Genomic DNA, 576,716 nt, shown 5'->3' on the forward strand with positions numbered 1-576,716 from the left:
AATTTTTTTGAAACCAACATTCTACAGAGAAATTCCAAGGGAGGACAACTTGTCACCATCTTCTATCTTCACAGACAACAGGTAACTTTTAAATGTATACATTCTTTACCAAAGTTGTTCTGTTATGTCAGAACTATAGACAGCTCTACAGTTTCTCTGCAGCATCATAAATACGAACAGCTCCTAGTTCGGTGATATTTGAGAGCAACGAAAGTCGTCAGTAATATTCTCTGTAGACATTTGTAACTCGTCCTGAAGAGTTTGTATAAACCTCGAATACGAGATTTTCATTCATTTCCAGAACTCAACACAGTCTAAAACTGTTGGTTCTTCAGAACATTTGTGTTTGTCTTCAGACACAGGTGATTCATCAAAGAATCTATTGTGTTTATTTTGATGTATCCTTTTTTTATTGTCAGCAGCTGAAGGAGGTGGAAGTGGTAGCAATTCTTAATCTCCTTTTATTTTTTTTCAGTCGAATCCTTTTGAACTGAAAAAAAAGTCTAAAACTTTGCAAGGGAGTCATACATTTTAACAGAATTAGAAATGTCTACACCCCCAGCTTGCAGGTTTTTCATTGCTATTGCAGAATACTACCCCACACTGATATTATGAGAGCTGCCACAATGATGTACCACTTTACTTTCTAAACAGAACTTAAGCTTCACATCTAACTCTACGACTTTCATTTTCTGAAATTGTTCTTAATTCAGAAAACACAGCATTCCACCTTACATTCAAACTATTACAAGCATTCTCACATGCACACTGTCGTTTTGTAGGCAGTTACTTGAGCTTCTCTTTTTGCAGAATCAAAAAATGTTTCCAAGATGTTCCAACTGCCTGTAGAATCTGCAAAGAAGTTGTATAAACCTTGAATTAACTCAAAAAACTGTATTGCAGCTCACAAGCCAACTAGAATCAGTGAGTGAGCTGTAAATGGACTGAAGAAAATTCTTCAGTCCTTGAGTCCTGCTTGCAAGCACCAGATGTGTTGGCTACTTTATCATATGACTGACCTCTACAGTTGTCAAATTTCAGTCCATGTAGTTCTAAAGAATTCAAAAGTGCTTCAAAGATCTTCTCTCCAGTGTGACCTGCACTTTTTTTTTTTAATAAAACACAGAAATCTTTCAACTGAGAGGCCATCTTCATTTACATATCTAATTATTGTACTTAACTGGTCATTGTGGGATATGTCTAGCGTCAAACCTACTATGACTGAAAAATATTTATAAGAATTAACTTCATTACTGTACCGTACATATTTTTTGGGTCACTGATCAGCCCATAAGACATAAAATCTTCGTAATTTGCTGGTGACAAGTATGAAGTAAATCCAAGGGTAAGAAACATTGCTATATAGTCAGTCAAGAAAGAATCACACATTTCTCACAGAGCCAAACAACTCCTAGTCTCCAGGATACGCTAGACCCCTAGAAGTTAGCTTCTTAACTACAGAAACAACCTTTTTAGTACATTTCTCCAGTTGTAACTTCATGTTGCTGCTTGATGTGCAACTGACTGACAATTCTGTTCATCTCGTTTCCTTTGTTTTTCAATTTTAACAAGCAGTCTCTGTGAGAGGTAGAATTTTCACGTCCAGCTGCTCGTATTCCAGCATGGCTCCAATCACTGATACCAGATGTCGCAAACTGAGATGCATCACCGAATAATTTACGACATGAACCACATCAGTGATTCTTGGCCATCAGAATATGCAAGTTATTCACGGTTGATAACTTACCCATTCCCCAAAACCCACTGAAACAATTTTTTGGTGCAAGATCACTGAGATCTGTCAGCGTATCAGAAAAAAATCAACCTTTTTGTTCTCATTAATACTATTTTCAGCTAAATAACCCAGTGTCTGGTCGTTGTTTACCAATAAAATGAGTCATTACTGGGAACAAGGAAATCCTCTACTTTAGAGCGTGCAGATTTCTGGCATCCTTCTGGAACTCCGAAAGTTAGAACTTTTGCATTCTGTTACAGTTTACAACTCTAAATTCATCTGCACTTACAGAGATACTCAATTATTACTGTCCTCCCCCGGTAGCTGGATGGTCAGCGCGACAGAATGTCAATCCTAAGGGCCCGGGTTCGATTCCCGGCTGGATCGGAGATTTACTCTGCTCAGCGATTGGGCGTTGTGTTGTCCTAATCATCATCATAATTTCATCCCCATTGACACGCAAGTCGCCGAGGTGGCATCAAATCGAAAGACTTGCACCCAGCGAATAGTCTACCCGACGGGAGGCCCTAGTCACATGACGACAACAACCATTATTACTATTTTGGACCGCGCTTCACTTAAATGTTCAGAACTACACGGTTAACTTTTACTAAAATATGAATCCACCTTTTTCGTTCAGCTTTCTTTCGATATGCAGCACAACTTAACCTAGATCTTCTATCCATCTCGCTACCGTGATGTGAGGGGAAAAAAATTCAGTAATGTACAGTGTAGAAAACTGAACATACAATAGACGACTATCTGACCTAATATGGTGGTGGGTACAGGTGGGGGAGGGGGGGGGGGGAGAAATAGGCTGGGTTTTTATAAATTCTCTCTTCCAACACCAGCAGTACCATTAAAAACACACTCTTTCATAACAAAACCCAATTTTATTAACATTTTCTTATTCCATAATCACTACAGGTGTTTTTTGTTTATGATCCACTTCACACACTTTTTTTTTAAATATAAATGCAAAATACTGCACAAAATTACAATTTAATAATGCACACCCTTTGTTCGTCTGATATGCAACTGAAGAAACAAAGAGTGCTTCTAAGTATCCCTTTTTGAAGAATGGTTCTCGTAATTTACTCAGTATTATAATTGTGACTCCAGATGTTTTAGAAGCACAAAAGATGGGTGTAACATTTTGAGTGGCCATACAGCATTCTAGCTAGTGTCTGCTTGCTAAGGTTTTGGAAAAGTTTAGTACATACAATAAATTAATCCTCATTTTATCTCAGAGAAATATTAGAATGATATTAATTAACTAGGTTTCATAGTCTGGAGGCTGTGTAGTCACGAGCTGGATAGTCGAGAATTCACTGTACTTTGATTATATCAAATACAACAGAACCAACTTCACTATGAGCAGTGAGTACCCGAATTACAAACCTTAATTTTAAGTGGCTAACAACATGAAATGTGTTTTGTATGACGGCAACGTAACCGTGACTAGATGAACAACATGCCACACACAAGATCTCATAGGCTATGTGATTACATGGGAAGCTGTGTCAAATAGAGAACAGCTCATTTAACCAAAACCTCAAAAATTGAAACTTTGGTATCAATAGCAATGCATAGTTTCAAAGGTTGGCACTACCATGAGACACAGACGACAGCGCCCTCTAGCTGGTGCTGGCGAGTTCTACAAGCTCCGCGACTGCTTCGCCCTTTTCATCAGGTGCAGCCAGCAAGGAAACTTCGCTTCAGGATATGACGGGTCAAAGACTTCGCATCTGTACAAAGTTATTTATTCTTTTTTGCACCAGTAAATCATTTTTACTCACTGCAGTACCGACGTATTTTTCCTGCTGGTCCTCCTATCCACGCGCCGCCTTCCAGGCGGGATACAAAAGAAACTAACCAGATAAAAGCCATGGTTTCAAAGGAAAGATCGTCAGTTTGTTTGAGACAAGTACATTATTTATCATGTTAATGAGTCTTCTGTCGCTGCTTGGTAGAGCATTAATTATGACAGAACATTATTTACGGTAGAAACCTCTTACTTTCTTTTATTATTTACTGGAACTATACACTGAAGCGACAAAGCAACTGGTATAGGCATGCGTATTCAAATACAGAAATATGTAAACAGGCAGAATACGGCACGGCAGCTGGCAACGCTTAAATACAAGTCTCTGGCGCAGTTGTTAGATCGGTTACTCTTGCTACAATGGCAGGTTATCACGATTTAAGTGAGTTTGAACGTAGTGTTATAGTCGGCGCATGAGCAATGTGACAGAGCATCTCCGCAGTAGCGATGAAGTGGGGATTTTCCCGTACGACCATTTCACGAGTGTACCATGAACATCAGGAATCCGGTAAAACATCAAATCTCTGACATTGCCCAGGAGATCCTGCAACAACGAGACCAACAACGACTGAAGAGAACTGTTCAACATGACAGAAGTGCAACCCTAGCTTTATGTCTCGCCTGGGCCCATCAACACCGACATTGGACTGTTGATAACTGGAAATGTGTTGCCTGGTCAGATGAGTCTCGCTTCAAATTGTATTGTGTGGATGGATGTGTATGGGTATGGAGACAACCTCATGAATGCATGGATCCTGCATGTCAGTAGGGACTGTTCAAGCTGGTGGAGGCAATGTAATGGTGTGGGGCGTGTGCAATTGGAGTGATATGAGACCCCTGATATGTCTAGATACGACTCTGATAAGTGAGATGTACATAAGCATCCTGTCTGACCACCTGCATCCATTCATGTCCATTGTGCATTCTGATGGATTTGGGCAATTCCAGCAGGAAAATGCAACACCCACACGTCCAGAATTGCTACAGAGTGGCTCCAGGAACACACTTCTGAGTTTAAACACTAATGCTGGCCACCAAACTCCCCAGACATGAACATTATTGAGCATATCTGGGATGCCTTGCAACGTGCCTGTTCAGAAGAGACCTCCATCCCCTCGTACTCTTACAGATTTATGGACAGCCCTGCAGAATTCATGGTGTCAGTTCCCCTCCAGCACTACTTTAGACTTTAGTCGAGTCCATACCACGTCCTGTTGCGGCACTCCTGTGTACTTGCTGGGGCTCGAGACAATATTAAGCACTAATAACGTGTGTCACTTTGGATCTGAGGAAATTCTCTCTGGATTCCAGCGGCATCGTTGACAGAACCGACTGCGGACCTTTGGTGCAGAGCTGGGTGGAGGGTCTGAGTCAGAGGCTCAGACGGTTTTGCGACCATGTTGGCTGCAGATTCCTTGACTTACGCCATAGGATGGTGGGGTTTTGGGTTCCGCTGAATAGGTCAGGAGTTCACTACACTCAGCTGGCGGCTACACGGGTAGCAGAGGCTGTGTGGCATGGACTGGGCAGTTTTTTAGGTTAGAAGGCCTTGAGAAAGTACGGGGTGGGCTGCAATCTCAAAGGGTGCATGGCAAATACAGGACGTGCTTGGATCAAGGAACAGTCGGAATTGTAGTTGTAAATTGTTGTAGTTGTGCTGGGAAAGTCCCTGAGCTTCAAGCGCTAATAGAAAGCACAGAAGCTGAAATCGTTATAGGTACAGAAAGCTGGCTAAAGGCTGAAATAAGTTCTGCAGAAATTTTTACGAAATCTCAGACGGTGTTCAGAAAAAGATAGATTAAGCAGAATTGGTGGTGGAGTGTTTGTGTCTGTCAGTAGTGGTTTATTTTGTAGTGAAGTCAAAGTAGATACTCCGTGCGAATTGGTATGGGTGGAGGTTATACGAGGGCTATCCACAAAGTACATTATGTTTTGGAATTAAAAATAAATAAAGTATTGGAAATTTTTTTTATTATATACAGATGAAAGCCACACTTAAATACTACTTTTCTACATAGTTGCCGTTTAAATTAAGGCACTTATCGTAGCGATGGACGAGCTTGGAAATTCCTTCGTCGTAAAATTCGGCCGCCTGCGCCTTCAACCACGTGGCAACTGTCTTTTGAGACAGAAAAGGTGTGATTTTTGTGGATTTCCTGGAAAGAGGCACTACAATAAACTCTCAAAGGTATTGCCAAACTCTGCACAACCTCAGAAGAGCAATACAAAACAAGCGCAGGGGGAAGTTGGGCTCAAAGATCTTGCTGATTCACGACAACGCTCGGGCCCACACGGCAAATGCCACTCGTGAAGTTCTCGAATCTTTTAAGTGGTAGTTGTTTCCTCATCCGCCGTACAGTCCCAACCTGGCACCGAGCGACTTCCACTTATTTCCAGCAATGAAGAAGTGGTTGGCTATGCAGCGTTTTGATGACGATGCACAGCTTCAAGAAGAGGTAACCACGTGGTTGAAGGCGCAGGCGGCCGAATTTTACGACGAAGGAATTTCCAAGCTCGTCCATCGCTACAATAAGTGCCTTAATTTAAATGGCAACTATGTATAAAAGCAGTATTTAAGTGTGGCTTTCATCTGTATATAATAAAAAAATTTTCCAATACTTTATTTATTTTTAATTCCAAAACGTAATGTAATTTGTGGATAGCCCTCGTACTTAACAGCCGAACTAAGTTAATAATTGGCTCCTTCTACCGACCCCCAGACTCCGATGATATAGTTGCTGAACAGTTCAGAGAAAATTTGAGTCTCGCAACAAATAAATACCCCACTCATACGGTTATAGTTGGTGGGGACATCAACCTTCCCTCGATATGTTGGCAAAAATACTTGTTCCAAACCAGTGGTAGGCACAAAACATCTTCCGAGATTGTCTCAAATGCTTTCTCCGAAAATTATTTCGAGCAGTTAGTCCACGAACCCACGTGAATTGTAAATGGTTGTGAAAACACACTTGACCTCTTAGCCACAAACAATCCAGAGCTAATAGAGAGCATCATGACTGATGCAGGGATTAGTGATCACAGGGTCGTTGTAGCTAGGCTCAATACCGTTTCTTCCAAATCCACCAGAAACAAACGCAAAATAATTTTATTTAAAAAAGCGGATGAAGTGTCACTAGAAGCCTTCCTAAGAGACAATCTCCATTCCTTCCGAACTGACTATGCAAATGTAGACGAGATGTGGCTCAAATTCAAAGATATAATAGCAACAGCAATTGAGAGATTCATACCTCACAAATTGGTAAGAGATGGCACTGATCCCCCATAGTACACAAAACAGTTCCGAACGCTGTTGCAGAGGCAACGGAAAAAGCATGCAAAGTTCAGAAGAATGCGAAATCCCGAAGATTGGCTAAAATTTACAGACGTGCAAAATTTGGCACGGACTTCAATGCGAGATGCCTTTAATAGGTTCCACAACGAAACATTGTCTCGAAATTTGGTAGAAAATCCGAAGAAATTTTGGTCGTATCTAAGGTACACAGGCGGCAAGACGCAGTCAATACCTTCGCTGTGCAGTGACAATGGTACTGTTACTGACGAATGTGCCGCTAAAGCGAAGTTATTGAACGCAGTTTTCCAAAATTCCTTTACCAGGGAAGACGAATGGAATATTCCAGAATTTGAAGCACAAACAGCTACTAGCATGAGTTTCTTAGAAGTAGATACCTTAGGGGTTACGAAGCAACTCATATCGCTTGATACGGGCAAGTCTTCAGGTCCAGATTGTATACCAATTAGGTTCCTTTCAGATTACGCTGATACAATAGCTCCCTACTTAGCAATCATATACAACCGCTCGCTCACCGATAGATCAGTACCTGCAGATTGGAAAATTGCGCAGGTCGCACCAGTGTTTAAGAAGGGTAGTAGGAGTAATCCATTGAACTACAGACCTATATCATTGACGTTGGTTTGCTGTAGGGTTTTCAAACATTATGAATCACCTCGAAGGGAACGATCTATTGATACGTAATCAGCATGGTTTCAGAAAACATCGTTCTTGTGCAACGCAGCTAGCTCTTGATTCGCACGAAGTAATGGCCGCTACCGACAGGGGATCTCAAGTTGATTCCGTATTTCCGGAAAGCTTTTGACACCATTCCTCACAAGCGACTTCTAATCAAGCTGCGGACCTATAGGGTATCGTCTCAGTTGTGCGACTGGATTCGTGATTTCCTGTCAGGAAGGTCACAGTTTGTAGTAATAGACGGCAAATCATCGAGTAAAACTGAAGTGATATCAGGTGTTCCCCAGGGAAGCGTCCTGGGACCTCTGCTGTTCCTGATCTATATAAATGACCTGGATGACAATCTGAGCAGTTCTCTTAGGTTGTTCGCAGATGATGCTGTGATTTACCGCCTAGTAAGGTCATCCGAAGATCAGTATCAGTTTGCAAAGCGATTTAGAAAAGAATGCTGTATGGTGTGGCAGGTGGCAATTAACGCTAAATAACGAAAAGTATGTGGTGATCCACATGAGTTCCAAAAGAAATCCGTTGGAATTCGATTACTCGATAAATAGTACAATTCTCAAGGCTGTCAATTCAACTAAGTACCTGGGTGTAAAAATTACGAACAACTTCAGTTGTAAAGACCACATAGATAATATTGTGGGGAAGGCGAGCCGAAGGTTGCATTTCATTGGCAGGACACTTAGAAGATGCAACAAGTCCACTAAAGAGACAGCTTACACTACACTCGTTCGTCCACTGTTAGAATATTGCTGCGCAGTGTGGGATCCTTACCAGGTGGGATTGACGGAGGACATCGAAAGGGTGCAAAAAAGGGCAGCTCGTTTTGTATAATCACTTAATAGGGGAGAGAGTGTGGCAGATATGATACACGAGTTGGGATGGAAGTCATTAACGCAAAGAGACGTTTTTCGTCGCGGCGAGATCTATTTACAAAATTTGAGTCACCAACTTTCTCTTCCGAATGCGAAAATATTTTGTTGAGCCCAACCTACATAGGTAGGAATGATCATCAAAATAAAACAAGAGAAATCGGGGCTCGAACAGAAAGGTTTAGGTGTTCGTTTTTCCTGCGTGCTGTTCAGGAGTGGAATGGTGATTGTGGTTCAATGAATCCTCTGCCAAGCACTTAAATGTGAATTGCAGAGTAATCATGTAGATGTAGATGTACCAGTTTCTTTGGCTCTTCCGTGTATATTTTTAAAAATAGTAATAATCGTAAAACATAGTACACTACAGGATGATTTTTCCCACCGTGTAAATACTCTAGGGATTGATCAATGAGAGGGTATGGAACAAAAGAGGTCTAATGGGCTTATGTCCGGAAATGCATGGTTTCCATGCAAGAAACCATTTATTCAGTCATACATTGTTACAGAGACTGCAGTCTAATACACATTGTACCATGCAACCACAGTTACAATATGTGTCGGAAATGGTTTCCCCAATGCATGCGTGACGCACCATAGCATGTTGTGTTTCACAATATAAATGGACAAAAGAATTCAATAGTAATGAATGGGAAAGAATATGAAAGAGTGAAAACATTTAAATATTTAGGTTCTGTAATAATGGAGGACAGTAAAGTACGGTAGCAGTAGAAATTCAAGAATGGATAGCGAGTGGAAATTGTTGCTATTTTGCTTTGCAGAATGTACTTAACTACAGGAATGTTAGTGGGAATACAAAAATCAAAATACAGGGTGTTACAAAAAGGTACGGCCAAACGTTCAGGACACATTCCTCAGACACAAATAAAGAAAAGATGTTATGTGGACGTGTCCGGAAACGCTTAATTTCCATGTTAGAGCTCATTTTAGTTTCATCATTCCAACTGATCAAATTGTAAATTTTCACAATCAACATGTGTGGGCTGACGAGAATCCGCACGCAATTGTGCAATCACGTCATCAACACAGATTTTCTGTGAACATTTGGGCAGGCATTGTTGGTGATGTCTTGATTGGGCCCCATGTTCTTCCACCTACACTCAATGGAGCACGTTATCATGATTTCATATGGGATACTCTACCTGTGCTGCTAGAACATGTGCCTTTACAAGTACGACACAACATGTGGTTTATGCATGATGGAGCTCCTGCACATTTCAGTCGAAGTGTTCGTACGCTTCTCAACAACAGATTCGGTGACCAATGGATTGGTAGAGGCAGACCAATTCCATGGCCTCCACGCTCTCCTGACCTCAACCCTCTTGACTTTCATTTATGGGGGCATTTGAAAGCTCTTGTCTACGCAACCCCGGTGCCAAATGTAGGCACTCTTCGTGCTCGTATTGTGGACGGCTGTGATACAATACGCCATTCTCCAGGGCTGCATCAGCGCATCAGAGATTCTATGTGACAGGGTGGATGCATGTATCCTCGCTAACGGAGGACATTTTGAACATTTCCTGTAACAAAGTGTTTGAAGTCACACTGGTATGTTCTGTTTCTATGTGTTTCCATTCCATGATTAATGTGATTGAAGAGAAGTAATAAAATGAGCTCTAACATGGAAAGTAAGCGTTTCCAGACACATGTCCACATAACATATTTTCTTTATTTGTGTGTGAGGAATGTTTCCTGAATGTTTGGCCGTACCTTTTTGTAACACCCTGTATACATGACTATATTAAGACCTATAGTAATATATGGATCAGAAGGCTGGGTATTGATATTAAAGTAGGAGAACTGGTTATTGAGATGGGAAAGAAAGATACTGAGAAGGATTTTTGGAGCAGTGAGAGAGGAAGATGGCTGCAGAGTAAGAACAAATGTAGACCTACAAACACTTTTTGGATATATGGATATTGTAGCTAAAATTAAGCAGGGAAGAATAAGCTGGGCAGGACATGTACAGAGAATGCCAGAAACTCGGAGTGTCAAGAAAGTTTTTATGGGGGACGGAGAAGAGGTAGATCCAGGAAAAGGTGGCTGGACAATATGGAAGAAGATCTAAATGCGATGGGAATAAGAAATTGGAGAAGGAAGGTGATGGACAGAGAAGAATGGAGACAGGTGATGCAGGGGGCCAAGGTTCTTCAAGGACTGTAGAGCCAACCAAGAAGAAGAAGAACTGACATTACAGATTAAATAGTGCTTCTTCCTCTTGATCCCCATCTCAGCAAATTGTTCCTCTGACTCTTCAGCATTTGATAATGTGTGATGTGGTGACAGTGTGCCAGGAAAAAACTCCAAATGACCTGCCAATGGCCAGTTCTGATACTTCTTGGCTGAATATATGCCTCCATTTATGTATTTGCTGTAGGAGTCTTATATATTTTTCCATTCTGCTTCAACAGCCATACCTGTGAGTCAAGCCGTATGCAAATTATTTTGTTTCATATTATGCATTTATTACTAATAAATTCTGCATTTTTTCCAGGTATTCGGCCACTGGTAATTCACAACACGCCATTGCTTTTTAATTCCTCATGGGAAGGACAACTGTCCAACTTAGTTAAATACATATGTCAATAATTGTGCAAAGTTTTACAGCCACTGTATTTACCTCAACTACAGAGGAAATCTGGAGGAAAACTAAGATAGTACTGACGGAACAGTGGCAGTTTCCTAACTGCACTGGCAGCATAGATGGCAAGCATGTTAGAAAGAAATGTTTTAAAAACAGTTGCTCAATTTTTTTTGTTACAAAAACATGTCTTCAATTGTCCTGGTTGTAGTTATTGATCATGATTACAGCTCCATGGTTATCGACATGGGCAGCTATGGCAGGCAGCTTTGAAAACACTGCATTTTCCCATAATTTATGAGAGGAAAAGGCACAAACATGGCTGTCCTTCATGTGCTGACAGGTGATGAAGGGTTTAAATTAAAAAGCTATCTGATGACCCCTTTCCTCAAATCAGCAGCTGGAAGATCCTTCAAATGAAATTTCCAATAAACAAATATGGGTGGCTGTTGTGTGATGGAAAACACCTCCAGTATACTAGCTCAAGAGTGATGAGTCTTTTTACGGTCTATAGACTTTAAATTGATAATGTGGAAGCTGTTGTCAGAGTGGTATATTTGTAGCTTAAATTGTACTTCAGTGGTACCACCAGTTTGTGCAAGCACATTATTATTTCAACTGGACCATATTGTACACTACAATATTCATCTGGTACTATAGCATGCAAATGTGCATCTATGTATAAACAAAGAAAATACCTGTCTGACATATACATGCATCAATTTCCTTCCTTGTTGCCACGTTTTTCATCACATTTTTGTAATTACAGTGTCATATATTGTACAAAAATACATTTACATGCACCAAATCAATCGGTATTTCTCTTTCTGCCACCATCTTACAGGTATGTACCTACAACCTAGCATCTGCACCACAGGCAAAGACGGTCTAGTGCAGGTGCCCGAAATCTGTTTGGCAGGTGCCTACAACCTGTTCGCCCGAGATGTTGCCATAGCATAGTGTGCAAAACAGAGACAGTGGTGGTTGCCCACCCAAGTTGCACGCTCCCTCTTTGACAGAGCCCTAATGCTGTCCTACATGGAAGACCTTATACAGGTGGACTAGTAGTAAAATACGAGTTTAATGACAGGAACAAATATTTCTCAACACTTTGTCAATAAATTATCAAATGCCTCAATGGCAATACAATGAACCCTATCATTATACCTAAAAAACAATTTCAATGACAACATTTTGCCACCTTCAAAATTTCCCTCAATGGCAATTTGGCGTATATCCCTCAGAGTGGTTGGTGGGTCACATTGTCCATAAACAGCCCTTTTCAATGTATGACAGCATGTTTGATAGGGTTCATGTCTGGAGAACATGCTGGCCACTCTACTTGAGTGATGTCGTTATCCTGAAGGAAGTCATTCACAAGATGTGCGTGATGGGGGCGTGAATTGTCGTCCATGAAGACGAATGCCTTTCCAATATGCTGCCGATACAGTTGCACTATTGGTCAGAGGATGGCATTCACGTATTGTACAGCCGTTATAGTGCCTTCCATGACCATCAGTGGCATACGTCGACACAACATAATGCAACCCCAAATAGCAGGGAACCTCCACCTTGCTGCACTTGTTGTACAGTGTGTCTAACGCTTTCACCCTGACTGGGTTGCCTCCAAACAGGTCTCCAATGATTGTCTAGTTGAAGGCACATGAGACACTCATTGGTGAAGAGAACGTGATGCCAATCCCAAGCGTTCCATTCGGCATGTTGTGGGGCCCATCTGTACCGCACTGCATGGTGTCGTGGTTGCAATGATGGACCTCGCCATGGATGTTGAGAGTGAAGTTGCACATCATGCAGCCTATTGTGCACAGTTTCAGTCATAACACAACGTCCTGTGGCTGTATGAAAAGCATTATCAACATGGTGGCATTGCTGTCAGTCAGGGTACCTCCGAGCCATAATCCCTAGGTAGCGGTCATCCACTGCAGTAGTAGCTCTTGGGTGGCCTGAGCCCAGCATGTCATCAACAGTTCATGTCTCTCTGTATCTCCTCCATGTCCGAACAACATCGCTTTGCTTCACTCTGAGACGCCTGGACACTTCCCTTGTTGAGAGCTGTTCCTGGCACACAGTAACAATGCAGACGTGACTGAACTGCAGTATTGACTGCCTTGGCATGGTTGAACTACAGACAACATGAGCCTTGTACCTCCTTTCTGGTGGAATGACTGAAACTGATTGTTTTTTGGACTCCCTCCATCTGATAGGCACTGCTCATGCATGGTTGTTTACATATTTGGGCTGGTTTAGTGACATCTCTGAACAGTCAAAGGGACTGTGTCTGTGATACAATATCAACAGTCAACGTCTATCTTCAAGAGTTCTGGTAACCAGGGTGATGCAAAACTTTTTTTGATGTGTGCATTTGACATTATTTACTGAACTAAACAGAAATCCACATTCACTCTCTACCATGAATTGGAAAAGACAGACAGTACAAGATCAATTAAACATCTGATAAGAGTTTTTACAAAACATTATGAAATTATTGTTCTTAATTTTTTCACACTATCTCCACAGGTTTCATTACTGTTGACATACAACATTTTAATCTTTTCTTTAAACTACTTAGACAAATTAATGGATAAAAATAAACAGGGAGAAATAAAACGTATATGCTTAGAGATAAACCAGCATAAGCCCCAATACACGTTATAGATTCCCCTCAGTGGAAATGACAGTAGTTAGTGACTTCAGAACAAATGTTTTTGAGCATAGTTTACCAAAAAAAAATTTAAAAAAATGTCCTTTGGCACCACAGGCTGGTGCAAGTCTTTCAATTGGATGCCATTTAAGTGTCTTGCATGGCCTTAAAACCAACAACACTCAGTTTTCCTCAGACGGTCACCCATCCAAGTACTAGCCACGTCCAATGGAAACCAGCACTAACGACATGGCAAGGCTGCTGGCTACTTTGCAAGAGATGATCGGGGACGAAATTTATATTGAACCAAACGCTGCTAGAAAATTTAATCTATTCCATGATAAATTCATATCATTATATGAAAGTAGATTTCCTCATAAATTAATCAGAAAGGACATTACACAGCCACTAAATAACTGAACCACAAGGGGTACTAAATTATCTTGTTAAAAAAGAGATATATATTTTTTGGTAAGAACAAATAAAGGTCCTGCAATAGTTGTATTCTACAAAAACTTTTCGAAATTACTGAGAAAAGTTACTAAAAAATTGAAGAACATGCACATTATGTCAGAAATAAATAAGTCCAACAACAGACTTAAGTCTATATGGAATTTAGTGAAATGAGAGACAGAACAACAGGCCACAGCACAAGATACACTATGTGATAAAAAGTATCCAGACAACCCAAAAAAAAACATACTTTTTCATATTAGGTGCATTGTGCTGCCACCTACTGCCAGGTACTCCTTATCAGCGACCTCAGTAGTCATTAGACATTGTGAGAGAGCAGAATGGGACGCTCCGCGGAACACAGACTTCGAACATGGTCAGGTAATAGGGTGTCACTTGTGTCATACGTCTGTACACGAGATTTCTACACTCCTAAGCATCCCTAGGTCCACTGTTTCTGATGTGATTGTGAAGTGGAAATGTGAAGGGGCACATACAGCACAAAAGCGTACAGGCCGACTTCATCTGTTGACTGACAGAGACCACTGACAGTTGAAGAGGGTCATAATGTGTAATAGGCAGACATCTATCTAGACCATCATGCAGGAATGCCAAACTGCAGCAGGATCTGCTGCAACTTCTGTGACAGTTAGGGAGGAGGTGAAAAAACTTGGATTTCATGGTCGAGCGGCTGCTCATAAGCCACACATCACACTGGTAAATACCAAACAACACATCACTTGGTGTAAGTAGTGTAAACATTGGATGATTGAACAGTGGAAAAACGTTGTGTGGAGTGATGAATTACGTTACACAATGTGGTGATCCAGTGGCAGGGTGTGGGTATGGCAAATGCACAGTGAACGTCATCTGCCTGCGTGTTTAGTGCCAACAGTTAAATTCGGAGGCGGTGGTGTTATGGTGTGCTCATGTTTTCCATGGAGGGGGCTTGCACTCCTTGTTGTTTTGCATGGTACTATCACAGCACAGGCCTACAATGATGTTGTAAACACCTTCTTGCTTCCCACTGTTGAAGAACAATTCAGGGATGGCGATTGCATCTTTCAACATGATGAAGCACCTGTTCATAATGCATGGCCTTCGGTGTAGTGGTTACATGACAAACTGTAATGGACCGGCCTGCACAGAGTCCTGCCCTGAATCCTATAGAACATGTCTGGGGTGCTTTGGAACACCGACTTCATGCCAGGCCTCACTGACTGACATTGATACCTCTCCTCAGTGCAGTACTCCACGAAGAATGGGCAACTATTCTCCAAGAAACTTTCCAGCACCTGATTGAATGTATGCCTGTGAGAGTGGAAGCTGTTATCAAGGCTAAAGGTAGGCCAACACCATACTGAATTCCAGCATTACCGATGGAGCGCATCACGAACTTGTAAGTCATTTTCAGCCAGGTGTCCAGATACTTTTGATCACATAGGGTAGCATCACTATTGATTGTAAAGGAAGTATTACAAATGAATGGGTGCAGGGAGCAGGTATATGTGCATACAGTTTACAAAATGTCACAAATACAGTAAGTAGTAAAGAAGCAATAAATGAAAATGTCATGCTTCATGTGGCAGTTTTACTTCATGAAGATCACAAATGTAGTAAATAATAAAATGTTTTCCTTTCATGATTTTTTGATGGTTATCAGTATGGGTATTTGCATGTCATGGGCTACACTGCTTATTCAACACCTCCTGCCCCACCCCCCCCCCCCTCCCCTCCCCTCCCCTCCCGCCTGCCCCACCCTCATGCACCTTCAATAGATAGGTGGTTCTCGCACTCACAGTGATGATTTACAGACAGTAAGTGATATGTGTACCAAGTTTGGTTGAAATCTGTCCATTGATTTAGGAGATGTGGAACATACATTCATATATATAAATCATCCATTTTTATAATATATATGGAGTAGATCTTCCAGCTTTCCAATTTTGATAATGTAAGCGAATGCTTCTGATGATGCATGACCAGTAAAAGGGGAGCTTGTATTATAAATATGCCATGCAGAAAGTGAGGCTTCACTTATGGATACTGCCCCTGCAATGTGGCAACATCATACTAGCACGGCAGCTGCTGAAGCACAGAATTGGTAGCAAGGTCACCTGAATTTGAGTACTACCCTAACTGAGGGTGGAAAGTTCCAGAAATTAGGAAAAACAGTAAGGAAAAGTAGAAACTAAATGACAAGACATCCTGCGAACATGGATCAGTAGCCAATGGCGGGCTGTAAATAAGGGCTCGTAAAGAATGAGTGGCAACAGTTGGCACTGTGTAGCCATCACAGTAGCAGTTCCTCCTTCTCTTTTGTGAATAATTAAATGTTATTTGTTTTACATGATTAGTAGGAAGAGAAGGTGAAATTACCTTAATGAGGGAGAGGCTTAAAAAATCAGCACAATGAGTGATTGTTAGTCAGCTACTGATAGAATGGTTAATGATCATGGAAAGAAGTATGAGTATTTCTGTGCTAGTGTTTATGTTGCATAGTAGTGTTTCTTTTCATAGACTGAACTTTGCAAAACCAATTTTGGATAAACATAAGTTCTTTTATTCATCATGTAATGTTCATTCATGGCTGCAGCAATGGCTGCCAATCAATAATATCACAACATTAGTAATACCAACATTGTTTTTTGGTCACTGATTAGACTCCTGAAAAACACATTTAAGAACAAGTTTAGAACAGGAAACATTGGTAATAGAAACCAATACTGTCAGAATTTGTGGGACAGTCTGCTTGAACACTAATTACGTCAATGCACCATAGGAGAAAAGCCAGTGTAGACACCTATCTCAGCAGAACATATACCTAGGAAATAAACTGTTGAATCATTCAAACAATACCTTTTTACATACTTAGTTTAAGAATAACTTTCTCTGTTCTCCTTTCCTTTCCTAAGCTACTGAGGAAGGCTTTTACTTCCTCTCACTTCACACAATGTTACACAGGAGCTAGCTCACAAGTATTTGTCACTCAAGACCTGTCAGCAGCCAACAGTTATGTGGCAATTTCTTAAATGCAGTAGAAAATATAGGGACAAGTAATTCCAGAGAAAAATCAAAATAGTGCATTGAAAAAGCAACTCACATAAATTCAGTCATATAGATGTTTTACCATTTTCTCCTTCTCTAATTAAGAAAATTATATATTCTCTCAAAAATAAAAGCTCATTTGGATTTGATGGTGTTTCCAACAGAGTACTAAATCTTATTCCCATATAGTAAGTCCTGTCTTTTCTGAAATTTGTAATGCATCGCTAACTACAGGTATTTTTCCAGAGAGACTGAAGTATGCCATTGTGTTAAACTCATCTATAAGAAAGGTGATCAGAGAGAAGTCAGTAACTATTGCCCTGTTTCACTAGTAACATCATTTTCCAAAATGTTTGTGAATGTTATGTATTCTAGAATTGCATCCCACCCGAGCAACAATAATATCCTCAAAATCACAGTTTGGCTTTCAAAAGAGTTGCTCAACTGAGAATCTAATTTATACATTCACTCACAAAAAAACTGCACCAGTTGGTATTTTCTGTGACCTACCTAAGGCATTTGACTGCTTGAATCAAAATATGCTAGATAAACTAAGGTTTTATGGAATTGATGGTTTAGCCAACCAATGGATAATGTCATCTTAATAATTCAGCCAATGCTGCTTATCTAAAATATGGTAAGGAGGAGAGACGGCTGGCAGAAGTAAAACTGTAAGAGTGGGCCATGAGTTGGGCCTGGATGACTCAGTCTTTCACAGCATTGGCTGTGAAGTGCAAGTCTCCAGTTTAGAATCACAATCTGACACACAGTTTTCATCTGCCAGAAAGTTTCAGCTAATCAATAACTGATTGTTGTACTGTGTGACAGAGTGGCATTGTCATGATGAAGAGTGATATGACTTTTTCAGATTTTTTTCCTGAGATTAAGGGTATGTCATATTATATACATATAAATGATTTGTGGTAAACATATTATTGTATACCATCCAGTATGAACTGTTCTCAGATGCTTTAAAGCAATGATTATGATATATCTAGTGAAACAAAAGAAATGACTGATAATTTTTGTGGGAGAGCTTCGTGAAAGAATCATTTGTCACACTGGCTTTTGTCAAAGTATATGGAGTCCACCAGGTGGGCAGATCTTTCCCACACCTAAATGTTCATGCAATATCAAATGTACTGCAGTCATTGATATGCCTGCTACCTCTCTCAAGTTGCAGACAGTGTTGATGTCTTGTAGTAAGACAACAAATTTTGGGAAGCACTAACAAAATTAATTGCTGATGAAAGCATGATGACCATGAAAATCTGGAAACCAATTGAACAGTGTTTTCTGAAGTTGGTTGAATACCAAAACCCAAACAAAGTGATTTGAGGCATTACTATAGAGTTAGACCTTTACAAAAATGATAAATAATCATCAAACAAAAACCTCCAAGTGAAATTTCCATTTTTGCAACACTTTTTCTTCAAACAGTTACTTTAAACACACTAATCACCCATTTTCTAAGCAGTTATTTTTAGCAGTAACATATGACAAATTTTAAATCAATAGTAATCTCACATTTGAATAGCACCATCTGATGGTCATTTGTAAAAATTTAAAAGATGATCCTTTCAACTTATACAAATTTTAATGTCTATATCATATGTGGTCTTGGCCACAGTGGTCTATTGGATGGAGCACTGGACTCTGGCCCTGAAGGTCCCAGGTTCAATCCTCTTTCCAGTCCCCCCACAGGGCAGCCCCAAGTCCACTTGGCCTGCTATCTCATGAGTACTGGGAATCTGTCTAGCAGGTAAAAGGCAGCTGGCATCAAGAGCCCGCCAGCTTCACCCTCCTAATATTGCAGTGAAGAAGGACTGCACTCTACTTGCAGCCCAGCCAATAGCCAGGTCACAGGCTTCTGCAACAGATTTGGCCTTTACTTATTCTCATATACAGTGCTCAGAATGGTGATGGTGTGAGATGGGGCTTGGCAAGGACATGATCTTCACATATACATTTGATTAACTGGTGGGCATTTCACTGTACCAATTATAGTGTGACCTGCTGGAGCTAGAAGCTGCAGTTGAATAGTAGTTTGGTAGCCACAACCTCGCACACGTTATGATGTGACTCCAGAAAACGGTTGTGACCACATATACACATTTTCATTACATGCTCTAAAAGATTTTGAAAGATAATCCAGACATCTTTATCCTGTGCATAGATGAGTAATATCCATCACTGAAAACAATGTAGACTGCACATGCACTTTATAACATGCAGGTGAAAATTGGGATGTCCTCTTGTACATCTGGAGCTGCTGCTCACATCTCCACATTAGAACTAATGTCAATTTTTCTTACACAGCTACAATCCACTTATAAATAATAATGGTAGACTACAGATAGTTAAAATTATGGAGCTAGTGAACTTTTGTTGTCTTTTGAGTGTGCCTGTGTGTGAGGCAGCTGGGTGGTCAGGGTAAGGAGGAGGTTGGGGTGACGTGGGGGAAGGATATTAGGGTAGGAGTGGGGGATGCTAAAGTGCTGCTTGTGGGAGTGTACAGTGACAAGGTGGAGAGAGGGTAGGGAAGCAAGTGCAGTTAAAATATTACACAGAGGGTGGGGGGGGGGGGGGAGTGGGAAAGTACAGAAGTAAAAAGAATGTGGGTGTGGAATAGATAGCTGTGTAGTGCTGGAATGGGAACAGGGAAGGAGCTGGATGGGTAAGGACAATGACTAACGAAGGTTGAGGCCCAGAGGCTTACAGGGACATAGAATATACTGCAGGGAGAGTTCCCACCTGTGCAATTCAGAAATGCTGGTGTTGGTGGGAAGGATTCAGATGGTACAGGCTGTGAATAAATGAAGAAAATTGTGTGTGAATTAAGTCATTGAATTGAACGTCATAATATTGTTACATTCCATTTTGGATTTTCCACTGTTTGAAAAGGATAGATTGCTACTCCCCGTAAAGATGACACATTGAGGTGCAGACAGGCACAATGAAACGGGTGCTGCACACTGAGCTTCTGGCTAATGCCTTATTCAGAAAGCTCATCTCACACATACATGACCTCTATCTCTGAACACTCTGGCCAGAATCTGAGTGACGTTTATATATGACAAAATAAAATAACGAATGTGAATTTCATTTATCACAGTCTAGCACTTTATTTAAATGTTACCAAACATGGAACCACACGTGTTCACAACAGCCCCAGAGCGACCAAAGATAGAGGTCAGATGTGTATGAGATGTGCTTGCTTGTCTGTTTTTCTTTTCCTTTCTGAAGATGCTTTTGGCTGAAAGCTTAATGTATAACAGTATTTTTGTTGTACCTTGCACTTAAATTTTTGTGTGAGCCCTGATTTCTCTTATTTTATCATGATGATCATTTCTCCCTATGTAGGTGGGTGCCAACAGAATGTTTTCACAATCGGAGGAGAAAACTGGTGATTGAAATTTCATGAGAAGATCCCTTTGCAACAAAAAACGCCTTTGTTTTAATGATTGCCACTCCAATTCACGTATAATGTCTGTGACACTATCTCCCCTATTTCGTGATAATACAAAACAAGCTGCCCTTCTTTATACTTTTTCGATGTCATCCATCAGTCCCACCTGTTGCGGATCCCACACCGCACAGCAGTACTCCAGAATAGGGCGGACAAGCATAGTGTAAACAGTCTCTTTGGTAGACCTGTTGCATCTTCTAAGTGTTCTGCCAATGAATCACAGTCTTTGGTTTGCTCTACCCACAATATTATCTACGTGATCATTCCAGTTTAGGTTATTTGCAATTGTAATCCCTAAGTATTTAGTTGAATTTACAGCCCTCAGATTTGTGTGACTTATCGCGTAATCGAAATTTAGCTGATTTCTTTTAGTACTCATGTGAATAACTTTGCACTTTTCTTTATTCAGGGTTAATTGCAACTTTTCACACCATACAGATATCTAAATCATTTTGCAAGTCGTTTTGATCATCTGATGACTTTACAAGACGGTAAATGACAGCATCATCTGCAAACAATCTAATACGGCTACTCAGATTGTCTCCTATGTCGTTAATATAGGTCAGGAACAATAGAGGGCCTATAACACTTCCTTGGGCAACGCCGGATCTTATTTCTGTTTTACTCGATGACCTTCCATTTATTACTATGAACTGTGACCTTTCTGACAGGAAATCACGAATCCAGTCGCACAACTGAGGTGATACTCCATAGGCATGCAGTTTGATTAGAAGACGCTTGTGAGGAACAGTGTCGAAAGCCTTCTGGAAATCTAAAAACATGGAAACAATTTGACATCCCCCGTCGATAGCACTTATTACTTCATGAGTATAAAGAGCTAGTTGTGTCTCACAAGAACGATATTTTCTTAATCCGTGCTGACTATACGTCAATAAATCGTTTTCTTTGAGGTACTTCATAATGTTCGAATACAGTATATATTCTAAAACCCTACTGCAAATCGTCGTTAGTGATATAGGCCTGTAATTCAGCATATTACTCCTACTTCCCTTTTTGGGTATTGGTGTGACTTGAGCAATTTTCCGGTCTTTAGGTACGTGTCTTTCTGTGAGCAAGTGGTTGTATATAACTGCTAAATATGGAGCTATTTTATCAGCATACTCTGAGAGGAACCTGACTGGTATACAATCTGGAGCGGAGGCCTTGCCTTTATTAAGTTATTTAAGCTGCTTTATTACATTGAGGATATATACTTCTATGTTTCTCATCTTGGCAGTTGTTCTTACATGGAATTCAAGAATATTTACTTCACTTCTTTGGTGAAGGAGTTTTGGAAAACCTTTTTTAACAACTCTGCTTTAGTGGCACTGTCATCAGTGACTTCACCGTTACTATCGCGCAGTGAGGGTATTGATTGTGTCTTGCCACTGGTGTGCTTTATGTATGACCAGAATCTCTTTGGGTTTTCTGCCAGATTTCGAGACAGAATTTCTTTGTGGAAATTATTAAAAGCATGTCACATTGAAGTATGCGCCATATTTCGAACTTCTGTAAAACTTTGTCAATCTTGGGGATTTTGTGTTCTTTTAAATTTGGCATGCTTTTTTCGTTGCTTTTGCAACAACGATCTGACCTGTTTTGTGTACCATGGGGTATCAGTACCATAACTTATTAATTTATGTGGTATATATCTCTCAATTGCTGTTGATATCATCTCTTTGAAAACATTCCACAACTTTTCTACACTTACATGATCAGATTGGAAGGAGTGAAGACTGTGTCTTAAAAAGGCGTTAAGAGCATTTTTATCAGCTTTTTTAAATAGATATACTTTACGTTTCTTTTTGATGGTTGTAGGTGTCGCGGTATTCAGCCTAGCAGTAACTGCCTTGTGGTCGCTAATCCCTGTATTCGTCACAACACTCACTATTTTTCCAGGATTATTTGTTGCTAAAAGGTCAAGTATGCTTTCGCAACCATTTACGCTTCGAGTGGGCTCATGAACTAATTGTTCAAAATAATTTTCTGAGAAAGCATTCAGTACAATTTCGAATGATGTTTTATGCCTGCCGCTGGCTTTAAATGTATAATTTTTCCAGCATATCGAGGGTAGATTGAAGTCACCACCGACTATAGTTGTGTGAGCAGGGTACTTATTTGAAATGAGACTCAAGTTTTCTTTGAACTGTTCAACAACTATGTCTTCTGAGTTGGGGGTCGGTAAACCGATCCAATTAATAGTTTAGTCCGATTCTCTAGCAATACTATTTCACATGAACCATCTACTTCAATTTCGCTACAAGGCAAACTACCTCTGACAGCAATAAATACTCCACCACCAACTGTATTTAATCTATCCTTTCTGAACACTGTTAGATCATTTGAAAAAACTTCAGCTGAACTTATTTCTGGCTTTAGCCAGCTCTCTGTACCTACAACTATTTGAGCTTCAGTGCTTTCTATTAGGGCTTGGAGCTCTGTTTCTTTCCCAACACAGCTACGACAATTTACAACTACAATACCAATCATTTCTACAACAACCTTACTGTGTTTTACCTGCGCACTTTCTGACGGATGCCCCTTCTGTGGTTCCCTGAGGCCCTTTAACCTAAAAAACCACCCAGTCCCTTCCACACAGCCCCCGCTACCCGTGTAGCTGCCTCCTGTGTGTAGTGGACTCCTGACCTATTAAGCGGAACCCAGAAATCCACCACCCAAGAACTGCCTGAGCCTCTGATTCAGACCCTCCACTCGGCTCTGCACTGAAGGACCACAGTCGGATCTATTGACGATGCCGCAGATGGCGAGCTCTGCCTTAATGTCAGAAGCAAGACTGGCAGTCTTTACCATTTCCGCTAGCCGCCCGAAACCAGACAGAATCTGCTCCGATCCAAAGTGACACACGTCATTGGTACCGACATGAGCCACCACATGCAGTTGGCTGCACCCTGTACTCTTCATGGCATCCGGTAGCACCCTTTCCACATCCAGAATGACTCCCCCTGCGGAATGCACACACAGGCTTCCTTCCCCTCCCTGGCAGCCATGTTCCTAAGGGGCCCCATTACGCACCTAACGTTGGAGCTCCCAACTACCAGCAAACCCACCCTCTGTGAATGCCCAGACATGGCGGGCCGAGAAGCTTCCTCTGGAATGGGGTGGACGACTGCATCCAGCTCAGAGACATCGTCAGCCACAGATAACGCCCGAAACCTGTTCGTCAAACAAACCGGGGAGGTCCTACGATCAGCCCCACGGAAAGTTTTTTGCTGCCTGCCAGACTTTGGAATGATCCCCCACTTGACCACGGGTGAGGGGACAACCTCAGTGCAGGCAGTACCCGGGGAGGTCACAGGAGTGGACCGATTGGAGGACACGTGGGACATGCTCAATGTCCCTTGCATCCCCGCGTCCAATCCCCCACAGTGACGCCCCTTGGCAGCAGCCTCAAGCTGTGTGATGGAAGCCAATGCAGCCTGAAGCTGTGAGCAAAGGGTTGCCAGCCCAGCTCGCATATGTACACAACAATCACAGTTCCTATCCATTATTGCACTCCTCCTGTTTGAAGTTCGTAAAAATATGTAACAGGCGAACGGTGTACTTGCCTTAGTAGTAGCAGGAACCAGCAATGCACTCTCACTGACAGTCTAACTGACACTGAGCTGTTCTAAACAAACAAAGAAAAGCCTGGACAATACGGGAGTCGATACAATGGTCGGTAGCAACGGCGGTACTGTACACTACACTGTTATTGAAATAAAAGGCTGTGCCTAGTAAGCACTCGAACACGCAAGAAATTACAAAAATAAACTAGTAACTACACAGATAACTGAAAATAAGTTGCTCCTGTTTGAAGCTCATAAAAATACGTAACAAGCGAACGCTGTACTCGCCTTACTAGTAGCAGGAACTAGCGATGCGCTCTCGCTGACGGTCTAACTGACACACATACATTGGAGATATAATATAATTGGATAGATAAAAAATCTACTCAGGAAGTGGTGATAGAGAAAGAATGTATATAAGTTAAGGAAATGAGCAATCTTTTGGAACCGGTGCCTCTTCTTCTGGCAGAAGGGCTCAAAGGGAAGGAAGAGTGTTGTATAAAACGACTGGTGAGGTTTAGGAAATAGAGAGAGTTATGAATAAGTCCTCCAGAACCCCGGGTCAGGGGAGATTTCTCATCCCATCAGATAAATCTCCCCTGACCTTAGGTCCTGGGAAACTTTTCCACAACTGTTCCCAGTAATTTTTTCTTCCTTTTGCGCATGCACGATTAAAGAATGCATGAAGTGATACTGCCCATCAAGCAGTGTTGGGTGATGTATGTTGTCTGGAAGTTCAACAGTATGGAGACATCATCCACCTCTGATAAGGTCATCCTGAAGAAAGAGACTGAAATATATGATTTTTGAACTAGTAGCTCTTTTTTTTCCTTCCTTGGGTGATATACATTCTGATAAAAACGCTTCCTGTTGAATCTGATGTATAGAGTCCCACTCCCCCATAGCCTTTCTACATGAAAGAGGATGAAGGGCACTAGACACATTCCTGTGGGACTTGCCTGCTAAAGTTTCTCATAAGATTCAAGCAGAGTTTTTGAAATCATTGAATAAAGCCGCAGCAACTTTAACAGCTCTGGCAGAAATAGAGACAATAACCAGATCAAATGAAGGATGGAGTTCAAAACTAAAGTAACATATAATCAGTGTGATTGGCCTGCTCACTTTGGCACAATTACAAAGAACTCCAGAGTACTAATTGTAGACAAGCGGTCCATTCAAAATGTGTATATCAATCATCAGAGGTTTACATGTGGGGAAGGCCAGGGTACTCAAGATGGATTTCACACTCTGTCATTAAACGAAAACAGGACATTGCTACCAGTGTGTGGAATTTGCCTAAAAATCTAAGTACAGGAGACTCATATATGACAGATTATTGTGTGGTCTCATCTCTGTTAAGAGGAAGAATATGCAAGTTCCTATGGTTACGTGGTCAAGGGTATCCACAGAAAGTGAAGATCTACTAAGAGTAAGAAATCTGAATCCACGTTGCTGTAGACTAAGTGGAGTAAGTGGGAGTAATTTACACTCACTCAATTCAGCATTAGTGAACTTCCAAGTGGGAGGGAAATACTTCAGGGCTCGCACGGAAGTGCTTCCTCGAGTTAGCAGCAGCTGTGATGTCTTACGTAGATGGGATATTCTGAGTAAATATCATGTGGAAATCGATCTAGAACAATGCATAATAGGTCTAGTGGTACATTGTTCTGTTTTAGTACTACTGCCAAAAATAGCAGACTGCTATAAGACACGCTCTAAAGCCGACCTGTTCTGACATATGATTAAAATATTGTTGAATAACTGCTGTAATCAAAGATGCTGTAATAAAAGAACAATCACAATTCTGTCTGTGGACACAAGATGCAGAATTTATTTAATGAAATTGCACGTCACATGTGCTAGATCTATGTATAATGTGTACACTATACAATATGAAAGTCAATAATTGAAAATAATACTCATCTTAAGTCTATTGCTGTAGTAGTAGTAGTAGTAGTAGTAGTAGTTGTTGTTGTTGTCATTGTCCTGAAATGAAATGGGGTACGATTTCACTGAGGTGTGCCTGGATCTTGAAAATGTTTTTGGAACAGTATATTAATCTTCTTCTTGGTCACAGTATTTGGTTGTGCCATCCAGATTCAAATTTTTATTGAGAAATATGACATTATTTTGAAAACTCAATTTGGCTTCCAAAGTGGAAAAGCACTACAGATGTAATAAACAAGTTTGTTGATAAGAATAGCACATCATCAGACAATAAGAATAAAGTCGCAGAGATCTTATGTGATGTCACAAAGGCTTTTGACTCAGTAAATCATGCACTTCTTATCCACAAACTTGACAAGTATGGAATAAGGGGTAGTGTTTTACAGTGGCTTTCTTCATACCGGTGCAATAGGAAACAAAGAGTGGTTGTCTCTACAAATGCAGCAAATTACTTTTCCAAATGAAAGACAGTGAAAGACAGTAACACAAGGTGGGTGCCCTCAACGTTCTATACTAGGACCTGTGTTGTTTCTATTCTACATTAATGACCTATCAATCAATATAAATGCCCCATTGGTCTTATTTGCAGATGACACAATTGTATTAATCAAAGAACAGGAGCCAGGAACTATTTCTGCCAGCATCATTGATCATTTAGAAGCTTGGTTTCATCTCAATGAATTAACCCTAAACATCCCAAAAACCCATGTCATCCAGTTCAGAACAAAACAGTGAACATCCCAGGAAATTAAAATACATCACAAAAATCAAAATCTAGAAGAAGTGGATTCTGTGAAATTCTTAGGATTAATTAAACCTAGACAAGAATTTAAAATGGAATAAACATGTCGAATATCTATTAAAGAAACTGTGTTGTTTTGAATTTGCAATACAAATATTAGGTAATGCCACTGACATGGGCACCACAAGGAAAATTGCATACCATAGCTACTTTCAGTCAGTTATAAGGTATGGTATTGTCTTTTTGGGGAAATTTGAGCAACTTACAGCACATACTGAAACTACAGAAAAGAATTGTTAGTAACGTGTGCTGTATATCCAGGAAAATCATGCCCCCCATTGTTTAAAAACCTGAAATTATTAACAATGCCTTCCCTATATATCTATGATGTTATGATATTTTTTACATAACAATTTAGAATTATGCCAGGTGAACTGCTTTGATCACACTTACAATACGAGAAAGAAAGAAAATTTTATGCCGCCTGCTCATTGTTTAAAATTATATGCTCAAACTCCCCAGTATATGGGAATCAAAATTTACAACAAACTGAAAAGAAAGCTGTGCATGATACTCTACTTCAGCATTACTACTTCCCAGCTGAAGAATTCATGAACGATGAACTGAATTTTTGAGCAGGATGTGGTTTATCAGTTATCTTATTATGTACACATGTGAATGTATCTTTTCACAAAAATGTTCCATTAATGTTTAAATCATTTTTATTAACCAAGTTTTATACCAGTGAAATTGTATAAATCATATTTTGACATGTCTCTTGTACTCTAATCAAATGATTAGCTTATGTTTGTTATGAGACAAATAAATTACAATTCCTTCATGCAGTTGAACGATTTATTGAGCACTGGTCTTGTCCTTGCTTTTCCACAATGTCGGAGGCAGTTTATATTGTCAAATAATGCTGTGAATCATGCCGTTGGGTGCATATTAAGTCAAGTAGTAGGTGGAACAGACCACTCAATAGGCTATCCTATTAGGTTCTTAAACAAGGCTGAGAGAAATTACCACACTGCAGAAAAAGAGATACTCAGTGTTCTTTATGTTATCATACATTTCTGTTGCTACTTGTATGGCAGATACTCAAAAGTAGTAACTAATCATGCAGTATGATAATGGCTGTAGTCTTGCAGATCAAACTAGGCACCTGACCTGAAGGGCATTTCATATTTGCGAATTTGACTTTTAAGTTTTATATTGGCCCAGGGAAAACTGAAGGTAATGTCAGTGGTCTCAGGCAGAAAGTGCATGCAACAGATCTTAGTGGCATTTCTATAGATGAATGATGGAAAGTGCAGGGTCCTCATCCAGACTGTACAAACACAGTTTTGTGCTGATGACAAGATAGTGTATACGTAGATCCAGCACGGTGACATATAGTTGTATCAGCGAGTTTACACAATGTAGGGTTAATGCAGACCCATGATTCTATCCTGCAGGATATGGAGGACAGCAGACTTTGGTATGACAGGTCACAAAAAACTATTCTTGGAGGACCCACAAGTGAGTTGTAGAGCAGGACATTGCAATGTTACCACTCATTAGCTTACTAAAAACTATTATTATAAATTAGAAACTGCAAATAAATCGACTGAAACATATTGCCAATGTACATCATCAAGAGGCAAAAACATTGAATGGTAACACACAACAAAATCAATTTTAAGACAATATTTATCCCCAGGAAGTGTACAACTCAAATTTTGTGTGGGTTTTTATTTGTAATGTAACACAATAATCAGACAAATATTTCTATTTGATGTTCTGTTTATTTTTCTAATTGCACCATATTATGGCTGGGCCCGTCACCCCCTCACTGTCACCACTGGGTACTTCCACCTTTGGCCGGTGGGTTGCCGTACTCCAGGTGTTGTCCATTGAAGCCATCCACACAATGGTGAACACACTACATGCTTACTAACATTGGACGAGAACAGCAAGCCGCTGATCTGTGTACATGCCAGACAGCAACATGCTGCTCTGTGTATACACCAGACTCCAGAAAGCTGCCCCAGAGGCATCAACATCACTTTCCAGCAGCACACACATTCAACCAGGGTACTGTGGGCACAGCTAGACTATTTAAGACGCTGTGCAACCACTACCTGACACTTTGGGCTCAATGTTTGTTGCATACAGCAGCCCATCTATTGGTAGCATTTATCAGGAACAGTTGTAGCATGGCCCAGCATTCTAACTGGACATCAAGCTAGTGCAGCCTAGGACTCCACCTTGGACTCCAATATAGACACTGGCCACGCACCACGTACAACGTCACTGTCCATCCAAGCTCGTCAGCTGGCACATGTGGTGACACAGGCACCACGGTCACGAATGTCATGTTGTAGGGAATGCTCTGCAACAGGATATTGTTTACTGAGAGTATACATGCTTTGCCTATGTGTATTCATCCAAACTGTAAAAGGCCGAACAGTGCTTACACAACAACTGGCATATAATGTGTGTCATTTCACAGGTGGCTCTCCCTTTGATAGTATATGTTTTGCCAGGTACAGGACTGGTATAGGCAGTGGAGGAGGGTGCATAGGACAAGTCTTATAGCAGGGACAGTCACAGGGGTAGGAGCAGGAGGGCAAGGAGATGGGTGCAGAAGGAGCATAGGATCTGACAAGTATATTGCAGAGACTGGGAGGGCAAGTAAAAGCTAGTCTAGGTGGGCAAAATCTCTGACAGAGTGGATCTCATTTCAGGGCATGATTTTAGGAAGTCAGAGCCTAGTCAAAGTAGAGATGTAATGCTGTGAAGAGTCTGCATCTGAACAAATAAGTTTACCTTGGATGCCAAGGCTGTATGTAATGGAATTTTCGACATGGGAAGAATGGAAACTGTCAAAATGAAAGTACTGTTGTTTGTTAGTAGTTATAATGTGAACAGAAATGTGTAGCTAAGCCTAGGTGAGGATAAGGCCAACATCAAGAAAAGAAGGCATGGAATTCAGAATAGGACAATGTGAAATTCAATTGGGGGAACATATTTAGAGATTTCAAGAATTCTGACGGATCACCCTGAGCATGTGTCCATACTGCAAAGACATCATCAGTGTATCTAAAAAAAACAGAGGCTAAAGGTTTATGGATCCCAGGAAAGTCCCCTGTGAGCAACGTGAAAAGGTTGGCATAGTAAGGAGCCATCCCACGGCCGTACCCGTGAGCTCTTTACATGTCTGCACCTCAAAGGGAAAGTAGTTGTTGGTAAATATGAAGTTGATTAAGGTGAGCAGGAAGGATATGATACGTTTGGAATCAGATGGGCACTGATTGAGGAAATGTTTGGCAGCAGACAGACGATGTACATGAGGGACATTGTCGATATTGGTATAGAGGGAAATAGCATCGGTGGTGACAAACAAGGTGTGTGGTGGGAGTGGGATGGGCAGATCTAGGAAATGACTGGTGTCTTTAAAATAGGATGGAAGTCTTCATATTATCAGGGTGCATACGCGGACAAGGAAAAAAAATTCCCGGATTTCCCGGTTAAAAATACACTTTCTCCAGGGTAGAAACATAGTTTTCCCCTGTTAATTGACAGTATATTTTCTCTCAGAACTGTATCACTTATCAATCCTTTGAATGGTTATGGTTTTATACATGGGCATAGAATTTCCCGGCACTTTAGAAAACAAAACACCTTTTGGAAAGATGTTTGATGTGCAGTAACATGTACGCTGCATATTTTTGTATTACAAAAGTATAAATTCGAATTCCACCCAAATATCGCACGTTACTTTCCGAAGCATTGAAATCGAGGTTGCGATGTGTATTTGTGAGCTAGTCATAGCTCATGTCACGTGATCTCACCAGCCGATGACAGCGGATATTCTGAGCTCCGGACACGTGGTGCAGTCAGTCAATAGCAACATCACTGTTAAGTAGTGCGAACACACGAACAGGAAAAGTTAAAGGTTTACATTAATATATATAATGTTGCTACAAGAAAAACAAAGCTTTCACATATAAAATTGGTCTCTAAGGCCAATACGCTGCAAGAGAACCTAAGCTTTCACATATAATGTTGGTCTTTTATGCACGTATTACATTTTAAGATATATCACACAAATGTGCCAGTAAATTTTTTAATAACGACATAAAAGTGTGATCTTCTGGGCTATAAATTCTTCTAAGTGGCTCGTCATCAAAGAGCTGATTTTTAAATGAGTCCCAAATTCCCAGTGAAGCAGGCATCGACCTGATATTAAGCTTTTCAGTGTGGTTTCGGGATGTAAATTTCCTTGGGTACCAGTAGTTTGTTATCTCATGTCTGGTTCTTTGTTATGCCATAATGCCATACACAGCGTGCTTTCCTTTCTGCGAAAGGATCTGTTACCTCCTCAAAGTTCATCAAACATTTTGCTACATGAAAATCGAAATGCCGTGGTCTAATACTGAGAAAGCTGTAATTACAAATAGGCCCAAGACTGGTTTGGTTTCTCGACCTGATTCAGGGCTGCTGCGCAATCTGGCAGCTTGGGCGCACCAGTAAAATTTTTCCCGGTAGGACCTAGCTGCCTCTTTTTTTTTTTCCCCTGCTGCGACTGCTTACACAGCCAACAGCCACGTTTCTGTAGCCAGAAGCGGAAGAAGATACTACTCAACTGCGCACACGCATGATCCCACTCGTAACTGCTAAAACAAATCTAATGTTAACAGTTGTGACATGCTCATCGGAGCCAATTTGTTGTTACGAAGCATTGCATAGTCTTCCTGAAGCCTTTGACACGTTTTGCTGTTGGCAGACGCTTGTATGAGCACTGTGTTTTGTTGCTGCATATAGCGCATTTCCTTTGCAATTTAAGTTTTATTTTAGTTTTTTCTCTCGTTCATGTTTTATGGCTGCAGTATTATTCTGCAATAGCAGGATACAGTAATATCCTTTGTTAGAGTATTCGTTCTTACCAGTCAAAATTACAAAAATTTAACTGAGAGCAAAAATAATGAAAAATTCCCAGAATTCAAAAAAATTCCTGGGTTTTTCCCGGTTGTCCCAGGTCGTAGACACCCTGTACTATAGATTGCAGGTGTGATCAACTTACTTGGGATAGTTCATGTCTATCTCCAAGAGTCTGCCAGTTCAAATCTTCCAACACCTCAGTGACACACACACACAGCTCAAATAAACCAGTAACCATTTGAGCTGCCCTTCTCTGTATATGTTCAATATCCCCTTGAGCCGTGGCTGGCTCATGTCACGCCTTGTTTTTTTTTTTATCATTGGTTGCAGTCCAGTGGTGTGTCATTTCTTCTTCGGTTACGGCCATAATGTTGCTGTCTTCTCCGTGAGTGGCAGCAGCAGTGTGTATCAATACTAGTACTGCTGTACTATCTTTGGTGTGGCGGATATATTATCTGGGTGTGCTGTGTGTGGCAGGCAGTCGGTTGGGGCAGAGCAGCAAGGAAGTGTCCGTGGCGAGTAGTCAGACCGGAGCCGCTGGCGGCGTGGACGTGCGGTAGGAGTTGTGAGGCGCTTCTTGCAAGGGTTACAAAGTTTGTCGCCCACCAATCTTGGACACTAAAGTTGAGTGCTCACTTAACCTACTATCAAGCCTCAACTGCTATCACATTCTTCGTTTGATTCTGGGTGTCACTTTCTGGGAGATTCCCATGAGCAACATTGCTGCTAGAATTGCAGCCGTCATCCTGTGTGGTGTTTAACTTAATTTAATTCATTCCTTCATTTTATGAAGTGTACGAGCAGTATCTTCTGCCTTGTGGCCATTGACATTCCGGTGACCTGCCCTGGTCGTTGATGTATTTTTTGACAGTGTATTTTCCTCATCGTGTTGATGCTGTCCAGCACGGCGTGCAGTTCGACAGCTGCGGTGTTTTGGTAGTTTTGGGCGTTTATTCTGACTTGGCTGGATTGGGCACCAGTATCCAGAACGTTGTGGTATTGACATCTTGTTGTCATTTTGCTGGTCAGGTGGAGCAGAACTGATCTTGTTGGTTGGTTCATCGGCTGGCCTTTGGTTCGGTTGCCTTCCGAATAAGTTTGTCGGTCTGCCTGCCTGTCTCACCTGAACGTGCATTAGTGTTACCTTCCCAGGCCAATCCTTGGACCCTTCTGAGCACAACTCCTTGTGTTTTACTTAGTGATTACCTTTTAGTCTTAAGTATTCTGTGTGGCCTTCAGCCGAGTTTTAGCTTATTAAAATTGCAAGGTTTTTCTTCTTAGGGCTTAAGCTGTAAAAAAAAAAAAAAAGTTTTTTGTTTGGTATGTGGCCTTCAGCCGAGTTTCAGCCTTTCAAAATTAAAATTGAAAATTCCTTGTGCCTAGGCCTTAAGCTGCAAATTGGTTTTAAGTTGGTATGTGACCTTCAGCCGAGTTTTCAGCCTTTTCAAATCAAAAGTTGAAAAATTTTGTCTAGGCCTTAAGCCATAAGAAATATTTTCTAGTTTTTATGTGGCCATCAGCAAGTTTTCCAGCTAAAATTAAAAATTGGAAATTTCTTTGTTTAAGCTTTAAGCCATAAGATTGTTTGGGTTTCGTATGTGGCCTTCAGCCGGGAGTTATGAGAAGCATTTCAGGATAAAACCTTTAGCCTATTTTAGTTGAAATTTAGAAACTCTTCCCCTTAGGCCTTAAGCTATAAAATTGTTTTCTGCATGGTATATGGCCTTCAGCCCAGTTTTAATCTCTCTTGAATTAAAAATTCAAAATCCTTGTCTTGCCCTTAAGTCATAAGACTCTTATTCTTTAGTATGAGGCCTTCAGCCGAGTTTTACACGAAATATTTTAAGATAAGGCCTTCAGCCTTTTCAGATTGAAAACTCATTTTCCTAGGCCTTAAGCCGTTAAATTGTTTTGTTGATATGTGGCCTTCAGCCAAGTTTTCAGCCTATTTAGATTAAACTTTGAAAATCTTCGTCTTGGCCTTAAACCGTAACATTGTTCTTGATTAATGTGAGGCCTTCAGCCAAGTTCTATGGGAAAAATTTGAGCTAAGGCTTTTCAGCCTATTTATATTGAGGATAAATTTTTTTTTCTAAAGAAGTGAAACTTCCAGAAGAACTCCTGTACCTCAGTTCCTTGCTTAGGCCTTGTGTCTTGGATTTTCGATGTGTCCTTCAGCTGATCTAAATTAAATCAAAGGAGGTCTATGGTTGAAACCTTTAGAGTTTTGATTCTCGCTTGTGTGTTTTACGAAATAAAGTTTATATGTTGAGTGCAACTGACAGTAACTTAGTTTGGCCCCTTTCCACAAATATAACTGCAACCGCTCTGTCCTGCTAGCCCAGGGATGCTCATAGGATACTTTTTTTCATTTTGTGTAGAGCACAATTCTACACTTTTGAACCTTTAAAGCAAGTTGCCAATCTTTGCACCATTTTGAAATCCTATCAAGATCTGGCTGAATATTTAAGCAGCTTCTTCCAGACAGTACTTCATTACAGATAAAGGCATCACATGCAAAAAGTCTGATGTTACTATAAATACTGTCTGCAACGTAATTAATACACAACATAAAGAGCACCCCACATTATCGTACTTTTGACAATAAGTGTAGGTGTGGTACTGAGTCAAATGCTTTTTCAGAAATGAGGAAACACTGCATCTTCGTGGCTGCCTTGGTCCAAAGCTTTCAGTAAGTCACGTGAGAAAAATGTGAGTTGGACTTTCCATGAGCAATGTTTTCAGAACCATGCAAGTTGGCATGGAAGAGGTCATTCTGTTCGAGATATCTCATTATGTTTGAAATCAGAATATGTTCTAAGATTCTACAACAAATCGGTGTCCAGGATATTTGCAGGAGTTTTGTGGATCACTTCTACTATCCTTCTTGTAGATAGGTGTGACCCGTACTCCTTTCCAAGAAATGGGCACTTCTTTGTTTGTTTGAGGGAAAATGGTTCAAATGGCTCTGAGCACTATGGGACTCAACTTCTGAGGTCATTAGTCCCCTTGAACTTAGAACTAGTTAAACCTAACCAACCTAAGGACATCACATACATCCATGCCCGAGGCAGGATTCGAACCTGCGACCATAGCAGTCGCGCGGTTCCGGACTGAGCGCCTAGAACCGCTAGACCACCGCGGCCGGCTGTTTGAGGGATATACAATAGATTATAGTTAGAAGAGGGGCAAACTCAGGCACAAATTCAGTGTAGAATATGATTGGGATTCCATTGGGTCCTAGAGCTTTGTTCAATTTTAATGACTTCACCTGTTTCTCAACACCAATGACACTAATACTTATCTTTTATGGGGTATGATGATTAAATTGAGGCAATTCTCCTCGGTCTTCCTTTGTAAAGTAACATTTGTAAACAGAGTTAAGCATTTTAGCTTTTGCTTTGCTATCCTCAATTTCAGTTCCTTTCTCACTCACAAATGACTGGACACTTAACTTTAGTGCCACTAGCAGTCTTTACAGATGACCAGAATTTCTTTGGGTTTTGTGAAATATCATTCGACAATATTCTGCTATGGCAGTCACTGAAAGTTTCATTCATTGCTCTCTTGACAGCCAAATGTGTTTCATTCAGTATCTCTCTATCTATAACCCTGTGCTTCATTTCACAACTATTATGCAGTAATCTCCATCTTTTTAGAAGTTTCTTTACAGCGACTGTATATCATGGAGGGTCGCTCCCATTATAAACTGTTCTCCAGAGTACATATCTATCCAGTGCATGGTCAATTATTCTTTTAAACTTGAGCCATAGTTCCTCAACATGCTCCTGTCCTGTGCTGAAAGTTTCAAGTTCCTCACTGAGATACGACACTACTGATTTTTTATCAAACATGTATATATTTTGGCTTGATTGATAGCAGTTTTGATGACATCCTCTATTTGCCATTCGATCCAATATATTTCCAATGTGAGTGGGGTTCAGGAATAATTGTTCAGATAACTGACCAAGCAAACTATACAGTTCAAAGCAAAACAGTTGCACACGGATAACACCAAAACCAATGTAGACTGCACTAACACAATGATCCTGCTGTACAGTTTCATTTTTCAGAGCTGCTATCAGAAAATCTGACTGCCACCTGTAAGCAGCTGTTGCTGATGCCAGAGGTCCAGTCACCTGGATCAACTGAAGATATAGTGTCTATGGAAGTCAGCCCCTGCCACCTACACAGCAGCTGTCTCAGCCACCATCACAGCATCTGTCTCTGCTAAGTGGCATTCTTCATGGACATCATCTTCAATACAAATGCTGCAGTCTCCTGTGACTGTGTGGATATGCATCCTATTGCTAGTTGTTTGGTCAATGTTTCTGGAAATTCACAATATAAATGTTGGGCTGGGAGATACAATGTGCCACCTGTCATAGTCCTCCCGCCAACTCGATCAGTTCCATCACTGCATAGGTCTTTCCCACTTTGTCACCCACAGCAACACTATACGATGATGATGCAAATGTTTGGAGAGGAGGAATGCAGGGTTGCCAGTGTTTCCACCATTCTCCAGTGTCAGCTGAGTAAACTCACTCAAGCTGTCCACCGGTGGGTGCTGTGGTTGCTCCGAAATCTGTCGCTCACCGCAAGACCAACTGGGTTGCACTACATAAGCAAACAGAGGTCGCCTCTACTGGCCACATCCTCAATGTCGCTAATGGTATTCATCTTTGCCTCTTTATTAAGTTGGTGCATGCAGGGAACAAGGGGAGAAGAAACGATGAGCATTGGAAGACTGCTATTGAAGCGTCATCAAGATAATGAGTCCACAGCTGCATCACTACCCTCAGTGCACATGAAGTTATGAATTAGTGAACCAAGGATATTATTCAGTTAGATGAACAATTGTAATTTCAAGAGAAAAATGTAAGAACTTTCTGTTATTTCTTTTACCAATGTCAATAAACATGTGTAATTTTATCCATGCAACAGTATATCTTTGTGCTTGTAGCATAGAAAGTCTACCTCATATCCACCTCCTACAACTGCAGACACAACACTTTAGCAGGATAAAGTTTTATCAGGTTCAGAAAGTCAATTATTATCCGCAATTTAGTTATATTTTTGTTTATTTTGGTAGTACTGTCGTTTTATGTTGATGATGCATGCTTTGTTTATTTGTTGTTATTTCTTTGCAATTTTCAAGCTGCTAGGTTAGTTTCGTTATTGCTGCCATGCTATTAATCATGGCTGCTCCGCTGTCTATTTGCAACAAAGAATAGCAACATTCAGTGATCCGTTTTTTGTGGTCAGAAGGCGTATCAGGGGGCAAAATTCATCGAAGACTTTCGGTACAGTACGGGAACAGTGTTTGGCCACAACAGAGTGTCAACAAATGGATTGAAAAATTTTGAAATGGTCGCACAAATGTTACGCACGATGAAGGAGCCGGACGACCGTTTATGGCCACAAATGAAGAAAATATTGAGCGTTCACATGAAATGATTCTCTTAGACAGGCGATTAACTATTGACAAAATGGTACATCGTCTGCAAATTAGTCACAGCTCCGTCTAAGAAATTATCCACAACAGACTTCGGTTTCATAAAGTTTGTGCAAGATAGGTCCCAAAGTAACTCACACAGTTGCATAAACACTCTTGGACATCTGCAAAAAACATTTGGATCGCTATAGTAATTAAGGGGACAACTTCTTAGACAGGATCATTACTGGTGGCAAAACATGGATCCATCATTACGAGCTGGAGAGTAAACGGCACAGTATGGAATGGAGACATCCAAATTCAACGTGCAAGAAAAAGTTCAAGACCCGACCACCTGCAGGAAAACTGATGCTTACTGTTTTTTGGGACGCACAAGGTCCAGTACTGGAACATTATGGGGAAAGGGGCACAACAATAAACAATGTACGTCACAGTGAGGTGCTTACTGCCAGGCTAAAGCTTGCAATTCTAAGCAAACGCCAAGGATTGCTGTCAAAATGCGTTATGTTGTCGCATGACAATGCCCATCCACTTACTGCTGCCCACACTGCTGAAATGCTCCCAAAACTCAAATTTGAAGTACTGGATCATCCTCCATATAGTCCTGATCTTGCCCCTTATGACTGTCACTTGTTTGGTCCACTCAAACAGACATTAAGGGGGCGTTGATTTGCCTTGGACGAAGTAGTGAAAGAAGCGGTGCATTCCTGGCTCGCATCTCAACCAAGAACCTGCTTTTATGAGTACATCAGGAAGCTGTACGTCACAGTGAGGTGCTTACTGCCAGGCTAAAGCCTGCAATTCTAAGCAAACGTCGAGGATTGCTGTCAAAAGGTGTTGTGTTGTCGCAAGTAAGTGGATAGACAAAGTGCATTGAAACACAAGGAGACTATGTCGAAAAATGATGTTCTTGTAAGTTTCCTATTTGATTACAATAAAATTTTATAACTACTTTGCGGATAATAATTGACTTACCCTCGTAATTCTACATCTAAGAACGAAAGCTGACTTCCTCTCTCTTTTTTTCATTATGTACTTTATATTAGAATTAATACTAACCAAACAATTTTGAAAGTCTGACTGTTTGTTTTCTCCATAGAACCAAACAAGTAAAATGTTATCAACATGCCACAATCGATAAATGTGTCTCTTCTTGGAATTGTGAAGGGCTGTTTCTTCAATCTTTTTCACATAAAAATTCACTACAGTTACACTGAGTTGGTCATTCATAGCCACCACTTCACTTTGGTCATAGAATTTGTTATGTCACCATAAGTTGATGGGAGACAAGAGGTCAGCCGTATCCTAACTGTGCAAGCACCTCTTTATGAGGAATCATAACAAACAGTAGTACATCAAAACTGGCCATAATAACTTTTTGGGCTCACCCTTCACATTCCAGTTTTTTGATAAAGTGATGAGATTCTTTAATACACACGTCTTTTTTCCCTAAAAACAGCTGCAAGAAAGGGCAAGTGTTTAGCAGTCCCATAACAGGTTGAAAAGCAAGTGTCAATGGAATGCCACATTTGTGAATATTCAGTAAACCGAATAGTGTTTGTGGCAGCACATCTGATTTGATAAGACATTTCTTGGAAATGAGGGAAATCGAAAAGGCTTTTATTAGCTTGGTCATTATTCTAAGCACAAAGGTTGCGGGTCTCCCTGAAGGTCTCTCCATCTTCCTTGTTCTAATATATCGCAGATTTTACTGCAGTAATCTTCTTTCCTCAATACCGCAGTAGTCTTGCCCCTATCTGCTGAAAGAATAATAATGTCTATATCACAATTTAAAATATGTTTCAGTTGGCAGGTACCGAGTTAAAGTGAGTTCAACATTTTCAAATTATCACAATAAACAAATTCTGAATATATTAACACTCTTTCTCTAAAAGCAGTATTGTTATGAGTAAATTGACTCAGCAGGTTTGCTATATTCCAACCTATAATGTAACTACAGCTGAAGAAGAGGCAATATGCAGACTGATATGCTGGGATACATATTTTTACACTTTTTGAAAGAACCTAGGACATTTGGTCAAAAGCAAGCCTGTGAGGGATCCTGTTAAATCGCAACACCACTGCTTGAATAAAATACTCTGGTATTCAAGCAAAACACAAATGCTTCTGGCTAATTTCAGATCTGGAGATTTCCCATATACTTTATAGTACTGACATCATGTCCTGCGACTTCTCCTTCTTCACAACAGCATTAGAAACCATCTATGCGTATCATTCTGAGTAATTAAATGTGATTGTGCCAGGCTGCAAAATACTTCTGAAAAACCTCCACACAGAGGTACAGTGTAGACTTTTTTGGGATAGTTTACGTCTGTTTTCAAGAGTCTGCCACTTAAGTTTCTTCAGTACTTCTGTGACACTTTACCACAGATTAAACCTGTGACCGTTTGTGCTGCCCTTCTCTGTATCATTCAATATCATCTGGTAGTCCTATTGATAAAGGTCCCATACACTTGAGAATTATTCTAGAACCGGTCGCACATTTCCTTTACCCATGACTGAGCCTATGTGATCACTCCATTTTATATCCCTATGAAGTGTTACACCCATGTATGAGTTGGCTGTTTCCAGTTGTGAACCATTGATATTATAGTCATTGGACACTGCATTTTTTCATTTTGTGAAGAGCACAATTTTACATTTCTGAGCGTTTAAAGCAAGTTACCAATCTTTGCACCAGTTTGAAATCTTATCAAGACCTGACTGAGTGTTTACGCAGCTTCTTTCAGATAGTCCTTCATTACAGATAACTGCATCATCTGCAAAAATCCTGAAGTTACTATTCCTGGGGCACACCTTAAGTTACTTCTATATGTGACGGTGACTCTCCATACAAGATCACAAGCTGTGTCCTTCCTACAAAAATGTCCTCAATCCACTCACAAATTTCACTTGATACCCCATATTATTGTACTTTTGACAATAAGCATACGGTTGGTACAGAGTCAAATGCTTTTCTGAAATGACGAAATACTGCATCTATCTGGCTGCCTTGATCAAAAGCTTTCAGTATGTTACATGAGAAAAATGTGAGTAGGACTTCCCACGACTGATATTTTTAGAATCCATGCAAGTTGGCCTGGAGTAGGTCATTCTGTTCGAGATATCTCATTATGTTTGAACTCAGAATATGTTCTAGGATTCTACAACAAGTTGACATCAAGGACATTTGACAGCAGTTTTGTGGATCACTTCTACTACTCTTCTTGTAGACAGGTGTGACCTGTGCTCTTTTCCTAGAACTGAGTATTGTCCTTCATTTGAGGGATCTATGACAGATTATAGTTGGAAGAGGGGCAAATTCAAGCGCAAATTCAGTACAGAATCTGATACGGATTCGATTGAGCCCTACAGCTTTGTTCAATTTTAATGATTTCAGCTGTTTCTCAACACCACTGACACTAATACTTATCGTTTCACTGGTATGACGCTTAAATTGAGGCAATTCTCCCGTGTAGCACTCACTGCCAAATGTAGATGTCAGCGTGCGGGGAAGGAATGTTGGACGTGGATGGAAACTGTCAGAATGTGCCGTATTAAAACTCGGCCGTGATCTTCAAGTATTTTATCATTCCCAGCTACAGTGCCTCGTTCCTCTCTGTCTGCATCACAGGGTCCCACGATGCCAAGGACGTCACTTCGCTGTCTGCAAAACAGCTTGGAGCAGAAGGGCTACCTCAGCAACCCATGCAATGTACTGTGGCATGCCAGCTGTGTACAGCCGCGCACCAGCAGACGACCCAGCGGCCTTCGTCCCCGTTGCCTCAGTGCTGCTCGCTGGGAGCCGCACGGCGGCCCGCTGCGTGCTTCTTTGCCGTCGTGGTTAATATCACCGGCGGCACAAGAGCCTGCGATACGACAGCCAAATATGCGGCCCTCGCCTCGGGATGCCTCCAGCATGTGTTGGGAGCAAACAAGACTGCCCGCAGTAGTGAGCCATCGAGTGGCCTGCCACTGGCTGGCTCTGGACCCCATGTTGGCCTCAGAGGGTCGAACTAGTGACCCGCTGTGGACTGGAACGCTGGCGCCCCAGCTGCTGCTGCTGCTGCTGCATGTAGCCGGTGGTGTGACGTGCCCCACCATCCAGGAGAGCTGCCGCACTTGAATGCCCCTTGTTAGAAAACCTGCACCTATTTATATGTGGCTGTGTGCCTCTGTTTTGATAACGTGCCGCTCCGAGTCATGTACTCATAACGCCTAGGTTGCACCAATGGGCTCATTCTGCCTGTAACTTGCGCCATGCACACTGCTGCGTTTACTCTTTTCAGCAGTTCGACGGCCCTGTGGCCTCCATTCTACTTCGCAACTGCTGGTCAGTGTAACTTACTGTCAACAGGGCCATGCCCCGCTGTAACTTGTGCGCTCACAAATCTAACTTTCCTATCTTAAATGTTGGTGCCACTACATTATTTCCCCCTTCGGAAAGACCTGGTCCCCAGGTCAACCTCTAACTACTCTTAAAGTTGTTTGGGTCGGCACGTACTTATGACATATTGACTACTACTATTAGAAAACTTAGATGTGGTCTAGTCCTCTTAAAACACATAACAAGAGATAACATGTAAAAATTCCTTAATAGATGACCACTCCACTTAATGCTCAATCGACCCCTTACCTACCCATCATACGCCCTTGGTATCCAATCCACTGGGATTTGGATTACCGTCGGTTCCCTCTTGGAATTGGCTCTCCGCCTGATGAGAATGAAAACAACACACAACAAAGTTAAGGCTGCGATGAAACTTGGCACAGAGGTGCTCAAAACAATTGTTACTTGTCGTTGTCTTTCCCTATATTGAGCGACATGCTGCACAAAGTGTTCGGCTGATATGCGCCGCTCTTGCTCTGAAATGAACTGGTTTATGGATCTCAACAGACCTGATTCCAGTTTGATTTAACAAGGTAAGATTCTGCCTTGGCAAAACTCTAAAGCTACTTCTGGCCAGTACAGCTGTGGCTGTGTTAACATTCAATTGCGTGACTCCTGAAATTGACGCTGGAAGATGGAAGATTGGTCCTATTATGTTACACGCAGTTACATTGATTAAAATTCCGCTTCCCTCAAGCTCTATACATTTCGCTTCTGCAAATACTCCCTGCTCAAAACAACTTGCTACTACTATGAAATTTTCATAGGTGGAGAAGATCCAGTACATCCCGATCCATTGCAAGCTCAATTTTGGCTCCACGATGTCCCTTGGACAGTCTACTTCTTTTCTCCTTTCTAAAAATAACTGCACCGTGCACATGCCCGCATTGGTGCTTATCACCCTGGCTGGACATACCGCTGCCTTCCCTCTATGGCAGCTGCGTAATTCCTCCCTTGTAATCTCCGTGTACTGGCTGTTGACTGCTGAGATCAGCAATACCTCCTCAGTTTTTACTTATACGAACTTGCTCAACGCTCCCCTTTTCAGTGACCTGAGGACAGGGATCACCTTCACCCTTCCTCCTTTTTCAAAAAAGACTGCTGTCCCCAGTAGGCTCACAATACTCGAAAACACATACAACATATGAAAATACAATGCCTAATTAATGTACGCGAACCCAATGATACATAACAAGAAAACTTTCTGGATCACAAAGCATATAGTACATCATGCTGTACTCTACCTTCCTGGTTTTCCCTGCGCTTAACACCTCTCTCCGCTATGTCTTTCTTCCTCTTCCCTTCCTGTGACATGCCTGGAATCACACCTGTGTCTGGAATCCCAACCAGACAACCCTTAAATGGCCGCAACCACCCTATGTGTACCATCATTGTTCTAGTTGGCAGCTGAAGCTTAACATTAACAGGGGATGTGGTTTCAACTACTTGATATGGCCCTTGATACCTCATGACGAACTTCTTCGTTTTCCCTTTTGGTGCGTAAGGGCTGGACAGTATTACCCATTGCCCTACTCTATACTGCGGTTAACTTCCCTTCCGCTTCAATGCGTCTTCCTGCCTTTCCAAAGCCTTCGTATTTGTCTTTTGTACCCATTTCCAAACATCGCGAATTGACATATAGATTTATCAGTCCTTCCTTTCTGTAGCTTCACTAAATCAAACGGTGATGGCATTTTCCGCCTATACACTGCCTCATATGGAGACAAACCGGTCTTTGTATGGACTTTTGCATTGTACGTGCATACGATGTGTTTCAAATACTCGTCCCACTGACGGTGATGAGAATCCACATAAAAACTCAACATCTTCCCGATTGTTCTGTTTACCCGTTCTGTCCTTCCGTTCGCCTGTGGATGCAACGCGCTCATTCTCAACTTCTTTACTTTCAACAATTTACACAGTTCCTTCATTAAATCCGACATGAAGTTGGTCCTTTGGTCAGTAATTATTGTCTCCGGTACACCAAACTTCAAAATCCAGTGGTTTATTAACACTTGCGCGACCATTGCTGCCTGTTGATTTGGCATTGCCACCATCTCCACATACCTCGAAAAATGGTCTAGTGTTGTCAGAATGAATCTGTTCCCCAATAGTGTTCGACTGAAAGATGCTAAGACATCAATTCCCAACATAGAAAATGGACATGTCGCTTCGGACAATTGTTGTAGCTGTATCCGTTCCCGACTCAAATCCGCTCTCTGTGCACACGGTATACAATTCTTGACATACTGATCCACATCTACTTTCTTACCCCTCCACAAATACCTCTCTGCCACTCTACTATTCGTCACTCTACTCCCACCGTGACCAGGTAACACATGATCATGTGCTTCTTTTAAAACCTCATCTCTCAGCTTCGCTGGTACTACTACCCTTGGCCCTAACTTCGCTTCCCTGCACAGACGACTGTCGTACATATTAAATTGTGGCTGTGTCTGATACAATTTACAATCATTGTCAGCGTCCTGTAATTCTTTCCATACTGCTAGGTCATAACCAACGACTTCTACTTTTGCCACCTTTCTACTCAGTGCATCCGCATTACCGTGCTTCTTCCCAGATTTGTGCACCACCTCATAGTCTAATTCACTTAGCCTCACAGCCCACCTATCAAGTCTAGAGGATGGATCCTTCAACCCCAACAACCACTTCAACACAGCATGATCTGTCACAACCCAAAATCTTCTCCCATATAAATAACATTTAAAATATGTGATTTCATAGATTACGCTAAGCATCTACCTCTCTGTTGTTGAGTAATTCCTCTCTGCTGCATTCAACTGCCTACACGCATGGGCTACAGGATATTCTTTCCCATCAATTTCCTGACTAAGAACACACCCCAATGCTTGATTTGATACATCGCATGCTAGAATAAATTCCTTTACAAAATCTAGAAACACAAGAACCAGACTTGTTAACACTTCTTTTCAGTTTGTCAAATGCTTTCTGACACTCTTCTGTCCACTCAAATTTCACCCCCTTCCATGACAACTGCGTCAATGGCTGTGCTAAATCTGCAAAACTCTTCAAGAACTTTCGATAGAAATTGCAAATTCCGATGAATGATTGCACTTTCTTAACTGTTTTCAGCTCCCGAAAATCCCTTACAGCCTGTACCAACCTCGGATCTGTTTGCACTCCGTCCTTACTGATGATATGACCTAAATATTTCACTTCTTCCAATGAAAAAATGACACTTATCCAGGTTCAACGTCAAACGAGCTGCTCTTAACCTCATAAAGATGTCCCTTAACTGCTGTCTATGCTGCTCCATACTACTTGAAAACACTATAATGTCGTCCAAACTGCCGTAGTTTCAAACCCCTTAACAGACTGTCTAGCAACCTCTGAAACATTGCCGGAGCGTTTTTCACACCAAATGGCATTCTGATGTATTGGTAATGGCCTTCAGGAGTAGAGAAAGCAGTTTTTGGACAATCCTCTGGAGCCACCTCTAACAGATAACAACCACTTGTCAAATCCCTAGTAGAAAAGTACTGGCACTGACCTAAGTGATCCAAAGTCTTCGATATGTTTGGAATGGGGTATGCGTCTGTTACTGTCTTATTATTGAGGTATCGGTAGTCACAACAGAACCTGAATTTCTTAGTTCCATCCATAGATTTTTTTGGCACAACGATTATGCCCGCTCCCCAGCAACTATTACTATGCTCTATAATACTGTCCACAAGCTGCTGATCAATGAAATCCTCCACAATGGGCTGCAAATACCTCAGTATTCTGCATGGTTTATGGTAAACAGGTGCTTCGTTACCTGTTAGTATCCTATGTTGAACTAATGGAGTTGCTGGTAACGGCCCTCGTGGAAAAAACAAATTCTTAAATTCCCACAACAATTCTTCCATATGCTCTTTTTCTCCTCCTTTCAAATGCTTAACTTTGTTATGCAATGGAGTTCTATCAGCAGTTAGCGGTTGACCGCTACGCCTACCTCTCGAACACCAGTCTTCGTCATCTGGTACATCCAAATTTGCTACTAAAACTCCTTTTCCCAAATTCGCATCTACAGCGCTAAAATTATCCTTGTTCAAGGGGACTACTCGCCCGTCGTTTCCCTCTTATATGTGTACAATACTACATTTCACAAAACAATATAATGGATCCAAAACTTCATTATCCTCCAATGGTTCAATAACACATACCATACCCAATTTAGACTTGACTCTACACTTACCCAAAGCAACTTCCCGGTGCCAGTAGACACACACTAATGTGAATTAAGCCGTAATGCTAATGTATGTGGCTCAACTGGTTTGTTCATTATGTTGAACACCCCCTGCGACAGCTCTGCATTGAAAACAGTTTCCCCTAGCTGCAATAACATTCCACCAAGTTCCACAGTTCATTGTCCAATGTCAATTTTGGCATGATGTTGATGCAAGAAATCTACTTCCAGGATTATGTCGTAGCCCTCGCTTATCCAGGGTACTATGTCCATGCACGCATCAAATCAGACTTTCCCTATGCGAAAGTCAACTGTCACTGACCCCAAAGATGTGACCTCCTTATCACCTAATCCACGCAACCTACAACGTGGTGGGTCTAACTTCCTTCGTCCCATTAAACTCTTAGTAGCCACTAATACTTGTGCCCCTGTGTCCAACAAAATCTTAAACTTTTTAGTGCCTATGGATACTACCACTGAACATTCCACCTCTGCTTATGTATTTGTAGCATTGAAATTAAACAGGACCTCCCTTAGGTGGGTCTTAGGCCCCCTGTGCCATTTAACAATTGTCTACCTCTACTAACTCCACTTCTCCATCCTGCTGATTTCCACCCCTTCCTCTATTCCTCGGTTACTGGGTACATTGCCTCTGCACATGTCCGGTATGACCATACTTAAAACATTTTATACCCGCTTAAACATTGTTTCTCTATCACATACCCCTGTTGCCACGTGTTTCCTCACACTGGATTGCCAGCCGAATGGATGAATACAAATCTTCCGGAGTCCCTTCAAGCACTTTCCACGTCATATGCGCCGGTAACCTCATCAAAAATACATCAAGTGCCCTTTGCTCAGCCTCCTGCAACAGAACACCATTCGCTTCATCGCTCTGACCCAACTCGTAAGTATACTCATTAATTTCACTTATTCTGTCTGCAAATTTCTCTACCGTCTCCTCCTGTCTCTTCATCATTGTACTCAACCTCTCCCTAAAGTGCCGAGTGCTATTCTGTTTTTGTACCTCTGTGAAAGGTTGGTTGGTTGGTTTGTGGGTGTAAGGGACCAGACAGCAACGGTCATCGGTCCCTTGTTCCAAAACGTAAAAACACCAACACAGAGTAAAAAAAAAAAGGATAATGGAGACAACAGACGACACAGGACAAGAAAAACTCAGACACAGAACAGACAAAACAAATTAAAACCACACAGTGTGTGACGGTGGTTGGCCGACCATAGAGATAAAAAAGGAAAAGCCAACCACCGAGAACACATTAAAAACTCAGTTTAAAACCGTAGGCCAAAGGCCAGAATCAACACAAAACAATAAAATAAAATAGAAACACTCAGATTAAATGATAAAAACCCCCTGCCTGAATAAAACGTAAAACTAAGTCAGCCATAGCAGGGTCATCAGTTAAAAGGGCAGGGAGCGTATCAGGCAGTGCAAAGGTCTGCCTGAGCACAGCTAAAAGCAGACAAGACAATAAAATGTGCACCACTGTCAAAACCGCCCCGCAGCGACGGGTCCTCACGACGCAATAAATAACCGTGCATCACCCGGGTGTGGCCAATACAGAGCCGACAAAGGACAACGGAGTCGCTGCGGCTGGCTCGCATGGAGGAACGCCACACAGTCGTCGTGTCCTTTATAGCACGGAGTTTATTGGGCGTGGTTAGATCGCACCATTCAGCGTCCCAGAGCGCAAAAACTTTTCGGCGGAGGACTGCTCGCAAATCAGACTCCAGGAGGCCAACGTCCAGAGATGGTTTACTGGTGGCCTCTTTCGCCAGGCGGTCAACATTCTCATTGTCGGGTATCCCAACATGGCCTGGGGTCCACACAAAGACCACAGAGCGGCCGCAACAAGCAAGAGTATGCAGGGACTCCTGGATAGCTATCACCAGACGAGAACGAGGGAAACACTGGTCGAGAGCTCATAAACCGCTCAGGGAATCGCTACAGATCACGAAGGACTCACCTGGGCAGGAGCGGATATACTCTAGGGTACGAAAGATGGCGACCAGCTCAGCAGTGTAAACGCTGCAGCCAGCCAGCAATGAACGTTGTTCGGAATGGTCCCCTAGATTAAGCGCATAACCGACACGACCAGCAACCATCGAGCCGTCAGTGTACACAATGCCAGAGCCCTGATACCCTGCAAGAAGGGAAAGAAAGCGGCAGCAGAAGGCCTCCGGAGGGACTGAGTCCTTCGGGCCCTGTGCCAATTCCAGCTGAAGGCGAGGGCGAGGCACACACCATGGGGGTGTACGCAGAGGTGCCCTGAAAGGAGGCGGAAGAGGTAAAGCCCCAAGCCCGGAGAGAAGCTCTCGGATGCAGAGTGCGATCGTACTTCCAGCCCTGGGTCGACGTTCTGGAAGATGGACGTGCGACTCTGGGAATAGCAGACGATAGTTAGGATGCCCGGGCAAGCTTAAAACATGGGCAGCAAAAGCGGCCAGTAAATTTTGGCGCCTTAATCGCAATGGAGGGACACCTGCCTCCGCAAGTATGCTGTCCACTGGGCTGGTCCGGAAAGCACCAGTGGCAAGGTGTATTCCGCTGTGTAGGATTGGGTCCAGTACCCGCAGCGCAGATGGGGATGCTGAGCCATAAGCCAGGCTCCCATAATCCAGACGAGACTGGATTAACTCCTGGTAGAGCCGTAGGAGAGTAGATCGGTTGGCACCCCACCTGGTGTGGCTCAGGCATCACAGAGCATTTAGATGCCGCCGACACATCTGTTTAAGCTGCTGAATATGAGGCAGTCAAGTCAACCGGGCATCAAAATCTACACCCAAAAACCTGTGTGTCTCAACCACAGCAAGAAGTTCACCATCCAGATAAAGCTGTGGCTCCGGGTGAACAGTGCGTCGCCGGCAGAAATGCATAACGCAGGTCTTGGCAGCCGAAAACTGAAAGCCATGTGCTACAGCCCAAGACTGCGCCTTACGGATAGCACCCTGTAGCTGACGTTCAGCAGCTGCAATGCCAATAGAGCTGTAGTAAAGGCAGAAGTCGTTAGCATACAGGGCCACTGAGACAGACGTCCCCACTGCCGCAGCAAGCCCGTTAATGGCTATTAAAAAACAGGCAGACACTTAAAACAGATCCCTGTGGCACACCGTTCTCCTGGACTCGGGAGGAACTATGGGAGGCAGCGACTTGCACGCAGAAGGTACGATATGACAGAAAATTTCTGATGAAGATCGGCAGAGGGCCCTGAAGACCCCATCCATGAAGTGTAGAAAGGATGTGATGACGCCATGTCGTATCGTACGCCTTCCGCATGTCGAAAAAGACAGCAACCAGGTGCTGACGGCGGGCAAAGGCAGTACGGATGGCTGACTCCAGGCTCACCAGATTGTTGGCGGCGGAGCGGTCTTTACAGAACCCACCCTGAGATGGAGCTAGAAGGCCCCAAGACTCCAGCATCCAATTCAAGCGCCGGTTCACCATACGTTCAAGCAACTTGCAAAGAACGTTGGCGAGGCTACTGGGATGGTAGCTGTCCACCTCCAAAGGGTTCTTGCCTGGTTTCAGAATGGGAATAACAATACTTTCTCGCCATTGCGACGGAAACTCACCCTCGACCCAAATACAGTTGTAAAGGTCGAGGAGCCGTCGCTGGCAGTCCAATGAAAGGCATTTCAGCATCTGACAGTGGATGCCATCTGGCCCAGGAGCGGTATCAGGGCAAGCGGCTAGGGCACTGCGAAATTCCCACTCACTGAATGGAACATTGTACGATTCTGGATGGTGGGTGCGAAACGAAAGGCTCCGACGTTCCATCCGCTCTTTAATGGAGCGGAAGGCCAGGGGGTAATTTGCAGAAGCGGAACACAGAGCAAAATGCTCTGCCAAGCGGTTTGCAATGACATCAGAGTCAGTACAAACTGCTCCATTCAGTGAGAGTGCAGGGACGCTGACAGGGGTCCGATAGCCGTAGATGCGTCGAATCTTGGCCCAGACCTGTGATAGAGTGACATGGAGGCCAATGGTTGACACATACCGCTCCCAGCACTCCTGCTTGCGTTGGCAGATACGGCGGTGGGCTCGCGCACGCAGCTGTTTGAAGGCGATAAGGTGTTTGATGGAGGGATGTCGCTTGTGATGCTGGAGCGCCCGCCGGCGATCTTTAATCGTTTCAGAGATCTCAGGCGACCACCAAGGCACAGTCCGCCGCCGAGGGGACCCAGAAGAACGGGGAATGGCAGATTTGGTGGCAGTAATGATGCCGGTGGTGACCGATTGAACCACCGCATCAATGTCATCACTAGAGAGGGGGTCAATAGTGGCAGTGGAGGAAAACAAGTCCCAATCAGCCTTATTCATGGCCCACCTGCAAGGCCGCCCAGAAGACTGATGCTGTGGCAGTGACAAAAAGATCTGAAAGTGGTCACTACCACACAGGTCGTCATGCACACTCCAGTCCTAGGGCTGCAGATCGAAAGGTCGATGGCGGAGCATATGCCATGCGCCACGCTGAAGTGTATGAAGGAACCATCATTTAAAAGCGAAAGATCGAGCTGTGCCAATAAATGCTCAATGGTGGCGCCTCGGCTTGTCGCCACTGACCCACCCCACAGAGGGTTATGGGCGTTGAAGTCGCCCAGTAACAGGAAAGGGGGCGGTAATTGGGCTATCAGTGCAGCCAGGACATGCTGCGCAACATCATCCGGTGGAAGGTAAAGACTGCAGACGGTAACAGCCTGTGGCATCCACACCCGAACAGCGACAGCCTCTAAAGCTGTTTGTAGAAAGACAGACTCGCTGTGAAGAGAGTTAAGGACATAGATGCAGACGCCACCAGACACGCTTACATAAGCTGCCCTGTTCTTATAATAACCCCAATAGCCACGGAGGGCGGGGGTTCGCATTGCTGGGAACCAAGTTTCCTGAAGTGCAATGCAGAAGAAAGGGTGAAGGCTGATAAGTTGTCGGAGCTCAGCTAGATGGTGGAAGAAACCGCTGCAGTTCCACTGGAAGACGATATTGTCCATGGATGGGAAAGGCGTGAAGGGACTGGGGAGGCAGATTACGCCTCCTGGGCCCCTGCTGCTACTGAGTCACTACCTGTGCAACACCTACCCATTGCATCCGAGGGACTGGCGAGATCCAGGTCCTCAGCGGACTCCAGAATCTCGACCTCATCTTCAGACGCAGAGTTGGAAGGTTGCAGTGGGACAGGTGCCATCGTAATGTCAGGATGCTTGGGAGCCTTTTTCTTGGACTGCTTTGCACGCTGTGCCTTCGGTGGTTCTGGCCGGAAGGGCCTCACTGGGTCAGTCTCAGGGACTGAAGACGACCGTGACGCCCTATGACCAGTGGCTGTTTGAGATACTTGCGGGTGTCCGCTTTGGCACTGGGCAAAGCCTGGGATGGGAGGGCCCCAAGGGACCCCTTCCGGGCCAGAGGAGCCGAAGAAGGCTCACACTTCTCTGGCTGGGAAGGGGGAACTGATGTCCTCATGGTTGGGGTGGTGTTGCTCCTGAGGTCGATGGAGCAGGAGCAACAGGGAGTGAAGTGCCCCCCACAACCAAGGGGGCCGGTGAATTCTGACAGAGCTGAGATCGAACTGTAGGTGACGACACAGTAGAGGTTCGAACCGGTGTTGCAGCAGCGGCATAGGTGGATGACATTGACACAGGATGCAGCCGCTCATATTTCTGCCTTGCCTCGGTGTAGGTCAGGTGGTCCAGGGTCTTATATTCCATTATCTTCCTTTCTTTCTGGAAGATCCTACAGTCTGGTGAGGAGGAGGAATGGTGTTCTCCGCATTTAACACAGATAGGAGGCGGGGCACATGGAGTATTGGGATGGGAAGGACGTCCACAATCTCGACACGTGATGCCGGAAGTACAGCGGGATGACATGTGCCCGAACTTCCAGCATTTAAAACACTGCATCGGAGGAGGGATATATGGCTTCACATCACAACAGTAAACCATCACCTTAACCTTTTCGGGTAAGACATCACCTTCGAAGGCCAAGATGAAGGCACCGGTGGCTACCTGATTATTCCTCGAACCCCGATAGACGCGCTGGAAAAGTGAACACCTCGTCGTTCGAGGTTGGCGCGTAATTCATCGTCGGACTGCAGAAGAAGATCCCTGTGGAATATAATACCCTGGACCATGTTGAGACTCTTATGCGGCGTGATGCTAACGGAAACATCCCCCAACTTGTCACAATTGAGCAACCTCCGTGACTGGGCAGAGGATGCTGTTTTGATGAGTACTGAACCAGACCGCATTTTGGACAAGCCCTCCACCTCCTCAAACTTGTCCTCTAAATGCTCCACAAAAAACTGGGGTTTGGTCGACATAAACGATTCCCCATCAACTCGCGTACACACGAGGTACTGGGGTGAATATTCTCCACTGCCGTCTTTAGCCATTACGTTCCTTCCATGGAGTGGCCAGGGAGGGAAACGATCTTGGTTCGTATTTCTTGCCATTGAGGTTAGACCTCGATCGCTTAGAGACTGCTGGTGGAGGCCCACCAGCGAGAGATGATGTACCACGCTTCATTGCGGGTCATCCGCCCTGTTGCCACCCACTCTGACCAGGGGCTCTCCCCAGCCACAGTATGGCCTTTGCCGGGAGTCCCAATGCCCCAGAGGGATAGGCATCTACTCCTTGGCATACATGGGGAGGTAGCAGCTCAGGCATCAGCAGTGCGATCCCTGTGTAGTCAGGGGGCTACCACCAAGAGGGTACATGATGACCCCACCACAACAGACTGGCTACCGTGCTGGATGTCGGGTGTCGAATATCCATATGTGTCAGGAAGGCAAAGATGGAAGTTCATAATGGAGGGCATATATGCTGCCCGGAACACACAGCAGCTGATGTGGCCGGAAGCTCGGTGTAAGGCCAACTCCATGACAATATCGGTTGTGCCAGATCTTAGGGCAAGATGGATATAGAATGCACCACGTAAGGCGTCCTTCCCCAAATGGTACGCACTAACAGAAAATTTTGAAATGTAGTTGTAGTGGTCAAACCCCTTAGGGGACCATCACAGTAAAGGCCAAAACAGTTGAGACTCCTTTTAGTCGCCTCTTACGAAAGGCAGGAATACCGCGGGCCTATTCTTACCCCCGAACCCGCAGGGGGGACCTCTGTGAAAGCTCCTCCATCAACTGCTTAAACTGTTCTGCCTTCCTTATGGCCTGAGAACACCTTACATACCTGTTAATTTAGTCTTGGCTACATGTAACAACTGTTCATCATACCAACTATTCATCACAGCTGTAGTTTCCAAGTTCTCCACAAACGAACGCACATCCTCAGATCCTTGCCAGAAAACAGAATAATCAAACTCGCGGCAGTCATATCAATCTCCTGCACCCTAGGCAACAACGACTGATCAGATGTGGTTACCCGCTCACTCCTAGATGTTAATTCACTTCTCAACTGCATATTCTCCGTTGCATAATTGTGCTACCTTTTCCAACAAAATCCGTACCGCTTCTGGTTCAGACACACCTTGCATCCTTGACTCTGCCATTGTGTTGCTTTCGTTCCCAGTTAGTCCCATTTCAACCTATAAAATCCCACAGAAATAAAACATTTAACTACAAAGATAAACTGACTTCCTACAGCTCAGTATCACATCTTACGTTTTATGCTGAGATATAATAGGAGGAGATAAATAAACATCACACTCAACCCAATACAAAAGTAATTAATTGCCACGAAAGGAGAAAAAAGAAAAAACTTACTGCCCCAAATACACTAACACTTACTCTGACAACACAAATAAAGAAAACGTCAAACACTCAAGAAGAAAAATTGGTCAACACTCACCACATTTTGTAACTGTAATGTAGGCAGTGGGCTCGAACATTGTACTGTAATGGCGACGCCTGCTATTCTGACACCAAATGTAGATGTTGGTGTGGGGTGGAGCAATGCTGGACCTGGATGGAAACTGTCAGAATGCGCCATATTAAAACTCGGGCATGATCTTCAAGTATTTTATTATTCCCAGATACAGTGCTGCGTTCCTCTCTGCGTCACAGGGTCCCGTGATTCTGAGGACGCCAATCCATTGTCTACAAAACAGCTTGGCACGGAAGGGCTACCTCAGCAACCCATGCAATGTACTGCGGCGTGCCAGCTGTCAGGATGCGCCGGCAGCTGACTCAGCAGCCTTCGTCCCCGTTGCCTTAGCGGCGCTCGCTGGGAGCCACAGAGCTGCCTGCTTCTTCGCCGTCGTGGTTAAGATCGCGGGCGACACAAGTGCCTGCGATCCGACAGCCAAATCTGCGGTACTTGCCTCGGGATGCCTTCGGCGTGTGTTGGGAGCCAACAAGACTGCCCGTGGTAGTGGTCCGCTGCTGGCTGGCTACGGACCCCGCGTTGGCCTCAGAGGGTCAAACCAGCAACATGCCGTGGACTGGAACGCTGGCGCCCCAGCTACTGCTGCATGTAGCTGGGGTGTGTGACATCCCACCGTCCCGGAGAGTTGCCACACATGAATGTCCCTTGTTAGAAAACTGGCACCTATTTATGCGCGGCTGTGCGCCTCTGTTGTGCGCTGCTCTGAGTCATGTATTCATAACACCTAGGTTGCGCCAGTGAGCCCCTTCTGCCTGTATTCTTTTCAGTGGTTCGATGGCCCTTTGACTTCCATTCTACTTCGCAACTACTGGTCAGCATAACTTACTGTCAACAGGCCCGCACCTGGCTGTAACTTGTGTGCTCAGAAATATTGCACCGAATCTAACTTTCCTATCTTAAACGGTGGTGCAGCTACACCTGGGACTTCCTCTGTAAAGTAATCTTTGCAAACAGAGTTAAGCATTTCAGCTTTTTGTTTGCTACCCTCAATTTCACTTCCTTTCTCATTCGCTAGGGACTGGACACTTAACTTTGGTGTCACTAACAGTCCTTACAGATGACCAGAATTTCTTCGCATTTTGTGAAAGATCATTCGACAGTGTTCTGCTATGGTAGTCACTGAAAGCTTCATGCATTGTGCTCTTGATAGCTAAATGCATTTCACTCAGCATCCTCTATCTATAGCCCTGTGCTTTATTTCACACCTATTATGCAGTAATCTCCCATTTCTTTAGAGGTTTCTTTACAGTGACTGTATACTACGGAGGGTACCTTTCATTATGAAGTGTTCTACTGGGTACATATTTATCCAGTGCATGGTCAATTATCCTTTTAAACTTGAGCCATAATTCTTGTATGTGCTCATGCCATGTGCTGAATGTTTCAAGTTCTTCATTGACATATGACACTACTGATGTTTTATCTGATTTACTGAATATATATATATATCATTCTGCTTGTTTTAGTCGCCCTTTGTACTTTGGTAATCATTGCAGCCACAACCGCATCATGGTCACTGATACCATTTTTGATGAAGACATCCTCAAAGGGGTCAGATCTATTTGTTGTCATTTGATCCCATATATTTCCCTCCTTAATGGGGTTCTAAACTAACTGCTCCGGGTAATTTTCAAAAAAGCATTTAGTAATGTTTCTCAGGATGTCATGCCTACCCCTAACAAAACTGTAATTTTCCCAATTGACAGCTGGCTGATCAAAGTCTCCAATGATGATTACAGTATCACACCACCTCCATTTCCTATGTGCCTACCCATTTGATATAGGCTACACTTAAATTTTCCTCAAGAAATTCACTGCTATTAATTTCAGATTTCAATCAGCTACTAAATAACTAAACAGGAAAGAATGACTGTAATTATGGACGATTGTTATCACTGAAAAAAATCTGTTTTCAGTTATACTGCTTTTTTATCTCCAATTTAGCTTCACTGTTACAACCACTCAAATTAAGCAGTTTCTGAAATAATCAATTTTTTGTTTTTTCTTGCTATTATTGCCAGCAAATAAATGTAAACTCTGAGCAATGCTTGATAAATTCTAATGAATGTGGAGTGGGAAATCTCGTTCAATACTGAGTTGAGGCTGTGGCAGAAATCAGATCTTCACCAGAAAGCGAAAGGTCACAACTTGGTTACTTTCTTGCAGCATCATTTTTGGATAGGTTCAATTTTTCACCCTGAAGCAACCACAAAATTAAGAATAGCTATTATCCCTAGTTTATAGCACATCAATAAAATTATACGTTTATCTACAAATTTTGCTTCTTGTCCAAGGAACATTGTAGATGTTTTCACTTTATATGATGTCGCAAGTTTTTGTGGCTCCTCTCGTTTTCAATCTTTTACAGCAGATGAAGCACGGTACTTAATTGCTACAGCACTTTATAAAATATTTCCATTTTAAGGACAGCGCTATTCTACATTACAACAGTGTCCAAGGATGATAGCGAAAAATTATTATATTGGTTAGATAGGGGCAAGTCTTGCACATTGCATATCATGCATACCACTTCATAGGCTATACCACACAAAAAGAGGCACAGTATTGTCTCAGCAATGCTGTACTGATCCTTATGTCAAGCTTTGTTAGTAGTTACCAACTGCCAGCATTATTAAATTGGCAATGATCTCTCTTCCCACTTTTTATAACAACCCAATATTTCAAAGTAATGGAAATTTTGTGAATAGACATTAATTTACTTCACTTTATTTAAAATCCCAAAGTTTTAGCACTGCTGCTGTGATAAATTGATAAGCTGTTTTTTTTACCCAGTTATTAGAAAAATATGGATCAAATGAATACTGCAAAACACTAGTTATTCAGAACTAAAATATCAGTATTGATTTTAACTGGTTGGTTTTTCCTATCCCTAATTCTAATAATTCATCAAAATCAGAAACAGAAAGTAGCAAACTCTATTTTATCTGGTCAATAGTTTCATCTTGTGTGTTCTACGTATAAAATACTCTGGCTATTTAAGTTGAAACGTTTAACCAACGCAAACCTCTCAGCCGTAACACTCAATGTGAACCATGGTATTTAGTTCTCTACAGATGTAGAACGAAATTCATAGAGATAATAAACCCAGATATGAGCACTAAGGTTGCACTGCAGTTCCTTCTGTTAATAAGATATACCTGGCAGCTCAGTCTTCAGCCAAGGGTTCTAAAAGTATGACATGTGTATTCATCATTTGATGAGAAATTCTGTGCAGAAGTATTCTTCTGATGTTTTAAAGAGGAAAAAACAGGCATCAAAATAATATGAAAGGAAAAACAAGAATAATACTTTAAAAATAAAATTTAATATAATTTAAAGGAAAGTCAAGTAACAGTCTCGTGAAGGACAGTTCTATTAAAAACGAAGGTGGGAATGTATGCCAGCTAATTTTTATTACATGAGAACCAGGATTCCAGTTTCAAAGTTGCTACTGAAATAAGCATTTCCTGGAAGATATAAAACAACACATCTCTCATGGCAAATAAATAAAATATGTCTACATATGACATATTGTGTAAAAAATATAAAATATCTAATACGATATTCTTTTATAATGAGTCTTTGATCTCGCTGGCATCAGCACCTTTCTAGACAGAACACACAACACTAATCTCAAATATATACATTTATATACATCAATATATATATATATTGTACATATAATTTTCATATAAAAAACTTCATTAAATGACCACACTTGCACACAGCAGTGATAGACTACGGGCAAACAGCCCCCAATCCCCTCCCCTGAGAGAAGTGTTCATCAAATACAATAACAATCTCCAACAACTGACGGAAGCACTCTTGTAAACAGCAACGAACAGCACTGGTTTCTGACTAATTGTTCTCCAATAAGCACACCAAATTTTTCTACACAAGAATTGCTCCTAGGGGAAGGCACCTATTGAGAAAGATCTCTTGCTTCTATCTGGCTTCTCCCCTCATACGATCACTGAGGTAGTGAGCAGAAATTTCATAAGTGTCACTATTTATTAGGATCAGCAGCATTTGATTTTCTCCTGTGTCGGCCTGCCAAGGCAGCGGGCTTCTGCTGAGCTTGTCCCAGGAGCTGTATGTGCTGCTTCTGCAGCGCGTACTGCAACTGTGAACAATCAGACAAAATCTTTATTTTTACAACAGGAAGAATCAAGTTTCTTGGCTTACTTCTTGCTCTCATTACATTAGAAACCATTAGAAATTGTATAGTCAGGTATAGGCTACTTTCCTATCAACATTATAAACTAACATATGCCTGGTTCAATAAGAGATGCACTGTCCTGTGAAGGACGCTTTGAACACTGTTCTAACGAACGGATAAACTCATGTGTCTCACAGAATTTGGAAAATATACGCAATTGTGAAAACAAGTGACCAAAAAGGGCAGTTCAGTAAACACCCTTTTATGAAAACTAATGTCACTGATGAGACAGTTTGATATTACCATAGTGTGTCAACAATTAGACAACACTACAAGTAGAAAAAAATAAAAATTAAAAAAAAAAATATTACACAGATTCACAGGTAATTTGAGTCTGGTAATCATTTCAGTAATTTGTACTATGTTCTTTTTAGTTGGAAAAGTGTAGTATCTTTCAGTGAATTGCTTTTGGATGGGAAACTGCACAATGAGAATAAAAGCGAAATTGGGTGCATCAATGACAACAGTTTCAACATTGCTTCAACAAATTTAAACATGGCATCCATTTTCGATTATGATCATGCTAGACACTCAACAGATGTGACACTTGAAGAGACATTGAAAATTCAATGACAAGGTTCTCACTAACAACCAAATGGCAGTGTGAGACATAACAGAAGCCATATTTTACTTAATAAGTAAGCTAAGAAAAAAATTGTTAAGATGAGGGTCCTGTGGTTGCTGATGGTGGACAACTAGCTAAGGATTTCAACTTTAAATCTATGTTTAGAGCAATTAAGACTAGATCTGATGGAATTACTGCATCAAGTTGTCACTTTCAATGAGATCTGTAGTCATCATTACACCTCACAAATCAAGCAACAATCAGAACAATGGGCCACTTCTGGTGAATCTGCTCCCAAAAAGGCAAAGAAGGTCCCATCAGCTGGAAAAGTTACGGCAACAATTTTCTGGGATGGGAAGGGAGGCCTTCTAAGAAATCAGTACATAGAGTGCACTACATAAAGCATCAGGGAAAGGAAATGGGCAGTGTGCTATGACTCCTCAATTGTATAAATACAATTTATCCCTGATCACATGACACACAATGACTTTGTAAAATTTTATTTTTATTAATGCCACAGTAAGCACAATACCAAATTACCTGCTACAATAATTTTATGCTGTCTCATGATGTTGTTATGAATGAAATTTGTGTATAATATAAATTTGTTTCATCAGCAGCTCCTAGTGGTACATACATATGATTCCTTTGTAAAATAATTTCATAAGGCTGATTTAAAACAAAATATGAATTATGTTAGCATGAAATATTATACCATGGGCTGTACACTGAATTTATTCACTCACTGATCGTGTTCTGTAGACCCAATCAAGAAAGACCACCTTCAGGGATGCGGGAGGAGTCAAGGTATACAACAACAAAAGACAAGCAACTCACAGAAAATTAATCTGTATACAATACTAATAATAAACTATCGTTGTACTGATCAGAGCTATTCAAGTTCGCTAAATTAGCACAAAAGCCGACAAAATAGTTCATGTTCACCAGAGAAACCATTTTGTCATGAATTACACTGGAAGAAGAATCATCTGACAATAGCTGCTACTTTGAAAAGCTGCTGCTTTCTCAGGTGCATTAAACGAAACAGAACTCTTGTAGTTTGTCACCCAATATTAGCACAAAATTGATTTTTCACAAAAACCAGTTGCCTACATCTATAAATACAGTGCTCTGTTTATAAAAATTTCCTACGTGTCAGAAACACTGCTACTCGCCAGTAGCGCTCAGAGCTTTTCTATCCTTGAATCTAGATATTCAGCTAATTTATAGAAAGATTGACTAATAGATATGTTTAAAGTTTTTTTCTGAATTTTTTTTAATTGATTGGGATCTCCCATGGGCTCTTTCCACCTACAGTGAGACTGGCCATCGAGCAGCGCTCCAATCACCAGCAGCGCACTCCCTGGCAGGGTGGGGTGGGACCGCTTTTGTGTGTGGTGTTGGGGGAGGTCTCAGCTAAGCAACACACTGGGTGAGAGTCACATCTGAGCTTTGACACAGTAAGGAACACGCATGGCACAAAGGCTATATTTGAGTTTTTGTCGCAGCAGAAAACGTGAAAAGTGGAGCGTTCAATAGAGCAGCATTATACAATTAATTTTTCTCTTTCAGTGGGATAAAACGACTTTTGAGACCTTGCCTTGGTTAAGGAGGCTTATAAAGACAACAGCCTCTCAAGGGCCCTGCTTTTTCAGTGGTTCAAGAATGGGTAGGTGACCGTTAAGAACGACCTGGAGCTATCTGCATGCCATTCAATGAGCGACCCCCCCCCCAAAAAAAAAAAAAAAAACACCCACACTGCCTTTGTCGCAATTGCCTACCTGGTCATAGGGGTTGCAACGTTGTCACAGCCACTGTACAGCCCTGATATGAGCCCACCAGACTTTTTTCTGTTCCAAAAGCTCAAAAGAGGCCTGAAACATCACTGTTTCAATGATGTTCCCACCATCTCTGTCACAGAGTCTCTGAAAGATGTTAGGCAGAGTGGAAATCCTGTTGCTATCACTGTGTTGACACCCAAGAGAATATTTTATAGAATTGTAACATTATGTACTGATCGGATCAATAAACTCTTTATACCAAACTCTGTCTCATTACTTTATGGACAAACCTTGTTTATTCCTGAGGCTTATGTCTTTCATCTTACTGCCAACATATTAATTATATTGATGTCATCACGTTTATGTGTAAGACATTTTTTTCATATGTCATATCTTACACAAAAAGGAGAGATTACTCTATTTGATTTGAAGCAAACATTAATCTTTATAAATGGAATATAATGTATTTTTACAATGATATTTTGTAAAATATAAGATATGTGCTTGTATGATATGAAAGATATTGCAGTTTCTGTTACACTAATTGCCAATAAGAGATACATTCTGATGTTGAAACTGAAGGAAGACTAGAATCAACTGTCTGCAGGTGAATTAAGTATCAAATTAATGGAGACATTCAGCTGTCTGAAAACATGAATAAGCACATTTGATGAATTATGGCAAGGATTCGTTTCCAACGTTGAGAAAATCTGCTACAGAGTGAAATATTCATTCCACAAACGACTAGGAGTACAAGTCCAGCAATGTATGAAAATGATCTTTTTCGATATTTGGAAAGTAGGTGACAAATTCTCACACAATGGAAGCCTTCAACAGCAGATCATGAGTTTTGCTTGGATGGCTCAAACAGCAAGATAATTTTTGTGAAAGGCAAGATTCCAGGTTTGAGACTCAGTGCTGCACAAAATGCTGGTGACATGCCAATGGTTGTAATTTTTCATCACTATCTTGTAGTTAGTTAGTTAGTTGGTTGCGTGTTCCATTTTTCAATCGCATGGTACGGTAGCTGTTATGATGTGGAATGTGTCAAGTGCACAAGAAATGCACATATGAAACAAAAATGCATATACTATATTTATAGATTTATTTATTCCTATTCAAGAAGGAGTTGTAAAGGAGATATGATTTCAATTTATTGTTGAAGCTATTACTACTGCCTGTCAGACATTTTATTTCATCTGGTAATTTGTCGAAAACTCTTATAGCAGCATATTTTGCCCCTTTCTGTGCCACACATAGGTTGAGTAAAGGATAGTGTAAGTCTTTCTTTTTTCTGGTATTATAATCATGAATGTCACTGTTGTTTTTAAATGGCCCATGTTGTTGAGAACAAATTCCATTAGTGGGTAAATGTACTGTGAGGCTATTGTAAGAATTCCCAATCTTCTAAAAAGATGCCTACAAGATGTGCAACTATGAACCCCACACATTATTCTAACCACTTTCTTTTGAGTAGTGAATACTTTTTGTCTAAATGTTGAGTTACCCCAAAATATTATTCCGTATCACACCGGAGAGTGAGATATGCAAAGTATGTTAGCTTACTAATTTCTGTATTCTCAAAATTGGCATTTATTCTGATTGCAAAAGTTGCTGAACGTAGTCACTTTAGAAGATCCAAAATATGAATTTTCCAATTAAGATTCTCATCTATATGTACTTTTTGCAGCAAAAAATTGGATGTATTGTGTTTTTTCAAAGTTTAGAGCAAGCCCATTTGCAGAAAACCAATTAATGACTTTTCCATAGACCTTATTTGTATCATTCTCAATTGGAGTTTCTGTTACTGGATTAATAATGATGCTTGTATCATCAGCATACAGTGTCAGTTCAGCTTCCTGTTTCAGATAGGAAGGGAAGTTGTTCACATATATCAAGAACAGAAGGGGACTCATGATTGAACCCTGTGGAACACCTAATGTAATTTCACTCCAGTTAGATGAAGTGGCAAACTTATTTAAATCACTTGACCCATATAAGGAAACTTTTTGCTTCCTGTTCTGTAGGTATGACTTAAATCACTCATATGCTATTCCATTTATACCATAGAATTGTAGTTTCTGTATCATAATGTCATGGTTCACACAATCAAATGTTTTGGACAAGTCACAGAAAATTCCCATTGGTGACATTTTACTATTTAAAGACCGTATCCATTACTGTTGAGATGGCTAACCACTTGAGTACATTTCTTTCTCGAAGACTATTGAAAATGCTGTAAGCAAGGATACTGGCCGATAATTATTGACATCTGTGGTGTCCCCCTTTTTGTAGAGAGGCCTGAAAATGGCATATTTTAACCTGTCTGGGAAAATACCTTGAGTTAGTGATGCTTTACATATGTGACTCAGAAAATCAGCTTAATTGTTCCACATTGTTTTAATATCTTATTAGAGACGTCATCTACTCCAACAGAACATTTATTTTTCTAAGATTTAATAATTTTACTTATTTCACGAGAGGTTGTTAGGTGAAACTTAATTTGACTAATTTTTTTTCAAAACAGACTCTTCCATGTACTGGCTGGCTTTTTCTTTTGAACTGTTCTCACCAATTTTTTCTCCTACACTTAAGAAATGGTTGTTAAATACATTAGCTACTTCTGTACTGTTGGTTAGGATGGTCTCGTTCTCTTTAACAGTAATACTACCTACCCCAGTGGTTACTTTTCCTGTCTCCCTTCTAAAAATGTTCCATATTAACTTTATTTTATTGCCGGAGTTGTTAATTTCTTCTCTAACATACATATTTCTTGATTTCCTTACAAATTTTCTCAGTATGTTACAATAATTTTTATATTATAAAACTACTTCTGGATCTTTACTAGTTCTTGCTCCCTCATACAGTTTTCTTTTTCTTTCCGAAGACATGTTAATACCTGTAGTAATCCAAAGTTTCTTTGAAATGTGTGTGGTGTTACATTTAGTAATTTTCTTTGGGGAACAATGTTCAAAAAGGAATATAAATTTATCAAGAAATATTTTGCATTTATCATTAGCATTTGGCTCATTATATACACCTCCCCAATTAACATATCTTAAGCTTTCTCTGAAGTGCTCTATACATACCAGGTTGAGCAACCTCACACTTTTACTTAATGGTTTCCGAACTGTACACCCTGTTAGGTTTTGTAAGTTAATCAGTTGTGCATCACGGTCTGACAATCCATTTACCACAGGGAAAGCATGTGTTTGTTTTATATCCTCTTTCTGTACAAATACATTATCTATTAGCGTCCTACTGTCTTGAGATATACGTGTAGGGAAATTGATCACTGTTTCTAAGTTATATTTGTTGTCAATAACACTTCTAGTTCAATTTTCCTTTCAGAATTACTTAGAAAGTTTACATTGAAATCGCCACAGATTTGTCTGACAGACAACATAATAGGGAGACAAACTTTTTTATTAACAGCTCCCAGCCTCCTAATGGGGACCTATACACTGTTGCTAATATCAATACATACATTATTTAGCTGAAGTTCGTATGCACAAACCTCAAAGTGCTAATCAATACAAAATTTGCTTACTTCTACAGTTTTGTTTTATGAAAATGGCAACTCCTCCTTTATACATACTAGATCTACAAGTGTAAGACGCTAAATTATACTCACTTATACTGACACTATCCATACCCACAGTTGCATGGTGTTCAGACAGAAAGAGTATATCGATTTCATTCTTATTTATGAGATCATCTAAACACACTAATAGCTCATCTACTTTATTTTTTATTCGCCTGATATTTTGATGAAGTAAGTTGATACTGCCCTTAGCTTTACCCATATTTACTATACATGACGTTTCTTCTATTCTATTTATCTTGATTGTCATCTGTCTGGACTTTGGCTTTAACCCAAAAAACCTGTCTGCCTGGACCCATTAACCACAGGGATCACCCCTTGTGTGACTGTGGACCCCATTACAGTTTCTGCTAATAGAGAAGCTAACTTATTTTTCCTCATCCTATTCAGGTGCAGACCATGTGTAATGTGTCCCCACCTACCAATAGCATTTACTGGAACAACACTTATGTGAGATTTTGCCGGTGTCTGGAGCATCCCGTTCAGCTCAGTGTTAACATGCCTTACAGCAGTGTTTACCCAGGGATGATCATTGCACTGAAAGACCTCCACAAACCCCACAAATGTGTGCTCAGTTTCTGCTCCTATTTTATCCACGTCATTCCTAATACTGTATCTTGGATTCATAGCCAGTCTGTTTCCTACTGCCCCCACTGTAATTACCTGATCTTCCTTCTCAAAGTCCCTCCACAGCTGCCCTAAGTTTTCCGTCACCTGGCTAAGGCTAGCACTTGGTTTCACAAAACTTATGACCTGGTACCCTGCACCTAATTTCTCCTGATGCTGCTGGCCCACACCCCTCCCATGGCTGTTGCCTATAAGCAGAATTCTTCTTTTCCTATTCTGGTTTGATCCTGACCTGTCTTTTTTTCTTTACACTAACAGTCTGCTTCACCCTACTTTCAACTACATCTGGATGAGGTCCTTCCTACACTTCAGATGGCAAGCCAAACTGGTTTACTAATTGAATTTCTGGAGTTTTTTCAAGTGTTTCCCTTTTTCGCCCATTGCTTGCTGCCTTTTCCAATTCCCAGTCTCTTTTTCCTCCCCTGACCTACATAATTCCAAGTACGCATTTTCTAATTAAGCCTTAAGAGCACAAGTTTTTGCCTCCTGTTCAGTGATTTTTTTGCCCTTTCTACATAGCCTACACTGTCATGGAAGAGTCTCATTTTCTACCCACATTTCCTCGCCGCTACATTCGCCCCAATGAAACCATAACTTGCAGTCTACAAAGAACACCCCGTCTTTCAAATTTCTACGGCAACCACCACATTTGTCACACATGGTTCGATAGATAAACTTAACACAAAAACAGAGAATAAGTTGGCACAAGACCACAGCAGTTTCGTAACCTGTAGCCTATTAATCCTTAAATATACACTAATGTAAACAAACTTATAAACTTACTTCCGAAAGTTGTTCATTGAAAAACGAATACACAGATTTGCCAGAGGGCAAGAAACTCCCATCGTCAAAATGGAAATAGAGTAAGTGTGCCTAAAGAGAAGGCTGCCTAATATGACATGACACTTGTCTGGCTATGGACAAAGATATAATAAGTGTCACTAATCTTTAAAACCCAACTTGATACTTCACCGTAATCACACAGGTGCTACCTCTTGTCTGGCTCACTCTTCTTGTTATTTACTCCCTTTAACTGTGTTTTCTATTTCTTATTTATCAATTCATCCTGTGCCAAGTTTCTTTATTTCAAATTCAGGTTTCAGTTACTTACAGCACATAGGGAGCTCAAAATATTGTGTGTACCTGAGTGGTATATAATTTCTTGATGCCTATTCTCTGCATTTTAAAAGAAAATGTTCTTGTGTCACAGTAAATCAAACATCTTACAGGTCCCACATCCTGGCTGAAACTACAGGAGACAGGCAAAGCAGTATATAACTTGGCAAGAAAAGGAATGCAAGACCTGGAGCACATCCACTCCTAGGAACCATCTTGGTATCAACCAAAATGTAACACAGAAGGCTTCAGCCATCAGGAAAATTTTGAACACCAATTAACTGAGAGAGAACAACAAAGCACTAATATTTTGTAACAATACGGGTCATGGCCTTCACTTACATATAGTAAGTAGCTATGTATGTGGTCAGAGATATATTTTACATTGCATTCACATACCTGTAGCTAGCAGATGTGGCATGAGGCAAGGGATATGAGAAGGGATCTGAGAGCAAGAAGGAGGCACTGTGTTATTGGTGGACACACTGTTGTTGGTGGTCATCACAGCAACCTTTCTGTATAGTGTGAGACTAGCCAATGTGTGTAGTTTTCTGTACAACACAACCTTTTATTCAACATATCATAACAAATGTTCACAATATTTAACAGTTATTATTTTAAAAACTGCACCAGAGCTTCATAATATGAAGCTGCTCATAGACTGAAGCATACAAGTTTATGTGACTATGGAGAGGTGCACAAATCATGCGAGAGACATTAGAGTGCAATATACAGGGTGACCAGTAATAAAACATAAAAACTGCAGGGACAGATTCTTGACTGGAAATGGAGAAAAAAGGTCTAGCGAAAATGTGTTTAGAATTGCAGCTTTGCCACAGTACATGGCACTGATGAATGAAAGTTCCTGACCATATACCATGTGTTCCTTGCGCACTGCAAACTGTGTAATTGGCACAGTGTACTGTAAGCAGTAGTATGGTCCGGTTTTCACACCGGGAACAAGCCGAGATGGTGTTTGTGTATGGCCAAGTAGATGGAAACGGTCGAGAGGCAGCATGGTTATACCAAAACAAGTACCCTCACAGACACCAACCACATCATATAACATTTGAAGCCCTTTTTGGGTGTTTGTGTGATCATGAGTCCTTTTAGAGAGATGAACATGCAAGGGGGCAGCAGATAGTGCATACACATACACCAGATTTTGAGGACCGGGTTTTACAGGATATTGTGAGAAACCCAGTAGAAGCTCTGGGCAAGTGGTCCACAAACATGGTGTAAGCCAAAGTTCGATTATGTAACAACCGCTACTGTCCGTATAACCTGCAGTAAATGCAAGGATTATTGGCAGAGGATTTCTCTCTCTGTGCTATGTTCTGGGACTATTTGTTGTCACATGCACACCATCCGTTCCTGGACACACGTTCACAGGACCTTTTTTCCCCCAATTCCAGTCAGGAACCCATCCCTGCAGTTTGTCAGTTTTATTAACCCAGATAACCCTGACATCCTTCTGGAAGGACGACGTAACTCACTGATGAAATTATTTATTTTTGCGAATAACGCATTGTTGCAACGGACTGTGACGCATTGTTATATGAAGTAGGCATAGTCAGTTGCGCACTGCGACAGTCAGTTTGACACTGTCGTTCATAGTGAGTGAGAAACTGTGTCTTGAAAATAGGGCCGATTTTACCATGGATGAACTGACTGACCTTGTCATCGATGGGTATGAATATTTTCTTTCATATTGCATCAATAATTCTGAAACTTGTCATATAATATCTTAAAGAATTAACCTATATTATTTATGGGCTCATATTACGATTGAAAGTTTTCGTCAGTTGTAATTTAATAATGTTTTCAACCATCCTTTTGTCATTTTCTATTCACAGAAAACGATGTACACTTATGGAACTTTTGGACATGTTAGAATCAAAAGATGAGGAAATACCTAATACTGGTGTGAATGTAACATTACACCCTCTTCTAAATTCAACTGATGACATAACAGATGAAGATTCGGGTGCTGAAGAAAATCCAAGTGTAGATAAATTACCAGCAAGTCAGCTCAATGTACCTGCGCTACATGACCTAAAAAAGAGGGGCGTGGAAGCAACAGGAACAATAAGAGGAAACAGCGTTAAGAATTATACTCTATCATTTGTAGATAAAATGATAAAAGAAAATAGAGGATCATATGAAATTTGTTCTGACTCAGCATCCGGGATTTCCACTGTACGTTGGAATGACAACAATGTTGTTACTGTACTTTGACAGAGTGCAACCACTACGCTCTGTAGCAAGATTTTCCAGGGAACAAAAGAAAAGAATTAGCGTGCTTCAACCTAACTTATTACACTCCTACAATACTCATATGGGAGGCATAGATCGAACTGACCAAAATGAATCCCTATATAGATGCTCTATAAGAGGGAAAAATGGTATTTCCCAATCATTGCACATTTTGTAGACATTGCAGAGCAAAATGCCTGGGGTCTTTACAAGCACAACGAATAACCCATAGATCATCTGACATTTCGTGGTCGAAATGTCGCTGCAATTCTTGAAAGTAACAAAAGAGTCACTACCAGCAGAGGATGTCCTAGTAAGAGAGCAAAACTAGATTCTAGATTTGATGGAAGAGAACATTATGTTGCTGAATTACCAACGGACGAGATAACAAAAAAGAAGAAGCAGCTGAAATGTCGAAGTTGCCACAAAATACTACTACTATGTGCGTAAAAGGTGACGAACCACTTCATGTTTGTTGCTTTTTGTCTTATCATACTAGTGCATAAAATATGTGTATAGGTTATTTTCTTTGTTTTTTGAATTTATTAGTTGTTTTAGCCCATAATTCAAAAAACTACTACTATGGGCGTAAAAGGTGACGAACCACTTCATCTTTGTTGCTTTTTGTCTTATCATACTAGTGCATAAAATATGTGTATAGGTTATTTTCTTTGTTTTTTGAATTTATTAGTTGTTTTAGCCCATAATTCAAATTTATTTATGTTTATTTGAAAGTATAAAAACAAAAACAAGTTAATTGTGCAATGTCATATACTTTAAAAACATGTTCCCTTATTGTCCTGACGTCCTTCTGGAAGGATGCCCATTTTTGGAAATACTAAATAAAAATAAATACTCTAAATTGTTTTTACTTTCTTCCTTATAAACTTGTGAATGAATGTAGATAAGATATAAATCAATTTTGAAAAACAAATAATTCAGGACTATCTGGGTTAATGTTCATCCTTTATATGGAATGAACAGGCACCTGACTTACACTGTTTATAAAATGTAGCTTTGGGATGACTGAAAAAATCAGTGTAATTGTGCAAAAATGAAGAATTGTCATTCTCATTCCTCTTAATGGCCTATTTTGTGCTTTGTGAGATATTCATGTGATTTTCTTTAGCTTCACAAAACAAGGAAGGGGGATTTTTTCTGCTGTCAGCATTCAGTTATGTTCCTAAACTTCATGCCTTTTTTGTTAGGAATTCTGAGAGATCTTGCATTTTCAACTGCACCTTAACCTTAGAATATAATGTTCACTGTATCAGCACCCTTCTCTCCGCAGTAGTGAGATTATATGTTTTAAGTGTTTTGCTGTTGGCATAACCACTCAAAGTTCTTTATCACTGTCACAAAAACATTAAAGAGTATCTCCTTGTCATTACATTATCTAGCATCATAACCAAGCTTCATAATGCTACAAAAGATGATCACATTCCATCTTGAGGAATGCATATAAGAAGCAGACACTCTGGTACAACTATTCTGTTAAAGTGATAAAGGAAAACGATCATATCAAAAACAAAGAGAAGATGGGATTAATTGAGTTAGCAACTAAATCAAGGCCACTATTATATCTCTTAAATTTAAGATCAAAGCCTTCAAATCATCTCATAATGGAATTGCATTACCTGTGCTTCGATACCAGAGTTGTTCTGCACAACAGTTTCACTTGTTTTATGTATTAAAGGTAAGCTAAATACTATTAGCTGTGTTGTAACATACTGCCTGATTAGTGTAAGTAATGGGTGTTTTATCCACTGAGCTAAAGTCCTCTGGTAACTGAGCTGTGACAGTGGAAACTTCTGTGTTTGGTACAGGAATGTAATGATGGAATCTGTCTCGAAGTCTAGTTTCAGTTTGGTTTGTGAAAAGTTTTGTTTGTACAATGGACTTAATAAAATACTGTGTGCCACAAAGTTATTTATTTTAAATGCTTTACGATCAAAAGAAATTCATCCAAAGTTGATGGAGGATTATGAGAAGAGGGGGCCTCCACTATTTTTGACAGCTAACCAATGGTGACTGAGTGCTTATGTTGCCAAATATTTCTTGGAGAAGATCAATGTGAAGGATGCCTGAAAAATGTAGCAACAAATGAAAACATTGTGAAGTACAATTTGCTATTTGGTGTTACAGGAGTATGACATACCCTGAAGGAGTATGAACGGTACATTTTAAATCATGAATTAACTGTGGGAAAGCTATATACCAGATTGATGTAATCGTCATTTATTGTAGCCAATAAGCACATGTCAAAATGAATTTTTCAACAATGATTGGACTACTAAAAAAATACATTTCATTTGTATTCCAATTTCCGATGAATGATATTTGGGTTTACTATTTCACACCAGAAATTAAACAGTAATGTACAGCAAAAATGACAGTCAACATCATCTGCTGGGAAGGTTCGAGGTAGAGGCTTTAATTATATCACGCAAAAGGGGATTTTCTGGTTGATTACCAAGCAGTAACTGGTCCATATTATGTAATTCTGCTGGATCAACTGCATGAAAAAATTAGTAAGAAGTGAACTAGATCTAAAAATCATGTTTCTGCATGACAATGCACTTGCCCATATACAGTATGTTTCACAATTCATATTACACAATTCTGGAGGTCGTAAAAGGGGTTTAGTAGATCAAGTCAGGAAACAGTTCATTTCCACGTGACGAGGAGAACAACATACACAGATTTCACTCCTTTTTACTGTGATATTACACCAGCTGTTTGATATGACAGCCACCAAGTTCGGTGCACACAGTGTACCTGCACAGTAAGTTAACATACACTCTCTCCTACATGCATGTTGTATGGCTAATCAATTCTGCCACAACCTAGATCTGTGCAACTACACGTTCCTCCGACGGGACAGGGGTCTCGTAAACAAAACTCTTCATGTGACCTCACAAGAAAAAATTCAAGAGGGTAAAATCTGAGGATCTTGTTGGTCAAGCATGTGGTCTGCCTTGACCAATCCACCTGCCCCTGTAGGCTATGTTCAAATGCTTTCAGACACGAACTGCAAGATTACTGCTGTGCCATCACAGTGGAACCACAATTTGTGCCAAATGTCCAATGGCACATCTTCCAAAACCACCGTCAGCACTTGTAGCAGGAATGTCAACTATCTGGCACCTGTTAGGTGGGGAGGAAGGATGTACAGCCCAATCCCATGACCATCGCAGACACGGATCCGAAGATGTGCTGAAATCTTCATGTAATGTGGCTTTGGGATTTTCTTGATGTGGGGCTATTTTGTGCAGTCAAAACACCTTCCTGTTGAAACACACTTCGTAGGTGAACAAAATTCACCTTGGGAACTGAGGAAAATCCACATAACGGTGCAAAAATGAAGTACGGGAATTGACATGTGGCACAAAATCTGCTAGGAGCATGGTGTGTACCTTCTGAGGGTGATATAGGTGGAGTTGCTGTTCATGCAGAACACGCCAAACAGATGAGTGAGACACATGCAAGTCACATGTAATGGCTCGAGTACTCTTCAATGGGTTCTCTTCAACCTGATGCAGTACTTCCTCTTCCCATATGACAGTGTGCTGCCTTTCTGGAGCACCACGGTTTGTTCTATCACTTGTGAATTTCCCACTTTTCCTGCAGCTGTTGTTTTATACTGGCAAACACGGGATGAGATGGAGTCACACAATTTGGAAAATAATCATGGTACAGACATTGAGCTTCTCTTCCGTTACAGTGAGCTTCACTGTAAAATAACAACATATTAGTGCACTCTGCATATGTGTACTCAGGCATCCTGTTGCAGCAGTATCAGTCACCACAATGTCAAATGATGCATCACCAGGATGCATGAAAAGAAGCAAATGGAAACAGAAGACATCACGTGACACTGTGTCATCGTACCATTGATGAACGTGGGTAGTCAACCATAACAGGCGAACTACATTAAGGGGGGTAGGGCATCAAACGGGCTGACTTGGAGCAGGAGATGCACCACAAGACATTTTAATTTCCACTGTCTATACTTTTACAAGTAAATTCATAAAACTTTGTCAGCATGACCAGGAAGGATTCAGGATTCACTCTTGTAGCAGTGGATGCTCAAAAACATAACAAAATAATTTTTTTTACTTGTGAAATTTCATCATTTTTTCACTTACTATTGGCTGCATTTGTTGCTATAGGTACACTTTTCTTCATAAGTAACAGAGACTGTTCGATGAATTTTGCACAGCATACAAACCATACATACAGGTATCTGAAACTCTAGAATCTATTTAATTTATGAAAAATGAATGAGCTGGTACATTTTAAACTTTATGTTTAGAAAAAACATCAAATTTTGTAGTTAATTATCTCAATTTTTACCACAGTTTTAATAGATTTGGAAAATTCTAGAGTTTCATACACCTGTAAGTATGGTTTGTATGCTGTCCAAAATTCATCAAAGAATCTCTCTTACTTGTGAAGAAAAATGTACCTATAGCAACAAATGCAGCCAACAGTAAGTGAAAAAATGATGAAATTTCATATCTAAAAAAAATTTATTTTGTTATGTTTTTGAACTTCCAATGCTATGAGTGTGAATCCAGAATCCTTCCTGGTCATGCTGACAGTTTTATGAATTTATTTGTAAAAGTACAGACAGTAGAAAATAAAATGTCCTGTGGTGCCTCTCCTGCTCCAAGTCGGCCCGTTTGACGTCAACCCCAATTAAGAAACATCTAACACATGATTGAGTAGCCCTGGTTTTCCTTGCAACATGGAAATGAACTGTTTCCGAACATGAGTTCCTATTTAAAACTTGATCTACTAAGTGCCCTCTACAACCTTTAGAAGTGCGTAACATGAACTGCAAAGCATCTTGTATAATAACAATAATGAAGGATCTGAACTACAAATTGTTGGAATATACATACAATTTACCATATTTTACACCCTCTGACTTCCACTTACTAACACACTAAAGAACATTTTGAGACCGCAAAATGTTTGGAGCCCAATTAATAGGCAAACGATAGTCTTGGCTGAATGGTCTACAAACTTTCCTGAATCACAATCACACCTCCGTTAAGGGAATATACTTACAATGATGGAGAAAGTGTGATGATCTAAAAACTGATACGCTGAAAAATAAGCGCACTTTCGCCCTAACAAATACAGTCTTTCACCTTACCCCATGTTTCAGAAAGATTAAAGTCATATCCTTGCCATATGATCTGTCCAACAGGTCTTCTGCACACAACTGTCTCCTAGGTTTGCACTGAACTTGTACAGAATTCTTCTATCCACAAAATGCTCCACCAGATGCCACTGACAGTCTGCATCAACAGACTATATTATATGGTCAGAATTCACTGGACATCACCACTAAATGCATACAGCATGATATGTATCTGAGAGTACATTATAACAGGCACGAGGCATCAATATTATAGCCTTTTTCCTGTCAGATGGCAACAACCAAGGGCCTTGGGGTCACACAGGACACGATTACAGCAGTTAACAAGTTCAGTTATTCCATTGCATTTTTCACACAAGCTTCATCAGCCTAGGTCCATTGATAGTGAGATGCCTGTAAAGTGGGTATTTCAGGAAATAACTAAATTCAATAATCACTGTGGTAGTTACTATTGTGAAATTACCTCATAGGGACTAATGAGAGTTAAAGCATACTGTACAAACTGATCACCAGACATCCTTAACAATTACTAAACAAACCTTCTCCTGCAGCTGAGGTACAAGGATTAGTGACAAAACTATCCATCTAGAGGTGATACTTCAGTCGCTTTTTTAGGATTGTTGTTCATCACAAGAGCAGATGGGTAACGATGTAGCTGAAGGCAACATCACTAAATTTATTCAAACATTTTAGACAATAACCCTCTCCGCACACAGAAACAATTGCACATTTTCCTTATCAATATTATAAGGTCTCTATCGACAAAGCAAGGATTAGTGCAATACAGGTCAAACAAAAACCAAGCAAATCAGCTGGACAGTTCTGCTCAAAGACTTGACCTGTATCTTAGTCAAAGAACTTTGGTTTCAACTGGTGCATTGGTTGCACTACACATCAAGTGATCCCAGAGCACAACAGTCTCTACTCACTGTGTACTAGAAAGGATGTAAGCAAATTCTGTCTTCAGTGTACGAGAATTAAGACAAAAGCTAAAGCTGTATTAGTAGCAAAAGAAGGTTTCAAGTGTTGTTATTTTTTAATAAGTCAGCTGCCACCTTTGAAATGTAACAGCACTGGGAATCTGGAGACTTTTAACCACATTAGGTAATTCTGGTTGTTGATGAGGGGGCTTCACACAGTGGCAAAACCACCACATGCAAAATACTCACATAAGTTTCAAAATATGATAAATTACATTTTGTTATAAGTGATATCCCCCCCCCCCCCCGATGAACCATGGACCTTGCTGTTGGTGGGGAGGCTTGCGTGCCTCAGCGATACAGATGGCCGTACCGTAGGTGCAACCACAACAGAGGGGTATCTGTTGAGAGGCCAGACAAACATGTGGTTCCTGAAGAGGGGCAGCAGGCTTTTCAGTAGTTGCAGGGGCAACAGTCTGGATGATTGACTGATCTGGCCTTGTAACATTAACCAAAACGGCCTTGCTGTGCTGGTACTGCGAACGGCTGAAAGCAAGGGGAAACTACAGCCGTAATTTTTCCCGAGAACATGCAGCTTTACTGAATGATTAAATGATGATGGCGTCCTCTTGGGTAAAATATTCCGGAGGTAAAATAGTCCCCCATTCGGATCTCCGGGTGGGGACTACTCAAGAAGACGTCGTTATCAGGAGAAAGAAAACTGGCATTCTACGGATCGGAGCGTAGAATGTCAGATCCCTTAATCGGGCAGGTAGGTTAGAAAATTTAAAAAGGGAAATGGATAGGTTAAAGTTAGATATAGTGGGAATTAGTGAAGTTCGGTGGCAGGAGGAACAAGACTTTTGGTCAGGTGAATACAGGGTTATAAATACAAAATCAAATAGGGGTAATGCAGGAGTAGGTTTAATAATGAATAAAAAAATAGGAGTGCGGGTTAGCTACTACAAACAGCATAGTGAACGCATTATTGTGGCCAAGATAGACACAAAGCCCATGCCTACTACAGTAGTACAAGTTTATATGCCAACTAGCTCTGCAGATGATGAAGAAATTGAAGAAATGTATGACGAGATAAAAGAAATTATTCAGGTAGTGAAGGGAGATGAAAATTTAATAGTCATGGGTGACTGGAATTCGTCAGTAGGAAAAGGGAGAGAAGGAAACATAGTAGGTGAATATGGATTGGGGGGAAGAAATGAAAGAGGAAGCCGCCTTGTAGAATTTTGCACAGAGCATAACTTAATCATAGCTAACACTTGGTTCAAGAATCATAAAAGAAGGTTGTATACCTGGAAGAATCCTGGAGATACTAAAAGGTATCAGATAGATTATATAATGGTAAGACAGAGATTTAGGAACCATGTTTTAAATTGTAAGACATTTCCAGGGGCAGATGTGGATTCTGACCACAATCTATTGGTTATGAACTGCAGATTGAAAGTGAAGAAACTGCAAAAAGGTGGGAATTTAAGGAGATGGGACCTGGATAAACTGAAAGAACCAGAGGTTGTAGAGAGTTTCAGGGAGAGCATAAGGGAACAATTGACAGGAATGGGGGAAAGAAATACAGTAGAAGAAGAATGGGTAGCTCTGAGGGATGAAGTAGTGAAGGCAGCAGAGGATCAAGTAGGTAAAAAGACGAGGGCTAATAGAAATCCTTGGGTAACAGAAGAAATATTGAATTTAATTGATGAAAGGAGAAAATATAAAAATGCAGTAAATGAAGCAGGCAAAAAGGAATACAAACGTCTCAAAAATGAGATCGACAGGAAGTGCAAAATGGCTAAGCAGGGATGGCTAGAGGACAAATGTAAGGATGTAGAGGCTTGTCTAACTAGGGGTAAGATAGATACTGCCTACAGGAAAATTAAAGAGACCTTTGGAGAGAAGAGAACCACTTATATGAATATCAAGAGCTCAGATGGCAACCCAGTTCTAAGCAAAGAAGGGAAGGCAGAAAGGTGGAAGGAGTATATAGAGGGTTTATACAAGGGCTATGTACTTGAGGACAATATTATGGAAATGGAAGAGGATGTAGATGAAGATGAAATGGGAGATAAGATACTGCGTGAAGAGTTTGACAGAGCACTGAAAGACCCGAGTCGAAACAAGGCCCCGGGAGTAGACAACATTCCATTAGAACTACTGATGGCCTTGGGAGAGCCAGTCATGACAAAACTCTACCATCTGGTGAGCAAGATGTATGAGACAGGCGAAATACCCACAGACTTCAAGAAGAATATAATAATTCCAATCCCAAAGAAAGCAGGTGTTGACAGATGTGAAAATTACCGAACTATCAGTTTAATAAGTCACAGCTGCAAAATACTAACGCGAATTCTTTACAGACGAATGGAAAAACTGGTAGAAGCCGACCTCGGGTAAGATGAGTTTGGATTCCGTAGAAATGTTGGAACACGTGAGGCAATACTAACCTTACGACTTATCTTAGAAGAAAGATTAAGAAAAGGCAAACCTACGTTTCTAGCATTTGTAGACTTAGAGAAAGCTTCTGTCAACGTTAACTGGAATACTCTCTTTCAAATTCTGAAGGTGGCAGGGGTAAAATACAGGGAGCGAAAGACTATTTACAATTTGTACAGAAACCAGATGGCAGTTATAAGAGTCGAGGGGCATGAAAGGGAAGCAGTGGTTGGGAAAGGAGTGAGACAGGGTTGTAGCCTCTCCCCGATGTTATTCAATCTGTATATTGAGCAAGCAGTAAAGGAAACAAAAGAAAAATTCGGAGTAGGTATTAAAATTCATGGAGAAGAAGTAAAAACTTTGAGGTTCGCCGATGACATTGTAATTCTGTCAGACAGAGCAAAGGACTTGGAAGAGCAGTTGAACGGAATGGACAGTGTCTTGAAAGGAGGATATAAGATGAACATCAACAAAAGCAAAACAAGGATAATGGAATGTAGTCAAATTAAATCGGGTGATGCTGAGGGGATTAGATTAGGAAATGAGACACTTAAAGTGGTAAAGGAGTTTTGCTATTTAGGGAGCAAAATAACTGATGATGGTCGAAGTAGAGAGGATATAAAATGTAGACTGGCAATGGCAAGGAAATCGTTTCTGAAGAAGAGAAATTTGTTAACATCGAGTATAGATTTAAGTGTCAGGAAGTCGATTCTGAAAGTATTTGTATGGAGTGTAGCCATGTATGGAAGTGAAACATGGAAGATAACCAGTTTGGACAAGAAGAGAATAGAAGTTTTCGAAATGTGGTGCTACAGAAGAATGCTGAAGATAAGGTGGGTAGATCACGTAACTAATGAGGAGGTATTGAATAGGATTGGGGAGAAGAGAAGTTTGTGGCACAACTTGACTAGAAGAAGGGATCGGTTGGTAGGAGATGTTTTAAGGCATCAAGGGATCACAAATTTAGCACTGGAGGGCAGCGTGGAGGGTAAAAATCGTAGAGGGAGACCAAGAGATCAACACACTAAGCAGATTCAGAAGGATGTAGGTTGCAGTAGGTACTGGGAGATGAAGAAGCTTGCACAGGATAGAGTAGCATGGAGAGCTGCATCAAACCAGTCTCAGAACTGAAGACCACAACAACAACATAAGTGATATGTGTAAAAAAATTATACATATGAGAACTTCACTTCTGGCTGCAAAGAGCAGCAAGCAATAACACCTAACTGGAGGGAAACTGGCACTACAGTCATTACTAATCGTTACTCCCTCCCCCCCACCCCACCCACACACACACCAGGCTGATTTCTATATAAGAAGAAATGCTCACTGCCCTATTTACTGAGTTATATTGTGAACACATTCCAATGTATAAGCCATATGACAAATAGTAATGTAATGTAAATTGGATTCAATATATACACATTTATTTATTTATTACTGTTCACAATCTTGACACTCGGCACTGGAATATAGTGCGGGTCATATAGCCACATAGCTACAGAAAGTTGTGAACAACTCTAATTAATCATGTGCTTCAAAATTTGCAATGTAGTTTAAGCATTTTCCATAAATGCTGGAAGTAAGTATGAAATGGGAAAGGAAAAACACCCAAAACCCTTAAACCATGGTACTACATAGTTGATCATCAACACTACCATTGCAGCAGATGGCTTACTGGCAGTTCCTAACTTAACCACTCGGACACATCGGGGTTACGCAAGATATGTTCTTCAGAAAGTCTCTGTTGTGGAATGCAACATCTATGACCTATGCTAACATTACTTCTCTCTACGCTATTGAGTCCTTGACTGTTGGTGATAACTTGTTAAATCTCTAGAACCAAAGTTCTGGGATATGCACATCACCCCAAAACAATATACAGAGGTAAGCAACTATTTTCTTTGAAAAATATCACTATAATTTAGTAAATATTAAACACATGACGTGTGCCAATACCAGACAAACAGCAACTATTTATTATAATTGAGTATGCACCAGCTTATTCAAAGTAACAACTTTTCTTTCTAATTTATAGCTCAAACTTAGCTTACATAAGCACGAGTAACATTAAGCAGTATAGAGATAGTTCATTTGTTAATAAAACACACAGATTAACATTCTACGATTTCCTTATTTTTGTTAATGTATATCTTGACTCATTCCACATTCATGAAGACGCTCCTTCATGGGCAACTATGGAGTACAATGAATGAATGAAATGAATAAATATCAATAATGGCAAAAAAGAAGAATCCCCAATCATATGAACCAAAAAGCAAAGACAACATATATCAGCCAAAACTAATCTTACTGGAAACAGAAGACTACCTAAAACACACTGCACATTAGCAACACGACATGTACTGCAATATATTACTAATGGGAATTCTAATACAATGGTTTTAAGATGAAAATAAAAAGGATAAGGGCTAAAGAGATCAGTGATATAAACCATTTGATCAAGTCTAGCACTTCTCTTAGTTTGCATACAGAATACCATCACTGGAGAATAATTAAGTATGTCCTACACTTTTTAGGATTTTCTCAAATATCTCAAAAACTGCAGCATCTAGAGAAGACATTTCCCAGTACAAAATTAAACTATATTATATTTCCTACGAAAAATATCCTATTCATTTTTTATATCCTATTCATGTTTTTTCTCATCAGGACTAACAGTTTCGACGTTGCAGGAGATGCAATATCACACATTACCAGGTGTAGAAGTATGGAACTGGAATTTGATTGCAATAACTATTAAACAATATTTTATTCAAAATAATCTCCATTGCTATTTATACATTCCTCCTATCTCTCCAGCAGGCTATGAATGGAATACCAAAAAAACAGTTCTTTTGAAGCGATCCAGTCAGCAAGCCATTTCCACACATTTTCATATGAATTGGAGCGTTGTTCAGTGAGAGCATGTCCCAGTGATGCAAATGGATGATAACCAGATGGAGCCAAATCTGGAGAATAAGCCACATGCCCTAGTATTTCCCAAATGAACGCCTCGATCATTTCCCTCACCCATTTTGCTGTGTGTGATGGGGCATTATCATGCAGCAATATGACTTTTTGTTGCCTTTTTCCATATTCTGGTCATTTTATACATTATGCTCAATTTAAATCAATCATTTGCTTTTGGTAGCGATCAGTGTTAACAGTTTCACCAGATTTTAGAAGCTCGTAATAGATGACACATTTCTGATCCCACCAAACACAGAGAATTGTCTCCTTTCCTAAGCGATTTGGTCTTGTAGTGGATTTCAGTGCTTTGCCTGGATTCACTCATCATTTGCAACACTTAGAATTCTCAAAATATATCCATTTTCATCACCTGTCACTATTCGATGGAGAACCTACTTTCTTTTGTATCTGGCGAGCACCATTTCACAAGTGGTCTTTCGATTTGCTCGCTGTCTTTCATTCTATTCACGCAGAACCCATTTTCCCACTTTCTACACCTTTTCCATAGCTTTCAACCGAAGAGGAACAGCTTTCTGCATCACATTCAATTGTTCCACGTGTTCATATTAAGTCTGAGTATCACCTTCATCCAATAAGGCCTGCAATTCATTGTCTTCCAACTTTTTTTGGTGGTTTTCCATGCTCGTCGTTTCTCATGTCAAAATCACCACTTTTGAATTTTTTGGACCACTCAAAACACTGTGTTTTCCCAAGAGCATGTCCACCGAAAGCTTCGACAAGCATTGAATGTGACTCTGCAGCAGTTTTCTTCAAATGATAATAGAAAACCAATGCTGTCTGCAAATTGTAGTTCGTAGGCACAAAACTCTGCCTGTTTACGGGTTTGAAATGGATACCGATGTATGGAACTTGGGTTACTGTGTGTTGACATTCGTCATCAGCTGTTACAGGAAGCAGATGACACTGCAGACGCGGTCTCACAGGCCCTACACTGACAGCTAGCACCATCTAGAGGGAAATTCCAGTTTCATGCTTCTACACCTGGTACTAGGTGTTTTAATGGTATAAAATTCATGTTTATTGATAGATCAGGTGGGTTAGAGCCAATATTAAAAGTGTGTGCCACATTTACATGCAGTAGAGCTGTATTAAGGGATGAATTGTGTACTGATGGAGCAATAGTGTAATAGGGCGGAAAGGCGGAGGTGAAGGTTAGAAGCATGAGGGGAAAGTAGGTCATGCTGTCTGTCCTTCACAGATACACAAAATAAAGAATAAGCAGGCAATTTCCCAATCTCTGTACACTGTTACACATTACTACACAAAAAAGTGATTCTTAGTCATCATGTATGGCAGCTGTACCATTCCCCCAGGAAAGGTAACTTCCTCCACCATGATTGCTGCTTAACTGCCAGTTTAGAGGCTGACTATATCTCCAAAGCATTTCCTGTTCAGTTCTCTTATGTAAATAGGCAAATTAACTTCACTGAGCTCGTGTTTGTATAGTGGAATTTATCAGTTTATTAAGTGAGTACTTAGTTGTTGTTTTAAGTGAGCTTCCATGTAAAATACGTTTCTATAATCCCTGGCTGAGAAGTGCTTAATCTGCAAGTGGGGCATTATCAGTGACTTATGTATAATTGGTAGAAAAGGGGATGGATTGATAAATGTGGCATCTTGCTGCTTGCTGTCATTGACAGTGTATTATAAAGCCATGTAACCATGTTGTAGTCACTTGGGTGTAAATCAATGAATGACCGGAAAGTTACTGCACTTCTCTCACCATTAATTGTGTTACTGGCACACTATATAAATCTGATCCATTCAGGAACTGCAGGCACTTTGAGAATGGGCTGCACTGAGTGGAGCAACTCATCACACAACCACAGTATATCTTGCAAGGTGGGTATCAATAAGTCTGACGGAATAGGAGTGATAATGTTTATATCTACAACAGTAATCTGCTGTAATACACTGCTTGAATTGTATTGAAATATCTGATGTTTCACAACACCTAGGTGATGTACTTTGTTACAGAGGCAGCCAATTTAAGGCTCTGGAGCTCTTCAGATGTTGGGTGAGCTGAGACTAGCGTGATGCTTTTGAGCTGCACAAAATATTCCAGCCATTGAGAGAGACAATGAAGTCAATATTGTTGAATATATATTGACAACATGTTAAACTAGGAGTCAGCTCTTCAGTGTGACAGTGTGTTGACAGCTTCAGCTGTTGAGTTTCTTTGTAGCTTGTTTAACAATTGTAGACAAATACGCACTTAACTGAAAGTAGCTGCACTACCTAAACACAAGTTCTGTGAAGTTATTTTGTCTACATACATGAGATAACTGAACAGGAAATGGTGGGAAGGTGTAGTCTGCCTGTAAAATGAAAGGTGAGCAGCACTTGTAGAAAACGCAATGCTGTTTAATTTTACACTGGGAAACATTTTTATTCGAAGATGCGGCTTTTGATTTCGTCAGAGTTTTCTTAAAAAACACACACACAACAACAAAAACAACAACATTAAATCCACGACCACCCCTACGCTCACAACCCACTGGTCAAGCCATTTAGTAAGTTAATCATTACACTCTGCTTGTGTCTGTGTATGTGCGGATGGATATGTGTGTGTGTGTGTGTGTGTGTGTGTGTGTGTGTGTGTGTGTGTGTGTGTGCGCGCGCGCGCGAGCGTGTATACCTATCCTTTTTTCCCCCTAAGGTAAGTCTTTCCACTCCCGGGATTGGAATGACTCCTTACAATCTCCCTTAAAACCCACATCCTTTCATCTTTCCCTCTCCTTCCCTCTTTCCTGACGAAGCAACCGTTGGTTGCGAAAGCTAGAATTTTGTGTGTATGTACGTGTTTGTTTGTGTTTCTATCGGCCTGCCAGCGCTTTCGAATGGTAAGTCACTCCTTCCCTCTTTCCTGATGAGGCAACAGTTTGTTGCGAAAGCTTGAATTTTGTGTGTATGTTTGTGTTTGTTTGTGTGTCTATCGACGTGCCAGCGCTTTCGTTTGGTAAGTCACATCATCTTTGTTATATATATATAATAGAGGGAAACATTCCACGTAGGAAAAATATATCTAAAAACAAAGATGATGTGACTTACCAAATGAAAGTGCTGGCAGGTCGACAGACACACAAACAAACACAAACATACACACAAAATTCAAGCTTTCGCAACAAACTGTTGCCTCCTCAGGAAAGAGGGAAGGAGAGGGAAAGACGAAAGGATATGGGTTTTAAGGGAGAGGGTAAGGAGTCATTCCAATCCCGGGAGCGGAAAGACTTACCTTAGGGGGAAAAAAGGACGGGTATACACTCACACACACACACACATATCCATCCACACATATACAGACACAAGCAGACATATTTAAATATGTGGAGGGTGGTGATCCAATCTCCTGGTTTCCCACCTCCGGAAAGGCAACTCACTCACCCTTCACAACCTTTCCAGCAAACCTCAACCTCCTCTCATTGCACACCAACCCAGTCTCTCCCATCTACTCAATCTCCCACTTCCAGCTCCACTCCCTCCAAAACCTCAAAATTCCAATCAACACAACCTGGAACCACAACGCCCTAATTCAGTAGTTAACCTTTCCTCCAAACCTCTCTCCCAATCCGAAACCTCTGTCCTATCCAAAGGCCTCACCTTCAGCCCCACTCCCAGATTCAACCAAACAGCCCTCGTCAAAGATTTACTGTCCTACACTCGTACTCTCTGCTGGAAATATCACTTTGCCACGAAGAAAAATGATCCTAATCCTACTCCTAATGATCCAACTCCCCAAGGCACCATCCAAATTGAACCCTGCCTGGAACAGTTCCGTCCTCCGTCGCAGTGGGACCCACCTCCTCTTCCTCAAAATCACCCTCTCCAAACCTTCCAGGAATTTCTGACTTCCAGCCTTGCATCTCAATCCTTCTTAACAAACCTTAATCCTACTCCCAACATCACCACTGCTGAAGCCCAGGCTATCCGTGATCTGAAGGCTGACCGATCCATCGTCATTCTTCTGGCGGACAAGGGTTCCACGACCGTGGTACTTGATCGTCGGGAGTATGTGGCTGAGGGACTGCGTCAGCTTTCAGACAACACCACATACAAAGTTTGCCAAGGTAACCCCATTCCCGATGTCCAGGCGGAGCTTCAAGGAATCCTCAGAACCTTAGGCCCTCTGCAAAACCTTTCACCTGTCTCCATCAACCTCCTGACCCCACCGACACCCCGCACCCCTACCTTCTTCCTAAAACCCACAAACCCAATCATCCTGGCCGCCCCATTGTAGCTGGTTACCAAGCCCCCACAGAACGGATCTCTGCCTACGTAGATCAACACCTTCAACCCATTACATGCAGTCTCCCATCCTTCATCAAAGACACCAACCACTTTCTCGAACGCCTGGAATCCTTACCCAATCTGTTACCCCCGGAAACCATCCTTGTAACCATTGATGCCACTTCCTTATACACAAATATTCCGCACGTCCAGGGCCTCGCTGCGATGGAGTACTTCCTTTCACGCCGATCACCTGCCACCCTACCTAAAACCTCTTTCCTCATCACCTTAGCCAGCTTCATCCTGACCCACAACTTCTTCACTTTTGAAGGCCAGACATACCAACAATTAAAGGGAACAGCCATGGGTACCAGGATGGCCCCCTCGTACGCCAACCTATTCATGGGTCGCTTAGAGGAAGCCTTCTTGGTTACCCAGGCCTGCCAACCCAAAGTTTGGTACAGATTTATTGATGAATCTTCATGATCTGGACTCACAGTGAAGAAGAACTTCAGAATTTCCTCTCCAACCTCAACTCCTTTGGTTCCATCAGATTCACCTGGTCCTACTCCAAATTCCATGCCACTTTCCTTGACGTTGACCTCCACCTGTCCAATGGCCAGCTTCACACGTCCGTCCACATCAAACCAACCAACAAGCAACAGTACCTGCATTATGACAGCTGCCACCAATTCCACATCAAACGGTCCCTTCCCTACAGCCTAGGTCTTCGTGGCAAACGAATCTGCTCCAGTCCGGAATCCCTGAACCATTACACCAACAACCTGACAACAGCTTTCGCATCTCGCAACTACCCTCCCGACCTGGTACAGAAGCAAATAACCAGAGCCACTTCCTCATCCCCTCGAACCCAGAATCCCCCACAGAAGAACCACAAAAGTGCCCCACTTGTGACAGGATACTTTCCGGGACTGGACCAGACTCTGAATGTGACTCTCCAGCAGGGATACGACTTCCTCAAATCCTGCCCTGAAATGAGATCCATCCTTCATGAAATCCTCCCCACTCCACCAAGAGTGTCTTTCCGCCGTCCACCTAACCTTCGTAACCTCTTAGTTCATCCCTATGAAATCCCCAAACCACCTTCCCTACCCTCTGGCTCCTATCCTTGTAACCGCCCCCGGAGTAAAACCTGTCCCATGCACCCTCCCACCACCACCTACTCCAGTCCTGTAACCCGGAAGGTGTACACGATCAAAGGCAGAGCCACATGTGAAAGCACCCACGTGATCTACGAACTGACCTGCCTACACTGTGACGCATTCTATGTGGTAATGACCAGCAACAAACTGTCCATTCGCATGAATGGACACAGGCAGACAGTGTTTGTTGGTAATGAGGATCACCCCGTGGCTAAACATGCCTCGGTGCACGGCCAGCACATCTTGGCACAGTGTTACACCGTCCGGGTTATCTGGATACTTCCCACCAACACCATCCTATCCGAACTCCAGAGATGGGAACTTTCTCTTCAATATATCCTCTCTTCCCGTTACCCACCAGGCCTCAATCTCCGCTAATTTCAAGTTGCCGCCACTCATACCTCACCTGTCATTCAACATCATCTTTGCCTCTTCACTTCCGCCTCGACTGACATCTCTGCCCAAACTCTGTCTTTAAATATGTCTGCTTGTGTCTGTATATGTGTGGATGGGTATGTGTGTGTGTGTGAGTGTATACCTGTCCTTTTTCCCCCTAAGGTAAGTCTTTCCGCTCCCGGGATTGGAATGACTCCTTACCCTCTCCCTTAAAACCCACATCCTTTCGTCTTTCCCTCTCCTTCCCCTCTTTCCTGATGAGGCAACAGTTTGTTGCGAAAGCTTGAATTCTGTGTGTGTGTTTGTGTATCTATCGACCTGCCAGCGCTTTCGTTCGGTAAGTCACATCATATATATAACTTTATTTACGGTTTCATAGGAATTCAGAATTGATGTAAGAATGGGGTAAATTGTGAAACAAACCCTCACAGACACCATCTCAAAAGCTAAGCTTTTTAGCGAAATCTCTGAGCCTTTTGAAATAAAGGCACACATCCGGCAAGGCAACGGATTATCTCCAATGCTTCTCAGTATCATCCTGGAGAAAACAATGAAAACTTGGGAAGATGCTCTGAAGTTAGAAGAAACAAGTGTAATATACCTTTGGAAGAGACGAAAAAAACCTGCTGTTCGCCTTTTAGTCAGAAACTGGAACGATCTGCAAAGAATGTTGGAGATCTTGCATGAAATCAGTGGAAAAACATGTCTTAAAGTCTCAAATGAAAAGACAGAACATACAGAGAAGAATTACTTGGAGGTAAAATATGGGAAGATTAAATGCACAGATAAATTCAAATACTTAGAATGGATTCAACCCAACGGACTGGGCAAAAAGGTAGTCAAAGAAGAGCCAGAAAAGTAGAACTTGCTTACAAACTAACAGAACAGGTACAACCAATGACCATTATCCTACGTGCCAAACATCAGGCACTATAATTCAGTTATAAAACTGGAAGGGCTCAATGTTTTGGAGTGCCTTATTTTAAATAGAAAGGGATAGTTGGTCAACTTGAAAAGAAGGAAAGAAAGAATAAGAAAAATGAGGAGACCACAAGTATACCAAAAATGTAGTGACAATAGTTGACATTTTACAAACACATAAAAGTATGGATAAAAACCTACTCAGCAAAAATATCTTGAATTATGTACATCACTAAAGTCCACCTCCAAATGGGCAGAAGAGGTCAAAAGAGATAGTTGACATTTTACAAACACATAATAACTATGGACGAAAACCCACTCAGCAAAAATATCTTCAATTATGTAACATCACTAAAGTCCACCTCCAAATGGGCAGAAGAGGTCAAAAGAGATGCACAGGAAACAGGTATTACACTAGAGATGATCCAAACCAGAGAAGCATTCATTAGCAAAGACTACAGCATAAAACCACTAAGGAGAAGGTCCATACACTACAAAGAGGAAAGAAAGAAAAGGAGTGAAGGAATGAAGAGGTCTGGGTACTGAAAAGAAAGGCCAAGAAACCTTAAGTTCTATATTGTCCATACTGTGAAAAACAAAAAATCTTTGTGGGTAGGACACATTAACCCTGGCATTCAAAACAAAAATAGAAGGTACAACATAACTAGACTTCTGATCTCACATCAGAACATAAAAACCACAACAATGGCATTTCTGATTTTTAGAATTTACACAACAAACAGATCAAGGTATGTAGCGGTGTAAGAGCACAAACAAATTACAGTGATGCATGACTATTTTTACCTGCTGCTGGGCTGTTATCGTCACAACCTGGTTCGCAGGCACAGTCGCTCCTGCAAGACTTGCGGATGCAATATGACCAACTCCTGCAATTAAAATCAAAGCATTATTAATATCACAACAATATTAACCCTGCTGTTCTGTTCACTTTTACTTGACATATATACTGTTCGGGTCAATATGACCCGACATATCAAAATGCTTTAGAAACATAAATTTTGGTACAGTTTTAGCTATCGACATTGTTGTTCTATTCCAGTACCTTGTTAGTAATAATAATAATAATAATAATAATAATAATAATGGTAATAATAATAATAATAACAATGCATACAACTTTATTGAGGGATATTTTTCATTTAAATATGCACATAAATTTGAAACAACAGACAGTTTCCATTACAGGCATTCAACTTAGAAAGCACTACAGTTTTTCCATACTTCTATTCTTATTGTTGACAGTTTAGACGTAAGTATTGACATTTTCTAACAACAGACAGTTGTCATTACAGATATTCATCTTAGAGCACACTACAGTACAGAACACACTACAGTTTTTTTATTACATTCCAACATAGAAAGCACTACAACTTTAGAATCCTCTCTTCTTACTGATTGTAGTTTAGGCACAAGTATTCACATAAATTTGAAACAACAGAATTTTCAATACAATCATCTTATAAAATACTACAGTTCTTTTCTTACTGCTTGCACTGTGGACACAAGTAGGTTACATGTTTCTTGCAAATATGTTTACTACATTTTCCACACACCATGTTTGTTTTATTGTCATTACTTGATGGACAGAACTTACAGCGTGCACGTTTTGTAGATTTTCTTGTTGTTACCGATTCTGACACACCACCCACATCATTCGGGTTTTGGATGCTTGTGACCATTCTCAAAGAATCTTCTGTTCTTGGGAAATGCGTTCTTGATGCAATATGTTCTTTTATCAGTGACTTTCCAAGTTCCTCCAAGAATATTCTCCTTCTAGTCAATTTGCTTGCATTCCAATTAGGGTCAACCGAAATCCACAAAACGTATGCATTATAAGCAGAAACATCAAGAATATTGTAGAAAACTATCATTGGCCACCTATTACTTTTTCGTTTGCATGTATATGTACCTAATAACTGATCAAGCGTGTCTACAGCACCTTTGGTTGAATTATAGTCCAAAATCATTTTTGGCTTCTTATCAGCCCTGTCACTGATTTCCGCATCATGGTGGAGAGTGCTCATAAGTACAACATTCTTGTGTCTCTTAGGAATATAATTAACCACAGTAGTGTCATTTGTGAAGTAAAATGAAGAGCTGTGTACCTCCTTGTTGGTCATTTTGTGTGGAAGCTCCGGCTTATTTTTCCGTATAGTTCCCAACATAGTCAATTTCCTTTTCAGAAGCAGCTGCCCCAAATTGTACGACGTAAAAAAGTTGTCACACGTGATATTCTGACCACGTAACTCAGAAGTGAGATCAGATACCACCCTCATTCCCTGATTTCTTTCTGGTGCCGCTCCACTCACCTTTCCTGTATAAATTTGGGCTTTCAGTACGTATGAAGTTTTGCTGTCACACATGGTCCATATTTTGATCCCATATTTTGCCGGTTTACTTGGGATATACTGCTTGAATGGACAGCGACCTCTAAATGCTACTAACTGCTCGTCAACAGTAACATTTTCTCCTGGATTATACAGTTTAGGAAGGACCTCTACCCACTTCTCCCAAATACTACGAATTGCGGCAAGTTTGTCAGTACGTCGTCTTTCCTCTCTAGTAGATTTCTTGTCAAATCGCAGGACACGTGATATCTTACAGAATGTTTCATGAGACATGGTTGCTCGAAATATGTTTCGCCCAGTATCTTTATCCCACAAACTTTTTGTAGACTCCCCATGAGATCGATATACACCCGCTAGGAGTAAGAGTCCTAAGTATGCATGGAAAACAGAACCATCAATATCTGTCCACTGTTCACCATAAACTCGCTGCCCTTCAATATTTGTCATCTCTATTATTTCATTTTGAAGCGCTGTGTGAAATACTGCTTCAAATGAACATTTTACATCAGATATTCTGCTGACTGCATACCTGGTAACTCCTGGGGTACTCTTGATGATGTTCGAAGCTGGTAGGCGACCATGTTGTGCTGGTGGATGCAACTGCCATTCTATATTCCCATTTTTAGAAAGAAAAGTCTCTACACTATTTTGTATGGGCTGTGGACTGTCGTAACTGTCATCGGAACACTCGCTTTCAGATGCATTGCTGATGTGATCTTCAAACTCAGAAAGTGATCCTTCATCTGGTGAGGCATTTACTATTTCTTCCAACTCACGATCATTCAATGGTCTCATCGCCATGGTGTCACAAGTCAAACTGGGCAGAAACAAAGCATTCCAATTATTGAGAACTGCCAATTATTATTTCCTGGGGAAAGCAACAAACAAGCCCATTGTTGTGAACGCATGGAGCTTTAGGTGATTGTTGAGAGTAAGTTGGAATGATGCAGTCACTATTCCCACACAACACAACAAAAATAATTTTCGCCATTTCCAGATTTTAGAAATAAATACGAGTTACACTAAACATATTTGTGTCGGGTCATTATGACCCGAACATTACATATGCAACTATTACAGTTGAAGCCCAAACTTCTTAAACTTTTTTAAAACCTTTTAAAACACATGCTGCTCATCCATTTTCAGACAAAGTCACAAAGTTTCATAAATATATATTGGTATTTACATAATGTAAAATAACGTTCATATTCGTTTCGGGTCATATAGACCCGAACAGAACAGCAGGGTTAATGGATAAACAATAATTCTAAGTGTCACTTGCATTTTAACACATTTTTGTAACATCTACATCAGTGTAAGATAAAATTACAAACGCAGTATGTCATTTTCCTAATTCTAATTCAGTAAAAAAGTATTTTTTACACACCAGCACTGCATCTTTACTGAATTTTTCGCCACCTAATGTCTACTTTACACATTACAACATGTGAAAGTCACGTGAAGACAAACCAAGATTGAAAAATAGGTGTTCTATGGATTTCATGGAGCTTATTACTGGTCAAGGTTACTGTATACAACTGTACATTATCGTGTAATGTTACAGACACATGCCATAACTGTTTACTGTGATAGGAAGTATTCCAACCAACAGCAATATGCAGCATTCATTACTCTTCTGTAATGAAATGCCTCTCTTTCACCTTCTTTTTCAAAATTGCATGTCCATACCCTTGTTTTCTGGTGTTTAGTCTCCTCAGATGTAGCAATTTATCATAAACATGCTCTCTCAAATCAACTTGAAATCTGCCAACAGATATCCAGAATGGCATTTCTCTGAATCGCACTGAAGATATTGGGACCCATATCAATGACATGTTGCAACAACTGAGCTGTTTTCTGGAAACCTCAAGACTACCATTAACAAAATCCTTGTGTGAGCGTCATCATTACTGGTTTCCAAATGGCAACAATGTAGTCATTAATGACGAAAACAATATTTGTGGACTTTGCTTTCAGCAGAATCACTGTCACTGTGAAATTTTTAAGCCCATTCAATTGCTTACATCTTTAAAATCTGCAACCATAGACAAAATTTCTGATGGTTTAATACCATCCCTCAGCCAGAAATAAACAATAAATGTTTTCCACAACAAACTGATGTGCATTCTGGTCACATATAGGGACAACAGCTGATGCAACAGCTGTCTTGGAATGATGCAAATGCTAACAACTTCCAAATATCTCTCTCTCTCTCTAATTCTCCGTAGCATCCTTCCTTTACGAAGTTTACCACATGAATGGCATGAAAGTCCACTTTAAATTTGAATGGCTCTCATTTACTGTCACCAAACAGGTGATCATATTTCTCTCTCTGAACATAATTTTCATGAGGTAGCATCTTGAGTTACTGTCCCATCTCAGTATTCTAATTGTTCACGGAATAAGAAAATTTCGTAACAGTTTCATGCCCATCATTTGATGAGCATATTAGGCATTTGCTAACTGTTCCAAAAGTTCTAGCAGAGACAACTTCCATTAAACTGTACAGGTTAGCAAAAACAATGCCCAACCATTTTATAAAACTTTTTATTTTATTTTAATTTCTTTTCTTTTTTTAAAGTTTCATATTATCCACAGACCTTATCATCAGAAGGGTTCTGGGAACGCCACATTGTAGCGCTGATGCGCATAGAAAATTTTTGTAAACATAAAATCTAGTCTGACGCATGAAATTAGTGTTATTTCAGTTTCACATAAGTAAACCATTAAAATTTTACTGACCCATAAGGTTTCATATGAGTGACATTCCCTGCTATGGAAGGGAGAAGGGAACTGGTGGAAAAATGCTTCTATCGGAGAAAAAAAAATGGCGAATATGGTCTTGTTTAAAAGACTGACTGGAAAGTCGGGTACCAGCTGCATCATTCCACCTTCCTCAGCACCTTTAAAGATTTTCACTAAAATTCTGGCATGCAAACATATCCGTGCTTTTTCATGTTGAGAGCATGAGACAGTGGCAGTGGGAAAGAGACAGGAAAGTAATAAAAACTTGAAGATAATAGTGGTTGTGGTATAGAAACACCAAAGGAGACAATGGCAGTGTGAGAGACAGATAGGGACACAATGGCAGTGGAACATAGTTAACAGTTAGAGGAAAAGAGTGAAGGAAACAGCGCCAGTGGGAGAGGAATAAAGGGATGGAGAAAGTGGAAGATCGTGAGAGACAGTGATAATGAGAGATGGAGTCTATGGCAATGACAAGTGTGATAGTGACAGTGACAAGAGAAAGCAGAAGTGGGAGGGAATAAATGATATTGTAGCAGTAAGAAAGAGCAAAAGGGAGACAGTGACATTGAAAGGAGACAGTAGTGGTAGTAGGACAGAACGAAGGAGACTGTGGCTGTTAGACAGGAGACAATGACAGTTAGAGAGAAACAAAGAGATAAAACAAAGAGCTGGGTTGAATGAGTGACTGAGAATGGGAAAGTACGAATGGATGGATATCATCGATTGACAACAATAGACTAGTGGGTGTAAGCAAGTTACAGTTAGGGGAGTTTGTGGGAGTGGTGAGTGAGTTGCACATTAAGAAGAGCACAAATAAGTTCACACATTGAAATTTTCGGAAAACTTTTAAAAAGGTGCTGAAGCAGGTAGAATGAGGCAGCTAATACTCCACTTTTCAGTCAGAGACATTTAAACAGAAGCACATTCACCTTTTTTGTGTACCTATAGGAGCACCTTTGGGCAAAAACAAACTTATAGTATAGACACACTAAGTTTTACAAAGAAACATTACAGCTTGAAATCTTCTACTGAATAACGGCATTTCTCTACTAATAAATGCTTCAGTTGACTAAGGGATTTAAATTAGCTATCTCAAGATCAGATGGTAATCTGCTGAAAAAAAAATTGCACCTACTGTTTTTGGACTGTGATCTGAAGACTTAAGCCTTCTCATTATTTCTACCTCTGTGGAATGTTTCCCTACTCTGTGTATCATAGCTATGTACATTAACATCTATCACACTGCTAGCTACAAGGCCCAGCTTTGAATGGGTAGTATTAAGTATCTACAGCCAGATGACTTGACTGGCATAGTGTATTTTGTTTGGAGTCATGAGTAAAATTCAGAGAACAATGTCAAGTAAGCAAATATCATCATTTTCATATCACTTATGCGACGTAAGCAGCACACACCAGGAAAGTTGAGCTGGGTTGAATGAGTGACTGAGAATGGGAAAGTACGAGTGGATGGATATGAGTGACTGACAATGATAGACTAGTGGGTGTAAGCAAGTTACAGTTAGGGGAGATAGTGGGCAACACTGAATTATGTTTGGAGTAAAACCTCCTGGCAAAGAAGGGAGCACATCATGATGTAATTAATAAGTTTACAATCAATGTAAATGCTGTATACAAATCATGTATGTATGTATGTATGTATGTATGTAAAGAGTGATTTAATGTGTATTGAAGGCAGGCTAATCTAAATGTAAAACTTGTGTTGGAGCAGTCCTGTTGTTAAGCTGGTACACATTATAATGCATTGTTGAGGCTCACTGCCACAATCCTTTGTCATGGACTCTTTATGGCAGTCTCCTTCACATTGCCACTGAAATACTTGTATTCACGTGTATATTTCACTCAGGGAAAGCAGAAACCTAAAAGCTGAGCCATCTGCTGTGCTGCTGAAAGAACATATTGTATGTAAATAAATAAAAGTTGCTGAAGTACTGTTTTTGGAAAATGTTTTACTTAAAGCATAAAAAGCAAAACACCACATATTTTGGATTCGCATGTTTTTTCCATCTGCAGTTGTTCTCAAATGATTGCAGGGAAACCACTGATTAAAAATATTTCAGTATTTCAGACTGTAAATCTCTCATCACAGCCTGATGATGAGGTGAGTATCTTTTTGTTACTGGTCATATTTATTACAATAGTTCAAAGTTAAGTAACCCATTGCCTATTGTTCAAAGAGCATTTGCAGGGAGTTGGGAGTGTGAATGGTGACTAGTAATCTGAGAGAAGCATAAATTGGCAGTATGAAACTGTGGTCACATACTGCCGGAAAAAAAAAATCAGTACACCTTATTTGGGGTTTCTAATTAACTCAAGATTTGTTGTTGGAGCAGTGCATAGGGACTACACGAAATGATTACATTTACAGATCAACAGCGCAGGTGGCTTGGAGGTGCCAGGTATCGACCCATGCTGAAACACCCATTTCAACACATGTTGTGGCCTCCACGGGTGGCAATTCAGGCAGACTCTGGCATTCAGTTGATTGTCCAGGTGGCGAATGCTGTCCTGCGATTTGAAATGTCACACTTGCTTGAACTGTCCATGTAGTTCTGTAATAGTTGTTGGGTGACGAGTCACCCATGTCACTTCTGGTCCCATCATACTTCGCACATGCTCAGTGAAGACAAGTCTGGAGATCCTGCTGGTCAGGGAAGTTGCTGCATGTCTCGCAGAGCACATTGAGTTTCATGGGCAGTATGTGGACAGATATTATCCAGTTGGAACAACCCATCACCACCCTCGAGACAGTGTTCAGCAGGTCTATATTGTACACACAAATGACAATCACCTGCAAGCAGTGCAGGTAGAACTTGCTTTCAATGGTGAAGACTACGGCATGCCATCCCAACTTCTAAGTGATCCTCTGACAGCACCAGTCGAGCCGTGCACATCGTTGCTGTGGCACAAGTAGAAGACGGGCTAGAGGTGTGCGTGCCCTTAGTCCCCCTCCTAATAATCGGCTCGCAAAGTTTGTGTTAACATGTCAGGGCTCACAAGCCCTCTTATTTGTGCTGTGGTAGCTGTCCAATATGCCACTGCTGCCCTTACAATACAATGATCCTGGTGAGAGTCTGTGCTTTGTGGAAATCCAGAACCTCATCTAAAGGTGTGAGAATGTTCCTGTGACCACTGATACCAGTATTGTTGCGCAACTGATGACAGCACGTCCAGCAAGTTTGGCAATTCTCCACAGGAACCATCCAGCAACCCGGAAGGCCACAATTTGATCCCTTTCGAACTCGTTCAGATGGCTGTAGGAAGCAAGTGTCTCTCTCTGCGGCACGGTTGCGCCATAGTGAGCCTTCTGGTTGTGAGCATTCCCTATTAAAGGGTAGACACTAATGGCGCTCTGGTAGGAGTGTTACTACGCTATCTGTTGGTGTACAATGTTGAAACTATTATCAGTACATCTACTGCCCCCCCCCCCCCCCCAGGTGGTACATGCTGTCCGAGGATCAAAATCAGTATCTTCCTTCAGGAGTACTTTTTTCCTCCCACCCTGTAGTGTACTTAAAAATGCATCCTAGACCATCTGTAGAAGTATTTCAAATCTTGTGCATCCACCCACAAGAAACTTTGGAATTCCAATCAAGAAGATTGTGCCCATGTCTTTTTGATCTTTAAAAGGCCTAAATTTCTTTCTCAGTAGTGGAGATTTGTATTTCAAAGTGCCCATACAGGTAATAGCTTTTGCTGCACCTCGCAGAAAGAAATGTTCACATCTATGGTTGACTCAATGAAAGCAGGAATCCTAAAGTTGCATCATTGCTGCACTGCTGCAAAGTTTTCTGTATGTGAATGAAGTAAACCTGCACTCCATGCTCTATCTTACTTTATGTACAAATAATTTAAAAGCATAGGCTTTGGGCTCATATGTCACTTAGGTGACTTGAATGTCCCTCCACAAATTCCTTTCAGTGATTCAGTGATTTCTGAATGTTCCAAACAGAGTTACTTATGTCAGAGCACTCATGATCTTATAACTGAAATGAGCATTGCATTCAAAACGAATGGCAGCAGTTATCTGTATCTGAAATAGTTGTAATGGTATGGTATATAAAAATAGTTTTGCCACGACTCCAGGTGCGTGCGTTTGCTTATTGGTATGGCTGTGTTTGTGTAAATATTCGTACTTGCACTTTTACTATGGACAGAGAAAGAGCTTGAAAGCTAGTGTGAATATTGTTTTTTGTTACATACTTCTGCAGGCCATGCGTTGGTCCACTATGGGTGAGCACGTGCCTTTCCTTATTTTACATATTTTTCCATCCACGAGTTTCCATTATCACTGTATATAAAATTGTTCAGTAAAGGTGGCCATTTTGCTGGAAATCTCCTGTATACATTAGAATGCTTGTGTTTAGGGAAGAACAGAGTTTTCTGTTAAATATTATACGGTAAGATCTGAAGCAATCAGTTCAAGATCGTATGATTTCAACCATTTTCAAAAGATAATTGTCACACAGGAACTGAAAATGTAAACAAGTTGGAGGTCATGCACTTTTACTAAGTTCATTGACTGGGAGTGAAATTCACTCCTCATACACAGACTTAACCCTCTGTATCGACGTGAGTCGAGGTATTGTCCATGGCAGATTCTGAGTGGCTGATTGTAATGTCAGTAATATTCCACCATATGGAAATGGTAATAGTAGTCAATTTTATCCAGCAATTTAGAACTTTTTTTTTAAAATGTATACGCCACAATATAAAGGTCGATTCCAGAACACACACTGAGCAATGATCTTCGGCAGTGTGTGCCCTTCAGATGCCACATATTCTAAGTTTTTTTTTTTTCCTTTGTTTTCTGAAAATAGGTAAAAGTTGATGCTAAGAAGCGATCAGGCACTCTAGTTCATTTCTCTTTCATACTGTAATGAGTGCAATGAAAAATATATGGCGAGTGCCCGAAAATGTTCTACCGATCATCCCTGCTATTCAGTTACAGTTTGTTGACCATGTGTACAATAACACGGTAAAGCATCAGAACATTTTGTAAGTTCAGTCCCTACCAGAATCCTGACATAGCTCAGACTGTATTAATATTGGTGTCACATTTCACAGCAACATGTTTCACATGCAACTTCTACATTAATTTTGGCTTAGTTGGAGTCCCAGATTTGAAAATTGTCTTCACTTGGAAGTGGTACAGACCTAGCACAAATACTTTGGGCAGAGTCAGTAGGTGTCTAGAACACTTTATTACAGTTGATTTGGCTGTGGACAATGTCAATTATTATGTGTAGCTGTCTAACTTTTTAGCTGCTAGTAATGGTGCAGTCTGGATGTTCATGCACATTTGTTTACACATATTCCACACAAACTATGGTTTACTTTAATTAATGAAGCATAGCAATCTTGAGTCACTGGTGATAATGACTTAATGAATTCGTGAGAAATTACCAGCTAAGTTCATACTGTTTTTTTTTCCCTTTATTTTCACTAACACAGTATATGAACCATAACAAAAAAAGTGTTCAGTTGATAAATCAGAACTTGAGATATATCTTGCTGTGATGTAAACCTATTTGCTGGAAAGAACTTCAACAAACTTACGCCTTCACATCCAGTTTTTCCTATCTGGTGAACGGGAGTGTCTAAAAACACAAACTGGCAAGCGATACCGTTTAAATGTGTTATTTTTTTCATCTTTATACTTGCTAACCTTACAGTCCATTCCCCAGTCTTTTATGAACGACAAAAACTGTAGGAAGTGACATTCTAATGACTAACACAAAAATATAAAATGTTCATTAGTAAACTAACCCTGTAGAGGATACAGTAATCTTTTTAGGACAACTACTACAATGCATTTGTCTATATGAAGCCGTCATGGCAGAATCATTCTGAAGCAATACACAGTATTTCAAATACAACTCAACTGCTGTATCCAGTACTGCACGGACTCTAATATCAGCGAGGTAGGTTCCAATCTCGGCATAAGCTCTGGCCCGTTCCTCGAACTGCGGCAGGTGATGTATCAATTTTAGACAAACTAAGAGGAGTTATATGATTTGATCCATTATAAATGGTTCTGAAAGTCTGCGACTGTGAAAACAATAGGTTTGTTTATAAATAACTCGTCTGCTACCAGTCATGATTGTGACTGGTAGCAGATGAGTTTTTTTTAATAAACAAACCTATTTAGAGGAGTTAGGCGAAGCATTGGAGACTCTGGACTTATGTGTGTCCCCCCCCCCCCTCCCCAAAATCATAATACTGGAATCTTTTTCCATAGAATTAACAACTAACGAAAAGATTTATGGTTTTTCCACTCAAGATAATACAAGATAACATGACAACACACACTGCCACTGCATCTATAACTATGTGAGATATTTTCAAAGATAGAAGACATCCCTGCCCCAATAATGAGTGTTGCACTAATTGCGCACCACACTCCTGTCCCTATATCATGTCGAGGTTCTCAAGGTAACATGTTAGAATTTTCAGAATTCTAATGTTGACTGTTCTGTGAATTCATGTACCCTGACAAAAGCACCAACATTTCATGAAGAAAGACATTTTATGATCAACCTTTCATTATGCACAGACTGCAATGGCCAGCTGCAATGCTCATGTAGAGTAACGTTTCAGTTAAGAGTGTGTGGATAGCTCTGGAAGCAGAAGCTACTGGCACACCACTCTGAAGCTCTAAATTGTGCAATGATTTTCTCGGACTTTTTTTTGGCCACTCCTAACATGCCTCAGTTTGGTTAAAACTGATGTGCCAAAATCTGAGGAACAGACCAGGCTGTATGTGGCGTAGTAGCTATCTCCCCAATATCAGTTCCAGCACAGCTTCTGGTAAAATGCTTTCAAAAATGAGTGTGAATTTTTAAGGGACCAAACAATACACACACACCAAGCAATAGTGGAAAGTTTCTGCAGTCACTCTAGTAGCCTTTGTGAAACTGTGCCGATTGCACGCATTTTGTATTTGCTGCCCAGGTGAAGGTTTTATTGACCAATACTAAATATTATTTTACCAAATTCTAAGTTTTGGTGAGTGAACTTTTTGGGATTTGTTGCTCTTTCATGTTTTTGTCCTTTAAGGCCTGATAATATATAATGGATACACCTTATTCTTATGGTCATTTGATCTTGATTACAAATCAGTTGATGGCAGTAGCCAAAACTATGTTATAAATAAAGTCATGTATTAAGTGACCTACATGGTTCAATTCACAAAATATCCACAACAATCACACACACTTGTTTGACAAACTTATTCTTTATTAATATGAAATTGACTATTGATGATTACCTTTCTGGTGCAGTATGAGTTATCAAGAAGAAACAATCGTTGCTTTGCAATTAAAAAACACAATTTCTGTCTATCAAATATCTTATTATTTTAGGTAGACTGTCACAGTTTCAAAACATAGTGTTTAGTTCCTGTTAGATTCAACAGAAGGCAGTGTGTTTTCCTTCAAGAATTTGTTTTCAAATATCAATATAGCTCCCCAACTGACATATTGTTTACAGCAAATTTTGTCACTGATTAAATATACACTATGGATATTCCTCCCATAAAACTGCTTAAATAAGCTCACAGGACAAAATATTAGTCCACCATTAACAGAGCTCACTAGTCACGTTGGAGCATTGTAGATGGTATACGACGACTAGCAGATGATTATATGACCATCAATCGTTGACCTAAGTCAGGGTAGTGAAGTGGTGGTGTACATGCCAGTTAGTTGTACAGAACTAGCATAGTAAGACAGGTTGGCACATGACTGAAAGGAAGTACAGTATACTTCCAATTATTCAGGATTATGTGTAGGAGAAGATGCATGAATAATTGCAAAACACAAATAATAAAGATATTTTCAAAGATGCATTTTAGATTATGTCTACTGCCCAAGTAACAGCGGCAGTGTACGCGGCCAAAGTCTGCACACGCTCAGACGCAGCACAGCAGTCATCTTCCATTGCCACTCTGCCTTAGTGTCCACCACTGGCCCTTGCCCCTAGCAGCCTGCAACCCGCACTGCCAGTGCTCATATGCACATGTGATCTGCAAACTGGATGATCTGCACGTGAATAATCAGGAGTACACTCCACAACGTTTTGACATGCCCAGGACCACACTGTGAAAGCACGTGCTCAATGTTAGTATGCGCAAAACTGCTATGGTCATTAGCGCCCGGTCCGTGACTTAGGAAACAGTAAAAACTGAAAATGGACACCAGCAGAAATGGGAACGAAACTCAAAAAATTGGAGAAACTAAAAGCAGAAGGAAGGCTTAAAAATCCACTACAGAAAGGGGTTGGTTGTCAAAAAAAGCTTCAAATGACTGACGTCATTTCACTGCCACTAATAAAGTCAAGAACGCGATCGGCCGAGCGCGTGTCATCTGCTAAAATGGACGATATATCAGGCGACAGCTGTAGACAGGCGCATAACGGAGTAAAATAGGGGCACTCAAGTAAAAGGTGTCTGACCGTCCACAGCTGAGAGCAGTGGGGACAGAGTGGGGTAGGACCGCCGCTTAAAAGATGTCAATGGCTAAAAAGACAGTGCCCTATCCGAAGTCTAGTTAAAATTACCTCCTCCCGACGACGCGTTCCGGAGGAAGAGGTCCAAGCACAAGGAAGAGGTCCAAGCACAAGGAAGAGCTTTCACGTCCCGCAATTTATTATGGGGAAGTGTCGACCAATGTGCGTGCCATAAAAGAACAACTCGACGACATAAAACGCTCCATAGATTGGTGAAGGGAATCGATTGAATAGCTGGCCGAAGAAGAGAGACTGCAGCCTTGGCCGCTATATCGGCCGCCTCATTTCCACAGATACCAATGTGTCCCGGGAGCCAGAGGAACGCCACCGAGACGCCCCCCAGGTGGAGCAAGTGCAGACAGTCCTGAACCTGGTGGACCAGAGGGTGGACAGGGTAAAGAGCTTGGAGACTGAGGAGAGAGCTGAGAGAATCTGAGCAGATAACATACTGTATCCGCTGATGGCGGCGGATGTAGTGGACAGCCTGGAGAACAGCATAAAGCTCCGCAGTATAAACCGAACACTGGTCAGGAAGCCGAAATTGATTTGGGGTGTCGCCAACAATATAGGCACTCCCTACACCTAACTATGTATTCGAGCCATCAGTGTAACTAAATGTGGCTTCCTTCATTTGTAAACATAGAGCAGCAAATGCCCGACGATAAACAAGTGAAGGGGTACCATCCTTGGGAAATTGACAAAGGTCACAGAGCAGGCAGATCCGGGGACGGAGCCAAGGCGGTGCTGTACCCCAAGTTGTCAAGAAGGTTTTAGGAAAGCGAAAGGAAAGAGAATGGAGCAGTTGACGGAAGCGGACTCCCGGTGGTAGTAGGGAGGAGGGGCGGCCTGCATACCTTACATCAAAGGAGGTGTCGAAAAAAATGTAATGGGCTGGATTAGCAGGCATGGAAGACAGATGGCTAGCATAACGACTCAGAAGGACTGCTCGCCGATTGGACAGCAGAGGTTCAGCAGTCTCAGCATAAAGGCTTTCCATAGGGCTGGTGTAAAATGCTCCAGACACTAAACGTAATCCACGGTGGAGGATTGAGTCGAGACGATGAAGAATAGACGGCCAAGCAGAGGAGTAAAGTATGCTTCCATAGTCCAATTTCGAGCGCACTAAGGCGCAATAGAGGCGGAGAAGGACCACTCGGTCCGCTCCCCAGGAGGTACCATTCAGGACACGGAGGGTGTTGAGGGATCGCAGACAGCGAGCCGAAAGATAGGAAACATGGGAGGACCAGCACAGTTTTCTGTCAAACATAAGACCCAAGAATTTAGCGATGTCCGAAAACGGAAGGTTGACAGGGCCTAGATGTAAGGAGGGTGGAAGAAACTCCTTACGTTGCCAAAAATTAACACAAACGGTCTTACTGGGAGAAAAACGGATGCCGGTTTCGATGCTCCAAGAGTAGAGGCGATCGAGACATCCTTGACGACGTTGTTCAAGAAGGCTCGTCCGTTGAGAGCTGTAGTAGATCGCAAAATCGTCCACAAAGAGGGAGCCCGAGAAATCAGGAAGGAGACAATCCATAATTGGATTTATGGCAATGGCAAACAGTACAACACTTAGCACGGAGCCCTGGGGTACCCCGTTTCCTTGGGAGAAAGTACAGGAGAGAGTAGTGTTCACCCGCACTCTAAATGTGCGCTCTGCCACAAATTCGCGAAGAAAAAGGGGCAGCCGATCTCGAAAGCCCCAAGAGAACAGTGTGCGGAGGATGCCTGTCCTCCAACAGGTATCGTATGCTCTCTCCAGATCAAAAAATATTGCTACTGTTTGGCGTTTCCGGAGAAAATTGTTCATGATATAAGTGGAGAGAGGAACAAGATGGTCAACTGCAGAACGATGCTTTTGGAAACCGCATTGGGCAGGTGTTAAAAGACTGCGGGACTCCAGCCACCAAGCTAAACGGCAATTCACCATACGCTCCAAAACCTTACATACGCTACTCGTGAGAGAAATGGGGCGATAGCTAGAGGGGAGATGTTTGTCCTTTCCAGGTTTCGGAACAGGAACGACGATAGCTTCCCGCCATCGTCTGGGAAAAGTACTGTCGGTCCAAATTCGATTATAAATACGAAGGAGGTAACGCAGACTATTGGTTGATAAATGCAGCAACATTTAGATGTGGATACCATCCGGTCCTGGGGCGGAGGAGCGAGAAGAAGAGAGTGTATGTTGGGAGTTCCCGCATGGAGAAAACAGTATTATAGCTTTCGCGATTTCGAGAGAAGGAAGCAAGAGGTTGCACTTCCGCTGCATGTTTCTTCGGGAGAAACGCTGGCGGGTAATTTGAAGAGCTCGAAATCTCAGCAAAGTGTTTACCCAAGGAGTTAGAAATTGCGACGTGGCCCACTAACGTATCATGCGTGACAGTGAGCCCAGAGACCGGAGAGAAACTAGGCGCGCCAGATAACCGTCGAATTCGACTCCAAACTTCCGAGGAGGGAGCGAAGTTGTTAAATGAGCTGGTAAAGAATTTCCAGCTTGCCTTCTTGCTATCGCGGATGACGCGATGGCATCGCGCACGGAACTGCTTATAGCGAATACAGTTGGCCAAAGTAGGATGGTGGCGGAAAACGCGAAGAGCACGTCGCCGCTCATGTATTGCGTCACGGCATGCCTCATTCCACCAAGGAACTGGGGAGCGCCGGGGCAATTCAGAGGTGCGTGGTATTGAATGTTCCACAGCTGTAAGAATAACGTCGGTAAGATGTGTGACCTCATCGTCGACACTATGAAAGTGACGGTCATCGAATGTCGCTAGAGACGAAAAAAGTGTCCAATCGGCTTGGGCAAACTTCCAGCGTCGCAGGCGGATATATGGCAGTTGAGGCTGCAGTCTAAGGACACATGGAAAGTGGTCACTTGAGTGTGTATCATCAAGGGCGAACCATTCAAAGCGCCGAGCTAGCGGAACAGTACCGACCGAAAGGTCCAAATGAGAGAAATTTGTCGTGGAGGCAGACAAAAATGTAGGGACCCCAGTGTTGAGGCAAACTAGATCCACTTGGTGGAAGACGTCTAGCAATAGTGAGCCACGTGGACAAGGATGTGGAGATCCCCAAAGCGGGTGGTGGGCATTGAAGTCCCCAACCAGCAAATAGGGGGGTGGAAGCTGACCAAGAAGATAAAAGAAATAAGCTCGTGCCATTGGTGTGGACGATGGAATGTATACAGTACAAAGAGAAAAGGTATATCCAGAAAGGGAAAGATGGACAGCGACAGCTTGGAAGGAAGTGTTTAAGTGGATTAGGTGATAATGGAGAGTATCATGGAGAAGAATCATAAGTCCTCCATGTGCTGGAGTGCCTTCAACAGAGGGGAGATCAAATCGGACGGACTGAAAATGGGGGAGAACAAAGCGGTCATGGGGACGCAGCTTTGTTTCCTGAAGACAGAAGATGACCGGCGAGTAGGATCGTAAGAGGATCGACAATTCATCCCGATTGGCTCGAATGCCGCGGATATTCCAGTGGATAATGGACATAGGGTGAACAGAAAATGGAGGAATGTGACCAAGGTTGCCGTCAACTCAACGACTGCTCAGAGCTTGTGACCGACAGCATGGAATGGCATTCAGCCGAAGGCAGAAGATCCTGACACAGAAGACGGCCGAGGGCGATTTCCACCAGGTGGTGCTGTAGATGGGACAAGCCTCGGCAGAGAAGGAGATGAACTGGGTTTCTTATTAGCCTTCTTGGGAATATGATGTTTAGATGAATGAGGAACCGATGGTTGTGAAGTTGGGGTACGTGAAAAATCTTCACGAGTATGCTCGTTTTTTGAAGTCTTGGTGTCTGACATTTGGGCTCGAGATTTAGCAGAACCCGATGAAGGGTGAGCCACAGAGTGGGCAGGCGAAGGTGGTGAGGTTGAACGGGCGATCTTTGCGCTGGCCGATCTGACAACCGTGGTACTAAAGGTGAGGTCGCAAGTCTGCGTGGCCGCCTCCTTTGTTGGCCGTGCAGAAGCAAGGACAGTGCTGTATTTTCCTGTCTGAGGCACGGTGTGCTGTCGACTGGCGAATAATTTTCGAGCAGCAAAGGTCGACACCTTTTGCTTCACTCTGATTTCCTGGATGAGCTTTTCGTCTTTAAAAATGGGGCAATCTCGAGAGGAAGCAGCGTGGTCACCCATACAGTTGATGCAACGAGGGGATGGAGGTGGACAAGCACCCTGATGGGCATCCTTGCCACACGTAACACATTTGGCCGGATTGGAACAGGACTGGCTGGTGTGATTGAACCGCTGACACCGATAGCAACGCGTAGGGTTTGGGATGTAAGGGCGAACGGAAATTATCTCATAGCCTGCTTTGATTTTCGATGGGAGTTGAACTTTGTCAAATGTCAAGAAGACAGTGCGGGTTGGAATGACGTTCGTGTCAACCCTTTTCATAACCCTATGAACAGCCGTTACGCCCTGGTCAGACAGGTAGTGCTGAATTTCTTCGTCAGACAATCCATCGAGGGAGTGTGTATAAACGACTCCACGTGAGGAATTTAAAGTGCGGTGCGCTTCAACCCGGACAGGGAAGGTGTGGAGCAGTGAAGTACGCAGCAATTTTTATGCTTGGAGGGCACTGACTGTTTCTAACAACAAGGTGCCATTCCGTAATCTGGAACAAGACTTTACAGGACCTGCAATTGCGTAGACCCCTTTCTGAATAATGAAAGGGTTGACCGTGGAGAAGTCGTGACCTTCGTCAGACCGAGAAACAACAAGGAACTGTGGCAACGATGGAAGAACTGTCTGTGGCTGAGACTCAGTGAACTTACGCTTGTGAGCAGACATAGTGGAAGGTGAGGAAACCACTGCGGAAGAATCCCCCATGATTACCGGCGTCTCCGATGGCGCGCTCCTCCCTCGTGGGGGCCCTCTCTGAGGGCACTCCCGCCTTAGGTGATTGTTCACACCTCAGGTCACACCTCCCGACAAACGGACGGAGGGCCCAATCGGCACTTTTGGAAGGTATCAGCTCGGGTAATCACCCCTCCCTGGGCCTGGCCGTTACCAGGGGGTACGTACGTGTCCTACCTGTCTCCCCGGGGCGGGGAATTACGCGTTACCCCATCACCGGCTACGCATTGAAATGTGTGGGTCGGCCTTCAAACACGCACAGGGAGGAAAAAAGAGAAAGGGAAAGGAAAGAAGAGGGGTCTCAAACGCCACAGCGGAGAAAAGGGCAAAGAGAAGAGGTAAGGAAAACAGAAGGACAGAGGAAGGACTAAGACTTGCAAGCGGAGAAAGCAAAGAATTTGTTACAGTTTCGAGGATCCGTCTCCGGACTTGGGCACAAACCATACTCCCAGAGGGGGAGAAAGGGAAGCAAAGAGCCGGAGGTGAGGGGGGGGGGGGGGCAAAGATGGGGGATGGGGAAGAATGCGGAAAGGGAATGTATGCAGCCCGGAAAGGAAGGAAGGCCACATCAGCTCGGGGTCCTGTGCTCGCTACGCACGTATCCACAAAAGAGTTGTGGACCCCCTGGGGGGACAAGGAATTGTGTACCACTTACAACCATGAAACATGGCTTAAGAACAGTGGCTGCAAAAGGCCTGAACTGATAGTAACTGGGGTTTCACACGTCGTCGATCACAATCAATTTCAAACCCAATGGGAATTGCTGCCATGAGTAAATGCAGGTCCAACCTCAACGAGTTACCAAGTGAGCATACCAAAGAAAAATGTACATATAGACATTTGGTGTAGAGCACCTCGCAAAACGCCACTGCTCACAGTGGCAGCAGTTTCAGTGGGTCCAACAATACAGAAACTTAATAGCCAATTGGTGGCATTTAGTGCTGTCCAATGAGTTGCAGTTTTGCCTCTTTTTCAGGAATCAGGTTCAACAATGATCCAAAGATATGTTTAACTTGCGGTATGTAGAGAATATAGATCATGCTGGAGATTGTTTTGTGATGACGTGGTGGTGCTCGTAACATGAAATGTGGCCATTCAATCAGGTTAGTATGAAAATGAACCAGGATGTTTATTTCAACATTCTCAGCGAATGTGCGTTTTCCTTTCTTCTACACCCTCATGATGAGTACGCTGTTGGAGACTCCTGTCTTCCAAAACGATGGAAACAATTTTCATTGATTTGCAGGCATACATTTCTGGTTTGCAGAACACTCAGGACCTGTATCACACCTTGGCTGGCTCACTGAATCACCCATCCCAAACCTGCAGAAAAAGTCAGACTACTTGCAAACAGTGGATGAAATGTAAAAATCATCCTCAATGTTTGGTAGCACTACAGGATCTAATCATCAATGAGTGGATGTAGAAATATGTCATATCTGAGGAAACGTGTGGAATCTCTTCCTGGCTAGAGGCAGTGTTTGATGGTATTAGCATGATGTCTCCTGGGGGGGGGGGGGGGGGGGGGGGGGACTAATTTGTTTTGTCAGGTGTGCATAGATGCGTTAACGTAAAGTCCAATTATTTTCTTTGGTATAATGAATACTCTTTACTTAACAGAGGAGTTCCCACAATATATTATTCCATAGTACATCAATGACTGAGACACCCCCACCCCCGTTTCTTAGTTCAAACCATGGACAAAAGAAAAACTATTAGAAAAGAATGCTCCTCCATATGAATCAATAGCATATAAGAGAGTCTACTAATTTCTACGCCAATGGCAAGTTAAATCCTGAAGAACCAACACAAAAACTATCATTCATCCAAGTGGTAAATAGTGTTTTCACTACTAATGTAGAAAATCTCTGTAACAGTAATAGCAATTCTTCAAGAATACGAGTCAACTGTTTTGAATACTAATCTGCAATTAAAGCTTCATTCTAGGTGTGCCTGCTATGAAACACTGTCTGGAGAGCAGACCCATTGGTTGGGAGACCACAGAAATCCAGTTGACAAATGTCAAAATCTACATAGTGTCCATTATTCAACAGAATGAACAGAAAGAAGAATTAACTGGTTTCAGATACATTAATGCATTTCATATTTTTCTCAAACATACTTCAAACTCACTGTATACAGTTCTCATTCCACATATTTTAAATTTATTTTTGGGGTACTTTACTTCCACCAGTAACAAGGTTTCACAGTTCAAAAAAGTTAATACATTATTAGTATACTGATGTAAATGATAAAACAAATACTTCAGACTAATTCTGACATTCCTGGGAAACTCAGACAAAGAAAGTGTGTGTGTGTGTGTGTGTGTGTGTGTGTGTGTGTGTGTGTGTGTACGTGCAACAGCCATACAAGGAAGGCATAAAGATTAGGAGGATGAGATTAGTGTTTAATGTAGCGTCGGCAATGAGGTCATCAGACACAGGGCACAAGCTCAGATTAGGGAAGGAAATCAGCTGTGCCCTTTCAAAGAAATCATCTCTGCATTTGTCTGAAGCAACTTAGGGAAATCATGGAAAGCCTGAACCAGGATAGCCGGACTTGGGTTTGACCTGTTGTCCTCCCGAATGCAAATCCACTGTGTGTGCTAAACACTGCGCCACCTCGTTTGATGTGTGAAGATTAGGAAGTGATCATTAAAGACAGAACATTAGTTCAAACTGGAAAAAAAAGGAGAAAGGAAATTGGACACACAATTTTCAAAGGAACTACTTTGGCACTCGTCTTAAGCAGGTTTGGGGAATCAGGGAAATCTTAAATCTGAATGACCAGATGGAAATTTAAACCACCACCACCTTGAATGCCATTACAGTATATCACCACCACAACACTTCATTCTACAACAGCCCTACAGCCATGTCTAATAATAAAAGAGAAATTGCTTCAATTCTCAGAATGAACAGAGACCAATGTGATGGAAAATTCTGTTTATTAGTGCCATCATGAAAGAATGATGATCAAGGTTGATGATGTGATAAGAAAAAGAAGAAGATATGTTTATCTAAGCAGCAACAAAAGAATACATCTATATTTTGGAACAACAAAAAATTATTTTTCTATAAGAAATGTTCTTCTGTACATGGAATTGACTCAATACAATTGTTTTGAGTGTCTCCTCATCATAATGTAAAATGAAACATTAGTTGTTTTATTTTGCAGCATGATGTGGCTACACAACCAGAACAATTTTACTGAATGACAGTAGACGCATCTTTATATTACTAATGACATATGCATAAACTGGGGCCCTAGCCTAAGCATCTGAGTCTAAACTCATCAACTTAATTCATTACTTGTAGTGGTATGTTCCAAACAGACCCACCTTGTGGCTGGAAACTGTTCAAGATGATGATGATGACAATGATGATTATGATGACAATGATGATTATGGAGACAATGATGATTATGGAGACAATGATGATTATGGAGACAATGATGATTATGGAGACAATGATGATTATGGAGACAATGATGATTATGATGACGATGATGATGATTTTTAGTAGCAGGTTGTTATAAGATACACTTGAATGAAAGATATTCTCTCCAAAATCCTTCCTGTATTTCTTGAAAGTGGTCTTCCACTAAAATATATAAATCATTATTGTCCATCCTAATATCACACCCATTCTCCCGGTAAAACATCAAATCTCCAACATCACTGCAGCCGGAAAAAGGTACTGCAAGAATGGGACCAACGATGACTAAAGAGAATCGTTCAACTTCACAGAAGGTACTGCAAGAATGGGACCAACGATGACTAAAGAGAATCGTTCAACTTCACAGAAGTGCAATCCTTTAGCAAATAACTGCAGATTTCAATGCTGGGCCATCAACAAGTGTCTGCATGCGAATCATTCAATGCAACATCGTTGATGTGGGCTTTCAGAGCCAAAAGACCACTCGTGTACCCTTGATGACCGCACAACACAAAGCTTTACACCTCGCCTGGGATCATCAACACCAACATTGAACTGTTGATGACTGGAAACATGTTGCCTGATCGAGTAAGTCTTGTTTCAATTTGTATTGAGCGGATGGACGTTACAGGTATGGAGACAACCTCATGAGTCCACAGACCCTGCATGTTCAAGCTGGTGAATGCTCTGTAATGATGTAGGGCATGTGCAGCTGGAATGATATGGGACCTCTGGTGCGTCTTGATTCAATTCTGACAGGTGACATGTACATTAGCATTCTGCGTGATCACCTGTATCTATTCATGTTGATTGTGCATTTCGATGGGCTTGGATAATTCCAATAAGACAATGTGACACACCACACACATTGCTACAGAGTGGCTCCAGTAACACTCTTCTGATTTTACATACTTCTGCTGGTCACCTACCTCCCCACACATGAACATCACAGAGCATAGCGGGGTTGCCTTGCTATGTGCTGTTCAGAAGAGATCTCCACTCCCTCATACTCCTACGGATTTGTGGACAGCCCTCCAGGATTCATTGTGTACATTCTCTCCAGAACTACTTCTGAGATTAGTAGAGTCCACACAATGTCATGTTGCGGCACTTCTGCATGCTCGTGGGGGCTCTACATGATATTAGGCAGGTATACCAGTTCCTTTGGCTCTTCTTTGTAGTTTGTGATGATCACTTCACTTCACAACTTTCTAACGTGACACATCAGCAACAATATATTTGGTCATCTGAATGCCTAAAACAAAAATCTGAGAGCAGGAAAAAATCTAGGAACCAGTAGCATGGCTGCACTAAACCCCTTCGTCCCTATTACCTTCTTTGGAATGAAATCTTCACCTTTTCATAACTCTAAAACTGAGTTAATATTTGGCATGCTTGTGCATGACTCATTCTCCAGTCTCTGTTTTTGTTGTTATTAATATTGTGGTCTTCAGTCTGAAGAACAGTTTGATGCAGCTCTTCATGCTGGTTTGCCTAGTGCAAGCCTCATCATCTCTGCATTGCTACTGCAACCATCCACTTGAACTGCTTACTGTAATCAAGATTTTTTTTGTCTGTATTCCCTTTCATCTGCTTCATTTGTTACATTATCTTTCTGCCTGTTCGATCCTCTGTTGCCTCAAGGCTGCCCATTCACCATCTATTGTGTTCCTTACCCGTTTCAGTCAATCGTTTACCTAATCCTTCCTTTGAAACTCACAACAACATCTGGCTCTTTACAAACTCCTTTCATGACTTTTAAATTTTTTCAATCTTTTTGTTGTGTGCACAGCAAGTAGGCATATAAATTTATATAACTTTGTTGGTGCTGGTTGGTGTTCACTATGCTGTTTGTGGTAGCTTACCTGCATTCCCATTTTCTTGCTCTATGTTAGATCTATTCTTGCATTATCTCTGTTTGATTTTGTGTTGATAACCCCTTACTGACATGACTATAGTTCAATTCTTTTATCTTGGCGGCTCGCGCATGCCCGCCCAGACGCGGGAGATTGCTGTGTTGCCAGTTGTACGCGCCAAGAGAAGCAGCGCCACAGTATAGTTCGCAAACTTCTGTTTAGGGGGGAGCGCGCAGTTTATGAAGTAAAGCCACCACGGCCACATTAACCCTTTTGCTGCTATAGAGATGCGCTCCCCGCATTCCGCGATGTGCGCAATTTTGTCATCACTGCACTGCTCGCCTGTGCAGACACATAGTGTTTCGACTGCTTTGACACACTTTATCATTCGATTTCACAAAAACTATTTGGCCCAAAAATTTGATTTTTACACATATTCTTGACTGATAGCTTCCCCCCATAAATGACTTCATTTTTTTTTTCGATGTTCAATGCAGTTATTGTGCAGCATTAGATGTAGTAAACCATTGCACGAAATTTTGAAGAGTTTGCAGAGGTAAAAGTCCATAGCGTATACTTTCTGTATGGTCGATTTTAGTTGCCACTAGAAATTTCAAAAAATTACATTCAAACGAATAAAATTCATGAAGTAAGACACTTCGATATTGATTTTAAATAAAGAAAATATTAAGTGCCAATCAACGTTTGAATTCAGAACCTTTTGCTTAGCAGCCAAATATCTTAACCGTTATGCTAACGCATCTCGTCGATCAACATATCTCCCAGAGGACTTTAAAATATCACACAAAATACCAACAAACACTGTGGGTATGATTATGAATTACTCACGTTTCGTCGAAGTACAATAGGAAATAAACAATTAGCGCTGTTCTTTATTGCGAAAAAGCGGTTAGTGAGAATGATACAGACACCTTTCCTTGCTATCGCCTGAATCAGGTGGCTTATTGCTGGTTTGGTTTAATTAATTAATAGAATATGAAGCAATTGGTATAAAGAATGCTTTTTTCCAAACTTTCTATAAAAGAAAGTTTGCTACCAAGACATTGCTTTTGTTCAATTACTTTATTTATGACTGAAAGTTTCTAAAACTGAAGACACTCGTCCGTGCTCTGCACTGCAGTCGAGCTCTGGCAACGTCGTTCTCTGTTCATTGGCTGACTGTTTTGTGACGTCAGATGCGCAGAACGAACCTAAACTCGGCCGCCATCATAAATGACGCGCACTTTAGAAGTCCTTTTCTCCTGCCACACTGCTTCACTAATTCCCACCATATCTAACTTCAACCTATCCACTTCTCTTTGTAATTTCACTATTCTGCCAAGCAAGTAATGGATCAAACATACCATGCTCCAACCTGTAGAATGCCAGTTTCCCTTTCCTGATGACATTCTCCTGTGTAGTAACCACGTGAAGATCCAAATGGGGGACTGTTTTACCTCTGTAATGTTTTAACCAGCAGGATGTCATCATCAGTAACACTACAATCTGAACTTAGAGTAAGCTGTGTAGACGGACAATGCACAAAGCTCTGCTACTGCTGTAGTTGTTGAGTTTAGTAGTTCCACAACACAATTTAGTAACTGTGATGCAGTCATGGTAGTGTAGTAGTTCCACCACAATTTAGTAACTGTAGCTACAGTGCTCCCCACAGTTCTTGAACAGGTCTGTAGCAATGTACTGCCATGTGCCACATCTTCACATATCAGTTCCATTATGTTTACATGCTATAAAGAAACTTCTATGTCTGTACAGACTGAGTTCTCACAAAATATAAAAGCTGTAGTTCTCCCTTGCTTTCAGCCATTCTCACTACTTACAAGCCATGCTGGCTAATGCTGTAAGGCCTGAACTGTTGCCCCTGCAACTACTGAAAAGGTTGCTACTCTCTTCAGACATCTTATCTGTCTCAACCCTCTACAGATACCCTTGCAAAGTGGATGCATCCACACCTAAAGTATTGCAGAGGCAAAGAACCTCCTTCATCTTGGCTAGGTTCATGGTGCATGGGGTACTCCTTCCTCTAGCGAATGTGAATGCTGTTGATGCAGTTAACAGGAAAACAGGGGAGGAGATGGATTGTTTTTAAACTGGGAAGTTATACATACACACCTTTCAAGATTTACGATTTCTAAAAATTGGCCTCATATCTGACCTGGTACTATTATTTTAAAAGCTATTTCTTCTACAAGTTGTGTACAAATTAAACTTCCTGGAAGATTAAAACTGTGTGCTGAACCGAGACTTGAACTTGGGACCTTTGCCTTTCGCGGGCAAGTGCTCTACTGAATGAGCTACACTCCCTCCTCACAGCTTTAATTCTGCCAGTACCTCATCTCCTACCTTCCAAACTTCACAGAAGTTCTCCTCTGAAGAGTGAAAATTTCATTCTGTGTACAAACTTTCTTCCGTACAAGGTTGGATGAAATCTCATTCCATTACTAATAAAGCTACTGACTCTACCTTGCATGGTATTACAGAGAAGGAAATTCACATGTTACATCATTGGCTGACATTTTCAACAATGTTAAAAGATGAGAAAAACTGCAACAATAAATACTATTACTTTTCCATGGATCTGAACATCTCTAGAAAAACGAAGATTAACCAATACTCAAGTAACATGAAAATCTGTCAGAATACCTCTCATCATATTTAAGTACTTATTGGTCGATTTAAATTTCTTAAAGACCTGAAATACAGTAGAACTCCACTAATCCAAAACCCACAAATCTAAAGTTTCAAGTAATCTGAACAAAATCCGGGATGGAGGAACAAATAAATCAAAAGCTTATTTTAGTGTAAAGAAGGATTTTATTACACTGTAGAAATGAATAACTCGTTATTGAAAAACAATTTATCGAAACTAAATGTTTATTGCATTGATAAATACAGCAATGTTCACTTACAGTAATTTGCAAAATCGGTTATCTGCATTTGCCATAAAGAACTGAACCTGCTTGACGATGTGACGCTGGGTCAGTATTTCAAAAACATCACATCAGTTGGGTGGTAACGCTGTCCTGCGTCACATAGCATAATGCCAATCCAACAGCATCTGCAATGCCAGAATGTGACACAGTATGTTTATGGGGAGTTGTTCTTCAAACTTAGTATTCAGAGTTGTCATCACATTGATTCTCGATAATAGAGGATCACTGATTTCTTGATGTCCATTATCACTGACTGATTAATTCTTGAAGCCAATTTTGCAGTGCATTTTGCACCCTTGGATTCCTGAACAAGCTGAAGGATATCATTATCACCTCATGCCAGAACAGATGGGTTTTCTTCAAACATGAGAATTGGCTACAGTTTCTTCCATGATGTTTGTATTAAACATTTGTTTGAACTGTCCCAAGCCTCAGCTAGCCACTAGACGATGTTCTTTATTGTTATGGTTTTCATTTTTTCTAATAAGGAACAGTCATCTCTGTCAATTACAAATCATAGAAGCTTTTTTCTGTAATTCAACATTAGGTTTTGTAACAGACGCTAATCCAACAGTTGCAACATAAAGGCTACATTTGGTGGTAAAACATGCTTTGAAATCTTCACTGACTGGCTGCATTTCTGAAGGATGAGATGGAACACCATCAATCAAAAATAAAGCTCGAGGTGGCAGTCCATTTTCTGTATTGAATCTTCTGCGAGGGGAAAAAGCTGTTTCTCGAACCACTCACTAAACAGAACACCGGTCATCCAAACTTTACTTTGATTTTTGTAATAAACATCGAGAGCTTTCATATTTGTCTTTTAGGACTCGTGGTTTTTCAGACTCTCCAATTACCATGAGCTGTCATTTGTTTGCTGCAGCAGCATTGCTACAGTCTAAAACAGTATGGTGCTGTTTTATTCATTTTAAAACATGGTGCAGATGATTCTTCTTCCAAAGCAAGTCTTTTTGTAGGGAGTGCACTGAAATTGCATCCAGTTTCATCAGTAATAAACTAGCTGTAGAGAGTAATTTCCTGACTACATCAAATCTGAAAGCTTGTCTAAGAATGCATCTGCAACGGCAGCATCGGCTGATAATTTTTCTCATCTCTCTCCTTGCAATGGTCTAAACAACTATTGCATGCAAATTGTGTTGCAAAAGCTTTCAATTTTACTTTCCTGACACCAAATTCAATAGTCAATTTTGTAGCACATTCCCTGTTGTGAGGCCGCTTAAGCACTTCCAGTTTTTCTTTCAATGCTGAAGACAGTGTTTTCATTTGCTTGACATTATACTCTATACACACAGTATTAATTTATGATGTTAGGATGAACTCTGCTTGCAAGTGGTAAAATTGTTGTTTGATAAAAAACAATCAGTTTAGTGGCTTAACGTTGCATCGTCAGGTGCAACCAACACAATAAAAATATTTCAGGTACACCTTAACTTAAATAATCCACTATCTGCATTAACAGTACACTTATGCAAAGAGGGGTACAGAATCACAATCCATTCAGAAAATTTAAAAATACTTCTTAAAAAGAAAAATTCATATTTTGAATATTTAGAGGACGTGAAAATTTTTAGACATAAAAATGAAAACGCACACTTCACATTGAACAACCAATTGCAATTTAAGCAACATAGCATTCTGACTAATTTTGATTCTCTGCACGATTAGATGTTAGTATGTAATAAAATTCTGTATTACTCACGCATGTAGTCATGGATGAGTATATGGCCACATGGATAGCTTCCATTCCATCAGCCAGCTAGTGTCTCTTTGTTGTTCATGCGGACCGCTTTTGCCTTGCCCTGCACCGAGTTGCCCTGCTGTTCACAATGGGAAGACACTGCCACCTGATACTTTGCACATAGTAATCTGCATAGTGCCACAAATAATCACGTTCGCAATGACAATTTTTTTATCGTCAATCTGGCCCCTTTTTACAAAACTTTTAGTGCCTGCTCATTATAAAGTATTTTATTTTTTTCAGATGCAGGCAAATTTTAAAGAATGGAGCATGTCTTTACCTTTCACTTGATATTCTCTGAATAGTAAATTTTGACTAGGAGCGATAAGTATGTCTGCCATCTTTCAACGTTATGAGTTATGTTTTACACATTCTTTTATTAATTTTAATATCCACAAAATGTGGTGACACTGTACTTTGCTTGTTACTGTGTAGGTTGCACCTGGTGATGCAGCTTTAAGCTGCGAAACCATTTGTATTTTAATAAACAACAATTTTAACAGCTGCAAGTGGAGTTCTTCTTAACATCAGGCCTGTCAACAGCTGTGGTTGCCCGGAATATAAAATAGTTTGGGAGTATTAATTTAGGAATGAAAAGCATGAACACAGTACCGTGTAAGTCAACCCAATTTATTCTGTATACTTTATGCAGAACGTCTTGTTAACAACAGCCAAAAGACCCTCTGCTTTAACTCCTCCAAAAAAGATAGCTACAGAACCATATGCGAGCAGCTTGTAGTTGTATTGCTGCAGTCCAATCTGACTGTGTAGACCAGATGTCGTTTGAACTGATGGGAACTGAGAGACATATACCAAAGAAATTAATAAGGGATGGTACTGACCCCCATGGTACACAAAACGGGCCAGAGCACAGTTGCAGAAGCAACAAAAAAAAAGCATGCCAGATTTAAAAGAACACATAATCCCCAGGATTGGTCAAGTTTAACATAAACTCTAAATTTAGTTCCAACTTCAATGAAAGATGATTTTCACAGTTTCCATAACAAAACTCTTCTTCAAGATCTGGCAGATAACCCAAAGATTTTCTAGTTGTATATAAAGCTGATCAGCGGCGATATGATATCCATACCTTCACTGCACAATAACAATTGTGATGTTATTGATGACAGTGCCCTAAAGCAGAGTTACTAAACACGATTTTCCAAGATCCCTTCAGCAGAAGATGAAGTAAATATTGCAGAATTTGAATCAAGAATAACTGCCAACATAAATAACTTAGAAGTAGATATCTTTGGTGTAGCAAAGCACCTTAAATTACTTAATGAAGGCAAGGCCTCCAGCCTAGATTGTATACCAGTCAGCTTTCTTTCAGAGTATGCTGATAAAATAGCTCCATACTAAGCAATCTGACACAACTGCTCACTTGTCAAAAGATCCTGGATCTGGCAAAGACTGGAAACTTGCAAAAAAGTCACACCAATACCCAAAAAAGAAAATAGGATTTTCAAACATATACTGTATCTGAATACCATGAATTACCTTGAAGAAAATATTTATTCACCAACAGCCAGCACAGATTCAGGAAACAATACTAGCTTTGTCTCCTGAAGTAATGAATGGTATCGACACTGGATGTCAAACTGATTTAATATGTATAGATTTCCAGAATGCTTTTTGACACCTTTCCTCAAAAGAGACTTCTAATCAAATTGTGTGCCCATGGAGTATCACTTCAGTTGTTACAACTGGGTTCTTGATTTCCTGTCAGAAAGGACACAGTTTGTAGTAACTGATGGAGAGTCACCATGTAAAACAGAAGTAATATCTGGTGGTCTCGAAGGAAGTGTTATAGGCCCTCTGCTGTTTCTGATCTACATAAACAATTTACCATTTTTTAAGGTCATCAGATGATCAAAACCGTTCGGAAAAAGGTTTACACAAGACATAAGTATGGTGTGAAAGGTAGCAATTGACTCTGAATAATGAAACGTGTGAAATCATCCACACAAGTACAGAAAGGAAGCCACTGTATTTTAGTTACATGATAAATCACACAAACCCAAAGGCTGTAAAAATTCAACTAAATACTTAGGGATTACAATTACGAATAATTTAAATTGGAACAATAACATAGATAATGTCATGGGGAACGCAAACCGAAGAGTGCATTTTGTTGGCAGAACATTTAGAAGATGCCAGAGGTCTACTAAAGACTGCCTACACTATGCTTATCCATCCTCTTCCGGATGCTGTGCAGTATGGGCTCTACATCAGATAGGATTGACGATGGACATCGAAAAAGGGCAGCTCTATTTGTACTTTGAGAAACGGGAGAGAGTGCCATTAATATGGTAAGTGAATTGGGGTGGCACTATCTTCTCATGGAATTTCAATCATCAACTTTCTCCTCTTAGAATGAAAATATTTTGTTGATGGCCACTTACACAGAGAGAAATAATCATAATAATATAAGAGAAATCAGAGCTCGTACGGAAAGATTTAAATGTCCATTTATCCCCAGACCGTTTAAGAGTGGAATGATAGATAAATAGCTTGAAGGTGGTTTGATGAACCCTCTGCCAGGCACTTAATTGTGAATTGCAGAGTAATCATGTAGATGTAGAGTACTGTGCATCGTATTTGCAACAATGCCACTTCCTCATGCTGCTACGTTGCCAGTTTATCACATCGCTCTGCTACGATGCCTTGTGGCTGGTAATTATACAATATGTGATCAAAATTATCCAGACACCTGGCTGAAAATTACTTACAAGTTTGTGGCACCCTCCATCAGTAATGCCGGAATTCAATATGGTGTTGGCCCACCCTTAGCCTTGATCACAGCTTCCACTCTCACAGGCATATGTTCAATCAGGCATTGGAAGGTTTCTTAGGGAATGGTAGCCCATTTCTTCATGGAGTGCTGCAGTGAGGAGAGGTATCAATGTCTGTCTGCGAGGCCCGGCACGTAGTCAGCATTCCAAAACATCCCAAAGGTGTTGTATAGGATTCAGGTCACGACTCTGTGCAGGCCAGTCCATTACAGGGATGTTATTGTCATGTAACCACTCCGCCACACACCGTGCATTATGAACAGGTGCTCAATCATGTTGAAAGGTGCAATCGCCATCCCTGAATTGCTCTTCAACAGTGGGAAGCAAGAAGGTGCTTAAAACATCAAAGTACACCTGTGCTGAGATAGTGTCATGCAAAACAAGGGGTGCAAGCCCCCTCCATGAAAAACATGACCACACCATAACAACACCGCCTCCGATTTTTATTGTTGGCACTACACACACCGGCAGGTGACTTTCACCGGGCATTCAGAATACCCACAGTCTGCCATTGGATCGCCACATTGTATGCTGTGATTCGCCACTCCACACATTTGTCCACTCTTCAATCATCCAATGTTTACACTCTTAACACCAAGCGAGGCGACGTTTGGCATTTACCGGCATGATGTGTGGTTACGAGCAGCTGCTCGACCATGAAATTCAAGTTTTCTCACCCCCCCACCTAACTGTCATAGTACTTGCAGTGGATCCTGATGCAGTCTGGAATTCCTGTACGATTGTCTGTATAGATGTCTTTCTATTACACATTATGACCCTCTTCAACTGTCGGCAGTCTCCATCAGTCGACAGATGAGGTCGGCCTGTGTGCTTTTGTGCTGTACATGTCCCTTCATGTTTCCACTTCACTATCACATCGGAAACAGTGTATCTGGGGATGATTAGGAGTGTGGAAATCTTGCGTACAGTCGTATGACACAGGTGAGACACAATCACCTGACCACGTTCGAAACTCTTGAGTTCAACGGAGCACCCCATTCTGCTTTCTCATGATGTGTAATAACTACTGAGGTCACTGATATGGAATATCTGGCAGTCGGTGGTAGCACAATGCACGTAATATGAAAAACGTATGTTTTTGTGGGTGTCCGGATACTTGCTGCATCTGTGTAGTCTAATTGCTCAAAAGAACCCGTAACTTACACTTATTGATTAACATAGAAGGCCATGTTGTCATCATTTTTGTTATTATTGCTGCTACATGTTCTACATATTGGTGCAATATGTGCTGGCGAATAGTCCCACAGAGAAGATACTGTAAGACTTCAGTCATAAGTGCTTAGGCATACAACCCTTTACATAAAAACTTCTTGCTGTGAGAAAGAAGGTCTGAAAAGCAGTTTAAATTACTTAGGTTTCTGTGTATACAATGAGAATATTTAGAGCAGCTGTAGTTTTACACAGAATTGAACAAGAGGTGTCAAAGCTTACAACACAAAATTTGCAATGCAAGATAATTACATTGATTCTTCACAAGGTTCTTGAAAATTCTTTAAATGTGAACTTGTATTGAATTTCAACATGTTATTATTACGAAATATTTCTCAATTGCTGATAAATAAATCAATTCTTTTTTAAGATAGTGGAAAGTATGCAACAGAACAAGGGCTAGCAGCAGCTCGAAAGCTACTATATTATTTTTTTGTGTGTGTGTGTGTGTGTGTCTTCAATCAAACACCAGAAGTTCACAATGGAATAACGACAGTAGCATGTTGTAATTAGAAGTGAATGGTAGAGAGGATGGGGGGTGGGGGAGGGGTGGGGTGGAGGCACACTTTTGTTGTGGCTGTTTTCAATCCCTAGGATGATTTGATGAATTTCTCCACATCTCCATTTACAAGCTCTTCATTTCTGCAAAACAAATGCATCCTGCATCACTTTGTAATTACTATAGTCGAGCCTTGGTTTCTCTCTACAAACTTAACCATGAACAATTTCCTCCAACGCCAACTTAATGATTCTTTGGTGCCTTGGTATGTGTCCTATAAAACGATCCCTTCTCTGTTTTGAGACATTAATATTTGTTTTCAACAACAGGGTAAAGCGGATTACATTTTAGCCATGTCACTTTTTTAATTTTGCTCTGTACAATTTAATTCTATTTTTGCACATAATTCATCACAAATGGCATATGTAAAATACTGTACTGTCAGATAAACGTACAGAGGTTCATGCCTTTGTTTTCATTAAATTTACTGTTAACATTGGAAGGAGAACTGTAGCATCTATGAGATAAAATAAAATGCTGCTAAAACTAATTGTAAAATGCTCAAGAAGTGTGTTACTCCAGAAAAGAAGACGCAGCCAATACACACACACAAAGGTTATGAGAGATGGGCTTCTGTTGCGCGTATATGGTGAAAATTTTTACCTTTCACTAGCCATGTAAATGTGGTAGTTTCAATGAGGAAATTATGTTCAACAACAGAGTAGTAATGCAACTGAGCTGACACTATCATTTCTAAATTGTTTGATTTGGGTTTCTTTTAGACCGTCTATGAACCAAGTTGGAGAGTGTCGGCATTATTTTTCTTACTACCCCTGCCTTCATTTCCTCATCCTTTAATTGAGTTCTTTTTTCTGTGTAGTTTTTTATCTTCTTTGGTTTACTCCAGTTCAGTTATGTTCCTGTTTTCTGTTCTTTTCCTGATAAAACCACTTCTTACTTTCTGAAACAATTCTGTCCTTTTTTTTAATGACCTGAAAATTGTTTTTCTTGAGTTCTGTGTTATACCTCGTATGTTCCCTTTCCCCCCGTTTCATCTTCAGGCCCAAAAATGTTCATAGTATGTGTCTCTCATGTTTCCAGATATTTAAATTTAGACCCATGTTTTATATGCGTCCTTAGCCAATAAGCGTTTTCCATTTTCCTCACAAATGCTTCGATCACTATCTTCTCCGAAGCATTCTCCTGTATTATTTTCCTTTAAATATGTGAAGCTCTTTACTCTCATAACTTCAAAATGTGTGGGTCATAAACTCAGTTTGACAAATGTTATGTCATTCATTTATGCTATCCTTTGAAACCATTCTGTTATGTCTTTTCTTCGTTACAGACAAACAATGTTAGATGAACCTGAAATCTTTCCTATGAATTTAAAATGTGATTTGGGTTTGCTCAGAGACTCCCAAATGAGCTTTCATGCTTTGCTGTATGCTCCAAAATAATCCACGACCCTGAATGGTATCTTTCCGACCACTAAGTCAAATGCATTCTTAAAGTTGAGAAAAACTAGTACTTACCTGCTTCAACCCAGCACACAGTACTTTACTCTTAAGATTGAATATCAGTTCACCATATAATCTAACTTTGTGAAACGCAGCCTGATACTCACCCAGTTCATAAAGCATTCTTTTACTACCCTGGTTTGAAATGTCTCTAAAATTAATAGCATTCTTCTTTTGCAGTGAATGCACCAGATCTGTTAGGCACTCATCAGGGATGCTTTGTTTGACAAATGTTCTCAGATAAAAAGGTTAAAGACACCTTCCAAATTTCCCATTTTCAGTTCTGCCACTGCAACAGGTACTTGTAAAACTTTATTTTTTAGTTCTTTAACAATTTAGCTTAACTGTGTGATTCACAAATACAGAAAAATACGAAGGTAACAGCTTCTGGAGCATAAATACACTTGCTAGTAAGCTGTGAACCACAGACCTGAACTTGGGCGTGTCAGGAAATTGTAATATTAGGTGGTTTTCACAAATTCCCAAGATGTGAATTGTCTACAAAAATAATTACGAGTACACTGAAATATCAGCCAAATGTCTCCCCATATACATTTCTTGAATCAGTGTGGCAAATGGCTGTGACCTGAGTGGTTTGGTTAGTTGTTAGTGAACATATTTCTATTACTGTGTTTCCATGAGTTTGCTTTTTAGTATATGTATTTGACATCAGTCTGGAATCAAAAGCTTCATACAGACCAATAAGCTGCTCCACATTATCATGCCAGGTGGTGGTGGTTATTGTAGTCTTCAGTCTCAATACTGCATTGATGTAGTTCTCCACACTAATCTATCCTGTGCAAGCATCTTCATCTCCGCACAACTACTGCAACTAGTATCCATTTCAGACAGCTAACTATAGTCAAGTCTTTGTTTCATTCAACAATATGTACCCCCCATCATCATCAACTGCCATACTGACTAATCTTTTATGTCTCAGGTCATGTTATTATACATCTATTCCTTCTTTTAGCAAAGTTGTGCCACAAATTTTTCTCCCCATTTCGATTCACAACCTACTCATTAGCTATCCAATACACCTAGCTTCAGCATTCTTCAGTAGCACCAAATTGCTAAAGTTTCTATTTTCTTCTTGTATGAACTGTTTATCATCCATGTTTTACTTCTGTACAAGTCTTCACTCCAGACAATTACCTTCAGAAAAACTCTGGATTGTTTGGAGCAATTTCATTCCAAGTTGGTACACACGACTTCTTACACGGAAAAAATACTGTGGGATGAGAATACCCTAAGTCCTCCTATGGATGGGTATGAAGGTAGGGGAAGGAAGGGGGTGACATGAAGAATAAATGTGAATACTTGAAAAAAATTTCAACTTAAATAGGTACACATATGACTTATTGTATAGGCATGACTACTATAGGGTTAGCGATCCCTTAGCGCCCCTCCCTATCTATGCAAATGGAAGTGGAAAAGCGATTACTTGAAAGCATAATTCTGGAGGTCCTGAAGCAATTTCAGTCAATATTACACTTATATTACTTAAAATCAGGAAAAAATTACTGCTGGAGTAAGACACACACACACATACACACACACACAAGTAATAGAATACGGCTGATATTTGTATCTATGCCTCGGTTTTCAGGGTAGCTAAACTGAATGGTGACAGTTCCAATGACATTTAGCCAGGCATAGTCAAATTACATGAACAGAATTCTGTAGACCCTTCTGGATTTTTTAGAAGCGAACAGAGCTCTATTGACCCATGTAGAAGGAAATAAACTTGTAATATATCAGTTCCCAATGTCTGTACATTCCGAGTGAGAATTCATTTTTAACTCCCCCCCCCCCCCCTCCCTCACACACAAAAGCAGAAGAAAACTAAACTACTGTTACATTCATCATTAAATCATAAAAATAATTATGTTGTAATAAGTGGAAATCATCACAAATGACATAGTGTTGCCATCTCAGGATTCACCCAGGAAGGTATATCCATGGAGAGTGACACCAAGTAGAACAGTTGTGGCCAGGCTGGAGTTGCAGACAATTGGATGATTGGATGGGCGAAGGAGGGAGAGTGGGGGGTCGGAATAGTGGACAGACTAGAACATAACATTGTGAGTGAACAAGGTGATTTACACCAGCTTAAGTGAAGAAATTGTGAGATAATTAACTATTTTGAGACAGACTACTGAAGGCATAAGGTAGTGCTGGATATTCCATGTAAAAGTACTCTAAAAAGTTTGCTGCGGTGGCACAGTGTTTAGCACATAGGACTTGCATTTGGGAGGACGGCTGTTCAAATCCCTGGGCAGCCACCCAGATACAGATTTTCTGCAATTTCCCTAAGTCACTTCAGACAAATTCCATGACGGTTTCTTTGAAAAGGGGCTGATTTCTTTCCCCATCTTTTTGTAATCCAAGGTTGTACTTCTGTCTCTAATAACTGCACTGACGGCAGGACGTTAAACTCCAATCAAACGTACTTCCTTTGACCAAGTTTATACTTTACAAGGTGCAACACAGTGAAAATGTGTGGTGCAATGGGAAAAAAACAGTGTATGATATGAATTGGTGTCGTGAGTTAGGGAGATTAGAGCTCACATGGACACTTAAAACCAGCAGTCGTTCCACCAGAGAACTGCTTGTGATGAACAGGAAAAGGTGTAAGTGACAGAGGTGACAAAGAACTCTCTGCAACATACCACAAGGTGGCTTGTGTAGTACAGAGTAGATTTATATTTTTCTGCATAAATAGCAAAAGTTGTATACAACTTTTAGTAACTCATTTCCTAATGTTAACTCATTCAGAACTGTCAGATTTAATTCGAACACATTCCATTCCATTGTTCTAATTGTGTTGATTTTAGTCTTATAATTTCTTTTCAAGACCACTATCCCTTCTTCAACTGCTCCTCTAAGTCCTTCAGCATCTGACAGAAAAACAATATCATTGACAAGCCTCAAAGTTTTTATTTCTTCTCCCTGAACTTCAATTCCCTCTCCAGATTTCTCCTTGGTTTCCTTTACTCTTTATTCAATGTACAGATTGATAATTATCAGGGAGAGGCTACAGACATGTCTCACTCCCTTCTCAATCACTGCATCCCTTTCATGTCCTTGGGCTATTATAAATGCAGTCTGGTTTCTACACAAGTTGTAGATTTAGAGAGAAATGTTGGCTACTTACAACACCATAAATGTAGCTTTTCCTTTCTTTTACCTACTTTCAAAGGTAAGTCATAATTTTCCTCTAAACCTAAAAGTGCTGTAAATGTAAAGTTGCCTTTCTTTAACCTTTCTTGCCAGGTAAGTTGTAGGGTCACTACCATCTTGCTTATTTGTACGTTTGTCTGATCTTCCATGAGGCCAACTTCTACTCTTCTGTAAATAATTTTTGTCAATATTTTGGGAGCACAACATATCGTGAACAGTGTGTAATGATAATGATTGGAACAATGGAGGCTGTAGTATCAGGGATCCCACAAGGATTGGCAGTGGGCCCATTTATTCTTCTCATTATATTTTAATGATGTATCAACTCTTCTTTCCCAGTACAAATATAAGTACAAGATCTGTTCAAAAAATTCTGAAATATTTGTAATTTCACACCAATGGTGTACTGGAGTGAAATTCAGTTGCCATACCTGCACACGCCTGTGTTTAATGTGCAACTGCCGGAAGTTTCATTGTTATATCTCTGTCAGTTATTGATAAGTGCTGCATTGAGTAGAACATTGTGTCCCACAGTTTCTGAATTTCGAGAGGGCAGTGTTATACAAGCAACACATCTCCATTAAATTTTGTGTGAAACTCAAAAAAATCTTTATAGAGACACACCAAATGATGGAGGAACCCTACGGTGATGAGTGCTTAAACCATACTCACTGTCCACATGGTTTAAAAATGGCCAGACAGAAGTTAAAGATGACCCTCATTCAGGACGGAATTCAACATGTATCAACTACGCTCATAGAATGAGATTTTCACTCTGCAGCAGAGAGTGCGCTGATATGAAACTTCTTGGCAGATTAAAACTGTGTGCCAGACCGAGACTCGAACTCGGGGACCTTTGCAAGTGCTCTACCATCTGAGCTACCCAAGCACGACTCACGCCCCTTCCTTGCAGCTTTAGTTCTGCCAGTATCTTGTTCACAGGAGAGGTTCTGTGTAGTTTGGAAGGTAGGAGACGAGATACTAGTAGAAGTAAAGCTGTGAGGATAGGGCATGAGTCGTGCTTTGGTAGCTCAGTTGGTAGAGGTCTTGCCCGCGAAAGGCAAAGGTACCGAGTTCGAGTCTCGGTCTGGCACACAGTTTTAATCTGCCAGGAAGTTTCAACTACGTTCATGTCAGAAATGTCAACGAAATTGTGCATGTCAATCAAAGACTGACTGTCCGAGAGACTGCAGAAGAATGTAAAATTTCAGTTGGGTGATGTCATGAAATCCTGACACTGCATCTTGGAATGCATTGAGTTGCCACCAAGTTTGTCACATGGCTCATGAGTCAAAACCAGAAATACCATTGCCCCGCAGTCGGTGAAGAGCTTTTGGATCATGCAAATGAGAATTAGATGTTTCTTAAGAGAATTATAACTGATCACGAGATATGTGTCTACAGTTATGAGGTTGAGACCAAGGTTCAATCTTCGCAATGGGTTGGGAAAAGGTCTCCAAGACCAAAATAAGCTTGTCAAGTCAATCAAATGTCAAAGCCATGCTGATTGTTTTCTTTTGCTTTGAAAGATTAGTTCATCATGAATTTGTGCCACAGGGACAAACTTAATCAATGGTACTTGCCACTGGGACAAACTTAACCAATGGTACTATCAGGATGTGTTGCAATGCCTGCAAGAAAATGCTGACAACCTGACATGTGGTGAGACAATTCATGGCTCTTGCATAACGATAATGCATCCGCATATTTATCCCTGTTGGTGCAAGACTTAAGGCACAAAAAATGAATCATTGTGCTGCCTTATCCTCTATACTCTCCATGGCACTTCGTGCCATCCAACACGAGGTGTACCAAGACTGCTTCCAGTAGTGGAAAGGGCATTGGGAGCAGTATAACAACTGTGGAGGACAGTATTTCGAAGGAGACCATGCACAATCACTAAAGCATAGAAAAATTTTGTGGACAATGTACCAGAATATTTTGAACAGATCTTGTACTTGCTAATGACATTCAGTTATACCTACGTGCAAGTCCAACAAACCTGTGCACAGCCATACAGTGGTAAATACGAATACACTTGCCCACGACTGTAGGTGCAGAACACAAATCTAAAATGGAAGCAATCTTAGTCACACACAAAAGACTTATTACCCCCTCAGTTCAGGAAATCTCTTCCACCATGAATCCTAAACAACATAGAAATAACAATTTCTTCTTCAGCAAAGAATTTGGGAGTAAATCTGGACCACGATTTAGACTGGATTGAACACACAGCTGAAGTCTGAAAGAAGGTGTCATCACCACTTCACACAACAGAGAAATATATAAAAAAAGTATTTAATTTTGACCTTTAAAAGACTAACACTCCATATATTTGACAGTGGCGATGCCATTCTCCAAGGACTATCATATGAAAGCTCATGCAGGATGGAACTGGTGATGAATGCTTGTGTGCGGTACATTTGTAGTGTACACTTTTTTGACCATATCATCAGGTTATGAACAATATTATCATGGCTATGAGCTAATAAGCACAGAGACTATCATACTATCTGCTTGCTCTATCGTCTTCTCAATCATTGCACTCCCTCTTATTTGTCTTCAGCTCTTACTCTACAACCTGAACAGCACGGCAGAAATACTCATTCTCAACTAAGTAAAATTCTCTCTGTACCATCACATAGTACAGCCATGTTTTCTGAATCATTTTCTGCATCAGGAACCTGACCTCAGAACAATCTTCCTCAAAAGATCACAGAAATTAAATTTCTTCCAAACTTCAAAAGACCGCTAATGGTCCATCTTCTATCATAACAGCTGACTCTCCTACATTCTGTGCTGCCCATTCTCATGTGTCCCCCTACCCCCGAACTTTTCCCTATCTCATGTCAGCCTACTTCTTTCCTAACAGCAACTGTCACTGTCATTTTCAGTTTTCCCCTCTTTCTTTATCCATTTCGCTTCTCATAGTACTAAACATGGTTTCAAATGTGCTAGTCTGTACCATTCTAAATGCCTATTACAAACAATGGAAAACCCAGGATGGAATAATGACAATATTATGAAGAAGATAATTGCTATCCACCAGACAACAGAAGAGATGCTGAGCCACTGAGAGGCACAACAAAGAGATGTCCAAGAAAGCTTTTAGACAAACAGACCTTCATCACACACATGACCGAAGTCTCTGATTGCCAAGGCCAGACTCAGTCTGACTCAGTATCTCCAATTCCAATATATTGTGAGTAGCACCTATCCCTTTCATAATATTATCATTAAATGCCAATTATTATTATTATTATTATTATTATTATTGGGAGTTTTGTAATGTCTTTGGTATGTGTTGCTCCTAGTCAGGCTAAATATGCAGTAGCAACGTCGGGCGTTAGTCGAAACAGATGTCAGTTAATCAGCTGATCGCCCGGTGCATGTCAACAAGATTCACGCGCTGACCGCCAGGTGTGCTGTGAGACACTTTCTCCTCGCTGCAGCGCATGCTCCATGAATTTAATAATTTTCTTTGACTTTTTAGGCTCCATGAATTTAATAACTTGCTTTGACTTTTTTAGTATTCCTGTTACTGTTACTATATTCCTAACTTAGTTACCAAAAAATTGGTAATATTCATTGAACTGGAAAGGTTTCATAATGTTTTTCCTCCTGTTATGTGAGTTTAAAGTAAACTTCTTGTCTAAATAAAGAGTTGAACATAATTACATGTCACAAGTATCTTATTCTTGCTGCAGACAGGATCACGAAAACGAGATCACAAGTACAATACACACAGGTTGCGACAGTGGTGATACCGATGTGATCACAGCTAGAGAGAGAATAAATCAGCAGCCAAACGGCTGGCAGCGAACTTCAATGTCAGAAACTGGTGCGGGAATGGACCCACCAACCATATCAAGACGGGCCATGTGGCTACTGCAGTTCTGGCCCCACAATCCAGCTTTATAGTTTCCACAAGTGGAAGCGAGTTTCCTCTGCACCAGATTGACTGCTGACTCCACTAAGTTCGCACTGGTGGTTAGTCAGTTGGACCACTGCTACGCAACTGAGATTCAAGATATTATAACTTTTCACCTACGAACACGGAATCATACGTGAAATTAAAGACTGAATTACCACGAAGAGTGTCCACTTCACAGGAAGAACAAGTGCTGCAGGTTCTCACACAAGAGAATGTCGGTGACAGAAAAAACCACTGCACTACCTCTGTCAATTAAGAAGCAAGGTTGACGTGTGCACGGTGCCCGAAACATTACTATGCACATTCTGAAGCAGCCATCTGCCGGCACAGGTGAAGGTCATTTTAGCATCGCAAATGGACATGTCACTAGATGCCGTTGCGGATGTGCCAGATCAAATTCAAGACGCCATCATACTGCTCTCCTACACAGAAATTACAGTGGACTGTAATAGCACCTCGGTGGTTATGCGGGCGGATTAAAACAGTCTCTTGAGCAAGGTTGACGAGCTGAGTAAGGAAATGGGTGAACTACTCTCCAACAGGTACACTAGAGGATGATTCCACAGAAGATCTAGAAGTCACAAACTCCGCCATGGCCAAATATTCAACCCGGCCAGACATGTGTTGGTACTGCAGGAAATTCTGAGATCAGGTGCACAAGTGTACTTCACCATGTACCTTTCTCAGTTGTAAGTGACAGGCAGAAGTAATTGTTCCGGACTGTCAGTCGACGTCCTTGCGTCTGTTTATGACGGATCGCAAGAAAGGGTGCAAGTTTTTGGTGGACACGGGTTCCAACTTAAGAATTTTGCAACAGACCCAGTTACCCAAGTATCAGCCAGCCACCTCGTTTTGCCTTTCCGCGGTTAATAATTCAACCATTGCGACATATGGACACATCGAGTTGGACCTGGGATTATGTTGTGCCTTGAAGTGGAATTTCACTGTGGCGGATGTAACCTAGCCTATAATTGGGGCAGATTTCTTAGTGCATTATCAGCTGCTGCCGGACGTTGCCAACACCCGCCTAGTAGACAACATCATGGGACTATCTTCCGATAGATTCCGACACAGTGTGGCATTATACGACATCAAATTGATCCAGTTGAAGAACAATTACCAGCTATCACAAGGCCTCCTAGGTCCCCACAAAAGGTATGTCACAACACTGTACATTATGACAATACTACAGCAGGCCCTCCTATTTCGTGCAGACCCAGGCATCTTGCTCCTGACCAATATGCTGTTACCAAGGAGGCATTTAATCCAATGTTGAAAGAAGGCCTCATTCACCCATCTAGTGGGCCTTGGTCGTCACCCATCCATTTAGTGATTACTGAGGCTTGAATGCTAGGAAATACCGGATGGTATCCTGTTCCTCTCCTGAAAGATTATAATTATGCATTATGTGGAAAAGAGGTGTTTAGCATATTAGATTGCGCAAAAACATATTTTCCTGCTGCCGAAAGAGACATTCTGAAAATGGCCATTATAACGCTGTTTGGTTTGTTCGAAAGCCTGTTTGTGACGTTTGGATTGAGAAATGCTGCTCAGACATGGCAAAGGTTTATAGATTCCCTTTTGCAAGGCTAGCAGTGTTGTTTTGCGTATCTTGATGAGATACTTATCTTTTCAGCGACTCCAGAAGAACACGAACAGTACCTGATTGAGGTATTTAAATGCCTTAACAAATATGGAGTACTGTTGAATACCTCAGTGTGTTTTTCACCAGACAGAGGTTACCTTTCTAGGTCATCGGATTTCATCAAATGGTTCACTGCCATTATCAGTGAAATTAGAGGCTATATCGAGTATTGCACAGTCAGAAAGTGCTAAAGAACAGTGACGATTCTTGAGAGTCCTTAATTGCTACCAACATCGCCTACCTCATGTGGCAGAACTCCAAGAGCCTCTTACCGCAGCTTTAGCTGGTCCTAAGGTTAAAAGCAAAACACCGGTATTGTGGACAGAGTCGATGAAAAATGCATTCAAAGCAGCCAAATAAAAATATAGCTGACATGGCCCTTGTTGCACATCCGGCTTTGCAAGCACCTCTCGCACATGTGGTAGACGCTAGCCAGATGGCAATCGGCGCTGCCTTGCAACAACATGTAGACAAAGCCTGACAGCCTCTCGCATTCTTTTCACAAAAGCTATCTCCTGCACAGCAACAATGGAGCACATACGACCGCGAGTTGTTGGTGGTTTATGAGTCCATTAAATATTTCCATACGTAGTTGGAAGCTAGAGTTTTTGTCTTTTTTACAGACCATAAGCCCCTCACCTATCCTTTTGACAAAATAATGACAAATGTTCTCTGAGACAATATCATCAACTGGAGTTCATCACACACTTCACTACTGATGTACGGCATATATATCGGGAATCGACAATGTCGTTGCCAACTGTCTATCCCAGGTGAGCAATATCACGAAGACCGTAGATTTCGCATAGCTACCCCAAGCACAGGAGTCTGACCTGGAACTACGAGATTGTATAGAAGATGCCGTGTCTGGACTTCAACTTCAGCCAACTAATGTTCCAGCTACAAGCTATATTGTGGGCTTTCAACTGGGAGAACTCGTCCATAATGTTCCTATGGCACTACGCAAGCAAGCCTTCAAAAGTATACATAATTTATGTCACCTAGGCGTGAAGGTAACAATTAGACTAATAGCTAGCCATTTTGTGTGGCTTGGAATAAAAAAAAGACTGTCGCACATGGGCTCGTGCATGCTACAGCAAGATTTCTCATCATGTCTCTGTGCAGGTGGGCAAATTTCCAGACACAACAGCACGGTTTGCCCATATTCATACTGATGTGGTAGGTACACTGCCCTTCAGAAGGACAATGTTACCTACTTACAGTAATAGACAGATTCACGAGCTGGCCAGAAGCCATTCCAGTAGGTAACGTTTTTACTGAGATGCTAACCACTGCATTTGTGTCACACTGGACCGCCCATTTTGGTTGTCCGCTTCATATAACCACAGATAAGAGGGCAGCAGTTTGAATCTGACCTTAATTTCCCCAACTAAGTAAATTTTGCAGCGCACTGAATCACCAACAACAAGTTACTGTGCTGCCAGTAATGGCATGACTGAACGCTGGCACCAATTGCTTAAAGCTGCCTTATTGTGCCATGAATCACAATGGAACTCCGCCTTACCACTGGTTTTGTTCAGCCTGCATAACATGTATAAACCAGATATAGAAGCCTCACCGACAGAACTGGTATATGGAGAAGTCCTACAGCTTCGTGGTGAGTTTGTGGATCCACATGCAATTTCGTTGGATGATGATAATGCACCAGTATTTGTCGCCCACCTCAGAGGAAAGCTGATGCAGATCCAACCGCGACGAGCATCGCGCCTTTATACATAGCAAACATTTGTACCCCAAGAGTTACGATCCTATACACATGTAATGTTGCGAGTAGAGGGCATCAAACCGCCACTTACACCACCATATAATGGTCCGTATCGAGTTGTCATTAGAGGTGAGAAAACATTTGATATCATCATCAATGGCAAGATGAATACAGTTTCCAATGATAGAGTGAAACCAGCATTCATCCTACTAGACTCTTCACGTTGACATCTGCAATGCAACCAGGCGAAACCTCCGCCTGCCACCCAGCAACCTCCGCCTGCCACCCAGCAACCTCCGCCTGCCACCCAGCAACCTCCGCCTGCCACCCAGCAACCTCCGCCTGCCACCCAGCAACCTCCGCCTGCCACCCAGCAACCTCCACTGGCACCATCACCGGCTCCAATCAAATGGCAAACGAATTCAGGATGACAGGTACTCTTCCCGGCACATGTCAGGGATGTCATTTCTGGCTTCGTCCAAGGACGGCACTCCTCTTTCCCGAAGGGGGCTGGTGTAGCAACGTCGGGTGTCTGCCGAAACAGATGTCAGTTAATCAGCTGATCAGCCGGTGCATGTCAACAGGGTTCACACGCTGACCGCCGGGCATTTTCTCCTTGCTACAATGTGCGCTCCATGAATTTAACAATTTTCTTTGACTTTTTAGGCTCCATGAATTTAATAATTAGCTTTGACTTTTTTAGTATTCCTGTTACGGTTTTCCTCACTTAATTACCAAAAAACTGGTAATATTCATTGCACTTGAAATGTTTCCCAATGTTTTTCCTGCTGTTATGTGAGCTTAATGTAAACTTCTTGTCTAAATAAAGAGTTGAGCAGATGTCGCACATATCTTATTCTCGCTCTGGACAAGAACATGATAACGAGATCACAAGTACTACACACACTCAGTATCTCCACTATATGATGACTAGCAACTATACTTTTCATAATATTGTCATTAAATGCCTATTTTTATAATTATTATTATTATCATTGGGAAAATTTTGTAATATCTTTAGTATGTGAAGCTCTCGGTCAGGCTAAATAAGCAATAAATAAATATTAAACTGACAGTTCAATAATATTCACACCTGTCAGCAACTGTCTTCTTTGGAATTGAAATTACTGTGCGCTTTTTGAAGTCTCTGGCTACTTCATCTGTGTCATACAGCTTGCACACAGTGATCTCAATAATTCTACAGGAATACTGTCTACTCCACACCGTTTCCATTTATGTCTTTCAGTAGCCTATCAATTCTTGCAGTATTGTATCTCTCATTTCATCTTCATTCGCTTCCTCTTCTGTTTCAATAATATTGTCTTCAACTTCATTTCTCTTGTATATAGCCCTTTCATATATTACTTTCACTTTTCCCTTCTTTGTTTAGTACTGGTTTGTCACCTGTGCCCTTCACATCTATACAGCTGCTCCTATTTTATCAAAAATTCTCTCTCTAATTATCCTATAGGCAGCATCTATGTGTCTTTCCCATAGTCATGCATGCTTCTACAGCCTTGTCTTTGACCTCAAGCGACACCTGCATAAATATTTGTAATTTCTGTCAATTTCATGTTTTAGATATCCATGTTCCTTTCTGCCTAATTAATTTCCTACATTTTTATAGCTTCTCCTTTCATCAATTAAATTCAATACCACATGTGTTACCCCACAGGATTTCTATTGCCTTATCTTTTTGCCTATTTGATCCTCTGCTGTTTTCACCATTTCATCTAGCAAAGCTACTAATTTATCTTCTACTATTTTTCTTTCCATTTTTCCAATCAATTGCTGCCTAATACTCCCTATGAAACTCTCACTCAATAACCTCTGTATCTTTCAATTTATCCAGGCCTCATCTCCCTAATTGCCTAAGTTTATTCAATTTCTTCAGCTTAAAGTCATACAGTGAAGAGGAGATTAGCTTATTGTTTTCAATGTGGCTGCATAGTTGCTCTTTGATGTAGTGTTCTATGATCTCAGATATTAAACCAAGTGTTTGCAATAATTAAATTACGCTCTGTGCAAAGTTCTACCACGCAGCTTCCTCTTTCATTCTTTTCCCCCAGTCCATATTCACCTACAATTTTTACTTCTATTCCTTTCCTTAGTATCAAACTCCAGGCTCCAATCACAGTTAAGTTTTTGTTTCCCTTAGCTATCTGAATAATTTCTTTTATCTTATCATATATTGTTTCAATCCCTTAAAACATCCGCATCACTAATAGACAAATAAACTTGTACTGTTGTGGTAGATGTTTGCAACATGTCTACCTTGGCTACAAAATGCAGTCACTATGGTCTTTGCTATAGCTTATCCACATCCCTTTTTTCTTGTTCATTATTAGACTTACTCCTGAATAATCTCAATTAGATTTTATATTTATAACCCTGTACTCGCCTGCACCACATTTCACTAATTATCACTGTATCCAACATCAACTTAACTAGCTTCAATCTATTTCCCTTTTTAAATTCTCTAACCTACGAACCCAATTAATGCTTTCCCCACTCTGTCCTATACAACACTAGTTTTTCCTGTGATGACACACTCCAGAGTGTCTGAAACATTTTGTTTCATGTGTTCCTAATTGTTTTTTTGGATTCCACACTGGTATTCCAAAGATTGGCTTCTACCATCTTGGTACTCCCCCAGACTCTCTCTTAAATTCTCTCTCCCAGTCTGAGTGCTGAAGGCATCAGTAACAATTTCATATTCCATATAAAAAGTCTGGAAAGGTCTTCAAGTTCTTTCCAACAAGTTTATAGTCTTTCTGGATTCTTCCTATCATCCTCATTGATTGGGGAATTGCCAGTAACGGAAGTGTAAACCTTAGTTTCTTTTCATTCAGAAGTTACAGTCTTCCTAAAGTCTACCGGTCTACAATGAGCGGTGCACTAAACATTAATAGTTTATCAATTTATTGAAAAATCAATTATAGGGAAAGTGGTCTACATTTTCATTATGCAAAGATAAAACACAAGATTTTGGATTGCTGAGAAGAAGATGTCTAGGAGATGAAACATCTATCATGCTGAAGTGTTTCCACTACAAACAAGTCTTTTTACCTGCTATGTAACTCACGTTTGTAGATACTGTTGCACAAAGTGAGCACACACAAGACAACGTTGGTGGTGATATGTCCATCACATGGGTCTGTCTGGGACTGATCTGAAAATCTGATACATGCTTGGACAGGATTTATTTTCTATCCCAACAACAAAAACATAATACTACACTATATGCAGATTCATCATTATAACTTGCTAGAGGCAAATAAACTTAAAAGATACCCGTCTTGTAAGGCACATACTTATAAGCAGCTTCAAAGAAAGAAGACTGTCTAGGTCGTGAGCTACACCAATAAAGAAACCCATGTGACTCATGTTCAGATGCTGATTGAGAGAGTCAGTATGCTCCAGTAAATTTTGAGAGAGCCATCAACTTCACCTTTTGTTACACGCAAGTGTTTTCCTGCCTACACACCATATTTAAATATTTGTGTTGAAATATAAGCATTACAGATTTCATGACAGCCATTTAGGCACAAATATATTAAATGTGTATTTTAAAAAACAACGAAGTACAATGGGAATATTGCATAAATACCCAGACAGCCAACAGAAATTTCTTATATTCAATGCTGATGATACAAAAGACACATAAATGATGTGTGTGATGTCAGCATACTTAAAAAATGGACCTTTTCAGTCGTCATATGAATGGTGCACTAGTTAAATTCCTTTTAACTGCCAGCAAAAAACTGCAGTCAGTTTTATGAAATGTCAACATTACACATAATAGCACTTGTTGCATTTTCTTTCTGAGTTGCTTTTTATGCTGACTCTACTGTGGGCACTACCTGCAATCACTACCATCAAATGGTACAATGAATTACCATATTTACCCACTCATAGAACAACCCTCTTTTTTAAGATGTTCCTTAGGAAAAATTGATTTTTTTACATATTCTGACTAATCAAAATTACAAACTTTCTCTGCCTAAACAGTTAACACTAAGCCTAAGCTAACTTATGCTATTTATTGATTATATACATTTTGAGATAGAAATAAAACAAAAATGAAATGGTTTACATTAATCTTTATCATCACTACCTTATTTGTTTACTGTCATCTGTGGTATCACAATTTTTAATCATGTCATCCTAACAACACAGCTATGAAACTTACATCTTCGCTGTCACAAATATTTGGATGTTTCTTCCAAATATGTTGCGATTTCTGGTCTTGATCTGAGAACAAAGCAGTTTTTTTTTTCTTAAACATAACAGATTTCACTTCTATACTGACGTGACAATGTTGCAATATCTCTAGCTTCTAAACATATCATCTTTCTGCTGCTCTCTCACTGGCCATGTAGAACCAGCAGCTGACACACCCCCAATCATTCTTGTCATACCTCAAGTTGAGTGTCAATAACATTGCTGCACTTTTAGCATCTCCTGCAGAAATGCATCCTATTGTTGAGCATTTACCCATTTTTTAAGTAAATTTGATTCCGAGTGCAAATGGACTCAGGGAAACTGCAGTTTAAATGTGGTAAGTGTTCATAAAAAGACAAAGTGCACAGCATACATTCCCTTGATTGGCAACACAATATAATTTCTGTTCGCCCACCAATCCCCTCCTCACACTCATCCTAGTTAACAGCCAAGACCCATCCAACATTCTGTAGTGCTGTTCTTGAATAACAGTGAAATATGAATGACAATATCTTCAAGGGTGCATGTCTTACGAGACAACAGCAACTAATACGTGAATAAAAGATAGCAATCATGATCCAGTCCAATTCTCGAACCGCATAGAACCTGCAACCTGCTATGTAGTTACATCTGTTGGTACTATCTCCACAACAGCTCTTTCTGCTGTAATTTATTCTTGCGATAACAACTATAGTCACTTCAGGGTGATTTAATTCGTTTTTTAGACATTTAATTGTGGATTAATTTTCTTTCTCATTTCATCTTGTTCCAATGCTGATTAGATGCTGGTAACGTTTTTCCATGGTATTCTAATATGTGAACAGCAACAATCTCTCATTTGCAACCCACATGGTAAAGCAGAACTGTTTCTTATGAACAAATAAAACAGTGACTTGTGTTCAGAATGAAGTAACTTTCTTAAGAACCAGATTTTTGTCTTTGAATGTCACCTTTACTTAAAAAGCACCCTAAATGTATGCATGCAGTATCCATATGTATGAAAAATTTTATTGCAAACTCATTCAAATACAACAAAATTTTGTAAGTTGATAGAATTTCACAAAATTGGCAGTTTTCACGCAGACCATTAGATTGTTGTAGTCACTATTTCATTAGCGCTGACTGTTTGAGCAAGGTGACTACTGTATCAAGCGTTTTGGCTTATTGGGAAATCTTGAACCTACTGGCATAGTCCGTATCAATTCAGGCAGGCTAGGAAAAAATCTTACCTTCGTAGTCTCGGATGTTACTGAATTTAGCATATCTTAAAATTAAGGACTAAATAAGAAAAACAGATTTATTTGTTTTCTCCTAAAATATTTCTGCTCCGAAATCCAGTCCTCTAAAGATGACACTACGCATACCATTTTGAAGATGCGAGTTTTGGAAAGAATTTTAAAATGGTGTATCTCTGGAACAGTTCTAATGTTTTTTTTATTTGAAAGATAATTGGTTTATGATTACAAAGAAATCCTCCATTTGGATTTATGTGTTAATGTTCTTTTACTACAGCGTTCTGAACTTTTTTTATAATTTATGGATTATTTTTTTTTTATTCCACTGCATAAAATTGATTTTTTCTGTTCATCAGTACCATATAGTTCTACATTCCCTGAAAAGGAGAGCTTCCACTTTTAGGTTTAACAGTTTTTATAAACAAACTGAAATTTTTGCTATACATCATCACATAACAGGCTCATAAAAATCAAAACCTAGCCTTACTTAAAATAATTTTAGTTTTGAAAGATGAGGAAGAGACTCATTTTTCAAGCATTTTAAATGGTTCCAAAAGATATGTGAAAAGTCCAAAGACTTCAAGGTTTCAATGTATACAACTTCTGTGCACCCTGTTTTGTACTGAAATTAGCCAGTCAATGAACTAAAAATGTATTCCACTGCTTCAGTATCTTCCTTTGATATGGCGTGATGCCTTCCTGTTGAAGCAATAGGAACTGGAGCACTTACAATCTTCAAAACATTGTGATCAGGAAGTGAGCACTGGTGGCGTTGTTGCTGTCCTTCATCTGGAACCCTATATCCAGCAGCTGGTCCATGTGGTAACATAAAGTTCACTACAATTTCGTTTAACTCTTAACTGGTGTCTATAATCTCAGCAATCCACCAGTCACAGTCATACACACCGCCACAAACATCCCCCTTCTCAGGTTGTGCATCTGAATATTATTCTGCTGTTTCTGAGGTGTTGGCCAAACAAACAAAATTTCTTCTTTCTTGCTCTTTAAAGTGCGTGCAATATCAGATTGTCCATCACTTTGAGTCCAAAAATGTCTTTTCTGAATTCCTTTCAAAGGAGCAATTTGTTTGGACCATTTTTCTTTTTTCTGATCACGAATTCTTCAATTTTCTCTTTGGCCAAAAGAATGAGGGCTGTGGATTTGTAAGATTTCACGACTCATGTAAAATCCTCAGCATTCTGAATCACAGCTGTATTTGGTCTGCAGAGATTATGTTTTGTAGCATGGTGCTTCAGCAGGCCTCCTACACCAGAGTCATTCCATGTCAAATCAACACACCTATTTTACCTCACCCTCTTAGGTTTTGCTGAAAGTTGGTATACTTATAGTGGACACTGAGACTAAGAAAAATATAAAATTTCAATTTTTTATCTCAAACCATTCCTGAAATATGGCTATGTAAACTTTTCAAAAACCAGCCAAAAATGTGTGAACGGACTTTTTTTTAAATTGTCCTAGGAGCTGCCCTAATTGAGCTAGAGAACTGGGAAAGGTGTCATTTTGCATGCTCTTTCCAGGGATATACAACAAAACATAGCTTCTAATTAATAACCTTTTTCAAAATGGTAATTAATATTTTGATTTAATTTTTTTACAAAGAGTACATAATTGAAAATTTTCAAAATATTTCCATAACTACTTCATACTATTGTAAATCAGATGGCAAAATATAAATGTGGGATGATGGGTTCATTAAAAAAAAATTATATATATATATATATATATATATATATATATATATATATATATATATAATTATTATTCCGGACTCTTGTTTTTCACTAATGGCCCTAGTTTGACCAAACTGACCTTTAACAAACAGTAATTTCTTTAAAATATACTGAAAGGTAAGTAAAAAAAAGTATTAGAAATATCAAAACATCACCTTATTAAACCAAAACTAATCAGCATATTTTATAATTAAGTTGATTGTTTATTTTAATTTCATAAAACTTCACTAACAGTATATTACCCAATATAACAAAAACAAGAAATTGAGCATTTAACTACAAACTGAAATAAAGTATGAATTAAGTACAAGTATTTACATAATAGTTCTGGTCCACGATGTTTGAAATGGAACTATTACACAAATTAAATACATAATGCTTGTTTTTGAGTAACAGGTATCTGTACATAGCTAAATTTAACACAATAGGTACTAACAGTAATTTTGAAGCAACTTTCTATAAAATATAGATTAACACTAACCTGAGACAAAAATTAAGTTTTGAGTTGAAAGCAGTTTCCCAAGAAATTGTCTTGGAACTTCACATATTACATTTTAATAAAGCTGACTGGGTTTGGTTTACATCACTTTCATTCAGAATGTATGTTCTCCCTGTCGGAGTAAATGGATTCACTTTTGTGAGAACATCCACAACTGACACCCACAGGACATCTACATGTGCAGGATAAGAGATGGACTTAGCTGGTCCACATGGACGAAGAAAAGTTATTTTCACTTCATCAAGTTCTTCGTTTTTTTTTTTTTTTTTTCCCCCCCTAAAAAGTACCCAAGCCACCAGTTTCTGCCATATACAGTGGTGGCATAGCCTGATACATCTTGTAACTTCAGTTTGTCTGGTGCTGTAGTTACTTCCCTCTCCCAACTCTGCATATCACCTGAGAAGTATTTGACTATTAATTTTGATGTAGTGTTGGGAATGAAAGCTTGAAATTGCTGTGTTCCTTTGATTGTCAATGCCTCTTCAAGTCGGATTTTTAAGAATATTTCTGAAGCAGCGTAGTCTTCTTGAGTGGAATATGCAAAAATCAGCATTTGTGATATTATCTACTGCCCACTCAAATAGATCTTCTGCAGTTTGGATCTGATTTTGGTATGGCCTTTGCAAACTTGCACGAGCTGCCAGTCTCTTTACTGAACCCCCTACTCCATCACAAGGCCCTTTCCCATGTGCTGTGGCTGAAAAGTGCCACTCAGCTTTTATGCTAAAGTCTTCCTCATGAAGGCAAAGGTTCAGGAAGTTTTTCTTATTTTTATACTGAGCCGTAGAACTGTCAGAATAATAGTATAACTTTATTGGAATCTTTTGAAATTTATTTGTTAGATATGAAATTAGCTTCTTTTGAAACGTGCAAACCACAGCTGTATTGTGCTCCAGGCAATCAGAAACAATGACAAAGCTCATATGCTCAATTTTGTCTTCCTGTTTGTAATATATAAGAAAAGGATGAATGGTAATCTGTTGTCTTCACCAGTGGAAACTCTGAGCTTAATCCTGTAGAACTATACTATAATTTTCTGAAAAATCACATATGACAACAAATTCAGATTCCATAAGGTTTTCTCTTGTGGAGTTAAGGAATGTTCGTTGTTCCTTGGCAACGAAATGCCGAATCAAAGTCGACATCTTACTACAAAATAAATCTATGAATTCTTCAGAAGTTTTCTGAACAATTTCCAGATTACATCGGTCAAATGACATCCACTGTCGGAACTGAACTTGTTCAATTAAGTTTTCATGAAAAGAGTCTTTTAAAATTCTACATATGACAGTTTCTCCTGGGCAGTATTCACAGTTTCCCATGTTGCAATCAACTGATGATGGGTTGCAAAGCATTTTTGCAATGCACTGCTTATAATTGTTTAAGCTGCTGTTTGTTACTGTATTTAGTTTGGCATTTTCTATCATTAATTTTATGTTTTGGTAAGTTGTGCACATGCAGACAGTGTGTGTACACCACTCCGGCCAGCTAATACACAATGTTTTGGTCTCAACTCAGCAAATTTAGAGAAACCTATTTTTATGTTAGGAAACATGTCTTTAAAATGTTTGTAAGCTTCTTTAAGGTTACACAAAATAAGTATTTTTGATATTTTTGTTTTATTTCCACTTGTTTCTGTAATTCACACTATCTTTAATATCTGGCATTGCCCTGCTAACTTCATCATTTTCATAAAATAAATCTACAGTTTTGACAGTTTCTGTTGGTAAACACTTCCCTGGTTTTGGGTTTGGACCTTCCATGAATCCTCTCTCTTTCAAAATTTTTTTGGACTGCCGAACAATGTAATTAGGAGCATTAAATTCCCTCATTATTTTCCTGACACTCCACTTTTCAGGTAAACTTGTAAGAATCATTAGTTTTTTACTCTACTTATAGAATTTTTAAAGTTTCTTTTAAGATTTTCAAGAACGGATTCATTAGTATCAGTATCTGACGAAGTAGTTTCAGGAGCAACAAAAAGGTTACGTGTCATTGATGAGATTTTCTTCACTTTTGATTTGGCATAATGCCTACATGTTAGTTTTCTCTTGTCAATTGGGCACTCACCTAGTTCTTGAAGCGCTGTGTTAAATGTTTTAACAGCTACTGAAGTTGGAGTGAAGTCAGGGTCTTGGTCTCGGATGATTATCTCTGATCCAGAAGATTCTTCTTCAACACTTTGATCACTGATGGGCTCTGGTGTATTTTTCAATTTGGTTACATCTTTCCTACATTTATCACAAATCTTGGCACCACTTGGTATTTGAGGAAATAATTTGGGCATCCATGTTGTGACATTTCTCAGTTTTTTTCTGTCTCTAATAAAATGATTTGACTTCTTCAATGGATTACAACACTGTACTCTTACAGCACTGCACTTTTTACTTGGTTCCATATTTATACAAAAACCACTTATAAACTGTCCTTCAATGTATAGATTTACTTGAAAATGAAATATTAAATATATTAGATACAGACTGGTCAACACAGAAGTAACAATTGATTTGCACTAAAACCATAGTGCACAATAATGCTGTATGCACACAAAGCCTTAGAAGGTAACAATGCAGACTACATCATCTCAACAATGGCTCCAGTCTCTGAATTATTGTACAGACATCAAGCCCTATGTAAACGGTCCTCTACTGACGTACTACCTTAAAGGTCAGTTTGGTCAAACTAGGGCCATTAGTGAAAAACAAGAGACCGGATTTTTTTTTTTTAACAATGAACCCATCATCATCCCACATTTGTATTTTGCCATGTGATTTACAACAGTATGAAGTAATTATGGAAATATTTTCAAAATTTTCAATTATGTACTTTCTTAAAAAAATTAAATCAAAATATTAATTACCATTTTGAAAAAGGTTATTAATTAAAAGCTATGTTTTTGTCTATCACTGGAAAGAGCATGACAAATGCTGCAAAATGACACCTTTCCCAGTTTTCTAGCTCAATTAGGGCAGCTCCTAGGGCAAATTAAAAAACGTCCGTTCACAGATTTTTGGCCAGTTTTTGAAAAGTTTACTTGACCATATTTCAGGAATGGTTTGAGGTAAAAAATTGAAATTTGGTATTTTTCTTAGTTTCAGCACCCACTATAAGTATACCAACTTTCAGCAAAATCTAAGAGGGTGAGGTAAAATTTTTATTTAAAGTGTGTTGATTTGACATGGAATGACTCACCACCTCATGACCAGTACACTGTATATCAAGTCAGTTGGCACAAGCAACTTACTCAATTCAAACAGCTGGTACCGATTTTTAAAACAGGCTGTATAAGTGGACAAGGAAAAAAAATTCCCGGATTTCCCGGTTAAAAATGCACTTTCTCCTGGGTGACAGTATATTTCTCCTTATCAATCCTTTGAATGGTTATGGTTTTATGTAAGGATTTACAATTTCCCGGCACTTTAGAAAAAGTAACTCATGGAAAAAGACACGTTTTGGAAATATCTTTGATGTGCAGCAAAATGTACGCTGTGTATTTTCGTATTACGAAATTAAACATTAGAATTCCACCAAACATCGCATGTTACTTTCCGAATCATTGAAATCGAGATTTCAATGCGCTTTTGTAAGCCGTTCATAGCTCATGTCACGTGATCTCGCCAGCCGATGACAGCGGATATTAAGAGCATAAGCAACGTAATGTAGTCAGCCAACAGCAACATCACTGTTAAGTAGCACGAACACACAAACAGGGAAAGTTAATAGTTTAAATTAATATACATAGTGTTGCTACATGAAAAGCAAAGCTTTCACATATATTATTGGTCTCAAGCTGCAAGAGAAGCTAAGCTTTCGCATATACTGTTGATCTTTTTCGCGTGTGTTACACTTTAAGACATATCACACAAATGTGCCAGTAAAATTTTTAATAATGACATAAATGTTTGATCTTCAGGGTTCGAAATTCTTCTAAATGGCTCTTCATCAAAGAGTTGATTTTTAAATGAGAGTCAAACGCTCTGCGATTTAATAAATTCATGCTACATTCTTGCACATAACTTACGTAAAAGGATATTTACTTTGTAAGTAACGCTTTTTAAACCACTGTTCGCAATTTTTCCCCGCGACCTGTTAGAAATAGATTCGTTTCAGCAGTTGCCAGAGAGCGCAGATAACAGGCGACACCGCACTTTGGTAGCTATCATGACGTAGGAAACTAGTATGTACATACGTGTAAAACAATGAATGATCATACATTATGTCATAAAAGAAACAATACATCAGAGGATACTGCAAGAGCATCGGAATTTCGTAAACCATATAATTAAATGTGCACATTTAAAGTGCATACTTAAAGCGCACATTCGTAAGTACAGATTCCAAATGAAGTAGACCGCGACCTGATATTAAGCTTTTCAGTGTAGTTTTCGGGATGTAAATTTTCTTGGAGCACCAGTACTGTATTATATCATGTTTCGTTCTTTATTGTGGCATAATGCCATACGTGCTAGAAAATGAAAACGTGCACTTGAAATGAAGCGAACAGTTGAAACTAGCCAGTACTGCGGAATTAAATATTTCATTTCAAATACATTGACTGCCTCTGCGGAGACGTAACAAAAATTTCTTTAGCAAACAGACAAAAATAACTTCATTGTTCCGCATGGCGATTAATGCTTGACTGTCAGAAAGGTGGAAATAAAATGAAATCTGAAACTAATGACATATTTCAGCCTTCCGTAATTATGTGAATGTGTTTTAATTCACTTGATAGCTCCTGGCCACAGATATCCATTTTGCTTTCATTTGACGTGAGAGTAAACAAAGGGGAAACAGCAAAATCACTAAATGTAAACACGGGTCACGTGGAGGCTACCCACTATAACTCAGACTGCTCTGCGCGTCAGCCCCGGATCTACAACATTTGCAAACCGGGTCAGTACTTAAAATAAATAAATAAATAAATAAATAAATAAAAAAATAAAAAAAATCGAATTTTCAAAATATGTTCATCTTGTATCGCACATCTTTCTGGGAAGTCTGAAACATAAAACATATCTATTCGAGGAAATGTACGACATATTATTTGGTCTTAAGTATGCCAAAGTGCAGTGCCACGCCTCTTCATGAAGTATTTTTCTACTGCACGTCCAAACTATATTCAGGAGAGTGGAAATTGAAATGTCCTATGGTGCTTCTCCTGCTCCCAGTCGGCCGGTTCGACAGCCTGCACCTCTTTAAAAAAATCTCGCAATTAATAGCGGATGTGATTATATGTAATCGAGAGAACAAGAACTCTTCAGATAATCTGAACTCTTCATTGCCTATTAGTTAATAACTTGCTGTTTTGTGCGACATAAAATTAAATATAGGATATATAAAACCAATACTGACAAGAGATAAGCAAGAAATTACACACTTCTTCAAACCTTAGCTCCTAGCATTTTCTCTCTCTAATCTTGCTACAGCTTTACATGGCGTGCTTTCCTTTCTGCAAAAGAATCTATTACTTCATCAAAGTTTGTCAAACATTTTGCTACATAAAAAATCGAAATGTCATTATCTAATACTGAAAAAGCTGTTAATACAACTATTACCCACGACTGGTGTGGTTTATCGATCTGATAACGTCTATTTTACCACTGTCTGCTGGATAAAACAAAATAGGCCTTTTTAATATGGCAGCAAATTTGTAACACACCAAATAAACAAGACTGTTTTGGCACAAATGGCCATTTTTATAACACGACAGAATATAATCCACGAAGTACCAATATCAAATGCCTATTGGGCCTACTACAAGCAAAAACCTTCATGTTAGGAAACAGTTTCACATTTCATTCATACGCACAAGCTTCTCAAGCATGAGATCGAAAAGTAGTATTACGAAATTTTTATATAAATTTGGAATCGTCTTATTCTTCCATAACTTGTGTGATGTCCCCGTTTCTTCTCCTTCCTCGTTCTAACAAACAATCTTGTCATCACCAATTATGTAACTATTGCTGCCACTGTCAAAATCTGTTCACCAATGAATTTCACTAACCTCGCCAGAACCACAGTTTTAGTTATCCCGCGATTATTTTCCGGTTAGGCATTATTACGTGTTCGAATGACATGTTTTCCGCGTTACTTCCAGAATAGAACTTACGCGGCTGCTAGCCACGGACTGTACTACTGGTCCTTACTGGTGTAGCGATCTGGCCAAAAGTTTTCTGTCAAAATGTCATTTTCTTGGATACACTGAGAAAATAATACGTGATCTTTCTCACCTGTTATTCCTGTCAGTCGTTTATTTCCATTCTGGTAGTCTGAATCTATGGGTTTCACTAGTAATTACAACAATGCCAATCATTCACAAACCCAATCAACCACATAAACAGACAGCTATTGGCATTCATCCATTAGCCTTCACTCCCTTAAGCTCATGTAGCCCCGTCCTCTTTTGTCTGCAGAAAGTTTATTTCTAGATGCGACGAGGATTCTCCTGACAGACATCACGTACACTATGCATGCATTCATTCATTCAAAATTCAACTTATGATTCATTCAGAAATCAACTTAAAATGTGTTCAAAAATCAACAGGGAAGCGTTTCAAAATCATATGAAGAATTGATAGAAAAACGTGCGCTGAATGCTAGGCGCTTTATGAAACAAGTTTTTTTTCTCAAGAATATGAATTTGACGCCCCCCTTCCCCGGTAACATCTAGCTGCTTGCAACAGCCAACAGCCACATTCCTGTAGCCAGAAGCAGGAGAATCTACTACTCAAATGTGACTCAACTGCATAACTGCTAAAACAAATCGAATGTGAACAGTTGCGACTTCACGCTCATTGGAGGCATTTGTTGTTATGAAGCACTGCGAAGTCTTCCTAAAGCCTTTGACACATTTTCAGTTGGCAGGCCCTTGCATGAGCACTATGTGTCGTAGATGTATATGGCGCATTTCCGTTGCAATTTAAGTTATTTTCGTTTTTTTCTATCGTTTATGTTTTATTCTTTAAGTATTATTCTGCAGTAGCGGGATACAGTAATATCCTTTGTTAGAGTATCGGTTCTTACCAGTCAAAATTACTGAAATTTAACTGAAAACTAAAACAATGAAAAATTCCCGGAATTCTAAAAATATCCCGGGTTTTTCCCGGATCTCCCGGGTCGTATACACCCTGTAAAATGACTACGAGCACCATCAGAAATAATGATGATCTTCTCTACCCCTGTTTGCAGTTGAAGAATTTTGCACATTGGTAGCAAAGCATGTGCCGAGTCATGTTCTGTATCATCACTTATAACTGCAACACTTGTGGTCTTGTTTTGAAAATATGTCACTCCTGTAAAAATTGAAACCTGGTCATTACTCCAATGATACCCTCGTACTTCTTGAATTGCAGACCAGTCCTCAGCAAAATCACAGTGGAGTACTAAACATAGTTCTTCAGCTTGTACACACCCTTTCACTTCTGCTATGTGTTGTTCCAATTTCTTCATATGCTGGTGTGTTACTGCTTTCACTGACCATTTACCAAGTTTATCAATGAAACTGTCAAAGGCAACAGTTTTCTTAATTAGTTTATTTTCCTCCCGTGTCACATTTGTAATTTCTGCAGAGCTATCTGCTACGTCTTCCAGGCTAAGTGTCTGTAAAGACAGTCCTCCCTTTCCAGGGCAGTCACACAAACAAGTCTCACTTTATGTCACAGACTTCACACGCCCAACCAAGGTGTCTTATGTCATGTGCTCCAGTAAGTTCTTCCAAGTTAAAAGACAAAGTTCAAAATTCGCGCAGTACACACATAAACAGACATCTCTAGGTGGGTGTGCAACTACCCACTTAGGTCATAGTGCATAAAACTGTGATCTTCCAATATGTGAAGTTGTATAGTTGCTCTTATAAATTACAAAAGTTTCTTTAACACTGTGAGTCATGTTCCTCTTCACTTTTACAACTTTTTGACCTTCGACTGTTACAGTTATAGTGCCTTTTTTTTATTTATTTTTTTTTTTTACTCTGGTGAAAACAGTCCCATTTATCTTCCAGATAAAATGACTGCATTATTTGAGCTTGAGCTGCTTGTACAGTATGACCATAATAGGGATCTGGTCTTCCAAAGACTCCTTTTACAGACCTCACATTTGCTTGATTTGTCAACCACGTACTTTGATACTGATGGAATGTGGTGTAAAATTGTTTTCTTTGAAAATGTCTCTGGAATAATAGTTAAGACTTGCACCTTTTCTCTGTAGGATGCACAATATTCAACAGCTGAACTGATATTTGTGAAAAATTCCTGGCAAGAGGTGCAAGAGTGCTTTGGTTCATTTCCTTCTGAAGATGGAATTTCTGCTTTGAAGAGTGTGGTCAGTTTTGCTGTAGTGTATTCATCCACAGCTTTAGTAATTTCTCTGGACTTTCTTGATGCATAGAGCTTATGATTCAACTTCACTGACCACGATTTCTTAACACGACTAACACCTACCTCTGTAGTTGACTGATTCAGGGTATTTAATTCTTCCTTAATTGATGAAAAATCTGCATCATCTGCACCATGAGAGGCTTCACCTTGTTCAGATACTATCATTGTTGTTATTCTGTCAAAACATTTAGAACACAAAAGAGTCGTCACTGGAAACATCTTCACTTCGAAACAGAGTCTAAAAATGAGAACACATATTCACAACCTGAACAAAGTCTGTTTATTTGTTTGTCTTATATATCACTCTTTTATGGATATGCAAATAGTCAGTACACTTCACTCTCCTATGGCCCCAGTCAGAAGACAATTCAAACTGTCTTTTTCACAAAATATTCTACAGCTGTGTCAACTGGCAAATTCCTCACAAAAACACAGACCTCACTGGATGGTCTCAGATTTCTTAGAAGCCACTTCAGTAAACAAATTAGCACTGAACAACTACAATACAGAAACCTGAAATAAACATCCATGACAAAGAAACTGACAAGAAACTACAAACTACAGCAAAGTTTAAAAAATATCTACAACAATGAAAGATAAGAAATAATGGCAACAAAGACAATGGAAATAAACATTGTAACAAAGAAATTAGTAAGAAACAACTTTAAAGAAAGACATACATTACCCATTGAAAAAGAAGAAGAAGAAGAAGATTTTTTAAAAATAAAAACCGTCCAACTTAAAAGAGGAAGCTCTTCTTTACAGAGATTATAGTATCTACATAGTACTAATCAACAGAGAAAAATCTAACTTTTCTGGATTGGCATTTTGAAAGAAAAAAAAATTAATTTTCTTTGACAGATATGTCCAAATGGAGAATATCATTGTAATCATACAGCAATTATCTCCCTCCCTCCCCCCCCCCCAAAAAAAACCCTCTCTAACAAAATATCTAGAACTGTTACAGAGATACAGCGTTTTAAAATATTTTCTGATATTCACATCTTCAAAATGGTGTTCACATTGTCATATTTGGAGGTCTGTATCTCAGGGCAGGAACGTACGCTAAGTTCAATAACATCCGAGACTATGAAGGCAATGCCCCTGCCTGAAGTGATACGGATTATGCCTATTTGAACAAGCATTGTTTGCTAAGTTCTACCCTCTGGGATTGTTCAAAATAAGTTTGTACAAACTCTCAATAGCAAAAGCTTAATCTGTAAATGTAAGACAACCCCTATATTAATCTAGTAAACAATTTAAAACCACTGACCTCAGCAGCAAGTGCTTAATCTGCAAATAGAAGACAATCTCATGGTTTTCAAACAACGAATCTGGGAAAAAATCTCATCTTATAATCAGGTAAATATGGTTCTGTTCCACGGAGAGACTGCTATAACTCAAATTTTGACAGGCAAACATCATTCTAGGTATGCCACATTTAGAGACTAGAAAACTTTCTTCCACACTTTTTTCAACTAAAATTTCCCTCAGTACAAATACGCCATCTTGAATTTACTGTCTCCCAGGTGTAGAGAGATTTGTGTCCAAACTAAATGAGATTTCATGTTTACATACAAAATGTTAGGGAATGATTGTGGAAAAGAATTGTGATCTTTGCACCTACCTTAAAATTTGTACCATGAATATCCACAATTCAAACTTTCAAATAAGCACCTCTGACTAGTTTTAGGATGTAAGAGAGAAGATAACACATACCTATCCTACAACTCTTTAATGGAGCAGCTGAAAATGGTCAGGTATTTGAAATTGAATAGTTCATCAGCACACATCTAGTACTTACTATGACTTGTCAATCTTTTCCTTGTTGTTGTGCTCTCTATTTATCTGGCGTAGATTTCTGACTGCAGGTGCTTTGTGTGTGGCTGCTGCAAGTCTGACAAGCAATGTGCAAGCATCCACAAGTTTGCACAAATCGTCTTTACCCCACACAGCTCATGTATTCTTGTATAGTTTGGGTATTTATTTAACTTCTTTGATTAAAAGTTAACACACTTATGAGAAGCTTGAACACCATACATAAGATTGAAAGCAGCACTGCGATTTCTCACAACATGAAATAGCTACAAAGAACTAGCAGATTTCCAAATATCTTCCTTTTTTTTCCTTTTTCATAATAGTAGCCATGAAGGAGTTGATTTTCTGAGGATGGCCTACTTGTCAGTGGTCGAATCAACTGCTTGGATTAGGAAATCAGAACAATATGTGCTGCATCACACTTTTTCTCATTGCGATATTACCCCATTTGTGTTCACAAAAGTTTTTATCGAATTGCAGTTCCTTAAATTGCCTACTCAATCAAATCACAATTGACCTGTTTGAGATCACTTGACATGGTCAGGCATTCAGAAGTGAATAGTTTAGCAGCATACAACTGGATTTATTACCACTTGTTAATCTTTTCCCTATTGCTATGCTCCCTAGCTCATAGGCCAAGGTACTTCGTGTGTGGCCACTAGGAATGTTAAGACAGCTACACACATCACTGAAAGTCTGACAAGCACACATGAGCAAGCATTATCCATAAGTCTGCACAAATCATCTTTGCACCACACAGCTCGCCTATGCTTGTATAGTTTGAGGGGGTTCCCCCCTCCCGTGTGTGTTCACATGCTGCAGCTATGAAAACAAATCTGGAATTAACCTTTGTTTGTACATACATAAAAGGATTTCAAACTTTCCCCATAGATGCTAAAGTACCCTTACACAAAATAGTGGTTTCCACATGTATGCTGGTTAAGCTATGAGTAATGTGTGGGGCCACCACTATATATTTAACAACATCAATACAACGTGTAACATTGCAGGAGCTGTTACAGCAGATAGTAAATGTTGTGTTGCAATGCAGAGACTGGTTTGCTTCTATATGTATGGTGAAGCAATTCCAATCTTGATGGAGGAGCTGTCTAAGACTTCTCTGTGTGGTTTGCTAGAATACAGAATAAGCAATGAAAATAATAATCTTGCAGAATGTTGCTTTTGAGAACTGATGTGGAACTTTTAGCAATAAGTACAACCACTGAAAACTAAAACTCACTAAACCACTTTCATGAAATATTCAAGCACTTGTTACCACTACTTTCAAACATGTAGTACACATGTAGCACAGTGTGAAGAAAGCAGAATTTGTTCCCCCCTCCATCAGTAGGTACATTCACCATGAGGAGGCAACTTCCTTCGCCTTCCACGAAAAGGCTGTCAGGAAGACGTTGACAAACAGTACAGAGATTATTCTGCCATCTAAATGAGACTGGTTATATGATTCGAATAGAATGATTGATGGCATGTATATGTTAGTTTTGTGAACACAACAAATAATACCCTTTTTTTTAAGCTACACAAATGTTGTGATAGATGCACACACTACTTTTAGATGGACAACTGATACAGCCTGTTCTTGTTAAAATTAACAACAGTTTAAAATAAATATATTAAGTACATTTTGAAGTTTGAATAGTGTCTATAAGAAAGGAGGTAACATATCTTCTCATGAGTAATATAAAAGAAGAATAAAAACACAACATGGAAACCTATGATAGAGCATTACAGAACTAATGAAGCAGAATCAGCAACAGGTGGTTATTGCCTTTAACACCTAACAAGAGACAGAGTATACAAGGGAGTCACATTATCTAATACCTGCATGTTTCAATGAACCAGTGCTGAATAAACAACAAAATTATGCCACGCTTAGAAGAGTGTAGTGAGCCCCCCAAACACACTTTACTGAAAAAAACTGTATCCCACCAGCCCTTACTTACAGTTATATACAAAAGTCTTTCACCAATTACCACTCTTTTATGCATACTTTCCAATAACCTATGTAATCTGTCCCATCTCCTCATTCAGCAATGCATGTTGTTTTCCTGAATGTGAATGACCATCACACTTGCCATTACGAAACACTTCTACTAGTTCCATCTCCCAATAGTTACAACTAAGCAATGAATTAAATCACTACACTTAGCACCGTTTGTACTACTTGGTTTTCCGTGTGCTGACATATTTCTCTCATATCACCAAAAACTGAATCCTTATATAAACATCTCTCTTTGCACAGATATAAAACTACATAAGACAATGATGAGGTATCGAATTCATTTTCTTCTCCTCTTCTTCCTCAACCTTTCAACTGCAGCAGACGTGTTTCTATTTGCCATGTTGACTGCTGTATAATTATCTGCGATCCAGTGCCCTGCTAACATTATGCTGAATATTTTCTGGAGCATGAAGTGGCAACCCTATCTGTCCTTCAAGCATAGCCAACTCTTGATACATCATAAGTATAATGAGTGTGTTATTTACTTAGCAATTTCTTAGATTGCAGCTTTTCTGCAGGCGAATTCCTACACTAACTCGCAAAGTGACTTACATCTTTAAAGTCATGTATGTGGTAAAGTTCAATAATACCATTTATAGATGAATGGGATACACCAATCACTTGTCATGTTAATTTAATATTACACTGGCATTTATGTGAACTACAGTGACATTTTTTAAAATTTCACTTTGTTGAATATGTCTCATGAGAACTGTTTGGTAACTTTTAAGACAATAGCAAACTGGTTGTCAGTCACAGTTGGACATATACCTTTGATAGTATGTGTAAACAGCTGGAGTAAGTCATTGATGTCTCCGCCTTGTGCAGTAGCTAATAAAATGGTTGCTTCTCTTTTGAATAGCTTCTTGTGAATCAAAAATGGTCAACAGTCTGCAATGATGCTTATTTAGTTGCTTATTGTACACAATTTATGGAATAAACACTGTAGGATCCAAAATGCCCAACCATTCACGTTCGTCTCTGCTACCAAAATAACTCTTTTTTGCAAACAACTTTCCAAGGAAGATGATTGTATGGTGGAAAACTTTGATTTTTATTGTATGGTAGAAAACTCTGAAAGGTAACTTCTATATTTGAAGCACATAAATTCAATAAATTATCCCTAGACAGCCCTCAAGACCAAATAATCAAGTTTTCCAAATACTTTTCTGTGGTGTCCAAATAATAGCTGCACAACAGAATAGAAGATTACGTATAATTTTGTTTCACTGCTGCAATCTATGCTTCATCTAATTTTTGTAATTCACATACTGACTACACGTTAAAGCATCTGAAGTCTGTAAAGTCAAGGGGAGTATTAGCACAGAAATTCATTAGGAATTAAATTCTAATGAAAAGAACTCTGTATTCAGTGCCTTTTACACCTCCTTTATATATTTTCTAGCCAACTTTTTGATTCAATCTTTGGGTTGGCACTGATGGGAGTTAAAAACATATTTTTATTTATTTTTTTCTTCATTTAGATTTAGAGAAGTGATTTTCCTATCCACTTATCAATAGTTAATAATTTTTTGAGTGGAGAGTTTCAAACAAGGTCCAACACACAGTGGCAGGTTTTGCATTAGTATCTGGTTTCTTAGCCAATAAGTAAACTGCTCTCAGACTCTGGAGAATTGTAATCTCTTGTAGAAACATATAGGTGTATTACACGATTCACAAATGTTACTCATGAATGCTTCATTCACAAATGTTACTCAAGAATGCTTCATTCTCACTTTGAGCAAGACTCTCTAAAAATAAAACAGCAATTTAAGATCACAGGAGAAAATATGCATAGAGACTGTGCAGGTTCATAGCCAGTGGGCCCTCAGCATCACAATATGTCTCTGTATATTAACACATGCAGAGTACACAAGTATGTGAATGGTTGTACGTTGCCTCGGGCAGTCAGAGGGTTAATTATGGTTACATATTTATTTGTAGTAACATTATGCAAGATGTCTACTATACACAAATTATTTTGCAAACAGGTGCCAATACATAGTAAGCTTTCTAGAAATGCATATGGGAGCTACATGACTTAACACACTCATAAGAAAGACATTATTTTTCTATTTTGTTCACCAATTTGTGTGAAGGTCAAATTGTTTTTGCATCAAGTCCCTAACTGTACAAGTTCTGAATTTCTCGCCTGGTATATTTCTGCTCCCCTTTTTTCATTTCTTTATCTCTCACTTTAGACTGACTTGCAGTAGGAGCTAAATTTTTCAGAGTGTTATGTTACCAAATCTATCTGTAGCTGGGATGCAACTGTGTTAATCATTTAACAATTTAATACCTGCTGTAGTACCATATCAGACCAGTCCTTGTGAATGAGCCTACCCATCTTCATATCACAAAGCTAATGGAAATTTCTTTCTAACTTACCAGGGAAATCCCAAATCTGGGCCTGACATGAATTTACAGCACTGGCTGATTTACATCGTGCACATCAATCTCCCCTCTCCATTCTCAGTCAGGTAGGTATTTCCAAAGGCAACAAGCCTTGTGATGGCAGTAGATTAAAGATGAGAATTACCAGCATTTGATGTAGCAACTTTCAGCGTATGCCTCTGAGCATTGAGCAGACCACGAGCCGCTAGCTGCTGTTTGTTAGCAGCATTTAGCTGAGCACCAGGTACATTTCTTGGTCTCTGTATCCCAACAAGCTGTATCGCCGGTTGCCCAGCACCCTGCAATCAGAAAATGTTCTTGAAGTTAGTCTCAGGAACAGTGAGTAACATTCACAGATTTTAAATGCAATGATAGTAATGTGGTGACTTGAGATGTAACTCACAAACAATAATAGACTAGATTTATAAGCAGTGAAAAGGAGATACTATATAGGCCACTCCTTGTAATTTAGGCATGTAATGGGCAGGTACCTACTACAAGTTAAGACTTCCAATAAATAGTGATTTTCTTATCAAGCATGCAGTACTTCAACTTAATAAACAATTTACATTTCAATTGTGTTGTTATTATCCAAATGAAATGGAAAATGGTTGACAGCAGTGCCACAAGACACACAATTACTGATTTTTTGTTTGTTTATTATGAGTGTATGTATAACACACACTCAACAGTAGTTTTAGCATTACAACATTAGTACTAAGAAAAACTACGGTAAAATGACTCAATGTAGAGAGAAAAGATCAGCAAGTTGTGTGCCTTGACAACACATTTAACACTTCTAAAATAACTTGCAGCAATTTTGACAAAGAGTAAATGTGGAAATATGATAGACAAGGTGGTGATTCTGTTGAAATGCTTACCATCTGGACTGCAGCAGTCAAACTATGCAAAACTGTTGTTAACAGTATAAACCAAAAGGAACACATTGAAAATGAGAGGAGAGTCAGTGAGTGCTCATTTACTTGCATAATAACCAATGTTATGTTTTGTCTTACAAGACACCAAAAATACCATTTTGTGTTGTTCAATCGTATTTCCCTGTGTGGTGATGTTTACCATTAACTTAACAACAGAGAGAGAGAGATTATGTCCGACGCAATGATTATATTTGAAAACATGTCATTCATAATAATGTATACATTATTAGAGGGTGACCCTAAAGTCAATTGCGACTACATGAGATAATGTTAATCAATAACAAGAAGTAATTTCACAGCTCAAAAAGTTGTACGATACCATCAAGGCATCTTCAAACTCTCTGAATATTTTTGTTTTATGTTAGATAAAGCTCCTGCCCACTATATCTAATAAATTTATGAATTCTTTCACCAAGTATTATCAAAGAGAAAGGCAAACAATGGAAGTGGTAAAAATATTCAATTGTCATATACTATGTGCAATGATTGTAAAAGAGCTGCTAACAGATAGTGTTTTCACTAAGACACCACATTATTACTGACATGAAACAATTCATACAAGAAAATTGGCAAGAAATTTACAACTTTGAAGAACTTTATTTGCAAGATGTTTCACAAGGAGAGGGCACGACTTGAGAAATTCATACTGGAATGAGGTTTGTAGTTTACCTAAAGAGGGTTATCTTGTAGGGCAGTAATAAAATGCACTGAACACCCAATGCGCAGAAAAAAAGATTTTAACTTTGTTCCTGCATTTTGCATTCTAGTTTAATGAACATTTGAACTTGTGTAAAAATAGCTCAGTGGAAACAAGCTTGATTTTTAATCTGCTGATCCGGGTTAAATTCCAGATTCCACCAATATTTTTTCTTTATAATAATTAGGACTTTTAAATAAAGCGAATAATCTGTGGAGGAGGGGCAGGAGTAACACCCCAAGAAAAAAATTGTATCCATCTGGCTCTGGATGGTAGCACCCTGTGAGGGCCCCTGCCTAGGATTTCCTGTGAAGCCCGGTCAACAGTCTCAACAGCGGAAGAGGAATCGTAGCTCCCAATGGCAAAGAGAGTGGAAGAACCTAATGAAGAAAACCATGAGAAATAATCATTTCAGACCAACAATCTGAACTTATCTCACGGTTTATTTCCTGCCATGTACAATGTACAATTTCCATTGCAGAATTGAAAGTCTGCTAAAAGATAGGACTACCCAGACAGTAACTTGAGAGAGGGACCCACTGCTTTAGGCAATGCATCGGGACCTAGGGTTCTGGGAAACCCAATATCTGCGATACGGATGAGTTGGAGCAGCCTTGGTATCCTTACAAACTCAAGTTCAAAAGAAAATTCTTCGCAGGCAACTTGAATGCAAACTCATTACTAAAAATAGGTAAACAGAAAGAACTTGAAATTCTCTTAGATAAGCATGAAATACAAATTTTAATAGTACAAGAAACAAGATTTTTGGAGAAAAATGTTACAGTAGTCAAAACAACACAAAATATTAAAGGGTACACCAGCAATAAAAATTATTAAAGGCATACCAACAGTTGGTACCACCTTCTATGTTCATAAAAATTTAGTAGATAACATTATAGAATTCAAATTCAGTTCAGAAAGCCCCTCTCTTCACACAAAGGAATGCAAAAATAAACATTATTCATTTGTTAGTTGGCATGCTCCAATTAATGATGACAATACGAAAAATCTGAGTAAAGTAGAGGCATTCTGGGAACTTTTGGAAGCCAAAATATCAAAAATTCCACAATCAAATGTTGTGATACTACTGCGGAATTTTAATACACAAATAAGGAAAGAATAAAAACTATCCAAAAAATAGTAGTAGAATATCCAGCCCATAAAAGAATGAACAAAAATGGCAGAAAACTAATTCATGTTTGTAAAACATTTCAGTTGAAGTTAATGTCAACTTCCTTAAAAAAAGAGGAGAGAGAGAGAGAGGGGGGGGGGGGAGGGGTGGATATCTCCCAATACAATACTACAGGAGATTCATTTAGATCATGCAGTTACTTCTCAAAGCAATATTAAAGCAATCATGAATGCAAAAGTACGAAGAAATAGGGAAAATTTGACTCTGTTCATTAGATGACTAAGATTAAACTGAAACTTCTCCCTAATAAAAACCAAGAGAGACAACAAAAATTGATTAAATATAACACAGACTGGCTCAACAACACAAAAGAGGCAATAAAACATTTTCAAGATAAAATTAAAACAGCTAAATCAGGAAAATTAGAAGAATTATCCAAAGAAAACAACAGTGCAACAAAGAATGGATTTGGATCAACAAAAATGAAGAAGAAAGTCTGATGAAATGAAATCTGTGAAGAAGCAGTTACAGAAAGAGCAAAACAGTGGAAAAAATGGAATTTTTCTGGGGAGAATGAGCATCTTGATGAATTTACAACTCAAAGGAAAGAAATAGCAAGAAAGCTAAAGAAGGCTAAACAATCTTGTGAGAAGTCAAAACTTGTAGACATACAAAACAGCTTGGTTATAAATAATTCCCACAATTTCTATCTGATGTTTAAAAAACATTGAAACAGGTATCAAGCAACAAGTACTTGCTTCAGAGATGAAAATGGTAAAATAGGCCTGAGCAATACCCAGAACTGTGCAATAGCAAGAAAGTACTTCGACCAACTCTTGAACTGTGAAGAACTTAAATGTAAGCAAGAATTTCCATATCTTCATGAAAAAACAGAAGCAAACCTACCACCTAAAGCTGAATAAATTTAAAAGGCAGTAAATATCCCGAAAAACCACAAAACCAGTGGAGAAGACTGTACTACAACTGAACTTATAAAATCGTCTGAACAAAAAAATTATAACTAACCTACACATCATATCTGAAGAAATATGGGAAATTGAAAAGATTTCAGAAAACTGGGAAGTGGCTCTTATCCATACTTTGCACACCAAAAGTGATAAGCAGGGTGCAAACACAATGAAGAGCCAAAGAAGCTGGTACACCTGCCTAATATCATGTAGGCCCCCTGCAAGATGCAGAAGTGCCTCTACATGACGCATGGACGCAACTAATGTCTGAAGTAGTGCTGGATGGAACTGACAACATGAATCCTGCAGGGTGTCCATAAATCCGTAAGAGTACGAGAGGGTGCAGATCTCTTCTGAACAGCACATTGCAAGGCATTCCAGATATGCTCAATAATGTTCATTTTTGGCAAGTTTGGTGGCCAGCAGAAGTGTTTAAACTCAGTAGAGTTTTCATGGAGCCACTCTAGTAATTCTGGATGTGTCGTGTGACGCACTGTCCTGCTGAAATTGCAAAAGTCCAGTAGACGCAGGTAATCAGACAGGATGCTTACATACGTGTCACCTGTCAAGCGTCATATCTATACGTATCAGGAGTCCCATATCAGTCCAACTACACATGCTGGAATAGTTCCCTGCTACATACAGGATCTGTGGATTCATGAGGATGTCTCCATACTGGTACACATCCATCCACTTGATACAATCTGAAACGAGACTTGTACGACCAGGCAACATGTTTCCAGCTACCAACAATCCAATGTCGGCGTTGATGGGCCCAGGCAAGGTGTAAAAGCTTTGTATTGGGTAGTCATCAAGAGTACATAAGTGGGCCTTTGCCTCTGAAAGCCCAGATTGATGCTGTTTCGTTGAATGATTCACAGGTTGACACTTGTTGATGGCCCAGCATTGAAAAAGGATTGAAATTCACTGTCTAGCACTTGCAGATTATTTTTCCATTCTTTCTGAAAAACTAACATATACAGAAATACAAATCAATCTCTTAGAAGAAATAGCCTCCAAAGCAGGTATAAGAATATCTCTTGGAAGAAATGGCCACTAAAGTAGGTTCAAGAATTTCTGCAGAATAAACGAAATTTATGACCAACATAAAAAAATGGCCCAGAAATCCTAGTAACAGTTGGCGAACAGATAGAGGGTTACTAAATTTAACAATTTGTGAGAAGTGATTCAAGAAAATGTCTTAGAAAAATTTGCTTTACAAGAAATAGTACGTAAAATAGTGAGAACATATGGTATGGCAACAAAATGCCTCTGTCTCATAATTTGAAAATACTTCACTACAGCACAGTAGTTAAACAAGACTGTCTTTATGCAAGTGAATGTTTGGTACTGAATTACAAATTACACAAATTTGAAGTCCTAGAAAAAAGAATCATTCGAAAAATACTTGGTCTGCTAGAAATACAAAAGCATGGAAATTAAGAAGTAATGAAGAAGTCTATCGCAACACGGAAAACATAACTTAAACACTACGGAAGAGGCGACTGCTATTTTTTTGGACATTTATACAGAATGAACAGCAACAGGTTAACCAAGCAGATTTTCAAATATCTCTGGGACAAGAAGTCAACAATAACATGGATTCAAGAAGTTAGGAAAGATTTGGAAAGAAACAAAATAAGTGAAAAAGATGCAACAGAAAGAGAGATTTTTAAGAAGGAAGGATTCCAAAACAGGAGGGAGCAGAAGGCACGGTTGACATGGTTTGAGAAAGAATACGCAGTGATAAGGTGAAAGAATACTGCAGGAAGAAGAAATAAGAACAAAGGAGGAAGCATTGGAATCAGCAGGTGGTCCTTAGATGAACCAAATGGAAAAGGAAAAGAAAGAAAGGAAGGCAGAAAGAGCAACCAAAATCATTGTAAATGAAATCATTATATTTCATATTGAAGCAACTGTTTGTTAGAGCTAATAAAATGAGTTAAAATTAATACTGTACTTTAAAAATAAAAATTTTATTACAATTACAACAGATTATCTGGTACAATAAAAATATCTTCTTTATATTACAAGGATTTTACACTTTTTTACATGCAAGAACTTAAATGACAATTATAATTTCATGGAAGAGTTCCTCATAAGTAACAAACATTTTTCAGTCAGTATGGCCATAGTAAATGCATAAGTTTCCTCATCTCTTAACATTGCTTCATGAGGAATCAAAATTTAAGGCTCTGGTGCAATCAAATTATTATCATTGATCTAGCAGAACAACTGCATCTCTCAACAGTAACATTGACTTTTCACTGTATAATTAGTCTCGAGTAATTTCATCTCTAACTTCTGATACACTCTTGGATTCCTTATTAACAGACATATCCACTGCAACGATCTTCAACAATATGTACACTCCAATCTCGACAATATTCCATAAAGAACTGAAGAACTGGCACATGTATTTGAGATTGTTCAAAACAACCACATAAAATGTAGAATATGATAACATACTGCAGTGGGTAATTACTATTATTTGAATAGCTCTTGTAACATTTGGATATTCTGAAACATGTGCCTATCAGCAACAGATCGTCAGCTGAACTCTTCCACAGAATAAATATGTTAAAAGTTCTAATGAACAACTTGGACCTGTTCATGAATAATAATAATTCAAAAAATTACTTTTTAATGATAATACTATTGTACTAACCCTTCAGACCTTCTTGCTATAACTGTGTACATTAACTTTTACTGTGTCTTAGCTCCAACAGAGGTATTTTTCCCCAATCGAAAAATGATGTACACATTTGTGAATGTTCAACCTTTGCATCATGCACAAGTGCTGTCAACTATTGGGCATCACTACAAAAATGTCAGCAAGTCAATGTAGTAAGATGTGCAGCAGCTTGCAACCACCAGAATACACAGATGCAGTTGGTTTGCTATATTCTACTGTATAGCTGAATACTGTTATTGTTATTTTGCATGGTAATCATTGAATGATCATTTTACTGTTTGTTACAATAGAGAATATTTTGTAGCTAGTTATTTTAATCAACAAAATGAAGCCAAGAGTACAAAGTATGTTTTGAAAATCGGTGCATATTTTTGTACAAATCTTGCATATAAAATCACTAAAAAATTTTCCCTTCTACAGAAAAAATTCAGGTCTGAAAGGGTTAACATATACCTCTCCTCTGAAAAATGGATTTACTATTACTTAACTTCTTTAAAATATAATATTAATTTTAACTCATTTCATTAGGTCTAACAAACAGTTTCTTCATATATAAAATTATTAATGATTTTATTTATGATAGTTTTGATTGTTCATTTTATTTAAAAATCCTTCCACTTATTACTGAAGGAAAAACATTTGGCACAAGCTGGGACTGAACCCAGGTCAGCAGATTAAAAAATCAAGTGTGTTGCCAATGTGCTATTTTACACGAGTTCAGGTGTTCACTGAACTAGTATGCAAAGTGCGGGTAAAAATTTGTAACATTTTTTCTGGGAATTTGCTAGTCAGTGTGTTTTACTACTGCTGCAGGATAACACCATCCAGGTAAACTATAAGCCAACCAAGCCTCATTCCAATCTGAATTCCTCAAGTCATGCCTTCCCCTCCGTCAGTGTATTCTTCAGATTACAGATGTATGACAAAGTTGGAGACCAGCAATATGTAATCTGAGCATTTTAGATGGGGCCCCTCCACGCCTGCACCAACGTGGTGACCAAACCAAAAGTTCTACTGTCACTTCCGTAAACATGTTAGTTATCTAGTAGGTGGATCACAGGATGCTGGGCTGTGATGTTATCCGTGCGTCTAACTGAGCAAGTAAGTAAGTAAGTAAGTAATAACAGTAATTTGTGTCTTACTTCAAACTCAGAATTGCACACAAAATGATAATATATGATTACTAAGACAAAACGTCATATGTTTTTATGAGATCTGGGTCCACAGACCTTGTAAAATTTTTGAATGAAGTCACTCGCTTTAGGCTGTCAAAATATTATTTACATTATTGCAATGTGGACACAAGTTGTAGCTATGAGGACTTTCAATTCATCTAAAGGAAAATGAAGTGCTTATCCATCTGATGTACTGCTCTTTCTTACAGTGATGATGGTCAGTACGACCAAAACTGGTTGCAATAAAGAATAATTCATACAGCTGATGCCTAAAATGCAGTTTCCTTAGTTATTAGTACAATAAAAATTATGCGGTAATTCTAAAGTTTGTTTCATTTCATACTGTTCATAATCTGTAACTTATTCTACCAGATAACAGCACTTCTCCATGAAAAGGGTACAGGTATCTTCAACAACCAAGCTCCCTTGTTCAGTACATTCCTTCTGTGGAAGTTTTATAAAACCATGTACTATGTTGTTTGGGCTTAAGCTTTCAAACTGTGTGTGGGAAGCTCACAACACTGTAACAAGTACTGTAACCTTGTCAGAAACAAAATTTTCAAGTGTGTATAAAAAATATAAGAAATAAATAAAAAACCCACAACATTGCAAAAATGGGGGCTGGAGGGATTGTTTGAATTTTTATGTTTTTATAAAATAAGGGACTTTGAACTCTTTGGTGGACAGCATATACACATAATAATATTACTATTCCCTTCATTGGAAATGACAAAACATTTAATTTAGCAATGGAAATAATCAATTTTTGAGAATATTACTGCATGGATAAAATTTTACCCACCAAGCAGCACCAGGAAGAAACACACATAAAAGTTCAGGAAATGCGCAAGCTTTTGGAGCCAGTGGTTCCTCCTCCTAGTACAAGGTTGAAAAGGAAGGAAGAGGGGCGAAGGAATAGGACTGGTGAGGTTTCAGAAATCCTTTCTCTCTCTTCCTACCCTTTCAACCCTTCCGCCGGTTGAAGGAGCCACTTGCTCTGACAGCTTGCACAGTTTCTAAACTTTTGTGTATGTTACCTTATGCTACCCCTCCATAAATAGAACTTTTTTATCTACTCATTTACATTATACACCATTTAATTTATTTGTTAAGACTATCATGATTACATGCCAACTTACATGTTGCCCATATTTACTCCCAACAACTTTATATTGTTGGTCCTACTCACTGCCTCAATATTGTAAATTATACCCTTATCACTAATGTGGAGTTAAGATTTGAGCTCTTCAAAAGCGTGCTATCAGAACCACCAATTTCTATTAGAACTAAGGTTTCATTTGCAAATAACACTAACTAATCATCAATAGGAGTGGTAGATACAGTAATATGAAACAAATCTGACATTCCTTGAGCTTTTCAAAGGTGTGCTATCAGAATCACCAATTTCTATTAGAATTAAGGTATCATTTGCAAATAATATAGACTAATCATAAATAGCAGTGGCCATAACAACTTGACTATTGCACTAGTGCTGCCAGAAGTGGAGAAAATGGGCATCACTTGAAAGATATTTCATTTGTATCCAAGTGCTGCCAACATCAAGTTGCTCCTAATGCTAAGTATTACAAAGGGCTTGTGTTTACTAGCAAGTAACTTCTGTAAGCACTTGCTCAGGTGTTTACATTAGAACAAATTCTTACTCAAGTTTACTTTTTCAAGTCACTGGGGCAAGTTTATTTCAGGAGTTTTCTGGAAGTACTTGTTGCAGAAGTGCAGTTATTCTTAAAAACCAAAGCAGTCTTCATTGTTGTTGCATTATTATTAATGAATAAAAATTGTGACAAAACATAAAAATAAAAAATGTTAGTGGAATACATATTGATTTTACCGAGAAACACTATTCAATTAACTAAAACCAGAGCATTTCACTTAGATTAAAAACTTTGAGGATGTCATTTGCAAATTTAAAATACCTCTTGTCTATTCTATAATCAAATATTTGATAACAAGTAACAAAAATGTGGCACTGTGTCTCAGTAAGAGACTGCCTTTTAATTATTCTCCGATTTTTGCTAATAGTATTTACAACTTTTGTCATAAATGTGAAGCATCTACGTGTATAGTACCATTTAAATAAAAATAAGAAAAAAAACAGCTAAAATTTAAAGATGTCTAAACTGCATTTCTCTCTTCCTTTCTGGTGAAACAAATTGATTGGCAAACCCAATTAATACTTCCTTGACTGGGGGTGCCAATTGTGTGTGTTTAAGGGTTCCAATGGTATGTTTGTTTCTGCCCATCTGTCTTTGTGCCATTCTCATTTTTGACACTGACATTTTTGCATTGGTAAGAAAATTTCTGTGAGTTTGAGAAAAACTTCCACAAAATGACAAATTCGGCAAGTACGTATTTTCTCCCTACAGTGGAGTGTGTGCTGGTTTTAAACCTCCTGACAAATTAAACCTGATTGCCAGACCGGGACTTGAACCTGGGAACCCAGTCTGGCACACAGTAGTAGTTTGTCAGGAGTTTTCATGCAAGAAACTGTTTTGCATTTTCTTGAAGTTAACGAAACTATGGGATGTCAAGGGGGTGTTGTTTACAGATATGCTTGTTCCTATATTCCACCCAATTCTGTGATTGTACGAATGATGTGGCATACCACAGCAGGAAGTTTGACAGGATGCCTAATAAATACGATCACAGGATTACTATGTTAGAGTAGTTGCAAGACAGGAAAATAAACCACAATGATTCAATGTGTAACACTCAAATATTGTCTAAAAAGGAAAATAAACCAGCTGTAAAAGTGTGTGCCGTGGATAAAATCGCTGAGAGCAGAGGCAACAAAATAGTCTTTTTACCACCCTACAACTGCTATCTAAAACCGATCGAATTGGCATGGGAGAAAATAAAACACAATTTCAGGGAGAACAATTTCACTGGTGACATGTCAAAGAAAAGATTGCAGAATATTGTTAATGCTGCTTTCCTTTCAGTTGCTGCAGAGTACCACCAAGATTACTGCAGGGAAGTGCAGCAGCTGGAGCAAGAGTATTGGACACAAGATGGAATAATGGAAATGTTCATCAATTAAGTTATCAATGTCATGCCCTCAAGCTATGATGATGATAATCTTGAATCAAACACAAATGACAGTGGTCTTTAGTGAACATCATTTTGACAATTCTTTCAGGCAAAGTTAATTACACTTCGTAAACATTACTGTTGTGCTGTGTTTGATAAATGAAAAGTGCAAACATATTCCAAAAATCGGTTTTGACTTTCGAATTATTTGTGATAAATAAATAATACATAAGTTGTAAGTAAAACTCTCAAGCATGAATATGTCAACAAATTAGGTGATTTCTGATCCAATGGAAATGTCACTTAAGCAGGCAATATGTCCACAACGGTCACGTTCAGTTTCGTATTAAGCACAAAACGCAGGTAGTGGTGCCAGCACGGCTGCCAAGGAGCTGTCGCTGCCTTCCCCTCATTGCTCATCTCCCCTTGGAAGAAGCGGGGTCATGGCTGCTCCCAACAGCCACCACACTAGTCGTCAACTTATTGTGCACAAACAGCTCAGTAGTATGAAACAAATTTGACATTCCTTGATGATCCACGGACATGCAAAAGTGTCATTTAGGTACTTTTATTTCCAGCTGGACTATTAATATACAACAGAAAAACAGATTGTCTGCAGAGGTCTGATGTCCATCAGTTTTCTTCCATCCCCCCCCCCCCCCCCCCCCCAATACACACACAAAACTACCAATTTATTCTGCAGTTTCTCCAGGAACAGGAAGGGTGAAGAACACTGACATGTACTTTCTTCAACGGCTTATCTCCCAGCAGCATAATGTCCACTGTCATTATGTGCCAGGATTGTGTTTTGCATTGCATTTTACTAAATATGTTTGGAGTCTCCAACTATCTGCAGTGATTGTTGTCGTTGTGTGTGTGTGTGTGTGTGTGTTCTATACTTATTATCTCAGGACGAAGACAATGCCCAGAAGTTTAGCAATGTTTTCAGTCTTGTTTATGTGCACATCAGCCACTCAGTGACTCAATTGCATGGGGAGCTGTTATTTTTACTCCTTCTATTACGAAAATTTCCTGCAGTACACTCTGTCTTACACTCAAGTGTGGCATCCGCCCATCCTCAAAGGATGATGGTGTAGCATAGTTGGCTAAAACTCGGCAACATCTGCTATGGCTGAAAAGTCCCACTCAAAAGTGGCAGTCTCTATGGCAATTTGGACACTTGAAATGTGAAGGACTTCCACCAGATGCCACTCCCTACTTCCGTCCTGCCCTCTTCCTGATGTCTTCTCGCATGCATTTGTTCTCTGCAACCTCAACCTCATTGCGCACAGTTTGTTGCTACCTGCCATGGTCACCTGCTTTTATTTTCCCACTGATTTGGATTGATGCTGGCCCTGGTCAGATTTCTCTTGCAGGCATCCTTGAAGTGAAGGTGCGGTCTTCCTATTGGCCTCACACCCTCCCAAAGTTCTCCATAAAGCACTTTCTTTGGTATTCGCTCATGGCCCATGTGCCTGACATGTCCCAGCCACCTTAGACATCGGTGGCTCTCAGGAGTGCATGGATGCTGGTTGTGCTTGCGAGCCACAATCTATCCTTCCAAGAGTCTGCAGGATCCTCTGGAGACAACGGATATGGAAGCTGTTCAGTCAGGATTTGTGTTTAGCAAAAGTTGTCCATATCTCACAGCTATACAAAAGGGTGCTGATAACACAAGCATTATTTACTTGAAATTTAATTTTTCGATCTACATACAAAACCACCACCACATCATCCCCCTTACATTTAACTGCAAAATATTAGGGAGCATTCTGAACTGTCTAGAATAGTATACGGATGGGCTAAATTATTAATTATGATCCAACCACGTAATGGGTTCCTTGTAGGGTGTGAAGGATGCTTCAAAAAAGTGAAAACAAAAGCAGAAAATGAAAAGGGAATGAATACTGAACGAAGACTCATTTTCACAATTGAAAGTAACTGTTTGGCCACAGTAGCTATGACGAAACATAAAATTTGCTCACAAATAGCGCATCGTGCAGTTCTGTTGCTTTCTTCTCCAAAAGAACAAATTTATGCCTTTTTCCATTTTGACATCCACAAGCAACTAATTATAAAACTTAATGTAACTCTTCACTTTCCTACAGTATGTTGCATTTGCATAATACACAGGTGCAGAAATGCAATCAAGAACACACAATACACTTGGAGCTAAAAACACATCAAGGCTTTTGCATTGGACCTACAGAGCTGCTCGCCCAGTGGAACAGTGACTTTATTAACTGTTTCTACAGGAACAAATATGTTCCAACTGTGAATTATATCCTATGTAGGTAGAGCTTTTAATATGTCACTGTTGCCATATAGAATGGACCACCAAGCCTAGGAAAACCTATTAATGAAACAGCTGCGATAGAATGCTCTAAAGGAATTTATACATTACAGTTGGATGAACAACGTCCAGACCGCACAGAGCTAGCTGCGTAACAATGCAAGATTTAACTGTGATGCATATTACTGTGACAAGGCACAAATGTTATAAATTGTTTCAAATTACTGAAATCTTAACAGCAAGAAGAAAAATATTGAAAGAAAAAGGGAAAAGTTCTCACTGTTATTAAATAACAGGGTAAATGCTAAAAACTTGCTTGTGACAACAGTTGGCGAAGCCCACCCTACAAAAATACATGGTGATTCAAAAAGAATACCACAACTTTAGGAATTTAAAACTATGCAACGACAAAAGGCAGAGCTAAGCACTATCTGTCGGCGAATTAAGGGAGCTATAAAGTTTCATTTAGTTGTACATTTGTTCGCTTGAGGCGCTGTTGACTAGGCGTCAGCGTCAGTTGATGCTAAGATGGCAACCGCTCAACAGAAAGCTTTTTGTGTTACTGAGTACGGCAGAAGTGAATCGACGACAGTTGTTCAGCGTGCATTTCGAACGAAGTATGGTGTTAAACCTCCTGATAGGTGGTGTGTTAAACGTTGGTATAAACAGTTTACAGAGGATGGGTGTTTGTGCAAAGGGAAAAGTTCTGGATGGCCGAGAACGAGTGATGAAAATGTAGCACGCATCCAGCAAGCATTTGTTCGCAGCCCAGGAAAATCGACTCGCAGAGCTAGCAGAGAGCTGCAAATTCCACAATCAACTGTATGGAGAGTCCTACGAAAAAGGTTAGTTATGAAACCTTATCGTCTGAAATTGGTTCAAGCACTGTCTGCAGCTGATAAGATTAAAAGAATCGATTTCTGTGATTTTATCCTTGCTCAAATGGAAACAGATGAATCTTTCGTTTCAAAGATTGTGTTTAGTGATGAAGCAACTTTCCACACCAACGGGAAAGTCAACCGTCACAATGTCTGTATATGGGGCACTGAGAATCCGCGGGAAACAACTCGGTATGAATGTGACTCGCCTAAGGTGAACGTTTTCTGTGCCATTTCAGCCAATAAAGTTTTTGGTCCCTTTTTCTTTGAAGGTGCTACTGTAACTGGACTACAGTATCTGGAGATGTTAGAGAATTGGCTGTTCCCTCAACTCGAACAAGAAGCACAACAATTCATATTTCAGCAGGATGGAGCACCACCACATTGGCACTTATCTGTCCGTAACTACCAGAACGTCAACTACCCGAGGCGATGGATCGGCCGCCAGGCAGCCCGTGACAGAGCACTTCATCACTGGCCTCCAAGAAGCCCTGATCTTACCCCCTGCGATTTTTTCTTATGGGGGTATGATAAGGATATGGTGTTTCGGCCACCTCTCCCAGCCACCATTGATGATTTGAAACGAGAAATAACAGCAGCTATCCAAACTGTTACGCCTGATATGCTACAGAGAGTGTGGAACGAGTTGGAGTATCGGGTTGATATTGCTCGAGTGTCTGGAGGGGGCCATATTGAACATCTCTGAACTTGTTTTTGAGTGAAAAAAAACCTTTTTAAATACCCTTTGTAATGATGTATAACAGAAGGTTATATTATGTTTCTTTCATTAAATACACATTTTTAAAGTTGTGGTATTCTTTTTGAATCACCCTGTATAATGCCATTGAATAGATAATAATTCTACTCACCAAGCGGTGGCGGGAGAACAAACATATAAAGGCACTGAAGTTTGGAAGTTTTTAGAGTCAGTGAGTCCTCCTCCATGCAGAAAGGTTGAAGGGGAAAGAAAAGGGGTTAAGGAGGAGGACTGATGAGGTTTACGAAAAAGGGTAGGGTTCGGAAAAGTTGCTCAGAACCCTGGGGAGACTTATCGGAGAGGATGAGAAGGAAAGACTGATTGTTAGGGATGGCACTGGATGAGATTTGAAAACTTGAGAGATTAAAGGTGGAAAATAGGGTAAAAACCAAGACAGAGATTACTACCAAACCTCATGTATGTGTTAGTATGAGCAGAAAGCGAAGTGCACTATATGTGATAGAAGTGGGAGAGGGGCAGCAAAAACTGGGCTTGTCAGAAAATGAAAAATATAGAACACCAAAAGAGAGCAAAGAAAGCAATAGTCACTGCAAAAAAATTAAAATTGTTAGAAACCTTCCAAGAATTACTCACATCCAGCACTGCTTCACAACCCTTTCTCAGGTCCCTACAACATGACCCTAATCTGTCCTTTGTAGAACTCCAAGCTCTTTGTTCCCTAAAAGCTGATGACACCACCATTATCCTCCAAGCAGACAAGGGATTTACCGCTCTGGTACTTGACCAACAAGAGTATGTAAGGGAAGGACTATGCCAGCTATCTGACACCCCTCCTCAACCCACAGAATTTCTCACCCCACCCAAACCACACACTTCACCTTTTACCTTTATCCCAAGATCCACAAACGCAAGCACCATGGCCATCCCATAGTAGCTGACTTCAAAGCACCCACCGAACATTTATTTGCCTTAGTTGATCAGCACCTGCAACCCGTAGTACAAAGACTTCCCTCCTATACTAAAGACAGCAGCCTTTCCTAGACCATCTGAAATCTGTGCATGTCCCACTCCCACCACACACCTTGCTTGTCACCGTTAATAACACCACCTTCCGTAACATAACACCTCATGTATATGGTCGGTCTGCTGCTGAACATTTCCTCAGTCAACATCTACCAGATTCCAAACCTATAACATCCTCTCTGCTCACCTTAATCAACTTTATACTTACCAATAACATCTTTACCTTTGAGGGACAGATGTACAAACAAACCAGGGGCTCAAGCATGGGAACCACGATGACTCCTTCCTACATCAACCTCTTCGTGGGTCGCTTGGAGGGGGCTTTCCTGGGATCCAAACGCCTTCAGTCTCTGGTCTGGTTTAGATACATCGGTGATATCCTTGCCATATGGACTCATGGTGGGGCTGACCTATTAAAATTCTTGGAATCTCTAAATACATTCTCAGAATAAATTTCACATGGTCCTATTCCAAATCCCATTCCACTTTCCTTCATGTTGATCTCGTCCTCATTGAAGGCCAGCTACACACATCTATTTACATTAAACCTATTAACAAACAACAGTACTTCCATTCTGAAAGTTGCCATCCATCCCATATCAAACACTCCCTTCCATACAGCCTTGGTATTCAAGGCAAAATTATTTGTTCAGTTACAGACTCATTACAGCAATACACCAACATTCCCACCTCAGCCTTCACTGGACATAATTATTCCACCAGCCTAGTTCAGAAGTAGCAAATCAAATCCCAGCACGGCTGACTGCCAACAAAAACACCACTTGTCACTCAGTATTATCCTGGTCTTGAATGTACTATTCATCTACTTCGACAAGGCTATGACTTCCTAAAGTCATGCCCTGATACGAAATCCATTCTGTCCGACATTTTGCCCAGCACAGCCAGAAGAGCTTTTCATCGTTCTCCCAATCTAGGAAATAACCTTGGCAGATATATGCTCCTTCTGTACCCATCTCCCTATCCTACAGCTCCTTGCCCTGTGACCTTCCATGCTGTAAGACCTACCACCACCTACACCAGTCCTGTAACTGGCAAAATACGTACTATCAAAGGGAGAGCCACCTGTGAAACGACATGTCATAACCAGCAATTATTTAAATACTGTTCGGCCTTTTACACTGGCATGACTATCATCAAGTTATCAGTTATCATCAAGTTATCAGTTATTATCAAGTTATCAGTTATTATCAAGTTATCAGTTATTACGAATGGGTATAGGCAGAGAATGCATACTGGCAAAACGCAATATGCTATTGCAGAGCACGCTGTACAACATGACAGTCATGACTTCAGTGCATGTTTCACCACACGTGCCATATGGATTCTTCCCGCAGACATCAGTTTCTCGTAACTCCGCAGGTGGGAACTGGAGTTATGACATGTCGTCGTTTCTTGCTGTCAACCTTGGTTTATTTTACATTAATGTCTTTGGCCTCAACATTTCTTCACAGTAACTACTCCTTTCTTCACTCCCTTTTAGTTTTATTATCTTTCAATTTTTGATCTATTCCCCCCTCCCCCACCCTTATTACAATAGAATGCACTTAGCTTTCTGCTCTCATTAATTAGTTCACAATATTTTGTCAGTACCGTATTTACTCGAATCTAAGCCGCACCTGAAAAATGAGACTCGAAATAAAGGAAAAAAAAAAATTTCCGAATCTAAGCTGCACCTGAAATTTGAGACTCGAAATTCAAGGGGAGAGAAAAGTTTTAGGCCGCACCTCCAAATCGAAACAAAGTTGGTCCATTGTAATATGAGACACTATTTAGGTCGAATGAAAGACGATACAGCTACAGTAGTTTGGTTCGAGTCGTAAGCTTAGCAGTTAAGCTTTACCAGGTAGCCATTGCTGTGCGTCAGGCGCTCCTTCTGTATTTATACGGGTACCCTTCCTTTTTCACGTGCTTCGTCTGGTTTGAATCGATTGCTTATTTTGCTTTGATCTGATAAGTGCCGTTTTCTTTGTTATAGGTGTTTACGTCACTCTAAACTGAAAATGCATTACCGTACTGTGTAATGCATTGTTTGTCGCATTTTGATAGTGCGTGTTTACGGCCTGTCGCCGCTGGTGGCATGACTTGCTTTTGTGCGCGCTGCCGCCGCTTAAAAAAAAAAAAAAAACAGAGGAATCGTCTCATTAGCGAAACAATGGCAAGAGACTGCTATTTGTTGTTACTTACACTGCTGCTTTCTTTGATAATGGTCAACAAGAACCAAATGCGTATGATAGAACATGCGTATGGTAGAACATGTTCTGAACGAGAGTTTTGCGAAAAATTTCCTCCTGTTGAAAATCTTTGCGGCCGCTTCTTTAGTACATCAAATTCTGCACAGAAATTAGTCATCTTACATTTAAAATCTAGTCAGTTGCCGTGCTCCATTTCTGACTGTATCACTATTAGGCATAAGAATAATACGAATATAAACATGACACGATACGTATATTCTTCCGCGTTTGCTGTTGTCTCACTCTAGTTTCGTAGTTTATTACGCAGACATGATTTAAATGAGATAGCAACAAACACGAAAGAATACATGGCAAAATGTTTATATTCGTATTATTCTTATGGTGAAGAGAATACTGCATGTGATATCATGTCATCAGGTTCCTATTAGCAACCATCTCTTCTCACAGGTAGGAAAAAACTCTGAACGTAGAGTTGGCCATATTGAAAAACATCCCTAACAGTCTTGCCAGTCGGATTTTCGTAGTACATTGAAATTCTGCTACATTCAAAGATGAACAATCCGGAATTTGTATTTACTTCGTTGGATAATGTACGAAAATGCAGTGGTCGAAACTCGGGGCGGAGGAAAAAAAAGCTCGTCTTCTACCTTTTTTTAAATTTATTTACTGATGCAGAGGTTTTGGCGCCAGTATTTATCTTTGTGCCCACAAAGCATGCTTGTGTAGCGCTACATATATTCGACGGCAGAAGTTAGTTGTGGCGGCACCTATCAACATTTTTCATAACTTCCGCTTGCTTTGCACTCGATTCTAAGCTGCAGGAGGTTTTTTGGATTACAAAAACCGGAAAAAAAGTGCGGCTTAGATTCGAGTAAATACAGTAATCTCCATCTTGTTTATTACCCTATCTTCCACCTTTAAACTCTTAGATTTTCAAATCTTGTCTGGTGTAGTCCTCAACAATCGGCCTGTCCTCCTCATCCCATCTGGTTCCATTAAGTCTTCCTTGACCTGGGGTTCTGGTCAACTTTTCCAAGCTCTACCCTATTTCCTAAAACTCACCAGACTTTTTTCTAAAACACTCTTCTTTCCCCTTCAACCCTTCTACCAGAAGAAGGAGCCTCTGGTTCTGAAAGCTTGCAAACTTTAATACCTTTATATGTATGTTCTCCTGCCACCACTTCGTGAATAGATTTTTTTATTCGTCCATTACATCATATTTTCATAAATCGATGATTTTGTTGATCTATACTATTAAAATTTTGATATGGTTCAGAGTGGAAAGTATTCTTTGCCTAATAGGTACAATTCATTAAGTACTCTTCAGAGTTACATTAAATATCACCCATCCATAATGTAGTATAACAAGAAGACTGCAAATAAATAAGACTTAGAATTTCCATTGTACAGATTGAATATATAGAGTAAAAACTAATACACAGAAGGAATTATAATTAATAAGACTCATATTCATACTGTAGTTGGTGAAAGACAATAAAGGCAACCAAGAAAAGTGATTTTAGGTACAATGCAGTGGAATGAGTCAATTTTCCAAATTCCACTATACCAATATGATTACAAAAGGCACAACATATTTTAATCCATCGTAAAGTTACTTAGTGTGCAATACTTACAGCTTCATCTTGCAGATACATTTCATGTTACTATATCGTATCATTTATCAATTTGTTCCCCCTGACTCACTATGTATCGCATCAATTGTCTAAATATTATTCATGCTTTTCTCCACAGTTGTTTCCATCCCCCACTGGTTACTGCACTAGTTCTTTAGTAATAAGATTTGTAGTGATTTGATCATATTTATGTCACATTAGTTTTAATGTTCTCTAGCTGTTAATCTACACCATCTAAAGGAATACTGGTATAAGTGTAATCATTGTTAATTCATCTTGGAATGTGGTCGCTCACCTGTAATTAAAAAACTGATAAACTACTGAAAGACATTTCATTTACTTAACACAGTAGTGCATTATTAATAAAGTGATTCCAATATCTGTAAACCTGCATGCAGTTGTAACCTAAGCAAATAAACGAGCATATTTTCTTAAAAAGTGACTGCACACTGGTGGACTCGCAAATAATTACATACTTCCTTTAAAGTGGTAAATTCATTGTACACCAAAATCAGTATCTTGAAAACAGGAATTCGTCAACACACTAGCAAAACTAGTTATGCTAAAGAGATAAAGTAAAGTTGGTGAGAGCTTAGTGTCTTACTGACATTGACTTCACTAGTGATGGGGCACTAGTGCAAGTGAACAGGATGGGAGTGGAAATGAGCTGTGTCATTCATGGAGAAACCGTTTCATCCTGCAGTAATTCCCAGGGAAGCAATATGCTATGTAATGTACCATATTGCACAGTGCAAAAGTGGAGAGGTCTAGTTGCAGGGTTCAAGAAAAATGATATTATGGAAATGTGACCAAGAGACCATAAATTAATGTCTAGCAAGAGGCTTGGTCACTTTTTCATGTGTTCTGCTTCTTACAAAACTTTGCAATGGATCTTGCAGAATTTCTATGCAGTAATAAATGATGGTTGAAATGTACAGATTAAGGCAATGATAAAGGACATAAGGATATGCCGAGTTGTGGGAGGAAAAAAAAAAAAAGAAAAAAAAAAAAGGTCTTGGTGTAGGTAAATTCATTGTGTTACAATGTGTATGGTAATTCTGATAATTTGAGAAGATCTAAGCATTTCTTGCCTACAAAAATAAAAAAAAAACTGCCATTATGACTAGTACTGGGCATGTTTCTAGCTTGTTTAGAAAACAATTTGCCACTTGACTGACACCTACAAGAAGTGAGATGTCTTTAAATAGACCTAAAAACTGTTGGCATCGATTAAAATGTATGATAAAATAATTTCCAATGGTACTAACACTATTTTGGCAATGACGAAAAATTACCTGAGTGAGGGCCACAGAACCACTGGAGGTGGCTGTACGAAGATTCTGCTGGCTCAAGTTTTTTACACCTGATGTCATAATCTGAGCTGCAAAAGAAAGGTTCTCATGAATAGTTTATAAGAGTTTTTACTTCTTGGGTAAACACTTTTTTAAAATATTGACAGGCCTTTACCTACAAAAGATTACACATTTAATTGAAGGAAAGAAAAAAAATTAGAGCAAACAAATGATAATCACTTAATTGTAATGATAATCACACAATAATAGCTGTGTAGGTGATGATATTACCATTCTGACATTCAGGAAGGTTGTAAAAAAAAAAAAAAAAAAAAAACAAGCATTGAAGGGAGAACGCTCATAGTAGTTAAAGATAAATTACATGAAAAAATTCTACAAATAAGTAGTTGTTTGAATATATAATAGAGGGGTTTTGTAATTATAACAGAAATATTAGTTCATGATATTTGGAAAAATATAAAAAAGGCTATAGACAGCTAGAATAAAATAGGTCAAATGGCAGTTCAATATGGCCTGTAACAGCTGTCTGTTGAGTTGGAATAATTTAAGTAGAATTACAATTTGCATTATTGTTGTTGACAGCATCCTTCCAGATTTACTCATAAAACTAGGATCTTTGAGTCTGAGGCATAAATGTATCACCCACTAGACTGTTACAAACATGCACAAGCACTAAATTGAGTTTAATTTTTCACCTTTCCCCCTCAGTTTGGTGTCCATCTGTGTGCCATGCACCTGTGTTCGATGAGTTAGTGTTTACACAGCAGTTTCTACTTTTCATTTTATGATTGTTTATTGACATCACCTTCAGTGCTGTCTAAAAGAGACCAGACCTTGTTTTTGTTCTCTTGTTTACATTTTAGTGTGTATCATAGTTTTGGTAGTGTAGACCTTCACCACATGCAGTGCCACAGCTGAGTAGCTTGAACATGTAGAACAATGATTCAGTACTCTGCTGTCTGGCTGTGTGCTGCCCACTTGTGTTGTGTGACCTAGTATTAATGCAGCAGCTCGCATTTTTCACTCTGGGGCATGCCACTGCATCTCCCAATTCGCACATCCTAGCCAGTCTACAGTTGTCTGATGGTGATTGGCAAACAGCAGCAGGTTTACAAATCACTGTGCAGAAGGCGAAAGTGGGTACTGGTCACACAGCTGTTCCCTTTACATATTAAAATTAGATTTTAAGGTAACACCTGCTGCTGAAAGTACATCTGAGCCAGCACATGACATCTTGACTGTTGCGACTGGGGCCCATCTTCCAGGGGGTTTTGAGTGAGCGCAGAGGGTGGGATGGCTTCTCACTGTGAGCTCCAATGTTAGGCAGACGACGAAGCCTCTCATGAAAATAGTGGGCACGGTGGAAACAAAGCAAATGTCCACTCTGTCTGCCTGCCAGGGAGATGTAGGGGGCGTGTCTCACACAACAAGATGCACACTGGGTGCACACAGCTGCAAACTGTGACTCGTGTAGGCAAGAATCATGTCTGCTGCCTGTGTTCAGAGGCCATCCTCAGTTCCTAAAGGTGACTGGCTGTTTTAGTGAAGACAGCTAAACTTGGCTGCAGGATAGAAGTAGAGCTATTGTTTCGCACCATCGTTCCCAGAACCAATCGCGGTCTTATGGTTTGGACAGTGGAAGATCTAAACCAGAGGTCAGAAGATTCTGCGACAGTATAGGATGCAAATTTCTTGACCACCACTATCAGTTAGAGACCTTTAGGGTACTGCTTAATAGGTCAGGCATGAACTTCCGTTAGGTACTAGGTACTAGGGTAGCGCAGCATGTGTATTGTCCATTAAGTGTTTTTAGGATAGACAAATCCCTCCACAAGCCCAATAAGATGCCTTCTGAGGCCACACAGAGTAGCATTTGTCATAGTAGATCGGAGGAAGAAATGTTAAAACAGTATTAGTTAACCGCAGGAGCATCTATGGAAAGATCCCGGAACTAATCTCTCTTATAAATGGTAAAAATGCCCACATAGTACTCGAGACAAAAACCTGGCTGAAACCAGAGGTTCATAGCAATAAAATTCTAAATTCAGATAGGAATGTTTATTGCATAGATAGGTTGAAACTGGTGGTGGAGTGTTTACAGCAATAAAATATATGATAATACTAGTCAGAGTAATACAGACTCGGAATGCAAAATAATTTTGATGAAGATAGTGTTAAGGGCGGATCAAATGTGGTCATTGGATGCTTTTATAGACCCCCTACCTCAGCTACAGTTGTGGTGGAACAGTTGAGGGCAAACTTTAAGAATATTCTACATGCAGTTTCCTGGTCATGTTATAGTTTTAAACGGAGATTTTAACTTACCAGCTATAGACTAGAAGACACAAGTTATTTCAAAGAGTAGTAGGGACAGAGAATCAAGTGAAACTGTTCCAAGTGCCTTATCCCAAAAAGAAAGAAATTATACCCAAGTTATCTTATATCTATTACAGTCACTTAAAGATGACGCCTTCCTATACACTACACCGTCATCAGCAAACATACGCAGATTTCTTCTCATCCTACCTGTCAGATTGTTTATGTATACAAAATGTGATGGCAGTTCATTATTCATTTGTGTCCCATCTCTAGTGAAAGCAACAGAAATTTTGAAAAGACTTATGTGATTGCAAAGACTGCAGAAGGCCAATTTATTTATGATACTGGTACGAGCCATACAGCACATAGTGTCACTTGTTAGCAGCTTTTAATTATAGAAACTTCTGCATAAAATTATTACAACTTTCACAAAAACATACCATTTGTTGTATTCTTCTATTGATACTTTTTGTTATTTCAATTTAATGGATGCTCCGTACTTCAGCATACTAAGTGCCAGCAGGTACTGTGACAACATGATTAGATTAATGAAGTGAGTACAGAGACATTTAAGCCATCATCCTTCTTATGCTCCGTAAGTGATAGGAATGACTTGCAATACCCCTGGCCAAAACCTTGAAATTATCTTGTACAAGTAGAATATAATAAGTAGATATGTCTCCATTTTTTTCTATGTGGTGACATCAACAGAATACTCAAAAATACACTTCTGTTGCTTATAGTACCTAATAAGAAGAGAAATGTGATCCTTGCATTACTAAGATACGATCTGTGGTGGCATAATGGATGAGTCTATTTTTTATTAATTTGTCCTATGGCTACATCACAAAAATAATATTACAATATACAGGAACTCTGTTGGGTCATCAGTGAAAGTTCTCCCAGAACATGGTGAACACAATATGTGGTGAACACAATATGTGGTGAACAGCCAGCTTTTCAGCACCACATCACAACTCGAATTTTTTTTTTAATACCACTTTTGCAAAATGTCTGCACATCTTCCAGTGTTGGTTCTCGCTCGGTTAAGAACTGACTAGATCTTGCGTGGCAATTCTAAGCCAGATGACTTGGTCAATATGTGCGGCATCTTAAGTTGTTATGTCGTGACACTGATCTGCCATGTATGTCTCCAACACTATTCAGTATTAAACCTCTGCTAACTACTATTCTTGCCACTTCCAGAGGTGGTTAATGACGGCGAAGCCTTGCTTTGCTGACACTTGGAATGTTTGTGTAAACAGCAGTGTGAGAATTTTTCTGTAGTTTTTTGTATTCTCGTACAAGAACACTTTCCCGCAGCAGAGGAGGAGGTGGACAGCCAGAAAGTAGGTGTAGGTCTGATTATATCACAAGTATGGTCGAGTTATGTATCAACAAATGTTGTTTGAGTACTATTAATCCAAGCTGGTGAGCAATATTTTGCAGCTGGGAAGACCATACCCAGAGCTGAAGTATGGAAAGTTGATGCAGGGAATCCTCACAATGGGCCACAGTGTGTCTGGAGTTTGTTATTTTTAGCATTGATTTTGTCAACTGTTCTTAACCCTAGGACGCCTGGAGGGGGGGGGGGGGTTTGTTGAACCTACAATTTTCTTATGTTCCCTGCTTTTGCCCAAGTCACTTTCATACTACATATTCCCTTTGAGTTATTGTTTGTTGGCCATTTTATGAAACATTAGTGTTAATATATTTTATAGGAAATTCCTGCTTTGAAAGAAAAAAATAAATAAACTTATTATGGGTCCAACAACCCCCCCCCCCCCCCCCCCCTGGACTTCCATGCTATAGAAAATTTCCTTTAATAGGATTTCGTATTTCTCATCTCACAATAATGCAAGTTAGTTTCTTGTTGGTTGGTATTCTTGATATTCACAACAATCAGTTTACTTTCAAAGGAAGTGATTGTTGATGTCACTCAGCTGTTATTTATCTTGTAAACTTGCAGTGAGTTAGTGCAGTTCCCTACTGTTCACACCCAGACTTAGAAATGACTAAAAGAATACGTGACTTGTCTTTAGAAAGAGTTCTGAATGAAATTTTAGATGAAGATTCTGACTCGGGGGGAGTGAAAGTGAATATGTGGATGGTGTTATGGAGTACGATTCAGATCGGGAAAGTGATGTGGATGTTAGAGAAGATAAAGATAGCGCAGCTTCAGACAATGACCATCAGGATGTTATTGTGGCCAAGTCTGGAAGAAGATACGTAACTACACAGCCTAGAATTCCTCGGAGGTCTGTTGCTAATATAGTAAGAGAGCAGGCAGGAGTAACTCCAGCTGGTGTTTGCCATTCACCTGGAGAAGCCTTGAAGTTACTTCTTACGCCTGACATCATGGATGTTATAGTAAAACATTCAAATGAAGAGGCAGTTAGGCGAAATGTTACTTTGACTAATGAGAAAGAATTGTATGCCTTTATAGGAATCCTGATACTTATGGGGGCAAATAAGGACAATTCTGTCAGTGTACACGATCTTTGGTCAGACATAATGGGTCGGCCAGTTTACAAGGGTATTATGGCAAGAGAACATTTCAAGGAACTTATTGCAATCATAAGGTTTGATGACGAAAGTACCCGCCAGCTAAGAAGGGAAGAAGACAAGTTCACAGCAATCCGTGATGTTTTCAACAAAGTGAATGATAGGTTTCCACTACTGTATAAACCATGGGTCCACCTCACCATTGATGAGATGCTCAGCTTGTTTAGAGGACGCTGCCCCTTCAAAGTATTTATGAAGGATAAACCGAGCAAGTATTGCATCCTTATACGCATGATGTCCGATGCAGTTTACAGATACATCTTGAATATGGAACCCTATGCAGGTAATGTTCAGAATTTGTCGAAAGAAGAACGGGGTTCAGCAGCTGTTGTCAAACGTCTGGTAGCACCTGTGAAAAATACTGGTCGAAATATTACTACAGACCGATACTACACATCGGTGGATTTGGCGGAAGAGTTATATCAAGACTACAAAGTTACTACAGTAGGAAATCTCCAGTCAAACATGAAGCATATTCCAGACATCATGAAGAACACGTCAAATTGAGAGCTATATTCATCAATGTTCTTGTTCACAGACCCATCAACAGGTAGGCCTCCAGTAACTTTGGTGTCCTACATAGCAAAAACGAAACCAAGTAAAAACTTACTGATGTCAACAATGCAACAAGATAAAGGCACTGTTGGAGGAGAGAAGAATAAAACCAAGATAAATGCATATTATAATTCCACTAAAGATGGACCATTGATCAAATGGCGCGTATGTACACCTGCGAGAGGGGAACAAAGAGATGGCCTCTATCTGTATTTTACTCTCTCATCGACATTTGTGCTATCAATGCAACCACCATATTCATCCAGCAACATCCAAGATGGAATGAAAAGAAACACAACAAACGGAAACTTTATCTTCTGCAAGCTGGGATGGACCTAGTGAAATTGCAGGTAGAAGAAAGAAGTGCCAGCGCAAGAGGGTTATCCAACCAAATTGTTCAATCAATGGAGACTATTCTACAAAATAAAATCAAAGAAGTGACAACAGAAGCACGTCAGCCTCCTGCAGGAAAAGGTCGGTGCCATATTTGTGTAAGAAAAGCTAAAACAAAGAAGCAGAAGTACAACAATGTAACTAAACCAAAACAGTATTATGGACAGTGTCATAAACATGTGTGTAACACACATTCAGAAAAAATTGTGAAGTGTGTCTCTTGCCTTGAAGTTGAGGACTCAGAGTAGTCTATTGTATATGACCACATCTGTGTTTTGTATTGTAATATGTCAATTTTTTATTCACTCAATCCAATATTTATAACAATTAACAACATTTATAAACCGATGCCTTAGTTAAAATACATAAACCATTTTGAAAGTTGTAATCTTTCATCAGTAAACTTATTTAATACCTGTGGGTTTGCCGAAACCCCCCCCCCCCCCTCCCCTTAGGCATCCAAGTTAGAAAAAAAAGGCTTGGGCATCCTAGGGTTAATATATAGTCATTTTAACTGAGCGTTCTATCAAGTCTAGCCCTATATACTTTGGGTTTCTGCTACATCTGAGTAATCTTCCTTCAAAGTGGACCGTGAGCTCTGTTGGCCAACACCTTGTTTAAGTCGAACATTGAGACTACTACTTACTGGCACTTTGCTGCAACCTTCATTTGTGGAGACATTCACCAATAGTTAATAAATCACTGCCCAATATGGACTCAATAACGTCAAGACCTCTATGCCTCACTGCGAGTGCCCAGTCAACAGCATATCCAAATTGAACAGGAGGGGGGGCCAGGAAATATCCCTGTGGCAGGCCATCATTTAGCTCCATCTGTTGTAGAAATTTCAGTATGACACCTTGCCCCCAGACACTATAATATGCAGCCATCAGCCCAGTGAATACGACTGACGACTTCTCTTGATTCCAGAAATGAATGAAAGTTGTTAGGGAGAGATCTTTTATCTACACTGCCTGTTTAACCAATGTTTTCAAAGCCCTTGTGACATACTGTACTGTAGACCAATTTCCCATAGCTTATGTACAATGGTTGAAATTATTACAAGCAGAGGCATGTTCCTCCATTCCAAAAGTACTTCCGTGTAGATGTACAAAAAGTAACATGCCTAAATGTTTTGAGCAGTGGAAGAATAGAGAAATGAAGACTGAAAAAGTCACACAATAAAAAATACATAAATATTAAAAAGAAGAAGAGTTCCTAAATGAAACAAGGAGTCACATTATTTTTCTGTAGAGTCAGTATGTCTGATCCCCCATCTAATGAAAGTAAAGGTACAGAATAATTTGCTATTTTACTTCACCATACGTATGCTTGGAGAGTTTCATTATCCGGGGAGGTGACCTAGTGATCAAAATTAATAACAACAATCAACAATACTTGTTCAATGTCTGGTGCAGACTGTTCGCTATCTCTCATTATATATTCATTTATTGTTGCTTCTTTCTTTCTTTCATTCATTCTTTAAAATAAAATAAAAAGAAAGAAAAAGAAAAAGGGAGAGGGAGAGGGAGAGAGCTGTGGAGCAGTGACCTAATCCTTTTACATGAGTTACTTTTGAGTGGCTCGTGATCAGTATTTTAGTTACCACTTATTCAGGACTGTAAAATTTATAGGCTGCCAGAAATATTTCACAATTTATTAGGGGTTTGCACACAAGAAATATTCTTACCAACTGGTACAGAGAGTACAGGACCGGTGTTAGTCGGACTGTTTAGGATCACACTGGAATTTGTTGAGGCAGATCCAACAGAGTTTGAAGCGTTGACAGCGCTGGAGGTAAGCATCTGAAAAGGAAATTTCAGTAATAAGTAAATAACACACACACACACACACACACACACACAGATATATATATATATATATATATATATATATAAAAAACAAAGATGATGTGACTTACCAAATGAAAGTGCTGGCAGGTCGACAGACACACAAACGAACACAAACATACACACAAAATTCAAGCTTTCACAACAAACTGTTGCCTCATCAGGAAAGAGGGAAGGAGAGGGAAAGACGAAAGGATGTGGGTTTTAAGGGAGAGGGTAAGGAGTCATTCCAATCCCGGGAGCGGAAAGACTTACCTTAGGGGGAAAAAAGGACAGGTATACACTCGCACACACACACATATCCATATGTGTGGATGGATATGTGTGTGTGTGCGAGTGTATACCTGTCCTTTTTTCCCCCTAAGGTAAGTCTTTCCGCTCCCGGGATTGGAATGACTCCTTACCCTCTCCCTTAAAACCCACATCCTTTCGTCTTTCCCTCTCCTTTCCTCTTTCCTGATGAGGCAACAGTTTGTTGCGAAAGCTTGAATTTTGTGTGTATGTTTGTGTTCGTTTGTGTGTCTGTCGACCTGCCAGCACTTTCATTTGGTAAGTCACATCATCTTTGTTTTTAGATATATTTTTCCTACGTGGAATGTTTCCCTCTAATATATATATATATATATATATATATATATATATATATATATATATATATATATATATTGTTTACAAATTTAATAAGGTTTTATTTTCTGTACAGTTGTTTTTAAGACTACATCTTCCATTCTCTGATAGCAAAATCTTGACTAAGGCATCACTATTCCAGCATTAATTACAATACTTCAGACACACCAAACAATAGTCTTTGCCTACTGCTGTGACCATTCTGAGGGGCTCAATATTTACTCGTGTTTTCTGTAATAACAAATACTTGTGGACTACTAGCTGGGGAAGTTATTCAACTTTATAGTGTTGGATACAATAGTCAACATGTTTGAACAAAGGTCTTTCGTAACTTCTTGACATTAAAATTGGTTAGTTGTCAAAGTGGTAAAAACACACATGAAGCATGTGATTGCAAATGAGACAGCAAGGTGGCTGAACTACAAGAAACACACAGGAGATAGATGGAAAACAAAGAATAATACAGAGGGATTGCGTAATGAGAAAATTTCTGAACATTATTATCTATAATTGTTTCCAATACATTTATATTGAGATAAACATATTTTGTGTACTACTTGATGTGCAACTGGTTAAGAACACACTATACTGTCTGGGAATTATCAGAGGGGGACTGAGACACATTTAGAAGACAGTTTTATTCTCCCAATTAGATATTCTTAATCTGTGTATGGCAAATTGTGGACAGAAGACAGTTATGAGAAATGACAATAACTCCCAATGCAGAACAAGCACTGATCCGCAGACCAGCACATGAAAGGAGGTTATTATTGTATTGCTGACTTGTTTTTAAGTTTCTCGTTGAGTTGACAATACCGTTTGTGTGACTGACCAACTGGTGTCCTTCAAGCACTGCAAGTGGTATCTCGTGTGTGTTAGTTGCCTGCACCCCAAACATAATGTGTGATATTATTGTGTTGTTTGACTCCTTCCACCTGCAAAGCCATCCAAGCAACATCCACAGCAATTTTAGTGAAATATGCTTCCCTCTGTGTTTACCTGTCTTGACAGATGAGATGTTGGGTGAGATGACAGATGAGATGTTGGGTGAGATGACAGATTGAGATGTTGGGTGAGATCTTAATAAATCAAGTACCAGATCCCAAATCTTATTTAAACTAAAATTTCCATACATCCACATGAGTTTTCCCAATATTCTTATTTTGATGAACTTTTAAACCCAAGTACCTTGGAAACTGCACCTCAGTATTGGTTCTCCAGTATCGCATTTCATAACAAGACCTCAGGTAATTACTGGCAACAGCTGCTGTGCTTGGCCGTTTCAGTCAAGTGTGTCACTGAAATTCTTTGTACTTCTCTGACTGGTTTGATGATCTAGCTTTAAACAACATATCCTGTCTTTTTATGTAAGTCATATGTTGAAAATTTCTGAACTGTTCAATACCAATATATTATGAAATGTGTTAAACCACCTGTGTATGATCTGAATTTTGTGCCAAAAGGAAATTGCTCTTTTCAAAATACTTCCTCTTTTAGTGAGAACAGTTTGTCGAGATATTGAATAAACGGCAAACAATGTGGAAGTACAGTAGAAAAACCAGAATCAAGAGTTTTTTATCTTTGGATTTGGTCAAGAGTGGTGATTTAAGAGATTGCACAACAACTTGTCACATTTATGAGATTTGTTTACATTGAGGTCAACGGAGTGGCAAACGCCTTGGTTGATATCAATGTACTACAACTACAGCCGATGACGTTTTTCTTGCTCAAAAAACATATTGGACAAGCATGACTCTGTTGATAAAACCTTTCATCAACCCTAACTGATGGGGCTCCTGCAATGAATTTTTACAAGTCTGGTGGTGCCGCCTTAGTGAAAAAAGTTGGTATATGACAGGAAATATCAGCGATATTTCTTTCTTACATCTGGCATTTCTCTGGCATGTTTAAAAGAAAGTGAAATGTGTGTAGTCTAAATTAGACTTTTATTGCAGTTGCAAAAGATGATACAAATGTGTCCTATATTACAGAACGTAATTTTTAACACACTACAGATGCCCCTTTTGCAGACTGGAATCCAGAATGCACTGGCACAGTTGAAAGATACCTCCCAAAGGCCAGATGCCATGCACAGAGAAATACTTCACTATCTTAGTGACTATAGCAGACAAAGTATCTTGATGATGATTAATAAGATTTAGCAATACAGAGTTGTCCGTAACCAGTTGACAGGAAATATCATTGTATCATTGTTGAAACCTGGCACAAATTCCCACAATATAGGCAGATCAGTTTGATAGTGTCCTTACGTAAACTCATAAAAAGTATTGCCAATCACAGGCTTTGAAATGGTGAAAGTCAGTTTCCTGTTTGCAGATACAAACTGCACAGATTTCAATGGTGGAGATCCACAGTTGACCAGCGTTCATGACTGGAGTCAGCTTTTTAGGAGATTTCCACTCTTCATTGACACCTGGAAGTTGTTCCTTAACTTCCAAGAGGCATACAGCAGTACACGACGACACCACATCTTAGCTATGTTGCATTGGTGTGGCCTCTGTGGCCATATAGAGACTTTTGGGCCTCTAACTAGAGTACTACACTTCTTTTAATTGTCACAAGCAGAATTTCCGCTATTGCAGTAACAAATGTTCAGATGACCATAAGGGTACAAAACTAAATCTTTATATACTTTCTGCGTGGTGTTTTAATGTCATTCCGTAACAAATTTATGCTACTTTATATCACATAATAGATACTAAGAATTCTTATTTTTTCTTCTTCTGACGTTCCCATCCATATTTAAAGGCTTGCGAGGATAGGTCACAAGACTGCCTCTTTTTATGCAGACAGCCACTGGACTTGTGAACTACTTTTATACCATGGACAAATAGTGAAGGGTAAACAGTGCTGACACCATGATACTGCGAAATTGAAGAAAGTTGCGCCAAATAAAAGATACTGCACAGTAATGCTAAATGAAGTGTTACGCTTTTTGAATACTTCTGAGTAGTACCAGGTAAAGCTAAGCCTCAACCCGCACATCACGCTTGTGTGCAGTTTCTTGCGCTTTGGCGACCCTGGATATTATGTATTACCCTGCATATTTTGTATTACGAAAATATATATTCAAATTCCACCAAACACAGCATGAAAATATGCAGAAATCTTTCCAAAACGCAGATTATATATGTACATACAGGGTGTCCCATTTATCTTGACCCCCCTAAATAACTGTTTGTACAGATGCAAATTACAAAATGTTTCAAACAAATGTTCTTTAGCCATCTGGAGGACATGAATCAGCATGTTTGCCTTCATCGTAGCTTTGTTTTTTTACAAAGATACGAACAGTGGTATGACTTTTATAAATGACATCCTGTATTTTTTATTTGTTAATTCTTTTCCATTCCTAAAGACCTATTCAAATATGTATCACAGTGTACCATTCACTGAAACACAATGTTATTAGTTACATAACATAACATTGACGTTGACGCTCCCAGCGCTTAGTGCAGGTACTCTGGATAATGGAACACATCCACGTGCTGACATTGACAGAGGACAAATGTAAACATAAGTAGAATGCACACCCATCATTCCGTTAACCATCGTCAGTTAAAAAGTTGTGTGAGTAGAATGTATGCCAACAAAGAGAAGGTAGAAATGCTACTCATCTATGGGGAATGTAAGTTAGCAGAACAGTAACTGAATACTGTTTTCTTATGTACGGGTAGTTTAGGCCTTTTAAATACTGTGGTATATAGTAGGCATACAGTAAAGGCTGTCCTTCCTACAAACTGCATTGACATAACGTTTCTTTTATTGTTGTTGTTGAAGGTAGGTGAAATGCTACGTACGCAGTGGAACTGTACAGAGAGCAATATCCTGACAAGAAGCCACCTTCCCGATAGATGTTTTCTTGTCTTGTTGCGACGCTTCAGGAAACGGGAAGTTTCAAACCACGACAACGCAATCGTCATAGCACTCGCCCAGACGAAGCTGCCAAAGTTACTATTCTCGCTTCCGTTGCTATGAATCCCCATGTCAGCACGACAGCTTAAACACAAGATTGGCATTCCTAAAACTAGTGTACATCGTATTCTAACACTCACCAGTTCCAGCCTTACCATGTACACCTACATCCAGAATTGCATGGAAATGATTTCCAGAATCCTGTACAGTTATGTGAGTGGGCACAGCAGCAAATTCCCACAACCCGAACTACTTCTCCAATGTTCTATTTACCAATGAATGTTCTTTCTCAAACAAAGGACAGGTAAAAACAAGGAACATGCATTATTGGTCCAGCGACAACCCACGATGGCTTAGACAGGTGGAACATCAACGTCAATGGAGAGTTAACGTCTGGTGTGGGATGCTTGGTACTACAACTATTTTCTCTTATTTCATCAATGGTAGTCTAACGGGCAGCTTATGCCAACTTCCTCAGACAAACCTCCTCTTCTAGATGAAGTGCTGCTAAGAAACAGAATGTTTAAGTGGTATCAACACAATGGATGTCCAGCACATAAAGCCTTGCGCACATATCGTGTACTGAACTGAAGGTATCCTGCCATATGGATTGGTCGAGGAGGAACAGTTACTTGGCCTGCTAGGTCTCCTGATTGAAATCTTCTGGACTTTTTTCTTTGGGGATGCATTAAAGACGTTGGGCACCGTGATATTCCAACTTCAGAGGACATGCAGGGACGTATCATGCTTGCTTGTAATTTTCTGCAGCAGGCAACACTGGAAGCAGTAATTAATTCTTTCATTCAACAATTGCACCAGTGTATAGGCATCCAAGGTCACCACTCTGTGCACCTTTGAATGTTCTACTCCTGGGCAATGGTTCAGGAGAGTCAGCCAATTTTGTGCTATGTTTTTACTTGGTAATGCTTTTCAAACCACCGTTCACAAAACTATCCCAAGACTGTTAGAAATAGATTCGATTTAGCAGTTGCCAGAGAGTGCCAGAAAACAAATATTATTGTGCATGTGCAGCCGCAGTTGTGTAAAAAGCCCGCATGTTTGTATGTATAAGGCACAAAGAGAGCTTACATCACGCCATAAAAGAAACAGGACATCAGAGGATACTCCAAAAGCAACGGGATTTTGTCAGATATTAAGCTTTTCTGTGTGGTTTTTGGGATGTAAATTTTCTTGGTGTACCAGTACTGTAATATCTCATATTTGGTTGTTTATTATGGCATAATGCCATACATGGCAGAAGACGAAAACGTGCACTTGAAACTAACCAATATTGTGGAATGAAACACTTCCGTTTCCAAATAAATTGATTGCCTCAGCAGAAAGATTAATAAAGCCAAATTTCTTTAGCAAACTGACAAAAATAGCTTCATTGTTCAGCAAGGCAATTAATTCTTGACTGCTAGTAATTTGGAAATAATAAAAAATCGGAAAACTGAAACTAATAATATTTTTTTTGCCGTCCGTAATTACATGAATGTATTACAATGCACTTGATAACTCCCGGCCGCAGAAATCCGTTTTGTTTTCAATTGATGTGGGACCTGTAAACGAAGAGGAAACAGCAAAATCACTTAACTCAAACAGAGGTCAGGTGGCGACTAACCCCCTCCACACGACAACTCAGAGGACTCTGCGCATGCGCGAATCTGGCAGCTAGGGCGCGAGAGAAAAATTTTTCTCGTTAGCATCTGGCTGCTTGCAGCTTACTGCTCATACAACTAACAGCCACACTTCAAGAAGCGGGAAGTGCGAGAAGGTACTGCTCCATACGTGAGTGAACTGCGCATGCGCATGAGCCAGTCAAACGAACCTAATGTAAACAGTGATGTCACACTCATAGAAAACAATTTATTGTTACTAACAGTACCAGAGAAGGAAAGTTGCTACTCACCATATAGCGGAGATGCTGAGTCACGATAGGTACAATAGAAAGATCCACACAATCATAGCTTTCGGCCATTAAGGCTTTTGTCAGCAGTAGGCACACACACACACACACACACACACACACACACACACACAAATGCAACTTGCACACACGTATGCAGTCTCAGAGAGCTGAAACTACACTGCGAGAGGCAGCACCAGTGCATGATGGGAGTGGTGACTGGATGGGGTAAGGAGGAGGCTCGGTGGTGGTGGTGGTGGTTAGTGTTTAACGTCCCGTCGACAACGAGGTCATTAGAGACGGAGCGCAAGCTCGGGTTAGGGAAGGATTGGGAAGGAAATCGGCCGTGCCCTTTCAAAGGAACCATCCCGGCATTTGCCTGAAACGATTTAGGGAAATCACGGAAAACCTAAATCAGGATGGCCGGAGACGGGATTGAACCGTCGTCCTCCCGAATAGGAGGCTCGGGCGGGGAGGGGGAGGGATAGTATGGTGGGAGTGGCGGACAGTGAAATGTTGCAGTTTAGACGGAGGGCAGGAGAGAAGGTGCGCAGGGGGAAGGGGTAAGTAGCGGAAAGGAGAGAAATAAAAAGAAATTAAAACACTGGGTGTGGCGTTGAAATGACTGTTGTGTAGTGCTGGAATGGGAAGAGGAAGGGGACTGGAGGGCTGAGGACAGTGACTAAGGAAGGTTGAGGCCATGAGGGTTATGGGAATGTAGGATGTATTGCAGGGAAAGTTCCCTCCTGCGCAATTCAGAAAAGCTGGTGTTGGTGGGAAGGCTCCATATGGCACAGGCTGTGAAGCAGTCGTTGAGATGAGGGGTATCATGTTTGGCAGCGTGTTCAGCAACAGGGTGGTCCACTTGTTTTTTGGCCACAGTTTGTCGGTGGCCGTTCATGCGGACACACAGCTTGTTGGTTGTCATGCCTACATAGAATGCAGCACAGTGGTTGCAACTTAGCTTGTAAATCACATAACTGGTTACACAGGTAGCCCTGCCTTTGATGGGATAGGTGATGTTAGTGGCCCGACTGGAGTAGGTGGTGGTAGGAGGATGTATGGGACAGGTCTTGCATCTAGGTCTATTACAGGGGTATGAGCCATGAGGTAAGGGATTGGGAGCAGGAGTTGTGTAAGGATGGATGAGAATACTGTGTAGGTTCGGTGGACGGCGGAATACCACAGTAGGAGGGGTGGGAAGGATAGTGGGTAGGACATTTCTCATTTCAGGGCATCTACATCTACATGATTACTCTGCAATTCACATTCAAGTGCTTGGCAGAGGGTTCATCGAACCAGAATCATACTATCTCTCTACCATTCCACTCCCGAACAGCGCGTGGGAAAAACAAACGCCTAAACCTTTCTGTTTGAGCTCTGATTTCTCTTCTTTTATTTTGATGATCAATCCTACCTATGTAGGTTGGGCTCAACAAAATATTTTCGCATTTGGAAGAGAAAGTTGGTGACTGCAATTTCGTAAATAGATCTCGCCGCGACGAAAAAGTCTTGCTTTAATGACTTCCATCCCAACTCGCGTATCAGCCACACTCTCTCCCCTATTACGTGATAATACAAAACGAGCTGTCCTTTTTTGCACCCTTTCGATGTCCTCCGTCAATCCCAACTGGTAAGGATCCCACACCGCGCAGCAATATTCTAACAGAGGAGAGTGCCGTGTAAGCTGTCTCTTTAGAGTTACATCTTCTAAGAGTCCTTCCAATGAAACGCAACCTTTGGCTCGCTTTCCCCACAATATTATCTATGTGGTCTTTCCAACTGAAGTTGTTCGTAATTTTAACACTCAGGTACTTAGTTCAATTGACAGCCTTGAGAATTCTACTATTTATCGAGTAATCGAATTCCAACTGACTTCTTTTGGAACTCATGTGGATCACCTCACACTTTTCGTTATTTAGCGTCAACTGCCACCTGCCACACCATACAGCAATCTTTTCTAAATCGCTTTGCAACTGATACTGGTCTTCGGATGACCTTACTAGATGGTAAATTACAGCATCATCTGCAAACAACCTAAGAGAACTGCTCAGATTGTCACCCAAGTCATTTATATAGATCAGGAACAGCAGAAGTCCTAGGACGCTTCCCTGGGGAGCACCTGATATCAGTTCAGTTTTACTCGATGATTTGCCGTCTATTACTACGAATTGCGACCTTGCTGACAGGAAATCACGAATCCAGTCACACAACTGAGACGATACCCCATAGGCCCGCAGCTTGATTAGAAGTAACTTTTGAGGAACGGTGTCAAAAGCTTTCCGGAAATCTAGAAATACGGAATCAACTTGACATCCCCTGTCGATAGCGGCCATTACTTCGTGCGAATAAAGAGCTAGCTGCGTTGCACAAGAACGATGTTTTCTGAAACCATGCTGATTACGTATCGATAGATCATTCCCTTCGAGGTGATTCATAATGTTTGAATACAGTATATGCTACAAAACCCTACTGCAAACCGACGTCAATGATATAGGTGTGTAGTTCGATGGATTACTACTACTACCCTTCTTAAACACTGGTGTGACTTGCGCAATTTTCCAATCTGTAGGTACAGATCTATCGGTGAGCGAGCGGTTGTATATGATTGCTAAGTAGGGAGCTAATGTATCAGCGTAATCTGAAAGGAACCTAATCGGTATACAATCTGGACCTGAAGACTTGCCCATATCAAGCGATTTGAGTTGCTTCGCAACCCATAAGGTATCTAATTGTAAGAAACTCATGCTAACAGCTGTTCGTGTTTCAAATTCTGGAATATTCCATTCGTCTTCCCTGGTGAAGGAATTTCGGAAAACTGCGTTCAATAACTCTGCTTTGGCAGCACAGTCGTCGGTAACAGTACCATCGGCACTGCGCAGCGAGGGTATTGACTGCATCTTGCCGCTTGTGTACTTTACATACGACCAGAATTTCTTCGGATTTTCTACCAAATTTCGAGACAATGTTTCATTGTGGAACCTATCAAAGGCATCTCGCATTGAAGTCTGTGACAAATTTCGCGCGTCTGTAAATTTTAGCCAATCTTCGGGATTTTGCGTTCTGAACTTCACATGCTTTTTCAGTTGCCTCTGCAACAGCGTTCGGACCTGTTTTGTGTACCATGGGGGATCAGTTCCATCTCTTACCAATTTATGAGGTATGAATCTCTCAATTGCTGTTGCTACTATGAGAGGTAATTGAAACCCTGGCGGAGAATTTAATTCAGTTGCTCCAGTCCCGGATGGTAATGAGTAACGAGGGGAATGCTCCTCTGTGGCTGGACTGTGGGACTTTGGGAGCTGGTGGGATACTGGAAAGATAAGGCAAGGAAGATTTGTTTTTGTACAAGGATGGGACGATAATTACGGTTAGTGAAGGCTTCAGTGAGACCCTCAGTATATTTAGAGAAGGACTGATCGTCACTGCACATTCGACGACCACGGGTGGCTAGGCTGTATGGGAGGAACGTCTTGGTATAGAATGGGTGGCAGCTGTCAAAGTGGAGGTATTGCTGGTAGTTAGTAGGTTTGATATGGACAGAGGTTTGTTACTAAGTATTACATAGTCTTTGTCCTAAGGCCTTTGACATATTTTTGCTGTTTGCAGACGCTTATGCGTGCACGGTGTTTTGTTGTTGTAAATGGCACATTTCCTTTGACACTAAAGTTTTATTTTTTTTTCTCGTTTATATTATATTGCTGCAGTGTTATTCTCCAGTAGCAGGATACAGTAACATTCTTTGCTAGAGAATCAATTCTTACCAGTCAAAACTACAAACATTTAACTGAAAGCTAAAACAATGAAAAATTCCCGTAATTCTGAAAAGCTCCCAGGTTTTTCCCGGTTTTCTCCCGTATGAAAAAATTCCTGTTTTTTTCCGGATTTCCCAGTTGTCCCAGGTCATATACACCCTGAATTTGGTGCTATAGAAGAATGCTGAAGATTGGATGGGTAGATCATGTAGCTAATGAGGAGGTAATGAATAGAACTGGGGAGAAGAGGAATCAAGGGATCACCAATTTAGAACTGGGGGGGGGGAGGCGGCGTGGAAGATAAAAATCATAGAGGGAGACCAAGAGATGAATACACTAAGCAGATTCAGAAGGACGTATGTTGCAGTAGTTACTCGGAGATGATGAAGCTTGCATAGCATAGAGTAGCATGGAGAGCTGCATAAATGCAGTCTCTGGACTGAAGACCACAACAGCAGCAGCAGCAGCAGCAGATGAAAACAATAAAACTTTAACTAATTTGTGAAGTAATTTATTAAAAACAAAACTTGTAGTGAAACACACATATCTGCTCACTTCCAGTAACTGCCCACATAGCCATAGTTATTTATAAACTAGTTGTAATTGTGAACTTGCACTACCTTTGAACAATACAAACATATGATACTTAAAACTATCTGAAAGGAAGTCAGAATAATGGCAAAAGCACAACTTACTGTATTCAAGAAGCACAGAACAGTTCGAAAAATGCAGTAAAAGAACTAGCCCAAGATGCACTACTAATCTTCCGAAGTGTGGGGAATAGACTGGCCCTGTTTACGAATGGTTCAAACTCCGTCGCAACAGCAGCCGAGCAACAGAAACAGGATGGAAGTTGGAAACCTTTTAGGAAAAAGTTTTTCCTTGACCAGAAGGATTGGTGAACTTACAGCAAGGAATTTCTCCATATTTATTGCGTGTTAAAATATTATCCCAGCAACTTTTTGATTAAAATAGAAGAATGAGAAGACTTCCTCACTGCAACTCTAAAGTTGCAGCACTCCACTGAAATTTAAGCAATTTACTGCTCCTGATGGATTAGGACCGTGGTGTGATGTGTTAACTGAGCCAAGGATCACAATGCTGATGCATTATCACGACCTAGTACAGCATAACTCCACTTTTATGTTCCCCACTCCTGTCAAATTTCCTATGTCCACAACATTAATTTGCACCTGGTTTTGTGTCAGCATATTTACAATTTTCCCATGATTTACAATTTATAAAAAAATGTTTGTGGAGAAAAAACTGACATAAAATGATGCTGGAATGATGTTTGTCAAGCAGTGTTTATAGGCATTACGTGATTAAGTTTCTTGACACCAGGGCAATCTGCTCAGTGGGTATGAAGCAGTAAACGTGTAAAAGTTGGAACAATTTGTGCTGTATATCCTGCCACTGCCAAGCTCTACTCTGCTTAGTGGCTGATGGGAGTAACTAGCATAGGATTTTGTAAACCGGTCTCACAATACCGCTTATATGTGGTCAAGGTTCATTCAAATAAAGATATCATGATCAATCATAACCATTTCCAATCTGTCCCTACTGCGCATGTGCAATTTCATAATTGTTGTGATCGTCACATTTTTGTTGAATCATATTTAGCGTGTTTCGTCGTTTGATCACTTGTGGAACTAGTTGAAATCTTCACTCACTTTGCGTTGCTCATACGTTTGGGTTTAAACACAGTGCCAAATACGTATTTTTTTTATGCTGGGCAAAACGTGTTTCGGGAATTTACTCTCATTGACAGGTGCAGTATTTATGTATGTATTTTTTGTGATGTTACACAAACAAAGAATGTAAGTGATACTCTGCATGTGTGTTGGGTTTATCTACGTAACTGAGAAGGCTCAATACCTGATAACTTCAAAAAGATGAATACTGTGCAAGAGATGCAGAACACAGATGCAAACGCCATGCAAAATACTTATGTAAATACTTGTACTTGACAACGAGAAAAATTCTTTAAACGCATCGAACTAAGAATGAAAAAATACATAACTGGTGCAGTGTTTCATTATTTAAATAATAAACGACAGCAGCAGGCTTGCCAAAATCATCGATTATGGTGTATGAAACTGAGTCAAATGTCTCTACTGCCCAGACAGTTATCAGTTACCATTACATCAGCAGTTTTTATTAGAAAATAAAAAAAAACTCCTGACAAGTGTTTCGATGCCTATTATGTACATATACATAAAGCGTGAAAATGGAGTGGGGGTATCCTACACTTAACTTTTACAGCTTAAAACGGTATTTCCCACATTTTACGTTTTTCTGAATTTTACACCATTTTTTTTTAAGTCCCTTGAAAAGTGTAAAGGCAAGGTTTCACTGTACTTCCAGGTGAGAAATATTCAGCAAAGCCCATCTTTGCAATTTGTCTGGTCAAACTTAAAGAATGACATGAAAAAATGGCCTATGGCATGGGCAATTTACCAGCAGAATAAAATTATGATGTTTACTATATCATGTGCTGGAAAATTCCCCACAATTTATGATCATTTTCCAGAGGCACTTTTTGACTTTGTGGGTCCCTACCACATCATCACACACCAAGTTATTGTTTAACTTGTATACACACATGCAACAGCTGGATGTGAGTTATCCCCCTTTACATCACTGAAGTTGAGCCAGTGGCAATAGCATTTTCCAGTTCTTGTGTTGGTAGATTCGAAACACTGAACACATAACAACAAATCGCTATGCTTCACCAAAATGGAGTAATATATTACACACAATATCACTTATTCTCCTCCACTCCTTCTGGAGGGAAAGGAATTTTATAGTAGCAGAAATATTGTTTGATTCTATACTAGAGGCACCACACCTTGAACCTCTTATCAATACAAATTAATAAATTTAGTGATAGTGACAACTACAAAGCATGTGGGTAATGTAATTCCATATCTAATGTGATCATCACATGTTTAGTTCAAACAGCAGTCTGGGAATGTACACATTTTCCATATTTCAATGGGAGGAAGTAGCCAATTAATTTATAACCTATAGTACGAAGGCAATGACAGTACAATAGATGACTTATGACACTAGGAGTTGGGGAGGTCTGGATAAGTGACTGCAATGTGGTGCACAGGACTGCAATAAAAGAGTACTGAGATAATAAAAAATCACATCTGAAATATTTCCCCAATTACCGGTAATGAATTTTGCATCTCCATCTGGTAGTCACTGTTATGTGTCTAACATCCTGTTGGAAATTTATAAACAGTTAGCTGAGTAAGGAATGGGATTCTATATACAGATTGCTTATCATAGGAACCGTATGCCTATCATAGGAACCGTATGCCTAAACTGAATAAATTTCAATAATTTGGGGGGGGGGGGGGGACACAGCTTGCTTTCAAAATTTTATTTATTCTAATGAGCAGTTTCAACTAGCAATTAAATTTATGAGATTGTATAAAACATTATACCCGAATCAAAAAAAAGAGTAGTCACAATGAAAGTTCACAGTAAAAACTATAGTCCACATTTAACAGTAGAAACTGTCAGTCCCAATAACTGGTTGATTAAGTCAGTTTGAAGGTCAGAGGAAGGTAACAGCAAACAACCTAAACAACAGGATTGTGTCTACTAAAGCACTGTGGTGTTCAAACCAAACTTTGAATTGATGGCAGCTTTGCTTTACAAAAGTAAATGTAAGAAAATGCATTTTGCACACATCAAAAGTGGATACTGGGTTTTCTTCGGAGCATGATATAGGCAGGTGATATTCATTCACATGCCATGAAGTAACAATACTTTCAACAAAATTACAATAAAGATACAATGTTACTGTTAATGAGTGTACGCAAATCAATAGCAATGAACCAACAATTGACTGGGGGCGGGGGGGGGGGGGGGGGGGGGGCACACCGATGTCATCAGTCTCATTGGATTGGGGAAGGAAGTCGGCTGTGCCCTTTCAAAGGAACCATCTTGGAATTTGCCTGAAGTGATTTAGGGAAATCACAGAAAACCTAAATCAGGATGGCCAGACACAGGTTTGAACCTTCATCCTCCCAAATATGATTCCACTGTTTGTTTTGTTTTGTTTTGTTATAGGGCACAAAAAGCAACTGGGGTCATATGTGCCCAAGTCAAAACTATAGAACACGAACACAGTCCCAATGGACAGAATAGGAGACAGCTAAAAACAGGCACGTGGAAAAGGGGGCTAATAAAACACCATACAAAAACAGAGGTCCAAAACTAAAAATTAAATGGCTTTCACAATATTGCTTTGGCAGATACAAAGTAAAATGCGGTCGACAGCCCGCGTGTCATTCACTAAAACAGCTGATAAATCAGATGACAAACCCAAGCTGGAATGTAAAAAAAGGGCATTCCAGCAGGAAGTGGCGGGATAGCACCACTGAGCAAATGACGATGGCTAAGAAGGTGGTGCCCAATACGCAGCTGAGTTAAAATAACCTCCTTCCAGCAGGAGGGACGAGAGGAGGTCGTCCAAGGTGCCGGGAGAGGCTTAATAAGCCAAAGCTTATTCCCATGGAGGGAGGACCATTGGCAATGCCAAAGGGACACCACCTCCCGACAGACAGAAATGCAGAGATCATCGGAGGGAATACAGGTACTCGCAAGTTGAGGTACGAGGACTGCAGCCTTGGCAGCAGTGTCAGCAACCTTGTTTCCTGGCAGACCGACACGACCAGGGACCCACAGAAACATGACACTGACTCCACCAAGAGTGAGCAAGTGACAGTTTTCCAGGACCCACTGCACTAAGTGATGAGCAGCGTACAGCGCACAGAGACTTTGGAAGGTGCTGAATGAGTATGAGCAGAGGACACAATTGGGATGGCTGAGTCGGCAGATGTACTCTGTGGCCTGATACAAGGCCAAAAGCTCGGCTGTAAATACTGAGGAGTGTGCCGGCAGCTAATAGCTAAAGACACAGGTGCTAATGACAAAGGCACACCCAATCCCACAGTCAATCCAAGAGACATCAGTGTATACAAAGGTACTATCGCGAAGTTCCATGCGAAGGTCGTGAAACTCGAGGCAATAGACCGAGGCTGGAGCACTGTCCTTAGGAAGCAAATGAAGGCTGCCAGGTAAGATCCATGGGAGGACCAAGAGTGTTTCCTATCGAGAACAAGCCCCAGGAATTTCGTAGTGTCAACGAACGGAAGGGCAACAAGCCCAAGTTGTAGAGATGGTGGGAGAAACCATTTGCGCCTCCAGAAATTCATACAGATAGTGTTGTAAGTGGAAAAGCGAAAGCCATTGTTGTTGTTCCAGGAGTGAAGATGAACAAGATGGCACTGAAGACACCGCTCAGTGAGGCAGGTCCGTGAGGAACTGCAATAGATGGCAAAATCATTGACAAAAAGGGAGCCGGAGACGCCCGGCGGGAGACAGGTTAATGGCGATAGCAAAGAGGACGACACTCAGGACGGAACCCTGAGGCACACCATTTTCCTGGATATAGATGTCCGACAAGGCAGAACCCACATGTATCTTGAAAACTCGGTCCCGTAAAAATGCCCGAAGAAAACAGGGCAGGTGCCCATGGGAGCCACACGTGTAAAGAGTACAGAAGATACCAGCTCTCCAGCAGGTGTCGTAGGCCTTCTCCAAATCGAAAAATATGGCCACAGTCTGGGATTTCCGCAGAAAACCATTCATGACATGGGTGGACAAAGTAATGAGATGGTAAATTGCAGAACAGCGCGCTCGAAATCCACACTGTGCATTCATTAGTAGATGGCAAGACTCGAGCCACCACACCAGCCGGCCATGAATCATATGTTCCATCACCATGCAAATGCAGCTCGTAAGAGAGAGGGGGCGGTAGCTAGAAGGAAGGTTTTTGTCCTTACCGGGTTTAGGTATGGATATGACTGAGGCTTCATGCCAGCGTCCACGAAACGTGCCCTCAGCCCAGATGCGGTTGTATGTGTTAGGCAGAAAGTGCTTGCCCACAAGAGAGAGGTGCTGCAAATGCAACATCTGAATGTGGATGGCGTCTGGCCCTGGGGCGGAGGATCGGGATGAACTGAGAGCATGATCCAGCTCCCTCATAGTAAACGTGGCATTGTATCACCTGAGCCTCCTACACTCATTTCCAATGGATGAAGGCAGGGTGATAGTGGGAAGAGCTCGAAACTTCCGCAAAATGGTGGCCCAAGGTTGGAGATAGCAATAGGGTTGACAATGACATCATCAGCTACTGTCATGCCAGAAATTGGGCAATGGATCTTGGTTCCAGAGAGCCATCCACCACATGACAGAGAAAGGTGTGGAACTGTTAAAGGAACTAGTGAACGAAATTCAGCTAGTTCTTTTGCTGTCCCAAAGAACTCAACAACTACACTTTGCACGCATCTTTTTATAATGAATGCAGTTTTCCAGCATAGGGTGGCGATTAAAAACGCAGAGAGCACAACTCCGTGTGCAAAATGCGTCGCGGCATGCTTCAGTCCACCAAGGGACTGGGACACAATGTGGTAAAGAGGAAGTGTGAGGAATGGAATGTTCTGCAGCAGTAAGGATAACATTGACGAGATAATCCACATGGTCATTATAACTGGGGAAACCTTGTTCTTTGAAGGTCGCAAGAGAGGAGTAATGCTGCCAGTCAGCCTAAGTAAGCTGCTATTTGGGCATGCATGCGGAAGGGATAGCAGTCAGCAGACGGAGGGCACACGGGAAATGGTCGCTCAAGTACGCACTGAGTACCAAAAACGGGGTGGGGTGGGGGAGGAAGCTGAAGGAAGTCTGCCCTGGTGACAGCGAATGACGGAGGGACATATATGGTACAGAGGGAAAAAGTCAGGCAGGGAAGAGAGGTGAACTGCAACAGCTTGAAGACAGGTAGTCAGGGAGATGGGTTGACTATGAGGGTCATCCCTTATGAGCAGCATGACACTCCCAAGAGATGGAATGCCGACCTCAGGGGGAAGGTAAGTAATGTGAAAGCTCAAAACGGTCGTGAAGGCACAATTTCGTTTCCTGAAGGCAGAGTCCAAGGGGATGCTGCAATGCTAAAAGCAGCAGGAAATCCTCTTTGTGAGACCGAAGGCCACGAACATTCCACTGGAGGACAGTCATGAGGATGAAGAGACGTAGGGTGTCAACTCGGTGGCTGCCGAGCGACAGCCGGTGTAGAGTTGCTACTACAGGGCACAGAAGCAGCAGGATCCTGCTTCATGGGGTCCACGGAAGCATCAGTGTGCTTGTGCGGTCGGTCTGTAGAGTCCAACGCTGAAAAACAATCAGTGGTGCGCACCAGCGAGACAGAGGCCGATCGGGCTACGGGGCCAAGAGGCGACACCATCGAGCAGGATCTTCGAGTTGGTGAAGGAGAAGACTGTTTGTCTTTAGTGGACTTCTTCGAGCCCTTCTGGTTAGAGGAAGACTTGGGTAATTTTTGGCTGGAGGGACGGAGGAAGTCTTCATGAGAGTACTCCTGTCTTTCCCTGCCTGCTGGTTGTATAGTGAGTGGCTTTGCCCCTTGAGGCAAGAGTTTGACAGTTTGTTGCACAACAGGACAGGGGGACAGTGACGCTACCTTGACACTGGCCGATTTCACAACCTCAGAGCCGAATTTGTGGTCACATGTCTGCGTGGCCATGTCCTTCATGGAGCAACGGGTAACAACAACAAAGCTTTAGATGCCCGACGGGAGAACACAGGGTTTGCGACTAGCCAGTAACGTGTGAGCAACTGAGTAAGGAACCTTTCCCTTACCCGGATCTCTTGGACAGCCCACTCATTAAGATACATGGGACAATCCCGAGAGCCGCCATTGCATTTGATACAAAGGGGAGAAGGAGGCAGGCATTTGCCCTCGTGTGCATCCCTGCCACAGGTTACGTATTTGGCTGGGTGTCGACAAGATGTTCGAGTATGGTTGAAACAATGACCCTGGCAGCAGCGCATTGGATTCGGAATGTACAGTTGGACTGTGATAATTTCATAGCCTGCTTTGATTTTGGACAGCAGCACCACCCTATCAAAGGTGAGGAAAAGAGTGCGGGTGGGCACCAAGGAGGAATCGATCATTTTCATAATACGATGGACGACAATGACACCCTGATTAGAGAGGTAAGATTGTATTTCAGCCTTGGTTAGACCGACAAGCAGCCAGGTGTAAATTACACCACAGGAAGAATTCAAAGTTCTATGTGCCTTCACACAAACAGGGTAGCCGTGGAGAAGCGAGGCAGCAAGCAGTTCTTGCATTTGAGAATCAGATGCCATCTCCAAAAGCAAAGTGCCATTCCGTAAACAAGAGCAGGATTTCACAGGGCCAGCAATTGTATCAACACCTTTCTGGATAATAAACGGATTGACCATGGCAAAGGACTGACCGTCTTCTGTACGTGTGACCACAAGGAACTGCAGTGCAGCGGTAGAGTAGTAGTAGTAGTAGTAGTAGTAGTAGAGGGGTTTTGTGGGCGCACGACAGCAAGGTCTTCAGCGCCTGTTCAGTATCCTAGTGAGACGGGTGTCAAGAAAAAAAAGCTCAGAACATTTACATAAAATGGAACATAAAACACGGGGAACAATCATTGGAAAATATGTGCTCACCCACACCGAAGCGTGGGATGAAGCAGGGCGTCAGCAGTAAAACATGGACAACACAGGAAGAAAATGAGAGAGGGAGCTAAAACAATGTAGCAGATGGAAGTGGCTGGCTGACCGCAAGGAAAAAAAGGGAGTCAGCCACTCTGCAATACACTAAAACCTCCAGCCTAAAAGTTTAGGCCAGAGTCCAGACACATCACAAAACTTAAAAACCCTAGACACACACGTCTCATCGTTTGCTAAAACACAAGGCAGATCCCCATCAACTTGTGCTTCTGCCCTTGCATCACGGTATAAAGTGCAGTCTGTTAAAATGTGCCGGACAGAGATGTGCACACCACAGGCATCACAAAACGGAGGATCCTCCCGCCGTAATAAATAGCTATGCGTCAGAGGACAGTGCCCGATCCGAAGACGTGTGAGGGTCACCTCTTCCCGCCTGAGCAACCAGCAGGAGGAACGCCATGGCCGAGTGGTTGACTTTACTGACCGCAGTTTATTGGCCGTCACCGCCAGCCATTCGTCCTCCCACAACTCCATGCACTTCCTGTGGAGTGCAGTGATGACTGACTGCAAGGGGATAGGACACTGGACCACATCCTGCTCTCTGCAGGCCTCCTTGGCAGCCCGATCAGCCTGTTCATTGCCCCATATGCCGACATGACCAGGCACCCAGCAGAAGGATACCTCTTTACCCCGCTGTTGGAGCAAGTACAGTTGGCCATGTATCAGCTGGACCATCTCCTCAGTCGAGTATAGGTTCTGCAGTGATTGTAAGGCACTAAGAGAATCGGAGCAGAGAAGAAATCGATCGCCCCGAACACGATTCATCTGCTCCAGTGCCTTCAGGATCGCTTGGAGCTCCGCTGCGAAAACGGTATATTCAGCAGGGAGGCGAATCCGGGTAACATTATCAGGGAACACCACAGAACAGCCAAGGAAATTCTCCTGTTTGGAGCCATCAGTGTAAACGACAGTGAAACCGTGATGCACATCTAAAATGTTAAAAAACAGTGACTGGAATGTAAAATCTGGCGTGCCATCCTTCTTAAAACGAGTCAAATCTAAAATAAGTTTGGGTCTCCAGAGGAGCCAAGGTGGAGATCTGCTCCAACCGCGACGTAAAACACGAAGACCAGCCATAGACATTGCAGCGAGGCAATCCTGTGCGCGAATCCCATAGGGCTGCGTCGCACGTTGCCGGTTATGAAATAACCGTGCCAGAGGAGGCTGAGCAACGGTATGGTATGCAGGGGTGGTATGGTGTGGACAAAGTTTTATACGCCTGGCGGACCGTAAGTAGCCGTCGCCGCATATGAAGTGGCGGTTCACCAGCCTCTGCACAGAGGCTTGGTATGGGGCTAGTTCGGAATGCCCCAGTGGCCAACCGAAGCCCTTCATGGTGCACAACGTCCAAAATCTTTAAGTAAGAAGGCCTTGCGGACCCATACACCATGCACCCATAATTGAGCCGAGATCGCACAAACGCCCAGTAAAACTGGAGCAGACAAGTCCTGTCAGCTCCCCATGTACTGTGGCTAAGACATTTTAAAATACTTAAAGCCTGAAGCGACCGCCGATTCAGGTCTTTAAGATGAGGTAACCACGTGAGCCTCGAGTCAAAAATGAGCCCCAGAAATCTCACCGTGTCTTTAAAAGACAGAATAGCATCCCTCAAGCGCAACTCAGGAAAGGTGAAAATCGAACGAGAACGGTTAAAAAGAACACAAACAGACTTCTCGGTGGAAAACTTAAATCCACTCTTCAGCGCCCAGTCATCCAAACGCCTAATCGTAAGTTGCAACTGACGAGTTGTCGTTGCAAGGCTTTAAGAAGAGCAGAACAAAGAGAAATCATCCACAAACAAAGAACACTGGACAGGACTTTTCACTATGGACGTAATGCTATTAATAGCGATGGCAAAGAGAGTCACACTTAAAACGCTAACCTGAGGGACACCATTCTCCTGCTCAAAGCGATCAGACAGGACGTCACCAATTCGGTATCTAAAATATCGTGGCGAGAGGAAAGACTGAATAAAAAGAGGAAGACAACCACGAAAACCCCATTCGTGAAGCTGCTCCAGGATGAGACTCCTCCAAGTGGTATCGTAGGCCTTCTCGATGTCGAAAAATACACCTACAAGGTGATGACGGCGTAGGAAAGCTTGATGTATAGCCGCCTCCAGGAGGGCAAGGTTATCGAAGGTGGAACGAAACCTCCTGAACCCACACTGAAAGCGACTAAGGAGTTGCCGGGATTCTAACATCCAGACAAGGCGGCGGTTGTCCATCCGCTCCAAGGTCTTCCCTATGCAACTAGTGAGGGCAATACTACGGTAGCTACTTGGGCTCGTGCGGTCTTTCCCAGGTTTTAAAAAAGGGATTAAAACTGCCTCACGCCACACGTCAGGAAAGTGACCCGACGCCCAAATGTCATTAAAAAGTGCGAGGAGGAGTTTTCTGTTGCACATTGTGAGGTGCCATAGCATACTGTAATGGATACTGTCGTGACCAGGGGATGTGTCACGAGCTCCAGACAATGCAGAATCCAGCTCCCACATAGAAAAAGGGCAGTTGTAAACTTCATGAGAGGTGGACTGGAAGTTCAGACTACACCTCTCAGCAACCGCTCTATGGCACTGGAAACCTGGATCCTGACTGGTTGTGGCAGTAACTGTCGCAAAATATGCAGCCATAGTCTGGGCAATGTCTCGCGGATCTGTGTGGAGAGTGCCGTTATTCATTACAGCAGCTATGGGGCACCTCCCTCCTCTGCCAGAAATTCTCCTGATGGTCTCCCACACAATGGAACTTTTGGTGGAACGATTAATGGTGTTCAGGAACTTTTGCCATGACCTCTTCTTGCTCTCACGAATAATGCGGCGACATCTTGCCCTCACCACCCAAAAGGCTGCAAGATTCTCAGCAGTCGGCCGACACTTGAACCGACGCAGAGCCGCACGCCTGGCCCTGATTGCAGAGCGGCATTCGTCACTCCACCAAGGCACAGGTGGCCTTTTCCGGTGGCCTGTGGACTGTGGAATGGATGCTGCAGCGGCGTGGTGGACCGTTTTGGTAGTATGATCCACCCACACCTCAACATTCGCACAGTGTTCGAATTGGGCCAACTGGGTATAAAGTGTCCAGTCAGCTCCACTGAGCACCCATCGTGGTGGTCTCCTTTCAGGCCCCACGCCATCTGGCAGGTGAATCCAGATTGGGAAATGATCACTGCCGTGCAAGTCAGCAACCACTTCCCAGTGAGCACTGGCGGCAAGAGCTGGAGAGCAAAGCGAGAGATCAATGGCAGAGAACGACCCGGTCGCCGTGCAGAAATGAGTACTCTGTCCTCCATTGAGCAAGTAGGCAAGTAGGCACAGGAGTGCAGCGGAAAGGATCTTCGAATCATTAGCCTCATTATGTTTACGTTTCGTCGACGTCAATGGGGAGGATGACTGACTCATCCCCTATGACTGCCAGAGTCTCCAATGGTGTGCTCCATCCAACTGGGGGCCCGCTTCAGAAGGGGGCAAACCCGTCTTAGGTGACTGTTCACACCTCAGTTCACACCTCCCAAACACCTGACGGAGGGACTAATCGGCAATTTGGGAAGGTTACAGCTCAGGCAATCACCCCTCCCTGGGCCTGGCCTGCACCAGGGCGTACGTGCAAACTCTACATCTCGACCAGGGGCTGGGAATTACGCATTACGCAGTCACCTGTTATGCGTCAGACGTGTGGGGCGGCCTTCAGCAGCGCACACGGAGGAAGAAGAAAAAAGAGGATCCTCAAATGCAGAAGCAGAGGAACGAGAGGAGAAGGGAAACAAAAAAAGGAAAAGAGAGCAAAAAACAAAGTTGAGACTGTTCACGCATCAGCGACAGAATGCAGAACATTCCCAATAATACCCCAGACAAAAGAATAGTAAGAGGATAGACACGCAGCACGGAAGGGAAAAAATGCCGCAATGGCTGGGGCCCCATGGTCGGCAAGCAAGAACACACCAAAGAGTGGTGAGCCCCCCGTGGGGAGATTCCAGTGTGCTAACCACTGCACCACCTCGCTTGGTTGAACCCAAGACTTTGCTATGGTGGTATTGCAAATGGCTGAAAGCAAAAAGAAAGTACAGCTGTAATTCTTCATGAAAGCAAGCACAGTGTGGTGGTGGGAGTGAGTTTTGGAGGGTGGGATAAATGTAACAGGTCTGCGAGACAGGGTTTGTCAGCTATGAAGGGATGTTGGGGAGGTTTGGAGGCTGTTGTAGAGGTGGTAGTCAGTGATACTCCAAGGCGAGAGTAGGAAGTGAGCAGGGTGGAGAGCTTTTTGAGGTGCCCCTCCCACTACCACACAGAATCCCGAACCTAAACAGACCCCTAACACAGTCATGAACCTTTCCTCCAGAAGCTTTGGCCCCACAGAAAAGTCAGTTTTTCCCAAAGGCCTCACCTTTTGCCCCATTCCCAAATTCAATCATGCAAGACTTGTTAAAGACCTTCCCGCCTTCTCCCGGTTCCTAAAGTGGAACCTTTTTTTAGACACCAATCCTACCAATCAGATTCAACCAAAGACCAATGTTGAAACATGCCTAGCTCAGTTCACTCCTCCATCCCACTGTGATCCACCCACACTGCCCCCAAATCACCCCTTGTTAACTTTCCAGAATTTATTAACCTTTAACCTTGCCTCACCATCATTCCCCAAATCCCTGAACATGCACACTAACCTTACATCCACAGAAAGAATCTCAGTCCACCATCTAAAAACTGATCTTGACCTTACAATCCTACCTCTGGAAAGGCTCCACCAATGATTTTCTGGACCAAAAGGATTACCTGGCTGAAGTACTCGGCCAACTGTCAGATACTTCCACCCACAAACCTTGCCACAGTGACCCCATTCCAGAAATCCAGAAGGATCTCCAGTCACTTCACAAGTCTTCAGACCCATCCCAAAGCCTCTCCCTGGAGTCCATCTCTCTGCTCACCCCTACCACTCTCCACACTCCTACCTTCTACATGCTTCCTAAAGTCCATAAACCTAACCATGCATGACACCCCATTGTGACTGATTACTGTGCTCCCACTGAGAGAATCTTTGCTCTCATAAGCCAGCACCTTCAACCTATTACCTGGAACTTACTCTCCCGCCCAGCCTCCTCCTTACCCCCACCCAGTTGCCACTTCCATCATGCATTGATGCTGCTCGCAGTGTCGTTTCAGTTGCCTGAGACAGCAGACGTTTGTGAGAGTTGCATTTGCTTGAAAGAGAGAGAGTCATCTATTTGTGATGAAGGCCTTACTGGGAAAAAGCTCTATTTGTGACAGTCTTTTTTATGTGCCTACTGCTACACAGCATCTCTGCTATGTGGTGAGTAGCAACTTTCCTTTTCTAATATTGATAAATTAAGTAGCTTTTATGGTATCAGTAATGGTGTATCTGGCAGATATTCCAGATTACCTCAAAAAATGTAGTCTTCTCAAAAGAAAAAACAGGAAATAGTGCACTGTCCAGATTAGTAATATGTCAAAAGGTAGATTCTAAAAAGGGGGTGGCAAGTTGAGGACCTTTCACATCCTGAAGAATCTTTCTTATGAATCGCAACAAGAGTTCTGCTCTTCAAAAATTTAGATTTAGGTCATCATTCCATTTTATGCGATTTCAGATGGTAATACCTTAACATTTCACTTATGTGACTTTTCCTACTTACTTGTCACATGGATCATCCCATGTCGATAGATAGATAGATAAAGGAAGGATCATCATGAAACTTGGCTTATTTAATCACGCTACAGAGATAAATCACCAAACCAAATTTTGGCATTTTTTATTTCAATCTGTTTTCATACTATCATATAAGAAGTTTGGAAGTTGACATTTTTACCACCCCAGAGAGGAAGATGACGCTTGATAACACTTGGAAAATAAGTTATTATTCATCATCCATACTATGGGAAATTGCTGGTTATGCAATCTAAAGCACAGCAACCAATACTTATCAAATTTCTGATTAACTGATAACATAAGAATATTACGAAACACTAGAAGGGTATTGCCACAGGGTATTTATCTGTTTAGCAAGAGTAATAGAAGGCAGATTCAGACTACCTAACAGATCAAAACGAAAATTTCTGTTCCGACATCGACAATGTTGAGTGTTTATGGAAAAAGTTCAAGGCAATCGTAAAATGCGTTTTAGAAAGGTACGTGCCGAGTAAAACTGTGAGGGACGGGAAAAACCCACCGTGGTTCAACAACAAAGTTAGGAAACTACTGCGAAAGCAAAGAGAGCTTCACTCCAAGTTTAAATGCAGCCTAAACCTCTTAGACAAACAGAAGCTAAACGATGTCAAAGTTAGCGTAAGGAGGGCTATGCGTGAAGCGTTCAGTGAATTCGAAAGTAAAATTCTATGTACGACTTGACAGAAAATCCTAGGAAGTTCTGGTCTTACGTTAAATCAGTAAGTGGCTCGAAACAGCATATCCAGACACTCCGGGATGATGATGGCACTGAAACAGAGGATGACACGCGTAAAGCTGAAATACTTAACACCTTTTTCCAAAGCTGTTTCACAGAGGAAGACCGCACTGCAGTTCCTTCTCTAAATCCTCGCACAAACGAAAAAATGGCTGACATCGAAATAAGTGTTCAAGGAATAGAAAAGCAACTGGAATCACTCAACATAGGAAAGTCCACTGGACACGACGGGATACCAATTCGATTCTACACAGAGTACGCGAAAGAACTTGCCCCCCTTCTAACAGCCGTGTACTGCAAGTCTCTAGAGGAACGGAAGGTTCCAAATGATCGGAAAAGAGCACAGGTAGTCCCAGTCTTCAAGAAGGGTCGTCGAGCAGATGCGCAAAACTATAGACCTATATCTCTGACGTCGATCTGAATTTTAGAACATGTTTTTTGCTCGCGTATCATGTCGTTTTTGGAAACCCAGAATCTACTCTGTAGGAATCAACATGGATTCCGGAAACAGCGATCGTGTGAGACCCAACTCGCTTTATTTGTTCATGAGACCCAGAAAATATTAGATACAGGCTCCCAGGTAGATGCTATTTTCCTTGACTTCCAGAAGGCGTTCGATACAGTTCCGCACTGTCGCCTGATAAACAAAGTAACAGCCTACAGAATATCAGACCAGCTGTGTGGCTGGATTGAAGAGTTTTTAGCAAACAGAACACAGCATGTTGTTATCAATGGAGAGACGTCTACGGACGTTAAAGTAACCTCTGGCGTGCCACAGGGGAGCGTTATAGGACCACTGCTTTTCACAATATATATAAATGACCTAGTAGATAGTGTCGGAAGTTCCATGCGGCTTTTCGTGGATGATGCTGTAGTATACAGAGAAGTTGCAGCATTAGAAAATTGTAGCGAAATGCAGGAAGATCTGCAGCGGATAGGCACTTGGTGCAGGGAGTGGCAACTGACCCTTGACATAGACAAATGTAATGTATTGCGAATACATAGAAAGAAGGATTCTTTATTGTATGATTATATGATAGCGGAACAAACACTGGTAGCAGTTAATTCTGTAAAGTATCTAGGAGTATGCGTGCAGAATGATTTGAAGTGGAATGATCATATAAAATTAATTGTTGGTAAGGCGGGTACCAGGTTGAGATTCATTGGGAGAGTCCTTAGAAAATGTAGTCCATCAACAAAGGAGGTGGCTTACAAAACACTTTTTCGGACTATACTTGAGTATTGCTCATCAGTGTGGGATCCGTACCAGATCGGGTTGACGGAGGAGATAGAGAAGATCCAAAGAAGAGCGGCGCGTTTCGTCACAGGGTTATTTGGTAACCGTGATAGCATTACGGAGATGTTTAACAAACTCAAGTGGCAGACTCTGCAAGAGAGGCGCTCTGCACCGCGGTGTAGCTTGCTCGCCAGGTTTCGAGAGGGTGTGTTTCTGGATGAGTTATCGAATATATTGCCTCCCCCTACTATACCTCCCGAGGAGATCAGGAATGTAAAATTAGAGAGATTCGAGTGCGCACGGAGGCTTTCAGACAGTCGTTCTTCCCGCAAACCATACGCGACTGGAACAGAAAAGGGAAATAATGACAGTGGCATGTAAAGTGCCCTCCGCTACACACCATTGGGTGGTTTCCGGAGTATAAATGTAGATGTAGATGTAGAAAGTGTGACAGAGATGCTGAAGAAACTAAACTGGCAGACTCTTGAAGAAAGATGTAAACTATCCAGAGAAAGTCTATTAACAAAGTTTCAAGAACCAATTTTAAATGATGACTGATATTCCTTGTGATAGAAGAAAATTTGACTCCATTTATATATGCAGCTTGTAAGTATACTATGGGATCATCACTGAAGTAAATACAGCAGAACAAGATGTTATTTCTCAGTTTAAGCATACTTCAGGATCATCACCACCATTCCACTGACTACACAACAGGCAAGAACATATCAATCTTCAAAGCCACATACATGTACTACTTAAAACAGAATATCCCTGTTTTAAATTACTTTAACTTTGTACAACAAGGTTAAAAATATTAATAAATCAGAGGGGCCATTATTGTTTGAACTTTGTTTTTATAACTGCTGTTTGTTTTGTATGTTTAATTACTTAAATTTCAGTACTGTTGTAAGCATATGGTCTAGGACCTGTGAAATCATCTATTCCTACCTGCTCACTCATGAACTATTCTTATTGGCATTGGTCCATGGTTTTTAAGCAAAATATTATTTATTAATTGATTTTACTATGTTTTGAACAATAACAGATTGTGTAGGATGAATGAATAGAAACTGACCTAAAACTTCTAACAGAGCAGGAAAAATAATATAAAGGCACAAAAAACCCTTCTTTTTTGCCTTGGGGAATTTATTTAAAATCTTAAATAATTGTTTACAATCCTTATGCTTCAGAGAATAAAATCATCAAATTTCACACATCGTACACAACAAAATTTTTAATGTATTCCCAAAATGTTATCAACTGTCATTTTGCACCATCATGATGTTAAAAAAAAGTCACTCTTCCAAACTCTGAAATATGACAACTGATGAATATGGAGAGACATGTATGTTAACATTCGGTATGTTTACTTATCTCTGTAAAGAGAACACATGAATTAAATTTCATTCAAATCTTAGATAATGGGTGGCATAGCTCAATTGATTTGACATGGAATGAACTACATAGGTGCAACCAAACAATAAAGAAATTTTTTATCCGTGTAGTAAATGTAATATATAAATTTGATTCCACCCACAATACATTCACTATTTTGCACCACGTGCTGATGCATTACGAATTATTCCCAACTCTGACATTAAACTGCAATTACACTAAAAGCCTTAAATTGTAGACCAACTTACAGTTGTGATTGAGGTACATGTAGCAGTTGCTGTAGTAACTGGAAGGGTTGTAACTATTACACTGCCTGATTGAGCAGATGGTGTTGAAACGTTGAGTGAGAGGGAGATGGGTGCTGGCAAGCCTGGGATAGTGACCTGGACAACAAAGAATTCCACAGAATGCTGCATCAATTGTTACTTCAGCTGAAGGAAACAAGTACACAACACCCTACTACATCCTCTTCAAAAAAAAAAAAAAAAACACACAGCTTTTCTTTCCAAGTCTCTCTCTCTCTAATTACATTAACTGTACATTAAATACACAGATGAACAAATAGATACCAAAATAACTTGGAATAAAATAATTGCACTAAGAACATTATTACAACAATGATCTTTTGTACACTAATGAAGATGGCTTCACCAGTTATACGGAACACACACAGTTAAGAACAAAATAAAAATTAGTTTATCAAGATGAGTTACATACATCCTTACCAATGAAGTAAAGTGCACCGAACTAGCAAATGAGGAAACATTGCAACTAATGTTAACAAATGCACAGACATTAAAATACAGAATATAAAATTCGTTTATTACCAGGTGCATAAAAGAGCCAACCAGCTTAAAACACACATTAAAATTTTATCCTTAACATGGTTATACATTAAGCAGAATTTTAAAACTCTTACCTTATGCACTTCCTATATGAGAAGGGGCTATTGGTATTGTCGGAGAAACTGATATAAAGGCACTGCTTCTCTTCCCAACAGCTTGAGGTTGAAAGAAAACAAGCCAGGTTTACCACTCAGGAAAATATACTGACACTATTCCAAGGTGATGTTATAATATGTCTCTGCTTTAGGACTGTTAACTCTCAGTAACTGAGAGCTCCTACAAAAAATCTTCTGCATATATCCATCTTAGTATGTAAATTAAGTGACTTGTCAAGTCACAGAATATGATACAACTATTTTCTTTTGTTCTTTACAATGATGACACTTAACACAAACTACATAAAATTTTGCACAGTTCACTGCAAACAGTCCATACCTAAACCCATGCAGCACTGCACAGTTACTAAAATTGCTGAATAAAACTCTTCAGTCTACCAAAGCAACTTAACTTTAATGTCACCTATCTGCTACAGAATATTGTTATCTGTAGCTGGTGAAACTGTGCAGCTGAAACAACCCACCATTTCATCTTCATCTTCAGGCATAACCAAGAAACTGGACAGAATCCACGAGTGACAGTTCCATGTACGGTTTGCTCTGCAGTATTGGCAGATGCTACAGTGACTAATGACATCTCAAAGGCTTTGAAGCCATTAAATTACTCAAATTATATCCAATTTGGTAGTGATTTGGGGACTATACAAGTGTAATTTGATGATGCACTTGTCCTTAAGCCCTCTCACTCTAAGAAATGCATGAACTGCATTTTTCAGAAGTTATATAAATAACAGTATGTTCCATCCAGGAGTTCATTTCTGTTCTGGCTGTATGTTGGTGTGGATAATAAATGTGCTTTCAGTGCTGAAAATGTTGCATTTCATTGACAACCCTGCTTACGGATTGGCACTCTAATGTGCTTACGACATCACATTGTTAGATACAGATGCCAGGCACCTCAAAATATCTAGATCACCAACTAGACACCGTAAAAGCTGTCATCTAAATGGCTAGACACTGGAATATGTGTGGTTCATTGTTACAAAGGTCCGTATACTCAACGAGACCAATAGATTCCAAGCCAGCAGCACGTCAGCTACATATGAAACATACATCAGTGTTTTCCACAGACACTAGTCACAGGACCTGATGAAATGGCTGAAAGGGCTTGACAGGTAGAATGATATGATGTGTTTTGAATGTATACTTTTACTAGGATGGAATTACCCAGCAATGGTTCAATACCTGGGAAAAATTCCAGACTGAACTGAAAAAAATTGTTTGGTGCAACTGACAGCAAGTCCGCTTAGCAGAAGAAAAATTTAAGAATAGTGCTCCACAGCATGGTGAAACAACACAGTTGTACGCTATGTGATCAAAAGTATCCGGATACCTGGCTGAAAATGGCTTACAAGTTCGTGGTGCCCTCCATCGGTAATGCTGGAATTCAATATGGTGTTGGCCCACCCTTAGCCTTGATGACAGCTTTTACTCTTGCAGGCATACATTCAATCAGGAGCTGGAAGGGGTCTTGGGGAATGGCAGCCTATTATTCACAGAGTGCTGCACTGAGGATGTCAGTCAGGGAGGCTTGGCATGAAGTCGGCATTTCCCGAAGGTGTTGAATAGGATGCAGGTCAGGACTCTGTGCAGGCCAGTCCATTACAGGGGTGTTGTTGTCATATAACCACACCACCACAGGCTGTAAATTATGAACACATGCTCGATCGTGTTGAAAGATGCAATCGCCATCCCTGAATTGCTCTTCAAGAGTGGGAAGCAAGAAGGTGCTTAAAACATCAACGTAGGCCTGTACTGTGATAGTGCCATGCAAAACAACAAGGGGTCCAAGCCCCCACCATGTAAAACACGACCACATGATAACATCACCACCTCCGAATTTTACTGTTGGCACTACACACACTGGGAGATGACTTTCACTGGGTATTCGCCATACCCACACCCTGCCATCAGATTCCCACATTGTGTACTGTGATTAGTAAATCTACACAATGTTTCTTCAATGTTCAGTTGTCCAATATTTACGCTCCTTACACCAAGCAAGGCATCGTTTGGAATTTACTGGCATGATGTGTGGCTTACAAGCAGCCGCTGGACCATGAAATCCAAGTTTTCTCACCTCACGCCTAACTGCCATAGTACTTGCAGTGGATCTTGATGCAGTTTGGAATTCCTGTGTGATGGTATGGACACGTCTGCCTATTACACATTACGACCCTCTTCAACTGTCGGTGGTCTGTGTCAGTCAACAGACAAGGTCGGCCTGTACGCTTTTGTGCTGTACGTGTCCCTTCACGTTTCCACTTCAGAAACAGTGGACCTAGGGATGTTTAGGAGTGTGGAAATCTCGCATGCAGACACATGACACAAGTGACAAGCAATCACCTGTCCACGTTAGAAGTCCTCGAGTTCTGCGGAGCGCCCCATTTTGCTCTCTCACGATATCTAATGACTATTGAGGTCGCTGATATGGAATACCTGGCAGCAGGTGAAGCACAATGCACCTAATACGAAAAACGTATGTTTTTTGGGAGTGTCCGGATACTTTTGATCGTATAGTGTACATAGTTAATGTATTGGCACTTTGCAATGTTGTGAATCTGAATATGACAGATGCCACAAAATTTCACAGTTGACGAAAGGAGTCACAAGAAGACATGCTCTTCTTGTAAAAGATGTCATAACAGAAGAATCACTCAAGTAGCAAGTGTCTGGAAATGCAAGAGGAAAGTCAGATGAAAAACATTATCAGTTCTCAAATATGGTCCCTGTGGCATTTGTGGAAGACCACCATCAGCTCGCCTCTCTGATTAACCAGATTGCAAGAGAAGAGATACAGCATTTTATGGCAGCCAAAATTGTTGGACTGAGTACACAAGAGCTAGCAGTCATGAACATCACCCCATTTATCAAGAGGTTATAGAGAACTTTGAAGAATAGGTGTATTGATCTTCAGCACCATTCTCCACCACTAGACAAAAGTGCCATGAGGAATGGACTCAAGTCAACTGAGACTTGTGCCACCACCATCAAACAACAAATGAGTGAGCAACCAACGCAGGTACAACAAAGTCCTCCACCAAGAAGTATAACACCCCACAGCACAACAGACATTTGGAGGATTCAGAACAACGTACCTGTCCATTTTCATTGTAGATGCCCTGACATGTTGTAAGCAACTGTCAAGAAAGAAGACGAGTGTTGAACAACAATCATTACAACAGTCCTATTCATGCCAGTCAACACATTGGACAATTCCAGTCACCATACCCTGATTGAGGTCATTCCCCCACAAGTCTTGGCCCTTCCTAACTGACATATGGATTACCAGCCAGCCACTCATATAGCATCCGAATTCAGGAAAACTGAGCAAAGTGAACATCTATGTAGGTGAGGATGCCGCTAATGAAAATCCCTCTTGGATGAAAGTTACCAAGATGACAAGAAATCTCATTAATGTCATCATCGATGGCAAACCTGTACGGGCGCTAGTTGACTCCGGGACTAGTTTTTTGTCTTGTTGAATGTTATCGTCACCATCTAAAGAAAATATGTACACGAAACTTCAGACTGAGAAAGCTTCTACAATAAGCATGAAACAAAAACTTCTCTGATGGTTTTTTGCTTTTGAAGACGATGTTATCTCACAAGTTTCAGTTATCAATGGAGATGTCAGTTGAACTATGAAGCTTTTGTTGGTTGCAAAAAGCTACCCAGGCTTGTAAACAAAATCTATATGCCAGCAGCAATCATAAGCACTGTACGTGATCAAGGAGAACTTTGGCTCACTGACTGTCACAAGCAGCCAAAACTCAAGGTATGTGCACGAGTGGTTAGCTTAGTGTCACTGAGTAAGAAGCATGCTCCACAACCACTGTATACAGCACACATGCATAAACTACTATTGAACGGCCAATAGTATATGGCCTGACTGAGGACAACGTTGGAGCCATTCTGCATCAATCTTTGGATGCTTTCAATTTCAGAGTGGAGAAAAGACCAAGCAACCCATAGTAAAACACTGCTTAACACTTGGAACATCAATGAGCCTGCACTCAAATAATAGAACGACAGATAATTCAGGAGGAAGTGAAGAACATGCTGTGAGACAACATCACTGAACCCTGGGAGATTTCTTGGTCCTCTCCTGTAGTCCTTGTGAGGAAGAAGTATGACATTTGGCATTTCTGCACCAATTTCCAATGCCTGAAGAAGATCATGAAAAAATATGTCTACCCATTGCCACACACTGGTGACACCCTAGACTGCTGAAACTATGGAAAAACAGACAGGCTACTGACAAACTGAGGTTGATGAAGCTGACTGAGAAGTAATTACCTTCGTGCAACGGCCTCTACGAGTTTAAAGTTATCCCATTTGGACTGTGTAATGCTTTAGCCACCTTCAAACGTATGACCAACAATCAACTTCAACACCCTAAATCATTTTTTGAACACTTTTGAAGAACCTTTAAGTCACTTAACCACCATGTAGAAATTTGTTCAAACTGCAGGCCTCTACCCAAACACAAAAAAGTGCTTCTTTGCCACCCAAGAGAGAAAAATCTTGGAGCATCTAATTAATGGCAATTGAAGTCCATCCTGTTCAAGACATACATCATGATGTGAGAATTTTTCTCAAAATGTGCTCATACTATGGGTTGCCGACTGCAGAAGCTCCAAAAATTGCCAAGCTCCTTGTAGAAATAGCAGTTTTTAATTTAAAGCACCCTGTGTGATGATCTTTGACTATGGAAAAGTTTTCCAGTCCAGGCTGGTATAACTTCATACTGCAACATCACCCACAGGATGACAACTGCCAACAAGCCACAGACAAATGGCTTCACATAATACTTTAATCCCACATTGGCAGATACGCTCTCGACGTATGCTGACGTCAAACAGAGAGATGAAGATAAAATATTGCCCATCATTACTTTTGCATACACTACAGAAAAGCAATACACTACAGGATTCACATTGTTCTTCCAGCTCCACAGCAGTGAGATCGAAATGACAATGTTTCCATTTCAGTCAGATGAAACTCAGGATGACTACATGAAATACCTCATCACCAGGACAGAAGAAGCACGGCAGGTGTTTCGTAGGAGAAGGACCAAGAAAGCTGTATCGCCAAGCACTGCCTAGTGAGATACAGCAAGGGAGACAGTATTGATTTTTATGGCAGTGCGCAAAGTGGAACTACTGGAAAAGTTAATAAAGCACTACTTTGGGCCACAACGTATCATTTGTTACTTGTCAGCCATCATCATACGTGACGTCAAGGATACAAAACTGCAGAGATGTAGCCTTTGCCTTCCATATGAAGCCCCAAAGCAGTCCTGAGGTTCAGATCGACAATGGGGGCTTCTCATTCATGGAAATCAAAGATCTCTTCGATAATCACATAGCTTTGATGAGAAGGGCTACTTTTGATGCTCCTCATGGCAAGGCTCTGCTAGCAATGGGAGATGAAGGACCATTGAAAAGATTTAAATCAAAGATGCTGTAGTGAGAACTTCTGAAACAGCTGGTTGCCCAGAAGAGAGAACAATGCTACTAACCATGATGCAAGCAGGGTGTTGTAGTGGTTAGCGTAGTTAGCTGTCATGCTTTGGGTTCCCTATTCAAACCATCCCACTAGAAATTTTACTTACAAGTAAACCTACTCGAGGAATACACTACTATTTTGGGAGACTGCATTCAATATTTCAGCCACCTCTCTGTCACCTTCCGTTTCGAAGTAACTATAGTCACTGAGAGAATAAGTAAATGATTCTGATCATTGTACTGACTAAGTTAATCAACACTTCTTAGGATATTTTGTCAGATCAGTTGGCAAAATTTTACTTTTGAGTTAACTGAATGTTTCTTAGATTTCTCTTGTAACTATCATTTTGACTTGTATCAATGAAGGAAAAGACAGATAGCTACTTACTGGAAAGAAGACATGTCAAGTTGCAGACAGGCACAATTAAAACACAAGCGCGCGCGCGCGCGTACACACACACACACACACACACACACACACACACACACACACACAACCGCCAACCCCAGCATTCCGGTCCAAGATGCTGGAGTTGACAGTCATGTGTGCATGAGGTATGCTTGCTTGCGAATGTTGAGTGTAGGTAGCACTCTGTCTTTTCCTTCGTTGTTGATATTCCTACCTGGAGTTTCCATAGTTTCATTTTTACTTTTTTCAGCTTTTACATGTCAACAGCTGTGACTGTTTAAATTTGTAATGAATCACACTTCACTTCAATTTTCTATCAAGTCCCTGAAACAGCTATTGAACTGCAGCAGGTCTTTCCCAACCCTTAGAATCTCGCAACTCAGATTTGTGTCTAAAGCCTTTTATTGAATACTCTTGAATTTCCTCTACTGACACACCAAATATTCTTCCTCACTATGGTGAGCTGCCCAGATAATCTACAACATCTCTAGTCACTTTCAAAGCAAAAATATTTCCCCATTTTTCTCTACTTGATGCACAGAACAAGCTCCCAAGAATCTCTGTCCTTATCTTCTGTTTTGATTGTATTATTCTCTCATCATATAACTGGCGAGTTGAGATTTCCCATAGTACAATAATATGATTAGGAAATTAACCCACAATATTCTCCAGGTTTTCTCTGAAGCACCGAGCCCCTACAGCTCAAGACAAGTGGTCTACAACAGCATTCATCATCATGTTTGACACTCAACTTCCTCCTATATATTACAGAGTTCTTTAGAGCAATAAATACATTCCAATCATTGGTGTCTAGTCATTCTTGTGACATCAACTTTATTCACATCTAGTTTCAGCCAGCTTTCTATTCCTAGTACTTTGTGGTCACTGTTACATTTACTGTGATTAATCTGGAAGCTCAACATGGATGCTCCTGCAATTAAAAGTCACATTAATGTCTCCTCGTTCTGATCTGTAAGAATGAAAGTTTTGCTCAGTGATTCATGTGGCTCATATACTCCTTTCTCCACTCTTTAATGTGCAAGCCACACACATTCTGCTATCCCAGCAGCCACGCCCTGTGCGCAGTGTACATTTGACCTATTTAAGTCTGATCAGTGGTATGGCACTTAACCACTGAGCCACGCATTGCACAAATACTGTACTTCAGTCGTGGGGTCTCTCACTACAGTCCCAGCAGATGATGTTGTCCATTTATATCTTAATAAATATAGTACTGAACCCTAAGCCCAGTATAAAGTGAAACCTCAGTCAGTTTCACTTCTTGATTATGTATGCAGCAGTGATCCGAGACAGTCGGTTTGCTTGGTTGTTTTAGGCATTTGTGTCACTGACGTTCCTTGCATCTCTCATTGACTGTTCTAATAACCTGTCTTACGAAAGTCATGTCACATTTGCACAGAAGGTGGCAAACATCTGGCTTTGGACACCTACATTGTGTTTAATATTTGAAAGAAGACTTTTCATCTTTTGTTGACACACTCAAGTACATTTCCACAGGAGTCTACTGATATTTCTGGAGACTGGGGTAGCATAAAGCACAAACCTGACTTTTGGCTTTTCTTTTTCTATTTCAGTCTCAATCTCTTCCTCAAGGGCAGTCAACCTCAAGTGACGTCAATTTTGACTGCAATGCCTGCTCAATTTATTGATCGGAATACTCATTCCCTGTGAACACTATACACAGGTGGTGTAATTACTCAGCGCTCTATGGATCAGAGTGTTTAGTACAGCATTTCTTTGTGGCGTGATGGCAGTTCAAGGCATGAATAAGAGGTCAGTGTTCATGGGTTTCCAACGTGCTCTATGAATCATATATTCTTGTCTTAACTGTTTATGAGCATCATCAGTTGTCTGTAATTAAAGATATTTACAACCTGATTAGATTTCCAGTTAAAAAAAAATTCATTAACAAATTGCTGGTTTTTACTTACAGTAATTTCTGCTTGGATTTTCACCTACAGCAGGAAATGCTGTTTGCTAGCACATTTTTTGGGTTCTTTCTTCTTTAGACACTGATAATTGTGGTTTAATTTTAAACTGCTTTGCTGAACAATGGATTTTTGACGTTTAACATGGCACAATTTCACACACCACTGATCACTGCTTATCTGTATACTTCTAAGTGTGTATTATGTTTTGTAGTTGTCAACATTGCCACCAGATGTTCTTTGATCTACATTTTTCTCTCTTTGTAGTTCATTATATGTGTTATTCTAGAGCCAATGTTGGCAACATTACAAAACACAATACACACTTACAAGGGGACCTTCTGATCTCGGAAATTCAGTTTGGGATGAGACTTCAAAGGTTGGTAGTATACCTGAAGTGTGTCCACACATAGAAGTCTTACAAGCACACTACACAGAAAATTCTGAGAAAAGGGGATCTAAATTTTTAAGCATAGCTCATACTCACTTCGTATAGGGTTAGAAGTAGCACTCCAACATACAGATGAAATGGCTCAGTCAGTAGCGGGCTAGAATGTCATATGGTTGAACCAAGTTTGATCCTAGCTGTAAGCTCTAATTTATTTTGCTTTCTTAATTGTTTTAAAAATTATAAAAATTCTTAAAGTTTATGACCGGAAGTATTAACAATTAAATCATAAATAATTTCAAATGCATTTTAATGGTGGTAAATTAAAGCATTAATTACTGTCATTACAATGTTAATACAAACCTGGGCAATATTATAAGCTGTGGAATTATTCTAAATATTCATTGTAAATTTAAGGCAAAAGTGTCTTCATGGAAAAGCAGGGTATAGTTGTTGCCCTACTGTTTATGCAAACACGCAGACGATCAGTAAGTGTCAAGGCCCGCACAGAACTATATGAACACTGAGCCTTACCTGCTACAGTGACAGTTCATTCAACTTTCGCAGACTGGAGCATTCTGTACTGTGAAACATTGTCGGCATTTTTACAATATTGTGAATTAAAAATGTCTGCCAAAGACATCGTGAAAGTATCAGAGGCTGCACATTCGTTATACAGTGAAGTGTCGAAGATGATGTTAAAAGATTCAGTTGTTTATTATGAAAGCTTGCTTACTACAAATAATTTGATTAAATCAAAATCTTCAATGGCATTTTTTCGTGAAGCAATGTTGGTGGGCGAAGAAATTACAGGCATACCATTTACATGTTGGCTGATAAGTCCTTGTGACTGATGAACTTGCTCACAAAAATTAAAACAGTGAAAGTGAACCTTTCGAAAAGTACAAAGAACAGATCAAAAGAAGGCAAGAGAAGTCTTTCTTTGGATAGCAAGATTAATGTTGTTAGTATCATCACAGAAGTTCACCCGTTGTGGAAACTTTAAAAAGGGGGGCTGGGGGCAGGGGGCAGGGTGCTGCAGCCTGTTAAGAAAGAAGAAATAGTTATCCAAAATGGGTAGGGAAAAAAAGAAGGCAATCAATTTGATTAAGTACACAGCAATCAGTTCCTGGACAAACGACTGTTTTGTTGAAGCACAAGAGAATTATTAGCAAGTGACAATATTGAATTTACAACAGTGGGCTTTAGCAACAGCACAACAGTTTACAGATTTTGAATCTAAAGCTTCTGACAGCTGGGATCATAGACTAAAAAATAAGCACACAATTTATCAGTGAAAAGTGACAAGATTTGTTTCAAGAAAAGAAACGGCGATGATCAAAGAAACCTTGGCTGCTGCGGACACTTTCTGAACCCATACGTTAAAACTGATATCAAATTTCAACACAGATTTTGTTATCAACACTGACCCAACAGGTATTTATTGCACTGTATTTAAAAATCCAGTTTGCTCTCTATTTTTACAATTCTCTGGCAAAATAATTCAATTTCAGTTGCTTTTTCTTCCCAGGATGTCAGTAACAGTCAGTGTTCAAGAGGACTCTGGCTGTCAAAGAAACAAAACTATTTTCATCAAAAAACACAACACGAATAAAGTGATGCATACATATACTGCTCTCACTCTGCTGGAAACATCCTACCTCAGGTGTGTGTTTGTTTACAAGAGGCAATTGGTAACTTTGGTCCTCGAAGTTTAAAAAAAGGGTAAAATAATATGAGCAAAATTATGAAAACATTGAAATAACATCTTTCAAATCTGGGAAGCTAAGAACAGAACTGTATACAGACCTTCCCAACCAGTGTTTGAAATCTTATAAGGGTGAAGAACAGTTTCTGTTAATTACTGATTCTTGGAGTAGACAAGCAAAGCGTGAGTTGGGTATGACGACATCTTTCAGGATGACAACAAATCACCAAGTGGTTCCTCTGAAATGTACTCCACTCATTCAACGATGTAACATCTATTTTTATAGACAAGCAAAAAATCTGATAACACATATACAAAATTCCACTTATCTTCTGAAAATAATAGGGAAATAAATTCTCATGAAGACTGTACAAACAACAACAACAACAACAACAACAACCAATAGTGTATCACCAGCTGTCATCGCCAATTTTTAAGAAAATGATCTCGTACGCTTCCAGGCTTTCTGACGAAACAGAAGTTTACAGGAATGTCAACGTAGTACGTTTTTCATCAGATCCTTAAAAAAAAAAAAAAAAGGTGCAAACAATCGTCCTACATAAATTGTGCAAGATGCCAAAATATTTTTTTGTTTTCAATGTTTTTACGACAATTATCATTCTGGTGCTTGCACATAGAATACAAAATTGGCAAGGGAACATGATGTACAAAATTTTATGTAACTGAAACTTCACCCAGAATTTTGTGACTGGTAATTAATTTACCTCCATTAATAAAGCTTCTCAAATTATTTAACCTTTTTTAAAAAAATATTGGTGAGTGTAATTCACATTTTAAGTAGCTGTGATAGCCTCCGGTGTAAAACTTGTCCCATGCACCCTCCCACCACCACCTACTCCAGTCCTGTAACCCGGAAGGTGCACACGATCAAAGGCAGAGCCACGTGTGAAAGCACCCACGTGATCTACCAACTGACCTGCCTACACTGTGATGCATTCTATGTGGGAATGACCAGCAAGAAACTGTCCATTCGGATGAATGGACACAGGCAGACAGTGTTTGTTGGTAATGAGGATCACCCTGTGGCTAACATGCCTTGGTGCACGGCCAGCACATCTTGGCACAGTGTTACACCGTCCGGGTTATCTGGATACTTCCCACTAACACCAACCTATCCGAACTCCAGAGATGGGAACTTGCTCTTCAATATATCCTCTCTTCCCGTTATCCACCAGGCCTCAATCTCCGCTAATTTCAAGTTGCCGCCACTCACACCTCACCTGTCATTCAGCAACATCTTTGCCTCTGCACTTCTGCCTCGACTGACATCTCTGCCCAAACTCTTTGTCTTTAAATATGTCTGCTTGTGTCTGTATATGTGTGGATGGATATGAGTGTGTGTGTGCGCGCGCGAGTGTATACCCGTCCTTTTTTCCCCCTAAGGTAAGTCTTTCCGCTCCCGGGATTGGAATGACTCCTTACCCTCTCCCTTAAAACCCACATCCTTTCGTCTTTCCCTCTCCTTCCCTCTATCCTGATGAGGCAACAGTTTGTTGCGAAAGCTTGAATTTTGTGTGTATGTTTGTGTTTGTTTGTGTGTCTGTCGACCTGCCAGCACTTTCATTTGGTAAGTCACATCATCTTTAGGGAAACATTCCACGTGGGAAAAATATATCCAAAAACAAAGATGATGTTACTTACCGAACGAAAGCGCTGGCAGGTTGATAGACACACAAACAAACACACACACAAAATTCAAGCTTTCGCAACAAACTGTTGCCTCATCAGGAAAGAGGGAAGGAGAGGGAAAGACGAAAGGATGTGGGTTTTAAGGGAGAGGGTCTGCTTTCAAGCTTGTCTTGAATATAATCATAAAATGAAATAGCACATGAACAGTATTGTGGTATAAATGTGAAGTCTCTGAGAAAGTGTTATTAGGATGTCTCCTAAAATAAAAATGTCATAAAACCCAATAAACAGGAGTGGAGTCATCAATTTAATCAAAGCTTGCAGCCCAGCACCTTATTCATCAGGGGCCTGCCATGTACTTCATCCACCAGTGCTGTAAAATGCTGGGAGAATGTGCATTCATTTCACAGAAAAACAGTGAAAGTTTTGGGGGGGGGGGGGGGGCATCAAAGGGTGTAGTGGGCACTGGGAATCGAATTCAAGCTCTGCTATAAAAAAAAAAAAATGGCACTACACCAACAATAATTCACCATCTGGTTGCAGTAAAGGCAGTGAGTATGCAAAGAGCACCTGAAGCCTGAAGATGATGGCAAGGCTGGTTGTCAAAATATTGTGAATCAAAATGGAACTAACACCTTGCCTGAACAACAGAAAGCACACCATTAATCAATTGAGCTGAGAAAATCTGCGAGACCACATTCCTGAGTCAGTATTGCCTTGCATGTCACTACCTGAATGATCTTCCGGCAGCTTCCACCCATCTTTGCATTCTTATGCAAGTCATTCATGTTGTTATTTTGTAACAATGAATTATTACACTGATGGTTCAGTAATATTCACACCTGCCAGCACTTCCCTTCTTTCGAATTTGGATTATTAAATTCTTCTTGAATTCTGTAGGTATTTTGCTTGTCTCAGAGCTTACATACCAGGCAAAATAATTTTATCACGATGTCCAAATCTCGTAATAATTCCATGGAGATGTCCTCTACTCCAGTTGCCTTGTTTTTACTTAGGTCTTTCAGTGCTCTGTCAAATTCCTCTTGCAGTATCACATCACCTTTCTTCAGAAAAAAATATACGACTTAGTGACCAATCACTTAAGTCACTTCCTACTCACATTCATATAATAAATTTCAAAAATGAGCTCACTGTTTGGTATACAGATTTATTACTATAAAATCATTGTTCAAATATGCCCCAGTATACTTCTTCTTCCTTTTTTTGTAATTGCTACATGTTGAAATTAAGCAACCATTAAACAATTAAGAGATAATTAATTATGCAGATAAGAATATCAAACAATTTAGTACTAAAATATACTTAGCAGAATCAAGAATCAGGAGCAACAGAGACTGAATGAACACGAATGAGTAATTTTGTGTTAACACTTCAAAAGTATCAATATTACTCACCATAAAAATAAATTACACAATGTGGTTTGAAATGTTTAAGAGATTATCAATCAGAGGAAGTCACTACTTTTCACATTTGAATATGTTTAAAAATCTACAAATCAGTTACCTGCACATTTTGCAACCCAGGGATATTGGCCACTGCTCCTTGTAGGCTTGCGAGGCTAATAACATTTGGCTGAGGGGGGCTCGAAAGTGGTGAAGGTGTGGCGGGAGTCTTTGGGGAAGGTGATGAATACTGTAATGTTTGTGATGGAGTCTTTGGTGATGGTGATTGTGCAAGGAACTGTTGTTGTTGCTGCTGAATTTTGGGTGGAGGAGATGTGAAGTGCAGTGCACTTGGACTGGACGTTGGTAAAGGTGTGTAAGGGGACTGGGGAGTTTGTGGAGACGAGGGTGGAAGAGATCCTGGAGTTGAAGCGTTGATTTTTTCTAATAATGAGACTGTGATGTTGGGGCTCGGCTTCTCAGCACATGGTGTACCTGTAACAGAAGCTTTTATGAGAACAGAAGATCCAGTACATCAGATATGTGACAAGAATCACTTGGCAGTGGCAATATTCATATGGCATTTTTACCACACCACTGTGATTAATGGAGAACTACAGTATTATCATTTTTGCAAAAGCAAATTGAAAGAATCTGCAGAGATAAATAAACTGGGTGCCCCATCCTTTAACATTATACAATCGAACTTTAAGGTCACCAGGCAGCAAAAATCGTTTATTATAGTGATGCAAAAACATCAGTGGAGCAGCCTTAAGCTGCAATATTAATATTATATTTTGAAGACTTTCCCACTTAGTTTGTTTTATAAATAAACGTCGATTCTTACGAATCATTCCTTGTCTTGCATTCTAGTTGTGGTCACATCAGTGTGCAGGTGACATTATTATAGTGAAGGAGACCTTTAGCATTCCAAATCAACCACACGGTTGCATCAAACTTTCTTTATTAATTACACATACTACAGATCACAAACTAAATGATATTCTGTAGTTGTGAAGTATTAGCACCAAAAAAATGCAGGGTCTGACCGCATGTTTTCTGCCACAAAGAAATGGACAACAATGAGACTAGAGAGAAAACTTAACTAATTTCCACAGAGTCCAATTGACATCTAGCACAATACGAATCCTGAGCTCCCAACAATGAGGAACAGACATGAGACGACAGTGGAGCATTACAATTTCTGCACATCAGGTTCAAAATTTATTGCAGCAGTATACAGCACTAATACATGTAGCAAGTAGATAAAACCATACAAAAAGTAACAATGGGTAAATAAAACGAAGCCACAGAATAAGCTCCTGCTACTAGTCATTAACAATGTCCATAAAAACAAGTACTATGAAAGCATGAAGCAAACTTCTACCATTTCTCTGATTTTACTTAACATTTATGCTGAAGGTATTCTCAATTGATGAGATTTTAAAATACGACTGGATATTTACTTAAATCTTAATAGATACATAAGCATCTTACTACTGATTGAAAATCAAATAAGATGAACTCCAAAAGGAACTTCATCTATAAATTGAGTATGTATATGATACAGTACGAAAACATCAAAATAGAACTCAAAAATCACTATATACTGCATGAAAATACAACAAAGGTATGTATGGCTAATAGACAAATAGAACACCTATTTAGAATGTGACTTAAGTTATGCATGTATCTAAAATGAAAAAATCCATTTATTTAAACAGAAAACAATAAAGGTGACTGTTTGGAGACATTTTAAATAAAATTTCTGCCTGGCTGCGAAAACTGGGTCTCCTTTCAGGGTGAAAAATCAAACACAGGCAGTTGAAATGATGTCCCAGTTAAAGTGAAATATTCCATTTTACGAGATGGAGGAATAAATATGTAAGAGAAGAGCTTAACATAGATAGTACATACTGAAATGCAATGTTATAAACAGAAATGAAAAATCCACTAAGAAAGAATCCCTGGTAGCCAATTAACATTACAACAGCAGAATTTCTGACATTCATAAAATGGAAAAAGGGATATTTTTGCCCCACATAAAATACATTCATGTTTGACATAAACAAGCACAGTGCATGAACTGCTGCAGAATGAAAAGTTCATTTGGGGAACAAGTACTTTATTTTAGCATACAAGGTGGAATCCGAAATTTTCAGAACTGGTGCTGCTATCTGGAAAGTAGGAGTAGTAGATCTTTGCATCGCAAGGTGGCAAGAGCTGCATATCTGATGAGTCAGTGTGCGGAGCAGCATTCAGCTGGGAGGACGTGTTGCATGTCCACATTGATTTCCGTAATACTCTTTGTTTGGTGGGCGGCGATTTTACGTGGATCCGCAAACAGAACAGCGCATGTGTATCAAATTCTGTGCGAATATTGGAAAAAGTGATACAGAGACCCCTGCAATGATATGGTTATGACCCAGAGACAAAGCGATAATCGTCCCAGTGGAGGAGCTCAGGCTCTCCAAGACCCAAAAAGCGATACAGGTGATGAGCATGATCATCGTTTTCTTTGACACCAAGGGAATTGTGCACAAAGAATTCATCCCACCCAACAAAAACAGTGAATTCCGCATACTACTGTGATGTTTTGCAACGGCTCCGTGAAAACATGCAGCGACGATGGCCCGAACTTTGGCGCCGAGGGAACTAGTTGCTGCATCACAACAACACCTCCAGTCACACGTCCTTGCTCACCAGGACCTTTTCGGCAAAAAACAACATGGCGGTTGTACCCCACCCACCGTACTCACCAGATTTGGCACCATGCAACTTCGCGCTATTCCCAAAACTGAAACAAGTTGAAACGCCATTGGTTTGACACTCCAAGAGAGGATTCAAGAAGCATAGCTGGTGGTGATAAACACCCTCAAAGAACAGGACATCCAGAAAACGTTTGACAAGTGGCAGAAGTGCTGGGACCGGTGTGTACGTGCGGATGGGAACTACTTTGAGGGTGATGGTGACCATTAGCCCACAGGTAAGATTTTCAACAGATGGCAGCACCAGTACCTAAAATTTTTGACTGCACCTCGTACGTTAATTCCTGCCATTTTGCAAGCTATAACAATAATTATTTAACACAATAATTAATACATTACTTACTTATTTCAATACATTAATATCTTACCAATTTATGGTTGCTCATGCTGACAAGTTTCCTTAACTTTAGATTTTCATATAGTAGCTGTCTGTAGAACTTTCAGGACATATTTAATATATATTGCCTACATTAAACTCGCATGTATCCTTCACACTGGTTTGTTATACTTTTAATCCAAGTCACTGAAATCTTGCTCGATGCACTTAGCACAAGTGATTTCTGTTGTACAAGCACATTTTGTGGTACTTTAAATAATTGTCACTGGTCTCGATGCCTTAGCAGGGATTGATTTGGCACTTATTCTGCTTTCTACATCATTTTGGTACCATATTCTCTTCTTTTGTCTGTTCTTCTTCGGCTCTGTCATTCCCTCGAGTTCATTTGCCAGTTGAAGTATGAACTTCAACTTTCACCTTCAACTTTTGTAGTCCTGTCTTCCTCAGTTGCGTGTAATATTACGGTAGATTGATAATTTTTATTTATGGACAGTCAGACAGCAACTGAATAAAACACAATTTTAGTGCCATACGCGTTTTGCCTTTATTTTCTGCAAGGCATCATCAGTGGCAGGTTGTGTGGACAATTTCTTACATATTACGCTCCTGTTGCATTTTTGGTGTTGTTCTTCTTCTTATGAATGCCAATTTGCAGTTTTTTCCCACATTCCACATGAACTGAATGCTTGTTTTAATGCAATGTTTTGGTTTCTGTTGCCGACTGTCAAAAAAATAAAGGCGAAACGCGTAAGGCACTAAAATTGTGTTTTATTCAGTTGCTGTCAGACGGTCCATAAGTAAAAATTATTCTTCCTTTCAATTTTCTTGTTCATTACTATTTTTTAGATGGCCCATGCATTTATTGCGGCAGTGTCCAAGATGTTATGGAAGTCACACATTAACTATCTCCTACATGCAAGCTTTTTAGTATATTTATGGGTAATTCCGTCATAAACATCCACCCACACTTTGTTGCAATGTAGAATGTTAGGGTAACAGGCTTCTCCTTTCCTCCTCTGATTATTGCAGTGTACTTACAAGGGAAACTCCTCATTGCACCCCTCTCAGATTTAGTGGTAAGATGGCCTAGTGGATAGCCCGTCACAAATTGAACACAGATAAAGCAATGAAACAGGAAGTATGTGTACTGAACTGTGAAAACAGAAGCAAGACAGAAACAGTGAATGGTCCAAGCTGAAGATGTGCAACATCAAGCAGATTTGAATAACCACTGCATTGTGGTTATGTGATCATGATATTGGACTGTGAAGGAGGAGATCCGTGTTCAAATCTCCTACCTGTCCCCCCACCCCACCCCCACCCCCCACTTTTCTTTGAACTGTCCACCCAATCAGTGATGTGTCTGTCTGTTGTTTTCAAATCCACGATTTTGTCTTGGAGTAATGTCCGTATGCAACAGTGCGGTATAAGGAAGGGACCTCCAGCCTTATGTACTTCTTACTTGTTCCACACAAGTACCGAACATTATGACTCTTAAGTTCCATTTTGTCTCTCAAATTCCATCGTTGTAATGTAGTTCACACGTCAATGGCCGGACAGGAAGTTCACTATTCCCTGCAGGGAGGAGGGGACCACGAGTGAGATTTGAACAAGGATCTCTCGCTTTGCAATCACCACCGTGACACACACATCCATGATGCAGTGGTTCTTGCAGTCGCTTGATGTTCCAAATCTTGGGACTATTTGCTGTTTTTATTTTGCTTATTTTTTTCACATATCAGTATGTGCACCTTCACCCTGTTTTCATGCTTGATATGTATACAGTTTTTGACAGGCTATCCAGTGGGCTATTTTGCCACTAAATCTGAGGGAGGTGCAATGGGGGGAACTTCCCTTGTCTAAAGAATGACATTTTTACTCTTCTTTCCTTTCTACACAGTCATGGTGGTGCAGTCTGTGTTGTCAGTCTGGCACAAGATGACTTTTTTTTGGGGGGGGGGGGGGGGGAGGGGGACGTGTCTTTCAGTATTTGGCTTCTTTATGTCACCAGGGATGATGATCATTGTTGTGCAAACTAATGAAAATTTCTTTTGTTTGAGCTTCATAGCAAGTTGAAGGGATGTGAAAAAGTTGTCTGTTATTACATTTCTCCCTAGATTTAGTAATGTCTGCATTAAACATAGAACAACATACTCTCTGACTGGTTGCTTGCCTCTATGCGTGCCCTCTTTTCCAAGGTATGGGAAAGAATTACATATAAGTTGTCACTAGATATCGGCAACAATCAAGATACCTTATTTGTTGGGTTTGCTGGACATAACCCGACTGAACCAGCATCTTGTTTGTCTTCATTATAGCTGCTCATCTATGGTTATGATATCTCCTGGACAGTAAGACTGATTACTGTTTTCCGTGAATTTTGCCCAAATTTGAGATACAAAAGTGAATTTGTTGGCTGGTTCGCATTCAGCTGGGTCAATTTTCCATTTAATCAAAGAAATCTGAGAAGATTCTGAAATCTGCCTCTAGCATAATGTTGCAGAAGAGGTTAGGCCCTCTTGAAAGCAACCAATGGTCATTTGCACACATACCTTTTGCACAAGCTACAACCCGGAGCATAAACAATGGCTATTAAATTTTCCAGTGGCCCATGTGACATGATCCAATTATTACAAATATTTGATTCTGTTCATTTCTTCATGAAACATAGCACTGCTTCATCAAAAATAAGACTGAAATCACGGACGACAGTTACTTGTTGACAAGTGTTATGTAATGAGACCCCTCTCTCTTCAGACTGTTCACTGTCAATCTCCTTCCAAAAGATGGAAAAATGGCAATCTCCCACTCGGTTCTATCCCTAGGAACCGTTTTTGCAGAGGCTTCCAAGTGGGCTTGCTGCAATAGATGAGTTGAGAATAGATGCAGATCAGCATCTGAATCCTTCATCCGCTAATCCCTCTTCATTCATACCATCATCTTCACTTGCCTGTAGTACAAAATTCTAATGTTTATCGCAGAAGTCAATTTCTGAATCAGACTCAGAATTCTGTAAGAGAAGTAATATTTCTTCACCTGAAAGTCCACACTGATGAGACATATTTTAAGAGTCTTTCATGGACAAAGAACATTACCTAAATCAATGATATAAAGTGTAACAGACTGGAATGTGAATCTGCCAAGATGGAAAGTGCACCTACCAAGACACAACAATGAGCAGTAACAACTCTGCACGATTTTAAAATGTTGCAACTTCACTCTTGGATTATTGGCAATATATTCAGAAGAAAAAATTGGAGCTGTCTCAAACTGATCCCTTCAACTGCTTCAGGTACACTGAATAAAATGTGATGAAAATATCAATATTTGGTAAATTCGTCATCAAGACAAGAAAGAATTAGGAAAATTCAAATGATTTTATGAATAATGCAAAACATGTTGAGTATGACACTTAAGACAAACATATGACAGAGGTCATTTTGACCTCTTCTGCAGTTTCAGTGCTTTACTGTACCATCCTATGGCAAGAGAAATATGTGGGAACACAGAGGCAGGCATTGAGGCGGGACGGGGTGGGCATCGACGCGGGGGCGGACGTGGAGGCAGAGGTGAAGGAGGGCGTGGAGGCAGAAGACAAGGAGGCACTTTTGAAGCAGAGGAAGGTGTCGAGGCAGACATGGACTTTGAAGTGGAGGAGGGCATGGAGGCAGAGGCAGGTGTGGAGTTGGAGATGGAGGCAGTGTGGACGTGAGGTAGGGGTTAATGTAGACTGAGGTTAGGATTATGGGATCGAAGGATATGTAGCCAAGACGACTCCCATCTATATAATCCAGATTAGTCCCATTACGGATCACATACTCTTCGCAATGGATGGTTGTATGGTCCTCTACTTTACAAACAAGGTAATGTAGGGGGGGGGGGGCTTTATACTGGGCCACAGAAGACATAGAGTTGGTCTCCATGGTTTAGAATGGTTGTTTGTTCTCTTTCCTCTCAGCATTTACTTTACTGCTTAATTTATCTACAATACTCAGCAAATACTGCTAAAGATATGGATTATGTAATATCACTTCAACAAACACGACATGATAACCGATAATAACAAACACAAATATTACAGTAATATGTTGAAATACTGAAGAAAGTCATCCAGAAATTAATATTTTATTCAATGACGAAAGGCGCATATCACGAATTACCTGCGAGCAATGCTTGCAGACTGGGCGCAGATACACTAGCACTGGAGGCACTTCCTGAGGAGCTTGTGTCGGCAGCTGGTAATAACTGGCCTGATAACCTCCTGGTCGCTGCTACAGCGGGCAATGAAGCAGTGCCGAGAATTCTGCCTGAGTGATTGACTGTCACTGCTTGTGGCTGAGGGGCCGTTTTACTTGTACCTAAGAAAAGTAATCATCATGATCAGAAATCCTATCAGGTTACCTTCCATTCAGAAAACTGTTGCACTCAGTGACTGTCATATTGACATATTGACTTGTAAATTGTAGATTGCAGCGATCAGTCATCCTTTTTAAATTTTATTATTTAAAAAGGACAACTGATTGGTGCAATTTATAATTTACAAGAAAACCTATACTGATTATTGTATGTGCTTATGTACTAAAATTTATCTTGTTCATTCATTACTATATGGAACAAAATAAGCACTAATACAAAATCAGCTGAAATTAGTTTAAGTGTACACACAATACCAACATTTAACATCCAAACCATAGAATGAAAACGAAAACTGAAAATGTAAATAATACACAATCTCTGTAAATAATCGTTTTCATTACAGATGCTGACTGTACTTCACAAATTAAATTTGCTGAACAGTCTCTGTCGACGAAGCTTTCCAGTCCTGTGACGTTTGGAACTCCGGTACCTCCTCGTACAATGGCCACTGTCAGCCATCCATTGCCATGCGTAAATGTATCGTTAATGTCAATACTAAAATTCAGTCTACATCCACAAAATACAGCGGGTCCATCTAGAAGACAGTGTGCGGCTACGGATTTTACTGTATTCTTCTTCTTGTCTGCAGCTGATGTTGTCATTTCCACATCCTCAATGGTTTTATATATTGTCTGTCTTGCGCGTCGTCGTAGCCTTCTATATCTCATCTTGGCAGCGTTCAATGCAGTTGCCTGTGCGACAGCAGCAGCGCGACTGACCTTTAGAAGGCATCGCTCGCTTACGTAACGGCGAGATAAGTGCGCACAGCGCTCGCTGCCAGTGTAAACTCGGCCTCACGCGTTATCGCTCCCATGTTAAAATACATAGGCAAACTCGGAGGCACGGCCCTAGTAATTTTAAGGGCCATGCCTCCTGCTCGGGCGGTTGCGCAATCACACAATGGACCCGCCGTATTTTGTGGATGTAGACTGAATTTTAGTATTGACATTAACGATACATTTACGCATGGCAATGGATGGCTGACAGTGGCCATTGTACGAGGAGGTACCGGAGTTCCAAACGTCACAGGACTGGAAAGCTTCGTCGACAGAGACATCATCGCTTACAAAACTTTTCATGTGACAGAAAATGCAAATAAAGACTTTGGAAAATCAACCTATATGTCACCCTCACCCTTTGTCCTGTCTATTACATCTACATCCACAAAATACGGCGGGTCCATCTAGAAGAGAGTGTGCGGCTACGGATTTTACTGTATACTTCTTCTTGTCTGCAGCTGATGTTGTCATTTCCACATCCTCAACGGTTTTATATATTGTCTCTCTAGCGCGTCGTCATAGCCATCTATATCTCATCTTGGCAGCGTTCAATGCAGTTCCCTGTGCGACAGCAGAAGCGCGACTGACCTTTAGAAGGCATCGCTCGCTTACGTAACGGCGAGATAAGTGCGCACAGCGCGTATTTGTGTGGTGTAAGGGAAAAGGTGTGTGTGAATATGTTAAATTTGTTGGTGATTGTACATTGTATTTTCATAAATAAATTGATCTGTAGCGTAGCCCTGAATACTAGGTTAGGTTGGGTGTTTTTTTCTGGCAGGGGGGGTCATAGAGTATGCTACAGCAAGTAGCGCCGCGTCAGAGTCCGCGGCGCGCTCGTGTGATTGCGCAACCACCCGAGCAGTAGGCACGGCCCTTAAAATTACTAGGGCCGTGCCGCCGAGTTTGCCTATGTATTTTAACATGGGAGCGATAACGCGTGAGGCCGAGTTTACACTGGCAGCGAGCGCTGTGCGCACTTATCTCGCCGTTACGTAAGCGAGCGATGCCTTCTAAAGGTCAGTCGCGCTGCTGCTGTCGCACAGGCAACTGCATTGAACGCTGCCAAGATGAGATATAGAAGGCTACGACGACGCGCAAGACAGACAATATATAAAACCATTGAGGATGTGGAAATGACAACATCAGCTGCAGACAAGAAGAAGAATACAGTAAAATCCGTAGCCGCACACTCTCTCCTAGATGGACCCGCCGTATTTTGTAGATGTAGACTGAATTTTAGTATTGACATTAATGATACATTCACGCATGGCAATGGATGGCTGACAGTGGCCATTGTACGAGGAGGTACCGGAGTTCCAAACAATTCAAAGTTGTTACCTTCATCACAACAAGCACTATAATACTAAGTCCTTCACAATGATTTTGCTACAGTTAAATTTCCTAATGTATGCAAGCATTGTACCTCTAGGTCTACATAGATACTCTACAAACCACTGTACAGTGTGTGGCGGCGGATACCCTGTACCACCACTAGTCATTTCTTTTCCTGCTCCACTCGCATTTAGGGCAAGAGAAAAACGACTGTCTGTAGGTCTCCATACAAATCCTTATTTCTCTAATCTTATCTGCATGGTCCTTTTGTGCGATGTATGTTAGTGATAGTAGAATCATTCGGTGGTCAGCTTCAAATGCCAGTTCTGTACATTTTCTCAATAGTGCTTCTCAAAAAGAATGTTGCCTTCCCTTCAGGAATTCCCATTTGAGTTCTTGAAGCATCTCCATAACACTTAGGTATTGTTCAAACCTACCGGTAAAAAATCTAGCAGCCCACCTCTGAATTGCTTTGATGTTCTTCAATCTTGCCCCCCTGCCCTCCCCTGGTACGGATCCCAAACTCTCAAGCAGTACTCTTAAGTCGCACCAGCATCCTACATGCAACCTCCTTTACAGGTGAGCCACTCCTAAAATTCTTCCAATAAATCGAAGTTGACCATTCGCCTTCCTTACTACAGCAAAAAGGTTGTAAGAATCTGAGCACAAGTTATGGTAAGGGAAGAAACTTGCCTGCGACGTTTTCAAAGGGACTATTCTAGGATTTGTCTTAAGCAAGTTTGGGAAACCATCAGAAAACTAAACGTGGATGACTGGACAGGGATTTGAACTACTGACCTCCATAATGTGTGTCCGAAATCTCAACCACTATGCCGCCTTGCAGTCTCTTATGTGCGCAACTTGTGGAATAAAAGTCTTTGAACGTTATCAAATATGATTTCAGGAAAGAATGTAAATGGAATTTAACTAATGTAAAGACAACTACATAGTAGATTACAGAAATACTGTAATGGGTTTAGTGCAAAAAGGCACGAGTAATGTTACTCCAGATCACGTAATAATCAGATTACTTATTATTAAGGCAAAACAAGTACCAGCATAAATAGTTCTGCTGACACTGAAAAGATGTCACAGACAACACGACATTGCTAAGTAACCTATACATTGTAATGTCACAGAACTGCCAATGTTGTCATTTTCCACAAAGAAATGTTGGACCTACGCAAGGTCTGTCGCAGGTCAATGTAGTCAGCCATACCAATTCGGAGTTTCTGAGCCATAGTGTTGCAAACAATGTGGATTTATCACACAGCTAACTGTATCATAAAGTTGGCTGTGGTGTCTCAGGAGCACCTTTTTTCCTATGGTTTCAAGCCATGAACCCGGATGAGCTGCAGCTATTCTACAAATTAAGTCTCAGGAGCACTTTCAAATCTCTCACTTCACAGAATGCACACAACAAAAACTTCACAGAATGCACACAACAAAAACAATGAGCTGTGTGCTCTACAACAATCCCACAGTGGGCAATGTTTTGAGTACTCATCATGGGGTTCTCTTCTGTGCGTTTAAGGACATCATCTTTAAAGTTGAGATTGTGGCATAGCTGTGGAGCAACACAGTCAACACTGCTAGTTGGGATTGTACCAGCTTTATTGTTGTACTCAGATAAAAATTCTATGAGATGTCTTAATTACAACCTGCATCCTATTCTCATTTTGTGAGTGTACTGTGATGCGGGAGATTTGAAAGTGATTCCATCTTAAAACTTATTTTAGATCCAAACAGTGCATTTCCAGACATGGGTTATTATCAAAACGTGAAGTAGTGGTCGATGCGTCCCCCAATATTATAGGTGCAGTTCTGTTCTATAAATACCCAATGGCAGGGAAGCCCTAAGGCATATGGTTTTAAGACTTTATCCACCTCACAACAACACTACTTTCAAACAGAATGGGAGGACCTCACTGTCATCTACATAGTCCAGAACCTTAAATTAACAATGTAGGAAAAGATAGAGTGCTACTTACTGTACACAAGACACATCAAGTTGCAGGAGATCTGCGCAATTAAAAAGACACTCGCTTGTAGCTTTCAGCCACAGCCTTCATCTGTAAACACACACACACACACACACACACACACACACACACACACACACACACACACACACACACAACTGCTGTAAACACACACACACACACGCACACATATGCGCGCGACTGCCAACTCCAGCATCTCAGGCCAGGATGCACTGAATGGCATTCTGGCCCGAGATGCTGAAGTTGGTAGTCGTGTGTGTGTGTGTGTGTGTGTGTGTGTGTGTGTGGGCGCGCGCACGTGCGTGCGTGCGTGGGCGCGCGCGCGCAGTCTATTGACCAACATGAATAGATGTGTTTCCAGATCAATTCAAATCTCTATTCTGCCATTTCAGCTTTCCCCTTAACATCATGTGATGCTGTGTCCATCATCTACAAGGACCAGACGTTACTCTGCCTCCTAAATCAAGAGTTTCTGTTGTGAGTCTCAAGATGATAACCACTGCCATGTCCTGATTTCTCCCTCTCTTCAGGCCCAAGTGCTGCACCTCTTGTACATAGCCCACTGGGGTATACACTGGATGAAAAGTTGAGTGTGACAACACATATTGTGGGCTGACATTGACTCTGGCATTGTGGACCTAGCCCACTAGTGTTGTGCCAGGTCACTACCTGGCACAACACTGCAGCGCCGTAGGAGCGTATCCACCTAAATGTTGCTGCCCCAATTTTGGGCTCCAAGTGGTTGGTTGTCAAAGATTCTTTCTTTCAATTCACTTTTTCATCAAGAATGTCCTAGGTCTCAACTGTGTTATTATTACAGTCCTGGATAAAATCTTTGCTCTCGAAGGCACCACGCACACTACGGTTTCAGATACTGAGACGGATTTCACCTCTTATGACTGAACAGTTTTGTGCCCGTAATGGGATTCAACATCTCAGTACTGTGCTTTTCCATTCAACCTCCAATAGCAACACACAATATTTTGTCCAAACATTAAAGAACCAGCTCTGAAAAGAAATGACATCTAATGCTGTACTAAAGACCTATGTAGTTTTCTAGTGACTTTAAGGACAAGTTTGTTTGACGGCCACACCCCAGCAGGGCGAGTTACTGGCCACACTCATTTTTTGCACTTGGGTATGTCGCTCCTACCACCAGCAAATGTTGTCAGCGAGGGCTCTTTCATTCCACGTGGGCGTCCAGTGTGGGGCCACAAGTTCCAACACCACCAACTTGGACCCTCGGTATGAAATCCACCCGTCATGGGTCCATGATGTAAATTGTGGCCTCTGCCCACAGCCTTCCATGGCACCATCAAAATCAACTTTGTCATCATCATCATCATCATCATGGTTAGCAGCCATCTGCATCTCCACACCTGGTGGAGCTTCTGTTGCAGTGGCGACTCACGCAACTTCCATCGAGCCTCGTTCTGCCCTGACCATCCGCAGAAACACCCTTGGGCACCGATCTGCTGCCCTTCCTGGTGGCAGCTCCACACCGGGCACCACACGCTTCTTTTTCCATGGCTGTTACTGCTTGAGGGGAAAAGGGATGTAATGGCATCTCTCAATATCAGTACAGAAACAGAGCATATCCCAATATTAGTATAGAAACAGTAGCTGGTGGAACACCACTGTCAACCACCGCAGAGCCAATACCTAGATGGCATCTCTGACCAGGGGTGCTCTCAGACATGGCCACACCTACCAGAATCGTGTATATAAGCTCACCCAGGGGCGGTCTGATCAGATGTGTGAAATGAACACGGTTGGACTGCCCGCTTAAAGATAACCTGCACTGATCCATGTTGTGTTCTGAACTATTCAGTCTCAATCTGTTGAACAAACCGGGGGGACTATTAGTTTTGAGTGTAATTACCTTTACAAAAGATACAGTAAATGTCTCGACAAAATATCATGTGGATACTCACATTACGTTGTCCAACTTCCGATTTACGTCATAAAAGATGTGAAAACTAATTTTGTTAGAGGAGAAAATGATGAAAAACACACAAGTATTTAACTTACCTGCATTTCCAGCAGTATTAATAGGAACACTTGTGAATGTATTTGCATAACCACTGTTGTTGCCCAAGGCAAAGTCTTGTGGCTGCTGCGACGTCGAAGGGGACCCTAATGCAGGAAGTGAGGATTTCACTTGTAGCTGCTGCTGAGGCTGTGCCTGGGTCTGAGTCACCTGCATCTGATGCTGGGCTATTACTCCACTGTTCTGCTCAACAACATTAGCAATAGAGACACCACTGCTATTCACTATGTTGTTATGGTTTATACGACGCGAGTTCAGCAGATTGGCTAGAGTCATCTTTCCTGGACTTGACGTAAGGATCTTATGCTGCTGAACACTAGAACCTGCCACACTGCTGTTAATTAGTTGCTGAGAGTTTGTCAGGCTATTGCTGTTCAGAAGGCTGAGTATCGCTGCATTATTCGTCGCCGGCTGTCCGGGTGCTGCATTTGACGTGCCGACAGAAGGGATGACCGTCGAAGAAGACGCTGCTGCAGCTGCGGCAGCCACTGCTGCAGCCGCTGCCGCATTTGCGGCTGAAAAAGAAGGTAATTTGGTTAATAAGGTGGCAGACATGAATCAACAAACAACATACATGCAATAAATAATTTCCATGTCCTTGTGAAGCTCAATGAGACAAAGCATTCAATCTTTTATTGACAACTTCCATCACTGTCACAAGCTACTGACAGTACAATGGTTGCCGACAAGGGTCACCTGGAACCTAAGATTAGACATCTACTATTTGTTTGCTGATAAAACAGCAATGGAGAATGACATATTATGTGACCAATGTTCCATAAATAGTGTGAAGATGAAAGACAATCTTAAATTGAGGCACTGCTTCTTGGCAAGTGTATTCATGTCACAATTGTCAAAGGTCACCGTTTTACTTTTTAGTCTTCAAATCATACTACACATAATATTCAAGATTAAATGCTTCCCCCTTAACATTATAAAAATAAAATTGTAAATAATTTTTCACTCGATTTACTGGCCAGTTATTAGCAATACTTTTCTTCTCTTTTGTAGCCTCATTCTTTTCTAAAGTGATGGATCAAATACAACAGACAATGATGAGCAATGTGCTCATTATAAAGTTTCTTTACCATAAAATCAACAACCTGCAATGTTATTGAAAACAGTTATATTAAGTTGTTCTACAAAATTCTGCTTCTTATATAAGATTACAGAACATAAGGATTCTGTGAAGAACAGGAATTACTGAATAATAATCCGGTTCTTGTGACTCGCATATTTTCCACACAGCCCATGGTGCCAGACATTGATTTCGCTAACCATACATGTCAAGAAACAGGTGCATTAGTAGATTCTCTGTAGAAATTTAATAAAGCTCAGGTCATGAAAGTACTTATGTTTTATTGTTACAACTGATTAAAGAGATTATTATTATTATTATTATTATTATTATTATTATTATTATTATTATTATTAAGAGTTTAAAGCAAGACTTCACAACAAATGTGCTCTGTGATCAAATGATCAGGAGAGACCTGCAAGCAGACGGTCAGCAGTCTTGCAAGCAGTGAGTACTGTAGCCCCTTCAACGGTACGGGAAATGCAGTGGTGAGACATATCGACACTTGTATAAATGAGGAAATCGATACCAAGGGAAACGTTTGGAGAAATCTATGCTACAGATCAGTGCACAGTGAGTGATGGAAGCTTTTTCATTTTCCAATTCAGATGTGCTATGTATCCCAATTTTTGGTGTAATACTGTGTTGTTAGCAGCTCATGGAGTCTCTACAAACTGAGAAGGCTTTTAAGGCAAGAGTTTTAATAGACTGCAGAGCTGGTAACATGGCAACCAGCTCTGCAGTGTATACACTACATACATTCAGCAGTGTGTGCTTCTCGTGCCACCTTGAATGTGCAAAAGCAAAACTGACCTAGTCGCTGACTTTTGGTCCACCCGTGAAGATGTATGTCAAATTTGGGTCGACATGGAGAATTTAATGTAAAGGCCTGTGAGAATGGTGGGATCAGCATTTTTCTTAGGACCACAAAAGAAGTCTATCCAAACCATAGGACTGAGTACATACCATAGGGGATGCCAAGAGGGGAACTTATGGGAGACAGACAAGAGAGGTAGTTGAAGATCATTGCATAGAGCTTCCTATTGTATCCCACCTGATCTAGCCATTTTTGGTCTATCCCATCTCTGGGCAATTCGTACACAAGATGAACTGCTGGTTGTTAAACATAGTTGAGTAACATGGACTGATACGCATATGAAAGACTGTGACTACATAGGTAACCAATAGTTGCTGACATCTTATCGTCAATGGTGACATATCAGCTTCTACAGCAGGCCATCTGTAGGGCTCATATGGAAAGCTCTAGTTACCAGCTGCTTACCACTCTGGCGAATAGGGCCCAACAAGCTCAGTACTGATGTTGCTGCCGACTCTTAAGCAGTACATCCATAGTCCACACGGGATAAAATCAAAGCTTTGTAGATTTATAGAATTTCAAAAGAACTGTGTGGTATACACTCCATGACGTGCTGCTGAGAAAACTGAATGTATGAAGTTTCCTCATCCAATCTGCCTTAAACCGGCGTACATTTGATAAGCATGTTAACTTATTGATAAGTAAGAGGCCTTAGAATTAGAAAGTTTCAACGACTTCGAGTGACTGTATACTGAGCTAATGTTCTGGATGTGGGTGCACAACGTCTACAAAAATGCATAACACGAGTTTATACATGTGATATTAATGATTAAGGGCCTAGTTATATACTTTCAGTATGGCTCCTTGAGGTTGACCTACTTTGGTGCGCAATGATGTAGAGCTGTAATACCAGCAAAGACCACCCACATACAGCGACTGTGAAACCAAAGGTCCAACAGCAGTCACGATCCCATCAATTACGATAGTAAAGAGGGTCATGCAAAACACTGTAGAACTCACATCCACTAAATGGAAGAATAAATAGTTTTGCTCTGTCAGGTGCTTTCACATCAGGAAATTAACATGGCAGATACAACATGCAGACACTTTGGCGAAGTGTGCCACATAACATTCAGTAATGACTGTCGGATTAGTACAGATGTTACTACTGAGGGAGATGCCAGAAATTATTGTACACGGTGGGTGGCCACAAATGTGGTGAAATTTACTCCACACTTAGGATGATGGGGTGTTGGCTCTCATAGATACATACTGTTCCCAGCACACCTGCTTGCAATTTTTTATTACAATTCACACTTTTGCTCAAAGTCTCTTGAATGCTATCAAATGTTCCATAGAAGGATAACATTTGTATTTAGAATGAAATTTTCACTCTACAGCAGAGTGTGCGCTGATATGAAACTTCCTGGCAGATTAAAACTGTGTGCCGGACCGAGTTTGGAAGGTAGGAGACGAGGTACTGGTGGAATTAAAGCTGTAAGGACGGGGCGTGAGTCATGCTTGGGTAGCTCAGTCGGTAGAGCACTTGCTCGCGAAAGGCAAAGGTTCCGAGTTTGAGTCTCGGTTCGGTACACAGTTTTAATCTGCCAGGAAGTTTAACATTTGTATTGTTGGAGTGCCCTTCAACATTCTCTGACAGCCGCCACAATGTCTTGAGACCACCACACACCACAGGAGGAATAGGACATCTTAGCTTCTGCAGCGTGTACAGCCATGTCAATAGTTTCTTGAATAACTCCTTCAATAGCTTTATCTTGACTGGTTTCAAAAGCTGCTTTGGAGGTGCAAGCTTGTCAAGCTGGCTTTCTGAAGGGTCCAATGTGGCACACGTTATATTAGTCAGTAGTCTGAGAAAGAGGGACTGATAGGAAAATGGTTCCTGTCACAGAGGCCATTATGGATGGACCACTGAATCACTGAATCAAGCGTAACACGCTCAGGCAGCAGAGAGTACAATCTATGGTCCATTTCTGAAATTAATTGTTCCATTATTTGGTCCTTGTCAACTGTGGTTTTGCTTCAAAGGATTTCTAAGAACCGTGTCTTCTGAAGTGCCACACCAACTATGGAGTGAGTAACCATTAACTGACGGAGTTTTGCCAGGTGGAAATGGTAGCCATTACAGTTCCATTGAAGGAAAGTCAGATTGGAAACTGAAACAGCAGTGAACAGGAAATGGGAGTACAAATAACTATGGTGCTGAGTCACATTCCATCTGAATGTGAGAGTCTCATGGGCTCAACCTCTAAAGGGGATGAAAGCCAGATCAACCCAGAACAGCAGAATTCATTTTAACTTTTGATTTATCCTTCTTATCCCTGCAAATTTTTAATTTCTGTGTGGTTAACAGTGACATGCCACTAGGGCCAAGTATCAGTTTGAGACCTTGTCATCATGCTAAATGTGTACTTTGACACAATGCTTGCTAAGTTACACTTACTTTCAATTGGGAGAAGTTGTTCAGGTTGTTCAAACTACTACTTAATGTTTACAGATGTGACGGTTTGTTCAGAAGGACTGCCCACATGCTCCTTACAAATAGTGCAGTGGAAGAACATATGTCCAAGTTTCTGGAACCTAAGGTGCCTCGCAGGAGGAGGAAACTATGTCCTAACATCACACCTATAACACACGACCTTAAAAGATTGAACACTGCCCTTCAAGGGTAGGATGAAAGCTCCAGGGTCCACCCTGTCATCCTTAGGTTCTATCTGGTTGCAACAAACAAAATGGACTCCATGCCACTATAGCTTAGCACAGAGTTCATGTGGTTGTAACATCTGGTCCTGATAGAAGATGAACCCTCTTGAGTTCGTTACAAGGGGAGTGTAACTGGCATATCCTTGAGCTCATCATACACTTTAAGTGCTTGTGATTGGTTAGCATAAAATGTCTAGATCATCAAAGATCTATTTCTCATCTTCTCTATTGCATAATTCCTCCAAACCAATCTTCAACATATTCCCCAAAAAATTGTGGCTTTGTTGTTACAAAAGATCCTCTACCTGTTCTGCAGCATACTAAGCCCATGGAGTTGTAAGCCTCTGCATTAAAATGCTTGCTTTCTAGCCACTGTTATGGCATGGCCAGTAGTATGGGTGATCTTGATCCATTTCATTGTAGACCATCCATCCCTACGTCACTCACATCACATGCCCTTATGCCACTCACTCTGGTCGGAGGAATTCCCCACGGGCTCCATCCCACCATGGCAAAGGCTACCTGCTATAGTAGCCGTTGCCTGATTGGACAGGCACACTCAGTGGCTTACTTGGGGAGGTTACAGCTTCAGGCATCAGGGTTGCTACCTCAGCATTGTCAGGGGGTTACAATCATGACTGGGGCATCCCTTTCCCCCCTCCCTCAAATGGAGTGCTTACTGTTCTGGGGTTTGAGGTGGATAGATTACACACCAAGTAAGGTGTACTTCCCGAAATGGCTCACACTTCTGTGAAATTTTGAAAAATGGATGTCACATCCTAAAGGGGGACCATAAATTTTTAACTCTGAACAATACAGTTTCATTTACAAATGGTATATTTTCTCAAAATGCAGCTTTATTTTGTAACTACAAACAAAATTCAAAGAATCTGTATAGAAGAAAATTATATTCCAGAAAAATACTATGGCATAACACTATACAGTGAACAATAAGATATTTTTCCTTTCATCACAACACTTCCTCGAAAAGGAAGAAAATGAATAAAAAATCAGTCAAATTAAATCAAACACACTCAAGTGGCTTCATCAAATGATAAGCAATCAATTGGTTCTTTCTACCTATACACTGTTCCATAATTTCACCACTTGGGAATCTTTCATGAACAGAAGTGTCGCATCTCTACATGTTTTGATTGATGATGATATTCAGGGTTTTTCGGCCAATTTTAATGCACTGGCACTGTCAATATAGTGTTGGAATGTTCCAACATTCCAACTAATTCACTTAATAAGCAACTTAATCAAATTAATTCTTAGGCTCCTTCACTTGCTGTAATAATTTCTGCTACAGTTTTAGATGTAGCCACCACCTTCTGCAACTGACTTGTCAATGGTATTGCCCCACCAGAGGGGTCACAGTTCCTGTTGTTTAATGTCTTGTCCACTTTGTCCCCAATGAAATTTTCTTCTCTATTATAAATAATACCACAATTTAACTTACCTTTCAGATATGGGAAAATGCGACCCTTGATTACAGTCTTCAGTAGTTCAATTTTCCGTAGCTCATGTGGTTTATTCACCACAAAAGTTATGGCTGGACAAATTGCTATGGAGAGATAATTAAGACTTCCAATTGCCTCATGACAGGCGATGGCGGGTGAAATTGCTTCATCTTGATCATTTTCTTTTTCTTACCTTATCATAATCCTTCAGCCTTTATCTTTAGGTCAGGAAACTGTCAAGGGTCCCTGCTGATATATCAATTTCATGTTGTAGATGGTTCAGAAAAGCTGTAACTTCTTCTTCATCACTGCCAATAATTAGACCATCACCTACGTAAATTACTACATAATGTCTATGTTCATTGCATTTTCACTAAAACATACAAGAATATGTAGGATTGTTTCAAAAGCCCACTTCCTTCATGACTCATTTAAAACATTTGTTCCAGCAGCATGGTGCTTGTTCGAGTCCACAGAGACTCCATTTCAAGAGATACACTCGATATGTGTTACCTTCAAAGCTTTCCGGTTGTTCCACATACACTTCATCTTGGAGTATTCCACTCAAAAAAGCCATCTTCACATCACATTGTTTTAACATCATCTTTGAAGTAGCTACTCAAATGGTGTCACAACGTGCAACAGAACTATATGCATCTTCATAATTAACTCCTCCTTGCTGTATAAACCCTTTTACAAGTAATCGGGCTTTGAAGTGGGTGCTCCCATCAGCTGCAACTTTTTGACGTAGAACCCTATGTTGTTTCTCTTCAGTGCTTCTACACTGACGGAAAAAAAATTGCAACAACATAGAGTTGTGTGACATACACTAAAGTTGGTGTGCATGTTTCTACATCTGAAAGATGATCTCTATTCAGATTTGGCATCAGTTGCATAGGAGTCATTCTAGTAGAGCCACTATAAGGATGCAAATCAGGTTTGCTTTAAAAATACACAATGTAACCGTCATGCACATTAGTTACCTTTGAATTGGATGAGGTAAGTTAATGTTGGTCAAGAATGCCTTTAAGTGGACAAAGACACCATTATCAATATCTCACCGAGTTTGAATGAGGTCGTGTAATAGGGTAACAAGAAGCTGGATGTTCCTTCTGCGATATTGCAGAAAGACTAAGCAGGAATGCAGCCACTCTACATGATTGCTGGGAGTGGTGGTTTCAAGAATGTACGGTCACAAGAAGACCGAGTTCCAGACGGACAAGTTGCAGTAGCAACAGGGACGACCATCGTGTTTGGTACATGGCTCTGGTGCATCATATTGCATCTGCAGTAGTAATCTGACCAACAGTTGTCACTACAGTGGCACAATGAACTGTTACAAATCAGTTACTTCAAGGAAAACTCTGAGCCAGACATACTGTAGCAAGCTCTATCACCGGATCTGTCTCCAATATAGCACATATGGGACGTAATCAGATGACAGCTCTAGCCTCATTCACAACCAGCATTAACTGTCCCTGTATTGACGGATCCAACTGCAACGGGCACAGAACTCCATCCCACAAACTGACATCCGGCATCTGTACAACATTCTGGCAGTTACACAAGTTATTAATGTAACAGCATTTCACATTTGCAATGGCTTACCTCGTGCTTACATCAACCTATCATCTTGCAATGTAGATCACTTATATATGTTAGCTAGACAAATATATTCCCATAATTTCATTATTCTACATTATTTTTTGGTGTTGCAATTTTTTTCCATCAGATTATTTCTTCATTAATAGTTTGCATCTATTTGACTGCAATGTATTAGAAAAAAGGTTTGGATCTTCACGTTCACCAACACTTAACTTTTATTAGTGTCAATAACTCACTACTCTCTATTCAGGCTGCTTTTCTTCACCGTATTCTGTTCTCTAGTTCATCTTCAAAAGAAAATTCAGTAGCTTCGGCCTTCAGGAATACTGTTGATTCCATGTTATTGTCATCTGAATATCACTTCCTCCCGTATCAAGCGTATTAAATTTTTTTCAAACAATAGAAACTCCAGGTTGAAATATCAACAATATTAGGAAAAGGATAGATTGCTACTCATGGTGAAGATGACTTCTTAAGTTGCAGTCAGCCACAATGAACATAAACTTATACATTACAGCTTTTGGACAAAGCCTTCTTCAGCAAAGTAAACATGCACATTCACACAAGCAGGCACACCTCATACACACATGACCGCTACCACTGGTAGTAGCCAGTGATAGGGGTCATGTTTGTATGAAATTTTTCTTCACTTTTATTTCCTCCAGAAGAAGGCTGCCAAGGATGTCAAATGTAATATGACCACTACAGAAACTATAAATTATTTCTAGCTTAAATTTTACATCGTGACTCAAAACGACTTTCTTTTTAGCAATTCAAAGTCTACACCCACCTTCGTCACTGACATAACCAAGAAGTTGTCCAAAACAGCCTTTTCATTAAACTTTGAACAGAAATGTTTGTTTATACGAAGATGGAAAACTGTGCTAAAAATTCTGAGGTGATCAAATTTTCCTACTTGTCAACTGTACAACTCATATGGAAATTTGTGTGGAACTGAAGACCTTCCAATATGATTTAAAATATAGACTGATAATAGTGCAAGCTTCTGCCCACAATCCTCTTTATAGATTACTTGCATTCAGCATCGAATGTGCAATTTCAACAACTGTTCTGTTTTCACGTTTGGCCACACAATTTTCTTCAAGGGTATAGGGTGGAAGAATCAGTTATTCTGCTCCCTTATCTGTGAGCAATTCCTTAACTCCATTGATATTAAATTTTTTCCCTCCATCACAACTGAACTGTTTAATATTACATCCTTTGGTTTGGGCTACACTTAAAAATTGTTTAAGCACATTGTACACTTCATTTTTGTACTCACTGTCTGAATGGTATTCTATGAATTTTCCCTAATGCACAACCATCACAAAAGTCATCCTTACCCTTACCACTTTCTACATTGATGTTTTTTTCAAAACGTTCTTGACATGTTTATTTTGATGAACAAATATTTCATGGTGCATTTATAAAGTTTCGGAAGGTGTCACTAAGTTCACTTGATTACTATTTTCTGCTCTAACAACATGGATCTTCAACATGTACAGCTCATTTTCCACATAACCCATCACGATGATGTTGCCACTGGCTTTGTTTCAAACCCTAACAGTTTTACAGTTGAACATTTTTTATCATAGCCATTTCATACTGCTGCTGTGGCCGAAAACAAATGAGCACATATAACTTATTTTCCATTCTGGCACTGTACCATTCATTCTTTCGTCTTCTTTCGATATAAAATGTTCCTTGACCAAATGCACGCATACTAGTACCTTGTCTTCCTAATGAGACCACATTAGGAACTTAAAATTTTTTTGTACAAAGCAAAGAACTGTTGATTAACTGAGAGTGATATGTTTCAAAGCACTGTTATCGCAATATCATTTATTTAAGTCAATTTAAGTTCTAGTAGACAAACCCATAGCACATGAGGGAATTACGGCTTTTTTGAACACTTTACAAAATGATGATGGAGCAATTATGATACATGCAGAAAAATACTCGAAACAAATACTGACCAATGGAAAATGCAGGATGCAATAACAACAATATTATGAAAAGGATAGAATGCTATTGGTTATTGAAAGGCCGCCACATTAGTTACACCAACAGTGAAGTTGATCCTGAGGATGATACATGATTGCTATTTTAGAATGCTCGAGTACTTATTAATAAATTGCACAGTAAGAACAAAAATGTATCATCCAACAATGAAGTCACAGAAACTTCTTCCTAAGCAAACAATCTGTCCTCAGTTAATATTTAAACAATGCAACATATAGAATACCATTCAGGTTTTGCTCACTAGCCTCTGAAGTTCTTTTATTCACGTTAACACCACTACCTATAAAGACTCAGGGGATACCACCACAGTCTGAAATTATGGAGAGTACATTGCACATTAGGATCAAAATTTCCCTCAGACTCAGGAAAGACCGAGTTCTGCTGCTCTTCAAATAAGAATAAATTTTCGTAATACACACCAACTCATCACAAAACAACCTAATGGAACGTACTTTCTAAAGAATTTAGTCCTATCACAGAAAGTCTTCATGGCCTAAAAAAAAAAAAAAAAGTTATCAAAATTATATGTACAGCACCTCCTAAAACCCTCCACCATAATATCTTTAGTGCATCTTGAACACAAACCATTGCTCCTCTGTTTATGCATTCCCTTATATTTTCCACTGCAAAGTAACTCCTCACTGTAACAGTAATAAGAATGTTAAAATTAACCCCAGTTTTTGCAAAGCTTCATAAGTGATTTCATAATTATTGTGCAGGTAAGTATATTGTTCTCTTTACCACTGTTGCTTTGTAGTAACAGTATTATGATAAGGACTGATTGCTTCTCGCTGTACAGGTGACACACTGAGTTGCTGATAGGCACAACAAAGAGTTTTATAAATTGAGCTTTCACACACAACTGCTATCTCTGGCCACTGCGTCCAGAACGCAGATCTCGCAAATTAAATACAAAATGGGGTGAGGAAGGGAAAGGGATAGCAAGGTGTGATTGGGGGGAGAGAGGAGCACTGTCTGGTGGAGCATGGAGGGAATATATTGCAACGGGACAAGGCTGCCAGGTGCACTGTCAGGAGACTGTGAGACAGAGAGGGGGGGGGGGGGGGAGGGGGGACAGAAAGGGAGAGAATCAGAGAAGTGGAAAAGATTAGTGAGTGTGTTGGCAGGGAGCAGTGCAAAATGAGTGTAAAGGGATGTGAAATGGGAGAAGTTGATAGGACGGAGAGTTCGAAAACTATTGGGTGGAGGATGTGAGAAAAGTATGTTACTGTAGGTTGAGGCTGGGATGCCACTGAAATCATATATGTTAAGTTCAGTTGCATGTTCTGCCACCGAGTGGTCCACAATGCTCTTGGCCACAGTCTGGTGATGGCCATTCATCCTGGTGTGCAGAAAGTTGGTAGTCATAGCAATATAAAAATCTGTGCAATGATTTCAGCAGATCTGATATACAACATGGCTGCTTTCACAGATGGCCCATCCTCTACTAGGGTAGCACAAGCCTGTGACAGGACTCTGATAGGAAGTGCTGGATGGGTGGATTGGGCAGGTCTTGCACCAACACTGGTGCACACAGGGATATGATCCCTGTGGGAAGGGGTTGGGATTGGAAGTAACATAGGGGTGGACCAACATGTTGTGGAGGCTAGGTGGGTGATGGAATACAACTGTAGGACGGGTGTGAAGTATCTTGGCTAGGATGTTCCTAGTATCAGGGCATTATGATAGATAATCAAAGTTCAAAAGTACCTACTTTTCGACAGCTGCCATCCCTAACATACCAAAAAACCCCTCCCTTACAGCCTCACCACCTGGGGATGGCATATCTACAAAGTCAAGAACTCCTTTGCCCAATATGCTGAGAGTCTCTCACAGACCTTCACAGACAGGCACTATCCCCCAGACCTAGCTTGCAAACAGATTCCCATGCCATATCCCCACATTCCTCCCACCACTCCTGAGAACCAGGTACAAAGGAGCACCCCCTTTGCACCCAGTACCATACCCAACTGGAACAACTGAATTAAATCTTTGTCATGGCTTAGATTTAGTAATGTTGACACTTTCCACAACCAAACAGATCTGTCACATTCTATATTTATGGACCAAATATTGTATAAATAAAATCGACACATGGGTGATGAGATAAATATGAACGTTGACATCAACACAGTGCAAATAGTATCATACTCTACCCACAATGAAGAACACAGCAAACAATATCAAGCCAAGTTGCTTTTCTTTTATGTCTAGCCTGAGACAAATTAGGCAGGTCATTGCTGCAAACTGCATAATGTGTGGATATCTGGACTGACACTGAGATGATGGCAAACACTATATAGTTCACAAATTTTTTTGCCACATATGCTGTACGTTAAAGCTTGCATAGAAGCTTTCAGAAAAAACAAGATATGTACATGGTGCCCAGGAGGAATGGAGGGTATTCAGGGACATGATAGGAATGCTCACTTGAAGCAAGAATTTCATATCAACAGATGCCCCATTCTGAACGGTTTCCGGAGTAAAACACATTTAATGTAAATTTGTTTTTGGGCTGGTGGTGTGTAAGTATGTCTCTTTCCCATTTCATTCTAGCTCAACCCACCTCTCACTGCCTTCCACCTTTTTGCTTGGGATGTCTTTCTGCTATTAATATAGCTTGTTGAACATGCAGTTGTCTGTTATGTGTTGTGATTGAAATTGTGCAAGGAGTTGAGAGTGTATTAGAGAGAAGCATCGATTAACTGTTTGTACTTATGCTGGCTAAAATATCGCACATATACAATGATGTACCTTCACTCATGACATGCGTGATTTTAGAGAGCGTGCATCCATGCAGTTCACAGGCCAGCTTATAGAGGGCACCTGGGTTGGCCCCTGGCATGCTCTGGTGAGCCACCAAAGAAACAGCATTATTTAAGTGATTGTAAATGAGCTCTCAGCCTTTTCTTTACACTGTATTACTGTTGCCCAGTCATTGTGTTCAGTGCTTCACACAACCGGTATCTTACATGTCCCTCTATGAAGTACTATATTCCATAATCGTTTTTGTTCTTGCTATAACACACTTGGCGTAGAGTGAGGCTTACTTTTTCTTTACATGTTAGAGTCAGTGCTAAGTCTCCCGACAAACATCTTCATGGAAGAAATACTCCAACGGCTCAACGTCTCATTGTCCTGCAGCAAGCTTTCGTGGAACAATGTCAGCTTTCAGCACTGCTCTCAATCAAGTGGTATTTGCATTTGTGGTAGTTAACTCTCCATTCAGTGCAACCGTCACCCTTTTTGGCATACAATGATTCGACTGAAGACCAGAACACCTACGAGACATGGTTATGCTAACATTTCCAGGTTTTCTGCATGGGCCATGAAAACCTGTGATGGGCTTTCTTTCTTTCCTGGCTTTCACTGCACATTTATCAGCTCTGCCAATCTTACAAAGTCAATCTTATGGAGCCTGGGTTGCAGAATTACATGGTTGAGTCATTTTTGTGAATTTGTCACTAGTACCCCACCATGAATCCTACACCGATCACATTGTGCGTGATGGTATTATTCATGTGGCCCTGGGTAGGGAAGACTGTGAAAAGGCACTTCGACGTGAGAACCCGACTCATACTGATGTGCTCAATATAGCGTAGTCCTCAAGTGTCACAAATTACAGGCTGCATGGCGAGAGGTATCTGAAATTGCTCAGCCAACTCATTAGATACATAGCAAGTGTTTAGGATGATGGGGAAGCTGCTGCAGCAGTACAACCTTCAACTCAGTGCCACGTCGGTTACGGCCACAGCAGCAACAGCCCATGTCACAGCAGAGTCCATGTGCCCCCCTTCTGTCTTGTTCATACTGCTTCATCCAACACGAGTGTGCGGCATGCCTTAACACTGGGAAGTTTGCAACAAGTGTCAAAAGAAAGGCCACACTGCATTGGTGTGAACTCCTCTGCAAATGTGGCGGACACAGCAGTACTAATGGACATAACTGTATCTCTACAATGACTGCTTCCCCGGATAAATTGTTTATTGACTTGAGCGTGTTTAATAAACTGCTAAAAATGAAAGTGGGCACAGGAGCTGTAGTGACTTTAGTATATACACAAATGTACATGGACTTGGGCTGTCCTCCCCTCAAACAGGTTTCACGGAAGATGGTTGGCTACAATAAACAGCAGAGTCCAATCCTAGGTCAGTTCACTGCCCCTGTATCTTCCAAATCTGTTGTTTGCCCTCAAACCTACCTTGTTGTGGATCATTCCCATACTGCAGACCTGTTCAGATTAGATGTGTTTAACCCTTTTGGTTTCTCACTTGCCAATGAGGTAAATTTAGTATCAGATTCTTCGTTTTTTAGAGCAAGACAAGTGCCTGTCACACTGCGTAACTCTGTCAAGGCCGAATCAGAGCATTTGAAATTGCTCTATGTCATTTTGCCTATTTCTCCCAGTGAGTGAGCTGCACCGCTGGTTATTATTAAGAAGCTGATGTGTAATTCACCTCTGCGGCAACTTCAGTGTCACAATTAATGCCATGATACATACATACCATTTGTCCCACCCTGACAAGTTGCTCGCAAAATTATCAGGTGGCCACTACTTTTCCACAATTGATTTGTCGGAAACATAACTCCAGCTCCCCTTGGATGAGCCCATTAGGCGCATTCTCATTGTCAATGCATTTTCAGCCTATGCCAATATCAATGCTTGCCTTTCAGTGTTGCTAGCACGCCAGCAATTTTTAAGCAGTTTTTAGAAGAGCTGACAAATCTCTGTACCTGGCTGCATCAATTACCTCAACGATATCGTTGTTCCAGGTTCTTCCAGTGAAGACCAGCTTCGCAATCTCCAATTATTGTTTCCTGTTTTGCAGTATGCTGGTCTTAAGTGTAATCTCGATAAATCAATTTTTTCAGCCATCAACTGAGTACCTAGTTTTTGAGGATTCTCACACAGGGGTCAAGTAGTTGTGTCACCATACTGATGCAACTGCGGCTTTGTCGCGGTCGATGTCCATTAAGGAACTGTAGGTATTTCTGGGTGAAGTTGCGTTAGTAACATAAGTTTTTACCGGACGTACCCACTGTTGCTCAGCCACTGCATGTGCTTTTCTCTGGTCCCCAGCTTGTGACTGACCATTTGCTTTGCTTCAATCTGAGCTTCAATCTGCTCAGTGCCTGGTCCCTTTTCAGCCAGGTCAGGATCTCATGATGGCTACAAATGCCTCCCAGCACAGTCTCAACATGGTGTTGGCACACAAATACACAGATGGGTCTGAACGACCCATTGCTTACGCTTATAAGACTAACTCGCTCTCAGCAGTGTAATTCTCAAAGTGAAAAGGAGTATTTAGTGGTTTTCTAGTATGGTTATACGTTCCATTTAATCAGGGATCACAAGCTGTTGGTTGCTCTTTTTAGCCCTTCAGTTTTTGTGCCGGACAAGGTAGTGCATCTTCTCCCATTATCGTTACTGATCCATCACCAGCCGACAGCGTGACAAGCCAATGCTGATGACTTATCTTGCCTTCCAATCAAGCTGGACCCAGCATTCAATAGGACGAGTTGGTTTGTTTCTATTTAGATATTGAAAACCATAGCGCGATCAATGGTTTTCCCATCACTAGTGCCATGATGGCATCGGTTGTCGTTGCGGGTCCTGTACTTAGTTGGGTCCTCTCTTTTAAGTCGCATGGTTGGTTGGAAAAACCCCCCAGGCCGTGGTTTGGATCCCTGCTCCCTGATTTGTGATTCCCGCTTCGTTATGCCATAATGTACTGCGGCTTCTGCATGTTGGTTATTGAGGAACACCATAATGTACTGTGGCTTCTGCACGTCGGTTACTGGGGGATCTCTCGAACCAAAGCTTTGGTCCGCTGGCATGTGTATTGGCTGAGCATAGATGGGAACACTAAGCGGCTTAATGCCACTTGCAGTCACTGCGTCAGCAACTGGCGGCCCCTCGGTCGTCTTTTTCCCCTGGCCAAAACTGCAGCATCTGTGGGAACATCTATATGTCGATTTTGCTGGGCCCTTCCTAAATCATTAGTGGTTCATTGTAGTGGACACCTATTCCAAGTTTCCCTACATAGTGTGTTGTCCGTCCATGTCCACGGCTGCCCCTACTTCGGCCTTGTCTAAAATTTTTGTAACTGTGGAACTTCCACATATCTTGGTTGCCGATAATGGCCCCCAGTTTGTTTCTTGAGAATTTGAATCTTTTTATCAGGCTAGTGGTGTTTACCATCTCACAGCTGCCCCGTTTCATCCTCAATTTAATGGTGAGGCCAACCGGTATGGTTCAGATGTTTAAGACTCAAATGTTGAACTATGTATCTAGCAGATCCCGTGAAGCTGCTTTAGGCCATTTTTAGAGTTGGTACCATTTCACTCCGGTGGGGAACAAGAACCCAGTGGAGCTGCTATATGGACTCCATTCAAGGACACTCATTCACCTGCTGCATCTGATACTGTGACAGCTGGCATTGCCAGCTCTGTGACAGTTCTGCTTGGGTGCACCTATTTGGGCTCGTGGTTTAGGCCGCCGGTCAAACTGAGTTAGTCCCGTCATCAAGCGTCATTGAGGCCAGCACCTGTGCATCATCCACACTCCGGTCAGGAGGACATCCCATCACTTCAACCGGCTGGGCCAACCATGGTGGGGCTTGCTCCAGAGGGCCCGCCGATGCCTGTTCCTGTGTCGCAGAGAGTTGGGTTCACTCCACAGAGGGGGTCGCTGCCTGGCTCTGGTGCCCCCCGATGCCTCTGGCACCAACCACTGACTTTCAAGGAGGACGTTGCTATGGAGACTCTGTCCCTGGTCCTGCCCTACAGCCTCTCACGAATGAGGGGACCGTGTGACAACCCACCTCCTCCTCACTTCTGCCCCTATTCGCCGGTGCCTGCCCACCACATGCTGCAGTAGCCGCTGCAATGGTGTTTTCTGTGACTCGTAATTTCAATGCCTTCTGAGATCAGAGGGTTTTTTTTCATGGTAGCATTGCCTTTTTTCTGTATTATCTATTTTTCTGTGCCAAGTGTTTTTTTATACCAAACTTAAGCACCGTTGGGCTGGGCTAGCACTTGGATGGGTTACCATCCAGTCTGCCAAGTGCTGTTGGCAAGTGGGGTGCACTATGCCCTTGTGAGGCAAACTGATGAGCTCCTTGATTGAGAAGTAGCGGCTCCGGTCTTGTAAAGTGACATACGATTGGGAGAGCGGTGTGCTGACCACATGCCCCTCCATATCCACATCCAGTGACACCTGCAAGCTGAGGATAACACGGCAGACGGTCGGTACCGTTGGGCCTTCATGGCCTGTTCGGGTGGAGTTTAGTTTAGTTTTAAGTGTTTTTTATGTATGTATGTGGTTTTCCCACCCCTAGGAGGAAGGAGTGATGTACCTTCACTCATGATTTGCCCAATTTCAGAGAGCACATGTCTATACAGTTCACAGAACCACTTATAGAGGCCGCCCCCCTGGCGCGCTCTCTGTGTACAACCTGTATCTAATATGTTGCTCTATAAAGTACTATGTTCCATACATTGTGTTCTTACTATAATATAAACTAATGAAGAATATGCAGATATTATGCATATTTATGGCTTCTGCAACAGTAGAGCTCCTGCTGCTACCAAAGAATACCATTGGTGCTTCCAACATGTTGAATTCCTGATCACAGAGTGTTTACCAGTTTTCAGTAGACTGCATAAGCAGGTATTCTTCCAGGTTCCGATTTTTGTTCTGACTGTGTAGGTCAATGAGCAGAGACACTCTGTTAAAATGGGTGTAACACATTCCTACCACAAGCACATCTCAATGTCTCATGAACACTGAAGGCCAAACATTAAATGCGGAAAACTTGTACCCATTTCGCATATAGTGCATCCACAATCTTCACATTGGTGACAATGCCACAGGACATGAATACAGTCACTGGTTAAAAGGCAGTTGTGATGTGTGTCGATTAACACTATTCACTGATGAAGACACATTTACAAGAAGTGGAATCAATAACACAAGTAATAATCATCAACGGTTGCACGAAAATCCACACCCTACAGTGGAAACCAATTTCCAAGTTAATTTTTTAGCCAATGTTTGGGGTGGCACACTTGGTAATGTCTTGATACATCCAGTCACTGTAGGAGGGCAAATGATTGGACAAAATAACTTGCATTTTTTGGAAATTTTGTTTGTTGACCACCTTAAGGATGTTCCTGTGGCCAAAGATTAAATGTACTTCCAGCATGATGAAACCCCCCCTACATCTTACCAGACATGTGAGGGAAGATTTCAACCACACTTATCCTAATTGCTTGATTGGTCGTAGTAGTACAATTAACCAGGGTGTATACGTGGACAAGGAAAAAAAATTCCCGGATTTTTCCCGGATCTCCCGGTTAAAAATACATTTTCTCCCAGGTGAAAATACACTTTTTCCGTGTTAAGTAACAGTATACTTTCGATCTGAACTGTTATACTTATCAACCCTTTGAATGGATATGGTTTTATACAGCAGCATAGAATTTCTCCGCACTTTAGAAAAAGAAACTCAGGGGAAAAAAACATGTCTTGGAAAGATCTTTGACGCGCAGCAACATGTACGCTGCATATTTTCGTATTACGAAAGTATATATTCAAATTCCACCAACATGAAAAGATAATGGTTTAAGTTAATATACGTAGTGTTGATACAAGAAAAGGAAAGCTTTCGCACATAGTATTTGTCGCTAAGATTAAAAGCTAGAAGAGAAACTAAGTTTTCACATATAATGTTAATCTGTTTAGCGCATGTTACACTTTAAAAAACATCACACAAATATGCCAGTAAAATTTTTAATACCGACATAAATCTCTTATCTTCTGGGCTCGAAATTCTTCTAAATGGCTTGTCATCAAAGAGTTGATTTTTAAAAAGAGCAAACGCTCTGTGATTTAAGAAATTCATTGTACATTCTCGCACACAGTTCATCTTGCGTAAAAGACAAATTTTCTTTGATAATAACACTTTTCGAACAACAGTTTGCAATATTTTCCCGCGACCTGTTAGAAATAGATTCATCTCACCAGTTGCCAGAGAGCGCTAGATAGGAGGCGTCACCGCGCTTGAGCAGCTACGGTGACGTAGGAAGCCCGTATGTTCGTACGTGTAAAACTTTAAAAGATCTTACATTATGTCATAAAAGAAACAAGACATCAGAGGATACTCCAAGAGCGTCGGAATTTCGTGAACCATACTAAAATGCATAGTTCGCCTTAAAGTGCACATTATCTCCAGATTTCCAACGATGTAGGCCTCGATCTGATATTAAGCTTTTTGGTGTGGTTTTCGGGACGTAAATTTTCTTGGAGTGCCAGTACTGTATTACCTCATATTTGGTTCTTTATTATGGAATAATGCCATACATGCTAGAAGATGAAAAGTGCACTTTAAATGCAGCGAACAGTTGAAACTAGCCAATAGTGTGGAATTAAACACTTCGTTTCAAATAAATTTACTGCCTCAGCAGGAAAGGTTAATAATAGCCAAATTTCTTTAGCAAACCGACAAAAATGACTTCATTGTTCTTCAAGGCGATTAATGCTTGACTGTCAGAAAGGTAGAAATAAAATAAAATCTGAAACTAGTAACATATTTTAGCCTTCCGTAATTATGTGAATGTATTGGACGTGAGAGCAATAAACGAAGAGGAAACAGAAAAATCACTAAATGTAAACACGGGTCACGTGGAGACTAACACCCCCCCCCCCCCCCCCAGCTATAACTCAGACTGTTCTGCACATCAGACATCAGAACGTCAAAAATTAAAAAAAAGACTTTTCAAAAATAAGTTCATTTTGTAGCGCACATCTTTCTGAATAGTCTGATACATAAAACAATAATTAGCGAGGAAATGTAAGACATGTTATTTGGTCTTACGTGTGCCGAAGTGCAGTGCCATGCTCTTCACACAGCATTCTTCTATCACACGTCACTGTACTTCGCTCTGTGGAATTGAAACGTGTATATTTTGTAATGGATGCCATAAAACTATTTAAGGACAGTGGAAATTAAAATGTCCTGTAGTGCCTCTCCTGCTCCTAGTCGGCCGGTATGACATCCTGCTCCTCTTTTTCAAAAAAGGAGCGCAATTAATACTGGATGGGATTATTTGTAACCGGCAGAACAAGAACTCTTCAGAAAATCTGGACTCTCTATTGCCTACTAGCTAATAACTTGCTTTTCTGTGTGACATAAAATTAAATATAGGATACCTAAAACCAGTAAAGACAAGAGACAGGCAAGACAGTACACATTTCTTCAATCCTTAGGTCCTAGCGATTTTTCTCTCTAAACTTGCTACAGCTCTTTCCTTTCTGTGAAAGAACTATTACCTTATCAAAGTTTGTCAAACGTTTTGCTACACGAAAAATCGAAATGTCATCGTCTAATACTGAAAAAGCTGTTAGTACAAATAGTACCCACTGGTGTGGTTTCTCGATCTGATTACGTCTATTTTATCACTGTGTGCTGGATAAAACAAAATAGGCCTTTATAATATTACAGCAATTGTAACACACACCAAATAAGCTAGACTGTTTTGGCAATAATGATAATTTTTATAGTACGACAATATAATTCATGAAGTACCAATACAAAATACTATTTGGTCTACTAAAGTCAAAAAGCTTCATGTTAGGAAGTAGTTTCTTATGCACTAGACCGAAAAGTAGTATAAATTTGGAATCATCATGTTCTTCCATAATTTGTGTGATGTCCCTGTTTCTTCTCCTTCCTCGTTCTAATAAACAATCTTATCACTAATTCTGTAACTATTCCTACCACTGTCAAAATTCATTCTCCGGTTAACTTTACTAACCCTGCCACAATCACTGGTTTAATTATCCAGCGATTATTCTCCGGTCAGGTGTGGCCGTACAACGCGTTTTCCGCGCAACTACCAGAATGGAACTTAAGCAGCTGCTAGCTGGAGACTACAACTGGCCCAGTCTAATGTAGCGATCTAGCCAAAAATTTTCTGTCAGAATTTCACTTTCTTGGATACACCAAGAAGATAATACATAATCTTTCTTACCTGTTATTCCTGTTAGTCGTTTATTTCCACTCTGGTAGTCTGAATGTATGGATTTCGATAGTAATTATAACAATGCTAAACATTTGCAAACCGAATCAACCACATAAACAAGCAGCAGCTGGCATTCACCAGTTCGGCTTTATTCCACTCAGCTCGTATAGCCCCGTCCTGTTTTGTCTGCAGGGAAGTTCATCTCTAGATGCGACGAGGATTCCCCTGGCAGACACATCACATACACTATGCACGCATTTCAAAATCAACTTGTAATTCATTCAGAAATCAACTTAGGTGTTCAAAAATGTCCAAAAACCAGCAGGGGTGCATTTCAAAATTAGATGAATAATCGATAGACCGATGTGCACTGGATGCTAGGTGCTTTGTGAAACAAGGTTTTTTCCCTCAAGAATATGAATTTTCCACTTGCCTCCGAAATTTCCGACCGGTTCAGATACCCTTGTTTGCCCCTCCCAGATCCGGGCCTGCAGCGCACGCGTGAATCTAGCAGCTTGGACGCGCCAGTAATATTTTTCCGGGTACCCCATGTGGCTGGTTGCTGCTACTGCCGCCTACACAGCCAACAGCCACATTTCTGTAGCCAGCAGCGGGAGAAGGTATTACTCATACGCGACTCAACCGCGTGTGTGCATGAGCGCACTCGTAACTGCTTAAGTGAATCTAATGTAAACAGTTGTGACTTCACGCTCATCGGAGGCAATTGTTGTTATGAAGCATTGCGTAGTCTTCCTAAAGCCTATGACACATTTTGCTGTTGGCAGACGCTTGTACATGCACTGTCTTCTTTTATATGGCACCTTTCCTTTGCAATTTAAGTTTTATTTTCGTTTTTTTTTTCTCTCGTTCATGTTTTAATGCTGTAGTATTATTCTGCAGTAGCGGGATACAGTAATATCCTTTGTTAGAGTATCAGTTCTTACCAGTCAAAATTACAAAAATTTAACTGAAAACTAAAACAACGAAAAATTCCCGAAATTCTAAAAAATTCCCGGGTTTTTCCCGGCTGTCCCAGGCCGTATACACCCTGAATTAACTGTCCACCAACACTGTCATTACAGTTTTGTTTATGGGATGAATGAGGTCTAAGGTATACAAACGAAAGGTGAATATGTAATATGAACTGCTTTGCCGCATTATGGACAAGGCTGCCCTCACGAGAGAATGCCCAGAGGCACTCGAACAAGCAACACTAACATGTGTCCCAAGAGTGCACAAATGTACAGAAGTTGACAGTGAGATATCTGAACAACAGCTGTGATGTAAGGTGTATGATAATGCTTAGAGATGAATATGTTAAAAACACGTATTTTTCAATTGATACTTCGTAAAACACATGTCTTAATGTTTACTAACTGTTGTGTGTGTGTGTAAACCTGACATCGTACTGAAAAACATGCAAAATAAATAACAATGTACCATTTGGAATAGAACACGTCCATAAGTAGTTTTTTCCTTCAAATGATTGTTCTCATTATATCCCTGAATATTAACCATTCCTCCTGGGTCACCCTATATATGGGATCCTGTTTTGAAAGATGTGAGCATGGCATATTACACTTTCTTTCTTCTACAGAAAAGTGTAGTGTAATTCATGCAATCGACTTTTTATTTAGATTCACAAACATTAGTCAGTGAACAAATGGTTGTAAAGTAACAGTATTTTCAAAAGCAAGTTTAATTGTTGCTAGACATTTAGAGCACCAAATCATGCTGCCTATACGAATATGAACATACATTGACAGGTCTCTGTCTCACTCATTCTTGGGTAAAATTAGGACTGTTTTGCTGCCAATAACCACACGGATTCTAAGGATATGGCCTTTGCCCTCTGAAGGAAAACCTGTATCAAATTTTGTAGAGTAAGAACACAGAGAGGCGAGAAGGTTAAGACAAGTGGAAGAAGAGATGAGGAGCTACTGATTGGTTGGATTGGAAATTGGTGAAACAAGGTGGCCAGAATTGTGGGAAATTCAAGTATGAAATGGAGGAGTGTTTCTGCATGTAGCACAGAGACACGGAGATGCAATGTGCAGGAATTGTACAGGGCTCTTATTATCTAAAATCTGAAAATTGAGCATGCTGGAGGGGAAACCAGTCCCAGAGAGAATAACAACAACACATTTTAAAACAAATGATTGAAATACTCACAGCACCGCAAACAGCTGCTTTTGTGTGTCTACAGCAATCTGTGACACAGAGGCACACACTTGATGCTCACAGCACACAAATTGGCACCCATTTGAACAACAGTGGCTAACTTAGGCCACGGCCAAACTCCATTCTTCATTTTGCTAAGTGCACAGTAACAATTGTGTTCTTGTACTCTACGCTATGACCATCTTCAATCTGCTACTGGACTTTGTTTGGTTTACTCTGGATCAATGTATGCCAGTGCTTTTACTTTTGATGTCAATAAAAAAGTGTTACTGTATTAAACGTTGATTCACAGTGTAATAGTCACTACAATGTTCACCAATCATGACCTAATCATATGGAGGTATAATGTTCCCCCAGGGTGCCAAGAGAGATTATGGGTTTCACCTGATCATGTTACTGTAAATCAAACAGATCACACAGCCCTAGGTTTTAACACTTTCTGCAAAAATATGAAAATACCAACAAAAATAATCAGATTTTGAAAATACAGAATAACTGGATAGATAAATAAATCTACTCACCAATCAGTGGCAGGAGAAAAGACACACAAACAGTTAAGAAATGTGCAAGCGTCTAGAGCCAGTGGTTTCTTCTTCTGGCAGAAATGTTGAAGGGGAAGGAAGAGGGGTGAAGGAAAAAGATTGGTAAGGTTTAGCACACAGGTAGAGTTCGGAAAACTTACCCGGAAGCCCAGGTCACGGAAGACTTACCGGGTGGGATGAGAACAAAAGACTGGTTGTTGGGAACTGCTCTGAATGGGATTTGAAAACCTTAGGGCTTGAAGGTGGAAGACAGGATAATAAGCAAGGCAGATATTACTGACAGAACATTGTGCAAGAGGTAATAAGAGCAGAAAGGTAAGAACATTATGTGGTAGAAGAATGTGTACGTGCGTGGGGGGTGGGGATGGGGGTGGAGGCAGAGTAGGCGGGGATGTGTGTGTGTGGGAGGAGGGACAAGAGGGGGCACGGGGAGCAGGTGGGTGCTTTTGTGTGGGCGGAATTTCAGGGGAAAACAGACAGGGCAGAAAATAGATGAAATAGAAAACTACAGTATGCAGAACGGAATAGTTACTGACAAGAAGTGCTGGGACCAACGAAATTAGAGGAAATAATTAACGTAAACTAAGGCCAGGTGAGTGGAAAGAACCAAGGAGACATTGTAACACCAGTTCCCACGTGCAGAGTTCTGAGAAAGTGGTGTCTTGGGGAAGAATGTAATGGGCATACGTGAAAAAGGCATGTGAAAAAGGCACCCAGGTCATGGCTGCCACATTGTAGAGTATGCTGTGTGGTACCAATATACACCCTTTGTCTGTGACCATTTTTTGATAGAACATGTTTTGCCGGTTATAGGGCTGGTATAAGCAGCAGGGCACATGGGGCAAATCTTATAGAGGGAACAGTCAAAGGGGAAGGAGCCACAGGGTAGGGAAATGGATGCAGTTACAGCATAGGGTTTGACAAGGATACTGGAGACAGTGGGGGAGGGGCAGGGGGGGGGGGGAGGTAACATAAAACTAATCTAGGTGTGGTGAACAAAATGTCGAACAGAACGGACCTCATATCAGAGTATGATTTTAGGAAGTCGTAGGTTTGTTGAAGTAGCTGATTAATACAGTCAAGAACATGCTCTACTCCAAATCAATGCCACTTGCCTTGATACTCACCTCGTCCTCACCATGGGCCAGCTACACACTTCCGTTCATATTAAACCTATTAACAAACAACAGTACCTACATTCTGACAGCTTGTATCCTTTCTACATCAAACAATCCCTCCCATAAAGCCTTGGCATTCGGGGCAAACATATTTGTTCACATGAAGACTCTTTACGGCCATACATCACACCATTCTCACCTCAGCCCTGAATGGACGTAATTACCCCACCAGTCTAGTTCAAAAACAGATTTATGTGCCATTGCACCCAGTCCTGGTACTGCTGATCCCCCCAAGAAACAACTTAGGAGTACTCCTCTCATCATTCAGTATTATCCTGGTTCTCAATACGTTAGTCAACTACGACAGGGCTATGACTTCCTAAAATCATGCCTGGAAATGAGGTGCATTCTGTCTGACATACTGTCCATCACACCTAGAATACTCTTCATTGCCTCCTGCCCAATGTCTACAATATCGTGTTCAGAACCTTTGCTGCCGCTCAACTCTTTTTCCAACCTTATGGCTTCTACCGCTGTGACCACCCCCTCTGTAAGATTTGCCCTATGCACCGTGCTACCTATACAACCCCTGTAATTAGCACAACATATACTATCAAATAGAGCTGCCGGTAAAACAACAATGTCATATACCAGCTGTTATGTAAAAATTGCTCAGCCTTCTACACTGGTTTGTCTACTATCAAGTTATCACTTAGGATGAATGGGCATAGGTGAAAGGTGTATACTGACAACACACAATATCCTTTAGCAGAGCATGCTCCACAACATGGCAATTGTGACCTCAATGCGTGTTTCACCACTGGGCCATCAGGGTTCTACTCCCAGACCTTAATTTACATTAATTATTTTCTCTAATTCATGGGTCTCAGCATTTCTACTCAGTAACTATTCCTTCCTTCATTCTGTTTTAGTTTTCTGAATCTTTTATTTTTTGTCTCGTTTATTTTTTCCTACCACATCCCCGTCTCTCTCTCTCTCTCTCTCACACACACACACACACACACACACACACACCTCCATCACGTGTAATGCACTTAGCTTTCCCCTCTTACTCACTCTTGCACAATGTTTTGACTGTAATCTCTGTCTTGATTATTACCCTGTCTTTCGCCTTTAAGTCTTAAGGTTTTCAAATCTCATCCAGTGAAGTCCCCAACAACCAGTCTATCCTTCTCGCCCCATCTGGTAAGTAGGTCAAAGAAAGCTTTGTCCCTGAACTACAACTCAGATTTCAGGACCTCTCTGTAGAAAACTTTATTCAGGAAGGAATCGATGCAGGTTTGCACAATACTTAAGAGATAATTATCTAGGTGTTGGAGAGAACATCTTAAGATTTAAGACACACAATTTTTGTGACACGTCGAATGAAATTAACTAAAAGACAGAACTAAAACAAAAGTTCAATCTTTGTAAGACAAGTGGGCAGAAGATTGAAGCACACACATAATATACGGAGATAAACAAAAGAGTGGAAATAGGGATTAGGAGGGAGAGAAGGAATTGGGCAGATGAGCAGATACAGTTATCAGAATAAACAGCAAGATGGGGGAATATAAAGAAGCTGTACAATGTCATCAAACGGCTATTAATGAAGAACTTTAGATGTGAAGTACCTGTTGAGCAAGAATGGGGTGACGATTACGACTCATCAGCTACAGCTTCAAATATGTGAGGAGCACAGATGATACAGTTTTTCTCTAAGGCATGCAGCTTTACTGTATGGTTAAATGATGATGGCATACTCTTGGGTAAAATATTCCGAAGGTAAAACAGTCCCCCATTCGGATCTCCAGGCGGGGACTACTCAAGAGGACGTCGTTATCTGGAGAAAGAAAACTGGTGTTCTATGGATCGGAGCGTGGAATGTCAGATCCCTTAATCGGGCAGGTAGGTTAGAAAATTTAAAAAGGGAAATGGTAGGTTAAAGATAGATATAGTGGGAATTAGTGAAGTTCGGTGGAAGGAGGAACAAGACTTTTGGTCAGGTGAATACAGGGTTATAAATACAAAATCAAATAGGGGTAATGCAGGAGTAGGTTTAATAATGAATAATAAAATAGGAGTGCGGGAAAGCAACTACAAACAGCATAGTGAATGCATTATGTTGGCCAAGATAGACACAAAGCCCACGCCTACTACAGTAGTACAAGTTTATATGCCAACTAGCTCTGCAGATGACGAAGAAATTGATGAAACGTATGATGAGATAAAAAGAAATTATTCAGGTAGTGAAGGGAGACGAAAATTAAATAGTCGTGGGTGACTGGAATTCAAGAGTAGGAAAAGGGAGAGAAGGAAACATAGTAGGTGAATATGGATTGGGGGGAAGAAATGGAAGAGGAAGCCGTACGGTAGAATTTAGCACAGAACATAACTTAATCATAGCTAACACTTGGTTCAAGAGTCATGAAAGAAGGTTGTATACATGGAACAACCCTGGAGATACTAGAAGGTTTCCGATAGATTATATAATGGTAAGACAGATATTTAGGAACCAGATTTTAAATTGTAAGACATTTCCAGGGGCAGATGTGGACTCTGACCACAATCTATTGGTTATGAACTGTAGATTAAAACTGAAGAAACTGCAAAAAGGTGGGAATTTAAGGAGATGGGACCTGGATAAACTGACTAAACCAGAAGTTGTACAGAGATTTGGGGAGAGCATAAGGCAACAATTGACAGGAATGGGGGAAAGAAATACAGTAGAAGAAGAATGGGTAGCTCTGAGGGATGAAGTAGTGAAGGCAGCAGAGGATCAAGTAGGTAAAAAGACTAGGGCTAGTAGAAATCTTTGGGTAATAGAAGAAATATTAATTTAATTGATGAAAGGAGAAAATATAAAAATGCAGTAAATGAAGCAGGCAAAAAGGAATACAAACGTCTCAAAAATGAGATCGACAGGAAGTGCAAAATGGCTAAGCATGGATGGCTAGAGGATAAATGTAAGGATGTAGAGGCTTATCTCACTAGGGGTAGGATAGATACTGCCTACAGGAAAATTAAAGACACCTTTGGAGAAAAGAGAGCCACTTGTATGAATATCAACAGCTCAGATGGAAACCCAGTTCTAAGCAAAGAAGGGAAAGCAGAAAGGTGGAAGGAGTATATGGAGGGTCTATACAAGGGCGATGTATTTGAGGACAATATTATGGAAATGGAAGAGGATGAAGATGAAATGGGAGATACGATACTGCGTGAAGAGTTTGACAGAGCACTGAAAGACCTGAGTCGAAACAAGGCCCCGGGAGTAGACACATTCCATTGGAGCTACTGACAGCCTTGGGAGAGCCAGTCCTGACAAAACTCTACTATCTGGTGAGCAAGATGTATGAGACAGGCGAAATTCCCTCAAACTTCAAGATGAATATAATCATTCCAATCCCAAAGAAAGCAGGTGTTGACAGATGTGAAAATTACCGAACTATCAGTTTAATAAGTCACAGCTGCAAAATACTAACATGAATTCTTTACATACGAATGGAAAAACTGGTAGAAGCCGACCGCGGGGAAGATCAGTTTGGATTCCGCAGAAACGTTGGAACATGTGACGCAATACTGACCCTAAGAATTATCTTAGAAAATAGATTAAGGAAAGGCAAACCTACATTTCTAGTATTTGTAGACTTAGAGAAAGCTTTTGACAATGTTGACTGGAGTACTCTCTTTCAAATTCTGAAGGTGGCGGGGGTAAAATACAGGGAGCGAAAGGCTATTTACAATTTGTACAGAAACCAGATGGCAGTTATAAGAGTTGAGGGGCATGAAAGGGAAGCAGTGGTTGGGAAGGGAGTGAGACAGGGTTGTAGCCGCTCCCCGATGTTGTTCAATCTGTATATTGAGCAAGCAGTAATGGAAACAAAAGAAAAATTCGGAGTAGGTATTAAAACCCATGGAGAAGAAATAAAAACTTTGAGGTTCGCCGATGGCATTGTAATTCTGTCAGAGACAGCAAAGGACTTGGAAGAGCAGTTGAACGGAATGGATAGTGTCTTGAAAGGAGGATATAAGATGAACATCAACAAAAGCAAAACGAGGATAATGGAATGTAGTCGAATTAAGTCGGGTGATGCTGAGGGAATTAGATTAGGAAATGAGACACTTAAAGCAGTCAAGGAGTTTTGCTATTTGGGGAGCAAAATAACTGATGATGGTCGAAGTAGAGAGGATATAAAATGTAGACTGCCAATGGCAAGGAAAGTGTTTCTGAAGAAGAGAAATTTGTTAACATCGAGTATAGATTTAAGTGTCAGGAAGTCGTTTCTGAAAGTATTAGTATGGAGTGTAGCCATGTATGGAAGTGAAACATGGACGATAAATAGTTTAGACAAGAAGAGAATAGAAGCTTTCGAAATGTGGTGCTACAGAAGAATGCTGAAGATTAGATGGGTAGATCATATAACTAATGAGGAGGTATTGAATGGAATTGGGGAGAAGAGGAGTTTGTGACACAACTTGACTAGAAGAAGGGATCGGTTGGTAGGACATGTTCCGAGGCATCAAGGGATCACAAATTTAGCACTGGAGGGCAGTATGGAGGGTAAAAATCATAGAGGGAGACCAAGAGATTAATACACTAAGCAGATTCAGAAGGATGTAGGTTGCAGTAGGTACTGGGAGATGAAGAAGCTTGCACAGTATAGAGTAGCATGGAGAGCTGCATCAAACAAGTCTCAGGACTGAAGACAACAACAACAACACAGTTGTATTAGGCTGAAAGATAAGAAACATTAATTAAACTCTTTAAAAAAGAAGAGTGTTCTGGCCACAAAATAAATATAGATATGACAAAGGAAATTTGAGTAAATTTTCGGAACATAGAAGAGCCTCTCTTTGTAGAGGAGCATCAGGTGCAAACTGTTAACTCACTGGGTAGTGTGATGGCAGAAGATGGTGGAGCTAGAGAAGATGCGGAGAACGACATAAGAAAGGCAAATGCTGTCGTAACGCAGTTGTATACAAAATGGCAGAACAGAACCATCATGCACAAAACTAAAATTTGTATTTTTAATGCAAATGTGAAGGCTGTCCAATACACCAGTGAAAGCTGGAAAGTAGTCAAGAAGATAACATCACAGTTACAGAGCTTCATAAATAAGTTTCTCTAGGCCATCACGACTGTCTGGTGTGCAGAAAAAGATAAGTAATGAAGAGTTCTGGAGGAAAACAAACTAGATATGAGAGAAAGTGTAGACTGCTGGGGTGCACACTGAGAAAGCAGGAATGGACCAATCAACCAGGAGTAGAATCGAATTCCGAGGAAATGGGGAAGAGAGGCAGGCCCAGATGTATGAGGAAGAGGACTGTGGTAAGGGAAGCAACATCAAGTAAGTCAATAACATATTAAGTCCGCTGATACGTAACGTGTTTGCCTTAAAATTTTCAAAGGACATTCTGAGGTACATTATGGTCTACAAGCCACATTCAAATACAGAACTTGAATGAAACCACAATAAGAGAAAAATTCCGTAAATACCAGTTAAAGCAGTTGGTTTACCTGCTTGCTGCTGCTGTTGCTGCTGCTGCTGTTCGTATTGGTCAGCAGAGTTCATGAGACTGGTTACTAGAGCACTAATTTCAGGGTTGTCAGTCAGCAGATGGTTTTCCTCTTGGTTCCGCTGTTGCTCTCGCTCTTGCTGTTGGGCTGACAGCTGCTGCTGCTGTTGTTGTTGATGGTGCTGTGGCTGATGATGTTGTTGCAACAACGATGTAAGGCATGCATGGCTGGGCACTGCTGGTGCTGGTACTTGTACTTGATTCTGAACTTGAGTTTGAGGTGCTTGTTGTTGCTGCTGTGACTGTTGTAAAAGCAACTGCAGCTGTTGGTGTTGTTGTTGCTGTTGCTGTTCTTGATGAGGCTGTTGCTGCGACTGAAACATAAATGTGGGACTATCATTTTTAAGAGGAAACTGATAAGTTACTATAAAATTCCCATTTCTGAACATGGCATGAAACATTTGTCAATATGTAAAGAACAGTCCAGCAACACTCCTTACGCAATTATTAATATCCACTTGGGCAGAGCGTGCTGGGAACAATGTGGGAATCCTAGTCTGTAAACTTGTAGAAGATTATAGTGTCACAGACTACCTGGTACCTTCCTGCAAATTCTTCTAAAATGATTTTGTATTTTGTGAATGAGTGATCATTGTGCTGTTTGGCATTTGTGTTGTTATGGATGAGTATGGTATTAATGGAAGTAAAAAGGGGATAGCAGGTGTCTTCACAATGCCTCCCTATCTAGAATAACGCTTTGTGTAGCTTTTAATTTAATATCCCCTGTCATAGATTATCAACTGTGTTGCAGACTATCACATCATAAGGTATTGCACAGAAATTGGAGATTTATCCCAGGATATATTACTAGCATGGCATATCTTTTCCTTGTTGGTTATATGCTGATAATAGAACTTTCTTCCACCAAAGTTTGAGCAGGTTACTTCACATACAAGTGTCAACACATTAGTGGCCTTTGTTACAAACTGTAATGAAAACATAAAAAAAGTTGTAACTGTAAGGAATAACAATGAATGACAACTGAACACAATTATTCAACAAACTTAGTTCACAATCTGAGCCACTTGTTTCATTGACTTGCCTTAGCCAGTAGTCTCGACAATGCCCAATAATGGTTTTGAGTCTCACAAGTGGAGAAAGGCAAGGGTAGCTGAGAGATCAGAATAACTCTCTCAAGATATATCATCATCCATCTAGAGGGGAGGAAAGTGTATATGTTACAGATTGTAAAGTACATAGATGTCCACATGCACACTGCCATAGCTTACAACACAGTATAGAGTGGTACTTTCAACCAAAGATGTTTGCAGGTAACAGCATAAAAACATTGGCACCAAATGATATTTTTAGACCATCCTGACTTTTTAAATAAACACAATATTGCATAGGGTGGGTGTAGGGCATGGGTTTCAGGAAACTCACTTTCCTAAAGAGCAATATGTATCACTGGAAAATAGTGAAATGAGGTGTCTGTATTCAACAAGACAGTGGAAATGAATTCTATGGTGTATTAATATGAAGAGGATAGACTACTACTTACCTCATACAGCAGGCATTGAGTTGCGGACAGGCACAATGAAAAGACTACTAAACGTTTTAGCTTTCAGTTAAGAGAGTCCTTCTTGGTCTGAAAGCTTAAATATTTATCAGTCTTTTCACTGTGTCTGTCTGAAACTTAATGCCTCCTCTATGTGCTGGACAACAATCTATCCTTTTCATACTACTGTTGTTCCATCTTGGGCATTTGGCTGTTTGCGAAAGTCCACTGGATCATGTCTGTACGAACTGCAATACCAGGGGGATGGTGGGGGGGGGGGGGGGGGGACCTGTTGCACTGCTAGATTAATATTCACCTTTTTCCCCCCTTTACCACTTTTTCCTTGGTTGAGATGTAGCAAGGTGAGAAACTGGGACAGAAGATGAGAGATGAGCAAATCATTCTGTGGCCCATACCTGTGCCTCCTCCAGTTACTGACTGATGTCAGATGCAGGATAGAGACAGTCTGAAAAATAGGCCCCAGAAAGCAATGAGGAGAGCTGTCAAGTAGGTCACTGGTGGCCAGAGAGGAGAACAAAGATTCCCGAAACAGTGTTGAGTGACTAGAGGAGATGAGACAGATGCCCCATTATTCTATGTTGGAAAGCAATTCCTCATCTGTCTGCAATGTTATGCCGCAGAGAAATATTAGACCCCGTACCATATAAGGTCTCTTGTGAGATGTAACTGTTATGGAAATGATGCCAATCTTTTCACAGGAGGTAATGCCTTTGAATTGGGCATTGGTCACTGGTTTGTTGAGGAGTAAACTGTCGCATTTTGTCAACTGTAGCTTCTTGCTCAAATTTATCTTTGAGACACTCTATAGAAAACAATTATTTGCAGCCGAAACGGACTCACCATCAGTCTCAGTCCAAACCAGGTACTGAGGAGAGTACCCCCCCCCCCCCTTTCTTTTGGATTTGTTTTCCTCGCATGGTGTGGCCAGGGAGGGAACATCTTCGGCTCAAATTTTTCTGCATTAAAATAATCACCTTCCAGAAGTCTTTTCAGCCTCTTCATCGTGAGTTGCACACCACTGTGCCAGCCACTTTGACCAGATATTTCCCTATGGGTGGAACACTGCTACTGTGACACTGTTAACCACCACTTATGCCCCGGACATTACAGGCATGGATGGTGATTTCTCAGCTCCAATATTAACAGTGTGATCTTGTTTTCTCGTGGCACTACCATCGCACTTGGTGTCTATGTTTCATAAAAAGGTAGCCTGAGAGGTAACAAAAGGCTGAAAATCCTCAACTAAGGACCATACCATTTGTTACCTGGGTACCAGCAAAAACTGCCTCAATTGTATGGTTAGTCACGGACAATACTTGCCATACAGAGGACTTAATAATTCTGCAACTTCCACCACAACCTTAATCAACAGCACACAAATATTCAGTTTATAAGATGTGTCTAAAACACAGGAATATAGCAACATTTTAACTGAAGGCATTTTTACCAACTTTCTATGAGTACAGTACATGGTCTATTTAAAAAACATCATCATCCAAACAGGCCTTGAACGCCCAACAGTACTAACCAGCCACTGTCATTCTCACCCCTTAGGTGTCACCAGATGTGGGTACAGAGGGGCATGTGATCGGCACACCACTCTCCCGGCCATTGCCAGTTTTCCTGACCGGTGCCACTGCTACTATATCAAGTAGCTCCTAAACTGGACTCAGAAGGGATTAGTGCACCCCACTTACCAACAGCGCTAAACAGACCCGGGCAGTGAACCGTCCAAGTGCTAGCCAAGCCTGACAGCACTTAATTTCGGTTATCTGATGGGAACCAGTGTTACCACTGTGGCAAGGCCATCCGTACTGCCTGTCACAACAGTGGCTAAAGTCTGAAACATTCTACATATGTTACTCCAAAGATTTTCAGTCTTCAGTGAGAAACAAGAGTTCTTTATGTGAACTAACAACTGCTACTGGAATAACCTGTAACTAACAACAGATAATTTTAGCACTTTAGGCGCAAAACATCTTGGTTTTTAGTGCCTTACTGTCTTCACTACGATACAAGTACATTTTAAGTACATAATACACACACAACTCGTGAAAGAGTATAAACAGAAACTAGAGTCTCTGTTGAAACTACAGTTAAAAGTAAAGTGTAAAAGCAGTAAAACTTATGAAACATTATTCAGATGGAATGGATAATGATGAACCACCCACCTTATACACACAGAAATATCTTGATAATCTGAGCAGGATTCTGCATACTACACGAAATTTTAGAACCTCAATATTACCTAAAACAAGGGATAAGTAATGCTTTCCAAAGCCAACCACTGCTCACACATCAGAATATAAAATTTAATCAACACATGGTGCATTCCAACTGGTATGCCACAATTTCCCTCACGCTGGGAGTTCTCCCTCAAAGATGGTGACCATGTCTCATCAGCCTGTCTCCTATTCTTAACCCCATTAGTGTTATCCCTTTCCACCACAATTCCTCTCTCGCGCGTGCGCTTTAATGAAGCTGAGTACTACTCCTCGTTGTGGAGGAAGTACTCACCACCCACCTCATAAAGCGAAAATATGACTGCAGAAATCGAGATTATAGGAATGTGCCTCTTACCAGCTGCATCGGAAAACATGCTAGTGCTTGATTAACAGGAGCTTAGTATGGGACCTCGAATCAAAAAGCTAAAGGCTCTTTTGTTTGTGGATTTCAAAAACACTGCTTCACAATTGGCACCTTTCCTCAACTGGAGCTGGCATAGCGAAGGTGGAGGTACAGGAGGCCTAACACTGAAAAGAATTATGACACCTTCTGTTAATATAATATCCAACAACAAAATAAGCAAACAGGATCTTTCCCGACAACTTGACACAATGATACATTGGACTGTGTGTGTGTGTGTGTGTGTGTGTGTGTGTGGTGTCAAAACTTCACTCTTTTTGTTACAGCACAGAAGCAACAGAGGAGAGTCTGTTCTATCGCTGTTTAACACAATTACCTGTTCTGGTTCCACAGTCTCAACTGACATGATAGTCCGAAATGGAAATGAGAATGTGAATGGATGGACAGAAATGATACATATTAGGTTTGCACTGAGAAATCTGTATGTGTTAATCTGAATTGTGTGCATCATATTTTTAGTTTTTTCGTGGAATTTCAATTGGGGGGGGGGGGACACACTATGCTCAGTTGCATATATTTATTAAGATTGCTATGTCTCATACTTGAAAAACTACTCCAGTGACCACATCAAAGAGATATAAAGTTAAGATCTTTACCAATTATACTCAGTTTGAATTGCTCAATGGAAGATGTCTGAGCGCAGAGACAGTTTTGCTCCTATTACTTAAAAAGTGCTTTGTTGATTTCACCAAAGCACTGGCACAAATATCATATATAAAAAGACAGTTTCCATCATGGCAGTATTAGACTCACAATTGATACCTTCAGAAAACATCCTACAAACGTTGCTCCCTTCAATATGTATAACAGTTTATTGTTTTGATGAAGTAACAAATACAGTCGTGATGATGCCTCCATTCATAACAATCATTGGTAAAGAATACAGGTGTTCAAACTTTCTTACATAATGACTTTGAGGATATTTGTTAATGTTCTCTAGTACCCAAAATTATACATTTTCAAGGCTTCTGCTCTAGCACCCCCCCCCCCCCCCAAACACACACACACACACACACACACACACACACACAGAGGGGTCAATCCATATCAAGTGGTCCAGCACTGGTTGCTTGACCATCTCAGAAAAATTTTAAATTTGTTGGGTGAATTTACCAATGTTTAGTATTCACAAAAATATTTTTAAAAAATTGATTGTTTATTATTTTGAAATGGTGGCCATATTTGTGCATTCATTATTTCATATTTTCAAGCATCAACATTATTTACAATTATTCAGTAGTGGATTGTCCTAAGCATTTCAGATAAAATGCATTTAGTTCAACACACTCTGGGCTACAAACATCATTATCACTTAGCTGAATGTATTCATTAATATATTTTTAATAGTTCAACGTTATCAGCCACAAATTAAAAAAACTAAATTTTTGAACGGTAGTTTTCCAAAGAAAGATTAATTTCTCAGCTTTAATATTTTTTCTGCTATTACACTGTATAGAATAGTTACTTTTTATATAGTATCGCTGGTGAGCAGCTTACACTTAAAAAACACTATTTTAAAAAAGGGATTTTTTAAAAATTTTCCATTTTGTGGCCTGCAATATCTTTGTTGGGGGACCAGATGAAAATCTGAAAATTTCACAGTTAATAGAACTTGATGATATCAAACTTCAGTATAAATTTCAACTTTGAGATTCAACTGAAGTTAAGGAAAAAAGATTACAAACACAAGTCAAAAATATGTTTTTTAACATTCGTAGGCTGATCAAATAAAGTATACCAATTGCATAATGTAACACACCACATTACACTAGTTAATGCTTATTTGTCGAAACAATACTGTGGTAATTGTTTCAGCAGGCTAACAATTGCATCTGCACGCCTATAGGAGTCTGATTGTTGTCTTACTCCTTACACCAATAATTGTTCTTGAAGTGTGCAGTTGAAAAATGGTGTCTCGGTGTTCTGTTGGTGTTATTATTAATGAAGCAAGTCATAAAAGTGTGTATGGAGTGTATCCTGAAGACATTACTTCAATTGAAGATTACAGTGAAGAAGAAGAAGAAGTGTTGTTTTACTTAGAAGTCAGCCCAGAGGTCAAATTAGCATGCAAGTACCATGAAATGAAAAACTTAATAAAATTCCATCACCTTTTTGGTCAGTCTTGCATGGATCCTTTTGAGAAACATAAGAAACCTATAACAAAAGGTCTGTGAGAAATAACATTTGATCATTATTCTAAAAATAAAAGTCCTTTTGTCAGTCTCATACCAGAAAAATCACTGTGTCCAACATGTTATTCTAAGATATTTGTAATTCACAAGAGAAAGGATAGTGAAACATAAGATACAGAATTTTGTGACTTATCAGCAAGCATTAAAAAAGTAGATACAGCTTGTGAAATCCTGGATATATCGCCTGCTAGTTAAATTAGGAAACTAAGTCAAGATAAAAGACCAAGTGCCTTGAATACAAAAATTGAGAAAATGGCAGCTACAGTCAAAAAGAATTAGGAAGTTTCATTTCAAAATACAATTTTTACTAAAACAGATGGAAGTTCTAAAACTTCACCAACCGAACATGATGATCTGATAGAAAAACTAAAAACTAAATGCAGTACTTCAAACAAAGAGGATAAAATTAAGATTATTAGTTTACTGCGGAATTCTTGGAGTCGAGTAAAAGTTAGTGACGAATTTAATGTGTCGGAACGTCTTGTCAAGTTAACAAGGCAATTAGTAAAAGTACAGGGAATTTTACCAGCATTACAAAACAAAAGTGCATCTAATTTGGTAGATGAAAACACAATCAATAAAGTTATTAATTAGTATGACGATGACAATAACAGCCATTTGATGTCTGGCAAAAAAAGACTTTCTGCGAGAGAAAATGGTTCTAAGATTCAAAGACAAAAATGGTTAATATTGTGTAATTTAAATGAACTATTCACTGAATTTAAAAAAGAAAATGCTGACATTAAAATTGGAAGATCAAAGTTTTGCGAGTTGAGACCAAGATGGTGTATTGTTGCAGGCGCATCTGGTACCCATAATGTTTGTGTTTGTTTGTATCATCAGAACGTAAAGTTGATGATAGACGGGACCAATCTTAGAGTTGGCTATAAAGACCTTTTGGCAGTTATGATATGCAATATTGACAGTTACAATTGTATGATCAAGAAAAATGTCAAGATTGTCAGGCAAACAAGCCTGCCTTGATATTGCAAATAACTTCCGGGAATTCAGCCAGGAAACACTTTCAGCGACCGCCAATATTTCGGCGGGAGAACACCCTGTCATTTTCAAGGCAAACTGCAACGGAAAGGCGATGTACATGCAAATTTAAAACCTCCGTTCTCAGACTGATGCAGGAAAGGTAACACACACTGAACACTAGTGCCACAAAAGATGACCAAAGTCAGAGCTATTAATAGTGAGACTTCGAACTCGTAGGTGAGGTAGCATTGACTCTGTCCCTCTGTTTTTTGACAAGGGAGAGAGCCGGATTCCAAAAAGAGTTTAAACAAAAACCTCCATCACTGTTAATGAGGTTGCTCGCTAATTTAATCTCAACTGCCTCCTTAGTAACACTGTCCCAATAGCTGGACGTGCATGCCAGTATCTCGGTGTTAACATGGGGCGACCGGTATCCAAGCAATGTTGGGCAATAGCAGATCTACTTGGTTGCACACACGATTACAGCAGCCAAGTAGATCTGCTATTGCACTCGATCTTTTCATTGTTTTGTACCCCATTCACACAACTTAACGAAGTGTAAGATCACATCAACTTTTGGCGAAGGTGATAATATTGACTGTCAAAATAAAGATGTACATGTTGTATTTTAACACCCTCCAGGACCAAGGACATCTTTTAAAAAAAATGAGAAGGATCAAGTTTGGATGCCACTTAAAAATGTACTAAGGAAGCTGTCTCCAATGGAATTTACAACTGTTACTGGGCGAACTTATAATCTAACACCCAAACTGAGTGAACAAATTTCTCAAATGTTCAATGAGTGATGTACTAAAACCAAATAACAGGAGAACAATATAAAGTAATCAGTACGCTTATGTTCAATAAAAAAGTAAGTAATCATAGATATGATTAAATTATATACCGTAACTGTGAAATTTTCAGATTTTCATCTGGTTCCCCAACAAAGATATTGCAGGCCACAAAATGGAAAAATTTTAAAAAATCCCTTTTTTAAAAATAGTGTTTTTTAAGTGTAAGCTGCTCACCAGCGATACTATATAAAAAGTAACTACACTATACAGCTTGCACAGGATAGAGTAGCATGGAGAGCTGCATCAAAGCAGTCTCAGGACTGAAGACCACAACAAAAACAACAGTGTAATAGCAGAAAAAATATTAAAGCTGAGAAATTAATCTTTCTTTGGAAAACTACCATTCAAAAATTGAGTTTGTTTTAATTTGTGGCTGATAATTTTGAACTATTAAAAATATATTAGTGAATACATTCAGCTAAGTGATAATGATGTTAATTTGTAGCCCAGAGTGTGCTGAACCGAATGCATCTCTTCTGAAAGACTTAGGACAATCCACTACTGAATAATTGTAAAAAATGTAGATGCTTGCAAATACGAAAAAACTAATGCAGCCTGGAGCAAACATGGCCACCATTTCAAAATACTAAACAATAAATTTAAAAAAAATATATTTTTGTGGCTAGTAAACAATGGGGAATTCACCCAGCAAATATAAATTTTTTCTGAGGTGGTCAAGCAACCAATTATTTTTTTCTTGGAACACTTGGTTGGACTGACCCAGAGTGAGTGAGTGATTGAGAGAGAGAGAGAGAGAGAGAGAGAGAGAGAGAGAGAGAGAGAGAGAGAGAGAGAGAGAGAGAATGTAAACTATGTATTACTTACACTGCTGAGAACAGTATGAGCAGGAGATGTCAAAGGGATGCCAGTCCCAACCACCGCAGCTGGGGCCTGAACCTGGGGCTGCACCTGTACTTGAGCCTGAACCTGTGCTTGAGCCTGGGCTTGTGCTTGAGCCTGAGCCTGAGCCAGTGCTCTCGCCTGCCTCTGTTGAGCAAATGCTGCAGCTGCCGCCTTTGCATCTCGCTCGACCATGCCAGCAGTACACCTCACCCGGACAGGTTGTCCAGGCACAATGTGGGTGATGCGTACTGATTTGCGTCCCTCTTCTGTGAAGATCTCCGTGAACTGCTGAATGTATTTGTTTGCAAATGCCCTTGATCCCAAAACAAACCTGTAAAAGTACAAAATGTTTTATTAAATATGCTTTAAACTTACACACACACGGGGGGGGGGGGGGGGGGGGAGGCGGTTATGGATATGGGGGCATGGTAGACAGCAGAAGAAGCAACTGAGTTTGAGCCTCCAATTTCAGAACTTGGGTTCACAGTAATCTTAGCAAGCAAATATAACACTATGCACTGGGCAAGATATATTTAAAAGAATGCTGTAGGAAATAATTCTGCAATATTCTTCAGTGAATCTATTATTTCAAAATTCCATTCATTCTTATTCAAAAACAAAAAGATTATTTTCAAGTGTGTTATTCCCCAAATATATAAATCATAGACTGTACTTTTATTCATACTCTGTGATATTTATTTTTTGTGAAAGAAGATAATCACCACCTTAATTGTAAGAGCCGATACCAAAAGTCTTAGAAAATCCATGCAGATATAGGGATATTAACTTTAATCTCACAAACTCCCAGAATGCCAAAGACAAATTAGAGCTAATCCTTTTTTGATGAGAAGAATGTGTGGCTGTAAAATCTCAGTTACTAAACTTTATTTACTGATTTATTTCTTTATTCTGGAAAGATTACTGTCATTTCAATTGTGTGCATTTTTCTCTTACTTCCATATTACCATCTTCATCACCATCATCATTATTCCATCTTTAAAAACTTGATGATAGTAGTAGTAGTAGTAGTAGTAGTAGTAGTAGTTGTTGTTGCTCTTCTTCTATCCCCCAGTTTTGATTCATTACGGAAGTATCAACAGAAAATACAATTTATTTTTTGTGTATGAGAAACTTGTACGATGAAATGAAGAGTTGAGGACAGAATGCATCTTCTAACATTTGTTCTATATGCTGATAACACTAATATATTATTCTGTTTACTGCTGAATCAAGTGTAATCCTCTCTGCTTTTAGCATATGAAGTTTGCTGTTAACAACAGAAAACTATTTCAAGACTTTCAGAGCAGCTAATTTTAAATGATAAATAAATAAATAAATAAAAAAGTACATGTCTTTTAACTTATGTCATCAATTTGATCACAAATGTATCCAAACAAGACTAAAAGAGAAAACTGTAGAAAATTTTAAATGTCAAATATTTTTTGGTCTTTGCATGCAGCAGGACAAATGGAATATGCATGTAACTTGTCAAAGAAACTCTAAATGGTGTGCTATAGTCAAAGCTGCAACAAGTAAATAAACAGTGGTGCAGGCATACTGTGCACAGTTGTATTTAGCTGCTACAGGATCATTTTCTGGGGAAATGAAACTCAGATCATACACTGTCTTTCAAATGTACAAATGAACACCGATGTTAATTTTTAGCCTTAAAATCGAATATTGCACACTTATTTTGTGAGTTTAGCAAATGTTTCATGTTTGTTTATCCTAGAAACAATCTTATTATCAAGGGACTGTCTTATGAAAACTGTTAAATTAGAGCAAAAAAGGATATATATGATTTATAGTACCATTTACCATAACATCTTCCAATCAGAAAAATTGTAATACAATGTGGCATCAAATTATACAACACACACCAGAAGAAATTGTACAAGATGGGTGTCCAGTACAGAAGCAGGTAATATTAATATATGACTACAAGTTATAGTTTTGTAGTAAGAAATGGTGTTTGCAATAACTGTAAAGATGAAATTGAAAAGTTAAATAAGCGACTAAAAAGCATTCAGCTATTTGCTTGTTTCCTGAGGGGACATATCACTAATTTTGGAAATGGAAACCACACTTATAAACATCAATTTCAAGCAAAATCTGAAGCAATTAACATGTATAAATTTGGTACAATTGTAGGGCCATTACCTAGTCTTTAGACAAAAAATTTTAACTCTTTTGTACAAGTAAGGAGAAGTAGTGCAGAAATGACCACGGAGCATTGCATTAACAGTCATGAGTTGATAGCGCCAGTGTAGTGACATGTCGGTCACAATAACAAACACACCAGTGGACTGCAAAACCAAGATAGCTGAAAGCAGTAGTAAATAAGACTGGATTTTGAGGCAAGGATCACTTGTCCTTGCCAGAAGCCGTACCGCCAGCAGCAGCCGTGGGTTTGAGACCAGGCTGCACCTGCCACCAGCACTAAGTCCTTCACAAGATATGGTGGCACAGTACTGCAGACTTGCCACACATCCGTGCCTCCAAAGATTGCCAGTTTTGGCAGCGTACAGCCCAGACTCAGCAGCTACGGGTGAAAACTGTTGCCCATTCATAAGTACCTGTCAGGCCGACAACAGGGATAGGTGTGCCTGTCTCGCCACTTCATGTATTGAAATAAATAAAAGTTCTTTTCTAAAGTGCATAAACTGTGCTTGCGTAAGCTGTCGCAAGCAAACCGGTTGGCAAAGAGGCTGCAAGAAGATCAATAGTGGGCACCGGAGCAAGCGAACTTACAGAGGCCGCAATCAGAGTCTCAGCCTCAGGCAGCACATGGTGACCACACTAGTGTACATTGTGGGACTTGTAATTCACCAGAAGTGAGGCTAACATTCCTCGCAATGTGTCTGAACTGCAGTCAGAACTATGCAAGGTGACATACAAACCAAATGCAACTCAGATTGCGGCTCCATTGCATCACAAAAATGTGCCTTTTGTCTGGACTAAAGACTGATAGATGCATTCCAGAAACCTAAAAATGCCTTGCTGAGAGACATGTTTAGTACATTTTGATCCTGCCAAGACAGTAGTTTTGCAAGTCGATAGTTCTTCCTACGGAATTGGCGCTGTGCTTTTGCACAGAATTGCTGCACAAGACAGACCTATTGCTTCTGCCTCAAAGTTGTTAACTCACACTCAGTGCAATTATTCACAAATTGAAAAAGAGGCTCTCACTACTGTGTATAGTGAGACAAAATTCCATCACTATTTGTATGATCACAAGTTCTATTTACTGACATATCACAAGCCTTTGCAGTCCTTTTTTCATCTGTCAAAGCCAGTTGCTACATGCACTGCTCAAAAATTCCAACGGTGTGCTTTGTTGCTTTCGCAGTATCAGTCCGAAGTTGTGTACAGACCTACAGCAAAGCATGGCAATCCAAAATCCATATCTTGCCTTCTGATTGGCCTGGACTCTGATTTTGATGCATCTACTGCATCTTGTTGCCAAATCTATGGGCAGAACTCTGCATTGCTGGAATCTTTTCCCTTGCACTACAGAAAAATTGCACAGGCAACAAAAGCAGACCCATATTTCAAGATTTTGTTGCATTATATTTGCACGTCTTGGCCTCGTTCATTGAAGAGTATCCAGAACATAGCTGTGTGCCGATATTTTGCATGTCGGCACAACCTTTCAGTTCAACAGGGTGTCATTCTAGCTCAAAATGACACTGGACAATCGTGCGTGCTTATTCCTAAAGTGTTGCAAATGGATGTGTTGCGACTGCTCCATCAAGGATACTGAGGAGTTGTTCGCACTAAACAGTTAGCGCGACAGCACTCTACCTCGCAGCACATGGACACCCACATTGAATAGATGACGGCACAGTGTTGCGCATGCGTGGAGAACCAATCCGCTCTGCCACAAACGTTCTCAGCTTGGCCTAAAACTCAATCTCCATGGAAACGAGTGCACACTGACTTTGCAGGACCGTTTTCGAACACTCGCTGGCTCATCATGGTAGCCTCTTTTTAGCAAGTTTCCATTTGTGGTGCCTATGGCTTCTACCATGTCACGTAGCACCATTCAAACGTTGTTCTCCATATTTAACATAGAAGGTTTGCCGGAAGTACTTGTGTCGAACAACAGACCACAGTTCACTTCACATGATTTTGAACAGTTTTGAGAATGGAATGGCATTCATCATCTCACAAGTGCTCCATTTCAACCACAGTCCAAAGGAGAAGCAGAACACTTTGTACGCACTTTCAAGCAACAGATGGTCAAAGCTTCGCAGCACCCACACACATGAACAGCTGCTGCATCTCTCTCTCACCTCCTGTTGCTCCCACCCACAAGATGGGCCATCACTGGCGGAACTTCTGCATGGCTGCCACCATTTGAAGCTGCTACACTTACTACACCCACCACAGCATCCAGCACCGCCGCCAATGGTCCACAAGAATCGCTTTGCGCCACACGGTCTTGTTCTTTTCAGGGTTTATGGTAACTGTGGGTACTGGGAAACAAGCATGATCCAGGAACGCATTTGCTCTTCTATATGTGTTTGATTGCAGATCCTGGTGGTTTGCAGCACCGCCACCAGAACCATCTTCGCGCATGTCATTTTCCCCGTGATTCTGCTGCTTTTCTTCCCTCAGATTTATGAAGACCTTTCATCATAAGAATATTCTGAAGGACAGTGACTTTGTTGTTTGTGTGACTGTTGTTAACAATGTGACATATGATTATTCTAGGGATACACTACAATCCCTTATGTATCACTCACACAGGGATTGGGAGAATAAGCTGAGAATAATTACTGCACGCACAAAGGCATTCAAACAATCATTCTTCATGTGCTCCATATATCAATGGAACAGGAAGAAACCTTAATAACTGGTACAATGAGACGTAACCTCTGCCATGCACTTCATGGTGGTTTGCAGAGCATGCAGGTAACAGTTTCCAGCAGTTACCTCCACTGTCTTTGTCAGGAGCAACTAATTTTCAAAAATGCTGCTGTAGTGGTCTTATATAGCCCATGGACAGCTTCTGATTGGTCGGTAATTACGCAGCACTGTTGCAGATGATGTCAATGTCTGCACTAGTGGCGCCACGGTTCTGTCACAGCATAAACATTTAGAGGAATATGTCTAGCTCTTCTTTGCATCAAGAGCTCACTTCCAAGCACTGCGAAGATTATACCTACGAAGGAAACAAAATTTTGGGTGTGTTTATGAGGCTGAGCTCAGCAACGGCAGATTTCTCCAGTTCTTGATTTTTAATAAACTGTTGATGTTCAGAGCAGCAATCAGATATGATACGGATTGACTGACAGATCGGATGGACTGACTGATGTAACTGCCTTCACTCTGACAAGTGATATTATAAATCCCTGGCATCCTGAGACAGAGATTGTCCTTAACAGGGCATAGCGTCTATTATCTTATTAGGACGGGAAATTTATCTTACATCTCATCTTCCCAGGACTCTTCCTATTTTGCTTGATGCAGTGTTGCAGAAAAGGAGGAATGCAACTGGTGGCTCATCACATGAATGTTCAAAGTTTGCACATTTCCTTTTCTTGGAGAACACTGACTTTGTATCATGTGACTCATAGCCATTCTTTCAGAACATGTACTTCCAATGATAAATTTTGAAATGCAAGTGGTCCTCATAAGAAATGGTTTTTGTTCTGTGTAATACACTGATTAGTGTATGTGTACGTTTACACTATGACAAGAGTGGTGGCATCACAAGCGCAGACGTTGGTACCATCTGCAACAGCACAGCATAATAACTGACCAATAAGAAGCCATCTATGGACTGTATAAAACCACCATATCAGCAGTTCTGACAGTCAGTTGTTCCTGTCGAAAGTTCAAGTTTTATCCTGAACTGACGCAGCAAGAAGTACGAGAATGTTTTATACAACAGTGCCATTCAAAAGACTTCTTTCTCAGTGGTTGTCGTTTTGGCTCAGCAGTATACATTCTTAGACCAAAAATTGGCTGTCAAAATAATATGTTGTGTTAAGGTTATTTTTTTTGGTTGTCATCTGACACACTCACAGACATGCGTGTATGAGCTCACAGAAATAGACAAATGGCATGCTAAACTACCCACACAGGACAGCAGTAGTCCTCCTCCACCACTTTGAAAAGTAGCATATCATTAATGACCACAATTATAAATTATTGTGAATGAGTGTTATGATGGAAAGATACAGTACATAACAGTTATGGAAAAAGCAGAAGTAGAATCAAATCCTATTGATAACTACAAAGCAATTCAACTCATTCCACAGGTCAATACATTATTGCATATTCCCAGAGCTTGTACCCACCATCGCCATCAAAAACAGGGTGTATATGCGGACATAGAAAAAAAATTCCCCGATTTCCCGTTTAAAAATACACTTTTTCCTGTGTGAAAATACACTTTTTCCACGTTAAGTAACAGTATACTTTTCCTCGCAATAGTAAAACTTATCAATCCTTTGAATTGTCATGGTTTTATACACTGACGTAGAATTTCCCGGCACTTTAGAAAACGAAACTCAGGGAAAAACGTTTTGGAAAGATGTTTGATATTCAGTACATATTTTTGTATTAAGAAAGTATAAATTCGAAATTCACCAAACACCGCATATTACTTTCTAAAGCATTGAGATCGAGATTGCGCTTTTGTAAGCCAGTCATAGCTCATGTCAAGTGATCTCACCAGCCGATAACAGTGGATATTCAGAGCATAGGACACATGATGTAGTCAGCCAATAGCAACATCCCTGTTAGGTAGCGCGAACACACAAAAAGGAAAAATAAATGGTTTAAATTAATATACAAAGTGTTGCTACAAGAAAAGAAAAGCTTTTACATATAATATTGGTCTCTAAGATTAATAAGCTGCAAGAGAAGCTAAGCTTTCACATATAATATTGATCTTTGTTGCGTCAGTTACAATTTAAGATACATCACTCAGATGTGCCAGTAAAATTTTTACGACATAAATGTCTGATCTTCTAGGCTCAAAATTCTTCTATATGGTCATCCTCAAAAAGTTGATTTTTAAATTAGAGTGAAACACTCTGATTTAAGAAATTCATCGTACAGTTTCGCACATAGTTAATCTTGCATAGAAGGAAATTTTGTTTGAAAGTAACACTTTTCAAATAAGCATTCACAATATTTTCCTGTCATCGTGCTTGTGCAGCTACGATGGCGCACAAAGCTCGTATGTTCATACGTGTAAAACATTAAAAGATCTTACATTATCTCATAAAAGAAACAAGACATTAGAAGATACTCCAAGAGCATCAGAATTTCATGAACCATACTATAATGCATAATTCGGCTTAAAGTGCACATTCATACGCCCAGATTCGGACATAAATTTCCTTGGAGTACCAGTTCTGTATTATCTCACGTTTCGTTCTTTATTATGGCATGTGCTGGAAGATGAAAAAATGCACTTGAAATGCAACGGACAGTTGAAACTAGCCAATAGTGTGGAATTAAACACTTTGCTTCAAATAAATTGACTGCCTCAGCTGAAAAGATTATTAAAAGCCAAATTTCTGTAGCAAACCAACAAGAATAACTTCTCTGTGCTGCAAGGCGATGAATGGACATAAAATAAAATCTGAAACTAATAACATATTTAGGCATTCTGTAACTATGTGAATGTATTTTAATTCACTACGTAGCTCCCAGCCACAGAAATCCATTTTGTTTTCATTTGACATGAGAGCAATAAACGAAGAGAAAACAGCAAAATCACTAAACATAAACACAGGTCACATGGAGACTACCCACCTCCCAATTATAACTCAGGCTGCTCTATGCATCAGCCCCCAATCTATGATATTTCCGAACCAGGGCAATACTAGACAGTGCCGCCCCCCCCCTTTCCTCAAACGTTTGACGTAGGACGCCCTAAATTTAAAAAATTTACTTTTCAAAAATATGTTCATTTTGTAGCGCACATCTTTCTTAAGATGTCCAATATATAAAACATATGTGTTCGAGGAAATGTAAGACATGTTATTTGGTCTTAAGTGTGCCAAGTGCAGTGCCACGCCTCTTCACACAGCATTCTTCTATCGCATGTCACTGTATTTCGCTCTGTGGAATTCAAACATGTAATATTTTGTAATAGATGACATCAAACTATATTCAGGACAGTGGAAATTAAAATGTCCTGTGGCACCTCTCCTGCTCCCAGTCGGCCGGTTTGACATCCTGCCCTCCTTTTAAAAAAAAAAAAAAAAACTCTCAATTAATCCTGGAAATTGGAAATTTGAGGCAAGTTCAATGGGGCTGAACTGCTGAGGTCATTGGTCCCTATGCTTACACGCTACTTAAACTAACTTATGCTAAGGAAAACACACCCACCCATGCCTGAGGGAGGACTCGAACCTCCGAAGGGGCAAACCGCATGAACTGTGACAAGGCGCCATAGACTGCACGGGCTACCCCGCACAACAATTAATACTGGATGGGATTATTTGTAACTGGGAGAACAAGAACTCTTCAAAAAATTTGCACTCTTTATTGCCTATTAGCTAATAACTTGCTGTTTTGTGCAACATAAAATTAAATATAGGATACATGAAACCAGTAAAGATAAGAGACAAGAGACAAGTAAGACAGTACACATTTCTTCAAACCTTATGTCCTAACATTTCTTTCCTCTCTCTAATCTTGCTACAACTTTACATGGCGTGCTTTCCTTTCTGGGACAGAATTATTGCCTCATCAAAGTCCATCAAATGTCTTGCTACATGAAAAACCGAAATGTCATCATCTAATACTGAAAAAGCTGTTAACACAAATAGTACCCAAGACTGGTGTGGTTTTTGGAAGACTGGCATGGTTTCTTAGGTTAGGTTAGGTTAGGTTAGTGGTGTTTAACATCCCGTCGACAACGAGGTTATTAGAGACGGAGCGCAAGCTTGGGTTAGGGAAGGATGGGGAAGGAAATCGGCCGTGCCCTTTCAAAGGAACCATCCCGACATTTGCCTGAAACGATTTAGGGAAATCACGGAAAACCTAAATCAGGATGGCTGGAGACGGGATTGAACCGTCGTCCTCCCGAATGCGAGTCCAGTGTGCTAACCACTGCGCCACCTCGCTCGGTGCGTGGTTCCTTGATCTGATTAGTCCGCAGCTCATGGTCTAGTGGCTAGCATTGCTACTTCTGGATCACGAAATTCCGGTTTCGATGCCTGGCCGAGTTGGGGATTTTCTCTGCCCGGGGACTGGGTGTTTGTGTTGTCCTTATCATTTCATCATCATCCTCATCATTCGTGACAGTGGCTAGATTGGACTGTGAAAAAAACTGGACTGAGGAAAAGTTGGGGCTTTGTACAGGCACTGATGACAGGGCAGTTGAGCACCCCACAAACCAAACACATTATCATCACCATCACCATCATCTTCTACATCTACATCCACATCCATACTCCGCAAGCCACCTGACGGTGAGTACCTCTAATGGTTCTCCCTTCTATTCCAGTCACGTATTGTTCGTGGAAAGAAGGATTGTCGGTATGCTTCTGTGTGGGCTCTAATCTCTCTGATTTTATCCTCATGGTCTCTTCGCGAGATATACGTAGGAGGGAGCAATATACTGCTTGACTCCTCGGTGAAGGTATGTTCTCGAAACTTTAACAAAAGCCCATACCGAGCTACTGAGCGTCTCTCCTGCAAAGTCTTCCACTGGAGTTTATCTATTATCTCCGTAATGCTTTCGCAATTACTAAATGAACCTGTAACGAAGCGCGCTGCTCTCCGTTGGATCTTCTCTATCTCTTCTATCAACCCTATCTGGTACGGATCCCACACTGCTGAGCAGTATTCAAGCAGTGAGCGAACAAGCGTACTGTAACCTACTTCATTTGTTTTCGGATTGCATTTCCTTAGGATTCTTGCAATGAATCTCAGTCTGGCATCTGCTTTACCGACGATCAGCTTTATATGATCATTCCATTTTAAATCACTCCTAATGCGTACTCCCAGATAATTTATGGAATTGACTGCTTCCAGTTGCTGACCTGCTATTTTGTAGCTAAATGATAAGGGATCTTTCTTTCTATGTATTCGCAGCACATTACACTTGTCTACATTGAGATTCAATTGCCATTCCCTGCTCCCATGTGTCAATTCGCTGCACATCCTCTTGCATTCCAGTACAATTTTCCATTGTTACAACCTCTCGATATACCACAGCATCATCTGCAAAAAGCCTCAGTGAACTTCCGATGTCATCCACAAGGTCATTTATGTATAATGTGAATAGCAACGGTCCTATGACACTCCCCTGCGGCACACCTGAAATCAATTTTACTTTGGAAGATTTCTCTCCATTGAGAATGACATGCTGCGTTCTGTTATATAGGAACTCTTCAATCCAATCACACAATTGGTCTGATAGTCCATATGCTCTTACTTTGCTCATTAAACGACTGTGGAGAACTGTATCGAACGCCTTGTGGAAGTCAAGAAACACGGCATCTACCTGTGAACCCGTGTCTATGGCCCTCTGAGTCTCGTGGACGAATAGCGCGAGCTGGGTTTCACACGACTGTCTTTTTCGAAACCCATGCTGATTCGTACAGAGTAGATTTCTAGTCTCCAGAAAAGTCATTATACTCGAACATAATACGTGTTCCAAAATTCTTCAGTCTTTGATCTGATTACGTGTATTTCGTCACTGACTGCTAGATAAAACAAGACAGTCCTGCCTAATATTGCAGCAATTGTAACACACCAAATAAACTAGATGGTTTTGGCACAAATGGTCATTTTTATAAACGACAGAATATAATTCATAGTTTCACATTTCATTCATATGCTCCAACTTCTGAAGCACGAGATCGAAAATAAGTACTATGAAATTTTTACACAAATTTGGAATTGTCATATTCTTTCATAATGTGTGTGATGTTCCCATTTCTTCTCCTTCCTCATTCTAACAAACAATCTTGTCATCACTAATTCTGTAATTATTCCTGCCAGTGTCAAAACTTATTCTCTGGTTAACTTCACTAACCCTGCCACAATCACCAGTTTATTTGTCCTGTGTTTCTTCTCCAGTTAGGCATTATTACGTGTTCGTACAACATGTTTTCCGCACTACTCTTAGCATAGAACTTAAGTGGCTGCTAGACGGGCACTGAACAACTGGCCCTTACTAATGTAGCGTTCTGACCAAAAATTTTCTGTCAAAATTTCATTTTCTTGGATACACCGAGAAGATTAATACATAATCTATCTTACCTGTTATTTCTGTTAGTCTTTTATTTCCATTCTGGTAGTCTGAATGTATGGATTTCACCAGTAATTGTGACAATGCTGATCATTCTCAAACCCAGTCAACCGCATAAAAAACGATTGGCATTCACTCATTCAGCTTTGTTCTGTTCAGCTCATACAGCCCAGATCCCCTTTTGTCTGTAGAAAAGTTTATTTCTAGATGCGGCGGGGACGCCTCTGGCAGAGACATCACGTACACTATGCACGCATTCGAAAATCAACTAATGATTCATTCAGAAATCAACTTAGAATGTGTTCAAAAATGTTCAAAAACCAACAGGGATGCGTTTCAAAATCATACGATTAATTGATAGACCTACATGCGCTGGATGCTCAGTGCTTTGTGAAACAAGTTTTTTTTGTGTGTCAAGAATATGAATACAAATGTTGTAACTGGTCCTTGGTATCCTGAACACTGGCACTGGAACGGAGTCAACTTCTGAGTTGGTCCCACACATATTATACCGAGGACAGATCTGGCATCTTGCTGGCCATGGAAGTACCTCAGCATCATGCAGACAGTTCACAAACACATGCCCTGTGTGGAATAGCAGCGTCCCATTGAAAAAATTATACAGGATTTCTATCTATTGGATTACGATGTGGAATAATTTTATTTACTGCATCAGAAGTTTTATTTTTTATATAATTATTCTGAGCCTTCTTTAGCAGAAGACTAGCATAGGAGTGAGAAACACAGGATGTACACGATGTACCATTGGGTGCTGTCAAGAGTTCCCTCAATCACCACCAGCTGTGACCTGAAGACATACCCATAGGCTCCCCACATCATTATACCAGGAGTAACACCACTGTGGCTCCCTAGAATGTCAGTAGACTGCAGAAGAGCACAAAATCCGAATTCATCGCTGAACACAATGCAATGCAAAGCCATTCATCGGCAGTCCACACTTCCTAGTTGTGGGTACCACTCCAAAGTCAGCCGTGTGTATTGTGGTGGGATGGTAATTCCCTCCTCTGGCTGCAGCTAGCCACCAACCAATGGTGCAGGATGACACAATGTCGCATGGTGTCCATTACTTGTTCTCAGACAGCGGGCCAGATGTGAACGGGTTATAGTGTGCTTGGTGCACAATACAGCGACCTTCCCTCTTGTGGTGGTCAGACCTGGTCGACCTGAATCTCGGTGTTTTCACGCAGTCCAACATTGGGCCTTCATCACATCCGAATGCTCCGCAATCTGGATACTGCACAATCTGACAGGCTGGCCACATGGAAACCAACACTGAGGGCCCTTTCAAACTCTGTCAGGTGCCAATAACGCTGTCTCACACGAGTATGTGGCACCTCAGTGTCCTTCACAATGATCACTCAACATAAGATGCTGTTCGTGTGTCTTATATACGTCTCACCACGTCTTCTGGGCACTTTACTTTTTTTGTCAGTGTACATAAAGCATTTTCTGGGATGGACATCACATTACTGGGGGGGGGGGGGGATCCAAGTCCTGAGTGGAGTTTGTACCTCAACCATTTTGCTTTGTAGTTTGCCACTTGCCAGTGACACTGCTGCTGCACCAAATTTAATCCACTGTACAGTAATTCAATCAAACAATGAAAAATCCACTGTACAGTAATTAGAAATTTGAACAGTACACTTTGTAGTCAAAGGTCTAAGACAACATCAATGAACGCACTCCATTTAATGTTAAGCTATGTATCAATGGGTATAAATATATACATAGTGTAGCTACAGCATAGACGCACTTTCTGACAGATAAGTCAACAGAGATAATTATATGAGTTCAAATTAAGTTCAGATCTCCTATAAACAATGTTACACAAGAGCTACACATCGAGGTGCTGTGATAAAAATATTGTGATCTGGAAATGTTACTGTCAGCGAACCATTCAAGCCCACTTACCACCACTACAGCTCCAAAAAACTTATGGCAGATACTGTTAGTTGTAGCTCATTGGTAAGTGCCCAACTACAAAGCCAAAGGTCCAGAGTTGAATCTCAAATAGGTTCCTAGGGCGTTTTTTTCTGTCACTTGTCTTTTCCATTTCTATAGCGTCTGATGGGTGGTTCGCTGGTTTAGTGATTAAAGGACCGAACTACGAGGTCATGAGGTAACAGCCCCCTACCTGGTACAGAAAGGTCAACAAAACTACACACCAAAGAAGGGCCTAGTGCACCAAATTAAAGGAAAGGAAACCCAAAGGTGTACCAAAGGTCAACTAAGCCTAGAAAAAGGAACAAGGAATAAAAAAAGGGGGGGAAGAAAGAAATGCGGGTGAGGTTCCCATCCAGGGAGCAGCTGGAGACCCCCAAAAGCAGAAAATGCAATGGTGGACATACCCCTCGCCACATACCGGAGGCACCCCACCCAATGATACCCACAAAGGATTACAGACACAGACAGCACAAGAGAAGCACGGAAAATAGAGGAAGGACACCAAGCCAACGAAAACACACAAGAAAGAGGAAGAAGACGACACGGGTGGATACGGTGACAGCTGGGGCAGGCCACAAAGCCCAGACAGCCGCTGCTCAGTTGAGGCCGAGAAGGCAACAGGTCGTCCTGCCAACCCTTCAATGGGCTGACAAGGCTGAAGTGCTATCCCTTAGAGAGACTGGAAAAACCCACTTCACGAATAAACCATAACATCAGATCAGCCACTAAGGCATCATAAGCTTACACCATGTTAAGTGAGTGAGAAAGATCAAGAGACCACCACAGGGTGGGTAGGTTAGGACAGTCCAGCAAAACATGGACCACTGCCGAACAGGCACCACAACAACAGTGGGGCGGTTCCTCACGACTGAAGAGATGACCATAAGTTAGCCAAATATGGCCAATGCAAAGTGGCAAAGGATGATGGAGTCCTTGCAAAAGACCCACATGGAGGACCTCAACGTTTCGTTGTCTCCATTATCACCTGTAGTTTGTTCAACAAAGTCAGAGTGTACCATTATGCATTCAGAATCCTCAGAATTTGATGGCATAATACTGATCAAAGGTCCGATTCCGGACTACCAATTTCAAGAGGTGGCTTGCTGGTAGCCAATTTGGGCAGTCTGTCATCTAGTTCATTCCCTGGGATCCCAACATGACATGGGGTCCTGACAAAGACCACTGAGCATCTACATTATTCAAAGCAAAAAGGAATCCTGGATAGTCAGGACCAAGGGACAGTGAGGGTAACCTGGGTCAAAACCTTGTACACTGCTCAGAGTGTTGCTACAGATGAGGAAGGACTCACTGGCGCAGGAACAGATATGCTCAAGAGCACGAGAGGTGGCTTCCAATTCCACAATGAAAACACTGCAGCCATCGGGCACGGGGCACAGTTCATTACATCCTGCACGAACATAAGCAAAGCCAGTGTGACCGGCAAACATCGAACCACCTCTATAGACTACTTCTGAACCCTGAAACGTGCCAAGAATAGAGAAGAATTAGTGGTGGAGGGTCTCAGGATGAGCCTAGTCTTTCAGACCTTGTGATAGCTCAAAAGAGAGGTGCGGATGAGGGATGCACCAAGGCGTACATGAGTACCGTATTTACTCGAATCTAAGCCGCACCTGAAAAATGAGACTCGAAATAAAGGAAAAAAAAATTTCCCGAATCTAAGCCGCACCTGAAATTTGAGACTCGAAATTCAAGGGGAGAGAAAAGTTTTAGGCCGCACCTCCAAATCGAAACAAAGTTGGTCCGTTGTAATATGAGACAGAATTTAGGTCGAATGAAACACGATACAGCTACAGTAGTTTGGTTCGAGTCGTAAGCTTAGCAGTTAAGCTTTACCAGGTAGCCATAGCTATGCGTCAGGCGATCCGTCCATATTTATACGGGTCCCCTTCCTTTTTCACGTGCTTCGTCTGGTTTGAATCGATTGCTTATTTTGCTTTGATCTGATAAGTGCCGTTTTCTTTGTTATAGGTGTTTCTCACTCTAAGCTGAAAATGCATTACTGTACTGTGTCATGCATTGTTTGTCGCATTTTGATAGTGCGTGTTTACGGCCTGTCGCCGCTCGCGGCATGACTTGCTTTTGTGCGCGCTACCGCCGCTTAAAAAAAAAGAGGAATCGTCTCATTAGCGAAACAATGGCAAGAGACTGCTGTTTGTTGTTACTTACACTGCTGCTTTCTTTGATAATGATCAACAAGAACCAGATAATAGACTGCGTATGATAGAACATGTTCTGAACGAGAGTTTAGCGAAAATTTTTCTCCGTTTGAAAATCTTTTCGGCCGCTTCTTTAGTACATCAAATTCTGCACAGAAATTAGTCATCTTACATTTAAAATCTAGTCAGTTGCCGTGCTTCATTTCTGACTGTATCACTATTAGGCATAAGAATAATAAACATGACACGATACGTATATTCTTCCGCGTTTGCTGTTGTCTCACTCTAGTTTCGTAGTTTATTAGGCAGACAGGATTTAAATGAGATAGCAGCAAACACGAAAGAATACATGGCAAAATGTTTATATTCGTATTATTCTTATGGTGAAGAGAATAGTGCATGTAATTCACATTTCATCAGGTTCCTATTAGCAACCATCTCTTCTCACAGGTAGGAAAAAACTCTGAACGTAGAGTTGGCCATATTGACAAACATCCCTAACAGTCTTGCCAGTCGGATTTTCGTAGTACATTGAAATTCTGCTACATTCGAAGATGAACAATACGGAATTTGTCTTTACTTCGTTGGATAATGTATGAAAATGCAGTGGTCGAAACTCAGGGCGGAGAAAAAAAAAAAAGCTCGTCTTCTACCTTTTTTTTAAAATTTATTTATCGATGCAGAGGTTTTGGCGCCAGTATTTATCTTTGTGCCCACAAAGCATGCTTGTGTAGCGCTACATATATTCGACGGCAGAAGTTAGTTGTTGCGGCACCTACCAACATTTTTCAGAACTTCCGCTTGCTTTGCACTCGATTCTAAGCCGCAGGCGGATTTTTGGATTACAAAAACCAGAAAAAAAGTGCGGCTTAGATTCGAGTAAATATGGTAGACTCAGAGAAGAGGTGGTAGAGGGGAAAGCTGGAGTTCTGAAAAAAGTAACTGGATGCGGATGGTGATTATAACCCTAGAAATGGGCCGCCATTGCAGGAGGTGGCTCTCCATATCTGGAAAGACGACACTGTAGTTAGGCTGCTCTGGGGAGCAGCAGATGCATAACGCTTAAATAGTCAACTGTTGTTGGCACAGAACATGAAATGGTGGAACCCCTGCCTCAACTAGGAGGCCGATCACGCAGCTAGTCCAAAAGGTACCAGATGCCAGTTGTACCCCGCAACGGTGTATCAGGTTCAACATCTGTAATGTTGAAGGTGATGCTGAGCTGTAGGTGAGACTCCCATAATCTAGACAGGACTGGACAAAAGCTGTGTAGGGAAGTATCAAAGAAAAGCAGCCGACAGCCCTGTTGGTGTTGCTGAGGTATCTAAGAGTACTGAGGTGCAACCAACAAGGCCACTTCAGGTGACAAAAATGGGAGGCCACGTCAAGTAGGCACCAAAGACCAGTGCCAAAAAATGATGGTGAATCCACCACATTGAAGGACTGGCCACCATGGTAGAGATCTGCATGGGGATGGAATGTATGGCAACTATAGAAATGTATAATGCAGATCTTGGCAGCTGAAAAAATGGAAGCCATGAATGAAAGCCCAAGACTGTGATCAGTGTATTTCTCCCTGCAGTCTGTGTTCAGCAATGCCGATCATGGACGGACAAAAATAAATGAAAAAATCATCAGCATACAAAGAGGGCAACACCATATGTCCCACAGCTAGTATCAAACCAACTAAAGAGAAAGGACACTCAAAACAGAAACCTGTGGAACCCCATTCTCCTCCAGATGGGAGGTACTACTGCAGGAGCCAAACTGTATCTGAAAAATGCAACATGAAACACAGTTCTCAATAAAAATCTGGAGTGAGCCAAAGATGCCCCACTCACGTCAGGTGGCACCATGCGGTATCACAAACACCCAGTGGTATCAAACTTCATGCACATCAAAGAAGACTGCAACAAAGTGCTTATGACAGGCAAAAGCTGTTCAGATAGCAGACTCCAGGTGGACTAAATTATCTGCCTAGAGCGGCCTAGCAAAAATCACTCTGAGTCGAGGCTGTAAGGTACTGGGATTCAGGCATTTAATACAGCCTTCGACTCAACTTACTTTCAAATAACTTGCAGTGGACATTAGTTAAACTGATCGGACAATAGTTATCCATCAGAGGAGACGATTTAATCAATTTCAAAACTGGAATAATGATACTTTCTCGCCTCTCACCAGAGATGGTTAAAAATATGTTGGTTGGCTGCCGGTAAGTGATGAAGCATTTGGTTATCCACATGGTCTGATCCAGGAGCCGTGTTGGGGCAGGCAGCAAGGGTGCTGGCGAATTCCCACTCGCTAAATGACACATTGTTATGGCTCCAAACAGAAGGGGTGGGGGGTGGGGGGGGGGGACGAGAGGGAAAAGGGCTTATTCTACATGGTGTTTGAGAAGATGGAAGCAGGCCTATAGTGGACCATTGCTGAGGCCTGGGCGAAATGTTGAGCAAAATGCTTGGCAACATCATCTGGGCTGGTGAGAATAACACAAACCAAGGAAATTCCCAGGACACCTGTATGAGGATGGTGACCATAAATGCCCATGATCTTTGCTATACCTGCGAAGAGGGAGTATGTGGCCCTAAGGTAGCAACATATCTTTCTCAATAAATCTGTTTCTCGTGTTTCAGAAACCAGTGCACCTGGGCACAAAGCCATTCAAAGGCTAGGAGGTGGTCGAGACACTGATGTTCTTTGTAGTATTGGAGAGCACAATAGCAGTCGTCAATAGCCGCAGCAATTTTGTGGGTCACCAAGGGCCAGTCTTCCGGAAGGAATCGCTGAAGGAGCTGCTGATAGGATGACGTCGATAAAACTCCCTGTGGATTCATCAATGCCATCGCATGGTGGAGCAGTTGGGATGGCAGCACAGGAAAAGGCATCCCAATCCGCATTAGTAAAGGCCCACCTGGAACAGTTCCAGGCAAGTGATGCTGCAGAAAAGACAAGGCTATTGGAAAATGGTCGCTGTCACATAAATTGTCATGAACTCCCCAGTGAAAGGAGGGAAGGAATCCAAGGTTGAGAGATGGAAAGCTTAAGGGCAGAGAATTTGTCGTGAGCCACACTAAAGTAAATGGGGCTCCACTGATAAGGAGGCCGAGATCAAGCCCTGCCAGCAGGTCTCCCACAGCCCTGCCGTGGTCAGTGGTCGCAGTACCACGCCACAGAGGGTTATGGGCATTAAAATCTTCAAGGAGATTGAAGGGGGGGAGGGAGATGTTGAAGGTGGCCAAGAAGAGCAAGGAGCATAGGAGGCCGGTTTGGAGGGAGATAAAGATTGCATATTGTTATCGCAGTCTAAGTGGATCCAAATGGCCACTGCTTCCAGCACAGTATGAAGGGGAACCCAGGAACTAACAATGTCTGTGTGACCAGTGTAGACACAGGGCTCACAAAGGGTCAACCCAGTGCTGGCTGAAGGCGTGGAAATCATGAGGAGTCATCAAATGCGTGTCCATAAAATGAGATTCCTGCAATACAACACAAGCAATTCTGGGAAGTGATGATAATATCCAACACAGTTTCAGGTTTACGGATGGAAAGCTCCATGGCCGAGAAAGTGCCATGCGTAACACTAAAGTGTGTGGGGGCTCCACTGTTAAGGAGATAGAGATCAAGCCCTGCCAACAGGCCTCCAACAATTCTGCACCAGTCAGGGGTAGCACTATGACCCCACACAGTAGGACAAGAGGCTGGTTGGATGTCAAACGGGTAGAAATGGTCACTGTGCTGAGTCAGTGTCCCTCACTGGTAAGGATGGACTGACTATGAATTTAAAATCGAACCCTGATTGGGAGGGAGAGGGCATCTCCCACTAGGGTGTCTGCGAGGTCCTCGTCCTGAGACTTACACAACTTCTCTTCTTCTTCAGATGGTGCAGTCAGGAAGAAAGCAAGTCACAGCAATATCAGGATCCAAAAGAGAACAAGTGGCTTTGAGACCCATGGAGTGTGGGTCCTACATCCGACTTGAAGTAACAAGCTTCTTGTCCTGGAGATGCCAAGGAGGACAGATCCTAGAGAGAGCACCATCCCCGGCAGGAGACAGAGAAGGCAGTTTCTTCTCCAACTGAGGACAAGGAGCGGTCTGTGAGGGCAGGGGAATGTGGACCACCCGAGAGAAGGAAAGGGAACAGGGAGAAGACAATTTGGAAATTTGTGGTAAGGACTATGTGACCAAACTGCTGAGGTCATCAGTCCCTAGCCTTAATCTAACTTATGCTAAGGAGACACACACACACACACACACACATACACACACACACACACACACACACACATGCCCAAGAGAGGACTCAAACCACTGACGGGGGAGGGGGGGGGGGGGTTCATGCACTTGAGGACTTCCCAAGTGGAAAGGGCTGCAGCAGTCTCTGCAAATAGGATTCACCTCACAACACAAAGACATGTGACTGAAATGGAGACACTGGAAACAGCGCATGATAAAGCTTGACCTTTTCTGGAAGTGTGTACCCCTCAAAAGCCAGGATGAAAGCACCGGTATCAACATGATTGTGCTTAGGACCTCTCTGAACAAAATGAATGTTATGCTGTGCCAAATTAGTCCCAAGTACCAGATTGAAGGAGGCAGTCCCTGTGGAAGGTAAAGCCCTGTGTCATATTTAAGTAGGATCTCCTAAGTGCTCACAAGCACAAAGGGAATCCGACTGATTGGCAGAAGAGGTTTCAGTCTGTAGGGAACCAGATCACATCTAAAAAAAGGCCATTTGGTAGCAGCAAAAGTCGGGCAAGAGTATGCAGGGACTCCTGGATAGCCATCACCAGACGAGAACGAGGAATCGCTACAGATCACGAAGGACTCACCTGAGCAGGAGTGGATATACTCTAGGGCACGAAAGATGGCGACCAGCTCAGCAGTGTAAACGCTGCAGCCAGCCGTCAATGAACGTTGTTCGGAATGGTCCCCTAGAGTAAGCGCATAACCGGCACGACCAGCAACCATCGAGCCATCAGAGTACGCAATGCCAGAGCCCTGACACATTGCAAGGAGGAAAAGAAAGCGGTGGCGGAAGGCCTCCGGAGGGACTGAGTCCTTCGGGCCTGTGCCAATTCCAGCTGAAGGCGAGGGCGAGGCACACACCATGGGGGTGTACACAGAGGTGCCCTGAAAGGAGGCGGAAGAAGTAAGGCCCCAAGCCCGGAGAGAAGCTCTCGGATGCGAACCGCGATCATACTGCCAGCCCTGGGTCGACGTTCTGGAAGATGGCGTGCGACTCTGGGAATAGTAGCCGATAGTTAGGATGCCCGGGCAAGCTGAAAACATGGGCAGCATAAGCGGCCAGCAAACGTTGGCGCCGTAACCGCAGTGGAGGGACACCTGCCTGCACTAGTATGCTGTCCACAAGGCTGGTACGGAAAGCACCAGTGGCAAGGCGTATCCCGCTGTGGAGGATTGGGTCCAGCACCTGCAACGCAGATGGGGATGCTGAGCCATAAGCCAGGCTCCCATAATCCAGACAGGACTGGATTAACGCCTGGTAGAGCCGTAACAGGGTAGATCTGTTGGCGCCCCAGCAGGTGTGGCTCAAGCATCTCAGAGCATTTAGATGCCGCCAACACGCCTGTTTAAGCTGCCGAATATGAGGCAGCCAAGTCAGCCGGGCATCAAAAACTACCCCCAAAAACCTGTGGGTCTCCACCACAACAAGGAGTTCGTCGGCAAGATAAAGCCGCGGCTCAGGATGGACCGTTCGGCGCCGGCAGAAATGCATAACGCGGGTCTTGGCAGCCAAAAACTGAAAACAATGCGCTACAGCCCAAGACTGCGCCTTGCGGATAGCGCCCTGTAGCTGACGTTCAACAGCTGCAATACCTGTAGAGCTGTAGTAAAGGCAGAAGTCGTCAGCATACAGGGAGGCGGAGACAGAATTTCCCACCACTGCAGCGAGCCCATTTATTGCGATTAAAAACAGGCAGACACGGATGACAGATCCCTGTGGTACCCCGTTCTCCTGGACTCAGGAGGAACTATGAGAGGCCGCGACTTGCACGCGGAAGGTACGATACGACAGAAAATTTCGGATAAAGAGCGGCAGAGGGCCCAGAAGACCTCATACATGAAGGGTAGAGAGTATGTGATGACGCCATGTCGTATCATACGCCTTCCACATGTCGAAAAAGACAGCGACCAGGTGCTGACGGCGGGCAAAGGCAGTACGGATGGCCGACTCCAGACTCACCAGATTGTCGGTGGCGGAGCGGCCTTTACGGAATCCACCCTGAGACGGAGCCAGGAGAAGCTTGCAAAGAATGTTGGTGAGGCTAATGGGGCGGTAACGGGGATGACAATGCTTTCCCGCCATTGCGACGGAAACTCAGCCTCGACCCAGAGACGGTTGTAAAGGTCGAGGAGGCGTCGCTTGCAGTCCACTGAAAGGTGTTTCAGCATCTGACAGTGAATGCGATCTGGCCCATGAGCGGTATCAGGGCAAGCGGCAAAGGCGCTGTGAAATTCCCACTCACTGAATGGAGCATTGTAGGATTCAGAATGGTGGGTGCGAAAAGAAAGGCTCCAACGTTCCATCCGCTCTTTAATGGAGCGGAAGGCCAGTGAGTAATTGGAAGAAGCGGAACTAAGAGCAAAATGCTCTGCCAAGCTGTTGGCAATTTCGTCGGAGTCTGTACAAACTGCTCCATTCAGTGAGAGCGCAGGGACACTGACAGGGGTCCGATAGCCATAGAGGCATCAGATCTTGGCCCAGACCTGTGATGGAGAGACATGGAGGCCAATGGTGGACACATACCGCTCCCAGCACTCCCACTTGCTTTGGCGGATAAGGCGACGGGCCCGCGCACGTAGCCGTTTGAAGGTGATGAGGTGATCAATGCAGGGATGTCGCTTGTGATGCTGTAGTGCCCGCCGGCGATCTTTAATCGCCTCAGCGATCTCAGGTGACCACCAAGGCACAGTCCGCCGCCAAGGGGACCCAGAAGAACTGGGAATGGCAGATTCTGCGGCAGTAACGATGCTGGTGGTGACTGAGTGAACCACCGCATCAATGTCGTCACTAGAGAGAGGCTCAATAGCGGCAATGGAGGAGAACAAGTCCCAGTCAGCCTTATTCATAGCCCATCTGCTGGGGAGCCCAGAAGAGTGACGCCGTGGCAGTGACAGAAAGATTGGAAAATGGTCACTACCACACAGGTCGTCATGCACACTCCATTGGACAGACGGTAAGAGGCTAGGGCTACAGATCGATAGGTCAATGGCGGAGTATGTGCCATGCGCCACACTGAAGTGTGTGGAGGCACCATCATTTAAAATTGAGAGATCGAGCTGCGCCAATAAATTCTCAATGGTGGCGCCTCGACCTGTTGCCACTGACCCTCCCCACAGAGGGTTATGGGCGTTGAAGTCGCCCAGTAACAAGAAAGGTGGCGGCAATTGGGCTATCAGCGCAGCCAGGACATACTGTGTGACATCACCATCTGGTGGAAGCTAAAGACTGCAGACAGTAACAGCCTGTGGCGTCCACACCCGAACAGCGACAGCCTCTACAGCTGTATGTAGAGGGACAGACTCGCTGTGAAGAGAGTTAAGGATATATATGCAGACGCCACCAGATACCCTTTCATAAGCTGCCCGGTTCTTATAACAACCCCGATAGCCACGGAGGGCGGGGGTTCGCATTGCTGGAAACCAAGTTTCCTGAAGTGCAATGCAGAAGAAAGGGTGAAGGCTGATAAGTTAGCGGAGCTCAGCTAGATGGTGGAAGAAACCGCTGCAGTTCCATTGGAGGATGGTATTGCCCATGTCTGAGAAAGGCGTGACGGGACTGGGAAGGCAGATTACGCCACTGGGTCACCTGCTGCCTCCAAATGAGCACCTGTGCTAGTGCTTTCCATGGCGCCTGAGGGACCGGCGAGATTGAGGTCCTCAGCGGACGCCAGAATCTCCACCTCGTCCTCAGAAGCAGTGCTTGTAGGAAGCGGTGGGATGGGTGCCACCGCAATGTCGTTAGCCTTGGGGGACTTTCTTCTTCTGTTCCTCTCGCTGTGCCTTCGGTGGTTCAGGCTTGGAGGGCTTCACTGGGTCAATCTCAGGGACGACGACCAGGGACTGGTGGTTGTTTCAGCCACTTGCGGGTGTCCGCTTTTCCACTGGTCGGAACTTGCTAAGGTAGGTCCCCAAGGGACCCCTTCCTGGCGAGAGTAGCCGAAGAAGTCACTCTTCTCCGGCTTGAAGGGGGAACTGATGTCCCCGATGGTTGGGGGCGGGGGGACGGGGGGGGTGTTGCTCCTGAAGAAGATGGGAGCACGAGCAACAGGGAGTGAAGTGCCCCCCACAACCAAGGGGGCCGGTGGATTCTGACAGATCTTAGAGCCAACGATAAGTGACGATGGGAGAACCGTTGTTGCAGCAGCGGCGAGGTCGACGTCATTGCCACAGGATGGAGCCGCTCATACTTCCGTTTAGCCTCGGTGTAGGTCAGGAGGTCCAGGGTCTTATATTCCATTATCTTTCGTTCCTTCTGGAATATCCTACAGTCCGGCGAGCAGAGGGAATGGTGTTCTCCGCAGTTAACACAGATGGGAGGCGGAGCACATGGAGTATTGGGATGCGAAGGACGTCCACAATCTCGACATGTGATGTCGGAAGTACAGCGAGATGACATGTGCCCTAACTTCTAGCATTTAAAACACTGCATCGGAGGAGGGATATATGGCTTCACATCACAGCGGTAAACCACCACCTTGACCTTTTCGGGTAAAACATCACCTTCAAAGGCCAAGATGAAGGCACGGGTGGCTACCTGATTATCCCTCGGACCCCGATGGATGCGCCGGACGAAGTGAACACCTCGTCGTTCTAGATTGGCGCGTAGTTCATCTTCGGACTGCAGAAGAAGATCCCTGTGGAATATAATACACTGGACCATGTTTAAACTCTTATGGGGAGTGATGGTTACGGAAACATCCCCCAACCTGTCGCAAGTGAGCAACCTCCGTGACTGGGCAGAGGATGCTGTTTTGATGAGAACTGACACAGAGCGCATTTTGGACAAGCCCTCCACCTCCCCGAACTTGTCCTCTAAATGCTCCACAAAAAACTGGGGCTTGGTCGACATAAATGATTCCCTATCTACTCACGTACACACGAGGTACCGGGGTGAATAATCTCCACTGCCTTCTTTGGACAAACGTTCCTCCCATGGAGTGGCCAGGGAGGGAAATGATCTGTGATCAAATTTCTTTCCATTGAGGTTAGACCTTGATCGCTTAGAGACTGCTGGTGGAGGCCCACCAGCGAGAGATGATGTACCACGCTTCATTGCGGGTCATCCGCCCTGATGCCACCCACTCCGACCAGGGGCTCTCCCCACGGGCGCCACCCAGCCGCAGCAAACACCACCTGGCAGGATGGCCTTTGCCGGGAGTCCCGATGCCCCAAAGGGATAGGCATCTACTCCTCGGCATACGTGGGGAGGTAGCAGCTCAGGCATCAGCAGTGCGATCCCTGTGTAGTCAGGGGGCTACCACCAAGAGGGTACATGATGACCCCACCACAACGGACTGGCTACCGTGCTGGATGTCGGGTGTCGAAATATCCATGTACATCACGAGGGCAAAGATGGAAGTGCACAATGGAGGGAAGGGATGCTATCCGGAACACACTGCAGCAGATGTGGCCGGAAGCTCGATGTAAGTCCAACTCCAAGAAAATATCAGGTGTGCCAGATCTTAGGGCAAGATGGATTTAAGACGCACCACGTAACGTGTCCTTCCCCAAATGGTACGCACTAACGGAAAAATTTGGAAATAGAGTGGTCAAACCCCTCAGGGGACCATCACATTAAAGGCCGAAACAGTTGAGACTCCTTTTAGTCGCCTCTTACGACAGGCAGGAATACCGCGGGCCTATTCTGACCCCCGAACCCGCAGGGGGGAATGGCCCAAAGAGATGAGTAACCACTCTTCCAGGAGTGTCACCCCTATGTTGTCGGGGGTCAGCCAGATGACTGCGGAACAGACACTCCCTCCTCGCACGGACAGGTACACGTGCTGATGAATTGGTGATGGGAGCAGGCTATGGTGAGGAAGGAAGGGGGGTAGGAGGGAGACGAGGAATCCATGCCGAAGACGCTTGGGAGTGAGCTCTTCCCCATATGGCTCACGCTATGGAAATAATTTACAGAGGGAGGTCAATCACCAAAGGAGAGCCAGAAAAAGGTGAGGGGAGAAGAGAGAGTGGAAACACAAGACAAGGCCAAAAAGGAATTGCAGAACTGATGGTCGTCATAAAGGGAAACACCGAGGGAGAAAGAGGAGTGTTGTGCAGGAGAGGAAGGAGCTAGAATGGGTAGGAGTAGATACGATGAAGGGAATGCGGCCCAGGAGATAACGAAGACAATAACTTTGTTAACATGGAAAATGCCTAGTCGCACTGTGGTTTGGAGTCCACACTAAACCTAATGTCTACAGGTACGCATCATCTACACTTGCAAGGATATCCGAAAAACAATCTCAAAGTGTATGGCAGAGGATGTCCCCCATGGTGCCAGTTACTAGGGTTTCTTCTCATTCCGTTCACATATGGAATGTGGGAAGAATGATTGATTGAATGAATATTATTCTAATATTGTCCTCACGATCCCTATGTGGGGAAGGGGTTGTAGTATATTCCTGGAGTCATCATTTTCAGCCAGTTATTGAAACTTCGTTAGTAGGTTTTCTTGGTATAGTTTATGTCCATCTTCAAGAGTCTGGAGTTCAGTTTCTTCAACATCAGTGTGACACTTTCCCATGGATCAAGCAAATCTTTGACCATTAGTGCTGCCCTTCTCTGTATTCGTTCAATATCCCGTTAGACCTATTTTGTACGGGTACCACACGCTTTAGCAATAATGTACAATGGGTCACATGAGTGAGTTGTAAGCAGTCACCTTTAGACTGATTGCACTTCCCCAGTATTCTACCAATAAACTAAAGTCTACCACCCGCTTTACCCACAACTAAGCCTATGTGATCATTCCACATGAGTGAAATCAGTATTAGTGTCATTGGTTTGAGAAACAGCTGAAATCTTTAAAATTAAACAAAGCTCAAGGGCCTGATGGAATTCTGTCTGATTCTATATTGAATATGTAGCTGAGTTAATCTGTCTTCCAACCATAATCTATTGTAGTTCCCTCGAACAAAAAACTGTGTCCAGTAGTTGGAAGAAAGCACAAGTAACACGCCTCTACTAGAAGGGTAGTGGAAGTGATCCACAAAACTACCATCCAATATCTTTGACATCAATTTCACATGCCTACTGTTACATCCAGGAACTTGTACGAGTTGACCAATTCCAATGGTTACTCATTAATATTAAAGTCAAAGGATACTAGTTTTTTCCTTTTGTGAAATGCAAAATTTTACATTCTTGAATATTTAAAGCATGTTGCCAATCTTCTCTCCACTTTGAAATCTCATCAAGATCTGACTGAATATTTATGCAACAACGAAAATAATCAATTTTTTGACAATATAAGGTAATTGGAGAGATAAAAAATCTACTCATCAAGCAGCAGCAGGGGAGCACACATGTAAAAAAAGGTTTCATGTATGGAAGCTTTCGGAGCCACTGGCTCTGAAAGCTTGCATATGCAAAACTGTTTTTTTATATGTGTGTTCTCCTGTTGCCAGTTGGTGAACTGCATGATCTGCAAAAAGTCTGAGATTTAATATTAATATTTGCTGCAAGGTAATCAATATCCAACATGAAACTTCCTGGCAGATTAAAACTGTGTGCCGGACCAAGACTCGAGCTCGGGACCTTTGCCTTCGCGGGCAAGTGCTCTACCAACAGAGCTACCCAAGCACGACTCACGCCCTGTCCTCACAGCTTTACTTCTGCCAGTACCTCGTCTCCTACCTTCCAAACTTAACAGAAGCTCTCCTGCGAACCTTGCAGAACTAGCACTCCTGAAAGAAAGGATATTGCGGAGACATGGCTTAGCCACAGCCTGGGGGATGTTTCCAGAATGAGATTTTCACCCTGCAGCAGATTGTGTGCTGATATGAAACTTCCTGGCAGATTAAAACTGTGTGCCCGACCGAGACTCGAACTCGGGACCTTTGCCTTTCGCAGGCAAGTGCTCTAATAACAGAGGATGGGGCGTGAGTCATGCTTGGGTAGCTCTGTTGGTAGAGCACTTGCCCGCGAAAGGCAAAGGTCCCGAGTTCGAGTCTCGGTCCGGCACACAGTTTTAATCTGCCAGGAAGTTTCATATCAGCGCACACTCCACTGCAGAGTGAAAATCTCATTCTGAATATCCAACATGAACAACAAGGGTCCCAAATCACTTCCCTGGGGCACACCTTTAAGTTACTTCTACATCTGACAATGACTCACCGTCCAAGATAACATGCTGTGTCCTCCCTACCAAATTTCATTTGATACTCCATATATTTGTACTTTTAACAATAAATGCAGATGTGGTACTGTATTAAACACGTTTTGAAAATCAAGAAGTACTTCATCTGCTTGACTCAGTTGATCCAAAGCTTTCAGTACGTCGTGTGAGGAAAGTATGAGTCGAGTTTCACAGGATCGATGTTTCCGGAATCAATGCTGGTTGGCATGGTGGAGGTCATTCTATTTAAGATACCTCATTATGTTTGAGCTCAGAATATGTTCTAAGATTCTATAACAAATCAGTGTCAAAGATAATGGATGGTAGTTTTGTGGATCACTTCTACTACCCTTCTTGTAGACATGTGTTACCTGTGCTTTCTTCCAACTAATGGGCACAGTTTTTTGTTCAAGGGAACTGAAATAGATTACAGTTAAAAGATGGGTTAACTCAACCACAAATTCAATATAGAAACTGATAGAGATTCCATCGGACCATGGAGCTTTATTCAATTTTGAAGATTTGAGCTGTTTCTCAATATCAATGACACTAATGCTGATTTCATTCAACTTTTCAGTTGTACGAAGATTAAATTGGGGCAAATCTCCTGGGTCTTTCTTTGTAAAGGAACATTTGAAAACTTAGCTAAGCATTTCTGCTTCTGCTTTGCTACCCACAATTTCAGTTCCTGTCTCATTTGCCAGGGATTAGAAACCAACTTTGGTGCCATTAACAACCTTCGCATACAACCAGAATTCCTTTGGGTTTCGTGAAAGATATTTTTACAATATTCTGCTATCGTAGTCACTGAAGGCTTCACAACTGCCTTCTTGATAGACAAAAGCCTTTTATTCAGCATCTCTCTATCTACAGTCCTGTGCTTTTGTAATAAGTTTCATTATAGTGACTGTATATCATGGAGCATCCCTCCCATTATAAAGTGTTCTACTGGGTACATATCTATCCACTGTATGGTAAACTGTTCTTTTAAACTTGAGCCATAGTCCCTCTACATGCTCCATTATAGGTCTCCCTACAATTGACGGGGAAAGTCAGTATAAAAAAAGTCAGAGACTGACCAGAGAAAAGTAATGGCATAACAATTCCAGTAAGGCCATGCCTAGTAAAACATCCCAGTGTTCAAATCGACCTTGAGGATTTAGGACAACTTTCCGGAACTTTACTTACAGTATGTCACATACCCTGATAAACTATGAAGAATGAACTTCAACAGAGCACAGGTGCATAGGTCAGTAATAGAACAATTAATCAACAGATGGTAGAACTCAAGTGTTCATGGTTATGTTGATATTCACGATTTACTTATTACAAGATGAAAGAGTGAGATTACTACTTTGAGTCAAACAACAAACAATGCTGTCAGTTCTAAAATGGATGGCATGGGTGACCTTGCCTTATACTGCAGATTTGGATTAGGCTGATAAGTTACAGAATGTGCTCACTGATGAATTGTAATGCTGTTTTGGCATTCAACGGTAGTGGACACAGTAAAAATAAAAATCTAAGGACAACTATAAAATGAGGTCTTTATTCTCCAAGGAAACTGAATACACTCTCTGTCCATACACAGAGTGTATTTGACCAGATAATCAGCTATGAAGATTGTATGTGCTAAAACTTAAATTGTCTCAATGTAATTTAGTAACAGACCATGCAGTAATGCCAAAAGAGAGCCAGGCAGATTGCTCTCGATGCAATGGAGCTGTTAATACAGTGGCAATTATTGACCTATATGGAAGGGAGGGAGAAAAATAAAAAGAAAAAAAGGTCAACCAGTTACAAACTACAGCATGCACACACTTCATTCAACATGTAAATGTCACTACAGATATTCGGATTTATGTTATGACATGTTCAACATGCTTGCCATCGACAATGATGTGGCGCAGATGAATAGCGAAATTCTGCATGTCCCACTGAAATGTCGGAACACTGATGCTGTCAATAACCACATAAACAGCTGTTTTCAGCTCAGCAATGGTTTTGGGGTTTTTGCTGTACAAGGAGTCGCACATGTTCTGGGTACCCCAGACCCAGAATGCAGTCCCTGAGGTGCTCCTCAAGCTCCATCTTGCACTAACCACATCTTGTCGAAATAAAGGTCACTTTGGATCTTGTGGATGAAATCATCTTCCAAAACCTTCATGTACCATTTGGTAGTCACCGTGCCACCGACTATTCCATGACTGGACACTGCACAACACACAGTCACCCATTCAGGGTGGAGAGACTTCTCAATCATGAAATGTGGATTCTCAATCCTCCAAATATGCCAATTTTGCTTACTGACAAACCCATCCACAAGAAAGTCGACTTCGTCGCTAAACCAAACCATATTCACATCAAAGTCCTGTTCGTCAATTCTGTGGACAATAATGTTGGTAAAACACAACCGCTGTTTCATGGCCCTGGGCCTTAATGGCTGATGGGTTTGAATTTTGCATGGGTTTATTCCCACCTATTGTGCAGTTTGTTCGATTTTCTGGGGCTGGTTTGAAACACAATGCATGTCTTCTCAATGTTTTCAGGCATTTTCACGCTCAAATTCTTTATTGTTAGCGCACTTGGATCAGTTATCTTCGGCTTGAACTCTGTCGCAAACTTCCTTTGTGTCGCAGTTGGGCAGTTATTGCTTGCACAGTAGGCTTTCACAAGCGCTACACACTCAGGTACGCCGTACCGTGACATTTTCACATGCAAAAGGCCGACAACAACAAGCCGCATGTGCATGCACATACTAATTCCCATCATGTCCTATGGCCAACCATGCGGTTTGAACATCCTAACGCAAACCATTCAGAAGTTATGACGACTTTATTTCATTTAGTTCAATAATTGTCACCCTGAATCATAAACTCAAAACTGTGTTAAAAACCTTTGCTATGTACTGAGGACTATCTCTCATTATGAACTGTGCTATATGATTTTTCTGTTTACAGGGTGGGACAAATTTACCAGCTATGAAGTTATAGTCTGGGACTACAGTACACTGTCTTGAAACATTTGTTCCCCTCTCATTGCAGGAGAAATAGACTACATACTACATATATGGTAAAAATATGTCATCTTACTTCGTTTCTTACTGTTAGCAAATTATGTACCGATAAGCAAATAAAGAGGAATCTGTTATAGTTCAATTCTTTTATCTTGGCGGCTCGCGCATGCCCGCCCAGACGCTGGAGATTGCTGCGTTGCCAGTTGCACACGACGCACGCGCCAATAGAAGCAGCGCCATAGTATAGCATAGTTCACAAGCTTACGTGTAGGGGGGAGCACGCAGTTCATGAAATAAAGCCACCACGGCCGCATTAACCCTTTCGCTGCTACAAAGACGTGCTCCCTGCATTCCGCGCTGTGGGTGATTTTGTCACTGCACTGCTCGCCTGTGCAGACACATTGTGTTCCGACTGCTTTGACACTCTTTTATCATTCGATTCCACAAAAACTATTTGGCTCAAAAATTAGATTTTTACCTATCTTCTTGACTGATACCTTCCCCCCATAAATGACTTAATTTTGTTTCGATGTTCAACGCAGTTATTATGCAGCATTAAATATAGTAAACCTCTGCATGAAATTTTGAAGAGTTTGCAGAGGTAAAAGTCCATAGAGTATACTTTCCGTACGGTCGATTTTAGTTGCCACAATGTTGAGAATGAAATGTGGACAAGATACCTACATATTTCATTTAATTTAAGTACCACATAAGTGTTGTATGTAATATTGAGAAATATTCCACCTTTCGCGACTGTAACAAAAGTTTTACTTACACTGGGCACGTTTGGCTTTATTTTAAAGCACTTCAATCAATCAAAAGGAAGTAGACAAAATACATTAAACAAAACTGTGGACTTACAAAAACATTAGGACTTGAATATACCGTCTGTCAGTGAAGTGCTCAAAGCTATGTCAAACATAATTTATTTGCTAAAACACTGATGAGCCAACACAAACGTTGAATATTGTGCTACCGCAGCACAAAACTACGAAAGGTGACTTGGCAATGGAGGACACAAAATACAGTCCTCTTATGATGCTTCAAAAGAGAGAAACGCGTCTGGTCTAAATAAGTCGCTTATTACAGTTGCAGAAGAGGGATATATTTCAATACCATTGGTAAAACTGCGACTATGGAACAAAAACAAGAAATAGAACATGAATACCATTGTGTATGTGCCATACCTTTCACCGATGGAAGTGCTTTAAAATAAAGCCAAACGCGCCGTGTGTATATAAAACTTTTATTACAGTCGCGAAAGATGGAGTATTTCTCAATATTACATACGACACCTATGTGGTACTTAAATGAGATATTGTTATACAGTAAATATTGTATGAAATTTAGGTATCTTGTCCACATTTCATTCTCAACATTGTGGCAACTAAAATCGACCATACGGAAAGTATACGCTATGGACTTCTACCTCTGCAAACTCTTCAAAATTTCGTGCAATGGTTTACTACATTTAATGCTGCACATCAAAACAAAATTAAGTCATGTATGGGGGGAAGGTATCAGGCAAGGAGACATGTAAAAATCAAATTTTTTGGCTAAATAGTTTTTGTGAAATCGAATGATAAGTGTGTCAAAGCAGTGGGAACACCATGTGTCTGCACAGGTGAAAAGTGCAGTGATGACAAAATCGCGCACAGCGCGGAATGCGGGGAGCACGTGTCTGCAGCAGCGAAAAAGTTAATGAAGAGGCAAAGCACTAGAAATTTCATTCAAACGAATAAAATTCGTGAAGTAAGGCACTCCAATATTGTTTTTAAATAAAGAAAATATTAAGCACCGCACAAGGTTTGAACTCATAACCTTTCCCTTGGCAGCCTAACACCCTAACCGTTATGCTACCTCAGCTCCTCGAACAGTGTAACTCCATAAGGACTCTAACACCTCACGCAACTACTTATAAACACTGTTGGTATGACTATGAATTACTCACGCTTCGTCGAAGTACAATAGGAAATAAACAATTATCGCTGTTCTTTATTGCGAAAAAGCAGTTCGTGAGATTGAAACAAACACCTTTCCTTGCTATCGCCTGAATTAGGAGTCTTATTGCTTGTTTGGTTTAATTAATTAATAGAATATGAAGCAATTGGTATAAAGAATGCTTTTTCCAAACTTTCTGTAAAAGAAAATCTGCTATCAAGACATTGCTTTTGTTCTATTACTTTATTTATGACTGAACGTTTCTAAAACTGAAGACACTCGTCCGTGGTCTGCACTGCTGTCGAGATCTGGCAACGTCGTTCTCTGTTCATTGGCTGACTGTATTTTGTGACGTCAGTTGCGCAGAACGAACCTAAACTCGGCCGCCAAGATATATGACGTGCACTTTAACATTGAATATATATTTAAGTGTCAGGAAGTCTTTTCTGAAGCTATTTGTCTGGACTGTAGCCATGTATGGTAGTGAAACATGGACGATAAACAATTTAGATAAAATGAGAACAGAAGCTTTCGAAATGTGGTGCTACAGAAGAATCTGAAGGTTAGATGGGTTGATCATGTAACTAATGAGGAAGTGCTGAACAGATTTGGGGAGACAAGAAAATTGTTTCACTACTTGATGAAAAGGAGGTATCGAGAACAGATTCTGAGACCTCATGGGATCACCAGTTTAGTATTAGAGGGAAGTGTGGGAGCGGGGATAAAAATCGTCGAGGGAGACCAAGAGATGAATACAGAAAGCAGATTCAGAAAGATGTAGATTGCAGTAGTTATTCGGAGATGAAGAGGCTCACACAGGATGTATAGCATGGAAAAATGCACCAAATCAGTCTTCTGACTGAAGACCACTATTAAAACAACAAATAACAACAACATGCAAATGAATATTAAATGAAATGAAACAATTAGCGTATGAGACTGCATTCACTGGTGGCAGGAAGTTTGGAAATTTGACATAAACACAAAAAGACTTGAGTTCTCAGAATGAATGGTTTCTTCTACACAAAACAAGAGGAAAGAACAAAAAACATGTAAAAATTTGACATGTTATGTGCTGAGAAACTATCACTGAATGAAACAACACAAAGGACTAAACAAGTTGTCACCTTTCTATACAGTCCACATCTTGTTTTCAGTTGATACTCTGACTTGGATAAGCCCTTTCTTCGGAGTTTTTGTCATATTTTCGATTCTATTTTTCTCACAAATTAAAGAAAAATTATGTTAAGCAGGGTGTATACATGGACAAGGAAAAAAAATTCCCAGATTTTTCCCGAATTTCCCGGTTGAAAATACACTTTCTCCCTGGTGAGAATACACTTTTTCCGTGTTAAGTGACAGTATACTTTTCCTCAGCACTGTAAAACTTATCAGTCCTTAGAATGTTTATGGTTTTCTACACAGACATAGAATTTGCCGGCACTTTAGAAAACGTAACCCAAGGGGGGGGGGGGGGGGGGAAACACGTTTTGGAAAGATCTTTGATGTGCAGCAACATGTACGCTGCATGTTTTCGTGTTACAGAGGTATAAATTCGAATTCCACCAAACACTGCATGTTACTTTCCGAAGCAATGAAATCGAGACTGCAACGCGCTTTTGTAAGCCAGTCATAGCTCATGTCACGTGATCTCGCCAGCTGATGACAGCAAAGGACACGTGATGTAGTCAACCAATAGCAAGATCACTCTTAAGTAGTGCGAACACACAAAAAAGAAAAGTTAATGGTTTAAATTAATATACATAGTTTTGCTACAAGAAAAACAAAGCTTTCACAAATAATATTGGTCTCGAAGATTAATAAGCTGCAAGAGAAGCTAAGGTTCCACATATAATGCTGATCTTTTTCCCCGTGTTACACTTTAAGATACATCACACAAATGTGCCAGTAAAATTTTTAATAATGACGTAAATGTCTGATCCTCTGGGCTCGAAATTCTTCTAGATGGTCGTCCTCAAAGAGTTGATTTTTAAATGAGAGTCAAACGCTCTGTGATTTAAGAAATTCATTGTACATTGTCGCACATAGTTTATCTTGCGTGAAACGAAATTTACTTTGAAAGTTACACTTTTCAAACCACCATTCGCAATATTTTCCCGTGACCTGTTAGAAATTGGTTTGTTTCAGCAATTGCCAGAGAGCGCCAGATAACAGGCGTCACTGCGCCTGCGCAGCTACGATGATGCAGGAAGCCCGCATGTTCCTACGTGTAAAACATTAAAAGATCTTGCATTATGTCATAAAAGATACAAGACATCAAATGATACTTCAAGAGCATTGGAATTTCGTGAACCATACTAAAATGCATAATTCGGCTTAAAGTGCACAATCGTATGTCCAGATTCGGATGTAAATTTTCTTGAGTACCAGTACTGTATTATCTCATGTTTGGTTAAATATTATGGCATAATGCCATACGAGCTAGAAGGTAGAAAACGTGCACTTGAAATGCAGGGAACAGTTGAAACTAGCCAACAGTGTGAAATTAAACACTTTGTTTCAAATAAATTGACTGCCTCAGTGCAAAAGATTAATAAAAGCCAAATCTCTTTAGCAAACCGACAAAAATAACTACATTGTTGCCGGCTGGCCGAGCGGTTCAAGGCGCTTCAGTCTGGAAGCACGTGACCGCTACGGTTCAGGTTCGAATCCTGCCTCGGGCATGGATGTGTGTGATGTCCTTAGGTTAGTTAGGTTTAAGTAGTTCTAAGTTCTAGGGTACTGATGACCTCAGATGTTGAGTCCCATAGTGCTCAGAGCCATTTGAACTTCATTGTTCTGCAAGGCGATAACTGCTTGACTGTCAGAAAGGTGGAAATAAAACCCGAAACTAAACAACATATTTTAGCCTTCCGTAATTATGCGAACGTATTTTAATTCATTTGGTTTCTCCCGGCCACAGAAATCCGTTTTGTTTTCATTTAATGTGAGAGCAATAAACGAAGATGAAACAGCAAACTCACTAAACGTAAACACAGGTCACGTGGAGACTACCCACCTCCTCATTACAACTCAGACTGCTATGTGCATCAGCCCGGTTCTACGATATTTCTGAACCAGAGCAATTTAGATAGTGGCTCCCAGCCACACATCTGCAGCCAGAAGCAGGAGAAGGTACTACTCATACGCGACTCAACTGCGCATGCGCAAGAGCCCGCCCGCAACTGTTCAAATGAATCTAATGTAAACAGCTGTCACGTCAGGCTCATCGGAGGCAATTTGTTGTTAGGAAGCACTGCATATTCTTCCTAAAGCCTTTGACACACTTTGGTTGGCAGACGCTTGTATGAGCACTGTGTTTTGTTGTTGTATATGGCGCATTTCCTTTGCGACTTATGTTTTATTACATTTTTTTTTTTTCTCTCATTCATGTTTCGTTGCTGCAGTATTATTCTGCAGAGGCGGGATACAGTAATATCCTTCGTTAGAGTATTGGTTCTTACCAGTCAAAATCACAAAAATTTAACTGGTAACTAAAACAATGAAAAATTCCCGGAATTCTAAAAAATAACCGGTTTTTTTCCTGGTTTTCTCCCGGACGAAAAAATTCCCGGGTTTTTCCCGGATCTCCCGGGTTGTATACACCCTGGTTAAGTCATAATCAATTTTTCTATGTTGTTACTCAACCTGCAATAATTTCAAGGCCTAGTGACACACAGTAAATACAATCCAACTGATATACATTATCTTCGATGTAAACGCGCGCGCGCGCGCGTGCGCGCACACCCACACACACACACACACACACACACACACACACACACACACACCACAAAAGTAACATTCCTGCAACATTAATCTCATGCAAATTTGCAGCTATGTATGATGCACACCCATCTACAACTACCAAACATAATCAAAGTACCTGCACGATGCTCCATTCCGTTCTCCAACAACATAGTTCCTATCAACATACAACTCTCCAATGTATTCCGAGTTGGACAATCGCTGCAACACCGAGAGTTTTATATAGTAGATTTTCCCATGGGCATGTTCTGTTTCAAGTATATATTCCTCAACAAGTTGGGGTGTCACATCAGAGGTCTCCCGCGGTCTATCGTAGCTCTTTGCATAACGAAGTACATCAACTCCACCTTCAGGCATTTTGATTTCTGGTGGATCCTCTTCAAGAGAAACAGGGGCAGCAACAGGAGGTGGGAGATTACCATCACAAACCTGCAAAATTAAAACAGAAAGTTAACGGCTATAGTTCAATAGGACTTCAAGGATCAAAAATAGTAACTATTTTCTCATTTAATATACACAATAAAATTCAATGGATGCAATGATATTCAGTAGTAAATAAACATTAATATTGCAAAAACTAAATTCCCACAGGAAGAAAAAAACTAGGATGATTAAAGTTCAGTTTCGTGTCAATATCCAAGCTATTAGAATTGACAGAGAAGAGGGGCATGGCGAGGAGGTGGGAGGGGTGGAGGCGCACACACTCAGTTGGACAAGGGCATTGCATTTTATCTGCAGTCAAGCATTGTGTAAGATACCCTGTAAGTAATTCCACAAACTGCCTTAGGACCACCAACAGCTTCTAATGTTGCAAAATAGTGTTCAAAACATTAGTGATGAAATGCTTAGAGATGTTTCTACACATAATCCAGGATTGTGCAATGATCATAGGCCCTACTATATAACAATGAACAATTTTCAACTCATATATGTTAAAACAAACCCTGTTACGGTCCTGATACATACTGCACATTATTTCCTATTAACTTAAAGGACATTAGACTAATAAAATACTGTAATGTCTTATCTGTTCATGCATACATGTGTGCCAACTTGCTCTGCAGATTGAAAAGGACAAAGATTTGAAACCTCACAATTTTTCATCTGCCACTCATCACATCATCTTACGTGTTCGTAGTGGACTGTCCATCCAATTCAACAGGTAGCAACAAATGCTGTTCCCAGCTCATAGAATAATGGATCATTTGTAAGTTGTGGAATAATGAAAAGAAAACTGTTGCTTGACTCACTGCAGTCATTGTTATTACTGAAAAATCAATCTGTGAGGTACAAATTCATGAAGAGTCTTTCTTTGGGTGTCTTGTTAATCTATGAATACTTTGGGAAATCAAATCTTTTGTCACTGACAAAGAGCTAGAATACTGAAATTAATAAATACAATCATAAAAAGGTATATATATATTAGTTTGGCAAGCCCCAAACCAGAGCCGGAGTTATACTGGATAAGGCAGAATAGTATACACCAAATCAAATTACTGTTTCAGTTTTTAAATGCGGGGCTATTCCTAAGGTACATATTGCACTGGCCTGATAATACTGCATATAAGTCACAGCCCAAAAAGTCAGACGAAGAAAATAAGCCACACACTGCTTGAGAGGAAAAAAAATTGGCCAGATACAAGCAGGATTCGAGCACTGAGGGTTAATTATGTATACAGATAGTTCATCCATTCCGAGGATCGAGAACGTGGACGATTTCTGGCTGCTATCAACATTGACAGTGGCAAGATGTCTGTCCCAGGGATTCCAAGACTTATGAGAATGTTTTAATTTCAAGTATGACATCAGATGACAAATGAGAGAAGAAATATTCTTTTTGTGTGTTACAATTAAACATTAACAATTTTCCAATTTTTTTTCTTTACTTAAACTGAGAAACCTTGCTTTTTGCAAATTTCATGTTTCTAGACCAACAGGATGTCCCTTACAGGTTTTGATGAGTGAGTTCGCAAGTACCAAAATATGACATAAATGGCAATATATTTTGGTCGCTTTGATGAACCTTACATTTATTACACTGCCGAGGGACTATAGGACCTTACTATGTGACATAAATTTTAGCTTGAAACGTCTACCTGTCCGTCAGAAAAAGGAGTCTTAACAGATAAGACAGACAGGCAGTCTGATAATAAGTGAATCAATATGTAAGGGTTTTTGGTACATTCCTAGAGTCAACATTTAAAGTTGGTTATCAAAACTTTGATAGAAGCCTTTCTCAGGAGGGTTTCATCAATATGTAAGGGTTTTTGGTACATTCCTAGAGTCAACATTTAAAGTTGGTTATCAAAACTTTGATAGAAGCCTTTCTCAGGAGGGTTTCATCAATATGTAAGGGTTTTTGGTACATTCCTAGAGTCAACATTTAAAGTTGGTTATCAAAACTTTGATAGAAGCCTTTCTCAGGAGGGTTTCGGTCTATCTTTCAAAATCTGCAGTTCCTCTCAATGACAATCTCCCATGGGTCAAACAAAACTGTGACCATTAGACCTGCCCTTCTCTGTATATGTTCAACATCCCCTGCTAATCCTATCTGGTACAGGTCCCACACACTTGAGTATTACCCTATGATGTGTCACACGAGTGATTTTTAAGCAATCACCTACTGGGCTGATTGCACTTCCCCAGTATTCTACCAATAAACCGAAGTCTACAACCAGTTTTACCCACCAAAGGAAGGAATGTAATTATGCCATTTCACAGCCCTACAAAGTGTTACACTCAGGTTTTTGTATGTGTTAGCGGATTCCAATTGTCATCCATTGATATCACAGTCAGGATACCACTTTTTTTTGCTTCGTGAAGTGAACAATTTTCCATTCCCGAAAATTTAGAGAAAGTGGCCAATCTTTGCACCCTTTGAAATCTTATCAAGATCCTGACTGAATATTTATTCAGCTTCTTTCAGACAGTACTTAATTATAGATAACTACATCATCTGCAAAAAAATCTGAGGTTAATATTACTATTGTCTGCAAGGTCATAATATAGAGCATGAAGAATAAGGTGTCAACACATTTCCCTGGGGCACACCAAAAGTTACTTATTCATCTGATGATGACACACTGTCCACAATATACTGTGCACTTCCTACTAAGAAACCCTCAATACAGCCTGAAACTTCACTTTATACCGCACGTGATCAAACTTTTGTCAATAGGCATAGGTGTGATACTGAGTAATTAAATGCTTTTCAGAAATCTAGAAATACTGCATCTACTTGACTACCTTGATCCAAAGCTTTCAGCATGTCACATGAGAAAAGTGTGAGTTGGGTTTCACATGATTGACGTTTTTGGAATACATGTTGGTTGGCACTGAGGAGGTCATTCTGTTTGAGAAACCTCATTATGCTTGAGCTCAGAATATGTTCTAAGATTCTGCAACAAATGGGTGTCAATGGTGTTGGATGGATCATTTCTGCTACTCTTCTTGTAGAAAGGTGTGACCTGTGCTTTTCTCCAACTAATGGACACAGTTTTTCATTCAGGGGATATATATTTACAGTGGTACGAGAACTAAGTTGGGGCAATACTCCTGAGCTTTCCTTTGTAGAGGAACATTTGAAAATAGAGTTAAGCATTTCTGTTTATGCCTTGCTATCGTCAATTTCAGTTCCTGTTTCATTCGTGAGTGACTGGACACTAACTTCTGTGCCACTAACAGCCTTTACATGACCGGAATTTCTTTCGACTGAAGGCTTCACACATTGCTCTTGACTACCAAGCACATCTCATTCAGCATATCTACCTATAGCCCTGTGCTTTGTTTTATACCTATTAAGCAATCTCTGTTCCCATAGAAGTTTCTTTACTGTAACTGTATACCAAGGAGGATGATCTCTTAAATTATCAGCTGTCCTACTTGGTACACATCTATCCAGTATATGGTCAAATATTCTTTTAAACTTGAGCTATAGTTCTCCACTTACTCCTGTCCTGAGCTAAACGTTTCGAGTTCCTCTTTGACGTGCAGCACTATTGTTTCTTTGTCTAGCTTGCTGAACATATAAATCTTTCTGCTTGTTTTAGTTGCCCTTCATGTTTTCATATTCATTGTTGCTATAACTGTCTCATGTTTCTTGTCTACTGCAACAAATGCACCACCTCCATTTCCTCGTTTCCCAAACTTTTAGGTACAAGATTCAATTTTCTCCAAAGACCTCACTACTGTCAAGTTCAAGTTTAACCATCTTTCTGTGCCTAACATTATGTGAACTCCAGTGTTTTTAGTAGTGCTTTGAACTGTGGCACTTTGCTGTGAATGCTTTGGCAGCTAACTACGTGGATTTTGATACTCTCGTCAGTGGGAGGCATTTCTTTGGGTCTTTCACTGATACTTGTGGTTTTCCCACAGCTATCGTTATCTGGTTTGGATGGAGAGTCGCATAATCTAAAAAACCTTTGTGAGCATCTCATACACAGTCAGTTACTTGTGCAGCTGTCTCTGATGTGTGAGCACATCTGACCTATTTAGAGGGGCACTTAAACTCCCAAACCTATGACACACACACCCAGGAAGTAAAACTAGCTTGTCACAGAACCCTCAGTGTCTCTCATTCAAGTCTTCCACTCAACCCTGTGCTAGTGCAAGGCACCAACAAATACTCGCACTGAATTCTCCTTGTGGTGTGCTTAACAATCTTACGATTTCCAAAGCCTTCACTTGGATTATTTCTTGTGAGATAGGCATTTCCATTTATCTTGCATATAGGAAAGAACCTTAGCTTTAACATACTTGCAACTTTTCGGTCCCCTGAATTGTTCTCTTGCTGACACTCCTTTCTTCCAATTTTCTTTTGAAGCAACCCAGTGTCACACATTAGATTCATACCATGTGAACTTTTTCCAGCCCCTCTGTTGGCTGTGGTCTTGGCATAAGGCACAACTGTAAGTCTGAAGCTTGTGTCTTAACTGTGTCAAATTCCTTGACTTCATGATCCTTTTTGCTCAAAATGATCGTTTATATTGGCATAGGTCAGGCTTTCATCCCAGTATCCAACCAAAACTGAATTATAAGCACATAAAGTATTATTAGTAGACCTACACAATGTCGATAAGCACCACCATAGTAGGCCTATTTTGTCGCCACTGTAGATCTGATCAGCTGTTAAGATTATTATTGTGATTATTTCTTCAAACTTGTCTTTGAATTTTTCTGCCATGTCTTGATTTGGTGAAAGTGTTTCTCCAGTTACATCAAATCTTTGTATGCCGCACCAAAATTTAATGTTTCTGAGCCAACAGTCAGAAAAATTGTATTCACTTTCTGCAATACCTAAATCTTGCCCATATTTCTTTCCCTTTCCAATGACCATTGGCCCTGTTACCGGGTTTCTCTCAGACTGTACTGTGCTGAATCATTTGTAAAACATGCTACCTGTTCCAGTTTCGTTTCTGTTTAATGCTTGTCTGGAAGCCACTTTTCAGTTGTTACCGACTGAGTAGTAACTTTCATTAGTTCATCTTTTCGCACCATAAATGATTGATGACCCAATATTAAATTTATTCATCAAAATATTTCAATTCTCACCTTTCTCTAAGCATTTGATGATTTTCAGTTTCTGGTTGATGATCGGTGTTATGTGCTTACATTTCCCCCTGATCTAGAACTCAAATAATGTTTCCACTTCGAGAACATTGTCACTGTTTAAGTGTCAGTGTCAATAAAACTTCTACGGGTCACTTTGTTATTTATGTTCCCTACTGTAATACAGATCCTGGTTCACAAGAAAAAAACTGGCAAAAACTGCTCTCAAACAAAACAATGAATTTATTTATTCATTTAGCATATGGATTTACATATGAATAGCAACTAACAATTGTGGGTTACGTAATTCTACACAATTTCACAAAAATATATTGATTTCATAATTTATTATTTTTTTAAGTCTATAAATTAATATCTAATTTGTCAATCTATTCAAGGACTGCCTCTGTCACTTCAAAGAAATCTTCCAAGTTTCCATGGTAGGCTCTTCTGCTACAGCTTGTGTTGATCACCTGGTGTTGATTTCCAGTCACATTGAGAAGATGAAGCCCCTCCCCATCAGTAGAGATTTTCAGCACACATGCCGTGGCCTGTATGGATCCGATTAATTGCTTTCCAGGCACGTTGTGTTAATTCCATGTTGGCTGGTCTTGTGTCAGGTCTTTGCAGGGTCTGATGTTCCTCATGGGCAATAGAGTTCCACATTTCTGTCCACTTTTTGTTGACACTGAAAGTAGTTGCCTGTGGTGATTCTGCCACTAGAGAAGATGGTTACCTAGATTTTAATCAGTTCATTCAGAGTGCAGGAACATCAGCGTGCATTGGACGCTCGGCGAGTTTAAGTAATTTTTTGTATTCCTTGAGGAGGGCGCTCTGCCTTCAGAGGTCTGGTGGCGCAATATTGCTTTGAGGTGGTAACCAGTATAGAGGAGTAGATCTGGTGCAGCCTATTATTGTCCTCATTGCAGCATTTAGCTCTACATCAATTTTTCTCACGTGTGCTATTAAGCCACATTGGGACACAGTATCCGGCAGCAGAACAGACCAGCTCTATGGCAGCGCATCACAGTGTCATAGCTCTTGTGCCCCATGAGGTACCACTCAACTTCTGTAGGATGTTATTGCGTGTTCTCAGCTTTGCTGTGGTGTTTTCAGTGTGCTTCCTGTAAGAGAGAGTTCTATCAAGAGACTCCTAGATATTTTGGAGAGTCTTGGTGGTGAAGGACCTGACCATTTAAGGTGACATTCAACTTTGCATTGGCCATTCTGCTGTTAGGGTGAAAGCAGCTGACTTCGTTGGATTTGGTATCAAGTCTCCACTTTTTGAAGTATTCATCTATTGTGCTTAGATCTGCGGATAGGATCTCATCAACAGCTTCAAGAGTTCTCTGTTGGGTGGCCAAGGCTAGATTGTCTGCATAGATGAACTTCCTTGTTTCAGGGAGGTCAGATGCATACAAGTTGAACAGGATCGGTGCCAAAACTGAACCCTGAGGAAGATCATTATCAAGTTTCTTCTGTCTGCTTAGTTGGTTGCCAAGGACTATTTGGTAGCATCTCTCAGATAGCATGTTGTTTATGAGCCTGGTTGTGGTTTGGAAGTGTATAACATTGTCGAGTTTGTACAGAGACCTTCTCTCCACACTGTATTATAGGCAGCTGTAAGATCAATAAAAGCCACTGCTGTTTTAAGGCGAGATTGGAATCCAGCTTTTATGTGTGTAGTTAAGCTGAGAACTTGGTCTGCGCAGCTTCTGTTAGATCTGAATCCTGCCTGTTCAATGGGAATAACTTCAAGGATCTTTCGACCAATTCAGTTGAGGATGACTCTTTCCAAAAGCTTCTAGGAGCAACTCAGGAGGCTGACTGGGTAATAGCTAGCAGCTTTGTTTGCTGGTTTACCTGACTTCAGCATTGCTATAATTTTTGTTTTTTTTGAATGCTTTTGGAATGTTCCCTGATAACATAATATTGGTGAAGAAACTTGCAAGCCATCTAAGAGTCCTGTTTCAACAATTGATGAGAAACTCTGGGTGTAGCCCATCAAATCCTGGAGCTTTGCCTTTTTTCATTTCTTTAATTGCTGAAGTGATATCATCTACAATGAAGTCTCTGGAGTACTCTGACTTTTTGGGTGCCTTCTGCTTGAGGTTTCTAAGCTTTTTCTAAACCATTCTTGTGTGTGGCTTATGTGGAGGTGCTTTGGAGAGAGAACTGATTCTATTCGCAATCTGATCTGGTGTTAGTTCAGGATCTTTTTGGGTGGGCAGTCGACTTCCTTCCAGTTTTCTCGAGAGGCTCCATGGCTCTCTGCTTGACCTCTTAAAATCCAGACTTTCTGTTTTTTGCTCCCAGTGCTCTTTACAAGCTTTGTCAAGGTGTTTTAGGAGTTCCGTAGTAGTTCCGTTGTCATTGGTGGTTAAATAGGACTGATACAGTTCTTCAGAGTCATTACTCCAGCATGGGATATATTCCCTACAGAATCCTCTAGGCATGCAATTTTTTGCTGTTGTTAAAACTGTTCCGACGAATCTTCCATCATTTTCACTTAGTGGGAGGAGCCATCTGATCATTTTATCAAGTTCTTTGAAGAATTTAGTCCAGTCTGCTTTTCTGAAGTTCCATCTTGGTCTAGGCATTGATCTGATTATAAGAATTTGAATTCCTACATCTAGGATCACTGGCCGGTGTTGGCTTTTTGGGAAATCTTCAAGGACTGTCCTCACTTTATGTAGAGGTTGTCCCTGAGAGTTCTGTGTTACAAAACATAGGTCAGGGTTTGAGTCTTTGTTCCAGGCTGCAGATTTAAATTTTACCTTGTCCTTAAGTTAAAACTAGGCTAAGGTCGTTATGTTCAGCCCAATTTGCAAGATCCTTGTCATTTTCGTCAGTATCATTGTATTTCCAATTGCTGTGATGGCTGTTGAAGTCGCCAATATATGCACTTGGATGCGAGGAAATGGAAAGGACATGAGCAGGCCAGTTATCTGCTGGAGGCTTGTAGACATTTCTTACTGTAACACCTTCAACTTGAACCAGATATCAGATGTGCGTTTTCAATGTTACTGCGTATATAGGTAGCGCAGCGGTAGGGCTGGTGGTATGTAGCTCCCAGGACTTCATAGCTAGCAACACGTCCTCTCAAATACAGTCTTTGCTCGTTATCTATATGAGTTTCTTGAATGACTGCACATCTACGTTGTTTTCGAGTAGCACATGAGAGAGATGATGTGATTTAAATCGACTGAGCCCTTCAACATTGTGCTGTAAAATTCAAATGTTATGGCTCATGTGTCTGGTTTGTTGTTTCTGAGAAGAACCGTTGTGAAGTAGTTCTGCTTTCATGTTTAAGCCAGGAGATGTGTAGTAGATACGTCTGGCTGCCAGCTCATACTCATTTAGCACCGTCCAAGGGGATATGTGCAGCTTAAGGTGTGCTGCGACGTGAACGGAACCCATATGTAGTGATAGCCAGGATCAGCCTAGTAAAGTCTGAACACTTTTGATTGATTCTGAACAATACTAATTGCGTGTAATGGTAGCAGACACTTAGTGGGCACTTCTGAGTGGTTCTGAACTTTGGATGGAGCTGGACCATTGGGCATTTCAGACTGCTGGATTCTGGACCAATGGAAAGTCTACTGTACTTCATTATCACATAAGGTAGTGCCAAAATTCCCCAATGTCATTCTAGCCACTCATTTAACTCTGTCAAGATGTGGACAATGTACTATAAAAGAAGTCATGACACTAACTGCATACATAAAATGATCACAGAACTCTTGTCAGTGCAGCAAACATACAAATGCTGGGCTAACAAACGGTAGAATGTAAGATGGTGTGAAAAGTATCTACTGTCACTAAAATTCCTCTTACACATACTGCCTGCAACCTTTTCATTACACCCACATTATCCAAGATCTGTATGTGCTTTCCAATACATTATAAGCTGATAGTTGGTGTATCATAGTGGATGCTCTATCTGAATGAAAATAATTCAGTCGGTTGTTGGAAAACAATTGAATGATTCAGTTGTAGCTTTACATATTGGCTGGATCATTCGTTTCTTTTGAGTGAAATTAGTCTTTGGGTGCAACAGAATGAAAAGAGTCAGCGCAGCCCAGCACATTAACTTTGGAGCAGAAACACTGAATCGCTTTGCCATTGTTAGTTAAATTATTATTGTTGGTTGTGCTCTGATATCACTTGTCACTGTTACTGCCGTTTCGATGTGTGCTTTCTACTGAATGCCAATAAGTAGCTTTAAGTTCAGTTTTTCATTCATGTTTATGAATAGGCATTACTTTAATAGGGAACTTTGTCCTAGATAAAAAATTACCCTCCAGATAATACGAATGTGGTATACAGTACCTGCAAAGATGATCCAAATTACGAAACTACTTTGTTAAAGAAATGAATTTAAAAAAAAAAATTATGAATGATTACAAATATTTATCAGGGAAATAAAAATCCTGACAAGTGACAGTCCCAGCTAAAAAGCAAATAATTAAGTCACCAAACAGATTAAAAATTTTTATGTTGTATGCTTTCTGTTCATTTTACCTCAGAATTTACCAAAATAGAATTATGCTGATTAGTGCAAACCAGTGAGGGGGGTGGGGGTGGGGGGCAGGTGTGTGTGTGTGTGTGTGTGTGAGTGAGAGAGAGAGAGAGAGAGAGAGAGAGAGAGAGAGAGAGATTGCTTCAGTAAATCCAAATAGAAAAGTAATTGTTCATTTACTTAAATTTATAATGTAGCAACAATTATTAACATTCCAAAAGCAACCAAAAAATTTCATATTTAATGACAAAAGTACAAAAAAATTTGTATTTAACTACATAAATTTTGAAAATATTTCATTTTTAGAAATATCCTCCTTATTTGCCTCCCCTTGACATAAGTTACAATATTGGTCTCTAAAAAAGTCATGGAATGTAAGTGAAATCACTCAAACCTGGGAACTGAGAGAACACATTCATAGAAATGCATCGGTTGTCTCATATTAAGTGAAACCACAAACCTGGAAAGTGAGTGAAAACATACATATACCTGACATGACCACAGAGACTAGATTTATTCAGTTGTCTTATTCAACTGGGAAAAAAGAGAGAGAATGAAAAAACAATTGACTGACCTAACAGCTGTTAAAACCAGTCCGCTGTCCCATCATTACTACCTTACACAAAATCCCCCCCATTTTCCACCACTACAACACTCTAACTGAAGACTACCAGTTCCAATGTGCTACTGGCTAGGATATGCTTAAAATTTTTATCAGATTTGTGTTGATGATCCACCTTGTATCTATAAGTAATCTTCATCTCCTTTTTTTGCTACTTACATATGAATTTATGATGAAGTAGCTACTGAACTCGTGGATCACATATGGCACCTTAACTACCAATTCACCTTTTGCAAACTTCATCACACACAATAATTTCTGTGTGTAATTGCCTTTTGCCTACAGACAATCACGAGTGATACTGTGACTCCTCATACAACTTTCTGACTTGTGATGTTAGGACTATGAAATATCTTTTGAAGTTCATGAGAAATACAATAGGCTGGTAATGATCTGTGCTTATCATCATTCTTCTCATTTAATTAGATTGTACATACTGACCATGTGTAGGCAATGAACCACAACTTACCTTCTTTGGCAATTTAGCACCTGTAGTAGCAATGCTGTTACGGGCCTTTGCCCTCCTCCTATTCACAAAGTCTAGAACAGGCTGCTGAGGAGCACTAGAGAGCTGTTCCAGCTTCCTCTTCCGGTTTATTGAAGCCTAAGGGCAAGCAAACAAAAATTAGGTCCTTATATACTTCTTGGCAGCTTTTCTTTAAAGATAAAATAATTAACAGAAAGGAGGAGATGAACTGTGCTTAATTCTGGCAACTGCGTAACAGAGACTTAATCTGAAAGGCACTTGATAGTATGTTACAACAACAAGAGGAAGTTGTTAGCTAGACTTCATAATCTAATATCTATTTACATTATTTTAAAATCACACAATCGATAGGGGATATTATCTCAGGTGAACACTTAACTGAGAAACGAATCAAATCTGACATTAACCTGAAAAAAGTTAGGTGAATGCCTTGCAACTTACGCCATGAAAGTAGAAAGAGATATGAGACCCATCACTCTTTAATATAAATTAAGTATTTAAATGCAGTTAAGTCTTAAATGATATATTATAGTAACATGTAAACTAATTTCGTGTGCAACCTTTCAGCAAAAAGTTTAGTCTCCAACAATTTCACTAAATAATTTCACACTCAATATAAAGTCCATAGGGGTCAATATCCTGCTGTTGAACTCAACTGAGAGGGTAGTGTCTCGAATGCAAATGCACTTAGTGTACAACCTATTACACACACATGTGAGAAGTATTTACCGTTCCGATGTGTTATGTTATGATGCTGCAACATTTTATGATGTAGATGATATTTTTTCACTTCTGAAAAGCATGTGACTCAGGATTACGGCAACATGTATCAACAAAAGTACAGGTGTATAGAGTATCTAATGAAATTTGAATGGATTATGGATTTCTTGATAGGAGGATGCTGCATTTTATCTGGGATGAAGGGTCATGAACAATTCTAGATGTAAAATCAGTGGTGGCTCATGGAAGTGGATATGTAAGGACAATATTAATAGCAACCTCATATTTTTTGCAAATGATGGAACTTTCAATAATGAAGGACATATCTGAAAAAGTTGCACAAATATCCATCAGATTTTGGTAAGATTTCGAAGTATTGCAAACACCGGCACTTGCTCCAAACATTCATAAATTTAATAAAGTGGACATCACAAAACACAGAAACATAGTACCCCATGACTACAATATCAATGAGTCACAACCAGAATCAGTCAACTCATGCAATTACATAGATGTAACTATCCGTGGGAATACTAATTGGAATGATCACATAGGGTCTGCTGTAGGCAGGCAGACTTTGGTTCATTGGAAGGGTGATGGGAAAAAGTGGGAACCAGTCCAGAAAGAATATTACTTATGAAAAATTCTTGCAACCTGTCCTAGGATACTGGCCAAGTGTGTGAGACTCATAACACACAGACTGTCAGGGTACACTGAACATATACAACGGACAGCATGAATGGTCAAAGGTTTGTTTGACTCTCATGTGACTGTCATATGAAAATGCTGAAAAGCCTGAACTTGCAGACACTTTGAAGATGCCAACTATACCTCAAGTACTGCTAATAATGTGGTTTCAAGAACTAGTTTATGCAAAGAATATACTACAGCCCCTAAATATCACTGCAGTAGGGACGGCGAAGAAATTAATACATTGAACAATGGGAAATATCCTCTGTCATTATTTGCTGAGTATGTCAAACTTAGCAAAACTTTAACTACAGCTCACAGAAATTTCATGTGATATATTCCATAACTTATCAGGTGAAGCTGAAGACAATTTTAGAGTCATCACTCAAACATGCTCCTTTCTTGGCTTCATTCACATAAAAATTTGATGCATATACTGCAGAAGACTTCCCCCCCCCCTCCCCACCCTGCCTGTATCCGTCTCTTCCATCCCCATCTCTCTGCCCACTTCATCCTCCCACCTCTACCTGTCTATCTACTCCTCCATACCCTCTCTGTCTCTTCACATCCTCCTCTCCCCCTCTCTGTTCATCATCTACACCCTGTCTCTTTGAACATATCTCACTCCCCCCCCTCCCTCTCTGTCCAAATCTTTATCCCACCTTCGCTTCCCATCTACTCCTCCTCCCCCTCTTTCTGCGTATCTCATCACCAACTATCTCTGCCTATTCTCTTCCTCTCCACCTCTCTGCCCATTTCCTCTAGCCCCTACCCACCTCTGTCCATAGCCTTTTCCTCCCTTGTTTCTTCTGTCCATCTCCTCCCCCCCCCTTCTATTATTGTCCATCTCATCCTCCCCTTGTCTGTATCAATCTCTTCCTGCCCCCTTGTAGGTGACCTCCTTCTTCCCACCAGACATGCTATTCATCTCCTCCCCCCCCCCTCCTCCTCCTCCTCTTGCCCCTATCTCTGTCCCTCCTCTCCTTCTCACCTCTGTCTGTCCATTCACTTCTGAACCCCCCTGCCTTCCTTCTACCCTCTCTCTGTCCACCCCTCCTGCTCCCCCTCTGTCCTTGTCCATACCCTCCAGCTCCCTCTCCATGTCTCTCCCCTCCTCTAGCCCTCTCACTACTTTTCCAACATCTATAAAACAGGTCACTACAACTGTCAAAACACGATTGTCGTGCCAAGCAGCCTATATGTCAGGGGCTTAAAAACTCCCTCACCCACCCCTGACATGTAGACTGTCCTGAAAAGCAGGTCGATAAGGCAGGCCCATACTACTACAACACAACACACCTGTCATGCAGGACAGCCTACACATCAGGAGCTGGAAAAGTTGTTTCTTGCCTCTGACTACGGCTGCATTGCAAAACAGATCTGTAAGGCAGGATGATACTGTTCCCACCACGTGCCTGTTGTGTGGGGCAGCCTAGGAGCCACAGGCTGGATAAAACACATTTTTACCTGTATCTCCTTATAAACCCCACTGTGATGATACTCTCGAGGCCTTCTGTCTCTGTACCAAATTTGCTTGAAAGTGATACAGGGGTTTTGGAGGAGATCCTGGTCATACATACGTACATACACTCACTCTCATATTTCAGGTAAAGAAAAATTATGCCAGAGTTACTAACTAATTCTCAACAAAATTCAAGTTCTAGATAACAACCTTTTTAACAATTAAGAGACATAAGATTTCAATCTTGGCTAAACTGGAGTAAATGTTCAAACGTTTCCCTATCGTAATACTGCTATGCACATCTACCAAACCGCAGTGCTACAAACAAGGTCATGTCATCGATGAAAAATGTCCATCATTGCCCTCAAGGAAATACTTTGAAGATCCTACTCCCTAGCAATTGCACAAGAAACTACCACGAAACCTTCACGAAGATCCAGTCAACACTAGATAAGGACCTCATGATGTCTAATGGACCCATAGGCAGAGAACAATTTGTGAACATTAAGTGAAAGGACAAATAAACGAAAGCTACACACAATTCCTAACATTAGAAATGATGTTTAATAAAGTGATATTTTCATTGCTTTAATCACTAGCTGTTTCCTTAATAACATAGCTGTTAAGATAAAGTTATAATCATTCAGTAAAGGTAAGTTATTTCTAACACTAAATAAACAGAAATGAAAATCAAATCAATGCACATTTAAAGGGGCACTTGACACTGGCAGTCTGCTTGGCAATAATCTATACACACTATTTCAGATGGAAACTGAAATATATTAAGAGGTAACAGTATGGAACATCCTGAAGGGAAAAGTTAGACAAACATAAACACACACTGTATTGTCAATATTTTCTAAGATACAGCTACCTGTAAACTGACAGGTTTTCTTATGTTAGTCCCTTGAGTGTACAAACTACTGGCACAGAAACGCACACACTGCATATACAAAGAGTGTCTCACTGTCCCAACTTGTCCAATTTAAAAACAGTGGTGCAATTTACTGGATAAGTTTATAATTCACCAAACTATTTACACGTTCATTGCAGGTCAATGCAGTTTACGCCAACAGTCACAGTGATGGAAATGCAAGAGCTATTCCAGTAGTTCTGACCTTTTCAGAAAGAAACATTCATCAACAGAATGGTGTTTGCAAGGACTTGGCCAAAGGAAAATAACCACACTCACTCACTGCCACCAATGTTGTATCACAGTGACAGGCCCAATAAGGTGTAATGAAGTAGAAAATATACAGCACAACACATAACTGGAGAAGGGTATCTGCACAACTGGAAACCACACACACACACACACACACACACACACACACACACACACAATTCTCTCAAAGTGGCAAGTGAAAATGTTGTGCACAGTAAATTTCACCATAATTTTCAATTAATGTACAGTATGGTACCAATTATAAATTTTTTGATATAATTATTGTAGACAATAGTCTTATAGGAGTGTGGTATCTACAATGCCTGCAAACTCCATATTACTGGAGTATCGTTAGCAACAAGGGTCTGAATCTACATGTAACACAACGGAGACCACATACATGGTGGGGAAAGTAAAAACAGCCTGGATGACTGGATATGATTAAATATGAATGTATGCATGTAACAACACAACGTGTACAAGTGCCACATGAGCCATACAGCTGGCCGAATCTTTGAGCACATTTACACAATCTTCAAGCCTGACAGAGTTGTCAGCAGAGTTCAGTCTGGTTGTGACACTAGCTGGTCACCCAGATCACCAGATATGTCAGTGTGTGATTATTTTGTATGGCTAGCCTTTGAGCCTAAGGTGTATCACAACAATCCTTATTGTCTTCAAGAACTGCAACATAACATTTTGGATGAGATTGCAGCAATTCCAGCGTCCAGCTTCGATCTGCCATGAGCAACTTGCTGACCAGGACCCAAAATGCCAAGAGATGAATAGTGGTCATTTTCAACACCTATCATAGTCAGGTTAGTACTGTATTTCCTTCTCTCTGTTGTGTTTCTTTGTACCGTGGAACTCTGTTCTCCGGGACCACATTTACTTGCCACACCCTATCTATTTCAGAAGAACAGCGGTACAGCTCTTTATTTAAACCTATCTAGCACCCAACTGAACTACTTACTTCAGAGTTCTTGCATGAGCACCAACACCACCCTAATTTTCTGCACTAGATTATTGTTTCTGGGTTTGGTTTAAGACTGAAATATAATGGCGAAAAGTACAAATATCATGAGAATTTCTTGTTCATATTTTAATCTTTGTATATATAATAAACAAAATGAATACACCAGCTCCAATTAGCAATACAGTATCTGTCTATAAGGTGTGATCAAAAAGAAACAAGCTGGAAGCATAATTAAAGAAATCAGTACCTGTATGTTAGAAGTATTGACCCTGGCTGTTGAGACACTTGTCCCACTGTGACACAAGGCGATGAATGGCTGTCTTGTAAAACTCCCGGGGCTGTAATGTTAACCAGTTCCGCACATACAGCTGGACATCGTCGTCCAAGGTGAATAGTTTGCCCCTACGCTGGCAATTGTCTTTGACCAAAATGGTCCCCTTCTGATTCACTTCCTGCAGCACAAGACAACAGTGAATGCCCAGCATTACTTGCAAATGTTGACCACCCTTTGTCAAGCGATCAAATCAAAATGAACAGGCAATCTTACACATGGGGTCATTCTGCTTCACAACAATGCAAAGCCTCATACAGCCAACACAGTCGCGGCACTACTGCAGAAATTCAAATGGGAGCTTCTCGGCCACCCTCCATACAGTCCGGAGCTCTCTTCCTGTGATTACGCCATTTTTGGTCCCCTTAAAAAGGCTCTGAGAGGCAAACAATTCAATTCACCTCGGGTGACGACATTCAGCTGTATAAGCGAAACTGGTTAACATCACAGCCCCTGGAATTTTGAGACGCCATTCGCCGCCTTGTGTCACAGTGGGACTTGTGTCTAAACAGCCAGGGTCAATACTTCTAACATACAGGTACCGGTTTCTGTAATTATGCCTCTGGCTCATTTCTTTTTGAACGCCCCTTATACACAAGCTGCCAAAGAAAATGGAGTTGACAGCAGCATTACTATGAACTGCCAAGTGAGTCTTTAATAAAACAAGTATTGACCTGTTATTTCGCTTTCACTTTTAGTATTTCTAACTCCCACAGTGGGAAACAGTTGTGTACAAAAACAGCTCAAATGTAAAGACATGTCTGGTATGATGTTTTGTTTTCTATTTCAAATGTTCAATGTCATTATATTTTCCTCCTGACTGGCCCTGTGAAACCACTATGTGTGGGTGGAAATCTACTAATGGTATTTCAGTTACTTAGTGCGATATATTTCTACACTGATCATTATCAAATCCAGCTGCTCAAAGCTCTTACCTGAGAGTAGCGACGGGCACAACGCTTCACAGACTCTGTGTTGAGTGGCTGGCGGTGGTATTGCATCCAGTTCTCAACGAGGAAGTTGGCTGGCGATGGATCAGTGCAAACAGGCCCTTGAGTTGCCAGAACCAGCTGGCTTTCGAGAGCTACTTTTTCCTCCCTTGACCATTCACCATCCGCCAGTAAACTGTTCAGGTCTGTTACGAGGCTCTGCAAACAGCCAATGTTCACACAATATTTGGACATACAAAAAATAGGTGCCTAAGCATATATTGCACAAAACTGCATGTTTACGAAGTTCCACAACTACTATCCTTAATATGACACACTAAAGAATCTATAATACTCACAGCTGTGTTAGAATACCCAGTTTATCTTACAGGTCTTAGGAAATAAACAGAATGGTATTTCTTTCTCTTTCTTCCTTTCTTTTCAACCATATGAAATACTTTTAAACTGGGCATAAGAGCATTGCTATTTATAAGTAAATATTGTTGCACTGAACGAAAATAGCATTCACAAATCAGATACATATGACAAGTTGAGCAAATTACATTTAACACAGAGTCACACAAGTGCTAGCAAATGGTGTATGCTCCAAGTGACACCTTGTGGTTAAGCTTCTGCAACTACTTGTGACATGGCTGGTGCATATTATGCATACATTGCTCCATCCCCCCCGCCCCCCTCCCCTCTCTCTCTCTCTATCCCCAGCATCAGACAAGCACATGTTTGTTCCTCAGTTTTATTAAATACTTCATTTTTTGACACAGTAAATCTTTGCAGAGATTTTGTTTTGCTACACAACTCTGTTGAGGCAGGAATGCTTTTCACTTACAGTAAAATCTCGTTTTCACTTGACTTTTTCATACTTTTTACATTTGTTTTTGCTGGTCCCAACAGCAGACCTATTCTCTCAATGCAATGCTTTCCTGCCATTAATGATTCCATGTTGCAACATTTCCCCATTTTAAATTTTCTTTGACATTTCAGAACCTATAACACTTATTTGCAAAAAAGTGCATTGTATTCCTACTCAAAGTCAGCCCTGGAGCAAAGCGAAAACATAGACTATGCGCAAAGTTAGTGATCATGTAACATAGCCTTAGTGCAGTAAGCAAGATTTTACTGTCATCGTACTGGGTCACGACCATCTGTATTATAGGTTTGCAGTGTTTGGAAAGGTAGGAAAGTATTCTGAGTCACTGCCTTAATGATAACAATAATCAAACAATAGTGATTCTAGTAGCGGCCTTCCTTCCACTCATTGCATTGTATTACAACAGTTTTAATTTAATTTTCACCGTCATTTATACAAATAAACACCGCTTTTAAAGACTACCGTTTCTCTAATGGACTTTCACAAATCGTTGTTACTTCTATGAGAAACATGCTTATCTGTACTATACATGCAGTCTTAGATTTGTGCAACCGGATGTCAGACGTAAATATTCCTGCTTCAGATACTCTGTAACATGATGACAATTCCTGCCCTCTTTCTCACCCCCAAGAAATCCCTGAGCTTTGTGACATCCTTGTCTGCAAAAAGCTGTACATTTTAGTGCCTACTGTTCTCTGACTATGAAGACTGCAAACTTTGCTGTTTTGACCAATATTGTGTTACAAGTTTTACCGACCATAATTTTATAATTATTATCAATAGTAAGTCTCACATTATAATGTGGTTTCACGAAAGACTTTTGCTTCCATGTTTTATTTACACCACTCGACATGATCGGAATGAAAAGAGAAACCCACGCGCATTTGTGTGTGTCAGCACTCAGCCACTGCCTTTGTGATTATCATGAAAGCAGTGGTCAAATGCTAACACACACAAATGCATGTTCCCTTCTTCTTTCTGATCATCTCCAATGGTGAAAATAAAACACAGAAGCAAAAGTCTTTCGTGAAACTGCATTAAAAAGATATTCATGTTGTAATATGGGACTTATTATTGATAATCATTGTAAAATTATGGTAAATGAAACTGTTAAAACAATATTGGTTAAAACACTTAAGTTGGGAGTCTCTATAAACAGAGAACAATAGCCACAAAATCTACAGCTTGTTGCTGACAAGGAGGTCACTCGGCCCAAAAATGTCCTGGGCAAGAAAGAGGGTGGAAATTGTCGTCATGTTGTGGAGCATCTTGAGGAGGAATGTTGATGTCTGACATTAGGTTGTATCAACCCAAGGCTGTGTCCCTAGTACGGATTGGCATATTTCACTTGGAAGTAACAATGATTCATGAAAGCCCATTATACAGACGGCTGTCTACAAAAGTGGTGTTTATTTGTATACATGACTGAATTTAAATTAAAGATGTTGTAACAGAACACAATGAGCAGAACAAAGGTTGCTACTAGAGTCATTACTGTCAGGTTGTTTAAGTTGCTGCAACTGTAAACAGAAGACAGTCAACAGCAGATTATCTGAATCACGCCAGCACTGTCATAAAAAGAACTAGGCAAGAAGTCTTCTTGTCATTAAAAAATATAAAAATGATTACTGTATATTTAATTAAAGATTTTGAAACAAAATGCGCCATACGATTAAACATCACTAACAGTAGTTAGTAAAACAGTGTATATGTGGACAACAAAAAAATTCCCGGTCAAAAACACGCTTTTTCTTGGGTGAAAATACCCTATACTCCTTACGAAAGTACACATTTTCCGTGTTAAGTGACAACATACTTTCCCTCAGAGCTGTAAAATTTATCAATCCCTTGAATGGCGAAGGTTTTATACAACACCACATAACTTTCCGACACTTCAGGAAACAAAACCAGCAACACACAAGGCATTTTGGAAACGTCTTTGATGTTCCATAACATTTACCCCCCCATGAACCATGGACCTTGCCGTCGGTGGGGAGGCTTGCGTGCCTCAGCGATACAGATGGCCATACCATAGGTGCAACCACAACGGAGGGGTATCTGTTGAGAGGCCAGACAAACATGTGGTTCCTGAAGAGGGGCAGCAGCCTTTTCAGTAGTTGCAGGGGCAACAGTCTGGATGATTGACTGATCTGGCCTTGTAACATTAACCAAAACGGCCTTGCTGTTCTGGTACTGCGAACGGCTGAAAGCAAGGGGAAACTACAGCCGTAATTTTTCCCGAGGTCATGCAGCTTTACTGTATGATTAAATGATGATGGTGTCCTCTTGGGTAAAATATTCTGAAGGTAAAATAGTCCACCATTCGGATCTCCGGGCGGGGACTACTCAAGGGGACGTCATTATCAGGAGAAAGAAAACTGGCGTTCTACGGATCGGAGCGTGGAATGTCAGATCCCTTAATCGGGCAGCTAGGTTAGAAAATTTAAAAAGGGAAATGGATAGGTTAAAGTTAGATATAGTGGGAATTAGTGAAGTTCGGTGGCAGGAGGAACAAGACTTTTGGTCAGGTGAATACAGGGTTATAAATACAAAATCAAATAGGGGTAATGCAGGAGTAGGTTTCATAATAAATAAAAAAATAGGAGTGCGGGTTACCTACTACAAGCAGCATAGTGAACGCATTATTGTGGCCAAGATAGACACAAAGCCCATGCCTACTACAGTAGTACAAGTTTATATGCCAACTAGCTCTGCAGATGATGAAGAAATTGAAGAAATGTATGACGAGATAAAAGAAATTATTCAGGTAGTGAAGGGAGATGAAAATTTAATAGTCATGGGTGACTGGAATTCGTCAGTAGGAAAAGGGAGAGAAGGAAACATAGTAGGTGAATATGGATTGGGGGGAAGAAATGGAAGAGGAAGCCGCCTTGTAGAATTTTGCACAGAGCATAACTTAATCATAGCTAACACTTGGTTCAAGAATCATAAAAGAAGGTTGTATACCTGGAAGAATCCTGGAGATACTAAAAGGTATCAGATAGATTATATAATGGTAAGACAGAGATTTAGGAACCAGGTTTTAAATTGTAAGACATTTCCAGGGGCAGATGTGGATTCCGACCACAATCTATTGGTTATGAACTGCAGATTGAAACTGAAGAAACTGCAAAAAGGTGGGAATTTAAGGAGATGGGATCTAGATAAACTGAAAGAACCAGAGGTTGCGGAGAGTTTCAGGGAGAGCATAAGGGAACAACTGACAGGGATGGGGGAAAGAAATACATTAGAAGAAGAATGGGTAGCTCTGAGGGATGAAGTAGTGAAGGCAGCAGACGATCAAGTAGGTAAAAAGGCGAGGGCAAATAGAAATCCTTGGGTAACAGAAGAAATATTGAATTTAATTGATGAAAGGAGAAAATATAAAAATGCAGTGAATGAAGCAGGCAAAAAGGAATACAAACATCTCAAAAATGAGATTGACAGGAAGTGCAAAATGGCTAAGCAGGGATGGCTAGAGGACAAATGTAAGGATATAGAGGCTTGTCTCACTAGGGGTAAGACAGATACTGCCTACAGGAAAATTAAAGAGACCTTTGGAGAGAAGAGAACCACTTGTATGAATATCAAGAGCTCAGATGGCAACCCAGATCTAAGCAAAGAAGGGAAGGCAGAAAGGTGGAAGGAGTATATAGAGGGTTTATACAAGGGCGATGTACTTGAGGACAATATTATGGTAATGGAAGAGGATGTAGACGAAGACGAAATGGGAGATAAGATACTGCGTGAAGAGTTTGACAGAGCACTGAAAGACCTGAGTCGAAACAAGGCCCCGGGAGTAGACAACATTCCATTAGAACTACTGATGGCCTTGGGAGAGCCTGTCATGACAAAACTCTACCATCTGGTGAGCAAGATGTATGAGACAGGCGAAATACCCTCAGACTTCAAGAAGAATATAATAATTCCAATCCCAAAGAAAGCAGGTGTTGACAGATGTGAAAATTAGCGAACTATCAGTTTAATAAGTCACAGCTGCAAAATACTAACGCGAATTCTTTACAGACGAATGGAAAAACTGGTAGAAGCCGACCTCGGGGAAGATCAGTTTTGATTCCGTAGAAATGTTGGAACACGTGAGGCAATACTAACCTTACGACTTATCTTAGAAGAAAGATTAAGAAAAGGCAAACCTACGTTTCTAGCATTTGTAGACGTAGAGAAAGCTTTTGACAATGTTAACTGGAATACTCTCTTTCAAATTCTGAAGGTGGAAGGGGTAAAATACAGGGAGCGAAAGGCTATTTACAATTTGTACAGAAACCAGATGGCAGTTATAAGAGTCGAGGGGCATGAAAGGGAACCAGTGGTTGGGAAAGGAGTGAGACAGGGTTGTAGCCTCTCCCCGATGTTATTCAATCTGTATATTGAGCAAGCAGTAAAGGAAACAAAAGAAAAATTCGGAGTAGGTATTAAAATTCATGGAGAAGAAGTAAAAACTTTGAGGTTCGCCGATGACATTGTAATTCTGTCAGAGACAGCAAAGGACTTGGAAAAGCAGTTGAACGGAATGGACAGTGTCTTGAAAGAAGGATATAAGATGAACATCAACAAAAGCAAAACGAGGATAATGGAATGTAGTCAAATTAAATCGGGTGATGCTGAGGGAATTAGATAAGGAAATGAGACACTTAAAGTAGTAAAGGAGTTTTGCTATTTAGGGAGTAAAATAACTAATGATGGTCGAAGTAGAGAGGATAGAAAATGTAGACTGGCAATGGCAAGGAAATCGTTTCTGAAGAAGAGAAATTTGTTAACATCGGGTATAGATTTAAGTGTCAGGAAGTCGTTTCTGAAAGTATTTGTATGGAGTGTAGCCATGTATGGAAGTGAAACATGGACGATAACTAGTTTGGACAAGAAGAGAATAGAAGCTTTCGAAATGTGGTGCTACAGAAGAATGCTGAAGATAAGGTGGGTAGATCACGTAACTAATGAGGAGGTATTGAATAGGATTGGGGAGAAGAGAAGTTTGTGGCACAACTTGACTAGAAGAAGGGATCCGTTGGTAGGACATGTTCTGAGGCATCAAGGGATCACAAATTTAGCATTGGAGGGCAGTGTGGAGGGTAAAAATCGTAGAGGTAGACCAAGAGATGAATACACTAAGCAGATTCAGAAGGATGTAGGCTGCAGTAGGTACTGGGAGATGAATAAGCTTGCACAGGATAGAGTAGCATGGAGAGCTGCATCAAACCAGTCTCAGGACTGAAGACCACAACAACAACAACAACATTTACAATACATATTCTCATATTACGGAAGTATAAACACAAATCCCACGAAAAATCGCACTAAAATCGAGATTCTGATGCGCTTCTGTCAGCCAATTATAGTTCATAACATGTGATCCTGCCAGCCACTGACAGCAGAAACTCAAGAGAAACCCAATAACAACATCATTAAGTAGTGTGAATACACATATTGGAAAAGTTAATGGTTTAACTTAATATACATACAGCATACAGTATAACTACAAGAAAAGCTAAGCTTTCATGTCACAGCTTAAATTGTAGTGGCTGAATATTTCTGACAAGCACAATTATAATTTTCACTGCCGTGCACCAAACATTTCATGAGTCACCTGGCTGGATACAACTATGTTCTGCCCAGCACTTTGACTTTTCCATAGAAACGTCAATTACGAGTGAAACTGCTCAAGAACTCACTTTCCTCTCTCTCTCAGAACAATTATAATTCTTCCCACTGTTGTTGCATAATTTTTAATCTATGAAAGAACTAAAATAAATATGAAAAACTAACCTTGAAACTTGGTCTTTCTTAACGTGTGTTACCCTCTAAGATATAAGGCCAGTCCAAAAAACTCCAGAACATTTGTAATTTCACACCAATGGTTATTTGGAGCGAAATGCGGTTAGCATACCTGCAAACTCCTGTGTTTAATGTGTAACAGCTGGAAGTTTTACTGTTGTATGTCTGTTAGCTATTGCTCAGTGATGTAGTGAGTAGAAAGTTGTATTGCACAGTTCATGAATTTCGAAATGTCAGAGTCAGAAGTGCAATGCATCTGCATTAAATTTTATGTGAAACTAAAAAAAACTTTTACAGACACACACCAAATGATGCAGGAACCCTACAGTGATGAGTGCTTAAGCCTTAATTGGTGTTATGAATGGTTCACACGGTTTAAAAATGTCCAGACAGAAGTTACAGATGATCCTCATTCAGGATGCCCTTCAGCGTCTACCAATGATGCTCAGGTCAGGGATGTTAATGAAATTGTGTGTGCAATTGAATACTGACTGTCAGAGAAATTGCAGAAGAATGTAACATTTCAGTGGATTACGTCATGAAATCCTGACACAGCATCTTGGAATGCATCGTATTGCTGCCAAGTTCGTCCCACGCTCAAGTCAAGACCAGACAGACATTCGTCTTGCAATCTGTGAATGGCTTTTGGACTGCGCAGATGAGAATGAGATGCTCCTTAAGAGAATCATAGCTGGTGATGAGATGTGGGTCTATAGTTATAATGTTGAGACCAAGGTTCAGTCTCCACAATGGATTTGGAAAGGTTCTAAAGTCCAAAGAAACCTCATCAGGTCAGGTCAAATACCAAAGCCATGCTGATAATTTTCTTTGACTTTGAAGGATTAGTTCATAATGAATTTGTGGCACAGGGACGAACTGTTAATCGATGGTAATATTGGGACGTGTTGCGATGCCTGTGTGAAAGTGTGAGAAGGAAACGGCCTGAAGTGTGCTGAGACAATTCATGGCGCCCACATCACAATAACGCACCTGCACATTCATCCCTGTTGGTTCGTGACTATTGCACAAAAAATAAAATCACTGTGTTGTCTCATCCTCCGTGCTCTCCAGACCTGACACCTGCAAACTTTTTTTTATTTCCAAACTTGAAAACCCATCGAAAGGACGAAGATTTGCAACGACACACAAGATAAAAGAAAATTTGCGGACAGCGCTCCGCGTGATCCAACAAAAGGTGTACCGAGACTGCTTCTGGAAGAGGAAATGGCATTGGGAGTGGTGTATTAGTTGCGGAGAAGAGTGTTTCAAAAGAGACCATGCAATAGAAGGTAAGCAAGGAAAAATTTTATGGACGAAGTTCCAGAATTTGAACAGGCCTCGTACATCAGACACAAACGTGCCAGTAAAATTTTAAATAATGGCATACCGTATTTACTCGAATCTAAGCCGCACTCGAATCTAAGCCGCACCTGAAAAATGAGACTCGAAATAAAGGAAAAAAAATCTCCCGAATCTAAGCCGCACCTGAAATTTGAGACTCGAAATTAAAGGGGAGAGAAAAGTTTTAGGCCGCACCTCCAAATCGAAACAAAGTTGGTCCATTGTAATATGAGACACAATTTAGGTTGAATGTATGAAGATACAACCACTGTAGTTTGGTTCGAGTCATAAGCTTAGCAGTTAAGCTTTACCGGGTAGCCATTGCTATGCACCAGGCGCTCCGTCCGTATTTATACGGGTACCCTTCCTTTTTCACGTGCTTCGTCTGGTTTGAATCGATTGCTTATTTTGCTTTGATCTGATAAGTGCCGTTTTCTTTGTTATAGGTGTTTACGTCACTCTAAGCTGCAAATGCATTACTGTACTGTGTCATGCATTGTTTGTCGCTTTCTGATAGTGCGTGTTTACAGCCTGTCGCCGCTCGCGACATGGCTTGCTTTTGTGCGCGCTGCCGCCGCTTAAAAAAGAGAGAGAGAGAGAGAGAGAGAGAGGAATCGTCTCATTAGCGAAACAATGGCAAGAGACTGCTATTTGTTGTTACTTACTTTGATAATGATCAACAGATCAACAAGAACCAAATAATAGACTTCGTATGATAGAACATGTTCTGAACGAGAGTTAGGCGAAAATTTTTCTGCGTTTGAAAATCTTTGCGGCCGCTTCTTTAGTACATCAAATTCTGCACAGAAATTTGAGTCATCTTAGATTTAAAAATCTAGTCAGTTGCCGTGCTTCATTTCTGACTGTATCACTATTAGGCATAAGAATAATACAAATATAAACATGGCACGATACGTATATTCTTCCGCGTTTGCTGTTGTCTCACTCTAGTTTCGTAGTTTATTAGGCAGACAGGATTTAAATGAGATAGCAGCAAACACGAAAGAATACAGGGCAAAATGTTTATATTAGTATTATTCTTATAGTGAAGAGAATACTGCATGTGATTCACATTTCATCAGGTTCCTATTAGCAACCATCTCTTCTCACAGGTAGGAAAAAATTCAGAACGTAGAGTTGGCCATATTGACAAACATCCCAAACAGTCTTGCCAGTCGGATTTTCGTAGTACATTGAAATTCTGCTACATTCGAAGATGAACAATACGGAATTTGTGTTTACTTCGTTGGATAATGTATGAAAATGCAGTGGTAGAAACTCGGGGCGAAGAAAAAAAAGCTCGTCTTCCACCTTTTTTTTTTTTTTTTTTTGTTAAAATTTATTAACTTGATGCAGAGGTTTTGGCGCCAGTATTATTTGTGCCTACAAAGCATGCCTGTGTAGAGCTACATATATTAGACGCCAGAAGTTAGTTGTGGCGGCACCTACCAACATTTTTCAGAACTTCCACTTGCTTTACACTCGATTCTAAGCCGCAGGCGGTTTTTTGGATTACAAAAACCGGAAAAAAAGTGCGGCTTGGATTCGAGTAAATACGGTACATGGTTGGTCTTCTGTGACAGAAATTTTTCTACGTGGTTGGTCCTCAGTGTTAAGTTTTGAATGACAGTTCAATGCTTTGTGATTTAAGAATGCCATTGCACATTCTCATATGTAACATAATTCATCTTGTGTAGAAGGAATTTATTTTGAAAGTAATACTTCTCAAATCGCCATTCACAATATTTTCCAGAGGTGTGTTAAAAATGCAAAAAGTAGTGCTGTCGTGGTCATCAAAATAAGGCCCATGAGAAAGATGCATTGAAAGCATTTTGTTGTCAGAAAGTATTGCACAGTGTTTGACACATTTTGCTGTCGGCAAACACCTGTGTGTGCACTGTGTTTTGTTGTTGCAAATGGTGCACTTTTTTGCAATTTAAGTTTTATTTTGTTGTTTCTCTGTCGTTTATGTTTTACTGCTGTAGTATCATTCTGCGGTAGCGTGCTAAAGCAAAATTCTTTACAATAGTAATCAGTTCTAACCAGTCAAAATTAGAAAAGTTTAACTGCAAACAAAAACAATGAAAAATTCCCAGAATTCTAAAAGATTCCTGGATGGAAAAGTTCCTGTGTTTTTCCCAGCTGTCCGGGGGGTATACACCCTGTAAAATTTAATATTCTACCTTTTCCATATGCTGACTACTTCTTTGAATGCAACAAGGGAGCTGTAATTCTATGATTAAAAAAAAAGCACACCAGCACAAATGTAAAAGTCAGGTTGTGTAGTAACTTGATCATTGCCTATGAGTGAAGATTAGAAGATAGGAATTGCAGTTCTGTGGAAGGAAAAAATGAACATTCTACAACACGTAGACTTGCATCTCGATTGCAAGTTCAATTAGAGAAGGACCTAGGACTTTCTGCTTCCACCATGAACATGACTGTGAGAAATCAGCCCAACAATGACGCCAATGCAAGACAGTCCGGTTCCATGGCAAAACGTGTAAATACATTCAATCATCAGCATGTGCTCATTTGGATAAACTCATTGCAGAATTGTTAGCACAAGAGCAGTAGAGACTCTACTTGAGTGCAACATACTGAGAGAAAAGGCACTTAATTTCGCTGCAAAGATGGGGATCACCAACCTCACATCATCAAATGGTTGGACTGATTGATTTAAAACATTATTTACAACCATCTGTGTGATGAAAGTTAAGTGTTGGTAGCGGAACTGTGGGCCAATGGAAAATACCACGGTGGGAAACTGAGTAAGCAGAGGATAGCCATTTTACCTATGCTCGATGCTAATGGGTCTGAAAAATTACCTCCTTTGGTGATGCATAAATTTGAAAACCAAAAGTATTAGTTAGAAAAATGCATGTCCAGAAGACTGTACTTATGCACAATAATGGCATGGACCCAAAATCTACAACCATATCACTTTTGGATGCCATGCATTATATAGCCACAGTACAGATGGCTGAGACTTCTTTAACTACTTGTAACTTTTTCGTGATAGCAGGATTTAAGTTCACCGAAAACACTGAAAGACTATTTGTCCGAGGCTATGTTTCAAGAGTATGTCTGTGTTGATTCTGTCATCAGTTCAGAGGTTTCAACAATAGATAGCATAATTGCCAACATTTTGAAGGAGGGAAGAGAGAGGTGATGGAGATGAGGTTTCAATAGATAGCATAATTGCCAACATTTTGAAGGAGGGAAGAGAGAGGTGATGGAGATGATGACCAAGAACCATTTGTGCCAAGCAGTAGTGCATCAGGTGGAGATAATGCATTTGATGCTTTGTATATGGTAGAGAGGCAAGTGAAGCTAATTGCTGTTGAAAAGAAGCAAAAACAATTATTTCGTTTTTTTTTTAAATAGGCAAAATTTAAATTGTTTTAATTTCATATTTTGAACAATAAAAAGAGAATGGCAGAGTAATTTATTCACTTTCATTTGAAATGTTTCGTATGATTTCCTCTACTTTACACTTTCCTGCATTTTACACTTTTTTGGGTCAGTCCACTGAACAGTGTAAAAAGAGGGTTTAACTGTTCTTCACACATTCCTGCATTTTACACTGTTATGAGTCAATCCACTAAACAGTGTATAAAGGGGGTTTAACTGTAATAGCCTTTTCATGTTGTATGTAGTTGTTCTTGCTCATAATTTCTAATCATACTGCACTGTTTTGACTTACAATACTACATGTATCTGTTCTAAACTGATGTGAACATAATGATTATGGATTGAAACTTGTTTAGCAATTAATGTAAAAAAACTGTGGTGAAAAAGTAGTGCAATTACTACAATTTCAAGAAACTGGATTACTGTGTCTTCACAGTAAAAATTTCACACTCCATTATGATATATCTGTTTAACTGATAAAATTCTCGGCTATAAAGATTCCAAAAGAGGAGAATTTGAAATTTCTGGGGAGGATGCACCATTCATAAGGATTTAACTAGAGATAAAATACTGTGTATGAGTGTGCAGTGTTTGGAGGAGGGAGGTGGGCGGAAGGCGGAATGGACAACCACACACTATTTTCTATTTACAATTTAACATTACTGCATATAGTAATCTGAGACACAGTCATTAAAAAGGAAGAAGAAGAAGAAGAAGAAGGCTAAAGATTGGGAAATCAAACCATGTTCTGATTAGTGGGAGACTGACATACAGCCAAAGCTAGCATATCTACAAGATTTATGAACATAAGTTCTAGTAACTGGCAAAGGGGCTGTATATTTAAAAGACAGACATGCAGACAGACAAGGAGAAAGAAGGCAGCACAGAAGGCTTGGCATAAATGTGAGGTCAACATATGTGAAAAACTAGTTCAGTTGGACAAGACCGGGAAAGACCCAGTCATGACTTTGTTGAAAGAGCTATCCTGGCACTGGGCTCAAGTGATTTAAGGTACCTATGGATAATCTTAATCATAATAAATGGAAGCAAATTTTGATCCAAAGTTCATGAACAATTTAACAGATTTTTGTCACAGTTTTGAACATTTAAGGAATGATGGAATGTATCTTGTAATGTACGTAAATATTCTGCACCCCCAATCAGAAAAGTGATAAATGTTTATTGTTGCATTATTGTTACTACGGCAGACCTAGATATGGAAAGACCAAGTAGAATATATGTTATGGGCACCCGGAAACAATTGGTCTGCCAATGACAACTGAAAAACTTCTGAAATCAAGACCACTGTACATTATTTTCCCTAATGAGCAGCAGAATGGTTTTAATGAGGTTGCAAATTCATGTGTTTACATGTTTCTTCCTGCAACTGTATCAACTGTGGACTGTCAATCTTTTAAGGATTTTAATATGTGGTTTCTGCCATTTACAGAATAAATACAAAAATAAACTAACAATAGCAATCATAATCAAACTTTAAATAGCACGACATGCAGGATCACTCGAGGAATGCTTGTTCCCATGCAAATACACACAATACACACACATTTTCTTAAACTATAGGACCATTAATAGCAAAAAATGTATTTCATCATGATATTAGTTAGGAAGTGGAAACCCAAATACTCTGGAAAATATATACAGCCTTTCACTTCATCCCACAAGCCATAGGGTTAACCAAGTCTGGAAGAAAACAATTAAGGAAAGTATAGCTGTATGCTGGATACATGTAAGTGATATTTCTCAAGCTGCTAGTTATGTTCTTACCTGATTCGAAGGGCGAAGCAGCACATGATGAGTGTTGCACACAAAATTTGGCCCAGGCACTGCATGCCGGTAATCTCGAATTTCAGCAATAATACATCCATTATAAAAGAGATCAGAGTGAGTGGTTTCAAGCAAATCCACCAGATGCACAGGTAGTTCCTCATTGTCAATGAAAGTAAGCAGCTCATCTGCGTGGTACGGCCATCGTGAAGTCTCCACAACACTCTCTGTGGCAGGAGGCATGTTGTTTGCACTGCTTGGCCCTGCACTTGTACTTGGACTGCTGCTTGTTGCAGTTGCTACAACATGAATAATGACTTCCCATAAAAAATGCAGCACAAAGTCTACCGAGCAAATAATAATGTACTATGGGAAAAGTATAAATGTAACAAGAATTTATTTTACTCAGACCACTCATTACTCAAACATAGTGAAGTACTGAACAGAATTTATTATGTTTGAAAGAAATATTTATTTCTGAAATTGACTGCCACACATGAGTGAGCTATCTTTCTAATATCCTTAAACTATGAAAGTATGTTATCATTCAAAAGTGCATATAACAGATGGCTGACCTCTGACTAACAGGATCTCTGTTACAAATAACAATTAAAAATAAAATGACATAATTGTGTCTTAAAACCAACAAATGTATCAATACGTAATTGATATTTTCAAATTTCAGCCTCCTGCAGAGAGAAACTTCAAACGTATCACTTAAGTTTGTTGGCTTGTGCCACTTTCGTTCCCTGTCAACCAGCTGTAACTTGGTGGGGTCACAAAATGATACACATCCTTGTTCTAAAATGTAGAGAACGGAACGCTGCAGTTTAACATCACATTAATATTGTGACATCATAGACGGACAGTTGCACAGGTAGGGCAAGGACAGTAGATTTACCAGTTTACGTTTTCTCGACGAAGCCGTCCTAGAATTTGCTTGAAACGATGTGCCGAGACCACACAAATCTTAATCAGAATGGACTGACTAGAATATGTTATTTGATCTAATGGTTGGGAGACACATCAATGTAATTTTATGCACACTTACATGAAGTTTTAAATTTCCACAACAACACTTAGTACAAGGACAATGTGAAGTACCATGCATCATGCTAGAACACTTGGATAACCTACACATCAAATGTCACAAGTCAAAGACTGGAATTTAGAATGACATAGATTCTCGCTACTGCTCTTCTTTCTTCAGAAAAATCAGCAGTAACTGATAAACAAATCCACAACTCCTACAGGAAATGCACAAGGTGCTTGTGAAATATAACACAAACTTTCTAACAAAATCATGTCTGCAGAAAGAATGATCTGTTACTGCAAAATAAAGGTTAATTAGACAGCGAGCACTTGCACAGATGGAGAAGGGTAAAGGAACAAATCCACTGTGGGCTTACCAAGGTAATTAATTTAGAATTTGCATTAGGTAATTTGAGAAATTACTGTAAAACTAAATCAGGATGCCTGGAGGGAAGATAACTTTGAATTGGGCTTGTCCTCCAAGAGAGTCTACTGTTTCTAGTCACTTGCCCACAAGTATAACCAAAATTAAAATGTATCAAACGTGTTTGTATATACAATATGAGGAGCTACACCTTAAGTTCACAACGCCACAAAAGAAATGTGTAAAAGCCAACCTGAAATGAGCCTGTTCACCTTTGAATTGTGAATTAAGAACAAAATTAAAGCACATTTCATTTATTACCAATGATCACTTTTTCATCATGCTGTAAAACCTTTTGGATGCCATAAGGATGACAACCCCACATACTTGTCACTTTACAAGAACGATATAAATTTTGTTTTCACTCTCCTAAATGCTATAGCAACTGCTTCACAACTAATTTTAATAGTCTCAACAACTGCCCTCTGTGTGACCAGGGTCAGAAACAATGACATGTTTCATCTTAAAATATCAGCAAATTTTACATTTAACAGTATAGACATCATACCAAACAGATACAAGATTTTACTCATAATTAAATATTTTAAGTGAACACGATTTCTTTTAAAGATCAATCAAAATATAAAACTGCTCACATGTCACATTTGTAGAACACGTGAGGTTTTCTGTTGGCTGAAAGTTCTCTTCCACTGTTTGTTTTAATTTTCGTAGCACTTCTTACAACTTGTCCCCTTTTATTCCTATTGTAATAAACAACGGAACATGTTTTGTTTTGTTTGTTTCTCCTATATTTGTAAACTGTGTTACACTTCCATATGTGTATTTGGTTCATTTTGCAACTGCATATACCATGATGTCATTTGAGTCTTACACATTGAATTAACTGATAAAAAAAGCCTTTTCTTCTTGTTATGTGTATGTGTCTACATGTATTGAATATAATAGAGGGAAACATTCCACGTGGGAAAAATATATCTAAAAACAAAGATGATGAGACTTACCAAACAAAAGCGCTGGCAGGTCGATAGACACACAAACAAACACAAACATACACACAAAATTCAAGCTTTCGCAACAAATGGTTGCTTCATCAGGAAAGAGGGAAGGAGAGGGAAAGACGAAAGGATGTGGGTTTTAAGGGAGAGGGTAGGAGTCATTCCAATCCCGGGAGCAGAAAGACTTGCCTTATGTCTGCTTGTGTCTGTGTATGTGCGGATGGATATGCGTGTGTGTGCGAGTGTATACCTGTCCTTTTTTCCCCCTAAGGTAAGTCTTTCCGCTACCGGGATTGGAATGACCCTCTCCCTTAAAACCCACATCCTTTCGTCTTTCCCTCTCCTTCCCTCTTTCCTGACGAAGCAACCATTTGTTGCGAAAGCTTGAATTTTGTGTGTATGTTTGTGTTTGTTTGTGTGTCTATCAACCTGCCAGCGCTTTTGTTTGGTAAGTCTCATCATCTTTGTTTTTAGATATGTCTACATGTATTACATGACATGTTTCGAACACATTTAGCAATTAACTCTTCATGCCTAGTAATCACTGGGTGACAAGTTTTACGTGATGTAAATAAAATGGAATACCAGGTACAATATCAAGAATTACAAAGTTCAAAGGTGTCGAAAACATATAACCTTAAATACCAGGGAGCTTGGGATACTGTCACAGGCCAAAGAACTATACTAATGCATAACGACAACATGAACACTGCAGTAGTACAGGTATATGATTATCAGCAGGTCTGTTGAGGAGAAACCACTGCTACACACTAGAAATTGTGAATCTTCTGCCAGACCTTCCTACCTCAAAATGTTGGACGTGATTCACCATGAGGGTATTAGGCTTTCAACGGGGGCTTATCGCACGAGTCCGGTTGCTAGCCTGTGTGTCGAGGCGGGAGAGCCTCCGCTGTCCATTCGGCGTCTTCTCCTCGTGGTACGGCACGCGTACAGGGCCAAGTCCACTCCTCTTTCATTGGCGTCCAACACTTTTTCCCAGCCGGCACTGGAACGTCTCTTCCGCCACCGTCCGAAGGCAACAAAGCCGTTTGGCATCCGTGCGAAGGAGAGTCTCGAGTTAGTACACCTGGAGGGCATTAAGGTACTCCACCAGGGATGGAGTAGGGGATCTCCCTGGCGACTACAAAGGCCAAGATTACTTCTTGATCTGGCTGCTTACAGGAAGTATTGTACCCCGGACCACCTTTTTAAAATTAAACTTACTGAGATTTTAGAACGCCATTCCGATTTTATTACTGTTTACACGGATGGGTCTAAACAGGGGGATTTTATGGGCTGCTCTGCTGTGTTTCCCGATACTGTCCATCGGATAGGGCTCCCAGAGCAGTTCTCCGTTTACTATGCAGAACTGTTTGCCATTCTGCAAGCATTAGAGCATATGCGCCGACATCGTGGCACGAAATTCATCATCTGCTCCGATTCCCAAAGTGCTCTACACGCTCTTGAACAGATGTACCCAGCAGATCGGATGGTGCAAGAGGTGCAGGACGCACTCCTGCTCTTGCAACAGCAGGGTAAGGATGTAATATTCTGCTGGGTTCCAGGGCACATAGGGATTCCTGGCAATGAACTTGCAGATGCGGCTGCCAAGGAGGCTTGCTCCATCCCACCTCCTGCTCACTGTTCCGTCCCCCTGCAGGCCATTACGTCTTTCGTGACTCGGAAGGTCATGCGTTGGTGGGAGGCTCAGTGGCTGGACGTTAGGGATAATAAGTTGCGAGCGGTGAAGGATTCTGTCCGACCATGGCTCACCTCCTTCCGCCACCGACGCGCTGAGGAAGTAGCCCTTACACGGCTTCGAATAGGACATTGTCCTTTGACACATGGTTTTCTGTTACGTCGTGAGGAGCCACCAACGTGTCAGACATGTGGGACACAGCTGTCGATACGACATATTTTAACTGAGTGTGTTTTATATGCGGGTTTGAGGGACGATTTCCGTTTCCCACCAGACCTACCCTCTCTTTTAACTAATAATGAGGCGAGTGTTGCTAGAGTTTTACGTTTTTGTGTGATGTCTGGCCTTCTTCCCAAACTATTGGGATTGAAGTCTTAATGTGCTGTCCAGTGGTTTGGTCACCCATTATTTGTAAGTGGTCACTCAGCCACCGTTAATTATTTTTCCCTGTTTGTACTGCTATTTTATTTTTAGTTTTATCTCCCTGTTTTGATGTGCTGTGTCCCATCTTGCACTTTGAACAATACCAATTCTCTCACCATTCGGCTCTGAATTGAACTTTTGGGAACGGGCGCTGATAACCTCGCTGTTGTGCGCCCTAAAACACTAATAATCATCATCATCATCATCTATCATGTTGACCAAACTACTTTATGAACAGAAAAACAAGCATACATTACCCTATCCTAAGCAGCAATGGTAAAATGAAAAATTGTCAAGTGTGTGTGTGTGTGTGTGTGTGTGTGTGTGTGTGTGTGTGTGTTTTGCTAGAAATAGAGAATCTCAATTATTTTTCCCTGGTACCAATATTGATACTGGCAATGGCAAGATATTTGTCCAGGGAATTCCAAGAGTTATCAAAATCTCTACAGTAGTTCCTCAGACTAGCCCGGACATACAAAAAGAAGCTAGCAGGGGACTTTAGTTTATGTCCGTAGAGAGAGAAGAGTTAATAAAACATTTTTTATTTGTAACTCTTCAGGCTTTCCCGGCGATCTAATGACATCTTGGGTTGTCGGGTGTTCTGCCGGATATCAGCATCATACTTGCACGATATTTCGGTCACGTAGCTCGTAACCTTCATCAGGTGTGACCTGAGACTGCTCCTCGAGTGGACCTGGTCCAGTATTTATGCCTATGGCCTTCCCCCTCCACCAACGGCTGCAGGCGCTTCCTCTGTGGTCCACGCCCATTCCCTGCGACCTGCTGGAGCGTTGCTGCTCCGTTTTCCGTCCGCTGCGGTTCTAGGTGTTCCCTCTGCGGTCCGCGCCCACCAACCCCGCTCCTGGGGGTTTCATCTACAGTCTGGGGTACCAAGTGTTCCCCCTGCGGTCCGCGCCCGCTCACCGCGACCTGTTGGAGCGTTGCCGCTCCGTTTTTCGTCCACTGCGGCTCTGGATGTTCCCTCTGTGGTCCGCGCCCACCAGTCCCACTTCTGGGTGTTCCATCTTCGGTCTGGTGCTCCTGGCAGTCCGTCAGGGGCTCGTTTTCCATCTCCATGTCTCTGGTTCTTCTGTTTGTGCAGTGTTGCAGCTGGCCCCGTTGCTCCTTTAACAATTCCAGAGCCGGATCCCAGGCTCTGCTTAGCTGGTACCCTGTGTCACGGTTCATAAGATCGTCAGCCATTTTAATTTCTATCGATTCTCTTATAACACTGTCCCAAAATCTGGGTGTTTGTGCTAGAATCCTGGTGTCCTCATACTTCATGGCATGATCTAGTTCTAGACAGTGTTCAGCAATGGATGACTTAGTCACCTGTCTTAATCTAGTGTGCCTCTGATGTTCTTTGCACCTGATCTCCACAGTTCTTGTCGTCTGGCCAATGTAGGACCTGCCACATTGACAAGGTATATTGTAAATCCCTGGTTTTCGTAACCCCAGGTCGTCTTTGACACTCCCCAGCAATCCCCCAATCTTGTTGGATGGACAGAAAACACACTTGATATTGTGTTTACGGAGGATCCTACTGATTCTGGCAGAAATAGAGCCAGCATAGGGCAGATATGCCACCTTCTTTGTTTCATCTTGGTCTTCTTCAGAAACCTGTGGTATGGTGGCTGGTTGGAGTGCCCTCTCAATTTGTCTGTCCGTGTATCCATTCTTGGAGAAAACTGTTTTGAGACGTTCTATCTCTATAGGTAGATTCTCTTGGTCTGACAGGGCATGTGCTCTGTGGACCAAAGTCTTCAGAACCCCATTCTTCTGTGCAAGGTGGTGACAGCTGCTGGCCTGCAGATATAAATCAGTGTGTGTTGGTTTTCGGTACACACTGTGACCAATTGATCCATCTGCTTTCCTCTGGACTAGTACATCCAGAAATGGCAGCTGGCCATTCTTCTCCAGTTCCATGGTGAACTTGATATTAGGGTGGCATGAGTTAAGATGTTCAAGAAACTCATTGAACCTGTCCATCCCATGAGGCCAGATCATGAAGGTGTCATCCACATACCTAAAGAAGCATGTGGGTTTAAATGTGGCTGTCTCCAATGCCCTCTCCTCAAAACTCTCCATAAACATGTTGGCAACCACAGGGGACAGTAGGCTGCCCATAGCTACACCTTCAGTTTGCTCGTAGTATTGGTTTCTGTACAGGAAATACGTGGATGTCAGTGTATGACTGAACAGGTCCAACAGAGCACCGTCAAATTTCTCTGCAATCAGTTCTAGTGAGTCCTTCAGTGGGACCCTGGTGAACAGTGATACCACATCAAAACTGACCATGATGTCCGAATCTGTGATGTGCAGTTGCTTGAGGCGTTGCAGGAAATCTTCTGAGTTGCGGATGTGGTGAATACATTTGCCCACATATGGAGACAGGAGACCTTTCAAGTACTGGGCTGTTGTCAGCCTGTTCCTAAGATAAAGGGGTCTTAAAAGACACACAAAAAAGACAAAAAATATTTTTTCAGGTGATATAACTAAAAATTAACAATTTTCGAATTTTTTCCTTTACTTGTGCTGTGAAACCTTGTGTCTTGCTCCTTGCCAAATTTCGTAATTGTAGGTAAACAGGAAGTACTGTGTAAGTTTTGACGAGTGAGTTTTTGAGTATCAAAATATTTGATTTAAATGGCCATATCTTCCGATTGCATTGGCTTAGAAGCTCACAATTTTTATGTTCTCAGGGGACCATAGACCTTACAATGTGAGATAAATGTGAAATTGAGACATGATACAGTTCCAGAGAAAAAAGCGTCCTAACAAACAGACGAACACACAGACAGATAAAAAGCGAAGAAAAAAATATTTTTTCATGTTACAGGTCTACAAATAACTAATTTTTGGGTTTTTGTCCTTTACTTGTGCTGTGAAACATTGCTTCTTGCTAAATTTCATGATTCTAGGTCAACGGGAAGCACCATATAGGTTATGTATGATGAGCAGTATTCAGTATTCAGTATTCAGTTTATTCACCATTGACCACTTACAGCGGAATAGGTCTGAACATTAAATATACAATTAACAATATACAATTAACAATAACTTTACAGTAAAGTTTTTACAATTTAATTCTTTTTCTTTTAGGAATATTCTTATATACTAATGTCAATGCTTATTTCAAAATATTCTGTTATCTTATAAAATGGGTGTTTGAGAAGCCAGTCATAAACCTTACGTTTGAAAATATTATTGGTCAGTGACCGAGCAGATGCTGGAAGTTTATTGAAGAGTTTTAAACTCATTATTTTGTGTGAGTTTGCAGTCTTTGTGAGTCTGTGTCTTGGTATGTCAAAGTCGAGTTTGCCTCTGGTGTTGTGGGGATGTATGTTCTCTCTGGTCTCGAACTCATTTAAGTTGCTTTTGACATAAAGCAGTGCTGTGTAGATGTATAGATTCACCACAGTTAATATCATGTGCTTGATAAAGAGGGGACGGCAGTGTTCTTTGGGCTTAGCTTTGCTTATTATTCTGATTACTTTTTTTTGAATTTTCAGTATTTCACTGACAAAGCAAGAATGTCCCCATAACAATATGCCGTAGAAAATGTGTGACTGAAAGAGGCCAAAATATACCACCTTTAGATACTCATTAGTGACTACATCTGTCAGTCTCCAGATGAGATAACACACTCTTGCTATTCTCTTGCAGATATGGCTAATGTGTTCCTCCCAGTTTAATTTTGAGTCAATGTGGAATCCCAACAATTTTATTGATTTGCTTTCAACAGCTGTACTTAAACCCAGAATTAGTTCTTGTGTTTTATCAGGATTACACAGGAGTTCATTAGAAGAAAACCAATCCATTACTAGTTCTAGTTTTTCCTGTGTTGCCTGATGCAGTTCTGTTGTGTCATGGTGTGTATTGAGCAACGTTGTATCATCAGCATAACACACAACTGAATTTGCTCCTACGTGGTAAGGTAAGTCATTAATTGCAATGATAAATAGAAAAGGACCTAGGACCGAGCCCTGAGGCACTCCAGTCCGAACTTCCTTCAGTGAGGAGCATCTATTTTTAATTGATACATACTGTCTCCTGTTACTTAAGTATGATTCGATTACATCCAAAGATGGTGAGTTTTCAAGCATTAATGGATGTCTCTTTTAACTGTAGTGACTTACAAGCTTAAAACTTTTACACCTCCAAGGAACCACAGACCATAATATGTGACATAATTTGAACATAATAGTCTACCCATCCTGAGAAAAAGGATTCTTAGACAGACAGACAGATAAACAGACAGACAGACCACGGAGCAATCCTATGAGGGTTCCGTTTTTACAGACAGGTACAGAACCATAAAAAGTATATTGCAAGTGACATGGCTACATATATTTCACAGTTAGAAAACTTGGCACACAGCTTGAGGAATCAAGGAGAAAATATTTTTAACTGTATAGTGATCACAAAATTGTTAATGACTTACCAATGAGCTCCAACCATTTTCTGACAGTGAGGGAATCAACACATACTGATCAACAAACACAATAGAATTTGAGTTCAAGATTGTTCAAGGAAGAAAAATTTCTAAATCCCCAGAAATATATGAAGAGGGAAGAGGGAAGTGTTTCTGGCGGGTAAACAACAATAACCCTCATCTTGAAGATAAAAATTCGAGGAAACCAGCTAAATGCTTTAAATGTAATAAACCTGGCCATAGGGCAAACGAATACATAAGTGTTTGCTCCAAATGTAATAAAGTCTGGTCATCAAGCAAAAGACTGCAGAAACCCTATGTCAAAGGATGAAGGTCAGAATCCGTGTAAATCGAGAGGGGATGCCCTGATAAGAAAATTCTCTCGTCAGTAGCCGGGAAGCATGTAGATGAATATGTGTGGTTTTTAGATTCTGGTGCTACTGATCACAAATGTAATCTAACTGAAGTTTAGAAATTGCAGTCCACTTGAGAGTGAAGTCTCCATTAGTAATGGTGATGGTAGCTTCATTCCATCACAAGGAAAAGGTGACAAACATTGTAGCCCTTGATGGAGAAAGATGAAGTGAGAAAAATCTGTAAAATGTTTTCTATGTGCCAGGGATTCATTTCAGTTTATTCTCACTTGGGGCAACTCTTAACAAGGGAAGAGCATTTAAATCTGCTAAGACAATATGCAGACTCTTCACAGGAGAAAATGTTGCATAGGGAGTTTGTGAAGAAAAGTTGTGTAGCATGAAGTTTAAGATTTCATTGAGTGAAAACGACATTATTCATACAAATATGGCTACTAAGATAAGATTTAAAACCTGGCACAAAAGACCTGCACACCAAAATTTTCCCCAGTTTTGAAGAATCAACAAAAAAATTTAAACAGATAAAAGCTTATGTGACAATAAATAGTGGGAAAAATTAACAAGTTATCTTTCTAAAAAAGTGATTCAAAGTCAGCAAAAACAGATGAGTTGATTCACAGTGATTAAAAAAAATGTGGTCCAAATTGGTGGTTCTTGGTAATTTCTTTAGTTAAAAGCGACTCTTTCCACTGCCAAAATAAGTAGTTTTAAAAAACAGGTAAGAAGTGGCCACACACCTTGAATATTTCATAAAAACCAGTTATATGCACGTTGAGCATGGAATGATCTGACAATGGACTACAATTGATTAATCAAGAGGCACACAAAATAAGACAGAACCATGGGATAATTCATCAAAACTCAGGAGCCTGCAGTCCCTAATAGAATAGTGCAGCTGAACAAGGACAGAACTTCAGTGGAGACAGAAAGGACAATGCTTTACACAAGCAGAAAGGCTGCCAATATGATTATAGGCTGAAGCCATAAAGAAGGTAGCTTATATTTTGAATAGAACTTGTCAAGAAGTGGTGATGGAAAAACATCTCACAAGTTATGGATTGGATTGGACTGGACTATGATGTGGCCAGACTCAGGATATTTGGAGAGATGGTTTACACACACACTCCAAAGGTGAGATGGGAAAAATGGGATTCCAAAGCTGAAAAAGGTCTCTTAGCTGTATATGATACAGATGTAAAAGGATATTGTATCTGGTTTCCTCATTAAATTCAAATACGATACAGCGTGATGTTTTGATGGGCAAATTATACGTGGGTTGTCAATCTGAGAAAACTGTCAATAAAGATGATGAAAAAATCCTAATATATAAGACCATTGAGGATGAAAAGCCTACTCAAGAGGAGACCCTGAATCAGACAGAAGATGAGGCAATGAAATCACCTGAAGACAAACTTTATTCTGAAATCAATGTTACAAAACAGATGTCAATGAAGTCTCCTCAGAATCAGTGACTCAAATAGGAAGAAGCTTACAACATAGAGAAAAAAACCATTACTCTAATCTCTGTGTGTCTGACGCACTGTTATCAATCTGTCTCACACTAAGATGCAATAGATAGTGACAAATGAGAGAAATGGAAGCAGGACGTGCAAGAAGTAATACATGTACTTATTCTTGATGAAATTTGCATCCCAACTGAAACCCCAGAAAACAAAGAAATACTCAACAACAGGTGGATATGCAAAGTGAAGAAAGAAACGGATAGAACTGAGGCTAGATTTTAAGCTTGACTCGTTGCTAGCGGATATTGACAGAGGTGTGGAACAGACCACAATGTTATCTACAATCCAGTGGTAAGATTTGACTGCAAAAAAAAAAAAAAAAAAAAAAAAAAAAAAAGCTTATCTATCACAGCATCCAAGGCCTTCAACATCAGGCAGTCTGATGTTAAAACTGCATTGTTACATGGTGCTGGCATGCGGGTCAAGAACTGTAGAATAGAAAAGGATGAGAGACGATGACAGCCAATAGTACATTGACCGACCCCTCTCTAGGATGACACTGAGACAGCAGCGGCCTCTAGATGAAGAGGACATAAGCACCACGCTGACTGGCAGCAACCCAGTTGAAGACTAGCCATTCTGTGAGCTCTACGGTGGTGACTTAGAAACTATATTGTTTCACTTGTATTGTAATAAAAATTCATTGATATGATTTGCTTGAATTGTTGTCTAGTGATCTGAAAAAGCAGGTTTCCTATGCACCCCATATTCAAAGAATAGACAGGACACAAGTTACGAAGTATTGCTAATTTTCGACACATGTTGCTGTCAGCAGGCACTTATTTGTATACTGTGTTTTATTGTTGTAAATGGCGCATTTTCTTTGCAATTAAATTGTTTTATTTTAGTGTTACTCTCTTGTTTACGTTTTATTGCAGCAGTATTATCCTGCAGTATCAGGTTGAAGTAAAACTGTTCAGCACTGTCTTGTGCCTGGTCTGCCTCAATGCTACACACTAAAAATTCCTTTTTAAGAAGTGTGATCAAGCAATTCCTGTTTTATTCGTCATACAAAAACTTATACTGAGGGACTTGATTTACCATCTCTGAGTTGACTGCAACTTCAACCTAAAAATGTTTTCTAGACCTACAAATTCTCTCACCACTCTGTGTTATATTACTCTCCCTTGCACGGGTAGCTAGTAGTGGGAAAAAAAGGTTTTTTTTTTACTGGAAAAGTCTGAAGATTTTCAGTTTTTTTCCTCCCCCTACAGAAGGTTTAGCCAACATAAATTTTGTTGGCAAAACTTGCTTTTTCAATCTGTCCAACAATATGAACAAGTTAAAAATGAAATAAAATTTTCTACAGGTCCTTTTGCAAGGTATAGGTTTTTTTTCTGACAATTTGACAATCAGCTGTAATGGATTTTCTATATTTAAAAAGTTTCTTGGTGGCATGATCAGGTTGTCTGGTTCATATGGCAGTTTGTACAACAGCTGCATGGCATCATCTTGCATATGATTAAAAAGCAGGACAACTCAGCACCCTGCCATCATATTGTATGATCCAGGTAAGTGAATGGCATGTCTTTATTTTGGCAGTTCATAGAAATTTCTTTGCTATTTCCTGAAGCACCTGAACAATTTTCATACCAACATTCAATTTGTATGTAGGGCAGACAGATCATCAGTTACACAACGTCATGCGGTGTTTGAAAAGGATTGTGAACACCTGAGTCAAATGGTAGACTGGAAGAAATGACTCATACAGACCTACGTCTGAGTAAACTATCAGCATTTCAATTAAAAAGGGGTGCAATCAATCCTCTAGTAGTCCCACAATATAAATGTGTGAAATGCAGTGTGTTAAAAGCACAGTGCACAAGTAGGAAGGGTTTTTGTTAGATACAATAACACTTCATTAAAGAAAAGTTTAAGTATTACAACAGCTAAGGCTAGACAAAGTGACATATCCCAGGAGAAAATCACAAGACATTCTCTCTTTCAGAAATCTCCCATATCAACACACAGAAGTGAAATATTATGGAGCTAAACACAATGTAGGTAAACACAATTAACTCTAATTTGCAGCAGTGCAGGTCTTAACTTTGCACGAAAAAAGAATGATGATGTAAGTATCGATTGGTTGCAGAATCTTAGAGCAAATTCTGAGCTCAAACATAACGAGGTGTCTTGAACAGAAGTACAATACTCAATGCCAACCACCATGGATTTCGAGAACAATGATCACGTGAAACCCAACTTGCACTTTCCTCACATAAGATACTGAAAGCTTTGGATCAAGGCAACCAGGCAGACGCAGTGTTCCTTGATTTCCGAAAAGCATTTGACTCAGTATTGCACCTACGCTTATTGTCAAAGGTACGATCATATAGGGTGTCAAGTGATATTTGTGACTGTATTGAGAACGTTTTGATAGGGAAAGTCATCACCAGAGTAGAAGTAACTTCACTTTGGCTCCAGGCAAATGTGTTGGGACCCTTGCTGTTCATGTTTTATATTAATGACCTTGCACGCAATATTAATAGTAAAAGCAGGCTTTTTGGTACTATCTGAGAGAAGCTGCATAAATATTCGGTCAGGTCTTAATAAGATTTCAACATAGTGCCGAGATTGGCAACTTGCTCTAAATATTCAGAAATGTAAAATCTTGCACTTCACAAAACAAAAAAATGTAATATCCCATGATTATGAACATCAATGAGTCATCGTTGGACTATGTCAACTCATAAAATTACCCAGGTGTAAAACTTTGTACGGATATGAAATGGAACAATCACACATGTTCAGTTGTGGGTAAAGCAAGTGGCAGACTTCAGTTTATTGGTACATTACTGTGGAAATACAACGTCTACAAAAGAGATTGCTTACAAATCACTCTTGCCTCCCATGCTCAAATATTGCTCAAATGTTTGGGACCTGTGCCAGATGGGACTAATGGGGGATACTGAACATAGATAGAGAAGGACAGCATGAATGGTCACAGGTTTGTTTAATCCATGGGAGAGTGTCACAGAGATACTGAAGGAATTGAACTGGCAAACTCTTGAAGACAGGCAAACTACCCCGAGAACGTCTATTAAGAAACCAGCTTTAAATCATTGCTCTAGTGATGTCCTACAACCCTCTACTTATTGCCCGCATAGTGACTGTGAAGATAAGATTAGAATAATTATTTCACACACAGAGGCATTCAATAAATCATTCTTCCCATGCTCCAATACGTAAATGGAACAGCAGAAACCCTAATAACTGGTACAATGGGACATACCCTCTGCCATGCACCTCAGGATAGTTTGCAGAGTATAGATGTCAATCTATATGTAGACATTACCTCGCCCCGCACATTTCAACATAGGCATTAAACAGCAAGTAGATGACACTCACAAGGCATTTTGCAACTGGGTGATCTTTCTGGGATGGCATGCAGTATATCTTGGTTTACCACTCCAGAAAATTTCTTCTCATATTCCATGGTCCAGCACCAGCAATTCGTACAATATACGTATGTTCTAAAAATGTCCCCAATAAAGTCAGCTAAATGATCTCGCCCAGTGTTGAATGCTTTCCTCTACCTGCCAACTTCAGCTAGCAAACCGTTATTGTCAATTCAATATGGGGCAGGCAAACCATGTTTTATGTGCTAAAAAGCACACCAATCAAATATTCCATGCTTTAGAACTGTGAGGGTATGGACAGCAACATGTGAAGGTGAACTGAATGAAGTCATGATTCTGGAGCATCATTTTTTGTCTTTAGCATCTTCACAGAGACAGGACAGTATTCAATGACATGCAATGTGCTAAGGTACAGGAAACCATAATGAGGAATCATGGTGGAGGTCTAAAGAAATTATCTGAGTTACTACGGATAGCAATTATTCACAAAATCTCTGTTCTACACTAACTGAATATTTGTTGAATATTTCAGAAGTACCTCAATACTTTTCCTACAGGAATTTTTTGATTCCTTTATCAATTACTACTAAAATTCTGAACAAACAGCAAGAATCTGTGTGATGCTTAACTCGACTATGTGACTGGTGATGATCACATTTACGTTATCCACATATCCCAGCACGAATTGTGGTATGTCCCACAATTCTCGCACTGATTATTGTTTAAGGCAATTAAGATCTTTGTACACATGTACAAAAAACTGTACACCCCCAATTATGTGAATGTCAACCTGGTGTAATAGCTATTGCAGAAATCACAAAAAACCTTACAGTTATATTGTAGCCATATTTTTTTTATATTTTTGACGCAGTAAACCTAGGGAATCTCATACAATTCTTTTCTCTTCCCACCACTTTAATCAGAGCATACTTGTTCATTATTTTAGCCTGCATTTCCATAAAGTAGTTAAATTTAAGTTGTTGATTCAGAAACTTTGCACTAGTAGCCTATACGTATTTAGTTTACAAAGAGCAGCATACAAGCTTGTTTTTGTAAACTTGTTTTCCTGTTTATCAATAATTTAAATGAATTATTCTTATTAAAGTATTTTAATAATCACGAGTGAAAAGTGCCTGACTTGTCGTAGAATCATTAGGTCTGGGCTTTGGTGTGATGGGTGTTGTAGATTTTTCATATGGGTGACCGAAGTGGTGTGGGAACATGGGAAGTAAATGAGGCTCTTCAGTGGGTTTGTAGCATATTTAGTAGAGACATAAAAATAGTGGAGCAGGGTGAGGGCATTTCTGCTCTTCACGCTGAATTAGACAAGGCTAAGAAAGATTTGGACAGGTTAGAGGGTACAAGGTAAAAATAAGTGGGATGTAGCAATTCGGATGAACGTGCTTAGAACTACATCTGACAGCTTTGTGATGAATGTGAAAAATAAGTTTGACCTGTTGCTTCAGTTAGGAACCCATGAGCTGTAAGCAGATGCAGATTGTGTTCATTGTAAATAAGTGTTATAAAATGATCATTTTATTTACTGTGTATTACATCATAAATGGAAATATGTTTAAACATTTTTTGACTCATCCCACATCCATGATGATCATTCCACCTGGGGTAAATTAGAATTTTTTTTTTCATTGTAAATATCTGTATTGTGTATTCTTTAATCTTCTGACATGTTCTACATCCTGCAGGATCTCCTCACTACGGATCAATTGGAACAAAAAGTACATCTGATCTGGTCTGCTCTGCGCTTTTTGTGTGAATTTTCTCAGACAAACAAGACAATGCACTGGATTAAAATGGCAGTATCACTGCAGAGATTCAAATTCAAATGGTCAACACTTACGTAACATGCGGGATCAAAGGCCAACTCAAAAATAAGTTTTGTTACTATCAATACAACAAACAACTTATTATATTGCATTCCATCTAGATAGGTGCAGATGTCCAGAAGTCTTATTTACCCATATTTTGTCTTACTTCCACATTTGCACAAACTCTGCCAAAGAGGTAACATATGCAGCAATAATCGTACTCAGTGCTATCTACAAAGATTGTTCATGTGTGTCACAACAAATCTATAATGCAACAATGGTATCTCACATCTATCATTACAACACGCAACAACGATTAAGTTTAGTGACCTTCTGTTAACAATTCATATGTTTGCCATTAAGAATTGACAATTCACCTGTACATATCTTGCTCATAATGTTGGTACACACACAATGATGTTCAATCACCCAAACACATTAATGTTATCCTTAAAATGATAAATTAAGCTTATAACAGTTGGGGTCCAAGTGAAGCCCATTAAAACAGAAGTATAATTACCACAAAATCTCATTCTTTGTATTTGTGCCAAGATATCACGAAATATAATACAAATACAAAGAACGTCATTGCTGAGCAGCTGTTGACTACTTTCATTTACATAACAACTGTTCTGCACAATAACAATGGATGGGCATTTCATAAGCACCAATAATCTAATAAAACATAGAATTAAAAAAAAACACAAATTTAAATCTCACCTGCAGTTTTAGGATGAATTCGGAGAGCAACAGAATATCCCTTATTGCCAGGATAGAGATTAATGATAAGTGTATTAAGCTGTTCCTTTGCAACAAGTTTTTCCAGTAGAAAGGAGCAGGATTTGAGGTGCTGGAAGATAACAAAGAATCAAGTTCACAAAAGTGACTTCACCAGAAAGTTTACACACACTAATATACTATTTTAGAGGTCAGGCAACCACAGCCAAAATTCCACATGGTGAATAAAATCTCCCACAATGGCTGTTGAAACCCAATGCAGAAGTTTTTATTCACCACACTAACATACAGGTATTATTTAGCTGTTCAGCAATACACTGAGCTTTGCAGCTTAGTACACCGCATGCATGTGCCGCCCCCCTCCCCTCCCCCCCCCCCCCCCACACACACACACAAACACACACATACAGAGAGAGAGAGACCGCACTGCAGAGCAACTAGAAAGTCCACAGTGGCAGATCCAAAGCTCGAAAATTATGCTGGTGGAGAAATAAAGCTATATTTTTAATGCCTCATATTCTGTTTCATAAAGAAATTACTATGAATTTAATAATAATAAAGAAAGAACACAACTAATAGCAGAAGTTTTTATTCACCACACTAACATACAGGTATTATTTAGCTGTTCAGCAATACACTGAGCTTTGCAGCTTAGTACACCGCATGCATGTGCCGCCCCCCTCCCTTCCCCCCCCCCCCCACACACACACAAACACACACATACAGAGAGAGAGAGACCGCACTGCAGAGCAACTAGAAAGTCCACAGTGGCAGATCCAAAGCTCGAAAATTATGCTGGTGGAGAAATAAAGCTATATTTTTAATGCCTCATATTCTGTTTCATAAAGAAATTACTATGAATTTAATAATAATAAAGAAAGAACACAACTAATAGTAACTGTGTTGATAACATCAATGTGCCTCTGAAATGTGCACTGATAATATGAATCAAAGCAATAGCTATAAATCTGAAATAAAGAGGAGGTAGTTGGAAGAACAGTCTAACATATGGTTGTGTGCTAGGCCCTAAAATGTTATCATTATGAATTGTGACCAAACTGTAAAGGCATTACAACTTGTAAAAGCAGATATACTACTAATGCATAGTGAAAATACAATAGGAAGTAAAAATATAATCAACAGAACAACAGCACATCATGACTGATGTCTTGAGGAGAAAAACAGCCTTACTCTAACCCAATGTGCCCAAGGAGGAGGAGTGGGGGTAAGGGTGCTGGATGCTGAAAGCAAACAAGGCACCCAATCACAGGGAGAAAAGCAGGAGGAGAAACTGAAGACTCCCATCAAATGAAAATTATTTGCAGTCTGTTAACACTTCACTCTAGCAAGTGGAGGACAGAAACACACAGCCAGATAAAATGACGTTCTCAAGGAACAACATAACTGTCCATAAAATGAGATATACAATATAAATTGTTAATACATATAGACCATCTAAGTATTAACCAATTGTAACTACATGCTTATGCTTCAGACATGTGAAAAGAAAATGTGGCAACATTTATGATTCACATATAAATAAGCAGGCAAAATGCAACATATGAGTGAGATGTGATTAAGTAAAAATGAAATGAATAGCGGCCCCTTACTAGCAGTTGAAAATCAAATAAAAGAATACAAAAGTAATGAAAAGGAGACGAATTATGACAAAGATAAAAATAAGCAGAAACAGAGAGAAAATACTGAGAGTTAAGATAAACATAAACCTACTTAATCAAAATATCCACGGGTGTGCTGCCGGTCTATAGTGCCCGTTGGACACTATAGAAGTATAATTACCACAAAATCTCATTCTTTGTATTTGTGCCAAGATATCACGAAATATAATACAAATACAAAGAACGTCATTGCTGAGCAGCTGTTGACTACTTTCATTTACATAGACTATAGACCGGCAGCACACCCGTGGATATTTTGATTATCAAATACGCCGGGAGAAACTCAAGAATCACATAAACCTACTTAATGTCACCACAGAATGTGATAAAGTGTTACCACACAAGAAAGGAATGGACTATTTACAACATGAAATAATGGTACATGTGGATTGCCACACCTATTACAGGTGAAACTTGACAATGAAATCCCACTTTTGGCAAAAAATCCCATACTAACAAGAGGAGGAAGAGAGAGAAATACAATGGTGAGGAGGATAAGGGAGCCAGAACACACCTCCATTTTTTTCTAAATACACTTCTCTGAAAACTACAGCATTCAGACCTTTATTCCCTCATCTTTTCTCACTCTGGCCTCAATTATGCCAGCTCAACTCAAAGCATACAGATAATATCAGTTTATTTTTGCTGTAGTAAATCAGTGACATCCAACCACAAGAGGATTTTTTTTTCATACTCATTTCTGTTGAAGAGCTCTATAAGCATCTATTCTACAGCTTTGATTGTCATAGACACAAGTTATTGCACTATAATATAATTAACAACATGTGTGATTTTAGAGCAGTATTCAAGTGGAAATTAAAATGGGATCTGTATTTACTTTCATTTTCAGCAACAGTTAGCCTTGTAGTTGGGGAAACTGAGGCTGACAAGTCACTAGACTACATGACAGCCAAGAACCAAATAACACAATATCCATAGGTATTTCTTATTCTGACAAATAAGTATTCAAACAATCCTCTGTAAGATGCACCATTATTCAGAAGACAACATTAATTCTTTATACAATGACTGAAAATCATACAGATAGTCCTATAGCCTATACTAAACTGACGCACAAAAGTATCTACAAATTTTTACACTTTACTTTAAACTTGAGATAAAACACAAGTTAAGTATAAAACCAAGAAAGAATCCCACACTAAATTTTTACCTTGTTCTGTTGCTGCAAGTCGTTTGCACACTCTTCTTCATAGATTTCTCTCAGCTTGTCATGGATTGAGAAAAAAGCCTTTCCACTGTTGTTTTGAGTTCGAGGCACAGTCTGAGGAGCGTTATTTGCTATCTGCAATAGTCGCTGTGAGAACAGTTGCATTTTAAACACCAACTGAATTGAGACTAATTCAATTATTCAATATGAGCACAGCCTTTGATTTTACAATGGTATACTTACTTTACCAGAAACATAAAAGTCATATAGGCCCCTAATCATCAACTGAAGGCCACTGACATATAAACTTAAAAATTTGACAAACGCCATAAAATGATTTCATAAAATTAAACTTATGGCTTTTAGAAGTATACTTCTTAATGGAAGCGTCAAAACTTTACAGCACCATTAGATACGTGTCCCAACCCCAAGCACTACTATTGATCACATACACACTAAGTAATGCTCACATTTACTTTGATATTATTTTAAACGTGAAATAAACTTCTCTCCTTAAGCTTCACATACGCAGCCAACAATGTCCGCTACGTATTTGTCCTACAGTCCTGTAACAATGTCAAATCTTTCGCCTAAAACTACTCATTTCAACGCTTTAGTTAATATCTGCAATCTCTTACAATACCAATGCTTAACAGTATAACTCAATAGAATTTAAAATCAATTTCACTGTTTAAGGAATACTTAACATTAGGCCTATGTACGAAAAATATTACAATCATAACCAGGTAGTACAGCAACGAATAATTTTTTATTCTCACGTCAACTTACATTTGCTTCCTCACATGTAGCCTCCAGGCTTTGCATCATTACCAACTCGTTTTATGAACATTCAGGTGACCAGAAATGTAACAGATCCAGAAACATAGAAATTTGATCTTGGTCGATCACAACCCTGCAGACGGAAAAACAAAATATCACTGTTAAAATCAAGTTCAAACACAAGTGCGAATTCCAAGTAGTTGCAATAATAAAAATCTGCTCCTTTAGAATAAATTTATTGCAACCAAACTTTGAAGGATCCCCATAAACGACATGCACATTCAACGAATGTCAGTAAAACACAAATCTCAAAAATACAATAATTGCAAAATCTATTACTGCAGTGTAAACAGTTTTCTGAATTGATTTATGACCGATATAGCCAAACGCAGTTATTATTTTACCTGACAGGCGAGTAACTCCTTGGAGATGCATAACATTATTGCTGCATTATTATTCCGTCAGGTATGGACTTAGGAGGCTCAGGACCAAATGGTAAATATTCTTTGCCTCCTGTATTTCTACAGCAAAAATCCACAAATCATTATGTCTTACAAATTTAAGTAGGGCAATCCCAAACAAAACATCCCAACCAATATTTAAGTACCCAAAATTTCTTTGATACACAACACAACCAAGCAACAATGACATTGGTGACGACGGCTGATCCAAGTATTGTCAAACAGTAATTCATTACGAACAAGCAATAATCACAACAACTGCAATCTGACAAGTGGTGCTCCTATTTTGAATAGCGCTCTGAGAATCGCGGCTATGCTTGGCGTTTCCTTCCACAACAGTGTAAACATGTATCGTTCACTGATCCCACCACAGCGCTTTCCACAGTCACTCCTGTCAATATATACATTTTCACACTTGTTTCGGAGACACATTTTACGTCCTACCTTACGGCTGTCTGCTCTGCTCCTCCTTCGGACGGCCATCAGCTGCCCGCAAAGAATGTTCCGATCCTAACCCTAAAATCTACAGCTACAAGTAATATCATTTGCACTAGCTGTTCATTTGACTTGAAATGAACTTCTTTCAGTTCTCATATTGCACACTCATAATATACAGTTGTCCAATTTAGCTTTGCACGTGAAAAGTTTTCAGACAAAATCCCAGTTTACAAACATACTGGACCGAAACTGCTGCATTCTACCGGTAACAAAATTTCCTTCGGCACAGTAATCACTGACTTTGTTACACAGAGCTTTCGTTATGAACAGTAATAACCAAAGGTACACCATTTGCGGCATTGTTGCGATAAGTTACAGTTATAAGCTTATTGAGTCTTTTTATGTATACTACAGCTGTTACTGTGTAATAATACACAGCCCGTAAAAGCGTCTGTGTACAGGAAGTCTCAGGCACGGAGCTGCCGAACACCATCAACATGCTCAAAATGAATAACTAAGCAAGTGTCGCTATACTTTCATACGATTATAAGTTCAAAAATAGAAAATTAGGTAATAATCCCATGCGCCAAAAAGTTTTCGCTCATCAGTTAATTCTAACGACTAATGCTGTCGGAGGACAATAGCGCAAACTGTGTCTACCGGGCAATTTTACTTTAGGCAAAGTATAGATTTTCTTATAGAAGTTACCAGTATTCTCTCAAGTGTTAACACGTGGACTTCCTTGTACAATTTAGGCTGTGTTACCTGTTAAAATGGTTATTATTTTACACTTTGACGGATAATTAAATTTATGTTTTTAAATAACCGTTTTCTACCGTCACAACAGGACACACTGATCTGTGGTTGACAATTTGAAACGATGGAAACCAATTATCCCAAAACACAAATGTGATTAACAGTGAAAATGAAATTATTTAGTCCAAACATAGCAATAATGATTGTCTGCAAACGATAGAAATGTTGTCCTTCATCTATTCCCCATATTCACCACTCTTATTTAGTTTGCTTCATGTTCCATAGGTCATTTGCCCATGATAAATCGTAATTATGTGGAACGAGTAATTTTTAAATAAACATTACAAATTAATTTTTAAATTTGGCTAAATGCTGAATATTTTTTAAAATGTACAGATGTGACGTAATTCCTACCCACCACCTTTTACATATTACAGTAACAGAAATTTGTAGGAACATGACAAAGTACTATTAGTATGTGTTCGTAAAGTGTTGCCGTAATAATGTTGGCGTAGTAGCTTATTATTCTTACGAATTTAACAACAAGGGAAGTAGTTACTCCATGGTTATTGCAATTAAACTTTCATTGTGTAAGCGATAAGAAATAAAATAAATGGAATAATCTAAATTAAATTGAATCCGTAACGAACACAGAGTGCAACAAATTGGTGACCCCGACGTGATCCGCAAGACTACGACATTTGCATGGTAATTTGCCATGAAATTTTTTAAAGTTGAATCACACACTGTGTTTGAAAAAATAAGCAAAATATCACCAGCAAATTGACACGAATGGAATAATCCTGAATGTAAGCTGGAAATCGATAAAATACGCGTTAAGCTACTGCCGTTTTGGGCAGAGGTGCCAGACATTTGGAATTGTCATGCCGAAGCCCAATTTACGATCGTTCCTATGGCAGCGCTGGCGACTAAATATAACTGATTGTTCGCTCACCTAGAGCCAAAATTTGTTGAAAATGTATGAGATGTAGTTACAAGTTACGAGAACAGTAAATATTTTCTTGCAAAAGATCGACTATTGACCATATTTAAAGAAAGTAAACAGTTCCAAAAAGCTTCTGAGTTGTTTGGAACTGGGTGATACAAAGCCTAGGCAATTCTTAAGAAAAATGTGGGGCTATGCTGGCACTAATGTATCGGACAAGATACTGAAAACACTTTGGCTTAACAAACTTCCCAGTAGCATTCGAAGTATTCTAGTTATATCTGACCAAACACTGGATAAGATTATTCAAATGGCTGATTGTATGGTCGAAATGCACTCTGTTGAGCAGGTTCAGATTGCATCAGTTCAGTCCATTTCATCAACACCGTAGTCCCTGTTAGTCCAAGATCTTCTCTTAAGAACTGAAGAATTGAAAAAGTGGCAAGATAAACAGTGGAAGCCGATTGGATATTTTTCAGGAACGTTCACAGTGGCACAGAAGAAGTATTCCACTAATGACAGAGAGCTGCTTAGTATAGACATGACTGTCAACTGTTTGAAGTATCTGTTGGAAGGAAGAGATTTAATTATTTGGGCCTACACTGACCATGCTCCTCTGATGTATGGATTCAAGCAAAAGCATGAGAAAGCAACACCACTCGAATTACATTATCACCAGTATGTTTCCTAATTTACTACAATTCTGTGACATATGTCTGGTAAAGAAAATGTTTTCGCTGATAGCACATCAATGCTTGAAAAATTAGTTCCAACTAACTTTGAAGATTTAGTTCAAGCACGAGAAGATGACAAAGAGCTTCAGCACCTACAGTCCACCCATCATACATCACTTAAATTAAAATACTATTTGATGCAGGGAGGAAAACAATTGTGGTATGGTGTATCAACATAAATTACTCACCCTTTATATTCCTGAAGCATTTAGACATCCCATTTTCCCACACTGTCATGATTTGGATCATCTAAGCCTTAAGACAGCTGTAAACATGATCACAAACAAATAAGGTTTGTATGGATCAATATAGAAAAGGTGTCCAAAATTGGGTGAAAACATGTACTGCTTGTAAGAAAAATAAAGTATCATGGCACATCCAAGCACCATTAGGACACTTTCCTAGTAATGATAAACGCTTCAACATGATTCATCTTGACTTGACAGGACCAATACCTTCTCCTGAAGAATATACCTATTGGTTAACATGCATCAATAGAGTTACAAACTGGACAGGAATAGTATCTTTTCCAGCAAACAAGTGGAAGTAGTAGCACAAACATTTTTCAGTTGCTGGATCACTAGATTTGGAATGTCATACCAAATAGGGACCGACTGTGGAAGACCGTTAAACTCTGTGCTGTTCCAAGCACTATCAAAAATATACTGTTGTAAGCAAACTCAAACTACAGCATATCACACTCAGTCAAATGGAAAAACTGAAATGTTTCTATTGGACACTTAAAGCATCCATCCATACCCATATAACTGCCAAACAGACTTAAATAATACCTGTAAGCCTTCTTGGTCAGTGCTCCATTGGAGAAAATGTTAATGCTACAATTGCAAAAATGGTTTATGGCTCGCCCATCTGGATGTCAGGTATGGCACAAAAAGAGGTGGTCACTTACCTCAATTTGTGTTACAACTGAAACAATATATGATTCGTCTGAAATCTGTACAATATTTGTACAAAGCCATTCATATGCAAGGACCTCAGCAATTCACCATGTGTGTTTGTAAGGATGGAACAACTGAGGAAGACATTAGAGTAGCCATATGAAGGTCCATATGAAGTGACTGCACGGAACCCAAAAGTTTTTGGACTTTAAATGAGAGACCAGATACAGAATATCTCCACTGATCGATTAGTAAACATCTGAAGACATTCCAGTGGAACCATCAGCCCAGTATCAACAACCACACTCTACAGATGATGAAAAGCCAAGAAGAACAACAAGACCTGGTCGTGAAAATCGATTTCCAGCAAGATTAGTTGAAGTCATAAAATGACTATGCTTCTGAGAAAGGTGTGATGTGGGAACATGACAAAGTACTGTTTGTACTTCTATGGATATGTAAAGTGTTGCTGTGATAATGTTGGTATAATATCATTATTAATCTTTGGAATTAAAAAAAAGAAGGTAGTTACTCCATAGTCGCTGCAATTCAAGTTTCACAAAGTGAGCAAAAATTATGTCAAACTGAGTTGTTAATGAACACAGAGTGCAACAAATTCTTCTACAGAATACGAGCTGTGAAGGAGAGATTTTCTCAGTTTGTTTTCAAATTTTACTTTTCTGTCTATCAGACATTTTATATCCCTGGGTAAGTTATCAGAAATTTTAGTTGCTGCATTATGCACACCTTTTGGGCTAAAGACAAGCTTTATGTGGACTAATGAATGCCATTTTTTCTTCTGACATTGTAATTACACCGATGCATCAAAGAAACTGGTATAGGCATGTGTATTCAAATAGACAAATATGTAAACAAGCTGAATATGGAGCTGTGGTTGGCAATACCTATATAAGACAACAAGTGTCTGGCACAGTTGTTAGATCAGTTACTACTGCTGCAATGGCAGGTTATCAAAATTTAAGTGAGTCTGAATGTGGTGTTATAGTCAGTGCACAACCAATGGGACACAGCATCTACAAGGTAGCAATGAAGTTGGGATTTTCTTGTATGATGATTTCACGAGTGGACGGTGAATATCAAGGATCCAGTGGAACATTGAATCTTTAACATCACTGCACCCGGAAAAAGAACCTGCAAGAACAGGACCAACAATGACTGAATAGAATCGTTCAATGTGACAGAATATTTCAATGCTGAGCCATCAAAAACAGTGAGCATGTAAACCATTCAATGAGAGCCAAAAGCCCACTCATGTACTCTTGATGACTGAACGACACAAAGCTTTATGCCTCGCCTGGGCCCATCAACACTGGCATTGGACTGTTGATGACTGAAAACACATTGCTAGTTTGGACGAGTTGTTTATCAAATAGCATTGAGAGGATGGGTGTATATACGCATGGAGACAACCTCATGAATCCATGGACCCTGCGTGTCAGCAGGGGACTGTTCAAGCTGGTGGAGGCTCTGTAATGGTGTGGGGCGTGTGCTGTTAGAGTGTTGTGGGACCCCTGATAAGTCTAGGTATGACTCTGACAGGTGACATATATGTAAGCACCCTGTCTCATCACCTACATCCATTCATGTCAATTGTACATTCCAGCAGAACAATGAGACACACCACACGTCCAGGATTGCTGCAGAGTGACAACAGGAGCACCCTTCTGAGTTTTAACACTTCTGCTGGCCACCAAGCTTCTCAGACATGAACATTATTGAGCATGTCTGGGATGCCTTGCAATGTGCTGTTCAGAAGAGATCGCCTCCCCCTTGTACTCTTGCGGATTTATGGACAGCCCTGGAGGATACATGGTGTCAATTCCCTCCAGCACTACTTCAGACTTATCCGATTGCATGCCATGTGTTGTGGCACATCGGCATGCTTGTGTGGACCCTACACAATATTAGCAGGTGTACCAGTTTCTTTGGCTCATCAGTGTATGTACATCATTGTTCATTGTGAACTGCAACTGATTATTTATAATAAAGTTAATGAGGAAATAAACATACTGTGAAGCAGTAATCAGAATACCCAACTCCTTAACCACAGCTCTGCAAGATGATCACAGGTGTGAACCACGTATTTCTCTTATGGCACATTTCTGGGCAATGAAGACTATTCTTCTTAAAGATGAGTTACAGTGATATTATTGAATGAAAATATGCAAAACATGCAAACTTACTGATTTGTCTCTCCCCAAGATTTGCAATGATTCTGTGTGCAAATGTAGCTGAACTAAGGTGTTTTAGGAGTTCCAAAATTGCTTTTTCCAGTTTAAATTCTCATCAATATGGACACCTAAGAATTTTGAAGTTTCCCTCCAGTTTATTATTTCTTCACTATCTGTTACACTTATATTGATGTAGTAACCCTAGCTGTAGACAACTGAATATGTTGTGTCTTTTCAAAATTGAGGGTGAGACCATCTGCTGAAAACTAGTCAATGATACTTTCAGGAACATTGTTTACTTTTTCTTCTGTTTCTGTACATATCTTTGGGTTAATTACAATACTGACATCATGTGTCTGTTGTATATTAGATGGAAGATCGTTTACATACGCGAGGAACAATAGTGGATCTAAGATTGAGGCTTGGAGAATCCCATATGTGATTTCTCCCCTGTCAGAGCAATGTTCTGGGACTACATTCGTTGACTTACTAAGTACAACTTTCTGACTCTTTTGGTTACATATGTCACTATACACTTGTTGGATATACTATCAGTCCCATAAAACTTCAGTTTATCTAGGAGAACATTCTGATTCTCACAGTCAACTACCCAGTGGTGCTATTTTATTATTTAATGCTTGTAACATTTGGTGAATAAACATGTAAATGGCATTCTCAGTAGAGCAACTTTTCTGAAATCCAAATTGTGATTTTCTGGGGATATTATTATTGCTCAGGTGAGACACTACTCTGGGATACATCACTTTCTCAATAATTTTGGATAATGATGTCAGCAGTGAAACAGATCGGTAGTTATTGACATCTATCATCATTCTTAAGGATGGGTTTGACAACGGCATATTTCAGTCTCTGGGAAACTGCCTGGAGTTCGTTATGCTTAATATATTTCAGATAAGACAGGGCTTATTATATGGGAACAAATCTTTAGTACTCTTTTGGAAAAATCATCAAAACCAGTTGAGTTTTTATTTATGAAAGAATATATAATTTTCTTAGTTTCAGAAGGAGTAGTTGGTGATACTTTCATATGACTGAACTCTATGAGAGCTGTGTTTTCAACCAAATGCTGTTATGTTTCTCCTGAACGCTTGTCCCTATACTATGCCCTGTATTTAAGAAATTATTATTAAATATATTTGCTATCTTTGACTCATCATTCATAGCCATTCCATGCAGTTCAGTAGTTCAGTTCAATTCTGCGTTACTAGGAGAAAAACCATAGTGACAGATTCTAGCCTCACGAGGTCTCTTGGAGCTATACAGCTGTCTTAGAAGAACACAGACAGCTAATAGGTGGGATACAAGTTTTGTTACTTAACAACACACAGTCCTAGCATTTCAGGAATAGCATACCATATTATCTAGATATGTCATTTAAAAAATGTTACATTCAGTTTGAAAATACTAATAAAGAAAACGGTTTTCTCGAATAGATAATGCAACATTAATGTATCCAATCAAATACCTGTAAACATTGTTAATTTTCCGCTAATTCTGTCTCAATATTGTTTGTTCATCAGATGGAATTTTCTTAGTCTTTTCAACAGTTTTGCCAATTTCTGGAGACTCGACAGTTTCATTATCAGATCTTCTTTCATGTTTCTGTCACTTGTTTTGGCTTTTGTGTGCAATACATTTTACTCTTTTATCACAAGGTGATATGTGACCATTTCAAAATACAGCTAATATAAGCCTTTGGCGTATTTTTCTCTGATCTTGTAGAAGTACCAAACCCAAACTTATGTCAAAAATTTAAGTTGTTCATTTAAGAAGTGTTTGCATTGCATGAAAGGAGCAAATATTTCAGCATCTTTCCTTTCAAAATTCTTCTGTTGCATGAACTATCTTTTTAAATAGATAAATATGTTCTTTGCTTTACCTGTAATTGTAATTGTGTGCAAAAGTAAAAAATAATAATTTTTTAATGGCTAAGATAGTCTACATTTTGTAAGGAAATCCACCTGCCAACAGTTTCGATAGTACTATTAATTTCTGTGATAAAGTCTATTCTTTTCTCAAATTACATCCTTGCATTTATGTATCCAATAATATTATCGATTATGCTCAACACACACAAGAAATTACTTCTATAGTCCACAGGTATCAAGAACAGGCACTAACTGAAGCACTGCTACATATTCATTCTTAAAGTTGTCAATTATGTATTTAATGAGCCTCCAAATCACGGTACTGTCCCTAATAGACGAAAATGTGCAACTGTCAAACCACTCTTCAAAAAAAAGGTAATACACCAAGGTTTACAACTACCAGAAAATTTCGTTGCTATCAAGTCTTCCTGAAATCCTGGAGAAGCTTATTAACACATGGATTATGGACCATCTTAATAAATATAATATCCTTAATAAAAATTATTTTGGATTACAAAAAGGTATTCCAACTGAACTGACCATTTTCTCATTTGTTAACCATGTCCTTGAATCCATAAACAATAAAATGTCGCCAGTTGGAATCGTTTCTGATCGGTGTAAAATATTTGACTGTGTAATCACAAAATTCTGCTTAGAAAGGCTGAGCATATAATTAAATGGTTAATTAGGCATGTGACATGACTTATGTCTAGATGACAGATGCTCTGACTGGAGAACAGTGGAATATGGAGTACTACAGGGCTCAGTGCTTGGTCCCTTACTATTCTTAAGCTTTATCAATGACTTGCAACGGTAAATGAGCCAGAGGGCCTTAGAATTATATATATATATATATATATATATATAGTGTAAGCATTATAATTATTTATGTTTCTGTTGTTGCCACAACTATCTTCATTAGTATCTGAGCACTTGGACTTCAGTTTTCATCCATCTGTCTGATTTAAACTGTAAGTTTTATGAAATTTTATACATGGTTATTACTCTAATAATCTGACACATTCTACATGCCAGCGATACACTCATGTCAATAATCCATAGAAAACAAGAATAAATAAATCAATAACTGAATCAAAGGACTCTATGTCAGCACTTGCAAATTTTGTTGATATTAATTTGACTAATGAAATTATATTTAATATTATTGCAAGGCAATAGCAACAGCCAGATTAGTAGGAGTTTTCTAGTCATGAGGTATCACACTTCAGAATTTCTTGAAAAAACTGTAGAACAAATAGCAATGGACACATCTACATATACATCCACGCTCTGTAAATCACTGTGGAGTTCATGGCAGGGCTTCTTCCCATTCATTCATCTACTGAGCGTAGGAACAATGACTGCTTAGTTGTCTCTGTGTGCTGTAACTAATCTAATATTGTTCTCACGATCCCTAAGTGAGGTAAGTCATTCAAAGCTGGTTCTTGAAATACTGTAAGTGGACTTTTTTGGGATAGTTTGTGTCTCTCTTCAAGAGTCTGCTAATTCAGTTCTCTGACACTCTCCCGCAGTTCAAACAAACCATTGACTATTTGTGCTGCCCTTCTACATTCACTGCCCCTGTTAGTCCTATTTTTAGGGTCCCACACACTTCAGCACGTTTCTAGGATTGGTTCCATGAGTGATTTATAAGCAATCTCTTTTATAGCCTGATTGCACTTCCCCAGTACCCTACCTGCATCTGTATTACCTATACTATAGAGCCTATGGGATCGCTCCATTTCACATGCCAACAAAATGTTACACCCAGGCATATATATGAGTCAACTGATGCAAATTGTGATTCGTTGATAGGATACTATGTTTCTCCATTTTGTGAAATGCACAATCTTACATTTGAATTGCACTGCCAGTTTTTGCATCACTTCGAAATCTTATTAAGATCCAAACGAATATTTGTGTAAATTTATTCCGACAATACTTCATTATAGATAATGGCATCATCTGCAGGAAGTCTGAGGTTACTATTTATATTGTTCACAGTGTCATTAATATACAATATTAACAGCATGAGTCCCAAACCACTTCCCTGGCACACCTGAAGTTACTTCTATATTTGTGGATCACTCTTCATCCAAGTTAGCATACTGCGTCCTTCCTATCAAGAAATCCTCAATTCAGCCACAAATTTTGCTTGATACTCTATACAATTCTACAGGATCTATGGTAGATAATAGTTAAAACAGCGGCTAACTCAGCCACAGCTCTGGAATAAGCATGCATATGGTATTGAGTCAAATGCTTTTCAGAAATCCAGATATACTGCATCTACCAGATTGCCTTGTTCCATGTATTTCAGGAAGTGCAAGTTGAGTATCACATGAATAATGTTTTCGGAATTTGTGCTGGTTAGCAAGGACAATGTAATTCTGTTCGAGGATCTAATTGGTTGGTTGGTTTGTGGGATTAAAGGGACCAGACTGCAATGGTCATCGGTCCCTGAGGATCTCATTATGTTTGAGACCAGAATATGTTCTAAGCTACTACTACAAATGGCTGTGAAAGGATTGGAAGGTACCACGTTGTTTTGTGGAACACTTCTGCTAACCTCCTTGTAGATGGTCGTGACACGTGCTTCCTTCCAATTGTAGTACATGGTTTTTCTATGTGAAGGATCTATGGTAGATAATAGTTAAAACAGTGACTAACTCAACCATAGCTCCGGGATACCAATTGGGTGCTGTAGCTTTGTTCATTTTAAAAGATTTCAGCTGACACTAATATATGTATGACTTATCTTTGCAGTGGTATAAGAATTAAACTAGAGCACTATCCCTTGATTTTCATTAGTAATGGAGCATTTTAAAACCGAGTTCAGCATTTCTGCTTTTGCTTTCATACCATTAATTTCATTCGCTGTCTCATATTTGAGTGACTGGACAATAACTTTGGTACCATTAACAGCCTTTATGTATGACCAGAATTTCTTTGGGTTCTGTGAAAAGTCCTTCCATAATACTCTGCCCTCTTGACATCCAAATATATTTCATTCAGCATTATCATATCTATAGCCCTACGACAGCTTGGATAAATACAGATCCTGTATGGTTTTCGACAGAAACTTATCCCATTCTTCTTGTAAAATATGGAAGTGGATAGTGTTACACACCCTTCCCTCTAGAGTAAACCATAAACGCTCAATAATATGGAGATTTGGTGACAGTGGAGGCCAGGGGAGATGTGACAATTCATTCTCACGCTCAAAAACCCAGTTTGGATGACGCAAGCTTTGTGAACAGCGGTCTTGTCGTCGTGGAACACATCATCATCATCGGGGAACAAACATTGTACAATGGGATCGACCTGATCAGCCAAAATAGTCACATAATCCTTGGCAGAAATGCTATCTTACAGAGTACCCAGTGACCCCATAGAATACCACAATATGGCTGTCCAAATCATCGCTGAACCCCCGCCACGTTTCACTCTTGGGACGTAAACTCAGACAGATGTTGGAAACAGAGTAAAGCCAGACTCAGCCGACCAAATGACTTTCTTCCTTTGCTCCAAAGCTCAGGTTTTATGGCTTTGTTACCACGTTTTCCTGTTACAGCCATTTGCCTCACTGACGAGTGGTTTTGGAATTACAGCTCACTCTGCAATTTCCTGCTTATGAAGTTCCCGCAATGTTGTTTTGTGCTGACAGGGTTCACAAGTGTGACATTCGGTTCCGCAGTGACTTTGGTACCTGTCATCCCATTATTTGTCGTCAAGGTCTCTTCAATTACCGTCTGCCACGTCACTCAGCACACATTTTCGTTCGCATTATGAATTAGCAGAAGATGTTTTTCTGCCTTCCCCGTATGCGATATAATCTTCGGTTCGGTGCCTCTCGAAACACCGAATACTACGGGCTCCATTGGTGTAGGAGCACCCACCATACCAGCGCCAACAATTTGCCCACGTTCGAATTCACTTTTCTCTGACACATCGTACTCACAACTACACAGAAAACTATTCTGACGATTGACACTTGAAACCTATTGAGAACATCGTACAGATGCTCTTTGTGGCCGAATTCAACAGCGCGACCTGCAGGTTTGTCTGGCATCTGCATTTATCTTCACGTATGCATTTCTCGCGATGTTTCCACATTTTCGTCCGATCTCTGTAATTTGCATAAGTCTCAGTTTCTTTAGAAATTCCTTTATTGTGACTCTATTACCATGGAAGGTTCCTCCCATCATCAAATGTTCTACCTGGTACATACAGGGTGTTTCAGAAGTGATGGTCAATATTCTGGGATATGACAGAAAGATGATTCTAAACAAAAAAGTCAAGTAAACATGGGCTCTAAAACGCATATCTTAAGAGCTATGAGCAGTTCCTGATCTTCGGTACTGTGAAGCATATCTCTTCTACTGCAAGCTCTTTGCTTTCCATATTTTGGGAAGTGGTAGTATGGACCAAAACAAGAAAAAATGACCATTAAACATGTGCTCTAAAATGCATACGTTAAGAGCTATGAACACCTGTTCATCTTCGGTACTTTGGATCACAACTCTTCTAACGAACAAGTGCTCGTAACTTTCAAGATATGCATTTTAGAGCACATGTTTATTTGACTTTTTTTCTTGTTTATGTCCATACTTCCTTTTCCCAAAATGTGGAAAGCAAAGAGGTTGCAGTAGAAGAGATTTGTTTTACAATATTGAAGATCAAGAATACCTCATACCTCTTAAGGTATGCGGTTTAGAGCCCATGTTTACCTGACTTTTTTGTTTCGAATGATCATTCCTGTCATATCCCTGAATATTCACCATCACTTTTGAAACACCCTGCATATGTCAAGTATATGGTCAACTATTCTGTTATATCTGTGCTACAGTTCTGTTACAGGATCCTCTCCAGAGCTAAATATTTCGAATTATTTACTGAGATAAGGCACTACTGCCTCTTTATGTAGTTTGCTGAAAATATAAATCCTTCTGCTTGTTTTAGTTTCTGTTTGTGCTTTGGTATGTTGTTGTTGGTCTCTAATACCAGTTTCTATGTGGGCGTCCTCAAAACCGTCAGGGCTGTTTGTTGCTATCAGGTGCAACATATTTCCATCATGAGTGAACTCCCGATCAATCTGCTCTAGGTAGTTCTCAGAGAAGGCAATTAATAACGTTTCGCAGGACGTCTTGTCACGCTCATCACTTACAAATCTGTAATTTAAGCATTTGATTGTTGGACGATTAAAATCTCCTCCAATGATTACAGTATGACCGGGAAACTAAGATACTAGTTACCTTAAATTTTATCTAAAGTTTTCATATAAATCTACAGGTAAGTCTGGTGATTGATGGAAGAATACAATTGTATACGCCCTCGAGATTTGAGTCTTGCTCCGATAATCTCGCATACGGTTTCAATTTCTGTCTCGGTGGATTTGAGTTTCTTGGATACTACGAGAAATATTCGTTTACCATTGGCCTATATTTTCGATAGACGCTTAAATTTCTTTAGATTTTATACACAACTTCGCAGGAGTTCAAAAATAATGAAAAAGTACTGTCCATAAATATTTCTGCCATTATAAACATAAAGGTGGTAAATGTAGCAATGTACATTAATGATGCAGAACTTGGATGGGGGATTTAAAGGGTTTCCTGTCAGCGAGACAAGTGATGCATCCGAGAATGCGAATAATACAGAGTAGTTTTTGTATGCATATGGAGAAACAACATTCATGAAGAGGACGTGAGTTAATTGCCCTTTTTCATATTTTCGTTCATCATTAGGGTTTGAAACTGTGGTAATAATAAATTACGTATGCCATTCAGAATCTCCAGTTTTCGGAAGCTCTTCCGCGATCTACAGAACGAATGACGATACATTTTCTCGAAAGACATTTCCACCAGTTGACTTTCGATTTGTATTCATTTATTTCACACAAATATGATTTCGGCTTTATAGTCATTCTCATGTGTAATTATCAAAACATGTCAGACCTGCCGAAATGACATGTCATCGTCGAAATAACATTTACATGTCTTTTATTTGTTTTCATATTCTTGAATACGATGACTGGTTTACAAGACCAGATAAATGTTATTTCGACGATGATATGTCATTTATGTAGGTTGGACAGTTTTTGAGATTTAAAATTGCATTTAAAAATGGCATCAAAGCCGAAATCATGATTGTGTAAAATAAATACTAATGCACAGTCAAATGCGGAAATTTCTTTCGAAATGTTCTACATGGTCGTGTTCCCCCCCTCCCCTCCCTCCGAAGGAAAAGTCACTAATGACGACACGGTTTCGATCTACGGCGAGGATTCACATTCTAACGACGAAAAGCAGTAGCAGAACTACGCAAGGGGAAATTTTATACGTTGTGACGCCAAAGAACAAATAACCGATGAAACGAAGAAAAAACTATGATACGAAACAAGTTATAACGCGGGAGACTAAGTTCGAACTTGCAACAAAAGCCTTACCTAAGCTTTAGTATTCATCCGTTATAGGAGATTAATTTGGGCCAATCTGGAACGTTGTGAAGACTGGAGCAAGTTGATAACATATCAAGAAATGACAGGACTGACAAAATCGAAGTGAAAATATTACCTCTGCACTGATTAGAGCCATTAAATCTTTGCACAAGTTAATTTGTGAAGCACTTTCACGTGACAGAAAAACTGAGAAAACCTGAAAGAATTTTGTAGCTATACTTTTCAGTCAAAAAACGGTGAACATGAAGATAAGAAGTTACTTATAGAAGAGTCTTTTCGAGCACCAAGATGGAAGCAATCTGCAATTTACACTGACGGGGTCAGCGAAATGCACGCTACAGAGCTTCTGTCTCGAAGCTGTTCTTGAGGGTAGTTGTGTTATTGTGGTGCCAACTGCTGCTCAAACTGCTGGTGCAAATGCAACACGATGCGCCAGACCCATAAACCGAACACGATGGTCTTGCCTCTCGGTTGAGCCACAGCGCCGTCCATAGGCCGGTCTACTTGTGACAGTACGTTCTCGTGACCTCTGCTACCGCCAATCACGAGTTCGATTCCGGCTGGGTTGGAGATTTCCTCCGCTCGTGAACTTGGTATTGTGTTGTGCTCATCATAATTTCATCATCACCGGCATGCAAGTCGCCCAATGTGACACTATTTAAAATAAGACTTGCAACTCGGCGGTCTTTTTTTTTTTTTTTTTTTTTCAGTGACTACATTCTGTCAAGTCTTTGGGCAATATCGCAGAAGGTGTTGATAATTGCGTCTTTGTCACTTTAAAAGCATTCTTGACTAACACTCACTCATCACTAGGGCTCGGATTTTAATGACAAGTCATATTTTTTTCTGAACTGTAGGGTGAATTTTAGAACAATTTATACACAAATCTAGGCGCATTTTAGTGTCGAAAAATGTATTTTGATTGTGCATATAAAGTCATATTTCAACAAATTTTAGTAATAGGCCATTTTGCGGCTAACTTTCAATATAATAGGTCATATTTCCGTCAACTTTTAGCAAAAATGCATATACCGTTTTTCTCGTATCTTACGGGACACATGAATAAGAAAATGAATATGTTGCTCACGAGACAATATTGAACGTGCTATTATGAAAGATAAACAGATAAATTAGTACACAGCTTTATTTCTCCGGACTGTAGCAGAAAAATACAGCCTTTGCCTTGTTCAACATGCCTAAAGCAAAGTGTTCCGACAGCGTGAAGTTGCGAGGATATGTTCGAGAACTTGGAGAGTTCTTTAGCACTGATGGGAAAATATTATTTTGTAAACTGTGTGAAGTTAAAGTTAGTGCAGAAAAGTGCTTTAATGTGCAACAACTCTGTAATACCGCTAAACACAGCAGCTGTGTGAAACGAAGTGATGTAAAGAACAGCAGGCAAACGCTGTTATTTGAACAGACAGGTCAATCGTCAACCGTGCAATCATTCTGCAAGGATTTGTGTGAGATGATGGTGTTCTGCAACATTCCATTGGAAAAGCTGAAGAATCCACGCTTCGGACGGTTCTTGGAGAAGTACACAACACATCCAGTTCCAGATGAATCTACACTGAGAAAGAACTATTTATCCGTATGCTACAATGATGTGCTCAACAAAATACGAATTACTATTGCTGAACAAAAGATCTGGCTGTCGATAGATGAAACTACGGATATTAGTGGGCGATATATTGCAAATGTTGTTGTTGGTGTTCTAAAAGTTGATGGTCCTGGAGATATGTTCGTACTAACGTGTGAAGCTCTCGATAGAGTAAACAATTCGACGATTGCTATTTTGTTTCACAACTCTCTGAAGCTACTGTGACCGGATGGTGTGAAAAGAGACAATGTTTTGCTGCTTGTAACAGATGGTGCTTCATGTAAGGTTAAAGCGGCCAAAAGGCTTCAGATTCTCTACCCCAGTATGGTGTACGCCACTTGCCTTGCACATGCGTTGCACAGAGTTGCCGAAGAGGTGCGATCAACTTACCCTGAAGTGGACAAATCCATTTCCTGTGGCAAGAAAATCTATGTGAAGGCTCCGCTACGCGTGCAGAAATTCAAGGAACAAGCACCTTCAACGCCCCTCCCACCTAAACCTGTTCTTACACTATGGGGTTCTTGGCTTAATGCTGCTGAGTATTACTGCACCAACTACACCCAAATAAGGACAATCTTCTGTGAGCTTGATAGTGACGAATCAAGTGCTATCAAAATTGTGAAGTAAGCTTTTACAGATACATTGTCTCGAAACTTGGCATACATCAACGCCAATTTTTCAGTGATATCAAAAGCCATCAAACGACTGGAAGCTGTTGGCACTCAGCTATGTGAGGCCCTGAGTATTGTGCAACACGTGCAGAGTGAGTTGGGTCGAGCTCGTGGTCATGTGGCTGACAAAGTGAAAACCAAATTGCCAAGTGTTCTCCAACGGAATCCTGGATATTCTACACTGTGCAAAATTAGTGACAGTCTTTCAGGGAATGCCGCAACATTTGAAGATACTGAAACAAAGCTGAACTCCAGTGACATGGCTGCCTTCAAATACGGTCCAGTGACGTCTTGTGAAGTGGAGAGGAGCTTTTCCAGGTACAAAACTATCCTCAGCGACAACCGTAGATCTTTGACAATGGAAAACCTGAAAATGCACCTTGTGATCCAGTGCAACTTTGCAGATACTGAAGACTTACATACGGAATTAAATAACGTGAAACGCTTTAAATACTATGTAGAACATTGTTTCACTGTTTCGATAGATGATCTTTTCACTGTACTTTGTGTTTAGAAAATAAAACATTCAGACATTCAAAAAATAGGTGCAAATTAGCCACAAACCCTACAGAAAGAAAGAACTATACTTACAATATTTTGGGAAGTGAATTTTGTATTACTTTATGGTGAATAAAAAATTAAATAAACAAACAAGAATGCTTTAAATAAACTTCTATTAAGTCATATTTTATTTTTTAAGGTCATATTTATGTACGTTTTAGGTCATAAATGCTTGCATATTTCAGTGTTTTTTAGGTAATTAAAATCCGGGCCCTACTCATCACTCACCACGTACAACCTCAAAGGTAATAAACGTTCACGGCCGTGACAGCGTGTATTTGCATCAAACCTGATTTGCATCCTCGTAGTGGCGCCACATCGCTGCTCTTACGAGACTGACATGAAATTTGAATAGACGTAATCTTTCAGATGTAGAAACAGGCCTACCAACTATGGTTTATGTCGCACAACTCCTTTTTGCTTTTGCGATTTTTTTTCCAACAGTTCAAAAATGGTTCAAATGGCTCTGAGCACTATGGGACTCAACTGCTGAGGTCATTAGTCCCCTAGAACTTAGAACTAGTTAAACCTAACTAACCTAAGGACAGCACAAACATCCATGCCCGAGGCAGGATTCGAACCTGCGACCGTAGCGGTCTCGCGGTTCCAGACTGCAGCGCCTTTAACCGCACGGCCACTTCGGCCGGCTTTTCCAACAGTTATGTGAGGTGGCAGAGTGGGACGTCCTGTACAGACCTACCCATCACAGTGGTGGGAGTGGGAGTGAAAAAGAAATGAAACCCACGAAGCGCGAATACACATAATTTATTTATCTAGTATTTGAGAATGAGAGCACTTGTTGTTGTTGTTGTGGTCTTCAGTCCTGAGACTGGTTTGATGCAGCTCTCCATGCTACTCTATCCTGTGCAAGCTTCTTCATCTCCCAGTACCTACTGCAGCCTACATCCTTCTGAATCTGCTTAAGGTATTCATCTCTTTGTCTCCCTCTACGATTTTTACCCTCCACGCTGCGCTCAAATACTAAACTGGTGATCCCTTGATGCCTCAGAACACGTCCTACCAACCGATCCCTCCTTCTAGTCAAGTTGTGCCACAACCTTCTCTTCTCTCCAATCCTATTCAATACCTCCTCATTAGTTATGTGATCTACCCATCTAATCTTCAGCATTCTTCTGTAGCACCACATTTCGAAAGCTTCTATTCTCTTCTTGTCCAAACTACACTCCTGGAAATTGAAATAAGAACACCGTGAATTCATTGTCCCAGGAAGGGGAAACCTTATTGACACATTCCTGGGGTCAGATACATCACATGATCACACTGACAGAACCACAGGCACATAGACACAGGCAACAGAGCATGCACAATGTCGGCACTAGTACAGTGTATATCCACCTTTCGCAGCAATGCAGGCTGCTATTCTCCCATGGAGACGATCGTAGAGATGCTGGATGTAGTCCTGTGGAACGGCTTGCCATGCCATTTCCACCTGGCGCCTCAGTTGGACCAGCGTTCGTGCTGGACGTGCAGACCGCGTGAGACGACGCTTCATCCAGTCCCAAACATGCTCAATGGGGGACAGATCCGGAGATCTTGCTGGCCAGGGTAGTTGACTTACACCTTCTAGAGAACGTTGGGTGGCACGGGATACATGCGGACGTGCATTGTCCTGTTGGAACAGCAAGTTCCCTTGCCGGTCTAGGAATGGTAGAACGATGGGTTCGATGACGGTTTGGATGTACCGTGCACTATTCAGTGTCCCCTCGACGATCACCAGTGGTGTACGGCCAGTGTAGGAGATCGCTCCCCACACCATGATGCCGGGTGTTGGCCCTGTGTGCCTCGGTCGTATGCAGTCCTGATTGTGGCGCTCACCTGCACGGCGCCAAACACGCATACGACCATCATTGGCACCAAGGCAGAAGCGACTCTCATCGCTGAAGACGACACGTCTCCATTCGTCCCTCCATTCACGCCTGTCGCGACACCACTGGAGGCGGGCTGCACGATGTTGGGGCGTGAGCGGAAGACGGCCTAACGGTGTGCGGGACCGTAGCCCAGCTTCATGGAGACGGTTGCGAATGGTCCTCGCCGATACCCCAGGAGCAACAGTGTCCCTAATTTGCTGGGAAGTGGCGGTGCGGTCCCCTACGGCACTGTGTAGGATCCTACGGCCTTGGCGTGCATCCGTGCGTCGCTGCGGTCCGGTCCCAGGTCGACGGGCACGTGCACCTTCCGCCGACCACTGGCGACAACATCGATGTACTGTGGAGACCTCACGCCCCACGTGTTGAGCAATTCGGCGGTACGTCCACCCGGCCTCCCGCATGCCCAATATACGCCCTCGCTCAAAGTCCGTCAACTGCACATACGGTTCACGTCCACGCTGTCGCGGCATGCTACCAGTGTTAAAGACTGCGATGGAGCTCCGTATGCCACGGCAAACTGGCTGACACTGACGGCGGCGGTGCACAAATGCTGCGCAGCTAGCGCCATTCGACGGCCAACACCGCGGTTCCTGGTGTTTCCGCTGTGCCGTGCGTGTGATCATTGCTTGTACAGCCCTCTCGCAGTGTCCGGAGCAAGTATGGTGGGTCTGACACACCGGTGTCAATGTGTTCTTTTTTCCATTTCCAGGAGTGTATTTATCGTCCATGTTTCACTTCCATACTTGGCTACACTCCATACAAATACTTTCAAAAACAACTTCCTGACACTTAAATCTATACTTGATGTTAACAAATTCCTCTTCTTCAGAAACGCTTTCCTTGCCATTGCCAGTCTACATTTTATATCCTCTCTACTTCGACCATCATCAGTTATTTTGCTCCCCAAATAGCAAAACTCTTTTACTACTTTAAGTGTCTCATTTCCTGATCTAATTCCCTCAGCATCACCCGACTTAATTCGACTACATTCCATTATCCTCGTTTTGCTTTTGTTGATGTTCATCTTATATCCTCCTTTCAAGACACTATCCATTCAGTTCAACTGCTCTTCCAAGTCCTTTGCTGTCTCTGACAGAATTACAATGTCGTCGGCAAACTTCAAAGTTTTTATTTCTTCTCCATGGATTTTAATACCTGCTTCGAATTTTCTTTTGTTTCCTTCACTGCTTGCTCAATATACAGATTGAATAACATCGGGGAGAGGCTACAGCCCTGTCTCACTCCCTTCCCAACCACTGCTTCCCTTTCATGTCCCTCTACTCTTATAACTGCCATCTGCTTTCTGTACAAATTGTAAATAGCCTTTCGCTCCTTGTATTTTACCCCTGCCACCTTCAGAATTTGAAAGAGAGTATTCCACTCAACATTGTCAAAAGCTGTCTCTAAGTCTAGAAATGCTAGAAACGTAGGTTTGCCTTTCCTTAATCTAGCTTCTGAGATAAGTCGTAGGGTCAGTATTGCCTCACGTGTTCCAATATTTCTACGGAATTCAAACTGATCTTCCCCGAGGTCGGCTCTACTAGTTTTTCCATTCGTCTGTAAAGAATTCGCGTTAGTATTTTGCAGCTGTGGCTTATTAAACTGATTGTTCGGTAATTTTCACATCTGTCAACACCTGCTTTCTTTGGGATTGGAATGATTATATTCTTCTGGAAGTCTGAGGGTATTTCGCCTGTCGCATACATCTTGCTCACCAGATGGTAGAGTTTTGTCAGGACTGGCTCTCCCATGGATGCCAGTTGTTCTAATGGAATGTTGTCTTCTCCTGGTGCCTTGTTTCGACTCAGGCCTTTCAGTGAGAGCACTTAGTGTCTTGTAAACATGAAATGTAGGAAGAGGAAGGTATAAATGTTTCTGAAATAGAAAGGGACAGCTCCGCAACATTCGTGTCAATGGGAATACACAAATATCATCCGAACTCCTATGGGAATCAGGATTAGTGGGTAATTGTTTCAATGGACGACGTACTTTTTTTTTTTTTTTTTTTTTTTTTTTTTGCAGCATGTCATAACTTGGAAATTTATGTCGGGCAGGGATTGTGTCCGGATGGCCGAAGCGTTAATGCAACCACTCATGAGACGCGATAAACTCGGGTTCGAGTCCTGGTCCGGCACAAATAAATTTTCGACTTTCACCATTGCCGTACTATAATACCCTGTGCGGCTGGCCGTCATCTATTTATAAGAGATGCTGGAAGTGCATCCAGGCATCGCTGATTTCGTGTGATGACGTTACTTGGAACACGCTGTAATTCTGAAGGCATGATCCTTTTAATTTCTCTTGTAATGTTCCGTTTAAGATCGTCTATTGTGCGGGGACTGTCAGCATACACTTTGCTTTTTAGTGTGCCCCATAAATTAAAAAAAAAAAAAATCAAATGTTTCAAATGGCTCTGAGCACTATGGGACTCAACTTCTGAGGTCATTAGTCCCCTAGAACTTAGAACTAGTTAAACCTAACTAACCTACGGACATCACAAACATCCATGCCCGAGGCAGGATTCGAACCTGCGACCGTAGCGGTCTTGCGGTTCCAGACTGCAGCGCCTTTAACCGCACGGCCACTTCGGCCGGCATAAATAAAAATCACACGATGTTAAAACCGGGGATCTTGGGGCTAGAAGCCTCTGTTGACAAGTCTGTCTTCAGGGAGATCGTTGGTGATGTGGACCATACTTTGGTTGGATGTGTGGGCGATTGCTCCATCCTACTGGAACACTACATACAGCTTCTCTGCATCCGTTGAGTGTGCATAGAAAAAGTCAAAGATCTCTTGATATCTGGCCCTGTTTAAGGTGTAATTGAAGAATATGGTGCCAATAATCCGCATGCCGCACAACGCACACCAAACACCTATCTTCTCTCAGCAGAAGGTTTTTCGTGCAAGACATGTGGGTCGGCCTGCGACTGGTATCTGCAATTCTGGGAGTTCACATAACCTGACAAATGAAATCAGGCCTCATCTGCATTAAGTAATGCAAGGGGTCCAGGTAACCGTTCGGAATTATGTTAATAATCAGTTACAATTATGAACTTTTTTTTCCTGATCCTCAAATTTTAACTCTTGCACCACACTCACACGACAGGATTTTAATTTCATATCTTTTAGCGTACGATGACACGATGTACAAGGTACATCAATCGCTACATAACCTCCTTACCGACTTGCGGTGACTTCTCGTAATGTCCACGAGAATTCTGTATATAGTTTCATGGGTCCTCACTGTCGGTCGCCTATTCCTCTGCACATTCTGTACGGCTTCTACAAACCTCCATTACTTTACACATCATGAGTGGTGCTGGTCGTGGGGAGTTTCCTACGAGGATATTTCGTTTGTAATATTTCTTTACAGTCTTTGATGGAGCCTGATTTATGTAAAATTCAACAATATCAAATCACTGTGCTAATGCAAACTGTCCCATTTCTGTAACAACTCAACAATACGTGCTTCTCGCAACAACTTCTCAGGGGTTGCCACCAACTTTAACCGGAGCCAAAACCGGATAATTCAAAAATGTATTATTATTATTATTATTATTCACAACACATTACACAAAAAAAATACATACATTATAGCTGCTACAACATGAAGCATGCACACTTAACACGATACTCACTGTTAATACTGCAGATCCAGCCATTTCTGCGAGCCATTAGTTTCTTTGCTAGTTATATTTTGACGTTATATTTCTTTTCTGACTTCACAGCTTTAACACGTTCTTTCCCGTTTCTGGATTTGACAGATTTAGCAAAATCAGCATATTTCATATGGTAGTTAAAAACCCCGGAGTCCATGAACCATGGACCTTGCTTGCGTGCCTCAGCGATACAGATAGCTGTACCGTAGTTGCAGCCACAACGGAGGGGTATCAGCCGGCCGCGGTGGTCTCGCGGTTCTAGGCGCTCAGTCCGGAACCGCGCGACTGCTACGGTCGCAGGTTCGAATCCTGCCTCGGGCATGGATGTGTGTGATGTCCTTAGGTTAGTTAGGTTTAAGTAGTTCTAAGTTCTAGGGGACTGATGACCACAGATGTTAAGTCCCATAGTACTCAGAGCCATTTGAACCATTTTTTGGAGGGGTATCTGTTGAGAGGCTAGACAAACGTGTAGTTTCTGAAGAGGTGCAGAAGCCTTCTCAGTAGTTGCAGGGTAACAGTCTGGATAATTGACGGATTTGGCTTTGTAACATCAACCAAAACGGCTATGCTGTGCTGGTACTGCGAACGGCCGAAAGCAAGGGGAAACTACAGCTGTAATTTTTCCCGAGTGCATGAAGCTCTACTGTGTGGTTTAATGATGATGGTATCCTCTTGGGTAAAATATTTCGGAGGTAAAATAGTTCCCCATTCGGATGCCCGGGCGAGGACTACTCAGAAGGACGTTGTCATCAGGATAAACAAAACTGGCGTTCTACCGATCGGAGTGTGGAATGTCAGATCACATAATCGGGCAGGTAGGTTAGAAAATTTAAAAAGGGAAATGGATAGGTTAAAGTTAGATATAGTGGGAGTTAGTGTTCGGAGGCAGGAGGAACAAGACTTCTGGTCAGCTGAATACAGGCTTATAAATAAAAAATTAAATAGGGGTAATGTAGGATTAGGTTTAATAACGAGTAAAAAAATAGGAGTGTGGATAAACTACTATGAACAGCATACTGAACGCGTTATTGTAGCCAAGGATAGACACGAAGCCCACATCCACCACAGTAGTACAGGTTTATATGCCAACTAGTTCCGTAGATGAGGATACTGCGGAAATGTATGATGAAGTAAAAGAAATTAATCAGACAGTTAAGGGATCCGGAAATTTAACAGTCATGGGGGACTGGAATTCGCTAGTAAGAAAAGGAAGAGAAGGAAAAGTAGTAGGTGAATATTGACTGGGGGAAAGGAATGAAAGAGGAAGCCGCCTGGTATAATTTTGCACAGAGCATAATTTAATCATCGCAAACACTTCTTTTAACAATCATGAAAAAAGGATGTACACGTGGAAGAGACCTGGAGATACCACTACATAACAGTAATACTGAGACTTCGAAACCATATTTTTATGTGTCAGACATTTACAGAATGCAGATGTCGACTCTGGCCATAATTTATTGGTTATGAACTGCAGATTAAAACTGAAGAAACTGCAAAAATGCAGGAATTTAAGGAGTTGGGACCTGGATAAACTGAAAGAACGAGAGGTTGTTGAGGGCTTCAGAGGGAGCATTAGGGAACGATTGACAAGAACAGGGGAAAGAAATAAAGTAGAAGAAGAATGGGTAGCTTTGAGAGGATCAATTAGGTACAAAGACGAGGGCTAGTAGAAACCCTTGGGTAACACAAGAGATACTGAATTTAACTGACGAAAGGAGAAAATATAAAAACGCAATAAATGAAGTAGGTGAAAGAGAATACAAACGTCTCAAAAATGAGTTCGACAGGAACTGCAAAATGGCTAAGTAGGGATGGCTAGAGGATAAATGTAAGGATGTAGAGGCATATGTCACTAGGGAAAATGTAGATACTGCCTACAGGAAAATTAAAGAGACCTTTGGAGAAAAGAGAACCACTTGTATGAATATAAAGAGCTTAAATGGAAACCACTCCTAAGCAAAGAAGGGAAAGCAAAAAGGAAGAATGAGTATATAGAGGATCAATATAAGGGCGATATAATTGAGGACAATATTATGGAAATGGAAAAGGATGTGGATGAAGATGAAATGGGAAATCGTGAAGAATTTCAAAGAGCACTGAAAGACTCAAGTTGAAACAAGTTCCATTAGAACTACTAATAGTTTTGGGAGAGCCAGCCACAACAAAACTCTTCCATCTGGTGAGCAATATGTATGAGACAGGCGACATACCCCCTGCCTTCAAGAAGAATATAATAATTCTAATCCCAAAGAAAGGTGTGAAAATTACCGAACTATTAGTTTAATAAGTCATGGTTGCCAAATATTAACACGAATTCTTTACAAACGTTTGGAAAAAACTGATAGAAGCCGGCCTCGGGGAAGATCAGTTCGGAATCCGTAGAAATGTTGGAACACGCGAGGCAATACTGACCCTTCGACCTCTGATAGAAGATAGGTTAAGGAAAAGCAAACCTACGTTTCTGCATTTATAGACTTAGAAAAAGCTTTTGACAATGTTGACTGGAATATTCTCTTTCAAATTCTGAAGGTGGCAGGTGTAAATTACAGGGTTCGCAAGGCTATTTACAATTTTCACAGATACCAGACGGGGTATGAAAGGGAAGCAGTGACTGAGAAGGGAGTGACGCAGGGTTGCAGCCTATCCCCGATGTTATTCAATCTGTATATTGAGCAAGCAGCAAAGGAAACGAAGAAAAAATCTGGAGTAGGAATTAAAATCCATGGTGAGGTTTGCTGACGACATTGTAATTGTGTCAGACAGTAAAGGACCTGGAGGAGCAGTTGAGCGGAATGGGCGGTGTATTCAAAGGATTATATAAGATGAACACCAACAAAAGCAAAACTAGGATAATGGAATGTAGTCGAATTAAATCATTTGATGCTGAAGATATTAGATTCGGAAATGAAACACTCGAACTAGTAAATGAATCTTGCTATTTGGGGAACAGAATAACTGATGATGGTTGAAATAGAGAGGATATAAAATGTAGACAGGCTATGCCATGGAAAATACTCCTGAAGAAGAGAAATTTGTTAACATGGAGTGTAGATTTAAGTGTCAGGAAGTCTTTCTTGAAAGTACTTGTATGGAGTGTAGCCATGTATGAAAGTGAAACATAGACGATAAACAGTGTGGACAAGAAGAGAAAACAAGCTTCCGAAATGTGGTGCTACAGAAGACTGCTGAAGATTAAATGGGTAGATCACGTAACTAATGAGGATGTGCTGAACAGAATCGGGGAGAAGAGGAATTTGTGGCATAACTTGACTAGAAGAAGGGATCGGTGGGTTGGATACGTTCTGATTCATCAAGGGATCACCAATTTAGTATTGGAGGGAAGCGTGGAGGATAAAAATCGCACAGGGAGATGACTGCAGTAAGCACATTTAGAGGAATATAGGTTGTAGTAGTTATTCGGACATGAAGAGGCTTGCACAGGATAGAGTAGCACAGAGAGCTGCATCAGACCAGTTACTGGACTGAAGAACACAAAACAACAACTTTAAATAAAATGAGTGAGAATCGAAGAAGGTTAAGAGATTATCAACACCGGAAACTCATGAAAGAAAGGCAATAAAGAAAGGGATAACTGTGAGAGAAATTATAAAAATCGATGTGCTACTTAAAAATGGAACACAGCCAGCTAGTTCCAGCTGCAGCTCGAGTTTAGAAACATCAGAGAGTAATAATGTGGTGAACAGTAATGAAAACAATGCAGCGTATGGTTTACCTGAGCAAGGGTTTCCGAGATAGAATAATAATGGTGCGGAAACAATTGCTTCAATGAACCCAAATGACGCATGAAAGCGAATGCTGCAAACTATGATAAGCTGCCGGCTTATATAAGCCGGCCCCCTAAATTTCGAGGAAGAAATAATAATAATAATTAAAAAAAACTTGTGCGGAAATGAGCTGCACACGGAATGAGTGAAGAAAAATTATCAGTAATTTACTTATTGTATGTAAGACGTAGGTATGCATAGTAAACATTTGTTCTAACATATGATACAACACATTGGTACCTAACATACTGGTAGCATATTTTGTTTTATTCAATCTATCAATACTATCAGTATTGTACTGGTATTTACTTCATCACTCTCTCTCCCGCTCCCATAATTTTCTTCATTTCCTCCTCACAATACGCCACAATACTGCCATCTGGTTCATTCGATATACAGTGTTTCTGCAACACCTTGATGATTGACTCTGATGGTGTGGAGGGCCATGAAGCAAGAATCCATTCGCACCGAAGAGTGACCAATGGGTTCTTAGTCGTACCAGACGGTGCAAGGACATGGTCTTCTTCCAGGAGCCAATCGAAAAACATTTTTCGAAGGTTTTACTTGAATGGCTTTTTTTACAGCCACATCTAGCAGCTTCGTTTTGACAATATTCCTCTTGGTCAGGGTTTCCGTCCGTCCCAAGATATCGGGACCGTCAGCATCGACATACTTGTACCGACTTCCCGAAATGACCCGATTTTGTCCCAGTTTTGCAAAATACTGTTATGAACTTGACTCAAGTACAAGTAATGCCATCTGTTAGCGCAACATGTAAATGCAGCCTCAGTTTTCTTTATCTCAACAAGTTTATGTTGACAAGGTCGTCTCACAGATGGCGTTTCATGTTGCGTATCCTGTATCGACGATGCAAGCACCTTCTACATCTAGTGCCATCATTCGAAAAAAAAAATACCAAATTTCTTCCAGTAGTACGGGGCTGGAACTATTTAAGCAGCGCCACGAGGAAGAATTGGGTCCTATCAACTCTGATCCTCACTCCCCCTCCTTTCCTCTGTCTTTTTCCCGGGCTCCCTCTCCCCCCCTTCCATCCTCTTTCTTCCCCACCTCTCCTCTCTTTGCCCCCTTCTCTCCCCCGAGTCCTTTTACATTTCCCTCCTCTGCCTCCTCTCATTCCCTCTTGCGTCTGCCCTTCTCCCCCTTTATTAGTCCTCTCCCTCCTTGGTTCCCCCCCCCTTTTCATTTTTTCCTCTCCTCCCTCCTTGTTTTTCCCCCTACTCCAGGTCCCCCCCCCCCTTCTGCCTTGGATCGGGAGTGCCATCTTTGTGCCGCCATTTTCTTGCAGTGTTTTACGGTGTGTTTTTCCAGTGAGTGCTCCGTGTTGTGTCTTTTGGGAAGTGTAGCGAACAGCCATCATACTGTCGCTGGGTGTGCTTTTTTTATCTCTTGCGAACAGAAACCAGACTGTCGCCATGTTTTTTAATTGTGTGTCTACTATGTTACTTGTCTGATTCCTGTGTATTTTAACAACATTGCCAACCCCTTTTGCTTTCTGTTTTAAGCTTCCGCATTTTTACGCCATTTTACACTTTAAATCACCATTTTATCGCCTGTTTTTCCTTGTTTCTTTCTTCTTCCTTTTTTTAAAAAAAAGTCTGTAGGCTGTAGAGCGGCGTAGTAAGCTGCTGCCAGCCCGCCCCCTTCGGGGGGAATTGAAAATCAATAAAGAAAAAAAAAAAGAAGAACCGGGCAGTTCGCAATTGAATAGTGATCTGATAAGACGATTGTTTCTAAAAGTAATGCAAACGACGAGAGCAAATTAGTAAAGTTTGAAGTGTTTACTACGGATATATAGCGTGTGGAGTGTATAGTGACGTGTACTTCGATGACTAAAATGTTAGTGTCGACTGTTTACCGTCTAATAAACTTACCGTAGTTTACGAAAATGCCTATAGATGGAAAGAGATAGTGTCACTTTTCGAATAATTACAACCAAAAGAGCGGTCTTTTGTCAAGAAAGGACGTACAGGTTCAAGAAGCGCTGTGTGAGGTTGTAGCTGTTTCATCTCAGTGATTCACGGAGGTAAGATAGATGAGAGGCATCACATTTCTACGAAGAATCATGCAAATAGAGTCGCGGTAGTGTCGACATCAAACCTTGTTTCTACATTTGTGATTAAAGAGCATACCCAGAAGAATTGCTCGTTGCTGCTGCAGAACTAACAACAGCTTATAATATTGTCAAACATCGCCAGTCCTTCAGTTCTCTTGATTGTACCGTAAAACTGAATGCCGCAATGTATCCTGACTCCAAAGTCGCCGCAAATCCAGGACCAAAGCTAAATTAAAGAAGAAATAGAAAAAAATGTAGAAGGAATTGGATGCCCTGCACATATTCTTCACAATACTATGCCAAGCGCTGAGTGGGCTTTAACCGTCGACACAGAAATAATCGTCATGAAAATATTTAATTATTTTTCAATACGCACAATAAGGACAGAGAAGCAGAAAGAGTTGTACTTGTATGTTGATCTCAACCATCAGACTTTTCTATCTCACTGAAAAACAAGATGGCTGTCGTTAATGCCCGTAGTTGAGAGAATTCTTAAGCTTTGGATTCCATTAATTTTTTTTTTACGCCGAAGATAGGCCATCTAAAATAATTTCAGATTTTTTCCAGAAGCTCGATCAGTGAAATTGACTTCATGTTTCTGCAGTCAAACTTGGCTCTGAAAAAAATATAAAAAGGCGAAGAAGAATAAAGTCGAGATAATCGGAATATGAACTGTATTAATCGACCCTCAAATTTTTCCGAATGAAAAGAAGATAGCCAGTTTTATTGCCATGCAAACCAAGGTGACTCTGAACAAGTTAAAGAATGAACCCTAACCAAGAAATAATTAATTTGATTTCGAAATTTGGGGAACAGACAATGGCTTTCTATACCATAGCATTTGATTGCTTACAGAAATGGGCTATTTCTTTTAATAAATATCAAGCATCTATCTGAAACCCGAGCTTGGGTGGTGATTGAAAACTCTGCCATTTACCTGACTAAAAATGGTGTGAAATTTTCAGGCGATAATTGTTTTCAGGAATGTATGTATCTGAAGCGCTTTTTAGAAACTATGCGTGACTCGGAAGAAGGAAGTCTAAACGCTCCATGGGAGAAAGGTGGATTCACTTTCTTAAGGAAACCGAATATCCAGAACGCAAACTCCAATTGCTAAAAATATGTATTTGTTTTCTATTCCCGCTTACAGCGCTACTGTGGAAGGAGTGTTTTCGCTGATGTCTGCCCAGTGAACTGATGAAAGAAATCGACAGCTGCCAGGGACTGTGGAATCAATCTTACAGTGCTAGTTTAACTACAAGCTTTCATGTAGTTTTATAAATACGTAAAAAGGAAAGAAAACTTCCTGAAAAAGGTGAAATCTTCCGAAAAATGAGGTGAACCAACTACTTCTGCCGCAAAAAGTTCCGCGTAATTGTGTTCTAAATAAAAAATAATTAATAATTTTTTACTGCATTTCTACACCCCCACCTCAGAGCGTCCCGACCAGGCCCCAACAACCGCACGAGTGGTCGACTGTGAAGAGCGGACAAATTGAATAGCTGGCCGGCGGCCATTAGAGTGGTAAACTGACGCGCGGATTTCGAATGTTTATACATCGCTTTTGGTTATCAAATGCCTTCCCTAGAGTTAGGTCACAAACATAATGCCTCATTTAAATACGTTACTACAATATACACTCCTGGAAATTGAAATAAGAACACCGTGAATTCATTGTTCCAGGAAGGGGAAACTTTATTGACACATTCCTGGGGTCGGATACATCACATGATCACACTGACAGAACCACAGGCACATAGACACAGGCAACAGAGCATGCACAATGTCGGCACTAGTACAGTGTATATCCACCTTTCGCAGCAATGCAGGCTGCTATTCTCCCATGGAGACGATCGTAGAGATGCTGGATGTAGTCCTGTGGAATGGCTTGCCATGCCATTTCCACCTGGCGCCTCAGTTGGACCAGCGTTCGTGCTGGACGTGCAGACCGCGTGAGACGACGCTTCATCCAGTCCCAAACATGCTCAATGGGGGACAGATCCGGAGATCTTGCTGGCCAGGGTAGTTGACTTACACCTTCTAGAGAACGTTGGGTGGCACGGGATACATGCGGACGTGCATTGTCCTGTTGGAACAGCAAGTTCCCTTGCCAGTCTAGGAATGGTAGAACGATGGGTTCGATGACGGTTTGGATGTACCGTGCACTATTCAGTGTCCCCTCGACGATCACCAGTGGTGTACGGCCAGTGTAGGAGATCGCTCCCCACACCATGATGCCGGGTGTTGGCCCTGTGTGCCTCGGTCGTATGCAGTCCTGATTGTGGCGCTCACCTGCACGGCGCCAAACACGCATACGACCATCATTGGCACCAAGGCAGAAGCGACTCTCATCGCTGAAGACGACACGTCTCCATTCGTCCTTCCATTCACGCCTGTCGCGACACCACTGGAGGCGGGCTGCACGATGTTGGGGCGTGAGCGGAAGACGGCCTAACGGTGTGCGGGACCGTAGCCCAGCTTCATGGAGACGGTTGCGAATGGTCCTCGCCGATACCCCAGGAGCAACAGTGTCCCTAATTTGCTGGGAAGTGGCGGTGCGGTCCCCTACGGCACTGTGTAGGATCCTACGGTCTTGGCGTGCATCCGTGCGTCGCTGCGGTCCGGTCCCGGGTCGACGGGCACGTGCACCTTCCGCCGACCACTGGCGACAACATCGATGTACTGTGGAGACCTCACGCCCCACGTGTTGAGCAATTCGGCGGTACGTCCACCCGGCCTCCCGCATGCCCACTATACGCCCTCGGTCAAAGTCCGTCAACTGCACATACGGTTCACGTCCACGCTGTCGCGGCATGCTACCAGTGTTAAAGACTGCGATGGAGCTCCGTATGCCACGGCAAACTGGCTGACACTGACGGCGGCGGTGCACAAATGCTGCGCAGCTAGCGCCATTCGACGGCCAACACCGCGGTTCCTGGTGTGTCCGCTGTGCCGTGCGTGTGATCATTGCTTGTACAGCCCTCTCGCAGTGTCCGGAGCAAGTATGGTGGGTCTGACACTCCGGTGTCAATGTGTTCTTTTTTCCATTTCCAGGAGTGTAGTTTTTAATTTATGAACAAACAGCAACTAGTCACTGTTTATGAATTTATATTACGTAGTACATGGAATCTGCCGTAGCTACAAGTTATGCACTGAACCCCTAGCATTTTTCGTAGTTCATTTGCGATAGATGTACGCAAAATGCATCAAAATACTCGAAGATTTGCCCACTATGTTAATAGATATTTTCTGACTCTACCTTGCTTTAGATTTTATGACGAAAAGTGCGTTATATATGGCGTAGTGCTTTGGCAACTCACGACCAAATTATCAAGTTTCAACCTAACCTAGACCATGAAAACACTACCGATCAGCCAGCTACAACAAACAAGACTTCAAGCAGGCATCCAGTATCGCATTAGTCACAATATTTACTTTCGAAGATGTACACTTCAGTTTATATGTGTGGTTTTTTCATATAATAAATAAAACTCAACAACTGTTCCATCGAGAGAAGTTGTGAAATCAGATTACAATTACACACATTCAGTTGCATTTTATAACGATAAAAAGCCTGCTAACTCAAATTTCGTGTTGCTTGCAACTCAACTTTTATAGTTAAAATAAAATGTGGTTCACAAAGAAAAATTTATCTTCTTCTGTATATGGTCTGGAAAACGAAAGATGGATGGAACAGGATCATCTTTCAGCTTTCTGTGATTTACGTAATTTTCAAGGAAACAACTTTCTTCAAAATGATCGGAACATATAAAATGGTATTCTGTCGGTCGGAAATCTTGCTTCCTGACAGCGTGTAACCATTTTGGTAACAGCTGTGGTTTTGAGAAAGGAAACCTGCAAAAATATACGCAGGCATTATGCTAATACCGTGTTACAAAAACGTTTACTAAGCAAGTGCACTGACATACAAAACAACTTAAAATATCCACATACCTGTGAAATGTAATATTCGTTCATTTCTCGAATTTATTTGTACAATTAATCGCTGCACAACTCTTCACCATTGTACTTCTTTTGATTGGAACGTACAGACAGTAGAATTACGAGTAACAAATTCTGTATGTACGCCCCAACAAATATACAACGTTGAATCAGGGTCTTCATAAACAGCAGTACTACACATCAGACTACCACCACTATAATGGCGTCCAGCCGAAGGTTCAAATTATCCCGCGACTGCAGCGCCATCAGTGAGTCTAGTTATTTTTTACAAGGTCTTTGGTCCCGACAAAGAACCAGCTAGACATGACGACTCTACTCTGAGTATTACGACAAGGTCCGTCTTTTGTGCAGCAAGATTATCTTTTATTTCAGCATTTAGATGTTCGTTTAAAGCAACGAAAACTAGCATGGCTGTCTTGGCAAGCAGTGCCCAGGTCTTTGATTCAAAACTGTAGACAATCAGTCAAGTTTGCGTTGTTGTGAAATAAAATATCTTGCCATCTGTTTCGATTACAGACGAAAGTTGTATTGTTGCAAATGAGCGTAAATATTTTAAAGCAAGGGTATGTAAGCCGCATCATAACTTTCTTAGGGTGAACTTTGGATAAAAAATGCTTCTTATTTTCGGACCAATACGGTAAATGAATTCTTTCGCTATCATATCGCTAAACAAGGTCATGTGGCATAGAATATGGAATGTGATTTCAGCAATTCATGCAGGCAGTATACTGACTTTACGAGCTACTTAAATAAACGTTTGTTTTTCAGAACCATGAGGAATGGCGAGAAACAACAAAGACTGTTTTTAGTCTAGGTAGTGTATTTTGGGTCCCATGTTTATTGTTTAATGGAACACAGCAGTTTGCAAAACTTAAAGATAGATGTAATGAGTGGAAAACGGCCAATCTCGATTATCTATCCATGATAATTCAGTTGAATATAAGAAACGTGTATTAACTTTAAAAGATGGAGGACAAATCACAGGGAGATTACACAAGAAACTATTTCAGCTTGAGACAGAAGTAAGCAGAAACGTTTTAAAACGAGCTGTTGCTGTGGTCAAGACCTTTTCTATACAAGCCCTATCTTTCAGGCGCACAACCATGGGTTTGGAACAAAAAATTGCGGAAATTTCGGGATGGCACTAAAGCTAATAGCAGAATTCGATCGTTTTCTAGCTAAGCATGTAGAACTTCATGGAAACAAAGGAAAATAGAGCACACCATTGCTTTTTTTCCCAAATGTGTGAAGAGTTTGTATCAATTCTGGCTGAAAGGGTTCTCCAGTAGAGGATGTTTCACAATTCATGTTACACACTTCTAGAGATTGTAGAGGGGACTTAGTAAATCAAGTGTTACACGGGAACCCATATCCGGAAACGTCATTAAACGACGCTACAGAGTGACAAAGCTATGGGCGCTGGCTCCTGTAAATGTAGGTGTATACAAGGTGATTCCGTAACGATGTCACAGACTTTCAAGGATGATGGGGACAGATAAATGTATCAATTTGAGGTAAGGGTCCCCGTACTAGAAACGAACGAATCAGAAGTTAGAAACGAAAACCGTTCTAATACCCCTGACAGTGGAATGCACATACTCGTACTGCTGTTTCTAGGATCGTAGAGTAGGCACCTTTCAGAGGAGGTAGTGTGAACCAAAATAAGAAAAAATGTCAAGTATGCATGGACTCTAAAATGCATACCTTAAGAGCTATGAGCACTTGTTCAACAGAGGAGATGTGTTTCACAGTAGCGATGATGAACAAGTGCTCATTGCTCCTCAGGTATGTACTTTAGAGCTCATGGTTATTGGACTCATTTTTCCTCGTTTTGGTACACATTACCATCTCTGAAAGTTGCCTTCCCTACAGTCTTCGCAGCACTGTCAGGGATATCAGAACGGGTTCCGCTTGTAACTTTCGACTCATTCGTTTTCCGGTACGGGGACCATTACCTCGAGTTGACACATTGTTCCTTCTCAGTCGTCCTAGAAAGTTTGTAACGTGATCAAGGAGCCACTCTGTATATAGTTACATTTACAGGCGCCGACGATTGTAACTTTGACACTCTGTAGCGTCACTGGGTGACGTCTCAGGACATGGTTCTTGTGTAAAACTTGATCTTCAAAGTCTCCTCTACAGCCTTTAGAAGTGTGTAACAGTAATTGTGAAACACCATGTCTATTGTAGATAATATGAAGGAAACAAAATTCACACATCAAAAAAAGTTTTACATCACCCCCGTTCCTAAAACTCCTGAAGATAAACGTTGACTGTGGATATTGTATCACAGACACAGTGCCTTTGACTGTTCAGAAATGTCACTAAACCAGCCAAAAGACGTAAACAACAGCGCCTATTAGACGGAGGGGTCCGACAACCGATCAGTTCCACTCATTCCACCAGGAAGGAGGTACACGACTCGTGTTGTCTATAGTTCAACCATGCCTAGACGGTCAATACCGCGGTTCGATCGCGTCAGCATTGTTACTTTGTGTCAGTAAGGGCTCTCAACAAAGGAAGTGTCCAGGCATCTCGGAGTGAACCAAAGCGATGTTGTTCGGACATGGAGGAGATACAGAGAGACAGGAACTATCGATGACATGCCTCGCTCAGGCGGCCCAAGGGCTACTACTGCAGTGGATGACCGCTACCTGCAGATTATGGCTCGGAGGAAATCTGAGAGCAACCCCATCAAATTGAATAATGCTTTTCGTGTAGCCACAGTACGTAGTGTTACGACTCAAACTGTGCGCAATAGGCTGCATGATGCGCAACTTCACTCCCGACGTCCATGGCGATGTCCATCTTTGCAATCACGACACCATGCAGCGCGGTACAGACGGGCTCAACAACATGCCTAATGGGCCACTCAAGATTGGCATCACGTTCTCTTCACCGATTATTGTCGCATGTGCTTTCAACCAGACAACCATCGGACACGTGTTTGGCGGCAACCCGGTTAGGATGAACGCCTTAGACACTGTAAAGCGAGTGCAGCAAGGTGGAGGTTCCCTGCTGTTTTGGGGTGGCATTATGTGGGGCCGACGTACGCCGCTAGCCGTAACGGCTGTGCGATACGCGTCTGCCATGCTCCAACCGATAGTGCAACCATATTGGCAGCATATTGGCAAGGCGTTCGTCTTCATGGACGACAATTCGCGCTTCCATCTTGCACATCTTGTGAACGACTTCCTCCAGGATAACGACATCGCTCGACTAGTGGCCGGCATGTTCTCCAGACATGAACCCTATCGAAAATGCCTGGGATAGATTGAAAAGAGCTGTTTATGGACGACGTGACCCACCAGCTACTCTGAGGGATATACGCCGAATCGTCGTTGAGGAATGGGACAATCTGGACCAGCAGTACCTTGATGAACTTGTGGATAGTATGCCACGACGAATACAGGCATGCATCAATGCAAGAGGATGTCCATTGGGCATTAGAGGTATCGGTGTGTACAGCAGTCTGGACCACCGCCTCTGAAGGTTTTGCTGTATGGCGGTACAACATGCACTGTGTGGTTTTCATGAGCAATAAAAAGGGCGGAAATGATGTTTATGTTGATCTCTATTCCAATTTTCTGTACATGTTTGGAAACTCTCGGAACCGAGGTGATGCAAAACTTTTTTTGATGTGTGTATTTTTCCACCATATTAGATTCCATCCTCGATGTTACACATGTGGATCACCCGCTTTTTTTCTAAAGTATCTATGAAAAGATGGATTTCCTGTTGCAAGGTTTATCTGTTTTGTCACAAATTCAGGGCACAAATCAGAAGAATTAGCTGATTCATGAATAAATTTGCTATGTAAATAATTACTATTTGGACATTAACTTGTGCAGGGGTCAGTCGTATGACAATGTATGTAATATGGTTAGTACTTAACTTTTGTCTCTAAGTTAACATTAAACAAATTAATCTTCTTGCTGTATACATTCCATGTGCAGCTCACTCCTTTAACTTAGTAAGATGGTGTGTAGCATACTTTTTCCTCTGCTTCGGCGAGCCGGTGGAATACTTTGGAGTAAAAATAAAATAGTTTTTTCCCCGTAAAACGATCTTCAGAAACACACTGGTCAGGGCGTCTTGACGCTTAATTATAGTTTCAGTGTTAACTGGGTAGAAATAATATCAGCTTCGGAAGTTGTTCAGGTTGATGAAACTGAAAAGGCTTCACTAAGATGCGAGGTGACTGCGATACTGTGCAGTCTGCAGAGTCTGTAAACTGCGATAACAACATCTTTTTGGTCAGTGGTACCGAAAAGATTTAATGCTACAAATAAGCTGTTGCAAAGTGTTGATAACGATATAGAGGACCGTAATAAAGTTGTACGATCGAGAGAATTGTTCTATATACCACACATACGAAAACGTTGGCATAGAAAAGATTAAGATAAATATATGTACAAAAAGAACGAGAAAAAGGAAAAAGTCAAGAAAAATGAAAGTTTACGAAACAGTCGAGCTTGATAGTACTTTTGAAGGAAAGGAAGATTTTCAGGTGAATACATTTTTGGTTATTGTAGTCGGAACGATATCTTAATTAGCGAAAAGAAGAAAAACAAACGTTGGAAGAGTCTCACAGCAATTTTGAGTTCCTAAGTAATTTCTCCGGACGAGACAACACTGAAGTATTGAAAAGCGCAAGAGAACTGAAACAGCATTACAAAGACGACTTGGAGGAATTTTTGAGTGATGATATCATTCTTCTCATTACATACGTGAAGAACAACGGAATGAGAATCTCCTCTATAAGCACTTTGTATAGGGTGTTACGTGAAAACCACGTTCAAGAACTGTTTACTAATTTGGGGACTGCATTACGAGAATTTTTGTGAATCGCTGAAACGAATTGTTCTGAAGAGCGCTTTTTCTTATTCCTGAAAAAGACTCAAGAATTATTTGCGGTCATCCATGTCGCGGGACCCAGGCTTGCCTTCCTCTCCATGAATTCCGACAGCAACTAGACTATGACGATGCGATAGACGAATTTGCTACGAAGAAAGACCGCCATTGACAGTTCTGCCTGACTTGACTGTGATGAGCCCAACTAGCATGTAGTTATTATTATTATCATCAGCAGCACCAGTCGTAGTTTTCAGCCACGTGTCGTAGTTTTCAGTTGCGTACAGATGTAACGTAGTTGGTGGTACATTATGTCCACATGAGGGGCAGAAATATTTTTCTCTTCATGAGAAGAGGCAAACAACAAAATTCGCACCTGCATTCCAGTAAATGTGTTTGCTGACGACTACAGCACTGAACTTCAGTAGATCAATTACCGGACTGTCGCTGGAAATCTCAAAGCTTCGCTTAATAACTTATACATGCACCGCCATAACCACGCAAAATTAGGCTTATAGTTCAGTAGATTCTGCCTAATGATAAATAAAAGAAACAAAAATAAATCGTACAAATATAATTTTAAAAATTACTCTCCTAAATCTTCACATTTCTTGTATTTTGAGTAGCGAAGACCCCGTTGGCTTTATATTCTTCAATAACACTAAAGTAAGGGTTGATTTTATTAATTTCACTGTAGTGTCTAATTGCAGACCTTCCTGCTGAACTTCTTTATTGAGTCTGTTGCCAGGCAAAGGATACTATTCCATATCGCAGCACACAAACAAAACTTAAATCTTGCGATTATTTTAATGAGACTAGATACTAAACTGTAATATACTGGATAATTTTTTCAAGTGTTCTTTAACTCTGCTAATGCAAATATTATGTTATTAAGCTTACTAAGCTCTGATCTCACAACTTGAACACTTTCAGTCCTGTCCTCCCATCTTGTACCACACAGCGGCTTCAGAGTCAGGTTTACGAGATTTTTTATTTCTTTAAAGCGCTTCAGAGAAGAAGAAAGTAATGTGAACAATCTTTGATCTACCACATAAAAAAAGTAGCACAATTATCGATGATAACAACCAAGTTCAAGCTACGATCACAGCAAGGTAGAAATTGAGCTCTTGGATTTTCTTCGATGACAAGCATCAAAGATCAGGCAAAAATGGTAATAGAATGCTTTTGTAGGCCGCCTGGGTCAGGATCTGTAGTGGGGGACCGCTTCGGAGAGAACCTGCAGAATATTGTTAGTAATTTTTCTGATCATGTTGTTGTAATGGGAAAGGGCTGGGGGGTGACTTCAACTTGTCAGGTATAGATTGGGAGTCATGCTATCAAAGCTGTTGCCAGAGACAAGGATTCCCCAGGAAGATATCAGTGATCATAAGGCTGTGAAGCAACTATGACTGCGGGTTTTTCAAGGAATGTTAAGAAAGGTTGGAAGATACATTTTTTTTTTTTTTTACCAAGAGTGACAGGATACAAATTGCATCAGTGATGAGGACGAAGATGTGAGCACAAACGGAAAAAATTCAAAAGCATTTTCCAATATGTCTTACAAGGAGCCCCTTAAGTGCGAGATCGCAAGTTCAAGCTTTAGTAAGGCTTATTTGAAGGTGTTATGTTGACAACAATGACAGGAAAAATAATAGTTGCTGATGACTTGCCATGAGGGCGACAGAAAATGAGTGTCCGGGAGGTGCGGAGATCAACCTTCTTGTATGTATTACACTTCGCAAAATGGACATCATCGACATTCAACAAATGTTCGAAACAATCCATTAACGTGCACCATGGACACTGAATGAAAAATGGCGTGTCACGATGGTCACAAAGGTTCTCACCAACAAGATCGAAGGCGAACTCCTTGGGAGTTACAAACAGCGCAGTACGTTCAGCTAGGTATCCACTCTTGGAATATATATTGAGTCATATCGGTGTAACGGGGCGATGAGAACTGATGGAATGTAATGGCATGCATATCGTGAAACTGCTATCCTTTGAAGCGTAGCTGCAGATAGTACGATAATATGTTTTACAGGCACGGAAAAAACAAACATACATACGTTGAATTTGTCCAGTGGTTTCAGGTGTTATGAAGTGCAATGTCGCACACTTTTCAGGATGAATAGTTTACTCTAAAGGAGTGTGATTTTTATATGCAGACCAGGAATCAAGCAAAAGGAAATTATTCTGACCAGCTATTGGCCAAAAGCAGTACTCATGCTGTAGCTGTAGTTCTCTTACGCCCATTTTTCCACTCTTGCTTACTGTGACGTAAGTGTTCTCTACTGGCCTTGCAAGATCACGCACAAGAGGGAGAATCGTAGGGAGCAGAGCATCTTCATCTCCTCGCAGCACAAATAAATAACTTCCCAGCTAATTTACCATCCACATTAACAGTCGGCATAATTGTATACGAATGCTTTAAAGCACTCGTGTTAGTTGATCTTAATACGATTCTGTTGGTGCCTCCAATTTCCAGAGTTCCTTTCTTACGCTTTTCCTCTTCAAATCTCGATTGGACGGAGTTGAAAACAAATTCCTTACTGAACGATAGGATAGGTTTGTTTATCTCATCTGCAAATTTTCAGGCCGATTTCCCAGTTTCCTGTGCATCTTCAAGTTGTCGAATTGTTTGAAATTTCGCTATCTTGCGTCTTCCAGCTTTGTATGACTGTTTTAAGTTATGTAATCATCCACTGCTTCACTCGAAATCACTAATCTATGTCGCGCGCAATTTGATGTGTATAACGTAGTTGGCCACTGTCACGCACATCCTGTAAATTGTATCGAGCATCCATGAAACGCGCGGACACCAGTTTTTGTAACAAGTGCACCTTGCCCTCTCTTGAATATCCGTAGTTTAACTTATGCACTACACAGCCATAATGCTGCGGACATATTCGAAGTCCGTTCATAATTGTTTTTGTACAATGCTGCGGATGATCTTCCATATACGTAAGTATGTTTAGTACCCGTTCCTTGGACAACGATTGTCCTTTACTACGTCTTACTGAAGAAAGGATTTGTGGATCCGCGTCCAGCAAGGATGATGAACTGCATGGCTCGACGCCTGCTCCAATTTCACTTTCACTTGTTAAGCACGCATCGCTATCATTGTATTCCTCATGTACGTTGTCCGCGTAGTCCAGCGTATAAGACACCACACATTCCACTGACAGGTCCTGCAAAAACGCTAACATTTCATCTGTCATTTCTTTCTCACTCTGCGAATTTGCTTGTGTTCCTTTCTGACGATACGTCAACTTCGACAACTGTTGTTGTAGATATAATGCAATGTTTGCTATACTGCTGTAAGTTACTCCTCGACTAAGCAGTTCGACTACGCTCCTTAGCCTCATGCTGTGCTCACCATTGGATACCTTCAGTCCCACCTCGTGTTGCCATTAGCAGCCAATATTGTGGTTTCACTGTAAACAATATGTGGGGAATCGAATGCCATAAACGTCACAGGCCTTTTGCGACCTCGCACTCAAAGGGTTCCTTGTCAGACAAATAGACTTCGAAGGTCTTAAGGAATTGGACTAAGCCGGCCGCGGTGACCGTGCGGTTCTAGCCGCTACAGTCCGGAACCGCGGAACTGCTACGGTCGCAGGTTCGAATCCTGCCTCGGGCATGGATGTGTGTGATGTCCTTAGGTTAGTTAGGTTTAAGTAGTTCTAAGTTCTAGGGGACTGATGACCTAAGATGTTAAGTCCCATAGTGCTCAGAGCCATTTGAAGGAATTGGACTCACCGTGGTTTAATACCCGTGTTGGAAAATTGCTGTGTAAACAAAGAGACCATCACAGATTCAAGAGAAGTCAAAACCTAGTTGACACACAAAAGCTGAACGAAACAAAAATGAGTGTAAGGAGAGCAATGACAGAAGCGTTTAATGACGTTGAAAATAAAGTTTTGTCAGCTTTTCTGGTACCGAAAGGGGAGATGACAGAGGGAAGGCCGAAATACTGAATTCGGTCTTCCGGAATTGTTTCTCCGCGGAAGATCGTAACACGCTCCCTCCTTTCAGTCATCGTATGAACGTCGAAATGGTATATATTGAGGCAAACGATCGCCGAACACAAAAGCAACTACAATCGCTTAGTAGTGGAAAGGCATCAGGACTAGATGAGACAAATATTAGATTCTACAGAAGTTATACGAAAGGACTTGCCCCTCTTCTAACAGCAGTTTATCGTAGATCGCTGGAGTAACGAAGGGTACCTAGCGACTGGAAAAAAGTGCATTTCATTCCTGTTTTGAAGAAGGCCAATAGGACAGATACGCATAATTATAGGTCTATATCGTAGACGATAGTCTGTTGCAGAATTGCGGAACATGTATTATACAAAAGAATTTTGATGTTCCTAAACAACGAAAATGTCCTCTACAAAAATTCTGCAAACAGACATCTTGCGAAAGTCGGCTGGCTCTATTCTTAATGTCGTGTTTCTTGATTTCAGAAAGGCATTTGACGCCGTCCCACACTGCCAAAAAAATACGTGTTTATCAAGTACAGGCCAGTTTACGAGGCCGGCCGTTGTGACCGAGCGGTTCTAGGCGCTTCAGTCCGGAACCGCGCTGCTGCTACGCTCGCAGGTTCGAATTCTGCCTCGGGCATGGATGTGTGTGATGTCCTTAGGTTAGTTAGGTTTAAGCAGTTCTAAATCTAGGGGACAGATGACCTCAGATGTTAAGTCCCGCAGTGCTTAGAGACATTTGAACCAATTTGCGACTGGATTCAAGACTTTCCTGCAGAAAAAACTTACCACGTCACCCTTAGTGGAACAAAATGGACAGATGTGAAGGTAATTATCGGAGTACCCCAAGGAACTGTGATAGGACCGTAGCTGCCTACAATGTATATAAATGTTGTAGTAGAAAGCGTCGTAAACTCTTTAAAACTCTTCCGTGATGATGCGGTCGTCTGTACGAAAGAAGTAACCCCAGAATACAGTATCGATTTGCAGAAATACTTACAGAGGATTGAGTGTGAGTGACAGAAGAGATGAGAAGATTCAACGAAGAGCGGCGCGTTTCGTCACGGGATGGTTTAGTCGGTGCGAGAGCATTACAGACATGCTCAACAAACTCCAGAGGCAGACGCTGCAAGAGAAGCGTTGCTCATCACGGAGAGGTGTACTGTTAAAATGTCGAGGGAATACTTTCCGGGAGGTGTTGGACAACATATTATTTCCTCCCACATATATCTCGCGAAATGACCACGACGTGAAAATTCGAGAAATTAGAGCTAATACAGAGTCATACGTACCATTCCCGATTAGAACAACACTGGTTTGGAAAACACGTCTACAACGCCTAAAACCACACTTAACTGTGTCTTGTGACTTAAGTCAGGTGTAAATTCCAATATTATTGAATAATACACTACTGGCCATTAAAAGTGCTACACCAAGAGGAAACGCAGATGATAAACGGGTATTCATTGGACAAATATATTATACTAGAACTGACATGTGATTACATTTTCACGCAATTTGGGTGCATAGATCCTGAGAAATCTGTACCCAGAACAACCACCTCTGGCCGTAATAACGGCCTTGATACGCCTGAGCATTGAGTCAAACAGAGCTTGTATGGCGTACAGGTACAGCTGCCCATGCAGCTTCAACACGATACCACAGTTCATCAAGAGTAGTGACTGGCGTATTGTGACAAGCCAGTTGCTCAGCCACCATTGACCAGACGTTTTCAGTTGGTGAGAGATCCGGAGAATGTGCTGGCCAGAGCAGCAGTCGAACATTTTCTGTATCCAGAAAGGCCCATACAGGACCCGCAACATGCGGTCGTGCATTATCCTGCTGAAATGTAGGGTTTCGCAGGGATCGAATGAAGGGTAGAGTCACGGGTCGCAACACATCTGAAATGTAACGTCCAGTGTTCAAAGTGTCGTCAATGCGAACAAGAGGTGACCGAGACTTGTAAGCAATGGCACCCCATACCATCACGCAGAGTGATACGCCAGTATGGTGATGACGAATACACGCTTCCAATATGCGTTCACCTCGATGTAGCCAAACACGGATGCTACCATCATGATACTGTAAACGGAACCTGGATTCATCCGAAAAAATGACATTTTGCCAATCGTGCACCCATGTTCGTCGTTGAGTACACCATAGCAGGCGCTCCTGTTTGTGATGCAGCGTCAAGGGTAATCGCAGCCATGGTCTCCGACCTCATAGTCCATGCTGCTACAAACGTCGTCGAACTGTTCGTGCAGATGGTTGTTGTCTTGCAGACGTCCCCATCTGTTGACTCAGGGATCGAGACGTGGCTGTACGATCCGTTACAGCCATGCGGATAAGATGCCTGTCATCTCGACTGCTAGTGATACGAGGCCGTTGGGATCCCCCCTTTTTTTTTCTTTATTGATTTTCAATTCCCCCCGAAGGGGGCGGGCTGGCAGCAGCTTACTACACTGCTCTACAGCCTACAGACTTTTGTTTAAAAAAGGAAGAAGAAAGAAACAAGGAAAAACAGGAGGTAAAATGGTGATTTAAAGGATAAAATGGCGTAAAAATGCGGAAAGTTAAAACAGAAAGCAAAAGGGGTTGGCAATGTTGATAAAATACACAGGAATCAGACAAGTAACATAGGAGACACACAATTAAAAAACATGGCGACAGTCTGGTTTCTGTTCGCAAGAGATAAAAAAAAAAAGCACACTCAGCGACAGTATGATGGCTGTTCGCTACACTTCCCAAAAGACACAACATGGAGCATGCACTGGAAAAAGACACTGTAAAACACTGCACGAAAAAGGCGGCACAAAGGTGGCACTCCCGATCCAAGGCAGATGGGGGAGGGGGGCGGGTGACCTGGAGTAGGGGGAAAAACAAGGAGGGAGAAGAGGAAAAAACGAAAAGGGGGGGAACCAAGGAGGGAGAGGACTAATAAAGGGGGAGAAGGGCAGACACGAGACGGAATGAGAGGAGGCAGAGGAGGGAAATGTAAAAGGACTCGGGGGAGAGAAGGGGGCAAAGACATGGGAGGTGGGGAAGAAAGAGGATGGAAGGGGGGGGGGAGAGGGAGCCTGGGAAAAGGACAGAGGAAGGGAGGGGGAGTGAGGATCAGAGTTGATAGGAGGGATAAATGGAGGGAGAGAGGGCATCATCCGGGAGGGGGAGTTGATGGAAGCCACCTTGGGAAAGGAGATGTAGGGTGTAGAGATGGAGGGTAGGGGGGACACAACGGTGAAGACGTGGCAGGGGGCGGAGATCGGAGAGGAGAGGAGCAACCAGGAGGTGAGGGGGTTCAAGACGGCGGGAGGTGTAGAGGATGCGGATATGTTCGAGAAATACGAGCAGATGGGGGAAAGGAATGAGATCATAGAGGATCCGCGTGGGGGATGGGATGCGTATACGGAAGGCGAGGCGGAGTGCATGACGCTCAAGGATCTGGAGGGACTTATAGAATATGGGGGGAGGGCAGATATCCAGGCAGAACTGGCATAACAGAGGATGGGACAGATTAAGGATTTGTAGGTGTGGAGTATGGTAGAGGAGTGCAACCCCCATGTCCGGCCGGAGAGGAGTTTGAGGAGTCGGAGGCAGTTGTGGGCTTTGGATTGGATGGAGTGGAGATGAGGGATCCAGGTGAGGTGACGGTCAATGGTGAGGCCAAGGTACGTGAGGGTGGGGGTGAGGTGGACAGGACGGGCACAGACAGTAAGGGAGAAATCCAGGAGCCGGAAGGAGCGAGTGGTATGACCTACGATGATTGCCTGTGTCTTGGAAGAGTTGAGTTTCAGGAGCCACTGGTCACACCATGCAGGAAAAAGGTCAAGGTGATTCTGCAGAAGGCGTTGGGACCGTTGGAGGGTAGGAGCGAGGGCGAGGAAGGCGGTGTCATCAGCATATTGCAAGAGGTGTACTGGAGGGGGGGGGGGGGTTGGGGCAGATCTGCCGTGTACAGGAGGTAGAGGAGAGAGGAGAGGACAGAGCCCTGGGGCACACCTGCAGAGAGGTAGAAGGTGTGGGAATTGGCATTATGGATGGTAACTTGGGATCCCTCACGGCGTTCCATATTACCCTCCTGAACCCACCGATTCCATATTCTGCTAACAGTCATTGGATCTCGACCGACGCAAGCAGTAATGTCGCGATACGATAAACCGCAATCTCGATAGGCTACAATCCGACCTTTATCAAAGTCGGAAAAGTGATGGTACGCATTTCTCCTCCTTACACGAGGCATCACAACAACGTTTCACCAGGCAACGCCGGTCAACTGCTGTTTGTGTATGAGAAATCGGTTGGAAACTTTCCTCGTGTCAGCACGTTGTAGGTGTCGCCACCGGCGCCAACCTTGTGTGAATGCTCTGAAAAGCTAATCATTTGCATATCACAGCATCTTCTTCCCGTCTGTTAAATTTCGCGTCTGTAGAACGTGATCTTTGTGGTGTAGCAATTTTAATGGCCAGTAGTGTATTTTTGAGTAAACTGCTTTCCATGATAGATACACTCTCATCAGAAATTATGGTAATGATTTCATTTTGTATGCGATTACTTAAATAGGTAAGCAATCTTTCAGGTTTAGTCTCACGATTAATGTTGTTGTTATGGTCTTCACTCCTGGGACTGGTTTGATGCAGCTCTCCATGCTACTCTATCCTGTGCAAGCTTCTTCATCTCCAGTACTTACTGCAACCTACATCGTTCTGAATCTGCTTAGTGTATTCATCTCTTGGTCTCCCTCTACGATTTTTACCCTCCACGCTGCCCTCCAATACTAAATTGGTGATCCCTTGATGCCTCAGAACATGTCCCACCACCCGATCCCTTCTTCTTGTCAAGTTGTGCCACAAACTCCTCTTCTCCCCAATTCAATACCTCCTCATTAGTTATGTGATCTACCCATCTAATCTTCAGCATTCTTCTGTAGCCCCACACTTCGAAAGCTTCTATTCTATTCTTGTCTAAGCTATTTATCGTCCATGTTTCACTTCCATACATGGCTACACTCCATACAAATACTTTCAGAAACGACTTCCTGTCACTTAAATCTATACTCGACGTTCACAAATTTCTCTTCTTCAGAAAAGCTCTCCTTTGCATTACCAGTCTACATTTTATATCCTCTCTACTTCGACCATCATCAGTTATTTTGCTCCCCAAATAGCAAAACTCCTTTACTACTTTAAGTGTCTCATTTCAAAATCTAGTTCTATCAGCATCACCCGATTTAATTCGACTACATTCCATTATCCTTGTTTTCTTTTGTTGGTGTTCATCTTATATCCTCCTTTCAAGACACCATCCATTCCGTTCAACTACTCTTCCAAGTCCTTTGCAGTCTCTGACAGAATTACAGTGTCATCGGCGAACCTCAAAGTTTTAATTTCTTCTCCATGGATTATAATACCTACTACGAATTTTTCTTTTGTTTCCTTCACTGATTGCTCAATATACAGATTGAATAACATCGGGGAGAGGCTGCAACCCTGTCTCACTCCCTTCCCAACCACTGCTTCCCTATCATGCCCCTCAACTCTTATAACTGCCATCTGGTTTCTGTACAAATTGTAAATAGCATTTCGCTCCCTGTATTTTACCCCTGCCACCTTCAGAATTTGAAAGAGAGTATTCCACTCAACATTGTCAAAAGCTTTCTCCAAGTCTACAAATGCTAGAAACGTAGGTTTGCCATTTCTTAATCTAGCTTCTAAGATAAATAGTAGGGTCAGTATTGCCTCACGTGTTCCCATATTTCTACGGAATCCAAACTGATCTTCCCCGAGGTCGGCTTCTACCAGTTTTTCCATTCGTCTGTAAAGAATTCGTGTTACTATTTTGCATCCGTGACTTATTAAACTGATAGTTCGGTAAATTTTCACATCTGTCAACACCCGCTTTCTTTGGGATTGGAATTATTATATTCTTCTTGAAGTCTGAGGGTATTTCGCCTGTCTCATACATCTTGCTCACCAGATGGTAGAGTTTTGTAAGGACTGGCTCTCCCAAGGCCGTCAGTAGTCCTAATGGAATCGTATCTTCCATTTCATCTTCATCTACATCCTCTTCCCTTTCTATAACATTGCCCTCAAGTAAATCGCCCTTGTATAGTCCCTCTATATACTCCTTCCACCTTTCTGCTTTCCCTTCTTTGCTTAGAACTGAGTTTCCATCTGAGCTCTTGATTTTCATACAAGTGGCTCTCTTTTCTCCAAAGGTCTCTTTAATTTTCCTGTAGGCAGTATCTATCTTACCGCTAGTGAGATAAGCTTCTACATTCTTACATTGCCTGCTTAGCAATTCTGCACTTCCTGTCGATCTCATTTTTGAGACGTTTGTATTCCTTTTTGCCTGCTTCATTTACTGCATTTTTATGTTTTCTCCTTTCATCAATTAAATTCAGTATCTCTTCTGTCACCCAAAGATTTCTACTAGCCCTCGTCTTTTTACCTACTTGATCCTCTGCTGCCTTCACTACTTCATCCCTCAGAGCTATCCATTCTTGTTCTCTTGTATTTCTTTCGCCCATTCTTGTCAATTGTTCCCTTATGCTCTCCCTGCAACTCTGTGCAACCTCTGGTTTAGTCAGTTTATCCAGGTCCCATCTCCTTAAATTCCCACCATTTTGCAGTTTCTTCAGTTTTAATCTACAGATCATAACCAATAGATTGTGGTCAGAGTCCACATCTGCCCCTGGAAATGTCTTACAATTTAAAACCTGGTTTCTAAATCTCTGTCTTACCATTATATAATCTATCTGAAACCTGTCAGTATCCCCAGGCTTCTTCCATGTATACAAGATTCTTTTACGATTCTTGAACCAAGTGTTAGCTATGATTAAGTTGTGCTCTGTGCAAAATTCTACCAGGCCGTTTCCTCTTTCACTTCTTATCCCCAATCCATATTCACCTACTACGTTTCCTTCTCTTCCTTTTCCTACTATCGAATTCCAGTCACCCATGACTATTAAATTTTCGCCTCCCTTCACTATCTGAATAATGCCTTTTATCTCATCATACATTTCTTCAATTTCTTCGTCATCTGCAGAGCTAGTTGGCATATAGACTTGTACTACTGTCGAAGGCGTGGGCTTCGTGTCTATTTTGACCACAATAATGCGTTCACTATGACTTACCCGAACTCCTATTTTTTATTGATTATTAAACCTACTCCTGCATTATCCCTATTTGATTTTGTATTTATAACCCTGTATTCACCTGACCAAAAGGCTTGTTCCTCCGGCCATCGAACTTCACTAATTCCCACTATATCTAACTTCAACCTGTCCATTTTCCTTTTTAAATTTTCTAACCTACCTGCCCGATTAAGGGATCTGACATTCCACGCTCCGATCCGTAGAACGCCAGTTTTCTTTCTCCCGATAAAGACGTCCACTTGAGTAGTCCCCGCCCGGAGAGCCGAATGGGGGACTATTTTACCTCCGGAATATTTTACCCAAGCGGACGCCATCATCATTTATCCATACAGTAAAGCTGCATGCCCTCGGGAAAGAGTACGGCCGTAGTTTCCCCTTGCTTTCAGCCGTTCGCAGTACCAGCACAACAAAGCCGTCTTGGTTAGTGTTACAAGGCCAGATCAGTCAATCATCCAGACTGTTGCCCCTGCAACTACTGAAAAGGCTGCTGCTCCTCTTAAGGAACCATACGTTTCTCTGGCCTCTCAACAGATACCCCTCCGTTGTGGTTGCAACTACTGTACGGGTATCTCTTTCGCTGAGGCACGCAAGCCTCCCCACCAGCGGCAAGGTCTATGATTCATGGGGGGATCATTTAATACTTGATCGAAACTGACCATTAATTCTACTTGCCATAAGAATTTGTGTTACCTGGGTTTCCCAACATTTCATGATTACCTCTTAATGGAAGATTTTTTTCAGTAAGGAAACATACTATGGAAAAAGAACCTTAACAAAACCGATCTCCACCTCTCTTCTTCCTGACCAATTTCATCTTGAGTTGCCTAATACATTAATTTTGGTTTTTGATTCTCTGCGAAAGCTCTTTCCACTTGCACATTCTAGTAATATGGTTGCAGCACTCTTCAAGTTTAGAGAGAATTTTTTACAAGCTTTGCCAGTCTCTAAAACCATTTCTTGTGGGAGAACCAGCATTCGAACTGAACAATCTGCAACAACAGCAACATACAGCATCTTTTGTTCGAGAATACATAGCCACGTTCGCTTTAATCAATCCTCATTAACAGCTGAAAAAAAAAAAACAGTACAACACCTTGCCTCGCTATCCACACGAAGGTTTACATATTTTTCGTTAACATCTTGCGGACATTCCTTAATTGCTCTTCTCCTAAGTTTATCACTTATAGTAATATCCGGTCAGATTTCCGGATCGCCAAGATCTTACAGAACCAGAAGGCCATTACATTCCTTAGTGATGGCCTATCCCTGTTTCTCCCGCAGTAACACTATCACAAGCCATTTCCGCTGGTGGAACAGTTTCATCGGCCACTACTTCTTGCTCGTACGGAACATACGATTCTTCAGCATTATCAACTGAAGAAGTTGAGTCTACACTCTTTCACATCACACTGTACTTTCACAGAAACACTGTCAGTTCAGTTCATAAATTTATTTAATGAACACTTTTACCGCAACAGCTCTTTTAGGATGTCACACGTGCGTTTTCTTTTTTTGTCTCCCGACAAGTACTTACGATCCATTCTATAATCTCGTATAAAACAAATCAGAGGCTCAGATAGCACCAGTCGAAGACACACAAACTACGACCGTACTTCAGACCTGACTGGATTGCCGAAAGCATCAGGATCCTTTGCTCGAACGCGCCCGGCCGGTGGGTTATCAGTGGAAATTCCCAACCGTGTGCCAGTCGCAAGGGCAGCGTTTCCAGGTTTTGTTTTCGAAATTCCCCCATAGCAGCCTAAAAAGGCCGAAAAATGACACCATTTCGGCAACTTTTCCCCAAATATCTTGAACCTACCTATTCCTTTAAACTATTATTTGTTATCAGTGTTGGCAGCTTTAAGAAGAAGAATAGTGTGTTCAGGACTAAAACTAACGTATCTATCAAAAAATTATAGTATATGAAACAAAATTTTTATCTTGTAAATAAAAACAATAGCCTGACAAAAAAATACACTACTGGCCATTAAAATTGCTACACCACAAAGACGACGTCCTACAGACACGAAATTTAAGCGACAGGAAGAAGATGCTGTGATATGCAAATGATTAGCTTTTCAGAGCATTCACACAAGGTTGGCGCCGGTGGCGACACCTACAACGTGCTGACACGAGGAAAGTTTCCAACCGATTTCTCATACACTAACAGCAGTTGACCGGCGTTGCCTGGTAAAACGTTTTTGTAATGTCTCGTGTAAGGAGGAGAAATGCGTACCATCACGATCCGACTTTGATAAAGGTCGGATTGTAGCCTATCGCGATTGCGGTTTATCGTATCGCGACATAGCTGCTCGCGTTGGTCGAGATCCAATGACTGTTAGCGGAATATGGAATCGGTGGGTTCGGGAGGGTAATGCGGAAAGCCGTTCTGGATCCCAACGGCCTCGTATCACTAGCAGTCGAGATGACATTCATCTTATCCGCATGGCTGTAACGGATCGTACAGCCACGTCTCGATCCCTGAGTCAACAGATGGGGACGTTTGCAAGACAACAACCATCTGCACGAACAGTTCGACGACGTTTGCAGCAGCATGGACTATCAGTTCGGAGACCATGGCTGCGGTTACCCTTGACGCTGCATCACAGACAGGAGCGCCTGCTATGGTGTACTCAACGACGAACCTGGGTGCACGAAAGGCAAAACGTCATTTTTTCGGATGAATCCAGGTTCTGTTTACAGCATCATGATGGTCGCATCCGTGTTTGGCGACATCGCGGTGAACGCATATTGGAAGCGTGTATTCGTCATCGCCATACTGGCGTATCACCCGGCGTGGTGGTATTGGGTGCCATTGGTTATTCGTCTCGGTCACCTCTTGTTCGCATTGACGGCACTTTGAACAGTGGACGTTACATTTCAGATGTGTTACGACCCGTGTCTCTACCCTTCATTCGATTCCTGCGAAACACTACATCTCAGCAGGATAATGCACGACCGCATGTTACCGGTCCTGTACGGGCCTTTCTGGATACAGAAAGATACTGGCTCGTCACAATACGCCAGTCACTACTCTTGATGAACAGTGGTATCGTGTTGAAGCTGCATGGGCAGCTGTACCTGTACACGCCATCCAAGCTCTGTTTGACTCAATGCCGCGGCGTATGAAGGCCGTTATTACGGCCAGAGGTGGTTGTTATGGGTACTGATTTCTCAGGATCTATGCACCCAAATTGCGTGAAAATGTAATCACATGTCAGTTCTAGTATAATATATTTGTCCAATGAATGCCCGTTTGTCATCTGCATTTCTTCTTGGTGCAGCAATTTTAATGGTCAGTAGTGGAAAAAAGCTGCTCTAGGAGGTCCACGTTAGCTTTCTTCATGATTTTTTCATTGTTCTATTGATTTACTATTAGCGCACCATCTATACAAGTATCTCACTTCGCAACCCGACACATCTGACCACTACACTATTGTGACTACATAAAATCCGTGCCTGTGTTTTTTCACTTACGACTGCTGAAGGGTCTTAAGCTCCGATCTGTCATTGCCCTACATTTAACCATCACGAATCATACCAGTATCGACACGTTTTTGAGAGATCCTCAGTACTGAAACAGCATATATTCTTCATACGACACACGTTGTAATATAAAACCCATCAATAGTAAGCTTGACTAAAACGATAAAATCCAATGTGGCGGCCCCTCAGAACTCGATAGAACCACGACCCAAACGGTCGAAACAAAGCGTGCGCACAGCATTGTGTTGCCAAGGACAGGTGTCACCACATAACGTCTCCCACGAAAGGAAAAGTACATCGATTGATTTCAAGAGAGAGTGACATCTAGTGAACATATTGACAGCTAAATATCTATTATTTGAACTAGAATGTCAGAGATGGCATTAGTAGCAAGACTAGGCAGACTTCCTCAATACTTTCCCCAATACCAGAATTTTCTTCCCCAAAAGTTTCCCTAAGCTTATCGTTTGACCAAAAGTCCCATATATATATATATATATATATATATATATATATATATATATATATATATATATATATATATATATATTTCCTCCAACCGTCTGGAGTCGCTGAGCAAGGTTTGAGGGCTGTCACGTCGGGCAACTTGTCGATCTTGTTTTTGAATTTGAAGCCATTTGACTATTTTTCGACAGTGGCTGTCTCAAGAACGATGTAAAGGTTTTTTTTAAATTACACAAGAGATTGTGTCTGGTAGCGGTAATTAAAAAAAAAAAACCTTCACATAATTGTCGAGCTTGGCCTATGCGGCACACTTCGTCTAGCGTTGCAGGCGAAAAGGCGTACCACGCCAGTCGGCAACATCAAACGCTTCTTATTTCACCACAAGCAGGCGGCGGAATGAGAGAGAAATGGAAATCTGTATTGTCGTCCGTTCATATGGAGAACTGCTGCCGCGGTATTCATCAAAGCTCTTCGTTTTGAAGCAAACAATGAAGGTGCTCTCGACAGCGAAACTAGTGTGAATGTAGCCTGTTTTCTAACTTCGAAGATTTTTTCCTTTTAGCAGGAAATAAGACTGTTCATTAAGTAAGAATAAATTTTGACAGCGGTCATAACGGAGACCTCTGTAGCTCTGGGTCCACCAAGACCGGTCGGTGCGGTTTGGCCTTGGTGTGACGGACGTTACAATATACTGAAGGTTTGGCAAACTAGTATTGTCAATAAATAATCAACATGCGCAGGCCTCTTACGTGAAAAAGACGTTATATATTAGGAAGACCTACAGAATGACAATTTGGAATTTATTAAGTTCCGATTCCCAAAACGATGCTACTTGCAGCTTCATTCTGTTTGCACTTCAGTACATAGCCAATGGCTTAGTCGTAATGGTAACACCGGTTCCCGTCAGATCACCGAAATGAAGCGCTGTCGGGCTGGGGTGGCACTTGGATGGGTGACCATCCGGTCTGCCGAACGCTGTTGGCAAGCATGGTGCACTCAACCCTTGTGAGTCAAAATTAAGGAGCTACTTGGTTGAGAAATAGCGGATCCGGTCTCGTAAACTGACATACGAGCGGGGGAGCGGTGTGCTGACCACATGCCCCTCCACATCCGCATCCACTGACGGCTGTGGGCTGAGGATGACACGGCGGTCGTCAGTACCGTTGGACCTTCCAAGGCCTGTTCGGACGGAGTTAGTTAATTAGTTCAGTACATAAACTAAAGATCATTTCTTGTTCGGTACTCAGGACCATGCCTAGTCGGCGTTGCGGGTCTCCCGCATCGTCCTCTACGCTCCTCGGAGAACGGGACCCCATCATCATCATCATTCTACTGAGAAACAGTTGGCTCTGACGTCTATATTTGTCGAATTATTCGACGTACTGACATATCCTGTTAATATGATCGTTTGCAGAGTCGATTTCTTATCTTACGGGTTCTGCAAGATATACATTTGAGCATAGGTTTCAGATGTCGAACTACGCCTGCCCTAACGCGCGGCGGTCGTTCACAGACAGTGAGACGCCAACCACTACCTTTGACTTCTCTTTTGCGCAACAATGGGTCATGTTATTTTGTGTGCACGAGACAGTCCCAGTCCAGGTGTTGATTAAAAAATAACTCACTTGTGTTATGGTACCGTTACTTACAACTGCGTTGTGGTATATATATATACAGGGTGGTCAGAAAAAGTCTGAAACGCTTGTCGTGATGTTGTAGGGCAGATTGTACTGAGAAATAAATGTTAAAAAAAATGCGAAACGTTGCGCCGTTTCCGAGTTATTTAGCATTGACGTTAGCCAATAAGGTCGTTGCGCGCGCGAATACAAGTTTCTGCTAACCAAACAAAGCACTCGTTGGGTAACACCGCCCCTGGCAGGCCCCTTGAATGTGAGCGCGCGACGCCCCGATTGGCTACATTCAGTGCTTAATAACTCGGAAACGATGCAACGTATCGCACTTTTTCTTAACATTTATGTCACGGTGCAACCTGCCCTGCAACACCCCTACGAGCGTTTCAGACATTTTCCGACCACCCTATATTTTCAGCTGCCCCTATCGCTGTCTATTTATGCAACCCGCAATATTTAATTGGCCTTCAAAAAACAACGCGCTGGATTATCATATTCTCTTACCCGCTACGTGGCAACTATTAGCCCTAAAAAAAAAAAAAAAAAAAAAAAAAAAAAAAAAAAAAAAAAAAAGGATCTTTCTTGTTGGAAATTGAAATTAGATTTGTACTCTGATACGTGTTCCCTGGAGGCCACGGTTTTCGAGTTATTCAAGAAAAACGTATAAAATGACTTTCAAACGCACCACCCCATCACATTCATCCCTCATCAGTAAGCATTTCTAATATGCTGTTCGTGGTATTCCCTCCTATCACTGTACAAAAATTTACGACTATACGTAATATTCCCGATATTCGACAATTTTTGGTCTCTATTACGCCACCAGCATAGTCGGCTATTTCGTTAACATTATTAATTAATGTTTCCGGCGAGGATAATGAAAGGAAAACGACTTCCGTAAACCTTACACTAAAACTAATTACATCGACAAATCGATCCAAACTTAACCGTTCCAAGCTTAGTGGTTTTGCAGTAAGAAGGGTCACTTTTATACACTTTTAAATAATTCTAAAACTACGGCGCCTAGCGAAAAAGTATTCCGGTAAAAAAATTAACTACAATAAATTTCCTATAAAAAAGGTCATGTTCATTTTTTCTGTAGGACTATTAGTTTGCGCGTAACGAGAGAGCGAATATGAAGATGTTGAGCGTGGTTTTTGAAGGCTTGCTGTTAAGTCGACAGCGGATAGAGAGAGAGAGAGAGAGAGAGAGAGAGAGAGAGAGAGTTAAACATGATTATCATCTGATACCACTATAATAAAAGACGATAAGACGTTGAGAATTTAAGAGTAAAATTGTTTAATTGTGCTATGGTAACTGGAATTTTGTCGTTAGCGTGTGTCCTTATCCTCATTTCATTTAATCTTATTTATTGTGGACGTAAACTGGCCTTGTTGGTATGCAGTATTCCCGTATTATCATTTTGAGTGCAGAATTGTTTCTTGAGTTATTCAGTAAGGTCGTTGGATAGTTTCGGGCAGATTGGACAGTGTACCAGCTGATAGTACAAAATCTGACAGGATGTTTGTTACTTTAAACTGAAGTACTCGTAGCTTCACGCTGAACCATATACGAAAGTTTTTGCTTTATATTCGCGTCGCTTTAGCGTAATTATAAACATGTGCATTTGTCTAAATTACAATTTTCGATTGTGGACTGGCGACCGAATTGTTTTGCAAGTTTTCTATTCTGGCGATTACGAGCACTTCTGTCTATTCGAAATCATACTGATTTTGCAATATGTGTATCAAAATTACCACACATTTTATTTGAAGCTGAGAAGGGGAGCAGACCGTCATTTTCAACAGTTGATGTACATTTCCCTGGTCGTTTCGATTGTGTTTCTGAACTAATTGCGTTTTTCCCCAAACCGTTAGGCCTACAATTACACGATCATAGTGCTACAAATGATCGGTAAATGGTGGCTGTACAACTTTATAGTAGTGAGATTCGGCGGGAAGTTAACTCTAGATGCGCTGTGTTGTGCGATCATCATGACTCTGTGACAGCTTGTTTTGTGGTCAGTCTCTGCCACGTCTGTCTTGCGCAACATTACCGTCACAGCATTTTGAAACAGTATTTCTAATCATAGCTTCTGTCACATTTAAGGTAGACAAGAAAAAATCATAGCGAGCATGTCTTTTTTCCCCTTGGGTACGATAGAATCGAAACACTTCTCTTCTACATCTACAGCTACATGGATACTCTGCAAATCACATTTAAGTGCCTGGCAGAGGGTTCATCGAACCACCTTCACAATTCTCTATTATTCCAATCTCGTATAGCGCGCGGAAGGAATGAACACCTATATCTTTCCGTACGAGCTCTGATTTCCCTTATTTTATCGTGGTGATCGTTCCACCCTATGTAGGTCGGTGTCAACAAAGTATTTTCGCATTCGGAGGAGAAAGTTGGTGATTCGAATTTCGTGAGAAGATTCCGTCGCAACGAAAAACGCCTTTCTTTTAATGATGTCCATCCCAAATCCTGTATCATTTTTGTGACACTCTCTCCCATATTTCGCGATAATATAAAACGTGCTGCCCTTCTTTGAACTTTTTCGATGTACTCCGTCATGCCTATCTGGTAAGGATCCCACACCGCCCAGCAGTATTCTAAAAGCGGACGAAGAAGCGTAATTTAGGCAGTCTCCTTAGTAATCTGTTACATTTTCTAAGTGTACTGCCAATAAAACGCAGTCTTCGGTTAGCCTTCCCCACAACATTTTCTATGTGTTCCTTTCGTAATTGTAATACCCAGGTATTTAGTTGAATTTACGGGTATTAGATAAGATTGATTTATCGTGTAACCGAAGTCTAACTAATTCCTTTTAGCACTCATGTGGATGACCTCACACTTTTCGTTATTTAAGGTCAACTGCAACTATTCGCACCATTTCGATATTTCTTCTAAATCGTTTTGCAGTTTGTTTTGATCTTCTGATGACTTTTTTAGTCGATAAACGACAGCGTCATCTGCAAACAACCGAAGACGGCTGCTCAGATTGTCTCCCAAATCGTTTATATAGATAAGGAACAGCAAAGGGCCTATAACACTACCTTGGGGAACGCCAGAAATCACTTCTGTTTTACTCGATGACTTTCCGTCAATTACAACTAACTGTGACCTCTCTGACAGGAAATCACAGATTCAGTCACATAACTGAGACCATATTCCATAAGTACGCAATTTCACTACGAGACGCTTGTTATTGACACAAGCGTTGCCAACTTAACGGATGTTCCGTCAGTTCTAACGAATCAGGATCTGTTTAACGGCTGACGGATTCTTCAACGGAAATTGTTATGTTCTTTCTTACTGAAAAATCCGCCTTCAGTTGTCCGAGAACGATAGTGCAAGCGGTTCTGAGGTTCCAGGTATCGACCCACGCTGAATCATCCATATAAGTACGTGGTGTGGTCTCCACTGGCGACAATGCAAGCGCTGACTCTGGCATCCAGTCGATCGTATAGATAGCCGGCCGCTGTGGCCGATTGGTTCTAGGCGCTTCAGTCTGGAACCGCACGGCCGCTACGGTCGCAGGTTCGAATCCTGCCTCGGACATGGATGTGTGTGATGTCCTTAGGTTAGTTAGGTTTAAGTAGTTCTAAGTTCTAGGGGACTGATGACCTCAGAGTTAAGTCCCACAGTGCTCAGAGCCATTTGGACCATTTGAACCATTTGATCGTACAGACAACGTCCTAGGATACGTTATTCCACGTCTGCTCCACCTGTTCACCTAGTTCTGTAAGAGTTGGTTGATGAATCGCACGAGTCACTTCTCGTCACACCATATCCCACACGTGCTCGATTGGAGAGAAGTCCGGAGATCGTGCTTGCCAGGGAAGTTGCTGTATGTTTTGCAGAGCACGTTGAGTTTCACGGGCAGTGTGTGGCGATCTTATCCCGCTGGAACAACACATCACCTTCCCAAAGCAAGAACGGCAAACAACGTTCTGAACGTACCGAGCGCTGGTTAGCGCCCCCCCCCCCCCCCCCCCAGACACACCAAAGGTGAACCAGAGTTGTAGCTTAAATCGCATTCCAGACCGTAAGGCCTGGGATGGGGCCAGTATGTCTTGGAAGGATGCACAGTACGAGACAGCGCTCACCAGTTACACGTCATGCACGCGAACCATCAGCACTTGCGTTCAGGCAGAATCTTTCATCGTTGAAGAACAAGGAGCGCCATTCCATCTTCCAAGTGAACCTCTAACGGCACCAGTCGAGCTGTGCACATCGATGCTGCGACGTGAGTGGACGACGGTTCAAATGGTTCAAATGGCTCTGAGCACTATGCGACTTAACTTCTGAGGTCATCAGTCGCCTAGAACTTAGAACTAATTAAACCTAACTAACCTAGGGACATCATACACATCCATGCCCGAGGCAGGATTCGAACCTGCGACCGTAGCGGTCGCTCGGTTCTAGACTGTAGCGCCTAGAACCGCACAGCCACTACGGCCGGCGTGGACAACGGGCTCGACGTATGCGTGCCCGTAGTTTTACTACTAACAACTGGTTCACAAGAGTTCATGTTGACACGTCTGGGCTCACGAGCCCTCTTAACCGCGCTGGGGTAGTGTACGATCTGCCACCGCTGCTCTTAGAATACGACGATCTTGGCGAACGTCTGTGCTGCGCGAACGTCCAGAACGTCGTCTGCCGGCGTGAGAACGCTCACCGTGACCACTGACGCAGCACGTCCAACTTGTGTGACAGTTTTCCTGAAGGACCATCCCTCCACTCCGAAGGCTGCAATTTGACTCTTTTTCAAAATACCTGTAGGCTGTTGAAAGCACGAGTGCGTCTACTCATTGCAACGTTTGTATCCAGCAGATAAAATAGTCCAGTCCATCCAGAATGCCCTCCTCCAACTACAGCGACTGGGGAACGTGGTGGCTTTCTGCTGGATTCCGGGGCACGTCGCCATTGCTGGGAAAGAAAGGGCAGACCTCTCAGCCAAGGAGGTGTATCTCGATCCGCAAGTATTTCAGTGTGCTATCCCTTTGCACGCACTCACCTGGCTGTTGAGCTCATGAGTCATGTGTCGGTGGGAGGATGATTGGCTGGAAATGATTGACAATAAACTCCGTTTAGTCAAGCCCATGACGCGTGTGTGGTGTACTTCTTTCCAGCCCCGCCGACGGGACGAGGTTCTGCTCACTCGGCTTCGGATAGGCCACAGTCCTATGAGCATGGCTTCATGCTCTGGCGAGAGGACCCTCCAATGTGTAGTGCTTGTGGCGTCCAGATCGCTGTGCGCCACGTTTTATTGGATTGCGTTTTATTTTCTGACTAGCGGGCCGCGGCTGACTTGCCGGCGGATCTGCCATCTCTTTTAGGAAACAGTCGAACGAATGTGGTTAAAGTTTTAAAGTTCTGTGACATTGTCAAATGTTTTTACAAAGATTTTAGGGAGAGGGTCTTAATTTGCTCACTGTGTCACAAGCTCGCCCATATTTTATCTACGTGGCCAGCCAATGACAACTTCCTGTGGCATTCTTGATGCTACGTTTTCGTTTTCCTTGCGTTTTACTTTATTATATAGCATTTTCCTTCATTTCCTGCTTTCTTTCCGTGTGTGCTTAGATTTTACTAAGTCTGTCCACATTCGTTTCTTTTAATGTGTGTCAGGGCGCTGATGACCTCGACGTTGAGCGCCCGTAAGCCCCAACACACACACACACACACACCCGAGTGTGTCTTCGTGGTATGGATGCCTGCTCGCTTCGCACGTTTGCACCACACTGAGCCTTCTGTTTGTGAGCACTCGTTATTCAGACTGCGCTCTGGTAACTATGCCATTACGCTATCTGTTGTTGGACCCCGTTGAAACCATTATCAGAATATCTACAACCCGCCAGGTGACATATGCCTCCATCGGATGAAAATCGACGTCGACTTTCCAGATGTACTTATTTTTTTTTTTTTTTTTTTTTTTTTCGGCGGTGTAAGCCTGTCGCCAAATTCATGACCGAGCAGGCCAGTCCCCCATTCCTCTTAGGAGCAACAATCTTACACGGATTTAGTTTTCGCGTGTCTCTAAACGGAACATAGTGAAGTTACGTTTAGCTTTCAGTTTTTCTTGAGTTCAGTATGTTATATTTTAAAAATGCCTGAAGTTCAATATAAGCGAAAGTTTCGCAGAGAGTGGCTACAATATAAACTTCTTAAGGACTGGATTTAGAAAAGAAGATAGTTCGGATGAATAATTTCCAGAGTGCAGATGTGTCGCTATATCGTGAATAGTATTAAAAAATATTCAGATTTGGAAGCTCACATATATTCAATGAAGACCATTAAGAACTGGAAATTATTAACGCAAACGCGCTAAAAATTCTTTGACTTCCCAATAACAGAGTGAAATCACATTTCTTTTCGTTGCTGAGCGCAGCATGTTAACTGCGGATCATACAGACCAGCTCTTCAAAAAAGAGGATGGTCATATGAAGGAATTAAAAGTATGTAAATGCATCCTACAAAATGTTCCATGATTATAAAAAATATTCTGGGTCCTCATTTTAAGGACGATCTAATGCTTGATATTGGAAACGGAAAATTCCGTGTATTTTTTGGACTAGTCTACTGATATTAGTACAAAATATCTTGGTATTGTGGTGATATATTACAGCAAGGTATTAAAGACAATAAATAATTTTTAAAGCTCACTCCATTAACCGAATTCTGGAAACGGTGTTGTTTGCGAGGTTAAAAATACCTTGGAAGAATCTGGTTTGGACTATAAAAATGTTATTAGAACCGAAAAAGGCAATGCTATTGTTCTGACGGGAGAAAATAATGGTGCATATGCAAAACTAAAAAAAAAAGACAAACCAGGACTTTCCTTATTCGTTGCGTATGCTGTCTCCCACGCCTGAGAAGGGAGTTGGTCGAGAAATCTAGAAATTATGGTTTTCGCAACATATAATTGGTTCTCTCCATCATCGATTCGACAGACTGAACGAAATAACTGTACAGAACGATTAATTAAGACCACGTCCCGTTAAACTTTGGTCAGGTGCTAGTAGGAATCGCGCACTGAGGGTTCCATACAAACTTAATTAAGTAAATAGACAGTAATCCATTCCTGAGAAGGGAGTTGGTCGAGAAATCTAGAAATTATGGTTTTCGCAACATATAATTGGTTCTCTCCATCATCGATTCGACAGACTGAACGAAATAACTGTACAGAACGATTAATTAAGACCACGTCCCGTTAAACTTTGGTCAGGTGCTAGTAGGAATCGCGCACTGAGGGTTCCATACAAACTTAATTAAGTAAATAGACAGTAATCCATTCCGGAAATAACGACCTCGCTGATTTTTGCTTGTTATCGATATTGATTCTGACAAAATGTCGTTCACAGGGAAACTAAGACCTTCGAGAACGTGTTAATTACAAGTCTGAAGTCGGATAACAAATGACCCAAGATATACTTTTTTTGTGTGATATAAATGCAAATTAACAATTTTCTGATTTTTTCCTTTGCTTGTTGGCAAATTTAATCATTCTATGTCAAGGGGGTGTACCATATAGGTTTTAATGAGTGAGTTTGCGAGTGTCAAATATGTGTCATAAATGGCCGTAATATTTGACTGCTTATTGTCAGGCTACCGTCACTCCAAAACCCAACACCAACAAACAAAAACAAGCAACTATTGCATGTTTGGCAAACTTGCAACTGTTATGAGTTTGGGAAACTAACAACTGTTGAAAAATGTTGACAACAATTTCAAACTCTTCTTAACACACATTTGGCGTTTATCTTTTCTGTTGCAGAAAGGCAATGGAAATGTATTCTGACTGTGAAGATGCATTAGCACTTTGTACTATAATTCTTGGTGTAATTGTTTGTCACGAAAATCAACCCAAAAGGAGACGCATGTGGTCCAGAAAGTTTTTGTTACGAAGAGAAACTGACGGAGCTTATAATTTTGTATTGGAGGAGCTCTGTATTGAAAACAGGCATGGTTTCAAGAATTTTGTCATAATGACATGTGGGCAGTTTGAAGAACTCGTGAGGCTAGTAGCACACTTACTCAACGGAAAGACACAAATGTTTGAGATGCAGTATCACCATCGGAACAACTTTTCGTAATCTTTCGATTTCTGGCAACAGGTGACAGCTGTGCAAGTTTAATGTACTCTCATCGAATATCATTGCCCAAGATCAGTTAAACTGTGGCTAGTATGTGTTGGGTTATCGTGAGAGTACTCAAGGATTTTGTAAAAGTAAGTACTGTTATTTTAATTACTATACATTCTTCACACATTTGTACATGCACTTACTACATATTCAGTTCCTTCCCAGTAACCCCACTATCTGAAGGCAGGGAATTGAATGTTATTGCTAAGGTCTAAGATTGCAATAGTATTTGCCAGTAAATGAAATGGTCTAAGTTGCCGGAAACATTTGAAATATATACACTTACACTCAGATTCAGTATATCTTGCCAGCATTTCACTATGAAAGGGAGGAATGATAATATATTTTAAGACTCAAAATGGAACATAATAGATGTCACTGCCTTAAACTTAAAATGAAAAGACTGGTAAATTGAAATAATTTATTCTCAAAAATATTGACTGATTTTGGCTCTATAAATTTTTTTAAAAAAGAAAAGACATCATTCTGTTTCCTCATGTATTGTCAGTATTTGTGTATTATCTGCACCTGCAGCTTTAATGTCAACTGTATAAAATAATGTCACTGATTCTGCTGTGGCAGCAGCAGCAGCTTTCGCTTAAGCTTACTCATCAAGCTTTTCTTTTGCATCATATATTACATCAGAAATTTTTCGTTTTACTTTAATTATCACTTTCCCAACACTTATTTCCCTCTGTTTAGATACACCGCAGTATGCAAATGCAGTGTGCTTGCTGTTGTATTTGACTGTTCTTAATTTTTAAATGTATGAAGCAACTGATTTCAAGTACGTTACAGCTTGCTCTGTAGCAGTGGTCCTCTTTCTCTTCTTTGCAAAACATGGACCTCTGACATAAGTTGCTGGCGACGGGGAGTGTGCAATTGATTGTGATGATGATGATGGCACTGTAGGTGCATAGCTATATGTTGTAGCAGCTTGTACCCTGGAGTTCATTAGTGTTGATTAAAAATTCATTTGACCCTTCATCGCTATCATCATTATCGTCTTCAGTGGTGGCTAAGTTGTGCTCATTAAATGTTTCTGGTGAATTCTGAAATATACAAAATGTAAACTTTAAAACACGGTGCACCTAAAGCTACATATTAAGATATTGATTGAATTTTGACACTATTTTTTACATATTTTTATAGGATCCATCCACGAAGGAAGAATGATAAGAAGTTTCAAATGGATTTGAGATCATTTGGAACTTCCGACACTGTATTGGCGCAACAGATGGCCAACTATTAGATTAGATTAGATTAGTTTTCGTTCCATAGATCCGTGCTGAGGAGATCCTCGTGGATGTGGAACATGTCAATTTTTTTTTTTTAAGCTATTGAACTAGTGGAGCCTGCAGAAACTGGATCATTGTACTAAAATTACACTGGAACACTTAGTGTTGTGCTGCTAGCATTGGTAAACGCATATTACAACGTAATCAGTTACGAAGCATGTATGTAGGGGAGTATTTCAGATGGTGGTGTCTTCAACCGCTTCAAGATGCTGAGCGATTTTCTAAGGGAAAGATCGCTCTACCCACACCAAGACTACTTCCTCGAAGAAATGAGGATATGGCGTTTGTTACGGTGGGAGATGGTGCTTTTGTTCCTTCAGAGTACGTGATGAAACCATATGCAGGATGGCAAGAGAAAGGTAGCCAGGAAATCATTTTTAATTATCAAATATCTCGCGCTAGAAGAATTGTGGAGAATTTTTTTGGAATATTGTCAGCAGTTTTTCGGTATCTTATAACTGTGCAATCCTACAAAAGCGACATTAGTGGCTTCTGCAGCTGCGTCTTTGCTCAATTTTCTTAGAAGAAATAAAGAAAGTGCCACAGTTTACTCACCATCTGGCAGTTTTGATGTGAAAGCTCCAGAACCAGGCAGTATTTCATGTGGTGGTTGGAAGAGGTCTACACAAAATAAATGTCTTCAGAGAAAGGGAAGCAACGCAGGAAGGATCACAAAGAATATAAGGGATGAATTTGCACTCTACTTTGGATCAGATGTTGGTACAGTGAAATGGCAAGAAAAACGTGCATAAATAAATATCGAGTGAAAAGACAAACGTAACTAGAAACTTCCAAACAAAATCATTATAGCTGTAATCATTGACAATAGAAGCCATTAATTTGCAAACTACTTTGTATCAGATACTGGCAAAGTGATATGACAAGAAAAATAAATAAATTTCCACTGAAAAATACAGACGTAAATTCAAAATTTTCGGCTACAAAACCCCCCCAGCTTCAGCGAATGACATTTTCCTTAAAATTGCAAATATTATTTTCCCTGGCTTTTCACACCCTCCAAAAACTTCATTCGCTAGTAAAATATTCATTTCGGATGTAGATGTCACTTGTCCCGAATCCACCTTCAGTTTTGAGCGTTTCACAATGCTCACGATTGTACTGTGTTTTCATATTGTCCATTTTCTTTCACACTGCACAAGCAGTACACCAATTTTGAACGAAACTTCTTTTAACAATTTTTTTTTCTTTTTATGTCTTTGTCAGAAGGATCTCACAGAGGTTTCCTAAATTCAAATCTGACGAAAACTGAATTGTTAGCTCTGTTGACCACTAATGAGTCGTCATTGTGGAAAGAAACTCAGCGGACGAAGTAAGAAACAACAGACGACACGGCAATGCGCATGTGCACAGTCACACTACTCTGCCGCATTTTTTGCTCATTGACCATAAACTACAAACTAGAGACAAACTGTTGACAACAGTTGAAAACTAAATCTAACTTAGAGCTGAAAGCAGTTGTCATCCGAGTTTGTTGGTGTTGGTTTGCAGTGTGAAGGTACCTTTAGAAGCGTCTACATCTACATCTACATCCATACTCCGCAAGCCACCTGACGGTGCGTAGCAGAGGGTACTTTGCGTACCTCTATCGGTTCTCCTTCTATTCCAGTCTCGTATTGTTCGTGGAAAGAAAGATTGTCGGTATGCCTCTGTGTGGGCTCTAATCTCTCTGATTTTATCCTCATGGTCTCTTCGCGAGACATACGTAGGAGGGAGCAATATACTGCTTGACTCCTCGGTGAAGGTATGTTCTCGAAACTTCAAAAAACCCGTACCGAGCTACTGAGCGTCTCTCTTGCAGAGTCTTCCACTGGAGATAGAACAGATAGAGAATATCCAACGGAGAGCAGCGCGCTTCGTTACAGGATCATTTAGCAAACGCGAAAGCGTAAGGGAGATGATAGATAATCTCCCTTACGCTTTTGCGTTTGCTAAATGATCCTGTAACGAAGCGCGCTGCTCTCCGTTGGATCTTCTCTATCTGTTCTGTCAACCATATCTGGTACAGATCCCACACTGGTGAGCAATATTCAAACAGTGGGCGAACAAGTGTACTGTAACCTACTTCCTTTGTTTTCGGATTGTATTTCCTTAGGATTCTTCCAATTGAAACGTCCCCTTTGAACAATTATACACGACTGTGCTTAAACTGACACACAATATTTTGTTAGCGCAACGCAATCTCACTTTCAAAATTCCCTACAAAAGAATGGCCCTGACTAACATTAAACTATACCTTTCACAAATCACTTACCTCACAAAAATCTTCGCTGCTCAAGCTACTGCAATACAGCGAGCGCCACTACTGCCAGCTAAATAAAAGATTCAAACTATGGAAGGCACTAACTACTGATAGGGATAGTTAGCAAATGAAAGATATTAATAGAGAACAAAGAATGTATTTACCTTGATATCATCATATATATAGCAGTTCATGACAAATTACAAAACTCCGCCATCTCTCTCCCCACATCCACCACTGCTGGCGGCTCACCTCCAACTGCCCAACGCTATGCGCTGTTCACAGCCAGCTGCCTAACACTACAATGGCGAGTATTACAACAATGCAAAGCAGCCACAGACTGCACACCGCACAGCCAGTGATTTTCTATACAGAGGTGGCGTTACCAATAAAAAAAACCTAAACAGCCTACTTACATAGCCCCCATGCTCCCCACAAAAAATTTTACAAATTGGTTTGGGCAGTGCTCAATACAGATTTGAAAAAATTTTTCATAATTACAATAACAAAGAAATCAAATGCACACACGTATTGATACAATGTTGGTCAAAAGCTAAAATTTTCTCACAGTCCATAAAGACAGTCCTGATCATTCATCACATTGCAGTGTTTTTCTCAAAGTCTGAGCAGTAAAAGAAAATGCACACGGAAGTAGTGGATTTCCATGCAATCTTGAAGAAGTAGCGTTGTCCTTCCAACGAAAAGACAGTGCTGACTCTCGACATGCAGACAGGTCATGGGCCACAACAGAGCAAACCCACAGCGGAGTCAATCGAAGTTTTGAAGAATATCGTAGTTAGGTCATCACAGAGCAGACCCACTGTAGTCCTGGTAGAGATTACGGTACTGGTGGGCCACCAGAGGTGCAGACCCACTGCAGTACTTGTAGAAATAATGGTATTGCTGGATCATCAGAGATGTAGACCCACTGTAGTCCTTGTAGAGATAATGGTACTGGTGAGTCAGCAAAGACGCAGACCCACTGTAGTCCTTGTAGAGATGATGGTACTGGTGAGTCAGCAAAGGTGTAGACCCACTGTAGTCCTTGTAGAGACGGCCATCAGCCATCTGTTGCAACTGTGCAGGTGCACAATCACCATTGAAGAGTCTTGCGGATAATAGAGCAAGTCCATAACCACCACATGTGCACTCACAAAGTTTTTGAATTGACCTGAGAACCAGCAATGCTGTTAACCAGTCCCTTGCTGAATTATTAACACACGTGCAAACACTAACAGTCCCTACTTCTCACATATTGTCCATATACTATGACCAATAGAAACGTGTGCAGTGAAATGTAACTTACAAGTTACTTAATTTGATGACCTGGTGTCAATTACAATTTTATAACAGAAGAATACAATTACCAAGGTACAAAATACATCATTAAAGAACATAACAATACAGATAACATTTGTAGTACAGGTTTTACAATAGAATAGAAATAAACATATACATCAGTGTTACAAAAATAATGACATAAGTACATACATAAAGATCAGAATAAATTTGGAAACATCAACTTCACACATGAGCATTAAAACAAAACAGAATAAATAATGTCTAAACATCCTTACAAAGAAAATAACATATTATTGATGCAAATTATATTTGAGGATAACAATATTCCTCATCATAGTGAATGTAGCTTAGTATTAGAAGAGAAAAAAATTCTATGAAACAGTACATAGAGACAGGAAGAAAACAAATACACATGGGTACACAAACACATAGTGGGATAAGACAAAAGGAAAGGACAGGGTTTCTTTTACTGCAGTATTTTGCAAACAAAACTTTCTTTACTTCTCGGAGATCTCCCTTCATTCCTCATTATTTCCAAAAAGTCCTATCAATACCTGCTTTCTCTACTCTGTTCATATTTCTTTCAAAATAATTACGGATCCTTGTACAATACTCATTTTGGCCCAAAACGTTTTCATATATCTTCAATGCATTTCTTTCCATTCATCACAACTAGTTTCTTATATAGTCTACCCCCTCTTAAGCTAACTTAAATCTACTGAGCTCAGATGCTAAACTAAGGGACGAGGCAATGCAGCATCACATAAAACAATTAATATAAACAGCAATGAAAAAAAACGCAGATTTGCGAAGCAAGCAGCATTAAGAAATTAGCAAAGCAATTGTAATATTACAACTAATCTAAGGCAATGTGCAGCAAACAATAAAAATAAATCATTAGTAAAACTGGCTTAACAGAATAATACAAAGTCAAATTCAATAACACTATGCCTGGCAAACAGCAGCAACTTATACCTAAACATGACATAGCTCAAGCAGAAAAAATAGTACACTAAAGTCAACAATTCAGTTAAGGTAAATGTATAATCACATCTTAATGTCTAAGTAATTAAAGTGGTGCACCACAAAAACTAATTCTACAAAAAATTACTCAGTAGTTGAAAAGAAAATTCCATATGCAATTCCTGTGAAGGGAAATATGTTTTTATGCTCCTTCGTTTTTTTGAATAGATCATAAAATTATTTACTGGATCTGTAGGCATAAAATATTTATATTAGTACATCTATAAAATCTTATTTTAACCAATGCTGCAGTGCAGCTAGAAACTAAATATCAAATGAAATAAGCAACTATGTACAAAGCAAAGCATAAGAACATCATTCAATAGCCATGTGGCATTTCATAAGTAGTAAAAAAAATATCTCATCTAGAAAGACAGTAGTCATAATCAGGTGTGTAGACAAACTATTTCTTGTCATTTCATTAGGCATTTCAGCAAATATCAGAAAGTACGATATGTTTCCAAGTAATGAGCGTGTCGCATTTGCGATGCTTTCTACAAAGGAACGTCAATAGCGAGAATAATGGCCTCCCCATTTTTTTTTTCTTCTTCTCCACCTGCGCCACACACTAATGGCTTTTTCTCAAGGCGGCTGGCACACCTGGCCGCTCACAACGAATTACTTCACGGTCACTTACCTTTCTTAACGAAATATTTACGACAGCCGTTTTCGCTACAGCGACAGTCTCATATAAAAATTTCATAGGTCAAGAATTTGCGTTACAAATCTGTAGAAACAAAATCGTATGAATATAACAGTGTCCAAAAATTTTCGTCGGCATTGTAATACATTCACGCATTTACACACATTTCATAACTCTTAAAGTACGATTCTTGGTTTCCAACATCCTTTTTCACAAGTCAAGAGTCCCTAACCGCTACTCATTACTTCTTACCTATTTACACATATATATATTCGTCAACGCTTCTTTAATATTTCATTACATGAAATACGTAGCATAATCAAATTCCTCATATAGCATCAGCTTCTTGACCATAAACATACCTCAGCAGCATAATACACATCGTCGTCGTAAAAATAACATTATAACACCTCAGCCAACTCTCAAAATCGTCGTAGCTTTCTCCAATAATTTCAAAACCTAAAAAAAATTCTCTGCTCATTTCAAAAGAGTTATCTACCTCAAATGTACTTCAAAAATCATGATCCCATACCAAATACCTCATTCAAAACTCTCATAGTACCACAATGGTTCCGAAAAAGTATGAACAGTTCACAAAGTACAGACAAAATGCAATTTCATACGTGTGAAGTTATTCAACTGTGTAATTACGTAAACATCTGTCACTGATGTAGTAAAAAAAAATGTTTATCTCTCAGTTACATGATCAGATAGCTGTGTAATTTGTGTGTTAGAGAAATATGGTACCGATGTGTAAAGTTGTATAAGCAAATACCATATTAGCTAGGGTTCCTTGTGGTTGCCACACACATGGTACACAAAGTCAGCGTGTACCCCCCTGAGGATTAATGTAATTATAACCTCAGGTGTTACAGATTACAGCAACGGAATGAAATGTATCACGGAAAACCTTTATATCATTGTACTTCAAATATCTTTAAAAAAATGTTTTAAGTGCGAAATTAATCACTCAAATACGTGTACTGTAGCGCTAAACTGTGCGTCATGTTGTAAGATAATCTCTGTGGAAGTCTCGTATTTATCGTCCTCCGAAAGCTAAGTTCTGCAGAAGTCAATGTACTTACCTCATGATAAACAAAAGTGAAATGCTTTGTGTATAGATATCGTAGTTATTACGCTTATTGTTGTGATGAAGAAAGTACTGTACTGTAACGTATTGTTGTACCACGAAAAAGGCTGTCTCATTGTTGCTATACCACAAGAGTTACTACTAAAACATGTTTTTCTTTCCAGAAGAATTCAAAAAGCTGTGCAGATATAAAACAGATACACCGCAAAAGCAACATTGTAAATTGTCACTCATTAGTAGCGTCGTGATAAAACCGTGTAGTTGTCACATAAACTAACCACTGTGTCGTCTGGTATCTCACAGAAAGCACTTTAATTTCAGAATGTATTTTCAAATAAACCAAAATGTTGCATTAAAATCTCATTAACAGTACTGGTAAATGTTCTAAGTATGTGCGCCTTATAGTCGTTACGTAATCGTGCAACAAACAAGCAAGAATGTACAAATACAACACTGTGTCGTCTGTTCACTATAACAATGCAATCGTAATTTCTGTTTAAAAATGTTCCCTAGGTTCTAGACTGGATATTTAACTTCAAACATTGTTGCATGGTAACAGTTTCTAAGTCTGACAATGCATACTAGTAATGTACAGTGAAAAATTTTATGGCGAAGACTAAGTTAAAAAGCAGATTATTTTTCAATAAACGGTTTTACATGTGAAATGTGGTGTAGACCTTTACTCTTCCTAGTACGCAGAGTTTCAAGTTTAACGCAATTATCATGTGGTATACGTCGGTAAAGAATACTGGAATTTTTGTCAAGGTTAGCGTCTATGTTATTTTTCCCTGAGCCAGCTGGCGCACACGGCTGCCTGCTGTGCGAGTCATTGTCTTTCTCTTTGTTGGCGTGCGTCGTTATTGGGATTAGGAGACCTAACTTCTACAAATTCGCCTTGCCGAGAGGGCCCAGCTCTGTTTAAATCCCGCCAGTTCTGATGCATTTCAGGTCTGTCGTTACGAATATATCGTCTGTCGTCATGTCGGTAGGTTCCGTAGTTTCTTCCTTGTCGGTTAAGTGGTGGAGAATTTCTCCCTGAATCGTAACTGCGCGCTGAACTGTTGCGTCTGAAAGTATTCTGTCTCCCTTGATAATAATAGTTCTGGTTACCATATTGTCTGTTTCTCTGATTGTCTCTGTGATAGTTATTACCGCGGAGAGGTGATCTTTCCCTGTAATTATTACTACTCTGCCAACGGTTGTTATACGGGTGGTGTCTGTTTCGGTCACGATTTGTGTTGTGAGAATAGCCTTGTCGCGTCCAGTTATTATTTCTTTCATCGCGGAATTGCGACGGATGTGACCTGTAATTGTTGTGTTCCTGTTTCCGCTTTCCGCGATTGTCAGTGTCAATTTCTAATTCTTGTAAGAGTCCCTGAAAAGCTTCAATGTCGTCTTTGCAACGTCCTGCTAAAATAAGATGCCGTAAATGTTCAGGTAATTTGATTAAGCAAATGCAGATGAGTTCTGAGGGGCTGTATGGGTTTGACAGGTACTGATTCTTGTGCAACATGTCTTCAAAATATTTCACAAGACTGGAGAATTCAGATTGTTCGAAATGTTTCATCATTATGATACCATGTTTTACTCGGTCTTGTGTGGCTTGAGACCAATATGCTGAGAGGAAGGCATGGTAAAATTCTCCTTCACTGTGGCAATCGTGAATGACCGATCGCATTCTTACAGCTGGTTCATTCTCCAAGAAGCCACACATAAATTCTAATCTGTGTTCTAACGACCAGTTGGGAGGAAAACAATGAGAGAATTGATGGAGCCACGCTTGTGGCTGAATGTCGTTGCCAGAATTCTTAAACGTTTTGAATTTACGTGTAGTAATGAACAGCTTATAGTCAAAATCATCATGTCGGCAAGTCGCATGTCGGTCATTGTTACGTCGTGTCGGCTGTTCAATCTCAAAATTCGGTGCACATTGCCAATTTCTTCCATAATTTCCGAAATGCGCTGTGTTATTATTTTGTGGCTGTTCCGTATTTCTATGTCCCTCTTCCCGTATTGGGGCGCGAGTGTCCTCTGAAATACGTAATTCTTGTATTACCTGTGTCAGCTGATCTTGTACTTCGCGGATTTCTCTTTTGTACTGTGTATTGATTTTATTTTGATTTTGTTTGAATTTTCTAATTTCTTCATACTCTTCTGTGTCATTAAAGACTACCGGTTTTGTGTCGTTCAGATTATTATCTACCTTCGTAGATAAGTTAGTGAACTGATCCGAAAGTTCGGCTACTTTCTCCGATAGTGAACACATTTCCTCAGTGTGTTTTTTTGAACCAAGTTTCAGAGTGTCCATTTGTGTTGAAATCGAATCTACTGTGTCCTTTAAGTTTTCTTGAGTTTTTGCAAGTTGCGTAACCGAATCGGTAGATGCAACTGAGTCAATTTTAGACGACAAGGTCTCATGATTTTCATGAACAATGGTTTGCAGTTCTTTTATGGCTGCTTCGTGATTCTGTAATGCATTTTCATGCCGCGAAAAAATAGGTTGAAAATGCTCACAAATTTGTGTTTTTACGTCATTACAGACTTTTTGACATTTCGATTCGATGTTATGTAACTCAGTAGTTAAATCTTCACGTGTTTGTTCAAGCGTGGTGTGAAGATTTTGTTCCATTGCGTCTAACTGTTGCTGTGTTTGTCTTTGGTGTTGTTCCATTGTGTCTAACTTTTGAAGCTTTTCCTGTGTTTGTCTCTGATTTTGTTCCATTGTGTCTAACTTTTTGAGATTTTGTTCCACTGTGTCTAACTTTTGAAGCTTTTGCTGTGTTTGTCTCTGGTGTTGTTCCATTTGTTGCATTAGCTGTAATAACAATGCATTAGTGTCTGGAATCTGTTCCTCTACGCTTTTCGGCAGTGCATTTGCACCGGCAACATTCACATTTTGACAAGCAGAAAATGTGTCTTGACTTATTTGAGAAAACGGTGAGGACGCTAAACCTGAATCTACAGTATTTGAAAAATTGTGTCCTGTCATTTCGGATTCCTGAGGCGAGCTGTTGCCGAGCGATCGATCGATAATGCTTCTCTGTTCACTAACTGTTTCACTGCCTACGCCATTGTTTGCCGCCCGCTCCATTTCCCTATGCACAATTACCAAATTACTACTTTGAACATCAGTTAATTCATTACTCGGTGGCGCTAACACACTGCTTTCATTTTCACTGTCATTTCTCAGTTTACTTTGGAGCCTAGTATTACGTTTTTCACACGCCATTATTGTCACAGTATTTCACACGACAACACAGAAAAACACAATTTGAAGATGAAAAATAAGAGAACACATCAACACAGCACTGAAAATAATATCTAGTTAATTGCAAGCGCAGCTTCGAAATACTTGGTGCAAATCTTCATGCATGCCACAACTGTTTTACTGTACAACAATGAAAAACTACAACTACAAAGGAAATTCTCTCTCTGATTACGCGCTAGCAATAAACAATAGCTACACTAATTACACAAACTACAAGAAAAAATCAGAAGATTCCAGTGAGGTATCCTCGGCTAAGGGTCGACATATGAAACGTCCCCTTTGAACAATTTTACACGACTGTGCTTAAACTGACACACAATATTTTGTTAGCGCAACGCAATCTCACTTTCAAAATTCCCTACAAAAGAATGGCCCTGACTAACATTAAACTATACCTTTCACAAATCACTTACCTCACAAAAATCTTCGCTGCTCAAGCTACTGCAATACAGCGAGCGCCACTACTGCCAGCTAAATAAAAGATTCAAACTATGGAAGGCACTAACTACTGATAGGGATAGTTAGCAAATAAAAGATATTAATAGAGAACAAAGAATGTATTTACCTTGATATCATCATATTTATAGCAGTTCATGACAAATTACAAAACTCCGCCATCTCTCTCCCCACATCCACCACTGCTGGCGGCTCACCTCCAACTGCCCAACGCTATGCGCTGTTCACAGCCAGCTGCCTAACACTACAATGGCGAGTATTACAACAATGCAAAGCAGCCACAGACTGCACACCGCACAGCCAGTGATTTTCTATACAGAGGTGGCGTTACCAATAAAAAAAACCTAAACAGCCTACTTACACAATGAATCGCAGTCTGGTATCTGCTTTACCGACGATTAATTTTATATGCTCATTCCATTTTAAATCACTGCTAATGCCTACTCCCAAATGAAATGAAATGAGCGTACGGCACTGTGGGCCGGGAGTCCCCCATTCGGGGAAGTTTGGCCGCCGAGGGCAAGTGCTTATTGCATTCGACGCCACATTGGGCGACTTGGGCGCCGGACATGGGAATGAAATGATGATGAGGACAACACAACACTCAGTCCCTGAAAGGAGAAAATCTCCTGCCCCAGCCTGGAATCGAACCCGGGCCCCTTGGCGTGGTAGGCGGTAAGGCTATCGCTACGCTACGGAGGCGGACTACTCACAGATAATTTATGGAATTAACTGCTTTCAGTTGCTGACCTGCTATATTATAGCTAAATGATAAAGGATCTTTCTTTCTGTGTATTCGCAGCACATTACATTTATCTACATTGAGATTCAATTGCCATTCCTAGCACCATGCATCAATTCGTTGCAGATCCTCCTGCATTTCAGTACAATTTTGCATTGTTACAACCTCTCGATCATCCGCAAAAAGCCTCAGTGAACTTCCGATGTTATCCACAAGATCATTTACGTATAGTGTGAATAGCAACGGTCCTACGACACTCCCCTGTGGCATGTCTGAAATCACTCTTACTTCGGAAGACTTCTCTCCATTGAGAATGACATGCTGCGTTCTGTTATCTAGGAACTCTTCAATCCAATCACACAATTGGCTTACTTTGTTCATTAAACGACTGTGGGGAACTGTATCAAACGCCTTGCGGAAGTCAAGAAACACGGCATCTACCTGGGAACCCGTGTCTATGGGCCTCTGAGTCTCGTGGACGAATAGCGCGAGCTGGCTTTCACACGATCGTCACTTCACTTTTTTTTTTATATCGCCAAGGGACCGTAGGTCTTAATATATGGCATAAATTTCAACTTGATACGTCTACCCGTTCCTGAGAAAAAGGATTTTGAACAGTCGGAGAGACAGGCGGATAACAAAGTGATTCTATAAGCCATATGGCTTTCTTCTTTACCGATTAAGTTGCAAAACCCTAAAAATTGTTAGACCTTGTGAAACTCTGCGACTGTCGCCTGTAGATAGGCTATTTAACCAGTGGAATAAACTGAAGGTGCATTTCGAGATATCCCGCCGAAACTATACTGCTGAATTATTATATAATACGTACAAACATGAAAGCAATTTGGCTTTATTTTCAGTGCTATGCCCCGTATTAGAAGAGTTACAACAAGTCAACAAAAAAGTTGAAGCTAAAAACGCTAATCCATGTAAGCTGTTCATGGATTTATCAACTCTAATCGGGTTCTTGGTCTCTAAAGTGGTCATACCACTTCCAAACATTAGATCCTAGTGTAAGTGTTGAAAATGACGAGGACCCAAAACTCTTCCTTGGTTTCGTATTCGAATCTATGGTAAGTGAACTCAAAAGAAGAAATTCCATAACTGAGCTCCCTGAACACGAACTTCGCCAACAATGCATTAAATTTACAATAAATTCAATAGATCAGCTGCGTTCTAGGTAAAAGCGGCTGGAGGCGTATGACTTTTAATGTCTAGATCTACATCAGTACTCCGCCATCCGCCTGACGGAGTGTGGCGAGCAGTACTTCTGGTACCACTAACTGATCCCCCATTCCCTGTTTCATTCGTAAATGGCGCTTGGGAAGAATTATTGCCGGTAAGCCTCTGTATTAGCTCTAATTTCTCAAATGTTCTCATTGCCGTTATTTCGAGAGACGTACGTGGGAGGAAGTAATATGTTGTCCGACTCTTCTCTTTCGAAATTTCCATAACAGACCTCTCCGTGATGCGCAACACTTCATTTACGTATGCCACTGGATTTTGTTGAGGTCTCTGTAACACTCTCGCGGCGACTAAATGGTCCCGTGAAGAAACGCTCCTCCCTTCGTTGGATCTTCTTACTCCCCTCTATCAGTGCTCCAGTGATTCCAGACTGATGATCAATACTCAAGAATCGGTCGGACAAGCGCCTTGTAAGGCACTTCTTTGGCGGATAAATCATATTTCCTTGAGGGTCTTCCTACGAATCTGTCTGGCATTTGCTATTCATGTAGAGTCTTGTACCGTAGGAAGCAAGGAAGAGGATGTTATTATGGGTGGCCAGTATCCTATTTCTACAATAGAAATGCACATGTTGATTAACACAGTTCTTTATTTACATGAACGGATAGCTGCTACTTAGCTTTGATAGAGCCCATGTATTGTGGTACAAGCTCATCCGTAATAGTCTCCTTGCAGACAATAACAGTAATCTTTCTATTACAAACTTTAGTCTCGCTGCTAGCCTCGACCTGATCGCTATGCACTGTGGTAGCTGAGTGAGTCAGTCAGGCCATCCGGTCAGCGGCGGCCTAAATACTTGCTGTCGAGAGCGCGTTGGCGGCCTGTTGCTTATCAGTGTGTCCCTAGTCTCGTCATAGACGCGCTTTATCCAGCGCCTACTATTGATCTTTGCGGTACATCTTTTAAAACGGAATTTTAGGTCTCCATTGTACAGAGAGGTGAAACACGGAGAATAACCACTGTTTTAGCAGCGACTGAAAAGTACTGCTGAATGGTGGTAGTAGTCGACGCGGGCCAGGGTGTTCACGTCCTATTGCTGTTCGTTGTCCACTCATCGCTGAGAAGCGGTAGCGAGACGATCTACGCTTACAGTATACTCCGCAAGAGTCAACAAAAATGATAACTATTGCAAACGTCAGTGTTGTTTACATAATTATGAAGATGTTCGTAAAATACAAAAAAAACAAATAGTTGATATAAATTAGCAAGGCTATATTACAAGCACACAGAGAGAATGTAGTGTCACAGAAGTAGGTATACAACTAAAATATTTCTGATTTCTAACACAAACTGTAAGATCACTTGTTTCAACTTAGAATTCAGACAGAGAGTACAAACATTTCATTGCCAGGAATAGTTTGAGTTTCGTTTTAAAGATAGTAAACAGTATGAATAGTAGGGTTTGTAACGATTTTTGAGAGATCACTGAGTAGATATAATCCAATACTACTCTTTCCACACACAAAGTTCATATGCTTTGACCATCGCAAGTTTTCGTCTGTTCCACTCGCGAATGATGCGTTGGAAGAAGTGGATAAGCCTCTGTATTAGCTCCAAATTCTCGAATTTTCTCGACGTAGTGATTTCGGTGACTCAAAAAGAAAACAGATTTCAGTACTTTATTGCAGACAAACTACAAAAGATAGAAACACGCTGTGCAATTCGCGCGATAGAGGAAGGTTCAAAGTTCCCTTCCCATTGAAACGTTCCCGTCTCCTCTATATCTCTTTTGTTACGCAACCTTCCCTTCTACAATAACCTATTAAACCTTTCCTTAGGATTTCTATCTCTTGCTTAGTAATAACAAATGAAATCTTCCCTTTGAAATTTATTCTCTTTCTCAATATTCGCATACAAATTTAATTGGTGCTTATTAAAAGTGATTTTCTGATTATTTCGACGAAACGTAGAATGTGTCGTCGTCGTGACCCTCAGTCGCTATCTGCAATAACCCAAAACTGTTTCTTACCTTTTTTACTGTTACTGGATCGCCATCTGACTGCTACATCGAACTGCGACATGAATATACTTACTCTGGTTTACTGTACTCTATTAAATGCTGGTGGGCTGTCATAATAAGCGGCTGTATTTATTACTAAAGCTGACGTTATTCTTTAATAGCGAAGCTGACGTTATTCTTAAATGAATTTGACTGAAGTTACGTAATTCATAGTTACACTTTTTCTTGACAACAATAAAATTTTTGCAAAGTTTTACGTTGATGGTTTTTGGGATGGATTATAATCAGTAATGTAACAATGCTGGCAAAAATTAATTATATTCTGGAAACGTTTCTTCAAATATTTACTGCTGGTAATGAAATGATTTTACGAACGTTCAAATGGGACTTACTTTTTACAATAATCTTACAACTAGCGTTGTGCAAACATACCTTCAATAGTCTTGAGTTTCGCAAAGAAAATAATTCAATGATATTAGTTCCTCTTATGAAAATACTTAGTTGATGTCTCTGTACATCCGTTTATAATCTCTTGTAAATCATAACTGGTGACTGGCAGGCACACTGCTCCTCTCAACCTCTCGCTTCAGACCTGCTATCAACTCGCTTCACATCTCGCTTACTGCTGACTTCCTACGAACGCTAAAGTGCGGTCTCTCCTGCCGACAATGCTTTCTGGTGCAGACATTCCCTGCTACCACAATTATTTCCAACATGACAAAGATTAATTATTCCTACTTAATCCTATCAATAAAATATAAACATCTTTCATAAATTGTGGTTTGACAATAGAAATATACACGTCTTACACCATTACATTTATTATATGACGTGTAAACACAAGCATTTCCTTTTGTTTGTAACAGCACAGCGACTACACCACAAGAGAAATCGTTTGTGTGTAGGAATTTGCGCGAAGTCAACCCATTGTTCAAGTGCAGCGTGCATTCCGCCGTTGATTCGGCAAGAAGCAGCCGCAGTACAAGCAGACTTATGACTGGCATTCAAAGCCTTTGCAAGTCGGTTGCATACGCAAAGAGAAGAGCACAGGTCGGCCACGCACGTCTGAAGAAAACGTCGAGCGACCCGGGTTGCGTTCACACGGAGCCCTCGGAAGTGGACACGGCGGACAGGTCAGGAACTTCAACTTCCTCAGACAACGGTGTGGCGTGTTCTGAAACGACGCTTGCACATGAAGCCTTACAAGTTGCAGCCAACTGCAGCAATTGCGTCCTGGTGACCATAACAGAAGCTACGAATTTTGCATTTCAGTTCTCCATGATATGGCAGAGGACACTTTTTCCGAACGACTCGTCTTTTTCGGACGAATCGACGTTTCATCTAGAGGGTAAAGTAAAACGCCTTAATATAAGAATTGGGGTTGGGGATCATAAAATCCTGCTGTCGTCGTCGAACATGAAAGAGACTCACCAACACTGTCCCGTTTCTGTTCACAAAATGTATGGACCTTTTTTTTTGCCGAGGGAATTGTGACAGGAATTTCATACCTGGACATGCTGCTAAACTGGTTGTTTCCTCAACTTCACGAAGATTCCAGTGATTTCATCTTCATGCACGACGGCGCCACGCCTCACTTTCACCTTGAGGTGCACGCTTTATTAACAGCAACGTACCACAATAGTCCATTAAATTTCGGGTATGCAACCGCGCAAATAAAATTTCTTCCACTGATATTTCGGCCGCGTATCGTCCGGCCATCCTCAGAGCAAGTCGCAATATCAGTGGAAGAAATTTTATTTGCGCGGCTGCTTGCCCGAAATTTAATGGACTATTCATTACGCCACGAAAAGTTGAAAATGCACATCAACGTACCACAATGTTCAGATGGAAGAGGTGGACAAAAATCGTTCATTGTTTTTGGCCTCCTTGGTTACCAGCCCTCACACCTAGCGATTTTTTTTCTGTGGGCATATGCCGGTATTCATTTTAACTGGCGACATTGAAATATCTCGAAAACTGCACATCGGATAAAAATAGTTATAATTCCAATTTGTTTGTCTCTAAGGGGGACATCCAATTATACCACACTCGACCTTCCACCACATCCCGTGCGTGGATGGCCGGAGGCAACTGTGAAATCTTCAATGGGAATCCCTGCCTTTTATTGCAGATTACCATTCTACAGCGACATCTACATATGTTTCCTCTGAAACATTTCGTTCTTTTCGCCACAAATGGCGCTGTAATCGGAGGAAAAGAAACAGGTACACAATCGTAATTTATGACATGCTGCTCAATGGCCCCTGAATATCCAATGGCACGTGGCACTCCACCTCAAAGCTGCTTGGGTAGGACAGGGCGGTATTTCAAAACTTATAACAGGAAACCCCATTCGTAAGGTTGTATTCCTTCGACATATCGAACAGGTGACTACTCGACCAATTAGAGTAAGTGTTCAAACGTAGTACTGCCAACTTCAGTACATTTAGTAATCCGCTTTCCAAATGACTACACAGGAAAGAAGCATATCTGCAGGAATGTCAGCATAGGCGTTTCTGATGCGGTCGACCATGTCTGCACGGCCTGTTGCACTTGCTGGCACACCTTAAATTTTACATATCCCCATGGAAAGAAATCCGGCAACGTGAAATGCGGCTACCTAGTGGTCCAATTAATAGGGCCACCCCTGCCACCTCTGACGATCCACTGACCAGTGTAAATACGGTCTAATACCTCCCGTGCATCAACTGCGTAATGCTCTGGGGAACCGTCATGCTGAAAACACATTCGCTGTCGAACGTCCAGGACAACATCCTGCAGTATAACCTGTTCCAAAAACGCTCTATATTTGTGTTCATGCAATGTGCCGTCGATAAAACACCACACCGTACGTTAACCGACCAAGCACGTTTGTGGTCAACTTGCCGTAACCAGTAAGGTTTGCCCACACTTCAGTAATGCATGTTATGCCTGTGGTGTCACCGCCAGGCACCACACTTGCTAGGTGGTAGCCTTTAAATCGGCTGCGGTCCGTTAGTATACGTCGGACCCGCGTGTCGCCACTATCAGTGATTGCAGACCGAGCGCCGCCACACGGCAGGTCTAGAGAGACTCCATAGCACTCGCCCCAGTTGTACAGCCGACTTTGCTAGCGATGGTTCACTGTCTACATACGCTCTCATTTGCAGAGACGACAGTTTAGCATAGCCTTCAGCTACGTCATTTGCTACGACCTACCAAGGCGCCATATTCAGTTACTATAATCTGAACAGATAATATTGTGAATCATGTACCGTCAAGAGCGACGTTCATCATTAATGGATTAAAGTTAAGTATCAAACTAATTACGTCCGCTTTCTGAATTCTAATTCCTTGTCATGTTGCAGACCTCGCGTCAGTATAGTCCTTCCCTCCTCACGCCAGCCTGCGCGAGCTAAAACGCGTGCATTTCGGCCTCCTCTAGTAACACGGTGTTGGCTCATCTGCCAACACAACAATGCCAGTTAACGCTATCACGGTTTCTAAATGTAGACTCATAGGAAAATAGTACCTAGGCAAAGAACCTAGGGTCGTTTGCATTTGTTGCCCCTTTCACAAAACACTACCCGGTTATGGAAATCGGCGCCATGAAGTTCTTGATGCTGTGAAACATGGTATGAATGATACTTTTGATGCAGTACTGCGAAAATACTACCTACGGCCTTATTGGGATTGTGGTACAACTGCCGGGCGCTTATCTGTGGGTTGTTGTGCGCTGCCACTAGGACAGCTATTTCATTAGCTTCTCCTGTAACAAGTTTGCTTCGTTTTCTTCTGCCGGTCTGTACGCTGCCATCAGACATAAAGGCGTTTACAATCTCCTAAAATAATAAAAACGCTCGGCGTACAAGGCAACAATAGCCTCAACATTTTTCCTACATTCTCCTTCAATAAGTATCATTTCAATTTTTTCTTCTTTGGCTGCAACATTCATCGTCCACTTGCAGGTCTGTTCTCCGAATGATAGGTACTTGCGCAGGCAATAAACGCTGCACAAGTATCGTAATGTTTAGAGCCGCTATCTGTTTGTTCTATGCGTTCTCGGTCGCAGAGTAATGCCTGTTAAGTACTCCATACTATGATGCGTCGTAGTTCGCTACATGGCCACAGGGGCATGTCGAGTAGTCGCCTGTTCGATATGTCGGAGGAATACAACGTTATGAATGGGGTTTCCAATTAGAAGTTATGAAATATTGGTCTATGCTACCCAAACATCATGCAGATGGAGTCCCACGTGCCATTAGATATTCAAGGGCCATTGAGAAGCATGTTGTAAATTACGATTGTGTACCTATTTCTGTTCCTCCGATGACGGCGAAACGAAGAAAATGCTTCAGAGAAAATACATGTAGATTTTGCTGTAGAATCGTAATCTGCAATGAAAAACGGGTGTTTCCAAGGAAGATCTCGAAGTGGCGCCCCGCCATCCTCTCACAGGTTGGGTTGGCGAGTCGAGTGTGGTATCGATGGACGTCCCTGCGAGACAAACAAGCCGGCCGGTGTGGCCGAGCGGTTCTAGGCGCTTCACTCTGGAACCGCGCGACCGCTACGGTCGCAGGTTCGAATCCTGCCTCGGGCATGAATGTATGTGATGTCCTTAGGTTAGTTAGGTTTAAGTAGTTCTCAGTTCTAGGGGACTGGTGACGTCAGATGTTAAATCCCATAGTGCTCAGAGCAATTTGAATTTGAGACAAACAAAGTCGGGTCATAACTTTTTTTGATCCGATGTGTAGTTTTCGATGTATTCCATTGTATTCACTTAAAATGAGCACCCTGTATAAAATACAGAGTCCTTGTTTTACCTAGTGGCCGAGGGGTTCTAGGCGCTACAGTCTGGAACCGTGCGACCGCTACGGTCGCAGGTTCGAGTCCTGCCTCGGGCATAGATGTGTGTGGTGTCCTTAGATTAGTTAGGTTAAGTAGTTCTCAGTTCTAGGAGACTAATGACCTCATATGTTAAGTCCCATAGTGCTCAGAGCCATTTGAACGTTGTTGGCAGCTAGCCTTCAAGATCTGAGAAATCGAATTGTTGAGCCTGTCGATTCAATAAATAGGTATCTGCTGATTTGTTTGTGGAAGTAAATGAACCACCGTTTCGATGCATGGTCCTCATGTTGACAGTATGGTATAGTATCTGTGCAAACGTAAGACTGAACTTTTCTCTATCCAGTGACATGCGCAATACGTTTCTATCTTTCACAGTTTATCAACCTGTTTGTGGGAGGAAGTTGGGAATGAGAGACGAGTTCCGCGAGGTATTCAAGAAGACGATGGGCGTGGCGGATCGCCGCTCCTCTGAGATTGCGAAAGAGGCAGGCTGCTCAGAAGATGGCCTCATCTGCCCCCCCCCCCCCCTCCCCGACACACACACACACACACACACACACACACACACACACACACAAAAGTACAACGGCCCCTGGGGAGACAACGGACCACGCTGAGGAGGACATGGAAGAGGGGGGCGCTGTGCCCACACCATCCATTGCTGCCAGGACCACCGCCTCAGAGGGGCTCCAAAACTTCGGCTGCCGGTGTTAGCAGACGTCCGTGCGAGGAAGGAGCGTCACGAACAGTGGACCTCCCGAGCGTACTCCGAGGAGCAACGCGAGAGTGAGCGCCGCATTCTCCGACAGCATGCGTAGCTGCCGCAAGGCGAGACTCGGCAGCAGCGCAGGGGCGGCAGCTCATCGAATTTCGGTTCGATAAAGAGCGCCGAACAGAGCGCCGCAAGCGCCGGCCGACTGCCGTACCTGAAGACGGCGAGCGGGGGAAGAAATCCTCCGCCAGCATCCCGTGCGCCAACGAGGAGCGCAAACAGAAGGCTGTAGTCGACAAGCGAGGCCGGTCTGTACTCACAGCCAGTCCAGCAAAGCGGTCACGATCGCCGATCGTACAGTCGCAGTTAAGCGGAGGAGGGGGAAGGGTGCCACGCTGCTACGGCAGGAACCACCACAGAAGACGAACCTAGCCCCCAGCTCCGCTGCCCGACAACCTGTAGCTAGGAAAGAGTTGACGCCACCACCGATCGGTTTGTCTCTCTCCTTTTTTCTTTTTGTTTTTTTTCATACATACTCCGCAAGCCACCATACACTGCGTGGTGGAGGATACTTGGAACCACTGTTAGTTAATTGTTCCTTTTCCATTCGCGAACAGAGCGAGAGAAAAACGATTATCTATATGGGTCCATACGAGCCCTAATTCCTCCTCATGCTCCTTACGCAAAATATACACTACTGGCCATTAAAATTGCTACACCACGAAGATGACGTGCTACAGACGCGAAATTTAACCGACAGGAACAAGATGCTGTGATATGCAAACGATTAGCTTTTCAGAGCATTCACACAAGGTTGGCGCCGGTGGCGACACCTACACCGTGCTGACATGAGGAAAGTTTCCAACCGATTTCTCATACACTAACAGCAGTTGACCGGCGTTGCCTGGTGAAAGGTTGTTGTGATGACTCTTGTAAGGGGGAGAAAGGTCGGATTGTAGCCTATCGCGATTGCCGTTTATCGTATCGCGACATTGCTGCTCGCGTTGGTCGAGATCCAATGACTGTTAGCAGAATATGGAATCGGTGGGTTCAGGAAGGGTAATACGGAACGCCGAGCTGGATCCCAACGGCCTCGTATCACTAGCAGTCGAGATGACAGGCATCTTATCCGCATGGCTGGCTGTAGCGGATCGTGCGGCCACGTCTCAATCCCTCAGTCAACAGATGGGGACGTTTTGCAAGACAACAACCATCTGCACGAACAGTCCGACGACGTTTGCAGCAGCATCGACTATCAGCTCGGAGACCATGGCTGCGGTTACCCGTGACGCTGCGTCACAGACAGAAGCGCCTGCGATGGTGTACTCAACGACGAACCTGGGTGCACGAATGGCAAAACGTCATTTTTTCCGATGAATCCAGGTTCTGTTTACAGCATCATGATGGTCGCATCCGTGTTTGGCGACATCGCGATGAACGCACGTTGGAAGCGTGTATTCGTCTTCGCCATATTGGCGTATCACCCGGCGTGATTGTATGGCGTGCCATTGGTTACACGTCTCGGTCACCTCTTGTTCGCATTGACGGCACTTTGAATAGTGGACGTTACATTTGAGATGTGTGACGACCCGTGGCTCTACCCTTCATTCGATCCCTGCGAAACCCTACATTTCAGCAGGATAATGCACAACCGCATGTTGCAGGTCCTGTACGGGCCTTTCTGGATATAGAAAATGTTCGACTGCTGCCCTGGCCAGCACGTTCTCCAGATCTCTCACCAATTGAAAACGTCTGGTCAATGGTGGCCGAGCAACTGGCTCGTCACAATACGCCAGTCACTACTCTCGATGAACTGTGGTATCGTGTTGAAGCTGCATGGGCAGCTGTGCCTTGTATACGCCATCCAAGCTCTGTTTGACTCAATGCCCAGGCGTATCAAGGCCGTTATTACGGCCAGAGGTGGTTGTTCTGGGTACTGATTTCTCAGGATCTATGCACCCAAATTGCGTGAAAATGTAATCACATGTCAGTTCTAGTATAATATATTTGTCCAATGAATACCCGTTATCATCTGCATTTCTTCTTGGTGTAGCAATTTTAATGACCAATAGTGTATGGTGGCAGTAGAATCATTCTGTTGTCAGCTTCAAATGCTGGTTCTCTAAATTGTCTCAGTAGTGTTCCTCGAAAAGAACGTCGCCTTCCCATATGAGTTCCCAAACGATCTCCTAAATATTTTCAGAATAACGTAAGCTTTATTGACGCATTTTAACTATTTTGAGACGTCTTTAGAAATCGTACATGAGAATAATACATAAAAGAAGATTAGGGGCTTGGTCCTATCAAGCATAAGAATGCGGTATTTTTATTTAAATACTGTATTAACAACAGAGTGAAGGGGGGTTCACATATGGGAACTCCAGGTAATGCATTAGTCAAAAGTAGTAAAAATTTTGGTCTTCTCCTAAAACGCAAAAGTAAAAGAATAAAAAAAACATTGCCATACACTCGCAACGAAGCACAAAATTGCAAATTGGTAGTGAAACTGTGAAAGAGGCAGCGATCCTTACCTTCGGCGAAGGCATACAGTTCACCTGATCACCTGCATGAAGAGCTCGAGAATCTGGGGTACAGGGTATGCACCGTGGTGTGCATGAAATCCCTGGACACAGGCAAGGTTGGGCGCCTTCTGCTGACCGTAGCCATAGACAACATCGGCAGTTGGGGGTTGTTCGGCATCACATTGTTTTGAAGACGGAGGTTACAGTAAAAAAAAAATAAATAAATAAATAAAAAATAACCTGAAGTCGTCTCGTGGGACGCCGCAGTGCCTCAGATGTCAGGTGGTAGGGCACGTGGCACGCCAATGTGCAACGCCTGACGTCTGTGTGAAGTGTTTTGGTGGCCACCCAAGCCATAAATCCACAATAAAGTGTGAAATCTTATGGGATGCTAAGGTCATCAGTCCCTAAGCTTACACACTACTTAACCTAAAGTATCCTAAGGACAAACACACACACCCATGTCCGAGGGAGGACTCGAACCTCCGCCGGGATCAGCCGCGCAGTCCATGACTGCAGCGCCCGAGACCGCTCGGCTAATCCCGCGCGGCGAAATGCACAATAAAACGGAGGACGAACCGACGTGCGCGAAGTGTGGAGGGAAGCACGTGGCGAGCTATCATGGATGCGAGAAATTGATCTAGTTCGCCAACGTGGAGAACCGTACAGCGCACCACAGGAGAACACGGCAGCACGCTCCGACCGCCATCCGCGACCCAGCCAGGACGCTAGCAGTGCGAGGAGACACATTAGGCAAGGCTCATTGTATGCTGAGATGCCTTCCAGTGCAGACTATTGCGAAGAAGCGAAGGAGGTGGCGAATCGCCATCCAGGACACCTCACTCTACCAATAGCCCCATCTGGCCACCCACTGATGACGAATCAGCAGAAGACATCTGATTCCGAGACGGCTACTGATTTGTGTTCACGGAGTCATTATTTGACTGCGGCCTCAGCTGCATAAGTAAGTAGCGTGGTACATCGCCGCTCGGCTGAGCTTGCTCTGTTGGAGGCCTCATCCTACCCACTACCTATGATGGAATGGCTCATAGGCTCAGACAATGAGAATGACGCCACTACTGGATCGGGTCGTCATTATGCAGACACAGTCTTGGCTGTGGAAGCGAGTGGTTCGGCATCCTGCCCACCACCTACGATGGTCCGATCCAGGAAGAAAGGCGCAACGAAGTGGAGATGCACGCACTCTGCGGATGGGGCTTTCCCCTGCACGCTGTAGCATGCGCACTGCGTGTAGAACGACGACAAGCCTCCCATTGCCCCACATCGAGCAGTGCTGCTTACGAAGTTTCAGCTTCTCACTCACAGACGACTGACCATTGGCCAACAACCGCCAAGAACAACACACCAGGAAAGAGCACGCCGCCTGCGACAAGTGCTGCTACTACACAGGAGGTAGAGGAATCTTCGCGCTACTGTTGCACCTGATACCAGGGGCAAAGCCATCAGCAGAGTCGATGGGGGTGGAATAAGCATCGCAAAAGCACCCTGCTGATGCGGATATTAAAATGAGCGGTTCCCATTACTGGCAGTAGCACGTCCACAGTGCGCACACAACAGAAGGCCTCAGAGGTGTCCAGGACTCAGCTTTTGAGACAACGGATTCGTCAGACCAGGATGCAAGCACGTGGCCAGAGATGTCAACACGGACAGCCGGTTCTCCAACCTCAACGACGAAGTCGGCGAGGCCATGGACGGCCAGCAGCAGAAGAAATCGCCGGCGCCACCACCATTCGTTATCCAATTTACTGGCGCCTTCAAAGCGTTTCAACAAAGGTGAAATCTGCGAAAAAAGGCAACTTCACGAATCGCGTGACTCTGCCTGAATTGTAGCGAGTTATCACCCACACCGCAGATGACTACCATGGGGTCATGGACTTTAACGTTCTTTAAAAAAGTTATTGTATGAATGCGTGACTGAGGACTGGATACATACTTGGAGCTATCGTGTAGTGTGTTGTAACTACAGGTAGTGTGCTTACTCTGTGTTATTGTTAGCAGAAACTTTATACAAACTGATTGGGCAATGCAACTGCCAATACCAATAAAGAAATACAATCACTGTAAAATACATTCAGCCCCTTAGGCACTGAATCCTCTGGCCGTGTTCAGAACTGATAACTTTGGTCCCTGTGCACATAGCCGGCCGCGGTGGTCTAGTGGTTCTAGGCGCGCAGTCCGGAACCGCGGGACTGCTACGGTCGCAGGTTCGAATCCTGCCTCGGGCATGGATGTGTGTGATGTCCTTAGGTTAGTTAGGTTTAAGTAATTCTAAGTTCTAGGGGACTGATGACCACAGAAGTTAAGTCCCATAGTGCTAAGAGCCATTTGAACCTGTGCACATAACAAATTAAAAAAAAAATGTGTTACCTCTAAAGCAGCAACGGTGGAACGCGATGTATTTTTGTCTCTCATGAACAAGAATAAAAATATACTAGCTACAGGCTCAGCGGTGTGGAATGCTTTGAAATGTACATGAAATTCTTTTAGCTGATAAATGAAAATATTTAAGAAAAATTCAGTGTCTTTGAAAAACATATGGCCTGGACATGGATGCGGTGCTAATTGGGGTGAATTACTAACACTGACTTTTTCAATAGTGGAATTTTATTCGAAGTTAAATTTGGCTTTTCAAAACAGCTGAAAATTTAAATTACATTACTCAGAAAAATTACATTCTTTTTAGTAGTTGAGTCACAACAATGAGATTTATACGCCAAGAATTATCTAACCTCATTAGAAAAACTTAAAGACAAATCATCAAATTGCGTGTACCTATGTTGACAAATCTTAGAAACATTACACAAGGGTAATATCTAACTAGCCTTTACATCAAATCTGTTTACATATATTTTGGGGTTACTCAACAATTGTCAATTATTAGCCAACTCATCTACACAAACGCGCTGGCAAAGTGAGAGTCATAAACATTTAACATCTTTACCTTCCTTGCTTCACAGAGTACACCACAAAAACTGCCCACTCCTTACTCTTTCGCTCACAGACAGCTATCCACCGTACAACAAGCACTTTCTTACTCCAACACTACAATCGCGGACCAGAAGCAGTATCTTTGACTCTGCGGTCGTGCACAGTCAGCGCTCCGCTTTATAAAGCCTATCAGAGATATACATCGTTTATAATATAGTAGTTTCATTGTAGTTTACATAAGTATTATTATCATAATCGGTTGCCACCTACAAGTGTACCCCAGTAGACTCCTTTCACAAACCTACCTTTAACAAATTTGGCCCATATTTGGAAGTACCTTGTACAACAAATGTGTGGTAAATTTACCTCATTACTGATAAATAGAAATCTTGAGCAGTATAGAACCATTACAGTGTAGTCCCATATTATACAGTGTAGGACCATTATAAACTAACATGCCATAATTGTACAAGAAAGTCCAACTGCATAACGTTATTAAACTTGAAAGAATTGATAGTGCTCATATGCACTAGCATGAATCCTAACCTAGTTACATTATGAGTAAATTGTCTCGTAAACAAGATTGCTGATAAGTAAATCATACAAAAGCAAAATCAGTGTACAATCCTAACGTCAAGATAATGGTGTAGGATTGGGCAAGGGAAGGAAGATTCATGATTGAAGCCTATGAGCATGCGAAAGTGACTGCATCATAAGGTCCATTTCTCTTTGTTTTTTGCAAGTTCAACAAATGAGTAGCGACCAATGTGCATTGCTTGCTTCCACGTTTCTATTTCCAATAGTGCATTTACTCGTAATTCGTACATTATAATATAATACTTGGTGGCTTCGCAGAGCACACCACAAAAACTGCCAACTCCATCCTCTTTCACTCACAAATAGTTACCCCGTGCTGTGAGCCAAGCGCTCTCTTGCTCCAACACTACAATCTCAGACCAGAAGCAGTATTTTTGTCTCTGCAGTCGTGCACATTCAGCGATCCTCTTTATAAAGCCTATCAGAGACGTACATCGTTTATAATATAATAGTTTCATTTTAGTTTACATTAGTATTATTATCATATTCGGATGCCACATACAAGTGTATCCCAGTAGACTCCTTTCGATAAGAAAAGAGGCGTACACCACTTCACATGGTCTTCAGAGCCGTTGGAGATAGTCAGGACCGTCTTTACAAGCTGCCATTCAGCATGGACCCAGACTACCTAAAGGTGCTGCTACTAGAGATGAGCTTCGCAATATGCGCTACATCACGTAGGAAGTCACCCAGGGACAATGCAGACAGGCCACCCTTCCTGGCCATCCTCATTGACAACATCAAGAACAGGAAGATCTTCCAGGTGAAGAGTGTAGCAAACGTCGGAGTCACAGTGGAGAAACTATGCAAAAGAAGAAGCCAGCACAATGTTTCAATTGCCAGGGCCTGGACCACACTGAAAGGCAATGCCAGATGCCTCCACGATGCTTGAAATGTGCAGGAGACGACCACAGCAGCCATAGCAAAATTCCCAAGATCTATAGATCAAGTGTTGCAGCTGCAGAGAGAAGCACTTGGCAAATTACTGTGCCTGCATTGCCTTCAAGTGTGCGGCCACAAAGCAGAGAGGACGACCACCCAATTTCAATGCGCCACCATCCAATATAGCTTCAGGAGATGGCAGCCGTGGAAGCAACTGGTATCGCAGTCAGTTCATCGGCGGAACAGATCACATTCATTGCTGCATATCGGCCACTGTGAGGTCTGTAACTGAATGGCTTCGAAACCAATACCATGCGCTCGGAGTGGAACTCCAGAGTCACCAATTCCAGCGGACGCCAGTTGCTCAGAGTGGCCAATAACGATGCTGCGATTGTAGTGGGGCCACAGTCTACCCACCATACGACCTTCCAGGTGTTCTCGACGTAGTCATCATCAAGGGGGCCGCACACAACGCAGTTGCGACCACTCGCTGTACATTGTCGTCCAATCCACTAGGGGTAGGGCGGCTCCCCCCGTCGGAGGTTCGAGTCCTCCTTTGGGTACGGGTATGTGTGTGTGTGTGTGTGTGTGTGTGTGTTGTCCTTAGCGTTTAGTTTAAGTTAGATTAAGTAGTGCGTAAGCCTAGGAACCGATGACTTCAGCAGTTTGGTCCCACAGAACTTACCACAAATTTCCACTTTTCACCTGTCAGTGATCTTCGACTCGACACATGGATGTGGCATCACCGGGGAGCCGCAGGTCGCTGCTTGGCATTAACTGGGAGCACTTGGCGAGACAGTCGCCGCCACACCCGATCTGGACATCAAAGGTGCAGAAGTACAACTCGCCGCATTCACGCGTCATACCCTGGTCACAGCCGATGCACACATGTCACATCAGCCAAGGAAGCAGAGGGACTACTCCCGCCAACTTCCCCCAGACATACAGCAAAGCACCGGCTTTTTCGTGAGTGGTAGATCACGAGGAATGCCGCCACGAAACTTCTATTGAATGGACTTCGCCGCAACATCACGGCCACAGCCTCATGCTGCTGAGTTATTTAAAATCGAATCGTTATGTCAAAAAATTTGTGAAGATGTAAAATCAGAAATTTGTGAGCATTTTCAGCTTATTTTTTCGCGAATGAAAACGCATTACAGAATCATGAAGCAAGCATAAAAGAACTACAGATCATTGTTCACGAAAATCAGGACACCTTGCAGGCTAAAATTGACTCAGTTGCATCTACCGGTTCAGTTACGCAACTTGTAAAAAATCGGGAAAACTTAAAGGATACAGTAGATACGATTTCGATACAAATGGACACTCTAAAATTTGGTTCAGAAAAACACACGGAGGAAATCAGCTGATTATCGGAAAAATTAGCCGAACTTTCGGATAGTTAACAAATTTATCTACGAAGGTAGATGATGATCTGAATGATACAACACTGGTAGCCTTTAATGATGCAGAGCAGTACGAAGAAATTAGGAAATTTAAACAAAATCAGAATCAAATTAATACGCGACACAAAAGAGAACTGCTGGAAGTACAAGATCAGTTGGCACACGTAATAGAAAAACTACGTAATTCAGAGGATACTCTCGTTCCGATACAGGAAGAGGGGTTTAGAACTACGGAAAAGTCACAAAGTAATAACAGGGTATTTTGGAGGTTTTGAAAGGAGTTGGCAAGGTGCACCGAATCTTGGGATGGAACCGCCGACACGACGTAACAATGACCGATTTGCGACTCGGCGCCACGATGACTTTGACTATAAGCTCTTCATCACTACTCGTAAATTTAAAACTTTCAAGAATTCCGGTAATGACATTCAACCACAAGCTTGGCTTCATCAGTTTGCTCATTGCTAGGCTCCTAAATGGTCATTAGAGCACACATTAGAATTTACGTGTGGCCATCTAGAAAATGAACCAGCTATAAGAATACGATCGGTTATTCGCGACTGCCACAGTGAAGGAGACTTCTGTCATGCCTTCCTTTCTGCATATTGGTCTCATGCTACTCAAGATCGAGTAAAACACAACATTATAATGATGAAACATTTCGAACAGTCTGAATTTTCCAGCCTGGTAAAATATTTCGAAGCTATGTTACACAAGAATCAGTAATTGTCAAATCCGTATAGTCCCTCGGAACTTATCCGCATTTGCTTAATTAAGTTGCTTGAACATTTAAGACATATTATTTGGCTGGCGTTGTAAGGGTGATATTGAGGTTTTTCAGGGACTTTTACAAGAACAGGAAATCGACACAGTTGCGGGGTGCGAAAACAGGAAAACACCAACAATAAAGGTCACATCCATCACAATTTCGTGATGACAGAAATAATAACTGGACAAGACAAGGCTATTTTTATAACGTAAATCATGACCAAAACAGACACCATCCGTACGACAACCGTTGGCAGCATAACAGTAGTTGCAGGGAAAGATCACCTCTTCGTGGTAATGAATTTGACAGAGATAACCTTAGAAACAGACAATATAGGAACCAGAATAATTATTATCAAAGGAGACAAAATAACTTCAGACGCAACGGTTCACCTCGCAATTACGATTCCGGGAGAAATTCTCCACCACTTAATCGACAAGAAAGAAATTACTGAAATTACCGACAAGGCGACAAGACCCTACAGTCAAGATGACAGACCTGAAGTTAATCAGAACTGGCGTGATTCAAATTGGGCAGGTTGAAATTATTGAAGTTAGACCTCTAGATTCCAGTTACGACGTGTGGCAACGAAGAGATAATAGACAATGACTCATACTACAAGCAACCAGAAAACGTACTTATGAAGCTGACGACGTAGCTGCCGTAACTTCAATTACGTGAAAATGGAAGACATTAGGGATATCTTACTCCAGGAACATGACATGAAAAAGAAAAATATTGCATATCCTGCAACTCATATCACAGCTATTTCAGTAATTAGTGAAACAGCTCTCAGTAAATGCAGCAAATCGAACAATTTCCCCACACTTCCTTTATGTAAGATTAAATTACATGGTGTAATGTTTGGAAAAAGGGTAGATGTACACCAACAAACTAACTTAGAATCCTTCAATCAAAGCCACAGATTTACTATGACTTTTCTTATTGTTCCATTATTGTCGACGGAGATTGTATTGGGTGTAGACTTTTTGAATGAGTATAAGGCGATTTTAAACTTTCATGACCCTGAAATAAGGTTAGAGCAAGAAGGAAAGTGAATAGCTTTAAGGTTTGATGATTGGCTTTCAAACCATGAGGAGGAAATCAATCAGCTTTACCTTTTGTTAGATCATAATTTGAAACTTTCGACGAAATTTGACACTAATAACCACTTTGCAAGTACTGACAAGGATGATATTGATGATGTATTAGATACTAACGTTTTAGTTCATAAAAATTCAAACAATTGAGAACTGTAATGACACTTATAGGCAGGAGCTTTTTCACATTTTACACACACATTCCACAGTTTTTACTCACAGGAATAATTAAAGGATTTCAATACCAATTTCGTGTTCGTGAGCATACTAAATTTTGCGATGGCCACACGCAATTCCCGCACATTATAGGGACGGTGTTAGAACGGAAATACAATGTATGCTTGACGAGGACATTATTGAACCAGCGGTAAGCTCATACAACAATCCATTACATGTTGTTGAGAAGAAAAACGGCTCGATCAGGGTTGTCTTAGATTCGAGACAAATCAATACTATCATCATCCCTGAAACAGACAGGCCGTAAACGTTGGAAGAACTTCTTCAAAATTTTAATGGCGTAAAAGTGTTGTCTTCTACTGATCTCAGATATAGCTTTTATCAAATTGAACTTCATCCACAATGTAGAAAATATACGGCTTCTCTTCATTTCGGCGTTTGTTATCAATTTCGGAAACTTGCTTTTGGTTTGAACACTTCTTCTGAAGCACTCATGCGTGGGCTAAATTCCATATTACCTGAGTTCTTAACCCGGCGGTGCACGCACCTGGAAACAGGACGGTAGTACACGCAGATGGTCTCACAGACCCTTGCAATTTCTATCTTTCTGAATTTGCATTTGGATGTATATTATGGAGCGAAGCGTTATTAAATGAAGTAATATAATTAATAATCAGTTTAGTAAATATATACATACATACATACATATATATGTATATATATATATATATATATATATATATATATATATATATATATATATATATATATAATTTTTTTTTTTTGGTCATCAGTCTACTGACTGGTTTGATGCGGCCCCCCACGAATTCCTTTCCTGTGCTAACCTCTTCATCTCAGAGTAGCACTTGCAACCTACGTCCTCAATTATTTGCTTGACGTATTCCAATCTCTGTCTTCCTCTACAGTTTTTGCCCTCTACAGCTCCCTCTAGTACCATGGAAGTCATTCCCTCATGTCTTAGCAGATGTCCTATCATCCTGTCCCTTTTCCTTATCAGTGTTTTCCACATATTCCTTTCCTCTCCGATTCTGCGTAGAACCTCCTCATTCCTTACCTTATCAGTCCACCTAATTTTCAACATTCGTCTATAGCACCACATCTCAAATGCTTCGATTCTCTTCTGTTCCGGTTTTCCCACAGTCCATGTTTCACTACCATACAATGCTGTACTCCAGACGTACATCCTCAGAAATTTCTTCCTCAAATTAAGGCCGGTATTTGATATTAGTAGACTTCTCTTGGCCAGAAATGCCTTTTTTGCCATAGCGAGTCTGCTTTTGATGTCCTCCTTGCTCCGTCCGTCATTACCTTCGTCTTTCTCCGGTTTACTCTCAAACCATACTGTGTACTCAGACTGTTCATTCCGTTCAGCAGATCATTTAATTCTTCTTCACTTTCACTCAGGATACCAATGTCATCAGCGAATCGTACCATTGATATCCTTTCACCTTGTATTTTAATTCCACTCCTGAACCTTTATTTCCATCATTGCTTCCTCGATGTACAGATTGAAGAGTAGGGGCGAAAGGCTACAGCCTTGTCTTACACCCTTCTTAATACGAGCACTTCGTTCTTGATCGTCCACTCTTATTATTCCCTCTTGGTTGTTGTACATATTGTATATGACCCGTCTCTCCCTATAGCTTACCCCTACTTTTTCAGAATCTCGAACAGCTTGCACCATTTTATATTGTCGAACGCTTTTTCCAGGTCGACAAATCCTATGAAAGTGTCTTGATTTTTCTTTAGCCTTGCTTCCATTATTAGCCGTAACGTCGGAATTGCCTCTCTCGTCCCTTTACTTTCCCTAAAGCCAAACTGATCGTCACCTAGCGCATTCTCAATTTTCTTTTCCATTCTTCTGTATATTATTCTTGTAAGCAGCTTCGATGCATTAACTGTTAAGCTGATTGTGCGATAATTCTCGCACTTGTCAGCTCTTGCCGTCTTCGGAATTGTGTGGATGCTGCTTTTCCGAAAGTCAGATGGTATGTCGCCAGACACATATATTCTACACACCAACGTGAATAGTCGTTTTGTTGCCACTTCCCCCAATGATTTTAGAAATTCTGATGGAATGTTATCTATCCCTTCTGCCTTATTTGACCGTAAGTCCTCCAAAGCTCTTTTAAATTCTGATTCTAATACTGGATCCCCTATCTCTTCTAAATCGACTCCTGTTTCTTCTTCTATCGCATCAGACAAATCTTCACCCTCATAGAGGCTTTCAATGTATTCTTCCCACCTATCTGCTCTCTCCTCTGCATTTAACAGTGGAATTCCCGTTGCACTCTTAATGTTACCACCGTTGCTTTTAATGTCACCAAAGGTTGTTTTGACTTTCCTTGTCCTTCCGACAATCATATCTTTTTCGATGTCTACACTTTTTTCCTGCAGCCATTTCGTCTTAGCTTCCCTGCACTTCCTATTTATTTCATTCCTCAGCGACTTGTATTTCTGTATTCCTGATTTTCCCGGAACATGTTTGTACTTCCACCTTTCATCAATCAACTGAAGTACTTCTTCTGTTACCCATGGTTTCTTCGCAGCTACCTTCTTTGTACCTATGTTTTCCTTCCCAACTTCTGTGATGGCCCTTTTTAGAGATGTCCATTCCTCTTCAACTGTACTGCCTACTGCGCTATTCCTTATTGCTGTATCTATAGCGTTAGAGAACTTAAAATGTATCTCGTCATTCCTTAGTACTTCCGTATCCCACTTCTTTGCGTATTGATTCTTCCTGACTAATGTCTTGAACTTCAGCCTACTCTTCATCACTACTATATTGTGATCTGAGTCTATATCTGCTCCTGGGTATGCCTTACAATCCAGTATCTGATTTCGGAATCTCTGTCTGACCATGATGTAATCTAATTGAAATCTTCCCGTATCTCCCGGCCTTTTCCAAGTATACCTCCTCCTCTTGTGATTCTTGAACAGGGTATTCGCTATTACTAGCTGAAACTTGTTACAGAACTCAATTAGTCTTTCTCCTCTTTCATTCCTCGTCCCAAGCCCATATTCTCCTGTAACCTTTTCTTCTACTCCTTCCCCTACAACTGCATTCCAGTCGCCCATGACTATTAGATTTTCATCCCCCTTTACATACTGTATTACCCTTTCAATATCCTCATACACTTTCTCTATCTGTTCATCTTCAGCTTGCGACGTCGGCATGTATACCTGAACTATCGTTGTCGGTGTTGGCCTGCTGTCGATTCTGATTAGAACAACCCGGTCACTGAACTGTTCACAGTAACACACCCTCTGCCCTACCTTCCTATTCATAACGAATCCTACACCTGTTATACCATTTTCTGCTGCTGTTGATATTACCCGATACTCATCTGACCAGAAATCCTTGTCTTCCTTCCACTTCACTTCACTGACCCCTACTATATCTAGATTGAGCCTTTGCATTTCCCTTTTCAGATTTTCTAGTTTCCCTACCACGTTCAAGCTTCTGACATTCCACGCCCCGACTCGTAGAACGTTATCCTTTCGTAGATTATTCAATCTTTTTCTCATGGTAACCTCCCACTTGGCAGTCCCCTCCCGGAGATCCGAATGGGGGACTATTCCGGAATCTTTTGCCAATGGAGAGATCTTTCTTACGTGTCTTTAATGCATTGGTTTCCATTGCCTTCTGCATCCTCATGTCGTTGATCATTGCTGATTCTTCCGCCTTTAGGGGCAATTTCCCACCCCTAGGACAAGAGAGTGCCCTGAACCTCTATCCGGTCCTCCGCCCTCTTTGACAAGGCCGTTGGCAGAATGAGGCTGGCTTCTTATGCTGGAAGTCTTCGGCCGCCAATGCTGATTATTTATCAAAATTTAGGCAGTGGCGGCGATCGAACCCGCGACCAAAGACGTTTTGATTATGAATCAAAGACGCTACCCCTAGACCACGGGTCTCTGATATAATTAAGGGATAAATTAAAATTTTTGCCACAAATATTTACACAAATGGAGATACATAAAATGTTCAAATGTGTATGAAATCTTATGGGACTTAGCTTTTAAGGTCATCAGTCCCTAAGCTTACACACTACTTAACCTAAATTATCGTAAGGACAAACACACACACACACACCCATGCCCGAGGGAGGACTCGAACCTCCGCCGGGACCAGCCGCAAAGTCAATGACTGCAGCCACCCAAGACCGCTCGGCTAATCCCGCGCGGCGGGGATACATAAAATTTAGCTGTTATCAATATAATGCATGTATTCAATCAGATATTTTGTCGATACAGTCTTGGCACACAGCAACAGAATGTTCAAGGCAAATGTATTTCTTACAAATCTATCTTGTTTTCCTGTTTTTGCTTCTGCAGTCCACACACCATCCTCGCGAAGTCGCAGTGATTCCACTTTCGAAATTTTCACACTGCAAAGCTCTCCAGTTCTCTCAGTTATCTTCCTTGGCAATATTTTTGACATTACTCATTGCTGAATATGATCATGCAGAAGCGCAAAAGAAAGCTGCCTCAAAAACTCTCTTCTTCTCAGTTGTTCTTCCTGATTTGAGTTGAAAATAATAGCAGCATTTACCGCAGCTGTGGTCATGATGCTACAAGAAACAACCATTGGTCATCTTCTTGTGTTTCTAGATACATTATATGTTGCACTCATTCCGTCTACAACGTCAACTCCATCCTTAGTAAGGTTATAGAAAGTGATAATTTCTGGTTTTTTATCATTCCCTGTATTTTCGTCAATATTTCTATTGTGGTGCATCGTTGACAGTAGTAATACCACTCTATTTTGTTGCGGCACATAAGAGACTAAGGTGCAATTTTTCTGAAACTCAAACATAGATGACTTTTCTTGTCAGTTTTTAGTGTTAATAAATCCCCTTGGGACTTGTACCTTGCTCTTCCTCCGGGTTCCAAAGACGGTCGACTTCTTCGTAATCTATGTGTTTGCAAGCTCGTAACTTGTAAAATAATTGTCGCAAGCTATGTTGCGGCCTGTATTCAGTATAGGTTGGCAAAGTCTCTGAACAACTTCAACTGGTCCGTTGTCCTGTCTGTAAGGGCCTTCAGGCTGTTGCCCAACGTACACCTCCATGTTGAATGTGTAAAACATTCTGGCATCCACTGCTGCAAAAATCTTTACTCCATACTTGTTTGGCTTATTTGGCATGTACTGTCGGAATCTGCATCTTCCACGGAATGCTTCTAGTTTTTCATCAACTGTCACGTATTCAGAAACTGTATAAGCCTTCTGTAAGTTTTCAACAATTAGACTGAACATCTGTCTTATCGCTACCATGTGATCTGTTTTCTCCCTTTCCATTCTCGTTTGTTTATCGTCAAATCTGAGGCATCGAAGGGGAAAACGAAATCTGTTTATGCCCATTGTGAGATGAAATATTTCAACTCCTGTGCCATCTGTTCGCCACAAATCTTGTAGGCTTAGTTGAGGGGCGCGCATTACTCCAGAGTAGTACAATAATCCCAATAAGGCCTTTATTTCAGCTTTATTAGTTTGTTGTGCATCTCTTTCGCTTGAAAAGTTTCCCTGGATAGTTTGAATGTACCTATTAGTGCAGTCAGCGAGTATGTGTATAATGTTTTAACCAAAAAACAGTTCCCGGCACTGTAGAGGATTTGTAGCACTTTTTGCAGCAGCTTTCACACCTGGTAAATGAGTTATGATGTTATGACAACGTGTGCGGGAGTTCCTTGGCGGAGCACGTGAGTTCCAAATGGTTCAAATGGCTCTGAGCACTATGGGACTTAACTTCTGAGGTCATCAGTCCCCTATAACTTAGAACTACTTAAACCTAACTAACCTAAGGACATCACACACATCCATACCCGAGGCAGGATTCGAACCTGCGCTGTAACGCCTAGAACCGCTCGGCCACGTGTGTTCCATACTGTTCCATCTTTACCGACAAACACATCACTGTCAGCACCACAATCACTGTCTTCTGATTCATCACTCGACGTTTTTTGTTCAGTGACGGAATCACTTTTCCACTCTGGGTCCTGGATTTCTTCAGTCAATTTCTCCATCTTCAGAATCACCAGCGTCACTTTCAGCCATTACTTCTTCAATCAAGTTCCTAATTCTCTCCTCCTGTGCCTCGTAAGAATAAGCCATGACGCAGTTACAACACTTACAACACACTAAAATAAGGTACAAAGCACGAAAAAATCTGTTCTAACACAAAACTAAGCAAATCCCGCAAATATGCGTGCGCGTGAATAACCTTGGCGGAGTTAACAATAAACTGACACCAGTGCACGCGGCTGGCCTGTGAAACCCTAGACGTCTTTGTTGTGAGCTAACCGGAAGTGCTATTGTTGAAATACCAGATACACCATACCAAACGACTCCTATTACACTCACTTGGAAACAACTGTCAGACACTGCATTAATGTGAAAATATTCTCCTTGGTCTGACAGACCACCTGCGTGTACCGACGGGTTAAAACGTCACATCACCTCATACGTGGACGATATTTTAATAGCAGAAGACTCTTGGGAACAACATAATCATATCCTCAACAGTGTGTTACGTATTTTTGCAGAATCTGGAATTACAGTTAACTTGGAAAAATCTGAATTCAGTAGGACAAAGGTGAAGTGTTTTGGACACATTATTTCTTCTGAAGGCATTCAGCCGGACCCTGAAAAGTTGGAAGCAATCAGAGCCATTCCAGTTCCATCCACAAAAAAACAAGTTCGCAGTTTTCTAGGTCTTGTGAATTTCTACCTGATATGCAAATTCTGGTAACACCAAAACTTTGTTCTCTCACTGGCAAAAACACCATTTGGAATTGGGACGAACAGGCACGGTTGGAATTTGATTCTTTGAAAGAAACGGTACTTAATGCACCAATATTATCTCACCCAGATCTGTCACAAGATTTCTGCCTTTGCACAGATTCATCTAAAGTTGGCCTCGGTGCCCATTTATTTCAAGAAGCCATAGAAAATGACATTACTGTTCAGAAAACCATCGCTATTACTAGCCGCGTGCTAACAAAATCTGGAAAAAAAATGATTCCGGTACTGAATTAGAAGTTTTAGCTATCGTTTGGGCATTCGACAAATTTCGTTTCTTTCTTTCTGGCAAACACGGAAAAGTTTAGAGTGATCATCGAGCATTACAATTTCTTATGTCGTCAAAATTAAATCGAGTCTGGTTGAAACGTTGGACATTATTTCTGCAAGAATTCCACTTCACAATAGTCAGCATTCCTGGCAAGGAAAACATTGTTGCGGACGCAGTCACGTGAACCGGCTAACCTTGAGAAAAGCAACGCAGAAGCTAACCCACAGAAAAATTTCAGTATTCTTTATATTCAAAAAGTAGGCTTTGAAAACTTCGTTACCGCATCTTTAAAGGACATTGATTATGAACAAGACAAAGATCCGATTTGGAAAGGTATCAAAAGCAAATGGCATGAATAGACACCCGCTGATTGGTCATTATGGTCTGGTTAGAAACAACATACTCTTCAAACGTTGCACTGTTGACGATAAGGCATGGATATTTTGTATTCCTGACGATTTTGTTAATGAGCTCATCTGGTACACTCATTTCAGCTACGCACATTTTGGTGCACGAAAATGTTATCATAATTCTTCGGACGACTTGTTATTTTAACAACATGGAAAAGAGAATTAGGAGAGAGTTGTCTATTTGTAAACTTTGTCAAAAAGCTAAACTATCTAACATTTCACATCGTGCCCCATTGTTCCCTATCATTCCTTCTAAATTAAAAGAATATGCTGCTGTTGATCTCCGGGGGGGCCCTTGTCAAAACACTGAATGGATCTTTGTACGCTCTAGTCGCCGTTGAACGTATTTCAAAATTTGTTTCTTTCACAGCGTTACGCAAGCCATTGGACGGTCTGTATCCAACGCCTTTGTGAAAAATTTCTTGCGTGGACACGTTGCCAAAGTCATTTCAGATAGCGAACCACAATTCAGATCTGCTGTTTGGTCACGCATGCTTCGGAATCGTAAAATCAAGCCTGTTTTTATTTCATTGTACTCTCCACATTGCAACCCGTCTGAACGGATTATGAAAGAAATTAATAAGCTTTGTAGACTTTATTGTCACAGAAAGCATCAGTATTGGGACAGATACTTACATTTATTTCAAAACGTGCTGAATGAAATGCCTCATGACTCCACTACTTTACCACCTATTCTTGTACTGAAGAACGAGGAATCAACGAACAGAATCAGCGAGCTTGTACCTTTTCCGAATACACGTAAACTTCGACATAAAGGCATAAATGATTTGGTTATAAAAATGTAAATTCTGCTGCATACAAAAGAAGAAAACTACGTGGTAAGACAAATGCGAAGAAACTTTATAGAAAGTTCTCATTAACCTTCCGATAGGCGCGCCTTCTAGTCGGACAAGGGCGGTCGCGCGTATCTCGCAGATACCACTTGTTGTTAATAAACTTTATGTCTTTTTATACATCAAATTTTTATCATAAAAGTCATATTAGGTATTATTCATGGGTTATACAAACAAAAGCAAGGTAAAAAAATCTATATAAAAATAAAGTTATGTTTCAAAACACACATTTTCTCGTCACAGCTTCTCGAGGTACTGATACTTACTTTCCGTGTGCGAATGTCAAATTTATACAGGATTGTGCTTGAAATTTTGGTTTCTCAATGTACTAAATTTATTTGGAAGCTGAAATACAATCAATGCAAACATTTCTTGAATGATGTAAACAAAACATACCGTCTATATATCTCACATTTGAGATGGGTGATTATTTAGAAGCTGAAATACAATCATTGCAAACATTTCTTGAATACTGTAAACAAATAAACTGTCAACATACACTCCTGGAAATGGAAAAAAGAACACATTGACACCGGTGTGTCAGACCCACCATACTTGCTCCGGACACTGCGAGAGGGCTGTACAAGCAATGATCACACGCACGGCACAGCGGACACACCAGGAACCGCGGTGTTGGCCGTCGAATGGCGCTAGCTGCGCAGCATTTGTGCACCGCCGCCGTCAGTGTCAGCCAGTTTGCCGTGGCATACGGAGCTCCATCGCAGTCTTTAACACTGGTAGCATGCCGCGACAGCGTGGACGTGAACCGTATGTGCAGTTGACGGACTTTGAGCGAGGGCGTATAGTGGGCATGCGGGAGGCCGGGTGGACGTACCACCGAATTGCTCAACACGTGGGGCGTGAGGTCTCCACAGTACATCGATGTTGTCGCCAGTGGTCGGCGGAAGGTGCACGTGCCCGTCGACCTGGGACCGGACCGCAGCGACGCACGGATGCACGCCAAGACCGTAGGATCCTACGCAGTGCCGTAGGGGACCGCACCGCCACTTCCCAGCAAATTAGGGACACTGTTGCTCCTGGGGTATCGGCGAGGACCATTCGCAACCGTCTCCATGAAGCTGGGCTACGGTCCCGCACACCGTTAGGCCGTCTTCCGCTCACGCCCCAACATCGTGCAGCCCGCCTCCAGTGGTGTCGCGACAGGCGTGAATGGAGGGACGAATGGAGACGTGTCGTCTTCAGCGATGAGAGTCGCTTCTGCCTTGGTGCCAATGATGGTCGTATGCGTGTTTGGCGCCGTGCAGGTGAGCGCCACAATCAGGACTGCATACGACCGAGGCACACAGGGCCAACACCCGGCATCATGGTGTGGGGAGCGATCTCCTACACTGGCCGTACACCACTGGTGATCGTCGAGGGGACACTGAATAGTGCACGGTACATCCAAACCGTCATCGAACCCATTCCTAGACCGGCAAGGGAACTTGCTGTTCCAACAGGACAATGCACGTCCGCATGTATCCCGTGCCACCCAACGTGCTCTAGAAGGTGTAAGTCAACTACCCTGGCCAGCAAGATCTCCGGATCTGTCCCCCATTGAGCATGTTTGGGACTGGATGAAGCGTCGTCTCACGCGGTCTGCACGTCCAGCACGAACGCTGGTCCAACTGAGGCGCCAGGTGGAAATGGCATGGCAAGCCGTTTCACAGGACTACATCCAGCATCTCTACGATCGTCTCCATGGGAGAATAGCAGCCTGCATTGCTGCGAAAGGTGGATATACACTGTACTAGTGCCGACATTGTGCATGCTCTGTTGCCTGTGTCTATGTGTCTGTGGTTCTGTCAGTGTGATCATGTGATGTATCTGACCCCAGGAATGTGTCAAAGTTTCCCCTTCCTGGGACAATGAAGTCACGGTGTTCTTATTTCAATTTCCAGGAGTGTATTTCACATTTGAAACGGATGTTTCCCGTACTCTTACTGACTAAACATGGCCTACATCTTCGCTTCAGATGCTCCTGAGGTTCATCTTCTTCCCTTTTTCTTTGTTGCTGTTGGTGCTCATCTTCTGTGTGTAACACATTTAAAACTTTTGCATGGAGGTCTCCAGTTACTTTAGTACTTCTCCTTTCACATGTTCCTGCACAAGTTCGTTTGAAAGATACCTGAGATATTTTCTTCTCTTGAGATTACTGCTGGTGTTTCCTTTCCAGATTATAAATGAATTTATGGCAGCAACGTTCATCTTCGAAAAAACCACCACCAGAGGCCATCGCTCTCTTTTTTTCTCGCAACGTTCAAAGGCCCACAAAATTTGTCGAAAGTGTCAACGTCTCGTTTTCTGTGATTACAAAAAGTTATAATTACTGGTTTCTTGAGATCACCTGTTCATTCATCGATTTTTCCATCGTTGAGAAGGCTGGATATCAACAAAACATTCTTGAATTTTGTGGCACGTATGAAACAAGAGTTGCCTCTTTGCGAAAACCAAACAAGCTTGAGTGGGGCTCTCGTTGTTTGCTCGCTGTGAATTCTGTAGGAATTTGAGGCTTATTTTTACGTAACTGCAAACGTATTGAAACGTCCCCTTAGAAAAATTAATTAATTACTGTGCTGATAAAATTCTTATATTATTTGATTTTCAAACAGCTGAGCACTCAGACATTTCGCTCTTTACCTATTCTGATCAACACTAAACTGACACACAATATTTTTAGCGCAACGCAATCTGACTTTCAAAAATCCCTACAAAAGAATGGCCCTGAGTAACATAACCTATACCTTTCACAAATCACTTACCTCACCAAAAATCTTCATTACTCTAACTACTGCAATACAGCGACCGCTACTACTGACAGCTAAATAAAAGATTCAAACTACTGAAGGCACTAACTACTGATAGGCATAGTTAGCAAATAAAAGATTTTGATAGAGAACAAGCAATGTATTTACCTTAATAGTGTTCAAAAGTGATAATATATATAGCAGTTCATGACATCCATTCTTACAAATGTACTGTTTCTGATGGATACACCTCCAGATTATCCATTCTCAAAAATCCGCCATCTCACTTCCCCACATCCACAACTGCTGGCGGCTCACCTCCAACTGCGCAACGCTACACGCTGTTCACATCCAGCTGCCCAACACTACAATGGCAGACAACAATGCAAACTAGCCACAGACTGCACACAGAACAGCCAGTTATTTTCATACAGAGCGCTACGTGCCATTACCAATAAAAACACCTAAACAGCCTACTTACAGTATGAAAATTGTTTGATGCCAATTCCTTTACGAAATCGTAACCCGTAAACCAATTGTCGACCGTGATATTTCTCCCACTGTAAAAAAAATGGGGGCCGTTAACCTTTCCACAACGTCGGAAGGCTTATTACATACACTAAATGGACCTTCTGGTTGGGTCCCAGCGTATATTTCCATAGTATATGTGTAAAATGGCCAACTATAGCAAAATTTTAAGCCATATTTGCTTGGTTTTTTGGCATATATTGTATGAAACCGCATCTACCTCGAAAAGCCTCGAATTTTTCATCGATTGTGACATTTTTCACCAAGTGAATAGCATTTTTCGCAGTTCACAACGAATTCTTCAAAAGTAATTCTTGTAGGAGCTAGGCGGTCAGTTTTTCTTCGTTCTCCTCTTGTTTACACATCACCAAAACGAATAGATAGCATTAAAACCTGAAATCTTTTTGTACATATGACGGTTAGGAAGTCATCCATCCGCCATAAGTCGTCGAGATTCAGACGATTCCCATGGTACATCCCAGTGAGATGAAGCAGCCCGGATAAGGCTTTCATTTCCACTGTGTCTGTTGAGCGTCCCTTGAACGAGAATAGTTATCTTGTATTGTAAGAATAATTTTTTTTGTATTTTCTACAATACGTTGAATCATTGTGTGAGAGATGTGGCATTTCCATGAATCTAGAATATTAGTCACGATTGTCGCAGATCCGATTGCTCCGGGCAGATGAGTAAAATATTTTGTTTACCTCGTGTTTGCCTGTGTGCTTGGCTTTTTTTACCATGACCAAAACTCGATTATTATTTTTTTTTGTTTTCCCTTTGAACAGCTTGAAATGTCGATTTGGTGCTCTCATCTTCGTCGTCTTCTGAGATGGACTAAGCACTCAGTTCTGTATCAGGATCTCCATCTGTTTCCGATAAGTGCTCTTCTTCATCAGTGTCACTGCCCTCTATAAAACTGTTGTCCTCATCATCGGTATCACGCAGAATTGCATTTATCACGGCTTCAACATCCAAAGAATTGTTTAAATTATACATGTCTTTGTCCCCCTCAGTACCTAAGAAATAAATATGAAACGAAACTGAATAAATAACATTATACAAACATTGAAGGTCGCGCGTATCTGACACATACCATTTAGTTTAATTTCATTGTCGATTCGAGACACATGTAAATTCACCATGCAACGGCCTTGCCGCAGTGGATACACCGGTTCCCGTGAGATCACGGAAGTTAAGCGCTGTCGGGCGTGGTCGGCACTTGGATGGGTGACCATCCAGCCGCCATGCTCTGTTGCCATTTCTCGGGGTGCACTCAGCCTCGTGATGCCAATTGAGGAGCTACTCGACCGAATAGTAGCGGCTCCGGTCAAAGAAAACTATCATAACGACTGGGAGAGCGGTGTGCTGACCACACGCCCCTCCTATCCGCATCCTCAACTGAGGATGATACGGCGGTCGGATGGTCCCGATGGGCCACTTGTGGCCTGAAGACGGAGTGTGAATTCACCATGTACACTACTTTAAATTACTAATAAGCATTAAACATTTAACAATAAATAATGGAAAATGAAAAATTATAAACTTACTCGGAGGGTCGCGCGTGTTCCTCAGATACGAAACACATGTTACTAGCTTGCTGTTTACCGTAGCGGGCAGCGACCACGACTGCAGCCGGGTGGCGTCGAATGAAGAAGCTAGAGCAATGGGGAGATTTCCCTCCCGCTTTCCAAGAAAAGGTAACAAACATTGTCGCTGCGTATCTGACACATACGCGCGCCTATCGGAAGGTTAAAGCCCATTCGTTGTCACATAAGAAGAAACATTTGAGTCACAATTTCTTTCTGATTTACAATGGACCTTACAGGATCCGACGTATAACGCATGATAATTGTGTTGAAGTTGAAACTCTACGTACTAAGAAAAGTAAAGGATTACACCACATTTCTCATGTAAAACCGTTTATTGAGAAAAAGTTTGCTTTCTGACTTACTCTTTGCCATTAAATTTTTCACTTCAAGTTACTTTTACTCTTCGTCACATTTCGCATGCAGCGATGTTTTGAAGTCAACTATCCAGTTAAGAACCTATGGAACATATTATGGCTGTAATTTTACGAGTACACTTTTATAGGGAACAGACGACACAGTCTCAGTGTGTGTACATTTTGCTTATTAGTGCACTATTACGTCACAACTATAAAGTCCACATTCTTGGAACATATACTGATGATGAGGTTTTACTGCAACATTTTGGTTTGCTTGAAAAGACATTTTTTGTAGTGGACTGACAAGGCAGCCAGTCCACAGAGACGGGTAGCCGAAAGGGCACACGTACACACACACCGACTGGCGCGAAGTCTGGAACAGGATACGTGATGAATGTGATAAAGAAAAGAACGTAGCTACTAGAACACTTAACTTTTATATCGTCCTTTGGTATACAGCATTCTTGATGATACAAGTGAGACTCTTTAGATTCATGAAGTAACTAACGGCGCCTTGCTAGGACGTAGCTATGGACTTAGCTGAAGGTTATTCTAACTGTCTCTCGGCAAATGAGAGAAAGGCTTCGTCAGTGTAGTCGCTAGCAACGTCGTCGTACAACTGGGGCGAGTGCTAGTACGTCTTTCGAGACCTGCCTTGTGGTGGCGCTCGGTCTGCGATCCTGACAGTGGCGACACGCGGGTCCGACATGTACTAATGGACCGCGGCCGATTTAAGCTACCACCTAGCAAGTGTGGTGTCTGGCGGTGACACCACATTTTTAATTTAAAGTACTTTCTGAGAGGTCACAGATGACGCAGTATTTTGTTTGTTTAACAGCTGCACGATTGTACTGCGACGCTACTGACAAGTGACACAATTTTCATTATAGCTTTTTACGCTGTATCTGCACAGTTTTCTGCGTTCTTCTGAAAAGTAAAACATGTTTTGGTAATGACTTTGGTGGAATGGCTACAGTGAGACAGGAATTTTTCGTAACACAACAATACGTTACAGCATAGTGCTTTCAAGGTTACAGTAATGTACGTAATAACTACGACATTTATACGCATAGCTCTTTACTTTTGTATATGACAAAGGTGAGTACACTGATCTTTGGAGAACTTTGCTTATGAACAACGATAACTACGACACTTGGTACATTTTTTACCGTTAGCCAATGACAGCAAGAACTATAGTATAGTTTAGCGCTACATGACACGTATTTGAGTGATTACCTTTTGTACCCCTCCCCCCACACACAGAGCCATTGACCTTGCCGTTGGTGGGGAGGCTTGCGTGCCTCAGCGATACAGATAGCCGTACCGTGGGTGCAACCCCAACGGAGGGGTATCTGTTGAGAGGCCAGACAAACGTGTGGTTCCTGAAAAGGGGCAGCAGCCCTTTCAGTAGTTGCAGGGGCAACAATGTGGATGATTGACTGATCTGGCCTTGTAACACTAACCAAAACGGCCTTGCTGTGCTGGTACTGCGAACGGCTGAAAGCAAGGGGAAACTACAGCCGTAATTTTTCCCGAGAGCATGCAGCTTTACTGTATGATGGCGTCCTCTTGGGTAAAATATTCCGGAGGTAAAATAGTCCCCCATTCGGATCTCCGGGCGGGGACTACTCAGGAGGAAGTCGTTATCACGAGAAAGAAAACTGGCGTTCTACGGAACGGAGAGTGAAATGTCAGATCCCTTAATCGAGCAGGTAGGTTAGAAATTTTAAAAACGGAAATGGATAGGTTAAAGTTAGATTTAGCAGGAATTAGTGAAGTTCGCTGGCAGGAGGAACAAGACTTATGCTCAGGCGAATACAGGGTTATAAATACAAAATAAAATAGGCGTAATGAAGGAGTCGGTTTAATAATGAATAAAAAATAGGAGTGCTGATAAGCTACTACAAACAGCATAGTGAACGCATTATTGTGGCCAAGATAGACACGAAGCCCACGCCTACTACAGTAGTACAAGTTTATTTACCAACTAGCTCTGCAGATGACGAAGAAATTGAAGAAATGTATGATGAAATAAAAGAAATTATTCAGTTAGTGAAGGGAGACGAAAATTTAATAGTCGTTGGTGACTGTAATTCGGTAGTAGGAAAAGGGAGAGAAGGAAACGTAGTAGGTGAATATGGATTGGGGCTAAGAAATGAAAGAGGAAGCCGCCTGGTAGAATTTTGCACAGAGCACAACTTAATCATAGCTAACACTTGGTTCAAGAATCATGAAAGAAGGTTATATACATGGAATAACCCTGGAGATACTGACAGGTTTCAGATAGATTATGTAATGGTAAGACAGAGATTTAGGAACCAGGTTTTAAATTGTAAGACATTTCCAGGGGCAGATGTGGACTCTGACCACATTCTATTGGTTATGAACTGTAGATTAAAACTGAAGAAACTGCAAAAAGGTGGGAATTTAAGGAGATGGGACCTGGATAAACTGAAAGAACCAGAGGTTGTACAGAGTTTCAGGGAGAGCATAAGGGAACAATTGACAGCAATGGGGGAAAGAAATACAGTAGAAGAAGAATGGGTAGCTTTGAGAGATGAAGTAGTGAAGGCGGCAGCGGATCTAGTAGGTAAAAAGACGAGGGCTAGTAGAAATCTTTGGGTAACAGAATAAATATTGAATTTAATTGATGAAAGCAGAAAATGTAAAAATGCAGGCAAAAAGGAATACAAACGTCTCAAAAATGAGATCGACAGGAAGTGCAATATGGCTAAGCAGGGATGGCTAGAAGACAAATGTAAGGATGTAGAGGCTTATCTCACTAGGGGTAAGATGGATACTGCCCACAGGAAAATTAAAGAGACCGTTGGAGAAAAGAGAACCACTTGTATGAATATCAACAGTTCTAAGCAAAGAAGGGAAAGCAGAAAGGTGGAAGGAGTATATAGAGGGTCTATACAAGGGCGATGTACTTGAGGACAACATTATGGAAATGGAAGAGGAGGAAGATGAAGATGAAATGGGAGATACGATTCTGCTTGAAGAGTTTGACAGAGCACTGAAAGACCTGAGTCGAAACAAGGCCCTGGGAGTAGACAACATTCCATTAGAACTACTGACGGCCTTGGGAGAGCCAGTCCTTACAAAACTCTACCATCTGGTGAGCAAGATGTATGAGACAGGTGAAAAACCCTCAGACTTCAAGAAGAATATAATAATTCCAATCCCAAAGAAAGCAGGTGTTGACAGATGTGAAAATTACCGAACTATCAGTTTAATAAGTCACGGATGCAAAATAGTAACACGAAATCTTTACAGACGAATGGAAAAACTGGTAGAACCCGACCTCGGGGAAGATCAGTTTGGATTCCGTAGAAATATTGGAACACTTGAGGCAATACTGACCCTTCGACTTATCTTAGAAGCTAGATTAAGGAAAGGCAAACCTATGTTTCTAGCATTTGTAGACTTAGAGAAAGCTTTTGACAATGTTGAGTGGAATACTCTTTTTCAAATTCTGAAGGTGGCAGGGGTAAAATACAGGGAGCGAAAGGCTATTTACAATTTGTACAGAAACCAGATGGCAGTTATAAGAGTCGAGGGACATGAAAAGGAAGCAGTGATTGGGAAGGGAGTGAGACAGGGTTGTAGCCTCTCCCCGATGTTATTCAATCTGTATATTGAGCAAGCAGTAAAGGAAACAAAAGAAAAATTCGGAGTAGGTATTAAAATCCATGGAGAAGAAATTAAAACTTTGAGGTTCGCCGATGACATTGTAATTCTGTCAGAGACTTCAAAGGACTTGGAAGAGCAGTTGAACGGAATGGATAGTGTCTTGAAAGGAGGATATAAGATGAACATCAACAAAAGCAAAACGAGGATAATGAAATGTAGTCGAATTAAATCGGGTGATGCTGATGGAATTAGATTTTGAAATGAGACACTTAAAGCAGTCAAGGAGTTTTGCTATTTGGGGAGCAAAATAACTGATGATGGTCGAAGTAGAGAGGATATAAAATGTAGACGCAATGGCAAGGAAAGCGAGTCTGAAGAAGAGAAATTGGTTAAGATCGAGTATAGATTTAAGTGTCAGGAAGTCGTTTCTGAAAGCATTTTTATGGAGCGTAGCCATGTATGGAAGTGAAACATGGACGATAAATAGTTTAGACAAGAAGAGAATAGAAGCCTTCGAAATGTGGTGCTACAGAAGAATGCTGAAGATTAGATGGGTAGATCATATAACTAATGAGGAGGTATTGAATAGGATTGGGGAGAAGAGAAGTTTGTGGCACAACTTGACTAGAAGAAGGGATCGGTTGGTAGGACATGTTCTGAGGCATCAAGGGATCACCAATTTAGTTCAAATGGCTCTGAGCACTATGGGACTTTACTTCTGTCATAAGTCCCCTAGAACTTAGAACTACTTAAACCTAAGGACATCACACACATCCATGCCCGAGGCAGGATTCGAACCTGCGACCGTAGCGGTCGCTCGGTTCCAGACTGTAGCGCCTAGAACCGCTCGGCCACCTTTGCCGGCACCAATTTAGTATTGGAGGGCAGCATGGATGGTAAAAACCGTAGAGGGAGACCAAGAGATGAATACACTAAACAGATTCAGAAGGATGTAGGTTGCAGTAGGTACTGGGAGATGAAGAAGCTTGCACAGGATAGAGTAGCATGGAGAGCTGCATCAAACCAGTCTCAGGACTGAAGACCACAACAACAACAACTTTTTGTACTTGGAATATTTTTAAGAAATATTTTTGTACTACTATGAAACAAAGGTTTTCGGCGATACATTTCATTGCGCAGTTTTAATCTGCAACATCTGAGGATATAATTACATTATCCCTCATGAGGTTATGCCTACTTTGTGTATCATGCATGTGGCAAATGCAAGGAGCCCTAGCTAATATTGTATTTGCTTATACAGCTTTACACATCGGTACCATATTTCTCTAACACAGAATTACACAGCTATCTGTTCATTGAACTGAGAGGAATAAACTTTTTTTTACTACGTCGCTGACATATGTCTAGTTAATTATGCAGATGGATTACTTCACACTTATGAGATTGTACATTGTCTGCGTTTCGGTAACTGTTCATATATTTTCGGAAACAATGTGACACTGTGAGAGCTCTGAGAGATGTATTTAGCATGGGATAATGATTTTTGAAGTACGTTTGAGGTAGATGACACTATTTAAACGAGCAAGAGAGCATTTTTTAGGGATTTTGAAGTTATTGGAGAAAGCTAACACAATTTTGAGATTTGATTGATGTGTTATGACGATATTTTTACGACGACGATGTGTATTTTGACGTCGAGATATGGTTATGATCATTATGAACAGTGAGTATATATGTGATTGTGAATACCACAATTTCACCAGAAATTTTTGGGCTTTCTTATTGACGACATTTCGTTAACACTTCTCCTGTAAATTTTCACCCTGTCAAATTTTTTTTATTGGTATGAAACTGTTCTTGTAGCTCAAACTGCTGTTGTAAATATTTCGGTAAAGTGGGTATATGACCTTGACGTAACGCTGCGCCCAGCTGCGCGCTATCCTCCTTGAAATATACCCATTGTTGTGTGGACTTTCAACTTTACTTGTGCTGCTTTAGTCATTTTGAAGCTCGTCACACTCCCGTTAAGTGCTCGCATAGCTGCAGAAAAGAGAGGCCGTTGACCTCGCTATTGTCATTTCTTCGCAGAACACCACAAACACGACACCCACTATTACTTGGAAACATATGATTACACTTTGGAATTTGTACTTTGTGCTACTTACTGAAATTCTTATGAAGTGATCTACGTGATTACTCTGCTATTCACAATAAATGGCCTGGCAAAGGGTTCAATGAACCATCTTCAAGCTGTCTCTCTACCGTTCCACTCTCGAACGGCGTGCAGGAAAAACGAGCACTTAAATTTTTCTGTACGAGCCCTGATTTCTTATTTTATCACGATGATCATTTCTCCATATGTAGGTGGGTGCCAACAGAATGTTTCCGCAATTTGATGAGAAAACTGGTGATTGAAATTTCGTGAGAAGATCCCGTCACAACGAAAAACGCCTTTGTTTTAATGATTGCCACTCCAATTCACGTATCATATCTGTGGCACTATGTCCCCTACTTCGCGATAATACAAAACGAGCTGCCCTTCTTTGTACTTTTTCGATGTCATCCGTCATTCCCATCTGATGTTTATCCCCCACTGCATAGCAATACTCCAGAATAGGGCGGACAAGCGTGGTGTAAGTAGTCACTTTAGTAGACACGTTGCACCTTTTAAGTGTTCTGCCAATGAATCACAGTCTTTGGTTGGCTCTACCCACAACATTATCTATGTGACCATTCCAATTTAGGGTATTTGTAATTCTAATCCCTAAGTATTTAGATGAATTTACAGCCTTCAGATTTGTGTCACTTTTCGCGTAATCTAAATTTAGCGTGTTTCTTTTAGTACTCATGTGAATAACTTCACACTTTACTTTATTCAGGGTCAATTGCCACTTTTCGCACCATACAGATATCTTATCTAAATTATTTTCCAACTCATTTTGGTCATCTGACTTTACAAGGCTGTAAATGACAGCATCTTCTGTAAACAATCTAAGACGGTTACTGAGACTGTCTCCTATGTCGTTACTATAGATCAGGACAATATAGGGCCTGTAACACTTCCTTGGGGAACTCCGGATATTATTTCTGTTTTACTAGATGACCTTCCATCTATTACTACGAACTGTGACCTTTCTGACAGGAAATTACGAATCCAGTTGCACAACTGAGGCGATATTCCATAGGCACGCAGTTAGGTTAGAAGACGCTTGTGAGGAACGGTGTCTAAAGCTCTCTGGAAATTTAAAAATATGGAATCAATTTGACATCCCCTGTTGATAGCGTTCGTTACTTCATGAGTATAAAGAGCTAGTTGTGTTTCTCAAGAACGATATTTTCTGAATCCGTGCTGACTGTGTGTCAATAAATCGTTTTCTTCAAGGTACTTCATAATGCTCGAATACGTATACGTTCCAAAACCCTAAAGCAAATGGATATTAGTGAGATGGGCCTGTAATTCAGCGGATTACTCCTACTTCCCTTTTTGGGTATTGGTATGAATTGAGTAATTTTCCAGTCTTTAGGTACAGATCTTTCTGTGTGGTAAATATTGAGCTATTGTATCAGTAGACTCGTGGTAGGAACCTGACTGGTATACAGTTTGTACCTGAAGCCTTGCTTTTATTAAGTGATTTAAGCTGCTTTGCGACACCGAGGATATCTGTATGATTCTCATCTTGGCAGTTGTTATTGATTGGAATTCAGGAATATTTACTTCGTCCTCTTTGGTGAAGGAGTTTCGGAAAATCGTGTTTAATAACTTTGCTTTAGTGGGACTGTCATCAGTGACTTCACCGTTGTTATCACGCACTGAGGGTATCGATAGCGTCTTGCCACTGGTGTGCTTTATGTATGACCAGAATCTCTTTGGGTTTTCTTCCAGATTTCGAGACAGAGTTTCGTTGTGGAAATTATTGAAACCATCTCGCATTGAAGTACGCACTATATTTCGATCTTCTGCAAAACTTAGCCAATCTTGGAGATTTTGCGTTATTTTAAATTTGGCATGCTTTTTTTCCGTGCTTCTGCAACTGCGATCTGACCCGTTTTGTGTACCATGGGGGATCAGTACCGTCACTTATTAATTTATGTGGTATATATCTCTCAGTTGTTGAGAAATTGATGAGAAATGTTCTTACGTCTACACACCTGATTACGACAAGTATATCTCTACGAGAGTTGCGAGAATTTTTACTGACTTATGAAATGCCACAAGGCTATTGAATGATGTTTCCGTGCTTAACTCTGTACAAATTTACTTATGTTATTTGATATCAAGTTTCTAGTTGGCCTGCAGCATTGGTTTTACAAAATAAAATTTAATACATATGCTAATTGCATATATTTTCTGTCACCAGATCTATTAAATAATAATTCTATGATCCACATTCTTAAAAAAAGGAGCACTAGGAAAGGAAAGAAACATTACAAGGAGAAGGGAGCAACAACAAAAATTGCGTATATAATTTTCTTTTCAAGGACTTGGTAATTTTTGGTAGAATAAGTTGTTGTGGTGCACCACTTTAGTGTTAAGATGTGTCATTGACATTAAGATGTGAATAGACATTTCGCCTATCTGCATTGCTGTCTTTGCTGTAATATTTTTTCTGCTTGTGCTTTGTCATGTTTAGGTGTAAGTTATTGCATTTGCTGCTGCTATTTGTCAGTCACTGTCCTATTGAATTTTACTCTGTATTATTCTGCTAAGCCAGATTTACTACTGATTTACTTTTCTTGTTTGCTGCATATTGCCTTATATTAGTTGTAATGCTGCATTTTCTTTGCTAATATAGATATACTGCTGCTTGATTTACTAATTTGCAAAATTGTTATAATCGCTCTATGCACTATGGGACTTAACATCTGACGTCATCAGTCCCTTAGACTTAAACCTAATTAACCTAAGGACATCAGACACATCCATGCCTGAGGCAGGATTCGAACCTGCGAGAGCAGCAGCAGTACGGTTCCGGACTGAAGCGTCTAGAACCGCTCGACCACAACGGCCGGCCTGCCAATTTGCATTTTTTGTCGTTGTTTATGTTAATTGATTTGTGCTGCTGCATTGCCTCGTTTTCTAATTCATATATCTGAGCTCAGTAGATTTAAGTCAGTTTAAGAGGGGGTATGCTATATAAGAAAATGAGTTATGATGAGTTGGGAAGAAATGCATTGAGAGGCTATAAGGAAAAGGTTTGGCCAAACAGTATTGTATAATGAGGAAAAATTATTTTGTTAGGTAGGATTTTTTGGAAGCATATGATGAAGTAAGAAATATATGAAAGTGTAAATACTGAGAGACAGGACTTTTTTTGAGAACAATGTTGAACTAAGGGAGATCTCGGAGAAAAAATGAAAATTTGGTAGGAAATGATGTACCACAAATACTGCTGTACCAAATGTCACACTGAAAACAGATCCTGTCCTTTCCTTTTGTGTCATTCCGCTATGTGGTTGTATGTACCCTTGTGTGTTTGTGTACTTCCTGTCTCTGTGTGTTTACCTGATAAGATAAATTTCGTCCAATTTTTTTCTAATACTAAGCTGCATTCATAACATATCTTTTTTACTTGGAAAGACGTTCAGACATTATTTATTCTGTTCTGTTTTCTTTTAATGATCATGTATCAAGTTAATATTTCTAAGGATATTCTCATTTTTCATTTATTTACTTACGTCATAATTCCTGTAATACTCATATATATGTTTATTTCTTTTGCTTTTGTAAAGCCTGTATTACTACGAATGTTATCTGCATTATCATGTTCTTTACTGTAATGATGTTTTCTTTACATTTGTGATTGAATTTGTATGCTGTAAAACTGAAATTGTGTAGACACTAGTTCTTCAAGTTAAGTAAATAGTAGGGATTCATTTAACTGCACACATTTTGTCTGTTGGTCATAGTATATGTATAAAATGTTAGAGGTTATATGACTGTGTTAGTACTTGTACGTGTGTTGGTAATTCAGCAAGGGACTGGTTAACAGCATTGTTGGTTCTAAGGATATTGCAAAAGAAATTAGTGACTGCACAAGTAGTAGTTCATGGACTGGCTACATTGTCATTAAGACTCTGCAGTTGTGATTGTGCACCCACACAGTCGCAAATGAATGGCTGCTGGCCATCTCTAAAAGGACCACAGTGGGTCTGCACCTTTGGTGGCCCATTACTACAATAATCTCTACAATGAATACTGTGGGTCTGCTCTCTGGTGACCTACCAATTCTGCCAATATTCTTCAAGACTTCATCTGACTCTGCTGCGTGTCTGCTCTGTTGTGGCCTATTACCAATCTTCATGTCTTTATGTTAAGAGTCAGCACTGTGTTTTCGTTGGGAAGATAACACTACTTCTTCAAGACTGCATGGAGGTCTGCTACCTATGTGTTCATTTTCTTTTACTGCTCAGACTTTGTGCGTGAAACTGTCATAGACTACTCTTCTGATAAATGATTAAGACTGCTACAGGGCGGCGCAACTAAAAGTGCTCAGGACATTTTCAAACCATTTGTGGCAGCCTTAATGAAGGAGGAAGAGATCTACAGTTATTTCCGACACGATCGAGCAGAGGTTAGCCTGGTCGCGCCGTATATGGCCACCAGGTCACCTGATTTGTCAGTGCACGATTACTTTGTGTGGGGAGCCCTCAAATCTAAGGTGTATCACGACCACCCTCATAGTCTTCAAGAACGGCAGCAGAACATTTCGGATGAGACTGCAGCAGTTCTAGCAGTCCAGTTTTGATCCGCCTTCAGTCACTAGCTGATCAGGGCCCAAAAGTACCAAGAGATGAATGGTGGTCATTTTCACCACCTACTGTAGCCGAGTTAGTACTGAATTTTCTTTCTCTGCTTTGTTTCGTTTTACCCCGGAACTCTGTTCTCTGGGTCACTTTTGTTTGCCCCACACTTCTTCTTTCGTTTCACCCTCTTTGGGGTACGCTGGATCAATCATTTCTTTGTGCATTGTTCTTTTCTTAGGGCACAGTATTTCCTCATTCTTTCTGATCTTCTTCTCCTTTCTTCTTCCGAGATGAAGGGTTTGGACTTTTGTGTGGATTTGTCTTGGAACCTTAAGTTTTCATTTTTAGTCATTAATTTAGCAGTTCGATCAATAAGTGAATTTTCTGAAATCTTCAATTCCACTAGGTCTCTCTCAGTTTCTTTAAACCAGTTGGGCTTCGTTTTTCGGTTACGGAAGAAGTCAAAGATTTGTTTAGGTAATCTGTTGGAATTCATTCTGAGAAGATGGCCATAAAAATTTATTCTCCTTTTTTGCATAGAATCTGAAAGTTTTTCAATTTTCTTGTAGAGAGTTTCATTTTTGATGTATATAATCTTATTGTCTTGAAATTTTGGCCCAATGATTTTTCTTAAAATTTTTCTTTCCTTTAGCTCAAGTTTGTCCATTTGACCTTTGAAATTCATGTTAAGTGTTTCTGCTGCATACAGTGCTTCTGGCTTAATCACTGTCTTATAATGCGTAATTTTGGACCCGCATGAAACGGATTTTTTGTTGTCTGTATTTTTTGTTAGTTGGAAGGCCAATTCTATTTTTTCTGGATTCCATTGCTTTGCTTTCCCCAGCATTCCAACTAATCCATTCTCCGAGATATTTGAATTCTTTTACTATTTCAATCTTCTGTTCTTGAACTTTGAGGTATTTACATGAGTGCTTGATGTTTGTCAATATCTTAATTTTCTCAAAGGAGATGTGAAGACCAATTTTAGCTGCTTGCTTCTTTAGTTCAAGGATTTGCTCCCGTGCTTCTTCCATTGTTTCAGCAAATAGGGCCATATCATCTGCAAAAGCAATGCAATTTACTTTAAGGTTCTTCTTGTTGCAACCCAGTCTTATAGCACTCTTGCCCCACACTATATAATGCAAAAGGCACTGAAACTTAATATTTTTCAGTCTTTGTTCGACTACTACATTTATTACTAGAAACAATAGCAACAAAAAATCAGAATCTGCTTATTTCAGAAACCTGTTTTTTGAGACGTTAACAGTTAAATTACGCTGGAGACGAAAACGGTATACCGGAAACCGGTTGATTCAGTCATAACCGCCACCCCTAAGAGCTGGGCGCCTGGGGCGGCTCACAAGCAGCAGTGGAGACGTTCTCCACTTCCAAGATCAGGCGTAACGTCGACGCCGCGGAAGGTACCGACGGCGGCAATGCTGAAATCACCGTCCGCAATATCTCGACGCTTTCCAACAGCAATGCCGAAGACGCGAGAAGTGTCGAGATCGGCAGCCTCGTCGTCATGTTCACCTCCATGTTCGATCGTACGATGGGCATGACAAGAGAGAATGTCGCATCAAACGGTTGCCGTCATTCAGATAGTTGCGGAAGCAGCTATGCCACCAGCTAGTCAGCAGTAGGCGGTCCATTTCCGGCCGCTCCAAGCGCTAAAGCTACGTCCACACCGGCCGCGCCACGGAAAACCGAGAAAAGAAGTTCGGCGCAGCGCGGCGCCGCTGGTGTGGGTGTCAAACCTGACGTAAACATTACGCTATGTGTTCCTCATCGTTTGCTGTGAGCTCATTAGATTTCGTTTCACGTGGAGCGGAAGCCAAACTGTCTCGAGTACAGTACGTACGGTAGGTAACAAGGATATGTTTTATGCTGTGCGTTATGCGCACATCGGTTATGCGCACACCGACTCAGCGCTAATACTGGGCAACAGCTTTACGACGCATTTCACTTGGACAGCACTGGCCGGTCAGCTGGTACAAACTAACCTACAGTGACGTGAATAGCTGCAGTTAAGGCGTAAAAAGATATCAGCAGAGCAGCACCATAATAGCTTCAAACATCATTTAATTCTTAAGCACAGTGAAATAATACACTTCAAAACTCCTACAACGCGCTTCTTAGTCGGCTAGACGGAAAACGTAACATGCTCTCGTTCTTAGTTAACGTACTATTAGAATTAAAAACAAGAGCGGTGAAAGTTCGCCGGCCGCGGTGGTCTCGCGGTTCTAGGCGCGCAGTCCGGAACCGTGCGACTGCTACGGTCGCAGGTTCGAATCCTGCCTCGAGCATGGATGTGTGTGACGTCCTTAGGTTAGTTAGGTTTAAGTAGTTCTAAGTTCTAGGGGACTGATAACCACAGCAGTTGAGTCCCATAGTGCTCAGAGCCATTTGAACCATTTTTGATGAAAGTTCCTGTCTTAACCATAGCGTAATTTTTCTGCGTAAGCTATATTTAACGTAGGTATTATAGCAGATATTTCATCGTACAGTTAAATATTGATAGTGCTGAAGGAATTACGTACAGTAAGCCGTCTGATAATCCCTGAACTCCTTCCATATCCGAATCCAAGGAATATACAGGGTGTACATAAAGTCCGGGAACACTTTCAATTATTTATCCACAAGAACTAAACATTGTACAGATATCGTACATTTGTCATTCTGAAACGAAACCCTGAAAGTTTTTTTCCGTGTATACCGCCACAACGTAGTTTGATAATTTAACGATAGTCAGTGCTTAGTCGCAAACATGGCGAGTTCAGGTGCGGAGCGAGCTTTCTGTGTGTTGGACTTCGACAAAAACAAGCGTGCTACAGCTGTTCAACGGATGTTTAGAACAAAGTACGGTAAGAAGTCACCAAAAAGGACACATTAAAGATCTGATGTATGTACCGCCTCTACCACGTGATGCAGCAGAGCTCCGGGAGACAATACGGGAAGCGACTGTCACAGTCAACGATGCCATGCTGGGACGGGTATGGCAAGAATTCGATTACCGTATTGACGCCTGCCGTGCCACTCATGGTTTGCATAACGGATGTTTGTTAAAAAAAACTTTCAGAGTTTCTCTTCAAAATGCAATATGTATGACATCTGTATAATGTTTAGATTTGGTGCGATAAATAATTGAAAGTGTTCCCAGACTTTAGGCACACGTATTTCGGTACCGGAACTGTTAATATGCCACGTTGGTAACGAGCTACGATCAGCAACAGAGTCCATGAAACCATCAAAGCGCAACATTTTCTCCTCTTTAATGTCGTTCTGTTCTGCTCTCCTCTTTTATGTCGTTCTGTTCTGCATCCCGCCAGCGTTCAGCAGTGACGTGTGAGAAAGCTCCTTGCATTAATTTCAGTGCGTCTGGCAGCTTAAATATCTTGTTATTTCTGGCGGCAAATGCCTTAACCTGGCTCCAGATCAATTCTATTGGGTTCCTGTTACAATTGGTACGGTGGTAGCCTAACGACAATGTAACTGGCAGCCTTAGCAGCTACATCAACAATATACTGGTCTACAATACAGGGCGAGTCAAAAGTCCTGGGACACGTTCATAAGTTGGAAGATTAAAGGGAAAATTGAAATGTGATGATGGCAACATAGGTTTGACGTGGGGCCGCAACTTTTGGAGTGAGTTTCATTCATGGCCGCCATCTTGAAATCCGCCAATTTGGATTCAAGTCATTTTTTTTAATGGGAAAGAAGGCGTTCAAAATGGTTCAAATGGTTCTGAGCACTATGGGACTTAACATCTGAGGTCATCAGTCCCCTAGAACTTAGAACTACTTAAAGCTAACTAACCTAAGGACATCACAAACATCCATGCCCGAGGCAGGATTCGAACCTGCGAGCGTAGCGGTCGCGCGGTTCCAGGCTGTAGAGCCTAGAACCGCTCGGCCACTCCGGCCGGCAAAGGGGGTGTATGACACATCAAATAACACTAGCTTGAGCTCTTGAATTGAGTGGTGTAATTTGTTTTTGCCTATCTTGTACGGTTTAGGAGTTATTAATGTGGTTGCAGCGACTACAGATGTGCATTGCACGGGATGGACAACATGTAGAACATGTGTTGTAGCAGTCGGTATGAAGGTAATTTCCCAACTTTGAACATTAATAACCTCTAAACTATACAAGATAGACAGAAACAAATTAAACCACTAAATTCCAGAGCTCAAGCGAGTGTTATTTGATGTGTCATACACCCCCCTTCCCATAAAAAAACTGACCTGAATCCAAAATTTCAAGATGGCGACCATAAATGACATTCAATCCAAAAGTTGCGACCCCACATCAAACCTATGTCCCCATCATCACATTTCAATTTTCCCTTTAATCTTCCAACTTATGAAGATGTCCAAGGACTTTTGACTTGCCCTGTATAACGTTCAGCATGTTGCAGCAATTCAACATTAATTGCGGTAGTATCGACAATGGCTCCCTTTTCTACCAGCCAGTTTACAATGCGCTCCGGATTTTTGCGTCCTATGCTCAACTTTCATGCTGTGAAAAAACACATTGTCCATTACAATAATGCTGTAGGGCTCCAATTTTGGCCGAACATCTCTAAACCATTTAAGAAACACTTCACAATTCATTTCTTCCCGATAATCTCCTGTTTTCTTAGATTCAAAAACTAAATCACCACCTTTCACAAAACCACAGTCTCTACCTATATGCACAATAATTAACCTCTCTCCTTTTGCCGTCAGGTCTTTTTATCCCCTGTGATAAGTGTTGCCATACCTAGCTGGGACGTCGTCTGAACTCTGAGATAGGGGTGTAGAAATGAAGGAATAAATTTAATATAATAACTTTTTATTTAGAACACAATTACGTGGAACTTGTTACGGTAGAAGTAGATGGCCCACCATATTTTTTGGATGATCTCATCTTTTCTAGAAGGTGCTTCCATCGTCGAGGCCGGCCGAAGTGGCCGTGCGGTTAAAGGCGCTGCAGTCTGGAACCGCAAGACCTCTACGGTCGCAGGTTCGAATCCTGCCTCGGGCATGGATGTTTGTGATGTCCTTAGGTTAGTTACGTTTAACTAGTTCTAAGTTCTAGGGGACTAATGACCTCAGCAGTTGAGTCCCATAGTGCTCAGAGCCATTTGAACTATCCATCGTCGATACAGGATACGCAACATGCAATGCCATCTGTGACTCGATCTTGTCAACATAAACTTGTTGACATAAATAATACTAACTGACGCTGGATTTACGAGTTGCTCTAACCGATGGCGTTACTTCGGTACTTGAGCAAAACTCTTAACAGTTATTTTGCAAAGTTCTTCCTTAATTCTGATGGTATTCCACTGGCTCATATATTTTGCGAACCTGGTGGAATAATTTTGTCAGGGCTCTCTCTCAGGGATCGCGATAATTCTGAGGGTTGCCATCTACTTCAGGGCTTGTTTCCACTTAGGTCTTCCAGAGCTCTGTCAAATTGTCCTCATGGTGTCATCTCCCATCTCATCTTCATCTACTTCCTCTTCTCTTTCTTTGCTACTAGCTGATGACACCCCGTTTTGCTGGGCTATTAGTTTTTTGTCAGTTGTTTTATAAATGTAATAATGAACAAAAAAATTGCAGTGAAAGAATTTTCATTTCGTATTTTTTCTTCCTACAAATATCTTACTATAAAGTCTTTACACTAAATTATATTCTTGTATAGTATATTTGATGTTCGATTGAGTAGTGCCTACACATATATTTTCTGCTTGTCCGACACGTAAAAATGGAACGTAGGGCTTACCATGTGAGAAACAGGTTTCCTTCAAATTAACTCCGCAGTAGTGAAATGCCTGACCCTGGGCGTTATTGATTGTCATAATATAAGCTAATTTCACAGGGAATTACAATCTTTTAAAAGAAAATGGCACATGAGTTGAGGTCAATGGGATTCTCGGTAAGAACACCGAGTTTCCTTTATATTTACCGATTAAAATTATTGCTTCAATAATGTTAAGAAGTAGTTTGTCGCGAATGGGTCGTGGATGTGAGTAGAAATGTTAAGATTGCGTAAGATGAACATGTAAGAAAACAACCTGTCAGCCAGAGCGCTGGGAAGCAGGAGAGGTTGCGTTTTTGTGGCAAGAGACGCTGGAGCTACATTACCAGCTACGACAGAATGTTATGGAAGGACGACAGGACACGGGAGACGCGCGTGATCGTGGGGGATTGCATCAGACGAGCCTATATAAGCAGGGCCGCTGGTGCTGCTAGGGAGATTCCTTCGACAGTTGCCTCAGACGCTGGACCTGAGTTACTCTGCCCTCGGGACGACACTTAGTTTCTCGTGGCACTTAGCTGCACAGGGTACAGGCAGGATTGACCAACTTACATTCAATGTGTTGGTGCCTCTTACGGTTCGACAGTGGTCTTATCCTACCTCGTGTTCCATCTCAGTTATTTCATCAGAAGTATACGTCCTTTGTCCCACCGAGTTCCCTTGTCTCCAAAGAATTTCCAGCTTGTTTTCCAGCACCAGGACTTCGAGTTGGACAAGCCACCTCATTACTGGATTTAGCGTCTAGCGCCCATCCTGATCCACTCGCAGGAAATTGCAGACGCGACAAGTTGTTTGACAAACAATCTTGTGCCATTACATAATTGGATGAGTTAATATTTCGTAACAGTATTATTGGCGATCCAATTTTCTGTTTCAATGCAGACAGATGCATACCGACGGATTTAATGAGACTAAAAATTTGGTTGGAAAGTTGACACTTTCTTCTTGGTCCATTATTGTATCCATCGATTTATATATTGTTTCTGCTCCTGGAATCATCTTCTGTATTAGTTGATTTATTTGTTGCACTACGTCAGTCGTTGTTGTTACAATAGTTCGCTCACACAACCACTCTTTATTAAGGTAGTTCATTCCTGTCGATGGATACACTTTATCAATACATTGTTCCTCGGCGTCTACCACATTGCATAATTCTTGTGTTAAAATGAGCTTACCAGAATACGGATCAAGAGGCTAAGTGCCATTTCCAATTTTCAATAAATTTTCGGCAAATGTGTGACCTTGTGGATTTCCTGTCATTAATGCATGCATATTTTCTTTCAGAGATATGCTTTTCAATATTATCCCAAAATATTAGTGTCTTTAAACTTGCGTTTATTTCATCTGCTGGTATTGGTTTTGGAATTACCGGTAACGTTTGCCGAAAGTCTCCTGGTAATAGCAATAAAACTCCTCCCATTAATCTGTAGTTTTTCTGAAGATTTTGTAATATTGTATTTGAGTGCTTCAAGATTTTTTTATGGGCCATTGTACATTCGTCCTGCATAATATTTTGCATCGCATAAAAGTTTACCACCCGCCAAAGTTCGTTATATCACTGACTGGAAACTCTTGTTGAGCTACATTTAATGGCAATTTCAAAGCGGAGTGTGCCGTTTACCGCTCTCCATTAATACTTTTGAACACTATACAGGGTTGCGAAAAGCTGCTTTTACGTTTGGGCATTATGCTCCAATATATTTTCATGTTCTTTATTATTACATATAGATATTAATTATTCCTCATTGAAATGTTCGACTGGAACCGAATCACAGTTTTCGCGACCAGTTTTTCCATAGTTATTTTTCCTGTGATTATTATAAATACTATTGAGACGCGCTAGGCAGACATTACACCACGAAATTTGTATTGGCAGCGCCGAGTCTTAATTACATTATGCGGGCTTTCCAATACTACACACCCTCCGACCCAGAGTTGAAATATTAGAAGTTTTGGCTGGTTTCGTTGCCTAGGGGCTGGGATACGTAGTTGCCGCATTACAAGCCAAATACTGCTGAGTCTACAGTATACAATATGAATAGACACATGAATCGAATGGTCGAAGGTTCCTATCACTCGGCAATTGAGAATTAATTTTGAAGCTTATAAATGTAAGATTGCAATTACATAAAATCTGCAGGTACTATCTTAACTACTTTAAATGATGAGTACGATAGTAGAAGTACTTTTGAGACTGTGGTATATTTCTGCAAAACACTTATTGGTGTCTGTTACGGTGCTCGCTTATTTCCAGGTCCGTATCGATCTTAGTGCTGAGTTTTCACTCAGATGGCGCTTTGGCGTTAGGCGGTTGTTTCCGTGTGTGATTGCTGGCCGTGGTTAACTGGAGGCGTGTGAGGAGGTGAGAGGTAGCTGCCTTGGCGTGAAGACAGTTGGGCTCGGCTGGGGTTGTTTGCGTCTGGACGCCGAGTGGGGCCCGATGGAAAGATCAGACCGTGATTTTACGGTTAATAGTGTGGACAGCGGAGTGGTGTGCCGTTTAACTTGATTCGCAAGGGGAGCAAAATCTCGCCTGTTGTAGTTTGTCGAGCCTGAGTTTGAAATACCTTCTTTGTGCGGCGGGATGTCATTTCGTCCTCCTGTCTCTCCGTCGCTGGGATTGCTATCCTCGTTTACCGTGCCATGGATGTATATCAATAGGCTACGCTGCTCTCCGTACTCTACTAGACGCTGGTGATGGAAGTGCGTCGTTCAGCGGCACGTTAGTCTGGGTGCTTTATGTTTGATCTTCAAGTGCATAGCCTTCGAGTGGCACTCCTTAGAGTTTGCCTCGCGCAGTTAGATTGGAGTTTATTTTGTCTGTTGGTGCTTCCGCTTTCCGTCAACGAAGGTTAAGCTCGATTCGGCACTCCGTACGACGCTTGGCACCTCAACAGGCGGGTCGGAGCCACCTTCGCGATTAAACGGAAGCCTTTGGACTGAGAGGTCTAGTGTTTTGCATATTGTTCATAAATTGTTGTTTTGGTATTAAGTTTTCTGAGGTTTCTTATGGATTTCCCGGGATTTGGTCTGTTGTCCGGCCCGAGCTAGGTCTCGTCATTTTAAAGGTCGGTCCTTGTTTTGGTTTAGTACGATTTTGGTTTACTGCCTGGTTGTTCTAGTAGTACGCCGGGTCGCTGTGGTTGTGTTGCATTTGGTATGGCGCTGTGTGCTCGGAGCCGTGGAGTACCATTTGTGTGAACTGCTTCACTGGGGAGTACTGATCGGGCCATTCTTGGTTTTCTTTGTATGAAATAATTTTATTATTATTTTAAAGTAACTTTATCACTTAAATGATTTAATTCTTGTTGCGTTAATTGCAACTTGGATACTGAAAAATTTAGTAGTGTAATTACGCAAGATTTAATAGTGGTACATGCCCGTTTACCTTTCGTAATCTGTTAATTACCGAAAGACCTTAAGCTCATACTCATGATGCGATTTTCTTAAATTATTGTATTTTTATGTCATGTTATTGTTTTTTAAATTTGCTGATCACTGGTGTACTGTTCCAAGTATTAAAATGTTTCAGGTAGCTATTACTTGGGTGGAACGCGCAGAACTGCAACGGAGAGAGTAGTTGCGTGCCTTACGTGTCCGTTGTTGGCGCGGCCTGGTGTCCGTTGTTTGTTTTGGTGCACCTGAGTTAAGTATTGTGTTGCCTCCTCCCTTGCGGCCCCGTCGTGTTCTTCTCATAAACATTTACTTCAAGACACTTTAGTTAATTTTGTGCTAGTATTATTTTAATTTCTTACATTGGTAAAATTGTGCGGCCTTCATTATGCACACTGTTTGTCATAATTCTCATACATCATAATGTGCGTGTGTAATGGTGCAATAAATGGATGATTGTTATTTCTGTTGGCGCCCTTCATGCCTCCTTTCTTGTCCCTATTGGTACGCTATTCTTGTGTTGGTAAATCCACAACAGTGTCGATGGTCCAGCAATTAAATAAAATATAAGTTGAATAACAGGGAAACATAAGATTCCTACTGAACGTAATTAGTTATGAACAACAACATAGCTCGCGAGATATTTACTTCTAAACGCACACTACGTCTTCACTGCAGAAGCCACGGAAATCACACATGAGCACAGGTCGGCACTCCGAAATACGTATTCCTATCCCTCGCGATCACGCGCAAACTGCTCCGCTCCAAGTCTTTCCCGCGACTGTGCGTCCGTCGCGCCGTCCAGCACTTTCCGTGTCCTGTCCCGTACTGTCGAACTGTCCGTCGTCCTCTCCGGAGACGATACTCCCATCCAGTCTCCCCATTCACGAGCGCCAACGCACCCACACACATATTTAAGCACATACGAATTACTGGAGTTACATTTAAATAACTTGAAATTAAATATTCCTACGGCTGGACCATAAACACGCTCTAACACACATTATTAAATACATAAACAATTAAATAAACGTATATCAAAAGAAAGGAAGCAAATGGTAGGGCAGGAGCCTAATGTATCTGTGCTTTCTAAAACACAGTAAATAACTAACCAGTTTATTCATGAATAGCATGTATCGAATATTAACAAAGATATGGATGAATCAATATAGTTACAAGCATGCTGATACCGTTTTTTCGTGTAACTGGAGTACTTATGGCCTGACGCGATCGATAGTAATCGGCCACTTTGACCTCCAATAACTCATGTACTATTTAAGTTACATGCCTGTAATTCAAACCAATTTAGGTTTACACTAATAGCTTTCTAAGGACACGTAGATCGACGAAATCGGATGAACCGTTTAGATTTTGGAAATTAGTTGCTGGGTGTTACTTGTATAATTTCCCGTCAGATACTAAACTTTAAACTAATAAAGATATTGAAAATTTGAGTAGACACTCAGAATCGTCGTGCAATTAATGGTAATGTACATGTTTCTTTTTGAAGTATCATGATTCATCTGGCTTCTATTAATTTCTATACGAGCTGTGAAATGTCTGCCATTAAGGTTTCACAAAGTCCGCCATCTTTGGCACTCCCGGCGTGTCTCCTTCATCGACACAAAGCACCGTCCTCGTCACAGCGGAATTCCCAACCACGCGGCTGGACCACGCGCTGCGGCTACCCCTCCCGTTCGGCTAACGTTTGCCACCACGTGTTTGCTGCCGGGCCCCGGCTTTGGCGAGCGTCCAGTGCGGCCCCGCCAACTTAGAATATTTTCAGGGCACCACAATTCGCCCGTTACCTCACAGTTAGCATTACAACTTTTGCCACCCACAAACATCCACTTCCACCCGCCGCGACCAAAACACCATAGTTCACAATGCGAGACTTAAGGCGACGTCCATACATAAGCGCCACTGGTCTATAGTGAATAGTTTTGACTACAAAGTAAATTATACGGACACACGTCCCACTTACGCAAGGTGACAAATATTCAAATGGCTTGGTTCAAATGGCTCTGAGCACTATGCGACTTAACTTCTGAGGTCATCAATCGCCTAGAACTTAGAACTAATTAAACCTAACTAATCTAAGGACATCACACACAACCATGCCCGAGGAAGGATTCGAACCTGCGACCGTAGCGGTCGCTCGGTTCCAGACTGTAGCGTGTAGAGCCGCACGGCCATTCCGGCCGGCGACAATTATTCAACAATATCAAAAAAAACTTAATTAGTTACAAACTGTGGCTTGCACACACTTTATCCAACATGTAAACGTCACTACAGATATTTGGATTTAGGGTATGACATGTTAGATATCCCTGCCACCATTGGCGATGATGTTGCGCAGACGAACAGCAAAATCCTGCATGACCTGCTGAAGTGTCGGAACATCGCTGCTGCCGATGACATCTTGAATGGCTGTTTTCAGCTCGGCAATGGTTTTGGGGTCATTGCTGTACACGTTGTGTTTAACATAGCCTGACAAAATGGAGTCAAATGTGTTCAAATCCTGAGAATATGGCGGCCAATCGAACTCCATGCCGGTGTTCCTCCAGGACACCAAACACTCTCCTGCTTCTATAGGGTCGAGCTCCGTCTTGCATAAACCACATCCTGTGGAAATCAGGGGGACTTTGGATAATGGGAATGAAATCACCTAAAACCTTCAGGTACCTTTCGGTAGTCACCGCGCCATCAAGGAATACCGCACCAATTCTTCCGTGACTGGACATGTACACCTTGTAAGAGGTCCATGATTAAGGAATTTGTTGCTAGCGCACTCGAGCAGATGTAATTTCGATGGATTGCTCACGCGCTGCCTGCGATATGTAAGCTATAAGAGAATCTCAGACCAAAGAGCAGTGTTGACTGCAGTAGGAACTGTGTGGTAGTAGGAGTAAGTAGTTGCTAGCAGTCTGGTGTATCGTGTTGGTTGGGCCGGTCGTGATGAGTGTTGTAGTATAAGGTAAAAGCAGCCTCGCGCATATGTAGTATTGTTATATCAAGTCCCACGTAAATGTTCAAGAAATAATCTCTTAATAATAATCTCTCATAAAAAGTAACTTTTGACAATCATTCATTTCAATTTAAAGAATTTACTAATTTCTCCAATCCTTGCTCATCCCGATTATTGAAAGGAAAAATCAGTTGCTTCTTTTTATACATGACAAATCTATCGGGCAGCATTGCACAGAGCTGCACCAGGAAAATTTCTTATAGGGGCAGATATATACGCGTTATCCGGCGACCTAATTGAGGTAAGATTTTCAATTTATTCAGAATGAATTTTCAGGGCCATGACGCAGCACTGCTGACGTCCTAAATTTACCAGTTTAAATTCACAGTCATTATTGAAAGGTTATACTTGAGCGACAATTTTATTGAGAGGTTAGTCACATTGTATTATTGGTAGGTTACGGAATTTATCTGTTGGTAGGTTACGCTAAATGTCACTGTTATGGTTATATGTTACTGTTGGGAGGTTGCGGAACTTTTACTGTTGAGAGGTTACACTAAATGTGAATATTATTCATATTATTTTTCTGTTGGGAGGTTACACTTGTCGACAACCGGCCAGGATCCTATTTCTTTGTGAATTTCTGAGTAGTAGTCAGTTATATATCTGCTCTTATTTACACTATTGTTAAAGGTAGTTTGCATCTGGCGCAACGCATTTACTAACTTGTTACACTTTCTTTCACGGATCATCAGCAATTTATTGCTCTTTGTTGTAATTGTATTTGTTCCATTTTTGCTTTGTCTTTGCTTGATTTTGTGCTTAACTTTGATTTGTGAAAATGCCGCGAAAAACTGCTAACAGTACATCGCGATGTGCAATGAGTGAAAAAGCTGACTCGAATAATTTGACCGATAATACTAGCGACAGTCAGTGTAATAGTGATAATCCTCTAATTACAGATAATCAGTGCGTGCCGATCACTAGTAATGATTTTATTCCAGATGAACAAACACATTCAGTTATGTCCATACTTAATTTAACGGCAATTGATGACGCGGCACGATCCGTTACAATGAACGCTGTCCAGTTTGACACACATGATTGGCAAAATTTACACAGTGAACAGACAAATGTTTCTAACGAAAGTGAACAATGTACTCAAAATATGTCAGATTTATTTGATTCCGGTGTATTGATCAACAGTGCACATCCAATTGGCAAACCTTTTCAAGAATCAGAGAATGACCAAATGGTTACACAAAACGTGACAATTGCAGATACGTCATCAAACAGCACAGAGAATAGAGTAGGTAATATTGGCATGGATCAAGTTATGGCATTATTGCTACAACTTCATGAATCAAACAAACAACTTAATGAAAATCTCAAACAACAAATTACTGAATCGAACAAACAACTTAATGAAAGTTTCAAACAGTCGAATGAAAACCATGACAGGTCGTTCAAACAAATTAAAGAAAAACTTGACACCTCTATTGAACAGCTTACTGAACAGATTACAGCCGTTGCGGAGCAATGTAATGAAACTAAAAAACAATTACGTGAGGAAATAAGGCATGCGCCAGGAATAATAGTGAAGAGATATGCAATACACATGTTGCCACAACTAAATTACTTAGAGATGAAATTAGTGCAGTCGCTAAACAATGTTCTGAAAACGCAACACAGTTACGCAACGAGTTTAAATTAATGTCATCAGAACTTTCACGCACACTGGATGCGAAAGTAGACACGAAATTTGACCAACAGAACAGCCAAATTAACGAACGTTTAAATCACCACCTACAGAACAGTGAAACGCGTTACCGTAAATTTATACAGGAACAGAATAAGTAAAGAAACCAAGTCATGGAAACAATTACTGTACAGAGACAGGAAGATAAGCGTAAGTTATTTACGAAAGCAAAAACATACGTAGACAACAACATTGCTACAGTATCAGACGAAATCAGTACTATCAAACAGTTGAACACTGAGTTGCATGGTGAAATATCCGATCTAAAAACAAAAACAGATACTAATATTCAGACTTTGGAAAATAAATATACAGTACACTTTCAGACAATGACCAACAGACTTGAACAGTTAGAATTAATACAGGATCCCGATGCCATTAAAGCAGACGTTAAGAAATTAAACACAACCACACGTAAAATGCAGAAACAAATTAATGCTTATGACACTAAAAACGGCGATCTGGTAAAAGCACTGACTGAAAAATTTGATGAATTGGCCAGTCGTATTGAAGTTATCGAAAATAACAATGACACCAAATCAGACCATACGTCACCAGTTTCGTTTAATCAGACACCTGAATTTCAAAACATACAGCAAACAATCAGTGAGATAGGTTCGTCCAATAATATATTACGTAGAAAACTGGCATCTTTACAGCAAGAAGTGACAGATGAAAAATGTCTCAGCCTCTAACACGATACAGCATACGCCACTTTCCGAACATTTCTCACACTCACACAGCCAGTATAATTTAGGTGATTTACAGAGAGTACGTGACTTAGAATCTGAACAGACACAGGCAAATAGATTCTCATACAATCCTGAACCTGTTCAGACATTCAGAGACGATAATTTTGATTACAAGCACTTTCTATCCGTGAGAAAATTTAAGGTATTTAAGAATGACAGAACACAGATTCACCCCTTGGATTGGATACAACAATTTAGCTTTGCTTTTCCACCAACTTGGCCCGTAACACACAAACTTGAATTTATTTGCAGGTTTTTGGAAGGCGAACCGGCAACTCGTATGGGACCGATCGCGAGACAATGCTACTCGGTAGAAGAATTTCAGAATGCTTTTCTGTCAGCGTATTGGTCGAAGACGACACAGAGCGGAATCAAGGATCAATTAATTAGTTTACCGAATTATGAGAACTCAAATTTTCCCACTGTCACGCAATTTTTTGAACACATGGTCCAACAAAACCAGTACTTAAGTGAGTCATACAGTGAATCTGCACTTATCCAATTGTGTATTTCTAAATTACCACGATCGTTAAGAGTATCACTTTTAACAGGACAGCAGAAAGAAAATATTTCGGCATTTAGAGATCTGGTACAGCTCTTGGAAGTTCAGCAATCAGACTATTCTTTCATAAACAAAAATTTTTCACATCATAACCAAGGCCAACAAACATATAGGAATTACGATCAGCCACGCTATTTCAATAGCAAAGGTGATGGACGCTCCAGGACTGACAACCACCAGAATTTTAATAACAGACAAAATTTTAATTATCAGTATCATCAAAATTGTCAGCAACAGCAAACACATTTTGGTAACAATAGAGGCTTCTTCCCACAACAGCAACAAAACCAGCCGGTTAGCATACCTAATCAACAATGTGGTTTGCAAGGTCAACCAAGCTTTAATGTTTCGCCGCCTACACGTTTAGCGTCGGCCACACCAAATAGTAACGCACAGCAACAAGGAAATCACTTCGTACAGAAGACACATCATTTCAACTCGTATCGCAACGCGCCGTATAGCAATGACTATCATGACAGACGTAAAAGTAATGAGCACAATTTTCAGCGCAACAGTCGGTCTTACCAGCAGCATAATCAACCACAACAACAGATTATCATGAATGAACCAGACAGTCGGTATCATCCCGAACCTAATATGTCAGGAAGAAATAACAGAACAGTACAAATAGTCGAGATGCCACAGCACCCTCCCGCAAATAACAGCACGTCAGAAAGAATTTGACTAGATACAGTGCAGAATGAATCTTCCAGCAACGTAAGCACTACTTTTGACACACAGAATCTTGTTCACGAAAATGTTATTACTTTTGACGACATCCGAGACACACTTTTACATGAAAAACCAGTTTTACAAAAAAACCATTTCCCACCCCGTCATTGAAGTAAAGATTGGATCATCCACATCTTCAGCAGTAATTGATTCTGGATCACCTATGTCAGTTATAAATGAAGAAACTTTCAACGAATGTAACAAAGAGAATACCTATCCTACGTTACCATTAGGCAAAACTAAAGTAAAAGGAGCAGTATCTGGTAAAGGATTAGATGTAAAATTACAGACACACTTATCGTTTTGTATTGCAGGTCATGCGTTCAACTCAAATTTTGGGATTGTTCCCTTATTGACAACAGACGTTATTTTAGGTACGAAATTTCTGGTACAACATGACGCAATTACTGACTTTCAAAATTCCTGTTCAATGTTAAAGGATGAGAATGTACAACTGGCATTAGAATTTCAGCACGCTTTATCTGCAGATGAACAGGCAATTAACCGAACACAGGTCATTTCTACATCGCGTAACAGACTGTCATTCCACATTGTTCAAAAATACGTATGTTCACAACTACAATTCACCAGACGAAGCCGACTATGACGTTATGCAAATGATTTCTGATAAAGTTAAACAGAGCAGTGCAATTACAGACGACGAACGTACAGAGCTATGCAAAATTCTTTTACAGCAAGCTCCAGTTTTTAACAACGTCCCTGGTACTATGTCCGGTTTTATGTATGAATTAAGTTAAACAGCACGACACGTTTAAAGCTAAACATTATGCCATTCCTTATATCCACAGAGAACAAGTTAGAAAGAAGCGCAAGCTATGCTTGACCAAGGTATTATTGAACCGGCAGTTAGTCCGTACATAAACCCGCTCCATATTGTTAAGAAAAAGGATAGATCACTTCGCCTCGTACATGATTCGCGTCATGTCAACGACATTATTATTAATGAAACAGATCGCCCACAGACACTAGAAGAACTTTTACAGAAATTTCATGGTACTGCTATTTATTCCACATTAGATTTAAAATCGGGATTTTGGCAAATTCAGCTCCATCCGAACTGTAGAAAGTACACAGCATTTCTCTGTTTTGATGACTGTTATCAATTTTGCAAATTACCGTTCGGTTTAACAATTTCTTCAGCAGCATTTATTCGCGGTTTGAATAGTATACTTCAGACAGAACTTAAAGACAGAATCACAACATATGTAGACGACATCCTTATTGCAGAAGCTAACTGGTCTGAACACAATTTGATTCTTGAACGACTGTTACAAACTTTTCGTGCACAAGGACTCACAGTTAATCTTAGCAAATTGCACTTTGGCAAAACTTAAAATTTCTTGGACATGTAATTTCAGCAGAAGGCATTGCGCCTGACCCAGAAAAACTTAAAGCTAAACGTGACATTACTGTTCTAACGACGAAGAAACAACTACGCAGCTTTCTGGGTTTAATTAACTTTTTCCGTAAATTTATTCATTACGCTGCTTTAGACACCCCTAGATTATGCCAGTTGACGGGTAAAAACAGTATTTGGTCGTGGGATAGCCAAGCACAGTCTGAATTTGTCAATCTAAAACAAGCTTTGTTGAACGCACCACTTTTATCACACCCTGATCCTACCAGAAATTTTTCCATTGCCACCGACAGTTCTAACACAGCTTTAGCGTACACATTTTTCAGGAAATTAAAGAAGACGGTACTACAGTAATTAAAAACATCGCCTTTGCAAGTCGCATTCTGTCACCTGCTGAACGCAATTATTCTGTCACAGAACTTGAAACATTATGTGTTGTATGGGCATTTACGAGATTTAGGCATTTTCTTTATGGAAGGCATACGACCGTTTACACAGATCATAGAGCTATACAGTTTTTACTTTCCGCAAAATTTACACACGACAGGTTAAGCAGATGGAAACTTTATTTGCAGGAATTTAATTTTACAATTATTGACATTCCCGGTACACAAAATATTGTAGCAGACGCACTATCCCGCTCTCTGAGCAACAATCAGCAAGACATCGCAACCAACTTCTGCCAAGCAAATTCTAGCGTCATGTATATTCAACAAGTCGCATTTGAAAATTTCATTTCATCGTCATTACGAGGCAGCACAAGAGCAGAGCAAAGACAACGTGTGGGAAGAAATTAAACACCTTTGGCAAGATAAGAATAACGTTACCATTAGAAACCATTACACTGTACGCAATAACATTCCGTTCCGCCGCTCTCACCCTGACAGCAACAACTGGTTATTATGCATTTCTGACGAACTTGTTACGAAATTAATTTGGTATACTCATTTGAGTTACGCACATTATGGAGCCAGAAAATGTTTTCTTATACTGAGACAGAACTGTTATTTTGCGAATATGGAGAAACGTATTCGACGAGTTTTAGCGTCATGTAAAATCTGCCAGAAAGCTGAATCAGACACGACTTCACATATTCCTCTGTTACATCCCATTGTACCCGTTAAATTGAGACACATGGCCGCTGTAGACATTTTTGGTCCAATTCCCAGAACTAATAGAGGTTTTTGCTACATCTTTGTCGCTGTTGAACCCACTTCGAAATTTGTTACCTTTACTCCGTTACGCAAAGCTGCTGCTAAATCTGTTTCGAATGCATTTGTAAAACATTTTCTGCTGCATGTAGGACATGTATTGAAAGTAATTTCAGACAATGGACCACAATTTCGATCTGCAATATGGACCCGTATGTTACGAGCTAGAAACATTTCTCCGATCTATATATCCAAGTATCACTCTTCTTCGAACCCTTCTGAACGACTGATGAAAGAAATTGGTAAGCTATGTAGAATATACTGCCATAAAAAACATATTGACTGGGACACACACATACTCTCATTCCAGGATGTAATTAACTCCATACCAAATGATCTTCTATGCTATCTCCGACTGTTATATTGAAAAATGTTGAACCACCTAACAAAATTAAAGAATTAGTATCTTTTCCTACATCTCGTCGACTACGTCACCATGAAATAATTGACATTGCGCTCAACAACATCAAACATGCCGCAGAGCGCCGGAGACGACAGCAGAAACAGGTTTGTACACGCCGTGAGTTTCACATTGGGCAGAAAATATTAGTACGCGCACATCATTTATCCAACAGAGGAAAGAATAGATGCAGTAAATTTGAGGTCCATATAGGATTCGCAGCATTCCTCACCCCAATGTAGTACATGTCGAAACTTTGAGAACCAGGAAAAGCAAAGGCAATCACCATGTCTCCAATATTAAACCCTTTATTGCATGGCTGTTGATATACTTTCCGGGATGTGAGGTCGTGGTCCAAGAACTTTTCTGCTCCTTACGTTTCGTCCAGGACTGCGCTGGACTTCATCAGAGGCGCTGCTCCGCTGAGTCTTGCCGACTGACTGGTCGGGTGTCTGAGAGCGACTTATATATTGTGAGAAAGGGGGGCGTGGTTCAGGTGACACGTGATGAGCAGTGATAATCCATAGCAAAGATAAGGTTGACTATCGATTACCACCTTGTCAAAGATAAAAATTGTTAGCAATTTTGTAGAGCCACTGTCCATATATCGCTAAGTTTCATAGCCTCCTCTTTCCTATTAAAATTATCGTGATGTTTATAAATTTCAATAGCTTCTCTATATAGCCGTGGATAGTAATTTAACGTTGTAGATAAAACTTCGGTATCCTAAAACTTCACTTGGTGGTTGCCTGGTTGAAGAGCATGTTCCGCTACAGCTGATTTTTCTATTTTTCCAAGTCGACAAAGACTTTTATGCTGTTTCAGTCGCATGTTTACACTTCTTTTGGTAGTACCAATATAAACTTTACCACAGGTACATGGAATTTTATACACACCACATGTCGACAGGGGAGGGCGTTTATCCTTCACAGATCGTAGTACTTGACTTATTTTCTTTGTTGGTTTAAAGACCGGTTTTATGTCATGTTTTCGTAAAATCTTACCGATCCGATCTGTTACTTTTTTAATAAAAGGGAGACCTACTGTATTTTTCTGTCGTTATGGTTCATTCTTATCTTTTGGTCTTCTGTTCATTGGACGCAAAATTCTATTTATCACTTTTCTTGAGTAGCCGTTTTTTCCAAAAGCCTACTTCAGATGTTTCACTTCAGCATCCAAATGTTCAGGTGTACATATCCGTTCCGCTCGATCGACAAGACTTTGTAAGACACCCCTTTTTTGTTGTGGATGATGATTAGAATTTTTATGTAAATATCTGTCCGTATGTGTTGCCTTCCGAAAAACTTTATATTCCAAGCTTCTATCGGACCGTCTCATAACTAAGACATCCAAGAAAGATATTCTGTTATCCTTTTCTATTTCTATGGTAAACTGTATTTTTGGGTGAATTTTATTTAGATAATCAAAGAAATCGTCCAAGGCCTTTCTGCCATGGGACCAAACCACGAATGTGTCATCTACATATCGATACCAACGAGACGGTTTGTTATTAGCTTTGTCTAGGGCTGATTGTTCAAATTTCTCCATGTAAAGATTGGCAATCGCAGGGCCTAATGGATTACCCATTGCTACTCCATCAAGTTGTTCATAGAATTCATTATCCCACTGGAACTGACTTGATGTAAGACAATGTCTGAAAAGAACAGTCGAATCTTCTGGAAAAAAATCCGCTATGAAAATCATAACTTCGTTAACAGGAATCATTGTGAATAAGGACACAATGTCAAAACTTACAAGAATATCTTCAGGGGCCAGAGTTAGTCCCTCTAGTTTTTCAATAAAATGACGCGAGTCTTTTATATATGAGTCAGTTTTTCCAATAAATGGTTGTAAACAAGTTGTTAAATATCTTGCTATTTCATAAGTGGGAGAATTGATGGCACTGACTATGGGTCTTAAAGGAAAATCTATTTTATGAATTTTAGGTACACCATACAATCGAGGACACATAGCTTCACTTTTCAACAAAGTTCGTTTATCTTCTTTTCGGATAGAGGTAGATGACTTAATCAAATTATTTGTTTTCCTAAGTACACTGGCTGTAGGATCCCTCGCAAGTTTTTTATACTGTCCTGACGTTAAAAGGTTCAAAATTTTCCTTTGGTAATCTTCTGTATTCATAACAACAGTAGCGTTCCCTTGATCTGCAGGAAGAACCACTACTTCTTCATCTGCATTCAAATCCATAAGAGCCTTCCTCTCACCTTTTGTTAAATTACTTTCTAGAGGTCTGCTGTGGCTTAAAACTCTAGTGGTTTCAATTCGAATTGCATTCGCGGTTGCCTTATGGATATTTCGTATTCCTGCTTCTATATTCGCGATAATATCTTCAAGTGGTACTTTCAGAGGTGTTGTAGCGTAATTTCCTCCTTTTGCAAGGACGGAAATCTCATCTTGAGATAACACTTTCTTTTTGTTTATAACAGTATCAGTCAACCTTATCTTTGCTATGGGTTATCACTGCTCATCACGTGTCGCCTGAACCACGCCCCCCTTTCTCACAATATATAAGTCGCTCTCAGACACCCGACCAGTCAGTCGGCAAGACTCAGCGGAGCAGCGCCTCTGATGAAGTCCAGTGCAGTCCTGGACGAAACGTAAGGAGCAGAAAAGTTCTTGGACCACGACCTCACATCCCGGAAAGTATATCAACAGCCATGTCACCCAGTCGTGAAAGCCTTCATCCTTTATTGAATGAACATACTTTATGATTTATCACACTTAATGCCATTTCCTGATTTTTATATGACCACTTATGCAATTATATTTATGTGACTACTTACTGATAATGATCGTATTTTTTCTTGGCAAGTGCCCGGCAAGGTATGGTTTGCAGGTCGCTTTTCTTGTCGTTAGACATCAGACCGTGCACATTTTCCATTTTTTGTGTATGTATGATTGTTTTCCTATCGAAAGTAGAATTTTTCTCTGTATGTACTATGAAATCTTTAAGATATAACAAACACCAGTTGACTTTGACATTTTGCCTTATGACATCTCAATATCTTGACTATTCTACATTTTTTGCTACTACATTATGATACAGTGTGTACATTTTTGCACTTGAAAATTGTCAATGTTTTTGACATAATACGTTTTCTGTCATGCTATGCTGTATGCCTAGGTATATCACTATAAACAAGTTTTTATTTAATGAGTATATGATTTAAATGCAAGATATTAATCCTTATTCATCATTTTCAGAAAGCAATAACGTGTAAAAGAAATAAGTTTAACAAACCACACTGGTTTACTAAGAAATGGAAATTTTACCATCAGAATGAAAGAACGAAAATGCAATACAGTGTCATGAAGAGTAAATGGATCAGAATTAACAAGCATTAACATGAATATACTATACATTCTGTATAATAGCAGTCTTAACTAATTATTTTTCTTTCAGAATACGAGGCGATTGATGCAGGCTGTCAGACAGAACTACACATGTTAATTTTAGTGATGAAATATGCTAGAAGTAAGAAACTCTATACTATGAATGGTTGTATGAAGTAAATGGTAATTTGAATAATGAATAATTAAGTGTCTATTTTTTGCAGATGTTAATAAATTATGGTGAATAGTTGTATGAAGAATATGGTAATATGAATAATGAAGTTTTTCTTTGCAGATGATGATAATGATGAAGTTCTATATTTTCTGTTAGTTAAAAAATGCTATGTAGTTATTTAAGTATTTGTTGCAGTTTCTTTTGACAGTATGTCTTATGTCGCATTGTATAATGACTGAATGTTTTGGGAAAGACAGCTAGAGTACACACATATTAAGTACACATTTCATTACCTGTTAATTCAAAGTTTACTACTTTTCAGCATAATATACATGTTTTCTTTCAGGTCAATAATCCATTTTGTATTTTTTTCCAGGAGAAGCTTTTCGTGATATTAATATGCTATAAACACTTAATTATGAAATCTGTTCTAGTACTTGCATTTTTTACCCAGTTGTGTCTATCATTTATGAATGTGATCACATATACTCTACTTGTTTCATAACCTTGCTACAGCTGACTCATGACGAATGACGTTATTAATACTTATTTCCAACAATAAGTCAAAAGTAAATATTTTCATGCCCCAGCAATGCATTGCTATCACAAAAAAAGAAATTATTACTAGTCACAACCATTACCAGTATACAACTACATAATGCTACCAGTTTAAGATATATTTCTGGTCCTAAATATAATGCTAATTTTTCTGATGTATTGATTCCATTATGTCTATGTATTAGTGGACTACAGACCTTGACTAATAGTTACACTGTCTTACATTTTAAGTATGTCTTATGTCACTTACATGATATCACATATAGTCACTAGCAGCTTGTTGCTACATGCAATAACTCTTGTTTTGAATGATGACTTGTGAATAATACTGAATAATGTTTTGTAAAACTATATGAATACTTTGTAACTGGCCAATGAGTGCCAATAATTACTGCAATGACATGAGTTCTTAATAATATTTTGTTATACTGTATCAATTAATGCCAATAATTACTGCAATGAGATGAGTTATGAATTATGTTTTGTAATACTCAATATTTGTTTACATGTTTAGTAACTGGCCAATGAATGCCACTGATTATTGTAATATGATGACTTATGCATAAATGCTATGCCATTAATTAACTCTTGCTTTGAATGATGATTTCTGAATAATGCATAAAAATGGTTTGTAGCCAGCCAATGAGTGCCAATAATTACTGTAATCACATGTTTTATGATTCCATTGATTACTGTATTATGATGACTTATGCATAAATCTTATGCCAATAATTAACTCTTGCTTTGAATGATGACTTCTGAATAATGCATAAAAATGCTTTGTAACTGGCCAATGAGTGCCAATAATTACTGTAATGAGATAACTTATGATGCCAATGATTACTGTAATGAGATGACTTATGGATAAATGCTATGCCAATAATTTCTGTAAATAATATTTTGTTGTACTCTATAAATGTTATGCCAATGATTACTGTAATGAGAAGACTGATGATGCCACTAATTACTATAATTAGATGACTTATGAATAATGTTCTGTAATACTCAATACATAATACAGAAATGTTTAGTAACTAACCAATGAGTGCCAATAATTATTCAAATTGGTTGATACACTAATGTAATTCTCAATGATGACTAGCATAAGACTTAATGTCCTTCACCTTCTGACCTAATTACCAGCAGTTACTGCAATATCCGTATGTTCTGTCCATCCTCATGATCATGGAGCACTATATTTGGTTTTTGCACTAATTCTACGTTGATGTAAGAGTACGGATTCTACAAGAATGTGGTGTCGACAAATCAAGCTGTCCACCACCTTGAACGATGGAGATGTTGTTATGGTCCTACTATTTGGTGCACCGAATGTACTACCAAAATGATAACATACAATATTAATGCAACATTTCAGTGTCTTGGCCACACTGATAAATACTTCAGGAAGAGAACTTCAGATTGTCTCACTTGGTGTTGTGCTTCTGTAGAAAGATACGGACTTTCAGTGCAGCTACGTGCAACCTACTGTGCTACAGCCATGATGCAATCCTTCCCATTCCTTTCCTAGTTCTAGTAAAATGGTAAAGTCTTATACAGTGCGTTTAAATTCTTGTAAAATGCTAAAGACTTATACAGTGTGGGTGCACTTCATTTCATTTGTTAATATGATCAGTTCTCCAAAATATGCTACAGACTTTTAAGTGCATGTGCACTTTATTTCATCTCTTAATGTGATCAGTTCATGTACAAATGTTAAAGACTTATACAGTGCGTGTGCACTTTATTTCATTTCTCAATATGTTTAAATTCTTGTCAAATGGTAAAGACTTATTCAGTGTGTGTGTACTTTATTTCATTTCTCAATACGTTTAAATTCTTGTCGAATGGTAAAGACTTATACAGTGCTGGTGCACTTTATGTCATTTGTTAATGTATTTTGTACTCATTGCGTATACATTTTGTCATTTCTTAAAATGTTCTGAACTCAGTGCGTGTGCACTCTATTTCATTTCTTAATATGTTCTGCGTTTATCTACAATGTATATACTCTGTGACTGTAGACTTAGTAAACTAATTAGATTATAGAAAAATTTGTTGCTTATGGCAAGTCCAATTGACTCACCATTGCTGCCAAATTCCCCCCCCCCCCCCCCCCCCCAGTGGAGGGTTATGTAAGAGGTCCATGATTAAGGAATTTGTTGCTAGCGCATTCGAGCAGATGTAATTTCGATGGATTGCTCACGCGCTGCCTGCGATACGTAAGCTATAAGAGAATCTCAGACCAAAGAGCAGTGTTGACTGCAGTAGGAACTGTGTGGTAGTAGGAGTAAGTAGTTGCTAGCAGTCTGGTGCATAGTGTTGGTTGGGCCGGTCGTGATGGAGCGATGGCGGAGCCTGAGTGTTGTAGTATAAGGTAAAACCAGCCTCGCGCATATGTAGTATTGTTACATCAAGTCCCAAGTAAATGTTCAAAAAATAATCTCTTAATAATAATCTCTCATAAAAAGTAACTTTTGACAATCATTCATTTCAATTTAAAGAATTTACTAATTTCTCCAATCCTTGCTCATCCCGATTATTGAAAGGAAAAATCAATTGCTTCTTGTTATATATGACAACTCTATAGGGCAGCATTGCACAGAGCTGCACCAGAAAAATTTCTTATAGGAGCAGATATATACGCGTTATCCGGCGACCTTATTGAGGTAAGATTTTTCAATTTATTCAGAATGAATTTTCAGGGCTATGACGCAGCACTGCTGACGTCCTAAATTTACCAGTTTAAATTCACAGTCATTATTGAAAGGTTATACGTGAGCGACAATTTTATTGAGAGGTTAGTCACATTGTATTATTGGTAGGTTACGGAATTTATCTGTTCGTAGGTTACGCTAAATGTCAATGTTATGGTTATATATTACTGTTGGGAGGTTTCGGAACTTTTACTGTTGAGAGGTTACACTAAATGTGAATATTATTCATATTATTTTTCTGGTGGGAGGTTACAACCTCACACACGTGGATGGTGAGGAGACTTCTCGATCGCGAAATGCGGATTCTCAGTTCGCCAAATGCACCAATTTTGGTTATTGACGAACCTATCCAAATGAAAGTTGGCTTCCTCCCTAAACCAAATCGTATTCACATCAATTTCCTGTTCGTTAGTTCTATGGACAATACTGTTGGCGAAACACAGCCGTTGTTTCATGGCCGTGGGGTTTAATGGCTGATGGGTTTGAATTCTGTATGGGAAGAGATGCAGGTTCCCAACAACAATTTGTCGCAGCGTCTCCCATTTAATTCCCACCTGTTGTGCAGCTCGTCTGATCGATTTCCTGGGGCTGGTTTGAAAAACAGCGCCTATCCTCTCGATGTTTTCAGGCGTTTTCACCCTTCTTGGACGACCGACATTGCCAACACTGTCATCAGGAACACTACCCGCTCTCTCAAACTTACGAATCAAATTCTTGAGCCGGCCGGAGTGCCCGAGTGGTTCTAGGCACTTCAGTCTGAAACCGCGCGACTGCTGCGGTTGCAGGTTCGAATCCTGTCTTGGGCGTGGATGAGTGTGATGTCCTTAAGTTAGTTTTAATTAGTTCTAAGTTCTAGGGGACTGATGACCTCAGATTTTAAGTCCCATAGTGATCAGAGCCTTTTGAACCAAATTCTTGATTCCAGAATGAAAGTTTCAGTTTCAAATTCTTGATTGTAAGCACACTTGGACCGGTTATCTTCAGCGTGAACTCTGTCGCAAACTTCCTTTGAGCCGCAGTTGGGCTGTTATTATTCACATAGTAGGCCTTCACAAGCGCTATATGCTCAGCAAGCTGTACCATGGCATTTTCAAGTGCAAATGGCTGACAACAACACGGCGCGTGTGCATGCAGAGACTAATTCCCATCATGCCCCGTGGCCCACCTTGCAGTTTGGACGGTCTAAGGCAAACCGTTAAGAAATTACGACGTTTTTATTTCATATAGTTCAATAATTTTCACCCTGTATATATGTATTGATTGTTCTCAAGTTTGTTCCCCCTACATAGACCCTCTATAAATTCTTTCCATCTTTAAGCTTTCCCTTCCTTGCTTAGCACAGGCTTGCCATCTGAACTCTTGATATTCATACAGTTCCTTCTCTTTTCCTCAGAGGTATCTTTAATTTTCCTATAGTCAGCATCTATCTTTCCTCTGATTATCCATGCTTCTACATCCTTGCGTTTCTCCTGTACCCATTCCTGTTTTGCCAGTTTTCACTTTCTGTCAGACGTCTGTAATTCGTTTCCCCTGAGCCGGTCGTTGTGCCCGAGAGTTTCTAGGCGATTTAGTCCGGAACCACGCGACTGTTACGGTCGCAGGTTCGAATCCTGCCTCGGGCATGGACGAGTGTGACGTCCTTAGGCTAGTTAGGTTTAAGTAGTTTATGGGACTGATGACCTCAGATGTTAAGTCCCGTAGCGCTCAGAGCCATTTGAACCCTTTCTCCTGTTTCATTTGTTGCATTTTCCCATTCTATAACTTCTGAACTGATGTCTGCTCCTATTAAAAGAGGGTGATCAGTGAACTTATTCAAGATATTCTGCAAGTTTCTCTGAAGCAGTGTGCCACTGCAGCTCCTGACGCAGGTGGTCGATACAAGCATCCAAGTACACTGTTTGATCCACATTTGATGCTTAACTTTGCCCAGGTTATTTCACATTTGAAATCCACAACATCCTCACTAGACTTTATCGAATCCTTTACTCCAATAAGTAAGCCTTTGGCGTCCACCTATTTTTGTGATATACAGGGTGTTCCAGAGGTAATGGTCAACATTCAGAGATATGACAGGAACGCTCATTTCAGGCAAAAAGCTCCATTTGAATATATGTCCAACTCCGAATCGTTTCCGAGACAGAACACATCAGTATACACTCTTTGACATAAAACCTGGCCGGGCGCTGCTAATAATACTGTTAAGTCCGGCTATCTCCACAAACCTATGGGTTTATAGTTTAGCTTTATAGTTTGTGATCCAGTCAGAATATCTCACTGCATTGTTTAATGTTATTAGTAATGCTTTGTATCTCATTTCTTTTCCATTTCAAAGCGATTCTTCAGGCAGATTTTTGGTCAGGAATTGGTATGTTTTCGTCAAGCCACCGCGAGTAACTGTTGTGTAAGTTGTTTCACTATTGTGGTTTGATTTGTTAGTTACATGTAAGCGATAAACTGTATGAATACCTTACAGTGCTTGCTCTATAGCAACGCGGTCTCACCGCCCATCTTGAGATCCACATATGGATTCATAGAGAACTTAACGCTGATCTGCAGTTATATTTAAGGTATGCAGTTAGGTTTAAACCATCAAAATTGCCCATTTTTTAAGCTGCCCAGAGTGGAAGGCCGTTGCTAACGCCGGTGCTAGCAAATTTCTTCAGGGCGTCTAATCGTTATTACACAGATTAAGCACAAAGTCACAACATTCACTTTATACAGAGCTATTACAAATGATTGAAGCGATTTCATAAATTCACTGTAGCTCCATTCATTGACATATGGTCACGACACACTACAGATACGTAGAAAAACTCATAAAGTTTTGTTCGGCTGAAGCCGCACTTCAGGTTTCTGCCGCCAGAGCGCTCGAGAGCGCAGTGAGACAAAATGGCGACAGGAGCCGAGAAAGCGTATGTCGTGCTTGAAATGCACTCACATCAGTCAGTCATAACAGTGCAACGACACTTCAGGACGAAGTTCAACAAAGATCCACCAACTGCTAACTCCATTCGGCGATGGTATGCGCGGTTTAAAGCTTCTGGATGCCTCTGTAAGGGGAAATCGACGGGTCGGCCTGCAGTGAGCGAAGAAACGGTTGAACGCGTGCGGGCAAGTTTCACGCGTAGCCCGCGGAAGTCGACGAATAAAGCAAGCAGGGAGCTAAACGTACCACAGCCGCGGTTTGGAAAATCTTATGGAAAAGGCTAAAGCAGAAGCCTTACCGTTTACAATTGCTACAATCCCTGACACCCGATGACAAAGTCAAACGATTTGAATTTTCGGCACGGTTGCAACAGTTCATGGAAGAGGATGCGTTCAGTGCGAACCTTGTTTTCAGTGATGAAGCAACATTTTTTCTTAATGGTGAAGTGAACAGACGCAATGTGCGAATCTGGGCAGTAGAGAATTCTCACGCATTCGTGCAGCAAATTCGCAATTCACCAAAAGTTAACGTGTTTTGTGCAATCTCACGGTTTAAAGTTTACGGCCCCTTTTTCTTCTGCGTAAAAACGTTACAGGACACGTGTATCTGTACATGCTGGAAAATTGGCTCATGCCACAACTAGAAACCGACAGCGCCGACTTCATCTTTCAACAGGATGGTGCTCCACTGCACTTCCATCATGATGTTCGGCATTTCTTAAACAGGAGATTGGAAAACCGATGGATCGGTGGTGGTGGAGATCCTGATCAGCAATTCATGTCATGGCCTCCACGCTCTCCCGACTTAACCCAGGCGATTTCTTTCTGTGGGTTTATGTGAAAAATTCAGTGTTTAAACCTCCTCTACCAAGAACGTGACAGAACTGCGAGCTCGCATCAAAGATGCTTTCGAACTCATTGATGGGGACATGCTGCACCGAGTGTGGGAGGAACTTGATTATCGGCTTGATGTCTGCCGAATCACTAAAGGGGCACACATCGAACATTTGTGAATGCCTAAAAAAACTTTTTGAGTTTCTGTATGTGTGTGCAAAGCATTGCGAAAATATCTCAAATAATAAAGTTATTGTAGAGCTGTGAAATCGCTTCAATCATTTGTAATAACCCTGTACTATTACCGCGACATATGGGACCTACGTGACGAACAAAACTGAAATACGTACCGTTGACGGTCTAATGGAAGCTTTTCAGAGACGTTGGTATAGCAAAGAAGCTAGGTATCCACAAAGAATCACCTGTAACCATCTACGTATACATGGATACTCCGCAAATCACATTTAAGTGCCTGGCAGAGGGTTCATCGAACCACCTTCACAGTTCTCTATTATTCCAATCTCGTATAGCGCGCGGAAAGAATGAACACCTATATCTTTCCGTACGAGCTCTGATTTCCCTTAATTTATCGTGGTGATCGTTCCTCCCTATGTAGGTCGGTGTCAACAAAGTATTTTCGCATTCGGAGGAGAAAGTTGGTGATTGGAATTTCGTGAGAAGTTTCCGTCGCAACGAAAAACGTCTTTCTTTTAATGATGTCCAGCCCAAATCCTGTATCATTTCTGTGACACTCTCTCCCATATTTCGCGATAATACAAAACGTGCTGCCTTTGTTTGAACTTTTTCGATGTACTCCGTCAGTCCTATCTGGTAAAGATCCCACACCACGCAGCAGTATTCTAAAAGAGAATGGACAAGCGTAGTGTGGGTAGTCTTCTTAGTAGGTGTGTTACATTTTCTAAGCGTCCTGCCAATAAAACGCAGTCTTTGGTTAGCCTCCCCCACAACATTTTCTATGTGTTCCTTCCAATTTAAGTTGTTCGTAATTGTAATACCTAGGTATTTAGTTGAATTTACGGCTTTTAGATTAGACTGATTTATCGTGTAACGGAAGTTTAACGAATTCCTTTTAGCGCTCATGTGGATGACCTCACACTTTTCGCACCATTCTTTTCTAAATCGTTTTGCAGTTTGTTTGCATCTTCTGATAACTTTATTAGTCGATAAACGACAGCGTCATCTGCAAACAACCGAAGACGGCTGCTCAGATTGTCCCCAAGTCGTTTATATAGATAAGGAACAGCAAAGGGCCTATAACACTACCTTGGGGAACGCCAGAAATCACTGCTGTTTTACTCGATGACTTTCCGTCAATTACTACGAACTGCGACCTCTCTGACAGAAAATCAGAAATCCAGTCACGTAACTGAAACGATATTCCTCAAGCACACAATTTCACTACGAACCGCTTTCATGGTATAGTGTCAAAAGCCTTCCGGAAATCCAGAAATACGGAATCGATCTGAAATCCCTTGTCAGTAGCACTCAACACTTCATGTGAATAAAGAGCTAGTTGTGTTTCACAGGAACGATGTTTCCTAAACCCATGTCGACTGTGTGTCAATAGACGGTTTTCTTTGCGGTAACTCATAACCATTAACACAGCTTACTGATTCAAGCTTGTGAGAAGACGTAATGTTGACGTTTGCTCCCTATACAAGTTAATAATAGTTTAATTTGAGCGTAAAGATCGCAGTTCTGACGATCAGTTTAACTGAACACTAATTGACACAAATTAAATTCTTCAACAAGAAAGCAACTATCACCATTAGGAGGGAGAGCAACACATCATTTAGATGGTGGGAATGTCGCCTTATTAACGCACTGCTGTTGTGCGTGGTATGACCTCGCAGTATGTTCAGTAAAAGTTGTAGATGTGTTAGTAACGAATACGTGAGCCAATTTCTGTCGGCTACCACCTGTCGGTATTGTTGAGTGGGGCTGGTATCTGACGGGACAGAAACCCGATGGAATCGTTGATCAGAGACGAATGGCCAAAGCGATCACAATAATTTCTCGCACGTAATAAGATCAAGAAATATATAAATGATCGGCGTTCCGTCTCAGGGCCGCGACTTGCTAAGAGCAATAACAAATTAATGACTAAAAACAATGTGCGTCCTGCCATTACGTCTCTTCTCAATGATCTGCCGACTTCGCTGTTTCAGACAAAAACTATCTGAGATAGGGTTGATTTGCACACAAATATGTAAGTATCCACACGGAGAGAACTAATGATAAGAATAATAACAAAAGGCCTTGTACATCAGATTCATAATCTAAGAACGAACCAGCAAACATAGAATGGACTTTGAATATGTGCCTGCTCGCTAAGGCACGCTGAAGAAGAAGAAACAAGAAAAATGTGCAGAGCTACACGAGAAAACAAACAAAAGACAACGTTGAATATCTGTTTTCTTTCAACCACATGCTGATTTTACATCGCTGATTTTCTTTGGGACTGTTTTTACATCACATTATTCTTGAGTTACAGGGATTTACGCAAAAGCTTTCTCGCATTCAAATAAAAATGAAACGCACGTGCGCCCATAAGACAGGCTCTACGGAAAATTACAAGAAAAATAAGACCTTTACATAAAGTAATACTGCATCGCCCCCTTGAAGGTTTGAAGCTATTCTACAAGATGAATAGGTTTCGACCAAAAAATCAGAGGACTTAAAAAATTTGAATTCTGCTAGAATGTCATTTGATGGCTAATTCTCAGTAGGAAATGCATATGTTATGCTCATTATACAAGTTCATTGTTACTTTCTCTTTAAAACGGCACAAGTACAGGTAAAAAAAGAGAAAAAAAAACATGTCCACAAGATTACGTGTAGCCAAATAAAACATCATGTATTTCTTTCTTTAAGGAACGCCAAAATAGCAGCAAATCGTGACTGAGAATAAGGCGTTTCCTTTCTTTACTGACAGCCTCAACGTTACATTTAAAAATGAATAATTGTGAATGTTAGAGTATTATCTTTGCGTTTAGTGATTTCTTCAAAATATGAGACTAGTAATTTAGACTACAACGTTCTTTTACTAGGATTAATTGACTTCAAGGAATTTCTTCATTAGGTTAATGGCGAGTTTAAAGTTGATTTCATACAGTGCTAAGCAGACTCGATGCCTTCAGACGTGTAGGCGACGGCAAATGAATCGCTATAAATTTTGACTGTAATGCAAAGTAACCTCGTCTTCCAATGTTCCGGCGGGGACAGATGAGCTTCATTTTTTTATTTACAGAATACAATGCAAAATAGGTTCGTTGCCTCCAGATACACAGGCGACGACAGATGAATTGAGAAAATTGTTACTGATTACAATTCAAAGTAGGCTTGTTGACTTCAGATGGACAGGCGACGGCGGTTAATTGAGAAAATTTATCCTGCATACCGTACAATGTAGATTCATTGTCTTCATGAGGGCCTAATCAATGGTATCGGGATCAGCGTGGGGTAGGAGGCTGCGCTCCATCCCTCCTCCCGCTCCCCAGCGTGTTGATTTGAGACAAACGCCAGCACGTGATCAATTCAGTTGCAGTAGTCTCGGTAGTCAACTGGCGATCGCGCGTAGGCAGCTGGACTAGCGGTAGCGCTGCCAACCTTCATCAGCATGCGACGGTTGTTGTGAAACGAAGTGATAAAGGCAGTATCAGTGCATGATAGAAGCTAGAGGGCGCAAAGCTGCCATTATCTAGATCTCTGATCAAATCGCCTAGCATCGTTTTACAAAACTTGATCACTTAACGCTGTCACGCTGATTCTACGTTGGTACTAGTACTTGTGTTTTTTCTGGCTTCACAGACTACTAATACTAACAGTAAACTGATTTAATTTGCTCCTACTGGAGCCAATGGCTTAGTATTCCTTTATTTATTGTAAATACTTCGCCACACGCACAACAAGAATATCCTTTCATGGCAGTTGGGTATAACACATCCACAGAGAGACACTATCAATTAGGCAACGTCCTCGGTGCCACCCATGCAAATCTGTTGAGCATGTTATATATGTGCTAGTCAGAAACTTTGACAAGAAATCAACCTCGCTGTGACTCTAGCACCTGAGGGGTAGGTAATCCCTTCGATACCCCTTAGGTGGGGTTTGCCTACCTTCAAGCGCTAGAGCAGCTGCAGCACAGTATTGGTGCCACAGTTTCTCACAGGCACACCTTTAATGGCCTCGAAAATGGTATGTGGGTGACACAGGATGGTGCACGAACGGGGGATCTTAGAGGGACTTTTTGGCATTTTATTCAGACACATGTTTATGTTGCATCCCCTGTGATCACGCTTCAGGAGGGCACAAAACAGGAGGGATGAAAAATTATAAACACTCTTTGCTGCTTCGGATCACGACCAGTTTTCGTTGAATGGTTTTCAAAGGTCCCTAGCAGTTCCACTCTCTATACCAGCGCAAAAACTGCGGTTACAGATCACGCTCAATGGTCGTGCAGGCCCACGATGTCCTTAAAACAGGGGGCGGAAGCGCTGTCGAACGTTGTCATTGTTTCTACCGCTCATCGCACTGCGAACCGTCGTTTTCGACCACGAAATGTGTGAGAATCGTCGCCCCAAGGGGAGAGTTGGTTTCATTGATGCCATTTTTGCCACCCCCTGTGACCTTTTTCGAATCGATTCTGAGCGGTGGTGCACTGAAATGTTTTCCTCGGCAACCCATAGCAAAACCACGTGATTTCAACGTTGAATGTCGCGGTTCGACCTCCAACGCAGAGGCTTCAAAAGAAGGGGTGAAATGTGGGTAAGATGGAGTGTGACGACTTTCCCTTCGTGTGACACGTCCATGGTGGCATCGGGCAGTATTGTGGTGAAACTCGATGTCACTGTGACAGCATTAACCCACCTTACACCTCACACCTTCTTAGCTGTGGAATTTTTTTCGCACGTGTTGACACCTTAGAGGAAGGTTGTAGGCAACTGTGAGTCAAATTTCAAACTTATGCATCGCTGTGAGGGACAACTACGAGGTTTAGAAAAAATGATCCTTTAATTTTGTTGCCCAGTGTTGGATTCCCGATTTTTGAAGCTTTCCGACGTGGAAGAGCGCTGTTTACACAGGTGTTATACAATTTCAGAGCATGGATAGCAAAGCTGGTGATATTAGTTTCTGCTCATGCAACACGGCATGTGAAATATTGAGATACTTTTATAGTTTGCAATGAAAGTTTATTTCAGTGATATAACAAGAAGTTGGAAATCATCCTTGCCCCACGCATCACGAAACAGCAAGATGTCAAACACTTTGCACCTCGAAATCGACTGTGTCTACGTGAAATCTTGTGCCATATACAAATAGAATGCCACGTCTGCCACAAGAATGTGGATATATGTTGATGGGAATGGAAGCAGGAAGAAACACAGTTAATTAATTATTCGATGCCACGCAGTAATCAATTCATTTGAAGATTCAGAAGAGAAGAAACTGTAAATTATGTTCGTTAACATAGAAACTAAACTGTAGATGTGGGAAACGTGCAGTTCTTCGCCTTCATACTTTTTAACCTTGAAATCTACGAGCATACATATAATGCATTCATTGCTTTCGTAATGTTCCGCTCTCCTCTTCTTCCTAATGATGAAAAGAAGCCAAATCCATGACACAGATGTTTTCGTCGAATCTTTTCAACGACTTTTGTGTGCTTTTGCTTGGTAATCTCGCAGCAGGCCAATGCCTGCTACCACGAAGTATTGGATAGTTTCCAGAGGACTTGCGAACTGTGTTCGAAGTCAGGTAAAACACTCATTTGATTACCAGGAATATCTACGTTAGCTTGTCTAGCTGTATCAATAAAAGCAAGAAGAAAACTTAATTTATCTGTTCGCACAACTCAGACGAACAGCCGGAGAACGAAATTATGAAACATTAGTCTTCCACTTACAGTTGTAGTACAATCTGCAGATGAGCCGCTGGTAAAACATGTCCGTGGTAACAAATTCGTAGCTATCTGCAGCAGTGGCGGAGTCGATACTATATATTCGGTTGTTGAGTAATACACTGCGATTCATAACTGTCGTCATGGTGTTAAATCAACAGAAACTGTAGCCGAATTCTGCCTGCATCACTGGCCCCCCTTTCCTTTTCTGTTTCTTGACGTGTGGGGCAAGGATGATTTCCAAATTCTTTTTATTGTACTGAAATAAAAACTATAAAAGTAAGTGTTTTATTCGTTTGCGAGTGAACGAATAAGAACAATAATAGTAGCAATAACAAAGTAATAATGAACGAATAAGAGCAGTTGTTACTTATGTGAAATACGGCATTCCTGGAGTCAAAAAAATTGAACTTTCTGTCTCAGTGCCTCATCTTACATGAGAATTATGTAGCATAAGCGTTCGAAATACAAGAGGTTGATTGATGTATTTGGGAAAGGAGACCAAACAGCGACGTCATCGGTCCCATCGGATTAGGGAAGGAAGTCGGCTGTGCCCTTTCAAAGGAGTCATCCTGACATTTACCTGAAGCTATTAAAGGAAATCACGGGAAACTTAAATCAAGATGGCCGGACGCATGTTTGAACCGCCATCATCCCGTATGCGCCACCTCGCTCGCTCCCGAGAAACGGAAATGTCATGTGAATTTAGTAGAAAAATTCAGAACCTCATGCAGAAGTAAAAGCACTGTCACAGGGTTGCCAAATATTTACAAGAATATTGCAGTTATTAGCTCGGGCGCTTCGGTCGCCTTATCATGTGGTATTTCATGTGGACACGGTGAACCACTTGATACTATATGCATAACTGTCTTGAATTCATTCACAACGCGATGCGTTTTCCGTAATCACCACTGTAACTTGTTTATTGTACTGTGATCACTTGTTTCCCACAACGGCCACGGAAAACCACGTGCAATAATATTGTTGTCAGGTACAACGTAGCGAAATATTTGTTGAGCTCGTCTTAAGATCCGGTCATACATGTCCGGACCACGACAGGACCAAGCGTCGGGCAAGTGAGGCCTGCGCTCCGGCCCGTTCCTCTGTGAACCACACATAAACGCTGTTGTTCCTTCTAGGACACAGGAGTAGTGACCTGTTTTTCTGTTTTTGAAAGTTGTAAATACGGTCACTAATTTTCGTAATAATTAAGTCGGACTTACAGCACTTGCTTTACAGGAAAAAAGGAGCAGGGCAAAAGAAAGAAGAAATATATGGATCCACATTACCTGGAAGCCAAGACCAGTGAAGGAAGATTTTTTAATACTATTTGCTCTTGCCACGGATGATGAGGGACAGTTTTACGAATATTTTAAGGTAACGCAGAACAGCTTCTGTCAACAAACAAGAATCAAAATTGAGCAAAAGTGACACTTTCTGAAGACTATTAGTTTCATCCAAAGAACGCGTACCAGTCTTTTAACGTACGTTCAGAAGAGAGTGAACAGAAAGCAAACAAAAAAGGTTAAGTACAGCACTTACATTTTATTCTTTTAGTGATTAAAGGACAAATAATTTCGTAAAAAATCTACTTAAATTTCTACGTTCTTTGTACTCAGCACTCCAGTATTTTTCATTTGTGTGGCTGTAAAGCACAGGAAACTTATGAACTCCTTCTATCAGTCTTTTCACGTCCATTTTTTGTGCACAAAACAGTCATGCACATTTGCTCAGCCGACAAAACAATTCTATCGTCGCGTCGTCCGTCACGTGATAAATTAAACAAAGCAAATTCCGCCTGCTACGCTCTCGGCGCAATGAGGTTCCTCGCGCACGGCCCGGTCTTGTCTGGACCGCTACATTTGTTTTAGTAGTACCCTATATTTCGTCCTTCGCGTGACGGCCGGTACTCGGGCGTGTCTCGACACGGACAGGGCCCGGACATGCGTGACTGGGCCCTTATACGGACTCCCAAAGCGGAGGCGTTTGGTTTTTATGCAGCGTTACCTCCTTATACATTCTAACATCCCCTTTGGGAGGCTGTGTATATTTATGGCGTTTAATCAGATTTCATGCAGACTTCCTGATTTTTTAATCTATCCGACGTGAAAGGGGCTATTAACGCCGGTGTTACCTAATTTCAGCTCTGGGATAGCAAAGCCAGTGATAGTTTACAATGATAGCTTATTTCAATGGAATAAAAAGTAATTGGAAATCAGCCTTGCCCCACATGTCACTAACCGTAAGAAGTCAAACACTTTGCACCTCGAAATCGACTATGTCTACATGCAGTCTTGTACCACTCTGTAATATACTCTTTTCATTCTGCTGTGTAGAGTCCGCACATGATACGGTGGCCGATGCGCAATTTTCTTCCAAAGCGCTGGCCGAGTTCATTCGGTTGGTCGGAAGGAGAGGCCAACATGTTTGCCACCTTTTGGCCTAAGTGAAATATCCACAATATTCCTCATATTTCATAAAAAAATTGAGATATCGAAATGAGATTGTTGCAAATGATAGTACACAAGAGTATTTTGCCTTATGAACTTCATTATCTACTGTGTTATTCCACTAATTAGAGGATTTTTCGAATAAGGAATGATTTTTAAAAGCCATCGATAGCTGGTGAAACGAGGTATAACTGAAGACATTACACGTTTATTGTGTACTGAGGATGTGCTTTTTGATAAGATACTGGGCTTATTTTTCCTCATTTATTTCACTTAATATACTTAATAAACCACTGTTTCAGAATTTTCTCAATTGCGTCTGCACAGCTTGTTAGTGAAGTGGAGGCTATGAAAACTCGGCTGTGTTTTGGCAAAAGAAACAAATTTTAACATGGTAACAACACAAATGTGTAGGTTTTACTGGAAATTCGCCCCTTGTGGCACTTCTCTGAAAGTTATAAATGTTATGTTATGTTAACCGGGGACCAAGAAACGACGGAGAGGCTCCGTCCCCGCCGCAGCCGCAGTGGTCCACAACCCCACAACGACTACCGCAGTCCACTTCACCCCTCCGCCGCCCCACACCGAACCCAGTGTTATTGTGCGGTTCGGCCCCCGGTGGACCACCCAGGGAACGTCTCACACCAGACGAGTGTAACCCCTATGTTTGAGTGGTAGAGTAATGGTGGTGCGCGCGTACGTGGAAAACTTGTTCGCGCAGCAATCGCCGACATAGTGTAGCTGAGGCGGAATAAAGGGAACCAGCCCGCATTCGCCGAGGCAGATGGAAAACCGCCTAAAAACCATCCACAGACTGGCCGGCTCACCGGACCTCGACACAAGTCCGTCGGGCGGATTCGTGCTGGGGACCGGCGCTCCTTTCCGCTCGGAAAGCCGTGCGTTAGACCGCATGACCAACAGGGCGGCCAAGTTATAAATGTTTAGCAAGTCAGGCGAAAAAAATCGCTGCATTTTTGACGGAGTTCTTTTTTAAATACTAACCAAAGCAGAAGTATAGATTTTTGAACGCTGACCATCCAAGTAAGGGCATGGAGGAATCCCGCTTAATACTTACAAAAAATGTGAGTGTAGGCTGCAGTTTAGAACAGCACTTACCCTCCAGCACTTGGCGTTTCCCCTACAGCGTCTGCCCACAGCCCTCACGCGTGTCCTGCCATCTACCCATCTAGCGGCCAGGGTATTCCGTGCACATTGTAGTTATCGCTTTTGCGTCAACTCAATTTTTCGACCCTGGGAAGGTCATTCCACCGCTTAAATTTCAACTAGTTTTGTATTTCATGCTACGAACTGTCTGCATTAACTATCACCAGAGCAATGGCAGAGAACTAAACGAAGCTGTGTCGTGTTTGCTCCGAGACCCCATACTCGTCATCGCTTCCGAATTTTTTTCTCTGCAAATAGCCGAAATGGAACTCAGCAACAAAGTACTAAGAAAGCATTTGCGTTGCGCCTACTGAACCATCAGCCAATCTTTATTTATTTTTATTCATTTAACTCCACCTCTTATGTATATTACAAGGATGCAAAAATATAACATCTTACATTTTAATTTTTATAATTTTTTTCCTAATAAAAATGTTATTTTTTCTATAATTTGTTGATTCTGCAATAAAACTTAGGTCTACTACATAAGTATGGACTATTGCAAGTTACAGAAAAAAATAGAGCAATACTTTCGGAACTTTAGGAAATACTGTACATGAATTCTGAAAAATACAACTTGCGGGAAATTGCGAATGAAGATATGAGTCCAATTAAACTGTGCCTCAGAACATTCCTCAAGCATCATCCTGATGCATTTCTTGTAGCTTTCTCTTGGCATTCCTTTTAGGAATTCTTGCTTCTTTGGTAACTTGAAGAGCGAATCTTTCAGCTTCATGCATCCGTTGTCTTTCACACGCAAGCAATTGGTGTTTCATATTAGAGCCACATTTTATGCCTCAATTTCTCAGGACTTCCAACCTTCCTATCACTCCATCATTGAAACATATCACTGCATCTAGTACACCAACTTTTAATGTATTTAATACTACGAAAACATTCTTGGGTAATCTTTCTCATATGCAATGGTTGAAAATTTCATTTGTATTCTGAGTGCCCCCATGAAGACATTTACTAAGCAAAACAGGGTCACTGAGGTCTCTAAAAATTGGTTTTATTTCATAAATAACGGGCTCAGGAAGAGAATGCTTATCATGGTATATTTGACCACTTTCTTTTGCTTTTTGGTAACCACACCAAGTATCTGCTCCTTTAGGGCAAAGTCCGTGAACGGGGTGGTCATCTGTGGACAACTTATGAAGGTCGATGGCCCATACAGCTTTTCTCATTGCTGTAACATCATTCAGAGATGCAGTTCGTCTAATGGCCAGTCCATATAACTTTGAAGGAGCTCTATTTCAGTTTCTGTCACTCTTCCTCGGTCAGACAGATATTTTCCATCAGATAGCTACTTTCCTTTCATTTCTCTTCGTAGCTTCCTCAATCTAGCACCCATCCTCTTTGGAACATGTCCACAACACTCCAGTTTTGTTGCCAAGGTATCACCATAAACATTGAACTCACTAATTTTATTGAAAGCTTTAGAGTCCCCATCGCCTAGGTACTTCGTATATCTAATGTTATAAGTGGGCACCGACCTCTGAAATATTTTTAGAGCTCTATCACACTCCATACCACCACTGTAACCAATTCTTAGAACACTGATGTTCAATATGTCCTTCAGTGTTAGCATGGCAGGTGTGCCAGTACTTAGATAAGCACTCAACATCAACAACTTTTCCATTCTTCAGAGAAGTAGAACTTACAACACCATTCGAGGAACGATGTCCTCGACGTTGCCATGTCCCATCAAGTGCAAAAGCAATGTCCCTAGTTCCACTAACATTTACAGTTTCTTCTACTGAACGTTTCATAGAGGCACCTAAAAGTATTTTTATGAACTTGCTGAACCTGCTGTGAGGAGGAGGAAGGTCCATCAAACCACAAAACGTTTGAGCAGCCCTTTTTTCCTTTTTGTATTGCACGCATTGCATACACTAACTTCAAATTCACATCATATGAATTATGCACAATGTTAGACGTCATTTTCGAGGTAGATTTATTGCAGGATCTACACAGAACAACTAATTTTGACGCTAAACCCTTCTTGCTACTTTGTTGTTCAGTTATTTCCAGACAGCCTACACCATCACATTGTTTACATTTCGCCACTTCCTTTATCAAAGAAGATAAGATGCCTACATTAACAACAACAAATCCACTACAAACAGCGTCATCGTTAACACAAAAATTTGAATCACCAGGTGGCGTGCCATGTGGTAGCTTCTTCTCTGAAGAACTGATACATAGGTTACTTTCAACAGTGTGGTTTGCTTTGTTTGAGAACTGGTTACCACGGAATTTCTTTTTATTGAATTTCTTGATGAGTGCGATAGTTCGTATTTATTGCACACTAAAGGATATATACTTCCACAATTATATGTAGCACTTGGGCAACAAACATTCAGTAACAAGTGAACAAACTGCTTCAGCGAAACAAAAGTAAATACTAGCAAAGATAATCATTTACAGACACTAGAAACCTGCACTGTTACCAACATATACAATGTATCATACTATAATCGCTGGAAACAGAAAGTTCACAATTCTTTTCGAAATAATACTGGTTTCTGTAACGTAAATAAAGGGGGCGTGTCGACATACATGACCGTAACTTTAAAATTTGGTATATATGGGTCATTTTTCATTTGAAACCCTGTAATATATATACCAAAGTAATCCGGAAAGACTATAGAATTTAATAAAATCATTAAAAAATTTCGATTTTTCTACCATTTATAAGTATCCTGTATCCTTAAGTTCTCCATGTATCCATATGTGGACCTCAAGATCTAGACTCTAGAGTGTGCTGCGTTCTATAGAGCATGCACTGCAATGTATTCGCACAGTTCGTCGCATATGTTTATTGTAAGAAATAAACCACTTTACACTGCTGGTACTCATTGTGACTCCATTGCTATCGAACGTGAAACACATATCGTAGACTTTTTTTTTGTGGAGCACCACTCAGCAACTGTAAAATTTTGTATTCTACCCTGAGCGATGAGGGGTAGCTGATGCTTTCGACAAAAGGGCGAAGGAGCGCAGCGCTTCCGCGGCAGTGGCTACCGGGTGCCAGTAAAAGAGTCCCAGAGAGCTCTGCCGCATGTAGCCCACGCAGTCTGCCGAGAAATCTGTCGCTAAAATGTTTTTCCGCAAAACTGGTATTACTCGTGTGTCAACAAGTGAAATACATTCTAGCTGTGCTACCATTACTCTTAAGTAATTCAGATTTTGGAGGACGGCGGTAGAAAAATTTAAGTAATGAGCCGTTTCGATCGCTAGACGTTGCGTTCACCCGACGCGCTGTTTACCGTTTTTTTTCGTCATTTTACTCGTCGTTTGGCCTGGGCAGATGTCACCTGACACCCCTTCAAGTTCATCGTTGAAAACTTCACTCAACTTTCTTTATTATTATTTTTGCAGAGGGCAGTCAGCCCTCGGACCCAACGCGCTGAGCCACAGTGCTGCCGAATGCTAGGTCACAGGGGTAAACAAAGCACAACATCTCGAACAGAAGCCGACACTTTCTCCAGGAGCTGCTGCAACCTACAGTATTGTCAGTTCGTGCAGACAGCCGCGATCGTAAGGAGGAGTGTACCTTTGTTTTTGGGTTAGTGGCGCTTTTGAACGCGCAGCTGTCATGGTGTGTTGTGAGAGCAGTAGCGCGTCCTTGCGTCTGTTGCAATGATAGTGTTCATGCTGCAGTAGGATTTCTCCATCGGAGTTTTCTGACACGTCGAACTCCTGATCGTAGAGTGTTTATCAGAGTCTTCAGCATAGTACGTGAAACAAGTATTCTTCCAAGTTCCTACTTTTTTTTTAATCTGTAGTTCAGCAGTCTGTGTATTAACAGCAACACATTTTGTAAAGTCGTCCTACCACCAGCACACGACAACATTCTCCGTATATTGACGTCCCATGATCAAATCATGTGTAGGGCTAATATTACACGAGTAAAATTGAACCTATTTCACATATAGCAATCTAAATTGTTCACTGATGAAACTGCATTTACACGGAATGGAATCAACAACGCACGTAACAGTCATCAATGATCGCTGGAAAATCTATTCACTACGGTGCAAACCAATCCCCAGTTTCGTTTTTCGATCAGTTTTTGGTGTGGCATGATGATAGGTCCCGTCATTTTCAGATGCAAATGAAATTACAGAATTACTTGCATTTTTTTGGAAATTTTCATTGAGGACGTTCGTTTGGCCAAGCAGACTGCATCGTACTTCCAGCATGATGGAGCCCCTCCAAATTTTACCAGGCGTTTGAGGAAGCACCTAATCCACACTTACCTTGTAGCGTTTTGTTACTGTAGTGTTATGTTCCTGTTTCAATCGCTTCATGTCCCTAATGCTATCTCGGCATCATATTAATTCTGGAACTTGTGAAGATTACGCTACAGAACGACATAGATATCTTTCTTCTTTTCCCTGTTCTTTCTTTTCCCGTATTTTCGGCTTTATTTTCTTGAAACATTGAAAGAGTTATTTTAAGGTGAGTTCAGTAAGTTTGTTTCTTTGTACAACTTTATTTCCGTTTAGATCAAGCTGTTGTCATTGAATGCAATTGGTATTATCATTTTTATGATGCTGTGTGTTCTCAGGGTTACTAATATATTGTTTAAACACATTTTCCATGAACAGAATAATATGAAGCTGTAATTTTGTATGAAACTGTAAACCGATGTAGTCGGAATTTTTTAAAGTGTAATGTGAAGCGAGATGTGTTGAGCGGTTTAGAAAGATATTGATAGGTCGACAGTGCAAGGCATCAACGAAGACCCTGGAACGGAAAACAAGGAGGTGATTTTTATACTTCGTGTGTGTATAATGTGTGTCGTAGTTGATGTTAAATAACTGTTCGATCAGTGATAGGCTTTCGTAATTTTGGTGTGTACTATGTATAAAGCTAAATAATGGTACGTGTCGCGTCGCTTATTGGTCGGAACCGCTACTCGGCTCTTGAATCTTAAAAACTAGTATGTGCAGATCAAAGAGCTACTTGATTGTTGTCAGTAAACTGTTTTGATTTCAGACAACAAGTACTGTTTAGTGAATACAGCGAACTTTTAAATTAAGCTGGAGTGCGGTAAAGCATTTTCTTGCTGTGAACTGATATCAAGAACACTAATCTTGCTTGAATGCACGGTGTGCCGATCGCTCGTAATTAATGAGAATGTTTGATGACTATTTTGCAGATCACTGATATTTGACGCGTACCGTGGATTGTTAATTCAAATTACGAATATATTAATGTTCTTTCTGACTGCGGACGGTGGTTCTGTGAGATGCGTCGATTCAAATGGTTCAAATGGCTCTGAGCACTATGGGACTCAACTGCTGTGGTCATAAGTCCCCTAGAACTTAGAACTACTTAAACCTAACTAACCTAAGGACAGCACACAACACCCAGCCATCACGAGGCAGAGAAAATCCCTGACCCCGCCGGGAATCGAACCCGGGAACCCGGGCGTGGGAAGCGAGAATGCTACCGCACGACCACGAGATGCGGGCAGATGCGTCGAGCCTCGCTCGAACAGGAAACCATAAATTTAAAACTGTGACTATTAACGGCCAACAAACATTATGACGTCGGGGTGCAACAGGCGGTACTTGAATGAAGCATCTTGTGGATACGGTACACTAATTAAGGGAATTCTACAAACATATTGCGTACCTGCTGTATCTGCCACGGGTGACTGCGATCAAAGGGATCAGCAAGACGACAATAATTAATGGGCTACACGCACAAGGATTATGGTCCAGTGATGCAGACGTCGACTACTCGCCGACATCACCAACCAAGTGAAGACTGACTTTGGAATTAATGATGAAAAATTTAACTCTCGTGAACTATTTCTCTAAAACATAATGCTCTAAAGACTTTTTGCAAAAGCAGTGGTAGTTCCTCATCGTCACTGATTTTACATAATTGCAAATTATCACACTGAACAAGATTTTTTCTTTTCAACAATATTCATAATTATAATTAAAAGTTGTGTCGTTATTAAACCATTTTTACTACACATGTTATAATTCTGCAAACTCGTTAACATCCAACATTGTCCCTATTATTGCAAATAATTTTTACTGTTATTATCGATACTAACGTTATTCAGCCTTTATTTTTCATTCGCTTATGCATAAATATTTGTGTTGCTTACTAGTGTTATTTTTTATTTGCATGTTACTTTGTTCTTTCATTTTGCAAGTCGTTTTGATCGTCTGATGACTTTACAAGACGGTAAATGACAGCATCATCTGGAAACGATCTAAGACGGCTACTGAGATTGTCTCCTGTGTCGTTAATGTAGATCAGGACAATAGAGGGCCTATAACACTTCCTTGGGAAACGCCGTTTATTACTTCTGTTTTACTCGATGACTTTCCGTCTATTACTACGAACTGTGACCTTTCTGACAGGAAATCACGAATCCTGTCGCACAACTGAGGCGTTACTCCGTAGGCACGTAGTCTGGTTAGAAGACGCTTGTGAGGAACAGTGTCGAAAACCTTCTGGAAATCTAAAAATGTGGAATCAGTTTGACATCTCCTGTCGATAGCACTTATTACTTCATGAGTATAAAGAGCTAGTTGTGTTTCACAAGAACGATATTTTCTGAAACCGTGTTGACTATGTGTCAATAATTCGTTTTCTTCGAGGTACTTCATAATGTTCGAATACAGTATATGTTCCAAAACCCTACTGCAAATCGACGTTAATGATATGAGTCTGTAATTCAGCGGATTACTCTTACTTCCCTTTTTGGGTATTGGTGTGACTTGAGCAATCTTCCAGTCTTTAGGTACGGATCTTTGTGTGAGCGAGTGGTTGTATATAATTGCTAAATATGGAACTGTTTTATCAGCATACTCTGAGAGTAACCTGACTGGTATACTATCTGGACCGGAGGCCTTGCCTTTATTAAGTGATCTAAGCTGCTCCGTTGCTCCGAGGATATCTACTTCTATGTTTCCATCTTGGCAGTTGTTCTTGATTGGAATTCAGGAATATTTACTTCGCGTTCTTTGAAACGAGGCTCGTCCGACCAGGCAACACGTTTGCAGTCATCAACAGTCCAACGTCGGCGTTGACGAGCTCAGGTGAGGCGTAAAGCTTTGTGTCGTGCCGTCATCAGGGGCACAAGAGTGGGCCTTTATCTCTGAAAGGCCATATCGATGATGTTTTGTTGAATGGTTCGCACGCTGACACTTGCTGATGGCCCAGCAATTTGGGGAAGGGTTGCACTCGTTGGTCCCGTTCTTGCAGGATCTTTTTCCGGCAGCAGCGATGTCGAAGATTTGATGTTTTAACGCATACCTGATATTCACGGTACACTCCTGAAATGGTCATATGGGAAAATCCCCATTTCATAGGTACTTCGGAGATGCTGTGTCCCCATCGCTCGTGATCCAACTATAAAACCACGCTCAAACTCACTTAAATCTTGATAACCTGCCATTGTTGTCTTATATAGGCATTGCGGTATTCTGCCTGTTTACATATCTCTGTACTTGGATACGCATGCGTATACTAGTTTCTTTGGTGATTCAGTGTAACTTCTTTAAGTAAATATAAAATAATTTAAAAAAGAAATCGTTTGTAAAAGAATATTTCAACAGGATCACCGATTTTTAGAGTAAAAGGGCTCGATTAGACCCGCTTTCATTTAAACTACAGGCTTTATTGCCTCACATCTTGTTTGATTTGTGTAATAATGTAACGTATAGCCACTAGTGGCGTAGAGTATCTCTCATAATTGTGTTTCCTTTCATATATTACTGAACACTCAGAGCCTCGGGTAAGGGAGAATGCAGATCTGGTGTTATTTATGTAATCATGGTGCACATGCGTCCCCTTTCCTTACGAGGTGCATTCAAGTTCTAAGGTCTCTGATTTTTTTTCTCCGGACTGGAAAGAGATAGAAACATGCGCATTGTTTTAAAATGAGGCCGCGTTCATTGTCAATACGTCCCAGAGATGGCAGCACCGTACGGCAAATGGAATTTTACCGCCAGCGGCGAGAATGAGAACTATTTTAAATACCTAAAATGGCGACGTTTTTCTTACTTAAACAGCGTGCAATCATTCGTTTTCTGAATTGGCGTGGTGTGAAACCCATCGAAATTCATCGACAGTTGAAGGAGACATGTGGTTATGGAGTTATGGATGTGTCGAAAGTGCGTTCGTGGGTGCGACAGTTTAATGAAGGCAGAACATCTTGTGATAACAAACCGAAACAACCTTGGGCTCGCACAAACCGGTCTGACGACATGATCGAGAAAGTGGAGAGAATTGTTTTGGGGGATCGCCGAATGACTGTTGAACAGATCGCCTCCAGAGTTGGCATTTCTGTGGGTTCTGTGCACACAATCCTGCATGACGACCTGAAAATGCGAATACTGTCATCCAGGTAGGTGCCACGAATGCTGACGGACGACCACATGGCTGCCTGTGTGGCATGTTATCAAGCAATGTTGACGCGCAACGACAGCATGAATGGGACTTTCTTTTCGTCGGTTGTGACAATGGATGAGACGTGGATGCCATTTTTAAATCCAGAAACAAAGCGCCAGTCAGCTCAATGGAAGCACACAGATTCACTGCCACCAAAAAAATTTCGGGTAACCGCCAGTGCTGAAAAAATTATGGTGTCCATGTTCTGTGACAGCGAGGGCGTAATCCTTACCCATTGCGTTCCAAAGGGCACTACGGTAACAGGTGCATCCTACGAAAATGTTTTGAAGAACAAATTCCTTCCTGCACTGCAACAAAAACGTCTGGGAAGGGCTGCACGTGTGCTGTTTCACCAAGACAACGCACCTGCACATCGAGCTAACGTTACGCAACAGTTTCTTCGTGATAACAACTTTGAAGTGATTCCTCATGCTCCCTACTCACCTGACCTGGCTCCTAGTAACTTTTGGCTTTTTCCAACAATGAAAGACACTCTCCGTGGCCGCACATTCACCAGCCGTGCTGCTATTGCCTCAGCGATTTTCCAGTGGTCAAAACAGACTCCTAAAGAAGCCTTCGCCGCTGCCATGGAATCATGGCGTCAGCGTTGTGAAAAATGTGTACGTCTGCAGGGCGATTACGTCGAGAAGTAACGCCAGTTTCATCGATTTCGGGTGAGCAGTTAATTAGAAAAAAAATCGGAGGCCTTAGAACTTGAATGCACCTCGTATCTTTCCACCTCCTGGTGTGAATCTTGAGTAACTGTGGAAGTCTGACTGATTTAAAAATAGCTCCTTCTCAGGCAGAGACAGAAAGGTGGTGGACAGGTATGAATTTTGGCCTCCTCACTTCGGAAAGCGGGGCCAGTAGAGCGCACAAAGGAAAAAGATCACAACGCTCCAGAACTTCTAAGGTGAGAGACATTTGCTTGGCGCTGTACCGGACTTGTGAACAATCACTTCACAGAGGTGTCATTAGTACCTAGGCTATACCACGAGTAATGGTCTCGGTGACTATGTTCAGGTATTCATGTTGAATTTCACTCGTTGGGTTATTTTAAGTAAATTTCAGAGGACATCATGCACTGACTATGTTCAGGGCTGGCTGTTGAGCCACGTGGGTTTCGTTCTTACTTTACAGCCGATTCATATTATTCTCGCCCTTAAGTTTCAGCAGGAAAGCGTGTTTTAATTAATAGGATATTTCCATACAGATAATCTAATATGGAATTCATAAGATTGGTTGTTTACTACCATCCCTCGTGTAGTCTGTCAGAAGCAGGTACATCTCTGTTTGGTGGTTTGCAATTCAATCTATAGAATATTGAGATGCATCCGTCGTGTTCGAAAAATTCTCTTGGGATCAATATTCATTATCGGGCGATCACTTCGATCAGCCGCCACGTGTGTAGATGATAAGAATGGGTTTCCCATTCACACAATGATGGTGAGTAAAATGTTTAATGATGCTGTATAAAAAGTGGAGAGATTACCATAACGTGTGTAGATTAAATTAAACTGCCGCCCAGAACAAGATCTTGAGTGATCTGTCGCCACTAAGAATGTAGTTTTAAATGTGGGACATCTCACAGACTGTAAGTCACCTAACATCTGCAGAACAAAGTGTGATGCGGCCATCAAAAAATGGTTCAAATGGCTTTGAGCACTATGTGACTGAACTTCTGAGGTCATCAGTCGCCTAGAACTTAGAACTAATTAAACCTAACTAATCTAAGGACGTCACACACATCCATGCCCGAGGCAGGATTCGAACCTGCGACCGTAGCTGTCGCTTGGTTCCAGACTGTAGCGCCTAGAACCGCACGGCCACTCCGGCCGATACGGCCATCGTGTGACGCTATAGTTAATCATTTTGGCGATTTATTCTTTGTCAGTAGTGCAGCAGCATACCTGGACAGGAACCGCCGTTGTGATTCCTTTTGTGCAAGCTGCAATGATCACCACGTGGTGTTGAATAAGACTAGTCCTCGTTTACCTGTAAACCAATCCGGAGTAGCCCCCTAGTTACGTAATACTTTTCGTAATATTTCTCCTTGCATGCAGTTTATCTGTTCTCGTGGTGCCAATTGCCTAACCATGTGTTGCGATTCCTTCTCCAGTCTTTAGAACATTTCTGCCCATAATGTAATTGAAAGAATGCTGTCGTGTGATGGAGTACATGAGTGCCCACGTGTAATTGTGGAATTAGATATCGCTAGAATACCCAGAGTTCTGTGTATCGAACTACATCTCAACATTCGATGCCAACTAGATCATGTGCACATTTATTCAATTAAATTTAGTTACGCCGCAGAGCAAATTCACTGTTTCTCTGTTCCACTCAGTGTTGGGCACGCCAAAAGCAAGGCGAATTATACATGCAGAAAACAAACGCTAATAAATTCAAGTCAGTTATAGACCTATCTTTGATCAGTCCCATATCAGTGTGCTTGTCCACATACCTTCCATGAGAGGATCAGGAACTGATAAAGAGGCGACATGTTTTGGGCCCTCATGGACTGAAAGTTGTTCCCTGTCTTGGTCTGATTACATTAGTAGAAAATTTATCGAGCATTCTCTCAAAAGAAAGCAGTGTGTCTCATCTATGCTATAATACGTATAGCGGTTATCCGTACCATTTAAATGTTCCTAGTTAAATGCACTCACAAACATATCAAAAGAAGAGGGGGAAACTTTCAAGAGTTATTCAATAATGTGCTCTGTTTTCAAAGATTCACAACATACAGAATCAAAAATTCGAAAACGATTCGTAGTACGGTGATTTCTATTGAAACCACCAACATAGACGTGTGCATTCGTTATTACGAGGGTGAGTCAAATGAAAACCTTCAATATTTTTTTAATATTATTTATTGCGCAGAAGTGGCACAAAGTTGTATCACTTTTCAACATAATCTCCCCCACGCTCATTGCAAGTCCTCCCCTCCAGCGCTAACAAAGTGCATAAATTCGTTTGGAAAAAAATTCGTTTGGTAGTCCGCACAACTACTCATGCACCGCGTGGCGTACCTCTTCATCAGAACGGAGCTTCTTTCCTCCCACTGCGTCTTTGAGTGGTCCAAACATATGGAAATCACTTGGGGCAAGGTCTGGTGAGTATGGTGGATGAGGAAGACACTCAAAATTCAAGTCTGTTATTGTTGCAACTGTTGTACGGGCTGTGTGGGGTCTTGCATTGTCATGTTGCAAAAGGACACATGCTGACAGCAATCCACGTCGCTTTGATTTGATTGCGGCTGCAGATGGTTTTTAGGAGATCTGTATACGATGCACTGGTGTCAATGGTCCCTCTAGGCATGTAATGCCCCAAAACGACGCCTTTTTCGTCCCAAAAGAGAGTCAGCATAACCTTCCCTGCCGATGGTTCTGTTCCATACTTCTTTGATTTTGGTGATGAGGAATGACGCCGTTCATTGCTCACTCTCTTCGTTTCCGGTTGGTGGAAGCGAACCCAGGTTTCGTCCCCAGTAACGATTCTTGCAAGGAAGCCATCACCTTCTCGTTCAGAGCGCTGAAGAAGTTCTTCACAAGCATCAACACGTCATTCTCTCATTTCAGGAGTCAGCTGCCGTGGTACCCATCTTGCAGACACTTTGTGAAACTGGAGCACATCATGCACAATGTGGTGTGCTGATCCATGACTAATCTGTAAACATGCTGCAGTGTCATTCAGTGTCACTCGGTGGTTTTCCTTCACTATGGCTTCAACTGCTGCAATGTTCTGTGAAGTCACAACTCGTTGTGCCTGACCTGGTCGAGGAGCATCTTCCACTGAAGTCACACCATTTGCGAACTTCCTACTCCATTCGTAGACTTGCTATTGTGACAAACATGCATCATCGTACTGAACCTTCATTCGTCGATGAATTTCAATAGATTTCACACCTTCACTACGCAAAAACCGAATAACAGAACGCTGTTCTTCCCTGGCGGAAGTCGCAAGTGGGGTGGCCATCTTTATACTGATACTGCGACGGTGGATAACGGCGCGAAATTTCGATTTGTTATTACATATTTAAGGTTTTCATTTGACTCACCCGTGTAAAAGTATACACTGATGAGCCAACACTTCATGACCACCTGCTTAACAGCTTATTTGTTCGTCTTTGGAATGAAATGCATCACTGATTCTACATGTCAGGGAACTGACAATTTGATGCCAGGTTTATGGAGGTATGTGTCATTAGATGTCAACGCACAGGACATGTAATTTGCGTAAATAACGGGCTGTTGATCTGCGTACGCGATGATGGCGCCCGACAACGACACAGATGGGTTCTATAGAATTTACATCAGGCGAGTTGCGTCTGCGAGACCCCAATGTGAGCTCTCTGTAATGCTCCTCAGACAACTGTAGCGCGGTTCTGGCTCCGAGACACGGACAATTATACTGATGAAAGATGACATCGCCATCGGGGAAGACATCAAGCATGAAGGGATGCAGGTGGTTCGCAGCTGTCAGCGTGTCTTCAAGTACTACCACAGGCCCCATGCAAGCGTAGCATAGCATAGCATAGTACTGCTCCCACCAACCTGAGTCCGTGGCGCGCTGCACGTTTCGACTCGCCGTTCACATCGATGACTTTGTTTGTGGAGAGGACCAGCCAACTTGCGTACCAAAAATGTGATTCAACCGAAGAGCGACACTTTTACATGATCGACGGTCGAATCGCAATGGTCCCGCGCCCATTGCGATCGTACACTACTGGCCATTAAAATTGCTACACCACAAAGATGACGTGCTACAGACGCGAAGTTTAATCGACAGGAAGAAGATGCTGTGATATGCAAATGATTAGCTTTTCAGAGCATTCACACAAGGTTGGCGCCGCTGGCGACACCTACAACTTGCTGACATGAGGAAATTTTCCAACCGATTTCTCATACACAAACAGCAGTTGAGCGGCGTTGTCTGGTGAAACGTTGTTGTGATGCCTCGTGTAAGGAGGAGAGATGCGTGCCATCACGTTTCCAACTTTGATAAAGGTCGGATTGTAGCCTATCGCGATTGCGGTTTATCGTATCGCGACATTACTGCTCGCGTTGGTCGAGATCCAATGACTGTTAGCAGAACATGGAATCGGCGGGTTCAGGAGGGTAATACGGAACGCCGTGCTGGATCCCAACGGCCTCGTATCACTAGCAGTCGAGATGACAGGCATCTTATCCGCATGGCTGTAATGGATCGTGCAGCCACGTCTCGATCCCTGAGTCAACAGATCGGGACGTTTGCAAGACAACAACCATCTGCACGAACAGTTCGACTACGTTTGCAGCAGCATGGACTATCAGTTCGGAGACCATGGCTGCGGTTACCCTTGACGCTGCATCACAGACAGGAGCGCCTGCGATGGTGTACTCAACGACGAACCTGGCCTGCACGAATGGCAAAACGTCATTTTTTCTGATGAATCTAGGTTCTGTTTACAGCATCATGATGGTCGCATCCGTGTTTGGCGACATCAAGGTGAACGCACATTGGAAGCGTGTATTCGTCTTTGCCATGCTGGCGTATTACCCGGCGTGATGGTATGGGGTGCCATTGGTTACACGTCTCGGTCACCCTTGTTCGCATTGACGGCACTTCGAACAGTGGACGTTACATTTCAGATGTGTTACGACCCGTGTCTGTACCCCTCATTCGATCTCTGTGAAACCCTACATTTCAGCAGGATAATGCACGACCGCATGTTGCAGGTCCTGTACGGACCTTTCTGGATACAGAAAATGTTCGACTGCTGACCTGGTCAGCACATTCTCCAGATCTCTCACCAAGTGAAAACGTCTGGCCAATGGTGGCTGAGCAACTGGCTCGTCACAATACGCCAGTCACTACTCATGATGAACTGTGGCATCGTGTTAAAGCTGCATTTGCAGCTGTACCTGTACACGCCATCCAAGCTCTGTTTGACTCAATTCCTAGGCGTATCAAGGCCGTTATTACGGCCAGAGGCGGTTGTTCTGGGTACTGATTTCTCAGGATCTATGCACCCAAATTGCGTGAAAATGTAATCACATGTCAGTTCTAGTATAATATATTTGTCCAATGAATACCCGTTTATCATTTGCATTTCTTCTTGGTGTAGCAATTTTAATGGCCAATAGTGTAATTGACGATGTCGTTGGGTCAAGATATGAACACGCGGGGGTGGTCTGCTGCAGAGCTCCATGTCGAATATTGTTTAATGAACAGTGTGCTCCGAAACACTTACGACTGCACCAGCATTGTGCTCTTTTGGCAGAGATGCTACAAATCACCGTCTATTCTACTTTACTGAGCAGACAAGCCTCTGAACCCCACTTTTTGCGAAGAGTCGTGGACGTCCAACCATTTAGCGTCTACTGGTAGTTTCACTATCCTTGTATCTCTTACCGTAGATGCTCACAACAGTAGCATGTGAATATTCGACCAGAGAGATACTCGCTCACAGGCGTGTGTAATAATAATCTGCCCTTTGTGAAAGTCGCTTATATCAATGGTTTTTCCCATTTGCAGTCCATATCTTAGCTAGGGCGATCCCCCGTCTGTGGCTGCTCCGCTTACATACACTGCAGGCCACCGTAAATGCAACACCCTGAAGGAAGCATCCGAATCAAGTGAAATTTACACCATGGTTTTGCAGCGATGAGATATGCAACTGATTAGAATTTCAGCGCAGACGCACATCACGCGCGCCTGTGGCGCCACCTCATAGCGCCATTTACGGCTTGGCGATTTCGACGAGTGTACGTTCGGCACGTGTGTTTACCTTGTGGTTGTTTCACAAGACGATCAGTTATACCTCGTAGACAACAGCGAACATCTTTTGATCAAGTATCCGAGTTCGACAGAGGAAGGATAGTGGCTTACCGAGATTGTGTATTATCATACAGAGAAATCGCTAGTCGTGTTGGACGAAACCAAACAACTGTAATGCGGATATGTGACCGTTGGATGCAGGAGGGTACGACGGACCGACGTGGTCGATCGCACTCACCTCGGTGCACCACTGCACGTGCTGATAGGCAAATTGTGCGCATGGCAGTGACGGATCGCTCAGTGACATCCCGAACCATAGCACACCACATTGCGTCTGTAACGCATCATCCAGTGTCTGCGCGTACCATTCGACGCCGTTTACAGCAGAGTGGTCTGTCCGCAAGACGTCCATTGCTTCGTCTACCATTGACGCAGAACCACAGACGTCTCCGTCGCCAATGGTGTGATGACAGACGGATGTGGACGGCAGAATGGAATGACGTTCTCTTTACTGACGAGGCACGCTTCTGTCTGCAGCACCACGATGGTCGAATTCGAGTGTGGAGACACCGTGGAGAGGGGATGCTCGCCACACTGGTCTTGCACCGAGTATTATGGTATGGGGCGGTATTGGATATTACTCTCGCACGCCTCTAGTACGCATTGCCGGTACTTTAAATAGCCGGCGCTACATATCCGAGGTGCTGGAGCCAGTTGTCCTTCCTTACCTTCAGGGCTCGGCCACAGCCATATTTAAACAGGATAATGCGCGACCACACGTGGCACGCGTTGTCCAAAGGTTCTTCGTCAATAACCAGATTGAATTGCTTCCCTGGCCGGCTCGCTCTCCGGATCTTTCGCCGATAGAAAACATGTGGTCCATGGTTGCTCAACGAGTGACCCAGATTACATCCCCAGCTGCCACACCAGATGATCTTTGGCAACGTGTGGAAGCTGCTTGAGCTGCTGTACCCCAGGAACACATCCAACGTCTCTTTGACTCAATCTCGAGACGTGTGGCAGCGGTGATCTCCAACAATGGCGGCTACTCTGGCTACTGATTCTGGCAGGAACCACATGTCACAGACGTCTGTAAACGTAATCATTTGATACTTGGTCAACATGTTATCTACAAAATAAATTTTGTTGTGCTACCTCTTGTCTTTCTTGGTGTTGCATTTACGGTGGCCAGCAGTGTACTTTAGTTTCCGTGTCACGTACCCGCAACGTCTCCAGCCAGCATCCAACGTCGCAGTAGGCAGTGGTCATAATGTTTTGGCCTAGCAGTGTACATAGCTAACATTAGCAAATTGCTGATGATGTAAAATAGAAAACCTTTTACTTTAAGAATAAAAACACACCATTATTCCTTAAACCAATTATTTGGAACTCTACAAACTTTTCCTTGACTACTATTCGTTTCTAGTAGCACTGCATATACCTGCGGCAAGTACGAGGGTAATCCCAAAAGTAAGATCTCCTATTTTTTTTATAAGTACATAGACCTGTTTATTTCTACAATGGTTTACATCAGTTTACAGCTGGAAAATTTAGCTATTTTTCGGCATAATCACCATTTTTGTCGATGCATTTTTGTAGACGCTGTGGCAATTTTTGTATGCCTATGTCATACCAGCTCGCCGCCATGCTGTTCAGAAAGTTATGAACCTCTTTTTTCACCTCGTCGTCGGAGTTGAATCGCTTTCCGGCCAAATGTTCTTTTGACCTACGCAACAGGTGATGGTGACTGGGCGCCAAGTCTGGACTATAGGGTAGGTGGGTGATTATGTTCCACTGAAACTGTTGCAGGAGAGCAACGGTTTGGCGAGCTATGTGTGGGCGAGCGTTGTCATGGAGAATGTGTACGCCCTTGCTCAGCATTCCTATTCTCCGTTTCTGAATTGCCCGCTTGAGTTTTTTCAGAGTCTCACAGTACCTGTCAGCGTTGTCTGTGGTCCCAGTGGGCATAAAGTCGACGAATAATGCCCCTTTCCTATCCCAAAAAACGGTTGTCATGACTTTACCGGAAGACTGTGTTTCTTTGAATTTCCGCGGCTGTGACGAAGAAGGTTGTCGCCACTGGCGTGATTGTTGCTTGGTCTCAGTTTAAAATGGTATGCCCAGGTTTCGTCACTCGTGACAGTTGAGTCCAGAAAGTTGTCCTGTTCGGCTGCAAGGCGGTGAAAAAATGCGCGAGAAGCATCAACTCGTTGCCGCATGTGGTCCTCAGTCAGCATGCGCGGCACCCATCTTGCGCACACCTCCCGGCAGTTCAATGTTTCCGTTAAAATTCTATGAGCGGTGCTTCGGGAAGCCTCAGGAACCAACGTGCAGAGATCATCCAGGGTGATCCGCCGATCTTCACGCATGCTTTGCTCAACCTTCAACACTGTTTCCTCAGAAATTGACCGTCTTCTGCTCCTTTGTTCGTCGTGAATTTCGGTCCGACAAGCTGCAAACTCTCTACACCACTTACGAACATTTTTGATATCCATGCACGACTCACCATACACTTCCGTCAATTGGTGATGGATTTCAATCGGCGAAGTGCCTTTTGCGTTCAAAAACCGAATAACTGCGCGCAATTCGGACTTGGCGGTAACATCCAACGGGCGCTCCATTCTCAACGGCTGCCAAGCCAAGACTGAGCGCCTAGGCGCGGCGTGCGCATGTTTACACACAGCGCGTGAAGCACTCTTCGTAACAGTGTGACCAACTGCCACACAGAGTTCTGTACTTAAAAAAATAAAAATGGAGACCTTGCTTTTGGGATTACCCTCGTACTTCCTCTTCCGCCACAAGACATCATACATTACGTTAGCGTAATTATTGCAACAATAAACTGTTATACCACTTATTTTTGCTGTTTTGCAAACCCAACTTTAAAATTATTTGCAGTTGCGCTTTTTGGGAAGAAATCTCACTGAGGGAAAGTAACTCTCCTTAGCAAATTACGTGATAATTACGGCTACAAAGTTGTTTCTAGGTATTATTTATGATTGAAAATTTAGAAAAGTCGATTTCTTCTGTTACAACGTCAACGGCCACCATATTTCGAGCATTTGTGCGACCACAGTCGACACCAAGGGTACGTTTTCATACGATATCTCCAATATGAATTGTTTGTAATGTTTTCATTGCTCACAATAGAAAATCTCTTTCATGGCTACTCTTCTTGTAGAAAGTAATCCTTGTTATTCGGTCAGGGCTTGATATGAAAAAGTGATACAATGCAGTTAAACTCAATATTTTCTATTGGAATATGGTTTTCCGGTATGGTAATTCTCAAATTTTCCTTGAAGAAATTAACAAACCATCAAACCAGTCTTCAAACTGAAGATTATGACAATCGACAGTACTCCGTCTGACCTATATCTCTGTAGAGGATTTGAAATAGCTTGCAAAGGGAAACTTGAAAAGTGATCAGCCGAACAGCTGGTAGGGATCCTCCTACCGATATTTTTCCACAAGAAGTTGACAGCTGCCTTGCTGTGAATCAAAGACTAGTCGTATAAGTAAACTAGTGAGCCGTTCAGGGCGCTAAAATATTGCTGGGTACAAACTTTGTACGGATACAAAGAAAATTTCTGAAAATTTGTTTTGATGTCCATTTTCGTTTTCAACTGGTCATCTTCATGACTAGCTTAATAACCAAGGATTGTAGCTGTGACCACACAGGCGCTGCTTGAAAATGACGCATACTGTTTAATAATGTCGATTACTACAGGGGAGGGGAAAGAGAAGGCACTTGTCCTCTCCTGAAATCTAGGACACGCAAATTAGCTCTCTCATGCATTTACAGAAACGAGTTTCTGTGACTCTACTACGCTGTCAGTACAGCATTTTCGAGCGCGACGGGAAATCTTGTGGCTTTTACAGTCACTGTTAGGGTTGCAAATTGTCCCAATTTTGTAATTGATCGTCTCTGCTTTTCTATAATTCTCCCGAGTCCCTACTTGAGTATGACGGTGCAGCCTATAAGGTAATCACCGTTAAATTCTACTTTTCCAAGTTTCAAGTATCGTATTTGTAGTTTAGTTTGGTGTGAGGATAAAAATTGACCAACATTAGTAATTAGTTAATGTATTGTTAGAATATTAAATGCTATCTTTTGTATGAAGTGTCCCGACATTTGACTTTGAAAATGTAGCAGTGTCCCGACTTTTGATTCGCCAAAGGTGCCATTCCTAATCACTTTGTAAAATGCACACAAAACAACATGGCCCGTACCTGTGCAGATAGTATGGTAGGGGATGGGACAACGGTAGTGTTGTGGTTCTGTTGTGCGCGGCCACGGCGTAGTAGCGAAGCTACAGTTCCACAGTTGCAGCCTAGTCACGAGCAAAAACGATCGCATTAACAGGTAATGCCAGTGCCACAAATAACACGACCAGTCGCTTGCCTCTGACTAGAGTACCGAATAAGAAAATCAGCGCATAAATAACTGGCATGGGCTCTATGAGATCTGTTAATCACGGATTTTGACGAGTCTCGGGTTATGTTGTTGTGGAACCTGTCCTGAGTATCTGGCTAATGGCTTTTCAAGAGATGGTCCCTAGTTTTTGAGAGAACCAATGATGAAGGTTTATGTATACTTTCTATACCCGTAACGATGTAACTTCTCTGTTTTATATCTGTGTGTGTGTGTGTGTGTGTGTGTGTGGGTGGGTGGGTGGGTGGGTGTGTTTAGTACAGTGTGTACGAAACTGATTACTGAAAATGTGATTTCTTAGGCCCTGAACGGCGCAGTCGAGTCAAGCATGGTGCGAAGCCCGATGCCACAGTGGACAGTTTTCAACATCTCAAAAACACGCCAAAATAAAACCAATAACGTTTACACATCAGGTGAACAATTAAATTTTATTTGAATCAGTTTGCACTCTCATGACACTGTCCATAATACGTTCATCTGTAATTATTTGTTGGGGATCCCTCGTTTTCATATTCGTTGTTCATACCTACGGTTGCTTTCAAAGTTACATGTCGCTTGCAGAAAATATCGACGTACTACCATCTTGCACAATTATCCAAATTACTTTAATTAAAGCCCACTGCTGATTTACGTAGCTAACTTGTGAAACCAAACCCAAAACACACAAAATGTTTCACACGTGGAGATAGTACTCTGTTCACTAAAATGTACTTTATATAACAAGAAAATAACTTCCAAACTGAATGTAATCTACCTGACCTAATCAATGATTAACTGTGTAATGACATTGTTCTGTATGTGAAGTGTAACTGTTTGACTATGGACCTGAACTATTCTTGCACTTACCTCGGTACAGTAAAAGTTCTCTAGAAAGCGGAGCACAGCAAGCAGCGCTGCAGCAAAGCTATATTAAAATGGTAAGCTAAAAATGACATTCAAGCGTGCAATGCAGACACAAGCAACATAATATTTTTTGCGTGGGAATAATTCTGGCTCCTAATGATCTACAAAATGATTTTCTTAAAACATTTTTATAGCAAAGAATTACTTTACAATTTCTTTCAAAATTTTACTTTACGCAATAGAGTAACATATCCAAAACTATCTCTATTCTTTCACATAATGTACACTACTGGCCATTAAAATTGCTACTCCAAGAAGAAATGCAGATGATTAACGGGTATTCATTGCACAAATATATTATACTAGAACTGACATGTGATTACATTTTCACGCAATTTGGATGCATAGATCCTGAGAAATCAGTACCCTGAACAACCACTTCTGGCTGTAATAACGGCCTTGATACGCCTGGGCATTGAAACAAACAGAGCTTGGATGGCATGTACAGGTACAGCTGCCCATGCAGCTTCAACACGATACCACAGTTCATCAAGAGTAGTGACTGGCGTATTGGGATGAGCCAGTTGCTCGGCCACCATTGACCACACGTTTTCGATTGGTGAGACATCTGGAGAATGTGCTGGCCAGGTCAGCAGTCGAACATTTTCTGTATCCAGAAAGGCCCGTACAGGACCTGCAACATGCGGTCTTGCATTATCCTGCTGAAATGTAGGGTTTTGCAGGGATCGAATGAAGGGAAGAGACACGGGTCGTAACACATCTGAAATGTAATGTCCACTGTTCAAAGTGCCGTCAATGCGAACAAGAGGTGACCGAGACGTGTAACCAATGGCACCCCATACGATCACGCCGGGTGATACGTCAGTATGGCGATGATGAATACACGCTTCCTGTGGTGTCACCGCCAGACACCACACTTGCTAGGTGGTAGCCTTTAAATCGGCCGCGGTCCGTTAGTATACGTCGGACCCGCGTGTCGCCACTATCAGTGATTGCAGACCGAGCGCCGCCACACGGCAGGGCTAGAGACACTTCCTAGCACTCGCCCCAGTGGTACAACCGACTTTGCTAGCGATGGTTCACTGACAAATTACGCTCTCATTTGCTGAGACGATAGTTAGCATAGCCTTTAGATACGTCATTTGCTACGACCTAGCAAGGCGCCATTACCAGTTACTACTGATGCTGTAACACATGTACCGTCAAGAGCGATGTTCACCAATTATGGATTAAAGTTAAGTATTCTAGAAGATACGTACGTTTTTTGCTAGTCTCAATTCCTTGTCCTGTTCCAGACCTCACACCAGCCTGCATGAGTTTAAACGCGTGCCTTTCGGCTTCCTTATAGTGGGTTGGCTGTCTTGCCAATCCACAAGTGGCGACGAGGCCACACCGCATTCGTAACTATACTGCCCTGATTTACTTGTGTACTGTCCGAATATTATCGCTTATAGAATCAGCAGACGCAGGCCTTACTGGATGCCCTTGGACAGCTCATCTAGGGTCAACGTGCAATGCAAAACGATGCGGCAGCCGCCGCTCCACCGCTCACGCAGCCACAACACGCTGTTGCACCACCTTTTCGTCCTTTTGATGCGGCACTGGAAAGCTGGACGGAGTGGTCACGCCAATTTGGATTCCATCTCGCCGCCTACAGAATTCAAGGTAATGAGCGGCAGCCTTACCTCCTTTCGTCTGTCGGCGTCCACACATACCGTGTGATAGTCAAATTATTTCCCCGACGCGACGTAGCAACTCTGTCCTACGACGAAATTTTGTCTGCATTAGATGCATATTTCAAAGAATCAGTCAATGTAGTTGCAAAAAGGTATACCTTCTTTCGTACAAAACGTATGGCAGGTCAGACTAATTGGGAGTGGGTTGCAACCTTGCAAGGCCTTATTAGGGATTGTGCTTTTGAGTGTCAATGTGGATTCCCTTATTCAGATACTATGGTCCGTGATGCAATTGCACAGAACGTTTCTGATGTTCGTATAAGGGAACAGATTTTGAAACTAGTCAATCCCTCCCTTCAACAAGTGATGGACATATTGGATCGGCAGGACACACTTGACTTTGCTCAGGAATCATTTGAAACTTCGCCACCCATGTGTCAGGTTAACCGGCCCGCCGGGCGAGCTGCACAGAACAGTAAACAGTCCTCGCGCCCGGCCACGCCAAAGCCGCCTGGCTCTCAGCCACGTGTACTGCGCCACAAGCAAATGCAGTGAAATCATGCCCGCAGTGTGCTACTAGACATTTGCGTGAGAATTGCCCGTCCCGCCAGGCTATTTGCTTTTTCTGTAATAAAAAAAGACATGTTCAAAGTGTTTGCCAGAAAAAGCTCTGATCGGAAGCTCAAAACCATTCCAGGCCCTTTGCTTCGTGCCGGAATCGGAATCGAACCAAGGATATTCAGGCTCGTGAAACTTTGCCTATGGAAATTCATGTAGTTCATGCCACTCCTCCCAGTGCCACTCTCTCTATCAGTGACTGTGTTCATCCCACAAATAGTGTGCGTCGACATCGCCGGCACTCCCGTCAAGTCGCAAGTGATTTTGTACCAGTGTCAGTTCACGATGCACGAGACAGTCGCTCTTGTTGTCAACAGGACAATAAACTTTTTGTAGACTTGGACATTCACGGCAAAGTGATACTGTTCCAGCTCGATACCGGAGGTGCAGTTTCACTGATCAATCACGACACGTACAAACAGATGGGCACACCTCTGTTGTGTGCCGCAAATGTTAAGTTACGTAGTTATTCAGGACAAGCGATCCCTGTGTTAGGACAGTGCAGCCTTATTGCAACATACAAAGAACAAACAAAACTTGTGTCATTTTACACCCTTCGTTCTTCTGCTGCAGTGAACTTGTTTGGTTTCGATTTATTTCAGTTGTTTAACTTGTCTATAGTAAATCAGGTCCTCTCAGTGAACCAGACTGTGCCTTCAGCCAGTGTTTCTCGTCTATGTGAAGAATTTGCAGACATTTTTGCACCGGGCCTCGGTTGCGCTAAGAACTATAAAGCACATTTGGAACTGAAAGTAACCGCGCAACCGAACTTTTTCAGAGCGCGCAGTGTTCCCCACGCATTGCGTGATGAGGTCGCAAAAACATTACACGATTTGGAATCACAAGGTGTAATTGAACGTGTGCAGGCTTCTCTCTGGGTATCACCCTTAGTAATTTTGCAAAAACCTTCCGGAAAATTGAGACTTTGTGTGGACTTCAAGGCAACAGTGAATCCCCAACTAGTGACTGCAACTTTTCCTTTGCCCAGCCCGGAAGATCTTTTTGACAAACTGTGCCCGGGTAAATATTTTGCGAAGTTGGACCTTGCAGATGCGTACTTGCAAATACCGGTGGACGACGAATCCCAGCGCGTTTTGGTGGTTAACACGCATCTTGGTTTGTACCGATTCAAACGACTGCCATTCGGGTGTGCATCCGCCCCTGCATTGTTTCAGCAATATTTACAAACTGTTTGTGCGTCGGTCCCTACTGCAGCAAACTATCTGGACGACATTGTGATCTCCGGAAAGACGGAAGAAGGACATTTAGCCAATCTCAGAACATTATTTCAGGTCTTGCGACAAAATGGTCTTCGCTTGCGGAAGGACAAATGTGTGTTTTTTGCTCGTGACTTACCCTATCTGGAACATGTACTCAATGCCCAAGGCATACATCCCAGTCCAGAGCACCTCCGTGAGATACAAGACTTGCCTTCGCTGCAGAATTTGAAGCAGCTACAGAGTGTGCTGGGAAAAATCAATTACTATCATAAATATGTGCCACATGCCTCTTCCATTTCAGCTCCGCTTCATCGCTTACGCCGTAAGGGTGTTCCGTTCGTCTGGACGACGGAAAGCGAACGCGCCTTTCGCCAGTTGAAATCGGCGTTGCTTTCCAATACTTGCCTTACGCCATTCGATCCCCGGAAGCCCCTTTTGTTGATGGTGGATGCATCGGATTTCGGGATCGGTGCTGTGCTTGCGCACAAAGATGGTTCGCACGATCGCCCTATTTCCTTTGCGTCCAAATTGCTCTCGTCTGCGCAAAGAAATTATTCACATATCGAGAAAGAAGCATTGGCTCTCGTATTTGGTGTTACAAAGTATCATGATTTCTTGTATGGTCGTCACTTTACCATCATCACAGACCACAAACCTTTGACATCGCTTTTTCATCCGACCAAGCCTGTACCTCCACGTACAGCGCAGAAATTCATTCGCTGGTCTATTTTCCTCTCGCAGTACCGCTACGATATCTTGTATCGGTCCACTGCTAAGCACGGAAACGCCGATGCGTTGTCCCGCTTGCCTGTTGCTGAGGATAGAGCATTCGATTCCTCCGAAGTTGGTTGCATGTTCATTGATGCGGAAACCGATGACGTGGTCGAATCGTTTCCGATTGATTTTCGTCGTGTAGCTACAGCCACAGCTACCGACCCTGTCCTGGCTACCGTTCTTCGTTTCGTTGCTACTCAGTGGCCCTTGTCAAAGTTACGGATCGGGGATCCATTGGTTCGCCAATTTTTTGCTCACAAGGAGAGACTTTTTGTACGACGTGGTGTTTTGCTGTTGCATTCAGATAATGATCAGTCCAGGGTCGTGGTACCACGTTCGTTACAGTCCTCTGTCTTACAGCTTCTCCACCAAGGACATTGGGGTATAGTGAGAACGAAACAACTTGCTCGTCAGCACTGTACTTTGTTCGGAATTGATGCTTCGATTACACAAATGTGCTCTTCTTGCATGGTGTATGCCGAACAACATTCAGCACCACCGCGGCAATTCTTTGCATGGCCAAAAGCCACTTCCCCTTGCCAATGCTTACACATCGATTTTGCTGGTCCATTCTGGAATGCTCGATGGTTGTTTCTGGTAGATTCATTCAGTAATTTTCCTTTTGTTATCCGGATGTCTTCCACGACGTCATCTGCCACCATCCAAGCGTTATCTGCTATCTTTTGCATTGAAGGTCTTCCACAGACTATTGTTTCCGACAATGGCCCACAATTCATGTCCGCAGAATTTCAGACATTCTGCATGGTATTCAACATCTGACGTCCGCGCCGTTTTCGCCACAGTCAAACGGTGCCGCTGAACGATTGGTCCGGACTTTCAAGTCACAGATGTTGAAGTTCAAAGAGTCGCATTCTCGGGAGGACGCGTTATTGCTCTTTTTGTCCTCGTATCGCTCTCAGCCCCGAGATGGTCGCTCGCCGGCTGAGTTGCTTCATGGTCGCCCTCATCGAACCTTGATGTCTATGCTACATCCGCCGCATCAGGTTCCTGTGCAGCGGCAGACACCTGCTTTTGCCCCAGGCGACGTTGTCTACTACCGCAACTATCGAGGTTCACGGCGTTGGCTCGAAGGGCGCATTCTTCGCTGCCTCGGTCGCGCTATGTATCTGGTTTTGGGGGCCTCTGGTGAGGTGCGTCGGCATCTCAATCAGCTGCGCCTCTGTCGTCGCACGGGATCTGCCGCTCCCCGTCTGCTTTCAGCGACGGTGCCGTCCGGTCTGCGCCCTAGGGACCCATTTACTGGCTCGCCTCAGCCCCAGGCGTTACCGACGATGCCTTCCATTTTGCCCCATGGCGACGCGCCGCCGCCGCCGCCGCCGCCTGTTCTCCCGCCGGCGCCGCCCGCAGTGGACGCGTCGCTGCAACCGCTGGGCGCCTCCCTGGGTCACGCGCTGCCGATCGCTTCCCGTGACGAGTTGTCCTCCGCCGTGGAACTCTTGCCCGCTCCGGACCATATGTCGTCTTCGCCCGTCGGGTGCCTCGGCCCGATGGAGGTCGACCCTTCGGCCCCTCCTGTCACTCTACGGGCGCATACCACGCATGTTGGCGTGCACCCTGGAGCTGGTTTTTAGGCGTTTCCTAGCTCCCCTCGGTCCGAATGGCAGGGTGCGGGTGGCAAAGCCTCGCCTGTTGTTAGGCTTCCCACCTCGTCGCATACGTAAACATGGGGTCCTCCCCACGGCGGGCGGAAGCCTTATGCCACAACCATCCGCCGATTTGCGGGGGAGGAATGTGATGTCACCGCCAGACACCACACTTGCTAGGTGGTAGCCTTTAAATCGTTAGTATACGTCGGACCCGCGTGTCGCCACTATCAGTGATTGCAGACCGAGCGCCGCCACATGGCAGGTCTAGAGACACTTCCTAGCACTCGCCCCAGTTGTACAGCCGACTTTGCTAGCGATGGTTCACTGACAAATTACGCTCTCATTTGCCGATAGTTAGCATAGCCTTCAGCTACGTCATTTGCTACGACCTAGCAAGGCGCCATTACCAGTTACTATTGATGCTGTAACACATGTACCGTCGAGAGCGATGTTCACCAATTATGGATTAAAGTTAAGTATTCCAGAAGATACGTACGTTTTTTGCTAGTCTCAATTCCTTGTCATGTTCCAGACCTCACGCCAGCCTGCGTGAGTTTAAACGCGTGCCTTTCGGCTTCCTTATAGTGGGTTGGCTCTGAGCACTATGGGACTCAACTGCTGAGGTCATTAGTCCCCTAGAACTTAGAACTAGTTAAACCTAACTAACCTAAGGACATCACAAACATCCATGCCCGAGGCAGGATTCGAACCTGCGACCGTAGCGGTCTTGCGGTTCCAGACTGCAGCGCCTTTAACCGCACGGCCACTTCGGCCGGCTTATAGTGGGTTGGCTGTCTTGCCAATCCACAACACTTCCAATGTGCGTTCACCGCGATGTCGCCAAACACGGATGCGACCATCATGATGCTGTAAACAGAACCTGGATTCATCCGAAAAAATGACGTTTTGCCATTCGTGCACCCAGGTTCGTCGTTGAGTACACCACCACAGGCACTCCTGTTTGTGATTCAGCTTCAAGGGTAACCGCAGCCATGGTCTCCGAGCCGATAGTCCATGCTGCTGCAAACGTCGTCGAACTGTTCGTGCAGATGGTTGTTGTCTTGCAAACGTCCCGATCTGTTGACTCAGGGATCGAGACGTAGCTGCACGATCCGTTACAGCCATGCGGATAAGATGCCTGTCATCTCGACTGCTAGTGATACGAGGCCGTTGGGAACCAGCACGGCGTTCCGTCTTACCCTCCTGAACCCACCGATTCCATATTCTGCTAACAGTCATTGGATCTCGACCAACGCGAGCAACAGTGTCGCGATACGATAAACCGCAATCGCGATAGGCTACAATCCGACCTTTATTAAAGTCGGAAACGTGATGGTACGCATTTTTCCTCCTTACACGAGGCATCACAACAACGTTTCACCAGGCAACGCCGGTCAACTGCTGTTTGTGTATGAGAAATCGGCTGAAAACTTTTCTCATGTCTGCACGTTGTAGGTGTCGCCACCGGCGCCAACCTTGTGTGAATGCTCTGAAAAGCTAATCATTGCATATCACAGCATCTTCTTCCTCTTGGTTAAATTTCGCGTCTGTAGCACGTCATATTCGTGGTGTAGCAATTTTAATGGCCAGTAGTGTATATGTAGCTGTGAGCATTCCATGAGTTACGTTTAAACCACATTTCAGTACAACAATTAATTTTTACGACAGAGTGCTAACTACATGCAAATGCGCAAAGCTGCAAATTTACCTTAAATCACTTTCTCACAAAACTCTTTTCAAAATCGGTAAATACTCTCATCATTGTTTTATTCAACCATGTTCATCAAGTCTGTAATCAATATTTATCAACTGAATTCCAGATAAAAATTTCCTGACCATTCAATTGTAGATCTACTTCCCAACGCTCCTCGATTAATAATAATGCTCTCTCTGTGAGCGTCCTCAGGCAGAGACGGTGTGTCAACATAACCGAAGATCGCGGATCAACGTGGCCTGCTCTCCGACGTGTGCGCATCGATACGTGAAAGCAAGAAGTTAACAGTTCTGTAATGACCAAGATGACATGCACACCTCACAACCATAGACCTGTTTCGACCTAGGGAGCATAGCACAGCGGCTAAGGTTCTCGGGTACCATGCTAGTGGTGTAGATTCAATTCTTGCCCTTGAACTTTTCTTCTTTTGTCAGTTTCATCTTAGAGAATATGTTATACAAAATTTTTCAGAAGTAATCATTTTCGCCGTAGTAATTTCATTAATTAATACATCATTATAGCACAGTTTTTTCAAATGTATATTCCATTTGTTACAGAATAGATTACAGAATCGTCTTTCTCGGATTCGTTTGCACCTCTTGTTGTGCTAGAACAGAATTCCGAATGATATTTGTCGTAGAAGCTAACCCAAACACAAATTTGTAGAGCGTCACGCACATTTAATGAAACCTAATGCCTTGCAGACACAGTGATTATTGAAAAGCGATACTCGAGAAAGCAGTTCGTTTGAATTCAAAAAGACTGTTCTTTGATCGATCAATTTCGATTGGAAATTTGGATATTTGGTCATTCATGTGAAAACAAATGCACTAAACTGATGCAGAACTGAAAAATGTATTTTTAGGGACTCTTCCCTCGAAGCTATTTCTCCATTAGTCTTTAGCAAGTCGGGAGGATTCTGAATTTATTTTTTGAAAACTTTAACCTGCATCTAATAGTAAACATGACAGATTGGCAAAGTGAAACACATTCCGGGGGGTAATATTTACGATGCAAGTGGATGCTCTTCTTTCATCTGCAAAGGTTTGAGCGTAGAGCGACTGATCAGCCTACCCTTCCCAGGAATCAATAATGTAAAGACTTTTTGGTCCCTGACAGATTCTGAAAACACTAATTTCGTGAATTCCCTTGATTTCGTACAGGTTATAATTACATTTTTAAATTTATGTGTCATCTTTTCTTTTTTGAACTATCCGACCAAATTTCCCAGATACTTCTTACATTCATAAGGAAATATCTTTCCTGATGCAGTTATAGTATAGAGTGCTGGGAAGCAATGACTAATCCTTGTCAGTTCTATTTTCTGCCCCGGGACAGATTTCGCTCCTTATTGCACATGGGATCTATTGTACGTCGATTGGTACTGTCAGCCAGTTTGATCGGTATTATTCTGAAAGATTAAAAGAAATAAATTCGCAGGCAGGACGTGAATGCCGACCGTAAGTGAGGTAGCCGTTAACCTCAGCCACTGCGCAACACTCGCTTCGTCGAAATATGTGTAACGTGAATGAGATTTTCACTCTGCAGCGGAGTGTGCGCTGATATGAAACTTCCTGGCAGATTAAAACTGTGTGCCCGACCGAGACTCGAACTCGGGACCTTTGCCTTTCGCGGGCAAGTGCTCTACCAACTGAGCTACCGAAGCACGACTCACGCCCGGCCCTCACAGCTTTACTTCTGCCAGTATCTCGTCTCCTACCTTCCAAACTTTACAGAAGCTCTCCTGCGAACCTTGCAGAACTAGCACTCCTGAAAGAAAGGATATTGCGGAGACACGGCTTAGCCACAGCCTGGGGGATGTTTCCAGAATGAGATTTTCACTCTGCAGCGGAGTGTGCGCTGATATGAAACTTCCTGGCAGATTAAAACTGTGTGCCCGACCGAGACTCGAACTCGGGACCTTTGCCTTTCGCGGGCAAGTGCTCTACTAACTGAGCTACCGAAGCACGACTCACGCCCGGCCCTCACAGCTTTACTTCTGCCAGTATCTCGTCTCCTACCTTCCAAACTTTACAGAAGCTCTCCTGCGAACCTTGCAGAACTAGCACTCCTGAAAGAAAGGATATTGCGGAGACACGGCTTAGCCACAGCCTGGGGGATGTTTCCAGAATGAGATTTTCACTCTGCAGCGGAGTGTGCGCTGATATGAAACTTCCTGGCAGATTAAAACTGTGTGCCCGACCGAGACTCGAACTCGGGACCTTTGCCTTTCGCGGGCAAGTGCTCTACCAACTGAGCTACCGAAGCACGACTCACGCCCGGCCCTCACAGCTTTACTTCTGCCAGTATCTCGTCTCCTACCTTCCAAACTTTACAGAAGCTCTCCTGCGAACCTTGCAGAACTAGCACTCCTGAAAGAAAGGATATTGCGGAGACACGGCTTAGCCACAGCCTGGGGGATGTTTCCAGAATGAGATTTTCACTCTGCAGCGGAGTGTGCGCTGATATGAAACTTCCTGGCAGATTAAAACTGTGTGCCCGACCGAGACTCGAACTCGGGACCTTTGCCTTTCGCGGGCAAGTGCTCTACCAACTGAGCTACCGAAGCACGACTCACGCCCGGCCCTCACAGCTTTACTTCTGCCAGTATCTCGTCTCCTACCTTCCAAACTTTACAGAAGCTCTCCTGCGAACCTTGCAGAACTAGCACTCCTGAAAGAAACATCCCCCAGGCTGTGGCTAAGCCGTGTCTCCGCAATATCCTTTCTTTCAGGAGTGCTAGTTCTGCAAGGTTCGCAGGAGAGCTTCTGTAAAGTTTGGAAGGTAGGAGACGAGATACTGGCAGAAGTAAAGCTGTGAGGGCCGGGCGTGAGTCGTGCTTCGGTAGCTCAGTTGGTAGAGCACTTGCCCGCGAAAGGCAAAGGTCCCGAGTCCGAGTCTCGGTCGGGCACACAGTTTTAATCTGCCAGGAAGTTTTATGTGTAATGTGATGGATATGCACTAAACAGCCAAAGAAACTGGTACATCTGACTGTTATCGTGTAGAGCCCCCGCGAGCACGCACAACGTGGCATGGACTCGACTAATGTGGAGGGAACTGACACCACGAAACCTGCAGGGCTGTCCGTAAATCCATAAGAGTACGAGGGGGTGGAGAACAGAACGTTGCAAGGCATCCCAGATATGCTCAATAATGTTCATGTATGGGGGGTTTGGTAGCCAGCAGAAGTGTTTAAGCTCAGAAGAGTGTTCCTGGAGCCATTCTGTAGCAATTCTGAACACGTGGGGTGTCGCATTGTCCTACTGGATTTGCCCAAGTCCGTCGGAATGCACAATGGACATAAATGGATGCTTACGTACGTGTCACCTATCAGAGTGTTAACTAGACGTACCAGGGGCCCTATATCACTCCAACTGCACACGCGCCATACCATTACAGAATGTCCAACAGCTTGAACAGTCCCCTGTTGACATGCAGGGTCCATAGATTCATACACGTACACGTCCATCTGCTCCATACAATTTGAAACGAGACTCGTCCGACCAGGCAACATGTTTCCAGTCATCGTTCAATGTCGGTGTTGACGGGGCTAGGCGAGGCGTAAAGCTTTGTGTCGTGCAGCAATCAAGGGTACACTGTAACATCCCGCTCACTTATCGACCTTAATGACAGTAAAAATTAAGCCGCGTGTACCTAATGGAAATTTGGGAAAAGCAATCGTCACCGAAGTTAATTTGTCGGTAAAGAGGGAGGAAAGGGTTACATCTAAATGAAAGGAAAAATGCAAATGAAACTAGTGGAAATTAATTTTGAAAAGGGGTAAAGTTAATAAAGAAAGTAAATGTGCGGTCGTTAAGTTAACAATTAACTGGCGTTAATTACATATTTGAGATTTGGGGAAAATTACGGTCACCAGTCCTATGGACAACTACTATAATAACTAAAAGCGTGGCAACTGAAGGTTGACACGTGTTGTGTGAAAACTGAATGTTTGTCAGAAGTAATAAAATTTCTCCACACTCTCACTTAATTTAGCAAAAGAATTAATAAAACCAAAAAATTGAAAGTTAATTTAGTGACTGAAATTAATAGTGAACTTTGTTTCTGAAGCACTACGAAATTCAATAAAATAAGGTTAGTCTTGGGCTACCTGAACAATCATTTCAAAAGCTACTTGAATCTACGCAATTTAGAAATAGATTTAACTTTGAACTTGAATTAAATGATTCTGAACAATTAACAATAGTAAAATTTAGTACGTACCAAGGTGAGCTGCAGTCACAGGTAAGCTAAAATGTGGTAACAAAACTCGCACTCTTAATTTGTGCTTGTGTAATCTAAATATTCTAGCCAGTTATGAATACTTTAACTGAACTTTGAAATTAAAGCAGTGAAATGGAATGATATTACTTTAATGCTGGCATTTGAATTTCAACGACACTCAGGTTCATTCCGGAAAAGGAAGGGACCCTGCTTGGTAATGCAATTGGGACAATGAGCAACAAAGTTTCATGCTAAGTTGCTGTAATTTTGTGAGGCAAATGGAACAGCTTGAAAAGCTGAGGTCTGCCATACAGTTCTAAAACTTTACGTGCTTTCAGTCTTCCTTGTTGGTTGATTGTAGGTTTGAAGTCGTCGATCGAGGAGGTGGCGACAGTCACTCATTGTCGGCCGTCGCTGTTGCAGAAGCTGGATGTTGGCGCGCCTTCTTCTCGACACGGTTATCAGGCGAAACGGGCTCTTGATGTGCGCCAGCTAATGCTTCCCGTCCGCGACACCGTCTCAGAAACTGTCATAGCAAGTCGAGCGCAATTACATGCTGCCAAACCCCGAAAGCGCGGCAACTCGCGGGAGCGTCACACAACACATCTCTCTACCACTCTATCCCAGCCAGACTCCGCTCTGCCCGCGCTCCACGCAGCAGAGCTAACACTACCCAAGATCCTAAACACTTTGGTTCTCCACACGACCTATCGATGTAGTCGTTCGATAGCATAGTTTTCCCTAGGCAAGACCCAGCGTAAAAATACAAATAGTATTTACAAAACAAGCCAATTATAGATCGACATAAATGCATATATATATATATATATATATATATATATATATATATATATACAAATTGTAAAACAATTACAATATATAAACACACAGAAATGTCATATCTTCAGGTAACAAAATAAGGAAAAACTTCATAGTACAATAGATGGAAATAGGAGGATATGCATTTCCGGCGTTACGAGTGGGCCTTTGGCTCCGAAAGTCCATATCGATGATGTTTCGTTGAATGGTTCACACACTGACACTTGTTGATGGCCCAGAATTGAAGCCTGCAGCAATTTGAGTAAGGGTTGTACTTCTGTCACTTTGAACGATTCTTTGGTCCCGTTTTTGCAGGATCTTTCTCCGGCCGCAGCGATGTCGAAGATTTGATGTTTTACCGGATTCCCTGTATTCACGGTACACTCGCGAGATGGTCGTACGGGACGGGAAAAATCACCACTTCATCGCTGCCTCGAAGATGCTGTGTCCCACCGCTCGGACGCCGACTATAACACCACGTTCATACTCTCTTAAATCTTGATAAGCTGCCATTGCAGCAGCAGTAACCGATCTAACAATTGCGCCAGACACTTGTCTTATATAGGCGTCGCCGACCACAGCGTCATATTCTGGCTGTTTACACATCTCTGTATTTGAATACGCATGCCTGTACTAGTTTCTTTGGCGCTTCAGTGTAGAACGTTGAGCGAGAATACGTCGGTAAACTGCAAGTTAAACAGACTGACCGCTTTGAAGTTAAAAGGTAGAAAAATATGCATCTCAACCGAAAAATCCTCCCAGAAATTTCGATAATGTGACTTTGAAAGCAATGTTCTATCTGACAAAAGTGATTAACTACACCACACAGCCCCAAGCTGTCGTGGAAAGTGAAAGTGAAAACACGCATAACCTCGAGCGTAGACCTCCAAAACCACCAATCAAGCACATTCTCATCACTTTGGAGAATCCATTTCCATCTTTGACGAGTAATTTTCCTGGAGAAAATAACGGTGATGAAGTCCAAAAGAAACTCTAGTGAATAGAGCCCAAGTGCAAATCATCAATGCATTGAAGAAACGAAATCCAGTGTAAAAAAAAAAAAACAAAAAAAGGACAACATTAACAAACTGACATAAGAAATGTCTCAAGGAAGCACAAATACGGACCGGCAGAAAGCAACAAGCGAGTGATCATAATATATCGGTATGCAGCCAACCAAAAGGAAACAACGTGTCAAAACAACTACAGATACAGCTAACAGACGTACAAAACTGGTTACAAAATTAAAGAGACTGGTGAAAGTTATCCTCAGAGATCTACTATGCAAATATTCGGAAAGAACAACACAAAAAGCCGAAATATAGTAGTAATAGGTAGTGGTAATGAAAAAAGAAAGTTGTATGGCGAGAAAAGAGTCTGGTTCCGTCTTAGCAAACTACGAAGCGACACAATAACTAAAAATGTAACTCATTTTTTTACAAAAGAGTTTCCACGTCAAAACTATTTCACTATTGAATAACTGAAAAGAAATGGATAGAATAATGGATTCTATATTGGTGTTGAGTTTTAACTACAAGATAAAGTGGTATTCAACAATATGTGGCCCAAGAATATTATTACACAACGTTTTTTTATTCAAATGAATGCCTAGTGCTCTAGTGCGATGAGCTTTCCTGCAAACAGCAGAAATCAAGAACATTATTGCAGGGAAGGAATAGATACTACTGAAAAGCAGCTACCAAGTTGCAGCCAATGCAGATGTACACTGCCTCAGGACAAAATGTAAAGCGCTGTCTGTGTTTATAGAGGTGAGGCCAAAAGCGCCATGTACAAGTGAACACTTGCTAACTGACACTGAAGCTAAATATTGCACTCTATTGACTGTATGGAAAGGATTTATAAAGTTCTGTGTGGGTATGGATCTAGAACTAACTGTTGTGGAATAAGAAAATACAAATATGACTGTTGAAAATTTATTTGTGCTACGTAATCAAAACAAAAAAAAATGGCTCTGAGCACTATGGGACTTAACATCTGAGGTCATCAGTCCGCTAGAACTTAGAACTGCTTAAACGTAACTAACCTAAGGACATCACACACATCCATTCCCGAGGCAGGATTCGAACCTGCGACCGTAACGGTCGCGCGGTTCCAGACTGAAGCGCCTAGAACCGCTACGTAATCGCTCTGGGAACAGAAATTGCTTCGCGTGGTGATTTTAACGTTCATACTGGTGAGAATTGTGCTAGAGGGAGATCCTTCGTGAGCGTAATAATCAATTAAGGACTGTTTGTAGCAAATGTTTTTACCAACTCAAGCTAATGTCTGCCTCTAGACTGCTATAACAAATTGAAATAGCTGGGATTACAAGGTAAGTGTGATGGAATCAATACTTACGGCACAGAGCAGTGGACATGGACCTGTGGACAAAAATAGTGAATAAAAAACATATACCTACATGCTGCGTAAACTGTGCGTTCAGTAGTAGAGTTATCAAAACGAGAAAATTAAATGATTTCACAAGTTCATCTTCTGGTAGTGAATGGGAACAAATATTTGAAGACAAGGCACAAATAAATGAACTCCAATGGTTCAAATGGCTCTGAGCACTATGGGACTCAACTGCTGAGGTCATCAGTCCCCTAGAACTTAGAACTACTTAAACCTAACTAACGACATCACACACATCCATGCCCGAGGCAGGATTCGAACCTGCGACCGTAGCAGTCGCACGGTTCCGGACTGCGCGCCTAGAACCGCGAGACCACCGCGGCCGGCTAAATGAACTCAGTTGCATGTTCTTAAAGAAAAATTTGATGACATGCTCCCAAAGAAACACAAAGGCAAAAGAAAGAAAAGCGATTTTAGGTGCTTTGGAGAAGCTCACAATTCCTTCAATGCAGCATAGTTCTTGGTCAATGACCAAGGGAAAATCCACCTGTAGTCTAAATAAATTCAATCAGTATTTTACAAGGCTAGTGGAAAGAACTGTAGGTGGGGCACTTGACTTATGAATATATCCTACAACATCTGTGAAACCTAGTTAACTATTGCTGCTTTCAAAATTGAAATTGGCTGCATCCAAATGACAGTGTAATTATGTATAAAATATCAGTGAGCTAAGATATTTATGGCATGTCTTGTACTGCTCTAAAAAGAATAACTGATCGAAGTTACTCAAGCACTAACCTAGATAATTAATAAATTTTTATCCATTTCCTGAAACTAGACTTCTAAAAAAGGGTATCCCAATGAAGTCTAAAACATATATTCTGTTGAATGGGCATCAAAAAGTGTTCTGATGTAAGTAAGATGAAATAAGCGAAAACAAAACAGTGCAGATAACACGCAGTATCTTATGCTGTATCACTGAGCAACATTGAAGCTGTTAAACTTCTGGCTTTCTTCATCAACTTGGAAAGAACACACTATACATGTGTGCGTCAAGCTTTCATAGATTCTCCACCTTCTGAGGAAATTTAAATGTGTTATAACATAACAGTACCTACTAACAGTCTACTATTCCTCATTTCAGAGCCGCAACAGCTATGGGGTGACTCTGCAGGATGCAGGAATGTTCTGTTGATATAGAAGAAAGCAGTGAAAACAGAGGGTATTTGTAAGCCCATCTTTACTAAATCCGTAGTTATGATCATTTGTAGCAAATACGAATATGTGTCCAACTGTTCGATTCATGTAAACTGAGCTTTAAAACATGCGAGGGGTGGTCATAAAATTTTAATTATCACCTCTAAAAAAAATAAAGCTGCGAACATAAAACTTTGTGATAGTGTTAATCTGTCGCTACATATTCACGCTTCAGTGCATCACATTTTTCCCAACGATGGATTGCTTGACGGAAACCTTGGTTGTAGAAGTGTAAATTTTGCCTGTTCAGGACAAGTTCCAGCTCGAATATTACCTGGTCACCATTCTGGGTAAGTCTACTGCTAACGATTTCTTCATCCAAAGGAAGAGGAAGACGTCACTTGGTGCCATGACAGGAGAATGTGGACGAAGAGGCAAAATTTGATATCCGCAAGATTCAGTGTGTGTGATTGTGCCCTATGCGTAATGAAATAGGGTGCTATCGTAGAGCGGGCAGACACCTTCGTGAAGTTGCCTTCGCCGGGCTTGGTGCGGAGCTTATATACAGGTAGACAACAAATAACAGCCGGCCGGGGTGGCCGAGCGGTTCTAGGCGCTACAATCTGGAACCGCGCGACCGCTACGGTCGCAGGTTCGAATCCTGCCTCGGGCATGGATGTGTGTGATGTCCTTAAGTTAGTTAGGTTTAATTAGTTCGAAGTTCTAGTGGACTGATGACCTTAGAAGTTAAGTCCCATAGTGCTCAGAGCCATTTGAACCATTTGAACAACAAATAACAGGTTCATTCATAATAACATAAGTTCACGCTTCTCCATCCTGGAGCATTAATGAAGGAGGACACAAAATAATTCAGCAATCAAAGTAACTGTCTCACTTTAACACTTCTGGTAGTATAACGAAAGGCTAGACAGTTCACGCAGAATGTTTAGGTCAGTGACTATATGATAAAATTTATGTCTTAAGCGTCATAAGCTGAGATGAAGCCGTCTGAGCACAATCGCAATAATAAACCGAGATACCAGAACCTGGGAGGCCGAACATCGAGGTCAGGTCTCACCGTCTACTGTCGGCTACGCATAGTTGCAGTAGTGGCGTTCGCCGGTTGGCGATGCTGTGAGTAGGCCTGCGCCTACTTAGCCAGCAACCAAAACTACATAAAGTAACGCGGGCAGTCTGCTTACTTACAGAATGGATGAAATGGCTCTGAGCACTATGGGACTTGACATCTGAGGTCATCAGTCCCCTAGAACTTAGAACTACTTAAACCTAACTAACCTAACGACATCACACACATCCATGCCCGAGGCAGGATTCGAACCTGCGACCGTAGCAGCAGCGCGGTTCCAGACTGAAGCGCCTAGAACCGCTCGACCGCATCGGCCGGCGCTTACTTACAGAGGACTGCCAAGGCACACTCGAACTCCAGATGGCGTCCAAACGCTGGCAGAGGTCACTGGCGCCACGAACCTCTTTCTTATGCCCGCCACACGACAGGAAGAAAGACCGAATGTATCCTTGCGCCGAGAGCTGTACTTAAGCTGGCGCACTGGTCAGGTCACTCGGAGTGAGTTTCATGAGCCAGGCGGCAAAAGCTTATTCATTTCTTCAAACAGGAACTTACTTTAGGGCTGTCCCAACGACGACGCCGTGTTTATGAGCTAGTGAACTTGTAAGATTTCTTGTTTTTGTTTCTACCCTGGACTTAACTGAGTTTCATTATTCCGGAACTTTGTAACTGAACTTCCTTCTGAGATTTTAACTCGTACGGTGTCTTAAGTGCTCGACCCGCCGGAAAGCAGGTAATTGCAGGGAAGCCGTACTGTACACAACACGCAAACCAGCCACACACACCCCCTACACCGTGAGCTGATCTATGGCCGATCGCCCACTAATGCAGCAGGCCCTACAATGAGCACCCGCAACGACAAAGGTAACGATGCACGATACCTCGCACTTACATAACCTCACCTTGCATGCACTGTCGCAGCTAGCAAGCCGCTACTGCCTTACTACCCGTCCTACTGTCGCAGAGGTTTTTTTTCCCTTGGCTCTTGCCTTGGCACTTTTTTCCATCTGCCCTTACAAACCGCTTCCCTTCGATAGCTTTCATCCACTTTCTGTCTCTTGATGGACCATGTCAATGAGTAATCCTACCCAGACTCATGGAGAACATCTCAGCCCGCATTCTGTGACTCCCGATTCGTAAACTAACATGTTATACGGAGGTAACAGTAAAACTTTTGGTGTGGTCACCACGTCGGTGTGGGCGTGTAGGGGCCCCATCCTAATCGGTGTCTAAGTGTACAGTTCTTTAAACTGTCCCGGCCCGACTTGAATTAGCCATCGCTGTGCAGTGTGTATTTGCTAATTAATGATATTTTCTAGCAATGTTTGTATTCTTCTTAAGGGCCTTTAGTCTTAGACAGTAATTATGTTTATTCGTTATCAAGTAGCAGTTACTGTCTACCGATTAATACTATTGTTCTTTTACCTCTCTAGAAAATACTTTCATTTCAATACTGTTTCATCAGCATTCAAGAAGTAATTGTCTTAGTTAAGTGCTTAAATCTTAATCACACTTCGGAGTAGACGCATCCTATTTTCTTAAATGAACTTTGTTCTACCAATCTACGTGAACAGTTTCTTGTCCGCCAAACCAGGCAGGCGCTGCAGGCGAGCTTGCTCAACTGCCACAGACGGGCCACGCGGCGGCCTAAGTACTGGCCGGCGGATGAACTGGTCTCAGACTATTTGCGGCCACGTGATGTTTCAGAAGCAAATACAGTGGATATTCGGAAGTTAAGTTCTGATCGGCTGCGAAATGGAACTACTCTGAAAAACAAAAATGTTTTATTTGCAATATTTAGCTACAACTTCCAGCTACATATCTATATAGTCGCCTCTCCGACTTAGACATTTGTCGTAGCATTGTACCAACTTTCTAATAACCCCGTCAATGAAGGCAGCCGCCAGTGCATTCTGACAATTCTCTATGCTGGTCTACAGTTCATTGTCTGTGCAAAAATGTTGTCTTCGAAGTCAGCGGTTCATGTGAGCAGAAATGAAACTCAGAGGGAGCCAATTATGGGCTGTATTGTGAATGATAAAACACTTCCTATCGAAAATACTGCAGGAGCATCTTCATCACCCTGCAGAATGCGGCTGAGAATTGCCTTGAAGAAGGAAACGCACCACAGTTATGTGGGCTGCATAGCTTCACGAGCAATTTCTCACCAGGCCCTCTAACTTTTCAGGAGGCACCATTTATTAGGCATCGGGAACGTAATACTTAACAGCTGTTTTGTTTAACCTTTAAATCTAAAGGGGGTAGAAGGGCTGACCCAATAAAGTGAACATTTCAATTCCAGTGGGTTTATTAATTAATCTAAACAATCTCACTTAAAATTTGACAAGCGCCACTCGGGGAAGCTTATTTAAGTGACATTTATTATATAAATCATGAACAAGTTAATAAAAAATTTTAGCAAAAAACTCTAGATAAGACACATTATTTAAGACCCTTTCAATTAACATTACATGTAGCCCGCGATTTCCCACCAAGATTGACAGAAGCCACTGAGGCTGATTTAACCCAGCTTACGTTTGATAAATATTTTTTAAGTATTCGTCTCTAAGTTGAGACTGTGTGTCCACTGTTATTTTGCAGGTAATGTTAAATTTGAAATTGAAAGGGTCTTAAATAATGTGTCCTAACTAGAGTTGTTCGTTAAAGTTATGATTAAATTCAGCCTTAGTTGGTTCTCTCAGTTTTGATGGGAGATCGTGGGGAGATGGTTTCTTAACTTGTTTATGATTTTATGTAATGAGCGTTTCTTAAATATTTTGCCTGCTACCCAATGTCAATAATCCACCAGTGGAGACACGAGGAAATTCTAACCTTATGAATAATTTTGCGAAATTTCCTAATCCGATAATGGTGTTGTTCTGTGATATAAATAAAATGATGGTTGATAAGCTATATCAAATTCAATTGGAGTTGTTGTTATTAGTGCGGTTGCAAAATTACTCAGATGCTTTAAAGGTGGAATATTCTGTGTTATTGGTACTGTTGCTTTCGTTAGCTAAAGGTCCCCCCATCGAAATTATTTCTGAAATCTTGCAAGCTCAAGGCACACTAGAACAGTTACGTAAACAAATAGTAGCGCGAAATTTATCTGTGCGTATGCGTCTCCGTCTGGAATCTGAATTTTACTGGAAGGTACAGGGGCAGGATGAATCGATGGGACAGTCTTTTGATCGGGTCAGGGTTGCGTTAGTGGCTTTTTATATGACAGTCTCACAAGGGGATGCGATAGGCCATTTGCTGGAGGGAATGCGTCCCAGGATAGGTCGCGTTTGTCCTTTGTGCAACGTCCTTATTCGTTTAGACGATTTCAATAAATGATTGATTCAATACAGACAGTAGCCTTGTAAGAGGTATGCGCTGCCTGCAATAGGCAAGGCATAGGAGAGTCTCTGACCAGAGAGCAGTATGTTGTTAGTTGTTGCTTGTCGCTAGTCTGCAGTAGTCTGCGTGTCTCTGCGCGTGTCTGCAGTAGTCGGCAGTAGTCTGCGCGTGTCTGCGCTTGTCTGCAGTCTGCTCTGGTCGGGATTCTGGAGGCTGAGTATTATTGTATAAGGTAAAGAAGCAGCCTTGCGCATATCTAGTAATGTATGTGAACTGTCATCCAATTTTTTTTTAAATGCCCTAATAATAATTTTTATAATATAAAGTAATTTTTTTTTAAAAAGCATTCATTTCAATTTAAATAATTTATCCAATGGATGATCATTCCTTTCACGAATCACAAATGTATAGGCCAGCATTGCACGGAGCTGTGCCGAAATTTTTTTAGGTAAGAGCAGATATATTCGCCGTTTTTATTGAGGTAAGAATTTTTGCCTTTTTTATTCAGAATACAGGGCCGTGGCGCAGCGCTGCTGTCGTCCTAAAATTTACCAGGTTACTGAATTTTTTTTATTTCGGGGTTTAGGAAATTTTCTGTTTCGAACTTAACATTAAATGAGAAAAAGAATTTTGTGGGTACATTAAATGTGAATGCATTTCTGCACAGAGATTATAAATGGGAACCAATTTTGTTCAGAGGTTACATTAAATTAGAATCACATTCATTATTCATATTTAATTATTATTATTGTGGGGAGGTTACAGCCTTATTGGATGAACAGCGCCTGGCTATGGTTGAAAGGGAAAGGACAGTCGGGGCAGTGCATAATAAGGAGATTGGTGCAGATAATTCAAAGAAAGATGGATTGTATTGTTTTCGTTGCCGGGAACCGGGTCATTTCGTTCGGAATTGCCTGATTCCGAGCGAACGGCGTCGTGATGCTTGACGCCAGAGGAAAAGGTTCAAATGGCTGTGAGCATTATGCGACTTCTGAGGTCATCAGTCGCCTAGAACTTAGAACTAATTAAACCTAACTAACCTAAGGACATCACACACATCCATGCCCGAGGCAGGATTCGAACCTGCGACCGTAGCGGTCGCTCGGCTCCAGACTGTAACGCCTAGAACCGCACGGCCACTCCGGTCGGCCAGAGGAAAAGGCGCTCTGGTAAGAGGAACTGGCCTTTGAATTGTAAGGCAATCGGAGCACCTTCAGTTGCACCTCTCCCATATATTTGAACTTGCCTTGGTCAAGGACCTGTTTGTGCCTTCCTGGACTCAGGGAGTTCAGAGTCCCTGATAGATATGCAATGGTATCTCGAATTTAGACATGTACGTAAATTTTCCATTCCACTTCCCCCTAAGCAGAGATGTCGAATCGCGGATGGGCGCGAGTTACCTCTACTGGGTGAAGTGCGAGGGTATGTAGAAACTGGAAAATTTTTGCGGCCTCACCGTTTTATGATCGCGCAGGATTTACACATTCCGGTCATTTTTGGGTGTGATTTCATCAAAATAACTGGAGTGATTTTGGATCACGCTAGTGGCATGTGTAATAATTTGCGCCAAAGGTAAAACTCCCTCTCTGTGACTGTAGGAGATGGGCCGGTGTTAATGTAATTTGTGAGGAGTCGAGTGATTATAAAGTGGATCATCTGCCACTCGAGCAGGGTGGGCGTCTTCGCGTTATCCGGAAATTCTGTCGGACAAATTGGGGGTCACACATTGAACTGAATGTAGTATACAGCTATCTGATCAAATTCCTGGCGCCGGGCGCCATATCGATTGTCTCCTCCCAAGATGCGCATCCTTAGGAAAAAGATTGAGCGAATGCTACAGGACGGGGTCATAAGACCTTTGACATCTCCGTAAGCTTCTCCTATCTTCCTTGTGCCGAAAGGCACTGGTCAAGATTACCGAGCAGTAGTAGACTACCGGATTTTCAATAAGAAAGTCGTTTTGGAGTCGGTATCGATAACTGCTTTACATGGTTTTCCGGCGCAATTTCCTTTACGGTACTCGACTTAAACGAAACGCATTATCAAATACCCCTCGAGGAATCTTCCAAGTCGGTGACGGCCTTCTGCACTGACTGGAACTTGTTCGAGTTCAGTCGTGTGCCCGTCGTGTTGTCTACGGGTGCCGCGGTATTGTCCAGGTTATTGGATGCTTTGTTATGAGACCTGAAGTTTGTATGTGTTTACAACTATCTGGACGATGTAGTGGTTTACAGTAGGTCCTTTGAAGAACATTTACGACACCTTGACCAAGTGTTTTCTAGGTTGCGTTCGGCGGGACTCACCGTGAAGCCTTTAAAGGTAACCAAATGTAGATCACGAATCTCCTTTTTAGGGTATTTAGTTTCCAGGGAGAGGATCCAGATAGATCAGGAGCGGACTAAGGCTTTGAAGAATTTCCCACGCCCACTCAGTAAGAAAAAAATAGCGCGTTTTATAGGAATCGCTAATTTTTTTCTCAAGTTTATTTCAAACTTTGCGCAGGTAGCCGCCCCTTTGAGCGACTTACGTAAGAGGAGCTGCGAGTTTTCTTGGGGTGATAGCCAACAGGCGGCGTTTGAGGCCATAAAATTTGCCATTGGTAATCCGCCGGTCTTGGCTATCCCGCATTTTAATGCCACCCACCTTTGTCCTTCAAACTTACGCCTGTCATGGCGGGATAGCAGCAGTCTTACTGCAGGAATCCGAGGGAGGGAGACGCCCTTAGGTGTTCGCATCTCGTCGTTTATCGGGAGCCGAGTTTAACTATTCGGTGTACGAGTGCGAGGCGTTGGCCGTTTTATTTGCTCTCGATAAGTTTAACTTCTACCTGGAACACAAAAAATTTCTGCTAGAGACAGACAATCAGGTCCTGAGTTGGGTGTCGGCCAGGCCTAGAAGGACTGGACGCATTGCCTGTTGGGCGGTCAGTATCTCCGCCTATCGGCCGGTGGCCGAGCGGTTCTAGGCGCTAAAGTCTGGAACCGTGCGACCGCTACGGTCGCAGGTTCGAATCCTGCCTCGGGCATGGATGTGTGTGATGTCCTTAGGTTAGTTAGGTTTAAGTAGTTCTAAGTTCTAGGGGACTGAAGACCACAGCAGTTAAGTCCCATCGTGCTCAGAGCCATTTGAATTTTTCAACCGCCTATCGATTCGAAGCCAAGCATATTCCGGGTTCAGAGAACTCCGTGATGATGCTCTCAGACGCATGATTTCGGAAGGAAGTGAAGATCCGAGTAACCCTTGGGAGGGCATCTCGTCCAGTAATGTTGTGCTGGTGACAGAGCTGCCGGGCCTGTTCGCTGATTTAAGGGAGAAACAGGCCCAGGACACCTTGTGGGGCGTTATTAGAAAAAAAAAATTATTGCTGGGGAAACCATGAAGGATTATTGACTTAAGGAGGGTGTCCTGTGCAAACAGGTTGGTACGGGTCCTGACTGCAAAATTTGTTTTCGTGTTGAATTCGTCCCGCTCATATTCAGATATTTCCATGATTCGGTGATTGGTGGACACCTTGGTCCATTTAAGACCTTGGAGAAAATCCGCGAGAATATCTACTGGCCATCGATATATAGGGACATCCGACGACTTGTAGCACAGTGTCACTTTTGTAAGAAGGCTAAGCCTGATTCTGGGGCTCAGAAAGGACTCTTCCAATAGGGAAGAATACCCTTTACATAAGGTATTCATTGGTTATATTGGTCCTTTGCCACGTACTAAGCCGGGCCATAGGTATATCCTGGTAACAGTCGATGCTTTTGTGGTGTCACCGCCAGACACCACACTTGCTAGGTGGTAGACTTTAAATCGGCCGTGGTCCGTTAGTATACATCGGACCCACGTGTCGCCACTATCAGTGATTGCAGACCGAGCGCCGCCACACGGCAGGTCTAGAGAGACTTCCTAGCACTCGCCCCAGTGGTACAACCGACTTTCCTAGCGATGGTCCACTGACAAAATACGCTCTCATTTGCCGAGACGATAGTTTAGCATAGCCTTCAGCTACGTCATTTGCTACGACCTAGCAAGGCGCCATTATCAGTTACTATTGATATTGATTCATGTACCATCAAGACCGACGTTCTTCATTAACGGATTAAAGTTAAGTATTCCACCAGCTACGTCCGTTTTTCTAAATTCTAATTTCCTTGTCCTGTTCCAGACCTCACGCTAACCTGCGTGAGCCAAAACGCATGCCTTTCGGCCTCCTTCTAGTAACACGGTGTTGGCTCTCCTGCCAACCAAAACATTGGCGACGAATCACAACCGCGTTCTTATCGATATTGCCCTGATTTACTTGTGTAATGGCTTCGCCACAATCTCCAGATATACTGTCCGAATTTGATCGCTTACAGAATCTGTAGACGCAGGCCTTACTGGATGCCCTTGGACAGCTCGTCCAGGGTCAACGGCAATGCAAAACGATGCGGAAGCTGCCGCCCCACTGCTAACGCCGCCACAACACGCTGTTGCACCAACTTTTCGTCCTTTTGATGCTGCACTGGAAAGCTGGACGGAGTGGTCCCGCCAATTTGGATTCCATCTCGCCTCCTACAGAATTCAAGGTAACGAGCGGCAGCCTTTTTTGTTAGTGTCGGTCGGCGTACAAACGTACCGTGTGATAGTCAAATTATTTCCCCGACGCGACGTAGCAACTCTGTCCTACGACGAAATTTTGTCTGCATTAGATGCATATTTCAAAGAATCAGTCAATGTAGTTGCAAAAAGGTATACCTTCTTTCGTAAAAAACGTACAGCAGGTCAGACTAATCGGGAGTGGGTTGCAACCTTGCAAGGCCTTACTAGGGATTGTGCTTTTGAGTGTGAATGTGGACTCCCTTATTCAGATACTATGGAACGTGATGCAATTGCACAGAACGTTTCTGATGTTCGTATAAGGGAACAGATTTTGAAACTAGTCAATCCCTCCCTTCAACAAGTGATGGACATATTGGATCGGCAGGACACACTTGACTTTGCTCAGGAATCATTTGTAACTTCACCAGCCGTGTGTCAGGTTAACCGGCCCGCCGGGCGCGCTGCACGGAGCAGTAAACAGCCCTCGCGCCCGGCCGCGCCGCTGCCGCCAGGCTCTCAGCCACGTGTGCCGCGCAGGCAAGCAAATGCAGTGCTAAAATCATGCCCGCGGTGTGCTACTAGACATTCGCGTGAGAATTGCCTGTCATGCCAGGCTATTTGCTTTTTCTGTAATAAAAAAGGACATGTTCAGAGTGTTTGCCAGAAAAAGCTCAGATCGGAAACTCACAACCATTCCAGGCCCTTTGCTTCGCGCCGGATTCGAACCAAGGATACTCAGGCTCGTGAAACTTCGCCCATGGAAATTCATATAGTTCATTCCACTCTGCTAAGTGCCACTCTCTCTAACAGTGACTGTGTTCGTCCCACAAATAGTGTGCGTCGCCGTCGCCGGAAATCCCGTCAAGTCCCAAGTGATTATGTACCAGTGTCAGTTCCCGTTGCACAAGACAATCGCTCTTGTCGTCAGCAGGACAATAAACGTTTTGTAGACTTGGACATTAACGGCAAAGTGATACCATTCCAGCTCGATACCGGAGGTGCAGTTTCACTGATCAATCAAGACACGTACAAACAGCTGGGCACACCTCCGTTGCGTGCCGCAAATGTTAAGTTAACTAGCTATTCAGGTCAAAAGATCCCTGTGTTAGGACAGTGCAGCGTTCTTGCAACATACAAAGGACAAACAAAGCTTGTGTCATTTTACATCCTTCGTTCTTCTTCTGCAGTGAACTTGTCTGGTTTCGATTTATTTCAGTTGTTTAACTCGTCTATAGTAAACCAGGTCCTATCAGTGAACCAGACTGTGCCTTCTGACAGTGTTTCTCGTCTATGTGAAGAATTTGCAGACATTTTTGCACCGGGCCTCGGTTGCGCTAAGAACTATAAAGCACATTTGGAACTGAAAGTAAAAACGCAACTGAAATTTTTCAGAGCGCACAATGTTCCCCACACATTGCATAATGAGGTCGCAAAAACATTACACGATTTGGAATTGCAAGGTGTAACTGAACGTGTGCAGGCTTCTCTCTGGGCATCACCCTTAGTAATATTGCAAAAACCTTACGGAAAATTGAGACTTTGTGTGGACTTCAAGCCAACAGTGAATCCGCAACAAGTGATTGCAACTTTTCCTTTACCCCGCCCGGAAGATCTTTTTGACAAACTGTACCCGGGTAAATATTTTTCGAAGTTGGACCTAGCAGATGCGTACTTGCAAATACCGGTGGACAAAGAATCCCAGCGCGTTTTGGTGGTTAACACACATCTTGGTTTGTATCGATTCAAACGACTGTCATTCGGGGGTGCATCCGCCCCTGCATTGTTTCAGCAATATCTACAAACTGTTTGTGCGTCGGTCCCTACTGCAGCAAACTATCTGGACGATATTATGATCTCCGGTAAGACGGAAGAAGAACATTTAGTCAATCTCAGAACATTATTTCAGGTCTTGCGACAAAATGGTCTTCGCTTGCGGAAGGACAAATGTGTGTTTTTTGCTCGTGACTTGCCCTATCTGGGACATGTACTCAATGCCCAAGGCATACATCCCAGTCCAGAGCACCTCCGTGCCATACAAGACTTGCCTTCGCCGCAGAATTTGAAGCAGCTACAGAGTGTGCTGGGAAAAATCAACTATTATCATAAATATGTGCCGCATGCCTCTTCCATTTCAGCTCTGCTTCATCGCTTACACTGTAAAGGTGTTCCGTTCATCTGGACGACGGAAAGCGAACGCGCCTTTTGCCAGTTGAAATCGGCGTTGCTTTCCAATACTTGCCTTACGCCATTCGATCCCCAGAAGCCCCTTTTGTTGATGGTGGATGCATCGGATTTCGGGATCGGTGCTGTGCTTGTGCACAAAGATGGATCGCACGATCGCCCTATTGCCTTTGCGTCCAAATTGCTCTCGTCTGCGCAAATAAATTATTCACAGATCGAGAAAGAAGCATTGGCTCTCGTATTTGGTGTTACAAAGTTTCATGATTTCTTGTGTGGTCGTCACTTTACCATCATCACAGACCACAAACCTTTGACATCGCTTTTTCATCCGAGCAAGCCTGTACCTCCACGTACAGTGTAGAAATTCATTCGCTGGTCTATTTTCCTCTCGCAGTACCGCTACGATATCTTGTATCGGTCCACTGCTAAGCACGGAAACGCCGATGCGTTGTCCCATTTGTTGCTGAGGATAGAGCATTCGATTCCTCCGAACTTGCTTGCATGTTCATTGATTCAGCAACCGATGACGTGGTCGAATCCTTTCCGATTGATTTTCGACGTGTAGCTACTGCTACAGCTGCCGACCCTGTCCTTGCTACCGTTCTGCATTTTGTTGCTATGCAATGGCCCTTGTCAAAGTCACGGATCGAGGATCCGTTGGTTCGGCGATTTTTTGCTAACAAGGAGAGACTTTTTGTACGCCGTGGTGTTTTGCTGTTGCGTTCTGATAATGATCAGTCCAGGGTCGTGGTACCACGTTCGTTACAGTCCTCTGTCTTATAGCTTCTCCACCAAGGACATTGGGGTATAGTGAGAACGAAACAACTTGCTCGTCAGCACTGTACTTGGTTCGGAATCGATGCCGCGATTACACAAATGTGCTCTTCTTGCATGGTGTGTGCCGAACAACAATCAGCCCCACCGCAGAAATCCTTTGCATGGCCAAAAGCCACTTCCCCTTGGCAACGCTTACACATCGATTTTGCTGGTCCATTCTGGAATGCTCGATGGTTGGTTGTGGTAGATTCATTCAGTAATTTTCATTTTGTTGTCCGGATGTCTTCCACGACGTCATCTGCCACCATCCAAGCGTTATCTGCTATCTTTTGCATTGAAGGTCTTCCACAGACTATTGTTTCCGACAATGGCCCACAATTCATGTCCGCAGAATTTCAGTCATTCTGCAAGGCCAATGGTATTCAACATCTGACATCCGCGCCGTTTTCGCCTCAGTCAAACGGTGCCGCTGAACGATTGGTCCGGACTTTCAAGTCACAGATGTTGAAGTTGAAAGCGTCGCATTCTCGGGAGGACGCGTTATTGCACTTTTTGCCCTCGTATCGCTCTCAGCCCCGAGATGGTCGCTCGCCGGCTGAGTTGCTCCACGGTCGTCATCATCGAACCTTGATGTCTTTGCTACATCCGCCGCATCATGTTCCTGTGCAGCGGCAGACACCTGCTTTTGCTCCAGGCGGCGTTGTGTACTATCGTCACTACCGAGGTTCACGGCGTTGGCTCGAAGGGCGCATTCTTCGCTGCATCGGACGCGCTATGTATCTGGTTTTGGGGGCCTCTGGTGAGGTGCGCCGGCATCTCAACCAGCTGCGCCTCTGTCGTCGCATGGGATCTGCCGCTCGCCGTCTGCTTTCAGCGACGGTGCCGTCCAGTTAGCGCCTTGGGGACCCATCTACTGGCTCGCCTCAGCCCCAGGTGTTACCGACGCTGCCTTCCATTTTGCCCCATGGCGACGCGCCGCCGCCACCGCCGCCGCCGCCTGTTCTTCCGCCGGCGACGCCCGCAGTGGACGCGTCGCTGCAACCGCCGGGCGCCTCCCTGGGTCACGCGCTGCCGATCGCTTCCCGTGACCGGATGTCCTCCGACATGGATCTCTTGCCCGCTCCGGACCATATGTCGTCTTCGCCCGTCGGGTGCCCCGACCCGATGGAGGTCGACCCTTCGGCCCCTCCTGTCTCTCTGCGGGCGCATACACCGCATGTTGGCGTGCACCCTGGAGCAGGTTTTCAGGCGTTTCCTAGCTCCCCGCGGTCCGAATGGCAGGGTGCGGGTGGTACAGCCTCGCCTGTTGTCAGGCTCCCCACCTCGTCGCATACGTCAACATGGGGTCCTCCCCACGGCGGGCGGAAGCCTTATGCCACCACCGTACGCCGATTTGCGGGGGAGGAATGTGGTGTCACCGCCAGACACCACACTTGCTAGGTGGTAGACTTTAAATCGGCCGTGGTCCGTTAGTATACATCGGACCCACGTGTCGCCACTATCAGTGATTGCAGACCGAGCGCCGCCACACGGCAGGTCTAGAGAGACTTCCTAGCACTCGCCCCAGTGGTACAACCGACTTTGCTAGCGATGGTTTACTGACAAAATTCGCTCTCATTTGCCGAGAAGATAGTTTAGCATAGCCTTCAGCTACGTCATTTGCTACGACCTAGCAAGGCGCCATTATCAGTTACTATTGATATTGATTCATGTACCGTCAAGACCGACGTTCTTCATTAACGAATTAAAGTTAAGTATTCCACCAGCTACGTCCGTTTTTCTAAATTCTAATTTCCTTGTCCTGTTCCAGACCTCACGCTAACCTGCGTGAGCTAAAACGCGTGCCTTTCGGCCTCCTTCTAGTAACACGATGTTGGCTCTCCAGCCAACCAAAACAGCTTTCACTAGATTTTGTTGGTTGTTCCTGACACGGGGGCCATGGCGGACATTACCATTCAGCAACTGTCCCGTATGATGTCATGGTTTGGTCCACCCAAGGTCTTAGTCAGTGACAATGCCCCTGCCGTTACTTCGAAAAGATTTAAGGGATTTTGCTTCTGGCAAGGCATCAGACATATTACAACCACTTCTTATTACCCCAAAGCCTCGTTCGCGGAGCGGGTGAATCGCAATTTAAAATCAGCCCTGATAATTTGTCACACAAACGCACCTGGCAAGTGGGACTCGACGTTGCCTTGGTTAAATCACTTCTTCAATTGGGCCGAGCATGAAGCTACTCGCGCGTCTCCTATGGAGTTAATATACGCTTACGAGCTGAATACCCCATTATCTAACTTGTGAGAGATTAACCACCTATTGCCCAGCTCCATAACACCCGAGACCATACGCGAGAATTGGAGGCGCGCGAGGAATAATATCCAGATCGCGCATAACCGACAGGCAGCGCGTTATAACAAAGAGAGGAGACCCTTTACTGGCAAGGTGGGAGACCGCGTGTACGTTAAAGCTCCAGTGTGCGCTAGTCGCAAGTTGACACCGCATTTCCGCGGACCTTGCCGGATAGTCAAGTTTTTGAGCACGGTAAATTTAGAGGTTGAAGAGGTATCATCAGGCAAGCGTTTTCGGGTCCACCTAAGTCAAAAAAAGGCTGCCTGATGCCTGATCTCTCCCTCGGTTCATGGTTCCTTCCTTGTCTGTCCTCCAGGAAGACGGTCTTGGTGGAGGGTGGTGGTATGTTCGGATTTGGGGGGGGGGGGGAGGGTGAGCCGTGGCGGGACTACAGTACATGAGTACGTTTGATTTCCTAGTGCAGGGGTTTGTCTCTGGGCTTGGGCCGGCTCGAGATACAAGGGAGAGTGCCTACTGCGAGTAGAGGGAGAGGACAACGCTGTGAGAACGGAACGCAGCGGTGGACGAGTCGGCGATTGGCGGACGGGCAGGAGCGAAGACGGCGTGCCTGAGGCCGGGCGGCGGCGGTTGTCACGTGGTTGTACTGGAGTCGGCGGGAGTTGGCCGGCGCTGCGCATCCTCCGACAAACTCGTGAGCTGTGGATGTGCCTGCTTCCTTGGAGGGACACACTGATATGGTCTTGCGAAGTGATGGTCTGACATCTTCGCAAAATCGCCCCAGCATCAAGACACCCAGTCAAGTACTCTAATTACTAAGAGCGCTTAGTTAACTGTGATTGTGATCGCTCTTGGTACAGTAAGACGTTGCACGACGAGTGATGTTATGTTTGTTACAAAAAAAATAAAGGCTCAAATGGCTCTGAGCCCTATGGGACTTAACATTGAGGTCATCAGTTCACTAGAACTTAAAACTACTTAAATCTAACCAACATAAGGAAATCACACACATCCATGCCCGAGGCAGGATTCGAAGCTGCGACCGTAGCATTCGAGCAATTCCGCACTGAAGTGCCTAGAACCGCTCGGACATATGTTTGTTCCATTTCATTTGAGGCCTCCTACGAAGCGTGTGCTCTGCTTCCGCATAAAATTGATGAATTTGCAGATGTGTGTCATTAAGTTCTAGTGAGTGCCGGTTCTCTTGAGCCAGTACATTTCCCACTCTTCGACTTTGTTTATCAACTACTGTTTCAGTTAAAAGAAGCACTCCCTAGTCAAATTAGTTGTTGATTAGCCTTGATTTTATTACTGGTAAATCTTAAATGTTAAGGTTGAAAAAGGTTTTTCTGCCTTCTGTTATCAGGTGTGGTCTGTGTTTCAGTGAACTGAGGCGCCGGCCGGTGTGGCCGAGCGGTTCTAGGAGTTCAGTCTGGAACCGTGCGACCGCTACGGTCGCAGGTTCGAATCCTGCCTCGGGCATGGATGTGTGTGATGTCCTTAGGTTAGTTAGACTTAAGTAGTTCTAAGTTCTAGGGGATGGTTCAAATGGCTCCGAGCACTATGTGACTTAACTTCTGATGTCATCAGTCCCCTAGGATTTAGAACTACTTAAACCTAAGGACATCACACACATCCATGCCCGAGGCAGGATTCGAACCTGCGACCGTAGCGGTCGTGCGGTTCCAGACTGTAGCGCCTAGAACCGATCGGCCACTTCGGGCGGCTTCTAGGGGACTGATGACCGCAGATGTTAAGTCCCATAGTGCTCAGAGCCATTTTTTTGAACTGAGGCAGCGGGCAACCGAAGCGCAGGACGCCCCTTTAGATTATAAGTTTGGCTTACGGGTGGGTACTTCGCCTGAGCTCGCGAGTTCCTCTTCGGTAGCGTTTGCTGGATTCACATTTTGCTGGCCTACTCGACGTGGGGTTGCAAACGGAGCCACGTCTTGGTTCGAAGTTAAATATTACTTCTTTCAGTCGGTTCCACCGTTCGTGGTTAAACTTCGGCCTTACAAGCTTGGACCTTGTTTCTGTTGTTACACATTTATCATTGTACAAAGTTGTAACTTTCTATGCCCTTGACGTCCATCTTACAAGTGAACGAGCATTTGAATTATTTCGGGGTCGCCCTGTAAGATTGACCAAGTACCGGAACTTCAAGCGCTGATAGAAAGCACCGAAGCTGTAATCGTTATAGGTACGGCTCATGGCTGAAGCCGGAGATAAATTCTACCGAAATTTTTACAAAGGCACAAACGGTGTCTAGAAAGGATAGATACCATACAACCGGTGGTGGCGTGTTTGTCGCTGTTAGTGGTATTGAAATAAAAGTGGATAGTTCCTGTGAATTATTATGGGTGGAGGTTATACTCAGCAACCGAGCTAGGTTAATAATTGGCTCCTTTTTACCGACCTCCCGACTCAGCAGCGTTAGTGGCAGAACAACTGAGAGAAAATCTGGAATACATTTCACATATATTTCCTCAGCATGTTATAGTCTCAGGTAGAGATTTCAATTTACCAGATATAGACTGGGACAAAATGGCTCTGAGCACTATGCGACAGGGAAAGAACCTGTTCTTGGGCAACTACTTCTATAATGACCAAAAGGCCTTAAATGATCTTCAAGCACATGTGTTCCAGCGGCGGTATGAAGAACATGATAGTAATAATGACGGTACTAATCGAATTATCCGGTAACTTCACACTTCACAGTGAATTTTCTCGAACTAAGAAATTTGCTGAATTAGTGAAAATTTCAAAATGGTTTCACATCGAGACTACGATAACTAGAAGAGTCTTTCCTTCTTGCTGACATGAGAATAGCACAACATCCACGTCAGAAGTTTGCTTCTACTTAACCATTTAATAGACTCGTATTTTTTCCACCGTGTCTAATATTGTAAGCTAAGCACATCATCTGTTACAGCACTCTCCTGTGGCTGGGATATGTGGCCACAATGGTCTGGTGGAACGAATATCACAGGTTCAATGCGTGGGTTCGGACATTTACTTTTAAGAGGCTCAAACATATTTACTTTACCTCTGGGAACCTCCAGAAAAAGACGTAATAATCCAGAATCCGCATTAAACATCATGTTCCTTCATTACCAACTGGGCAGAGCCGGTTTACTTAGGGGAAATGACATAGGGGGAAGTCATGGTAAAGAGAAATACTGTCGCCAATAAACTTAGTTACATTAGAAAATTTTATTTTATTTGATGAACTGATAGCCCTTTAAACGAACAGAGCTCATATTTTACTTCTCCTTGATTGAACTAGAAAGGAAAAATTTGGTATTGGACTATGGTTCGAATTCGTATCTCTTCTTTCAAGGATCTCAATCTCTTGGAACAGTATAGTTCAATAATTTCGTTCCTTTTCCCAAGACTGCAATCTTATCTAGGTGTCCTCCAAAGGTAAGTGTATGGGTCCGAAAAATATTCATAATTTCAGTTCAAGTCGTATCACGTGCACACCGGCCTGCTAGTGAGAATTAATGAGCATTTTTAATGTCTATTCATGTGTTTCCAACAATCGCAATAGATGCCGTTATTTCTGGTCAAACACGCACATACTTTACTGTTGGTGAGTAAGCAATTGATACTTACGCTATATTTGTGCATGATAAAGAAGGACGGTAGGCGTGCGGCTCGATTGTCGCTCAGGCACAAATATTTGTATCCTTATTTTATATTCAAACGCCTAGCAGGTGGTCAGAAAAACAGGTAAGTAACATTTGATTTTACTTAGATAACAATCCGATTACGTGTTGGGTTCGTGCCTTTATCACAGAACTTCACATCGAGCAATTCATCTTTAAATGCATGCACACCTTGTTACTTCTGAATGGAGGTACATCAGACATCTTTCGTGGTTAGTTAACAGGGACGAAAGGGTCTTGATAGGAGTCATGGTTTATTACAAAAACTGTCGTCTTTTATTTTCAAGTTTAGAGTTGGTTACTGACATTGGCGAAAATTTCGGTAATTCATGACTCTTCGTGGCTAACTAGCAATATGATATGATTAGATTAGATTAGATTAATACTTGTTCCATAGATCATGACTACGAAATTTTGTAATGATGTGGAAAGTGTCATTTTAATGAAAGATTTCTTTACATACCATGATTCAATTTCTTTACAACAGTTTTTTACTCTCTCTCTCATTGTTTTTTTTATTTCTCTCTCTCTCTCTCTCTCTCTCTCTCTCTCTCTCTCTCCCTCTCTATCTACTGTCTCTTTCTCTCTCACACACACAAACACACATTGTTTTTGTTTGTTTGTTGTGTTCGACTATTGGTGAGGCACGAAAACGTCTGTGAATGAGTTTCTTAGTTTTGAGTACTGCTGGCCGCGGTGGTCTCGCGGTTCTAGGCGCTCAGTCCGGAATCGCGCGACTGCTACGGTCGCAGGTTCGAATCCTGTCTCGGGCATGGATGTGTGTGATGTCCTTAGGTTAGTTAGGTTTAAGTAGTTCTAAGTTCTAGGGGACTGATGACCTAAGATGTTAAGTCCCATGGTGCTCAGAACCATTTGAACCTTTTTTTTTTTTTTTTGAGTATACTTACGAAAGAAATATAAAAACATTTATGAGAGTTATTGTTTTATGATGCTT

At 41.3% G+C, this 576,716-nt stretch overlaps 1 protein-coding gene across 2 annotated transcripts; it reads right to left on the reverse strand.

The window, feature by feature from the left end:
* Positions 1-57,097: 57,097 nt before the first annotated feature.
* LOC126198837 (putative mediator of RNA polymerase II transcription subunit 26) lies at positions 57,098-365,406 on the reverse strand. Of its 2 annotated transcripts, none has more exons than XM_049935414.1 (19): positions 365,141-365,406; positions 364,245-364,368; positions 363,459-363,602; positions 360,591-360,720; positions 343,820-344,118; positions 330,604-330,816; positions 324,307-324,441; positions 313,265-313,575; positions 276,668-277,016; positions 267,592-267,964; positions 237,483-238,016; positions 231,082-231,279; positions 223,938-224,311; positions 210,087-210,221; positions 181,763-181,877; positions 174,223-174,308; positions 153,661-153,814; positions 86,953-87,035; positions 57,098-57,867 (listed from the first exon to the last, which is right to left on the reverse strand). In XM_049935414.1, the coding sequence occupies exons 2-19, from the start codon at positions 364,281-364,283 to the stop codon at positions 57,751-57,753; spliced, it is 3,789 nt and encodes a 1,262-aa protein (XP_049791371.1). In that variant the 5' UTR covers positions 364,284-364,368; positions 365,141-365,406; the 3' UTR covers positions 57,098-57,750. The 2 variants fall into 2 exon arrangements, with proteins under 2 accessions (XP_049791371.1, XP_049791372.1); XM_049935415.1 differs by having other exon boundaries at positions 364,640-365,406.
* Positions 365,407-576,716: the final 211,310 nt, after the last annotated feature.

This window comes from Schistocerca nitens, chromosome 8 (assembly GCF_023898315.1).
Source record: "Schistocerca nitens isolate TAMUIC-IGC-003100 chromosome 8, iqSchNite1.1, whole genome shotgun sequence".
Lineage (NCBI taxonomy): Eukaryota > Metazoa > Arthropoda > Insecta > Orthoptera > Acrididae > Schistocerca > Schistocerca nitens.

Bases quoted from the DNA above. Each gene is read 5' to 3' on its own strand.
- LOC126198837 (XM_049935414.1), bottom strand. From the start codon at position 364,283: ATGATGCAAAGCCTGGAGGCTACATGTGAGGAAGCAAAT. The intron at 313,576-324,306 runs GTAAGTTGTGGT...TTAATTTTGCAG, and splicing joins GTGCTAAATTGCCAAAGAAG to GTTTGTGATGGTAATCTCCC. The intron at 277,017-313,264 runs GTACTTTGATTA...GTACTTTTACAG, and splicing joins CGGAATGGAGCATCGTGCAG to GTTTGTTTTGGGATCAAGGG.